At 37.8% G+C, this 572,352-nt stretch overlaps 4 protein-coding genes and 2 long non-coding RNA genes across 6 annotated transcripts; 3 read left to right on the forward strand and 3 right to left on the reverse strand.

Moving 5' to 3' along the window:
* Positions 1-101,118: 101,118 nt before the first annotated feature.
* Positions 101,119-109,667, reverse strand: RERGL (RERG like). The gene is made up of 5 exons (XM_056340926.1): positions 109,554-109,667; positions 109,357-109,413; positions 107,044-107,117; positions 104,281-104,429; positions 101,119-103,262 (listed from the first exon to the last, which is right to left on the reverse strand). Exons 1-5 carry the CDS (start codon positions 109,603-109,605, stop codon positions 102,980-102,982), a joined length of 615 nt encoding a protein of 204 aa, XP_056196901.1. The 5' UTR covers positions 109,606-109,667; the 3' UTR covers positions 101,119-102,979.
* A 125-nt stretch (positions 109,668-109,792) lies between these two features.
* On the forward strand, positions 109,793-125,534 carry LOC130150227 (uncharacterized). Its single transcript, XR_008822160.1, has 3 exons — positions 109,793-110,052; positions 110,218-110,382; positions 117,909-125,534. It is a non-coding gene; the product is annotated as an uncharacterized LOC130150227 (long non-coding RNA).
* Positions 125,535-195,599: 70,065 nt separating this feature from the next.
* PIK3C2G (phosphatidylinositol-4-phosphate 3-kinase catalytic subunit type 2 gamma) lies at positions 195,600-403,875 on the forward strand. Its single transcript, XM_056342037.1, has 33 exons — positions 195,600-195,710; positions 198,792-199,548; positions 206,041-206,123; positions 211,114-211,271; positions 214,664-214,775; positions 221,548-221,650; positions 229,511-229,581; positions 236,667-236,730; positions 241,577-241,699; positions 247,868-247,901; positions 256,833-257,028; positions 260,244-260,366; positions 267,350-267,481; positions 275,120-275,234; positions 276,972-277,102; positions 283,933-284,121; positions 294,989-295,082; positions 296,229-296,323; positions 320,821-321,001; positions 322,343-322,450; positions 324,649-324,741; positions 326,929-327,058; positions 329,164-329,300; positions 332,002-332,171; positions 346,822-346,978; positions 351,557-351,666; positions 360,059-360,251; positions 360,816-360,937; positions 365,231-365,339; positions 373,570-373,645; positions 381,309-381,403; positions 397,113-397,238; positions 402,962-403,875. Exons 2-33 carry the CDS (start codon positions 198,886-198,888, stop codon positions 403,112-403,114), a joined length of 4,446 nt encoding a protein of 1,481 aa, XP_056198012.1. The 5' UTR covers positions 195,600-195,710; positions 198,792-198,885; the 3' UTR covers positions 403,115-403,875.
* Positions 403,876-406,043: 2,168 nt separating this feature from the next.
* Positions 406,044-454,362, reverse strand: PLCZ1 (phospholipase C zeta 1). Its single transcript, XM_056341496.1, has 13 exons — positions 454,349-454,362; positions 453,626-453,749; positions 449,510-449,744; positions 444,313-444,514; positions 442,653-442,797; positions 439,656-439,808; positions 430,847-431,074; positions 428,460-428,616; positions 426,760-426,876; positions 414,363-414,535; positions 411,154-411,286; positions 409,278-409,427; positions 406,044-406,126 (listed from the first exon to the last, which is right to left on the reverse strand). Exons 1-13 carry the CDS (start codon positions 454,360-454,362, stop codon positions 406,044-406,046), a joined length of 1,914 nt encoding a protein of 637 aa, XP_056197471.1.
* An 88-nt stretch (positions 454,363-454,450) lies between these two features.
* CAPZA3 (capping actin protein of muscle Z-line subunit alpha 3) lies at positions 454,451-455,525 on the forward strand. The gene is given in 4 exon segments (XM_056340806.1): positions 454,451-454,815; positions 454,817-454,970; positions 454,973-455,088; positions 455,090-455,525. Coding segments are annotated over 4 exon segments (1,071 nt in total).
* A 106,382-nt stretch (positions 455,526-561,907) lies between these two features.
* Positions 561,908-568,742, reverse strand: LOC130150342 (uncharacterized). The gene is made up of 3 exons (XR_008822209.1): positions 567,496-568,742; positions 564,319-564,447; positions 561,908-562,384 (listed from the first exon to the last, which is right to left on the reverse strand). It is a non-coding gene; the product is annotated as an uncharacterized LOC130150342 (long non-coding RNA).
* Positions 568,743-572,352: the final 3,610 nt, after the last annotated feature.

Here is a 572,352-nt window from a genome sequence, read left to right on the forward strand (position 1 = left end):
TCAATTTTACTCATTTAAAATGTAAATTGGAGATTATTGCTGACTCTGAGACAAAGATGTGCCTGTAGATCTAAACCTAATAAACACAGTAAATAAAATGTGGGTGCGCATGTAAAGCATTTGTACAGCTGCTTACCAAACATCTATACACAAATGGCCACTTGATTTTGTGAATCCTGAGCTTTATTGACAGATATATCTTTTACTGTAAGTCTATTAACTATTTTGTTTCTTGTAAACAAGAAAAACAGTGTCCTGATGCTGTTGTTTGGGTGTAAGTTTGCTGCATGTTTGTGATTTTTTGAATAAAATGTTGCTTTAGAAACATAATCAATACTAATTTCCAGTGAAAATAGAAAGAGTTAGAATATGCATGTTTCTATACAGGGTCCTGATTTGTGCACATTACCACAAAATGCAAAATGTTGTTGACTGGGAAATTATGTAAAACAAAGAGCAAGTCTGTCAGTGGAAGAGCTTAACAGTTTCTGTCATTTAATACAGAAAAGTAATAGTTTCTTGAAAAAGCACTTTTTTAGGTCTTCATATTTCTTATCCATCTTTCCTAGAGAGAAGAAATCCTCCCCTTCCCTCCACTCCCTTTCAGGCTGACCCTTTAAATTTGACAGAGGTGGGCACCTGTAGCTTAAGTGGTTCCTTAGAAGCTGGAGTGCTGGTTGCTCTACTCTCTTCACTCTTGTGAGTACTCCAAATTTTTTATATTTCACTTTTGTTTGGTTTTTGTTTGGGGTTTTTTTTTTGGTTTTGTTTTTTTTTTTTAATCTGATAGGGAATGTATTCTCTCAAAAGGGAGAAAATATGAAGTCCGATTTTCAAGAATTGAAGTGACTTAGAAGTGTAAGACCTCTTGAAAGGCATTTCTGGGAAAATAACAAGTTTCCTTTTGTGTTTTGGAGTTGTGATGTTCATAAGGGATGAAAAGGCAGGGGAATCTTATAGATGAGGTTGTGAGAGATAGCTGCTAAGACTCAGAATCAGTTGAAGCTAAGAAATAAGAAAATAATGAGCAAAAAGTGCTATGAGTTCAAAATGGCAATTGTGTGTCTGTTGGGGGTGGGGTGGGGGGGGTGTCACATAGAATTAGCTTAAGCCTGCTTTATAAATAAAGAAAATGAGTGCTGCTGAGAATAGAGTCCCTTTCCAGGGCAGTATATAATTTATCTTCAGTACCTTCAACACCTGAAGTCTGAAGAGTTGAGATTTAGTAAGAGTGTAAAAGAAGCAACTGTAATATTCAAATTATGATGTGATTAGGATGGCAACAGGATTGAAGGAGGGGAAAACTCAAGGGAAGGCAGATTCAGACAGCTTTCTGGAGGTACCAATAAGCTTTTTTGTACAGAAGTGCTGGTTTTGTTTTTTTTTTTAATTTGCTGGCAGTTTCCTTGTTAATTTACCTTCTCACTCAAGGCCTCTCTGCTAATAACATATAAACCAAAGTTTCTTGGGAAGGAGTGTCACCAGCTCAATATGTTCAGCTAATTCTTGTCCTAAACTGTTATGAGCTGTTGCAGTATGCTGTGAAACATATACCACAGCCCCCTGTGAGACAATTGCATTTCAGTGATGGTTGCAGTGATGATTATCCACATATTGGGGAGATCTGTGTATTGTGTTTGAGAATTATGTGATATAATAAATCTTCTTACCTCTTTACCACTTTGTCAAAAGCACCTCTAATCAAGCTTCTGAGCAACCATAAGAAACCCTAAAGGTCCACTTTTTTTTTACTTTTTTTTTAATGGGGTCCCAAAATCTAAAATTGATTCCCCTTAATAGGGAACCTTTCTACCTTGTAGGAAGGCTAATGGTTAGTCTGGGACAAGCAGGGTGTTTGAGAATCAATAATAACTAATTTACTTTATTTTAAAAATAAGGAACTTGTTGTTGCAGAGAGACAGATGCTCGGTAGCACATTTTAGCATTGCTGCCTCATGCACAGAGGTCCCCTGTAAAAACGAGGCAAGCTTGATTGATGATGACTGGGTCAAGTTCATCTGATGGCTCTCAAAGCTTACAGTCTAACTATTATCTCCTGATTAATGTCAGGCATCAAATTCACAGTTGCTAACTATGCCCATCTGTGCCAGGCTTTATCTGTGCTGTGAGATGCAGGAAGTGCTATTGGTCCCATTTAGATTGTATCAGCCTGGGGTGAGAATTGTACTGAAATATACGTGGTGATCAACCACAATGTGATCATTTTAACAGCTCTTGTGGAAATTATGGGTGGGATGTCTGAAAGTTACGCGCCCAAGTTTGAGCAAGTCACCTAAGGCTCCCTTGATAGTCATGGAAATACAATAGATATCTCCAGAGTGTGATTTTTCTGACCTACTTTAGACACCCCCATCTCAGGATAAGATAAATTGCTCTCTGGAGATGCCTGTTTCTCTCTACTGATAATAAAGGGAACCGAGGGTACCTGCCTTAGACCTTGGGCAGATGGTGCCTAAATTAGAGCAGATGAATCACACCTTTGCTATCATTCAGGAAGAGTAAAACAAGATTAGCCTTTTCATTTGGGTGGCAGGCAGGGAGGAAGGAAAATAAGAATAGGGAATTAATATACTTCCATATTCAATGAAAGAGTTCCAATGCTGTCACATAAAAAGGTGAGTGGTTTATTTCACTTAACAGTCTGGTTAAGATTTCTAGATCAGCACTAACTTAATCAGAAGATGAAAAGCAAGGAGCAACTGGGTGTGTAATTATAGGCAGAAAAGGTAACAAAAGGCAGAGTCTTGCCCAAAGACTTCATCTTCCTCCCAAGGCAACCATCAGTCATGTGGGAAGGGACCCCCATAAGCTCTCTAATAACCCAAATTGATGATAACGATTATTTATACTTACCTGGTGTTTTTTGTACAAAACTTTCAGACCTAATCAGAAATGAAGGTATTATCGCCTGCACTATACAGAGGGAAAAAATGAGGCATAGAGTGGCTAGAACATGCCAAGAGATTATATGATTAATAAGTACTGAAGTTGAAACGGGAGCTCAAATACTTTATTCCTCTTCATCTGACCTAACACTAGCTATTGCTGGTTTTATATCTTTCTTCTCTCTCTGTTGTCAAATGTACAATATGGACTTGTTCTTGTGGATTTTTAAAGAGTATTTTGGAATTACACCCAATTTTTTAGACTCACTTTTATTGTTTCTTTGCTTTGGGTTTGTGGTTTTTTTTTTTTGAGGGCCATGAAAGGAATTCCTCTCCTATTGCCAATAGGACCTGCTAGCTGAAGACAATCTAAGTATGAAATTAACTACAGAGAAAGCAGTGGGGAACTGCTCTGAAGTGCAGCTACATGGTGTAGAGGGAGAAATTTTTTTAAAAAAAATATTTTTTTATTTGTTGATTTCTCATATATATATAATTCTAGTCACATTTTATCAAGTTGAGTTACAAGACGTGTGTTGCTGTTCTTTCCTGTTTGTACTGCAAATTGTTCTGTTAATCGAAGACGTAGGCCTGTTCTCATAGACTTAAGCTAGAAGATGACTTTAAGAGCAAAATAAATTAGAAGTGATGCACCACAATTTATCAGCAACTTGCTGCAATCAGCACTTGGAATAATTCTGCAGGCAGCTCCCCTGATTTTTAACAGTCATGTCTCCTAAGCTTGCTTGAAAGCACAACCAATCAAAATGACACTGAGAAAACTTCATATGCATTTCTAACACTCATGACATAATGCTTCACATGAGAAATGTGTCTGCACAGGCAAGTTTCACTGTCCCAAGAACAGAGCTCCTGCACTCTGAACTGTTAGTGTCTATCTGAGTCCAGTGGTCACAGGCATGATATTCTCTTTTTGTTTACTTTTGCTTCACCAAAAGACACCAGTTCTGTGGTTATAAAGGCAATGAGAAGTAAAAGAAAACTGGAATCAGGGTATATTGTAACAGCAAAACAGTTTAATATGTGTGATTCCTAAAACTGACAAGAGAGACCACATAAGATGAGGTGTGTGAATGGCTGACTTTTGTTGTGCAGTTGGTTCTAGCACTTGTATTTTGTTGAAGTTGTATGAAAGTACTTAAAGGTACATCTGTAGCTCAAAATTAAATTGAGCTATGTGTTAGAACATCAAATCATACTAGAAACCTCAAATCTTAATTGAAACATAAATGTAATTAGAAGGGCAAGAACTTTTTAAAATAAAATCTAGGAACCACAGGCTCTGCTGTCTCAAAAGAAATAACATAAATTCAAACCTTAACTATGAAATTAATGAAATTTGGTAGAACTATTAAAAATTGTGGAGGGGAATCTGTATGAAGTGACATTTACCTGATGATTGTCTTGGGAGAGGAGGATTTTTCTGTGATAGTTAGTTTTCCAGAATAAAAATGAATGAAATGGCATTTTAAAATTAGACTTTTAAGTGTATTCTATGAAATCTGCAGACTGAGGTCCTGAACAAAGACCTAAGATGGTGTGTGAACAGCAATGCTACAGTAAGGTCTGTAAAATTACTCTTGCACAGTGTCAGTGACTTCAATTACATCTACTACAGGCTTAGAGGTCTGTCAATGAGCAATTACACTGCAAGGTAAGCAAGGGAAACAGGTCATCACAGGACAAGCTCTCATGCTCAGTGGTAATACGTGGATGGTCTGAGGTCTTCTGAGATATTTTGGAGGAATAGATGTCAAACCAAATAGGGTTTTCCTTAAGTCAGTAATAATTCAATTTTTTACAGCTTTTTAAGTCCCTGTTGAGTCGTTTTCTAGAACAGTGAACTGATTATCCCCAAATACATTAGAAGAAACAGCATTTTGTGTTCTGATTCCATGAGATCCTGAGAGCCTTTCCGCTCCTGTTGAAATCATTAAGTATGCTCAACATTTTTTTTAAAGGATTAAGCCTTTTATTTTATTATTTTCTATTTTATTTTTAGCTGGCATTATCTTCATAGAAAGAATTCTTGAAAACATTATAGTTTCCCTTGTGATAGTGAGGAAAACTTTTTTAAAGAGTTTGATTTTCATTCTAAATTAAACATCAAAATGAGGAAAAAAAGGATCATGTTTTTATTTTTTTAAATAGACAGATGAAAGATTTTGTTATTAATAATTGACATGAAAGCCTTTCGTCTTGAACACTGGTGTATGTAAACCTCAATAAAATCCTAAAAGTGCTTTTGTAGAACAAGAACAGTCACAAAAATCTGAATAAAGCCACCTTTTCAAAGAACATGATGAGAAAGGGGAAAACTCTTAGATGTGCAGAGCAACACATTTTACATTCATGCCCTAGTTATTAGGAAGCTTTGAAGTATTCACTGTTATTGAATGCAGTGTATACTGTAATTCATTTAGTGCCTTCATGTGGAGCTAAAAACTTCTAGCCAAAGTGCTTTGGCTATTTTTGTGAGTATGAGAATTTGGATGGAGGGATAAAAATGATGTTCCAGTCTAAATCTCATGTAGTCCTTAAGGTTTGACTATAAAAATTATCATAGCAAAGCTTACATGAAACTAAAATAATAAAAACTTGGAGGTGGGTGGGTCAGGAGATGGACATTTTTTGTGTTTAGATTATCTTCTTAGTTCTTTCTTGCAAAGATAAGAAAACGACAGTTTGGTGTGAAGCTAGCTTCCAGAAGATGTTATAAATTGAAGATCCTGTCTGTCTACAGAATAAAACAACGTAAGTGTTCTAATATAGCACAACTCCATTGAAACCAGTTACCTTTGCTCAGTACGATTTTAGGGGTAGATTCCAGACTCTACTCAGACCATACTGCCTTCATCTCAGTAAGATACAAAACAGATTCTATCTCTTAAATAACTTTTTCTTGATTAGTCGCCATCTCATTGGGAAGTAGGGATGCTGTTATCGTAGTTGAGAAAGCAACAGTAAGAAACTCATTACTGACCCAGCCCTGCTGTTTTTTCATGTCCAGCAGACCCCTGTAAAACTACCCGCTGGAACTTGGTAAACATTGAGTACCTGTCAATTAGATGAACATTACTTGGAGTTAGACCTACCGTTATCTGACAGGTTGCTTCTTCAAACTCATTTCCATACTATCCTCTAATGTATCCCAGACATGATCTGCTTCAAGAGCCGACAACAGCATTTACTGCTCTGTCTCTATTCATCTCTATCTCTGCAGAAACTCTCTCCCTGCCAGGTGTTACTGTGCTTGCCGATACACGATTGATGTGTTCATGTGTCTGTGCAGACATACTTTCTGATGTGCTGAGATTATTGCATGTATTTTTTTCCAAGGCACAGAGTATATTTCGTAAGATAAAAACTCTGTTGATTTTTGCTTGATTCCAAGTGGTGTCCCCAAGTAGGAATGTGTGCAGCCCATAGCAAGCCCTTTGGATCTACTGGTCAGTACGGTGTCTGTTTTACTGGCTTGCTTTCCTCCCGATTGCTTAGGATTAATCTTCTACCAGTCTCTGGGTACTGCACTGCGAGCAGTTCTTGTGGAAGTGAGCATAATGGAGCAACCATTTGACTTCAGGGGAACTGCAAGTAGCAGTAGGTTAACCCAGAATGGAAATATTATGCCTAAACATAGGATGACTAGTGAGAAGACTAGCGTCATTTCTAACCTTCCTAAACCACAGTCTCCTGTTTCTTGTCTTCCCTCCCACAGAGAGAGCATAAAAGTCCCTTTCCACCAGATACTTTAAGTCTCAAGTAGTGTAGAAGTAAAACAGCATATTCACTCAGGTCTGTCTCTTTATCCTTGGACAACAAGATGGAAGGATTGGCTCACAGTCTATTTTACCAGAATTTACTATTGCCACGTCCAAGCCCCTGTTGTCAAAATGGCGATACGTTGTTCCTTCACTCTGGGATTGCCATAATTTATTCAAAATATTGAACAGACAGCTAAATTGTAGGGTGCAGCAGCAGACTTTTTTTGGTTTTTAATCTGTTTTTATCTGGATTCTTTTAGACATAATAAAATAGCTTCTTAGTAATTTCATAGTTATTTCCCTAGTTATCCATAGTCATTTCCCAGGCAATGCCTCTGATTTGTTGCAGGCCTGGAGGGGAAAAAAGGACCCTTCAGCTTTGGTAATTTTTTTTTTCTGGGAAAAGGGGATACATATTCATATTTTTTTGCCTTGACTGTGGCCTTAAACATATTGAGCAAAATAAAGCATGTATTTTTAAAGCTGTTTGAATGATTGTGGTAAGTAACTGAAACAACCATATTTCTTTTTAAGAGTATTGTGATTTCTAGACTGTTTATTAGACTTCAAGCATAGGGAGTAATTGAATGCTCCCATAATATTGTTATAGAGGTATTTTATCAGGGGGAAAGAAAAACAAAAAAAAGGACAAACTTCAGTATACCTGGCTTTACCTCTGGAACGTTAAGGATGTTTTCTTCCCAGGTGTTTAGTTCTCAGGTGGTACTAACTCAGCACCAAAGTAGAAAGACATTTAAGAGGAAGAGATTGTTCAATTTGTAGAACTGTAGACAAATTCTTTTATTTAGATGTTCAGTGTACATAGACAATATTTTAGCAGTGAACTCAACTTGAAAAGTCTCTTCTTCCCACCCAGCCCCACCCCTCCACTACTTCCTCCTATGTCAGCACTTCAGTTGGCTGATACTGCCATGCTGACACAAGAGCTGGGAATAATTTTTCCCGTCTGTTTTTGTTGTGGTGTTGTGGGTTTTTTAATTATTATTTATTCAGTTTAGTTTTAAAGGCTTTTGCTTCCAGCCAGATCTCTTCAAGGCAATATAGCAGTACCAATGAAATACCTGTATGCACACACTCGAGCATGTAAGGCATGACAGCATAAGGCCAGGAACAAGCTGTTAAACATTAAATTAGTAGGAAAAGAAGTAACCTGCACCTATTGGGAACACCTTCAAAAAAAGTTGTGCATCCTATATTTTGAGGTATCTTGCTTTGGAGACTAGCTGCAAAAAGCTCCCATACAGTCAATAAAAATAAGATTCTTCAAAAGGCAATTAAAATTCTTATGTTGGCCAAGTGACCTTCTCAGAGACTGTGGAGGGAGATTAAACTGGGGTGAGTAGGCTGCCGTACCTCTGTTATATGTATGTAAGATTGGTGGTAAGCTGAGAGCAGGTAGAACTACTTGCCACTGGAGCCTTTCAGAAGTTTGCTTCCCAGGACTTCCTGTCCCTAGACAGAGAAGGATCTTGAGCAAGTTCTATTTATTGAAATGTAGGAGGAATTGAAGATACTTTTGAATTTTATTTATTTATTTTTAATGTATGGCTGTTACCAACATCAGCATTACCAGCCCTATAGAGCCAAAAGGGACAGATGGGGTGGTATCTGGGTATCTGCATATTTCCTTATAATGATCTTCCAAACAACCAAAATATTTACTTGAAGTGCAAGTAGAACAAATCACTCTTTCTAACAAAGATAGCTAAAATCAGCTAGGTAGGACAAAACAGAAATATAAAAAGTTTGTAAACAAACCTCCTGTCCACTGATCTTGCAAGTGTTGCTTTGTTCACTCTCACAGGTGAGTGGGATTTTGGTCTACTTCAAGCTCTTCACACCCGTCTTTAGGTTCTAAAGGAAAAGTATTTCTTTTGAAACCTCAGCAGTTCCCTGATTGTCCCATTTATGAGTTCCCCTAGTCTCCCAAATATCCTTCTGCCTGCCTCACCCTGTGGACCGGGAGTGCCTCCCTCAGCTGCTACTAAACCAGAGGCAACTTCTCTTTTCTTCCAAAACTACTGCTCTGTCCAGCTAGGACACATGAAGCAGCTCCACCACTGCCTAGCCTCTGTGAAAGAAGCACGGCATGGCTTTAACACCAAAAAGCAAAACAAGTTCTACTTATCAGAACTCTGCAGCCATAAAATTGTGAGACTGGCTAAAAAAATTATGGCATTTAAACCAACAAACAGTAGAACCTTCTTTGTCCATCTGCTTTTAGAGGGTAGCAGTTTTAAAGCTCATCTTGGCAATTACTGAAGCTGGAAGTGTACTATGGGGTGGGGGAAGAAATCTGAGTCTTGTATGTGATTGAAGAAGTTGGGGTTTTAAGGTGTGGGAAACGAGGGGAAGAAGTAGGAAGATTTCAGAAAAAAAAAGAGTCAACACTCATATCTGATCCTTGTCAAACACTTGTTTGATCCTTGTTCTAACCTGTAGGAGAGGTTGTCAAAAGAAGAAAACCTAGGTGGATGGTTCTTTATATCTGGAAGGGGTAATCAACTCTAGTGAGTAGGTGGCTATTTTGCATCTTTTTTTCTTTTGTACACTATATGTGCCTTCCAAATGGTAAATATTTTTAATTCCTATTTCTGTCCTTATTTCAAAAGAGATTTAAAGATATCAGAGAAAGCATGTTCATTTTCCATTATGCCAGTTTAAAGCCTCTAATGAAGTTTGAGAGCAGAATTTGGCCCGTGAAACATAGTTCTATGTCTACGATACATATTACAGACTCCCCCAAGGAACTTCAGTAAATATACTTATTGAGCTGCTGTAACACTAAAATATGCTGCTGGGCCCTTTGGTTTCCTCTATATTAGGAGGTTTCTGAGAATTGTTTACATCAGCACTTGTACAAATGGGAAATCAAATCATTAATTTATAAAATGGCATCTGGAAGTCTTAATTTCTGACTGATCTAGCTCCCTCTGGATTTTCCGTGTCATCCAGCACCATAGCTTTTGAGCATAATGTAACTTAAGTAGGTTAACATCCCACGATTCAGGGCAAATTTCAGAGAGGTTTCACCTTGCTGAATTCTTAACCAAGGCTGAAGACTCAAAGTTGTTCCTTCTTAAGTATCTTTCAAGCTTACCTAACCCCCCCCAAATTCTACCAGGTAGACCTGGATAGTTTGTAATACTGGCCCTGGATGGATTCACTTTTGCAGACTGACTTCAGGGGCTCCAGATAAACACAAGCTTTCCACTACTGCTGCTAATGAAACAGGACCACTAGCTTGAAGACAAAGGCGGGGGGTGGGGGTGGGGGGGTAGGGGGAGGCTGCCTTTGCTGATTCCTTTTAATTTTGCACTAAATTTAACTGCCTTCAATTTCTGGTATATTCTGGCCTTTCCTCTCCTCTCCAGCTTTTTGATGGGGTAAGGGAGTAGCAGTGTTTTCTCAGCTTGTGGCTACATCTATGTTGTATTTCCCTTGTCGAACCCAGACTCTATTACTGAGCTTTGGGAATGGCTGATAGCCCATTCTAGATGCCCAAATTGGGTCTCAGGTGGAGGGCAGCAGGTTCCAGCCTCTCTGAACCAGAACATTTCCCAAGCACTGTTCTGCTGAGGGTGGACACAGCCCTGGACCTCTCTGCCCATGGAAGATAACCTCAAAACGGAGTGTTTTCTCTTCTTGGCAGCAGCTCAAGCAGTCATCAGCAGTCAGGAAGCTGGCCAGCAGTGCAGTGCTGGGCAGTGCAGTGATGGGCAGCCCATGCTTGCACCATGCCCCCCAGCAGCCCTGTCTGCTTTCTCTTTTGCGCAAAGTGGAGCTGCCATGCTCTGCTCCCAGGCTGTCAATGGGAAGAGCTGAGCCTGCTGCACAGCTAGCGTCTGACCCAGGAGGCCAGAGCAGCCAGCACTGCACCAAAGCAGCAGCAGTGCTTGTGTTCTCTCTCTTTCAAGAGGGTAAATACCAGTCTCTGTCAGATTAGGGCTGCTGGTGCATCCTGTCGGGAGCTAAAGTGCAAAGGAGATGCACTTGTTTGCTCAGTCTTGCTTGGAAGTGGTGGCTGAGATACAGAGGGACAGAGAGGCCCTGAGGCAGAGGATGTGGTAGTCCAAACTTAGGAATTAAATACGGACCAGCGAATGCGTGGGTATGGGCTTTCTCTGTGGTAGTCTGCTCTGGCATTCCCTCTCCTCACAGGCCCACTTTACTGTGTTAAATTTATGTTTCAAAATCATCTTCTGATGAAGCAGTAACCTCTTTGCCCCTCTGGCATTTCAAAATATGATGGCGGGTTTTTTTTTTTAATCTTAGATGTATGACCTGGAACTGTGTACATTACATATCTTTTCTGTGACTAAAGTCTTCAAGGATATGAGGGCTATGTCTACATTAGCAAGAAGCATCATGCAGCAGGAGCAGATTTACTGGGTGAAACAGCTTGTGCTGAGGGCCTCCATGTTCTAAGCCTTTGGGTTATGAAGGCAGAGGAGAATTCACCGTACCTGGTCCTGTAAAGCAAAGACCTATTAACAACTAGACTGCCTCTTCAAAGGTTCACTTCAAGAGGACAGTAATTGCTACGAATGAAAACACTAATGCAGATGTAGATACCTCCTGTTCAGTATTTTGATCCTCCTATGTATTGACAATATTTTGTGATTACATGGTTCTCAGGAAATTTCAACAGGCCCCTTTATTGTGCGTCAGGGTAATGAACGAAAATAAAGGTTGTTGCAGGATCAGCCATTGAGAAAGTATTTTCAGACATCCCTCTGGCTTGGCGGTTACCCCTGCCAGCCCTGCTAACTCTTGTATTTGAGCTGGCTCCTGTGTAACACAAGCTGTACAGCTACTAACTATGCAGTTCTAATCCCCATCCTTTTCCTTTTAACTAGAAATGCCAAGTGTAACACAAAATCCAGTGCTTTTCTCAATACCAAATAGATTAGATCTGCTGTGCTGCCCTTGTCTAGAAAATCGTATCAAAGAAGGATGTCAAATTTGTCAACTCCTACCTTTAGCAAACCTGTGTTGCATTTTATCTTACTCTCTACTTATGTCACTATTTTCTTATTTTGTATTTCTCTTGTCAAAATTCTCCAGATTTCTTTCCTGAAGCTTTATGTACTAGTAAGGTCAGATGATTCAGCAAGCGAGAGAGTTGCTCACTTCTTCCCCAGTCCTTAAACACAAGTATGATACTAGAGTTGCTAATGGTGTATCATGCTTCCTGAACTTAGATATTTAGATATTTTTGAAACCCACATGAAATAACTTGTTATTTCATGTCCTTGTTCTTTTCATAATACAGCTGGTGTTTTGACACAAATGCATCAAGCTTCTTTGTTTTTCTTCTGCTTCAGATCTACATAAGCTTACCACTATTTTGTTACTATCTTGCCTTTGACACCAGGTTTGGCACCATGGTTTTTATTGAAAGCCAGAGTTTAGCTTATGAAAAAATCTAAATTATTTTCGGTTTCTGCTCCTCCTTCTTTACATAGCAGCAGCTTTTTTTTTCTTTTTCATATGGGTGAAGAAGCATTTACTACTTATTTTCATTACTTTGCAAAGTCTGTTTGACTCTTGTCATTCTCACTTAATCCCTATTGTCAGCTATGAATATAGCTTTCTTTCCTAGAAACACCTTTTTCTACTTCCTGAAAGCTTTCTGTTTCTTTCTAGTACTCTTTAAAACGCTATTACTAATCCTGCTGTGCTTGGAGACCTCCTCTGTAATTCTTCTCTTCAGCAAAATATAAATTGTATCTAATTTGTGTGATTTTTAGCTTACAAAAGAGCCTAAGCTTTCTCCACTAATTTCTTACCTTTTCAGTCCAACCGATTTTTCAAACTAGTTCTTCAACCTTCTCAGTCTTTTGAAACCAGAAACCTTACTTACAGATCAGGGAGGGAGAGGTGTTTGCTTCTTCCATTCAACTTAGGTTTGATCAGTTTATCAGCTAAGCCATGCTTATTTTCTAAAATGATTAGTAATTTATAAAATCAAAGTATAAATAACATAATCTGCTGTTAGTTTTAGGGAATTTCTGGCTAAAAAGGTCTTCTGGAACTTTCTAGAATTAGTCTAATTTATTAAGTTAATTAGCACAACAGTTTTGTATCTTTTAAGGAAAACTAAGAGATGCAGCAGGCCCTCAGAAGCAACTTTTTTATTTTTCCTATCTATATCCCGAGTGTTTCTGTGACCTGAAATGGCTTGCTATTACTGGAGCAAATTTGCATAAATGCGTCCACAGGCAATAAAAAAAAAAAAACAAACGAAACAAGTTGTTCTGCCATTAAGAACAAACTATGTTTAAAGCTTTCATGTGTTTTACAGGCCTACAAAGTAGACCTAATAGGAAGAAAATGTGCAAACCTGTTGAAAAGCTGGAAACTATTTCAATTTCAGTTATGACCTGATATGGGAAAACAAAAGCTAATTGAACTCTTTAATATTTGCAGCAGTCTACATGGAAACAAGGAAAAAAAGACCTCTGAAAAATGATACATGTACACAATAATCTGTACTTCATCAGATCTATAAGAAATGTTTGAGACATACACTTGATGTTATTGAGCAAGATAATTTGTTGTGTTTTAAACAGTACGTGTCGGGTAACTATTAAAAACAAAAAAAGTTTAGTTTCTTAAAGGAGCCCTGAGAGACTCCAAGACAGTGAAACGCAAACCTCAAGCACCTAAGTCTCCTAGACATGTAGATTCACAGTTTTAACACCTACGTGTATTCTATGACATTTGATTTTCATTCTAACCTCACAGCTGCACTAATACTCCTAAGTGAAACAGAGCATCCATGCAGCTTAGAGTGATACAAACGGTGTTTTTTCTCATTCTTGAACTGTTGAAAAGGGTGTATTCTAAAAACTGATTGCAACCACTAACTGACTACAGGGAAACTAGGAGGCAGTGGTTCAGCAAAATGCAAACAAGCAGAGCTTTATTGGTTTTTGTACTGATTCTTATGCCGTCACTATTTATTTGCATAAAGAAAGAGCAAGTTAAAAAATATAGTGGGAAGTTATGTGTTGGCAGTGGTATATGTATTTTCAAAAAAAAAAAAAAAAAACCCAAACAAAACCAAACAATTTAAAGGCCCATTAAATAAACATCTCTCATTCTTGAAATAAGATCACAGTGCCACTACCTGCTTTTTAAAGCCTGATTTACAACAGAAGGTGCAGGGTGGAATAAATATGTGTGAGAAGCGTTTGATTAGGGCAGTTGTAAACATCCCCTCTGCCAGAGAGGGTTTTTTTATCTATAGGTAATGGACAGAATCACATTGTCTGGATCTTCTTTCAGTGTCATTATTCCATTCTGACCATGTTCAAGTTAAAAATAGGTTTGCTGCATTGTTTTCTTGTGATTGCTGTATGAATAACTCTTGCTGCAGGTTTGCTGTTATCATTTCACAGATAATATTGGCAATGATCTTATTTATGATGCAAGAAGACAGTGCATGTGTGTGTATATATTCTGTTTCTACCTATTTATCTGTGACCCAACTGATTGGTGATAGAAATATTATAGTAGCTAAACAGTGGCAGTCATTTATTTGTGAGTGTGGAGTAAACTAATTTTAAGTAATCGTGAATTTGTTCTTAGTGGAAGGGGAATAAAAAGACTATCACAACAGTCTGTTATCGACTCTCCTTCTGGCAGTCTCAGGTAAAATGTATCAAGAATTGAAAGGTTTCACTTGCTCAGGACCAGCAGTGTAGGTCATTGGGGTCTGGGACTAGTTGAGTCAGAGAGTATGAGACACTGGGGTGTTTGTAGGTTCCTATATTTTTACTTTTGCACCTTGACTGTGATTGCATATCCCAGGAATCCAGGGCATCCTCTGTGGTCCTGCTGACTCAATTAGAAGCCAAAATAAGCTCAGTACTTCAGAAGTTTAAGGCCATAATAAATAGCAGGCACAATTTAAGTGCATGCTCACCTCACCCACCAAGAGGCTAGCCAGCTCATTTCTCCAGACTCCTCTCTGGCCAAGGGAGGGCACGTTTGTATGTGGGTGAAGCCCAGACGATCCCCAGTTTTGAGGCCTGAACTGCTTCCTGTTGACTTTGTTAAAATCAGATTTGATTGTTCCTTTGCTCTGAGGTTTCCTGAAAACTGCTGAGCTCTCAAGGGTCAGCACAGTGAGATGCCTATATGTAATGTAAATATACTTGAAAGGCTAGGTTTAGCCTTGATCAGCCTGGGATAACTTGGATCTTAGGTCAGTGTTGCTTTTGAATTTTCCAATCCCTCCCACTGCTGTCATGGGGATCCCAGCCTCAGCAGTAGCCAGCTCCTGCTTCATGAGTTGTCTGATGACAGTTCAAGCACTAGAAAAATCACAAAGTCTTTGTAGAGTGTTATTTATTGTTAGCAGGTAGCTTAAAATTAGCCTGCCTACCACTATGAAAACCACAATGGAACATTAACATTATTAATTGCTTTTTAAAAAAAGGTGGGGAGGAGGGGCTGGCTACAGTCACTGGGAGCTGTCATTAGTCATTAAGAGAAATGCAGCACAACAGTGAAATTCCCCCCAGCCTGCTGTAGCCATGCAACTTCAATACATTTGGCTTGCTGTTCTCCTGGTCAGGAAACCATGCCTATAGCAGAGGCAGGGATGAGGAGATTCCACAAACTAATTCATAGATAATCCATCCATACTGTTTTTGCTACTTGACATCTACTTGAATGCAGAGATTTGATGTGTTTCTTTGGGTTGGAGGTAGGTCCTGATCAAGGTCACCACAACAACGCATGGGGGGGACGGGACATCTGAGGTGATTTGGAGCATGCAGTTAAGTTTCTGCCACAAGTCTTCTCCCCTTCTCTTTTTCCCTTTGTTTACTATGGAGTGGGTGACAGTTGAAAGCTGACTGGTGAGTTATGCCATTTTACCGTTCGTTACCTTATGGGGTAACGCCTGCATGTGAAGGAGTCCTGACCTGCTTATTAAGCCACTGAGTCCTGCTCTCCTCACTCCATCTCTTCCTCCCATTCCTTCCAGTCCAGAGTGCCTCCCCTTTGCTTGTGCTGCTACAAACGACCATGGTCTGCGCTGAAAATTGGACAAGCTCACCTATCCAGGTTAAAAAAAAAAAAATCTTTAAAAGAACTTAATCTAGATTGAAAACAAACATCCAGAAGAAAATCAGGGGGAAAAAGAATTTGAGGCCAATTTTACCTCAAACTGGAGTATTGTGAAACTGTAGGCATAGCAACTTAATTGGTTTAGCAGTGAAACGTACAAATGAAAAGAGTTATTTTTTCCAAAACTTTTAAATTATTATGACTCTGCAAGACTCTACAGAAGACAAGTTTCAAGTGTCTGGCTAGTAAACAAAACCTTGACTTCTCAGTTCTCAAAGAATCATTTCTGCTCTATCTACAGTCAGCATTGCTTAACCAACATAAAGCTTTTTCAGAACTGCAATGTAGGATAACAGCTAGGTAAAGACATAGATATAACATTCCTGGTTTAAGTACTCTTTCAGTAATTACCCCTAATGAATATAAACCTTGTAAGTTAGCAGTTACCCATTAAATCATTATGAAGTAATTGGCAACTCTTATTTTTTTCTTACTTGGGAAAAGGTGTAGATACTGTCCCACAGTATGTGTTTGTACATGAGGACCAATAAGGAAGACTGGATCTTCATTGACATTCAGACACTAAACGCTGGTCTGCTTAATAATCAGGAACAGAATAGGTGGGTTGATGAAAGGCTAATATGCAATACCCTGACAAAATGGCACTTGCTTTTCCAGGAAAAAAATTTTAACCTACATCTCCATACAAGCAAGGGACTTCCTCGGGCAACCATTGGGCTCTGTGTAGAAACAAATAAACAAACCAACTTTCCCTTTTTCCTTTCATTCAGGGAACTGTATCAGTAACTATAGATGTACCCAACAAGAATATTAAAAGTTCATGTCAGAGGTAGATCCTGTTCATGGTGGTCTAAATTCAACTATTAAATCAGTCTGAAGTGGATCAATTGCTAAAGAGTAATTGGCCTGATGTTTCTTTTTTCCTGATCTTTTTTTTTTTCACATGAATTTCAATAACACTGTTCTATTCATGACCACAGAAAAGATTTCAGACCAACACTTATTTTGAATTGCTCCAGGCTTATAGTGTAAGTTATTTAGGTCATGATATTCTCTCCCCCTTTGCCATTCCCCTTGTGCTTTTGGCCAGTCCAATGCTTTTTCTAGTGTTACCACTTATGTTCTTTTTTTCCTCTTCTAAATCAATATAATTCAAGGAAGAGAACTTCTTCCCATTTCTCATTCTAAGATGTCTTGCTGTCAGGAGTTTATATCCAATATTTATCTTCAGTGCACTTGCCTTAATGTGATCCCATTACTTACAGAGATAATCCAAGCAGTCATCTTCAATTTATTATTATTAGGAATAGGAGAATTTCAGTGATATTAGTAATTCCAGTCCTAGTTCAGGACTTGACTATGCTAGAAATTATGCAACCACCCTCATTCCAGTCCCCTAATACTAATGTTACTAAAAAGAGTTTATGTTCATATAAGGAAAAGGATGTTGAACTTTGCTCCTGGAGGGAATAAAAGGGGACAGCAGAGGGAAGAACTGACTGTTAAGGCTGGTGATCAAGGATTGCCTAAGATGATTACTGACAAAAGGGATAACTGAGTAGTCAGTTTTGTGTTCAAATCTGTGGTCTTTAACTGGTTTAGTGTGGTTATTGTTATTATATTTTTTTGGTGGGAAGGGGCAGGGGATGCTTTTGGGTTTGCTTTTTTCCTCTAAATATGACTGCACTGATGGACAAGAAAAGGAAGATAAGCTTGGTTACATTTGTTATTGAAGTAAAAGCAAAATTCAAGGGACATGTGGATTGGGCTGGGTTGTTTGTTTTTGCCATGGGGCTAGTTTAGTTTGTAGCTCTACAGAGTTGCATTTCCAGAGCTGAGTGGATGGGAAATATGGGGACAGGGCAGAGGGAATAAGTAGGTAGGACTTGCTGTATATCAGTGCAGAAACGACTATCTCTCATGAGCCCCTTCATCAATTTGCACGTTCTATATCCCCAGCATGTTAGGTCAAACTGGTACTGATTCAAGTGACACTGTAGCCCCACAACATTTTTCTGGAAAAGTGTACAGGAGAATGTCATAGTGGCAGTGTCTTCTAATCTCAAAGAAAAGGAAGACTGGAGGAGTACATTCAATTTCCCTTAACTTTGCAGCTTATTTTTCCCTATTCTACAAAGCACTCTACCTGGAAATGTAGAAGTTATTCTTCGCTTCAAGGGGAAGAAATCCAAAGGTGTACAGGGCAACATGCAAGAAGTACATTCTTCATGCTGATGGCCTTTGCCTCCTTTCTATCACTATATCCTCATGGACACTGTAAGACTAAGATCACTTTTCCTGATGTGTTTCAGGTTGTGGGGATACATGTCCTCTTCTTCAATCCAAATGATGAAAACCAAATGGAAAAGCATAGCAGGGTCCATTCATACTTGTTGTGATTTTTTTTTTTTTAAGGCTTCTTTTATTTTTTTTGTTTGTTTTTAAGTGGTCTGTTTTGCAGCTGTATTGTTCAGAGACCCTTGGCCATCCCCTCCATTTCAGTTTTTAACTTGGTGAAACTGCACAAAGGTAATGTCTCTACTGAGGCTGCAGTGACTTTTGAACAGTCATATGTTACTTGTAGGGACAACAGTGATGAGTGTGTTGAAAAGTGACTTCAAGTATACATTCACACCTGATTCAACAACCACTCTGTCCCTTGAAAAATTTTAACAGGTGTGTAATGTTATAACGCAGTGACAACCCCTTATTTAAAGTAAGCATTGTACATACAAGCGCTGTATGATGACTTTCAGACAGCCAGACACCTTTTTTTGCTTGTTAATAAGTTGGTTCAAATTACCAGAGCTCTTAACAAAGAAAAAAGGGTGGTTATATTTTTATATCAGAGCATAATTATGGCTACCAGCTAGCTATCTAACTTGTCTTGCTGTCCCTGGTAGTTGACTAAAAGAATGAATTTTATTGTTGGGAATATATTTGATTAAAACTCAAAATACTTGAAAACTCCACTGAAGTGTTCTTGCTCTATGCAGCATTAATAGAGGTGGTGCTGTTTCCAGATTTTTAATGCTGCTTCATTTGAACATTAGTCCATACTGAGTCACTAGATATTCCAATGTGTTTATTTAACCATTACTTTTAATGAAAAGTTGGGAGGAAAGCTTAACCTCTCATGAAGGTTAAGTGCTAAGCACTGAGCTTTGCTCTTTTTATATACTTTAATCCAATTAATACATTTAATATGAACTGAGAAGTGAAATAATTCACCTATACAGACTTCACTTGTGATCTCCAGCATAGCAAAAGATGATCATCTTCTGCGATAAAGCATTCTGTATTCTGAGGCTTGCCTTGAGGACATATTGATGAGTTTGAAGGGATTTAGGCACCACAATGCCTCTGAAAAGCTTGCCCTTTTGCTGTCTTTCTGACAAGCTCATTTAAAATATCATACATGTTAAGGGAAATGAATTGAATAATCTACAAAAAGTACTTTTAATCACTAACATTTCACCACAGGGATCATAAAGAAGAGAACAAAGGCTGAGGTATGAAAATGGAAAATAATACAAGTCATTGCTTTTCGGGGGTTTATTTTTACCTACATGTCCAAATTTTATCTGTCTGACTACGGGATCAGATCTTTGATTTCCTACATATCAGACTCCAATTGGAACTTATGGCCAGTGAAGTTTCTTGTGAATTTGAAGTGGAAGAGGCCAGGCCTGGAGAGGGAGGTGGAATTATATTTTTCCATAACATAATTCTAATTACACATCGAAATACCTAGGGAAAAAATCTGTGATATGTTTTAGTAAGTTTTCTAGACATTTCTTGAGATCAAATAGTTTGAAACTCTTCACAGGAATAGGAGCTGTACTGGATTACAGCATGTAATCATGTAATCAATCATATTCTAGGGGCTGTGTTTACTTCACTTACACCAATGTCATCATACTAGTTATGTGCAACTAAATGGCATGTCTTGAAACTTAAGTCTTTTCCAGGAGGTAAATACAGATCTTGTTCTCATCACACACACTATTGCATTGAAAGTATCACATCTGCTCCTTTAGGTCATGGTCTTTACATCCCTACAGCGAGAATCATAGTCCTTAAAGAAGTTTAACAAGATTTTAGGTATATTTCACACATATGTCTGAGTATCTCAAGGTCTGTTATTGTGCTTTGCAAGATTAGTTCAATACCAGTCAAAAGAACTGGATGGGTATCAGGATAACCATGGCTGACAATGTAGTTTGCCATTTTGTGCGAGGACACTGGACAGCTTTCCTAATCCAAGCCTTTCTGTCCTGTGGTATACCTTTTGGGCCCTAAACCACCCAACAAAAAAGACTGAGCATCACTTAGGGAGCTTGACTGACAGGTGGGAATCTTACACGTGCATCACTGGAAGACCCAACTTTCCAGCAACCACCATGACTTTGGAATTCCAGAGAGAATAAAGTCTGAAACAGCTCAAACATCTCCCCATTTGTCTTGTCTCCTTTCCCATTTGCTCTGTGCACAGGTCCTTCTATTGCTCTAATGGCAGACATCAAGCTGGCTAGGACAGGGCAGCCTGGTCTCTAATTCTTTTTCATCTTCAGAAATCATTTGGATACAAACACAGCACTCTCCTTGCTACCGGCCTCCTTGCTATTTGACCTCGGATAAAAGAAAGAGTCTGACTGCTTTGCTTTTACCCATCCTGTGTCAGGAAACATCTTTCTAAATACCTTTCTGCTGGTGGTGAGAATACTACATGTGGTGGCACCAGTGTGGAAATCCAAAGTTTGAAAGCTTGTATGGGGAGAGACCTGTCTGCTCACTCTACAGTGTCTACCATCACATACATACATCCCTTGCTATGCCCTTCCTGTCCAGTTGCCTTGTTGCAGTGTGCGTAGATGGGGGAAAGGGGAGGGCACTGCAATTCTGTTCAGTATTTGCCATCAGGCAAAACAGGCAACAAACTGTGCCAAATTCTAAGGTATGTCAGGAGGATGCAGGTCACATGCTTTCAAGTCTACCCAATCACTGGCTCAGTCAGTGTAGGTCCTGCTGGTCTTCCATGTAATCTGTCATTTTTCTAGGTGTCTTGGCCTGTTGTGTTTTCCATAAGATAAAAAGTCTGCCTTAGAAATAGTGATTTTTGACAAAGCTTGAGCCCTGAAACCAAACACACACTTAATAGTCCTTGAGGAATTGGCTCCTACTTTGAAGATCTGTGGTTTTGGTTTTGGTGGGGGTTTTTTGTTGTTTTTTTTTTTTTTCTTTTTAACTAAAGTAGATGATAAACTCCTCATAACATAGCCAGTTAGCAGCCAAGTCTATGGTTATAGCAATAGCAGAACCACCAGTTATGCCTTATGCTGCCACCTCAAAGTCCCCCTGTTATGCTGACCCTCTAGATACTCTCAGTGTGGAACTGCTGCTGTAAGTTCCTCCTCTCTCTGGGAATGGCTGGAAATCCTCTGCTACATCTGCAGGATCTAAACATTTCCGAGCCATCTCTTTGTAGCATAGCCTGCTGAAAGAATGGCATAGCACTCCTTCCAAACTGCAGCAGTACCGTGATATCGCTGCTCCCTGCAGTGACTGAACAAACTATGAGATGAGGTTGTTCCCCTTAACATGCTGTTATCAGGCCACATCATGCTCCTGAACAAGTGACTGCTGGGCATGCTACTACTTGTGTGAATTGGTACCTGCATGTGGGAGGCCGGTGTCTTGTGGCAGCCTTTCTCACGCAGAGGTCCAGCTGCTAGTGTAAGACTGGGATCAAGCACTGATTTTAAATGATGCATCCCACAGTAATCGATGTCTCCAATCTGTGTCTGTGCCTCAGTCTCCTCTATAGTTTACATTCTCACTTCTCATCCAGTTTTCTATTTCCAGGAGACTCATCATCACTTAGCTCCTGATCATCCCCATATGGTGGGTGAATGCTCTGATACCTCTGAATCAGTCCTGGAGCTGGTTGCTTGACAAGTTAACTCATGGCCCTGTGATCATAAGCTAAGGCAGATGGTGGTCTTTAAATATCTTTGCTGTGAGTCCCTCTAGAAATATCTCTGTGAATGTAAGTTCAAGGATCTCTTTCTTCTTCCTCCCGTGGGGTGATGAAGTCCATCCAGTAAAGACAGATTCTGCATGGGCATCATGCATTTCTTCCTAAAACATCTCTGGAATGTTTTTTAGCTGAAGGACAGTATTCGCCTTCCTTGGTACTGCTCCAGTTTTGTTTCAATTTCTTTGGATTAGTTCTCATACCAAAATGGATCAAGACCAATACCTGCAAAGCTGTGATCCTGACAGTCTTCCTTACTGAGGATGAGGGCACAAGTCTGCTTGTGGGACCAGGTGGCTTGGGGGGCATGGGATACCTTCAGCCTTGCCACAAGTGTATGTATAATTTCACATGAGTCTGCTCAAATGGCAGGAGGACACCACAGGGTAAAGTCAAATGCAGGATTTCCTTGCAGAATGAAGAAGGGCCAGTGAATTAAAGGAGGTGGTTTCTTGGCCACATTGTGATTTACACAGGCTTTTTTGACTGTACCCAAAATTTTTAATAGAAAACAGAGAATTAGGAGGGAACTGTCTGATCCCTTTTGCATTCTGGTGTGTGGACTTGTCATTTAAGAGGCTATAATCTTTATCGTACAACTTTTTATTTCTTGTCCTCCTGGAGGGTAGAGGGTCCGGAGGAGAAAAGGTTGGCTGGCTGGTTTCTACCACCACTCAGTTGACTTTGTAATCTGTTACACATAAAATAAGATAGGATCTTTCCCTTGTTATAGAGAAAGCCAGGGGAGGAAAAAAAAAGTATTTTCTTTGTTTGAAAACTGTAGCAGATGTCTGTGGCAATAAAAAGGCAATTATAGTCGTATTATCATGAGAATTTCCAGCAGGAAATCTTGACAAACTCGAAGTTTACTTAACTGAGATAAATACAGTAGATAAATAGCAAACTGAATTTAGTTTACTCTTGTACACAGGTGTACTACACATTTCCTCAAGCCATGATTCACAGCCATAACCTTTCCTAATCACAGGCACAGCAAGATATGTCAGGAGTAGGAATGGACTCATATTATAAAATACAGCTATAGATCCAAACTTTCTCCAAAGTTTTGGTATATTTAGAGCTGATAAACAGGCTTGCACTCATTTCTGTATCTCTAAAGGGGAGGAACCAAAGCACCCAATACATTTTTCACCCTAGACATTTTATGCTGCTCTAAGGATGCAAGTTTTTGATTGAAAATATCTATAGGGTGTCCTCCATTGGCATAGAGCCTATGGCAAAGCTAAGAATTGATTTCTTTCCCCATTTACAGCAGCCTGGGAAGTAGCTACTCTCTAAGGCTGCTCTGATTTACACTGGGAGCAAGGTAGACTCTGGCAGCACTTAGAACCTGGGAGGCCCATAGATAGCACGAGTGCAGTAATATAAATAAGGGATAATACTCTGGGAATTTGGAGAGTTCTGCTTTTAGAGTAACGATGTCAAGCAGTACTTCAAGAAAAATTCTCTGTTCAATATTGTTTCCAGGCAGGCAAGCAAAAAACTATGTAAAAGCCAACTGTACTCTGTTTTACTAGTCACTTCAACTAGAAAATCACTAGATTTCTGTCTGATAACGTGCCAAATTCCTCTTACAATTTTAAGTTTGTTGAATTAGTTCTTTTCACCTCGGTGAGACTCCATTTGTACTTCAAAGGTAGCCTTAGCTTGCAAAATCAAGTTTGAAGGAGGCTATTTAGGCTTTCCATTTGCTTTCTAATTGAGCAGCAGCTCAGAAATATTATGATGTTCACTGGTCATGCTGCTGTACTTGTGATACAGATTTACCCTCTGAATATATTGACAGCAGAAAAGCCATTGACTTTAGGACCATTGCTGAATTACTGAATTACAGTTTTATTATTATAATAACCAACTACAGTAGAATTATTAAATTAACTGCGGTTGAATATGCAGTCTTCTAGTCTATCTTGTGGTATAGATCAAGTGGTATTCAAAAAGTAAAAACTTTTGCTTAAATGAAGCCAGGGGGACACTGGACATTTTATGGTAACTCAGAAGCTGTGGCACTTTAATAAAATACGCAGACCGTTGGAAGACTTGTTTTGTCAACAAATTCATCTGTTTTGAAATGTAGCATGCTGCACCACTTTAGAAGGCTACAAATAGATTGTTACTGTTGTAATAGACCATATTAGAAAGTATGGGACATTAAGACCGTCACCCAACATTTCTTTTTGATCTTCAGCATGTGCAAGTGTATCTGCAACTCTGTTCTTTAGATCTTCAGATGCTGCCAAACCGTGTGCAATGATTTTAAGCCACCTAAGTATCTGCCCTCTTCTCAAGAGAGTTGTTTGGCTATTGGAAGAAGCATAAATCGGAGCAATCAAAAGGCTATTCTGTCTTTTTGCAACTGCTGTCAGCACCCTGTTCCTGTAGCCAGGGGTTGTTAACTATAAAGGTCTTCCTTCCATATACCACTTTGCCTAGCTGCATGTCCTGTACCACCAACAAGGAAAAATGTCAGAGTAGTGTCTTGATACCACATTAGACTTGCCCTGCATGAGGAGAATCTTCAAACGGGCATTTGAGGCAGCCTTTGCTAACAGAAAATAGGCTTGGAAGCAACCTTGAAGTCTGGTCAACAACCTGATCTCTCTGAGACGGGACCAGCTGAATATTGACTGTTGGTTGCCACATCCTGGTGAGAAGGGACGGTATAACCATACTCCTGTGAGACTGAATCACCCTGTTGAACACCAGCTTTAACACCTAGTTTCATTTCTTCGTTAGATATTGCTCACTTCTCAGACTGTGGCCATCTTTACTTTGCTGTGCACGGCAGATCAAATAAACCTTCACTTCAGGTGCTCCATAACAGGCAGAATTCAACCATGAAGGGCTGAAATCAAAAACATATATATCAAATTGAGCTGTGAGAGTATTTAATGCATTCAGTCTTGCAGAGCTCTACCCTGGAGTGTTTGTTATAACATTTATGCTTAGCATCTCAGGGAAAAGGAGGTTACTTGTGTAACTGCCATATACACAAGGAAATCCAGCTAACCAGAGCAGGACAAGTAATAATGTGTACTGCAATTTTTATTGAAACCCAGTGATAGACTGAAAAATGCATGTTAAACAAGCTCAAACAATGAACATAGTTTAGGAAATTGACATTTATTGATGTTCTGTGTGTAATAAGTAATGTATGATTAACTATTCATAACCACTTATTATCTTAGATCTGCAAAAACAAACAGCAACAAAACCCAAGCAGAACTTGCAAGTGTTGCTCCCTCTCAACTTGTATATGCTTGCTCACATTTTCTTTTTTTGTTGTAACAGGCTGGGTAAAAAGCGTCAGTCCTGGGACTGGTTTTCAAGGCCCACTTGCATCCGAGGCACATAGAATATAGTTCATGCTTTCAAAAGGCATGAGCAAGAAGTGGGCACTATGCAGAAAAACAGCTTTTTTTTTTTTTTTTTTTCCTTTTCCTATGTGGCAAAGGCCACAGTTGTGTTACTGAAGCAGGAAACATATCAAGAAAGATCGAGTTCATTATCAATGTTACAGTGAATAACAGTAAGTTCTATACCACGCTAAAGAAGATAAACAAAACCCAACCAGAAAAACAAAACCAAACTTAAAGAAAAACACTAATCAAATCATAGAAGCACACACCAAAACACACCTCCACCCAACTTTTCCACAGCACCTACTGCTGTGATCTAAGAAAGAAAACTTCCCTCCACTTCCCAAACTTCCATCAGTGTAATGTGAGATATGAATAGTACTTTACTAACCAGGCACCTGAGAACCATGATCCCCTGGGGACATCACTGCCCCCTGCAATCCTTCCTGCTGGCTTGGCCTTCAGCAGACAGGATTTTAGTTTTGTCCCCAGTTGCAACACGCATCCACTTACAGGGACTGCTGGTCAGTGTGGTGGCAGCAAAGGAGTGAGAAAACTCTTCCGCTTGGGTACAGCTTTAAGGCCTAAGCAAGTACAACAATTGGCCCAAGTCCTTACCTACAGCTCAGGTAGACATGGGATTTAAGCTGTTTCTCCCTCCTCTGAATTTCTGAGTCCCGATTTCCCAGCCTAACCCAGAGGAACCTTAAAGCTGCTCCAGAGCAGCTTGATTGCCTGCAAGATGCTGCTGCCATGCAGCCTGCAGAACAGCATGGTTCTGGCATCCCCGTGCTGTGCTTGGGAAGCAGATGCTGCAGATTCAGCTTTATGAGCTAACCACTGAGGACTGGATTTATGGTATCTGAACTCCATGCAAACATGGCATGGACCAAAATGTGACTCAGAATTTATGTCTGAGTTTACCCAGTGTTAGAACAAAGGAGTCTCTCCTCCCTGCTTTCCCAGCTCTGGAGCCCAGCAGTGCTCAGAAGATGGGTGCACAGGTGTATTGCCTAAAGATCAAAACATGGCCTTCTATTTTTGCTGGTGTGAGGGAAAACAGAAGGAAAGCCAGGAAAATTGTCAGGGAACAGATTGTAAAACCTTTTTTAATTTTGTTTGCAAGAGAAATAATCGGTACTAGCTAAAACCCTGCAAGTTGTAATTTCTAGTACATTACTGCTAATTAGTAAATGTATTATAGCCTAGTTTGATCTATCAGAGAAGGCATCTCTTAAGAAAAAGATATTTTCTGTGATATGATCAAACAGAGAGAGGGTGTTGTTGTCAGGGGTTTCTTCCTTCTTTTTGCTGTTGCAGCACAGTGCTCTTACGTCTGTGGCATCTGTTACTGGTCTTTTCCCTAGCTCTTTCCACTTCCTTCTCCCTTTAAGGAAGTTCTTCTCTGTTCCTCATCTGTTGGTCCTATTACTGTGCAAATAGTACATGCAGAAGCCTATTCTGCTCTATTGGAGTATGCAACTAATGGTATACCAGGGAGAGCAGGAATTTTAAGCCACACTGTAAGTGCTTAATCCCAGTTTCACCATGCAGCACCAGTGATGAAGCTGCCCTCTCTCCCCTTCCATGCCTGTTGAAGCTGTGCCTGGCTGTGTGCTTTCTTCTCATGGTTTGTGGGACTTTGCTGAACCAAGGTGACCAAGCTGGTGTTCATTCTTGTCTCATTCCCCTACCAGTTTCCCCCTACAACTGCCTCAATTATGTCACCACCTATCCACGATGTACCTTACCCACATGCCATTCTTACCATACAATCCAGTGCTGATAACACGTTTCTCTGAGTTTTTCAGGCCTCTGAAATGTGTTAGTAAATGGCTGCTAAGGGAGAAAGATGGTTTGGCATTTTAAAAATTATGTTCTGCTGTTGATCAGGCAGCTGTTTAAGATGTTTCCAGAGGCTCCATTTTTTTGTGCTGCCTTTTGGTGGAGACAAACCCCTATCAATAAGTGTGTTTTAGGCATTTAAAAGCATGGTTTTCCTTGTTTCTGCCTTAAGTGATTCTGTCTGCACTTAAAACTCACAAATACATGCATGTGCCAACGCAAACAGCCTAAGAAAAGCAAAATCCAAGAATAGTACAGAAACTACTCCCTGCATATCTGTTTCACTAGGAGTAAACATTGAGTAACTTTATATTTGTGATTCAAATAATTTTTTTAGTTCAGCTGGATTAGCCACAAATGTGAAGTTACTAAGGGATAAACCTTTTGCAGGTTTGAAACTCAAAATTTGCTTTAAAGTTTTTCCTGTGTAAAATATTGATTAATTTCAAAAAGTATGCAACTTAAAATATCAGAAAAAATAACTTCACATAATAACATCATTCTTACTTAACCCTTATTTTTTGTTTATATTTTTTAGCAGTATTGATTTATCTTCTAAAAGATTTCCTCTGATTTTAGACAGAATTGAAACCAAATCCCTCAGGCTTTAACTGTGAAGCTGGAGAAGCTTATTAGGATTTTTAACATTCCAAGTTGCTTTCTGAACAGATTGCACCAGCTAGTTGATGAAACTTGAGCTAATTACTCTAATGCTGACAAATGCACTAGCACCAAAAAAAAGTCACATTAAAAAAAAAAAAAATTGCATCTCTTCAAGAGATGCTAAGTAGGTTTAGTGGTTTGTGGGTGTGCTAGAGTTATTATTGCAGAGGTTTCTTTAGGAAGAGAAGAAAGAGGGGAAAAAAAACCCCAAACCAAACTAATAATTATAAAAAAAAAAATGTACCATCACTGATCATTTGATGATCAAAAATGCTAATGAAAAATGCTTAGGATTTTAGAAAATTGAAATAAATCAATTTGATAGTTGGTGGGTGAGAAACTGCCTTTATAAAACAGCCTTGCTATGTTAGGGAGTACTGAGAATTTCTACAGGGCCTCTGAGTTTGTAGCATCACACTTGGGAGAACTGCATCATGATCACTGAGTGCAGCCACGAGCTCACCAGGGTTCCGCTGTGTGCTGAGTTGGTTGGTACTGCATTGACTTCCCTGGACTTTCATTACCAGAGGTAGGTGAGCTTAGCCTACAAAGTAAGGAGAAGTTACTATCGCTGAAATCCTGTCTGAACTTTGGCAGCACACAAACTATCATATCTACAGATCTGGTTAAGTCCAATCCTGGAATAATTATATTAAAATCTAGATTTGTAACAAATCAAAAATAGAGATGTTTGTAACACCTGAAATAAGGATAAATTAAGTTTTCTACTTGTCAGGACTTTTTGGGTGTTTTTTTTTGGTTTGGTTTTTTTTTGCTTGTGCTTGACTATGTACATTCACACTCATCAATATGAAGGAGAAGGAATTAGTAAGGATATCATACTCTGATACACTTACATAAAGTATAAATATGAAAACATGAATATGCATTGGAGCTAATCCAAACACCCTTAACCCTGCCCAGATTTTGCTTGTCAAAGAACAACCAAAAATGCTTAACTAATTGCTGATATTTCAGTTCAGTACTCTTTAAACTTCAATGGAAGCAGTGTGGTTATGACATGAAGGCTTCCTGCCATTTAAACTTACTATGCCTTAGAGAGAAATGTACCATCTTCTCTTTCTTTCTTTTTTTTTTTTTTTATTATTTACTTAATAGTTTTGACCTTTCAGCCAATTGTCCTTATCCGTCATTACAGTGCATGATCAATCATTTCATTCCTTGTCATCTACAAAATATCAGCAAGAGATAAAAGTCTGATGTTCTGTTGCTTTTCTTGAGGTATTTTTTCCACAGAGTATCTTCCTGTTTATTAGGAAACAAACAAAACAAAAACCAACCAACCAAACAAAAAGCTTCAGGTTACACTGATTTAATCAACTTTGTGGATTTCATGAGTGCAAGTGAATGAGTTTACTGGAAGCTCATAGTTTTATTTGTTAATTTTGGTGTTTGTTAATTGTTTCTACTTTAAAATGCACCAAAAAAGCCATGTTAGTATGTCACTAACTTCCCTCTGAATTTTTGAGCAATAAACAGAGGCAGAAGTAACCAGTGACACTATACACCTGTGCATAGATACAGGTGTACACTTACCCATGAACATGGTCTGTCTCAGGATGGTCCTTCAGCTAGGATAGGACTTTAGATTTCTGGAGGTTCAAGTAATCTTCATTGAAACTGACTTATGCAAAGGTAAAATTTTCAGGAACACTTGTGTTGCAGGAGCCTAAATGGCATTTACAAACTCAAAGCATCACTTGACAGAACTTGTCTGCAGCAGAAAGCCAGAACGGTGCAAGGATCATGAGCTAGCAAGATCGCTGTACCACAGTGTGACTCTCTACAGACATTTCAAATTGAGGCCTGTAAACAGTCCAAAGTTCTCAAAAAGGCCTTTCTTGTTTAGGTTGAGTGGTAACATAAAAATGTCTGGCTTTCCCCCCACCCCAGACACAGCATGCAGGCTGCTCCCCGGAAGAGCTCTCTGCTGTGTTCCAGTGAGCAGTATAGAGAAGGCTGCTGGCTTATCCATACTGTTCCTGGAGCACAGCACAACATTGCTTGTAATAAGGGTTAAGTGATTTAGGATCAGAAGTGCTTTTGGAAATGTTTCTTGCTTCTCTTGTCTTCATTTTCCTGATTATAAACCAGAGATAATGGCACTTCTTGACTTCCCATGGGGTACTGAGATGAGTACATGAAAGACAGAGAGCTCTAGCTACTGCATGGTGACCCAGTAATGGGGGCACTTTGAAGTACCTTTAGGTAAACAACTTCAGCATAAACATCCACTTGCATCCCTAAACTCAAAAATGTCAAGGGTATGTTTAAAAACTTCTCAAATGGTCTATGTGGTGATGTTTTTTTGTGGGGCAGGGAGTTCTTTTGTGTTGTGATTTCAGGGAGGCGGAGTAGTCAAGCAAGTATTATGGAGAGAATGAGAGAACTTGGGGGAATACACATCAGACAGACTAAGAAGGAAGGAGACCAAGCATGTGACAAACTTCAGGCATGTATTATTTGTGTGATTATTTGGCATTCCTTCTTAACTGGAACAAGTTAGTCTCCCCAGTGCCTGTGAACACCAAGATATCATTTATTATCTGAACCTTTAAAGTATTTTGGTTTTATTTGGGATAATTGGAGTTGTTCTATCGACAGTTTTTCTGTGATACTAACACAGAGCATGAAAAGGATAATGTAAAGAAAGGTGAAAATACAAACATACTGCTAAGGATTGGGGCTTGTCAGGCATGTTTCTCACGGCACTAGTTGTAATTCTTTAAAATATACATGTGTCCCTTTGATGTTGTATTGCAGTAGAAGCCAGACATAATACTAGCAACTTAGTTGCTGTTCACCACTGAAGCCAATGAGCAGTAGAGAAACAGGGGAGCGTGCTTTGAAGTGCTTGGTTTTACACGGGAAAATATACACTTCAATGAGAAGGTACCATGGGCAGGAGGCCACTGTTGAGATGAGCTTTAAAGTCAAAAGAAGGGTAGGAGCCAGAAAGTTCACCTTCAGGTTTGTATCTTAACCTTCCTGAAGCTTGTAGGATATTTATATCCTCAGCCGGTGCAACTGATAGAAAGGAGCAAAGTTTGAAGCTGAGGTCCAAATCAAAACTTCCACAGGTGACGGATCCGTGTTTGCAGTTCTAGTCTGGTTTTGATCTCTAATACCTTGCTCTCCAATGGCTTTTCAGCAGTGCAGTTCAAAGGGCTTTGTAAAAATGGAGCAGAGAATTGTATAATTAGCTTTATTTTGCAGAACAGAATCCAAGGCAGAAAGCAATGTCCCAGGGAGGTGGCTTGTGCACGGTCCTCCAGCTCTGTAGTGGGACGGGTGGGTCTGCACCCCTGCTGTTCTGCTCAGAAGGGCAGAGTGTTGCTGCAGTCATTGTAACGAGGCTACTTCTCTTCAGCTGATTTATATAATTAATACAATTGATATTAAAAAGTCCAATGCATGTTGAACACAGGAAAATTAATGTAATGATTGCATAAAGCTCACTGATCAAAAGATCAAAACCATTTTCAACTTTCCTTAATATTTGATCGTTCCATCTTCAAGAAGGGTCACTTTTCATAGCATTATTCTAGCCTTTTATTAATATTTCTGAACTCAAGTGCCTGATTCTCTGTATTGTGTTGCACTTTCTACTGTTACACCACTGCAGCATGCTACCAAATAAGAAAATCTTTCACAAGATGGGACAACAGGCCTTTTGTGTGGTTGTTGCAGCACGTCCCACCAGTTTGTACACTGGAAGGTCTGAAAAAACTTGATGTTCTTCTGTCTGGGAGTGAGGGAGTCCATCTTTTTATAATCTCTGTTTTATTAAAAAAAACTTCTTCTAGAGGACACTTTCTCACTCTTCCTATCCTCCCTCTCCCAGTCCCCAAGAAACATTAAGACTTCACAGTGTCTGTCAGTAGGACAGTCTTGCAAACACATGCCTGTTTTCATACAATCCGCGTATTTGTCAACTTGCAGAAAATGTACATGAGTATTTGGGAATCTTATACTTAGTGAAAACTAGAAGCTCCCTCTGGCCTGGTGTTCAGCCCTTGGCAGTGGCCATTAATGACAAAGCACTTACTGATGTGTTCTGAATTTTGTCCTCCCAGCTGATTCAAGTCTTTGGGAGCCTGACTTTGTGCATCTTCATTTCAATAGCCCCTGACCAATAATGACAAAATATTTAGCAGGATTAGACAAGTGAATGTAAGGAGAAGGGGGAAAAAAACCCTCACTAAACAACCAAACCCCAGTGTCCTGTACCTGTAAGCAGCTGGTTTTGTGAAGAGGGGTGAAAAAAACCCCAAACCACAACAACCCACCACCTTTTTTCTTTAAGACAACTTCATTCAATCTCTTTCAACTCAAACTGAGAAATTGTGAACAGTCATTACCTAGTCACTTTGTCTGTGCCTCTCATAATGTTTATTGCCTTCTCCCTGCCACCTCTTCTTTTATGAAGAATCCTACTGAATCACTCCTTGAACAGAAGCTGTGCAACCTTTGCTACTTGTTATTGCCTTCCTGACATCGCTTTTTTGCTAATTCTGTTATATCTTTGTTGAGAGAGGACACCAGAACTGCACAGATGATTTGAGATGTGAATGCACAGTGGATTTATATGGTGCCATGACAGTTTTCTGGCTTGTTCACTGTTCCTCTCCTACTCATTCTTAGCACTGTCTGCTTGTTTGATCACTAGTTAGCTCTGAGGTGGCATATTTACAGAACTAACTAAAATAGCTCCAAGATCCTGTTGCTTCATGGTAATAGCTAGCATGCAGCCACTGTGAGTTGAGGGAATGACTTACTTTTCACACTGAATTTAATTTTCTATTTTATTATTTTTCCATGTTACTACTAAAAAAAATTCTTCAAAAATCTTTAGAACTGAATTTTTGCTTTTCTACCTCTCAATTCAGTACTGTCAGCAACTTGTCTTTGTGATGAACACTCTTTTGTCATCACTATTTACCCCCACCTCCAAATCTCTGATGTACAGGGCAAACCTGACAAGTTAAACCTACCATGTCAGAGGTGAGCTCCTGCCTTGTCCTCCCTCTACTGTATGTAGCTGAACTTCAAAGTGGCACGGGGAGATGGGGGGAGCAACAAAAAAACAACTTAAAAATGCAATTCAGTTGAACTCAATCATAAAAACTCTAAGGAAATAAAATGAGTTTAAGGCACCATTTTTAATAGGAACTTATTGAAAAGAGTAACATGACTGTAGGGACTTATACCACCATCTTGCTTGTGTTTAATACTCTTGTAATACTATAATGGTCTGAAACAACATATCTGCACAGGACCCCAGCTGATCTTGGGATTTGTTTCTGTCCCCTTAAAGACCTTGTGAACACCTCTCCTTTGTCTAAACTCTCAGTAATATGAGATCTCCAGGAGTAGTGGGGTTTTGGGGTGGGTTATTTTGGTGATTGGTTCATTGGTTGGGGTTTGTTTGTCTGTGTGTTTTGTTTTGCTTTTTATTTTTTTAAGTGACTTCCAAATTACTGTGGTTACCCAAACACCTAACTCTTCATTGGGATTTAATTTTAGTATAAAGCTTATTGATATAGATAAAGCAGAGCTGAGCTTTAGTGGTAAAAGAAAAAGAATGCTCATGCACATCAGTGAATTGGAAGGGGTGAGGAAGCAGCAGTGACAGAAAGATTTGAATGGTGCAGCTGAACTATGCCTGCTTGGCACAGGGGAAGGAGATAAAAATAATTCCTTTCCCTAATTAGCAATAACACAGTTCACTGTTACAAGCAATAAAACTTTAACTCCTTACTGGTAAAGACTGCACTGTTTGGTTTCATTCTGGGTTTTCCTACCTATTACGTTAGAATTAGAGCCACTCAATCAGCTTTCACAGCAAATAGCTGGTCCAGCTATTGGAAGTCATTACAGACTTTCTGGCCTTCACTTACTCCTGTTTTCTTTACTACCACCTATTCCTGCTCACACAGTCTGTGAATAGTCACCGAAGAGTTAATTTACATCTTAGCACAAATGAAAGGATGGAAAGTTCTAATGGGAGAATGGGAAGCAATAATGATTTTCTTTTTCTGATCAGTTACTTCTTGTGCTTAGAAAGCAGATTTACATCTGTAGTTAGGAAGGATTAGTTACTTTCACTTCTCGTAGGTTGTTTTGTTTTCATGCACCAGCAAAATTCCATTGCTTGGTTTGAAAAACCTTCCAGAGAAATGTATTCATGTATATATATCCATTACAGGGTGGTTTTTGGTTGTTTTTTTTTGCTTTGAGGGGGGCGAGTGGGAGTGGGGAGTGGGGAATAAAAAACCTAACAGATCTTGTTTGAAAGGGTTTCTTTTGGGACTAATTTACAATTCAACTTGTTAATCTGTTTAAGTAATACACACAGATGGTAGGGGAACTACACAAAGATAATGGATAAACCAGCAAGGGTGTTGTGTTTGTTTTTTTAAAAAAAAAAAAAAAGAAAAGGCTACTTTAGTATTTGTACCTAATCAATACCAAAGTTATAAGTCAGCTAAGCCTTATGTCCCTAGTGAAATGACTGAGCAAAAGTGTATTTTTATGTGGCTCTTTAATGTTAAGTGACAAGGAAAGGCAGCCACTTAAAAGTATTTGACATTCATAAGCATCCAAAAGACTTTCTGTCATCTTCTATTTATTCATTCACTAGACTAGAAAAAGCTCTGGTGCTTTGTTTTTTTCCTTTCTTTCAGGGCAGCAGTCAATGCATGTGTCAAACCTCAGCTCTTCTCATCTGTGCTTCATGGTGTCCATATCCCTTGCTTCCCTTTCTCTTTACTGTCACCAAACAGCTTTTGTGTGCCCATTAACAGCAAGGACTGCCACGTTTGGAATTTCCAGCTCCCAGTCTGAAAGGATTAAAGGGACACTGAGTGTGCTCCTGCCTCTCCTGAAGTCAGCAGTAGAGCCCCTTTCAGCAAAAGCAGAATCAGACTGAGTGCCAATTGAAAACGGTCTGGGAAAAGTACCCAGCTTGATTTTCAAGTATCTTATTTTACACATTAGCTTTAAGAGTATTTTTGGTGCTTTTCTGACATAATACAGAAAGCTTTTAACTCAGAAACTATCAACAGTGTCCTTTGACACCTTAAATTTTAGCTGGTATGCGCTTGCTTGTGTGTTCAGCTTTGTGTGTAAAATGTATTCAGATTGCCTGTAACATTCAAAGTGAGGTATAGGAATGGGTGGTTTTGAAAATAAAGGAAACAGTCCTTTTTCTCAAAAATGTTTCATACAGTCAGTTATTATGTTAAATTAAGTCTGTCCAAGAGTATTTAGGCAAGTAAACTACTAAGCTAATTCTGTTGGAAGAATGTGAAGATTTTGCCATAAGGATATAAAAAGATGTTGTTTTGAAATGGAGAGGTTAAAAAAAAAAAAAAGTTTGCTGAGAAAACAACAGAAAACTTTCTGAAGCCTCTAAATAGTGTAATTGGCACATTAAGCAAAAAAACCCCAAACCTTGTACTGTACAAAAAAACCCCCCATAACCAACTAAATAGGCTCCTGCAAGTCAGTGTGTTTTGACCCTTTTTAGGTTGATCTTCTGAATTAAGCTCTTGAGTTTCTGTCTGTCTGTCTGCCCCTGTTCAGAACTATTGAGTACATTGTCTAATTTTAACCATGTTGCAGAGAGGAATATTTTTAAGGGCACTTTTTTGTCCCTAAAAGTTTCAAAAAAGTAGACAGAGTCCCATAAGTGTCCCTCTCATGGAAAGACTGTAGCGGGAACTTCAGTTTTATTAGCCCTTAGAGAATTAATACCTGAAAGTGTTGGAGGAATGAGTCAACCACAAGAAAAAGATTAAACTTCCCTTTGTGCCTCACTAGATGAAAGAACCCAAACACAGTACATGAAATGGAGCTACACAAGGTATCTGCCCCATGCTGCTGCTCTTGTGAGGGGTATTTTCAGATTTGGTAATTTTTCTTAAAAAAATTAAGGGGATAAATATTTGAGAAGTTCACTAGCTGGCACTGGAGAAAGGGAGGCCAAATGTCTTCTGTTCTCTAGTGTGGGGTGGTTTTTTTTTCCTTTTCTGTCAGAAGAGGAGAAATGTGAAGTTCTGTGGGATTCCTTACTCAGTGTCTGTGGAAAACTGGCTGTCCCACTTTTCTTGCTGTCTCCTTCTACAGGCTGTTGTGAGAGAAATTTCCTTTTTCTTTGGAAAAGAAAGCACAGCCAGGGCTATTCAACTGCGGGATTGCACAAGCAGACAAATACAGATGACGCTGATCAAGGATGCAGGGAACAGGGATATTCAAGTAATCCATGTGTATCTCTTATTGTACTAACAGTTGCAGGGTCTCAGGAATCACTGTGCAATAAAGCATCTAAGTACCTTGCTCCTGAGGTGGACAGGAGCTAATGCTTTCGGAGAAAGAAAAGGAAAACCAATAGATGTTCATCCAGCTCATGCAACAGAAGTGGGGAAAATTCCTAAGTATAATGATGCTTTCTTTGCAATGACTCAAGGTAGTGTTTCAACCGTAAGGTCAATATTACAAGCAACATACTAACAGCCAGACTCACACTTTCTTACAAACCTCTGCATCTCAGTGTTTATAGTGCATGTGACACCCCCATTTGTAAACACACAAAGCATAATTTAGCAACAGCAGGTTAGTTAAGACCCACATAAAAAAATTGTCTGAGCAGATGTTTCCTTACGTAGCAAGCGCTGTGCATGCTTGCAGTTAAATTTTGCCTTGTATATTTAATTTCAGCCTCAGCCTAAACATACTGCTTTGGACTTGGGAAAAGCAGGAGCTCAACAATGGAAGTGCTACTGATGACACTGCTGCAGTTGCAAATGATGCCATTTTAATACTTAGCTGATATTCAGGAGCTTTCAGTCTTGGGTTGAAGAGATCTGATTGAAAATCAGATACAGGCATATATGGAGAATTCCAGGTTCCCCAGTTGCCTTGAAGTTAAGTGGAGTGGGCACTTGATTATTATGAAGGCTAGAATTGGATTGAAGAATCATACTTAAAAGTGTAATAGAGCTCAGAAAGTGTCAGACCTTGGAAGTACCTAGCCCTTGATTGTAGCAGCTGGAAGTGATTTAACAAGTACTTGAGGTGACAGAATCAAATGCTTTATGTGATGAATGGGCTGTTTCAATATAGCAAATGATTTTGCTCTTTAAAAATCAGAATTAAACAGTTTGTTTTTTGTAAGGAGTGAGATCACGGAGCAATGAAGTATATGTGTGCACGTGCCAAGAGATACAGCATTTCATGTTAATCTAGTCTTTATAATAATGACATGTTCGATTATTGCTGAATTAACTGCTATGCATTGGTCCTTCTCCTGGGGGGTGGGGGGAAAGAGTGAGTGTGTATTTTATGCATGATGGTATCCTAAGAAGCTGAAATAGCATGACCTAAGTAAAACCAGCTCTTTTCCATAGTGACTTGTAAGATGAAAAATATATTTGCTAAATGTTATCAGTCAAATTCAAGAGGCAAATAACTTCAAATATCTGTCACACAACAACATTTGGCAATTGAGTGTCTGAATGGATATATACAGAATGGAATGCAGAGCTGGGAGAGAGGCATGCAAGGGGGGGGGTTATCCAAGTAGTGACCTGTCTTGGATTCAGTCATATGGCTTGCTTAACCCTGACGCACCTATAATTCAGGCATCCTGTCTTAGAAGTTCCACTCCACTTGAAACTCCCAAAACATGGCAGGAAGATTTGTTCTTCCATTTACTGTGGCCAAGACATCAGTCCTTATTTTCTCTCCTACAGAAAAAGAAAATCCCACACAACTAAACCTTCCTTAAAAATTAAGTCAGACTTGAACCTGATCCTATAGCTGTTCATATAGTTTAGCTGTAAGGAAGAACATCTTCACTGTGAGGGTGGTGAGGCACTGGAACAGGTTGCCCAGAGAGGTTGTGGATGCCCCATCCCTGGAAGTGCTCAAGGCCAGGTTAGATGGGGCTTTGAATAACCTGGTCTGCTGGAAGCTGTCCCTGCCCATGGCAGGGAAGTTGGAACCAGATGATCTTTAAGTTCCCTTCCAACCCAAACCATTCTATGATTCTACAACAGCATTAAGCTCTCTTGGATTTTTGTATAGGAAAGGAAAAGTACAGAGAAGAAATTTAATATTTCGTTTTGGTCTTTGTACTAATCAGAACTACTTGAGCTGATACCAGTCTGCTGGTCTGAGGTTCAGTCTTGTATGTGTTGAGTAATGGACACAGCCAGTCCCAAGCGACAAATGGAAGAGAAATTGCATTTTTAGGATCAATGCTTTAACATAACAACTCCAGGAACACCTTTGGATGTCAGGGATGACTTTGCACTGAAATGGGAACACCACATGCATGATTTGCTCACTGACCCTTATAACTTGTGATCTGATGTGGGATCTAAAAGGTTTGCAGAAGGCTGGAGGTTCTTGTAGGGCACATGGTTCTTGTAGGGACAGGATTGGTTTAGGGATAACCATTTGACAGTAAATGACCTCCGTGTCTCCTTTTGCTTCCCCTAGTCAGCAGAGAGACAGATGCTGGTGTTTGAGCAGACTCTGAGCTCCAGCATTTGAGTGGATCTAGCCTGGGCTCACAAATGCTTGATGTTGTCTCTCTCGCTTGCATCCTTTGGGTTGTGTATTACCTGTTGACCTGAGCATCCCTGGGCAGAGACAGCAAAGCTCTGCAGATTCAAGATTTTCAGTCAGTACTGAAATGCCTCTGATTGACCATTCCCCAAATCAAGCATACAAAGAAATAACATTCTTCTTTAAATTGTGCAATACCTCTTGATCCATGGTCTGCCCTGCTCAGAACTCTCCAGTGCTTTCTTCTTTTGTACATGAGACAGCACCGTATCTGTGCACAGATGGGGAAAAGTCTGTCACATCAGGTCGTTTGGTAGGGCAAGCCCTTCAGTCCTACACTGGAACAACCCTCCACACAGTACCTTCCTCTTTCACCAGCACTACTGTTTCTCTTTTGTTATTTGGTTTCACATCCCAAATGTACCTGATATGTGAGGAAATGCATACATTTACAAACAAAAAGTTGATACAGTTCCCCAAACTGGAGATTCAAATACAGCAGAGTATCTCCTAAGCAGTGAGATATCCTAGAATAATCAAGAATAGAAGGAATTTCACCATCTCCAACATCTACATCAGGGGACAGTGAACTTCAGATAAGTAGAGGTCAAAGTTAGATTTGAGTCTACAAAAAATTTGGGCCACAGTGATGCTAGAAAACTGTTTAGTTTAAGGTAACGAAATGTCATTAGTGGTGGCATATTCATAGGTGCTACCTTTCAGTATCTGAAAAACACATGTTGTTGCACTTCCCCCAGAACTAAAAAACAGGTTTGAAATGAACAGTTTTTTCTTCAGAGATATTTGCATAATTACACGGAGTGTGAGTGTTAATGAAGAGCTAGTAATAAAACTGGATGAATTAGCATGACTGAGTGACTTAACGCAATCCTGTTGATCATAGAGTTAGGGGTGGCTTGCATTTTGCCAGACTTTTTTTTTTTTTGTAATCTTTTGCAATTGCACATTTGAATTTGAACTTTCATTAATTATAGCTTTATTTCATGAACATGGAACTTCATTGACTTAAGTGTTTACATCAGTAGAACACCTATTCTAAAATATGTGCACCTGACAAAATTATTAATGAACACCTCCCCACCACCCCCAACATAAGCACCTTTTGGAGTCACTCCAGTTAAGGAAAGCTACATTTTCCTTTTTTTAATACTTATTACACTTTTAATATGTTTTTTACTTGCAGTCTACATTCTTTTTTCTTTCAAAGTTAGAAATAGCAAAACATATAATCTCAGGAAGACAAAAATAGCTGTAGAAGCAGGATACTCCTTCAATAACAACATTATCCCTCTTCCATCTCCTCGTCTCCCGATGCTGCTTGTTACTGGTCTGCAGCAGCGTTGGTTACCTCACTTTTGTTACAGTCAGGTAGGTAAGGCATGCAAGGACATGTAAGAACAGCTGAGAAAGATGAATTGTAGCTAAGCCAAATCACTTTGTATTGAAAAGGAGCCACTTGTGGGTTTTGTGCTTCTGACTCTATTAGGGTGGTAATCACTGGAAGGTGGTAAGTGCCAGATTTAGGGAGAGTTAATGTCTTAAGATATCTCAACAGGAATATAGCTGCCAAATCAATTGGGTACCTATGGTTTTGCCTCTTAGGTACACCTAAAACTGATTGTTTTCAGCAAAACTTGATCATGGGGTCCATAATGTCACCAAAAGTTAATATTGTGTCCCTTTACCTGCTTAAACATGACTGAAAATATCACAAAGCACCAGCATAATTAGATAATGCAATAACTTAGATTCCACCACCACCACCTTTGCTCACTCTCAAAAAACTTACCTTTAAGCTAATAATGGCAACTGAGAAAGGGAAAAAGAAAATATTTTTTTTTTTTTTTTTAATGATTGAAATTGCTGCTATCATGATCATTTTGGTAGAGAAATGCTGGAATTTTCAATATCAAGTTTGTGTGAGGACGTCTGTGCTGAGGAACTTTGCATGTGTTATTTCAGTCAGAAATTAGGGCTTTTGATACATTCTTCTCACTCTATATTTCTGAGATTCCTCATATTATCCCATTTACAGGACTGGAATACTGAGATCATCAGTCCCTGAAGCCAACTGCTAAAAATTCAAGCACAAAGGAAATGCTGAAACTTAACAGGGAAAGCATTCCTTCCCTGTTCCCATTCTGTCTACAAAGATGGAACAGTATTAATAATAGTAAATATTAATAAATAATAGTAAATGTGTATATATATATAATTATTTAGTAGAACAAAAGACAGATTTTGGTAAACAATGTAATTTAGTACAGGATTTTATTTAAAAAATTGGAACATAAGCTTATAGCTATTGTGTAATTTGAAGCTAAAATCTTCATACGTGTATAGGAAGAAAACTGGAATTGCACTCTGGAGTTTAACAGCCAAAAATACGTATATTATAGTGCATACAGCCTGTGAGATTAATACTGTCAGAAAGTCACATGCAAGGGTGAAGCCAGTTTGAAGTGAAGTTGAAATAAAGTTGGCAGACCATACATTTTTTTGACAGCAAAATAAATAAAACATTTTGTATGGTTAACGCACTGTAGAATAGCCAAGTCCATACTGAATACCAGGAATTAGGAGATTCCCTTCTGCCTAGTCAAGTGTATCTGAGCACTTATAAAGTGTTATTTGTAGAAACAGATGAGCCAAGCTGGTTTAGGAATACTGTGGTCTCTAAGAAAATAAGTGAAGGGCATCTCAGTTCAAAGCAGGGCATCGTCATTTAGAGCTCTGCTAATCAACATCACAGGCAGAATTCTGCCCCAAAGCATCCAGAGTGCTCTCTATATTAAAAACCAGGACTTCCCCGGTATTTTCTTCCAGGGTTCCAAGCCAAACTTTGTGTCTTTTCTCATTTGTTTTATATTATGTAAATCAATTACCATAATATTGCAGTTCTTGAAGATGCTTGTGTCAAACACAAATATGGAAAGAACACAGGAGAGAGAGAGAGAGAGAGAATGGGGTTTAAGTTTAGGAATTTATCCAGGGAGCACAGGTGTCTTTTAATAATGGAATACCTAGGAGTTACTTCCTTCTCCCTGTGAATCTGTGCCTATCTTGAGCTTATAACTTATTTCTACAAACTAATTTTGATTGTTAACATGTAGATGTATGCTCATAGATTTTTCAACTGTTACTTTTATTGCAGATCATTATTCACCTCAGTATTTTTATTCCCAGTTCAGTCTTTTTCCTACCCTTTCATTTTGTCATCTAACTAGTGATACTTTGACTTGTATCATTAAATGTATATAATAAATGGTAAGAGGTCATGGCAAAAAAATTTAAAAAATCTTAAAATTGTCCTCTCTTGAAATGATTTGCCCAGCAAAACTTGAAGGGCACTAAGCAAAGACAGAATGGCATTTCTACGGGTACTCCTACCTGTTGAGGACCAGGAATTTTGCTTCTTATATTCTTGGCCTGACCTTGATCCCTTCCAAGATGGAGACTTGCACTGCAATCTTACAAACACCGTGCTAGCCAAAGAAAGCTTATAGAAACAGGTGGTGAATTTTTACAATGCTGTTTGCCTGAGACCAGGTCAGCTGGTAAACATTGTTGATCCATCTGGGACTAAACAACAAGAAAAAGAAAGCTTTTGGTATGGGAATAGGATAGGACAAAATTAGAAACAATTGAAACTGCTAAATTTTAGAGGGTGGACCAGGCCTTAAGTGATGAACAGATTTGGCAGCTCGGTTCATATATGAATTTCTTCAGTTTCATGAAATTCAGGCTGAGAGTTTTAGTTCAGGCACATCTATGGAGAACTCTTCATCTGAAAGCAATACTCTGCAGGACCCTCTAATTTCTTCTGTGCGTGGAAAAACTCCTCTGCTACTTAGAGCTTCTGCCTAAAAGCATTTCAATCTCTTAACCTTTGAATCTAGTCTTTCCAGTTGTCTTCAATAGGCCAAATTATAGCCCTGCAGCTTATGGCTTGTAGGGATGCTATATACCAGTCAGTTGTCTCCTGCAGTTACGTGTATCTAGTGAAGGAGTGGCATGGAGGGAAACATTGGTACTTTAAAACACAGTGCCCCAAGGAATACTTGGAGAGATGGGTTAAGAGCAGCTCTGGTTATCTGTGCAAAAAATGATGTGCTATTTTCTCTCATGCTTGCTGCTTTGATCTTGCTTATCAGTCTGCGAATGAAGCACATGCAGCTAAGCTCCTCCAGTGCTCTCCTCTCCTATTGTGTTTCCTGGTATTTGCCTTAAACTAGTTGCATATTGCTGAATAGGAAATTACCTGTTTCTAGTTAATTTATACAGGGACTGCCATGTTTTATGGCATCTTGACTTCTGCTTTTCCATTTGTGAATTCAGCAGCCGTCATATTTGTTTTTTCCCTTTTAACAAACTCAACATTGATCTTGCAGATCATGCACACTGCACTTTCAGACAAGATAGATAATGATTTGAACTGCAGCAAATGGGACTATATGACATCACACTTTTGTGAGCAGACAAATCTGTAATCTTATTTAGTTTGACAGGTATAAAGGGCATTTCAAGAACTGATTATATCTGCTGTGATTTTAAGAAGGTCTGGGATATGACTGGAAAATCTTCACCCAACCTACTCCCCAAGGAGCAAACTCTTCAAAAGAATAATATAATACCCCTTATTTGGGGCATTAAAATACACACTTACCACGTTTTTTTTTTTCCCCCATGTTGTGGATAATACATAATGTTACTGTTGTGAAGACTCCAAAGGTGAAAGTGAGCTGCTAGAGCTGCATCTCCATCAAATCTGGGGAGCTGGGTCTGCAACCAAGATTTGCAGATCAATGTGAAAGAAAAAGACGAACATGAAAAACATCTGAACTCTTTAATTAAAATGTGGATCTATGCTGATTTTGCAGATCCATCTCTTATTGTGAAAGCCCCATCGCCAGCTGGCGATGAGACTCATAAGCATTTTCTAAATTTTCCATTAATAGTCCTTCTAAAACCAGCTATGACAGATTTGCAGTGCAGCATCTGTCAAGGTCAATATGTGTAACAGCACCTACCTGCAGGACCTCACCTTTGCGAGTGGGACGCACAGATCTCAACTGGATCCTGAATCTCTCAGAGGAAGCTTTTTGGTAACACCTGGATCACCGTGGCTGCCCTGCTGCACTGGGGGGAAAGGCTGGTGAGAGGAAATGCTCTAATCCAAGCTCATTTTCCTGAAACTTGAATACATCTCCAAAACCGAGAGTTAGTTGTTGTGAGGCTGGGTTTCACAGACATGCTTCTGTGCTTAGATGTCAAAATAGCTTCTTCTCGTGTGGATGGCACATTCGGATTTTTTCTTTGGCGTAGGTGCCCATCATTTACATAGGGGACTCATCCTTAGATAACTTACATAGGCAGTAGAGTTTTGTTACAGGGAGGGCCAGGACTGCTGCTGTTGCTCTCATCCTAAAAAGAGCCCTGATTATCTAGCCACAGGCACCTCTGCTCCTTTCCAGACCTGTACCTTTGGGAAGGAGGCCAAAGCAAAGTCAAGCAAGTAGAGAGAATGGTCCTTGGCTGAAGAATGAGGAACTCCTAAGGACTGTCCTGGGACATTCGGGAGTTTTACAGTGCAGGTAGGATTCGAAGCTGATGCTAGCCTTGCTCCTTAATCCTGTTGCTGAGTACCCACCCAAGTACTTTTCTTTTTGCCCAGCGCAAAGATGCTAGGACATGGTCCTCTGTTGGAAAATGAAAAAGTTTCATTTTTTGCTCTATCTGCATCACAACACAGTTTTTTGAAGAGTAATACTGAGACAGTCTCTCAATGAGTTAAGTGTGGCTTGCAAGTTTCACCTTAGCCTTGTGAGGCTTTTGTCATGGGAAGGTAATTTACCCTGCAAGTTTTCTCTGACACCAAAGAGTATTTCTGCATAGACCAAAGAAAATGCATTAAAAAATTTTTTTAGTAAGTCATAAGCCATTAGAAGGTGTGATCTGTCATACTGAAAAATTTTGAGATGTGCCTCTATGGTTGAAATGACAATCCTTTCATCTCTGGTTTCTAGTCTAATCTTTACAAAGGCAATTCTATTGTAAATATTTTTATTAATTCCTCCTTCCTGGCTTTTGATATTAACCTTGTGCCCAGCTGTGCTCTCACTAAGATGAATGTTTTACTGATTACCTCAGTGAAGACAGAGCTGTGTGGGGTTATATCTTCCTGTTATACCCTGATGGACCATGATGATTTTGCTGATTGTCATAGTATGAATTTTAAGTCTGTGTGGTGTGAACTGATAAACTTCCTATAGAAGTGATGCTTCTTGCCCCTATAAAACACCCTGAGGTATTCAGGCAGGTTGAAACTAGGCTTGGTTTCACAGCGTTCTGGGGTTTGCCCTATAGGGCTCTTCCTTCTATTTGTCCTTTTGATTAGTGTAGTAAGGAGGTTCCTTGGGTGGGTCAGGCCCATATCCTTAAACATAATTGCATTGAAGTGCACTGCCACTTAGCAGTCACTCCTCATCTGAACAGCCTGGAAGCAAAGCAAAAGCAGAGCAAGTGTCATCGCTCTGCTGCAAAAGAACAGTCAGTGCTGCCGGAGTCCTGGCGCAACATGCCTTCGACAGAAGGGTGCGATTTGGTTGCTGACAGAAACAATCTTGACAAGTAAGCTCTTAAGTCTGCCTGTATGACAGGGATTGAAATATCAGTCCTTGAAGAGCTGGACATGTATTTTATTGGCCCAGTGCTCATGGTTACATGCTAGAATTGCTTTTAACTTGGGGGGGGGGGGGGGGGGGGGAGGAGAAGAAGGGGCAAAAAAAAACAAAACCCAAAACCAAAATCATGACAAAACACCATGAAGAATATGTATGAAGTCTTAAAAAAAAAAAAAAAATTGTTACTGAAAGATATTCCCTGCAACTTCACTGTTATCTTCATTAGTTTGTAAGCTTTGAACGAGGGGCACTTGAATGCAAAATCATACAGCACTTAACTATATAGTTTGAAACATTCTCAATCACTTTGTAATTGTAAAATGACAAACAAAAGAGATTGAAAGTGGAAAATCCTGTTTCACTACAGCCAGTTTTTTTAGTGACTGTGTTGAATTTGGATATGAGAAAGACACTTTAATATATCTTAAAAATAAGAATCTTTCTCTGTACTTTAAGAAAACAAAATTCACAATTAAGGAGAGAAAAAAATTAGACAACATTACCTGTTTTTCCAAAAGGAAGTTTATAAAATGGATACTAAAAATCGAACCCACAGAATAGTCTTAAATATTTGTAGTGTCCCTTCTTGTGGGGAAAATAACCAAATAACCTATTGTGTTAATACTAACAATGAATAATCATGTTACTATCCATATTAATTCATGCTCTCCTTGACCTTATTCTGGCAAAAGTGTCTTGATTCCAGTAAGATTTTTTATTTGGAAACCAATTTAAGCACAGTCTGAATTATTTTACTGATAGTCTTAGGTATCATAGATGGGCAGAAAAAGAAAGAAAAACATTGCCTTACCCCTGGGTATGAATGAAACTCTATAGTGTTTCCTAGCATTCATGTGCATTATGTGAACCTCATTTCAGACAGTGAAATAAAGGCACGCATTAGTCAACCAGACAATACAAAGTCTTTAAAACTTTGTCCTCAAATACTACAGTAAGCTTTGTAAATAATTTTTTAATTTCTTTTTAAATTAGCAAAGGTCTGAATAATTTATCTTCTTCGTTCCTTCATGGGTTTTATAACTATTATTATTATCAAGGCCAGGCTGGATGGGGCTTCTAGCAGCCTGATCTAGTGGAAGGTGTCCCTGCCCATTGCAGGGGGTTTGGAATTAGATGATCTTTGAGTTCCCTTCTAAAGCAAACCATTCTATGATTATTTTTAAGCATACCTGATGTCCCACATAAAATTTCAAATAAAAAAAATCTGATGGATACCCATGGTTTTCATAACTGAAGTTCATGGACAATGACTCAGTCCTGATCAGGAACCAAAACATTAGCCTCTGTGAGGGAGAGTTTATTGTACTAACTCATCATTTATGTTGGAACAGGCTAGTCCTTGTGCTGCACAAGCATGCAATCAATGGGCTTAGCTTCCAAAACAAGCTTCTGAACCCTGTTCTAGTTTTTGTTCTTTGGGTTTTTTTTCTTAAAAGAAACCCAAACCCAAAAATTACAGTGAAGATGTGCATGCCTTAGGCCATCCCTCCGCCCAGCCTATTTTACCCCTTAACAAAATTACTTTGGTTTTTCAAAGTAATCCTGGAAGGGACTGAACTTCTACCAAAGAATGTTAAATTCCCTCACAGCCTGTCAAATGACACACTGTGACAACAGTACTTTTTGCTTCTGTGCCTCTTCTTTCCAAGTGTTAATGAAATACTCCCCATGAGAAAGTCTCAGCTAACAGGCTTACAATGAAAGGATTTTAACATAAGTCTGTAGTCAAGCATGAATTTTTTTTTAATTATACATTTTGATCTAAAATAAGACAAACAGCTGTCCTACTTGCCTTATTTTCCTCATCACTTCCTTGGTTCAGAAAAAGTGAATTAATTGCTTTTCAGATTTACAAGTTATTTTGCAAGTCAACAGTCCCAACAACTTCCTAATTCTATATAAAACTGGTTGTTTCTGGTTCTAAGGGAGGGATTAATACAGTAAGAATGTGTGGATCTGTAATATAATGGATCTAAACTCATTTTCCTCTGAAGCCCTTGATGCAAAACCATGACTTTTGATTTGCGTTCTCTGAATTACATGAGCCCCTTGCGATAATTCTTCATCTTTAAGCAGAATGTCAGAGACCAACACATATGCATAATTTTGCACCACGCACAGTATTATGGCAATCATGGCTACACTTGTCCAAACCTTCACAGGCACTGGGCCACAAAAGGGAAGATTATAAAAACAAATAAAGATGAGTAAACGTGACAGAATGCCAGGGAAAGGCAGGAACTAATAGACCTGAGTCAAACTCTGTAACAGTTTAGAGTCTGATACTCCTTACTTGGTTGTAAAGTGAGGAGAACAAAAGTTTTCGGCAAGGGTGGAGGACAGTGAAAGTTACTTCAGAGAATGCTTTCCAACTTACCTTCTGCAGAAATCTATTAAAGTCTCTTTGGAGCACCTGTCTGTTGTGAAAATAATTCATTTTGTCATGCCCAGTAACACACTTGTAGTCATTTTATGAAAGCCTGTGTAGCAGTTTCACCTCTAGCTTTACCCTCTGTTATACTACATCACAAACTCATTTAAATAGTGATATTAATGTTTTTAGAGATCGCTACAAATGGTTGGCAGCATCGTTGCAGTTAATGTCTCATGGGAGCTATACAAGGGAATTTTATCAGCTTGAGGCTGAGGTATTTGATGAAGTAATAACAAACTAGCTTTGAATTGTCTTTCATTACCCTTTATCTCTCCTAGAGAGAATATAATCTTATTCAAATTATAATGGCCTTTGTTATCAATGTGGTTTACTATTTATTTACCTGCACATGGACATGCAAATGTACATGCATTCTCCTCTTTTTACCGCACCTGTAATGAAATTCCTTCACTATCAGAATCATGCATGATCACAAATTACAAACTAGTTACTCGGAAGTGTAATTTCCTTAGCATTAAAGCATTAAAAATAAAATTAAAATCCAACTTTTTTTTAGGAAAAATAAAAGTACCTTGATAAGGAGTAAAATCCAATCATTAGACTTTAAATATACCTTCATTTATCTTTAAGACAAACATGATATTCTACCTCAGAAACAGATAGGCTGCCTCAGGTCTGGGCAGAGAAGGAGGCAGGAAGAAATGTGTAAGTAGTGATACAGGGGGAGGGAAGCCCTGGGACTGGAGCAAAGAAAGAGATCCGAATGGCAGAGCTTTGGCTCTCCCTGGCCAAATCACCTAAATTTCTCTGAGGCCAGGCTTGTATCAGCCACACAGGTAGGAATGCAAGACATGCACAACAAGGTTCTAGGTTTTTTGTTAAGAACTTAGTGTTTGTTGAACACTCAGTAGAGAAAAGGAATATATAAGTGCAAAGTTAGGGCATAACTGTGAAGACAGGTACAGGGAAAAAATTATTTTTATTTTTTAAGTGACTAGGAAACAAAAGAACTGGCTATATGCAGGTATACATCTGCTCTGTTTAGCTTCAGTATATACTAAAAAAAAACCCCAAAGCCTACAAGCTTGCTCCACTAACATCTGCAAATGAGATAGAAGATACCAAAATATTTTGTTACTCCTTCTTTTAAAAATCTACTATGGTTAAAAAAGGCAGGTGGACTGTTGGGATTGCCTTTTTCTCTATTATCAGTTCATCTAATTTGTGTGCCTAGTCAGGGTCTTTCCCCCCTTTTTGTTAGTGTTGCAGGATCTAAATTCTTCCCTTCCAGGCTCAGGCCCCACAACAGCCTGGAAACTGAGTCTTGACTGACTCACTAGATTTTTCTCTGCCAGTTTGCCATAAGGCCATTGATTCTGATCGATTTCCAGTCAGTGTTTACTCACTGTCACTTTAATTAAAACCAGGCAAGGGGAAGTGATTATTTAAGCCTGCCTTATCAGACCTGCACTCAGAGTGAGGACAAACACTCTGCTGCAAACAGATATTTTTTTTTTTTACCATATAGTCTTCAGGCTTATGTCACAGGCAAGTGTTAAATATGATATCTAATCATTCTTTTCAACAGAACTAGATAGAAACCAGGCATGTAACTATAAACAATACCCAATAATATTTATAGCAGTATCTATATTAAGCTTTCTTTGTAACATGAATAATTTGTTGTTGCAATGTATCTGAAACAACCAGATGTACATAAATACCTCATAGACAATAGGGATATTAAATCCTGAACAGATAAAAGGCTTACAGAGCAAAGTGGAACCAGAATTTAAGAACAATACACATACATTTAAGTAGATTTAAAATACAAAATGCAGTTCAAATTTTGCTGAATGACAGAGAAGCAAAGATGGTCAGCGGAAAGCATAGAAATATCAAATGTGTAAAAGCTGATCAAGCCAAATTTTTGCTTAACATCCAAACTGGAAATAATGTGGAATTGAGAGGCAGAATGCGTAAATTTTAACTATCTTTTTGTTTTTGTAAAAAAAGATTTCTTAATGAATAACAAAATAGTTCTTTAAAATGGAAACTAAGGTGAAGCTGGCTGCCAGACTACCTTAGAGGGCAATTCCTTTCAGCTATGAAAGTAGATCAAATTATTCAAAATAGTGTTTGCCAGATCAGTAGGTCAAATAGGGATGCCTAGGTTAAGGGCTGAGTAAAAGAAGAAAGGAATGGTGATTTCTGACAGCCAACAAAACAAGCACGCTCAAAGTCCATGAGATATTCCATGCAGCTCTTGATAATCTGTCCATTCTCCCCACCGATTTAGTGGAAGGATATTATCGTGGCAAGGACAGATACTGGCTGGTGGTGCTTTCTGTAGAGGGAGCAGATTCTAGAGGATGAGAAGCAGATTCTAGAGGATGAGAACTTCCTCCAGAATGCCAGAGATGCTGGAGCTTTGGAATAGATGCCAATACAGAAAGGGATTTGGACCTGCGGGGATTAGAATTTTTGGAACATGATAAACCCAGGCCTTCAATAGTGCAAAATAGCTCAAAGTTCTTCCTTTTAGTACCTTACACAAAAGCCTAAAATCCTTCTTGTTACTTTTGTTACGTAAAATTTTCTTAATATTTGCAGAACAGGGATTTTACCCTTTCCAAAGAAATCGTGTGCAATTCTGTTTAATCACTCCTCTACTCTCAATTAGATCTGACATTGTCTTTCCTATCATGTTCTAAACTGTTGGGAATTTTTTCTGTATGTATTAAAGTAGCCTCAGTATTATGCTTGCCAATGAAATGACCTTTACAATTCTTTTATAAAGACTATAAAGCAGTTTATTAAGTTTATTAAATATTACGTGTTGCCAAAGTATAATCAATTTCTCTAATATCAAGTGTCAATTTTTAAAATTTATCTGCAAAGCGTGGAGGGGAGTTCACAAACTGAATTTAGTTTGCTTGCTTACTTCACTTATTTACAGCATTACAGTCCTCACTGATTGTCAGTTTTTTAGACATGACACTGAGAACAGTAATCTTGAAGATTTACACATTTGATAGCAAGAGAGGCTCAAATCATGACTTGGAATTACTTTGCTCTCTTGAGTTGCTTAAAGTTTGGATCCTGAGCCAAATTTTCTAGACTTAAGCCTTTCCTACACAAGTTATACTTTGTAAGAACTATTGCTCACTTTGTAGATATAAAGAACTTTAACTTTTACTTAACGGAAATAACATTCCTAATTCAATGTTCATGTTTGTAGTTCCAGCATTTTTAAACAGCTGGCAGTGGGCAAGAAGCAGACCAACCTACCCCCTGGAACTTATATTCCCTTCAGGCAGAAAAAATCCAAGTCTGTTGACCTTTCAAGATTACCTAGAGGCTTACAAATATACTCAGAACTTTTGAGGGTTAAATAATATAGGATTTTGTCTTTTAGCCTTTCTTGGCATTTGTGAATCTGAATAATGTTTGCACTTTTTTACGAAATGTTTACCTACTTACATATTTAACAAGAAATGTCTTTCATAAATCAAGAGAGTAAGCAAATAACCTTCTAGGTAGCCATAACATAAATGAATTCCAAGCAGTATGTTCCTAGATCACTGTGTTTCAAAAAAATTTTCTCCTACTTCATTCTTTTTCTGAAACACCAAGTGCACTTCTGTTTTACTTTCTAAATGTTGTTTTTTTCCTTCACACTTCCTTCTGTACCAAAAGCTGGTATGGTCCTTCTTTATCACATAGTGATGATCACTTATTTCAGTTGATAGGTGAAGAACAAAAAGCATCAGAACTTCCATTAGATAAACTAGTTCAAATATCAGTCTAAGGGTGTTTATAAGCTAATGGAGTGAAAGGAGGACTTCTCTAGCTGTAACAACAGGTTTGGAGTAAAGTTCGTAATTTACATCCACGCTTTAACTGAAATGACTGCTATCTCTACTAGTGGGAGAGCCCTATTGACCTTACTGTTCCACCTGTTCACTGACTGTAGGTCTGTCCACAACAGATTAATTTCATGGGTGCTACAAATGTTCCCAATAACTGTTGTTATTTTCAAGCAATGCAATGCAGAAATACATCTGGATATAGAACAAAGGTAAACTAATCTTTAAAGATCAAAAATTAGTTCAGATACAAAGCTGTCTGGAATGTGAAGGATATATAAGCAAGAAGTTAGTTCAGCTTTTTACAGAGACAACATTCAGTCAGGAAGCTCTGCTGTTTGTGGGGACATGCAATTTCCAAATTTTGTGATGGACAATAAGAAAGGATTTTATCTGACATAGGTGCATGCACTGTTTCCAGTGAGGTATTGGGCACTTCTTCCCCATAAATTAGAAGGAACTAATTTTGCTAGGTAGGGATTAGCAAAAATCCCTTGATTCAATAGGCATCATGTTATGAAAAATGGAAAATAACTGATCACTTTGAGGATTCACTGAAGATTCAGTACTTTCCTTCCAAACATAACTGCCTCCCACCATCTCTTCTAGTAGATTTTTATCTTTGGAAAAAAAAAAATAATTAAAGATCTTTCACTGTGTATCTAATGCATCCAGTGAGCTCTTGCTCGAAGGGGCACTCAGGGACACTGGGATTCAGCACTGAACTCCAGCAAAGGGTCTCAGCAGAAGTAGGTCAGTCATTTGATATTGTTTCATTTTTTCCCTCTGCATCTGCTCATCTGACAACACTGGACTTCCTCTACCTCCTCTGCTTCCCAGTTGTTAGATCCCTGCAATACCTAGCCTGTGACAACTTAACAATGTTATCCGTTGAATTAGCAGTTCAGTTCTAGCTCATGATATGAAGAATGCAAAGAAAATTGCTTTGGCTTCAGCTAATCTGGAATCTTCCTGGCCAATGTGCATGCTCTCCTTCCCCTTCATGCAGATTTGGTTCCCTGTGACCAACCGCATTAGGTGAGGATATGGGAACTCCACTTTTTCTGCATGTCTGAACAAAAAGTGTCTCCATCAGCCCAAATGTGTGCAAGGCCTGTAAACCTTCTTGCTGATTTATATTCTCCATCCCAGCACCATAGTTGAGATCTCTGGGAGGAAGGAACGGCTTGCTTGGGGATGGCTAATGTCCTCGTGCCTCCTCTGGCCCTGTTCACATTGCCCACCTGACAATAACATACACTACTACTAGATATTATTTATAGCAGTTTATCATACATGGCATTATAGAATTAAGTAGTACTCCTTCATTAGCGTAAGTGACTAATTCTGTCACTACGTATTCAGTGTCAGCAGTGAATTGTTTGTCACAGCAGCATTTGGTAGAGTCAGTGCTGAACCCCAGCTGAGTATCGCTAAGGAAACTGGCGATTTCATATCAAATGCCTCATTTTCTTTTACTGCACTGAAACAAACTCACAAAGAGCTAAAGACTGCTTGAGGATGCAACATGAGTGGGATAGCTTCCAGCAGGTGTTTTGTATGAAAACTTGAACATTCTGGCACTTCCTGCACCCACCTAAATTCCATCAAGTCAATCCTATGGGGCATTTGCTAACAAATGTGCAATGTCTGCACAGTGTCTGCAGATGTAAGTTGCAAAACATCCTGTGTCAACTGTGTGGTTTGAGTATGTAACAACGGCAGGCACCAGATCTTTGCTCAGTCTGTGTTGCAGTGAAGAATAGGAATGACACCACTATTTTTAAATACTTCCTATGTCTGAGCTCAGTTTCTGCTGCAAACTGGACACTCTTGTCTTTTTTTTTTTTTTTTTTGTTTTGCGCAAGAGTTGAGTGAGTAGTATCTCTGCTTCGTCATGCATCTCAAACCATTCCTAGGGAGAAAGGGTGCTTCAGTGTGCTTCTCTGAAGTGAATTAAGGGGTCAGTAAAGGAATGATACTTGACTTTATAAATTTAACAATGGAAATTTTCTTGTCACCCCTGCTAGAACTTCTGGAATAAATGAGTAGGTCTTGGAATACATCAGAACCACAACACTAGGATCAGAAATCAATACAGTTTCCTTTTTGGACCTCACCAAAACAAAAAACCAAAAAAGTTTGATAAGGATTGGGCAAATATCACATTCTGATGCTAAAATGAGTAGACAAGAGCTCTGATGCTAAAGTAAGTAAAGGGCAGTACTAGTCAACACTAGTTAGAAAAAATGTCTCACTTTGAAATGGCCCTATTATTATTAATTATTTAGGATGCCCATACCATCCTAAATAAAAAGAAAAAAAACCCAAACCTCTCTACAGTATACTAATATAAATTTCTGCTTTGAAAAGAGACCAGAAGCATATAATACAGCTCTTCCTGTGTGTGTCCAGGGACAATGTCGCTTATTTTAACAACATAAATTAATATTTCATGTAATTTTCCCCTCAGGATCCATTCACCTAGGGAGTGAGCATGAGGTAGAGAGTATCTTTTCTTTTTTACTCTTCATCAACCAAATTGGTCAGTAATTTCCAATCAATTGTCATCTAGAAAACTGGTTATGATAATACATTTACCATAATATTACACAGGACATTATTCTGTCAGCAGAACTTCTATTAATTGTGTTGCTAGTTGTCACTCTTAATAGTTAGGAATAGTAATCCCTATTATTTATGAATTTACTTTATAAATTAAGTAGGATTTTGCATGTCCTCCAGACAAACTGTTTCATTAAAGGACAAGCATGCATGCTAACCACTAAGCTATACTATACTGACCTGTGATATGTATTTGGCAAATCCTACTGCTTTGTAACTGTGGTTGGTAAGCCCAACAATTGCCAAGGGTGTTTATTAGAGGCAGTATTTATAACTTCCCCCTTTTCAAGACAGGAGGAACATTGTATGATCTAATCTAACCACCAGCGTAGCACAGATACAGAGCCTCACTCGGGAATTTCTACATTAAGCCCATAATTTCTGTGTATCTACGTATAGTCAGTATTTCCCACATTTGGGGAGAACTGTCCAGTGGGATACAAAAAGTTTGAACAGTATTTTACAGTATGATTTAATAAATATTGCATGATGACAAAGCGCGTGCTCAATGTGAGAATGGATAGAGCTGGTGTTACTGGGTAATTTAGTGTGTAATTAGTGTGAGACAAGTATTCAAAGCCCTAAAAAAGATAACACTTTCCTCTCCTCAACAAGGAGAAAAAGAGCAGACTGCAGCCTCCTGGGTGCCAAAGTCAACAGCATCTCCCATGTGAAACAGTGACACAAGCCCCTTCTTGCCTTTGATCACCAGAATCTGTAAACTACTATTTCTATCACCAGTGCAAATTGGTATTGGAAACATTGATTTCCACTGGAAAATCTGATGCATTTTTTAAAAAAATAAAAAAGCAATATTAGTAGACCATGAAATATCTTGAATCTGTTTGTTATTAAAATAAGCCATATATTCAGTTCATTACTGATTTTAATACCCACTTCAATACCCACTTCATTGAAATCTTTGGTATTCCAGTGCTCTCCTGGAGGGTAGCAGTGCACACCAGAGTTTTGTGATGAACTCTTCAGGATCCTCAGGCCTTAAAGCATGAACTTATTCAAGCTGTTCTCTGTTTCCTCATCGAGGATCCCACCAAAACACACTAAAACAAGAATTCCTGTGTACAGAACTGTTTTCAGGGTTGAGGCCTTTTTCATTAATCTTTCTAAAGGCCTGGAAAAGACTTGGAAGGCAAAGGTGGAGTAGTGAAAGAAGATCGGTTTGGTTTGGTTTGGTTTTTTGTTAGTGTTATTATTAAGTAAAACACAACCAGAACAGGCTTTATTGATCACATTCCATCCTGTAGCAAGCTATCAGCCTAGCGACTGTATAATGGAGATGGTCTTGCATGCAGATGAAAATCATTTAATGACACAGAAAAACAATGAGAACCATTGTTTCCAGATAATTTATACAGCTATTGAAGCGTTCTTTTTCTTTTTTTATAAATTGAATTCACTGGAGATTTGTGAAAGTTGCCTGTCAGGTCAAAGGCTAGTGTTTTATCCACTTAATCATTCATCCCTGCTTGATTAATAGACTTTTTAAACAGAATCATATATTAATAATGTAGGCTTTAACTGGGCATCTCGATCAAAGAGCAGATTTTAGAAGTTGATTGGTTTGTATCCTCTAGGCCTGTGATAAATGTCTAGAGATTTCTTGTAGTCATTTTTTCCTTGTCATTTTTTCATTCTGATATTCATTTCTCTCTTCAACATTGTCACATGAATATTTAAAACAAGAAATATAATCAGTTCAGTACTTTTTCTCCAGTGCCAGGATCATAAAGAGAATAACTGTCATTCGGTACAAAATCTCTTTATTACGATATTTAAGCACTGTCTGTTTTACCTTGCTTATTGGGAAGCACGAGCTGAAAATCTTATATGCATCAATAGGATTATGAATTGAAAATTATTCTTCAGATTTGGGGTTAAGTGGAATTAAGGAGAAAAAAACTTCTCAAAGATAAAAAGACTATGGAGTTAATAATTAGAGGGTGTAGAACGTTTTCAGCAAAAAAATATTGTTGAAAAATGCTGTCTCATCCACTGATGAGACTGAAGTGTTTTCTGGGAATAGGTCAAAGTTTAGGAAATTCAGATATATTGAATTAGATTAAATCAAAATGCCCTCCATTCTCTTTGTTTTGAGATTATTTTTTGTTTCCAAATCTTATTTTCTGCAGAAGTCAAAATCTTAGGTAGGATAACTTCAATTGAAAGGAAATACTGTAACTGAGCTAAGTATTTCTGAAAACTTTTTATGAACATTGTCATTTCTTTTAATTTTTGTTACAGCTTGGAACAAAATCAGAACTCTGAGTGAACGAGTAATGCCAGTTCCAAGCTTCCTGTAATATTCCTTTTAGCAACAGTAATACACTTATTTAGGATGTAAAATTCCATTGTCTTAACAAAGCCCTAACACTTTCCTGATGCCCTGATCTTCAAAGGTCAATGAATGCTTCCATGATGGAGCAAAGAAAGCTGATTTACTTGGTATTACTCACATGTGAATAATTGCCACTCATTCCTAATTCATCATGTATGTCTCGGCTGCAAGTTCAGTGCTTGTTCCATCTATAAAAAGCATTTCCAAACAATTCTTTCCCGTGTAAGGCATGGATTTACAGAGTTTGCCATGCCTTGGTTTGCACATTGTTTTTTTCTGATCCAGCCTGACCAGCCACATGCACTAGCCGCTCCCGATGGGCCAGCTGTCCAGCTCCATCCTGAGCATGAGATCAGAGGGCAGAGTGAGATGGGACCTCGCTTATGGCCATACTACAGTGTATGATATATGTGATACAGAAAGGAACCTTGTTGCATGGTTTCTGCCTCTAAGCCATTCCTAGGAGAGAACTGAAAGTAATTCAATGCCTAAAACTGGCCATTAATGAACGAATGACACTAAAAATTAACGTATGGAATAGAAACTGGATTCTGCGGAGTTGTATGGGTGCGTTTGCCAGGAGCAATATTTCCCTTTGCCATCTTCTGCACTGCTAAGAGCTTGGAGATCGATGTACTCACCGGAGTGAAGGGCTTCCTGAAGGATCCTGTTACATAGCTACAAATCGTGGCTGTTAGCTGCAGAAAGCATTTCCAACTTGAGTTTAGCATAATGAGACTGGGAGGTTTTGATGCAGCTACTTTATATCATTATAGGTGGTGTACTGTCACTGATTTTAGTAGGGGAGAGATGTTGCCATCCCTGCACAGTCTCCTTTCCTCACTCCCTCTGTCTGCAAGTAGTAGCTGGTGGCTGGCCAGTGCAAGTTATGAGATGTGTGACTCCCTGGAGAGCCATTGTACCTGAAGCCTTTGGTGTATAGAAAGATGTAAGGCTCTAAAGCCTGGACTGGTTATGCATAGCTGAGAGATAGGAGTGTAGCACTCTCAAGCATGGGATGAGAGCCCCTCCAAGTACACCTCAACCGTGACGCAATGCAGATGGGAATAAGGTACTCCAGGCTGAGACAGCATCATGGAGTACATCCTAGGAGTGCATCACCTAAATATCATCATGGTCTCTTTATTCCTATAATGTGGTGCTTTTCCCTTGTGCAGAAATGGCAGAACAGTTCTTTTCTTCAAAGCACTCATGGGGTGATGGCAACTAAGGGTTGTTGCTTGCTAGCTGATACACCCTGTGCATGAACTGTGCCATCTGAATTGTTCCAATCTTGTCTTAATGGCTTCTGCTGTTTGCACGCTGTTGGTGGGGAGATCAGAAAAAAAACCCCGACCCTTGGGGTCATTAACTCAAGTGGGAGGGTTTAAGACCTGTGTGATTCGTTGTTTAAAAAGTCCTCTTCACAGGTCAGAAAGGCTCAGAGTGGACGTGTGTAGATATATAAAAACAATAATATGTAGTAATGCTGAGATTTACAACCTTTCAGGAAGCATATGCCCAAGGTTTCTGTGGCTTAATCGGGATCTAGGTATATATACACTGATACTAACGACAGTTTACTTATACTATAAAAGTTTCACCATGTTGAATATGGGTTGACTACATTGCTTCCTGGCTTCTTTTTTCATTTTAATTCATCAAACATAATGTTCCAGGGAAGCAGTTATCCCACTTAATAGTTGTAGCTTGTAAACATCATTATGTTCACAAAGTTATCCATTCTTTTTCCATGTCCATACACAGATTTCTGGTATGATCCTTCATCTGAACCCTGCAGAGTTTAGTTTGTTTAATTGTTCCTGAGGTTTTGGTTATTTTAATGAATTGGTTTGTGCTTAATGAAAATTAAAATTGTGAGATGAAAAAACTGTTATCCTTCTACTTTTTCCTTTATTTAACATTCATTGTGGCAACAGTAAGGTAATACGTTTTCCAACAATTCCATTACTTTGTGAAGAATAGATTTCCAAATACAGAAGCAATTTTTAATTGTCCTCAGGGTTTTCTTTTCTACTGTTCTGCTCTTCCCTTTCTTTTGCCTGTTTCTTTTCTGTGGAAAAATGATTTTTCAATTCTCATGCAAACAAAGTGTTTTCCTTTTCACCCTCAATGGGTGTTTCCTCCAGTCTTATGCCACACCAAGGACTGCCCTTTTTGTCCAGTGCTGGTTTGTCTTCTGATAACGTCTTGGGGAGCACAGTCTGTCTTTTCTATGAGATCTTTTTGTCCCATTAAGCTCATCTTTCTCCCCCTAAGCTAGCTGCTTGGCAGCTGTGCTGCGAGAAACACATAAGCCATTAAGATGGATGGTATTGACATCTTCTGCTTTCTTAGGGATTACAAAAAGCCTACCTTTTCAATGATCCATAGTTAGCTTTGGTTTCTCTACTAATGCAATCCTGCGCGACTGAGTGCGCCACAGGCTCAGACTGTGGAGAGCCGAGTTTTGAAAGCCACGGGGGCCAAACCAAACTTTCTCCCTGGTACAGTACATGTTCCTGCCAGAGGAAAAACTGAGGAAAATAGTAAGTCACATGAGTCCTATCAAATCTACAAAGTCTGCAGTAATAGTAAGAAGGGAGCCTGGAGCAAGGTGTGAGAGGCAGCACACAAAACTGTGGCTACTGCCCATTTGGGCTTCTCGGTTACTAGTGCTGCTGAAGTGCCTCTAATCTGGCAGCATTAGGGTTTCTTTCAAATACTGCTAGAAGCAATAGAGTTGACACATTAACTTTCTTAGTGGAACAGCACTAACTGACAACAGTTTCTGCTGAAACTGTGGATGGTAGGTGACCAGCTGTGTTTAGCACTTCGACAAGCGATATCCAAGGTGATATCACAGCTAGATTCTTTTTTAGTATCAGTTTCCGTCACATATGACAAGGAGTTAAAAAAAAAAAAAAAAAAAAAAGCACGTGTGTGACTGCATGCCTATGTGTGTAAGAGAAAGAAAGATGTTTCCCATTTTGCATCTGGTCTGATTGTGACACAAAGAAGAACAGCCTACACATGACTTTACCAAACCATTAGGGGTTACCCATATACTGAAAGCTAACTGTGGGAAGGCAGAACAGAGACGGTTTTCCTGCCAGGGAGATGAGAGATATTTCTAGTTAGTAACTACTACAGTGTCAAGACAGCATCTCCAAATGCTAGGACTCAGATCAAAATTATAATTTAAGTGCATACCAACACCCATAAGCCTTTCTTCCTTTAAACTTCACGATAAAAAAGCTTAAATTTTATTATCTAAAGAAAGAAACTGAAAATTTTAGGTTTTCAATTCTTTGAAAATTCCAGTGCCTTTTGGTGAAATTACATGTGTGTGGGTTTTTCGTAATGACGTAATGACAGGAACATGAGCAGATGATGTGGGTGGCAGAAAAGCTTCTGCCTCCCTGACTGTGAGTCATACGTGGCCCAGGGGATGGCAAAACTGTTGGTGTCCCAGACGTCAAAGTAAAATCCATTAAAAAAATCCATGCAGAGCTCCTGGGGACCTTTCTTTGTAACAGGGAAATGCTTGTCGAGCCTAAAATATTTAAAAATATAACATTAAATTAAAAAAAACAATAATTGGGGATTCAAAAGGCAGTTTGCCAGCTCGTGTGTCTCTAATAAAGAGCACCTTGTCCCCATAAAAGATTTCAAGAGTCCCTCAATGCAATGCAATGTAGAACAAAGTTCCACCTGTTCATTTTTCACTAGTACCTCAAAAATTGGATCTTCTTTGCACAGAACTTATATACTTCAACTAAATCTACTGTTTCATCTTTTAAATGATGCTCTTTAAATATGCCTTTTGACCTATGGCAGGGCATACAGGGCTGAGAGAGGGACCAGAAACTAGTTTTTTGTCTTTCTGTTTCACTTTAGAAAGGTCTGTTCCTTTTCTTTCCACTTTTAGATGACCAAGAATATTGAATTAGCTTCTTTTTTTTTTTTTTTTTTAATATGTTCAAAGCCAGAATGAAGCTTGATGGCCTATGCATTCAACAGCAAGAAACTAATCTAGGTTTACCTGAAATGTTTCTAAACCTCCGTAATATTTGCTATTGTCATAGTAGCTTTACATTCATTTGGGCAGTGGGCTGTATACATGGTGCAAATTTGGTTTGTAACTTAAAAAAACGAATGAAAAATGGATTTACAGGAAAAGCTGTCTAGTTGCACAAACAAGTTTAAAAAATTTAGATGGCTAAAAATTCAGTTTGAAGGATTTTGAAACTTGTCAGAGCTCCTTAATGGAAGTCGTTGCTATTTAGATGGAAAGGTATAACCTGAGTTTAGCCATTAGGCATACTCCAAGGCCTTTGGAGTAGAACGCAAAAGCTGTAATAAGAAAGTTTTCAGAGATGAAGGTGCTGCTAATGGAACATTCCCTGTATTAAGGCTTAAGGAGCTGTGAATAGTCCTCAGAAAAAATTACCTGGTGATACAGAGAAGCTTGAAGGACTTTTGTTTTATACTGGAATTAAGATAGTTCAAGTTCATACAGTGTTAGGCTGTGCATAGTCTCTGTACTGAATTGCAGTAACCCTCCCTCTCTTTATAGAAAGGCTGTATTTGCAAAGCTACATTTTGGCAAGAAGAGACGAATTCCATAAACTGTGTGAAAAAATGCAGTTGTAGAATTTTCAGCTAAACCAAGAAGTTTTAATATTTTAAACCAAATGGGTACACATATGCAAAATGTGATAATATTTCTGAGGAGCTGAGCAGATATAACAAAGCAAGTGGTAGTTCATTTCCCAGATAAGCTATGAATCATGCTCAGTTACAGTGTGCAGTTGGCAGAAAGTGGAGGTTTGGTGAGGTCCTCCCTGGTGGCAGGACTGTCGGCTGCTCTTCTGCTGGTTCTGTGATGGAGAAGATTTTCAGAGGCCACATGAGAGCTGGTGCCTCATCCAGAGTGAAGTCAGCAGGGTGATTCCCGTGCGCTTCAGTTGACACACTGAAGAAGCAGACTGCTGGGTTTTTTTTTGCTAAAAAGTGTCATAAGAGGAACACTTGAATAATTTAAGTAACTCAAGTTTTCTATAACCTTGATAGAGATGGTAATTTTTATCATTGTTACACAGTAGCATCCCTAAATAAAGAACTGTAAGGATGTGGTCAAGTGATAAAGGTCTGCTTTGGGTTTGGTTTTTTTTTAATTTAATCACACCTATGCAATCATAATAAAATTTAATTGATGCATGTCCTTTGAGGGTCAGCTTATATGTATTTAGAAGTCAGAAAAGCACTGTTTCAAGGGTATTTTAAAGAATATATATTTTCCACCAAAACCCAGTATGTCTACCTGTAAAGCCTTAGTTACTGAGAGTATAATTCTGCAGGGACACATAAAAATGCGATATATGCGATATATACCATATTCTTATTACTACATTGTGGGGCTTTTATTTCTTTTTATTATTATTTATTTATTTATTTTTCTTCATGATCTACTATACCTTTCAGGTTATGACACCTTGTTCTTTGTTACCTGTTGAGAAACAAAGAACTGCTTCATTCAAGGAGCTATCAGTCCAGTTTCTGACTCTGTTGACTCTAAGGTGTAGAACATTTCTCTTTTACTGTGATTATTAATAGTAGTAATGTTATGGGTCCCAAAGCTGACTTTTACCCATGAGATCTTTCTCAAGGAAACACTATCAATTATACTGCAGTCAGAAGAGAATTTCAGTTATTTTTGAGAATAACTTTGTAATCATTACTGGGTGCTGGGTAATGCTCTGAATTAAAGACTATTCATAATGAAATTTAAAAGAATGAAGGATTAAAATGACTGCTTAAAGGAGGGAGGAGTTATTTTCTGATAGCATATCTTCAAACTGTTATGTATGTATACATATTACCCACTGTGTACACTTATGATCCTTCTATTTCTTTCTCTTTCTCTCTATACATCAGTATATCCATCAACCATTTTTTCTGCCATGTCTCCATTTGGAAGGTGACAACATGCCTCAAAATAAGACCTCTGCTCTGTGTCTTTCACTGACAAAAAGTGAATTAAGATCAGCTTTTTATAGTTCAGCAGTTCATTAAATATTCCAATGGTTCAAATATCTGCAGTTGCACCTTCTACTAGCCCTTATTTTCCATTTATGTAGTAAATAATGCAAGACTTACTGAAGTTTTGATGTGGTTGACTGTGATTCATATCTTAAATACCATGTGAAATCCGTATATATAGTTATATCTATATGCCCTTAGAATCTAGTTACATAGAAATACAAATTAAAAAATCATGTGGTAGCTATTTCATATTCTTTTCGTAAGCATCCCCCAGCATCAAAACTGTGACTTTGGCTTCACAATGTTTGATATCTGTGAAAGTCACAGTTAATAATATTTTTATGTGCTGACAGTAGATAATTGATATTAGTCTTCTGTATCAAATTAATACATGGATATCTAGTGAAAAGACTCCACCCTTTGAGTTAATGCAAATTTATGTATGATTTTTGTTGATCTTGCAGAAGAATTTTTACATAGGTCTGTCAAAAAATACATTTATGTGAGTATGCAAAACTACGTCAACTCAATGCATTAATGATGTGGAAGAAATCAGTATTAATGAGACAACAATATTTTCAAAAGTGGTAGTAAGTTGCCATGTTCACAGTGTTAGAAGTGTAAAATATGATATATTCTTAGGTGCTGTAGAGTATGAGAAAAGTTACCTAATTTCTATCAGAAGCCACCCAGAGTTCTTTGTTCTCACAATTTGACAAAGTGTCTGTTGAGCTCCTGTTCTGAAAGAAGTGCCTTTTTTCAATTGATACCCCAAGGTTCAGTGTACAATTCATTTTACATGGCTGATAACAAGAAGAAAAACAAAATATGACATTTCAGCCACAAGTAATCAAAAGATAGCTGTGATAAAAATAAGCCTTGTTTACTGAATACCATGACCAAGCAAGTTATCTTACATGTGTTGTGCTTAATTTGAAAATTAATATATATTAGGTGGTAGGAGAACCTGTTGTGAAGTAGGAGAGAGATTACAGGCAATTGAGATGAAATGGCTATTGGAAAATCCCATCTGATTTGAAATGAACTTTCTTTGTCCATATTGTGAAAAGATACCATTTTTTTCTGGAAGAGTTAATGAAAAAATTTTAAAAGTTAAATATATTTCCATTAAATTCCTGCCCACTTTTTTTTTAAGACCCAGTAATTTGAAGTATATGTGGTGCATTTCTAGGCTTTCTTAACTTTGTATTTTGATTTCTCCATCTGCAATAGTATTTTTGTACGTAGAAAAACTGCCCAAAGAAAATCAAACTCTTATCCAAAGATAGGGGTCCTACATAGCCAGCCATCAAGACTTTTGGTTGATTTTTTTTCTTTCTTAAAGCCCATGTTCCTTGACTCTTGTGATTACTCGCAAGTGCAGATAAACCCTCCATTAAGCCTTTTTAAAAGAAAACCTGGATACCTTTCAGGCTAAAGTAGTTAGCTAACTCCTGAATACTGAATACTTGGCAAATGATGTGACCAGCTTCTGAAAATAAGGTGCTACTATTTGGGATTGGGAACAAAAGGAAGAGATTAAATTTATGACAGTAGCATTTTATTTGCTTGTTTGTTTACCTCTGGAAATTCAGTAGCTAGAGATAAATAGATGGTTGTTGTCTTTACCAGGACACCGAAACATCCAGAGATGCACAAAACTGAGTGGCTCAGGCTGTTTACAGTGCTTCCTCTTGGAATGGGTAAATGGCCAATATTCCAGCCCTGGAGAGGAAAGCTGAGGTTGACTTGAGACCACCTAAATGGTGTAAATGAACTGAGGTGCCCTAAAATCAGTGGAGACCAGTCAGTTTACTCCAGCTACATATCTAATGCCATGTGGAAGAATTTAGTTCCTAATTTTTCTTAAATGCTTGCAGGAAAAGTCAAGTTGAAACTCTAGCTTATTTTTTTTCTGAGACACCAAAACATAACCAGTGCTTCTACCATAACATAGATGCTTTAATTACAAAAAGTATATGACACTTTTGAATGCTGCTTTTTTAAGTACAGTAGTGAAACTGCTGAGCAGGTATTCACTAGGAAATTGTATGACCTTAATACACAGAGGACCATTTTTTTTACTGCAACCTCCCCAAAATGAATAACTTTAAGTAGGAATCAGGATTAGGCTGTGACAGGAGTGCTAAGGTTTTTGAATAAAAAGCTTTGTAAGAGATGTCAATTATTATTAGGATATTCCTTTACTGTTTGAAGTTTTGCTTCATATACAACATGGGACAAAAACTTTGAAAAATGGCATCTGCTGTCATAAATCTTGGGGATTCCTGTAAGAGATGCTACCATAAAAAGATAAGCAGCTCACCTTACAAAGTCATTGCATCAAGAAAAAAACAATGATCAAAGTTCTTCATGACATTCAATCACTGTTTCTGTTTCCTATGCCAGAAAAGAAGCAGAGATGACTGATAATTTCTAGAATCATTCTTAATAATTCCAAAAGGCAGAAGAACAGATAATAATAATACATATTCTTGTGCTAAGCTGCTCTTCCTCCCTTGCTTTTTAGATTTGGCCATTGTGCTCTGTCTATTGCAGATAATCTGTCAGGTCAACAATATCAATAGTTTTTATTACAGGAAGCAGATGTTATCAGCATCCTATCTGTCCATTTAATTAGAAATGTGGTACTGCTGTTAAGCTTAAGAACAATTTGAGGAAAGAAAAAGAAAAAACATACATTTCAGAGTTCTTAAAGAGCCCTAGCAATTCCTAAAGGAGAAAGGTGATAATTTCTTTAGGGAGCCATACATAAGCTAAGCATATGGTTTATGGCAAACTATAATAATAGCTTAATGGCTATTATATTCTAACGTGAGGTGACTGCAAACTGGTGTAGCTCAATTCACTTCAGAAGAAGTACAAGCATTTTCAGCAGCTGAAATTTGTCTTTTATCGGCCTGCTATAAAGGCCTCTCATGACAGCTGGTGTTCTCAGGATGTTATAAAGGGTGGACAAGGGGGAACTGGCCAGACTTCAGACCTTGGCGAGAAAAGGTTCCAGAAGGGAACAGAAATGAGCATCTCTCCCCTGCTCCTTCATTTTGACCAGCTCCCATCCCACTGGCTGCCAAAGTCCAACTGCCTGGTTGTGTTTTCTGCCCTCCACCATGCCTCCACCACATTGCCTCACGTCACTGAATTGGCTGTGGCCCCAACACTGCAATTATTTCTGTTAGTGCCTTGGTCATGCTCACTAGGTTGTCCTGTGGACTTTTGGCTTTTAGTGGTGTTGATTTATGCTAGGTTTCATGGGGTTTTATGTTCTTTCCTTTCCTTTATCTGTATTGAATGCTTCACCCAGGTTATTAAGCTTCATAACTAGTGCACTGTTTTGTTTTGTTTTAATTTTATTTTATTTCGTATTCATGTGTGTGTGTCTTATGGCCTATGTGCATTTTGTGAACATGGGTGGGTTCTGTCTCCAACTCAGAAGGAATTGCCCTGTTAGGGAACACACTTGTCACACTGTGAACAGAGTTATCTTCTGACCGTGTTCTCGTCCTGAATGACAGCCCCAGAAGTGGCATAATTAGATGACTTAATGTGGATTTAGATCCAAAAATAATACATTCTCATGGATTTTTTGCTTAGATTATCAACATCCACAGATAAATGTCCAGGACAAAGAGAATAATTTGAGCTGATGGGCAGGGTTGACTGAGTTTGCTAAGAAATGTGTATCAAATAATCTTGAATAAAATTAGCTTGAAAACAAGGGGAATAGAGCTGCAGAACAGACTTCAACTGGATGGAAAGCAAAAACCCCTCTGAATTAAGTAGTTTTATGATAGTGTGATCAATTACCATACAGGATTTTTTCATCTTTTTTTTTAAATAACAGAAAATAGGTTCAGTGAGCTAGGGAATCACTTTCAATCTTTTCTTTTGAGGTACTGGCTTTTTTTGTTTAAATATTGTCTGAATCCTATCTCCTTCAAGCAATATTGCCGAGCTACAGATATGAAGATTTTCAGTAGTGTGTTTGATAGGTTGAAAAGTTGAAATAAACCTTGTTGCAGTTACATTTTTTGTTAGGTTTGACTGTTCTAGGAGGAGTGCTGGCAGTTTCTGAGGCTGGTGGGTTTGAGTGTGTTTCAGATACTGGCGAAGTAACTTGAAAGCATCCAGATATTTAGAACACACCATAAAGTTTTCACCAACTCAGGGACATGAAGTGAAAAGTTAAGTTTTTGCCTGGTTTTTTGCTTAAGGCTATGGGGCAGGTGAGAGGAATGATTTTGGACATGCCGTTTTCGTCTGCGCGGTGCTGGGTTTAGCAATGTCTGCAGGCTCAAATGCAAGCTGGAAGCAAAGTAAGCTCTGTACAGAGGGGAAACTCCTGCTAAAGTACATTTGAGCTGGCATTATTTATGCCATCTTTGTTAGCAGCTGGTTGCGTTTACGGTGAAATGGTGGTTGAGTTATGTGTGATACCATTGCACCTCTTTCTCCAAGTTATATTTTCTTTTTATGGGAACAAATACAGAGTATCAGAAAAATGTAGATGAAATCCCGGACCTGCTAAGGTTTATGGGAGCCTGACTTTTACTCTAGAGAGATTAGGATATTTCTCATTTTTGTTGTGTGAGATACCCTTTGTTTCAGTTATGTGTGGTTCTGTGCCGTGACAGCTTTGAAAAAGAGGTAAGCTGAACAATGGGGTTTTTTTCTTTACCAATGGTCTCTGACTGGAATCAGTTCCTGAGGCAAACCTGTTCCTCTGATTAGCATTAGTGTTGTGCTGGGACTGCAAACAGAAGGAATTTCACTGTATGGTATCTGGTAGCATCGGATCCAGAATACTCAATGTGGCCATCCAGGCTGTGCACTACCAGTTCCTCCTGCAGAGGGAGGGCACCCAGCCACGAGGGTGGGTACCACCACTCAGAGAGGCAAAAAGCAGAATGCATTGGCATCCCATGTGCACAGACACACTTCAGCACTCGTGAAGAAACATTATTTTCAGACATTTAGAAAAAGCCATAATGTAATGTAGCAGTACAATAAACAGGTTAAACCATTTCTAGCTCTTAGCAAGCTGAAAGGTACAGTTATTCCCCAGGCCCTCACTATTAGTTTGACTCTTAAAGGCAAGCATTTCCTTCGGTTTATGACCCCAGGGAGGGATTCAGCCAATTTTATAGAGAAGTCTAAGGGGAGAAACAGCAAAAAGATGGCTTAGATATTGCTTCACGAATAATCTTACTGGAACTGTGTGAAGTAGGGTTTAAATGGAACTCAAGTATGCTACCAGGTGATTACAGTCTACATTAAAGAAAAAATCTCTTCCCTATACTTTAATTGTGCAGGTATTTACATTCTGAAAGTCCCACCACCCCATCATGTTTTTTTATAGCATGTGTTCACATACAATTATGTAGCTGTTGCCAACATCAAATAGTCCAAAGGTGTCAGAAGTAATTCTGCATTTCTAGCAAAAGCAGGAGGCGATACTTTCATCATTTCTGTTAATAAAAAAAAATAATAAAAAATTAGAAACAAGAAGAATAAAACACCTCATCTTGGGAGAAATGCTTGTTGCTTAAATAGAATATATTAAAAAAAAATCTCAAATGTTTCTTCAAAAATTGACATTTTACTCCATTGTTTTCCTTAAAAAAAAAGTTCAGCCAAGTGTTTGTGACTGAATAGGGAGCTCTGCTACCATAGACATGTTCTGCTATGGTACAGATTTCTTCTCATGTTTCCCCAGCTTTTAATAGTTAAAATAATATGGCTAAGGATTAGCTATACTGTACCTTTTCAATGACCACCTTATGCACGCCTCCTGTAAACTGTATTAACACAGTGTTCTTTTAAAAGTCTACCTGAAGACCGCAAAAGCAAACAAAATTCAGGTCCCATAAAATTTTCACTCTATCCATAACTCATCTTGTTAAACTGAGGTATGGAAAGAGTTTTTTTGGAACAGTGTGTGATCCAGCATGCCATATGCATTGAATGATATCCAAGCACAATGGGTGGTTTTTGCAGCTGATGAAGAAAAGAAATGTAAAGCAAAGCAGACTGTCACTTTCTGTGTTTATTCTGGAAAAAAATAATAAATTACAGGAATCAAATGATTTGATGCTAGACGCTACCATGGACAGATAAAGTCACTCTGGTTTTTGTTCATAGTTCTGCCCATCTGTGGCTGCCCACTGCAAAGAGAAAGCTGAAGAGCATCAGCTATTCATTTCAGTAGCTCAGAATTAACATGCTTTTTAAGTGATCATAGTCATTTTAAATGCAGCTTGATCAAAATACTTCTATTAACTTACAGTCTCAAAACAGAGCCTGAACTCATCTGGCATGTCTTTGAAGGAGGCAAACTGGGAAAAAAGGCCAGTGTTTTCAACGCTAACAGCAGAAATGGGACTAATTAGTGAAATAATGACACTAGTTCTGTTGTGCTAGTAAAATCTACTTCAGATTTATTATCACAGGACAAGAGCGGAAAAATTCCAAACAATCTGCATGTTTCAGGCAAAATATTTTTAAATACTTGAGAATAAATATGTATTCTTATATTTTCATTTAAGCGTCCTCTCATCTTCAATGTCTTTCACCTTAGAATATGTATGTTCTATCTGATATTTATCACAATGAATTCCAGTTACAAAGTATTGGTCTTCAAGGGCAGCCAAAAAGCACTTAACACTCCTGGTGCAGAGGCACAGATCTGCTAAGAGTCTCTGGCAGGTTCCTATCCCCTTCTCTGGTCCTGCAGTCACACCCCACTGGTGTCACCTCTCCACCACACATGGAAGCAGGTTACAGGCTATTCAGGCTTGCCCTAGCAGCTAATGAGCATAAAGGACTTTTCCAGCAGCAAGAAAACAAGGACTGTTTTCTTACACTTCCCATCAGCTAGAACAGCTCCATATTAAAAACTAAAACTTGTGAATTGTTGGTGGGTTGGTGGTTTTTTTATTGTTTTGGGAGTTTGGGGGGGTTGATTTTTTTCTTTTGAAAGTCAACTTTCAATCAGTATATTTTATATATGACTACATTACTTCTTGTGAGAGACATGTCAAAGGCTCTGTGAAAGCCAAATTGATTATTTCAGTGCATACCTTCACTGCCGTCCTGCTTATATGTTCATTCTGAAAGATTTGAGGGGCATGAATTTCTTGTACAGAATTGTACAGAATACTGGTAACCAATCTTAATACACTTTTCAAGGATTCTACTTTGTAATACTCTCTTGTTTCATCTAGTTTGGCTGATGGTAAAATTAACAATTGGCTATTTGTTGTTCCTAAATTCTCACCTTAAACAACTGTTATGTACTAGAAATGAAAATATTTAATTCCCAAATCATAGAACATTATAGGAAATACTTAGCTATGTCCTTGTGAAGCTTGTGATGCAGAGATAGTAATCATGGTACTATGGTAAATGAAATACAGCTGAATCAACTACAGTTGAAGGGTTTTTTTGTTGGGTTTTTTTTTTTTTCCCTGAGCTTGTCCTATCAATAGTGCCACGTGCTTTTAGATTCTGTTAAGGTTTCATAATGTAGTTCTGAAAAACTTAGGAGTTTACAGCCATCTTCTGTCTGAGATATTTTTTGTACTTCTTTTATGAAAATGGCTGTATCATTGATAATTCATGCTTGTACTTGTGTCTTCCATTAAATACACACAACCACATTTTAGTGATTGAATATAATTTTGTAGCATTTGAAATATTAGAAGAGGTGTTGGTATCTAACTACCAAATAAAATGGATTCTGGGTTAGATTCACATAATCCTTAGCTTAAATACATCTTTGCATTAAAAGAACAGAAGACCAGATAGAAGATGATCTTTGAATGAGGTGTAGATGGGGAAAAGGTAGGACAGTAGTAGTAGTATCTAGACTGGAAGCCTCTCTGATTCTGGAACCAGGATCCAAAAAAACCACAGACACAACCACTGGTGTGAGATGGAGGGAGGCCTTGGGGGGTACCACATTGGGTGAGTAGATCTGTGTGTAGATGTAGTGGGTTGGAGGAGTGACCACCAGACTTCATACATGTTGGTTTCTTCATCATCACACTCTGCAAATAGCCAGGCACTCCTCCAACTCAGTACTTGGAGTATCTAAGGTACTCGTAGGAATGCAAAGAGAAAGTTCTTCTATCACACTGGAGCATGGATCTCACTTTCCCAGTTAGTTCTCTTTCTCATGAAAAATTCAGTTACTTTAGCTTTGTGCAGTTTAAATTAATTTGCTCCATCAGTATAAATAATGTCAGGGAGATATTACATCATACATCTGTGTCTGCAGCCTGGGGATATCGTAGGGTAGCAGTTCTCAGAACACTGGAATGCATTCTTTAAAGGAGCTTTTTTGTACGGTTATCCCAAATTATCCTTCAAGGCACGAGGATCCTACAGGATCTCTTTCAGCTGAACCAGAACTGGAGTGAATAATCAATATAGGTGAGTGGGGAGAAGAAGAGAGAGAAAAAGGAAATACTGGGATAAATCTGCCAATGAATAAGGGCCCAAAGGGCCCTGCCACCAAGGAACTGTAAAAGCTTGTAGAGTTCCTCTGGTCTAAAGCACAATAGCATGCCTGCCGTTTTATTCCTTGCTGTTAGTTCGCACCAGAAACTACTGCAGCACCACTTTGAGGGGCACTGATCTGATAGGTCTAGTCATCTCAAGGCAACTCATGTTAAAAGCACAGGACATAAAAGTATTTCTTGGCAGAATTACTTTTTTATGGATCTCCTGTTCTGAAGTCTGATCCACTAACTTGCCAATCATGGATAAAGCTTTAGGAATCCCTGTCCTTTGGATTAGTTCCTCGTATTACCGATTCCTTTACAATTTTTTATGATCAAACCCATCTTTTTATCCTACTTCAAGATCCATGTTCAAAATAGTCTTTTATATACTGACAGAATATTTTTATTAACTTCATTTAATACAACTTTTATGACTTACAAGACTATAAAATAATTTATTGTTATCACATCTCTTAAGGATTGTCATGCCATGCTATGCCTAGATAAATAAGTACCTAGAGATATAGATTGTCTAATGCATGGGACCTAATTTTCTAGTTTTGCAAATTATTTCACATTTTCACCTTATAAAGTGCAGATCTAATTGGGATTTGAAGGGCAAAGGAGAGAGTATGGATGAGTGACTTTCATGAGCCATGGGTAAATTGTTATCCACAGCTGAACCTAGTGATAACTTCTCCAAAGCTCGTGGGCTTTAGATTTGAATTCTATATTAGCAAAGCAAGTCTAGTTGTGACATTCAGAAACAGATTTGGAAATGGTCGCTTTTCACTCTGCTCTCTGGGTTTGCATTACAAACTATGTCTACAATGAATAAGGAATAGAGAAAGATGAACAGATGTCAGTGAATATATAGAATTAAAACATGGTTAAATTAAAGTACAGATACTGTGTGTCTCTGTCTCTTCAAATCAGATGTTATATGGGGTTCTGATCAGAACCTAAGTATATTTTGGGTTTGTGGGGTTTTAAAATCATTACCTACCTGAAGCCATCAACTATCATTGATCTCTACACAGGTAGTAATTAATCTCAATTCATCTTACTACTTTTGGTAGTTGTGAATAAATTCTTCTGAGTGTATCCTGGGATGACAAATATTGCTTTGTCAGCCTGAGCCTTCTCACACAAAAGTGAAAATCATTATAATAGAGTGCTAAATTTATGACAAAGGAATGCAAGCAGAGTTACTACTGTTAGTGCTTTCACTTGTGGTGGCAGGAGGATCACAGCCTGGCCATTTGCTTTCCAGTTGGGATGCAGTAGGATCATAGCATAACAGGAGACACCTATATAATTACATACCTAGAACTTTTAATTGCTTTAATCCACTTCCTAATGAAACATAAATGTCTCTCAGGAAGTTAATAGAGTTGGACCAAGATGGATTTGCTCTGACACATTTATAAGAAATGCTTGTGTAGTGAGTGAATATATATATAGTGTGAATCTGAACCAGCCATGCACTGAATTTAGAAAAGGCAGTGCACAGCTCTATCAAATGAAATGTTGAAGATGCAAAGCTCTTCTTTATGTCACAGTTCAGAGCCCTAGTTACTCTAGCCACAGCATATTTGTCATGAATTAGAATACCGATTACATTCAAGTACTCTTCATAACTGAAAAAATAGATTGGCTTAAATAAATTTATTATTCTATATATACTGTATTAGGACATAACAATTCTCTGCAACTTTTTCAGAGTATTTGCTCAATAGACATCAAGCTGTACAGGCTATTGAAAATGTTGTTGAAACATAAATCAGAGAAAAGCAGAGAGATTTGTGATGGCCTTGGGACAAAAAGTTTAGGGAAGAAATAATATTTTCATAGGTGTGGCCCTTTGATGTTCTCTGTATTACAGGATGAAAGACTTGGACTTTGTTCTCAGGTTTGATTTCTCACTCCATAAGTTTTTCAGATGAATATGTGCAATTTTCCCCTTAGATCAGATACATAAAACAAGGATAAAAAAGATCTGTATTGAAGATGCAAAGAAATAGCATGGTTTTGGTCCAAAACAATTGCTTAGTTACAAAGTAGTTAGTAATTTCAGTGTGTATTCTTTCTATAGTGAATTATTTGATGGAAACATGACTGAAAGACATCAAAGAAAGTTTTGGGAATTCCTTATCTGTTGCATATCAGTACAAATTATACCTTAATGTGGCATCAGATAAAAGTTTCAACACTCTCTTAGATGAATGGAGAGGGGAAATGAATGCATGTATTCCCTTAGATCATATTGCTGTATGTATCCATTAAGTTTATCTAGACAGTTTTCAAAAGGCGTGATGATCCCTTGGTTACGTCTTCAGTTGTTCACTGATGGCTGTGGTCAGATCAATTCATTTTAATAATTTTGTACTGTTGCATAGCAAAGCTTCACCTTTCCTAAATCAAATTTCAGTTGATCATCATGAATAAGGACCATGAAATATAAATCTCCATGTCTCATGACATGGAAGTAAGGCTGGTTTTAATTTTTTTAAAAGCAGGCTAGTGGCAAAGGTGTATCTTAGAGTATATTTACACCACCCAATATAAATATATTAGAAATTCCAAGCTAGCTCGGAATGGTCTGGTCTGTCTGTATCAGGAAATGCATTACTGCCCAAAGATATTAATTCAGGTCCTGTAAATAGTATCAAGAGTGAATTTACAAGGGTACAAACTAAGAGAATTGTGCTTTCCTTGCCCCCTTAGCACTGGTGGTATGCTCATTGCTATGCACGTAATACAGTAACAGGTAAGTGTCTGTGCATGGCCACAAACCAATTCCATGCAGCTGGCACAATGTCTGCTTTTGCTTGTATGTGTGTTAGCAGGGAACCATGCTCTGACAAATTAACCTTGCCTCACAGCAAAACAAAGTAGCATACTGCTGTTACACTTAGTGCTGCCAGTTCCAGGGCTTGTTAGTTCAAAGATCTCTCAGATACCATCTCTGTTTCTGCACAGTCCTCCACTGCATGCTATAGGTATACTTAACATTCTCTCATATGGATTTGGGCTCTGCCAGCATCTGAAAAATCTACCAAATCCTTGTGAAATAACATGATTGAATTTTTTAAATTATTTTTATTTTATTTCTGTTGACCAACGAATCATGATTTCTGGAAAAATGAATGACCAGTCCCACCATCTTCTCTCTTGAAGGCTTTATTCAAGAAGGCTTCCTTCCTCTCGTGACCAAAGGTCTCTCACATCCACAAGTAGATCTTGGTAAATTTATAACTAGCTTACATTTACTTTAAAGCTAAGCGTATGTGTTGTTTTCCCCTGAACAGGATCTCCAAGTTCTGATCTTCCATCACATTGTACCTCCTGTATATTTTTCCATATTTATGCCACTCTGAGTGGAGCAGAGCTATGAAAGGAGCAAGGTTTTCCATTTTAGTTTCTGAGTGATGAATGGAAATTTCTGATAATTTAAGAAGCATTGCATCAGTCTAACAGATCTTAATGAATGGGGACAAGTCACAGGAAACCACAAAAAGTTGTTCTTTAGCACTTGACCAGTTTTGGGGCAGGGTGGGTAGAATCCTACCTACTCGTTCCTGTGAAAGCCAGAGAAGGCTGAATATAGCTTAGGCCAGGGTTGACAAAGCAAATCCATGAAGTTTGATTTAAAATCCCACAATGACTGACTCTCTTAAAAGCAGAAGAAATTATTATACATAACTAGAGAAAGCAGCTCCAATACATTTCTTTTTTGAACTATGCTGAAAAATAGAGGCAATATTTCAAGTATGAGATTTTTTTTTAAATACTTCTTATTTTTAATCTATCAGTATAATTCTCTTTCAATTTGTTCAGTTTCTTCCTGCATTCTGTCATCCACAATCGCAATATTTATGTAAAATGAGCAAGGATGGAAGGACAGGTCTGAGCTCAACTCAGTTTCAGCATTTAAAAAGCTCCGAATTGCCCAACTATTCTTAATCTTAGTGACAGCCCAAACCAAATCTTCATTATCTTGACATACTTGGGAATGTGGGAAAGGCCAGATTCATGTATTATAAGCTTGTGTTGAGGTATCAAAGACATATAGGGCTTCTTCTATCTGTTACATTCATTGTATAAAACATCACACAATATTTTCAAAACCCTTTTCCACTGAGGCTCTGGTTTTGATTTCTTCTGCAAATTCATAAAGGAGAGTGAAGTGAGATCACTTGAAGTGTCTGAGAAGAATATTTACCCAAAATACAAATAATTAGATTATATTTTATATCTCATGTATTAATTAATCTGGGAATTATATCTGAAATAAAACTCCTGTATAGCTCAGAAAAATGTTGTCCTGTTGCCAGCCTTCTATATGACTTCTTTGCAGCCATACGAGTCATACATCAAAATCTCAGTGTAAATCAGTCAGTATAACTTTAAAAGCAAGCAAATTCAAAATGTACTAAAACTTTCACGGAATTTGGTTATTTGCAGGCGGAAATGAGTGGTCTGTGTGTGTCCAAAGGACAGCCATGACTATTATCAGTCTTAGCACATCTCCACAGAAAAGATGAGGCAAAGCTCAGTGAGTGGGCTGCTATCCTTTCGAATGAGAAATAGCCTCTTAGTCTGCAAAGATTCCCTGGCACATTTTACAGGAGCAAAACTGTGTATCTCGGGTCCCATCCCGATTCCTGCTTCAGTCAGTGTACTCTTAACACCTGAAAGCCTGTAGGTTTACACAGGGAGAGCTCTTTATCCCCTCTCCCATCTCCCATGTTCATTAAATTGCTGTGGTTTCACAGGATATTTTATCATGCTTTCATTTACCCAGCTGAAATGAGTCCGGTTTTGCAATTGGATTTATAAAGTTTTTCAAATGTAGTAGGTCCATAGGATAAAATATGCTTCATTAATGTAGCAATAAAGATTAACACAGAAATATTGTTAACATGGCTGTCCAAGTTAATGATTTTAGAAGTTTTACTGACTGGGAGTTAAGTGCTCAGGGTTGAGCGCTGAGCTTTTTCACACTTCTCCGTGCACATCAGCCCCTAGGAATAGTCTTACAGCATTTATTTTCAGCTTCTGCATGGTGGTTAGCTGAAGTGCCAAGTTCTGCAGGTCCTCCTGTGATAGCAGGAGCTAATGAAGCTGCTCTATTTTAAAGAGCTTCTTAATCTATGTTAATACAGTGAAGATTATTATAGAAGCAATAATAATCATAGAGAAATTGATAATGACTAGAAATCAATGTCTGGCTTGTTAATTATAAAGCTTTTACTATAAAAAGAAATCATTTAGCAACTGCAATTAACCAGTTAAGAAGAATTTTTATTAGAAACTCCATTTAATGGGTCTTGTGGTTTTTAATGTACTGGCTGAACCATTGCTATTTTTACTCTAAATCCCTTCTCTATTTTGATGGTTGGGATGCAAAACCAGTTGAAGAACAAATCTTCCATGTTTTTGTCTTAACAGAACAAAACATCTTTGCTTTCCTGTGCAGCCATTCCCCAAGACACATGGGTTGCACCCTCTCTGCTTTGCAAGGGTACATGCACAGAGCTCTACTACAACAGGCGTGTTTTTCCTTCCTGAGGAGGTAGGGTCTACTGCCACAGAAGGTGTTCAAGGGGCAGCCAAGTTCTTAACCTCTCAGAAGATAATTCAAATAAAGAAAATGAAGACTGTTGCAGGGCCAGTGTATGTAAAGGTGTTTAAACAAATCTCTGAGGATTTTTTCCTCCTTTTTTGGTGAGCAAGAATAGGCTGTTGTTATGCTTTAGTTCCAAAGAAGGGCTGAGCACCCACAAGTTGGTCTATTTTTTCCAGCTGTGCTATTTGGTCTGAAAAAGATATTCTCTGTCTTTAAGTTTTCTCTTTAAAAAGATATGACTGATTTTGCTACAAACACAAAACGCTGGTCAAATGTACTTGGTTTCTGTAATTGTACATATTTTTTTAATCACATCTAAGTTCCTTTTCCAAACATCTTTGAGTTCTTTTATATTGTTTACCCTGGAAAATTTCAGGTTTGACATGGCATTTACATAAAATGATGATGAAACGCAGAACTGTTGCTTTTGGTTTGGTTCTTCAGGTTCTTCAAGCTAACAAAACTGGACGGGTAGTAGCCTTGTTGTGTTGAAAATGTCTAAATGGGTCACAAGGAAGCTGACTTGCTGTAGCATTGCTTGTATCATTTAGAATTATTACTGTGCTTTCTCCCACAGTCACACGTCTTAGGTTAGTTAGGAGCTGGATCCAAGCCTGCTTCAAGTTTTAGTTTGTTCCAGAATAATCTGTGAGAACTTGATGGAAACTGAAGCTACACTTGAAATGCCTGACATCCAAGGCTTGGAAGCCTAGCCCCTCTAAGAAACAACCGTGCTTTTGGACAGCGGCTGAATGTATGATACCATAAACACTGCTTAACTGGATACTGTACTTGATAGATAGCATGCCCACCAAACATCCAGTCGCTATTATAGCTGCAAAGTTTTAGACTTCAAAGGCCTCATTTGGAACTTCTGACTGCATTTCACGGCAGCAATAAAGGATGCTTCTGCTTTGTTGCTGCAGAGCTGAGAAGGGGTACAACCTCTCTACATTCTAACTGGAGCTATTCATGCAACATTTTTACCTCTGTAACTTGAAGTTTATCAGTTTGACTGCATAGCTTTGGGTTGTGCTTAGGTTATTCTTACAAATCTACTGAATTTTGTAGCTTACTTCCCTATCTGTCTTCAAGGTTTAGAAGTACCCTGGGTACGCTTATGTTAAACCAGCAAATACTGGACTTCTATTGCATCCTTCCAGGGCTACCTGCTTAATAGCATAAAAGACATATTGCAGCACCTAGAAATAGACAGTCTGCAACATGGAGCAAAGCCATATTAATGAAAGCCCATGAATTTAATCTAAAATTTCCAGGTGCTTTATGACTCATTAATTTTATTTTTTTTACTTTTTTTTCTTTCTGGAACAGCTAGTAACTTTTATTTACCCAAGGTATTCATGTAAGGAAATAGTGTAAGTGTCAAAACTTAGTTTTCTGATAGAGGAATGGATAAGAGAATCTACAAGATACCTGCAGAAAAAGCAATAGCAATATGTAGCAGCCTGATTAAGAAACTAATGGTAAAGGGGTTCCTGCATATCTACTTAAGCTATCAGAAATGTTTGTGAAGAAACAAGAAGCTACATGAAACATGTCCAGGTTTTCTTTTTTGTCTGTAATGTGATATTCATACCAGGTTTGACAAAATGTTCATGAATCTTGCAAGGAAATCTGGTGGCAAATGTCTTGGCTTTTTTTATTACTGATACTTTTTTAAAGAAAAAACCCCAAACACCTTCAATAAAAAAGGAATCTATATAAATGTAAAAATTATTATCTCATGCACAATAAGGGAGACAAGTATTGCTTTGGGCTTTTAACCTTTGGTGTTCTGTTGTTTGGGTTTTTCAACAATGAAGGATTGGCTATATTATTACAGGTATTTTCTTTGAATGATACCATACCATTTATATTTATTAATATATTCCTATTTCAGTTATTTTTCTTAGGCTACAGCATATTTCTAAGTATAGAAATATTTGTCCCTACACGAATCAGATATTTAGAATAAGTAGCTGAATTACATCTTCCAGGTAACATCAACAAAGTCTGTGTTCATATATTTCAGTGGAAAGATATTTAGCCTTCAGAAAATGGGAATCTGAAATACTCCTATTTTCTGCAAAATATTTGAAAGTATTGAGCCAACAGCTTTAGTAAGGCTTCTTATAGCAACCCTAAGCTGAATTTTGGTTCCCTGTCTGTCAGATTTCTGTTTCAGGCAATTATAATCTGCTGTTCAATACTTCCTGATTTTATTTCATGATTTTTAAAAATCTGTAAACAGAACCAGCACAGAACTAATTCCTGAATGACCATGTGAGTGATGATAATGATATTCCTAACTTACAGTCTTTTGAATGGAAAAAAAGCTTAGTATTTGTGTCTTTTTTTTCTCAAACACTGCTTCAAGGAAGGCATTCTGATACTCTAGTGTCTCTGATGAATTAGGAGCTGTAATGGTTTATGTAAACTATATTATGGTGTGCTTATTGGGATGCTTACTATCAAAATATTCTGCAGGAGTCTTGTCTAGAAAAAGTGGTAGGAAATGTTTAAAATTGTTTCAAATCATATATCTTCCCGAAAACTCAGCAGCTTCTCTGGGTACATCTCAGAAACTTCATGAATAATTTGTACCATTTTTCAGGGAGGACGCTGCTACAAAATATGGATGCAAATGCAAAATAAGTGCTGGGAATGAGGGCCTGAAACAGAAATACATTTGTCTGGGTCGGAAGCAAATAAAATATCAGGTTAGCAGGACTAGATAATCTCCATCCCAAAATTGTACAGGAAATGGTGCATGACAAAGCAGGTCCAGTAGAAAATAGTTTTAATAAACCATTTGAGCCAACAGTGGTACCATCTGACTGGAAAACAGCAAATGTAATATTCATACTGGGAAAGATTATGAAGGGATAATGCCAGCATTATTAGCTTTGAAGATTTTCCTCATCTCCAGCCAAACTATAAATCTGGTTTGGACCAGAGCAGGAGAAAGCCCGCCAGCAGAGAAGAGCAGTAGACTCTAATGGGACTAAAGGGACCATCCTTCAAAAGAGGAGTTGTCTGAGACCCAGGTCCTCTTCAGGGGGTAGGAATCTGGAAAAACTAGGACCACCAGTCATCAAGATACAATAAGGTTTTGTAAATTAGGTATTTTGGAAAACTGCTTTTTGTTTCAAAATACATTCATCACTATTACATTAATATTTTGCAAGATAAAAATCCAAAAAACAAACCCCAACCCTCTTAGATTTTGGAGGATCAATTTGCCACTGTATATAGGTATTAAAACTCCCCAGAAGAAGAACCATGGGTATCCAGACTCTTTCAATCAGGCAGAATAACAATAAACCTCAGAGTGCAGTAACTCAAGCCCTCTTCTTCACAGAGGAGAGCTGCGGGTGCTGCTGCAGCAGCCACACGTGCAGAGACAAGGAAGGAAGCAGCAGCGAAAGGATCCCTGCTGCCTCAAAAGTATGGAGACAAGCCAGTTTTCTACTGTGCTGTCACAGGTATGCTTAGAAGAGATACTGTGACACTGGCTTCATGGATGTTATGATATACAAGAGGAAGGATGGTTTAGAAGTCAGGCACTGAAAAAGTGCCAGGCCAGGGCATGGGAGGTTATTCTCTGTTGCTTCCCTCAGAAAACTGTGGACGTTATTGAGGGTAGTGGCTGCACTCAGGAATTTCCTAATATACTTACTCTGATACAGTCCTTTCTGTGGATATCCTTACACTGCTGTAGTGGTCTCCGCCTGGATGGAACCTTACCGGGTGATATAACTCCTAGACAAAACCATAGTCTGTAATGTGCCCCAGTTACCCATCTATGAAATGAAAATTATGGTACCTCCATTCCTCACAGACATGTCATTAGGATTAAATGCATTACAGACTGTGAGGCACTCAGGTATTATAATGTAGTCCTAGAAGTATGATAAGGTATAGAGGAGAAAAAATGTGTGCCTTCTTAAATCATAGCTCTAGTAGTGGCATGTCAAACTCATAGGATGCAATCAATTGAGCTTGGATCAAGTCTTGGTCATTACTGGTCCAGTTTGTGTCAGATCTTTTCACAAGACTTTTTCTGAATCCTTCTCCAGAGTTTGGAGAGTGGGGGAGCATGGCAGAAACAAAGTTAGAATTGGCTTCCACTTCTATATGATGTTTTGATTTTAATTCTTAAAGAGGATGATGGAGAGAGTGGAAGAATATCCTGTTAGATGGGATGTCAGATGAGCTACAAGGAACTGCAAAAAACTGACCAAAGAGAGGGATGCTTTAAGGACAAATTTAAGTTAGTGACTGAAAGGGTTCCCAGTCCTTTGGAGGCTATAGTGAAAAGTTTCACACAGGAACTCCAGTAATTCAAGATGCATAAGTTCAGAGGAGATACCTGTAGAACACAGAGATAACAGTGTGTATCCCTGGGGGCCCTGGCTGAGCTAGTCACTAACAAACAGATCCAAAAGATACTGAATACCACCATTCTGATAGCATCAACATTGAAAGAAAGGGAAAAGATTTTGTCTTCTTTTGATGAGGTGAAACAACAGCTTGGGACCTCAGGATCTGAGGGACCAGGAAAAGAAAGGAGGGAAGGTTGGAAGGAGTAAGGAATTTGACTGCAGAATAGACAGAGGGTGTCAGAAGATTAACCTTATATACAGAGTTCTCCAAAGGAAAAGGAGTGTTTGTTACTATATGCAAAGCCCCCACTATGACATGCAACTCATTTATCCCGAATTTCCTTCCCCCTCAAAGACCTGAGTTTGGTAATTCAGTTTGGAGTTTGGAGGCAGGTCAGATGAGCTGTCAAAATGTCGGCTGGTGGCTACTGATTTTTGGGGAAGTGGGTGTCCTAACCCCACCTTGATGCTGCAGAATGAAGCAGCGGGTGATGGGGTGTTGTGCTGCCACCTTAGGATATGAGCTTGGGCAGCCCACTTACAGCAGTGGATGCAAACATGCTTCTTCAAAATGTGCAAATTCGTTCCACCAGGAGAGCGTGGGCCCTGTGGAAGATCAGTGCACAGTTATAATCTGAAGTATAAGCCTAACACTGGGATTATTAGAGGCAGATGAGAAAGTAGTAGCACATACAACTTTAATGTAACTTCCTCTTCTTCACTGGTGCCACTCCATGAAAATTCATCTAGATTTGAGAATTTCCCCTTGTTTTAAGGTTTTGGGGTGGTTAAGTATGTGCTGGTTGAATTTGGTTTAAAATATTTTAAAATTATGAGAGAGACATTAAAGAAAAGACAAATCTATGAGGCACTGACAAAACAGGAGAATATAAATAAACGGTCCTTTGCTCCATTAGTGGAGCAACAGATGCAAAAGATGTAAGCTTATACTGCAGAGGAGGCCTACACCTTTACAGTCTTCTGGTCTGTCCTTCAAGTCTTATTTTCTTCGGCTGCCTATTCCTATTTAGATACCCTCTCATCTATTTCTGATCTGTGTAAATAAAATTTCTGTCTCTGCCTTACTTTATTGTTTCTATGAAAATGGAGAGTACATTGAAATTCTCTGCCATGCTGGATCTCACCCCCCGCTGGGAAAGCTGAATGCTAGGGCTCAGCGTTCCTGCCTGCCTTGAGCTCTGCGGATAATCCTTTTAAATGGAGGTTTGAAGAGATGGACTTACTTCTGAAGTGTTTGCAATGGAGAGGCAAAGCATTTCAGGTCACAAACAAAGGGACCTGTTCATTGCTGGGAACAGTAGGGGAGCTTGGTTTCCATCCCTCCCCAGCAGCTGTGCACGGCATGGCAACAGCCGTCCAGTTTTATACAGGGGCTTTGGCCCTAAAGTTTTTCCCAGCTGGGAAGTTCAACCAGTAAGGTTCAGTTTGGGTAAGTGCAGGGGAAAACAGCTCCCATGTTGGCAGTTTTGGAAGCTTTTGGGAGAATGCGGTGAGAGTCCACCGGGACGGGACCCTTTGCAGCACAAGTGGCCAGAGCACATGCCCTCTCTTACGGCTCCTAAGCTTCTGTGGAAATGAGAACTGATGCTTTGAGCAGTTTGCTCTGCAAGTCAGAAGTGGTTTCTGTTCAGCTTGTTGTGGAAAGATTTCAGTAATTACATCGATGCTCTCGAGATAAAAGTTACGTATTTTTCTACACTTATTGTAAATGCTAGCTAGGATAGCAAGTCAGGGGCTGTTCAGAAAGTTGTTCACGTGTCTGTGTTTATATATGTTTCTGTGATTGGACACTGCTGTGTGTACTGAAAATAGAAATATGTTAAAACAGATGTTTTAGCTTCTGTAGATTTGATGCAATAGTGTTAAGCTTGCTTTATAGGCTCCATTTGTGAGTATGCTGAAAAAAATTAACTTTTACCCTGCTAAAACATACTCTCTGCAACCCTAAATTAGCGAAAGAGACAGATTAATGAGGTGAAATATCAGCTCTGGAGTGTAAGAATCGCTACCCGTGGACATGTTTGCTCATTTAAAACCAATATTTTCATTCCATCAGCGTCAAAAAAACTCTTTGCCCTTGTAACAGCGAGGACGGGAGAGTTCATTCAAATTAAGGACGGCTAGTTTTTTCAAGAGGCTGTCAAGTAGGGGCAAAGGCAGCTTTGATGCGATCTTCTGAGTTTTCCAGTTGCTGTTTGAACTTAAGGGGAGGAAAAAAAAAAATAGAGTATCAGACGTTGTCGCCCCGGTAAAATTTCTGGTTTTTCGTCGTGATCTCTTTAGAAGCTCTCGGGAGGAGACGTGTGCTGGAGCGGGGGGAGCCTCTGCCAGGGGGTGTTTAACCAGCCGCCTCCGCCGGCGGAAGGTCTGTGCGCGGCGCCGCCAGGGGGCGCTGTGGGCGCCGCCACCGCGGGGCAGCGCGGCAGCCGCCAGTCTCCCCCTCGGAGCGGACAGGCGGGGTTAATCCCGCCCGGGAAAGGGCTGCGCGGCTTCCTGCGGCAGCTGCGGGGAAACGGCAGCCGTCGTTTGGGGGAAAAATGACACCCGAGACGTGCGGGCGGGAGCGGCCCGCCGCGGCCTGTGGGTGCCGGGAGCAGCTGCCGCCGGTGCCGAGGGATGGCGAGGCCCCGATGCCGCCCCGCCCCGCCGGCCAGTTTCCCGCCGCCGCCCGCGGCATCCCCTCAGCTGCGGAGGCCTGTGGAGCCGGCGCTGCGGCTCTTTTCCCCGGTTTTCGCGGCGCAGTCCAAAATGTACCCCTGAAATAAAGACAGCTTTCGCAGTTGTGTTGCCCACAAAGGTGTCCTCAGTGGGATCTTTGCAATGGGTCTGCATTAAATTGCATTTCCAAGGGTTCTTGCCTTTGAGCTTGCATTTAAATCAGGCACCCCACTCCCCAGAGTCAAGCAAAGTTCATCTCCCCCAACAGCCCAGCCTTTTAGGTTAAAACTGCAGAATGATACAACCGTTAATCAGGTTTGCCCCTACTTCCAGTTTGCCCCCAATCCCCCGAATATCCCAGACCACCCAGAGCCACATTCATGTCACGGACAGGGCACAGATTCTGAGGTGTGGTGTCCCCCTGTGTGGTGTCCCAGTGCCACCCGAGAGCGCAGGCACTGCCCGCCTGGCCCGGGCCTCTGCCTCCCCTGGCCTGTGGGTACAGGCCTAATGGCTGTGTCCTGTCACGAGTCAGCCTCAGTGAAGTTACCGGCTGTTTATTGCTCAAACCGTACTGCTGAATTTAGTGAAATATCTCAGTAGCTTATCTCAAAGCAGTGATGAACACATACTGCCTATACGGCTCGTGTATGATAACAAAGGAGACACGTACCGCCCGCTTCCACCCGAAGCATTTGCTGAGGTTCCCCAACAGCACCACAAATCTCAGCCTGGGCGGCATTTCAGATGCCGTAAGGCCTCCAAACCAGTGATTTTCATTACATCTTGCTTCTGTAAATATTTAGGGTGTTATTCTGCCAGTGCCTGTGGGTGTCCGTGGGGGTGTTCCAGCATGCCGTTAAGTGTGAGAACCGAATCAACCCTCTGGACTTGTAAATTTTTTTAGCTGTATGTTCAGAATTCACCATAGTTACACAATTTGAAGTAGTAGCGAGCAATCTGCATGTGTGAAAAGCATTGGGTAAGATGTCAGTGTGTGGCAGATACTGTTTCATTTTGTTTATGTCAGGAAATAACTGAAAATATCAGTGACATGGTGTATACAATGTGGGTAGCCAGGACATCTGGGGAATAACTTCTGGTTGTTTGTTTTTGGTTTTGTTTTTTATATTAGGTATTCTTTTCAGTTAACGAACCTAAAAGATGTGGCTATACCTTTTTATTAGATCCTCTTCTCTTTGGCTCTTTCTTTCTTTTATGGTATTTTTGTTTCTGGCAGGAAAGCTTTGATAGACTTATGCCTTATATGTAGACAAATGTATATACAGCAAAGAGAGAGCATGTATAAAAGTGATCAATATTTAAGTGCTTATATTTAACAAGGAGGAAAAATATCTTTATTGGTTTTACCAATGGCATCCCCTCTTTCAAAAAGAAAAATACAGATAAGAGGTTTTCAAAGTTGCCTGTGGGCATTGTGCACACAGCTCCTGGAAGGCAATTCCTTCTGTAAGTTAAGGGGATTCTGTCAGCTGCGGATCTTGCTTTCACTTTTAGTTTGTAAACCAAGTCATGTGGGTTGCCCAGTACTTTTATCTGCTTGGAGTGAGCCACATTAAATATCTGTGTGTTGCTGGCTTTCTTGTCTCTACAGTTTGGTCCTGTATTTCACAGAGTAGGGAATGTGTAGGTCCATTAACATATTGTTTCTAAAGGACTTCCTGATCTGTTTTCTACTGAGTTATATGAACTGAGTTTTGTGTGTTTTGAAAATAAGATATGAAAAGCAGTCTTTTGTTGAATTGAATTGTGTTTTGTTGATCTTAAGTCATGACCTGTTTGTAATCATGATAGTTTTGAAGAATAACCATGCTTTTTTTTTACAATGTGGTAATGCAGAACTCAAAATTATTTTTAAAAAAGTCAGTAAGTTACTAAAAAGATTGAAAGACTAAATACTAAAAAGTATAAATATGCAAAAGCTATTTACTCAAATATTTGATTTAGTGTTCTGAGAAGCTGGCAGCCCCCATGAACTGCACCAAGAATACAAGTTGTATAACTAGCATATTCCAACCTCCAAATGCCTTTCATGTCAGTATGAGATACCATCAGGCACTTTGAAAGCACCAACCTATTTATAAAGATACCATCAAAAAACCTGCCTGATGCAGCTGACTTATGAATCAATTATCTGGACTTCGCCAATGATATATCTGTTCTGATTTTGAGAGTCATATGTTTAGAGCAACACGGTACACAGGTAGGCTATTCAGCATCCCAACAGGGTTCTTATCTTCATGTATAGGCCTGTCAAAAAAAGGAAGAAAAATATCCTAACTGTAGGACCTGTTTCCCAGAAACAGTTTGTTAGGAGAAAAAAAAAAAAAATAGTTTGTGGATATCAAGTTATATATAACTGGAGGTAGAAGGAAAAGATTGATCAGAAGTGCTGTGTATGGGATTGGTGCTGACAGAAGATGACAAATTTATCTGAAAACTACTCAAGATGGTCAGTCAGATCTGTATTTTTAAAAAGTTTGTCTTAAGTCTTTGAATGACTTAACAGAGAGACAATTTTTTTAGCACAGAATTTAAGGTATTGCAGGAAAGCATAAACAATCCTACTTGCACGCTGAAGTGAGTAATTCTGCAGCTATTTCTGTGGACATTAAGGCCCAGTGAAGAATTTCACAAAGGCAGCCATCTAAACTGTTATGTCTTGGCTCTTTTCATTCAGTTCAGGCACCTTTATTTCCTTGCTCCCAAATCCTCTTTCCATTTCTAGATACATTTGTAAATTCAGTGCCTTTATGTTAGTGTGCTTAAGCTCTCTGAGAGAGTTGCTACTGCTTTGATAAAGCTTTATTGAAAACGTAGATAAAGGGTGTTTGTGAAACTCTTTATCTGCAGGACCTTATGCCAGTTGTTCCTTCTTGCATTGTCCTTGGAGCCAGAGGCTCCAAGCTACTGGGCTGCTTGCAAAATAACAGGCAAGGCAACTGAGGTTGGGAGTACAAAGTGGCACAGGTTGCTGAAGCAACTTATCCAAGGTCACTTGCTTTCTGTTTCCATTTAATGTGTTTACTTCTCTGAGGAGATTATGGGTTGAGCTGTTGGGCTGAGTATTAACAGTTTCCAAGTTCTCATGGGAAGTCTAAATTGTTACAAACTGGCAACCAGAAGTGACAGAGCTGGCACATCGTACCAGCCCACAGGAGTCCGCCCATCTTCCTTCCTATAAGAGTCGTATCTGCATTTAATCAGTCAGAAAAATATCCTGCCACATTACATGACACGACTGGTGTTCTTTGCTGACAAATAAAATAACTCAGAAGAAAATAGTGGGACTGTGTGGATAGTTGGCAAGTGAACTTATGAAAGCATGACAAGTTTTAGATTAGAATTTCATATATGACACTGAGCTGTATTTTTCTAAACTTACTGGGGATAATGAATATGCAGTTTGAGACAGATTTTCAGAGGACAGGTGTTTGGTATTTTGGCAAATCAAGTCTCCTGAAAGCTGTAGCAAGCCATATATCAGCCTGCTTCCACTCCCCCTCCCAAAAAAAGCAAACACATGGAAGTTGTATCACCAGCTTTCTGAAGATCTGAGTTACTAACTAGGTATAATTGGTGGTGGCTACTTTTTATGTCTTTTTATGATTGATAGCTGTATTTGGGATGGGAGAAGAAAAACTACCTGAAAAAAAGCTGTAAATCTAAATTTGTTTTACAAATATAACAGATTGCTGCAGATCAGAAAATGGACATGGACTCACACTTGTAAGTATGGCATGTTGATAATTTGAGGTGATTGATGTTTGGGTATGGATTGGAAAATATGGCTTGGGAAAAGTTGTATCTTTCTCATTAACTAAGCATTGTCAGTTTCCTGGAAGCTGTATGCAATCAATGCTGATGATAATACTGTCCCTAACCCCCCCCACAAAAAAACCCTAAAAAGCAAGATGCCACATGATCTTAGCCATATAATCTACTCACAGTTTCTGTTTCAATTATATATAACTTTCTACAGGCAGGAACTTTAAATATAAGCTCTTGCTAAAGAAAAAGCAACCAACCAAAATACTACTATAAATTTTCTCATCTAGTGACCTTATCAGCATATGGAATTCATAATTTAGAATAAAGTAAGATTCTTCCCTGTGGAGGGAGATTGTCACTATAATTAAATTTCCAAAAGAGATCTAGAATGGTCCCTGGGTCATGTCTTGAGTTTTTCTACATAGGGTTAATTCCTAAATTTATTATAACTTGGGATTTATAAGTGTATGCATGTTGTATGAGACAGGTTGGGTGCCTGCCTTTTGCAAGGTGCTCTGTACCCAATATCCATCCAAAGTCAGTAGGAAGCTGCAAGGGCTTTAGAGCACCTCTGCATTCTGGCCATTTAAGCATTAATGGATTTGAGGAATTAAACAGCATCAAGCATAGCAAATATTGACCTCTCCTCAGAAAATATTTACCATCTCATTTATTGTTGTATGTCCCCTGCACTAGAATGATATGTTGACATTAGCAGCTATGATTTGCTAGGTTCACTAATGTTCTAAATTGACAAACTCAGCTATTTACTTAAAGGCCCCTTGGATTGATATCTGGATGCTTTATTCGTTGTAAAGGCATCTGTTCCATGTTAAAATGTCACTTTGGTTTTAGGTATTTCTAGCTTTATAGCGTAATTCTGAGCCTCATTTATTTTATATTAACAACTTGCCAATTTTGTGAGTAATAATATGGCAAGTGTTCGTATACATGAAATATGTTGTAAGCTGAACATTTCCAAGCCTTGTTTAAAGAAGCATTTGAAGTAGCACACAAATTTTACAAGCTGGGAAACTGAGGCATACAGCTGTAAGGGATTCACTGTAATAGGTTTATTAGCAGGTAATCCCCTATTTCGTAAAAGGCTTAAGACCTTAGTCACTTGAAAACTGGGGTGTTGGGCTTATGTGTAGTCAGGAGTTCTGAAACACTTATTTTCTGTATAGAATCTGTGTTTCCTGGTTTCCAGAACTTGGATCTACAGTCTTAACAGCTAGTGTATATTTTCCATGTCTCTTTCCCCATCGCTAGAGCTCCTAAGTATTTCTTCTGTAGAATAGTCATAAAGTAGAAAAAAAATCTTCCTGTTGTAACTCTTGGTTCTGCGAGAGCCATTCTGTGTTTGAAATTAGGATGAGTACTGGGTCCATCATTTAACACTCTCATGTTGTATTTTGGCTTACCATTACCCATCCATGACACTCTGAGCAATCTGGAAGAAAGAATTAGGAAGAAGAGAAAGGGTCAGCTGACAGAACCTGATCAGGCCAATTACACATTCCCTTGCTGTGATTAGGAATAAAACATAGCACAACCGCCACATCTATCCTGCACTCTCAGGCTATCCAGCTTTAAAAGTGTGTCACTTAAGCTCAGACTATACAAACACAAGAAGTGGTCAAGATGTAATTCATAAAATGTTTTATGATTTGATTCATAAAGATTGTCTGATAAAAATACAAGGTTTAGCACAGGCATTTACAATGAAGAAAATATTTAGACTTCTCTTCTGTTTCTGTCCCAAAGCCCTGAACAGAAAAAGGATTCTTCCCTTAAACCTCTCCCCAGCTTCCTGGAAAACACCTGTTTTCCTCTTTAAATAAGAGCTTTGGAAAGGGTGTTGAAGGGATTCACAAAGACAGAGCCAAGCACAAGTTGGTACACAGTGTAATTATGGAGAGCACATGTTTTAATGGTGATAGCCTATTAAGTTTTATAATCTGAAATCAGTGACATTTGCAATAATTATTATTAATAGCCCAGATTCTTACTAGTCATATTTAAGTGGACCTTTATGGCTTAACTAACTAAAGTAATCAGCTTCCAATGGTGTATTATATTAGCCTAAATCATAGAACAGTTGTGTTTTAAGATGTGTATTCAGTAGCTCTCTCTACCTACTTATTATGCTGTAAATAAGGTAAAAATAACTCTTAACACTGTTTACCCTAAATTGCTCAGAGGTCGCTAATGGAAAGCCCCACTGAAACCCAGATACAGTTTTCCATAAAGTTGAAGGAAAGACTGTTGCTGTTTATGACCTTCATTGAACCTGAGATTATGCGAGCTGATGCACAGCACCTTGATCCCAGTCAAGTGATTCCAGCACCTTGGGATCAATTCTTTCACCACCTAAACCTTGCATAACACATTCTCTGAATATTGTGCCAGCACTAATTTCTTTACTGCTGACACTTTTGCTAGGAAGACTGCTGCTAGTCGTCTGAGAGAAAATAAATGAGATTCAAAGCAACAACAATGCAGGTGAAGAAAGGCTTATGAAAAATGAGTACGGCAAAGGAGAATTTGGAAGACTCCTCTCAGAAATGTGTGGTGGGTTGAAGTGCCTGCCTGCACCCTAGTCACACCTGCTGGGGTCTTCAGAACTGTGTGTAGTTTTAAATTGTCTGAGGATACTGCAAAAGCTCTTTTGATGCCGCAAAGGCTCATATGCATTAGGGAGCCACTGGGAACAGTTTTTCTGAATAAAAAGGTGACACTTTAAGAGTCTTCTTTTTTTCTTTTTAAACTGTAGTCATACTTTTATCAAAGGCTTTCCTTACAAACTGTTTTATTTCTTAATATAGACAGTATTAGCTGGTCTCTTAAAATAGTTTAAATGCTAAATTCAGAGTTAAAAGTTTTCTATTCTTGGGTTTTGCGGGTTTTTTTGTTGTTGTTGGTGGTGGTGTTTGGGGTTTTTTAAGGACATACAACATCCAGAATGCTTTTCCTAAATCTGTTTCTGGGTTTGATGTAAGCAGAGAATATCATCTCAAAGAGATGGATCAGAACCCTTGTAACAATAAGTTAAATAATTCTTAAGAGGTGAGAAACTAATTGACTCTTCAAAGCCACTTTTCTCAAAGAAGTTAACAATCACAGGATGCATGAAAACAGCTTATTTTTTTCTTCACCTTTACTAACATGGCATCTCTTTCTGTTTAACTTACCTGTGTGTTTGGTACCTATTTTAAGTGAATTAAAGATGAGCAATTCACAGAAGTAACGGATATTCTGTCAGGCGATTACCACTTGTTTTCTCAGCATGTTCTGCAGATCCATCTAAAGAATGGATCCTGTCATTGCGAAAATCAATTGGTGTTCAAGGTGGTCAGCATTTACTGACACAGATAGTTAGCACTATAGAAAATATAGAGTGTAAAGGAGACACTCAAAATATGTTTTTGTCGGTCTATATTTGGGTCTGTTAAATGGTGCTTTGTGTTATAGGCTGTTGGTGAATGTCAAGATTTGCATTTGTTCTAGATATTGCATGCTACAATGCCTGTTAGTAGCTGTGTACCTGGCATGTCTGTCAATTTTGTGTCTTGACTTCTGGGTATGCTACAAAAATATGCTGTATACCAAATGTAAGTGGAGTGGGACAAGGCTATGTTTGGAAGACAAATGTCAGAGCTGTGTGAAGGCAGAGTTGGCAAAGTTATCCTATCAAAATAATATTTTAATATCGTGTAATAATTTATATTTTAGCTATTCTTGTTTTTGTACTTGTTAAGACATACTCATTTAGATGATTTTTATCTGGTTGTCTTAGCTTTCATTAACAGTACACTGAAATTCTTTATAAATACTTGCAACAGGATATTGCAAAGAAGGAGAAGTTTGTAGCCATCATATGACCAGACATACCTAAATGACTATTCTTAAGGATTTGTCAGTAATTGTCTGTATTGTCCAACCAGGTGGTCCACAGAAGGTGTTCTTCTAGCTCACTGGCTTTCTTTTAGACAGGCAGAAATTTCCCAGTAACTCAGAGCTCAGAAGTGATGCTATCTCCACTGCAGCTCTGAGAGGTGAGCAAAGGAAGAACATATGTAACAGAATCATAGCCAGAAGTCATCTACTCCAATCCCTGCTCCAATCAAGGCTAACTTTAGAGTTAGGTCAAGTTGCTTAGAATATTTTACAGTCAAGATTTTAACATCTCCAAGGACAGAGGTTCCACAACCTTTTGGGAAACTTGTTTCAATAGTTAACCACTCTCATTGTTAATTTATTTCCTTACAAGCAGTCAAAATTTCCCTTACTGCCACTTACATCTGTTGACCCATGTCCTTTTTCTGTGCACATCTAAGAAGAGGCTAGTTCTGCATTCTCTATAGTCCCCTTGTAGGTAGCTGAAATAGGCAATTCAATCCCACCTTCACCTTCTCTTCTCCAGGCTAAACAAACCCATTTCCCTCAGCCTCTGCTCACACATCATGTGCTCTAGCCCCTTAACCATCTTCATAGCCCTGTGTTGAACTAACTCCAGCCTGTTTCTTTTCTAGTGGAGGAACAGAAACTGCACAATCTTCCAGAAGCAGACACATACGTGCCAAGTAAAGGGCAATCTGCTTTCTCATTGATCTGTTGGCTGCGTTGTTACTAACGTGGTCCAGGATGCAGTTTGTCTTCATAGTGACAAAACCACACTGCTGACTCATGTCCAACTTGTCCACTAGGGCCACCAACTCCTTTTGTGCAGAATTGCCCTCTCGCCTGCTCAGTCACCAGCCCATACTGTTATATGGAGCTATTGCATCCTAGTTACAGGACTCCAAATTTATTTTGCTGTACTTCGTGAGTCTCCATGTTAGCCCAGTCCCCCAGGTTGTCTCTGTCTCTTTCCAGGGGTCTCTCTGAATGGCAGCCTCACAGTGTCTCAACCTTTGCCCCCACTTGGTGTCATTCATAAATTTGCTGAGGGGGGGTTCTCTTCTTTTGCAGGGTCTGTCAATGAAGATGCGAGACAGTGTCAGTCCCAGTATCAGCCCCTGACAAATACCCATAAAAAACAGACACAGTTAGACATTGAATCACTGAGCACTATCCTTTGAGCCTGGCTATCCATCCAGTTTTCCATAGTCCTCCTGTTTAGACCATCTCTTGAATGTGCTTTTGACTGATTTTGACCTTGCATAATTCAAGGTAAATTACATCCACTGCTCTGCCTGCATCCACATAGATACCAGTTTTATCATAGAAAGTGATCGTGTTGGTCATGAACAATTTTTTCTTTTGTAAATATGTAGTGGCTGTTCCTAGTCGTGTTCTTATCCTTTATGGATCTGGAAATGGCTTCTAGGGAGGCTTGCTACATAATCTTCATAGGGACTGAGGTGAGGGTGACCACCTCAGCCAGGTGTCCACCTCCCTGGTACAGCTTTTACTGAGGACCAGCTGGGACTTGGAGGAAGGAGGGTTGGGATCTTAAAAGAGAATCTTGCACCTGTAGAGGCTTTACCATAATACAAGAAATACAAAAGCACATGCAGTTAGTTAAGCTGGGTTCAAGTGTGCAGTTTCCTCATCAGTGAAGGAAATAGTTGAGATACAACCTACATATGAAGTCAACTTCAGATAGTCATTTCAAATTGAAAAAGAAATATTCTTCAGGTTTACAGTCCATCTGATTCCTTTGATCACCTCTTTTCATGTACCTAGGGTGAAAATGGAAAATCTTGGGCATCAAGAATTGCAGATTCAGTTCCTAACTTGGCTTTCCTTGCTTAGAGAAGCACCTGTATAAAATTGAGATTGTTTTGTGACAGTGAAATGGGGGAAACCTGAAAATTTTGATACTGGATAGCTAGAAGAATTGCCATCAACAACTGGTTATTTCAGTAGAATTTTTTTTTTTTCATTGCTAAAACTATTACTGATTTCTGCTTGTTCCCACACCCCCCCACCACCACTTTGGAAAGTACAAAGCCCTTAAATAATTCCCTTATTCCTCAGAATTGCAGCATATGACTGATAACTGCCTTTAGAACTCCTAATAGCTAAATTACAATTATTATGCAAAGACCTACAATAGACAGTTATATGGATTGTTAAATGACTTTGCCTTTTTCGCAAACCATAATCATTTTCCTTTATTAGCTGAAGGATTTCATAATTTAAGGAAGATGAGAACCTATAAGTCACACTTTCAAATAAGGAACATGGATATTGCAAACATTAAATTCTCCCATAAAAATGTTAAGGCATCATTAAACTAGGATCAGATTAATACAATTCAGTCAACTCTAGATAGATATCTCCTGCAATAGGCTGAAACAATACCTAGTGATATAGGATGTATAAGATTTTACTACAACCAATTTATAAACCTATAAAACATACAGGTATCACTCAAAGCCAGCATTAATTTTGCATGCCTTGTATTAAATCAAGTGAGTTTGGTAAGGAAAAATATTCCCCTCCCTTAGTGTATCTCCCTTTCTATTGTTAGCTGCTATCATAACATCTTACTTCTACCGTAAGTCAGATGAGAGATGCCTTCTGGTAGAGGTTGACCTGAGAATCTGTGCTTGATTTATCCATCTGTTTAGGTGTCTGAAAGATTTTAAAATGAATTTTCAGGGCATAATTTAGTTCTCACTTGTACCACTGTAAATCTGGAGTCATTCTGTGTTTGTTCCAGAATAACAGCAAGCAGGGTTTGATCCTGAGTTTAGTCAAATTAAAAACAAAGGCTTGCAAAATCTCTTCTACTCAGCTGAGCAAAGGAAGGGAGATAGTTGGGGGAAATTAAGGTTTAGACTAAAGACTCTGTGCGTGTTCCTTCCAAAGGTATGAGGTAGCTCTGTGGATCTGGAGAAAGCAATTTCAGAAAAATGAGGTGGAATCAATGAGACAAGTGCTTTAGTTACCAGCGTGCCTTTGAATGCACACCTGCTGTGAAGAGTACAGCTGACCTTGGACTTGACTGCTTCTAATTCCTAACCTGCTCATTCAAATTTAGCTTGGATCAGTTTTCACGTGATTCTCAGTAAGGCCCATGTGGAATATGTCTGTGCTGCTTGGGTGGTAATGCTGGCCCAAAGCATTGCCTGGTAAGCAATCAGTGGCCAAATTGGTTTGGTGCAAAACCAATCCTTTAATTTGGGGTAACAGGAAGAAAAAATACTGGTTAATAGCAGGGGAGGGTGTTGTTGGCTATGGTGTCCTCTTATGAACAATCTTTGGAACTTCTTTTAGGGCAGCATCTCTCATTCTTCATGTAGGCACACATACTCTGTGGCCAAAATGGAAATGCAGGCGTTCCAATACATGGTCTATGTTTTCTATTTGTCCTGTGACTTGTGTCTGACAAGTGCTAGCATACATATTTAAAGTGTTGTACATATCACCCAATTTTGACCTCTGTTCCATACCTGTATTTGAACGTGTTAGCATGGATTTCCAGAAACAGAGCAGATTTATCTCATGCATTTGTGTGTGCATATGGAAAGAGAAGTGAAGAAGTGAGGGGAATGTTTCTCCCACACACCCCACTTCCCCAGACATGTTGTCAGTGCATTATGTTAAAAATAGATCAGGGTGTGAAAATAAGCTGTACTATACATGTTCTATGTATTAGTAACCAGAGTGTACATACCCTCCTCTACTAAATTCATCACAGTAAGATCCAGAGGTTGAAGCTAGACTTAGAAGGAAACAACAGAAAAGGAAAAAGAGTAATTTGCTAAGCTGAGCACAGCTGGTGTGGCTCTTAGGAGACTTACAGCAGCAGTACAGACAGAATCTCTTCAGAGGCACTGTTCAATGGCTAGATGGAAAAAAAATTAGTTAAATCAGTTCTGTGAAGCCAGACTGGACCGTGTAGGACAGAGAAACTTGTATATACTGGCCTCTTTAACACAGGCTAAACTGCATGCACCCTGTATGCTGAGAGACAGGAACACTTACAGGCACAATAGTATTTGTTTGTAAATCTGTGTTCATGATCAAAAATGCAAGAGCACAGGAAATTTCAAACATTGTAAAAGATGAGTATAGATTAGTTCCTTTGTACAGTTTTACCATTTGTGTCTAATAAAAGTTGTGTGATTTAGATTGGTATTTGCAGTATTCCCCAAGGTCTTCGTAGGACAGATCCTAGACTACCCCACTCATTGAATCGTCTAATGCAATTGAATTCTGAGTGACAGTCAAAATTATACATAGTTAGTAAAAAGTGTTGTTGTATTTAATCATATAATTGTGCACCCATTTAGATCAGCCCAGCAATCATAAGAACCCTTATACACAAGTAGCTTTACCTATGTGACTTGTCATCAGTAAGTAGGAAAGCTCACTCAGAGGGTATTCTCATGCAGAGTATTTAAAGCTAGCTATATGCCAGCAAAACACATTTCAAATAATTCATTATTGTGGATGAGGACTGTGTTTGAATTAGGGTTTTTGCATGCAGCCATCTTGTTGCAAAGTAAAGATGCTACCCTGATTATATCTCACATGGAAGAAACTGTGAAGCAATTTCTGCTATATTTTACCAATTTAACTGTATAAGGGGGAAAAAAAGCATAAAATAATATTTCAGCCTAGATTCCAGCCTAGACACCTGTTGAAGCTTTCCTGAACTTCCCTGTCAGTATATTCTCCCATTAACAACTTCTGAACCTGTTTAGTAAATATCATCCAAATTTGATAGAGGAAGTAAAGTTTCAAAAATTATTATCTTCCCCTAAGATTAATTGAAAACAAAAGTCTCAGGCTATAATGTGGATACCCAGATTAGTGCTGTCAGTGAGGAAAAGGCATTTACAATTCAGCTGCTGCATATACTCTACAGCAGCAGCCATCTGGTCCATCAGCACCATGCATAGTTGTGGGCTTGTAGTGCTGTAATAGCTGGAGATTGGTGAGAATCACTGATGAGTGATGAGGAACTGGTGCGATTGTGGCCTCACATCAGTGGTCTAAAGGAAATACCTCACTGAACAACTTTGTTGTTTAAACTTTGTGTTTAATGAAATATTTTAAGATTAGAGCCACTTGGTGCTAAATCCCCCAGTTGCAAAGAGGAGGACATCCAATGGCGAATCAAGGCAGAAGTGAGGCGGAGATTTTACTCTGTCCATTTGCAAGTAATGAGCTTGGTTCATTCCATATGGCTGGTAATTGCTATCAGAATAAGTCACGAAGTGAGCTAATATCTTTGCTCACACACAAATTGTTGAAACATATTTTCCAAGTCAGAAAACAACTGATTAGTTGAATCACTAGCTTGGGAGTTGAGAGACCTGATTTAACTTTCTGCTCCACCTTAGGCTTTTGGAGTTGCCATATGCAGGCATTTAAAATACAGCTTTGCTGCAGACTGTGGTGAAGCATCAAGGTCTGCTAGTTAGTTTTTAATGAGCTAGGTTGGAAGCAATCTGTGGCAGTACTCAGTTAACTTATCTTCAGCTTCATTTTCAGTTCATCCATTAATTTAACATGTGGCAGTTGGATTTCAGGGTGTTTCATGAAGTTCAGCAGGGATCAAATATAATCCAGCACCCTGATCAATCACATGAAATAAATTTAGCATTAAATGACCCAATGGTCATCTCAAGTTAGATGTTAATTGTCTATCCGTAGGGACTCAATTGACTTCATAAAATAGGACAGATGGGCTCTGTAGTGCTGAAGATGAAGGGCAAAATAGCTAGCAAAGATCCCCAAGAGGCCATATTTGGAACATGATTCATCTCACCTAACTTTAAAGATCCCCAACCCTAATTACCTTTATAGTTGGTGGAGTGTTTAATGCTTTTTGGAGAGTGATTAATTTACCTTATTTGAAGCATCACCTTGATGAGATAAATTGTTTGGTAGAAAGGCACCTAGCTGAGATGGGAATCTAGAAGTGGCCCTCTATTGGGCCAGGTGAATCCAACCTTGGAGCCTTTGCAGTAAGTGACCTTGATTATTTAAAGATTGGAGTACTATATCTGTACTACAGCTTGTAAATATGAGAATAAACACGCTTTCTTTACTCTGCCTTAGCTCCCTGCCACGTGTCTCTGTCATGCTCTGGGGATAATACCTTTAGGAAGCTGTAGAAAGACAAGGTGGAGGTCAGACCTCTTATCAGACCAAAAACTGTAGCTGGGAAAATGATAGAGGCTTTCAAGCCCTTCTTGAGGATATTAATATGCATGGACAGTATGTTAACAGGAAACCTTTCAGCATCTTAGATGAGATAGCTGAACTTTATTTCAGTTAAACAGCTGAGCTCAGAAGTGACAGTCGTGAGAAGAACCTTATCAACATTTGCAGTTTTATTAGTAAGGGTACTGTCAAATGAAGCCTTAGAAATGTCATATGGTTAAGCTCAGCATAGTCGATAGCAGAATTTTATAGTATTGGAAGGCAGGAGGGGTTTTACTTGTAGTTTGTGATCGGCATTCTTGGGTTTATTAGCATTGATGTTTCAACCTGAGGAGCAACTAAAAGGCTTTATCGCTCACCGAGGAGGGTGAAGTGCGAGCAAAAGGCCACGAGAGGGAGCTCTTGGAAGCAGTAAAGCCGTCGGGTTTCTCCTCATCAAGCAGCAGGTTACCTTTAAAAGGCACTCAGCAAAGGTGTTAAACTTTCAGAGGCCCACGGCATCGGTAAAATAAAGGTTTTTTTCTGGGACGTAACTCTCCTGAAAAGTTAGAAATCGACTTGCAGAAAAAAACCCAAACAAACAAACAAAAAAACCCCCTGACAACCAAAACCCATATGAAGCCACTTTGAAAAGATGTGCCTATTAAAAATGACATCTTCACTAGATACCACAATGCCTATAATTTAAAGGTCAAATGTTTTAATTTCTGATTCTTTTATATTTATTTCAAGTAGAAAAATACATTATGTTACATAGATATGATGTCATTTTGCTGGTGAATATGAACATAGGAGTGTACAAGGGGTCAGACCTGCTCAGAACATTTAGCTCAAGCCACATGGTAACAGTGTCATTCTCCACTTGTCATACTTGTAGTACATTTCTCTGTACTGTTAGAAGCCTCCACTGGAAAAACTCTGGATGTTTTACAGAGTTAAGAAGGAATTAAACACATATCTGAACTCCTAGCCAGTCTTAAAAAATGAATGTAGCAGTAAATGGCTCGTCATGTCAAATACATAGGACTAAATCTGGATGTTAATTTTGTAAGCAAAGGGATTCAATTTACTCTGTAAAACAATTAAAAGAAGACAGAAACTTACAATCTGTTTCTTGAAAAGAGTAATGTCTATTTTAAAATAACTTTCTACCCAGAGCAGCCTGCCTGTCTCACATGATATCAATTGTGTGTGTGCGGGGGGGGAAACACAACTGAAAAAAACCCCACAAAACCTCAAACCAAAACCAACACTAGGCATTTACAGCACTGCTTCTTTATGGAAAAATCAAATTCAGGTTTTAAAACAACAGAAGTTGACAGCTAGGTGTCCAGATCCACATTTAGGCATTTTTTGCCGAAGGTTTTGCTTTTCAAACTGACACCTCAGTTTAGTTTCCCCTTTTTTTTATTCCCCATGGGCAAGTTAAGGCTACAAAGAGGCCTGTGTTCCTGTGACCAGGTTTGAGGAGGTAGAGGGTGCATTTTTTTAAATATAGAGTACATTTTAAGATTACTCTGGATTATTCTATTGGTCTGGTAGTCTGTCTCTTTTTTGAAAAAATGGTTCTTTAGTATGTTTTTTTTAGTATTTCTTGTTTCAGAGCAAACAGGCAAGGATTCCTTTCAAGCACATTTATCAGAGCTGAAGTTTGTTCCTCTTACCCATAAGCAAAGCAGACCTGTATGAAAACTTCATTAACCTAAAGCACCTACTCCAACAGGCAGGATGAAAAATTAGCATATTTGTGGATACTTACTGCAGTTTAGTTTTGCTTTGAGTGGCATTCATAACCTTCTCTTCTTTACAGTGTACCCTCTGACAACACCACTGAGTGATCTGGATCTAGCTGTCAGTGAGAACATCATACCTCTCCAGGCCAATAGCCACAGCATCCATCCCTCTCTCTGCTTCCTAGACAGACAGAATGTCAGTATCGGACACCTTCAAATACCTGCTGGCATACCATCTTCAAAGCAGTGTAGTCAGATAGGTAGAAAGGAAAGCAACAAGACTGTCCCCACATAACTCAAAAGGTCTTGGCGCTTCAGTGTTCACCCTCCCATCGCTTCAGAAATCGCTTTTAGCAACGGGCTAAAAAGAACTATGGTAGTTACTTTTGTCTTCAGAGTATAGCACAGCATCAAAACCTCTGATCCACCTTTTGTATTGCTATCCTGATTTAAATATATTAGAAAGAAACAGCAAGTTTGGTTGATTTTTCTCAATACTGCACTTAATTATTCCTTCTTGCAGAAGTATCATGCTTTTAAGTTTTCCTGTGATGTTTCCCCCTCTGCCCTGTTGTGAATGTGACTATAGTGGGATTTACAGAAAGAAAGAGTTTAATGCATACAGACATGACAGCAGGAAAAGGAGCTGAGGTTGTGTTTGTCTTGATTGTTTATTTCAAAAGTATGGTGAGAAAGATTCAAAACCACCTGAATGCTTTCTGAAAGACAGCATTTTGGAGCCAGGGGCTATTACCTTTATACTTCAGTAGAATCTCTTTGCTTTTATGTCACTGTTTCTAAAGTAAAAACAGGTTGAAGACAGGGAGAAAGAACATAAATTCTGAGTGCCTTTGCCAGGCAAAATTTTGCTGAAACTAGAGAGTTCATATAAACAGGAACTTCCAGATAATGACAGCAAGAAACTTTTAACTCTAGTTTGGCAATTTCACAGTCTTCCGGTGGGAAAGGATGGGGCTGTATGCTGAAGCCATCTGTGGCAATACAAATAGCTTGATTTCCACTCTCTTCAAGGAGTCTGCTCTAGGTGATGTCACTGTCAAGGGTGAGCATCAAACATCAGTTACATCATTTACTGTGTTACGCGAGCAGGGTTTTGCATTTTCAAATGTGGCAGAGCCAGTAACTTATTGCCTTCATGTTAAAACTCCAAGAACACCAAGTAATTTTATTTTCCTTTAAAAGGCCTTCACTTTTGTAAAAAAAAAATAAATACTAGTGGAGGGCATGTATCTGCCTTACTGCTTTAAAATTGAATTCCTTCCCAAATTCTGCACTCTTGTTATCTGTACTTACCAACAATAACAGACAAGTGAAATCCAGATCCTAAGAACATTAAATTACATCTGTACTGGGTGCTTTAGTATGCTTAAGTTTAAATGCATCCTGCAGCTGGTTCAGCTGGTTTTCAGGTGAGTGCAACCTAGCACATGGGCCAGAAGACAGCCACTCTGTGTTCTAACACTTCCCCCATTTGACAAAAAGGGAAGGAAATATGTGGGGTATGCTGCTATCTGGAGGACCACATTCCCATTAATACAAGCAAATAAAAACTAATTAGCTTCCTTGTGGCTGTCAACAATTTGTTAAAGGATAACGATTTTTTTTTTTTAATAGTTCTCTACTGTCCACTGCAGAAAGGTACATGAAGGCTTCTTCATTGTGGACAAGAAACAGCTAGCAGCTCTCTCTTGTGCAAGTGTCTGATTCTCAGATTTGCTTTTTCTGATTTGAATTCCAGATCTGCATGGTGCTTCACTTTCACGGTAGTCAAGAAGTCTGTAGCTTTATACCACAGTAAAGTTAAAAAAAAAAAAAAAAAACAACAAAAAAACCCACACCAAACAAAAACCCCCACATTAATACATCCATCTTGTATCCAGTTTATTTAATACCATAGCAGTGAATACAGGTAAGAAGTTCTTGAATCTGGCAGTGCTAGAGCTGGCGAGATACAGCTACCTGACAGATTGACAGTCTATTAGTAGTTCTGGAATTCCGTGTGTGCTGGAAAGCTGAAGGGTGTACATGAGTGGTCTTCAAGTTCAGCCTCATAGACATTGACAATACAGTTAAATACACTAATCCTGATAGGGCAGAGCAGCATCTGCATAGGAATAAACCAGCACTGTGCCTGTCAACACTGAGAACTAATTCCAATATTTGTATTCTTAAAACAAGTGAAATAAACAGTAGCTTTTCCTTTAAAAAGATCTTTGGTCAACACTTATTAAAATGTGCTTTAGTTTTGTTTTACAACAGTAATGCTAAGATTATGTAGCTTTTTTATATTGGTGGGGTGGACATTTGAAAATCAGTATTCTGCTGTGACTGATAAAGCACTCTTACTAGTTTCAATGCAGGTAAAATTTCAGAGCTGAGGTAGGCTTCAACTCAACAACTTATAAAGACTGGATCTCAGCTGTCCTCTGAAATGGGTAGGAGGCACTAATTTATTTTCAGATCAGTCCGCTTTCATAATTTCTGTATTAGCACAGCACTTTCAAACACACCAGGCTAAGTCCTTATTTAGTTGTCTACAGTAAGAGCTCTGAATGTCAACTGACAACATATTTAGACCCATTTGTTGTTTAATATCCACATTTGAAAAGTGTTAAATAACATTCCTTAGCACTTTCTCAAGTAGTATCTCAATACCATAGTAACGACTAGTTGTAAGTACATGGGTCCTTAGGAAAAACACTCTATGCAAAGCTAGGAGCACAGGTCTTACCAGCAGGCTGACCTTTAAATCCAGGCAGACATCCTAAAGAATTTGTGCTTTTTACCAGTCCATGTGCTTTCCAAGCTCCCACTCCCATCTAAAATTGAACAGGCACATCTACCTTACAGGTAAGGAAACTTTGTTACAGCCGGTGAAAATGCTCTGTGAAAAGGATCAGCCCAAGATGTTGCTCTGGCCTTACAGCTGCGCTAGCTTTAACATTATTTCACTAAGCAATGACCTTGCCAAACTCGTCCAATGCTCACTGATTAACATTTCAGTTCCCACTTCCCTCAACCCTCTCTACTTTCTTTCATCACTCAAAAAAAGAAAAAAATCAATACTGAAACAGGAGACAATACTGCTTTGTTTATCTGCTTCTGTACTTCTGGTGCCTCTGCAAGGCAGCTTTGCAGATAAATACCTTTTGTAGATTTGGTGTCTAAGCATTTAATTCATATGAATTTCAGCAGGTGTTAGGCACCTTTAGGCACATGAGGATCTGAGCCATCCTTCCTTGAGTTAAATACAGATACAGTATCACACAAAGCAGCAGTATTTTGCTTTTCTTTAGTGCAAGTGTTCCTGCACAAAAGCCACGACTACTTCTCAGACTTCTGAAGTAAGACTTTGGCCAGCAAGCCTGTTTACTGGAAATAACTGTTTATACTTCAGCCGCATTCTTGAAGCTCTATGCAAGATCATGCTGGTGTTGAAGAAATACCAACTAAAACTCTCCTCTGAAGAACTTATGAGATAAAGAGTGAGAGGAGCAGCTTAGAGTTTAAGTGACATAGCCCTAACACAGTAAATCTGTAGTAGAACTGGAAATAGAAGGTCATGTCTTCTAGGTCTAGGCCCTGTCCACTTGACCATACTATCTCCTGCCTTTGGTTTCTACTTAGTCCTCCAGACATTGACCTTTGGAGGAAATTGACTGAATCCCAAGAGCTGCCTGTGCTCCATTATTTCAGCTTGTTCCTACTTCAAAACTAACCATCTTTTACACAGATTTCCTTCTCTTTCCAAACACATTGTTGATTAACTTGGCCATTGACTTTGATCCACTTGGTCGTCTCTTTTCCTTCACTTTGAAATTGGAGGTGATATTCCTTAGGACTTTCATGAACATTGCCACAACTTCCTGATAATGTTCTGCTGCAGACAGTTCACAGAATTGGCACTTGTTATCTATTGCCAGCTTCTGTCCTTCATCCCAGCCAACTTCCCTCATATGGCATAAATCCTGTTTGTTACCAACCAAAAATACTGATGACTCAACCATTCTGAAATCAAAAACATTCCAGTTAGAGAAAAGATAAGTTACAATACTGTGCTATATACAGTGTGTATGAAAAGTATGTACGTTCAGGATAATAGGCATGCAAAAAAACCCAAAACAAACCAACCCCCTGACCTTGCCAGGTAGAGTTACACTTTTCCATTTGCCATAGTCAAACATCAAAGGATTTTCCAGACAACTACTCCCTATCAGTAAGTTTTCATTTTGGTTCCGCTACTCAGTGAATTTATGTATTTTTCATCCACTGCAGGTTTCATACTCTATACTGCTGGGTATATTGTCAGCTCCTGACTTCAGGAAGAAGCAAGCTGATCATTATCTTCATTTGTAGATAAGAGAGTGGAGTCAAAGAGATGCATCAGTGTCTGTGGCTTAATTCAGAAGAAAACACAGGAATTCCAATTCCAAGCTTTTGCTAAAATTACTCCTTCCAGAGAGACCTTAATTAAGAAAAGTCAGCAGTAAAATACACAGAAAAGTGTGGGGGTTTTGTGTTTAGGGTTTTTTTAACTCCACTTCTGATATAAGGAAAGGATTTCACTCGCATTTATTTAGAAAGCATCTCAGCTGACTGATGCAGGAATACACACCACAGTTTAGGAAACATTCATGGTACTAGATTCATTTATTGTGGGAAATGCTTTCTTCAAGCCCCACATTGGTGCATCTCCACTGGTAACAGAGTGGGAAAGTAAAAGCACAGACTGACTATGCCAGCTTTTTACCTGGCATAAATTGCAGCAGACAGATTTATGGCAATTATTTAAATAGTAGTGCTGTAAGAAATAAGAACAAAAATCCTGATGTACTTGTCTTTGGATTCGGTGAAATAGATTGCAATTTGCAACACAGTTTACCTTCAGGTACCTTATTGTTAATATTGTCTTACACCACTTGGATGTTGCTGGATTTTAACTGCTACTAGGATGCCTACAGCTCACAGAAACATTCTCAGCTTTTTTGTATGTTTGCTAAGGGGAAAAAAAAATAATGCCACTTACTTTTTACAAGCTCCTATGTGAGACTCTCGGATCCTGTACAACAATGCTTTCGCAAATGCAAATGATGCTCTGTCACTGATGTCGTAAACAATGATAAATCCATCAGCCCAGTGAAGTTCATCTGTGAGGGAGAGCTTCCCCCGCTGTGGCTGAAAAGTTCAAATTCACATACAAAAATAAAGTTACTGTTGTCACTTCAGAGCATTTTCTTTGTCACTGTGAATGTGAGAATGTTGTATCTTCTATTCCAAAATATATTGATAGGTTTACGTACTTGGCATTGAATTCAGATGATTCCTGCTCCAAAAGCCTAATAGATAACCATCACTACAGATTGCACTTTGGATCACTGATGAATTAATTATGAAATATTTACACTTAGTTTAAGCAATAAAATCGCATAACCTGTACAGCCAGTTATTATGCTGAATATTCTGCAGTTACGTAAGAATGAAACATACAGGAGCCACCAATATTTGTGCTTTCCTGGTTGTAGCCGTTTTGCATGTTCCTAACATTCTGACTATAGTAAGCGTAATTCTTTTCTTTTGTTTCTTCATTTGTGTTGTTTCTTCTTTGCATTGTTAAACTCTGAAACAGTATTTACTCACAGGATAATCTTCTAGAGAGCTAGAAAAAAAACCCTCCTTTCAATCTGCAGCTGACTTTCATAAAACTAGTAACAAGTCACTCAAGTGATAACGGGGTTATAACAATCCTTGAGTCCCTTCATCCCAAGAAACTTTCACACTTATGATTTCTAGAAAGCAACAGCTGCAAACTGTCCCATTAAGCTAAGGAATGTAATGTAAAAACTATTTTATATTAGCTTATGCCTGCAGATGATTTAGCAGCAGCTAGCAAGACCATGTGTCCCAAGCTAGGTAAAATACTGGGAGCTGACCAAAAAAAGAAAAAATAAACTAAAAAAAATAAAATACTTTTGCTTTGTGGAAAACCCATCTTGAATAGTAGTTTGAGGACTGTTTTAAGTTGTTCCTCACTAGTTCAGTATTTTGCTACTTGCAATGCAATGTATCATCTCCACTGACATGTCACCCTGGTTGCCTTGATTAGCTCAGCATCAGGGCAGCACTATAGCACCATAAACAGCTGGACTGGGAAGGCTATAACTTACCGTGAGGGACAGTAACTGAATGCTGGCAGCAAAAGGGGATGCATGAAAAAAAAGAAATTAAACAAGTTTCCAGAACCGTCTGAAGACTTTAGTATCTTTAATACAACGAGTTTTTAGTGCTGTGGTGACTGTTAAGGGACAGTAAAGGTGACTTGTGTGTGTCACAGCTGTTTCTCAGAACAGGGATCCAACTACTAGAGAGAAACCCCAAAGAGCATGAAGGTTTCAGGAAACAGAAACAAAAATGGAAATGCTTCCTTCCCCAGTCTGGCCTCCTCCTGGGACCTGCTTTATTTCCCCAGCTCCCATGGGATGCAAGAACTCCATACCCTACCCATCTCTTTCTAGAATCACCAGTTCTATCAGACAAAAAGCAGTATCAGCACTATGTGCCACCTACTCCTCTGCATGCACCAAGTCAGGAAGAAAGGAGCAAACAGATAAAGTTAGGCCTTGTTCCTAAGAACCGCTACAAGACAGCTCAAAGAGTGCTGGCAAGAGGAGTTGCACTTAACACAGCTGATCTCTGTTTTTAAAAGCAAAAAAGCCCAAACTATAGCAACAAAAGTCTCTACCCATAACGTAGTCTAATCTGCTTTACCCTAGCTAGCTGCCACTCCCAATGTTTTGAGTATCTTAATAAAAAGCTGTTCAGATGCCACAGGATTTAATATAACAGTAAGTGAAAGCTGTAAGTGGGCTTAGGAAAGGGGTCTGAGATAGGTGGAAGGAAGTCCACAGAACAGTAGCTTCTAACAGATTGTATGGCAAGGGAGGACTCCATGGCACAGTGGCTATTTCAGCATCCCCATGGCCTTGGGACAAGCAAGGTTGTTGCTTGTCTCTAGGAAGTCAGATTTGTTTGGTGGTTCATTTCATATGCTGACTGGGTTAAGGTTTTCAGTTCTCAAATTTAAGTGTGGGTCAGGCTTTCAGTGCTTCGGCTTTAGCATTACCATTCACCATTCATTATCCTAGTTGGTAAGAGGCAAGATCGCTACCCGAAACAGAACCTTGCGAGCTAATGTGATTAGCCAGACAGACCGACCTAGGTCTGCATGTGTTATACAGTACCTAAGTCCCTCTGTTCCTGTAATAGCAGGAAAGAAATTAATACAAAAACCTCTATTTCAAAGTGGTTTATTGTGATCAAAGTTCAGCTGGCAACACGTACAAGCCTACATTATGTCTTTCCTTGGATCTGTTCTGTGAATGCAAGTCTTACTTCCAGGCCTATGTACTTTGACCATTTCTGCAGACATGTAATAAACTGCTTGCTTTAGAAACTAAATCTCATCCATTTAGGGTATTTGAGAAAACTGCATATAATCCTATAACTTACCTCTGTATTTACCTATATAAGGCAGAAGTGGGAAAAAGTTACTTCTGTTAGTAATATTCCAAAATGCATTTACAAAAAATATAAGCAATGAAGGGCTTCTTTGATGAAATGGCAAAGTACCCAGCAGTTCCGAGCCACAGTAACTACAAAATTTCAGTCTTCTCAAAAAAACCAGCAAGCACAAATTCCCAAAACAGGTAGAAAGCATATAACCTCCCGACCCTTTTTACCATTACACAGATAGAATGAAGAGCAGCCTTTTTTTCCCCTCTAAAATTCTTACCTGTGAACAAGGGTCATAAATTTCCAAGTGTATCTGCCTCCCATCCAGGCATAAGTGTTTAGTGTAGATGCATTCTAAAAGATACACAGTATCCAAAGAAAAACAGCATTAGTAAGGGGGGATGGAGGTGAAAAGGCCACAAAGGTGCCTCTGAGGCTGGATAATATCGAGAGTTTTTGCAGGATTGTTTGTTTTTTCGGGGGTGGGGGTGGGGATGTATTTCAGTTTTTATGGAAGTCTGCAGGGAGTGGGGTGAGTGTTGAAGGTGGGTTTGTTTTGTTTTGTTGATCTTGGTTGCGGGGGGGTTCCCTTTGGTGGTTTGTTTTGGGTTCAGTTGGTTGTTGTTTCTTTTTGGTATGGGGGTTTTGTTTATTTGTTTAGTTATGGTTTGGCTTTTTTTTTAAAAAAAATACACGCTGGAAATAAGTCTATTTCCTTTTATAACACCTGGGCTGTCCAGCCACTCAGGCTAACCAACACCATTTCACTGTGATGCTCCCATTGAACTATTAGTGCAATTAATACTTTTAGACCCTAGCTTTCCTCTTCCCAAGTGGAGGCAAAGGAGATGCACAATGCTAGATTCTAAAATATTTCTGTAGCATCAGTTTGCAGATTTAGGACTCTCCACCAGCACTAGCAACCCTGAGAACTCTACTGCAGACAGACCATCACTATTATGTTAAGCAGCAGGTTGTTCTAAGTGTAACCAACCTGCGTTCATGGCACTAGTCATCAACAGGCTGTCTATGATATCATCTGTCAGAGTTACTAAAGCAGAGAGACAAGAACTAATGTTGGCACTACTGAAAATACACTTAAATCTGTGTAACATGGGCACAGATAAGGTCTGTGATGTCTGGAACTCAGCATCTTCAGTTCAGCACCATGTTCACCTTAAGTATTCTCCATGTACCTCTGTAAGAGTTCATCATCTTATGAACTACCAATCCAATGTATCTCAGTCTATAAAATCTGCAGCCCTTTGGTGGTTTCCAAAATTAGACAAATTTTTATATAAATACACTGACTCCACTAACAGGGGGATGATATTTATTTTATCACCCATATTCTCACTTTCCTCCCCCTTTCTCCTCTCTAGAAACAGAGCTAAACTTATGTTCCAACAGACATTTGTTAACAAATGAAAATGTTCTGTGGGTCTGACATGCCTTTTCTGAGACTTGCAGTATTGGAGGCTCCAAACAAGCAAACGTGTTTTTAGTTGTAGGTGGGTTAGAACACACATGGAGCACAGGGAGCACTGCGTAACTTACATGTGACAGCTTAAGACCTAGATAAGCCATCTGGGACACAAACTGTCTTTTCAGTCTGTGTTTGTATAGTAACAAGTATTGGTAGAGCATTTATGTACAATTGTAACTCTAGTTTTAGAATGAGTTCATTTGTATATATTCAATGTAATTCATCTTAGTACTTCTATTTTCTTTTATATTTATGGATCATGGGAAGCTACTCTGGTTTTTGTCAAAAAGCATTTTTGGAAAGAGTCCTTCACTACAGCAGGGAGGTAGATTGCAATCGCCTTTCCTTGTTAAGTTTTGGGACTTTCCATGTCCTGTCAGCTGGAGTGCACGCTTCCAACTGTTTGTATATCACTTAAACAGTGCTGCTACCCAGGATGTGAAAGTTCAAGTCCTGCTTTGCCATCTTCCAAGATCTTAGAAGTGTCTTAAAGATCAGTGTATTTGTTCTGGCATGAATGAGAAATTCCATCCTCAGCACAGCAAGGCTTTCCACAAAGCTATCAAATCAGTGCATTCCTGCAAAAGCAGGGGGCTTTGCATTATGCTTTGATTAACCAGTAGTGCCTGATAAACAATGTTTCACCTCTCCTCTAGAGCACAGAAGGAAATACTCAATAGAACAGGTATCGAAGTGGGTTTTGGGTTTTTTTAGTCCGTTTCTTTACTCTCTTCTTTATCTCCTCTCTGATTGAGCTTACTATAATCTACCCGTGCTTCGCACATGCCGCCCGGTTATCTTGGCTTTGAAGGAGCACTTCGCCAGCCGCCGTGCCCGGGTGCTACCGGAGTTTTAAGCGATCTCTGCACAGATACCCGGCTTGCCTTGTGCCGTCTTCAAAGCTCGTACTTAATCAGGAGCTCTGGCTGATAAGCAAGCGGAAACTTACATCTTGCCAAGTTCTGTGCAGCTGCGCTTCTGCCCAATTTCTAGTTCCAAGAAGCGTCCGAAGGGTCGCGCCCCGCGCTCCCCGGCGGACCCGCACCGCACGGCCCACGGGGAGGCCCCGCACCCCGCTGCCGCCCCCCCGCCCCCCGCCGCGCTCACCGGCGCTGGACGCGTACTCTCCGATGAACCGCCTGGTCAGGAACCGCACGGCCAGCGCTGCGGAGGGAAGCAGACGCCAAGTTTAGGGGGGTGGGGGGGGTCCCGCCGCCCGCCCCGCGCCTCCCCCGCCGCCAAACCTGCAGTAAAGTCAGGCCGGGGGTCACCGGCGCCGCCCGCCGCGCCCGTCCCCACCTTACCCGACTTGCCGGCTCCGCTACCGCCCAGCACGGCCAGCTTCACCTCGGTCATGCCGCCGCCAGGCCGCGCCCCGCCGCCTCCAGCTCCTTATAGCCGCCGGGGGCGGGCGCGGCCCCTCCGGCGACACCGCCCCGCAGCCCGCCTCCTGCCCGCGCCCCGCCGGCGGCTTTCCCCGCCCCACCGCGGGGCCGGTAGGCACAGCTGCGCGCGGGGGAGCCGTGGCGTTTCATCCTCTCCGCCAGGCGCTTTCCTCCTCCTCGTCCCCTCCGTCCCCCCGCCTCGTCCCCCACCCGGCAAACTTCCTCCGGGCGGCCCGGCCCGGCCCGGCCCGGCCCGGCCCCCCGCAGCGCGGCCGCCAGCCGGCCCCCGCCTCCGCCCCGGCGCCCGGGCCCGGGTCCGCAGTGCCAGCGCGGTGAGAAACCAGCGGGGGAAGGGGAAAGAAGAGAGGGAAAATAAAAAGAAAAGAAAGACAGAAGGAAAAGACATTCTCCGGCTGGGGTGTGGTGTTTAATTTTGCTGAGTTTGTCTGCAGCCTGTCATCATTTTGTACCAGAAATGTGAAACTGAAGAAACTATTTATTTTTATTATTATTATTTTAATGCTTCTGGGTTTAACTTCCTAAAAATAAGTGTTCTGTGCTTCTCTGGTGTTCTCTGTCTCAGGTTTCAAAACTCTCATCACTCACCAAACCCCTGATCTTGCAAAAACTTGGGTGGGACTTTCGATGCCTGTAAATGTTTGTGTTGAATTTAAAGCCCCGCGGTGGGTGGTGCTCGGCTCAGGCTACAGCGCTCCTGGGAAGCAGGAGAATGCGGCAGACGGGAAAGGTGAGGCACGAAGGGCTAAACCCGCAGGAAAGACACCTCGCGTCTGTCGTACGTCGGATTTCGTTATTAGGCTCCTCAAGTGCTCTTTGGTGTCTGTTCAGGTCTGAAAATGCATAAAATACTTGGGTGCATAGGTTTAGGTAGTCCACTGGTGAACAGGAGATTGCTCTAACATCTATGTTACACTTGTATACTTACTCGGTTCATGTGTATTTTATTCCTTTATGTAACTTGAATGTATTTATTTATTCTGATATTTTCCCTCTCCTCTGGTGAAACTGTTGGGCATTGCATAAATACTTCAATAAAGCGCTACTTCAGTATGCTTGCTCTTGGGTGTTACAACAGTTTTACATGAGCTCAGAAAAAGAGGCAGACAAGGTATTTGAACATATGTTTGTTACAGCTGAAGGAAATGCTTAGTGAAGGGAAATGTATTTAAGATTAAACATGCAGGCACAACTTGGCTCCAAAGTCCCTGACTTGTAAGTTGCTAATGGCAGGAGGTGTGTTCAGGGGATGCCCCTATCTTGCTCTGTGGGGTTTTTTTGGTAGTCTGGTATTGCTCTCTCAAGACAAAAGTTGCTTCTAAAAAAAAAGAACTTTAGTCTGACCTTTTATGGTTATTGTAACCATATATTAATATAATATTTAGTTTTTGAAATGGTGGAATGCTGAGTTCACTAGGCTGGAGTCCATATTGGTATAACTGGCAAAACTATAGTATTTTACTATTTCATATACATTGAAACCGCTGCAACAGGGAAGTCTAAAACTGTTCATCCGTGTGCACCCATTACCAAGGTTACAACTTTTTCAGGCAATTCAAATAAATGTTCTGATGTTCCTTTTAAACAGACGTGAGGTTTGAACCTGGCTGTCTCACAGGTCAGGAATGTAGTTTTGTTTCTGTTGAAGTTTGTACAGATAATCGCTATGTCATTGAAAGACTGATAAAGGCAGTTTTAATCCCTATAAATGGTCCATGGTACATTACAATAGAGATTAATTCCTAAGAAAGAGTGGACTCAAGATGCACTGCTCAGGTTGGCTTTTTTCTTCTCCCTGATGTTTTTTTTTTATGCTTTGCTCATTCATGGCAATGTTGGTTTATTATAGTCCTGGCACTCATTCCTGCCCCTGTGGCATGGTGGGCCAGCACAGCAATTCATGCAGGTATGTTATGAAACTGAACAGGGAAACAATCACATTGTTTCAGCTCAATAAATTCTGTGATACAGCCTTAGTGGAGGTTTCCCAGTAACTGAGGGAAGGCTTGGGTGTGTGTCAGACACTCTTACAGCCACGCGAGGGCAAGTGAAATCAGAAGGTGACAGACTTCAATGTACAGGAGGCTTAGGCATCAGTGTTAAGGATATGGCAGCTTGTTCAAAATCAAATGTTGCAATACTGAATGTTGTACTTGGGTTGCAAATTGTCCAAACTCTTGTTTTATACCCTTGGCAAAGTGAAAAATGGAATCCAACTTTCATGTTCCCATTACTGGGTCTTAACTACACTTACCTAGACAGAAGTTGTGATAACTATATTAGGGTGTCATCCATGTTAAAGAATATACTGCCTGGAGCTTTTGTTTTAGTAACACAAAAAAGTTTCTTAATAAGACTGAGACAGTTTGTTGTGTATATTCTGTATGCATATACCTTAAAGCATTAGAGAAATTAAGTTTTAATTGAAGATTAAAGAATGTGAATGTTTCTTTTCTGAAAGACTGTCTTTCTCCATCGCTTCCCAGATCCAACCAGAATTGAGAAAATTTATAATGGAAGGAATTCCTGAATAGCCACTCTAAATCAGTTCATTTAAATCCTATTCATAAAGTTTTCTATCCGTTTTCTGTTATTACTGAGGCATTTGTGTTTTACAAGTGCATATGCAGAGGTGCAGAGGTATTTTTCATTTCTTCCACAAAGGGGGGGGGGGGGGGGGGGGGGGGGGGAGGAATCTGAAATGTCTTTTACATGAACACCCACACAAAACTCAACTGCAAAAGTTACTCACCCATCTAACCAATACCATTTTTGACACTTCATGTTGCAATGAACACTTTTGTTGATCATCTTATTGAAACACCTTGAAATAGCAGTAAGCTTGAAGGAAAGTATCTGTTAGAAGAAGTGTTGCAACATAAATGTACATTCTTTATTAATTATTTGCCTAGATTTGGCCTTTTATATAAAAGGTTGTGGTTGAACAGTGTGGCAGATGGAATAGTAATGCCTCTTTAGGTTGTCTCAGCCGTTTGCTTTCTTTCAGTGTGACTGTCCTTATCTCCATCTTGTACAGTCATCCCTTTCAGTTTCTTCCATTACCAATCTGTGCTGGCCATCCCTCTGTACCGGAATGGTTTTACTTTCATTACCCATGGGGTAAATGTCTGTACAAGGGTAAAGGTGCACAGAAAACAGTTCATCTCTCTAGTGAATAGAAGCTGACATGTTAGTTTCCAGTCTAGTGGTCAAAAATGGACTAGTCAACTCTGTGCTGCTCAAGTTCGAAGTGAGTAAACTTTCTTTACATGTGTAAAGCTCTGCTATGGAAACAGTAGGCTTCTAATAGAGACGATGGAAATAAGTCATTAACCAGATAAATTACATTTGCAGTGAACATCGTGGAGGACTGGGTTTGAATTGTTTAAGCTAAAACTTTTCTGAGGTCTGGAGACCACTGGCCAGATGAGGTCATTTTGGATTTCACTCCCAGTTCTGTAGATTGGGACTTCTATGGCTTGACGCCAAGACCTCTGGGAGTCAAAACTGCTTGTGGAGAAAGTTAACATCAGAAAAACATTTATTTTCCTTTTCACCTTTTTTTCATGCAGCTTAGCTGCTAAAAATAAGGTGGAATTGGGAGTATATGACTCTCTACTCTGTGTACAACAATAAGCTTCGATCCAAAAAGCACAATTAGAAACCACTGGCTGAAGAAGTTGCCAGCTGTTTGATCTGTATGGCACAGGATTTCTAAAGCTTGCTGAGGTTTGCATCCCTGCAGAATTAGTCCCTATTTGGCTTATAGACTAATGTTTTCCAGAAAAGATCTGTCTTCTAAAGGCCACTTTCCACCATTCTTCAGGTAGAGCACTGTAAATTTTACATCTGCTAGTCTTAACTGCTTCCATAGCATATGAACTGGCCAGCTAGAGGTCTAAAGCAACAACAGAACAAAAAAACCTAGAAGAATTTTCAGTGTGTGATGTTTTCATCATCTGTAGACTTGGATACATTCCTCAGTGGGATACTCAAAAGTATTTATCCATGACAGAAGACATGATACAGCATAATCCCAGTTACTCTGTGTTCTCTTTGCATAGTGTAGTAGAAAAGATGAAAACTGCTGTTTTCCCCTTGAAAATGGTGAACTGCTCTTGGAGGCAAGTTGCGATATGCAGTGATTGAAATTTTATCTTGGTGGCCATGAGAAAGTTTTTGGGTTTTTTGTTTGGTTTTTTGGTTTGGTTGTTGTTTTTTTTTTTTTTTTAAGCAGAAATTACAGATGTGATCTATAATGAAGTACCATTAGTTCTCAAGAGAAGTGACATTGGATGTGAAAAACTAAACTTTCTAGCTTCTCACAGATTTGTCACTGAATCTGAAAGTGCGTAACCGCCATGGTATGAAGGATTTTGCGGTCCAATGATACGCCTCCTAGCTGATAACCCTTAGGACTAAGGACCGTATGACAGGGTTAGTTCTGTTACAGCTGCTGTACCCAGCCATGGCAGTGCATGCAGGTGGTCAGACACTTGAAGGACGCTGAAACAAAATTTGGACACCACACAATCTAGTGAAAATAGTTTATGGTCAGTGTTGTGAGAATGAAATCTGAGGCATCTAGACTTAAAGGTTGATAACACGTATCGTCTATCATTGATATAAATACGTGTCTTTTCTTCATAGCATGAAAAGTATGCTCAGAATCTTTAACAATCTGAGTAGTGTCCTTCTTGGGTAAACAGTGTACTTTGGGTTGTGGAAGTCCCACACCAACATTACGTTACTGCAAGATAAACTGTCCAGTTGGTTTTCAGTTTCTTACCTTAAGTACTTAAGTACATAAACCATCTATTTGTTTAACACCTGTTCTACACAAATTTTGAGACACAGATTAACTTTTGAATGTGTAACTGTGAAGGGACTAGCATATGATAAAGACCTCTACATTTCACTGTAATGCAAATATTAAAGCATAAAAATAGTCTCATAATATAGCTTGGACTGCCATGTGGAAGCTTTAAAGAGTATTTCATGAATAATTAAGGTGTTAATGACAAGAAGTGAGGAATTTTAAATTATGTATATTTTACTTATATATAATTATTGTAAATTTTAATTTTAGACATAATTCTGCTCTGCTTGAGTCTCCTATAAGAGGCTTTTCCCAGAAAACAGAAATGTTTTCCTGTGCAGTTAAACATTTAACTTAATTCAAGTTCAGCAAAATCTGAGTTGCAAGGCTAAAAGCTTGCAGAGGGTGCTTATGCCCAAATCTCAATATAAAATATACACTTTTTTATTTTTAGTGCCTAGGGGAATGTTATCTCAAGGTATGCAGATCTATCGGTAACAAAAATACAAAGCATCTTTAACTATGGTCTGTACTAGAATTTAATTTCTGTAATTGACATTAACAAATTAAACACAGTATACAGAGGAAGTTAATAATCTCAAAGAAGTTTTAAAAAAATTGAAATTTGTTTCTGTAATGGAATTGGCCAGAAAGCAATATTGCTTATTGAAGTAATTCAAAGATTTTTCCCCTCTTTTGGCATTGGAAGAAAAATAATCACTAATCAATTTCCAGAAATGTTTTGCAAAATTTTTGAAATAAGACAGGGTGTGCATCCTAGGGTAATTAAATAATCTTGTCATTAAGGAGTATTTGTTTAAGATTTAAAAAAAAACACAAGCTCAAGACCCTGTCCTGAATCAGAACAAGAATTTAAAATTCTATCTCCCTACATCCCCAGTGATTGTAATGCTCTTAGGAGATGAAAAAACTTTTTAATTCTGTGTCATTGATCTATTTATACAAGAAGATTAAAAAACAAAACCAAAAACAATCAAGCAAAACTGTAGTAAAAAATATTGTGAAGAGCTCTCATATTCCAGGCAAGAATAACCTTTGCCACCAGGTTCTTTGGTGCATTGATTTTTCTTTTTTCTCACCTAAATTTCCATCTTTGATTTGATAAGAATTTTAATCAAAGAAAATTGTTCTTTTTAAACTGTTTCTGGTTCTTAACGCTCTGATTGAGATCTTAAAATAGTTGCCATTGATTGTGCTTACAGACTAAAGTAAAAGAGAAGCATTCAAGTTTTGTTGTTGTATGGAGAAACTGTGAAGCAATATTCAACAGTGGAAATATTACAAATTGTCATTCACAGTCAAAACTACAGAAAATCTATCTTGGTTGTCCTAACAAGTCTGGATCTAAGAGTCAGAAAGCTTATTAAAAGATCTTCAGGGTGATCACTGTTGATATTTAAATTGGCAATTCCACTAACAGGTATTGGATTGTTCTGGCTAGAATAATATACAAGATTAGCATCATGTACCTTCATGATTTCTATTATTCTGCCTGTCTGGATATTTGCATATTAAAACAAAAACAAAACAAAACCAACAACAACCAAAAAAACCCACCCCAACTAATGAGCTGTCAAAAAAATCACAATCAGAAAACTACTTGGTGAAAACCACAAACTTGAATCCTGAGAGCATTTAAGAATTGACTGCTTTCAGGAAGGAAATAAAGAAAGATAGTAACTGTGTTTAATTAATGTCTATAAAAAAAAAATCCTTAGGAAAAATAAAATGGCAGGTTTGTGATGTGAAGAGGATTTAGCATATTAGAACCTGTATTTATATTACTTTTCCCACAATCTAGAAACAGGTATCCCATATATAAAATTGCAGGAACTGCAACTCATCTATTTTCCCCCAAATTGTGAATGAAATAGGACCATGGAAACATGATATGAGCACACAACAAAGTAGGAAAAACAGACCGTCATGAACTTTGACAATGACTGGAGAGCCAGTCACTGTTAAAGCTGAGAGCTGGAAATGATACCTGACCTATTTCTGCTGTGATGGCAAGTGCAATATTCAACAGTGGAATTTATTATGAATTTATTAATATCTTTATTATGAATTTATTATTAATTTATTAATATCTTCATATTAGTTAGTGGTCATTGACGTTTGCTCAGTCTACATTGTAAAGAAAGTCTTACTCAGAGTTCTCAAACAAGTTAAAGGGAGATAAACTAGTGTTTGAGTTTGCAGTGTTTTAATCATTCTGCAATAACATACCAACACATGTTCTTATCTCAAGTAAAGGTGAGATGCATTGATCTGTAAGGGAAGTGAGGTTTTCTGCATGGTACTTAAGATGTTAATGTTGAGCTATAATGTCTTACCCTCTGCTTGGGGCCCTTCAAGTTTCATGTCAGCTCTTTCAATAATCAGGAGAGGCTTGAGGTTGCTTCCTTCATTTTAGAGATGAAGGAGGATGCCAGCTGAGCATGTTCCTTGTCATCTACAATTCTCCCAACTCTCAAAATCACACCTCCTGCATTTTTTGATTGTAGATACATTCTGCAAAATCTGTGTGTTTGAACAGTATATATGAGGCAGAGGATGGATTATTTTTTTTTTTTCCCAATGAGGATTACCTGTCAATAAATCCATTACTTTAATCATTATGAAATGTGAGAAGGCGGAACACAGTTCCTTTTTAAAGGTTTTGTTTTCTTATATTTAATATATATATTTCTATATATTTAATATATTTTTTAAATTTTTGCCTTGGTTTTGCTTGGGGACTGGCAGGTGGTGAGCAGCTGCATTGTGGATCATGTGTTCCTTTCTTCCCTTCCTTCTGGGCAAGGCGGGAGTGAGTAAGCGGCTGCGTGGTACTGAATTACCAGCCAGGGTTAAACCACGACAGGTGGGTAGGAAACAGGTTAGATGATGGGGCTTAGAAGGTAGCAGTCAGCAGGTCACAATCTACCTGGAGGCCAGTAACAAGTAGAGTCCCACAGGTGGCTCAGCTGAGACCCGTCCATGACCTGGAGGACAGCACAGCTCGCACTCTTGTATAATTTCCAGATGACACTAAATTGGATGTACCAGTTAATACACTCGAGTGCAAAGGTGGCACTAGGGGGGACCCAGACAGGCTGGAGGAGTGGGCCATAAGAACCTTGTGACATTGAGCAGGGCGAAGGCAGAGCCGAGCCGCGGGGGGACGAGCCCCGGCAGCCGCCCCGGCTGGGCCCGGCCTGGGGAGCAGCTCTGCCGAGCGGCCCCGGGGCCCGGTGGGCAGCGAGCTGGGCACCAGCCAGCCCTGCCCCGGCAGCAGGGACGGCCAGCGGCCACCCGGGCCGGGCAGCGGGGACACGGCCTGGAGCTCACGGGGAGGGATCATTTCTGCTCAACATTCATTATACCATGCCTGAAAAACTGTATTTGTTTTCTTGCCCCCTCTCCCCATGCAGGAATGCTGACAAACTGGAACAAGTTCAGCAGAAGACCACCATGATGGCAAGAGACCTGGAGCATTTGCTCCGTGAGGGGATGGGACCTAACAACCCCACAGCAGCTTATCAAGAAGTTGAAGCCAGACTCTTCACAGCATTGTGAGGTTGAAGGACAAGAAGCAGCAGACTCGAGCTGAAAAAGAAGAATTTCAGACTGTATATAAGGAAAATATTTTTTGTCGTGAGCACAGTCAGGCAGTGTAACAGGTTGCCCATCCTCATAGACAAGCTGATGAGGTATGGGCTAGATAAACGGCCAGTGAGGTGAACTGAAAACTGGCTGAACTCTTGGGTTCAAAGGGTTGTGATCAGTGTCATGAAGTCCAGCAGAAGTCCAGTTGCTAGTGGTGTACCACAGTGGTCAATATAAGGCCAATATTGTTTAATATCTTCATTAACAACCTAGCTGATGGGACAAAGTGTCTTGCTGTACCCTCAGCAAGTTTGCAGATGGTACAAAACCGGAAGAAGTGTTGATACACCAAATAGTTGTGCTGCTATTCAGAGGGGCCTGGACAGGCTGGAGAAATGGGCCAGCAGGAATCTCATGAAGTTCAACAAAGGGACAAGCCATGTCCTGCACCTGGAGAGAAATATTCCCATGCACCAGTACAGACTGGCAGCTGACCAGCTGCAAAGTTGCTCTACTGAAAAGGTTCCGGGGTCCTTACGAACAAGTTGAACATGAACAAGCAATGTGTCCTTGCAGCAAAGCAAGCCAACAGCATCCTGGGCTCATGAGGAAAAGAACATCACCTGATGGGAGAGTGTAAAGAGACAGAGCCAGACTATTGTCAGTGGTATACACTGGCAGGGAAGGGGCAATGGACACAAACTGAGATACAGGAAGTTCAATTTAAGCACAAGACTCTTTTTTTAATTATTATTTTTATTTTTTTTACTATGAGAGTAAGTAAATACTGGAGCAGGTTGGCCAGAGAGGTTGTAGAGTCTTCATCTTTGGAGGTATTAAAAACTGTACTGGACAGAGTCCTGAGAAACCTGCTCTAGCTCAGGGGAGTTAGACTAGACAATCTCCAAAGGTTCCTTCCAACTATTCCTAGGATTTCTTGGGAACTACCAGTTTCTTCAACTATTCTATAATTTTAAAAGATTTGTTTCAAAAAAGTATTTTGATAGACAAGGGTGACAAATGCAAATGAAGTGCTCCGTTACTTACGGTACAGGAACTCAGCTGAGCCGATTGCATTTAAATTTGAGGCTGCTTTTAGAAATTTATTTTTGTAAAGTAATGCTGTGTCTGTGTACAGAACTGTACATGTAATAAGAGAGCTTCCTGCCCTTTAAACTGTAGAAAAAATGTTAATGAATGGGACCACAGGATGGCTAGTTTAACTCTTTTTTTAGGTGGTATCTTGGTAACTGAAATTCTAAAACTGCAAGACTGTCCAAAGAGAAATTGTAATACTCACATTAGTACAAATTAGTACAAATATCCAGTTTTTAGAAACATTTTTTATTTGATGATAAATTAGTTGAATGTCCTTTTAACTTCACTCTAACCACAATTATGATTAAACCACACAGAAAAAAATAATCTTTAAAAGAACTTGGCGGTTCTTTAAGGTACTGTTATTGCAAGATGTAATTGATATGAAAAGGTGCTGAGCACTCCAAAATCTATCAGCCTAAATAGTCAAGTCATAATATAGCTATGTGATTTTGCTTACACTCTCTAATAGGCTTGTGCACCTTTAAAGTTGTCCCAGAGAATTTGCAAGTAGAGTATAATTAGAGTTATTTATTAGTGTATTGTAGTGTGTTATTCTAGCAAGAACACTCCAGCAGCTCTGAGCAGAAATGCCCTTGGAAAACAAGCAGTTAAAACCCTGGGGGTTTTTAAATAAGTCTTCTGACACTAAAGCCTACAATTTGGTTTATATTTTTATGGTCAGTTTTTCTAGTTAAATGCATCATACTTTCATTTAATACTACTTAATGTTTTACTAAATTTAGTTTCATTACAATAAGATGCTTAAAGATAAAGGTTCAGACATAGAGTTCTACTGCAGATAAAAATGGTAACAAGTAGTTATTTTAGTTATGTTTTCTATATACATAAACACAGATTCTGAAGTGATTTTTGTGCTCCAAATAATAATTACATTGTTTACCTACCTTTTGAATTTTTCTCTGTTTGGGCAATGGAAATTATTACAGTTTAGTGTGGCCAGCATTACTTTCAAGTTCTCACTAGGGGTTTTGTCTTGCTTGGTGCAGTAAAGAATGCAAGCACTTCAGGGCTAGAGTTACTAATTTAGAAGCGTTGCCATTGGAATTAAAACAAAAGCCATGGAATATTTTTCTTGGTCTGAAATCTGGTAAGAGCTGTTCTGACTCAAAATTAACTTGATAGTGCCACATTAAAAATGTGTCTTGCTGGTAAGATCTGGAAAGGACCTATTTTCATTAAAACTTACTGAGCTGTAATGTACTGAAAAATGCCTTATTTTTTTTTTTTTTTTTCTGTACAGCATAGAAGATCTTGCATCTTTCTGGCTTTAAAATGAAAAGTGGAAAGGAAACACAGCATGTTCACAGCAAGCTTTTGGTTTGGGTGGTGAGGCTTTTGTTTGGTTTGGGGTTTTTTTGGTTTTTGTTTTGGTTTTTTTTTCCTCCTTGAGGGCAATGTGTATATTTATCACTGAGCCATTGAGCCATTCTTTGGACTTTATTTGACTGTGAGAAGTTCTTGCACATAGACTCTCATGAGAAATTTATAAATTATTTTATTTTCATGCATATATTGAGGATAATGGTAGTAAAAAAAAATAAAAATCAAAGGTAGCTTAGCTGTAAGATTGTGGAATTCAGAAATAGAAACAAGCCCCAGGTATATAAGAGTACAGAGCATATTGTGGAGACACTAATGGGGCTTATGACTGTGAGGAAAAAATACCTCAGGATTTCACATCTGAATCTTGAATTGTTTTAGAAGCTTCATGTGCCCACAGCTGTTGACTCTGCTGCTGAAAGAAGCAGGAGTGAAAAGCAGAAACACATTCATCAGCAGGTATCTGCATCATGTAAATACCCAGTTATAGCCAGTTTGTTTCATACTTAATTTGTTAGGTTTTTTAATTAGCTCAGGTTCTATATGAAGCTTTAATTAGTGCATAGAAAACTCTAACTGTTCAGGACCATAAATATAGTCATGACAGCTCAGTGTGTGGATTAGGAAGAATCTCCTGGTTTCTGATAGAGCTAGACAATTTGAAAAAGATGTACTAAAAGGCAGGAACCAGACTGTAACTGAATGGATTTGCAAGAGCAGACAAACCAAAACAGCTGAAAAGACATCCATTTTAATGTGCTATGCTGGGGACAACTCTTTGTAGTAAAATGTTGCAGTGAAGATAATGAATTTTGAATTTGAAACTTGCTAAGAATTGATTATGTCTTTGCTAGTCTTTTTGTTCTGTTTCCCTTTTGTGGCCTGTTGGTGTCTGAGACTCAATCAGTGGTTGTCCAGAGGCCAATTAAATAGGAGTTTTAGTGGTCCTGCAACTTGATGATTTACAGTGTTGCTGCTCCATTTAAAGGGCTCAGGTTCTTTCAATGTAACGGGGCATTAAAGGGGAATAGTCTTGAGTCTGGTAAGCGAAGACTGCAAAGTGTTGTGACTGTGAGCTAGCTTACAGGGTGGTGAGGAGCAGCCCCAGAGCACAGATGGCGCATACTGACACATTTGTAACTGAATGTTCATTTTTTCTTTGAGCATCCTGATAAATCAGAATGGTGTTGCCAGACATTATCAATCAAGTCAGGAGGAAAACCAAGTCCTCTCCCTTGCAAGTTATTGGTTATTGTGCATCACAACTAGCAGAAGCAGAATTTCATCTGAAAGGACCATGGAGCATCTAGGAAATTACTTAGGTTTAGAAATGATTGAAGGAACATTACCTGTTAGGTAGAAAAAGTACAGCTGCTGACTTTTCCGTAGACTTACTTCTGTACGTTTATTTTCACAAAGTCACCTAAATAACTGATCTTCCCAATTTTACATCTTAATTCTTTCTTAAAGGAAATAATGATAAATCACATTTTTGTTCACATGGAAACAGTCGAGCTCCCTGCAGCCCACATATCAGGACCATGATGTGTCAAGAGTCATAAAACCAATCCTCACCTTTTGGAGGGCAGACAGGAGTAGCATTTTGCAAGTACTTCACAGGAATGACATCAAAAGGGGCCTTGCTGCTCTTGCGCTGAACAGGCTTAGGCATGGCTGTACTGGGTATGTGACTGTGTTCCAGATTGGCCTCAGCAATGTCTTCTGCATTGCTTCTCCCACAGCCTTGGATTCTGATTGCCCAGAATCTGCAGGTCAGTGTAGACCCATTCCAGCTTATAAAATGCAGCCTTTATGTAGGGGCTGTGCTTGCCTGCTAGATGTGATTAAGAGCCAGAGATTTTCTACATTCTTGCAAAACTGATGTTCAGATTTCACCTGAGATAGAGTAGGTTTTGTTTTCTATCATATCCTTGGCTTGTTTTATAAAAAAAAAGAAATCATAATCCCTTCTGTTTGTTGAACAGAAAACAAATGGATGTAGCTCTCTAGTGATCTGAGTTGGGTCAACAGGGATATTTTCTGCCTGTCTAGATCAGTAATACTGAGATTTTTTTATGATCATTTTGTGTGTCATAAGACTATCATTTATAAGATAAGTGCTATCAAGAGCCTCATCCTGTTCCTGTTGAAGTCAATGGATGTTTTTGCTATTGCTTTTCAACAGTTGTAGGATTGATGACTGAAACTGAGCAGCTGCTGAAAGGTTAGTTTTAAAGTAGAATTGTGGTCAGAAAAGCAAAGTGACCCTGTCAAGCTGACATGCTGGGAGCACTACATTTATTTTTTCTCAGTGACTTCTAGACCAAATCTGCTCAGTTTACAAGTCAAACATTTTTTATTGACTTCCAGAACTGCAAAGTCAGCCGCAGTCTGAAAAATCAAAACTGTTACTTCTGCTTCAGTCTGCAGAAGATTCTGCATTTAGAACTTGGTTGACATGTCGCTGATGCATGGCTGAATCCAGCCTGCCTTTCCATGCCTGCCCTAGCTCTGGAGGGGGAAAGCTGTCACAGTAAAAATTTATTTGTTAGGAGAGTAAACAGATATGACTTGCAGAGATGCAGATACTGAGGAAGGGTGGGCCATTTTTATGTTTATATTCTTGTTGCACCTAAACTGTAATCCTTAACTTCCGCCATGACAATGATTTAATGTTTTCACATTGTTTTAGTCTGGGACTACAGAGTCCAAACTATCTCCATTGTAAAATATATTTTCCAGAAGTTCTTAAATTTTATGATAAAATGGTCTTGCAATCATTACTTTTAAGACTTCAGAAACCACATCTGGAAGAGGTGACTCTTCCCAGGTCTTGCAATTCCTTGTTTACTCTCAAGGGTTCACCTAGTTGTGCTAGAATATGGATTGGAGAACTAATTCAGTGTATTATTTAAAAGCTCTTAACATTATATAATCACAGGAGGGGCTTCAGCAGATGCTGGTCTGTCATATCTGTGCCTTAAATTGACCCTGACCTCAGAATCTTGATATGGCTCCTCAGCCAATACATACATCATCTGATCTTAAATTGCTTGTTCGATTAATATACCGTAGTTAAAATATATGCTCAGTGCTAAAGTTAAGACCAAAGCTCTTCCTTTCCATCACAACTGCACCAAGGGTAAACAGATTTGTTTAAAGCTTCACAGTGATTAAGACAGTACAGAATGAACAGCATCTTTCTAATAAAGGGTTAAACCAGGACTATTGTTTCAGAGTTAAAAAAGTGAAGGAGCTTCCACTCCTGTGTCTTGCTGTGCTCCTGGGCTGTTCTAGAAGTTCCTCTGGTTCTTTATTTGTGGTTATCACAAAGAATAGTAGTAATTCCAGTGCCTGAATGTGTGTGTGCATGCTTGTTTATGATGAATTGCATAAGACAGAGGCACGTTTTTAAGACCTGTTAATTACTACTATACTTTATACCAAACGTATTGTGTTGGGTAATGCTTTGTGGAACACAGGATCCATCTTTCCCTTTGTGTTGAGTTGCTCTTCAGGAACTGTGATCTGTTTCCAGTTATGTAAAAAAGCCTGTGTGCAAATATGTAATTAAAACTGGACTGTGTATGCATACAGATCAATGAGTTGAATGCATAAATCCACTGTATTTGACATTACTGTTTTGTTGTGTGTGCATAGCTCAGGTTTGTAGCACAAGCAATTAAGTTTCTTTTATGGAAATATCCACATCTTTTTTAAAAAAACGATTAAGAGACAATCCAGCAGAAACAAAAAAATCCTCTTCCCTTTTGGGAAAACAAACAAAACCACTACAGTGTGTATGGAAGTACTCAAGTTAATGACAGATTAACCTTAGCTCTGCTTTTATGCTCTTGCAGTAGTAGAACATCCAAGAGTTACTTACTATTTTTGGCAAAAGAACCCCCAAAACTTTCAGATAACAGTAAGGCAGTTATGTTTTTGTGAACAGATAGCAGAATAGTTTTGTGCTTGAGCTCACTGACTTGGGCTTTTCCACTTCTTCAAAGAAAGATAAGGTATAGTTGTATATAAGTGAAGACATTAACCTTGGGGTGTGTTGTATAAAATTTATGTTTGTTCTGTATGATGCTATAGAAGTAGTCAAGCCATAAGAAGCTGTTTCAGACAATCAGAAAATTTTATGCTCTAAGTTGTGCAAAAGGCCTTGTTTTAGCAGTTTGTAATGACTCATCCCCTTGTATGTGTCATTAATCCAAATATATTTGCCGTGAAGTTGTACAATGAGGACAATATGATCTTATGAGCTTCCTGCTGGATATAATTTGTTTATGAGCAGGGACACCACATCAGTAAAGCTGAAGTATCACCATAGTTTGGGAGTGAAGACAAACATCCTCCAGTTTTCTTCAAGGGAGAGAATTAAACCTAAGAAGTCAGTGCTGTTTTGCTTTCCATGAATGTCCTCTCTCTCATAATACATATCTACAGTTTGGATTTGTGATTGTGGTGTTGCTGATGTTTCACAGAAATGCAGATAAATGGTGTTCATCTATTTCTGATTTTTGCATTGTAACATTAACGTGCTCTTCCTATACTAAACAAATGAGTTTACCCAATTTTCAGTTTACACCTGATTTAAGTCTTAGCTATCTTCCAAAGTCACGTGAATACCATTCATATACTAGAATTTCAGAAACTGTGTATGCAAATAACTGAAGATATGTGAGGGGCAAGCCAGGTGAGCAGGTTTGTACTGTGTTATTGGAAATCGTAAAATTAGTTCAAAAAGTCAAACACTTAGGATTTAGGCCTGCTTGCATGTCGCCTGATTTCCCTAAAACATCAAGAATGTGTAATTCTGCTGGGCTGCTGTTGTGAAAGATTACCTCTACAAAACTGTCACTGTTTTATACAGTTGTCTAAATAAGCAGGTAAAAGCTGAGTTTTGCTGTCTTGAGGGTTCTGTGCCCTCTCCATGTGTTTCCTCTTTGTGTCTGATCCTTTTCAGTAATTCCTGCCAATACATTTAATAAAATATGAATTAATATAAATATTTTGATGTCATATATTATGGCTATTTTGAGTTCCTGTTGATGTAGCATTTTCAGTAAGTAATCTTGATATATCAAGTAGCTGCAGGAATACTGACAATTAAATTTCCCCTGGTTTTGGTGGGTTTATTTTCTCTCTCTCTCTTTTTTTTTTTTTAAGGAATGCATTAATGGACATTATTTAAACTTTCCAATTTTTAGTGATTAAAAATATGTCCAAATTTATTAGTTTAATTTATAATATTTTCAGTTTCAGAAATATTTTGGTTTTACAATGGCTTGCACAGTTCATGTTTTCTATAACACACTTTATAAATTAGTAGGAAAGGTTTCATTTTCTTACTATAAAACTGTATAAAGCACAACTCGCCCAAATTCAATTGATATTTTTAATCTTGTTCTCTGTGGTGGTGTGTGGCCTCCATTTCTGTTAAAATCAATTGGATTTACAGTTGTTTAATATCAGTTCTATGAGAGTTTTCATAACTTCAGGGTGTGTAAAACCAGAAAGCGTCCTTTGGTTTGTGTAGCCTAACCCATATATAGTTTATAAATCATGCTATAGGCCCCTCAGTTTGACACTGTTTACCTGCCCCACTAGGTCTCATGACTTCTGTTAACCTGAGCTTTAGTCAAACAAAGCTATTCATATCTTCCAGAAAGGCTTTCTGCCTTGGTTTCAGATAACCAGAAATGGAGATCTTGACTTCTCATATGGTTAGCTGGTTCAAGTAAATAAATCTCCTTTACAGTTTAAATATAATAATTATGCATTCACTTCAGCCTGAAACTGACTGAATTCAGTTTCCAACAGTCGATTTTTACCAGGGTTTTGGGTGCATCTACATTCATGTGTCAGTTCAGATTGGGAGTGCGTTTCGAAGCAGATTTCCTGATCCTTTTTTATGTCTGCCCGCACCTCCTCCCCACCTCCATGCCCATCCCCCACCAACTCCCTGTGCTGCCATTTGCACAGGAGAAGGTCCTGGAGCCAGGTGGCAGATTCCTTTGGAATAGGCCTCCACCAGCAGATGTGTTCTGGGAGCAGGAGCATAGCTACTGCACTCCTGTTGCAGAGATGCATTTGGGGCCATGGCTATGGCTGATCTAAAATGTCTCCTTTACATCCTCCTCTCCACAAGCCCAGATGGGTGGGCATCAGGCCCTTGGCACCCTGCAGATCCTTTTCAAGTGGGGCCTGTGCTGCCTGTTAATGTAAACAAAGCCTTTGTTAAAAATCAGCTTAGTACATAGCAACTTCTGTCTGTCAAAGTATTTATGCAGTGTGTTGTAGCATGATGATGATCATTTTGTGGATAGCCTAAAAAGATTTCAAGCTCCTAAGTCTTCTGCTACATGTTTTTTTCAGTTCATGGTTCTTCTGAGCACAATTTTATATTTCTTCAAAGTTCTTTTTAAAAGTCTTCAGAAATATCTTAAAATATCTTTTAAAAATATTTCATTTTTAATTAAGAATATTATTCTTTTTAAAGAGTACTGATCAGAATAGCACGGGGTACTAATTACAATGTGACATGGAAGTAAAGGATATTCAGTTTAAATTGTAGAACAGTTTAGGTTGGAAGGGGCCTTTAAAGGTCCAACCCCCTTGCAATGAGCAGGGACATCTCCAACTGGATCAGACTGCTCAAAGCCCCGACCAACCTGACCTTGAATGTTTCCCAGGATGGGGCATCTACCACCTCTCTGGGCAAATTTTTCCAGGGTTTCACCACCCTTATAATAAAAAACATTTATTCCTTAAATCTAGTCTAAATCTACCTTCTTTTAGTTTAAAACCATTATTCCTTGTCCTATTGTAACAGGCCCTGTGAAAAGGTTTGTCCCCATCTTTCTTATAAGACCCTTGAAGTATTGAAAGGCTGCAGTAAGGTCTCCCCAGACCCTTCTCTTCTCCAGGCTGAACATTTTCAGCTCTCATCCTTTCCTCATAGGAGAGGTGTTCCATCCCTCTGATCATTTTTGTGACCCTCCTCTGGACCTGCTTCAACAGGTCCATGTCTTTCTTGTATTGAGGACTCCAGAGCTGGATGCAGTATTCCAGGTGGGGTCTCACCAGAGTGGAGTAAAGGGGTAGAATCACCTCCTTTGATCTGCTGGCCACACTTATTTTGATGAAGTCAGGATACGGCTGGCTTTCTGGGCTGTGAGTGTACATCGCCAACTTATGTCCAGCTTTCCATCTAATTGTATAAATCTAGTTGCATAAATTCTATAAATCTAGTTATATATACCACAAAGAAACCAGAGCTACACCCCCCCATCCCCCACCCCCATCCCCTGCCAGGTCAACATGGTGTTCTTTTGACAGGAATATAGCTACTGCCAATTATTTAAGCCTCTGTTTATTGACCTCCTATTACTTTGTTCAGGATTGAAATTCAGCCAAGTCAGGTGGATTTTTTAGTGCAGGTGTTATGCTTGCATCTAGGCTACCCTTTTGGAATATAGGTAGACTTTTAGGTTTCTTCCAGTCATGTAAAATATATTCAGGGCATAAATTGTATTAAATTTAGATGCAGGTAGGCCAAAGAAATCATCTGCAAATATATTTCAAATATTCACTGTGAGTTATCTAAGTATACTAATTTTAGGAGTGTTTATTTCTTGGAGATGTTTTTTAACATATTCCTTAGTTACTAATGGGCTGGCAAGGACTTAATCATCCTGTTGTGATACGAGCCTGTCAACCTGCTTCTCTCCAAGAATATAAAAAAAATGTGCTGAACTTTTTGCCTTTTCTACTTCATTAAAAATATTCCTGTCTTCACACAGGAATTTGCTTATTGCTAGGAATTCTTCTAGTTTTTCTCATTTAATTTAGATATATGAGCCAAGTTATAGATGCACCAGCTTAGATATTCAGAGGTCTGAATTAAAATCTCTGGCTCCTCCTCAGGCTCTCAGTCATCCTGAGAATTAATTTAGAGTCAGATTTTAAAGGCATTTAAGTTGTTACAGACTCAGGGGTTTACATATTTGTATGGGTTTTTCTTTGCTTTAACTTCTTAAAGTCTTGTTTAAAGGATGTCTTCTGCCATTTGCATTAAATAAAATCAGCATATGTTGTTACTGGGAAACAAAACCCCAACCCAAACCACTCGTGAGACACCATCATGGACAACATTGCTAAGAAATTATTGTATTTACTAGAGCATACATAAGATATTTGAGTTTGGTGTTGCAACAAGTAGGGGAACAACAGTCCAAGGTACCAGTATTTGTTGTTGGTCTTGTTTGGGTTTGGTTTTTTTTTTTGAGTTTTGGGGTTTTTTTTGTTTCTTGCTATACTGGACAGGAACTGAGCAGGCTACCTTATCTGCCCACATAGCACTGAGATCTACGTTTTGTATTCATGTTACTACTTCTTAGATGTGCACTTTATGCTTAGTTAATATTTCTCTTAGATGTATGCTTTACAGTCTCAGGAGATTCTTGTGGATAACAGAACTCAAAATATTCACTAAAGATGTAATTTAGAATAACACTGTCTTGTGATTGAGACGTATTTTAAAAAATGGGCAGCAAGTACCCTATCTTTTAAAATCTTTAGAGAAAAGTTGCACTTCAGTCTGTGTGGTTCCTGGTTTTGAAGAAATGCTACAAACTATGAGCCCACCCTATTTATAGCTGGCATTTTTTCTGCAATTAACAAAATTGCTTGTGCCTCCTTTTAGATGCAACTTGGCCACCTCCTCTGTATTGTTCTTTCGTGAAGAGTATTGACTTCATTGACATTCAATAATGTTGAGGTATGTTGCTAATTATTCCTAGCATGAATGCCTGCTTATAATTGCAATTTATCATGAATGCATAAGATTTGTTAATTATTTTTTTAAAACTTTTTTTTTTCTGAAATCTTGAGGGTTTTATTGTTTCTAAAGCTACTGAATAACCTGCTGGTTTGAAAATAGTGGTTAATGCATACCACCTACTGGTAATAATTACATCAAAGCTTTTCACCCCTTCAAAAGTGCTAATACTGTAGAGCTTTATGAATTCTTTCCAGCCAAAGAGCTCAATTTTCCTTCAGTGCATCAAAGTTGAGATTGTTATCAGAAAGAGACTGACTTTCCTGTATACCAATCAAGTATATATATTGCAGCTGACACTCCTGGAAAGTTCCTAGACATATTAAAGGCATTCTCTGACAGTATAGTACCTATATAACCCACCTCTTAACATCGCATAAGCTGTAAAGAACTCTGAAACAGTTTTGCTGAAGCCAGAGCACTACAAAGGACATGGAAAAGTCGACTTCTCTAAACTAAGTAGTGGCGATTTGCATGTACAGTAGATAATATGCCTGGCTTTTTATGAGCTGGGCTTCCTTATAGCTCAGATCAGGGCTGTAGTAGATGTGGTTTGGTTGGTTTGAGCTGAATCCTGGTGCAGTTATTTAAAACTTGCTTCTCTTGAGCTGTGCTCTACACTGTAGCCCAGCATTTCTCCTGAGATTGACTCCAGTTTGGTGAGAGACTCCACTGCTCTGAAGTTTTATGTCTGAAACGGATTACTTTTAAGTTTGTGAGTCATGACTCCAGGCTTAGAAGGAACTATTCTGTATAGTGGCAGAATACTGAACTTTATCCCCACTACCATGTTTCTGGTGTTCTGAGATGGAATTGGCAGAAGATACAAATATTAAAAATTCTGTTAATAAAGTTTAACTTTGTGTAGTTTAAACTGTAGACACTGAAACAAAATTCCTTGACTGTTCATATTTGTTTGTCACCATGCTCTTGGACTTACTTTGGAGTCAAGTACATCTTTCAAAGACTAACCAAAGGTACGGTTCTGGAGACACTACAATTGCAGTCTCTGCCAGAAGTATGGATAAAGCTGTTATAGGTCTGGCTTCCTCTGTTTTACAAAATCCTCTAATACTATCTCTGGAGACCCAGTATCCTCAAATATCCCCAGCTCATTAGAGCATGAAGTGCTTGTTCTTGGTATAGGGCAGTGGAAAGCTGTGACTGCACTCTCATTATTTCAAGGCAAGGTTTGTAGGAGACCCGGGCCAAATGCTGTGTGGTATTGATGGGACCCACCTAAATCAAAGGCTGATCACTCCCATGGGCAGCTGCTTTTCACAACATTTGCTAATGTCTGCTGTTGCAGCTGAGTATAATTTCAGTGCAAGCAGAGCTGCAATGTGATTAGGCAGGTAGAGGTAATGGGCATCCCATTGATTAGTCTCTTCTGAACCAATCTAAATGCTGCTTTATATACTGAAATAAGCTAGACTTCAAAAGTTAAGTTATATACTCAGAAGAGAAGGAAGCAAAAAAGAAGGTTTTTGGATAGTACTTTATTAATCACTAAACTCTTAAGTAATCCCATTATGTGTTTTGGACTTGCTGCTAACTACAGGCTTCTTGATACTGCTAATTGAATTCGGGGCATAGGTTTTTTAAAGAGCTTTAATTCCCATTATATTGTCTGTATTTGATACTCTGTGTGAAGATTCACTGAAATGTGCAAAGCAGTAAGGCATATAAAAAAGGGAAACGATGACATGAACTCGAGTGACCAGACAGATTCAGAAAACAATTATGAAAAGGAAAGTTATATTGTTTGTGCTTTGCAACTTCTTATCTGGACTGTGACCTTGGAAGTGGTATTTCTACTGCCTGCCTGTGGAAAGTAGCTTCTTTCTCCACTGCATTTTTCCATACACTGATTAGAAAAAGAAGGGGTGGGATTTATAGAGCAACCTCTGTGAGTTTAATCGTGTGTCTCTAATTACTTTAAATACTTTAATGTAGTGTAGAAAAGATGGGAAAACCTCCATGTTAGTCTTAGGTTATGTGTTCTTTTGGAGGAGAGGGGCTTTTGGAGGGATGGAGCTGTGTGAGTCGAGGAAATACCTAGTATGTGAAGCTGTGTAAAATGTTGAGAAGTGGTTCCTGCCTTGGAAACACTACTATTAAGATGAGGGTCAGGAAACAAGGAACTCTCTACCAGCTACCTAATCCCTGCATGCCATGGAGTTCCCACCTGTGAGTTATAATATAGCTTGACTACACCTAGCTTCCATGCTGTTGAGCCTTTCCCCAGTGCAACACAAGTGTGAAAGGCCTGGAGGAACTGCTACCCCTTAACCAAGGGGTAACAATAAGGATGGGGCTGGTAGAGAGTATGTAGAGGGATACAGGGCTTAACTGTGAGGAGACTTGCAGATCTCTGTGTCATGTTGACATCTGTCACTTCTGGAAAGATGTTTGGAAGGTTGGCCATCTGAGCTTGTCTCCGTTCAGGGAAAAGGTGGGTTTCTTCTGTTTTAGCTGGTAGGGCAAATACCATGAGATACTTTTCTTCTTTCAGATATGTTCTGAACATTAGGAAGGAATGTAGGGTTTACTTTACATGCACAAATTTACAATTACCTTGTTAACTGAGTTTATTTTGAGTCAGTTAAAATAGCTGGAATGTGAGCTTTTTTTTCCTTAAGTGAATGGACAGTCTGAGACTGCAGGGGGTACAAATTGTGGCTTTTTTTTTTTTTTTTTTTTGGTTATGTTAAGGTGGATTTTACATTTTGATGGCAGTATACAGTAGAAGAAATGTCTTCCAGAGAGTAGTTGCCCTCTGTGCAACTCAAAGTAAAGCTGGATAAAGACTATATACCTGTCTTGCTTCCAGATCTGGCCATAACAGCCGGTGGGCAAGGGGAAGGAAAGGGGGATGGAGGGTAGGGAACTGATGCACTGAGCATGTTGCACCCTTCCTGCAAGCTTGTGTCCCAAGCAAATGTAGAGCTGATCCTATCCATGTTATGGGCCAAGCATGCTCCTGAATGATTCTGGCACAAAAGTAATGTCAAAATTGTTTTTCCTCTTTTCTTCTTCCTCCTATTCAAGCTGCAATTTGATGGATGGAGGGAAATGAAATGCAATACTAAGGATTTATTTAAGCTCGTGGACAGCCAAAATATTTAAGCAGATTTGTTGTTATCTTAAACAAACCAAAACACTGAAAACTACACTATTTTTAGGCAAGTCTGTCTGCTATTATAATCTGATTCAGATTTCTTTAAGAAAAGAGAGTCTTTGCTTTCCCAGAAATGTGACCTTTATGTTGATATACTCCTGGTATCTGTAGAGGCCAAATGCAGAAAATAGTTAATACTGGATTGAGTTCATGTAAACCCTGTAACATCTTAGTAAGGAATAATCCATATGGCTATGTGAAAATGGAGTTGAAACTTTAAAATCTTGTACTCAGTGTTTTCAAGGGCCAAAGTAATTCTCATTTTGCAGTTGTAATAAAAGGTTCAGCAGAATGTCAAGTTGCTGAAGCAGCTTGACCAGGAAAAATGATTCCCGCTTTAAAGGAAAAAAAAAAAAAAAAAAGCGCAGTCCTATTGCCACTTCAAGTTATTAGTGTAATGGAAAAAGTTAGTGTGCAGTTCAGCTACAAGTTTCTGGGCTAGACAAAGATGATCTTGGTGCTGTGGCTTCTTGCAGCAGTGTGTGATGTGAGGTGGAGAGAGGAGGCTGTAGGTCGCTTTGCCTAGACTGCCATCATCTGCTTGTCATGCCAGTCAGCTCCAGGGCACAGAAAGGATTACTGGTTGATCTTCAGCATGGATTCTCTTGTGCCAGGGAGGTGTTTGAGTCAGCTCTGCAATACCAGCCTGAGCTCTGTCAATTCAAGATTAGCTACAAAAACAAAGTCTCTGGCATATGTGTATGGTTTATCCCTTGGTTGTAGAGAAGGCAAGGGTAAAAGGGTGCTTTGCCTGTGTCAGGACACATACCCATGGAACTGTGCCAGGGGCTGTGTAAAGGTATTTTTACCTCCAAACACAGCCTGAAGACGCAAGAGTCTAATCGAATTTCCTAATCCTGTCCCATCAGAATACTGCTGATCCCGGCATGCCCTGCACAGCTCTGCAGGGAAAGCTCCGATGAAGTGGGGCTTATGGCTTTTATTTCTTGGCCTGCTCATACAGGCATCACATTCAGAAGCTTCCCTTTTTGTCTGGAAACATCCATTGTAGATGGTTTCATTTCACCAAACTTTACTTATCATAATTTAAAAATAGTGCATTACTTACTTTTTCATTAAAAAGGCTCTCAAGCAAGAAAAAAACTTTTGCTGCTTCTGATGTCCTGCTGTTACTCCCCAGTGTTCATATCTGACTTAAAGATTAATTAAAATAAATATCAAGTGCTACAGAAATAATTAATAAATCATACAATTTACATTCGATTGTAAGTGGAAGACTGTCTTGCATTTCCCTTTAAAATATCAGCATGGTTCCAGAAAGGAAGGAAGCATGCTAATTACAATGCCTCCATGAGACTTTACAATTCATGGATGAGAGTTGATCAGAAGATGCAAAGGAGGCAAAGCAGGCGTTTTAATGTTTGATACTTCAATGCTTCTAATCTCAAAGCTTGCTATTAAAATACATAACGAAACCTGTTGTGCATTTCCAGCAGTTTGATACTTCCTGAACTTTTCTGTCTAGAAAAATCGGAGATATATAGGGTCAGATGCTGGTTCTGTGCTACTTTTGGCACTGAAGTAACATGGCTAGAGTTTCTCCTAACTTACAGTGGTTGATGTGAAATCAGAATTAGTCTCTTTAGCTTTTTACAAAATACTTTTTTTTGTAAAACACAGCACTTTTTTAACATATATCTCATGACCAGCATTTGTGCGTGTTTTCCTGGCATACAAAGAAAAGAGCAGAAGTTCTGCCTTGGATAGAAGCAGCAAATATAGTGAGTCTGATGCACAGTCACAATGTCTGGTGTAGTTTATGAAATGATATAAAGATGTTAATGCCTTTCTGAACATCTTGGTTAGTTTGAAAGTGAAAGCATCTGTTAATAGAGCAGTGACAAGAGGAAGAAGAATAGAGAAGTCTCTTCTACAGGGCTAGGTATAAAGGTATCTTCTATGAATTGTAAAGCCATCTGAAATATATAATCATGAAAACAGCTGTGCAGGGTCAGATTGAACAACTAGCTTAGAGGCCAGGAGGTGATGCTCAAGAGACCAGTGGAGGAGCAGTACAAGCATAGTGTTTTTCTCATATAGTCTCTTGGCCTCCAGTCACATGGGTCCTGAAACCAGAGGGTGTGCTACCTTGTGTCTTCACTTAACCTTTGCACTGCTTTTCTTTTGCTCCCATTCCTCTCATCTCCTAACATTCCTCTTGTTCCTTTATGATACCGAAGCACCAGTAGCACAAATACTGAGAATATAGTGGAAGCAGTCTGGATGCTTGTTATTTCTTTCTTCTACTATATGAGAGAGAGCCAACAGCAGTAAAAATGCAGCTCAGTTTTTTGGCTAAAGTATGTTTATGGCTGTGTGGTATTAGCCTGTGCTACAAATGAGGAGCTGAGAGGCTTGAGCATGTGTACTGCTATAAGTTGTTGGAGGTCTGAACAAGTCCTACGCTGAAGAGATGCAAGGTTTTGGGAGGAAGAGAACTAATTTTTTCAGATCTCTACAGAGTTTCATAGGTGCTATGAAACTGTGTTTCTGAAGTAGAGGTCTATGCTTTTTCCTGCCAACCTTTAAATCCCTCTTTGATAGCATGGCAGGTTTACAGCCTCTGTTAAAATATTTTCATTTGGTGTTTTTGGTTTGTTTGTTTGTTTTTCCTCTCGTCATCATGATTTGAAACTGTGGAAGCACTTTAAAAGAAAAAAAAAGAAGAAAAAAGCAAGTACCTGGAAAATATAAACCCAAATGGATTGTCCAGGAAAGATTTAGGAGTACTGAGGTCAGGATTTTGTAACTGGAGATTTTGGGGCCAGTCCTGTAGGAGCAGTGCTGCCTTTTCTGCCTTCTAGAGGAGCCTAGGCAGAAGGTTTCAAACTTTCATCTCAAAAAATGTCTTGAAGTATGGGCAGTTGAACTCCTCACCAGTATGACCCAGTGTCCTGTGCTAGTAGATAGCTTCCCTAATACAGTCTGTGTTATAAATTCATAGTGTTCTAGTTAACATAGTAACATCTCACAGGATTTATTATATGATTTTTGCCCTTGTATTTCCATAGCAAGCTTTTAAGGAGGGGGGGGGGGGGGGCGACGACGGGGGATGGGGACAAGGGGATGGACAGATGGGGACGACACACGGATGATGACACGACACGGACCAAACAACAACAAACTGCCAACCTACATTTCCTTGTCACTGTGACCTGAGTAAGAGCAGGGAAGTGTGTAGTTGCCAGGACTCCCTGGCCTCTAATAAATCTGGTGCCCTTCCATTTGCTATAGTATGTAATTTAAATGCTTTAGAATGGTGAGATGCAACCGAAAATACAGCGATGTTTGTGATGTAGGCACTTAACAAGTTCTTAACAAGTTATCTCAGCAGATGTGAGCAATTACAGAAGTTCAGTGAAGGATGTGTCTGTTAATTGTGATGGTCATTAATAGACTTACTGCCCTAAATCCTGAAATCTTACAACTATTGTTTTTCTACTTAATTTCAGGCATAGACATAAATATTCAATTTACTTCCAGTGCATGTTTTCATCACGTACCTCACTTACATAACAAACACTACTTTTTCATTTTAATCTCCAAGCTCTTTTTTGAGACACGAAAGATTACGCCTTTCCTAAGTATAGAACAAACTAACATCTTGATTGTAATTTGGAAAAATCAAATAGAAACATAGTATCTGGTAAAACGGGGGATATTTATGTGGGTACTGTACAGTGTATGTATAGTATTCGTGCTTATGAAAAACATTCTCTGAAAAGTTTGTTGGGTTTGTTTGGGGTTTTTTTGGTTTTGTTGTTTTTTTTTTTTTTAAATTTGGATTAACAACATTCATTTTTTTCCTAGGGGAAAAAATGGGGAACACAATAAAAAGAATAACTGTTTAATTTGGTAATGCTGATTACTATTGAGTTTTGACCTAAAGACTCATTAACCTTTGTCCCAAAAAGCTTATCTAAATAATTCAGTATTTATATTGGGAGTGGGAGAGCAGAGGATGTGGATTTTTGAACTCTTGTTGGAACATCACTGGCTCTGCATTTAGAACAGACTTGACCTTTCTCAGGCACAGGTCCTGGACTCAGTGTTCACCAGACTTTCTCAATGGCTTTTTTTTTTTTTTTTTAAGGAGGGGGGAAGTCAACACTTGTCTGGCTTGAGAACGTTTTTAATGCAAGTTTTTAGACTGTGAAACTAATAACTTCAGAAAACAGGATGTTTGAGGTGAATGTCATGGAAAGAAAATGTTCTGCTCCATAGATAATTTTGTGTAGTATATGTTGTTTCTTGCATTGTATGTGGAAGACAGAGAATGTTGGTACTTGTGAGACTTCTTCGAAATTATTTAAGTATATTTCACTGCACTCTTGCACTGGAAAAAAGACTAACAAGATCAAATGAAGGAAAAAATATTTCTCTTCTGTCAGTTTATAATACTTCATGTCTGTCTTTGCAGCCAGCAGCAGCATGGCTGTCCCATTTCTTACTCCAATTCCTGAAAAGCAGAAGTGAGGCCTTGCATTATTAAATCCTTAAATGTGTCCATGTGTAGAATATATACATCATGCAGTTAAGCACATTTGTTATAGAACTTAATACTCTATTTTCATTTTTATATTCTGTTGCTGTTGTTCTAAATAAGGTAGAAAAGATTAGTATGTTAGAGCATATTTGTGTCTAATAATTTCTCTTAATGAAAAGTTACAAGGAATTTTGAGATATGGAGAGCATCATGGTTTTAAAAAGGAAGTTTGTGTCAGGAAACAATTCAACTCTCCTCAAATCCTCTAAAGACAGAAAAAAAAAGTTCAGGAGTCAGTTATGCAGAGAAATTCTTATCTGGAGTTTGATTTCAGGTATTTGCACAATTTAAGGGAAGCTTAGGAATTATGGAAGTATCAAAAGTATACATTCTTAGTTCATCCCTATAAATTTCATATAAATGATTGCAAGACCTGTATGGGAAAAAAAATGAGAAAGCATCAAACTGACTATCTAAAGAAATAAATTCAGGCAAGTAAACCTTCACTGCATTCAATGTTGAACAAATTCAAACTTCAAAATAAGTTTTAAGAGAAGTGTTCTTGGAAATGAACATGACCTGTGAGGAAACGTTAAAGTAATAACCATTTATTTTCAAATTTTAGATGGTGCAAGTTGCTTCATGATTTACTAGCTTGGGTCTTGTGTGCATCTTCCATGATGTTAATTGGATGTACAGTAACTTTGAGATGTGAATTCCTTCTCAGCACTTGCAATTGTAAAGGAGTGCTGGATCAAGCTAACTACAAGTGAGTAACAAGCTAGCTGCAGCACAGTTAAAAATGGGTGAAATAACCCATCTACCTGAACAGCTTAAACTTCAATATAAGAAATTTCTGTTCTGTTCCTAAATTAGGAAGGGTCCAGTTTCTATTCACTCTACAGCTAAGACAAAACTTTTTACAAATAGAAATTGATGACACATGTTTAAGTGCTTCGTTTGGGGGTAGTTTCCAGTCTGAAATGCTCTAAGGCCTTTTTAGAAATGCTGCACTCTTGAACATTTCAATGGAATGTGTGTAAATGAAAAAAAAAAAAAAATCTTGTGTAAGGAATAGCAGGGAGATTCATCTTGCCTGAACTAGTGATTCTGCTTTGTTTTTTCTTGTAGTGGAGGAAGAGGCTGGATTCTCTTGTGGTCAACACAAGAGCATGTTTAGGTTTGCATGCCAGGACTCCCATCCTAAACTGCCTGTTTCACTCAGCTGAAGGAAGTCTAGATGACTGGATCAGACCAGAATGTAGTTGTCTGAAACTGGCTCAGCTGAGTCCTATTTTCTATGCCTAACTTGAGTTACCTAAAATTAAGACCTCCAAAAGAGTTATTTATTTTAAATGTTTCCATAGAATGGCTTACCATGCTTATCATAAGGATTCAGTCAGATTAGTGAATAAAGGTAGTAGAACAGAAATGAGAACAAACTGGTTGCTGCCTTGACTAAACCAGCACCTTAAAGGTTTGTATTAACTTTACGGAGTGTTGATTGATATTTAATATTTTTTAAAATACACCTGTTTAAAGTTAAAGCTCTGAAATGTCACAAAAAAAGGGTTTCTGTCCTTATCCTTGATTTGTGTGTGTGTGTGTGTATGCACGCATGTTTGGGGTTTGTTTTGCTTTTCTTTTTTATTGCAGACAGAGGAGCTTAACAGATAACCCTGATATGATTGTGAATAGTTTCATTAAATAAGCAGAGGAGTAACTGTTTGTAATGTGAGGCCCTGGGAGTTGAGCTTACGGCAAGAAATACCGGGAAGTTCAGAAGGGCCTGTTCCCGCAGGATGGAATAGGGCTGAGCTTTGTGCCACAGAAGGATATGGGGGGAGCAGTTCTTTCTGGAATTAGCCTGGAGAAGCACCATCATTGAAAAACAGTCCTCTTTTGTCTGGATGTTTCAGCCTTGCTGGTGTTTACCTAGTGGTTGGTTTTCAGTGTAGTATTGGATCTAAGGATTTTTCAACCTGTATGTAATTAAAGTGCCTGTTGTTGCCGTTAACAAAAGAAAGGGGGTGTGACTGCAGGTCTGAAAGCACAAAGCTGGGATACTGGAAGGCCGATACAACTCGGACTCTTTATGGGTCCTTGTTAATGCTGCTTTGAAATCTGTAGATGAAAAAGACTTATAGCATGTAAAGGAATTATTATTTTGATTTGTCATGACACAGCAAAGACTTCAGAGAAGATGGGCACCACTCAAATGCTTCACTGAAAAAGCATATCAAAGGAGTATTTTTTTCTTGTTCTTCCCTGCAGTGCACTTTCCGACTTTTCCTAATTGCACTGATAGTTTTTGCCAGCCACAGAGAGATATATTTAGTTGTACAGTCTTATTCCTTAGAACATTAATAAAATTCAACAATAGCATAGTTTTCTAGCTTAAATCCAGGAAAATTAGTTCACCCATAAAGAATTAAAATCCATAAATCCATGAAATTCATTATCATAATTGAAATTCATTATCATTTCAACAGGAGAAGAGCTTCACACTGGAAACAATAATTTTTATTTTTTGATGAGAGCAATTCTAAACCACAGAGTTTATATTGTTCTCCAGTAGAGCAAACTGACAGTGATATAATTTTGCTAGATTCAGTCGTCTTTCTCTGTTGCATGAAAGAGATACATTGTTGCTATAAAGAAGCTACAGTTTACACATGGTTTTTGGTTTTTGGTTTGTTTTTTTTTTTTTCCAAACGAGATTTAAACTTAGTGGTTATTCTTTTAAAATGCAGAGCTGTACACAGGCTAACCAAAAATGTGTGAATTGGTACAAGGAAACAGAGCAAATTGGACTAGCTTCCTCACTTCGTTTCTTGAAGCTGTGACAAAGAATCTGCTCGCACTCTGTGCTGAATATGAGCATGCTAAGCATCCAGCAGAAGCCAGTTGAGACAAAGAATCTGCTCACACTCTGTGCTGAATATGAGCATGCTAAGCATCCAGCAGAAGCCAGTTGAGATAATCTCTGCTATTACATGTATTCTCCAGGCTTCACTGGAAATGTTCCTTCTTGAAAGTTGGCAGGAAAGGCCCCTGTCTGCTGAACCGTTGACTAGTATTGTGACAGCTGTAACCAGGTTCTTGATGGTGACTCTTCCTTATCTGTGCCATGAAAGTCACATGTTCCAAGTCTTTGAACTCACCTACATGATAGCTTACATCTCCAGCACAATACCAGCCATTATATTTTTTGATAACACCCAGCCTTCCTGTGCTGTAGGTTAGAGAGGAAGGAGCTTGCTACAGTAAGTATAGTCTTTGTATTCCTTGCTGTGTGGTGTTAGACATGATTCAGTATGCATAGACACTGTCAAATTCCTAAAGTAAGCATTAACCACTATTTATGGCTGGGAGACTGATCTAACAGTTGTCCTGGGGATTAAGGAGGTTGCTTATCTTGATAGCCAGAGTATTAATTCTTAACTCTGGTCCCTTTAAATACAAGGAAGAAAGCCTCTTTCAACCCAAACTCTTCAACTTACTTCAAATGGGCTGCCACAAGTTAATTTTTCAGTGTTCATTAATATTCTGAAAAAAAGTTGTGATCTGTCTCCTGACTGAAGTTTAGCATCATAGAAGGATGTGAGCGGATGACACTGAATACCTGTGTAATTTTTAGTCACTCCAGGATTACACTGGAATTCTAGTTTGAAGTACATGTGGTACCTGTACTCCCCACAGTCACTGGAGGAAGAATTAAGAAATTTATAATGGGATTTTCAAACAGGAGGCTGAGCGTAAAGCTGTTTCAGGTAGCCAGGAGAAAATGCCGACATCAACGATTTCAGGTCAATTCTCATTTCAGAAACCCGTATGGTCAGCTCTGGGCTGCTGTAATCTGCCTGCTTTCACTATAGCACTAAACCCTAAATCTTATCTAAAGGCAAGAAAGTTAGAAATGCATGTTCTTCCAAAACTTGCAGAGACTTGGTTTTGTCTTTTTTGTTGTTGTTTCTGGTGGTTTTATGGGGTTTTTTTTTGTTTGTTTGTTTGGTTGGGTTTTTTTGGTGGTTTTTTTTTTTGTTGTTGTTGTTGTTTTGGGGGTTTTGTTTTGGTTGTTTGGTTTTTGGGTTTTTTTGGGGTTTTTTTTGTGGATAACAGCTGGAGATGGAGGTCATATTCCTCCTTTACAACGTTGGATTGCACAGCCCTTTCTAAGTCCTTTCCTCTTCCAGAGGATGCAAGCCCATATCTGCTGCTTCTCAGAAGAATGCCCAGTCTTCCAGCCTAACACTGGAAGAACTTGCAAGGGCACACTGAGCAATTGCTGCATTAGATACCTAAAACCCTTGTTGCAATAGAAAAAAAAACAACAACCTCCTCCGGAGGAGTACCCTAGTGAGTAGGATAGAGACATTCTTCCTTTTCAGACCCTGTGGCTTTTTAATTATTCTATGTAAAGCAGCACAACTTGAAAAGGAGGCTGAAGCTAGGTCCTTGGTCTCCGTGTGTCTCAGGAATAACTTGGTGTTTATTAAAATTGACAGACAATTTTCTTCTTGTAGGTCAAAAAAGAAACTTGTTTGGAGTTCTCCATATTCACAATGTGTCCTTTAATGACTGTTGTGCACACACTGTAGTGCACCCTGTTTTCCCAGTCTTATTTGAACAAAACTGGGAGGGTATGTTGTTCCTTGTCAAGATCTGATTCCCTGTGTGTCTGGTAAATGTGCTGTGTGTATAGCAGGTTTGTGCCTCAGGAGAGTTGGGAAGAAAAAATGCCCAGTTTAAATACACCTACAGTTCTTAGAAAGGTGATGAGATGCTTAGGGTAACAGTACTGAGGTAGTTGTGAACATCTGCAGACAAACCTTGAGTCCAGTGACATTATCTCATGGGAAAAAAAGTACCCCTCCTCAGGTCCCCTACAGAGACATCTGATGCTTACTTAAGTTCTATATCCCACTATAAAACTATCTGTTCCTTATGTGTTGGTAACTAGAAAGAAAGGAAAGCCCAATTGAAATTGCTTGCTTCATACTCTATTTCTTTGAAGTTTTGTGAATATATAACTTCCATGTTTTTGCCTGATAATGACCAGAGCAACTACTTGACAATCAACAAAAGGTAATTAAAATTTTTAGTTATTCTGTCCCCATATGTATGTGTGAAATGTCCTTGTTAGCCAAATCATGGATAAAGAGTGTACTTTTGTAAACTTTATATTTAAAAAATTTAGATTAATTCAATTGAACTGATTATTTTTTTCCTGGGGGCGTATTGTATTTTGTAACAAAGCTATATTTGTAGTGAGAATAATTTATAATAATATAGGGTGTATAACCTTGATTCTGGAAGATTGTCCCTTTCTAGCAGGAGCATTCTGGCAGTGTAGCATAATATCCCAACTTTTTGCTTCACATCTTAAACTGCCAGAGTCATTTGGACTGGTGAACATTACATGAGGAGAAGCAAGGAGTATAAAATGCCTTCGTGTGCCAGGTGGTTTTGCTGTCCTTCAGTTCCTGGAGGTAAAGGGAGCTTTCAGGTCTCTGCTGTCTTTATCAGTTTTAACTGCATCTTCAGCGCCATCTCTGATCTGCCCTCTGTCACCTTCTTGTCTTGATTGGTCAATTTGCTTTGCTTCTGAAATAGTAAGTCATGGATGGCAGTGAAGGGAAAGAAGTGATCTATATGTACATCTGTACTACTTCCACTAGCTGAAGTACCTGGTATTCTTGAAACCAAGAAACATTACATCAGAAGCAACATGCGGTTGACACTAAACAGTGCATTTTTAATTTTTTTTTTTTCCTAATTCTTGAAGTTTTGTCCTCTTCCATACAAAGTTCCAGATTCTATTCATCTGCAGGGCAAATGCTACCTATAATAATTAGGTTATCATAGGTCAAGGACCTACTGGAGGAAGAGTATTAGGTTTTCAGGAAATGTGCATTTCATACAATTATCTTTTAGTTTTGTGTCTATGGTTTTACACTGTTTCAGCACAGATATAAAAAAATCTAAAAAGTAATTGTTTTAGAAAACATGGGTCCTGTTTTTCTTGGAATAATGCTGTTGCACTTTTCCTTTTTAAGTTTGTCATTCAGGAGAGAGCATCTTAAATAGCCTCTTACATTCTACAATGTTTCTCTGACCGTTACTCTTGATGCGTTTCTATTTCTGAGTGGGTTTTTTGGTTGGGTTTTTTTGGTGTTTTTTGGTTTTGTTTTTTTTTTATTTTTATTTTTGCAAACAGTATGCTCGTTGCAACTTTAGGGTATGTTTGTGCCTAATGTACCAAGACCCTGATGAAATGTAATGTGGCACATTTCCTCAGTTGCTATTTCCATAAACAGAAAATCCATCTTTGGAGTGCATCAGACTGTTGAACAGTCTTAGCTCTGTACAAGGGTGCAAATGCCAAGTTAAACACACTTCTTAAAAGAAGTACTTTTCTGTACAGGGAGGAGTGGGGAAAGGATTATGTATGTCTTTGCTTCATACCACATATCTAAACTTTCTTTTTACCTTCTCCCCCAACCCCAGTGAAGAATACAGAGATAAATTTTTCAGTGTGCTTTTTTTTTTTTTTTTTTCCTTAAGGCATGTTTTCTTTGAGGCTTTTTGCCTGTGCAGCTTTGCCTTGGTTTTCCTATGCTGCTTTTGAAAAGGGAACAATCATTGGGAATGAAAATTTATGAGCCCAGTCTAGCAGTACCTCTCTTCAGAGGAACCTGGCTTTAAAGGATTTCCTTAAAAAACAAGGAGAAAGGAATTGAAAAAGAGCAAAAGAAAAATGAAAGGCCACTATGGCCTTTATCTTAACAAACTTTTTTTTTTTCTTAGTTCATTATTTATCCCAGGATTTTAAATGAAATTTAACCACTTCTGTAAATACATATTTTTAAAATCAGTTTAATATACACATAAACACATAGCAGAGAACAACTTGTGGGGGAGTCTGGGAAATCTTGACCGACTCACGCTGAATCTAAATGAGCAATATCATATTGTGAAAAATATCATCCTGGGATACGTAAATAGGAGTATAACCTGAAAAGCTAGTGATGTACTGTAGAAGTTTTAGCTGGATCATTCTGTCCATGTTTAGATGCTCTATTTCAAGAAGGACCACCTAAGAAGAAAACAGTGAAAATGAGCAGGGGTCTATCAGAATATTGAGTGGGCCTGAAGAAGGCTAGTTAGCTTTAAGAAAGCTGCAGGAGGAGGACACAACAGTGTTCATCTATGTAAATATCTGCTGCAGAGGGAGCAAGAATAGCCTGTATGCTGGATGGAGTGGAAGATAATAGATTTTATTGCAGCAAAGATGGCTTAGAATAGACATTAAGAGAACTTTTAAGAATTTATATTTTAAAAAACCAAACACCTACAAAACCCCAAGCTATGAACAACAAAAAGCCCCCCCCACTTGATCTGATGCCCTGAAAAGTGTGAGACCTTTTAGAACAGGTTAAACCTGTCAAGGGTAGCATGGCATTAATTGATCCATTGGTAGTCCAAACAATGGGGTAGATTATCATTTTGGGTCCCTTTCAGATTTATAATTTTATGATGTTAAATTTTTAGTACAAAACATAGTTTGTTGGTTGTTTTATTTCCAAATAAATAAAACAATAAAATATAAATAAAATATTTTATATTTTTATATTTAATATATCAAGATTGGGGTACACCAACTGGTGCTGAAAAAAAAAAAATCACCAGACTGTTAAGGGTAACTTGGTTTTAGTCATGTTTTCAGTGTCGGACTTGCATGAATCTGTGAATCTTAGTAGGATAAATGTTCACAGGAAATAAATTTTGTATTTTTGCATAAAGCTCTTCTAGAAATAAATTCTTAAGTTTGCATACATATTCTTTGTATTGTTAGCATATAAACAAAGTAAATTCAGTAGCCTGGCCATTTTTTTTCTGACAAATAACCAGTAAAACACATTTTGAATTTTTGGCTGTCAAACAAACATAATCACTTGTTTTTAATTGTGGATAATGTAAAAATTATAAAAGAGAGAAAAAATATTATTAATGAAGTCTGGAAGGGAAAATGTATTTAATGATCAGGAAGAAGCCAGATTATCAGATAAAATGGTTCATTCTGCTGTAGAGTATCAAATCTAGTATTTGAAAGTGATAATTTTCTTTTGGAAAACTATTTTCTACTGAATATGGGGACCAGCAAAAAGTGGTGACAGATAGTATCTATAGAATGATGGAAAGGGGATGAGCAAAGCTGGTCAAAAATGCTGCTAGGAGAAGGAGTTTATAGATTGTTGCTAACCTACTAAAGTGTTTTTCACTGTAAGTATTCATGCTACTTTGTTAGCAGTGTGTATTTAACTAGCAATTAATCTGCATGGTTCAGTATTGTTTATGCCTCCTGTTTTCCATAACTGCTTATCCAGTGACTGAGATTTGCAGAACTGATTTCATTAAGATGGCATCTGGCAAAGACTGAACCTGCAATGTAAACAGTCCCTGACTTATGGATGTGAAGTTATTGCTTTCCTTATTTGAAGATCTCTTCAAGATGTGAACTTCTCATGCCTTCTTACAAATATTTTATGCTGTTGGATATATTAGGCTATCCATGCTACAGTATTGCATGCTGTGATGAGTGGCAGCAAATAGCCAGACAGTTTTTAGTTCTGATACAGCAGTGATATAGCAGGTTTCCTTACATTCAGGTTACCTTGAATGTGCAACATGTTTTACTTCTCTAATGAAATTATTTGCTGGTCATCAAAATGGTAAACTTCTATGTACTGGTAAATCAACATCTAGAAAATTAAGCCAAAAGTTTTTAGTTAGGTTCCTGCAGAATCTTACAACAGTAAAGCATATAACTAGGAAATGTAAAAAAAAAATATCTTTTGTTCAGTGACTGCAAACGTGGCAGGCTTCATTCAATATCCAAGTCATGTCTAATAGATCAGTATTGTATAAAATTTGACACTTAGAAAAACCTCTTCTGATGGCTCTGTAAAGCATCTTTCCCCAGCCAAACTGAACAACAATCAGGTATTAGTACCATGTTCCTTTGATTGTGCGGTGTTTTTTGTTTGTTTTGTTTTCAAGAATGTCAGAACCATTGCTTGGAATTAGGTACCTGATGTTCAGGCCAGTTTCAGAGGTGCCTCATATTGTGTTGTGGACTTTCATGTCTTCCCAAGATGTGTGAGATAGCAGTATGATTATAAGTTTGCACTGCTACATCCTGGAATCCAGCAGTTCTACCTCTGGTGATGATGCATCTGGAACCTTTTATTAACAAAAGAGGTTAGCTGCAGTTTCTTAGCTTGTTACAAGGAACTGAACTATCTACTGCTTTGGAGAACTTACCCATCCTTAGCAACAGCTTCACAGCTATCATTTGGACATGGCTGCAGTTTGCAACCATTATTTTCTCACAAGGTCGGCACAGCACTGCTTTCATGAAATAACAGCAGCTTCTGGGACTCTAAATCAAGCTGAGACTTTTATTATATCGGTATCCTTAATTGTTTGCAAATCCTCAGTAATTTTGACAGGTTTCAAAAAATATATTTTTTTTATGTTGTCCTGCTACATAAGATGTTAGCATCTGATAGCTTCTATATTGTTGGTACCATTTTGTAACTTAACAGCATATGTAAAAAAAAAACAATCGGACTCTGTGGTCTGTTGGAGTAAGCATTTATTGTGTTGATATGGTTCTCTATAAGGAAAACCAGTGGTTATTTCTTTAAACTGAAGCTTTGATGCAGAAAGCTTGATGCTGTGCCTGCTGATCTGAAACTATTGTCAGGATTATTGTCAGATAAGCTCTATTGGCAAGACTGTATTTGATTCTGGTTACCTGTGTTTAGCTAGAGAATTTTATGTGGTGCACTCTGTACAGTGGGAATCACTATGCAGGACAATATAGTTTGTTGGGGGAGTTGTTTTCCTTCTCTGTCATATAAGTCAAATTATTACTGCTTTGCTTAAGTGGATAAGTGAGGAGTTGTGGGTTGTTGTTTTTTTTTTTTGTTGGGTTGGGTTTTTTTGTTTGGGGTTTGTTTGTTTGGATGGTTTGGTTTGGTTTGTTTGGGTTTTTTTTCATCGCAAATATGGCTTCTTTTCTAGACTTGATCTGCAGATTGGTTTTCATTAATTTTTATTTAAGTTATATGCTGCTGTTCCTCAGTCACATATTTTGTGACAGACCTTTCCAAAGGAGTATCTTAGTTGCACCCACCACTGGCTTCTCTTAGCATGGCTTCAGAATGGCTTTTTCTTGGTCATACTGAACACCTCTGGAGTTGTTGGGCATCACACTTATCCATAAGTCTTTGCACCAATCAACAGCAAGTCCTTTATAGATTTTCTGTGGTTTGCTTGCCACATTCTCAGCCCTACAATGGAATTTGTAGATAAGAGAGACCTACTGCCTTTCACTGTCCGTAGTTATCCTCCTGTACCAACATATGCAATAGCTTGTGGTTACCAAGATTGCAGAACAAGAGAAAAACTATGCGAAGCTTCGTACTGGACAGAACCAGGGAATATAAGACCGTAATTGCATGAGAAAGCATCACTATGTTTATCACTGAGTCTATAATCCTGTGACTGGTGTGAACAATTGTTCAGCTGCTTTCTAGTACCTGGAGAGCATAGCTAGCTAACTGGAGTCTGCCACCAGCAAACTGACACCACCATGCTGTGACAGTTTTTGGAGATACATTTGCAACATCTTTGAGACCATGAAATCAGCCTGAATGTGGGCTGTCAAGGGTAGATTTTCCATTTTGAGGTGTGCAATCTGTTTTATGAACTGAAAAGACATGGAGAAGCAGCACAAATGTTTCTGGACTGCTTCAGAGCCTGGAAGCTATCAGTGTGTGATTCTTAATACTTTATGGCATAACAGTTGAGTGTTGGTAGGTCTGCCAAGGTCACCGACTCATAGACGTCTGTGAAGGTGTATCGCCACTAGACTCCAGGCTTGTTGCCATCCAAAACATCCTGGACAGCACTGTGTTCTAGATTTAGTTTTTGCTGAACCCATAGATGGACGTGCAGTCCCAACTACTGCATGCAACATTAAGGTCTTGAAACCAGCAGTGGGTCAGGCAGACCAGATGTATCAATGATGGATGTATTCTGGGACACTAGTGCCTGCCTCCTGTATCCCATTTGTGCTCTTTGCAGCTACAGGCACAATCAGGCATCAAGATGATTGACATGTATTCCTCAAAAGTTTATTCCTCTCCCCCCTGACCATTTTTCCTTCATATTCTCTAGAGTCTGTCTGTATCTTTTTTAACACACCGGTCCTTCTTTGTTTAGCTTTCCAATATAACAGAATGTTGTGTGTTTCCTATATGTAGGAAATATGCCTCTTTCTTTTCATTGCCCCTCTCACCTCTCTTTTTAGGGGTGGTGGTGGTGTTTTTCTTTATTGTTGTTGAGCCATTTGAAATCTTTTAGAAGTCACTTTGATCAAAACCTGCTTCTATTCGCTACAGCTTAGTCAGAGAGAGACGGAATATAAGCACAAGCTCTTAAGGTAGAAGGAAAAACAAGAAGGTATTTGGTAGTGCTGTTATATGTCCTTATGTCAGTAGTAAACAAAAAATGAAAGTCTTCATGTAGTTTTGCTCTTCTAAGCCATGAGTCAGGACTGTTGGCTCCATGTGTCTTCATATTAGAAGGTATCCTTATAAACAAGTATAAACTGAAGAACCCTTTTGTAGCATACAGAGGGGGAAAGAAAAAGACAGGGGGGAGTGGTGGAAACAAAACAAAAAAACCAAACTGCATTTCTGTATGGCCTAACTTGCTTCCTAAATTCCTGTGGCTGGGCCACATCACACACCTCGCTACCAGGTCAGATGTACTAGGCTATGGGGCATCTGCTGCTGTTTTTCATTCCCTTTTGACCTATGCCTGACATGCATGATGCTCTGTGAGACTGCTCAAAAGCTGCTGAGTGATTCAGTGAATTGCCCCTCTTGTGCCCTTAGCTGAAGTAAACAGGTACTCTGAGATGCTCTCTTTTGTCTTGTGGAAGGTATTGGACTTGGTGGCTGTAAGGAGGACCTGGCTGTTCCAAATGCAATGTACACTCTCCTGGATGGTAGAAAGAGACCTTGTACTCTGGTTCTTGCTCCTCTGTGTGATCTTTGGGTGGTTATCTTTTTTTAATAGTCTGTCTTCAGCAGCCAAGAAGCAGTCGTGTATGGAAACTTGAGCTATTCTCTCAAAAATAGAAGAGGTCTTCAGTGGGAAAACTAATCTGAGAGAGCTCTTTGAGAGCTTGCTTTGCTGGTATCCCTGTTCTACAATGATGAGCATGACTTGATTTCCAAGAGCTCAGAGGTTAGTATGCTCTATTAGGACTAATCACATCAAAAGGCATTTTTAAAGAGTTACTAAAACAATCCTTCTGTTAAGGGAAAAGATCAGGCCTGTAGTATTTCACTTAGTTGTTAGCCATAAAGTTTACTCTGGGTATGGAAAAGACAAAGAAAGACAAGGCAATACCATATAAAAAATGAGAGAGAAGGAAGGGAAGATCAAGCAATAATACTCAAGATCTTTAGTTGTGGACTGTGGATAAACATTACTTTTTTTAAGCTTTTAACTGACTTATGCCAAAACACCAGTATTTTTTAAAAGAATATAATGGTGTGGTGTGTTTTTTTCAACATTTTGCTTGGAGTGCTTTCTGGGCTTTTAAAATGCATTTTTTTTTAAATGACAAGGTTTTCCAAAACAGAAATGTATGTTTATCTTCTCATACCAAGAAGTTAAGGAAAAGGCAAGTGTTAGCAGTAGTCTAATGACACCATACTGGTATCTTGTTACTAGTATATGCTTTCCAGAGTTTTGAAACCAAGAGAGATGTTTCATATTTCTGTAGCCAAAATATGCTCACTTTTTATTTCTGTGCAGTCTCTGTCAATTCAGTAAGACTGCTCAGATGTAACTGCTAGTAGAGCATTGTTAAGCTTGTGGTTTTGTCTGCCTTAAGGGATACAAGAAAGTGAAACTCTGGGAAAAGGAGAACATTAAAAACAAGATTTTTGTTTCACAACTCAGACCTCTAGGTTGAATTTAGAAAACTTAAACTCTGAGAAAGGAATGTGTCTGTGTGTACATGAGTATAGTCTGGTTTCAGATGTTGAATCCTTGCTCTTGGAAATGATTGACTTATCCCTTGAAAATGGAAAGAGCCTTTGGTATTGAATGAGACGTTCTGGAAAGAGAAATGCTGATTCCAAGTTTTCAGTTGGCCTTTGTGTTTTGTAATGAACTACAAAATGCTTCTAATTACCTTTGAACAAGATGTATTGAAATGGTGCAATGAATCACTACACAAGGAATGATAGTGGATGAGAATGCACAACAAAATATAGAAAGGCATCACAGATGAAAAGCCAGTGCTGAGAAGGGAATGAAATATTTTTTTTCCAAGTTTGTACTTGTTTTCCAAGTCCACGTCCATCTGCGCTTCTGTTAGACTGAATTTAAACCCCTCCTTATTTTCTCCCCACTTGTAGGCCTGCGCTTGCACTGGCTGTTATTGCAGCACTCAGATCTCTGTTGTGCACCTTCAGCACCTGAAGTAAAAAGAAATTTAGGTGCAGAAATGAAGTTTTAGTTGTGTTCTAGGTGGGCCAAAAAAAATAATGCTAACACTTGAAGAAGATGGTTTGAAAAGGAGAGTGCTGAAGTAGGTCTCTGACGTTCCAAATGTTAAAATTTTATTGGTTGTTACTGGCAGGCCAACTATAAGTGGTAGTAATAACAATAATTTTATTTATTGGGCACCCTTCTGTCGTTAATGTCCTGTTAGATGGCTCACAAAAGATATAATCTGCTGTTAATGTCCTGCTAGGAGCCCCATAAAAGAAATAAAATCTAAAGGCAGTTATATGCTTAATGGTTTATGCTTTTTCTTTCATGTTGATGTAGAAGATTACAGTAAAAAGGCCAATTTTGCATCTTCATTGAAATTAATGGAGTTTCAATGACTTTGCTTGGATCTGAAACAGGTCCAAAATATGTTAATGCTTGTTCTTTAGGTTCAGTCAGCTGATGCTGGAACATTTCTGACTGATTTGCAAGGTACCCCAACTGGATTAATTAGAGGAGAAAAATACTGTTTCCCCCGCTAAATTCTGCTTACTGCAAAAACCACTTGCTATAAAATGTCATGTTAGGGAGGCTCCTTTTCCCCATCTTCTGACTAAATTGCCATTTCTTGTGCTCATTCTTTTTCATCTTTTATGTTGTTCATTAAAAATGTTACGTTTTATGCCCAGTATTGTTCACAGTCTACAAGGTTTTTATCACTTAGATAAAAGCAATCTACTTGATGCACAGCTGGTCTCCAGAGTGATCTGATTGCTTTTTTGATAGGCCTTAGACACCTAATACTCTGCAGAGCACTTCTATGCTTTTTTCAAATAACTAGATCAAATTACTTGCAGATGAAGTTGTTTTTTAACAACGTATCTGAAAAAGATTTTCAGATTTATGGCCAGTCTCTGTGGTGTTTTCTAACATTAATAGCACTGTGGTCTTTGAGTGGTCCCACTGATTTCTTGAGGAATGAGGTACAGCTCTGCTTGAACATGACTTCCTTTTTCTCACTCTGGTGGAGTGGGAGAAAGGAGGAAAGCATCTTACCTCTGGAGATGAATTACAGCTGTAAATCTTAAGAGGAAATACGTGCCTCTGTTAGTGTGGACTTAAGTGCCTAATTACTTATGAGGTCTAAAAGTTGTTGTTGGGCCTCTGCATTGGCTTCTGGATAGCCTGGCCTGCATACTTCTGTGAGTCTAGAGATGTTCTAGAGAACATCTGATGTTTTCCATGTCTGGAGACGCTGTGCACTTCAGTCTTAACTCAGGATATTGGTGGGTAACAGGGCACCACACTATTAGTCATTGGAGTAGAATGTCTAAGTTTTCTTTGCCAATTTAGCCCAAAAATGAGAGTGGTGGCATCTTGCTTCTCTCCAGCCTGAATCTGCTTTTACTGTACATAATCTACTTGCTCTGAAACAAACAAAAAAAACTCTTACTGTAAAAAGTTACGACTTTTGCCTTATCCCCTAACATATTTTCATGAAGTCTCAGCTTATAATAAAGCAAACAGGAGGTTTTTAAACAAACCTTTTATATTGTTTAGTGCACATACTGAGACCACTTAACAGATTTTCTTCTTTTTACTGAAAATTTGGTTTTTTTAAGCTGCCAGCCTTCTTCCAGATGGTATCATACATGGGTGGTAACAGTCAACTGGTACCAAATATACTTTCATCCACACTTCCCTATGAATATATTACCTAGCTGGCTTTGGTCCCAAGATAATCAAATAGTTGCAAATCCTAAGTTATTAGGCTTCATCAAATTCTGGTTAAAGTTAGCCCTGGTCACCCTGTAGCTAAGCCAAAGTTGTCAGACTTTTTGGTCATGGAAAATGTAAATCCCATTTAGATTTTTTTAATTTTTCAGAACTTTTAAACCTATTTACTCTAACAAGAAACATATCATGCTCTGTGGCCTTGGAACTGTTTTACAGAGTCTTTTCTGTTGTTTCTTAAGCACTGTCTGGTTTTGTCCACACTTCATTAAAGACATGTAGTGGCTCAAGAGGATTAGGATAACTCAAACCCATCATTTCTACTCCCAGCAGAAATTAATCCCTTGAAAAGAAAGCTGTGCAGGTTTTGTTCTTGCTTTATTTATTAAACTGACTGCAGCTCTGTTGGTTTTGGATTTTTGGTTTTTTTTCAGACAGTGTTTAAGGACCCTAAATGAAGTCCAGTATGTTAAAATATTTGATTACGGCTCTCCCTGATATAGTCTTATAGCAGCCTAATTACTGTATCTTTGGGCTTACTAAATCTTCTCCGCAGTACCAATGCCTACTGCTCTAGATATTGCTGCAGGTGTACTAAATCTAAAAAGATTGTGAAATTTTGCATTGCTATGTATGACACAAGATAATTCAAACTACTTTTCCAAGCACTATGCATATAGTTGGCTACCTTAAGCTCTAGTCATTCTCAGTGGTGAATGATCTACCACCAGACACTTGCGCTCTGCTTCCAGCTGCTGTTATCGTTCCCTCTTGCACTTCTTTCTCTGTCTCCTAGCAAGAAATATTTAAAAGACAGCAGTAGTGCTTTAATGACTTGTAGTTTTCATGACTAGAACCGTTGCACCCAAAAAGTGAATTTTCATGACCTAGCATGGCCTAAGAAAAGAGCCATTGCACTGTATATTAAGCAAAGTGGCCATAGATATAGGTTTAAAAGGGAGACTGAAAATTAGAAGGAAGTGATACATGCAAGTTTTGACACTGTTCTCAGAAGCAAATATGTCCAGAAAACTGCAGAACTTAGATTTCATTAGTCAGCAGCAGGCAGTTTGCAAGTTGGTAGTGTTATGAATGTGGGGCCCCAACTCAACCTAGCAGTGGAGTACACCTGTTGTACAGATACGTGATAAGCAATGGTCTAGGCTAACATGTTTTACTTCACACTGGAGTGGACTGTGCTCACACTGAGGCCAATAGCAGTAGCACTGCACCAGGAGCAGGTAACTTGTTGAGATTTGGTAGCTCGTCATACGTTTTTATGCCTTGCAGAACTCTTAGTTTCTAATTTTCATGAAACTGAAATAAAATTCTTCTGCTCTAATCAAAAGAAGATGCCTGACAATTCCCTGTGTAATCATACTGTAAACAGCTGTGGGCAATTGTTCTTTATTTTCTTTTGTTCTTTACTTCATTCCAGTGTTCTCCACTAATCTGTGTTATACAGTGCCGTACAAAGTAGTAATCAAAGAAATGCAAATATATTCAGCATTTGCACATAGTTTTGCTTTCAAAATAAGAAATAATTTCAGACTGTACTTTGGTCATACAAGTTCATATTCATCTTATTGCTGAGAATCTCCCTACCTGAAAGTTAACACTACAGACTTTTGGGTTGGAATACTAGGACATCTGGGAGCAGGAACCTTCATTGTTTTAAATCTGTAATGACATATTTTTACAAGCTTATAGAGAATAGATAAAAGTTGAGCTTAATAAATATTGAGCATCATGACTAAGTGTGGAAGTGAAAATCTCATGGTTTAGATGCCAAGCAAATCTTAAGTTTTATGTGAAATCCATTTGTGGGTTGGGGTTTTTTTGGTTTTTTTTTTTTTGTTTTTTTTTTCCCCACCAGCTGGAAATCATTAGGGCAATTATTACTCCTGAGGCATGACCTAGAATAAGATGCTATCATTTACAATAAATTTTCTATTTTATTTAATGCAAGTCCTTCAATTTTGATAAACCTGTCCTTACACTTTTCTTATCACATATACGTATACATACACATATTCCTTATCTTAGAAGCAGATTTAAGATTAATGTTCTTTTTTTCAAATGCCTTTATGGTAAGTGCTTTCTGCCACTGCCCCAGACACCACCATACAGGAAATGTTTCATAATTAATTCAGTATGTATGTGAATTTTCTTGCAGTTTCTCATGTTTTTTGGGTTGTTTTTTTTTTTTTTTGTTGCTTGGTTGGTTTGTTTTGCTTTTTAAATAAATTTCTCTTGGCAGAAGTTTTAAGCAGAAGTCAGAACAATGCCCTGGTCTGTGGGGAATCTGGTTGAGAAGGGTGTTTTGTGAGTCCATTCTACATTATGCCCCCCATTTAAAAAATATTTATAGTTCAAAAAAACAGACCAACAACCAACCAACCCCCCAAAACAGCCCTAAAAACCTTAAAAAGCTTGCATTCACTAGCATTTTCATTAAGGGTAGTTAAAAGCTCTATAACTGTTCAGCTGTTGCCAATAGCATTTTCATATTGCACCTTCTGGGGGTTACAATCTTGCTATTTAAAAATAAATAGACTGATATATAGGCAGACACACCAAAAAGAGGTAGTATTACTGACAACTCCACTATAACTTTCAGCCTGTTAACATAAAACTCCACCACTAAATCTCTCAGGGTAAACTATGCAGAGATAGAAAAGCCCCAAGGTATTAAGAGTGATTTTGATATAAATTCCAATTTTATTTTATGACCATTTTACAGCTGCTTCTAGATATCTTCTCTCGTAAACTACAAGGTACAAGGCAAATGTTACCGCTTTTTTTTTTTTTTTCCTGCAGGGTTTCAGACAGTTGGTTTATTGTGACATGTTAGCAGCCCTTTCTCTGCACTGCACATTCATAAGAATGAATTTTAATGAGAGTAAGCTAGCAGAAGACCCATAAAGAAGATACGATTATGTTTTAAGTATTCATAAAAAAGTTACATTAAATTTACACATTTTGATTTTGTCTGTGACAGTCAAAAGAAATAGACTGAGAGCATATGAGGCTATGTAAATCCATTCATTTGGAATGACTTTATTGTATGGGCTGCATATTCAGAAAACATTTCTCCATGCAAACAGGAAAGCTTTTTGCTGGGGAAGGCCAGATGGAGGGGGGGAAAAAGAAAAAAAAATAGTAAGACTGCAGGAAGTCACAGGCCAGTGCCAGAGTACTAATCACTGTTAGCACCATTGCTGAATGATGTCATGCATGCATATATGGTTATAGGGTAAAACCTTTGCTTGGTCACTGAACAGGGGTAAGAAGTCAGAAAACAATAAGTTGCTGGTATCCTTGTTTTAAACCCCCACAAGGATTTTTCTTATTGGAAATTGGTTGGAATTAAAGATTGATGGGACACTTTGAATATTGTTATGTATCTTAGCTTAAAAGTTTAAACTCTTTGACTTGTATTACTAATAGTGTAATTCTAGGTTGCCTAGGTTTCTTCCCTGCTTCTCTCTTCTTATTGTTTCATAACAAAATTTGACAGTATTATGTGCTGTCAGATTAGGGAAAAATATTACTAGATAAAGCAAATAATAAATAAAAATTTCTACTACCTTTAAGGAAAAAATGTTCTTGTTCTACAAGAAATATTTACCCCCTCACTGTGGGGATGTTAATGCTACAAGATTTTTTTATTACCGTGATGTAGTTCCACTAAGTACCAGAAGATAACTTTTAATCTTCAGATAAAGACATCATTTACTGACCTCTCCATCACTCTCTGTAAGCAGGTTAGTAAACATTAAAAGTGATTTAATGAATGTGTATAAACTTTGTGAAAAAGCTAGCAGCATACTCAGTTATTCTTAGATTCCAGGCTTATGGCCAGGACCCTTGATGTGCAGAGGGTAAACAACTTTAATTGTACTAATGTAGGTCGGTAATGCCTGTCTAATACCTCTGTTCTCCTGTTCTAGATGATACCATTCCCTACCAATATGTTTAAAATATGTGTGAGCTGAAATCTTCTCAAAAAATGATTTGATTAGAATTTAGCTTCTGGTGCTGTTTTACATGCTTTTTTCCCTATATATCTGTTTTGAAGTTCAAAGTAATATATTGTTAAGAATATCAAAAGTAAACACTTCACATTTTCTCATATTATTTTTCAGCTTTGCTCATCATAGATATAAGATGAATAAACTTCTGATTTAGAAAAAATAGTCAGGTGACTAAAAATATGTTGTTTAGGGAAATGAAGTCTTTGTTGAAAGTTTTGTTTGCCATTTGGGTACTGGGGTTTGTTTCTTTACTGGCCTGCCACAGCTGGTTTCTTAAATATAAACACCATGACCCTTCTGAAGTTCACGGGAATGAAAGGGGACCCAGTAGAAGAGTTATGACTCTTTTTTTTTTTTTTTTTTTTATTCTTTCATTGGGTATGTTGGTGGAAATATGGACCTATTCTTATCCCATTTCTTCTTTGACTGCATTTTTATTCAACTACTTAATTCTATCAATCTATCACAGTACAAATATTCTGCCTAATAATTTTTCTTTCATTATCAGTTTAGACATGATAGGATCTTTAGTTGATGTTTTTGTCTTTAAAAAGAAAAAAACCCAACCTGGTAACCAATTTCTGTTCAAATCTCTTTTAAGATAGCTAAAAAACGCCTAATCCCTAATCAATTATCTTATTGTAGGCATTCCGAGCCATATCAAGCTGTGAACAACCCTGAATTTCTGAATGTATGTTAAAAACTCTGTTTTGTGAGTTTGAGACTGAAAGCCTAATAGTACAGGAGTGTTTGTTATGGAAGTATTTCATTTGAACCTTGTTCAGTCAGAGGGAGTAGTAGGTAAATCCTGGTCTGTTGAGTTATTACCTTTGAGGTCCATTGATGTATTTATTACCTTTGAAGTTCTTTGCCAGTCCCACGTGGGAGCCTGCCTATTAGCAGCCCTAAATAGCAGTTTCCCAGTCAAATGGCTAAGCCTTCTCCTCCATGCTGGAGGTCTCTCTAAAATACCCCAAAAGACCATTTTGCCAGCTAAGTGTGTATTTGTTCGTAGACTGGACGTGCGAAGGATGAATAGTTTTGCCTCAAAAAGCCTTGAGCTTCATTAATGGTTTTTAATTCTTAGTATAAGTTTAATTCTTCATAAATACAGATTAGCCTAGCAGAAATATAGTAATCAATGTTACATTATGGGAAGTCCAGCTAGTTTTATTCTGAAAGGACTGAGATACCTTAGAAATGAACTTTTCACGCTTGGGTACAAAGTCTCAGTTTCACTTTATACTTAAATGTAGTTGTACCTTGCCAATCTGAGTGTCTAGATGCACAATTATCTCAAATGTGTGCATTGGTTTTAGAAAATTGGATCTTGTATGTTGTAAACACTTATCTATGGTTTAGATTAAGGACATTCTTGATGCAGTCTTTATATAACTTATGTAGCTGTCACATCAACTAGCCTAGAGAAATATATTTCATACGATATACTGATACTTCTTGACTGAAAATAACATTTACAAACACAGTCTTATAGAGGCAATGGTAGAATAGAGTTTTCCACAGTAAATAGTTGAAGTACACATTGGTTATATCTCAGATATCCAAATATTCTGGAAAAAGTGCTTCTATTATGTTGCATTCCCAGCTTTCACAGAAAAAATAATTTATGAAGTACATGACATCATAGTAAATGATTAGTGATGTGTAGATCATTAACTTTCCACTATCAAACAAGAAAAGTGATTGAGCAGTATTCATCATTGCAATAAACCAAATTAAACAAGATGTTTTCTAATGTGCTTTATCCTGAATAACAGGAGCATGTGAAATGATTCAGCACAGGAAGGGAACATTTAGCGCTTTCGCCCCAGGCTCGCATGCCACTGATACCATCTAACTAAATTTATGTTGTTAAACAGCCAGGCTCCTGGGGGGATGCTTACTTGAGTTTAGAGAGTGGTTTATTTTGGTAACAGCTTTTTCTGTTTATAGTCAGTTTAAGAGGATATGAATTCTATTATTTGTGAATTCATATGTTTATCATTCATATGAATGATATTATAAATATCATAAATCATCATTATTCATATCAGAATCTGTTCTCATTGGTTTAACCAAACAGGGTTATAACCTCAACTGAGTATACAGCTAAAACATGTATAGATAACAAGGTAGACAGTTACTCTGAGTTTATGGTATATTTGTATTTGGCTTCTTTCTCATCTGGGTTTCTAAGATGCTCAATAAATAATTAGATATTTTTTTTCACTTGCTCTCTTGATAATTTCTACCATTGTTCATTGGATAGGTGCTGTAGTTCACAACAGTTTGAGGAAGACACTTTTATATTTCCCTACTGTATAACTAGAAATAGCTCCTGGGCAAGAAGCTATGGTGCTTTTATTACTGTAATTTTAATTTTGCTTTTTGAGAGAAGGTGACAAGATAAGCACAGAACTGTCTGATCTTCCTCTTTTTATATATGTTAATGCTTACACCTGTTGTTCACTCAGGTCCTTCTAATCTCCCAGTTCAACGCTGTACTCGTTTTAGGGGGATCTGTCATGAAGGATTGAACATAGTTATTTAAAAACAAACAAACAAACAAAATCCTAGTCTGAATTACATAGGAAGCAGAGGTTAGTCTCTCCATGAAAGCTGTAGGTATGTCAGTGACTTGCTATATGTAACTGGAATTTCAGTCCAGTTTATGTTAATATCATCAATTTGTTAATTTATATCTTTGCAGTTTCCAGGTATTGCTTTAATTTGAGCCTCCTGAGTGAGATGCAAGTTCTGCTTACTCAATAGCTGATCTCCTGGAACTGTGAAGTGGGTTTTTGGTGGTTTGGTTTTTTTCCCTTCCCTTTTTCCTTTGATATTCTTACCACCTTAGTCTGGCTCAGCTGTAGCTGAAAAACAAAGCAAAAAAGAAACAAATGTCTCCATAGGTGAATGTAACACCTGGAATAAACAACCCAGATAATTTACAAAAATGAAACCTGATCTAACTGCATTGTAACACAGAATCTGTGGCAGGAAATGTCATGTTTTCATATGTCACCTTACCAAGTTCTTATGCTGCCTTCAGCTTGTGGGTGATGGTGTGGACACAGCTGCAGTGAAGAGGCAATCTTTCTCCTGCCTATGGCTGTCAGAAAGCAGGACCTCAGTACAGGCTTCTCAGCTACTGTGAAGTAACAGGACATCCCTACCATTCTGGGAGGCCAGGCACCAAACATGACCTCTTGGTGAGTTCAGCCAGTGTGTGAGGAACCTGTTGTCTACATCTTGAGTGGGGTGAGAGCCAGGGCTCAGCAGGACCTATGCTGCTAATGTGGAGCAAACTCCTTCATCAGCTGCCACACAGCACCTTTACACAGCACCAGGTGCCACCACCTGACACTTACAGACACCTCATCACAGGGTAGCTTCTTACTGGTGTAGTTAATGTACTGTTTCTTAGGAAACCGCTTTGATGGTGGTGCCTCTTAAAGAGTCTTTGGTCAGACCATACTTTTCTAAGTTTCATAAGTCCGTGAATAACTTTTTATACTCTCTGTTTAGCATAGTCTACTTGTATTGGTATTTTGGTGAATTGGACACTCAATCATTATGGTACCTGAATTAGTGTTGTCTGTACACATGTTTTCATCTTGATGAAGAACAGCGAGTTAAATGCATTACATTAATAAAAAAGTTACTAGGGGATACTGCTTTTCCTCTTGCTGTTTGATGAATAAATAGGAGCTTTTGTTTCAAGTGCAGTAAATCTCACAAATACCCAAAGCATTAAAATATCAATCTTTTTTCCACTGTAAAATAAAATCTTAAGTGTAAAACAGAAGACTTTCGATTAGCAATTATGAGTTCATTTAGCCTGTCCAATTTTCTGACAGGTTTTAGTTTTTCAATTTTCATAATGAAAATATTTCCAGAAAGTAAACAAACTTTTAACATAGATGCACAAGTTTGTGCAGTGGATTGCAAAGATTAATTTTTTGTGCTTTTTCATGGGAATTTGGGACTTTTTTTTAAAAAAAAAAACACACCACAGTGAAATTATGGTAAAACAAATGCTTCTAAAGACTATATAATGTCTGCAAGAAATAATTTTATTATCACAATATTATGCCTGTCTTACTATTGTCATCTATAGAAAAAAATGGCTACCAGAAATATTTTTCCTATTTCTTTTCTAATAGGGTTTTTGTTTTGTTCACCCATCGGACCCAGTGCAACCTCAGTCTGCTAGCTTCTGTTTTTGAGTAAATTGAAACATGGTTTTGATAAAAGCTGAGGTATTTTACTGTAACAATAGATCAATCAAGTGATAAGGACTCTTTAATTGAAAACTTTTGTATTGGGGAAGAAAGGCTTCTTTGTCAAGGGAAAAGCAGAAAGGTAACAGAAAATTTTTCATGTATAGTGTAATAATATCCCGAAAGAGACAGAAGATAATGATATATCCAACGATGTTATGAATAAAGTAAAACATGTTTTATACTGTAAAGTGAAAAGTATCGTCAAACTTTGTCACTGTAACTAAATGCATAATATTATAGTATTTTCATTGCTATGGGCATAAGACTTCCCTATTAATGCCGAGATACGATGTCATCATATAGGTCACCTTTCATATCACTATTTTGTTCATATTATTGCTAGAATTATCTGCAAACCTATTTGTATATAAGCATGTTTTTATATAAGGATGGAAGTTGCCTCGATTTCTGGTGCTCTTATTAAATAAATCATAACAATATTTTTATTATAATAATAATTCTGACCTTGTTTTTTAACTTCCTTATCTTTTCTGCTTTGTGACATGCCTACAGGAAACAAATTTTGACCAGCCTCACAGTGTCATAGTGAATGAAACTAATCTGTTCTTAATGGTAGGGGAAAAAAAAAAAAAAAAAAAAAAAAAATTAAGGGCGTCTGTCTGGAGTGGTTTTGTGGTGGGTTTTCCTTGTTTTGTTGGTTGGGTTTTTTAAGTTCTATCCCTCTTATTTGATGATCAGCCTGGATCCCTGATTTGGGAGTGGATGTAAAAAGTTTGCAATACTTGGTAGCGTTGAATTATAAATAGCATTAAGAAATTGATGTGTAATATAGATAATGCACAGATTATCTTTAATAATGCTCAGTCCAAACATACATAATGGATTTTTGTGAAGCAATGTCAATTTATAGGTCATCTGTGGATCTTGATTTTTCCTAGTGTGTGTATACACAACATAAAAATATTGGTTTGGTTGTCCCTAGAGTAAATCTTTCAAGACAGTTTTGTCTGCACAACTCAAAGGAGGCTAATGGAATACTACCCTGGTTTTGATCCTAGGCAAACTTAGAATATGTTCCTGCATTGGTGTTTTCAGTAGTTTTTCTTTCAATAATTGGTAGAAATTAAATTTATTTATAATAAAAAAAAGACTGGGGAAAGCAATATACAGTGGTCTGTGATCCTGTTATGGTAGATTTGTTGAAAAGAGGCATTTTTTTGGTTTAATTGCTTTATTACTTTTTTAACTTTTGCATCATAATTGTTTTCATTTTACAGAGTCACTCCCTAACACTGATGCTTTACTTCAGCCAGGGAAATTACAAATAACTCGGAAATTATGAATGTTACAGTTTAAAACATATACTGTTGTTTCTCATCACTATATTGTATACAGTTGTCACTGTAATGTGCTTGAAGTTTATTCCACTGGCCTGTTCCACAAACCAGTAGAACACCTTGCACCATGATACAATGCAAGTGCTCAGAAAGATTAACTATAGTGTGCAGTTACAGTTACACAGTTGTGCAATACCTCACATGCTAGTAAAGCTTGATCTAGTACATTAATATGGATGAAATCAATATGTCTTAATATGGAGTCCCTCTATGACCACACTAATCGAATTGCTATCAGTGCTTACTGGTACAGATAATACTCAGTCAAGCTATTATTTTCAGTTCAGTGGAACAAGTCAACAGGAAACAGAACAAAACCTAACACTAGTTACATTTATAGATAGCAACCAAATCATGGAAGAACAAATGCATTTGTGGATTTTGATACCAGGAAAAGAAGACTATTATTTCATATGATGGTTGATAATACAAATAATTTAAAGAAATATTTTCTAAAATTGGTCTGTAATTTTCTTTGCTAAATATAAGTAGAAGCAAGGTTTTCAATTTGCGTGATGTGGACTACAAGACTTAAAGAATTCACAGCAGCAAAGAGACTATCCCATGAAGTCTGAATGAGGTGCATTGCTATCAGAGCATATGTCAAAGACTAGTAACAGTATCATCTGCAGAACTGAAATACATGTATTACACTTTGACAGAAGAACCATTCTGGACTTCTAGTATTGATACTAAATGTTGCAGTTAAGATTAGAGAAAACTTTAAGAGAAAGTAATTGGCCTGGTTAAATGAAGATATTAATTGAAGAATGAATGAACCCATTTTCTGATTATAGTCAATTATAACTGAACTACTTCACATAAAATTTAAGCACTGCATGCAGTATCTTTATAAACAGCTTTATTAGTTAATTCTGGTAAAATCTACAAGGTAAAAACTGAAGTCACAAAGTGAGTATTGCATGGCACTAGGTATCAGTAGTGGGAGGAAGTGGGATCTCCTGAGTCTGTACTGTTTCTTCTAAAGTGACATTGAGACATTTCAGTAAGGCACAACAAAGTAGCTTGAACTGCTCCTCGCTGTGCTGTTGTTGACTATCCTGCACTGCTTTAAAAAGTATTTATTTCAGTTAGTGACTTCTTCCAGTTAACTGAAAATCAAGTAACTGCTCTCTTCTTAGTACTCTGTGGAAAAGCACAGGCACAAAAATGATGCTGAAGTACTTTGTTCAAGCAAAAAACATTTGAGATGTGAACGTGATGAATCACTGTATTTACATGTTGATTTTGTTAATTATTTATTTTTCAAGTAGTGACTAGTTTATAAATAAATAATAAGTATTTTCTCTGGGTCTCATGTTAACTACATTCGTACTTGCTAGACCCTGTATTCACCTTTTGGCTTATCCTGACTGACCAGGGAAGTGCTGGTCCCAACAACTGTAAATGTGTTCTCACAAGGGGAAAATGGGTGGTTTGGCCCAGTTGTCCCTCTGCTTCTGATGTCCTTTACTGTAATTAAAATGGCTGGTTTTTTTCTTTGAAGTTTCTGAGGCCTAAAGGATGGTCTAGCAAATAATGAAATAAAAAATGTGGGGTTCTCTTTGAGTCTGTAAATCATGCTTAGTAGCAACTGGTTTTTCTGAGTGGACAGAGAGATAACAGTAGGGAGGAAAGAGGAGTAGGGAAAAAACCAGGAGATTATGCTACCTTGCCTTAGCACCTTGTCAAGAAAAAATCTTATGTTTTCCCCTGTTCAGGTTAGAAAATTATGAGCCCTAGTTTTAATCCCCAGTTCACAGAAGCAGAACACCAGGTAGTTATTTCTAGCATCTGTTTGTCATAAAGTAAGGTATACCCTAAAGAGACACTCTTCATAAACACTGAGCACCAGAAATACTGTTCATATTAAATTGGACCACATGAATAATACAGAAGTCATGAATTTAAATTATTACTGGCATTTGGAGAAAATGGCAGTATTTCAGCCATTAAATAACAACTTTGCTTTATTTCTGGAAACAGAAAGTTATTAAGTTGTAAATCATACTGGTGCTATGGCTCAGATATATTTCTGGTTCTCAAACCATCCAGACATATCTCAGCAGTACTCTGTTGCACTAAAATTGTTTGTTCAAAGGTCTTTAGCCCACTTCTGTGAGATACGTGAGCCGTAGCCGTGCTGTAATGGCATTATATTATCGTACTAGGTCTAAGTTCCAATGTTTGTGGAGCCAAAGTATCATGGAGGTTTTTAGGTGGATTTTCTAACCCATCTTGTGTTTGCTTCTGCAGTCCCCTAACTGATGGTGTCAGAACAGCTGTTAAAGGCTAACTAGGGTGCAGTATAATATGCAGTACTGTCACAGAAACATTTTCACCCTGATCTTTGAATTTTACCTTTTATGTATCCTTAACAGAGCAGGACTAAAGCTTCGCCAGATGATGACCTACATGGGTAAATTAATATCTTTGTAGTCTGCAGTGCTCATGATTTCCTTTTCCTATTCCTGGTGTCCCTTCACCCTCTCAACCTGCTCTCTAGCTAGTGAAATTAAGTTGAGGTGAGTTGGAAAAGTAAGTGTTGCAACACATGACTACATGTCAACAAGGTCTATAGGAGGCTTATGTAAGAATGTAAAGGAGGAGAACATGTTTAATTCATAATTTTGGCACAGGAAACCAAAACCTTCCCTTCTCTACCTTAAGATGTCCTGAATGATCATGGAAGGAATCATTCAATTTTCCCAGGACTTTGCTTTATAAAGTATGGATGCTGTATTTGCACAAATGGCAAAAAATAAATACAAGAAGAACTAGATGATTTCAGTTTAAGAGGAGTCTCTGCAGTTCATGTTTAGTGGAAAATAAACTGGATGTAGTGACCATTAGAAAGGAAGATGTTTCTTTGGACTTTCCAACAGGTAGGTCTCTTGTTGCTTCAGTTGTTACTTCAAAGAGGGAAACTCAAGAGAACATAGAAAGATCTACGAAAGGTTAGAGAAGTAATCTGAAAAGCTCAGAGACTTAAGTATGTAGAAGTTTCACCCTTCTTGTAATCAGAGATACAAAATATATCAGAAACCAGAATATGAAGCAGGGGAAAACACAGATACAAAAGAGTTGCAAATCTGGCATAACAAAAATAAACTCCAAGAGGAAAACACCTCTGGAGACTGAAAGAAGCACTGAGCAGCACAGGAGGCTGTGTGCTAGAGCTTAGGCTGTGTACAGGTAAGATTTGATAAAAGTCAAGCTCACTTAGACCTGGTGAAAGAAGTCAAGCAAATAGAAGAAGGTTTTTCAGCTTTGTATGTAAAAAGAGACTAAAGAAAGAAAAACCTAGCTTGTAGGATGGGATAAGATATAGTGTAAAAATGGAAAAATTAATAAGCCTCATTATCTGTAAGAATGGTTAGTCTGAGTGTGGGCTCAAAGACAGGAAAGAAAAAGGGAGAGAGGGAATGAAAGTGGAGATGCAGATTATCTTAAAATAGTAACTTAATGACATTGAAGTAACCAAAATAAACTGAGGTTTAGCAGTGCAAACTGTTTTGTCATGTCTACAAAGTGCAGACTGCTACTTTTGCAGAAATCTGAGATGAACAACTTGGGTTGAGTGGGCACTCATAGAGTACTTCTGAGCTGCCACCACTGTAGTGTGTCTGTGGGACAGGAAAACACATACTGAAAGTGAAACGGAGGCAATTATTTCTACAGAGACAGGACAGTTATTGCCATTATATAGGCACTTGCCATCTGCGTACAGAACTGCATACGGTTCTGGTCACCCATATTCCAGGAACACAATAAACCCAAGTTGGAATAGGAGAAGTACTACAAAGGTGATGAAGGGGAGATGGCTTTTGGAGAACCTGCCCAAGAACAGGAAACTAGAAGAGCTGTTTTTCCAATCTAGTAAGAAAAATCTGAGAGAGGTTGTTCTGGTAATGGAGCATTAAAATAAAAAACATCACTGCCATATAAGTTATTATGCAAGGTAAAACTCTGGCAACATTGAATTTTTTTTGGTGTTTGGATGGGGGAGAAAGGGAGGTTAATCCTATCCTGTCATTAGCAAATAAGCTACCTTGTTTAAAGTCACAGGTTGGTTTTTTTTTTCCCCACACAAATGTTCATATAGTATTCATATCCCAATCTATTATGGCCACCAGTGCACCACAAATCATGTTAGTTTTTTTCTGCTATAAGGAGTGTTTTTATTTAAGGGAAACAAATATTCCCACATTCCTAAAATAATTTGCCTATTACCCCTTTCCTCCCTCACACATGCCGGGAATTCTCCTGGCTTTTGAAACATCAGTGTTGAAAATTAACTGCATTTTTAAAGTTGTAATACTCTTTCCTCCATCAAATACATTTGTATGATCCACATGAAGACAACAGTCAGATTTGAGTTGTTCCACCGCAAAGTGGCAGATAAATTGGAAATACCAAATAGTTTTTCAGGCTAATTAAATCAAAGCAATAGCAAGGCAGCCACAGTTTAGATTCAGATATTTCTCAAGAAAGCATAGTAAAAATAGGTTAAGCCTCCCTTTTGGTGTCTCGTGATGTTAAATATTGCTAAAGCCATTAGCTTTCTTTTGCCACTTTTCAATTAATCTTCTCTTCACAGAAATAAACATTTTAATAAGCATATACAGTAACACCAATCACTGATGGTAATTACTCTAAGTAAAATGGCTATTTTTATTGCAGTGAATATAAAATGACAATTTTAATTATGTAAAGTCTCTAATGCCTTGGTGATTTCAGCCCACTTTCCATGTTTGTGCATGAAAGCTGGCTCCATATTTTTACTGTTACCAAAGTTACAAGGAGATATTATTGGGCTTTAAATGTTTATTGTCATCTTAGCAAAGTGGCTTTTATTTTTTGTTTATGTTCTAAAAGCTTGGCAGAGTAGTGGCAATCCACACACTAATGGCTAATCTGGGTTTGAGCCAAAAGAACAGTAATAGCTACAAGCACAGGAAAACATCTGAAAAGTAAATGCCAAATGAATCCTTGATGTAACTCTTTTGCCTTAGCGCAGTTACACTAGAGAATACATTTTTCACAGTGTGCATCCTGTTATAATCCATTATCTTCTGAGGGGGCTTGCATGTGTCGGGACAGTCAAGCACACTAGGTTCAACGGTTGCCTTTATTTGAAAGAATCCCAAATCCCTCTGCTAGTTTTGGCCTGGGTGCCCTGCTACTCAAAATAGCTGAACATATTTAATCTCCTATTGAGAAGCCTAAATAAATTACACCGTTACAACTGAATTTAGGATGTTATAACTTCCCCTTGAATGCCATAAAATCCTAGAATGATTAGATTTACCTATCAGTAAAATAGGTATATAACAAGTCAAAATAGTTGTGTTTTAACAGTAACACTGTGATTTTTTGACTGTTCAATTTTGAATGATACTTGCTGTATTTCATTTTTTTATTTAAGCTGTTAGTATGCTTATTGATTCCCACAAAATAGGACAGTGGTTTTCTTGCAAAGTATATGTCAGGTTATTTATCCTTGCTATGAGCTTAGCCCTGCTCTGTAGACAACAAAAGAATTTGCTCCTACTGCAGGGTTTTAGATTCATGATGCTCCATTTTTGGCAAAAGGAGGAAAAAGAAGGAAGATTCAACCTCCATTCAAGGAGGTTTTTGAAAAAATTGAAAAAGTGTTATCTCTTAATAATGATCTACTGAAAAAGAAAGTAGCTAAAGGCCGAGGCACCCACCTTAATAGTCTGTCATTAATAATAATTTGATTTAACCAAACGGTGGGACACAATGCTTCACTGATTTTAAATGGGTGACCGTAGAAAGTACCTTGGACTTCCCACCACCCCACAGTCTTTGTATTCTTTCTATTGCAGGGGTTTCATTTCTCCATGACTTCACTCACTCTAGTCACATGTATTGTCACGGTACATCGTGTGAGAAACGCCTGGTCCTTCTTTGTCTGCAGGGGCTTTCCCTACTGGCAGCTGTTAGCTGTAACTGAATAGCTCTGTTCAGTTCTCTGATCACTGGTTGTGGACACCGTGCTTTCCTAGCCAGGTGAAGTCTGTTAGATCTCTAGCAATCTCTTCTTTTTTCCTCTGTCTTCTGAGTCTGCTTTTGATAATTTTTTTCAGTAGCACTATCATTTCCAAACAACAGCACCAGAGCCTGTAGTAACTGGACAAATGTAATATTAACATTCACCATTTCTGTTTTCTGTCTCTGTTACTGATTACTGTAATCAAGTTTATACATTAACTCTCAAAATTTGTATCCAGTCATAAACTAGTCTTAATCCATCAAAAACCTGGCTGCATTCTTGTCCGAGTTTCTAATAATCTTTTTTTGAATTGTTTTTTTATCAGAGCATTGCTGCTGTTACTTGGAGAATTTTTGTGATCTCCCCATCATTCATTGGAGACCGTGATATCATGTATGTCTTGACCTGCATATTCTTTATGGGTTGATGAGCATTTCAGCTGATCAATGCTGTTATTTTACCTGTGTAAGTGAATGACTTTTGTTCTGACTTCTGAGCCTTCGTAGTGTGAAAAAGATTTTCTTTGGAGATAGCTGCCAATACCATCTGGTACAAATGCCATTGTAAACTCAGACTTCCACAGTTGTTCTGTACCTCTTGGGGAATGAGATCACATTTATTCTCCAGAAATCTATACATAACCCAGTGTCCTACCTGGTTTGGAAATCATCACATCTTTTTCTAAAGGCTATGTGACACCATTATCCCTTGTTTAAACATTTTTTGTTTGTTTGTTTGTTCATTTTTCACCAGGTTTGTTGAAACAAAGTGATTTACCTGCAAGACACTTGCTAAGATATGGTCAATATAGTAGTTGAATGCAACTAATTTCTTTTTTTCCATAGACTCCATGAAAATGTCTTGGATTATTTCCACTTATATTCTCTGGTTGTATGAGGGTTTTTGTGCTTTACCTGCTCCCTTACTAGTAGTGATGCTCTTGGTTTCTTATCTTTCAAGGTTTTTCTCACCTTTAACTGTTTACACATATTCATATTTTAAATGCAGCAAATTTACAGCTGTATAGTCTCATTGGTGATTGTAGTCTGTAGTCTAAGCCTGGCAGTCTCATTGTGTCCAGTATGTTCTGCTTGCCATCTTGCTGTTAGCAAACAGGAGGATGGCAGAAACTGAAAGTAATCCTTTGTTTGTATGCCCTGTACTCTGTGTGTCTTATTAATTTGTAACATTAATGCATCTGGGCTGCTTCATCTAGAAATCAATTGGTCTTTGACCCAGTAAGTGCTCCACATGCCCTAGGCTTTTCAGTCTGAGTGTTTTATGTGACTCTCTTGCCATCTTGGTCCTTCATGAAATGTTCCCCTTCATTCTTAGTCCCCTTTCCCTTGAATGCTTACTATATTGGACTCTTCCTTCTGTCATCTTGAGCATAACTAATAATTGATCCAAAATCCTTCCTTCCTGTGGGGATGGTAGAAGCCATGAAAGAAAGCCATTCTTTCAGAACTTACATGATTCCTAGCTCTATTCCATTGGTTTAGAAAAGAAGGTTAAAAACCACCCCCTTCTGTCCTGAGTGTCATTCTGAACAGAGAATTAGAATATGGTTCAAATGAAATTGCCATTGGAAGGGTAAGTTGATTTTAACTGTTTAAAAAATCATGTGCAGAATGGTTAGAAATGGTTTTCTGTAAAGCCAGAAAAATGGAAGAAGTGAAACTCTTAAGATCATCTTTCTAAAGATTCGAATAAGAATGGCAGCTCTCTGTGATAATCTAAATGGGAGAATAAATGAGCATACTACACTGTCAGAGTGAAATTCAAAATGTTCCTCATACTCTGTAGAAATCATCTAGGTGAAATTATCTAGGCCAGGAGACAAGAACTAGTGCTAAGTGGCATACTTTGCAAATAAAATCAAGAACATGAGTAAAAAAGGGGCAGGGAGCATATCTGGCCATGCCACGGTATTCTGAAACTTAATATGGCTGTTGTAGATTACAAATTGTACTGGCCAATATTAGGCTGTTGTTAAGGGGGAGGGTAGGGGGAAGCCTAAACATTATTTGGGATTTACAAACAAGAATGAGGTGTTAGACCATCAAAGTGATTGCTCTTCCTCACTTCCAAATGGCCATAAACATTGACAGGTATTATTTTGGATACTGCTCTTTAAGAAAAACAGTGTGACTCTGGAGGAGGATAGCAAAGATGAGAAGTTTGGTGAGAAGTTTCAGATGACACTGAAATTAGGCAATACGAGTTGATATATTTTGAGTTTGAATATAAACATGAGCTTACATATGGTGAAATCCTGCTCCAATACATGGAGTCAAGGTAGTGATAATAGCTGAGAGGTAAACTGGTGAACTTCAATCGGTTTGTTTTGCCTTATGACTAAAACAATGTCACGTCAAAGATACAGAATGTTTGATTGTTGAGGATGTTACTAGAAGAGACTGCATGCCCTTTGCAGAACAGTATACACTTTGATGCAGAACTGAGAAAGTTTGAAAGTGTCTGGTCTGCCTTCCACCAGGGAAAGAATAGCTCCATAATATGGGCATTGTATAGCACCATAAATAATTTCCAGAATTGTCTGTTTCTTCTTAAAGGACAATTTCCTTGGGCTGATCATCAATAGACACACAACTGATTCCTCAAAAAAATTAAAGCATTTATAATATCATGCTGAAAAAACTTCTATTTAAATGATGTTTTTATGTAATCCTTTCCATGTGAGGTAATGTTAATGGTCTAAGATTCATGTAAAGCTGCACACAAAACACAGTGAAATAGTGATAATCCTTCCTTTGATTTCAGTGAGCTATGAAAAAGGCTCCCACAAAAAGTAGATGTTGCTCCATGTTACGACCAGAGCAAAAAACCACACAGCCATGACTTTTCCAGTATCATTGATGGTCATTGGTTGTTCCTTCCTCATCTGTGCAGCGATGTAAGTGTGTATTTGGTGTGTGTTTGCAGGTTGCACGACATCTTGACAATGTGTGGTGAAATTGGGTTAGCACTAGAAGGAAGATATCTTAAGCTGACATTTCTGTTGTGCCAAACATTGCATGTTCTTTCTTTGAGCATTTGGCCCTTGACTGTCTACAATAAACTCAGCTGAGTTACAAGTCACAGGTCTGTATAGAGACATTTGTTTTGTAATGCTTCACAATTCTGAATAACTTCAGACTTTTTTTTTTGGGCCATTTATAATTACATTGATTTATTTTTTAAATTATTTTTTATTTCTTTTCCTAAATTATTTCTGCACCTCAGTATGTAACTCTGGCCTCCAGCACTGCAGGTCTCTCATGTTGCCTCAGTGATCTCTCACACTGTGTTATGAACTTATCAGCTGTGTTTGGTGTAGGCCTGGTACCAGTTCCTGAAATATTCCCTTTCAGTTTCAATTGCATTTGAAAAGTTTTTTCTGTCTTTGCCTATGATTTTTATTTTCTTATTCTTTTTGTTGTTGGGTGTTTTTTGTGGTTTTTTTTTGTTTGTTTGTTTTTTTGTTTGTTCGTTGATTTGGTTTTTTTTTAGATTAGAGGAATATGTTATCACACCTGCTGTTCAGGTGCAGCATTCTCTTCTAACAGTGTGCAAAGGCTGGAGCATCTGCCAGGTGCCTCAGTTCAGCTGTCCTGTTTCTTCTCAGCAATTCTTCTGTGTGGTGGTTCATGACTGGTGATGGTAGGTGACTGGTGATGGTAGGGCCCAAAAAAAGAAATGCTTCTTTCCACTGCATCTTCTGCCAGCTACTTTTGGTCTCTGAGCAAAAGCAACTGACCATCTTTGATCTGGTTGACTGCCAGCCTTCTTTTTCCTGGTAGTGTGGTCATGAATAAACTTGTGTAGTTTTAGGGAAGCAGTTTTGGGAATGTCTGTCTTTGATGATGTGATGAAGATGAGAACTAGTCTGTCAATAGATTCAGGTCTGTTCTCCACATCTCACTTTTACTGGAATTGTTTTGTTGTTGTCTAGTAAAATGAGTCCTGTCTCCCTAGTTATCCTGTAGATGTTATTTTCCTTGAACCATCACTGTACCACAGAATTTTAGGCCATCTTCTTTCAATCTTCTTTAAAAAAATCCAGAAGTAAATATGTCTGTTCTTTCAGTTGCTTAAAACACATAAAATAATAATTAAAAAAATCCATTTCCATTACATTCAGCCACAGTTGGCACTGCATCCATGCATAACGCTCATTTACTATGTTAGTTTTGGATGACTCTTGAGATCTTGTGAAGGCACTCAGAGTAAATAACTGTGCTGCTTGGTCATCATTATTTCTGTTCTCCTGGAACCATAGTCCATGGATTTAAGATGCTTTTTTCTTAGTAAAAGGTAGAAGAATTTTGTTTATCAATTTAGGAAAAGATGTAGGAGAAACAAGGAAAGCTTTCTATGAAATGGTTGGGTCCAGCCAGAATTAAACTGAAACCACACGTTTGTAGCTTACATTCAAAGCCACAGGCACTTGATGAGATGCTCAAAACCTGGACTAGAAATAAGGTTGTTGAAATGAACTGGAGTGGCTCAGCACATAGGCTAGTAGTACTGCTGAAGTGAGCCCCAAATGCTGCTGACTGTCACATTTTTAGTAAAACAGGTCCCGATCTCTCCCATCTTGCTGTAAAATAAATCTGTGGGCCCAACTAACATAAGGAAGCATTGCTATTGCTATGAAACAAAAAAAAAACAGCTAAGCTGAAAAGCAGAATTGTATTTTTCTGTAATGATTTCCTCATTTGCCAGAAATTTGTTAAAAAGTACTTCTGGAAGTCTTAAGCATAATTTTTATTTTAAATCAGAGATCACATAAGGAATGAGGAGGGGGAAGAGCACTGTGTCTTCTCTGACAATTCAATTGTACGTTAAGCTGAAATACTAATTCTTATGAATGCAACAAGTCCCCTAGATAACTTCATTGTTAAGAGGCTGGCACAGTTTAACAGTGTAGAAGAAAAAAATAGAAAATGAATTATGATAGGATTTTTCTTTTATCACTTTAATAAAGTTCTCTGGGGTATATCAGTAATCCACTCCACAACTTCTCCCATCCCCTTATCCCTTCAAATCCATGTATTCCACACTGACTGGTAGAACATATAAAGAATGATACTACAAAGAGACTCAGAAATATATAAAGATCCCTATGCCTTCCCTGAATATGTTAAAATAGTCAACAAAAACATGGTAATTTCAACTCCAGTTCATTTGATCTAATATTAAATTAGCTGCTCTTGGGATATCTTCTTTTTAATCAGTCAGAACATATTTGTATGCTCACGTTTTTCTGGGGGTTCATTAAGAGTTAAGGAACTGAACAGAACTGCTTCAAGTAGAGATGAGAGACTTCCCCTTCCTCTCTCCCAGATCATTTTGACCTTGTGATATTTTGGGCATGAAAAGGATGAAACCTACTTTACTGTTTAGAACCTGGTCCATTACTGATGTCAGCTTCCCAATACAGGGATGAAAACTCCATTATATCTGAAAAACCCACCGAGTCAGGCATATCAGAACCAGAATCAATTAAAGGTTTTTGTTTGGAAGAATGGGATGTAAAATTCCTGGAAAGAGGCAAAGGTCAGGTGAACTTTATTCTGAGAACACGTCCATATGAGGAAAGGAGAGGAATGAGGTAATGGGAGGAGCAAAGTAGCAGTCATGCATGTTTAATTAGGCAGTTTTTTCCTTTTAATTTGACAGTGAGTTTTATACCTCTGTAAAATATATGGTACATTTCATTGGACTTACATGTTACCCCGACAGGAGCAAAGAGACTGAAAAAGAATGGGGATCTATTACCGTGAACTACCTTGTAAGACCAAAAACTGTGTTGTAGTGGAGACTGCTAGTCATGTTGCTGTGGTCTTGTAATTTAATTTTTTGTGTGAGGTCTAGAAAAGAGAAAATATGTTATGGACCTTTTTATTTATAACAAACTAAAACACCCCAAAACCACAAAACCTCAAACCAAAACACCCCAAACCTACACACATACTGGAGGAAAAAAAAAGCCTCTTGAGTCCATTAATTTCATTGCATGCAATTGTAAAAGAAATAGCTTTGGATTAGCTGGCAATTGAAAATCCCATAGGAATGAGTTAGCTTGTATACAGGCTACCCAAGAGAAAACAAAATTGTCACATATTTTGCTTAAAGGTGTGGGAGGAAAAATCAAATCAAATAGCATTTTACAAGTGCATGTAATAACTTGAATTTAAAACAAGATATGTATTATTCAAGTAATTTTAAGCATCGTACAGTAAATTTTTCATGAAGGTTAAGAAAAAAATGACAGAAATATCATTTAAACTGAGTGGTTTTGATGCTGAACTTGAAAGTGGGGAATTTAATAGAACTTTTTTTTTAATATGACGAGTCTCAGATAACATCATATTTGGCAAAGTGCTTTATTGGTTTTTGGATTAGAGTTTTTTCATAAATTTTTCCTCTTCAAACTAATAAAATTGATGTAGCTGTCACTTTGGATTTGATCCCTATTTTGTTTTGCCTCAACAGTGTAATCTCAATCAGTCTAACTTATTTTTATGCTGCATTTACAGGGTGTAAAGATGACAAATCACTCACGTCTCGGTGCTGGTATTTTATCAAAAGTTTGAATGAATATCAAGGCTGAGGACAACATAAAAAGATGAGGCTCAGAATAACAGTAGTTGTGTGACAACACAGGCTGGACAGATTCTTCCATATTTACACCACTGCTCAATAGTTCATTGTGTTAACAGTCCCATACAAATCAGCTTTGCACTGATGAAGTACATTTCATTTGTTCTGAGCAAAGGTAGCAGAATCCATGGGGAAAATGGAATATTGTTTATGGAACTGGTGAAGTCTTTTATTATTGTTATTTTTTTTAATTCTTCACTTTGCTTGACTTGAGTGTAATTTCTGATGTAACCTTTCACCTTCTTTTGATGTTGGTTTCCTTCCTGACTTTTCACTAATGGCAGAAGGGGTAGTGGTGGTCTTGAAATATATCAGAAATGGCCTCAACTATATTGCCTAAACTCAGAGCTGGAAAAGTCTATATGAATGCATTTACTCTGAATCCTTTCTATTGTATTTGCTTTATATAGATTTTAAACTCTTAAGAGAAAAGACTTTTTTTTCCACTGTGTTTTCATGCAATATGTGTCAGAATGAGGCCCAAATCTCAGGTGAGACATCTAGGTGCCACTGTAGAATTCTATAGGAATAAGGATTAAACTCTGATAGCTTGAGAAATGTGAGTTTGCTTTCCTAGGAATTTCTATGCTTGTTTTTCTTATTTTTCCTAAAATAGGCTTTACTTCAACTTTCTGATTCAATAGCCTCTTATTTCTGGCATGTAAGATGATGTTGAGAAGACAGAAATCCCCTGAGCATCATTTGTTGACCAGGCAAAATGCTTCAGAGGATGAAGTTGCAGAGAAGCATTTTTCAATTACACTTTCTCAGTCCCTAACTTGTTACGACTCACAAGCAGGCAGGAATTTTAGCAGTGAATTTATCCTCTGAGGGTCCATCTCATGTGGCATTTCAGATGATTAGACAATTAGGAGGAGGGATTAGTGTGAAATATCAGGCACAGGAACTTCTTGTGTGCCAAAGTTGGAGGGTCAAATATCAACCTTTGGAAAGGAATTGCAAGCTCTGAATCAGAATTATAGTGGCCTAAATGAGAAGGCTTAAAGGGCTAAGCATTTATCTGTAGCATTGGCAAAGGATACCCTGAGCCTTCAAAGGAAAATGGAAGTGTTAGAAAATCAAATTAAAATTAAGATCTTGAGGTTGCTTGGCATGAAAATGAAGAACTGAATATAACTGAGACTAGGGACATGCTGCAGGAGTTGCTTGAACTTTGCATTTCAGCTGCTATTGAGGCTTACACTTTTACTGTGTTCCTCAAAATATTTTTTGCACGGTTAAAATAAATATATGTGACAGTGGTGAAGTTTTTAATGCAACTCTTACTTTATTTCTTCAGAAGGCAATAAAGAAGTACTGGTGTAAATAAAAAGTACAGGATGAGAAAATCACTATTATTGTATTAGGAAGAAATATACATTATCCTCACATAAAATTCATCTGGGGAAATACAGTCTGCATCTTAAGAGAAAAACAGTTTCTCACCAGTACAGAAGAGTTCTTGGATTTTGATCTTTAAATTGTCAAAATTTCACTTTCAACTTCTTCCTGATGTACCTTTGTGGGTATCTAAAAGGAAATTATAAACCTCTTCCTTTACAGATTTTCTTGGAGGAATATGGTTAGCTCCTTCTCTCAACCTTATCCCTTGCCAGTAAAGTCTTCTATATTGTAATATTTTGTTAAAGACTCTGCAAGCCTGTTTGTAATTTCTGATCTTTTTCCAAAATGTGTGAAAGCTAAGCAGAAGCAGATAATGCTAACTGCTCAATGTGTTTAATCCTAGCGCTCCATTGATGAAAATGCTATCCAAACACCCTCTAATACATCCCTTTTCATATAGATATCAGTGTATATCTGGACATGGAAGCTAGTTCACTGTTCATGCAATGTTTTCATTAAAACCAGGAGTGCTTTAACCTAAATTTTCATTATCACATGAGGGGGTTTTGGCATTACATATTTCAATTTGCTGAACATGCAGTTCAGCATGAAGAAATGAAGTGAGGCAGAGGAGTGAAAAAACCTAGAAGCACCGCTGCCAGATTTCTCAGAAGAGAATGAAGAGGAACCAAAAAAATTGTAGGTGATAAATGGCTAAGAACACATCAGTGACAGGAAGAGGTTCTAGAGATAAACTTTCTGGGTGTATGGAATGGAGGAGTGGTAAATACATGTAAAGTAAGGATAATATTAATACACATACAAAATAAAGAATATGGACATTTGGGTGCTTCTGCATTATAAATAGTTAATGACAATAGTGAATATGTGGTGTAGTATTTAGGCTCATCTCTTAAAAATCATTACTTCTTACTAGTCAAGAATCTCTAGTGTTTCTTTATCAGGGGAAAGTGGTAGCCTATCCAATGCCATTTGGTTCATGTTTGATCATTTACAAGTTATTAATGAACTTGGACTAAATTTTCTAGTCAAGTCCTTAAAAGTCCTCCCTTCCCCTTCTCTCTCCCCACCCTCCAATATGTATGTTGTTCTAATTTTAAACTTTCACACTACCAGCTATCTCTAGGAATAAGCAAATGAATGAACTGAAGCAGAGAGAAAGTGACATAAGTTCACAGAGTAGATCCAATAGCTGAGCCCTGATCTCTGGAGGCTCTGTCCAGTGCCGTTGGGTACTAGTCTTGAATGGCCACTCTTGGGTGGTTTTTAGGATTTCAACCCTTGACCCTTATGTGATTGGCTTTTCACTAAAAGTAATATAGCACTGTTGCCAGGAGGAGTTTGTTTATCCCTAGTAAAGTGCTAGGACAATTCTTAGTCCTTTTCATACGGTTTGTTGAGGTCTGGTTGAATTAGAATGTGTTGGAAATGACATCTCAGTAAAGAGATGACAATGACTGAAAGGATAGTAAAGACAACTACCATCTCTCCAAAAAGAGGTTCTTCTCAGCACTGGGATGAGTTTTATTGCCAATACTAAGGACATTGATATATGGCTAACAGTAAGGGTACATTTTCCATTCCAAGCCTCCTTAGTGCGTTGAAAGCACTTCAGCTCTTGGCCTGCCAACCTGACTCTTTGTTTTTTTTAATTAATGCGACAGTTCTGTTAAGTAAGAAACATTTTAAATAATTTTTATATCAACTTTTCATTATTTAGCATGAAAAGGAATTTACTTCAAAGAATCTTCTTGCTATCTTCCTAAAATATAGTTTGTTTTTTTTTTCTTCTGAGGCCAATGCCAATTTATACTCTCACTAGCTGTGAAAACCCTGAAATCTCTTTCTAGCTGTATTGAAACTAACAAAGAAATGAAAATCTCTGTTATTTATGTTATTTTTTAGAAAGTTGCTATCTCTATATAATGAATTAGGCACAACTAATTAGCTAGGCACCACAACTGTGAAGATTTCTGTTAACTGAACTTCAAAGCTTTCATGCTGACTGTTTGCAGGAGAGTGTTCATGCTATGATCATCACTGTGCTTGTCTGTTGCTTTTAATAGTGTCAGCAGTAACATGAGATATGCACTGATTTCCTTAATGGAAGCTGGAGGTATGGGGATCCTGGTGATAGTAATAGGTTTTCAAAACCTGCCTGAAGCATATACAAAACTGAACTGACACATCGATATGGTCAAATTTCATTAAAAAATTCCAGTTACGAAAACCAGGTCTAGAGGTGTATTTTGAGCCAGACCCACAGGACAGACTTTTTAGTTTATCAGGACTGTTCCCCTGGTAATAGTGACTTATCCTTTACAGAAGATTTAATAAGGTACTATTATAAGAAGCACTTATGTTATGTGTTCTGGCGAAAACTTCATCACTTGTAATAATCTGTCAGACTGTATATCTCTCACAAATGTGATTTTCTGGATTATTCCTACTTGTGCAAAGGACTCTTAATTCCTACATTAAAGGTGTGGAAGTCCGTCTATTCATGTGGTGACATTTGTTTCCCTTGGATGCATTCATACCTGATACTTCAGATGGGAGATAGAGACAAGACTTCTGAGTCAATGAACAGCAAACAGGAGGGTAAGAGCTAACTGAGACAAAAAGGGCAAAGACCTGTGCTAGCTTACACCCAGTCAGGATCTCAGTCACCTTAGGCAACGGACTGAGAAGCTCCCGCAGCATGCTTCCTAGGAGCTCAGTTCTTTAGCCAGAGGTAAAAACAGAGGCCGAATCTCTTGCAAATAGTGGTGTGGTGTTTTTTTTTTTTTTTTCAGTAAGCACATGATTTCATATTTATAAATTGAAGATATAGTATTATTCCAAGTTGAACACTGCCCCCCCCCCCCAAAGTTGATCAATTTATGTTCTTTTGTAGTCTAGATTTTCCTTAGGAGTATTTCCAATATTTTCCAATGCAGTGTGGGTTGCAAGTTTAATTAACTTGTTGCTGATTTTCCTTTCTGCTATTCAATTTGAATTTTAATATATTTAGCATTAATAATAGTCTCTGCCTTAAGGAATTTACATTAAACAAAAATAGGGATATGTACAATATGTGACTGAGAATGTCTTCTTTACAGTTATAAGCTTGCCTCTTGCAGCTGTTGTGAGAGCACTCTATTGTAGCATGGGACTTGAGTGAAAGGCAGTTAATAGTTTGGCTTTAACACAGCTTCTTCCTTACCATGCTAGTCAGCGCCTTCAGAACAGTATTATTGACAATAACCACTCTATGTTCCCACAAAATTTCTGAAACATAAAAAATATCAGAGGAGGGTTTTTCTCCTCTCCCTTCCCCCCCCCCCTTTGCTTATTCCATATACCCTTTATTTTTTCTGTACCTAAGTAGGTGCTCTGATGACTGAATAGATGTACACAGAGCACTGATCCTTATCTTAGCCTCCTGATCCGATTTTATCTCACTTAGAGACAGAATTTGGCTGCAGCTCAACACTTGCTGCTGTCATGCATGTTACTGGGCATACTAAGAGCTACTTTGTCACTGTAATGGATTGCTGGATTGGGGACAAGCTCATCCCTATTCAGTGAAGAGCTGAGTAATGTGCATACTTTTAGGAAAGTGTCCAAGCTGTTTACCTTAGTGTTCACTGCGGGGATGGTATGCCCTGATGTGCTTTGCTGAACTTGCACCCTTTTTGTTTTTTAAGCACTGATAATTACTTCCACCACAGCAAGCCTGTTTCTGGGATGTGCTTCAGTTTGCGGTACTGGGCTGTGGCCACTTTGCTTCCTCTTACATCTCTCATAAGAATTAAGTCTTACAAAAGCTTAAAACACTGTTAATAAGAGTATAATGGGTTCCTAATGGGTTCTTTTTGCCAGGAGTTTAAAAACCTATGCCAGATCTAACTGACATGCAGTTTAAATACATGTAAACACACTTAGCATTACAGATTAGTAAGACTTATGGGCACAAAAGTATTGCGCTAAAGCAATAGCTTTCACTTTACAGGGCATGTCTTGGTTTGTAGTTTTCATGGTTATCCAAACTTGGAAACTGGTAACTTTGAAATTACTCGTATGTGGACATACAAGCAGAAATTTGTTTAAGGTTGGGTGAACCTGACAGAGAGTGGGCTATATTTTCTGGTGCTCAGCTGCTTAGATGGCATTTGTTTCTACTGATAACCACTGACAGCAGTTTACCATAGGTTAGATTTACACAGTCTATACTGAAGAGATACTCCTTTTAATTTTATGTGGAAACCATAGACAATAAAAGTGAGGTAATTATTAAAGGCTTATGAGCAATCTTGTTTGCTTGAATTTAAAATCTGTAACTCCTGGCATTTAAGGCCTCACTCCTCTGCTCTAAGTTGAGCGAAGTTTTAGCAATGACTGGTTTTCATGCTCAGTGGTTCCCTTTGTCCATTGCTTTGATAGTTCGCTGCTATGTTATAAGTAGAAAACATAACATTTTTTAAGCTTACATTTTAAGAAGCCTTAGCTCAGAGACCACATGTGGGTCAGCTGGACAACTTGAGCAGCACAAGCAGAAATGAGAATGAGTGGCTGTTTCATGCTGCTTTTTTTTTTTTTTTTTTTTTTTTTTTGGGGGGGGGCGGGGCGTGGAAAACAGTCACTGAATTATCCTTCTCAGGCAGTTTGAGCAGCTTTAGTTCCACAGCTGGATTCTCTTCTTGGGCTTTGAGTAGTGAGGTTTACTTTGTGTCCGGCTGTCAGAATATTTTACGGATCATGCTTGTAATTTTTCACTTGCCTGAGTTTTTTCCTGTTTAACCCTCAGTTCAGTGATCAGGACTGCAACCATTTTCTGGCTTTCTTTCCAGAAAATTCTTACTTCATGTGAAAATGTTCCAAACTATGTTTCTATGCTAAGTTGAAATCCTTTGTGGGTTTTTGTTTGGTTGTTGTTGTTGTTTTGTCTTAATTGCATTTTAAAGTCCTCTAGAATAAAATACTGCATTGCTGGTTCCCATTCTGGCTCAGCACAACCATCACTTGGGGTGCTTTCTCTGGTTTTGACTAGGAAACCCATCACAGAGTTTAGAAACTTTTCTGGTAGAAAAAGTACTCTAGCTAGTTCTATACTGTCACAGAAGATTTTGGTTTTAAAGGGTTAAGAGCTTAAATAGAACAGTGATTGGGTTGAAAAATCCGTAGTTACTTCCATCCAGGGATGTTCCTTATGAGAATGGTGCAAGTTCACCTATGTTCAAACCCAAGCTGTCTTCCTGCACTTCCAGAACTGTGCCTAGTGAGTGAAGCAGGCTTTACCCTATTTATAAAGCTGCTTTCACATAAGAAGGCATCAATTTTAGCTGTACTAATGTATAACAGATGTCACTGAAACAGGGAGCGTCAGCCATGTTGTGTGGAGTCCCAGCATGAGCCACCCCAATCAGAGTTCTATACAAGGACAAAAAGTCTTAATTAGTTAACTTCCTGCCCCTTAAATCTGCCTTATTATATACTAAATACAATGTGATAGTTGAAGTTACATTAGCACAGTGCACCAATTGGTATAGCATTGCTTAGCTTAAAATCCTGAACTGCAAGTGTCATGGTCTTGTCCCTCTTTTCAGCAAGATGGTTGCTAAACAGGAGGTGTAATGAATAACATTTAACACCATCACATTTACGTGTATATCATTAATTCTTGAAGTGCTTCATTAGTGCTGCAAATCTGGTTTTCTTTCCTTTCTTCACAGCAAAGAATGGAGTGGGAAGAGTTCTCGCTAAGGGTCTGCTTTGTCAAAGCAGCTTGTTGAACTTCAATTTTTATTTTTTTTAAAATAATATTATGAAATGCTGGAGTTGAGATTAAATCGGTTTGGAACAGTAAAATTGAATCCACTTTCAAAAGCATTGCAGTCATGGCTGTAAGACTGCTACATTCTGGCCAAGCATTTTAACATTTTAATACTGAAATGGGAACCAGTTTTGTAGACCTGGTAGTGGAGTTGGGAGCGTTTTCTGATTGCTAATGGACTTGAGGGGCAAAAAGAACATAGTTGGGGCAGCATTACTGAAACAGTTATTTAAAAAACAGCAAAAAGTAAAAAGCTTAACCTCTCAAAGTTAGTTTTGTTTGAAGTTACTAGGGCTGTTCATTTACACACTTAACAGTGTTAAATTTTTGACATTTTTCTCCATGAGAAACTTGTAATACTTAACATGTGGATGAGGATGTTTACCCAGAGTTGGCAGGGTGAAAGACAAAATACTGAATTGCACTGACTTCCTGGCTTCTTGTTTCTTCTAGATGTATTTTCCTTTCCTTACAATTGTTCTATAGTTCTTATTGATACCCTGTCATACTTTCAGTCACTTTTGGTTAGAAACAAGCACTCATTATGGTTGTCCTTTTAAATCAAGGTGAAAAATAGCAAGCAAAAAAATTGTGTAAAGGGAATAAGTGCAGGAAGCAGCTAGGGAGGTAAAATAAGATTAGCAAAAATGTTGGAGCAAAAAGACAGAAGTGAGAAATCCAGCTAGCCCAGAGAAAGCCTAAAGGCATTGAAAGGCAGCTTGTAATGATGCTATCCAAAAACTATGGTAGTCTATGGAGTTGGGGAGGTGTTAGTTATTTTGGAGGGGTCTAATTCCCTGGGAAATTGGTCAACTAAATGCAGGCCCCAAGTCACCACCTTAAATCTATCCTCAGAGGTGGTGTCTTTTCTATTCTCTTTCTGTGCATCAGCTCCTTTGCTTTCCTTATTTTCCTTCGTATCCATTTTCATAATTTATCAGCTTTCTCTCTACAACTTTGTTTTCTATTTCTGTGACATCTCTATGCTCCTTTCAATTTTTTTTTTTTGCCTCCACGGCACTTCTACTTTAAATAATGCCTCCCTTCCTCTGCTTATTTCTTTTTCCATCCTCTATTGCCCTCTCTGATGACTTTATCTCTTTTGCTTCCCTCCTTATTTGCTGTTCTTTCCTTTGCTCCTGATTTTTTGATCCATTCCCGCACAGCTTTGCCTGCTTTCTTTATTGCCCTGGTTTTTTTTCTTAATTTCCTTTCTTCCTTACAGCTGGTAGTAAGACAGCCTATATCTTAATATGTTTTCAAACTACTGAGATCAAGGCAAAATATTCAGACCAAAGAAATTATAAGTGAGTTGGAATTAAAGTCAGATTTCTTCTACATTTCTCCTCCTTTTCCTCTCTGAGGATAAGACAGAGGATCAAAACCCTCCTGTACATCAAAAGTGGTTTTCTAGTTGTCAGAATGAGTTTCAGCAGTTGATAATTCCCTACTAAATGACCAAATGTGCTTCCCATAAATTTGTGATTGACCTCAAGCTACATCAGTTTTAGATATTTTCTTGCTTGTGATACATTAGCACGCTAAAATCTACAGTGAAGTTTGAAAGCACCAATATATATGACTCTCGTAAAACACATCCCTGAAACAGAGACAAGAAACACGAGAAGTATGCCCTTAGATACAAAATCAAGTATCTAAGTTAGATCTAGAGACAAGTTTTCAGAGATTTTGAGAGCCAAACGTTTATTAAATTCTTCCCCAGCTGTAAGGAGAGAAGGAGGTGAGCCAACAGGAAGACCAGAGATGGAAATGGATTTACAACAAATCTCACAGGAGCCCTGACCGTGGCAGAGCAAAGACTGCTGAGATCTTTAGTCTCCAGCCCCAGTGGCTTTTTGTCTATTCAGCTGTGGAAGGTCTTAGTGTTAAGGCTGCCCCATTACATTATATGAAACTGTTTTTCTTTGGCTGTGGTGCTGTTCCTCTGCTGAGAAAAACCCGTGTTTAGGATGTGACAAGCTGGGACTAGTGAGAGTTAGGGCTGTTTTGTATCACTCAAGTGCCTTTTACCTTGAAAGGAATACAAAAATCTGTAGGTTTGTTCAGGAGGCTCATTTTCCCTCTCCAAAGCAGATTTAATAGATTTGAATAGAGCATGTAGCTTTAGGGCTAGCCCCTTCAAAGACTTAATATCCTTAAAAGAGCAATTTGTGGAAATAGTCTTGATTTCTTTCAGTCTTGCAGTAGAATATCCCCAGTACCACTCTCTTATGTAGTACTTTCCTTTCATACTTTTTGAAGAGTTTCACAAGCAAAGTCAGTATCATTATTCACATTTTACTACCAAAGTCAGCCTTACATGATAAATGTTTAAATCTTGTATAACATTTTCTGCTCTGCTCCCTGAAGCAAGGGTGAAATCTTGGCCTACCTGAAGTCAGTGGCAGAAAGCCCCATTAACCTCCAGTGGAGCTAGAATTCCATCCTCAGTGCCTGCCATCTATTTTACTTTCTTATTTCTTAATACCCTGGAAAATTGAATTCACTGAAGCAGCATCCCCTTCAGGCCAGGCTCCAGGAGATTCTAGCTGAAATTCAGCCCTCAGAGATGTGGATGGTTCATAAGGTTTTGCCTTCTGGCAAGTGGAGGAACAAGGGGGCCCTGAAACCCCTACTCTTTTTGCAAACTTTCTGAAATATATCACTCAAAGAAAGAAAAAAGCAAACCAAAATATAGTGTTTCTCTAAGGGGTCCTTCTTTTGAGTATTCTAGTTCTCTTTCAACAAGCTGTGCCTAGCTGCAAGACGGTATCCCTCGCCTTGTCCAAATATTTCAGTGGTGCAACAAAAGGGTTCAACAATATAGAATTGAGAAAGATAACTGAACCTCAGCAGTTCATTGGAGTTTATAGGTTTGGATGCGAGGTAAAAAACAATAAAAAAGAAAACAGAAATGCTTGAATAAAAAACCAACAACTTAATGGAAGACAGTTTTCTTCACTGTCTGATACCTTTGTGGGCTTATCAGCATCTGGATGGCTTAAGGGTCTCTCTTGTTAGCTAAAAGGGGTGCCATCTGTGAGTCGCTGTTTCTTCCTTTGGTATATATGTCTAAATAAATGTGTATCTGGTACTTGGCTGCAGTCTACTTGGTTGCAGTCTTCTGACTGGAAAAGGCAGAGTGGTGCTTTGTGCAATGTAAGTGCAGGCTTTATGGTTAACACTGCATATCTTAACATTTCAGTTACCTGATCTTCTAAACAACACTGAGGTTGGGACAACTTGGATAGTCAGAAGCTCAGAATTTTTTAACTCTTTCTTGTCATAAATTCAGATGTCATGGTCTTTCCATCATTTTCTCTGCTTAGAGCTTTTTTTTTTTGGAGTACAAAAGCAGTGACTGTAATGGCTCTTACAAGAATTTGGAGCTGAGACAGCATGGGTTTGTTTCATGGTCACAATTCTTTCTACTGTATTAATAGTCCCCTGGGTGCTCTTATGTGCAGAAATTTGGGATGGCACACGTAAGCATGTGGCTCCAGGGCCCACAAAATTATCTTATGGCCAACATACGTGCTATAAAGTAGTTAGTAAATTCTACACTTCGGTTTTACTATTTTCTTACTCTTGTTAATCTATCTCATCTGTCTTAATTGAATCTTGCTAAATAGTTACTTTATGTTTAATAGCTGCTCAGAGACTCGCTTCTGAATGACTTTTTTTTTTCATAAAAATCACACACCAGTTTAAAGCAGAACCCCAGCCTCCCTCAGAGAAATCTGATCTGAATTTTGAATGTTGGGACCACGGAAGTTGGCTGGCTGTGTAACAGCACAGCAAAGCCAATGCAAGTTTCCTTATCCAGCCTTCGATTTCCTTTTTCCTTCCCAATTTGCTTCAACAGTGAGCTTGAACCAATGTCACACAGGTGCATTCTGAGAAATGTCCAGGGAATTCAGGTGGATAACTGAGTTTCCATGCCTGTTCAGACCATTCAACTAATAAGTAAGATGGGTGCATTTTGTTTCTTAGGACTGAAGAGTTGTCTTTGATTATAGCTTGTTAATTCATGATGAATTAACTCCTTTGAGTTTACTAAAATTTGTGTGTATTCCATAGTGCCTTGACTAGGACTCACTAAAAAGGCTTTGATTTACCATAGTCAGTTTTATTTGGCCTCACTGCAAGTTCTGCATGTTGGTTTCCAGAACCACATCACTGTATGGAGGTTCTCTCCCCTACCTAAAAATACTTTGCATGTAAGTGCCAGGCACATTCAAAGCAGGGAAAAAAAAAAAATCCCAAAAGTGAATCTGATCAAAGTACTGCTTCCACTTGGCCCCACCACGTGCACACACTTTGAATGCTTTGCAAGAACAGCAAGATTTTTTCCTACTCAGTGATTGAATTAGAGAGGTAAAGGGGATTTGTTTGTGAGGGAAACTACATAAGAAAAAAAGCTAGTGTGGGGAGGGAGGGAAGAGGAGCCCTTCTGTGGCTTCAGTGTCTCAGTTCAAAATTGTAAGGGTATCTCTTCTCATCATAAGGGTTCAAAGGGTTAATAGAAAGAGGGATTTCCATTGCATTGGGCACAGTACCTATGATAGCCTCAGTTTAAACTTTAAAGGACAGGTGAAAAACGAGAAACAGAGCTGAATGGCTGCCTTATATATTGGAGAAATTGTTCATTCGTGTGAAATGCTGACCTCTGTCATTCTGCCAAGCTGACTGGGCCCTAGGGTGAGCGGCTGCTTGAGTGCTGGTTGCAAAATTTAAAGCTGCCTGGGGAGTACTTTAAAAGGACGATGTCAAGGTTGGTATACCCAAAATCTGACCTATCTTTTTTTTTTTTTCTCCCTCTTACATCTATTTGAAAAGTTCATGTCATTCATTTTTATTTTTTTACAAAGTCTTTTAATCTGAAACAAAATGCTTCAATTGCTATTGAAGGCTAGCAATTAGGAGGAGAAGCTGTGAGAGTTCAGTGTTCAGTGTGGCGATGCAGATGTCAGGAAGAAAGAAAGATCCTGAAATAAAACGGATGTATGGGGACAGTCTTTGAATTAGGTGATAATTAGTAACAAAGAATTCAGGTTGAAATGGGTAAGGGATTAATGAAAAAGAGCAAGAATAATTTTTACTAATGAATATATCAATGCAGATCCAAACAGGTTCACAAGAAGTTAATTCAAAACCTTGATTTATTTTTACTCTGCAAGTTTTTATTCTAGTTGTATGTGCTGATTCTTTCTCGGGAACTGAAATATATCCTTCCCTCTTATTTTCCTTGCTTGATGGCCTAATTAAAACCACATTATATTAATATATTTTTCTTCTATACAATATGGTATCCCAAGACCCTCATCACTATTATAACATTTCTATAAAAAAAATCACACAAGTATTGCACCTACTCAAGTAATTTCTTGTCTAATTGAAAAACAGATGAAAAACTACATGTGCAAGTCGTAAAAGGAAAAAAAAAAAAACAACCCAAGAGGAAGTAGTAAAATCGAAGTAAAGAAAATAATTTTCGTACATAATTATGATGTTTTTCAGAAGATGCAGGGAGAAGAAAACCAACAAAATCAACTCAAACCCTAAACCCTGTGAATTGCTGTTCACCACTGGTTTACCCTAAAAAATTTCAGAGCACTCAGGTAAAATGATCTTGCAATACCCTGTATGATCACAAGAGGGCGACGGGGTTAGGCATACACATTTACTTTAAAGCTGACCTTTCCAAGCTTCCAAGAGTTTATCCTGTTTTCAGAAAAGTTTTCCTATGAACTGTAAGGCTCACTTCTGATTTTCTTCTCAGTTCTAAAAAACGACGCAGCTACTAAGAAGCTCTGGTATGTCGTGATCTCTTTCCTAACTCCAAAATAGTATCCTTCCCTCTGTATGTTGGGCAGGCTTTTCTAAATCCTGGGGGGACAGGTGACCTTGCTCTGCGCTGTGGAACAGAGCAGCTCTGGTGAGTGGGAGGAGAGTGGAGTGCAGGTCTCACAGCAGCCAGTTCAGCCTCAAGGGTGCACAAGTGGCCACAGAGGACAGGAAGAGTCTGCAAGGTAATCAGTTCCTCCATCCCTTCCCAACCCAAACTGTCACAAATCGTGCTGTGCCTTGGGAATCTCACTTTTGCAAAGCCTTTGAAGGATAAACCAAAGTCTAGTACTTGCTACCAAAGATAATGACCAGGGGAAAAAACCCCACCACACACACCACCTTTTTGCAGGACAAATGTCTACAATAATGATTTCTAAATTTTCTTTTCTCTTTGTAACTAAGATTTCCCGTATTCTCTAATGCAGAGTAAAAGCCCAGGCAGCAGTAAAGAACCCGTCTTGGTTAAAAGACACTCTGCCTCCTGCCAACAAGGCTGTTTAGTGTTTATCTCTATTACATCCATCTGTGGTTAATTGTATAGTTATGGTAATAGTGCCCTCCAGAGGAATTTTGAAGGAATTATAGTACTCGGAGCTAATACAAAAGATGTTTAAAAAATGAGTGCAAGAGGAAAACGGAATATTATTAAAATGATGAAATACTTGAACCTCAGGGGAAAAAAAATCTCAATATCAAAGCTCTTTCTATTTTGCATGTGCATTTACATCTAAGAAAACCATATCCTAGTTACAATAGGCTTCTTCATAGCCTGATAGCAAACATGAGGTTTGCACGACTCCATTTGAATCAAGGATATAAAATTAGATCAACCAAGCAAAGAATGAGATAGCTATTCCTAGTCTGCAGCAGACCTGAACAATGTATTATGAGTGGGCTCCAGCCTCAGTCTAGAATGTCTGGATATTTTCTGGACTTGCCGCTGTAATGTAGGCATGACACAGTTAACTGAGGCAGCCAGAAGTAAGTGCAGATGTTCAAGGAGTTCTTTGAATAAGGTTTCTTTCAAAATCAAGATAAAACATGATTATATTTTCAAATTCCAGAATAGAGCTTTTTATGTAGCCATCAATTGTAACCTGCTCTGACACTAAGCCTCAAAGGAAGAGCATGGTACTGTGGTGCAACATGATGTCTTATTTTAGACCCTGTCCTGGAGGCCTGCAGTACAGGCTTCTGAGCAGATGACACCTCAGCACCTGAACATCAGGTGTTTTCAGATTTCTTTGGTTTTCCTTTTTTCTTTCTTTTTTCTTTTTCTTTTTTTTTTTTCTCTCAACCTATGGGGTTAAATTGCACTGATTTACATGCTGAAACTCCTGTCCCCTCCTCCTCCAAAAAACAACCAACCCTTAATGAAAACCTAAATGACAGTGAGCTCTGTATTTGTTTGCTTTTAGGCATACCCCAGGCTCAGGTTTGACCTGAATGCCGCAGGTTTGCTGTCAGGTGTCCAGGCTCAGAGCTTTGCGTCAGGACAGCACCCACACTGGCACTGCCCGAACTGGAAGGAGCAGTCTGGTGTTCCCATGCTTGGGATCAGATGGGTCTGTCAAGTTCAGCCCTTCCTTGGGGGAGAAGGAAGATGGTTGTGCTGCTTGTGATGTAACTCTTTGTAACAGGGTTGCCACCCTCAGTCTAAAACTTCTTCTGAACTGAGATTTCTTATTTTGCATGAACCTCAAAGGGGAGTGAAGTGAGCTAGCCATAGGTTGGTGAGACAAGGGTGACAAGACATCACAGCGGAAAGTAAGGAATGTACCTGACTCCAGAGCTTCTTGGTTGTCACTTCCCCCAGCAACTGTGGTGAAAAACGTGACTTTCCCTATCTGCATTCATGTCATCAGTGCATGGTGGGTTTGGCCATCTTGTAGGCCATGGTGGTGGATGCTATTATTTGTTTCTCCTATGGTAGTTAACTCCCCCAACCCCCACCCTAAAGTACCATGAAATTACTGTCTATGTAGAGACAAGTGAACTTTTTGAATGAGGGTTTTTCATGGGCTGTTGGATGGGGGTGGGGGTGGGGGGGAGGATAAGTAGAGCGCTTTCTTGCTTTTCTCTCTTTCTTTCCTAACCCAGTGCTTGCCAGATGATCTGATCTCATTGTGAGCTGGGAATCTGTCCCTGGAAGATACCAGGCACCTGCAGAGACCGTTGTGCATGGATACTAACCCCTTCTTCATCTTCCCCTGAGGTATACCTGCTTCAGAACAATTTTCTCTTGCCCTCCCTGCCTGGTGCATTGCAGCCTTCTCCCCAGCCTCCCACCTGCCCCCACTCCACACCAAGTCGTATGTGTGTAGCAGCTCCCCTCCAATGTGAAGCACTGTGCTGCTAACTCTTTTCTTGGCATCTATTTATTTCTGCACTTGAAAGGAAGACAGAGCAAGGTAGGAAGGTCAGAGGGTTGTCAAAGCAGTAAGGGTTGGCCTAGCTGCCCAAAAGTCAGAACACAAATCTAGGTCATGGCTGCTGCAATGGAATGAGTACCTTTGGAATCATTGAGTAGGTTGTACATTTATAACTACAGAAATGCTGCAGTGTGAGCATCTTGCTCAGCCTCAGTGGATGCACCTCACCTCTTTAATTCTACAGGTCCAGTGAACAGAGTCTTCCCTGTTGCTCTCTTGGTCCATAAATACAAAAACATCATTAGCAAAACCATGGGCAGGGTAGCGCAGGACCTGACACAACAGAGAGCAGTTGCTATTGTGAGAATAATCTGTGCAGATACCATTGATGGGGAAGGCACTTCGGGGTGATAGATGGAGCTGGATTCTCAGTGCTGCAAGTATCCCATTCATGGGCCAGTTCAATTGTGGTGGAGGGCTGCTGTGAGCTTAATTTCCACATAGCAGTTTGCAGAAATAAGTTTTATTGGAGGTAAGCAGTACCTTTGTATTATTTATGTGAAAACTCAAGCAAATTATTGTTCACTTTCATGCTGCAGGTAAAGTTTTAATGAAAACAGTAATGAATGCTTTGCTGGCATGCACAGGCAACCTAAGTATGCAGGCAAATTAGCTATCTAAACAGATGCTTTATATCCTGTATTGCATATAAGGAATGCTGTTCAGTCGGTTTAAAAATTATATATACACCCACAAACTTTTTTTTTTTTGTAAAAGCCATATGGTGATGGGTTTTGGTTTTTTGTTTGTTTGTTGTTTTGTGTTTTTTTAAGCAAGCGTTTCCGTCATACTGTGAGCAATTATGACAGTAAAATTAAAGTTGGAAGAAAGATATAAGAAGCTACCCATGTTCAAGAATTTCAGGGAAAATTCAGAAAAAATTGTATTATTTAAGATGTTGTACTGCTGCAATAGGTGCACTACTGCAAATGTAAGCAAAGCATCCTTGTGGAAAGGCAAATTGAGACAAGCTTGATACTGTGTAAGTAAGCTATTGTTTTGGTTTTAGATGCCTGTATTTTTATGCTTAAAGAATTGTTAATTTATTTTCTTTGATAAAGACAGTAGAGCTGATTCAGATATTACACTATGTTTACAGTATATACTAGCTTATAATGTCATATGTACTGGTTTATAGTATAAATATAGTGTAAGGTTTTATAAATTCACTGATCTCAATGAAGGTACCTGTGGCATCAATAAGAGAAAAGGACTCAATCCTACTAGTTCATCTGAATACTGAACAAGCCTGACATGTCATGTGAACCAAAGATTCACTCACAGCAAAACCCAGCAATGAGTGCAAGTGGGTCTTTATTACCATTTCCCTTTCCCTCTTATGCGGGTCGCTTAGGAGCTGAATTTAAAACCATACTGAAGTCAGATCCTTTTCAAGGTAATCATAATATTAACAGCTCTCTGAGGCAGCACGGCCAAGCTAATACAACAAAGTCACCTTGGCTCTGGCACCCTGGCTCAGGTCTGCCAGAGTGGTCAAGCTCTGTGCTTTAGGTCCTCCCAGCTCTAGCAACATTGGAGACCCCATGCACCATGAGCTGCAACTGGAGGGGGTCTTAGGAATGATGATGAGCCAGCTCACTAAGTTTTCCATAGGAAAAAGCCTGCTGTAGTTGCTAGGGAGCTTGTCTTAAGAATGTGCTGGTATCACAAGACTGTGTTTTTATATTTGTACAGTCTATGGTATGAACGATTTCTGGAAGGTAAACAAACCCTATTGAATACACTGGAATGACAAAGCTGAATTTCACAGAAAGCCATTGAGCAGGCACACTGGACTGGGGAAATGAAAAGAATAGCATAAGAAAACAATGGAAAAAATCACAGAAGGTAAGAGAAACGGAAGAAAACAGCACAAAGTGAAATTTATTGAAGCCTTATGAACAAGTGCTTTGGCTTTAAGCACTGCTCAGCTTTGGGATGTTTGACTCTCTTAGCTTAAACTTGTAGCTTGATTTCTTTTCTGAAGCATTTAGGCTCTTTCCTTGGGTCATTTAGTGTCTGTTAGGCATTTATATGTATGTATACACATATATTAGGCTTTTATAAAGAAATCTGTATGTACATATAAATATACACATAATACATATGTTTGCATATGTATGTATATACATGTATGTTTATGTAATTTATATATAAACATATATATATGAGAGTGTCTTTAAATGTATATATACACATAAAAATCTGCCTCTGTTTTATTTTAACTCTGTGCTATAAGGTGGTTGTAATAAGACTGTTCTCCATTTCAGCACTTAATTTTCTCAGCAATTTTATTTTTTAAAGCTGAAGTAATTGTTTCTGACTGAAACAACTCCGCTAAAGTGTGCCGTTCCTTTCAGAGGATCAAAGTACAAAAGATGTTCAAATAAAAGGAGAGATTAAAACCCGCGGTCTACATTTAGTCATGGCTAGCTTTGCAGTCTGTGAATGCTGATCTTTCATAACATATTTTAAACCCCAGGAGGGTGTTGGTAACTTAGTAACTTTGTCTAATATATGCAAGTGTCAGTAGAGCCCCTGAAAATGTTTTCTGTGTGAAACAAAATGTTTTCTATACATTTTTCTTGGAAAAGTAAAAGTTTACTTCCCTATCCCTCTTCCCTCTCTGTCCTTTCCCTGACTTGTTCTGTGAGTAAATAGAGGGTGAGGAGTGTTCTCAGAACAGAGTAGTCCTTCTTGCCCTTTATGGAAAATGTCTGCTTTACTGATGAATCATTTGACAATGATGCAACCACTGTATTGTATTTGTTGCAACTTTAATTTTCTTTGTCCAGCAGCATCTACTCTGCTGGGTTTTACTAAACAGGTAAGAAGGCACAATCCCTGTTTGATGAAGCTTGTAAAGTGAGAAATAAAGAAGGGCCTTCATACAAAAAAGCAGATCTTAACTTTTTTTTTTTTTTTTTTTTACCCAGAATTCTTGTTTGTCTGCTGCTTAAACATAATAAAATCTTGACATGTGTTTCCACCAGCATGTGGGAAAACCCTGTTGTACCTACGTAGTTTTGCTAACACCTTGTCATTGCCTTGGTGCAGCAGTACTTAGGAGCAATGATCTAAGAGAAGTAGCATCACGCCACCTTCAAGCAGGGTGCCAGCAATCATGAATCTTTCCTGTAAAGAGCAACCTTCTGACAGGGGCCAGATTTTTCAGTGGTGATAATAGATATGATGACACTCCCTGCAGCCAGACCTAAAACTGAGTTGCCACTGTGCTTGACACAGCGATCTCTGCTCCTTGTGTCAGAGTTTTGGGGAAATGACAGTAGGTGGCACTGGAGAATAGGAACACAGATGCCTGGATCTGTTATGAAATGAGCACTGTCCCCACTGGCTTTCTGTTTAGCCCGTTTTCTGGCTCCCCGGATTGCTGAAACACTTCGCTGCATTCCCTTTGCAAGCCTGTTATTGCTCAAAGCCTCAAGGCTTCAGATGCAAGGGTGTGATCTGGGAAAGCTCCAAACTGTGTGTGGAGCAACGCTGAGAGCAAAAGCCTGCTGAAGATGCTGTATTTCATCTTGGGGTGTGTTCGAGCGACTATTTTGCCAGCTCTTTACCCGCAGCTTTTTTATCAGACCTGGCTGGTGCGAGCACGCTCACACGTGGCTAAACCAAATGCATGATTCTCCTTTCGGCTGGGTGAGATGTAGGCTCCTGCCGGGTGGTGGAGCAGCGAGAGTATCTAACAGAGAGAGAGGAGGCATCCCAGGGAGTATCCAGTTTTCTTTGTCTCTAGAGATTTTGTCCCACATGCCAGCAAAAAAAGGAGGAGGCAATGCTTGGGCGTTCCAGGAGGAATTAATGTAGAAAGTGATTCAGCAGTTCCCTGCCTACTACATCGATGGGAAAGAGAAAACAGAAAAAAAAAGATGCCACCTTAAAAGCTTAATAAAATCCCGAAAATGTTCAGTTTCCCAAGTAAAACCTTCACAACCTTGTCCTGGAAATCATTGTGGGGAGAGAGGGGGACGTATCCCAGCTCAGTCCATATGACGCATATAGCCTTCTGTGTTTGGGAATACAAGCTCTTCCCATGTGTATTTCCTCTGTTTTCTCAGTCCTCCTCCTTCTACCGTGTCCAATCACTGCGGGATGAAGCAACATCACACTGCCATAAACTCTGAAACGGCAGCTCCTAAAATTGCTGTGTTCCTCTCTCTCAGGATCGCTTCACAGTAATCACTGGCAATGACTACAGTACGGTACAAGTGCCACCAAATAGTTTGTGGAGCAAGCTGACATTTTAAGGGTTGGAGAATATACGAGAAAACATGTATCTCCCTTCACCAGCTGAAAAGTTTTGACCTTGGCTAACTCTGAAATCACAATGACAGCACTGACAGGTTTTTGCTATAGTTTGAAGGGCAGAAGTTTGCCTGTAATGCTTTATCAAATTATTACTTCATTCACTTTATCAGATGTAAAATATCTGAGATTAGTTATTAACTTTAAATGCTTTATCCTAATCTGTTCAGTCTTACTGTATGGCTTTTTATAACTGAAATATTGTTTCATTGGTACTGACTCCCTCACTATTTTTGAGGATGATTTCCTGCCTGTAAGAGCCTCAGAGTAGACTAGGTTTGGGATTCTGTGTGAATTCTGAATGGCACTTCAGCCAGGCAATTTATACCTTTTTAAGGAATGGTATGAAGCGTGAAGGCAGATGGTCCCTGAGGGAACTTCTTCTGTGTTGTGCCTGAAGCAGCCTCTACTGCTCCCTTTTATGGAGGGTCCTGGGGCCCCTGAGGTATGGGAAGATGTTTGTGACCGGTGCTGTATTTACTCCAGCTCTTCAGCAGGTCCTTTGCAGAGGGTCAAGGCTTCATCGGTTTTTGGGAAATATCCCAGCATGAGGGAGGTTCTTCCCCCGTTACACTCACAGCTCTGCATACTGAGGATCCAAAGCCAGAGGACCTCACTGCCATGCACGATTTGTACCATCCCCTTCTCCTGTGAGCAGAGCTAGGCACTCCTTTTGGAGCACACACCACTAGTGCAGATAAGATGGAAGCTGCATGAAGGTGGTCTACAGTAAAACGTCTGAATCCTGTTCTTGTACAGAAACCTTTCTAAAAGGCAAGTCTTTATGTTAGAGAAGTTCTTTTGTTATTTTAAACATGTTTGGTACTTGTACTGAGAGTATGAGATCATCTGCTACCCTGCTCATAAAAAAAAAGAAGACAAAAAAAAAAAAGAAAAAAAAAAGAAAGAAAAAAAAAAAAAGGTTGATTTCCCAAACTGAGAGAGAGGACAGATAAGGTGTTACCTTTTAATTGTTACTGCAGTTTGAAATTTCCCTGAAGGAAGACAGGGGAAAGAATCATTACCACAGTAAACCGGTTAAACAGGAAGGAATGCTTCTGATGGAAAGTTACACCCCCTTCATACTGAAAGTACATAGGTCATCTAAATGTGTCTGTGAACAGGAAGACATAGGAGACTGTATATTCTTCTAACAAATTATGTATTTCAGGTAAGAAGTTGCAAGAAATATTCTTACGGCTTAGCAAGTGGTCCAGTTATCTCCTCCTGGGTTCTGGCAAAAAGGGAAAATGGAGCCCACAGTGCACGAAGCTTTTGTACTAGAACACATGTGCATGCTGAAGTAAGGAAAGTATTTTTGTGTGCTTGGATGGCAACTACATCATTGTGAGCATTGCATGATGCTGTCAAATCTCTTGGTTTGTAGTGAATGCTTTACAGTGTTTATTGGGATTCTCCCTTAAAGCCCCCAGTCCCAGAACCATAGGATTATGTGAAAACACAGCTGTCATTTAAAAGGAAAAGGAAGGATTCATAGCCATGGGGAAAAAATCCCAAACCCTCTAAAATGTGAATTCAGAAACTGCATGCAAGGCAGAGAAAATTAATCTTAAAACTTAATTTTACTTTTTTTAATGCATTATAAATTTTGCCTTCTAAGTGATTTTTGAAAATTCAGTGTTATCAATGTACTTTGCGTGGTTCAAATGGAGTAACAGTTGCTGGCAAAAAGCCAAATAATTTCCTGAAGTTCATACGCTGTTTTGAAAAGGAACAGGATTTGGCCCAAATATGGAGCCGAATCTTACAAACCAAACCAGCAGGTAAGACTTAAACCACCTAGATTTACAACATGGCATGCTTATTTTCCAGTTTTAATGGTTCCTTTTAAATGCAAGCTTATGTAAGAGAGATGCAGTGCTACAAACGGTGCTGTACAAGCTCCTGCTCCCTGCCAGGCCCTCCCTCTGCTGTGATCCGGGCTGGGAGAGGGATCCAACTGCACTGTGTAGACTTCTGGTTCCTTACGTGGCCTTCCCAGCCCCCTGAGGAGAACAGGGAAGCAGAATGCACAGACCAGCCTTTGGCACTATAGATAGATTGTATACTTTTGAAGATGACTAGGAAGGCAATACTTCTGCTGAACAGTATGGAGCGTGCGGGAGATAAGCATTCATGTACAGATAGATGGAGGTGGGGGGTGTGTGTGAATATTTGTCTGCTGGAGAAATACGGGATGCTGTACATGAAAGCCTTAGGGGTGAATGAGCTGTTAGACATTTATGTGTCATTATAAACTGAATTTGTCTGAAATATAAAGAAAAAAAAAATTCAAAACTGCTGAAAGGTCATAAAAGGTTGTTGGTTTTTTCTTTATTTTGTTTTTGGGTTTTTTTGTTGGGTTTTTTTTTTGTTTGTTTGTTTGTTTTCTGTACCTCAATTATTGTCTTCCAGGCAGCCAAACTTTATTAAGGAAAATGAAGCTGGAGGGAGATAGCAGTCTTTTATTATTTTTTTTTCCCTGAAATATTCCAATTTTCAAGATCAAAAAAATAAAGAATAAAATATGTTCTCTTTCTTGATTTAATGAATATATAATTTTCTTTCTTGTTTTCGTTTACTTACCTGCTGTAGTAATGAGAAAAAGAGGAAGATGTAAATGTTGAAAAATTCATTTAAAAAAGTCTTATTATTATGCTTATTAATTTTTTCTGGAAAAAAAAAAGGGTGTCGTCTTAATCTAAAAACATAGTGAACCTCAGGATTCACTCTTAGAGAAAGCTGCAGAGACTGTAATTGAAGTTCATGCTTAGATCACCATTCAAATTGGCATGCAACGTTTTGGTTATCTGGCTTAGTGTGACTTCATAAATGCTTTTGTTACTCAACACAGTTAAAGCAAACCAAAGCATACAACACATGGAATCACTAAGTTGACTGCTTGAAAGAATAGTTCAGCCTCTAACTTGGAGATTTCATTTCAACCTATTTAATTTTTTGTTTCTTTTCTCATTCCTCACAGTGGGTGACAGTAGTCTATGTCACCTAGAGTTTGACTTCAAATGAAACAATAATAAATAAAGTTGTGATGAATACCTTCTGTTGCAATATAGATTTTCATTGCAAGGCAGTATTATCTAAAGTAATACAGTATAGATTTTGGGGACATATTGGAAAAGCTATTTGTGGATCTAAGCCTTAGCAATTTCTGAGCACATTTTTTATCTCGATGGCTCCCCCCGCTCCCCCAGGGAGTATATATTTTTAATTGAATTATTAAATCAGATGTTTCTTTTAGGTGATAAGTATCCAGCAGAACTGTGTACTTCATGTAGTATTGCTATTCTGTGTCATTTGTATTTTTAGGCTACATCTGTATCAGTAAATGAAACAGGCCAACGCCTTGAGGACAAGTGGCCCAGAATAAATTTTTGTTTTAGAGCTAAACTCTCTTCCTAAATAAGATATCCTTATGCCTGCTGACAGCAGTCTCCATCACATGCTGCCCATCTGAACCATAGAACTATTGCTTGGCACATGCCAAAGTCATATCAGGAAGTTTGTGAGCAACAGCGTGAATGATGCTGAGCTTCTGCAGAAGCTCATGCCTTTGCCTGTTAATTTACTAAAAAAGATGCAACCTCAGGCTTTGAAGATACATCTGTTTTGAAAAACAAAGAAACAAAAAAGTCTGAAATTTATTTATTTATATTTGTTTTCCTTTATATATGCCATATCCAAGCTTTTGGGTTGTAGTGTTTTGAATGTTAATTGGAGATCTGTGTCTTCTATGTTTTTTGACTTAACTTTCTTTGCCTGATTGCAGTAGGATAAAAAGTAGTAGAATATGAAGAAATTTGCAGTGCAAAAAAGAGAAAGATGTGAATGAAACTGCCATTAAAGAAACCATCAATACAAAGCTTTCCTACCTGCTTGTTTTAGATTCCTGCATTGTGTGCTATACAAGTGTCAAGTAATGGAAATAATATGGAGATTTTCTTTAATGTTTGTCAGAATTAGTATCTTAGCATTTAGATCAATTGTTTCAGGAATCCTATTGCAGCTTTTTAGGAGTCCAGGATAACTACAATAACTATTATTATTATTGTTATTATTATTATTTTTAAAGTCTGGAAATGAGGATCAGGCAACAGAATATTAAACCTTCTGATAAAGAAAATATTTCCACCATGTGTAGAAAGCTCTAAAGCCAAAAAAGACTGAAGAAGTGTACTGCTTTCATTATAATAGATATTTAGGTGGTTAACTTTTGTTATGTGCTTCATTTCAGTGTGTGCGTAGCTCCAGTTCTGAACATTACTCTCTTGACCTTGGAACTGTTGTAAGATTTCCCTGAGGATTAATAAGACCAAAGAGAAGAATCAATGATGGCGTACTTTGGGAGGGTGCCTTTCTCACACAAGGAATTTTTTGAAGGACACGCTGGGCACCAAGCATCTTACCCAATGTACCATTCTGGTTCTGCTGGAGAGATCCATCTAGGATTTGATCGAATAGTTGATGAAGTCAGCAATGAATTTTTTTTTTATGGTTCATCACATTCACATCATCATGGAGAAATTCTTTTCCCTTCAGACATCTTTGGTCCGAACGTGCTTGACAAGCAGTATTGTGAACAGCCTGTAGTTGCTCATGGTGATCTTTACCCTGGAAACCCTCTCTCACACTGGCAACAAGGCGCAGTGTCACCAGTGGTTGGCTTCAGATCTTCTTTACTCCCTGACTGCATAAACCCCTCACTGGTGGATCCCTACCCCTACAGTCAAAATAGAGAAGCCTATGGAGGGAATAGTCCAAGTATAGCCACAAATGTGTTTGATTCAAATGTGGAAAGACGCAACACAAGTCTGAGTTTGCAGATAGGCTTTGACAATGTGGATGCTCAGTGTCCTGTTTTCTTAGACAACTATCAGTTTGGACAAGAAGTGGGAGATGAAAGTGGAACTTGGGAAGCTTGCTTAACTGAAACTTCAAGAAGATGTGACATAAGACCTACCTGGCCCAGCAGCTGTGGACGTGACAGAGGGGTATTTAAATTTTCTTACATTAATAGTGCTTAAGGTTCTCAAATTTTACTCGTGTCTTTGCACTTTGTGTATTCACTTACACTGATGCAACATGGATTAGAAGCACTTGATTTAAAGACTTTATACAAAATGAAACATTTATACCTTGGGGGAAGCAAAAGCTTTTGCTCTTGCAGTGAGTGTCTGTCATGTGTCTTGCAATTCAGCTGGCCAAAAGCAACTGTGAGACTTCTTATTCACTTCTTATTTGGTTTTTACTGCTTCCAAAGACAGAGATGCAGGGAAGTGTCAGGTGTGTTTTCCAATAATTGTGCATCTTGATTTCATGGCAGTCATAATTTCCAACCTAATTTTTTATCTTTACGAGGAGAATGCTCTTAAACAAACAGTACATGATTAGTTAGGAAATTTTTATATATTATGAAAACCTCCAAGCATCTTTTTCCTTTGATTCTAATATCAGAAGAGAACCCAGCAGACCATAAAAAATGACTTTTGAAGGGGAGGTGGCTAGTCTGGCTAGCTAATGAGGATTTTATATGGGCAGAATCTGTGTCCTAGCTGTTTCATGTTTTAACCAACTTGTACTTAAAATGTCAATGTATTTCTCCAACCTACCTAGTAAAAAAGACTTCATTTAAAAGTATACTATGTTCCTCACCTAGTATAAAATGAAGTATCTCCGTTGCCTCTAATGGAAACCTGCCATTTTACACCAGAAGAGAATCTAGATTATGGTCTAGAATGCTCCAGTAGGCTCATTTTATGGCTCATTGAACCATAAAACTACCACAGAGGGAGAAATACAGAAATATAGAGTAAGATGTGTCTGAGAGAGATAACAAACCTTTGTAGTCTGATATGAATCCTGAGACTCAAAATAAGAATACATTATGCTGAATCTGTTTTTCTGTTGAGCCAGATTATTGTCTCTGTATCTAGTTTGGCAGACCTATCCCGATCCCGACAGATGAAACATATTAAGTCCTGCCTTCACCATGTTCTGCATGCACTTACGTGTGCATACATAACTATCTTCTAAAACCAGATGTATCTACTATAACTGCGGAAGCCAGGTCCTATAACACATGCTCTGTCTTTAGCTGTCCTTTTGAAGCAAATACTTCTTTTTTTCCTCCTTCCATCGGGTGTTCATAGCTCCATTCGTGGTTTTGCTGTTTTTAATAATGATGTCTTATGGGACTCCCATGACTCTCTCTGATGTTATATCTCTTCTCATTTTCTTTCTTTCAAAATCCTGACATAGAGAAGCAAAAAGAAAATGATAAATCCTCCCTTTTCTCTAGTCCTTGTTAGCATTCTGAATCATTATAGGAATCCTGAAATAGCCTACAGGATACCTCTGCACCATGAATATTAAAAGACGATTTAGGTTCACCATCTGCTTTTAACTCTCAGTGATCACAGCATCATAAAAAAAAGGGGAAGAGACACTTGATTGACTTGTTTCTATGTCTGTGAATAGGGAGAACTATAGAAGTAAACATACACAGACCCAGACAGATGGGGGGGGGGGGGGGGGCGGGGAATACATCTGAGGGCAAGAACTCTTAAAACTAATCCTGGGCACCACATTTTGGAAGTTCAGTGATGAATACAAAAGTGGAGGGGATGAATAGGTGGAGAGACAAAAGGCTGTTGTTGCTTTTTACTTCTGATAGGAAAACTAAAGCATGCTGACATCATGATGAAAAGAACAAGCCTTCTCATGAGAAAAGTAGAAAATAGTGAGATACAAATGAGCATGAGGAGATTAAATTGTGGTATGGGAATAAGAGGCACTAGAGAAAGCAGCCTTATAAGAACCGGCACGAACACTTCTGTGACAGAGGAAGAGAGAATTATAGGGGAGGGAAGAGAAGAGATGAGTGAGTCAAGGGCGGCTACAATCGAATGTGTGGGAGGATTTGATTAAGTCAGGGAAGTATTTGAGCTGTTTAGCTAGAAGGGGAAGAAATGGGAGAGAGGAGAGAATTGATTTGTAGCAGAAAAATCAGTGTGGTCACAGGAATTCCTTCAGGGAAAAACAGCCATGTCAGGATAGAAAGAGAGCCAAGGCAAGGGACTGAACCTTGAGATGGTAAGAAAGGGAGAATAAAAGTTGAGAGAGAGAAGGGTAAAAAAACCACCTGTGTAAAAGTAACTCATTGCTACTGGATTGAGAGTGGAAAAGATAAGGAGGACTGTGGGGTGACAGGGCTGATGTTAAGACTGTCAGAGTGGTCGGAAAAGTGGAACATGACAGTAAAAGAAAGAGAACAAGCCCATACTGGATTGGTGAGAGCCAGCATGAGTTGAGTAAATGATACATCTGACTAATAGGAGATAAGAACCAAGACTGCAGACAGAGCGAAATGGAAAGGATGCTGAAACATGGAGATGAGCATTGAGATAGGTCATAGGTATGCAAGGTGAAATATTCACATTGCTGAAATCATATTGTCATTCTGATCCTTAGCTCTTGGATGCAGTTGTATGGCCCTTGGCTTTATTGAATGTGTGCTAATCAAAATATGTCCATATGTAATAAAAGAAATATAAATATATATATATTTATATTTCATATAAAAATATGTAATAAAGGAAACGTTAATTTTCTCTAGCCCTGTCATCATGAAGTCAGATGTTAAAAAATATTAAAGAAACTGTCTTCATAACATCCCTGTGAAAAGACATTTTATTTTATCTGTATTAGAAAGAAAATGGAAATAAAATTTTAAAAGTATCCAATAGATTTGCCTGTTCCATGTACAATATTCAGAATCTAAAGTTTTCAGAATAACTAGCAAGACTCAATTCTTCACCCAAGCCCAACCATCAGATTAAACTCCATGATTTCAGTTTGGGTGCTCCAGAAATGAGAAATACACAATTAGCGTTCAAGTTTGGGAAGGATGGTTGTCCTGGTTTCAGGTGCGATGGAGTTAATTCTCAGGAGCTAGAACGGTGCTGTGTTTTGGCTTTGATGTAAGACTTTTCAGTTCCTCCGGCCTTGCTAGCAAGAAGGCTGGAGTGGCACAAGGAATTGGGAGGGGACACAGCCACATCAGCTGATCCAAACTAGCCAAAGGGATATTCCATACTATGGGACGTCATGCCTGGTATATATACCTGGGGGGTTGGCTGGGGCAGACAGGTCATTGCTTGGGGACTGGCTGGGCATCAGTCGGCAGGCAGTGAGAAGTTGCATGGTGCACCACGTGTTTCTTTCTTCCTTTCCCTCTGGATTTTATTCTTTCCCTTCCCCTTTTCATTATAACTGTTATTGTCATCATTGTTATTATTGTTCTTTCATTTTTATTCTATTTTGATTATTAAATTGTTCTTATCTCAGCCCTGGAGTTTCACATTCCAATTCTCCTCCCCATCCCTCTGTGTGAGGGGGGAGTGAGCGAGCAGTTGGGTGGTACTTAATTACCAGCTGGGGTTAAAACACGACAATGGTTCAGGTGACTTGACTCACACAATGTAAGAAATCTGTGGATGGGAAAAGATAGATTCCACTTACCCAGGGATGCACTCTGTTACTTTATTCCTGTTGTCATCAGTTCTTTCCATACACAATTCTCTGTCTCATTCATTGCACACTTTCAGATATTTGCAATGAGCAGAGAGTGGAATCCTATAGGTAAATAATGTGTGATTGTGTAATTAATATTTTACCTTTATATGCAATGGGAAGAAAGTAGTTTCTGGACACCTGAAAAGAGAAATGACAAAACTAAAGCTCTCATCCACATGATTCATAAATGGAGTTGGACCTATATAACTACTATGTACACCTCTGCCGCCAGAATGAGTTTGTATTAGTTAGCAATGATATATTGATTCCCTCTGTGTAGACTATTACTAGTCTGCACAATATTTTTATTTGCCATTAGGATTCACTCAGAAATGCTGCCAGCAAAGGCACGGAGAGGCAGAGGGCTCCTGTCTCCTGCAGGAGAGGGTCCAGCTTCCAGCTTTGTCTGTCAAGCTCCTTTTTGCCATCCTTTAATAATTACCTAATCACATTCTTCTTCAAGCCATGAACTTGAGGATCCATACCCATGTTCTCATGGTCAATCATCTTTTCCTGGTCTTGGCCCTCTCCTTGCTCAAGTCCTCTCTGTTCCTCCTTCCTCAGTTCACAATTGCAGTTTTGCTCCTTTAGTATCAATGTTATGTCCCAGCCTCATCTTTTCTTACCTGTGGCCTAGTTTCCTTAGCTTTTCATTTATCCACTACCTTTCTTTTTCATGCACTTGTTCTAGGGCACTGTACCTGCTCTGTAATGACAGAACTGCGGGTCAAAAAAGAGCTTTTTGTTTGTTGCTGAAAGCAGCAGGTTTCCAGCCTTTGCTCCTGTGGGAGTCTCCATCCACTGCTCCTGTAGGGTAGTCTTGAGTTGTCCCTCCTTTGCAGCACAGGGCTTGGGTGGTTCTTCACTCTGCAGAGTCCCTGTTAATCTCTTCTTCCGGCTGATCACGTCCTCCTGCAGCTCCTTCAGCAGCAGCTTGGCACTGCAGCCAGAGCACAGCTCCCACCAGCGAAGCCGCTGCCACTCCCAGACCCAGCGAGAGGCACTCGACAAGCCCCACAGACAGAGACCGGGGCTGCAGTATCCTTCCTCTGGAGCTCTGTTGTGTGCATTAGCCTCTGCTATCCACAGGGTCAGTTTCTGCACACCATGATGAAGATTGTGCCATGTGGCATGTCACCACCATCACTGCGTAGTCTTCAGTGAAGGTTCTGGGTTGCCTTTGCACCCCTACTGCAACAAGTGTGGCAGCTTTACCTTCCCACTTGTGCTCTGTGAGCTGTGCTCCTGCTGTAGAGCTCACTCACAAACACAGCAATGTCTTTCTGAGCTTGTTCTGGATTTAATTCCTCTGTCAGGAACACGGGGGTACACAACATTCCAGATGCCAACTTCCTAGACCCTTGTCAAATATACCTTTTTGTGGAATTGTCTACCCTAATGAAAATGTGAACAGGAATGGGGTTTGTTTGTGTTCTGGCATTTTTTTTATGACTACATAATTTTAGGAGACCATTACTGTTAACAAATTATTCATAATTTCTAAATAGTGAACCTCTACCAGAAGTTCTTACCACCGTCTGCTGACGTCAATTGTAAGGTGTCTAACCAAGGTGGAAAAAAATGAACCAGTGGAGATGCTAGGTTTTCAGTGACTTTTGAAGGAGCTTTTTTTCAGCAGTCCTTAGAATCAGGGGGTGATGGACTACTGATTTGTACTTCTAAATTTATTTTCACTCTTATTTCAGCCCTGAGGGTTATCCATTTTTTTGGTACCAGATATTTCAGTTTTTCCCTCTACTGATGATGCTTGCTTACTTTTAAATTTCATAAGCACTCTCCTAATGCTTGTGCTATTGCGGTTAATGAAAATACTATATACAGTGATACCCAAGACTGATGGTATCCATAAAAGAGTTGTAACTTTTGTGCTTTCAGTTCTGCCATTGTGATTTCCCCACTAGCCAGCTCCCAACAGATCTTTCATCTTTTATACTCATGCCATCTTTTAAACTGTAACTAAAATTTCCCAGCCTGCATCTTTTCATGTATATTGGAAAAAAAAATCTTGAATTTAGTATATTATTTATTATTAATGTTATAAGTTACATACTTGTACATACATTATTATTAAAATGATAAACACACCTTTCACCATATCTCAGTTTCCTCTTCTGTGACATGTCATTAGTTGCTTCTCTCTCTGAAGGGGCTTAAAAGTTGATGGCTTAGTTGAACCTTGTATCTGTCTTTATGTACCACAGCAGAATGGGCTTGGAGACATAAGAGCATTAAGCTCTTTCTTGGAGGTGATGTTCTGAGTGAAGGGTACTATGGCAAACAGACAAGGGGGTGCTTTGACCCAAAGCAGTGGCTCACAGCTGTGCTCCCCAAGTTTAGAGAAAGTATCTGGGGATTTTTTCATATTCAACAGAATACACTCACTTCCTGTTACTTGTCTTAGGGATTTGCCCGACAGGTTCATGGAATTTGAAGGGATACCGAGCTTCCTTCAAGGGCAGAAAGAGAGAAAGTAAGGATTAAAACTCAGCGCAGCATAACCTTCTTTACCCCACCCCACCCCCCCAGCCTTTTGTAAACTAAGCATATATCTTCTGCATTTAGAGTTACCTCTGCTCTGTCACTGGATAAATTTTGAAAGCTTTGTCTGGAATCCCTGTATTCTTCACGGAGGGGAAAAAAACAATTGCTAAACTCAGGGTAGCGGATGTTTTTTGACTTTTTGTTTTTTTCTCTGAAAGCATTTAGAGTGCAGTCAAAAGATTGCTATTTGTGCTTATTTGGAGCTCCATCATGTCAGGGGAGGGATGATGATGTATGAAAGTTAGTTCTCATGGAACTAAATGCAAGGTTAGCCTTATGGTCCTTCTGCTTCTGTTATCTAAATAACTGAACTCTGCTTCTTCTGGTGTCTTTTTGGTATGTTTTAGGCTACAAGTTGGTCTATCCAGCTGGTTGAAGCAAATCAAGGAAGTAACGAGAACACAGTTGCTTTTTGCAATGCAGTGGAGAAGTAAGTAATGAAAAAACTTTATTCAACCTACTATGACATTTCACTTATTTATATATTAATCGGATTGGTTATCCCTCTGTATTGGGTCTGGCTGAGATGGAATTAATTTTCCCCATAGCAGCCCTCACAGGGCTGTGCTTATATTGGTAGCTAATAACACACCAGTGTTTTGCTACTGCTAAGCAGTGCTCACGCAGCATAAAGGCTCTCCCTCCAGCATTCTCCCTTCACCTGTAGGATGGGAGTGGGCAAAATCTTTGGAGGGGACACAGCCAGGACAGAGGACCCAAACTGAACAAAAGGATATTACATACCATATAGCATCTGCTCAGCAATAAATGCTATGAGTAAGAAGGAGGAATAGGGGCATTTGTTAATACGACATTTGTCTTCCAGAGCAACCACTGTGTGTACTGAAACTCTACCTCCCAGCAACCGGCTGGACATTCCCTGCTGATGGGAAGTAGAGACAATCTTTTGTCTTCCTTTGCTTCCATGCCTGGCCTTTGCTTTTGCTTTTATTAAACTGCCTTTATCCTGACCCCCAAGGGTGTTTTTTTCATTTTATTTTCTCCCTCAACCTCATCCTCCTGAGGATGGAAGTGATAGAGTGGCTTGGTTGGCACCTGGCATCCAACCAAGGTCAACCCACCACACCCTGCATTCCTGAACTGTGCCATAATTCCAGTATCTACATAAATATGAAAGAGTTCCTAATTTTGATTTAAAGATTGTTAATAGAATGTTAATTCTAAGAATATTTTCTGCCTTAGAAGTCCCCTTTATCAGTGATAAGTACATTTAGCTCTTCAGTGTTGGTGGTTTATAGTGTGTGAAACTGAAGATCCATTGTCTGCCATTGCCTTGCACAATATTAGTGCCTGTGTAGCTTGGAGCAGGAGAAAAGGATTGGAAGAACTGACTGACGAAGAACACAATTATTATATACTGTACAATGAAAAGTGAGACTTAGTAAGCCACAAAAACTCCTTTAACTTTTGTTTACCATTACTGTTAGTAGTGTGGCTTAATTGGATAAAACTTTTTTACTTTTGTAATCTTTGGAAAAAGAAATTGTGTTGAAATCCAAGAGCACTAAGAAATACAGATCTTTAGATTAATTTCTCCTTTTTTAGATATTCACTGATCATGCTATCAAGTTGTTAGCACAAACACATGCTTTTCCCTGCAGAAAAATATTTGGAAAATGGAATGCTGATTTTTTTAAATATATATTAGACTTCAATTAATTGACTGTATTGAAGGTCAGCCAAGCTTGCTTCTCTTAAGAGAAAAAAAGAAAAAAAAATCCAGTTTGCCACTGCTCTGAAAGTAACAGTGAATATATTATATATTCATACAGGGTGAATGGTCACCTTCAAAACATACTCATTCACATAAGTCTCAGTTTTCTTTTTTGCCACAGTTCATCAGTCTGAACCCCAAACCAACTCTGTTAACATAAGATGTGTGAAAGCACATTCCACGTGACTGGCTTTCCTCTCAGATATTCAGATAAATATTCTATATTTAACTTTGAACTCTAATTACAAGAAAAGCTTTCTATTGATTTTTTTTTAATGAATACATGAGTCTATTTACAGGGCTAAAAAGATTAATAGAATTAAGCCATTCCTGTTTTTCAGTAACTTGTTTAACGTGTATCACCAGCAAGAAAATAAGAACAGACTTTGCTTTTCTTCTATCAAATAAATGGAAAAGCATTCTTAAGTCAAAATGTCACAGCACATAAAAGACCAAAAAATGTCATAAATTTGTAAACAACAAACATACTCAGACTTGCCAAATGAGCATCCTTCCAGTCCCCAAAGAATCTCAATACCTGGCAGTTTCATATATCAGAGGCAAGATTCAGAATTCAAACTCTGTGTCATGCAGACTTGTACCTCTAGCATGTAGCTCAAATAGAAACCCATCATGTTTTTTCTCTAGGTAATATCTGTACAGGTAGCAATCTATAATTGAAACACTTAATTGTACACAACTATCAACAATTTTCAAAATCCTTTTATCAGGTTACTTCTACAATTATGGACATAGTGAATGTTCATCCATGAGTGGCTTTGGAATACATCCTAAAAGGGGTTTGACACTTGAAGATGCCACACTGATAGTCTCAGGATCCAATGCTGCAAAATGCAGCATTCTTCCACCTCCGACTGACTTTATGGATGTACTCTGCACCACAGAGAAAGACATAGCATTAAGAAATGCTGTGGAATAGCAGATCCCTCTAAATGTTAGTGCTTTCTGCATACACTGAATTGTTGCAGCACAGAAAGCAATTAGCACAAGTTCTTCTTCATGTAATACTTGAGTAGTACTTCAGTTATGCCTTGGAAGACTTAACCTTTCAAAATTTTGTGATGGGTGTGTTTTGCCCACCTGCTCAGGCCAGAAGCCCATTAAGTACTTGAAAAAAAATAGATGGCCATAAATAAGCAACACTTTCCGGTCCCCCCATTATCCTAAATTATAGATAGTGTGGGGGTAGGGAAGGAGTTGAGGTTCATTTAGTTTTGAAAAGACTGCCAGTAAGTTGTGGAGGAGATTGATGCCCGGTGTGTCTACATAGCCCATGAATGTGATGCTGGAAAAAGGGTATTGAAGTTTCCAGTCTTATTCAGTCCTTGGCATTCTTACAGTAACAGGTTACAAGAGTGAATTTGGTTATAGGGGAGAGCTTTATGTGTAGCTTGTTCACAAAGAAAATAGACCGACATCAACTACATAGGTCACCAAAGCAGCCTCTGTAGCATAATGATTTTTTTACTATACATGTAAATCTATCTCATGCTGGAAGTATTGTCAAGCCTCATTTCCTCCTACCCCACTGGAACATCATGCCCCCTGGCTTTTCATGATAAGAAATGGACTGCTTCATTGCATTATTAATTTTGGAAGCCTAGGCTTTTTTTTTCCTTGTAGAAATACATGGCATGAAAGTGTTCATGCTGGTGTTTGAAAGACTTGGGCAGCAGCCCTGAGGCAGGAGTTAACATACTAATGAAGAACTTTATGCGAGAGAACTGTTGCTCAAAATACACTGTAATCAGAGACAGTATAAAGCATTGCCAACTCAGAAGCTACAAAATGCTCCTTGAACTAACAAACAAAAAAGAATGCAGTATGCTTACTACAGGATGTTTGAGTTGTTGACTAAAATATTCAGGCCAATTAGTGAAATGTAAAGCTTCTGCTGGTACAATATGTGCCCTTACCTGCAGCTGCAGAGTGTATGTGCTTAAAAAGCAAGTTTAATCTCAGATGACAGGCATAATACCTGTGACCAGTGTTCATTAGGAAATGCTACCTCAGGAGGAATTAGTTTCTGCAGGTCTTCAGTAATTGGAAGGAGGAGGGGCAATATATTTTAAAGGTAATGGTATATCAGAGAGTCTCAATGACTGTAACAGTTATTGCTCTCTACAGACATTTACGTAACTACCTAGGGTTTAGTAACGAGGATTTCAGACTGGATTCTAGAGCACTGTGAAAACAGGGACTTCTTAAGATTTTGCATAGAAAGCCTGTTCCTGTATGTATTTTGACCAGCTGTCCTAGCAGCAGCTGTCTGTGCACATGGTTTTGGTTAGTTTTATGTTAAAACTCTGTTATTTAAGCACCTATTGAGCACATTCATTTCTACTGTTCTCAGTGTAAGCTGAAGTCTGTGTTTAAACTCCTTTTGGGTTCTCTGAGGGTCCAGTTCAGCAGTGATTCTGTGAAGTTCATGAAGATTTTACTGATGGTTTTCCTATTAAGTAAAATATGTAGTTATACATACGCTATCTAATATGTATGAAAACAAGGTTTGAGTTTCTACCTTTTTCACAGAATCATAGATTTATAGAACCATTTAGGTTGGAAAAGACCTTTAAGATTATCAAGTCCAGCCATTAACCCAGGACTGCCAAGTCCACCACTAAACCATGTTTTCTAACCCTAAGCACCACATCTATGCATTTTTTAAATACTTCCAGGGCTGATGATTCCACCACCTCCCTGGACAGCCTGTTCCAATGCTTGACCACCCTTTCAGTGAGGAAACTTCTTGTAATATCCAATCTAAACCTCCCCTGGTGCAACTTGAGGCCTTTTGCTCTTGTCCTATCACATCTTATCTGGGAGAAGAGACCTACCTTTCAGGTAGTTGTAGAGAGCAATAAGGTCCTCCCTGAGCCTCCTTTTCTGCAGACTAAAAAATCCCAATTCCTTAAGCTGCTCTTAATAACACTTGTGCTTCAGACCCTTCACCAGCTTCATTGTCCTTCTCTGGACACTCCAGCACCTCAGTGTCTTCCTTGTAATGAGGGGCCCAAAACCGAATGCAGTATTCAAAGTGCAGTCTCAATAATACCGAGTACAGGGAGAGTATCACTTCCCTTTTCCTGCTGGCCATTGCAGATCACTATCTCAGATATAAGCCAGGATGCTTTTGGCCTTCTGGGCCACCCGGGCACACAGCTGGCTCATGTTCAGCCAGCCAGCAGCAGCACCCTAGGTCTTTTTCCCCCAGGCAGCTTTCCAGCCACTCTTCCCCAAGCCTGTTGCCCTGTGTGGGGCTGGTGTGACCCAAGTGCAGGACTCAGCACTTCTTCTTGTTGAACCCCATACAATTGTCCTTGGCCCATCAATCCAGCCTGTTCAGATCCCTCTGCAGAGCCTTCCTGCCCTCAAGCAGATCAACATACCCCTCCACTTGGTGTCATCTGCAGATTGCTGAGGGTGCACTTGATACCCTCATCCAGATTGTTGATAATGATATTAAACAGAACAGGCCCCAGTACTGAGCCCTGGGGAACAGCACTTTTGACCCCAGTACTTGTTCCCTCTCTTTGCACAAAATTTTATTCCTAACAGCTCCTTATGTACTATTATTGTAAGTATTTTGTAGAATTTTTATTTTGTTATTATAAGAGATGTGAAACGCCTATTTAGACATAATTTCATCACATGTTCTTTTCAGAATAAGAAATGCCTATCCTGCTTTTGACTTGAAGACAAACACGGGGAAAATCTGGAGTGTTGCAAGAAGGTTCCCAGACCACATTCTTGATGAATCAAAATTCAAAATCAGTGTTTGGACAGATTCTTCACCATATCCTCTGCTTCTTTCACAGAGTGGTAAGTGATTGAGGTGTCCATATCCTTCCACAATTCAGTTCCATGGAGATGATAATGAAATGCATGTTATCTGGAAAGATAACTGAAGAGCAGGCCTTATGCGAGTCTTGAGTGTATAGTTTGTCAAACGTGTTTAGTATATGTGCTGTAAAATCTAAATCACGTTAAATATCAAATTTTGCTATTGTGTAGATCTCTGCTTTCTTTAATCACAATTGGGACCAATTCTGGCAGTCTCAAATAGGCCATCATTCAGACTTTGATCCAGAAGGGATTTAAGCTTGTGCCTTATTTGAAGTTTAGGGGTAGTTCCCATATAGTTGTGGAAATTTTCACAGCCTTGACTCTGTTTCTGAAATCCAAGACTTAAGAGTCTGCAGTCACTAAAACTCCTCTGCACCCAAGGTTATGTAGAGGTCAGGGAAAGTACTAGTCAGTCATAAAATGAATGAAGAAATTCCAACTGAGTGGGAAGAAAAAGAGAATAATTAAGAATTGGAACAGTTCACCCATGGAGGTTGTGGAGTCTCTGTCCTTGGAGGATTTTAAGGTCATACAGGACAAAACCCTGAAAAAGCTGGTATGAATTCAGTGTTCATCCTCCTTTGGAGAGGAGGCTATACTAGGTGAACCTACTGAGGTCCTTCCCAACTTAAGTTATTCTGTCACTAGTGTGACAGAAGCTGCCACTGCTCCTGTGCACCCTGTATCTGTGGTGGATGGGAGAATATTTGATTCCAGCTCTGGTAGTTTTTACTTCTTAAGGAACATATGCAAGAATGAAATAAATTGTCTTCTTCCTCTCTTCCTGAAGTGCTGCTTTAAGTAATATTTTTTTGTTTCTTTGTGTTTGTTTTTTTTTTTAATAAATCATTCCTTCAGTTGTCAAGGAATTATTTGGCTGTATCAGGCTGAGTATTACATTGATGGGTTGAAAGCTGAAAATCCAAAGCTCTATAGAATGTCAGTCAATGTGCACTAAAAAAAAAATAAAATCTTAATAAATAAGATAGCCAAGACTTACACACTTATTCATACAAGTTTGCTTGATTTGGGAGCATCTACATAGTTACTGGAAAGCCTGGAAAAGTAGTAGGTTGTACCATCTCAAACCAATATTTTGTGGATGGCATGAAACAAAGGGCCAAAGGTCTTGGGACACTTGGGCCAGAAGATAGTATTTCCAGCATTTCTGTCAGTGAGGCAAGAGATCTACAATGAAGTTCCCTGTAATGCAAAGTTGCAACTACTGGAAAATGTTTTATCATTTATTTACCCTACAGGTTGTTCAATTTTCAGTCTGCTTAACTTTATTTACAAAAACACTTCAGAAGGCACAGCTAAAACTGAATGGCATGTAAGAAACAGTCCCTATCCTAAACTTGCTTACAGATAAGTAAACAATAAGATATAATTAAAGTGGAGAGAGTGAGTACACTTTTTTGCAGAATCTAATATAAAGAATTGTTCAATCATGCAAAAACATTTGGCAGAGTAAGGAAAGGAAAATGCGTCTATGGAGTGCAAATGATTGATACCAGCAAGTTCCAGATTTTTTCCTTTAAGTGACCTGAAAAAAAGTGCATGTTACAATTTTAGTTCAAGATTCTTTGCCATTCTTCTTTTTAGGGTGTTTAATTTTAGCAAACAGGCACTGCAGTTTACACGTCAAACCAGCTATGAGGAGTTACTTAAAACAGGATGTCGTCAAAGGGCTAGGTGTTTTTAAAACTAGTAAAACTGGGAGAAAATGTTTAATTGAAGTGGCTTTCTAAGCAAAAGAAAAATGGCTTTGCTAAGAAAATGAAAATTTTAAGAAGGAACTTTTGAATTTGTTATGCATTTTTTTTCCCTGGGGAATACTAAATCAAAGCAAAAACCAAGCTACTTGTGGTAACCAACTCTGTTTTATTTCAGCTTTGTTTTTGTCTCAGCCCCCTCCCTTAGAAATGTCAGCTCTTCTCTGAAGTTTCTTTCTCAGTATTGCATCCCCTTAAATTTTCCTGCAAAAACAATTTTACATTTCTTGGTTTGTTCTAAAACGGTAGCATAGCAGCTCTGAAACAGATTTGCTGCTATGAATTGGCTGCTCTGGGTGACTGCGTAACATTTAATGGAACACCGTTAAACCCAGTTAGACTGGTAGGTTAGACTCAGTTTTAAGTAGCTGTCTGAACATGGACCAGTGTAAATTCATCAACACACAAGTCTTGGTTATATATTTAGTTTCTGGGGATTTGTATTTAACTGTAGGTAGTTTCCATTTTTATGGAAACTTCAAGCTTCTAGTAAGAGCTCTTATGGCTGCTAATTCTGAAGTAATAAAGAAATACCATGAATGAAAAACTGAAAAGAAAATCGACTTTGGCTTTTTTGTTATCAACTACAGACAATGAGATTCCCTGAGAATTGTGGAGGAAGTCTAGACTTTTATTTTGCATTGTAAAACCATCTTGGTACATTACATGAAGACTTTGCACTAAAGATTCAGATCTTTTTTCTGCTAGAGAGAGGTATCTCCTACCTGCAGCATCAGTGCTGGTGCAGTGTGCTCTGCATGCCTGTAAAAGATGAAACTTGTCAGATGTTTGCAATTTGACTGCCAGATTATGCAGCTATTCTTTTCCATTTTTTGATCAGTTCTTCTAAAATGTACAGGGAGGAAGTGTATTAGCAAGGCTGGAAAATGGCTTAAAAAGATGAAGTAACGCTGAACTCACAATGTTAGAATATTTATGAACAGCAGATTGTACGAACTGACACAGAACTTCTTAATTTATATGCATTATATGTAGTATTACATGTAATATATTACACATTTCTATACTATTATGACTCTACATACTGTTAAATAATATTCTTATAATATTTTACATATGTATATATATAATGCATATAGCATTAATCTACTTCTTGGTTTAGGCTAAAAAGGTGTGCACAGCAGAAACATTAGAAAGTAAAATTCTGGAGCCTTCTTGGGTCATGATAGGCAACAGAGTCAACTTCTGCATCAGACCATGATCTCACAGGGTAAATGTACCAAGAAATTCATCATGAACATTAAAGAAACAAAAAAAGAATAACATTGCCACTTGTCTCTTCCTTTCTGCATGGAACAGTTGCTCAGCTTTTTATTATAGCTACCTAAAAAATTGCTAACTGCCTCAAAATTGACATAGATTCTGTGACGAGTATTTCGAAGCAAAATTTAAAAAACAAAAGAAAAAAAATCAGGTGTGGCTTGATCTAATTCCTCTTGATGGAGCTAGTCTGCAGCAGTAGTTAAGAATTGCAAAAAAAAATTATATATATCTTATTTTCTTTGCTCAAGTATCTAGCCTGGAATTCCCTTGCAAGCTACTACTAATTTTTCTTGCTATCTTTATTTACAGGTGGCTGTATCACTCACGACTTTATTGTAGAGATCCTCCATTGCACAAATCGACACTCAGTCCAGGAGGAATGCCTTCTAAGTGTTTGCGGGTCTGATGAATTCTTACAAAAGTAAGTATCTCATTAGGACATGGTATTGAGTATGTATTGTGTAATACGAGCTGGGCTTTTGATGCACTCTGCTTATGTGCCATGTAAAGAGAACCATAGGGAGGGTAAGAACATTATGTTCCAAACACTTAATGTATAGTTTCTGAAACTCACAGAACACATGGTAATTATGTTCTACAGAGATGATGGTGCGCCCTGGTGCAAGGAGTCAGATTCTGGCCCCTTTATGTAAACTTTGTGCAACCTTAATTTCTTTCACTCCAATGCCCTTCTGGTCTTTCTTATCTGTAATACAAGGATGCTGCTCCTCCCAGTATCTCACAGGAGTGTTATAAGCTTGAGGAGGTATGCATGTCCTCAAAGTGGGAAGTCACCAAAAAGAGGAGATAGTATTATACAGCTGCATAATAGGTGATTTTACTTCATATCCAGTTGTACCAGTAGCAAAGCAAATGAAGTCAGCACTTTGATGCTGACTGCAAGTTGAAGAAAAACACATTGTATGTACAAACCAGTATTTCTGAATGTATGTAGTCTACAAGTAAGGAAGTAAATGCTCTGATTCACATTCATTCAAGTAAACTCTTGTGGTGGTTGAAGGCACTACTGGCCTCAGCTAGTTGTTTCTTAACCTCTGGCAGCTTAAATTCATCTGTCAGCAAAAGTGAGCAGATTTTGTGTTGAAGCAGCTAAAGTGCAGGCTGTTGTCAGCTGTACTGTAGGGACTGTGACTTTTGGCAGAATGGGAGAAGTTGGCAGTTCTCTGTGGTAACATGTTAAGCTGGCATTGCAGGAATCATGGCTCATCAGTTGACATAAAGAACATTAAATAAAATAGAATATGTCTATAATCAAAAGGGAAATATTTTGAAGCGGTCCTGTTTGCCGTATAGCATAAAGATTAGCAGAACTAGCCTGGAGCAAGTCAACTTGATTAATGAAAGTAATGTAGTTGTGAGAGCAGGTTTCACACTGTGTAATTAGCTTTGTTCTATATCCAACTTGGACACTTTGCTCTTACACAGGTCAAATGTTCAGATGTTTATGATGAATTATGCTTTGCAACTAAAGATGGAGACTACAACATTTCTAAGCCCACTCTTGTCCAAACCTCCATAAAGCAGAAGCTAGTACAGCAGTGCACTGTGCAAAGCATTGCAACACCAGAACCACTGAGTGTAGGTCACACATAGATCTGTTAATTACATAAAAAGCCAGAGGTTTGGGGGTTTTTATTATTATTATTTTCAAGACTCCCTTCTCATTGCAAACTAATTGCTAACGCAAATGGAAATAATGAGTCACTGTACTGAGGGTGAGCTCAGTGCATTTCAGTACAGTGTACAGTATGTTCTAAACAGTTTTATTTTCACTGGTGGGAAGAATGCATCAATAGCAGACTGTTTAAATTCCTGCACTTGCAGCATCTCTGCACGTCTCATTAGCAGTGAAACAAGGTCAATAATGTTGTCAGCTTTTTTGCTTTGCTCCTTCACTCTTATGCAGAAAGCACTGAGCTGCACTTCTGGCCTCAGCAGCTTGCAATTCTGCACTATGTCGTACTTTCAGCTCCCCTTCTTCTGCCTCCTCATCAGAGTCCTGTATCTGAAATTTGGAACCCCAGACCATTATTATCCCTTGGGTAGCTTAACATGGCCTGCGGAGTTGCCTCAGGGTGAAATTTTTCTTATGTTTGGGCAATCTTTTAGCACAAATTGCTTTCCTCACGATGTTGCTAACAGAGTGATTTGATGTACTTGTACAGAGTTCTTCCTCAGAAGAGTACTTGGAAATTGTTCAGCGATGAATTCCAGTAGAAGTTCCCCAAATTATGAGGCAGCAAAGGGAATAAATTCTTTGCTGCTCCTGCTTTACTGTAACCCAGAAAAAAACTAAAGTAAAGCCAAAAATGTGACATGATAAATTCTTATCAGACCAGAGTGGTTTAATGAACCAGATAACATTGTGAAGATCTGTTAAAGCTTTAATTTGCTATTATATTGGACTGTATTAATAAGCACTTCACCCTGCCTTCTGCAGAAGCACCTGAAAGACTTGATGATTTCAAGAATCCGTTTAGCTTTGAAAGAGATAGGGAAAAAATACTTCTGTGTTAAGTGCACAAGCTTTCGTCATCCATTATTCCCTTCCTGTGGAGATCTCCTTGAGTTCACATCCTATATGACTCACCAGTGTCAGATTTCAAATATCCAAATTTTACAAAACTCAGAAGGCTGTGTATAAGCTGTAGGTCAGTCCTTAATAGAGCCATCTGTGAAGTTCTGATTTGGAATCTCATTTGGTTTCTGGTCTTTTAAGTTCATTTTGTTTACTGATGAGAAATCCTGGCCTTGCCTCAACCTACAGGCTTTCTTTTTCTTCCTGCACTTCCTTTTCCCTCAAGTTTTTCTTACAGGGCCTGTAGAAGCTATCAGGATTTGTTGCCACTTTGTCCTTGCCCCTTCTGTCATTGTAAGGTGTATGTTAGTTACTTCCCCACTTGATTTGCTGCAGTTCCTTTCTTAGATGTTCAGTCTAAGTGGATCTGGAAGCAGAAAGAGACACTCCTTGAAAGAGTCTCTATTTGTGTCATCAATTTTTGCCACTATTAATGGAAGTTTCTGATTTTCATATGTATCTACAGACCCTCCTTCTCCCTCCTTGTCCAGGTTTCCCAGCTGTGGGTGTGCTCTCCACTCCTTTACACTTGTCCTGTTCATAATAATCTTTTATTTCTTAGAGGGCCACCTGCTGTTTCTAAAAATTCTTCACTTTATCATCCCATTATCCAAACCTTTTACATCTACCTTTAAATCTTGCTGTCACAGTTTCCTGTCCTTCCTTAGACTTAGAATGGATGGCCTAAAAATGATTTTATGATACCCTTCATGAAAGATGTTTTATACAAATAAATTAAATTGGGGCTAAGCAACTTGTGTCAAATAACTTTTTGCTTTCAATGCCAGCAGCAAGCCAAAACAAACCTTTCTCATGTGAAAGAAAAAATCAATCCTCCATTTAGACATTTTGCCTTTAGAACTACAGGCCACAAACTCAGGGCATCCTGAAATGCCTAATAAAACAAATCACAAGTATATATAAGAATATGGGGTGCTTTTTTTTGTTATTTTTTATTATTGATCTGCCTGCTAGCAATAAGTTGTGGTAATGTAGACTCAGCAAAGGAATGTAGTCCAAGGATATAAAGCTTTATTTCAAAACATGCCTTGTTTTCCTTTTTTTTATATTTTTTTTAAGGCTTAGTTGTTTTTTTTTTAAAGGATCTTTTCTTATGTAATTTTAATTCTATCCACAATCTACCATAGTATAATTTGCAGTTACCTTACTGCTTTGCAGTTCAGCTAACACAGTGAGCCAGTGTATGGAATAGTCTAAATGCTTATCATTTCTGCTCACATGCTTGCCTGTGACCTTACTGATGACATTTTTTTGCTTTACTAATTCTATTCTCTGAGAATTGAGACCTACAGAAGAATTCGTTTTCACTCAAAGTGAAGTTTAAGCTATTAATTACACACTGGGCAGAGTTATATTCATGCAGATTGGGATCATAAGAAGCAAGCACCTTTTGGATGAATATGTTCTTTGTAAAAAATAAACTTAATTTTCTCTTGTCACTGTAGATTAAGCTTCTCATTCAGAGATGCTGCTTAGCTGAGTCCTTTTGCAGAAAAAAACCAAAACCCAAGTCTGATTGAACTGTGTTAGGATTTGGAGCTTATAGCACATCAGAGAACCTTGCTGTGGGGAAGCAAAGTGATATAGTGGTGAGGCTGTCTCAAGAGACTGAGGGATTTTTCCCTTTCTCTGCTTCTGATATATTGTGGGACCACTTTACTTTGACAAGTTCATTACCATGTTTCTTAAAAACAAAAACTGCATTTTGCTTAATGTCTTTTGGCATGGCATTCTTATGAAAGCTTTATTCTTCACGTCGTATTCTAGATAAAAATAGGTGGGAAATTGTTAATAATGTTGTAGCATTTTTATTTCTGTCTCCTTTACAGAGCTCAGAGCACTGTAAACCAGTTACTAATAATCATCCTGTCTTCCAAAGGGGGCTTTATTACTTTTATCTTAATAATAAAGGTAGCAGCAGATCAGCTTAGTGTGTTACAGTCTAGGAGTGGCTAAAAGGTAGTCTGTCAGTCTATGGCAAAGCTACACCTCTGTTTCTTGTACTTCACTTTTCATCTAGACCATGTTTCCACATTATTTTATTGAGGCATTAATCCATCTGTCCAGTCTCTTGTGTCACAATACCTGTCAAAACTTTTCTCTTTGTATTTGTGACATGAAGTCAACTGTATGGCCAGTACTTCTGACTGCAATGTTTCAGGGCAGCATCGCTATGTCAATAAAGGATTTGGTGATGTATAGTATCTGCCTGACACAGCAGAGCTAACATAAACCACTAGTGTAAATGTAGTTATAACAACAAAATTCCACTTCTGTTGGTGTAGCTTGTTTTGCCTGGAAGCACGATGACATGGAACAATTATACTTGCAAAAGATAGTTTTTTTTACCTCTGTGGCAGAAACTTGTAACTATAGAAGAAGGTATAGCTATACCAATTTACACTAACAGAAGGCTCATTTATATTGGTATAGCTACACCAATTTCTGTCATTGGCTTGGTAGAATGTTGGCGTTGCAATAGGAACCTGTATACTGAAGAAATCGGGAAAATGTGACTCGGTGCTCACAGATGTGTTTCTTTGTAATTTTCTTGTTACTATGCCTGTCCGAAGGTTGAAGGTAATGCAGAATAGTAAAAAACAGGAGTAACTGTGGGGTAAAAGGTAAAAAACAGTGTGAGGCAGTTCTAAAGGATGAAAGGAACACGGGAGAGTTCATCATTAGAGTCACGAGACAGATGTGATTAGGTAAAATGAGGAGAGGAAGAAATTTCAAGATAACCATGGGCAGATGTAACACAGGCAGGAGCTGAGGAGCAACACGAGATAATCTATGCATTGATACAGTCCCAGGAACTGGGAATAGGTCACTTAGTCTTTTGCTTGTAAAGGATTTTGAGAAAGGTTGAGGCATAGCAGCAATGTGCCTTCCACCAGTACAGGTATTTTACTGTGCTGCTGTTAACTTCTCTCAGTCTTTCATCTGTACTTCATGCTTTTAAAGTCAAGGAATTCTGCAAATGTATGGAAGAACTTAGAACCTTGTTTTATGTATTGCTGTTTCTGATGGAAATGGGTTTGTCTTTTGTGACTTTTAATGTATTTGTTTAAAAAAATTCAAAATTCCCGTATCCACACCTACACCTTTTGTGACCACTGTGGTCAGTATGTATTTTACTTAACTACAGTGTAGTATAGGTGCAGAACATTTACAAGATATATGAATTCCCTGTAATTGTGCTGCATGGCAATTATGTACAGCATGTTTATATAAGTTTAACCATTCTTTTGTGCTGGACAGCTCTGCTGCCATGCGAGACAGGAGTCTCTCCCCCAGCTCACACTTTCCATGATTTATTCATAGGGTAAGCAGATTTTTCGGAACTAAATCTAGCCAGTTTTATTCAGACATTCCATCAAATGCTCTTTTAGGTAGAAAGAAACACCGTTTACATCTGAATTCTGAGTTTTCCATGGCACTTTACAAACCAGAAAAGAGTCATCTTTCCTTCACGGCCCAGGGACTTCTGAAACAACTTGCTGTGCTGTAAATCTGTATAAATATAGAATATCCATTTGTGTGGCTGGAGGCTTGGAAAAAGCAAAATGAATCTAATTGAACATGCACTAGAGGTGTAACTGATATGCATATTGACTTGTTTTGGTGATGAGTTTGCCTTTGCAAAAATTAGTGCAAATTTTCCTACCCATTAATCCCAAAGGATGTTTTAAATGTAAAAAAGATGTTTGCCTTAACTCTGAAATAGTTTTTGCATTATTTGACCTTATTAAAACAAAAAGTGGAAGGGAAACTGAAATTATTTTTGTTCCAAGTAATTTTAAGAGTGATAAACTAAGGCTGTGTTGTAACTTAGAAGAGATTGCCAAGAGTGATAAGTGGACTAGAAGCTACTCTGAAGAGGCAAATAAGAACAAGGAATTCCCCTGTCATGGGGTGCTAGGGCATCCTTGACCAGCAGAATAGTGTGTAGGAACCACTTCAGTTTAGTGATTAGAGCTCTGCATCTGAGTTTAGCTGGTGTGTGATTTGAGAAGGAAGATTAACTCACAGCTTCTTTTACCATCTCTGTGTGAGCTGCACAGGGAACAGAGAACTTTGATTTTTTTGAGAATCAAGGACCACCTGTCCTCATGTATGTGATTTTCAAATTTATAGTTAATATTTGATTTTTCAAGTTAAGTATCAAGCACTACAAGCCATTCTGCAGTGGTGCATTCATAACCAAGATACTTTGTATAAATTGTGCTAATCTGGGTTTGAAGAATATGCATGAATAATTTCAAGGCTTGGGAGCACATGCAGCTTTTTTAGCGTATTCTTTGTCTGTGTCATTGTTCTGCAATAGAACTTAATGGTCAAAGATACAACTAAGCAATTATTCTTAAATTGTTTCACCAGAAAATATGCCAGAACCAAATGTCATCAGTTTTCATAGAAGTAGGTGCCAAATACAGGCTTTATATCATTCAATCCACCTTGCACTTAGAATTCAGTCCACTGGTGCTTTTAGGGGGGGAGGGGGGAGGAAAGGAAGTTGCAAGCAGAGGTAACCATTTGGTTTTGGTTTGTTTTTTTCCCCCTCAAACTGCAGTAATCATACTTTGGGCAGCCATGAAAGTCTTCGCAAGGCAACCACCTGCATTCAGCTTCGACTACATGACACTAGTATTTTGAAGCAAAGCTTGGCTCGAACGGTATGTTGTCTTTTTTCCCCTCCTCCTCCTTTCAGCATCTCTGAAGGAATAATGTTCCACCAATCCTTTTATGTAACAACCTGCAGTAATAATCGAAGAGAAATTATTTGCTTTTCTGATAATACATATATTATTTCTGAACTGCATTTGAAACCTACTGAGAAACATCTCTGCTTTGCTCTCACACTTATATCTAGTGAGTTACTGTAGAAAACACTCAACTGAAAAAGACCAAAGGTTACCATTTTAGAAAAAAATCAGTTTTGTCAGAATTTAGTGCTGTTTATTTCAGGTGAGCAATATTTCTTCATTCTTATTTTTGTTGGCCTTTCTATGTTTTGAAATACAACAAGTGCAAAACCACTCCAAGTACTATGTAAAATTAATTAGATCTGGACTCTTGTCACTATCACTGAAAAACAGGGTATGTTGATAAAAGGCAGAATCACAGTTAGTGTGTTTGTGCATGTGTGATGCCTAATTTTGTGTGTTTGTATGTTCTTTTTGCAGACATGCAGAAATGTTATCTGTAAGGACATGTAGTCCTTACAGAAAAAAATGTTTTTTCATCGCCTTAAATCCAGGGAGATTCCTATTCAGATTATTTGAGTTTAAGCGTTCTTGCAGTGGATTACTGAGCTTTAATGACACTGACCTGTGCTATTAAATGTGAGCTTTATTCCCAGTGAACCACCTTGAATTACTTCCAACCCAGAGTTTGCAGTACAGCAGAGGCTTTGTTCTGGGCAGTTTCACTTGGCAGTGTGTTGATTCTGTTCACAGATAGTACCAATTACCTGCTTTGCATACATCTGCTATCAGCTTGAATCTGTCAATATATGGGTCAGATGGCAGATTTCTAATATAAAAAGGTAGGAACTTTCTTTTCATATCTGTTATATTTCATCATGTGAAACATCATTTAATACATTACCTAGAGCATTAAAAAAGGACTATAATACAGCGGCCAAATATCTATATCTATATCTAATCTATATCTATATCTATATCTATATCTATATCTATATCTATATCTATATCATCTATATCTATATCTATATCTATATCTATATCTATATCTATATCTATATCTATATCTATATCATCTATCTCTATCTCTATCTCTATCTCTATCTCTATCTATATATCTATATCTATATCTATATCTATATCTGTATCTGTATCTGTATCTATATCTATATCTATATCTATATCTGTATCTATATCTATATCTATATCTATATCTATATCTGTATCTATATCTATATCTATATCTATATCTATATATTTAATATTTCAACCACTGTATAAATAAAAGAAGAATAATTTAGTGCTGATATGTACAATCCTAACTTAAATTATTGGCATTATGCAGTATCAATATTATTCACTTAATTATTTAATTTTTTTAAACCACTGATTCTTTTTGGTATAACATCATCCAAAAGGAAGTAAATCAGAAAACATGAAAGTTTTCCTCAATAGGTCACTTCTTCAAAAACTATACAGACCAAAGAATTGCCAACTATTTGCTCTCAGTCTAGAAAAAATAAGTTGATGTTTGAATATACCTTCAGAAGGGGATAAGCAAGTGTCTGTCTCATGAGTCCTTACTTACCTCATCCCCATATCACAGCAGCAAAGGAACATGTCCAGTGACCATTGAAATGAGCTTTGTCTTGGGAAAGTATCTGTGGTACCTTGTTGTCATTTAACTGCAAGTTGTTCAGATCGAGGCAGGAATCACCATTCCTGTTTTCCATTGTCAGTATTAAGAAGAGATCTGAAGGTCATCATAGTCCTTTCTGGTGTTAGATCTGTGACAAGAGATCCTGTGTGAGGAGATGTAAGACCTCATTTTTCCCTATAGTGCTTCCAAAGAAAGGTTTAAGAAGAGTGGATTATTGGTGATTAGATATAATTATGGACACACGTAAGTACGTGTAATGGTGGAAATGCTGTTTAGTCTTTTTATGTCAGTATCTCTATCTTTTAAATGAAATAATATATTATTGACCCTCCTGCTGGGCAGTCGCAGATTTCCAACTTTTCTGGCCTGAGAAATCAGTGACATCAGTAAGTTTGATACAAATGCTTTTTGCTACATATATGCATATAGCATGTGGTAAAGTATTTTTTACACGCACATACTGAAAAAAAGGAGCCTCAGACAATGTCTTGACAATCTCCTCTTCAAAACTCCAAGTCAATGATTAATTCTCTACATATTACTCTGTCTCCAAACAGAAAAACTAAAATGTAGAGCAAATGACCTATTTGTTGTATATAAATCTGCTGTTACTATAGATCATCAAAATTACCTGCTTTGGAACATAATGATATGTTCAAGAGCCTCTTCTGAGGCTTTAAAGCTTTTTTGTGTGCTAAGGAAGCAAAACTCTGTATCAATGCCATCTGGAGGCTGACTTCATGATTCTTGCTCACTTTACATAACACTGTCAAAATTGTGAAGCATAGTTAAAAATATCTGTCTGTATATGAAATTACTATTATTTTACTGTTATGCTTAATAACCAGTATAAATGAATACTTACGAGTAATGTGCAACTACTCTACTTTTTTTTTTTAATCAGACAGTTTATGAGATTTGACCAATAACTAAATGTTCACAATTCTTTTGTGAATTCAGCTGAATTATTTTATTAATTTTTAAGATTAATACTTGCTTCCTTTCCTTATGTGGGAAGCTGGAATTCTGTTATGAAGTGTTCAGAAAGAGAAAATTGTCCTGAAATGAGGAGTTAAGGGCAAGAAATTTGGCCTGAGGCTTTACACTGAGTCACAGGTCATTCAGCCAGTGGGTGACTTTCTAATTTGTTTTTGGGTTTTTTTGAGACATGAGATCTATTAGCCTTAACACTTTTAAGGCTTTTAAGACACAAATTTTCAAGATGCTAGGTTCCTACCAAACTGCCAGGTAAGGCTTATACAGGGAACGTAAGGTTATCTTTATAATACAGCAACATACTGAAGCTTGATTTTCCAGTCTAGCCAGACAAAGATTTTCTGTTGACAGGAATGGGAATCCTGCACCTTTCAGATTTTTCTCCACATTGGAATCTTGAGAATGACAATGAATGTGGAGAAAATCCAATAGTCCTCCTGTGAAGTGGTGACTCAGTGTAGGTGGATTACAGTTATCCTGAATAATGACTGCTAGATTTGTTTTGACTACAGAACTGTTCTGTTCTGTACTTTAACCTAGGTGGTCTCTAAGAGGCAATTCCTAAGCACAAATTCCACAAGTTGTAGTTGGTAGAAGTGTTAAATTCCTAGTCTCTAGGTGATGTTTAGAAAGAAATGCACAATGGAACAGTGTAGAAGCAGAAACTTCTATACAAATCACATTTCCAGAGAGTGCTCTGCCTATCCAAGAGATCCATTTTTTCAGAGTTTCCCCACGTACTGATTATCTGGGGAAAGCATGAATCTTTGCAGTGGACAGGCACCAAAGAATGCTTACGGGTTTCTAACAAGAGCCTCACTTGCTTCCAGAAAGGGATTTTTGGACTAAAGCAACCAGCAAGTGATATTTCCTGAACCTTAAAAATATATATATTATTTTCATATATACCAGTCTTAATTATTTTTACCAGACTTAATGAATTGTTAACATTCCAAACATAATCACAGATGAGAAAAGTCAGTGGTCCATCATGACAAGATGGGGTTTTCCATTATTTAAATGTTTGTGACTCTTTAGAGAGGGATTGTGTAGCACCTCAGATAGAAGGGAGCCTTTTCTTGTATTTAAGTATCCCATAAAATTGTGCTACTGTAAAATGTTTCATGTTCTATTAATATTCTCAGTCTGCTTCAACTCTATTGCAGTTTGACAAGTCTAAATGAGGTTTAATGTATTGCAGTGCACTGTGGGGGCCAGGAGCAGAGACTGAGCATTTCTTGATGTTTCACGTTTTGAAAATGGTTGTAATTACCAGGTAGAATGATTACAAACAAACAAAAATAGTCTTTCAGACAAGTAACTTAGCAAGCCTGGAAGACAAATTAGCAGTGTTCAAGCCATTAGAAAACATTTATTGTCTCAAAGAATTTGTGTAACTGTAATTCATAACTTACAACAGGTTTTACCATCTTCAAGTGAATTATTGATCGCTCTTTTACGGTAACTGACATGGCTCTGAAAGCTTCAGGCCATGAAGTTATTTCAGCTTACTAATAATAGCAAAGAACATGAGCAGCTCTTGAGCTGGCATAAGTCATAGACCCAGAGTTTTCCTCCAGCTCCAGGGCATGCTTGTGACAGAGCACTTGTATCAGAAAGGAGAGGTCCTGCTCACAGGCAGAGCACCAGCCAGTCTGTCAGGAAAAGACAAAACCTAACAGAGGAGACACAGGCCATGGTGCATTGAAAGCTGCAGTGTTTCCTTTCACTTTCTGGGAGTCTTTTGAAACCAAACCTGCTCCAACCACACTAAATTCAAGGAGCTGAGGCAGTCTGCACTGAGCTCACAGTCAGACTTGTTGGCTCCGGTTGTAAAATGTTTTTGAAAGTCACAGACTTAGTAGCAGTTTTTGGAAAATAAATTCCCCATCATCAGAATTCCTATAAAAAGATGTGAAAATAGTGTGCTGCTTTTTTTTTTTTTTTTTTTTTTTTTTTTTTTTTGTAAAGGCACAAATTTTGAGACCCTTAAGATTCTTCAGCTATCTCAGAGAGTTATGCACATATGTAGCCAGGGTTTATTTTTGTGAGTTAATCTGTGTGGACTCTCAAATTATGAACTTTGGAATATGTTATTTTATAGAAAACTCCACTAAGGTTATAGTTTAACAAGTATCACAGAAACATATGAATATCTTGTCAGCCCTTCTATATAATAATCGCCCACATATATTCAGGTGCTAAATAATTCATACACCCGCCTGTTGCCCGAGTCCATCAGATCCCCTTAAGCTTCTGGGTTCCTATCAATCACACATATCAAATGTCTCTCTAAGCTTCAGGGCTTCCTCCTTCAGTCTGTATCACATTGTTTCCAAGTTCATCTCTCCCTGTCCTCTAGTACTGTCAGTGTATGAGCAGAAGGAGGCAGTTTGTCATTTATCAATCTTGTTCTGTAGCTCAAGCCTTGTCCCTGTGATTGCTCAGTTCAGATGTGCTCTGCTATTTGTAAGGTCTCCAGAGGTGGCAGCATGACCACTAAGCATGCAGCGACATTACAAAACTGCAGGGTGGATTTTGCAGAACATTTACACTACTCATCTGTAGGGTAATGTGACTTAAAAAAAAAAAAAAAAAAAAAAAAAAAAAAAAAAAAAAAAAAAGTATGATTTGCTGAGAGTCAAGATGGATGTGAATGACTATTGCTCTGTCTAGAGGCAGCAAATTCAAATCATGATGTTATAGTAAGCAGCTATGGAGTGCTGGCTGCTATTTCATTCCTGAAATGCTTGTTTCCGATTATGGTAGCAGTACAAAATATTCTCAAAGCTTCAGATGTTTTACCAGTCCTCTAGCATACATTGGAGCAGCTTGATAACTGTCCGAGGTCCAAGGTGTTCCAAGCCTCAGGAGTATGGTATGGACAGAAGACGAGTTGTGAGCAAAACTAGCAGTTACTAGGTCATAGCCATATGTAGCCCCGTTAGTACTGCACTCGGGAAACTGGCATCTATAAGCTATTTTTGTAGGAGCAGTTCAGTGGGGTTGAGAGGCAGATTCTGAAATCAGCTGAGGAAAGACCATCTATTCTCAAAGGCATCTCCTAGCCCCCCAAATACTTACCCTATTTTCTCCATTACAATAACATTTGACACTCTCATGTCAATACACTGAGATAAGGAACAGAGGCGTTTGTATAAGATTAAATGCCCAGACCAAGTGGAGGATAGTGCTTAGGTCTAAGACGCATATATTCAGGGCTTAATGCATGAGAGTGTTTTTCTTACTTTTCCCCCTTCTATTTCATTTGTCTAATTCATCTTTCATTTATTGCCACAATGTGATAAAAGAGATAGTAGCACTCCAGGTGGGAATTCTTTACAGAACATCTGTAATGTATTTAGCTCAGCAAGTTCCTGCTCCTTAAACGGTGCTATTGCTAAATCCCTATATAGCAATCTAAAGCAAAATTAGTGTGAATTAATTCACATGTCAGTTAACATATTTTAATTGAATCCAACCATAGCAGAAACACAAGTTTTTAGGAATGTTAGATTTAAACCAGTATTATACTTCAATGCACTAGAAAAAATGCTAATGTGCTCACCTTATTCTGAACAAGCTTCCAATATTTGAATTCACTAGCATTCAAAATATTAGGAGAAGGCTTTTTCAAGCAAGCAAGAAGACAACGGTACTTTTTTCCTTTAGAATATGGAAATTTTCTTTCAAATTCTGTTTAAGAGGGGGGAAAAATCATGAATCATATTTAATCACTGTTGGGTTACGCTGTTCTCATTTTTCTTGAAATCTTTTTTTATTGTGTGAATGTTATAACAGTAAAAGATTAACAGATGGAATTTTTTTCTTTACTGAAATGTTTTGCTTAAGGTTAAACCATTTTGTCTTCCCTTCACAAAGAATTTGGAAGTTTCATTAGTTTAGTCCAGCTTAAAATGGAGTCATCTTTCAGATTCTTCTGGATCCTCGGCCAAATATAATTTCTCTCCTCTGCTTCACATTTCAGCAATCAAATATTTTAGATCAGTACACATGTAAATAAATAGTCTGTAACTTGGTTGCCTAAGCTGTGCCCATCCCAGCCATCATTTGCATTTCTGGAGATACTAAGAAAAATGTCTGGCTCCTGTTCTAGCCACTAGGGAAACAGAAGCTCATCACCACTAGATGCCTATGTGCTGTGCTGCTCTCCTGCTTCTGTTTTCTTATTTAATTCTTTTCTCTCTCATCCCTCCACCCCTCCTAGTGTTATACCTCTTCATAATGTCATTCCCTTTGTAATCCTTGAACAATAAATTTGAGGTCATGCTTGTCACAAGACCCTCAGTAATTTTCCCATCGAGTTATAGGGATATGGGTTCAAACATGAGTCAGAAAAAGGGCAGAATTTTCAGGACGCGGTGGTGCCACATGCTAACAGTACATGCCTAGCAAATCCATGGGGCTGGAGAAAGGACTATATCTGAATGGGGACAGGTTTGGTCAGCAGAATGTGTCAAATAAGGCAAAATGACAGAATTATTTAGGTTGGAAGGGACCTCACAGGATTTCTTGTATTTAATTTCTGCCCTTTATCTCTTGTCCTGTCAATAAGGGCTACTGAAGAGTCTGACTCACTTGTCTTCATTATTTCCCATCAGATATTTGTACGCATTTTTAAGATTTCCCCTGAGCTTTCCCTTCTCCAGACTAAGCAGTCCCAGGTCAGCCTCTCCTCATACGAAAAATGCTTTAGGGCTTTGATCAATTCCGTGGCTCTTCACTAAAACAAGTCCCTGCAGAGGGGTTGCAAAGGATGCTACAAATGTACTCCATTCTGTTCTCTTAGAAAAGGAAACGGCACTTTGGTTGTGGATGCAAACTGATTTCTGCTGCATCAGAAGTGTATAAAAGGGTACCTTCTGCTGCCTGTAACAAGAAGGCAGAGCCAGGGTTTACTGAGGCCTGGCTATAGTCTTAATCTATATTAGCTAGAAGGAACTACCATGACAATCTGGTTTGGCCTTCTATACAGTATGACCCAGCGTAACACAAGAGAGATTCACCAAACTAAATTTCAGATTGAAACATCCTGAACACTCTGAGAGTTTCTAAATCAACATGCCAACTTTGGAAAATACCAAGCAAATCTCTCCAACATATATTCTTCATATCAGAACACTATATCTCACTCTATGCCCTCTCTTCAACAGCAGGAAGATGACCAAAGACAGTTCAGTGTGAATCAGCTGTTTGAAGACACTTGTGGCTGGAGACTGACTCGGTAAGAATACTGGTATTTAACAGTATTTCTCTTTGCAGTTATTCATCTTTGTAGTGAGCCTCCTGGCCTCAAAGGACAATCCCAAGACCTACTGGGGAGGACAGGAATGATACCAAAGAGAAAGAAATTTGGTCTGATGTTTTAGACTTTTCAGACCTTCTTGTGATTGCTTAGCAAAAATCTATAATTATTTACAGATCTGTGTAATTTTCCCCCATTCTCTCCCTTCCATGTCATTAAAGATTTCATTAGAACTTTCATGTTTTCCAAAGATTCCCAGGATTGAAGGAGTCATAATTTTTATGTGTGCGTTGCTCTTGGAGAATTTTCAAAAGTAAATGCTGTAAAAGTAACAGATTTGCTCTTCATTATGCCTGTGATTTCACAGTTGAGTGATGTTTTGTTTTAGCGTGGTGTGGTTTGGTTTGGTTTTTAATGCAGGCTAGGTATGGCACGCTTTTAACTTCGCACTCAAAGTGCACCTGACTCTAAAGCTAACCTACCGTGGACAAGCACTAAATGAGATAGATTCTTCATTCAACTTTCATTATGTTCCATTTCATGCAGTTAGATAAAGAAGCTGTTAACACTTTTTGTAATGTTTTTCATCAATGTGTTATACAGTACTTTGCCAAGAACGGTAAATGCCACACCTGTCATTTAGCAGATGGAGGAAAATAGAGAGTGACTTGAACAAGGTGGATATCTGGTGCTTACTGAGGACCCATCTGGTTTCCTAGGAGCATGGCCCAAATTTCCATTCTGGTCCTTGGTATAAATACATCAAACCAACCATACAGTCTATAAAGACACTACTTACTGATTGTTTTATTTCTTGTGGTGTAAAGTGTGTGGCCTTTTCCATTGCAAAGAGAGTCTTCAGAGGGGATATGTGATAAAAGATGTTGAGGTGCAAATCAACCATGATCTGCAAAATTTCCTCTGCTACTGTAGGACAATAAATACTTTCTTTCTTCAACCACAAATTCAGTAAATATTGAAAAATTAAAAGCTTGAACTGTGTTTGATCACTATTTCCTGCTGGTCTTATGGATTGTTGATGGGTAAGAGAAAACATTTTCCAGTAGCGATGACCTAGAAAGATCTGTGGTCAGGCCTTGTGCTCTCAAATGCATTTCTAACTTATCTGAGAAAGACGGGTAATAGCTAAGTGACAAAAGTTTGCTGTCCATAATGTGCACAGGAACTGCCTGTGATGATTTGCAGAAGGATTTTACAATGCTGAGCTGAGTGTGTGATAAAGTGGCAGATGAAATTTTGAGAAGATAAATGTAGATGGGAGGAGATGGTCTTAAATTCACATGTGAAATCATAGGCTTCAAGCTGACTTTTACCGCCATGAGTGAGTTCTTGGGGTTATAATAAATAGCTCTGAATGTCATCTTGGTGCACAGCAGCTGCAAAAAAGATAAAACAAATGTTGGGAATTATTATGGAAGAAATGAAAAACCAAACCACAGTATTATGCTACAGTATCAGTGTAGGGTGTTCATTTATCTTGAAGACGGCCGACACTTCTGCTTCTCCCATTTCAAATATGATGTAATAGAACTTGAAAAAGTGAACAGAAGGGGCAGCAAGGATGCTCAGAGGAGTGAAATGCCTTCCATATGAGAAACGAATAGGTAACAATATTCTTCATCCTGATGAAGAGATAATAGAAGATAGGTATTTTATAGATGACAAGTCTATCAAATTGAGGAGCACAGAGAATGTCTGCAGAAAAGGATCATTTACTGTATCTTCCAGTGCAGGATGAAGGGAGCATGAAGTGAAAGTAGCAGTTTCAAGAAAGACAAGAATAGGTATTTCTTTCTATAAGACCTAATTAAGTAATGTCTGGATACAGTCCAGCTTACCCAGGACTGTGTCCAGATGGTTTCCGAATACCTCCAAGGAAGGAGACTCAACAACCTCTCTGAGAAACTTGTGCCAGTGCTTGGTCACCCGGTGAAAATGTGTTTCAGTTTGTGCCCATTGCCTCTTGTCCTAGTGCCTGGCACCACTGAAGAGAGCCTGGCTCCATTGCCTTTTCACCCTCCCTTCGGGTGTTTATATACATCAAGATCACCTTCCCCGCCCCCCCAACCCCCCCGAGCTTTTTCTTCTCTAGGCTAAGCAGTCCCAGCTCTCAGTCTTTCCCTATAGGGGAGTGGCTCCAGTCCTCTCATCATCTTAGTTATCCTTGGACTCTCTCCAGTACATCCATGTCTCTCTTGCACTGAGAAGCCCAGAACTGGACACAGTACTTACTCCAGGTGTGGCATCACCAATGCCGAGTAAGAGAGGAAGGATCCCCTCCCTCAACCTGGTAGTAATACTCCTCCTAATGCAGCCCAGGATACCTTTAGCCCCTTTTAGCCTTTTTTGATGCAAGGGCACATAGCTGGTTCATGTTCAGCTTCCTGTCCACCAGGACTGCCAGGTCCTTTTCTGCAAGGCTGCTTTCTGGGCAGTCAGCCCCCAGCCTGTATCTGTGCATGGGGTTATTCGTCCCCAGGTGCAGGACTTTGCACTTCCTTTTCCTGAAATTCATGAGGTTCCTGTCAGCCCATTTCTCCAGCCTGCTGAGGTCCCTCAGGACAGTAGTACAACCCTTTGCTGTAGCAGCCGCTCTGTCCAGTTTTGTGTCATCAACAAACTTGCTGTGGGTACAATCTTTCCAACGATCCACATCATTAAGACAAATGTTAAAGTAAACAGTACCGGACCCAGGACTGACCCCTGGGGTATACTGCTAGTTACCAGCCTCCAACTAGAGTTTATGCCACTGATCACCACCCCCTGGGCCCAGCCATTCAGTCAGTTTTCAATTTACCTCACTGTGTGCTCATCCACCCCATGGTTTATTAACTTCTATATGAGGTGGTTATGGGTGACAGTGACAAAAATCTATGATTTCATCATGGAAGGTTATCAGGTTAGTCAAAGACTATTTTTGCTTGGCAAATCATTTCTTAATACTTTCTGTCAACCTTCTTGTAGTTCATTTGCCTGGAAATGGTTCTCAGGATTGGTTGCCCCTTCATCCTCCTAGGGTTCAAGGCTGATCGGCCTCTAGTTCTCTGGGTCCTCCTTCTTGAAGATGTGAGTGGCATTTTCTTTCCTCCAGTCTTCAGGGAGCTCTTCCTGAAGATTGCTTAAAGATTGTCAGGAGTGGCCTCAACAATAATATCAGCCAGCTCTCTCAGCATTCATGGGTGCATCCCATCAGGGCACATGGACAGTGTACGTCCGGTTTAAGTATTCTTTAAGCTGATCCTCGTCAGCTTCCTAGTTCATTTCAGGGACTGCACCCTGGAGGTCTTGTCCATGAAACAGCACCACACTAGACTCCTTGCACATATGCAGTCTTTCAGTGTTGTGCTTAAGGCTTGCTCCAGGGTGTGAATTACATATCTTCTGTATTATGGTATAGAAATACCATCATGGTGGACTGCCTCATTTTATGCTGGGTATTTTGAACTCAACCCTCCCTTTTTAATGAATAAACCCCCTAACTGTCTTAGTAGCACTGTAGTCATAGGAGGCCTGGTGTAGGCTCCCACTTGGTGCTACACAAGGTGCACAGCTGGTTCTGTCTAACTGGCTACTCCAAGTATCGTGACCACAAACCTTTATGCACTCCTTAACTCTGGAATCAAAAAAATCACTCCCTGGAGCAAACTTCTTTAGCAGTGTTCACATATTCTTTTTCCCCCATTAACAGCAACTACTTTGAACTGAAAGCACTGGCTAAGAAGGCACTTAGATCTGAAGCATCACCAAAATTTTATGGTGAGGAATACAGTGAAGAAAAGCTTTTATTCTTGTAAGCAACACCACCCTAGCATCTTTTGGGGGAGTAAGCCCCAAAGTAAGTCAATAATATCATAACTGGTCACAACAACTTTTTTTTTAACAGAACTTACAACAATGTCTTTATGCTAGTTCTGCACTGGGATGTATTCCGCAATTCTGTATCTAGCTACGATTGTAATAGGGCTGTAATAGATGGATGCAGTGGCATGGAGATGCAGTAGAATGGTCTCAGCAAGGCTCTGCAAATCTGACTGCACAGAGGAAGGCCAGCAAATTACTTTCCCCTATTGCTGTGTCCTCACAGCTGTGAGTATTTAGATTAGCTAAATAAAATAATGCTCATGGTTGTCTATATGTACTGTAGTTACATTTCTCATTGTAGCACACAAACTCTTGTGTTCTAGAGACCATATTGACAGAGATGCTCATTCTGCTTAGATTCAGCAGAGAAGGAAAAAGAACTGTTTGAACTGGCTTGAGATGAAGTAAAAAGAATTAACTAGAAACTTACCTTTGTAATAATCAGATTTGCTTTCACAGGCAAATATGAACAAATAAAACCAGCAGACCCCTACATTGCTTCATGCACTGATTTTCATAGCTTGAAAAACAAACGCAACATAAATCAAGAAGTGCACCAGAAGAGCTGCAGTTCGTTGGCCCATAATCTCTGATGCTGCGGTGCCAGTAACTATAACATGATGGCAAGTCTGATCTGTGCAGTTAGGCACAGCTTAGTTTTTATCACAGCATGGTGATAAACAGCATTTTAGAAAGCAAACCTAGCACTGATCCACAGTAGGTGCTGCTGCCAGGAAACTGAAAAATGAATGCTATAAGTGTATGCTACATACTTGCCATATTTCTCCCATATAGGCTGGCTGAGGTCTAAGACTAACTCGCTCTAGTTGTTTGTACTTTCTTCTTTTCTTTCCAAAACTGTTGTTGCATATTGCCTTGCTAAAAGAACCAAAAATTTCCTTAATGTTAAAGAAACACTGAATGTTCATTGATTGGTTAGCATTGTCATATTTATACACAACTATCAAAGACGTGAAAGTGAAGTATGTCTGTGTGGTGACATAGGGGTGTATTAGTTATCTAGCAGGCAAAGATTCAGGATAGTGTTAGTGGAGAAATTTTCATCGTTGTCACAAGTTGCTGGATTTGTTTTCTATTAATTATTTAAAATCATGGCTACTTTATTTAAAAAATTCTCTAGGGTAGAATAAACTGATGAAAAATATGCTTATTTTTTAAACCATATTATAACTGATAAAATTATTCTGAAACCTGCATTTAGGCCAAGCATGCTAATAAACATGCTTACCTGTATGCATCAAGGCAACAAGGCAAACTCCTAAGTCCAGAACTGCTTTTGAGCTGGGTAATGCTATGAAAAAGATGTTATGCCTGGAGATTTGGTCAAAGCAGAGCGACAAGTTGTATTAGCTATGATTTAACAGGATTACAGGAGGAACTGCCAGACAGCTACTCAACACACAAACTGCCTGGCTAGATAAAGCTAGTGCAGATGGGAAATAAAAAGCTGTAAAGACAAAACCGTCTGCAGGAGGAGGTGAATAGCAGGCATCTATGGGGGAATGCGCTCTGGTATTAGCACAGGGAAGGCAACCTAACATTGCTCTATTCTGTATGATGATTTCAGTGCAATGACTCTTTCCTTCTCTTGCCATACAATATATATAATGACAGTCTAACCACGTGCTAGGAAACCTGTACTTTGGACCATAGTTGCAACTCTAATCTCTGGTTGCTCAATTAGCCCAACTAAGATGCATGAGGACACACACAGTTTCTCTGTAAACAATAGTCCATTTGCTCTGAAGCAATCAAAATACTTCTGTGACTTTCAGCTACCGGACTGCAATGGGGGGGGGGGGGGGGAGGAGGAATTCCCTTCTAACCCTTCTGAAGAGAAAGAAGCCTAATAAAAAAGATCAGTGGGAAATATAAGAGAAAAAAAAAAAAAAAAGAAAAAAGTCAAGGATAAACTGTCAGAGTAAAACAAACAAACACCGAAGAAAGAATGTAAATTGCAATTTCCACTTTTTCATAAAAGCACATGAAAACCCTGCCTCCCTCCAAGGACCATCAAGTCAATAACATGTCCCTTTTACTAATCAGTAGGCTAGGCAGAGTATGGAAGTGGGAATTAATATTTCCATACCTTTTCCTGAAGATTTGACCCTACAGAGGAGGCTGTCAGAGGAAAAGGAAGGTATATTCCTGTGTGTAACAGCCTTAGCCATGGTCTCATAGGCACCTTTTTTTTGTTTTGTTCCAGCTGGCAAATAAATGACAGCTAGTATTTCACTGTGCTTGAAACACAGAAGATTACACAAATACTTCTTAAAAGCAGAACTGATTCTGTCTGTCTGTTGGAGATAGCACTTGGAGCCCATGGTTCTAAAATGGTGAGGTTACAGCTGAAGCGTCAGTTCTGGAATTCAGTATAGAGACCTGTATACTCTTGTTCATAATCCTAATTAATTTAATGAAGCTTTGCTAAGGCACAGCAATCTTCCTGTACAAACTTCATGGTAACTTCTGTAGCATGACAAAGGCATGGTACTACAGAGTGGTATATGTCGATCTACAGAAGCAGAACAAATTCATAGCTTGGGTAATACTATGGAAAAGGCAGCTGCTGAAACAGTTTGAGCATGTAAACTTGAGAACGCTAAGCAAATAAAGTTTAATGAATTATGTAGCAAAGTGTCCTTTTTTATAATATACAGTTTTATACCTGTGACTTAGTACGGACTTTTTAAATGTAGAGGTTTTCCAGATGTTTTGCCTGGTGCTCTGCAGCTTTAGTCTGTGATGTTACTGAGAAAGAAGGCATTGTAGCATCTACTTACGTCTATCCTTTGTCAAGGTAGTATTTCAGCACTTAACCTTAAAAAGTCAAATAAATTGGGTGTGGAGCTCAATAGACATTGAAATAGCAGATCACTGGAGTTCTTTCACTTGGGAAGCATGTGTCCTCCAGGTATAAGTAGAAGATTTTTACATTTATGGTTTGTGGCAAATGATTACCAAAAAAACAGGGAGATGCAGGCTCAATTGCATGACGCCTACATAATCACTTCTCCTTATTTTATACCAACATAAAATACTGTCAATTAAACTATTCCCAATTTATAGAAGGGGGGGGGGGGGGAAGCAAAAGAAGGGGCAAACCTGTTCTCTTTATCCTATTATTAATTTGATGTTGTTTTCTTTTTTCCAATTTCCAGATGGAACCTTCTCTCAGTTATTAGGAAATATAGAGGTCAAGTGGAACATCTATTGCAAAATCAGGTATTTGTTCTCAGTTTGTTATTACAGAAAAGCATTAACTTATAAATGAAAGTTATCTAATTATTAATCTGTCTCAAATGCAATTAAGGAAGAGTTTTAATTAAGGCTGTTTAACCTGACTTTGAAAGGATATAAATTTTGTTAATAAAACTTGGTTTGAGGTTGGGAAGAAAGTGCTAAAAATTTAAAATATCAAAGGTGACTGTTTCTAAATGTAAAGAAACCTGTAAATAAAAACAGGATAGTTTGGGTTGGCAGTATAATATTTTGAATTAGTAGAGGTATAATACACTGTATGTATCTGCAAAATTTGTCCCTTAGTTTGCAAACCCACAAGCCAATTATTTGCACATCAAGCAAGTGATAGTTTACAGGATTAGGTTTAGGCACCAAAACTCCTAAGAGTTTTAAGTGTTGTGGGCTGCCAAATGAGTGTTACATGCTTGAAGGAAATATCTCTTAGGAAATCTCTGCTGATTAATGTTTTAAGGACAAATAACTAAAGGACAAACACATATAAGAGTGATAGCTTGGAAGAAACCAAATGACTATTTGATTTGAGTTTCAGGTTGTCATGCTAACTGACTTTCTAGGGTTTGGAACTGGAAAGAGATATTCCAGTGCAACCCTTCCAGCGTTATAACTCATTACACTGAAGGACGATTTTCCTTGAAAAATATATATTACAACATCAAATTCTTATTTTGTTTCAGAAATCTGTCACTTGTATTCAAGTGCAGATTTTAATCTTTCTGGATATTCTTGATCCATGGGTATTTCTGTTTTGAATAGTCAGAAAGCATGCACATATATAGAAGTGTGTATACATATATACGTACATATAAATGCACATATACATACAGACATGTACATTAATTCATAAATATATATATCAATACATATGTAAATATATGAGGATAAAAATACTCTACATTTTTGAGTAATTTTTCGACACTTTTGCAGAATGCATACAAATTTAAAAGCTGTTGAACTGTGCCTACCTACAAAGTAGATTTCTGGTTTTGATTCAATGAATTTTCCTTTGTAAGCAACTTCTCAAATGGGACTATTTAGTGTATAAAATGTGATACAGTCAGAACCATTTAGAAAATTGAGGTCCCCAAGCTCAAATGTGCATATATATTTCTTTACTGAAGTAGACCCATCAGTGTAGTTACTCACATTCACTTGAAATTTTAGGGCCTAAAGTAAGAAGATTCCAAATTCAAAGAAAGCCATAATCCCAACATTAATGAGGCATTACAATCCATCCTCTGCAACTGATGCTTTGTAGATATTCCTCAGACCTATAATGAAGAACTCTTAATTTGTTTTTGCTAAAGATTTTTAACTTGAGTAAGCATTTACTATGTGAGCTCATTAACTTTTTATAAAGGGAAGACAGGACGTTTTTCAAATATTCATACTATGCAACAAATATGCCTGTGTTACTCTAAAGCTAAATTTCTCCATAGTTTGTTGTTTTTTGTCTTTTTTTTAACGAGGTCTCATCTACACAGAGACACTCAATATAAGTTCATATAAATTGCTTAAAAGAGCAGGATTGCAAGTTAACGACATAGGTCAGATCACCATGCAGATGTTGCAATTCAGAGGCATCAGAGTATATGGAGCTTTTTCAAATCTGTAATAGTTTAAACTGGTGTTACTGCTGTGCTTTAGTAAGTGGCTTTAAAAATTATGGAGCTGTAATCTAATAATTATAGTCACAAATATATGATAAAGAAAGCAAAAAATGAGAACTCTATTGTTTTCTGATTTGTTAACTTGTTAACATCTGATTAGATTCCTTTAAGAAGGTTTAAATTTGGGATCTTTAGAACAGCCCCCTATCCAAGTTACACGGGAACAATTATGTTGATTTTCAAAGCCAGCACTCACATCACTGGGTAGGTTGTTAACCTTCTTCTGTTTCACCACAATCCACCCTCAGCACATTCTGAACTTTAAACCACTGGGAGTTACTCACATACACTAAATTAAGTACACATATATCTGCTTAAGTTCTGTACTTAGCTGAACTCCCTTAAGCATTCAGTTTTAATCTGACAGATCTTGAGGTTCTCAGTTTTAAAAAAAACATTTATTTTTTTTTGTGCATTTGTGTACCTACTTTCAAACTCACTTGTTAAGGATGTCTGTTGAAAAGCCTGGAGATACCAATACTTCTGACTTATGTGACAAGCCCATTATCATTATTATTAGTAAGATCAATAAATGGGAAATTCATTTTATGATGGATAATGCCTCTATAAAATGAAATAAATAAATAAAAAGTTTAGGGTATTTGGCACAATGTGGGAGCAGGATTGGTGCTGTAGGGATTGCAATGTAAAGAGTATTCCTAGAGTGTGTGTGTGGCCGGGCAACTAGCCATTTTGATTGCCCTGATAATCACTTGACATGCACTTCATTTTTAAATCTATTCAGAATTTACTATTAATGAAGAGAGGAAACTTTGTAAATTTTTAATACAGAGTGTAGAAGTTCTGGAATGAAGTAGTATTTTTTTTATCATATAAATAATGTAAATACCAAAATATCCTTCAAAGGTTCTGCTGGTATTTAAATATGTAGAGGGAAAAAAATCTACACAAGATCTTGACTATAACTTTTTTGGACTTTCAGAAAATTGTTAAGACATTAATGCCCGTCTTCCCTTCTTTGGGACAGAATTCAGTGTCATATGTCTACATATGGAAAAGGAAAACTCTCTACATGATATAACAAAATAGAAATAGCATGAAAAAAGTCATCATTCGCAGTAGAGAGTATTACATGATTTTTTTATGTGCTTACTCTCCTTGATCTGCAATGTGATCCTTAGAAGTAGCTACCATATAAATGAAGTCTATGGTGTAGTAGCTTCTATAAAATATTAAGTACTTTGTTAATTTAGCTCTTAACAGAATATTATTATCCACAAGTGGAGACGTTCCTCAAGATACCCAACTTTCGTTATGGAACAGCATATTTATTTGTACATACAAAAATACATAAACTGTTGGGTTCTTTGATTTTTGTTTGATTTTTTGTTTTTCTTTTATTTCTGTCCAGCAGTATAGCTATTTCTCTAATCAAGAATTAATCTTGTGTATGTCTATGATCATGTGTTGCTCAGAAATTGCCCTGCATGAATGTGTCTTTATAGTCGTAAAATCCCTTTTTCTAATAATCCATACCCATTTGTGAAGAAGAAAAATGCTAATTTAAAATGCACTTAAATGTTAAACTAGAATTTTATTTAATTTTAATTACAAACTTTATACAGTAATTAAAAATATATGTGTATGTGTATATATATATAGATATATATGCATTTCTTCAACTGTACAGTAATTCAGCTTGTATAATGCTTTGCTTTTGGCGATGTTATACATGGCAACAAAGCCATGCCATTTTTACAGGTTTCTACTTCTGCTGGCAACGTATGCGTGCACAGAGAGTAAATCCTGCAAGAGTTCAATTTAGAAGTCTAAGTGGTAGGAAAAATACAAAAGAAAGGGAATGCGCTCCTTGTAATGCACTGGCAGAAGGGTGAATCAGCTTCAGATCAAAGGAGGGTCTAAAGTTCTCAAAGAGATCAGAGTCAGCTGTAGTCTTTCTCTCCAGAACCTCCAGTATGAAAAGGTGTTGCTGTCTTTAATTACTTCAAATCCTCAACAGTTTTATTTAAAAGAATCCTGACCACCAGATATTTGAGGGTATTTTATATATTTCATTTGTGCTTTAGTTCTGCTCAAGGCAGGTAATGTGGAATTAATAATCTCAATGTATTTTTACATTTATTTGTATTAATGACAGGTGGTAACCATCTCAGTACAGTCTGCATATATACCTTTAAGCTTGAAAACAGAAAGTTCAACTTGGTATAATTTTTATTTTTTAGAAATAAAATGTTTGAGTTAGAAAAATGTTTTTATCAGTACATAGATATGCTGTAGCACACTAAAAGGAACGTTTATCAGTACAAAAACATGGGAATATTTATAGGAAAACATCTACTTTTTCAGAGATTGTATTTTAAGGTTTAATTAAGTGATACAATAATGCAGTAAAACCATGAATATTTATTGATTGATTGATTTATTGATTCATTGAACGATTGGAGTACTTAATATTTGAAGATTGCATTTTCCTTCCCTTGGGATCCACTTTTTTTTTCTCTTGATTTCCCTGAAGTATATTTCTAAGGTTATTCATCTAGAGTTTTGTGGGTTTTTTCTAATATGGTAATATTTAAAGATGTAAATTTATTATCAGTAAGACTTAAAAATTTGAGATATATATATATATTGCAGAAAAGCTAGCTGTAGAAGGATTCAGTCCACAGGTGTCTGATTATGCAGCCTCCCACAGAATCACTATTTTTAGAAGGAACATGGATGTTTGCCAGCTCTCACAGGGATGGGTAGGAGACAATATTGGGGATAAATTCATAGTATCATAAAACCCTTAAAATTTGTGAATCATTTGGGTTCAGGCTTCCTTAAAAGTTTTTTTAAAGTGCTTCTACGTTCATGAAGTTGAGATAAAACAATGTTTTGCCTCGAAATCAGTCTGAGATACCAAATTTGTCACCAGTTTTCAACAAGAAGCATTTTGTGGAAGATAATTGGACCTCAACAGCAAATACGCTGTCCTCAGGAAACTATTAGTCACTAGTGATTTCAACATAGCCAGACTAATTCGTGGTGTGTTTGAAATTTGCGTCAGCAGATATGATTTCCTACATACTTACTGACATGAAATTTATAGTAACATGTTTCTGATAAATGGTATGTGTCTACTGTTCGCTTTATTTTTCTTTCCTTGTTACCAACAGCATGAAGTTGAAAATGCGATTGAAGCAGCTAAAGCAATCTGCAGTGTCCTCTCTTTTGTGGAAACCAGAGACATTAGTGATGCAGTCAAGAAACTCCGTGCAGTGTCATTGGTGAAAGCACAGGTAAAAGATGCCTGTTGATGTCCTAATTTTCCCTTTACAACTGGAGCTTGAATCATATCACTAATTTTCTGATTGATCAGAGCTATTCTACTGTCTCACTACATCTTTTCCCTCTGACAAGTTTTAGGTAGAGGCACTATTAAAAGAAGAAAAGATTATTGACAGTGTGTGACAGAGAAGCAACAGAGGACTTGTCCTGTGTTTGCCTGTAACTGATATGCTTCTCTGGTGTTCTTTCTTATTCCCACCAAATACACAAATCTCTGCTTTGCCACATCACCAAATTACAATCATACAAGTTCAAAGTATTTGACTTCCATATACTTAGCATAGTTTCTTAACAATAATAATAATAATAAAAAAATATTCCTTCTGTAGTTGTCACTTCAGTTATGGGTTTTTCAGATATAAATGTCTCTGTTATTTATGCAGAGAAGGACCAGCATCATACAGTCCTGATTTTAGCTGGAATACTCATTCTTAAAATGCTGAAGTGGGTTTTCCAGGAGTTACTTTATCACCTGGGACTTTGGAGGGCAGCATGTATTTTCAGTTTTGTAATCAGCTGCTTTGGTAAGACCTTGGACACGTCACTATGACCTGATTTACAGAAGTTCTGAGCACCCAAAAATTCTTTTGAAGTCAGCATCTTGGAAATACAGGTACTCAGCAAATTTGAAAATCAAGCCATTAATCACTTGGATTTAGTCTGGTGTAACCTTAAGTAATGCTAATTCTTTCCCACCCCAATGGAATTCCCTCTTCACACTTTTTAAAAAAGTTTACTAAGTTACTGAGGATTTTTTTTCTTCCCTTGTGTGGTCTCTGTCTTGTCCTTCTTCCTCACAGCAAATATACTTCAGAAAAACATGCGAAACTGGGCAAGACACTTGCGTACTCAGACCATTACCTGCTTACAAAACTTTTATTCTTTCTCTTTATTGTTGTGAGGATTTTTTAGCCCATGGCTTGGATATCTGTAAGAACCTGGGACAGAAAAGTAAACAATGGGATAACTAGTGTTAACTGAGTGTTGATTACAAGCATGTCTACCTATATAAGTGGAATTTATTTAATTATGCCTCATGCAGTTTGAGATCCCAAACATAAGCGTGGGGAAAGCTAGCATAGTTCATTTTATAACATTTCTTGTGTCATAGGAGTGATATATAGCAAATTAGTCATATACAGTCATCCATATACACTTTGGACAGATTCAAACCCTCAAATACTCATCATCTTACAGGGATGAATGTCTTCCTGAGAGGTGAAAAGACTCACCAAAGAGCAGGAAGTATGGTAATTGAAGAGACTCCAGTGATGCTCAGTAAATCTCTGCATTATTAGCCTCTGTTTATTCTTCTTGGATGTGGGGGGGTGGAGGGGGTGGGGGGGTGGGTGAAGGGTGGGAATAGCTTCCAAAATAGGTAAACTACAGGACCCAAGCAAATAAACTGTAGGACATCAATGTAGTTATCCGCAGGTTTGGGTTGTAAATAAACCACTGCACCATGTTTCTGGGGCAGAGGACACTAGAGGTCACAGAGCAGACGTTGCTGCATGGCTCTAGGCAGAACCAGCTGTGGCCTTCTGGAATTAGTTATATGGGTGCTGTCTCTCTGAAGATTGGTAAGGAGTTAAGCTACAAGAAACAATATAGCTCTAGGGTCTTTTCACTATTGCTCAGAGCTGATCAGCTGATTCACTTAAACACCTTCCTTGCTTCCCTTCTTGGTCATGACTCACTGTAAATCTTGTTTCTATAACATCCTAAAACTTTTTATGTCCACTTCATCAGTTATTAGAAGTCACTATTCTGGGTAAATTCCAGTATAAATGGGTCTGTGACAGCACACTTTTTATCTGGCAAGTTGTTGATTTAAATGGAAGTAAGAATATCTCCATTTAAGAAAAGTTCTTCCTGTATATTAGAGGGCAAATATAGCAGAGAAAGAGATAAAACAAGTAACAAGGGATTCACATGATCTGCTTTTCAGTTAAGCCACAGGCTCTCCTGAGAGGCATCAGGCAGATCAGCGTCTTCCCCTTGAGAAAAGTATTTTGTCAACCCAGAATCTTTCTTAAAAGATAGATAAAGAACTTGGTCTAACAAACAGATAAAGAGGACAGTAAGAGAACATGTTCTCCTTCAGGAAGGAATTAGAGCAAGAGAAATACATTGAGACTAATTTGTTAGAAGATTTCTGTTGGAGTTAAGAGAAATTTAGTATTTTCTCTTCAAGTGTTCAGGTCAGCTCTGTGAACCCAATGTGTTAACTGCCTCCTATGACTGAGTACCTGAGTCTGTTTTCAGCCCCATCCTTTCTGAATCCCAGCAGAGAGATATAGTGGTCAAAGAGCCAGACCAGTTTGTATTAGTGTGCACTGTCCTGAGCAATCAGCAAACCCCACATCATGCCATACAGAGGAAGATAATCGGATAAAATCCAAAGAGTACAGGTCATCTTTTTCAAGTCTAAGGTTTCTGTTGATGGTCCCGTTTGCTCTCTGCATGTTTTCTGAGTCACTGTCATGCAAATACTGTTTTAATTTTAGAGATTAAGAGATTGTTGCTAGGCAAATAATTGAATTACGAGGTGATCTATCTTGTATCAAAAACAAACAATCCAAACCCAAACAAACCAACCCCCCTGCTCCAACTGTTCCCAGCTTGCCATTTCTCATTCTGCAGCATGTGTCCATTTTCCAACTCCACTGTATGGACAGTCTCCAATATATGCAGGTCCTGCTGAACCAGCTTCCACATACTTCCTCACATGGAGGGAGTAATACGCTTTCCTTTTTCTGTTTTACCTATTTAAATTATAAGCCCTTCAGAGCAAGGAACGCCTCTCCTTATCTATATGTACAGTTTCCAGCACAGCAGAGTACCGGTCCTGGCTGTAATCTCCAGAGGCTAAAAATGATAAGTGGTGGTGATGATAACAACGGCGTTTGCTCATCTGTAATGAGCAAAACGATACTGTTTCTGAATACCCTCTTCTGAATGTTAAAAAGATTCTGTCCTGATTTAATATTTTATCACTAGTCTTAAAATATTCTTCTGTCCCAATATTCACATAAGAAGCTGCTCCTTCTTTCTCTTGGAGACTACTGACTAGATTGTTACTTATTTTTTTAGGTTTTTAAGTTACTGAGGTTTTGTTCCCTTAACATTTCCTTTCAGGCTTGCTTAGCTGAACTGGTTGTGTGTCCCTTGAAGCCTTCCTCCAAAGTCTGTCTATGACCTTGACTGACAATCCTCTCCCCCTGACTCCCTCCCTGGTGAAGCAGACCTGACTAACAACTGACTTCAAACAAATGGAAGGGGAGAAAAAAAACCCAAAGTCAAATTGTTCCTGCACCAGCAAGCGCTGTTGCTGCTGCTTGCTTTTTACTCCTCTGAGAAATAAGTGCTAGGACAGTCGATTAGACTTCAGCAATCTAGAAAAAGTTCAGTTTTGATTTTATACAGACCTTCATCTTTCTCAGCAGCAACTGAACTATAAATGTCATAAAAGCAGTAAAATATATTTTTGTATGTTCTGTAACTTGAACACTGTTCCATTTTATGAAAATAGAAATTACCCATTATATGCAACTACTTTGTATAGAATAGTATATAAATGAAACAAAACAGATTTTTTTCTATATTCATCAATATTTATACAAAGACAATGGACCAGTTCTCCTGTCTGTATCAATATATGGGGTCAAAATTAGTACTCAGCAGTTGGATATTTGATGAAGTACCGACTCATCCAAACCTTTTTGAGTTAAATTCATACTGAAATGCAGGGGCATTTTATGTGAAGTCAGAGTACTGACAAAATTATTAAATCCTGCAATATTAGCATGTATCACCAGTTTTCTTGAATTGTTTCTGTTTTGTTCATCAGCATAGTACCCCCAAGATGTTTTGTCAGTAGGAGAGGTTTTTTTCAGAAAGCAGGTAACTTGCACCACAAGGAAAGTGAAATTTTTGAGGCTACCTGTTACATCTCAATTGCTGCAGCATTACACATCGGGTAAGGGAGAAATGCCAGGAAGAAGTTCTAATTGCTTTTCCACCATGATTTCCTAACGCTTTAGTGTAATGTATGGTGTGGTTTTGTGTGGAATAAATTTTAATGTATCCATTTGGCAAGCTTCCTGGGCACATAGTGCCTCAGGAAAACTATTGCTTTCCAATGTAAATGAAAATCCAATGTAAATTACATAGGGTGCCAGTATATGTTTGTGTATACATATCTGTACATGTGTGCTTGCATACTTAAATAATATCTCAGTGTGCTTCCAACTAATTTTGGTTTTATGAAAAAAAGAAAACTGAAGAAACAAAGAAACTGCCAGTACTGTACATTCCTGTACCATGGTTAAGAGATTATGAAAGCAACTGGCACCAGTGATAGTTTCTTTTTACTGATTGCATCTCTTTACAAATATGATTCATTCAGTCTCTAACTAACCTAACCCTGGGATTTTAAAATCCATTCAGGGGAAACTCTGGGTCTGCTGCACAATTGATGTTTTTCATCTATTTTTGCTTCCCTTTTTCCTTCCTTTCTTACAGCAGTGCATGAAAAGTCCTAGGAGATCAAATCCTGCCAGAACAGGCACTAATCCACTATATATTAAATGGGCTGCACTATGTCAAAATTGTAAGTGTTGTTCCAAAAGGTTGTTTACTTTCCAAAATTTGAGAGAATTGAACAAAGGTCTCTGTTCCCATTTGTCTTACCTCATTATAAAGATTGTGAAAACATATTTCTCAGCCTGGATGTTGCTTTTCTTCCCTCAAGTAAGCATTTGACTTCTCTTCATATTTACCAGACAAATGCTGGCAGCTCCAAGCTGGGTACCAGAGGGAGAATGTACATCCAGTGTTGTACTTCTTATGTCACCTCTGCATGCATTGTAATTTTTAAGAAGCATCTTGCTGAATGCACATGTACTAACACAGAACAGTCTCAACTTGCTGCAAAGGAATTAATGATAGTCAACCTTTCCGGGACGTTGGTTCAAACAGTGCAAGCCACAGGCAATACTGAAACAGAATGAACTTGCTAGTCAAGATCTGTAGTTCAGTAATTTATTTTTATGCTACTTTGTTGCGTGTGAGTCTCATGTCAGAGCCAGGTGAATAGGTGGCAGACCAGCACCAGAGAGGGGAAGCTGGTCTGCCTGTGCTTGCCTTTGGGCCGAGGCCAGGTCCCACTCACAGGCCCATTGCAGATGCCACCTGTCCTGCCGGGAGAGGCACCGAGCTACCTGCCGTGACAGTTTTTCCTGTGCAAACGGGGAGGCACAGGCAGCAGAGCAATATTTAATTTTGCCCAGTGTCTGAGAAGCCTGGAGCAAGGCCTGATTAATGGCAGTTATTGTACTTGGGGATTTAATAGAGCAGCTTTGGGGAAAAAAAAAAAAAAGAAAGCGTAATTAGGCTGGTCAGCTCAGTCTAAATAACTATCCTGAACTTTCAGCGGTCATAAGTACACAGCAGTTCCTGCTGGCAGCAGTGGCATATGAGAGGTGGGAATCCAGATACAGAATTAATGTTAGGCATCAAGAGCTGTGTTTAGGCACCAAGGGCATAAACACCCCCTAAATCCCTGCACCTGGTATTTCCTGTTGGCTGTCTCTAACTACCTGCTCAAAGGCCTTTGAGGAGCATAGCTATTTTTGCTGATTTGGCACAGAGACATAGGTGAAATGCAGACCACTGGAGTGGAGACTTGGCTCTCCTCAGCTTTGAAAGGATGTTGAGGCTCCACCTGCTCAGCATGGTTGTGGATTCATGTCTGAATATATAAGGCATGTAAAGAGATGGAGAGGGTACTCTTATATCTGTTCTACCAGTGCAGAGGCTGAAAATGTAAATGTTAATAAGTGCTTTTTGGTATCTTGACATGCCTAAATACTGTCAGAAATCAGGTCCTGAGTGACTGTGTAAGATGTTAGAGAAAGCGGGTAGGTGGAAGAGCTGGAGAAAGCAGGTCTTGGTATTCTTGAACCTTATTCATGTCTTCTTTCATCATAACATTAGGTTATATCTTTCCCCTTTCTCACCTTTTTTTCCATGAGTGCTTGCCCTCAAACCATTATAACTACTATCTGTTCTTCTCTGAAGTAACTCATTAATTTTTCCCTTGGGTTTTGTCTTTATAGAATTCACTTCAAAGTGTGGGAACACCAGACAAAGGTAAAGTGTTATTTTTAAATATGTTAATTCAAGGTGTATCACCAGAAAACATATGTTGCTATTTGTTTATATTACTGAACTGTTATAGCTGGTATATTGCAGATGTTTACATATTTAGTCGTATTAAATTTTAACTTGTTATAATTACTTTATAAGTGATCTAAAAATGTAAATAAAACAGCATTTCCCAAAACTAATCTTGAAATTCAAATACGGAGAATGAACAGTACAGTGAAAGAACTGAGTACAGTTACTGGTGGTCATAACGGTTGTCCTAAATCCCAACTTTTTCTGGAAAATAAGGAATTTCATGAAAACCTAAAAAAATATTTTTTTGTGTATGGCTTTTCTACTCAGCTCCAATAACTCACTCCTTCCTCCTTAAGCTTTAGTTATTTTTTGTGTTTTGTTATATAAATAATGTGTTGTCTTAAATGATACACTGTCATAAGAAGAGTAGTTTAATTAACAGTAACAAACAAATTCATAGACATTGCTTTATTTCATTCCTCGGATAAAATTAACTAAGATTCATTGGCTAATGCCCAGTGCTGCTAGCGTTACTGCAGAGCACCCCACAGATTGATGGATGTGCAGGAGTCTGGTCTGTCGTGGGTGCCTGTGTTGGGTTCCTGGAGGGACAGCCACACTGGGGCATGGGTCCTGCTCAGCCCTGCTGTGGCTGGCCTGCAACAGGCAGCTGGGGGTGTTACATGGATGCTTTCAAAAGTTCCTCCATCTGAACGTTGAGGTGTGCTGTGGAACAATGGTCTCTTTCCATTTTGTTAGAGGAAAAAAGTGGTCTCCGAGATTGACACACACACACACCACTTTCTTTTTTTCTCTTGTCTGTTTTTTGCGATTGCAGTGTGCTCAGAGAGGCAAAAAGGTGAACAAACCACAAAAATTGCAGCTGCCTTTCAAACACAGAGATGGCTCAAATGCAGGATTCCAAATGCCAGGCTTGTTGTTTCACCATTATCCAAATTCATGAGCAGCAAATAAAGAAACAGCAGTTATATTTGTAAGCTGCCAGCAAAAGCTAAGCAGCTGGAGGGTCGGAAAGTGGAGGGAGAACAACCAGGTGCATGAGGGAGGAGAAGGTAAATGCAGTTTGTAGGATTCTCCTCCCTTGGATATAGTTGTTTATCCCATGATTTTTTTGTTAACACTCTTGGCAGCCAGTAACTGTTGATGATGAAAATAATGAATAGTTACTAATCAATATCTACCTTAGAAACGTCTTCTTCTGCATACTGTTCAGAAAACCTGGCTGGAAAGGATCTAAAATATTCCTCTACTTAAAGATATTTTCTAATCTGGGCTTCATTGAATCAGCACTTCCTCAAGGAAAATCTGATTTATTGAATAACAATAAAGAAATCAGATGCTTTTACTCTGTACTTCTCTGTACTTATTTATCTATGCCAGGAAAACTTCAACTGTGAAGAGGGATGTTTCTCTGTTTGTTCTCAGTGCACCCTAATTTCATAACAATTGCAGAATCCTTTTGGTAGTGTAATATTAGAATCTGCAACTTACAGGTTGCAAGTCAGAACTTGCCAGGCCATTAGTCATTCTGTGGAGAAGCCAACATTCAAAGCTGTCCAAGATAACAAAAATTCAAATTGACCTCTTACATGCAGCAGTACACATTTAATGTATGTTTTAATGTACTACGTGCCTTACATCTGCACCTATTAAATAAACTTATAAAAGCCAGCAAAATAAAGTTAGGCTAATGAGTGTTAACAGAAAACTCTACCTGTCATATCAAAGCCGGTGTTAAGGGCATGTCTGATAAAAAAAAGTGTGAGAACAATGACCAAAACTGATCTGCTGGAACCTAGGCCTGATCCTCATGAAGTGGGCAAAGCTGTTCTACACATCTTTTATTTTGAGAATCACAAGCTTTCCTCAGTCCCTGTCTTCTCTGTGCTCACTTCCATGATAATGCCATTGTGCCTCCCATCTGTTGGCACTGAGCCTGAGAGGAATCCAGATGATATTTCTGCCTGCTGAGGCTAGAAGTAAAAACCAACTAGGGTGTGAGTTGTGCATTCCTGCTGAAATCATCTTTGTGTTTCCTTTTGCACCTCATTTGCTTCCCGCCCTCTTTACTTCATTATGCTTAGCTGGCTAGAATTACAGACATTCGAAAGATTCCAACCCTATGGCCCAAAAGTAAAGTAAAATCACCACCTTAGCTCAGTGCTGGTAAATTTTTCCGTATCTCTGGGAAGCTAAAAACCATGTGCTTTCCTTTTTCTAGCAGCACAATTGCAAATTAAGACAGCCGAGAAGGGGAGAGACTGCATTTCCCATTTGTATCTTCTTTTATGTGTATTCCTGTTTACCTTGAAGAAGAAAGGATCAAATCTGAACATCAAGAGCAGCAGTTACTCCAACTAGTAATTTATTTTTCCTCTCCTCTTCCTCCCTCAAGTGAATAGTTATTACCCTGAGTATCATAAAATAATTTTTCCTTCTTTATAGCTTCTCTCTACCACAAAAGAGAAAAAGATAAAGGATACTAGTAAAATTAAATCCTTACTTAATAATTTGTTTAGAAAATGCTTTAATCTAATCTCTTTAACAGAAGATTATCAGAGGTTTAATATTAGTCATTCACCATGGACTAAGCAAGTCGAACACTATATTGGAAATATCTAGCCTTGATTTAGTGTTCCAATACCTTGCTCTGTTAACAGTGTTACCTCTGCAGACCAAATTACTTCACAGCTGCAAACAGAACAGTACTTATCCGTGCTATGCCTAAGTCTGGATCATGTTCTTTTTCCTCTAGATGAAGCCCTTAGAAGATTATATTAATATTTTAGTACTCAAAGTATTTTTTTTATTTCTTCTTAAATGTGAGGAACAATAGGGATTTCTAGACATTAACACCTTTCTGCAGCACCAAATGTTCCAAGAAAATAAGGAATAAGATTATTCATATTAATAGAAATTTAACATTGGAGTTTGCTGCAAACCAGAGTATGAGAAGACAGGCTGCAAGCTGGTGCAAAACTGAGTCTGTGTTTGTTTCTCAAAAACTGATGAATGAATGTTTATACAGTGTCTATAGCTTCACAACTTCAGGCTGGGATTTCAATGGATCAGACATAATAAGCAGCTTTTGGAATTGGATCAGTAGTTCTCTGGGATCCATTCCAGAAAGTCTAGTATGCACCATGAACTTATGATATTGAATCAACAGTGTTTTCCGACTGAATTGCTGGAGTTGCTATCTTTTCAAGTGAATGCAGAAATCAGATACATTGACAAAGATATATTTAATGAAGTCTTAATTACATTTAAGAAATTAAAGTAGTAAAGGTTCACTAATTCTGCTTGGGATTTGATAGTTGCTTCCAGAGCTGATTATAAAAACACTCACCTAGAAAGTTAAAAAAAACAACCAACCAAACAAAAAAAAAACAATCAAAACCAAACAAAACAAAACAGAACACCAGAAAGGAAGGGGGAAAAAAAAGGAAGGTTTTTTTTGAAGTTTCCTATATAAAATTTGAAAACTCCACTTTCTTCTCCTAGCACAAAGGTGTTTTTGTTTTGGTTTGGAAAAATCACTTTTTGCTTTAGAATATGGAAAAATGCCGAGAGCTTTTTATTGGTTGCATTTCATCTCTGTGTCTCTCCTGCATTGTTTTCAGATCTGGGCATGGCTCTTTACCTCTAAGTTGCTGTCGTGTTACATCCCCATATGTTGTTCTGAAAGCCAAGGAGTTTTCACGCCAGACCAATTTTTAAATAACTGCAACCCCACACTTCTCCAAAACAATTAAACAGAAGTTACCAAGGTCTTATTATGCAAATAGTACAGAGATATTTCTGAAACCAGGACAGCAGGAGATTTTAAAGTTTCTTTCAACGGATAATTCGTAGGATTCTGCAACTAGTAGAAGGAAACAATACAGTAAATACTGGTGCTTGGAAACTGCATCTGATCAGTATTTGCATTACAGCCTTTTTATGTTTTGCTTTTCTTTTAATATAATAATGGTCTAATTAACACTGCTTAGTACCTTACCTAAATCTTAAGTATTTTGTTCTGTGTGGGTGTGTGACCAACCTAAACTGTATTTAGGATCTTGCTTTTTTTCTTCTTTCTGAAAATAAGTTGTAATGAACAATATCAAGCTCCTGTTCTCCCAATATCTTTAAGGTGTCAAAAGGGTCTTAAGCCTTCATTCCACGTTCTGTTCAACAAGATATTTTTCATGTTTCACCTAGAGAAAACATGCATACAGTCAGAAAGGGCATGATTAATATGTATTGAATTGATGTTATCTGCTAGTGCAGTAACAGCAAAGTACCTACTCTGTTGAAAGATCTGGCGCTAAAATCATATGTGAATTGAAATACTGCACTAAAAAGATGTAAGTGGTTTTCTGTAAGGAATAAACTAGTATGTTCCTTACTAGATCTTGAAGGCACCTGCAGATATATTCATTAACACTTTCAGGGATGTTGTGAATTGTTCTGTTTCTCACCAAGGGTAAAATTTATTCCTTCAGACACCGTGTACACGGAACGTGTGTCAGCAATAAGCATATCTGGCAGCTGTGGTTAAAGTTTCCTTCCCTTAGTCTCATCTCATTTCTGCAAGTCTTTTTTCTTCTCACCTTCAGTGAGAAGGTGATGACAAATAATTTCGCCCTGGAAATAAATTATGAGGTTTGAGTTGTGAGATTATTAATCTTGGCCACAATTCACTTTGTGATGTGGTGTATTCATCTTCTTCTAGATGCTGGCTATGCCTGGGACACCCCTCTAGATAACAAACTCTGGCATAGCTGAAGCTGTGAATCTGCTGTAGGAAGTCCATAGCCTGTGCTATGTAAATCAGTGAAACACCATAGTCCTTTCTCAACTAAGATTTATTAATCATAAAAGACATAAAAAACTGTAAAATCCCCTGGCTTCATGAATGAGAAATATAATTTCAGCACACCAAATCCTATTCAGCAGCTCATAAAAATGCAGTGAAAAGATGCTGACCAACTCTTGTGGGTAATGGACATTTACAGAATACCTGAGATGTTTGTCTCTAATTTAGTTAAGCTACCAGGCTTAACAAGTGAAGTGTGTGTGGGGGGGGGGGGGGGGGGGGGGCGGGAAGGCTGACTGACACAGAAACCATACGGTGTTTTTAAATTGAGAGCTGACAAAAGTAAGAAAATGAATGTAGAAAAAATCCTGTGACTGCAGACCAGGTCATACCTGGACATTTGCTTATACCTGAGGAACTCTATACCTGACAAGATCTTAATCTGAATCTTTTAATAATTAAGTAAATAATGCTGAAGTTTAATTTGTCTCCCTTTGCTGACAGCTGAACTGATTGCCCCATTGCTGTCTTCACCCCTCATGTGTCATTGTAGCAAGAGAGACAGCCTGTAGTCCCCCCTCCAGGCTCTGCTTCCAAATTGGCTCCATTTCTGCAGTCAGGCACAGACCCTACAAACCCATGGGTGAAAGGTGGAAATTTGAGAGGAAAAAGAACATTTCCCAGCTCCCTTCAGCAGGGCGTCTCAGGAACATTGCCTGCAACCAAGACTTTTAAACTTGCCCCATCTAGCCACATAGATCTTTTAGAGTGGGCAGGTCCTTGACAGATAGGAAATTTTTGTCACCTCACCATTGACAGATCAAAGCATGTTATAAATAATAAAGGCAAAACTTTGTGGGTTTTCTGCTTCCCCTCTCAGTTTTGGTGAGGTTTGTTTTATCTGTTTGGTTTTTAAATATCTGGAACTCAGTTTTGTGACTCAGACATTCTTCTGCAAACATGGCCAGCGGACAAGACATCTTGGATATAGTGATAGGCATCTTGCATCTTATTCACTTCCTTGCCTGGCATATGTAGATTTTTTATTATGGAAAACATCTACCTTATTGTGTATGTTTCTCCTGGCCTCTTCTTTTGGGGTTTTGGTTTTGTTTGTTTGTTGTTTGGTTGGTTGGTTTGGTTTTTTGTTTGTTGGTTGTTTTTTTTGGTCTAAGTAGTATTCCTTTTTTTCTGTGGCTTATCTGAAATCTAATACATTTCCTCTTGTTCTGGAGACAAAATCTGAAACATTGTCTTACAGCCTAGAATATGGATTGTATAAAAACTGCTGGTGGCCAAAGGATACATTTCAGCACATAGCAGGAAGTTTACACAGATTTTGAACTACATTTCACCCTTTTTTGGAGAAAATGCTGAGAAGGTTCCACTTAGCAATCATTAACTTCAATAGGCCAGTTTGTATAAATAAAAGTTTTGCTATTACACTATGTCCACCTGTCTGCTACTTTGAACTGACTGGAGCCAGGGAGTCTCCTAAGTAGCTGATTTTCCTTAATGTAAATAGTGTGGTACTTTTCAGATAAAGTAGAAAATACTGGTTCAAATAATAGTCCACCGATGTCCTCTTATGAACCTCTTAAGAAGGCTTTATGTATTTGACTATAGGTAATTCCTTGGGATGTAGAAGAATTCAGGGCAAATTAAACATTTAATTTGGAAGGTACTAAATTATTGCACATGCAAGAGAACGGAGTATAAGAATAAAATTGTATTCTAGTGCAAAAAACAATTAAAGCAAAGCAAAAGATTTGTTCAAAACAATTATGGTGAAGGATGGTAAATTAAGAAAATAGTAAAGAGATTAAGTAAAAAGATAATTAAAAATAAGTGCTAGACAGAGAAGTATACACAAAGAGTAGTCTGATAGTCTCTAAAATGTCTCAGTTTTCATATGTGGAAGGTGATTACCTAACAAGCTGCAGTATTCTAGCTGGTCCTTCATGGCTGCAATAATTTGCTGTCAGTATTTCCAGTAGCAAACTCCACTATATGTCAAACTATTTTGATATTATATACACCTCTATACATAGGTTACAATTGTTGATTATATAAAGAAGACTGAAATAATTCCTTTGCACTGTTTGCAGTGCATTTTGTGTCTCACTTCTGACTATTTGTTCGTTTAAAGGCAAAGGGTATCAAAGAAGGAGAATAAAATACTGAGGATTTTTTTTTTGAGATACTTCTGTCAGAAAACTGAGATAGCCAATTCCAGTGAATTGTGGTATCTGTATCTGATGTTGGGCAGGATTCCTGCCCCTATCCTATGTGTAAAAAGCTAATATAAGCAAGTCTCAGCTTTCCTATTCCTGGGATAATTTTTTTTTTTTCAATAGGCATTATTAGACAGCTCACAGATGGCTGCCGCATACAGTGGCCAGACAAGTTTAGGCAGTATGTCAGGAACTGGAACAGGTAATGAGAGTATGCCCTTGATCATGTAGGAACCTATGAGTTAAAGGGGAAAAAAAAGAAAATCTGGGGAACTCATCTTGGAAGATAGATCTTGGAATGATACTCTGACACTCTCTCTCAACCTGTCCCTACCCTCAGAAATGAGTGCCTGTACCAGCTCTCTTCACTCGATGAAGGCTGGCAGGACTGGGGATTTTAATTTATACTGGCAATCAGGCAATATCTAGCTGCTCCAAAAACACAGAGAAAATGCATAAAAGCAAGTAATTGAAGAAAAATTGCAAAGCAGAAGCCAGAGGAAAATAACATAAATTAAGGCGTAATATAAATAAGGGTACAACCTGCATTTCATATATAGCTGTATAGATATGTATTTCAGTGTCCATCGTTGTGCAATCATAGAATCACAGAATGGCTTGGTTTGGAAGGGACCTTAAAGACCATCTTGTTCCAGTTCTCCTACCACGGGCAGGGACAGCTTCAACTAGACCAGGTTGCTCAGAGTCCCATCTAACCTGGCCTTGAACACTTCCAGGGATGGGGCATCCAAAACTTCTCTGGGCAACATGTTCCAGTGATCTTCTCTTATCCACAAACAAGGTAACCCTGTTGTAGAAGGCCAGCAGACTTGTCAGGCACAATTTGCCCTTAGTGAAGCCATGTTGGCTTGTCACCAGTCATCTCCTTATTTCCCGTGTGCCTTAGCATAGGTTCCAGGAGGATCTGCTCCATGATCTTGACAGGCACAGAGGGGAGAATGACTAGTCTGTGGTTCCCCAGGTCTTCCTTTTTTTCCTTTCTTTTTTTTTAAAAAAATGGGGGTTATGTTTCCCCTTTTCCAGTCAGTGGACTCTTATCCAGACTGACACAACTTCTCAGATATGATGGACAGTGATGTAGCCACTTCATCCACCAGCTCCCTCAGGACCCACGAGTGCATTCCATCAGGTCCCATGGACTTGTGCACCTTCAGGTTCCTCAGATGATCTTGAACCTGATGTTTTCCTACAGCGGGTGGTTCTGAATTCTGCCAGTCCCTGCCTTTGCCTTCTGTGACTTGGGCAGTGTGGCCAGAGCACTTGCTGGTGAAAACAGAGGCAAAAAAGTAATCATCAGGCCATGACCGTCTGAATGCTGACTATGTCTGATTGTGCCTGCTATTATATATATTGCATGAATTCCTTACATACAATTGCAACAGCTTTACAGTCTTAAAATTTGAGCAGTGCCTTTTCTCCATTCTACAGCTGCATTGCCAGTTCCCTTGAACTAAGTAGCTACTTTAGCTGCTGAAATTACAAAATGCCAGCATAATAGCAATTCTTCCAGCACAAAAATTAACAAACTTTATTGTCATATCTGAGGCGCACACTAACTTGCTGTAGTTTATAATGCTTAGTTTGAAAATGCCTTATTTGAAAGCACTGTAATGAAAGACTCTTAATGATACACCAGAAATGAGCTAAGTCTGGTTTCAGAAGCACAGATGGCTAATTGGCTTCAGTTGGTAAGTTATGTCATTTTAATTAAATTTTATTAAGAAGCATTTCAAAGCCAGAACCTATGGTTTAAGATAAATAAGATTCTTCATAAATGACCTATTGCTAACCTTTATTTATTTCTCTCTCTTTCTCTTCTCTCAGTGTTAATAGAGGATGGTGTGACTGAGCTCTCTATGGCCATCTCTTGTCTCATCCATGTTTATAGCAGTAGCTTTGATGCAAATTTCCAGCTTGCCAGCGTGCCTAAGAGCCCTTTGTGTGCAGACATCAGCCTGGATTCCCAGTTCAGCTTCACAGTTTATGCTGCCCATAACATCCCAGAAGCCTGGGTGAACAGGTAGGAGGAGATCCAGCAGGTGTTCACAAGAAGAGGTGTTATCTCTTAGATCACGTATTTTTCACATATACTAGGTTACCTCTGTTGTTTTGGTGATACTTCTGTCTTAATGTTAGAGACTGAGTAAGTGGGTGTGTCTCCACTGCTTTTGTAGCATAAAGTGCATTTACTTAAGATGGAATGACCAGGAAACTTGCAGGCCCCTTAAACAGATTCAGAATCAAGGAGGTGGCCCGGATGGTTGCCCTTGACCAGTGCAGAAGGATGGTAATAGAAGCAACATCAAAGCACTGGCCTTGACAGGTATGTTATCAAATGCTTCTGTAACTGACTTCCACCGCAGGATGGAGGAAAGAGTGTGTGCTGCATGCCACAGGACTTTGGAAGCGGACTTTCTGTGGTCTCCGCAGTCCAAGTAACTGGAAGGGTTGAAGGCCAGCTTAGCAAAGTAAACCTAGGGGTGCTTTTGCTTAGACGCAATCTGAATGAGGCTTTATCAGCATTTTTTTTTTTTTTTTTGCGCTTGGTGTATTCAAACCAAATTATTTGGCTAAGTGCGTGCACTGACCAATCCTCTGTGTAGATGGTGAGTAAAATAAGTATACTTTACAGGTCAAAATGCACCTAGTATATCAACATAGCACAGGAAAGAAAAGAGGGAGACGACTGTAATAAAAAGCATATTGAAAGATTCCCTTCTGCATTGTTTATTTGGTCAAATAAGCTGTGTCTTCAAATAGCTGCTCTTCCTACTCTGAGCAAAACTGGTGTTCTCTTCTTACAGCTCCAGTGTGACCAAAGCAGGACAGGTGACTACAGTCTTGTAGCATTATTTTTATGAGTCAAAATGATGTTCTCAAAGATTTCATTAATAGTTTCCCCTTGCTCCCTCTTTACCTTGAATTCCAAACAACTGATTAAAAGACAGTGGGATCATTTACATTAGACTGTGAGCGAGACTGTACTATGCAGCATTAGCTGTAATTAGCAGTTTAATAAAAGTCTGAGAGAATTTGAATTAGTTAAGGTAATAAATATGGAATTATAATCACTATCCTGATTTTTAGATGGCTATACTGTTCCCACTGCGTTCCAGAAAAATGTGAAATTACATATGGCCTAAAGGCCACTGGTGACTTGAATGCTGTGTTCAAGCATGTGCAAATGCGAGTCTCTCTTCCTCATTAATCTCTCTTTCCAGTCTTTCCAATATTCATAGCTAGCATGGACTTCTTAATATGGACTGCCATTCCGGTACTTACTTTCCTCAAATAATTTTACTAACTTCATTCACATGCATACTCCTCGTTCTTATTTCTACACTGCATGAATCCCTGCTGGCTATGTCACAGCTCTCATTTTCCCTTTCCCAAAGGTCATGTTTTATGATCTTGCTGCTGTTTGTAACATGTATTTTGGTATATATTCCTGCATATATATATATATAACATGTATTATAAATGTCAGCATTTTGACATCCCAAACTGTCTGTCTCACATTATTTTTTTCTATACATACCACTAGGTGATAAATGGCTTTTCTTTTAATCATTTGGGGTAAGGAAGAGTGACTTGTCTTATGTTTCATAGAATCATGTTCGTGTCCTCTTCAATCCATCACAAATTCACTTTTGTGGAAAAGCTTTTTGTCAGTTTTTATGCTCTCAATTTCTTATTCCTGTATTACTGTCCTTATTAAAAAGATAGTTACGAACATTACAAGTTGCAGAATAATGTTGCAAAACTGATTACCTTTCTTTGTTTACTGTCTTTTCATTCTTTCTTGTTTCTTTTATCAGTTTGTTGGTTTATCTCATTTAAATCGCAAGCAGGTATGCCTTATTTGTTGCCAGTACATAATGTTGCTAGCTTCATGTTTGGCTGCATTTCTTTCTACTGTCCAAAAAAAATCAGATTCCTATCTACATCTGGATCATATGAAGTGATCTTTGGGACAAGGTTATAGTGTCATGCCTTTGAACTCACAGGGAGGCTACCTAAGCAAAATGCTCTACAAAGACCTAAAATGGGTTGAAGGGCATGCATTCTGACCAACCTTTCTAACTTCAGTCAGACTGAAGCATTGTGCAAGCAGTAGTCTTTCCAGGATTAGGTCTTTATGGTCTATAAATCAGTAATATGTCTGTATATTGTGTATCAATACTTTTGTTTAAACAGCAACGTTTAAACTTTTGATTGCATTAAAACCTATTATTTCCCGCGCTACCCTCCAACTGTTTGTAATGTTTAGACTCTAGAGGAAAGATGCCATTTTTAAGATCAGAAGCATTTCCTAGTCTTATAAGGTATTTTTTTCCTTCCTCTGCGTTGATACTTATAGGTACTACAGATTTCAGATCCTTTTCTTTGAATTAAAAAAGAGAGAGAGAGTGAAGAAAAAGCATATCTGTTACAATAGTTATAACAATTATTACAAAGTTCTGGAAGAGATCATTCTTGTAAATAAGGCAAAGCCAGGCACCTTCAGCCTACAAATGCTTCAGATTTTCATTTTTGAAATGTTCATATTTGACTGTTTCCCATGTTGATCATTCTTGTACAGAATGTGGTCTAAAGCTGAGAATAGCAGGAAGATCTCAATGTTAGAAGACTAATTAAGAACATTAGTTGGTTTTTCAGTATTCCTCTATTTTGGCAACAATTTTTTAAGATTTCAGTAAGAAGAATATGAAAGCAACAGATTAATCCCAGGCCTGGATTATACTATGAAGCTAGTTGGTTAAGTATATGAAGAATGCCAACGCAGAGGGCTTTAATGCTCCTGCTGTATGGATGTATACATTCCCTTGAGTACTAATCTGCTGGTTAAAAATTGGGAAAAGTAAGTATAAATAGATTTACTGTTGTCTGAAGCTGTATGATGAACAAGTTGTAACACTTCAAAACTTAGATCCAAACTTCCCTTGACTGCAATAATGAAAAATAGTCTTAATGACAAAAACTTGTAACAAAATTTAGGTGTTTTCAATACTTTTCTTAAATTCTGGGCATTAAAAAAAAACAAACAACCCAAAATAAACAAACACACACCCCCATTAATATGAAATTCATTATTTTGATTGGTTTTGCATGTAGGATGGACCTACACAAGTTTCTAAATGGTTAGTGCTAAATTTACTATGTTGGACATGGTATATTATGATACATTGCAATTAATCTTTTTGTCTTTTTTCTTCCCCCCCCCCCACTTTGTAGCTACAAAGTTTTCTCTTTTTCCTGTTCACTAACTTATGCTGGGAAGATAATATGTCAAGTGAAGATCTGCAAAAATATACCTGTTAAAAAATCCTTCTTTTACCTGGCTGACTGGAATGAGAAGTAAGTTTTGGTCTGTGTTTGATAGATGTTCACCTGACAGATTTTACACGTTGACTATTCATTAAAAAAAAAAACAAAAAAACCCCTACATCTTTATTATGGATCTTATGAACAAATAAAACTCCACAGAATTAAGAGAAACACTAGAGAGATGGGAGTGAGAAAGGAGTGGGATAGCCAAAGGAAGAGAAATAGGACTAAGCTAAGTGTGGTTTGACAATAAGCTAAACTAAGCTGGCCTGAGAATGGCTCTCATTTGCTGGAGGCATCCTGGAGGAATACTGGAACTGAAAGGAGATGCAACCAAAGACTATGTTTCTGTCCTCTTTTAAGGACTTCTACCCTTTGGATCCACCTCTAGCAGGTATGCAATCCAACTCAAGAACCTATTGTAATGTTTCTTTAAAGGTTTTTTTTTTTAGAAGGAACAAGGCTTTTGTGTTTTCTTTGGGTTTTGTTGGATTTTTTTTTCTTGTTTGGTTTTGTTTTTTGTTAGTTTTGGGGGGGAGGGTTGGTTGTTTGGGGGTTTTTGGGTGTTCGGGTTTTTTGGGAGGGTTTTGTTTGTTTGTTTTTTTCTTTTGTCTTTTGTAAGAAGGATCTGCAGTTTTAAAATGAGGACTTTAGTTTGAGACTGTAATTTTAGAGTAAAGGCTACCAACTGCCTGTCACCTGCCTACTTTGAGAAAAATAACCCCACTGAAAAGCAAAGCACACACTTAAACAGCATTCGGGTAAAGCAATGAGATGACAAAAAGCATGTTTGCAATAGATGACAGAGAAACATGCATTTTTTTATTATTTGGCAGTAATATTGTATTCTTCCAGCTTCTTAAGCATGTTGTTTATATTTACAGTCTTTGAAATTTTTGATATTTTATATCACCATTTACTGTATTCTAAAGCGGCAAGCAGCTTGATTACGTTATAGCTGAACAAAAGCTACAAGTTATCTGAAAGATGTTTTTAAAATTATAATTGGATACAGAGTATAATTCTTAATTTCTGTTTGCCAATGGAAGAAGACCTTCTTATGTCAAACCTGTTAGGCATTATCTCAATGGAGATTTTGTGCAACATTCCTGAACAGATATAGAAACCTTAGTATGTCTGCCCTATGATTAAGAAACAAAAGGGGTGCATTTCTGCTAAGCAACTAAATTAGTTCTTTTACAGCCTAACATGTGCTTTGGTGCCCCAGCTGAGTCCACAGAGTGTGACTGTTAACCCTCAGTCTTTTGTAAGGTTGGAAAGTAACTATTATCCTTGTGTTTAAATTAATTGGATCATTCCCATTTGCTCTCCAGGATTTTTCACCTTTTCCAAGTTTTGGTCAAGTACTATCTTATGGTACATATAGACAGATATAATTGAGGTGTAGAAGAAGGATTATATTGTTTATAAGCAGTTTTGGCCTTTAAGAAGTGGCTGATGCCCTTCTGGAATGCATCTTACACAACCTTTTTCTAAAACAAAATATAAGATAGACTAGAAATAAATACGTTAGCCATAACTGTAACAGAAACTCTGTCTTTCTTCCATTTCCATGAAAATTTAAAGAAATCAGACTAAAGCTTCAGAGTTTCCATTAAACCTCTCCGAAATCAGTATTAAATGGCTGTAATTCCATCAAAAAGTTTCTTGGAAAAAGAAGCATGTATGTATGAAGGCCAAATTCTTTCATAGGTCATAGATGTTTGTAAGAGGCTTTTAACATCCAAAACAAGATCTAGAGTTGTAAGAAACTTAATAGTATTAATTTGTAAGAGTACATTTTTACTTTTTGTTGTTCCTTGAATTTTGAAAATAATTTTCAAAATCTAATTCAAATTAATTCCAAAATACAAACCCAAAAATTTCTATCTGTCTGGCACAAATCAATGACATTAGCCTATTTTCCACACCAAACCAATTGACCTGGATTTGTTTAAGTCTCAAAACATGAGTTTGCTTAGACCTAATGACTTGAGGTCCAGAAGCAGGGGCTGGGAATCTAGGTAGCCAGATATGCCATTACTATTGTATGTTTTAGCTTGTATCCAGAACTGGATTTTATGAACGGATGCTATTTTTGAGTCAGTGTGCAAATGTCAGATGAGTATTTAAAGTCAGCTAACAGTATTACAGCTAGAGCTTTTTCTCCCTTTTCTCCCTTTCTTTCACTGCACATTTCACTAAAATGTTCCTGGTTTGGCAAGGCAGATTCTTGTAGGAAGAGATGCTTATAAAGCAGACATTTATTGCAGGACATGAACATTTTGACGTCATGACAATAGGTTATTTCCTTTTCCAAATCTAACACAGCACTTAACAACAAAATCAAATGTTTTCAACTAAAGACAGTAACTGGATGCTCTACTGTGTTGTTCTTACTGCAATATGACTTTGGTATAGTATTGGAATATTAGGTAGGATGGAGATGCCAGAAAATCTTTGTCAGTGATAAAAGGAAGAGTAAGGAAAATACAGCCCCTCTCTGGAATGAGACAGGAGACCTGGTTATCCAGGATATAGAGAGGGCTGAAGTACTCAACGACTTTTTTGGCCCAGTCTTCACCAGCAAGTGCTCTGGCCACACTGCCCAAGTCACAGAAGGCAAAGGCAGGGACTGGCAGAATTCAGAACCACCGGCTGTAGGAAAACATCAGGTTCAAGATCATCTGAGGAACCTGAAGGTGCATAAGTCCATGGGACCTGATGGAATGCACTCGTGGGTCCTGAGGGAGCTGGTGGATGAAGTGGCTACATCACTGTCCATCATATCTGAGAAGTTGTGTCAGTCTGGATAAGAGTCCACTGACTGGAAAAGGGGAAACATAACCCCCATTTTTTTAAAAAAAAAGAAAGGAAAAAAAGGAAGACCTGGGGAACCACAGACTAGTCATTCTCCCCTCTGTGCCTGTCAAGATCATGGAGCAGATCCTCCTGGAACCTATGCTAAGGCACACGGGAAATAAGGAGATGACTGGTGACAAGCCAACATGGCTTCACTAAGGGCAAATTGTGCCTGACAAGTCTGCTGGCCTTCTACAACAGGGTTACCTTGTTTGTGGATAAGAGAAGATCACTGGAACATGTTGCCCAGAGAAGTTTTGGATGCCCCATCCCTGGAAGTGTTCAAGGCCAGGTTGGACGGGGCTTTAAGCAATGTGGTCTGCTGGAACGTGTCCCTGTCCATGGCAGGGAGGTTGGAACTAGGTGATTTTTACTGTCCCTTTGAAGCCAAAACGTAGTATGGTTTTATGATCTTTTCTGTATGAAAATATGCATAGGAAATGAAAAGTTTATGTTGTTTTTAATTTATTGTAAATATTAAATACTTGTCACAGTTCTATAATGACAAAATATGTTTTTTGCTATTTGTGCTGCTAACCCTCTAAGAAAGAAAAAAAAAACACACCAAGCTTGACAGAATACTCAATATATTCAGCATATTTTTTAATACCCAGAGAGAAGGAACAGTAGAGATAGTGCCATATTATCAGTGAAGGTACTATGTGTCTAACTGCCATAATCTAAAACATACTCAGGAGCAGGCTGATTTGGCTTTCCTACAATAAATACATGTATATAAATATTAATTAATATTTTTAACAAGAATTCAAGCAAAATCTTAAAGTATTACAATGAAGTAATTATTACTGCAGTTGTTTTTCCATGTCATCAAGTGGCACCATTTCTGATCATAGGAAGTCTGGGTCACTGAAAACTGTAACTAAGTTGTGTGTTCACTCTTATATTATTTTTGGCTACAACACCACCATTCTGAAACAGAAGGAAATATGTTTGCACAAGCAGTTTACAGACAAGACAATTCTTTTTTGTAAAGTTTTTTGCCTTGAGTTAAGGCACTATTTTCATTCTAACCCATGTGCTATTTTCAGTTCACAGCCATTGAAAACACATGTGGTAAAAGTTCACCAGGAAGAACTTCTATTACATTAGGAAATCAAATACTCTCTATACAGCTGGGGATCAATCAAACCAAAAAAAAAACCTAGCTACTTCATAATGGGTCCTAATTTTAGATTAGTGTTGACTTGAACAAGGTAAAAAAAATGGAGCATAATGTTTTGATGATTAGGAATCTAGAGTTCCTGCCAAAGACAAGACTTGCTTTATTTTGCTGATTTTCATGTATTTAGTTTGTGTTTTCAAGTGCTTTAGCCAGTAACTGTCTGAACCTTAACTTGATAGGGTTTTGTGTTTAAACATGAGCTTCTCTTGAAGACTTTTATCATATTGAGTCTTTTGCAGAAAGTTCTCAGAAAATATGGGAATAATTTGATACTGAAAGAGGTTGCCTTGTTTAGTGTTTCTTCTTTTTGTCTTTTTTTTAAGAGGATTTTTTTTGTTTTCTAAAGCTAAAAAAAAAAAAAAAGTTTTTGCTTTAGAAATTGTGTGTTGTCTTTGAAAGGGGTGATTGTTACCTTGGTGCAGAGTTCAAACAGGCTGATCCTGTCTAGCACACAAAGTGTAAAGTCCAAAAATTGCCCCCTTATTTTCTCCTTAGTTTAATTTTTCAGTGACTGAGGCTTCTTAATTATTTTTTTCTTTTGTCTTAGGTGGTTACTCTTAATACATTTATACCACTGTCTCCTCTTTTTTCATCCTCTGTAATTTATATTAAGCCTATAGACATGAAATATGGAATTAACATTAAGCCTACCATTCATCACCTCAGATACTTTCTTGGCATCGGGTTTCCCTCTTTTCCATATTTCGTTTGGCTTGTCTGTTTTGTTTACACTCTCTTAGGGCAAAGCTTGGGTTGCCCCAGAGGTCTTCTGTGTTGAGAGTTCTTATGATATCAGGCCCTTGGCATTTGGCACCAGTTGTACAGCTTGGATTATCTAGCATCTGTCAATAGCAGCTTCTCAGTGAGTAGCTTCGGTGTTCTTCTCAACTACTGTTTAAATTGTTCTCCCACAAGGTTTCTTATTTCTGGACACTGTTCCATTTCCTCTTCTTAGTTATCCATTTGACTCAGCCTCATGAAGTCAGAAAGGATAATACCAGCTGGGTAAGCTCAGTAATGCATAATTAATCAAAGTTCTTAAAAGCAATACAGATATCTCTTTCTCTAAAGGGGAATCACATGTCATTGGGAGGGAACTTTGGTCCTCTTTGGCCCATACTTTAACTTGTGGGATGTCTTGTCAAAGATTCCAGGTTCTTTTCCTACTGGTGTACATCTGGTAATGTTATATATTGTGCCCTAGGGAACCTCTGGCAAGCATTTGCTTTCTGCAGTGAGGGTATTGTGAGTTTTTTCATTGCTCCAAGTTCACAAGGAGTGTTGACAATTGTCTCTATTGGAAAATGCATGTCTCGGGTTTTTTTTATTATTATTATTTTTTGCCTCATCACAGCATTAACAATGCTTTACAGCTAAACATAGCTCTTCATTGAACAGTTTTATGAAACATGGTCAGAGTTGCTGGCCTTAAGTAAAAAAGACAGAAAAAGATATCTGTAACATGTGAACAGTTCAGTTTCCTAATAATTGTTTCTGACTAATTATGGGTGAGGAAGAGGACACGAGACAAGGAAAGCACTGTTGAAGGTTATAAATAGGGACATGTGGGAAGACAGTTGAGAATTCTCAGTTCTATTCACATTCATCAGAAAGAGTGGGGAATTGCTGTCTTGCTTTGTTATTCAAAGAGAGAGATACAAATTTGAATAATTTACAAATGTTTAGGACTGATCATCTGAATTTTTGACACAAATGTTTATTTGGATTACTTAAAAATTTCAGCTGAAAGCCATCTACTTTCTTTCAGTGGTTCCTTGGTGCATTTAAAGAAACTTTCCTGAAGCCAATAGAATTTTGACAGATTTGGAACTAGGACCAAAATCGTGTGCTAATTTTATCTTATATTATTACCTTGTCTTATTTCTGCCACCCATAATCCTTATGTTTTTAGGCTACTATACTTTTTAAATACAAAATTCTACGTTTACTGCTTAAGTATGGCTACTAAAAATGCTGAGAGCTGCATTGTTCTGCAGTCTAGCTTGAATATCTGAAAAGTAAATGGAATCTATATTATTTAAATTTATCTTCTAGTTTGTTTTCTTAATCTCAAATTTATGCAGATCTTTTGTTTGCTTAATGCTTATGTTGTCAATGTGGGATAATTCTTTTAGCCTTTAGCTCCTTATATTGATTTTTGTTTATACAGAAAGATGTTATTAATTTCACTTTCCATTTGAGAAATCTAACTTTGTACTGAATATACATGGAAAAAGCTAGAAGTGCACTGTCCAACATAAACAATCTCTTCAGGCAAAAGATAACAGAGACTTGCACATCTGGGTAATTACACACATGATTTTTCCATACAGCATGGAAGTATCTTATTTGTTAGACTTGCTCTAAGTTATGACTTTAGATCAATTCATATAATCTATATAAAAAACCTGCATGTCCAACCAAGTTTGGTAGTGTTCAATACAAAGTTGAGATGAATATTCATAGGTCTGAATTTTCTCACTAAAAAAAGTGAATCACTCATTAAAAAAATCTGCCTTTAAATTGTGGTTGGGAATAGCACACAACCAAAGCATATCTCAACAAGATAATGATTATCATACTCACAAGCAACTCTTCCTTTCTTCAGTAGTGTTTTCCTCTGAAGACACAAGACAGAAAATAACTAACTATTGGTTTACAATTCAGCCTTAGGAGATGTTTAATCTAACTGAGCTTTTCCTGCCTTTGTCAGCTCTAGTTGTTACCACTGAAGTGAATGAGTTTTCATATGCCTCTTTCAAGTACTATGATCCAAGTTAATGGTTGGCAAAACACATCAATGTCTTGAAGGGATCTGTCAGTTGCATTTTCGTTTGGAGTGCAACTCTTGTAATGTATAGCTTGATATGTGTTAAAGCATCTAGAAAAATGTAGAAAGGACTCATTTGTGGTAACAATGCTCAGGGGTTTTTAACTTTTATTTTTCTCTTTTCTGATTTTCTTTTAGAATCAACTTTCCTCTACGAATAAAGGCTCTTCCAAGGGAAACTATGCTGACAATAAAACTACTTGGAGTAAACACTACCTCTAAAAATACAGAAGTGCTTGCTTGGACATGCTCCTCATTGTATCCGAAAGAGTAAGTTCAGTTTTATATGACAGCTTAAGAAAACACCATTCTTGAATAGTATTACACTCAACTGGGACAAATATAAAAAACCAGAAATACTAATTTCAGGACCTTGCTGTAATAAGACTTGAGACAGTCACTTACAGTAATTTACAGTTACACTTACAGTACACACACTCTTGATGTGCCAAGAACCCCATCCAGAAGTTTTTCTTTCTTTCCAATACACTGATTTTGAACTGGGCTTATGTAACTCTTCAACACTTACAAGAAAGTTCCCTAGTTCTGTTGAAAGGCCTTGTTGTAACCTTTCCTGTAGCTTTGCAAAATCCTTCTCAGCATAGCTTCTTGTTCACAATGGTTGGGTTTTTTTCAGTCTGCCTTCAGTTCTGACACCTATTCATTCTGCTCAGGGTGGGGCATTTAGTGATGGCCACAATGACCACTTTTCCCTCTACACACCACTTGATAAGCTTTCTCCTCTTTTTTAACCTCTTCTTTCTACACAGTATGCAATGCAACAGTGTTTTAAAGATGTTGGTGGCTTTGAATGTTTCTGCAGTGATGCATAAACTGAAATCTATGGTAAATATTTTGCAGTGCTACGAATATGTTAGTAGCACTGAGACATTTGAATTTAGATTGAGCCTTTACAGTAATACTTAGTTTTTATTTAGGCTCCATAGTCCCGCATGCCCTCTGGGCAAGAGATGGATATGTTCAAACCCCACAAGTTTCTGCATTAACATCCATTTCTAAGCTATAGCTCTTTCCTCATCTTGAGACATCTTCATCTACTTCCCCATATCATGGCAATCACCATTTAAAACAAAACAAAATCTAAAAATCTCTTTCCATATATGAATTTACTGTTTGAAAGACCTTTGGTTTCATTGAACTTTTGAGAGACTTTAAACACTAGATAATAGGTTGAACTGGGCTACAGGCTTTTTCCATAATTTTCAGAAGAAAATTCAAGATTACTCCATTCAGAAAAAGAGAGTATTCTTCTGTGACTTAGTGATTGGAGCACTTATCTTGAAGGGAGGAAAGAAACATGAATCAAATTCTGCTCCAAGGATTGCTTGGGCGTTTTATTCAATGACTTCTCTTTCATAGTCTGAAGAAGAGCACATCACTCACTCTTCCATTCTGTGTGTCTTTTTAAACAAAACATGCATTGTATTTATTTTGAGTATTTCTACCACCTTGATGCTTAGGGTGAAATAGATAGAGGGAATATCTTGGCTGAAAATCTAATTTGAGATGGAGCATTAAGATGTCCTCATCCCGAGCAAGCTGGTATGTGCTCAGTACATTCAGAAGCAGATCATTAGGCATGATAACTGGGGAATGGTTAGGCACCTCTGGAGGATATATTCTCACATATGGGATATGTAAGAATCCTGTTCTTAAGGACCTGTGTTGTATTGGAAATTTCTTAATTTTCAGCATTCAAGTCCCAAAGGAATGATTTTTTAAAGATCTGAAAGCTCTGATGTATATTTTGTAACATATGCTGTCAGAGCAAGCATGTTGATTTTCGTTAAGTAGATCTCCAAGTCATCGAGACAATTTCAAAAATTTTACTGAAAAATGTCTCCATTCCTTCATGGTACACACAATCAGCACAATGAAGGGGATAGAGGGCCACTTTCCTTTCATCTGCTCTGTAGTTGTAGAGATCATTGCTGAAATGACCCTTCAAAACAGAAATAAAAGTCGAGTTGCTGGAGAGAAATGCTTTAGGAATAGCATGTTCGACACCCCCTAATCTGATAGCTGTGTCATTTACAGTTATAGTAATTGCTAACACAAAGAAGCCTAAATGATTTTTCTTCTTTTAGCCAACGAGACCACAGAATTATTAATTCACCATAATTTTAATTGACAAAGTGTTTTCAAAAAGAAGGATATCCCTGAAATTCCTTCTGAAATGCAAAACTTGAAAATATCTGAACCTTCACGCTGCCTATTTTTCCTTTTCTTTGGTAGATCATGAATACTTTTAGGCAGGCAAACTAGCTCTCAGGCTTACCTACTTAGAAAGTAGCATGATTAAAACCATCAGGTGATTCTTAATATGTAATGCTTAGTTAGTTGAAGTAATTGAGAAGCAATGGTAGGACTTTAGGAGGCGGTTTCCTGCTCCACAAAAAAATTGAAGGTTAATAATTGTTTTTATTTGACTCACCAATTTTGTGGAAAACATTAATAAACTGAGCGATGAACCCAACTTCACTCCCCTCACTGCTGGAATGAAACTAATCTTCAAGGCATTTCAACAGAGTACTTGAAAGTATGTATGAGGAAAAGATCTGTACCTGTAGTGTCATGCTAATGTGTCAGGAGTACCTTGTATTATTGCAAAGATTATGATATTAGGGTTTCTAAATGAACAAATTCTATAAATGTATTCAAAGATGTTAATGAAATCTGACCAGAAAATCTTTGATAAAACGTTTCTAACTTGGAAAATACCACTTTCTCAAAGGAAACGTTTTCTGAGGTGAATTTGGGTGCTAAAAAATCTTAACAGTCTCATATCTAGGATTTAATTTATAGAGGAAAGGAGAGAAATGAGCTTTTTGAGGAGGCCAGTAGCCCTGTGATATTTGCCTGGGTCATCAAATATCTTTGCTCAAGTCCTTGTCCCAGTTGGTCACTGAGCCATTCTTCTCAGGGCCAGCAAAGATAAGGACAAAGAATGTCCTCTTTCTCTCTATTCAGATGCTTGTTTAAAAAAATATTTTTTTTTGTTTGCTTTGATAAGCATTGGAAAATGAAAATAAATGTCAAGCATTTTAAAAATACATTTCCTCATTTCTGTCCCATTATATCTTATTCTGATTAAACCCACAAGAATTCCATTCAAACTGGTTTTGGCTTATGTTAAAAAGAGAAGGAAAAAAAAATTATCAATTTTGCATTATTTCCAGATATTTCTTAGGAATCTTGATCTTTGAGTGACCTAGGGCACAAGAATGCCTCTTTTTAAAAGACTCTGAATTTACACCTTTCTGTAAGTTTGATATTTATTTTCTCTTCCAAATTGTATGGTCTCTTCTGTCATTCGTAATTCAGTTCTTTATATTTAGTTTGAACTGAAGATTAAAAAGAGCTGAGCTTATTTTAACATATAAATTATACAAATTCCTTTCATCTGTTTCAAGAAGTGTGAAGTTTCTCATGCATTTGAGCAAAGCCATGTCAAAGGGCTCTAGATATTTTCTGAGATTTTAACATGTCTCTTAAAAAATAGCAAGCAGAGTGTATAAGGAATATATAAAAAAAATAGAAGCAAACCCCAACTGTTTAGATAAAACATATTACTTATTATGTAACATTTCTTGTTGCAAACTCTTTTCCATACCTTGACCATGTTTAAACCACACAATACCAAAATATGTTCTCAAGAATTTGGCCTGTTTAATTTGGTTTTGTTATTGTTAAAGACTTGCCAGTGAACAGATGTTTAGTAAATTTCAAATTGTTTTCATTTACATTATTTACTGAATTCTAGTAACATTGCTGATTATTCTGACAGTTGTCTTGCAGTGTGCTGATTTATAACACAACTAGCTGACGGACATACAGGGCAGCCACTCCATTCTTTATCAAATGAGTGTTGGGATTACTGCTTATCAATTTTGCATGTTTCTTTAGAAATAGTCTCACTTTTTACATAACTGACTTCCTGGACATTTTCTCCAATTTTTGCCTAAATGTAGTTGTTTACCTTAAAATTGTTCCCTCTAAACTCATTTTTAAACTTCACATTTGGGGGCAAAAATTAAGAAAGAATCAGGAACATAACTGCAAATTTGTTTAAAATGTCTGGAATAATCTGATAATTTTGTATTTGCTGTATTCAGCACTTTCAAATTTATGGAAGTTATTTAAATTAAAAACTGTGGGGATGGAAGATGTGGTCCTTTTAAATGTCTCTAGGACATTTAGCACTACTTTGCAGTGAAAATTTATGTCTCTAATTTGAATTTTCTAGAATTCTGTAGTATTTGCAATTATAATAAAGTAGTTATTTCACAATATCATTCCAGTGCAGAATTAAGACTGCTTAGGCCATAAGTAGGGGGGGGGGGGGGGGCGTGTCTTGTAGCTTATCAGCTTTGGATAAAGTAAACTTAACCTCAGCTCTGAATTTCTGAGGTTTATAATGTCAGGTTTGGGGATAATAACATTATTTTTACACTATATTTTCTCCTCATTTTCCTGGTATATCCAGTCTAAACAGTAATTCTAATGTTATATACATTTGGGAATGAACACAGTAATAATGGTTTTATCTGCCAGCTTGTCCAGTAGGTGGGCATTCACATCCACATTTCTCATCCTTATCGGGTAGCTGACTTTAGACAGTGGCCCTAAATTAATGCCCATAAAGTCCTTGATAATGCATCTGTATCAAGAAATCTTATTAGATGCAAGAAGCAGTTCAAAAAGTGTTTTCAAGCTTGTGTGCCAACTTTCCCCTCCTTCACATCAGAAAAATACATTTGTCTCTTGGGCTGAATAGTTTAGTGATCCAGAGCTAATTAACAAATCAGAAATCCATCACTTGGGGCAATTTGGGCATTGTAAAGTCCTCCGCAGTGCCCATTGCTCTACTTCAGTGATTCTAACACCACTATTTATTTTGAACTGATATTTCCAAATCAGGCAGAGCAAGCAACAAAAATTTTCTCTTGCCTCGTGAGGGAAGTCTCCCATGGGACTTCAGGACACAAGGTTGATTTTGTTAATTTAGGGTAACTTGAACTGTCCTTAAACAGCATTGCTCTCTTCTGCTGTAATAAGATGGGAAGTTTATTTTAGCTCCAGTAATAAACAAGAGCTGGGAATCTGTGTAATTGCAGGGATTTCCATCTGCCCTGGTTTTGCACAAGCATTTAAATAAATAAATAGCAGTGGGCATAGAGCAGAACTTGTTTATTCAAATTCTGCTGTGCCATTGTCTATGGCTGTGGTCTTTATACAGTCTTCACAAAGGTCAGTATCACTACCCTCACCTTACAGATGGGGAAACCAGCAGGCAGAACAGGGGGTGACTTGCCTGGGCTCATCAGCAGAACCCAGCAGCAGAGAGAGGAACCTTTCTGTTCAGTAAAGCTTATGGTTATCATGCTCATGATTCTATCTCCTTCCTTTTCTGAATGAATCCTGCACACACTCCTTCTTTTCCTTTTTCTAAAAATACCGATGCATATTTTTACTGTTTCGTTCACCTGTATGGCCCCTGTTACTGTTCCAGTTGTGAGTCCAAAAGCAGACTTGATCCTGAAGAATGTTAGCTGAGCGGTGCATACAGTGCCCCAGAGATTGCTAGGGAAAGCTGTGCCTCAGGAACACATGCAGTATTTCACAGTTGTCAATGCCTCTTCACATCTTTTAAAAAATACCTCTTGTGTTTACAGGCTAGCCTTAGTCCAAAGCGTGACTTAATGATGGAAGGTACATAAGTTGCTCACTTATTTGTCAATGTATAAATAAGGTTACTCTATATACCAGAGGCATAAATGTGTGTCTAGTTTTTAAAACAAATTCATTTTTCCTTAGGAGATATCAACTCCATACTATCAAAGTGGTTTAATGTGTATGGTTTTACTCACAGTCCTGTAATCTGCTTTAACATGTGAAGTCTTCTCAGTCCAGCAAAGATACATTGCTTTGCTTGCTGTTTCTCCAGCTGAGGACTGTGAGAAGCCCACTGCTGATTATTTCCTGTCCTGGACAGTCTTTAGCCACATCTGCAGTGGGTGCAGATGAGTTGAAATAATGAACTAGGAAAATGTCTCGATTAAACACATCTACATGTGCTTTTAAGCACATCTACAGTGCCTCTGAGGTCTGTGCTACTTCCTGTGTTTGTCTATACAGGTTTACCAGGAAAAAAAATACACTGTATGGATTCTTTTTAAAAGTCTCCTATAGTTTTAGAGCACAATATGAAAGTGATTAGCAGTAATGAGAGCTCAAAAGGGTAATTTAGTCTTGGTGTTCATTCAGTTCTCAGCCACTCTTCTCCCTTTCTAACAAAATTGCCAATTAGGTCAAATTATGATGTAAAGCTGTGTCAGCAAAGGACTGGTTGAAGGGATATAATTCATTTATTAAAGGTCATCCGAGTACACAGCACAGAAAAACAACTTTGAATCACCGTTGATCACTTCCACATTCACATCAGTTACCTAAATCTGAAAGACTTCTGTATCATACAACTGCTTTCCCGGAGTGCTATCTTTTTCACATCACAGCTCCTTTTTCTGCCTCCATTCCCCTGCAAATGCACCTACAGCTGCAAAAGTAACTCCAGAAAATGGTTTTGGTTTTAATCTTCCTAAGCTGTGTTCTCAGAATGAAATAAAACTTTTGCACTAACAATGTGAATAGCTTAAGAAGTGAAAAAGAAGTAGGTTTACACTGAGTGTTGACTATAAAAATGACTTTGCTAGAGTTTCTTATTCTTTAAATGACTTAGGAACAGTTTTTTTCAGTTTGCAATTCAAAAGGTACTTTCTTACAGCAATGTTGCCAACTCATGCTGGGATCAAAAAATCCATCTGGGTTCTCTTGTACCTCTAACATCCTCATCTCAGGTAAAAGCTGTGCACTCAAACTCTTCTACCTGGCCGGCTGTTTCTGTTGCCATGGGCAGAATTGAATCTAGCTCATTCTCTCAGTTGTTTTGACTGAGCAGTGCTTGGAACAACCGTAATAAAAATTTTCAGTAAAAGAAGAGATGTTGAATAAAATGAAATTTCTGACCTCACTAACCTAAGACTTGGATAAATTAAAGGGTAAGTCCAATGTACTGTATCTGTGTTTATTCAGGTACTGCATTCCTCATTTGAGTGGATTGGTTATGATTAGAATTAACACCTGAACTTTCTGATTTTATTCAAGTTCTCTAGGCTGAATTGTGTTGACCTGCTAAATTGTGCTGGTTTTCTTATCTGCAGACCACATGTATCTCTGTTTCTGATAAGACTTTCTTGCCTGTGTAGTTGCTCAGACTGGTACTTCAGACTTTCATCTGACCAAAACCCATATGCAGCCTATGTGGTACAAACTATCAAACTCACACTCCTTTCAGGTCTTTGGAGGTTCTGATATCATACTCCCTCTTCCCTATCAATTACACATAAAATCAGCAAGGATCCTTCATTGCTGCAGTAGGTTGCCACAAGTTTCTTTTGTGGAATAAATGTATACTGCCCTCCACCTTGTACAGGGTGTTGACACTTCATGATCTAACATATTTGTCCTCAAAATTAAATCTTGAGACAGAAATATAGTATTATCCATATTTTACACCTAGTTTAAGTGGCAACCCCTGTCACCAAAGAAGTCAGTGGTAAAGTGCTGAGCTGACCTAGAATGTCTTGGCAGCATGATTTGTGTCATGGCCCTTGCAGCTGCACAGGTACCAGCAGAGCAGTGAGGCCATCAGGATGTAACCTCTGCTGATCTAGGCCAGATTTGTACTAGGCAGCTAAAGACAAAAGGTTTGTTCTCTTTTTGCGTGTCTGTTAAGCTATCCAGTTCCACGTCCTTTGATGTAATTTCAGTAAACCCTGTTCACCCTGTCTCCACTAACAATGCAGTATTTCTGTCTGTGTGTTGCAGGCGGCTCATTCATGGAACTGTGCTGCTTAGCATGACACTGAACAGCATGCTTACAACAACTATGATTACCCCAAGCATCTGCAGTACTGAAATACCAACCTCAGTAACACTGCAGGTAAGAAAGCAAAGGAGAGGGTTGTTTTGTAACAAAGTGCAAGAAAAAGAGTTGTTCCCACAGCTCATCAAGGTCACAAAAATTAAAAATCCCATTTCCATTATAGGCACTCAGAGAGAGCATGTTAATCTTAATAGACAGAAATCTATAATTCTGCACAGTGGCAAATATATATGATACTTTCCATACCAAATACCACCTCTGAAGGCTAGGGCAGGTTTTTGTAGGGTAATTTTTGTTGTTATAATTTTGGTTTCAAAAATACTTTAACACAAATGAATGACTTGGTACCTGACTTACAGCTGCCTTTTCAAATCTGCACGTTTGTTCTGAGTACTATTGAATTGCATACCACTATAAATGTCGCATGCCACTTGCAATTAGACTGAGTAGTGTAAAGGACTTGTAAAGAAAGTGGTTACAAGCAACTGTCGATAGGCATCGGTGTAGCTCTCCCTCCATGACCACATGCTGAGCACCCACTCATTCTGGGCAGAATGGTACTCCCGGTTTTGAAAACGCATTAGGTCTGCATAACAGTTTTGTCAACTGTCCAGGTTAAATTAGCAACTGGATCCTTCAAGGGCAAAGCCAATTGTTTTCTGTATTAAAAAGCAGAATAACTATTAGCAAATGACATGTAAAAGCAGATAATATAGATAAATGAGGCTGGACTAAAAATAGCCTGGTTTTAATAGACAAGAAAATGGGGATTTTCTAGTCTGAGGAGTTCAGTCAAAGACTATGTCCTAAAATAGCTCCTCCTATTAATAATAAAAGGAAGTTGAGACAGTAAATGGCTATTAATTTATAATCTGTCTCTGCTGAAAGAAATGGAACAGGAGGACCTCTCACCCCCCTGCTTTCAGTTACTCACATGCATGTATTACGATTTATGAAGATGTTGGAAATATCAGAAAGATGGCTTTTCTGGTGTGACTGATGACACATTTTGTAGGTAATAACTTTTTAACCTTTAAAAGTGTGATGCAAATCAAATACATATGTTAAAAAATAGATATAGATAAGAGATTATGGTGTTTGTTAGTCAACCAAAATGGGATGTGCAAACTGAGCTGAATTTTGAAAAACAACCTGAATTTTCAGAGAAGTCTGTACTCATATTATTAAGCACATTAAGCTTTGTAATTTTGGTTGAATGCTTTCTTTCTCTGTATCTTAAAAACATTTTCCTAACTTTCTGACACACATATGTCAATGTAAAGAATGAATAATTGGTAGATGCTGCACAATATATATGAAATTGAATATATAGAAGTCAAATCAGGTACCTGATTTCTATTTCTTACACTGGCAAAATGTATATAAGAATTATCACTGTATTTTCAAACAAAACCAAAAACAAATCTATATAATGAAAGCTTTCCGTTTAAGAACCATCATTAAAAAGCAGGAAAGGAGGAAAAAAGAAAAAAAATACTTCAGCTTTGAGTTTTTGCACTTGTAATAAATTTGAAATGCAGTGGAAGAAATTCTCACAGGAAAGTCAGTGACAAAGCTCTTGCTGATTTTCATGGGATGAGTTTACCACCAACATATTTAAATAATGTATTACATATGGTGAGCACCCTCGGAGAATTACCTCTTCTTCTTTCTCTTATATTTTGTATGCTTCCCATAGAAATCCAGGATAACATTTATTGACAGTTATATCTGAGAATACATATTGCTAAAAGGACTTTTGTCTCTTATCTCTTTATTTTTATTTTAATGAAGATTGACTTTCCGGAAACTAATTTGGAGTTCATTAAACCTGAACCTGAAGAAAGAAGAGGTGATCTTGAAGAGCCAACTGAAGACTGCCTGAAGTATATTGCAAGACTTTCACAGAAACATTCTCTCTTGCTGTAAGTTGTACCCAGCTAGCCCTGCTGGTTCTTGGCTTGCTGTACTTCTGTTCATCACAATTAAATGTATCCATTTGTTTAATTTTAATTATCCAAATTGTTTAAAACCAAAATATTCCTCTGAAGGAGCCTAGCTTGGTTGGCTGTAGAGGAATGAAGGTGGGTTAATTAGCATTGATAATATACAGCTGTGGGCTGGCTTCAGGGGCAGTGGGTTGGCTGATGTAGACAAGGTGCAGCTGTGGCTGGCTCTGTTTAAAGGTGGAGCAGCCAAGGAAGAGAGACAAGGAAGAAGTTGAGAGAAGAGAGAGAACACATGTCCTGGATGAGGAGAGACTAGGAGAAGGCAGCAGGGAGACTGGTATGAAGAGTATGCTGGTATGTGATGGTAAAAGACCTTGTTGCAGCCAGCTAGTTTGGAGAGTGCTGCAACAATTGGCTTGAGAAGTAATACCTCTAAATGAAAGAACAGATCACAGCAAAGCCTAGTTAAGGCCCTGGAGGTGGCAGTTTATTTTACCAGTTTAGAAAAGGATTGGTTTTTCCCTTTTTTTTACTATATCTTTTCATGTCTTTGAAGTGAGAAAGATATTTTTGATTCAAACCATAAGATTTTCAAGTGATGCAGTAAGTTGATACCTGTATTAACAAGAAAACCGGGTTCTACAAAAATCAGTCTTCATTAGTAATAATGCACTCGAACTTCAGATAGGTAGTTAAATGGCATATGTTCATTAAAATGTCAAGTTATATACAAGGAAGTATGGCAAGTTTAGCTTTCCTGGATCAATAAACACAAAGTAAAACAAAACACACTTTATGTACTGAGGCAGATTAGTATGCTCAGCTACATGTATATTATATTATGAATTAGGATTATGTATTATATAAAATAATTTTGGATATGATCAGAGTGGTATTGGGAACACAGGTGCTTACAGAGAGCCATTATACCAATCACTGTTACTTCTGTAATTCTGTGAATTAATCATCCATCAAAGGCCAAAAGGTGCATTCAAAGTACGATAACTAAAGAACTTAAAGCCAGTTCAGCCCTCTCAATGTGATATGATATATCTGTTAAGAACACTTTTCTGTACTGATTTCTGCGTAGGTTGTTTGGGTTTTTTTTAAATCAATTTCTTGGGGGGGGGGGGGGGGAATGAGAGACAAACTTGCTGGTGTGTATGAAGTTTACTTCAACTTTTAAGAAGACAGGAAGAAATTTTAAAATATTTTTATTAGCCATGGGATTTGTGATTTGATTCTTTTTTATTTTATTTTTAAATATGAATGGGAGGTCAGTGTTTTACTGCAAATAGCCGCTGAGCCAGGGCACTGGCAAGATGGCAGCAAAATTTCCACCTGCAAAATGTGTTCCAGAAGTGATTTATGGAGCTTCAGGCCAATGCATCTGATCTCTATTCATGGTGAAATGGTGGGTTTTGTAAGAAGGAATAAGATCATTAAACATTTAGTTAAATACAGAGTAATTTGTCAGGAAAGAAAAACCATATCCTATGTGAACAGAAACCCTGCCTCACGAACTTGTTGCTATCCTAGAAGGTTGTCAGTGGGTGCATGGACATTGGAGATTTGGTGGACATAAAGCATTTGGATGTTCAAAAAAAGCTTTGCTGAGGTTCCACATAAGATGATTGTTAAAAAAATTATTTTGCCATGGGTTTAAAGGAAAACTGGTTAAAGGCAAACACTGCATGTTTCATTGTGGCTTTTCAGAATGGAAGAATCAGCGGTAGGGTCTTCTAGTACTCAAGGTTGGGACCAGGTTTTTTTTAGTATCTCTGTCAACATGGAGAAGGAAATGGGCAGGGAAATCTCTGTGTTTGCAGATGGTACTAACCTCTGTCACATTGTCAAACGCCATCCTATGACAGGGAGATCCAGAAGGATCTTACAAAACTGGGCAAAAACACAGCACATGAGCTTCAGTATGGATAAATTCAAGGGAATATATTTAAGGAAAAAATGTCTAAGTAGCTGTACATGACACTGAACTTGGAACTGGCAGTTACAATGCAGAAAATATATATTAACATTACTGCTCATATTTCCCTAAACTCACGAGTACAAGGTGCAGCAACAGCCAAAAATGTCAACAAAGTACTAAGCATCATTCAGGAAGGGTGTGGAGAAGAAACCAATGTGTGCCATTTAACTTGTGTCTAAAACCTTGATGTGCTGCATTTTGAGTATGCTGCGTAGTTCTTGTCTCAGCAGCTCAGGAAGGACACTGTAGATGTGGAAAACGTACAGAGAAGGGCAGCTAAAATGATTAAAGGGATTAAAAAGGTGCTTGACCAAGAAAAGCTAAAAAGGCTGAGACTCCTTAGTTCGGAGAGAAGACTAGAGGATGTGTGTGTATGTGTGAGTAATTATTATAAAATCATGATGGTGGTGGACAAGGTGAATGCATCATCAGATCCCACAATATTCACACTAGGGACATTCAATGAAACAAGTAGATCAATTTTCAACAGATGGAAGAAAGTACTCCCTGAGACAGTCAGCAGTGAACTTTTAAAGTCTTTCACAGCGCTGTGGAGGTAGACAACATCATCACATTCATTAAGGCTATACATAAATTCACGGATAACAGGTTCATAAATAGTTATTGAAAAGACCAGGCAAGGGTAGACCCTATGATATCCTAATACAAAAGTTTGGGGTTCTGTAGGAATATGAATGAAAGAGACCCCTAAAACTCACCAGGTTGGATGTAAGGCTTTGATAAGTTCAATAACAGGGTATTGGAGGAAAGAGGACGGAAGTCTGGTTTCTTTTTTTTCCCCCCAAGTTTGTTGTTTTCAGTTATCCCAGCTTATGGACAAAGCTGGTCTGCCAAATGAATCATCAAGGTGAAGGGTAGCATATTTGGGGGTTGAATGAATGAATTCCATTTTTAAGTACTTTCTGATCAAGCAAATATTTGTTGTATCTTTATTAGAGAAGGACTTTTTACCTTCCTCAGTCATGATAGATTTTCTTTTTTAAAAAATTGTAACAACACGTATTCGTATCCAAACACATCATTGCCATGATATTTGAAGTTCTCTTCCTTTTTTTTTTTTTTTTGTTTGTATGTCAAGAAAAAGAGAGGAATCTAAGGTAGCTTTTTAGAGGCAATAAGTCTGTATGATGATGCTTTAGGCTTACAAGACTCAAATATGATTTTGAAATAAATGGGTATCTGTGGTTAGAAGACAGAAGAAACCTTTCTTGGACCGTCAGGATCCTTCTGTTCACTCTGCTGAAAGTAGATGGAATATGTGAATGGCAGAAAATGTTCTTAACCCTGTTGGAAAAGAAGAACCAATGGTTAGAAACAGCCAGCTGCACGGTTGTCCTTTTTAAAGGCTGCAGAGTCCAGTAGCGTTATAAATGCAAAGCTGCTGTGGGTTTGTCTCCCCAGGTTCAGCCACTAGAGAGGTGGACCGTGTGTTCCTGATAGGAGTATAAAAAAATCAATGCAGGCAGAAAGCAGTACCTTACCAGCACACACACAAACGTGCAGCACTGCCACAAAACAGACAGTACAGGCAGCCTGATTCAGTTCCTCCTCTCCACCTGGTCAGGATCAAAGTCTGCTGGTGGAATATGTACACATACATATATATGTATTTTTATACATGGTATCAGATAACTCTGTAGTTGCGCTCAGCCTGTGCATTAGCTGGTCCCAGATCTCTCTGTGTTCCCCAGCTGCTGACACCCAGACATACGCGCCCCCAGGGTTCACAGACACACAGATTTGGTTGCTGGTGCTGGGGCCTCTTCCTGTCACATGGATGTGGGTTTCCCCAGTAGCTGGTCAAGACATATGGTCTTGCCAGTAGCAGACTCTTGGACCCCTGTCTCTCTGGTAGCTGGCTCAGATCACTGGTCTCCATGGCCAACAACTCTTGGATGTTGATTACTGAAGGGCTCAATGGGACTGAAGAAAATGAACTTTACCATATGGCTCTTGTGCTCCTCCAGCCCTGCACTGTGCACTGCTGTGTGATCTTTGGCACCACCAAACCAGGCAAAAGAGGGATGACCAAGTGAGTTCATTAGTTACTGCCAGCTGCTTTGGCTGACTTCTGAAAACATTTCAGATGTGAGTCTTTAATTCCTTTTAGGATTATTGTGTTTGAAGTACGAGAGTCCTGTTGCTGTGATTTTTGATTAGAAAGGTTACTTCCAGTTAGGTGAATGGTGAAACAGGTCTAAGAAGTGTGATGATGCTGCACACTTTGCTAATCTGTCCACGGGAGAGAAACTTGTGAGTGAGAATCAGTGCCAGGAAACAGAAATTTTCATTTGCTAGCTTTTCTACTCTTTCCTTTTTTTGCCTTTTGTCTTGTTCTGCTTTAGTACTGAACATGAGCAATAAAAACAGCTCAGAAGCATTTAAACAAATTTTTGCCATTTCCCCCCCCCCCAAAAAAAAAAAAAAATAAAATTAAGACCAGCTAACAAAATTTTCACAGAAGCTGTTTTCTTCATTTAGCTAAAGGGATTAATGAAAACTTTAAAACTGAAAACTATTGAATTATTTAGATTTTAGGATACTTCATTTTTAGTGCTGAGTAGGAGGCTATATGTTTTAATATAGCTGTTATATGAAGGGAAATTTAGGTACAACTCTACCTAAAAAAACATAAACTGCATTTTTATCAATAAAGAGGGTTATTAACATCTTATCCCTATTAAGCCACCAAAGAAGTGTCATTAGCATAACAATCTTCAGATGTTATATGTATGCAAAATACATTTACCATCTACCTTAAATGTTCTATTACATGTATATGTAAACTTCTATTACAACTAAGAAACTTAAAATCAAAACCTAAAATAAAAACACCTCAGCCTTTAGTTTCATCGCTGATCTTTAAAACATGGAAAGAGAAAATGGCATTGCCTCTGGAGTAAAGTCACAGGGAGAAATCTGTTATTTAGAAAACCTGATACAAGGATTGATTTCTTATCTCCCTTTGCAAGCTCAGTAGAGGCTTTAGCTGCTTTAATCTGAACAACAGATTGTCTGGTTTGGAGGATGCTGTTTGAAAGCTTAAATCTCTGTTTAAAGTCAACATATAAAAGGGGTCCTTTAGCTGAACTGTCCTGCAGTATACCATCCGAATGCATAAGATAACCAGACAGGCAATAAAGTCTTAGGCCTACCTTTATCTCTTTTTCTGTGTGTGACATCTTCACACAAACACAAAGACGTCTCACAGTAGGCATGCTGTGAATTCTGAAGCTGTTTCTTGAAATGGTAGCCAAAATTACACTTTTCTTGAAATGATTACTGAAAGTCACGACAGAATTTGTATCACAGTTAGGTTCATCTTTTGCATACATTCATGAGCTTGTTCTCCTAAGGGAAAGAAGTAAACTTTCACTTCTGTGACAGTAAAAAAATGCCCATCTTTGTACCACCACTCTCTGTTCCTAACTGCTTGGCAATTCAAAATTGCGAAGAAAAGTTCTCTGGTGTATACAGAGCCAAAGGAACTCATTGCTATGAGTTGTGAAAGCCACAATCTTGATGTTTAGAGCAGGGCTAAGATAGTTTCTTGGCTAAGAATGTCCCAAAATACTGCAAATAGAAGGAAGATGACCTTGGAAAGAATGTAAACACTTGGATTTTGAGCCTTGCTTGCCATCTCGACAATGAAACGCTTAATTGGAAATGAGCTATTTACGTACTGCCTTCTACAAGGTTTCTCACACCTTGCTTTGAAATACTTAGGTCTGTTTAAAGTCACAGTTACATTATGTTATTAAATAGATAGATCACCAATCCATCAAGTATGACCAAGAAAACCAATGTTCCTCTTGGTTTCATTAATGATTTGTGTGAACTGGAGATCAGTTTGCACTCTCAAATCTTGTTTTTGAAGGGTTTGATATCAAATTAAGAAGATTGTCTGAATTTGTCTCTCATAGGGAGTTTCTTTTTGTTTTCTGATGGTAGCAGAACCTGAGATTTAATATGCTTTAGGCAAAGACATCTGAATTGCAGACAAATCAGAGGATGAATAGCAAATGTTATTCTGAGGCATTTCTTACTGGTGAAATATGGTGTGATTAATGACTGTTTTATCAAAATATCATTTAGATATTAGGTATCTCAATGAGGAATTTGATATGGCAACCTTTTTTATAAGTTAGTACAATGAAGCATGGCATGCTAAGCCTTGTGAACAGACAGAGAAGCTGCTGGGAGCTTTCCTTCCCTTTTCCAAACTCATACCTGTGTTAGGGACATGCTTATATTCCTATGGATGTGCCTCAACCTTATTTTAAATGCAAAGAGACTAAAAATAGACAAGCCTCCACTGAAAGTCAAAGCAAGAGCAGAAATGAAAGCTATGGCTAGCAGTGTTGTGTGTCTAGTTGTTACAGTAGTTAGATATGATGTGTATGTAGCAGATGGATGTAATAATTTATCTGGTGATAACAGCACCTTCTTTGTCTCTGTCAGAAAACTCCAGTAAAAACAAACAAACAAACAAACACCACCAGCAACAGAGACAGCGGAGAAGAAAAATGAGAGTGATTGGGAAGTGAAATAACCATATATGTGTGTCTTTTGACACTTCATTTTTATATGACCCAAGGCTGACAGATCCAGAGTATAAGTATCACTTTTCTTATAAAAGCTGGTCTGCAAAAAATGATATCCTACCCTGAGGAAAACATGTACTTAGCCGAAAAGCAGTGTACTGTATGACTTGGCCCCTCTGTACAATAAAGTTTGTTGCTACACAAAGCTCCAGGTGGTTTTAATTTAAAACTGAATTTCTAATCTTCTCTTCCAGACTCTCAGAGCAACAGAGAAGAATCTTATGGTTTTATCGTTACTACTGCAATAATCAAAATTGCTCCCTTCCTCTGGTACTGGGCAGTGCACCCAGCTGGGATCGAACAACTGTATCAGAAATGTATGCTGTGTTGAGGAGATGGAGATTTTCTAACCCACTGGAGGCTCTTGGGCTTCTCACTTTCAGGTAAGGGAAAACTAACAAAGTAGGAAAACAACAGACAGAATGATCACATGCTGATTAATTCAGCAGGTCAGTTTGCTCAGCACAGTATCATGCTTTGGTTCATTGACCTGGGTTCTGTCCCTGTGTCTGAGTGAAGATACAGTTGCAACTCGTGTGATGACCTTGAATTGAACATGCCAGCCCTGCCATCTTGGCTGAGTTTTTCTATTTCTCAGGGGAATGAAAAGACTATTTCACTCTCTATAGCAGACTCAGTCAGTTTCTGGTAATAGGTGATCAACCAAATACTTAGCATTTACATAGCTCTCCATATCTTCAAACTAGTGTACAGACATGAAGTGACTAATGAGAGATAAGGACTGAAATATATCCCTAGATTACACCATGTAAATACGTACAGTTCCACCTGTAACCTGTCTTTCTGAAACAGATAGGATAAAACTTTGAAGTCAGCTCCCCACACTTTGAATAAATTCTGTTGCTGTACCTCATTTTCCACCCCCACTTCTTAGAGTGGGAGCTGATTGTTTGGAAGGCTTCCTTGGTGCTGAGACCCTTAGCTATGACGTGATAGCAGATATCAGGGGGCAGAATCTGTGTCAGCAGTTACATTTCCTCCAAAGGCTTGGGAGGTATTTTGCATTGTGACCTACCTGTGGAAACATTAAACATGCTGATGAAATGGTTGAGCAAATTTGTTTTAGCAAGCCCTTGCTTGGCTGGGTAAGCACAAGCTGCACTAACTTTGCAATTTCAATTCCATGTTGTACCTTTAGAAAAAAAAACTTGACCAAAAGCTTTACTTGAGAAAACTATATATACTCACCTCTACATTGTTAAAAAAATATTTAATAATATAAAACTGACTATTGACTGTTATTTGCCTCTGGATATGACTTCCTAAGAACATCTGTGTCTCAGGTTTGTATCTGAACTATGAATAGTTTTACATGTTTGCATGCATGTCTTTTTTTACATTTAGTGGGAATGTTGGAAGCAAAGATCAGGTTCTGGAACATATTATCATTATCTTATTTGCCATTATTAAATTATTAGAAGCCATTTCTGATTTATAAAAGAACCATGTAGAAAGGAGTATATGGACAGTCTGTTGTCTTCAACACCCCAGAGCAGCAAAAGATTTTGAGATGGTTTGTCAGAGCATTCCAGGCTTTCAGATCAGATCTTTTGTCAAATTTTGTTTCTGTGGGTGGGTGGCATTTCTGCAAATAAAGAGCTTGATTCTTCCTTGAGGATGTAGCTCTTCATCAGGGTGTGATGCAGAATATCAGTCCTGTCAGATGCTTCATAGGATATTTAATATGATTCTGTCTGTGTCACAGAGCTTCTCAGTGTGTGGTGGATGTAGTGTACACAGTGCTCATTCTGGCTACCACAAGGATTGCTGGCATAAAAAGAGGGGAAGATGTCATCACTTTGTCTCTCTTGGTGCCACCGTTGGCACCTGCAGTCATACCAAAGAAAAAGTACTTCTGATCAGAATCTTAGCAGGTTTGTCCCTTCAGCTTCTTTCTCTCAAAAGTTAGTATCAGTCAAGGTGTTTTGGTGTTTTTTTTTTCTTTGTGCTAACTCTGCAGAAAGAAGTTCCAGATGACAGTACAATCCCCCCTAAAAAAATTTCTGTCCTTCACATGCCCACAATATTTGGTAGGTGCGTGAACAACTGGGAAGCTAACATTCAGAAACAGAGGGATTACATTTCCTTAAAGATGTCTCACTTCAGAGATGTCTAGGTCACATGATTTAACTGATGAGACACATGTATATGCAAATTGAGAGAGTGTGTTGAAGAAGGGGAGTACTTTCAATGTAAATGGATTTCTAAGGTTTTTTTCTATGGTTCTCTTTTTCTCAGACTTCAATAATTTTGAAAAGTAAAGTAGCACTGGATAGGGTCCAACTTTCCTTCACCATTACCTTCACTGACTTTGGATTGTAGGCTCCGTTAACAGCTGGTTTTGAAGGTTCATTCAACTCTATCCTGTATTATGTTTGGCGCTGACAATTCATCAACTCACTTCCTCACTTCTATCATTTACAAAACAGCTCTCTGATTTCTTGTGATTACTGAGACACAGCTGAAAGATCCAAGTTCATCATATAAAACATGAGCAGAATATAAAAGAAATATTCTTTATATATTCATGCCTATTTTAAGGATTTGTGTTACCATCACTATCAAATCATAGGTAAGTAAAGTACATTAGAGCTGATCTTTATCTACATGAATTGATAACATAATGCAAGAATGCTGGAGCAGCTGCACTAAATCAGCCCAAAAGTCAGTCTAGTGCATCCTGTCTCCAATGGTGACCAGCAACATTTACCTAGGGAAAACAGAAAGAATGGGCCAAACATAATGACATTGTGCTACTCCCCCAACTTCCAGCAATCTGCAGCTCAGAGACTTCCTGAGACGGATTTTTTTTTTTTAGTTTAAGAGCTCTCTTGCATTCTTCTTCTATGATTTTTTTTCCAAATAGAAATTAATTCCACAAAAATATTCAGCTTTCAGAACATCCTGTAACAAGGAGATCCACAGTTCAGCTCTATGTTGTATTATTTCTACGTATCAACATTTCTTAGAATTATAGAAACATAGAATGGTTTGGATTGCAAGGGATCTGAGAGATCATCTATCTCCAACCCCCCTGCCTTGACAGGGACACCTTCCACTAGACCAGGATGCTCAAGGCCCCATTCAGCCTGGCCTTGAACCCTTCCAGGGATGGGGCATCCAGTTTTTGCCACATTGTTAGCAATACCATAAAGGAGACTAAGAGTTTCCAGTCACTTTGAATTGTGGATGACTCCTTGGCTGGAATTTCAATTTGCAGTGTCTTAAAGAGAACCTGAATTTCTCCTGCAGCATGTGCTTACTCTTTATACAGTTTAGAGAGGGTACTCAAAATCACTAGTCGCTTTTGCGAGCCTCGAGCTAGGAACTCTAAATTATCCTTCTTCTCAAAGCAAAAAAGCAGCCATTTGTCCTGTTGATTAAACTCAAGCTTACATTTGCAAGGATAAAGAAATTAAAATCATTGGAGGTGATTCCTCATTGCCTGGGTTAGATGACAGCATCAGAGAGCTTAGTGAGGGGTATCATGGCCCATCAGGTTAAGCCCCACTCTCATGCATCTGAGTTAGAAAGCTCTTTGCAACTTTCTGAAACTTCTAAATTGTTTTGTTCACTACACAGTTAAATTTACAATTTAATAGACATTTCTTGTTCTTTGAGCATGTCTCTCTTGCTTATGCTCTTCCACTTTGCAGGCACATCTCAAGGCAGCCAAATGATAACATACTCATTTATGCAGTGGAAAGGAATAACTTTCACAAATTGGAAACACAAGCATGGTACATTTCACAGATAAATTCAGCAGCAACCTTGCATCCAGTACTTGCAGCAAGTGCATTGATTCTTAAAGCCCCAGAAGTCAAAGCTTAAAAAAACAATTTGAAAAACAATGGCTGTTTCTTTAATCAATGAAGATGGGATGGAGAGGGTGGCGGGGGGAAATGTAGAATAGGATTTTATACTCTTAGTTTTACCTCTAATTTCAGGGAAGGATGATTATAAGCCATTGCCTGAAAAATATTTTCGCTCAGGCAGAAGGTATAGAGCTCATCCCTCCTACTCAGCACTGCTTATTGGTGCCCTGTGCATTTTACCATTGACTTCACTTACTGAGTTTGGTAAAAAACCAAGCTTTAGTGGAGTTAGAGCTTTCCATAACTGTATCTACATTGACTTGGCACTCTAGCTGCGGAAACAACACCAGTACACTTGTTTATTCAAAGAATTTTCTTGACATAAAGAAACCAAAGGCAATATTTGAAATGCTATCATTTATGATGTGTTGCTAACAGGCCAATGTTTTGTGTATGTATAGAACAGCTGTAATTACAATTTTCCGTCAGGTAATCTTGGTATTCAATTTATCGAAAATAAAAGTCCAAGTATATTCATAATTCAAAAAATAAAATAATGTTTTCCCCAGGCTTGTTTTCTGGTGCATCTAGGGTACACTTGCAGCCCTGTGAGGTATCATGGCTAGGAATCGGGAGACTGAGCTCAGATCAGGAAATGGCCACAAAGATGGTGTGTAATTTTCTAGTGTTGTGCATGGCTGCCACCATTCTGAAGAGAGTTCTTTTTGATGTAGATAGTGGAGGTGAAGACAACCTTCCTGACAGGCTTAACAATTTTTTGTAGAAACTTCCTGCTAAACTCTGTCGGGGTAAATGTACAGAGAAGGACATTCCTTTAAACCCATGTGCCATATCAGAGATTTTGGGACCAGACATTAAAGGGTCAGAGGGGTTTTGTACTACCTTGCTTAAACCTCCGTATGAAGCAGGCAGAATAGGGGAAGGTATGACTCCTACTTCTTATTAACCAGAGAAGGTGCCCTTTTGCATCTTTATATATTTGTATGAGTGTCTTTGAGTCTCACAGTGTTATTGTTGATTTTCATGTTATGTAGAAGAGTAGTTATTGAGTTTCAGAGATTAGGGTATATACCAGTACATGTGAAACTCGCTTTCTAACCAATATTATAATAAAAAGTGATAGCTTGAAGCCACATTTTGTTCTGACACCTTTGAAAGCTGAATTTATTTAGAATTGTTGAATCAAATTGTCATTGTTTTATTAAAAGCAGATTTTAAACCGTTCCCTGGGGCTCCAAAACAGAATGCTGAACAGAATATTTATCAAACAGATACAGCTAGAACATATCTTGCCTGTTTGCCTCTTACTTGGTTTAAAAGGCTGTAGTTGTGTATCCATGTGGAAAGCAAACAGGTTTATGCAAAGAAATAAGGTAAGAACAAAGCAATAGTCTACAATTAAATTGATACTTTATGTAGAGAAAGCACTACTGATAAAGCTTTAAAACTGCTTTGTAGTAATGTACATGAAATTTACTGATAATTTATGTGGGGATGTATGCATTGTTAGGAATAGATGACTCTTTATTTTAAGCATCAGAATGTGATTGATTTTTCTCCTCTCCCCACACACCCCCACTGCCTTTAATCATTTTTTACCTTTCTTGGCAATTAATATGAAGGTACTACAACAGCTAGCTATATTAGGACAACTAACAATAGACAACTATGTAGGATATTGCATTCTTTCTATACATAAATACACAACCTAGTCAGGAAAATATATCTGTAAATGATCAAGTTTTTCATGTTTTATTCTTTTCTTTGTCTCTGTGGTGGGAAGAATCTTCTAGATCACACAGGTTTGAAATGGAAAACTTTTTGTTAATTTCTTCCTACTCTTGTTCTCTCCTACGATATGGTTCACCATATGGTCTCCATGACATCTTAAACTTATTACTAGTTGCTTTAGTCAGAATTTCTCGTAGAAAATCTATGTAAACCTTACCTAAAGTATATTTTCTGTCAGTAAATTCTACAGATCCATCTGCCAATCAATCAGCTAGCATGACAGCTAGTGTATCTGACCACGAGCTTTGCAACGTGTGGGGATGGGTAGGGTTGACGTGTTACCACAATGAGGAGTGAATATATTGCTCTTCTTCAACTGAACATTTTGAAGATCCGGTGTCCTTTTTACAGATGGTATTTTTTATTTTTCTGTACTTTCTTTTAATCCTTGCCATTTTCTATTCTTCATACACTCACACAATGTTTTCTTTAGAAGGCCTGAAAGGAATGAAAAAATCACCAACAGAAATCAAATAAGCCCTGCTAATGTTATCTGAGTGCTAAAACTAAAGGAATTCCTTAATCATTATTCCTCAAGTTTCTTCTCTCTTCTTGTGTAGTCACTTTTAAAATACTTTAAACTGCCCCCCCAAAGTTATCTGTCCTTTTAAACAGTTCTTCCATAATTTCTCTGGGCCCAGTTACACCTGTCAATGACATGATATCCTCTGCTGCTTAGAGGGGTTTTTGATTTCAGTTGGTATCTTCATTCCAGTAGATTTGCTACCTCAGCCTCCCTTGTTTCTACAAGACTTAATAACATGCATTTCATGGGACCAGAGCCTTTCTTTTTTGAAAATGCAACAGAACTTAAAAAGCGAAGGGATGTGCAGAAATATGTGGTGTGTTATAAACTTCTAACTTAAAAGACAGCTCACGAAAGGCCATGCTGTTCTCTGTGGAGATCCTCGCATGCCAGAAATTGTAGTGAACTGTACAGTACCATTTACGTGACAAATATCTTCCAGCATAGGGATATTTGAGACAGTGTAATAAAATTAGGATAATGAAACTGTTAAAAATGAAAAGACATCTATTTCTCATTTACAGTCAGGTCACTGCTGACAGATGCCAAAATCTCAAGAGAATTTCACAAATCCACAGGAAGCCTCAACAACGCTTAGTTTTCTGTTTGAATCTGATTTAGCTGAAAGGTACAGCTAGACAAATAGCTCCCTGCTGGCTATCTATATGAACAAAATCAAAGACTGTAAGTTGCTTTTACTCCTAAAACAAATTGTAATCTATGCTCATCCAGCTCAAAATTCAATTTCTACAAAAAACACCTTAAAGTCTCAGTGGAGACCTAACAATCTAAAGCTACTTAGAAGTTATAAAATGGGTGTCTGTCAGTCATTGGCAACATGCAGGGAGAGAAGAACAAAACAGCAAAAGGGGTGTGGAAGCTAAATATCAAAGGAAATAATTTTGATAACAGGGAGAATCCAGGTTGCAAGATGGGCTGTGAAGGGGAAATTTGAAGTCCTGCATAGTGAGTCATATTGATAAGGACCAGACCGAATGACTACAATTTACATGTTGTTTATTCTTCAGTAATGTCTCTGAGTGTGTAAACCTGGCACAAACTTGTAAGAAGTCACAATCTGTGTTATGGAGTACTCATTACCTGAAGAGAGAAGAAATAAAACTGGTCAAAGGAGAAAGCTACAATATATTAGGGTGGCAACCAGGCAAATAAATGAGGGACGCTGTAGATCTAATCACTTAATTATTTATTGACTAATATTTTGTTTGTCAAGGAAGAAAAAGTACAACTACAAGTAATTGGAAATCTGGATCAAAATTACCATTTTGAAACTGTGCAAAGAAAGAGTCATACAAGCATTGTTAAAGGGTTTTGGTTTAAGTTGCTTCTTTTCTAGCTAAATTCTCAGAGATTTTTGTGACAACCATAAAACAGCTAAGGAAGACAAGTCCCTGAATCCCCTGCCTCTCTGAAGGTGTTATCAGAGGCCACATGTCAGGAACCTGATAATCTATGGTTCAAATCCTTTGCAAAATTGATCTAATATAGATGAGCTCCTCTTTCTCAGGAGAGTATCCTTAAACACTGGAATATTGAATTGATTGTGATAAAATCGTCTCACTTTCCTGCTTCCAGAATTTTCAGGATGGGTAAATAGTGATATATTCATTGTTGCAAGCCCTGGAAATCAGCTGTCATCTAATATCCAAACTATGAAGCTGTTTTGCTTAGGCCTAAAATTATTTCATTTGCATTGAGTTCACAGAACCAAAAAATCAATTGTGTTCCTTAATCAAGACTAATTTATGGATTACTAAAATCAGGTTTGATGCAACACTAAAAAGTTTGCAAGGTTATTCACTGGAAAAAACCCTCCAGCCCTAATTAATTACTACACTACAAGGTGACATAGTTTCCAGGCATGTAAACGGTAGGAGTTTTTACTCAGACCTGCTTCTAGACCTTACCCTGTTACTAGCTTTTAGCAAGTAAACTGATGTATATAAGCAAGAATAGCATAAATGCCATGTAATACTGGTAGAGTTCATAACTATTTGCTGTAGTTCTAGTGTTTCTGAGGATGTTAAATGTTTGCTCAAGTACAAATGTAAGGGGTAAACCAAACAGAATTAATTTTTTCTATTGTACCTGTGTTCTTGACCAAAATGAAATTCAGGATAGCAGTGGATATTACATCTGTGGCTTACCAAATTGTCAGGTAGTTAAAAGAACATATTAACTGCCCACTCTTTCAAAAAGATTCAACTCAGCCTCAGACTGACCTCTAGATTTACAAGCTGAAGAAACCAGTTTAGTAAACAAGAATAACTAATTACCAAAATCTCATTCAAGAAGAGTGACAAAGGCTATGTTTCCTGAAGCAAGCAAACCTATGGATTTTTCACCACAGTGCCTATGCATCTGAGCTCATTGTTATTGTAGTCACATCTCTTAGAGATACTTTTGTTAACTTAAATATAGCCTCAGTTTGGACTTTACAGCAAAATAATTCTAAACAAATCAAATGTTAGCTGCTGAATTTTCTGGAAAGGTCAGGATTAAAATAACTGTATTGTTCTTTGTATAGCTGCAAAATATGTAGGAGTTTCTCTCATCGTAGCATTGCATATATTTAAATGTTGGTTGCTAGTAAGGGCAAGCAGTAACTAAGTAATAACATTTTTCTGCTTGACTTGGTGCCTGTGCAGAGTGTATTTCACTGTTCAGTAACCTGTTGAACTAGGCGAGAAGGAAAGGGAAACACTAATTTCTGTATTATCTGCACGTGCTTGGCACACAAGCCTTTGGAGCAATTGCATAATTAGAAGATAGGATGATATAAAAGGGATTATTTTTTTTTTTTAATAGGCAGTCCTCCTTCAAATATGTTTTGTTCTAAATTACCATACAAATATTAAAGTAACAACTTCATATTCCTAATAGGTTGCCTAGAATAAATAAATAAATAAATAGATCCTTGCAATACAGGCCTAATGCGAGGCTATCACGATAATTTGTTTATAATGTATTCCCTCTCTCCTCATCAAGGCCCTCTCAGCATTATACGAAAATTATAAATTTTATTAAAAACATAATTAAATATGTACCATAACAGACAAAGAAAATAATAACATCTGACCTGATCTGCATTGTTAATAGGGGGTTTGAAAGTCCTACAGGTGGCAGCTGGTTGCAACACAGAAATCCAGGCCTTTCAAGTGGGTCCAACTGTTAGCCATTTAAGAAAAAGTAATCCACATTTTTGTTTGATGGCCTGTAGTTAATTCGATGATCAAAGTGTGTGTATTGTTTTGCTCCAGCCTGTTTTATTGAACTTAAAAGCTCAAGTTTAGAGCTGCAAGTGCCGTTATACTTCTGAGCACTTTACCTTTTACAATTCCTTCTCTTTCTCTCTTGATAGCAATGAGCAGTCATTGCTGCAAGTGTGGTACTATCTCCCATGTTTCTCTTCTGATTTATTTTTCTAGTGGGTATATTATTGGTAAAAGGTGGTGGATGGGAAGCTGGGAAGAGAGCAGCCTGTTTCTGTGTTGACCACATAAAGCAGTGACACTGGTGGCCCCATGACACCTGCTGCCATGCATGGTGGTTTTGATTTCAAAGGACTTTCTCCAGGGTGAATTGACATCCGTGTCCTTTAGTCATCATTTTTATGTATGCCTAGACTGCCAAACCAGAGATTTTCAAAAGAGCCTAACAGCCGTATCAGTTCAGAGGGGAGGGATCCACCGCTTGTTGCAGGCAGGTGGTTGCCCTCTGAGAACTGGATCAATGCCCAGCGGCTCTTTGGAGCCATATCTGATCGACTGTGCTGCTGTTTGAAGACATTTTTGCCCCTTTGGCAGAGATGACCACTCTTGTGGCTCTGGCGTCTGTGAGATCTGTGTGAACGTTTCCAGTTTGTTTTCAGAAGAAGACATAAAAGATTCTTGGGATGTCAGTGGACAAGTTTCAAGTACTGACAGAGAGTTAAGGGTGACACCGCATGGCACCTCTGTTCCCTTTGTTGTGAAAGTGGTTTGGTAGCAGAGCAGCTAACCCCAAACCAATCTTCCATGTACACAAATTTCTGCATATATCACCATTAATGTCACAAATTCAACACAGGAAAAGGTGGAAATTATTTTTGTATTTTATTTTTTCAAAATAAGTCCTTAAAAGATATTTTTTTCAGCTTTCATATATTAAAAGAAACACTGTATAATTTTTGTCTTTTTCTCTGAAAAGTTAAAGTGTTCTGCTAAGAGTCAGTTTTGATCAGATTACATTAAAATCTTGTTCTTTCTTTTTAAAAGAAAAATATTTTGATCAACTATATTATCTAGCCTTCTTTCTCTGTTTTATCATTACTGCTACAGCGTGTTTTCCTCTTTTATTATTTTTACGGTTAGAGCTCCATCACAAAATCTGTGTTAGGCTACAGCCACTTTGGTGTCAAACAGAATTTGTTGAGAATACAACTTATGCTGAATACTCAAATATTTTCCGATTAGAAATGGCTGTTTCACTGACTTGGAGCCTTTCTGCGGGAAGGTGTTAATTTTTTTACTAAATTTTCCTTTAGAAAAATGAAAAAAATCCCATGTTTTCCATTTCAAAATTACTTCTGTTTAAAAAATATTATTTCTCATGTAATAATATAAACCAGAAGAGCTGACATTGGAGCAAATTATCTGAAATGAACCCTTTCTGTGGGGAAAATTTCAAGCCTTTTTGTTGTTGCACAGAACAAAAGAAGTCTTCAAGTGACTGTTAATGGTTCTCATGGCACAGAATTTTTTTATTCCAGGTAACTGAAGGCAGCAAATGGAGATCCATAATTTTCTTCATATTTCAGGAAATTACAATACATGATAGCTGTATTTAAAGAGCAGGGGTTTGTCTTTTTTCCTGTATGACATTGTTACAATTAAACCAATTAAGGTATCTGCCTTGTGTCCTTGATTCTTGTTACAGTACAGTAAATGAATTGTGGGTTTTTTCCTATTCCATTTTGAGAGAAAACCTGTTTTGCTAACATTTTGTATCAGTGAGTGCTCAGGAGAGTTGCAGTGGTTGAGTAGCTCTTAATGATATCTATTTGTTTTGCTCTAGTTTTCCCGATCAAGATATTCGCAGAACAGCAGTCCAGCAACTAGAAAATATGTCAAATGATGAACTGTTAGAATACCTCCCACAGCTGGTTCAGGTAAGGAAGAAAGTGAGAGCCAAGTAAGTCTTCTGTCCAGATCAGTAACTTCTTTAAATACTTTTGATTCTTTCAGTTTTATTGATACATTGTAAGAGGAATAAATGAGAAAGATCAATCAGCTGATGCAATGATTGTCTTAAGAACAGGGCTGAGGTATAGACTGTTGTCCACTTAAAAGGATGTAATTGTTTTGGCATGCTGATTGAACTCGACTGTGTACTACAAGAAGGTATTTTCAGGTACCAAAGAAAAGTAAAACATACATCTGAACAAGAGAAATTCTGCTACAACCACCAAACCAGGGACTGGTGATGGCAGGGCTTCGCTGCAAAGAAGCAAATGGTGTTGCAACACATCACCGTATACTTTATATCACATATATGGGGAAAATTGTTGTCAGCACAGCGTAGCCAGGGTAATTTGGGTGTAGAATTGTCTCTTTATAGATGTACACTGTGTTTCACTGGAAATTAATGTTTTACAAGTTATAGGCCCGCTGCTTCCAAAGCAATCACTTTGTGGTTGAGTAGGTCCTGTGTCACAGTTAAAAAGGAATCTTTGAAAACTTTTTCCCCTTACGTTGTAACACTGCACATGGATTGCTTGCTACTCCACATATCAGAGTTCCTCATGGGGTTTTGTGTGTTTTAAATATATATTTATATAAATGCATGTACATATATACATATATCTAGATAGATATATATGTATGAATATATTTATCTAATACACTACTGTGAAGCAGTGGAACCTGCACAGCTTTACAGCATTCACACAGTAGAGCACTCATGTGACCTTTCACCTTCCACAGCTTCTGTTTCACAATTAAGTTTATTTTGCAACCCAGATAATCAGATAAAAACTAAAATATAGATTGATAGTTTCAAGCAGGGGAAGAAAAGCTGCATATTTACATGGATGTTAACACAGCCGTAATCAGGATGGTACCCACCTGTCTTGCAGATGGTGGCAAACAACTTGTGTCCTGAAGTTTCTTTGCTCATTGCATTGCTAGGGCGTTCTCCATATGTCAGATTGTTTCATTCAAAGTAAGCACTGGGTCCTTTCTGATTAATTTTGTTAAAAAGGAAAGACAAGAAAGCCAGCATACAAGTGATTCTTGCAATTAATTTATCTGTTAAGGTAGTCAAGTTTGAGTGGAGTCTTGAAAGCCCTCTAGTGAAACTCCTGCTGAATCGTTCTCTTCAGAGCATCCAAGTAGCCCATCAACTTTACTGGTAAGAAATTTGCCATTAGTACCACAGTCATTTTTTCTTACAGTAAACTTTAATCATGATTCTACTGGTGACAAACTCTCTTTTTGTTAAAAATCAACAGAAAGCCTATTTTTCTGCTCCTTCTTTATTCCTCTTTCATACCAGGTATGGGTAAGTTGTATAAAAGACCTAGTTATCTCTGCCTTTTCCCTGCCCCTGGTGGGAGGGAGGAGGGAAAGTTCTGCTCACTTAAGTAAGATACTATTTGTATTTTTTTGCATTTTCTGGTTTGAGCTAAAAACAGCCTACCTCAAAACTTGCAATCTCCAAGCAGCGTTGGCTTACTTATAAAGGATCCTGATTTTGTGGTTTCTCTGACCTCTCCTGAAGCTGCCAGACTTCTCGTGTGCCAAAGTGTATGTCTTACCCCTTTGTATATCTGACTTGTGAGTTTCCAATAGTTCCTTTTTGTGATTATGGAGATGTACCAGTCCTGGCATAACTGCCATTCACCATCTACCTCTGCAACATAAGGATCTCTCTAATCGTATTATTGCATGCGGTGGTTATTCTGTTCGCTGTGCTATTACTTCAGAGCTCTCTGAATAGGAATGTGGATTTCTGCCACCTGAAAAGCTGCCCTGTGATCTGAAAATCAAACTGTAGTGGGTTTGGCTTTTATTTTTTCATGTTTAGTAGTGATGGGCAAACTGAGCTTTCATTTACAGTTCAACTGGTTCAGACTCCTTAAACCAAAAACTTTCCTCCCTGCAAAGGCAAGACAACAACTTGAAATTTAATCATTTGGTTGATGAAGTGTAAGGTCAGAAAGAGCGTAGATCATACTTTCTGGAAGTAGTAGTAGGGATAAAACAGAATTATGAATGCGTTTGTATCACTGAAATGAGTAGGATAGCAATAACATGTCTAATAAGCACATCTATCAAATAAAGAGGAACCACATTTAGCGTGCCATCTTTCTACAGCATCTGAAATATGCTTTCTACTATCTTATATTAAACTTAGTCATACTGGATATAAATTGTCCATTCTAGAGTTCTTATAATGTGCCCAAAGAGTTGGTAGTTTTCCTGTGCAATTAGAAATTATTTCTAAAGTTCAGTGGACAGTGGGGAACAGTATCAGTTTACCTGTGTTTTCTTTAACTGCTCTCTTCTTCTCAGAAAAAAAGAAGAAAAAAAAAAAAAGACTTAAGTATCTGTGGTCTTCATCCTCTTTTTGTCCTCTTTACTTTGCAGTGTAGACCTCTGCAGGTCACATTTTTTTCCCCCAGATTTTGCTCAAGCTGTCTAGTATTATAAACTTGGGTAATATAGAGCAGATATTCCAACCTGGATAATAAATATCTTTATCTGGCACACTACAATATAATGTGGCAAAATACATTTATATATAGCTGAATATATAGCCCAGCTACACATACCCACATAAAATAAAATATTTCTCAGTGTTCACTGTATTCTCTGCCTTTTGCTGGTAGTAGCCCTGTTCATGCTGGATACATCTTTTATTTAGTTTTTTGTTCAAAAATTTCAGTCTAAACTGAGAACTCTAATATGGCACACATCTCTTAAAATTTTGCTTTTTGTATTCATCACACTACACACCTTTTTCCTTTGATTATACTGCTCCACCATGTTGTTCTGTAGTAAACTCTTTTCTACCTAACATTTGAATTTATGTAATTATTCATATTCCTGTTCCAGTATTTTAAAAGGCATCACCCAAGTCATAAATTCTACTTACAAAATGTAACAGTAATTTCATACTTTTTATTAATAAAGCCTTAATTAATTAATAAAAGCTTTCCTTTACTTCACAAATTGAATTTCAGTCCTTATTAAACTATTGGAAAACAAAGGTTTTTCTTCCACTTATCTCTAAAGAGATTTTAAAAAGCTCAATGATTTAATAATGTGGGGAACATGTGTGGGTAACATTTTATTCTCAAGTGTTGCATTCTTTTTCATTACCAAATTAGCAATCAAGAAGAAAGGACTGGTAAAAACAAACTTCAGTAACAAGTTTATATTTATTTTTAATTGTAATGAATGACATTACAACTCCACTATTAAATAATACAACGTTATGCACAGTGTACCCACCCAAAATAAAGCTTGAAAATGAAGACTCTAACGTAATTCAGAATACTGGTGATGTGACTCCAGAACCGCAGGGGAAAAGTCAACTGATTTTAACTTCCATGTTTTACAACACTATTATAAATCTAGAAACTGCTTACTAGAAATGGTGGCGACTGTCAACACAAACTTATTTTAATGACAAATATAATTTATAATAATATCTCAGTTATTTCAATTGACTCAATTTCCAGGCACACCAGAGATGAACAGCTACCCAACAATGATGTACCAGCTCATCACTTTCAAATATTAATGTTGAATAGTAAATTGTTAACTCCTTTCCATCAAGCAGTGATAAGTTTCTCTGAAGATTTTACTTAAAAATTATGGGACAGTGGTTGGCAAAGGTGGACAGAACAGCATATTCACTCTTGGGACACATCTTTAGCTGCTGTAAATCAGGATAGCTTCAGTCTGTTCTTTGCTTGTATCTGTTGTAGATTTGTTCCAATAATTCTGTTATTGACAGTGAAAAGTTAATTGATCCTACACCTTGTGTGTGTTTGGTTGGTTTATTTTCTTATCATGTGTGACTTTTCCCCTCTGAATTCTTGAGAACTGGGTCCGTCTGCATCCATCAGTGTTTCAGCTGCTCATTGGTACTTCTGAACACACTCCTCTTCTCAAGGAGACTAAAAATTCCCCATGCATACAGTGCCGGCACAGGACCTATGTACCGCTTAAATCCCATTTTAGTCTTATTTCAAGAGTTCCTAATGTCCATGAGGCATGTGGACATTTACCCTGCCCCACTATCTTCTAGAAATCCACTCTGATTTTTGCCTTTTTCCATCAGAGTTCCTGGGAGGGGAGAAGGCCGGAACAAGTTTTCCCATTCCCTGGAGCTATGATGAGAAGAAAAGTTATTAAACTGTTCTAGCAAAGCAGAAAAAATTGCTTGAGGGGAAAGAAACCTGCTGTGAGCCTCTCTGGGCCCTTCAGCTTTCTGAAAGTCTCGTGTTTATCTCCTTGCTACTGTGTTTCACACACAGGGTTCGGGGTTTAGGTTTTTTATTTTAGGGTTTTTTTTGATTGTTGTGTGTGGTTTGTTGTTGTTGCTTTTTGTGGTTTGGGTTTTGGTTTTTTTTTTTTTCTTCCCAGCTTTTGTGCTAGAGTTTTAATCCACTCCTTTACCTCTGGCAACCTGCCAATCGCTTTCCCATTTACTTGAGTGTTTTTGGCTTTTAGCTGCTTTCACAGGTGGCAGCTGCAGTGTACAATCAAAACAGCTGGCTGGGGCAGCAGGTGGCCAGGAGGATGTCTCACAGATGGTTGCCTTCCACAGGAGGATTGGGTAACAGGGAGAAATACAGTGTCCTGTAGGATCTGTAGCAGCTGCGTGAAGGTGGTGCTAAGAAACAGGTTTCATTGTTGTGGGAGAGTGTGAGTGTTTGTAAATTTTGGTGGAGCATGAGAATCTGGTATGCTTAGCTCAAGAAAAGAAAAAGTCAGGTGAAATCCTTGCTGAAGGCAAAATGTCCTTTTGTACCTTATCTCCTAGGTCACTAAAACTTTATAGAACATTCCTAGTTCACAGCATTTCTCAATGCCACTTTGTCTGACAATCAAGAGAATAGGGAGTAGTCTTCTCTCTTTTCCAGTCCACATCTTGAAGGTAAGTGAGAATGAGAATAAAAAGGATCTTTCAGTGAAAGCCAACTTGATGAAAACAAAGTGAATTAGACTATTGATTTCAAAGCTTAAACATAATATTTTTATTTCTTTTTCTATATAAATAAGAACTGTAAGAAGCAAAAAGAAGATAAGCAATGTATAAAAGTTTAAAAAGACCCCAGTTAAATTCTCTACTGTTGGTTGTCCCTCAATACTGTTTTCCAAAACCCTTATCACTTAATTTCATTCAGCACTCCAGCACTGAAAAAACTGATTATTGCTTCATATTTTCTGAAAGAAAATATATTTTTCACTGTCATAACTGGTCTACATTAACCATAATTCACTTGAAGGTTCAAAAAAGGGAATAAATCAAGCAGATACTCATCTGTCTGACACTCTTAATTGTCTGAACATTAGGCAGACCACCATCCTCCAGCTCTTTTCTTCCCACATTATGGTGTCTTTCTCCCACAGTCTGAAGTTATCAAGTCTGCTAATTATTAGTTAAGTTCCTAAATAGCTGTGTAGAGCAGGCTGAAAAGGCCAACCCATTAAAATGACATTAATGTAAACACAAAAGATGTCTATTTTATTTTGTGTTGATACGGTCCTTCTTACCGGTCAGAATCAAGAGAACATTTATTCATATCTGTAACTTTAACCCTGTGAATAGCCAGTCCCAGCATGCTGAGCAATTTTGAGCAATTGTTCTGCTGCTCTGCGTCAGGATTTGAGTTCAAGTCTGGAGTCGTTAAATCTTACTAACCTTCTGAGGGTAACATGTCTTTCCACCAAGTGATGATTACAAATTTCTTCTGTATTTGGAGTACTTGATGTGATCACCCCTCTGTTTTGGCCTGGAGAGAACCTCAACAATAGAGTGCATGCACATCTAGTGATTTTTGTTCTAAACTCATAATTCTTATTTACAAAATGCCAATAATTTTGAGACTTTTTTTTCTTTAGTTGCTTATCTGTATAGTAAATAACACCATTAGAACATTGTTTCTGTGAGATAACAATTCAACTGTCTAGTGTGCTAAGTGCTTCATTACTAGCCATGTGGGACTTGGATTGTTGCCTTGGAAAACAGACAGATTCTGTTTCCTAATTTACAGACTTTCAATTTTCTCAGACCCCTTTTTTTTTTTGAAAAGGATGGTGTCAAATGAAACAGAGATTTTGTTATGAAGAAGCACAAATAAGTAACATAATTCTTTGTTGGTTTTGACCTTCAGTATTTACAATGAGTGGGAAACAGTACATTTAAATCAACAAAACCAAGGTGAGAGTGGAGGGAAGCATCATTGTTCACATAATTAATTGTATTTGTGCATGCAAGTAAATATTCACCTGCAGCTAAATAAGTTCTTGAACATTGAAAAAACTGTGTGTGTATGTCCCCTTTGGAACAGAGGAAATTTCATGCCAAAGATCATATTTGAGGAGAATTAACATTGTTGAGTGCAACATGAAAAAAGTCTGCAAATGCCGAAGTTACCAGTGTGTGTTACCGTAATGAAAAAGCACACTATACTATGTATGTGTACAATTGAACCTACTTAGAGCTGAAAAGATAAACTAAAAGAGATTAAAGATTTCTGAAAATAAAAAAAATAAAAGAGCAACTGGCCTTAGTTCTTTTAGCTGTTTTATGATATATATGGTAGCACTAAGGAAAATGTTCCTCAGTCCATTGTTTTTCCCAACTCTGCTTGTCTGATTTATTTTTGTTTTGGCTCCTTTTACATTTAAAAATGTTGAAGCTGACAAATCTAGTTTTTCAGTTATGCTGGAAAATTGCCTGCTAGCTTCAAGTCACATCTATCATAACCCTTCCAATAATGTAACTGTGTATGAAAGATGGGTGTTTTCTTTTGGATAGCCTCTGTAGAAAGGATTGAACAGACCATTTTGGTGGTCTGTTACTATGTCTCTGATGCTGGGATGTGATGGACTATAATGACCAGCTTGTGGAGTTGAACAGAACTGGGGAAGTGGAGCAGGTGTTGTTGAAAAAGGGATTCAGAACAGGGCTCTGTGCAGATGTCACATTAGGCTTTCATCTGTGCCTTTCATCTTTTTTCCCATTAAAAATGTTTTATTGTTGCTTCCTTCAGAAACAAACAAAGAGCCAAAGTCTTTCCTGATGGATACCACACATAATCTTTGCTTGTCCCGGAGGAACATTTGGGGATGTAAACCAGAGCAGTAATAAATCAGGAAAGCTTTTGACAAAGCATTCATCTAGTTCTGCCACTTCAAATGGATAATTTTCAGTCATGAATTTGATGGATATGGAGGGGTTGTTTTGGATTTTATATTGTGAAAGACTTCTGGAAAAAAATGACTGAGAAGAATCCATAAAGCTATGTCTTTACACTGAAATTTGCTTTAGATATTCATTGGGCTAAGCCAATAAATGAAGAATGACTAACTTTAATAATCTGAAATGTCCAAATCATAAATAATAACAGTAGCTGCAATTGAACGATAATGCAAATTTCCCAAATCAGTCTCTAATGATTTTGGAGAGTGAAATCCTCAGTCAGAAAGCAAACAGCATGAAGAATCTCCTGGGATGCTGAGTTGAGCCACTGGTGTGTTTCACTAGTGAAATGTTGCCTTCTGTAGCTGAGAGCAACACTGCAGCTGAGAGAGGTCCTCCAGCAGGCTGCTTCACTGCTAGAAAGCCGTGGTGCTACCCAATTCTGGTTGCTGAGCTGAAAAACTAGAAAAGGATATCTTACTTGAAATTTGTCAAATATACTATCTAAAAAGTTTATTTTCTTCACATCTCATCTTGCACTTTCATGTTTTATCTTTTGAAAATATTTGGAAACCGCTTCATTATGATCTCCTTTGTATAAAGCTTTTTTCTATAAGTTGCAATTCTTGTATGCAAAATGGATCTGCAGGTGTTTCAAAATTGCATCAGATTATCTAAAACGTTTTAGAAGTCTTGCTCTTTTGCAGGTCTTTTTCTCTTTCCAGCTTAGCAAGCTTTTGTGCTTTAACTATAGCTGTTTGAACCAGGTTTTGTCAAAATTTGTTTTGAGCTACCTAGGCAGTTGTTTTCAATACATTTTTCTTTGAATGGGTGTCACACAGTTCTTACTGCGTGACTGGAATAAATGCAGTGCAAGCTTTGAGTTTCTTGGATAGATATGTTGGGAGTCTCATTTATAGTTATCATGGAATTGATCACAGTCTTGTCTGACAGGTTTGAGTTTAGTAAATCATTCTTATTTCTGAACACTTTCAAGTGGCTTCTTTAAGGAAAAGTGTGAATAAACTGTAAGAGGTTTCAAATGGATACAGCACATTCACACAGCACAGTGTAATGAATTATTGGTCACCTTAATGTCGCTGTCAGTTGCATGTTTCTGTGGTTAATATTGCTAGGTTTTATCATCATTCTTCACCAGAATGAAAGCTGGGCCTTGGACCTTTGTCCAAATGACTGAAGCATTAGAAAAAGGAGAATCATGAATTAGACTTCGTTGAATAATGTTCCATCAGTACATGATTTAACAGAAAATTACTTTGTGAGTAATTGGAATATTTCTGAGAAAAAATATTCCAAATGTAAACCCACATATAATTATTAACAGGTTTTAAAATAAATAAACAGATTAGAGTAAAAGGCAATATTTCTAGGCAGAAGAGTGGGGAGGGTTGATAAAAGGTCCTGCCAGGTCAGCAGTGCAGAATTATTCTAATTCAGTATTTTTAGGTATTTGAAGATGATGAGTATTTCAGGATTAAATTCATAAAACCCTTCCTGTTTGAAAATGTTTCCTTACACATTAATGGCTTCCTGAATGCTCACCCCATATTAGATGGTATATTAGTCTGTAATCACAACGCTGTAATCATAATGGACAGGGACCAATTTAAAATGAAGCTGAGAGAGGAAAGAACTGTCAGATTAATTGTTTTTGCATGGATCTCTTGCTTGAACAACATTGCTAACATATTGTAATAGCCTTCTTTTAAGCAAGTGAATTATGCAATGGAACATGTCTCATGCCATCTTATTCAGTCTTTTCTTAGCAAGAAGCCCACTTGGTTGAAACTGAGGTATGTTGGACCCTTGAATTAAATAACAGAAAGTGACCAGTGAATCCAAAAGAACTAAGATCCCTTCCAAATCTAAAGCCTGTAAAATTCTACCTAACAGTTCATACAAGCAGTAGACATCTCAGTCAAAAGACAGCTGAATTGTTCTTCACCTTTCACTGTGGTGTCTAGCAAATACACAGAATACCGTTTGGTAAAGTTCATGACATTATTTCTTTGTTTCGGAAAGAAAATCAGGCTACAATAATTTACTTTTTTCTATGAAAGGCCATTATTCCTATATAAGGATATTCAGAGATATGTTATCGCAATATTATATCAATAGTGGGTGGCTGAAAGATTAATGTAAAGTAGTTAGTAAGGAATTTTTCACTGAGGTGTTTTTTTTTTTTTAAAAAAAATGTTCATCAAAACCAAAACTTTTCACAGAAACATTGAGCTTAGATGCAAACATTCAGATGGTGTGTGAAGTACCAGATGAAGTTGAAAAAAAAGTCTTAATGCTTATGCTAGTCGCTGGAAATGTGAAAATGGAGACTCGTGGCTGGGGTAGCCCAGTGAGTGCCACATGAGCTATTTTGAGTGATTTATGTGCCCTGCCTCTGCCCCCATATATTGTTGAAAAGTATCCCATCCATTCTAAAGCAAGTAACCAGCATTTTTTCAGCTCAAATTAAAAGCAGGTGTAACACACATTTTAAGACAATCCCTAATACAAAAGTTATTATATCAGGTACATCTCCTCTTGGTGTTCATCTGAATTACTCAAATCCAAACCATTAACAGGTTTTCTTAATTCTTAGCTTGGAAAAATACAATGATTTATGAAACATCATGGTTATCTCACCTGTGCAGTTTGTCACCTAGCTGCTTTTCACTGGTGGCTGTTAATTGAAGGAAAACTCATCTGCTTTTGTTTAAAAATCCTAGAAAAAGGATTTGTCTATTGCTGACTGTTCTTGCTTCCTTTATAAGATTCTAGATAATTCGTAGTGAATGAGCAAGTAAATGAACCGTCTTGTTGGTAAAACTAAGAACAGTCGAGTCCTCCCCATTAAAAGGAGAGAGAGCATGAAGATAAGTATTATAATAATGTAACATAGTAACAAAGATTAAATGGTTGCTAGAATAAAGAAGCAATGGCACATAAACAAGTGTATGATATTATCAAATTGGCACCATCCCTCTCTCACAAACTGAGATTTCCTATCTCATCTAATAAGTGGCTTGGAGTGTTCAAATACTTAGACATAAATGGTGACTCAAATATTTCAATGTAAACAACAAAGCAGCCCTCAACATACCTCTCAATAAAACCCTGTTTTATACCTTTTACTCTGAATTTTCCTAGCTTAAAAAAAAAAATATATATATATATGTTTTTTCCCCTCACATGAGGGCTTGGTATTCATGTTCAGCTTCCCTCAGCTATTGTTCACAGTCTGTCATCCCCTGAAATTAAAATAACTTTTCCCCCCAGGCCTCCTTCTGCTCCATTCACAGACCAGTGCTTTCTCACATGTATGCAGTGGTGTACTTTACAGATATATGTGCGCTGGTGCACGTGCTTTCCTCCATGCAGTCTTTGTAATCTAATCTATGGTGTTTCATGTTTGGAAGCTGAAACCTTTCTTCCCCATCAACTTGGACATGGGTAGAGGATGTCATATGCAAAGCAGCATGCTTCTGGCAGTTGAAAGGGCTGAAACGGGGGATTCCCTCTACCCAGTTCTGCAAACATTTCTGTCTCTCCTCCTTCAAGATCCCAATTCTTCTCCCAGACTCAAAAGTCTGCACAGTGTTCACTGGTTTGGAAAAGGAGGGAATTGCCAGTTTTCCTAGTTTCTGCACTGAAGTGTGAAACTATGTTTGAAGCTTTCGGCAGGCTAAGGGGTAAAGAGTAGTCACTGTAGGTAAAGAGAATAGCACAGCAAAGTATCTCTATAGGAGGAAGAATGCAGAAAAGCAAGATGAAAGCAGGGATGAGTAGTACAGTAATATAGTTCTACCGTGTTTTCTAAGAAATAAGGGTTATTTTTTCCCAGCTGTGAAGTTGAGGTTCAGGATAAGACCTCCTGAGAGAACTGGGAGATCTAGAACTCTTCCACAAAAAAAAGCATTATCTCCCAAGTGTAACCAGTGCTGTTACTCTCCTCTCTCTAGATAGTGTAATTTTGATTTGATTGCCCATAGTGCTACATGTTCCTCTGGAGACCCTTGTGCCTAGACATGTAACCACTCTGTGCTTCTATCTCAGTCTAAGTTATTGATTCTAGACTACAAACAGCCACCAACCTCCCTTGCAGAGGAGCCACTGGAGGCTTGATCATTTCACACAAATCCTGACTCTGACTGTACTGTCCTCCTTTACCTGACATAGCTTTTCTAAGAACATGGAAGACTGTAGGCCAAATAGTGGTAAGTAAATAGCTGTTTGTTTAGTTAAAGAAGCTCTTACATTTTTTGACATTGCAAACATGCAGAAGGCCCCTGTCCGGGCAGCGGCATAGGCAAAACACCAGTCTCTGCTGTTTTGTGTAGTTCTGGCTGATGTGGTTTAGCCAGCATAAAAATTAGTGTGCAGTCTTTGCTCATACCCTAAAATCAATCTGTATCACAGAAATTTTGAAGTATTGTCTGCTCCTGTGACAGCTGGGCCCCAGCTAGAAGTGCCTGCCAAAAACCACCTTTCAGGTACAGTGCAGTTGATGGGACTGAATGCAGACCACAAGTGATGTTCACAACTTAGGAATGCAGTTCTTTGCCTGCTTTTTCATGCTACAATTTACAAAAAGTTCTGATGTTCAACAGAATTTTAAGTCTTCCTAAGGCGAACCACAGTATCCTTGAAGGCCTACCTGTCATTAGGTCATATCTTTTGAAACAGCCTCGTATTCTGAGGAATCATTATCACATGGTCAAGTTGCACATCCGTTCCTTTCACTGTCCCCAGAACTCTCCCAGCCTGCTGCTGAGGCCAAGCCCTGAACGGCCTGACCCAATGTCAGGGCTGCCTTGCTTTGGGCAGGGAACAGACCAGAGGACCTGCTGATGTCCCTTCTGACATCAGAGGCTATATGTTACTGTAAGTTACAAATGAATTCTGTAGCTGTCTTGGCTTGCTTACTAATTTAGTTTCCACAGTCCTTCAATTCTTGAGCCATTGGGGTGGTCCCTAGATAATGTCTTGCAGAAAGGGTGCTCTCATCTTAGGAGGGGTTGAGAACGATACGAGTTTTTTCTAAATAAGCAATTTGCCTTGGTAATAGGCATCATCTGTTGGATGGAGACTTTTCATCAGTAACTGTCTGTAGTGTTCCACACAGGTCATGTTACAGATGAAAGATATCATGGTGAAATCATGCTGAAAACCACAGATTAGGATCCCCAACAGACAGGAATGGTCAAATGTTATGTTCAGCCCCAAGGAATTTCAGTTGCCCTCAGAGATGATGGTGTTGGGCCGCTGCAAACACTCCATCACACTAATGTTAATACTGCCTTTCACCCAGAAGTGTAATGGAGTGTGCTTCCTCCTACCTCTTGTCAGTTCCTTGATATATAAATATTGACATTTGATTGTAGCCAGTGAGGAACTTGATCTTTTGTGCTAGAATAAGAGCAAATGGCATAGAAGTAGGGATGTGCATTTTCTTCTGTAGCACCTGAAGAAACCAAGCCTGAGGCCAAGCTGAACAAACCCAGAATTATTCAGTAAAAATAAAAAGAAAACAAAACAAAATTAAAAAACTGGACAAGCTGAACAAACCCAGAATTATTCAGTAAAAAAAAAAAAAATAAAAAAAAAAATGAAAAAAATAAAGGGGCTAAGTTCAGCACTGCTTAAATGAAGAGTTGTTTCTTATACTTTTATCCGTTTGTTTCAATCACAAATTTGACAAATATGTAATGGAAAATATGAAGAAAAATTGCTAAAATGAAAACCTTTAAGAGGAATTACCTGATTATTCCATTCTACCCACATCACCAGTCACATGCTTGGCTATAAAATTTCCGCAACTAGGCAGGAAACATAAAATTTGATGATTATATTATTTGAAAAATAGCTGTATAAAAAACCATAGGTTATAAGTGGCAGCAAATGCTCTTTGGAATAAGAAACCAGTAGTTTTCAATTAGTGTTAAATGAGAAATTATGTTATGTCAGCTGATACTGAATGGGTATAAATGTCTGTATTAGTACAAAATTATCTGATGTCTGGAAAAGAAATTAATTTACTGAACTGATATTAATCAGGCTTATTATCTTTAGTGCGGCAGCTGCCATCTTGGCTGATGCAGAAGGAATCGAACAAGGATTTCTAGAGCCAAATCCTATGGGCATGGATTAGCTGAAGGAACCGTCTCTCATCACGAGTGCTGTAACACATGCATTTATAATTGAGGGAAGACCTTGTTTGTACATAAGAAAGGGATGTGGGGTTCTGTTTGGGAAACGGGGAATTGCTATTCATAATAATTATCCTGTGAGCACTGGGCACAGAGGAGGTCAGACAGTAAACAAGATTTCGGTGTTTCTTAGGGTTTGGCATAATGATGGCTGATAAAACTCTGCTTACCTAGCTCAGGTAATTTCTGCTTTGACCTGTAGCACTTCCTTTGTTCAGTCTGGTATTAGAAGTCAATATTTATTCTTCTACTTAACCTTCTCCACGATGTCATCCATTGTGTGTGATGATTTCTATCAGGAGAAGCATTTTTATTAATTAAACTTTTCTAATAGACTGTGCTTAGCCAGCTTCTGAGTTACTCACATAACCCACAGGTCTTGTATGTATGTTTTTGTTCATAGGGCAATTTGCTTAAATGAATTTTAAGCAGCCATCATGGCAGACGTTCTTGCAGTTGTCAGTGCTTTGCTCTGTGTGTTACTCAGAAGTACGTTGCTTGGTCATGGTATGAAAATGGCAAGGCACTTAAGTAACAGACCATTTTAATCTACTTTTCTCCGTCAATTTAAATCTGACACATGCAATCTTCAGCCATTGCCCTGCTTTATCATCAGGAGTTTTTTAAACAGCAGTTTAAAGGAGGTTTAAACAGTAATTTGCCTGGCTTTGCAAGGCTCGCCCATGGCTGCCACCCTGTGAGTACTGCCACTGCTTTGCTGGTAGAAATAATATGGCCCTTGTCCATATTAATTTTCGGTGCACACAGATTTTTACTCGCCCAGAGTACACATCTAAGGAGAAATGTAGTTGATTCAGGAGTATTCATGCAATAAAAAGTGAATAAGCGTATGTACAGTGGGAGAGGGGGAAAAAGTTACGATTTCTGCCTCTCAGCTGCTATTAAGCTGCATCCTCACAGACAGCATAAGGACAGCACTTTGAGGGCAAGAAAGATACCTACAGCAGAGCCAGTGAGTTTCAAAGTCATTTTGTGTCAGATGGCTGATCTGTATTTATTCTGCCAATGCAGTAACTGCCCCTGGAGAGCATGCTCCACTCTTTACCTGACTCAGGACATATGGAAATATGACATCTGCTACTGCAATACTTCCACAAATGTGATTGTGAATCTTGGAACTAGAGCTGAACTTTTCATCACAACAACTAATTCTTAATTCTGCTTTTCTCATGAGCAAAAAAATGCCTGGGGCTGCTATTTTCTCCCATATGACTGAAAAATGCTGGCTATACAAGCACCACATGGGAAGGAGGTGACAATGTTATTAAACAGACGTATTTGTCATGGCATTTACCTCTGTGGCATAAGAGAGGCTTACAAACAAAGCATCCTATGAGAAGGTAAACAATCCTTTCTTCTTTTGAAAAGGATAAAAAAAGCATAGAAAATGAAATAATTTTGCCAAGGTCACCCAGCAAGTAAAGTTAGGAATTCAGGATGGATATTCCTTCTTATATCTGCCTTAAATTCTTCTGACATTAAAAATCTATGAATTTTAACCCCAAGACTATACATTTTGATCTGGAGAGTCATGTAAGATTTCCTTGATACAATCTTAAGAAGAAAACCTTCTTGGTTAGGGGTTCATTAGAAGGGTATTCATTTTATTCAAAAGTTTATTCAGATCTGGTCCCACGGTTGAACATGCCTCAGCAGAGCTAAGATGGACATGTAAACCTAGATGAAACCTAATGTCTACTGCCCAGCAAGGAAAAAGCAACAAGCTATCTGAAACAGAGATTAATTTCAGCAAGCGTCTGCAGACTGAGCCAACCTTATTTCACGTAGGTCTATGCCTCACTTTCCTACTGTGCCTGCCCTCCAGCTCTTCTGTTTTCCATGGTAACTAGGCCAGCTGTCAACTAGGAAAATACCCTTGGGCCAACTAAAAAAGAAAAGTTTTCTCTTATATCTTACAGCAGGCTTTCCCTGGTACATAAGCTTAACTTCAAATTCCCACTCTCTCTTTACAAAGCCAATATTTAGTGGCAATAAAGCAGTGAAGCAGAAGGAAGATCAGAACCAGGCCAGTATTTAAAAAAGAGAAATCTAAAAGGTATTTTCTTCTCTGCTCTGCTCTCCTTTCCTACCCTTGCGAAAGGGTATTGCTATATATAAGGGGGAGTGAAAAATGAATAGAGACCAAGAAAGGAGGAAGAAAAACAAAACTGTAAAGAAAGAAAACAGGCCTAGAAAGAAGGGGTATGAAGGTAACAGAAACATTCTTGTTTAAGGTGTAAATGCTTGTTCTCCTGTCCTGGCCCTGACAGGAATGAGCTGACAAGTACTGTTCCTCATGGTCTCCTCTGCTTTAATTAAATGAAAACATGGTAGGTGTCATCTGGTTTGAAGAAGACTGCAGAGTAGCCTTATGCATAAAGAGAGCTGCAGTCTGAAGAGATTTCTCTGTTAGAAGATTCAGAATCATGAAAAGATGAAAAAGTGTTATTGGGACTCCAGAGACACCCCTATTGAAAATTCTGATTTTCTTTCTTCTATTCCCTGAAAACAAATGAGTTTTGATAGTTATTTTTGAAGTGTAAAGGACTGTATGTCTTCATGATGCCACTTTACTTGAGCTATGGAGTTTCTCTCAAGGTTACTCTTTTGACAAAGTTGCACACACGCATGCACAGAGGTAACAAGTTGCTGTAACCTGATGATCTGATCTATGCATCCTTTGCTGTTGTGCAGCATTGAGATGCCATGTGGCAAACTGCCAGCAAAGAACATTCGACATCTTACAGAAAGCATACTACGTCAGGTATGAGAGTACTACTCAAAACGGTGTTTTGCAATCATGTAATTATACTGAGGTACCGTCACTGTTGAAACACCTAAAGCCATACCTGCTGGAGGCTCATTATACCTCCCTATTCCTGTGTAGGCAGTGATCTGAAAAAAAATCCCTTTGTTAAATACTGGGAAAAGAAGATAAGCAGGGCAACTCGCTAGAGCAGAGAAGTCCAGATAAAATTAAAGTTCCAGAAAAGATGACATGTCAGGAAGTAATGAGGGGTCGGGGTCCTAGTTCTTGCACCTGTATTACCTGCATTTAAACCACAATGGATCCACAGACAGGTTGTTCCAGAGAGGTAGAAGTATTGCTGCCTTAAACAAAAAACGTTGACTCTGCATGTGTTTGGAATGTATCAGATCTCATGCATCCTTCCTCTGCTGTTGGCATATGAGCACCTTGTCTGTAAAAATCTGACACTCTGCTTCAGAGATAACAACTTTGACTGTAGACATTGTTAAACAAAGGAAATTCTTGTAACTGAGTGCAAAGCAAATAGGAGCATTAATAGCCCATCTCAAGATCTACAGCTTTGCAGAATGAATTCTTTTGAATGACATAATATTTGCAAAGCAATGTCACTCTCTTATCCTACTCCCCCCAGCCCCGCAACCAAACACCTCCTTTCTCAAACCCAGACTGAGTCATAAGAATGGTAACCTGAAATATCTAGGATTATAAAGTACGGATCTGGTTTAGAATGTATGAATAAAATCTGGAACTGCTTCTAATATGAGCATAATGACCTTGTAGAAAGATTATATTAGTTTCTCCCTGAAGCTACCTCTGTATTAGTATATTAAAAAAGTTTAAAAACAAACAAACAATTAAAAAAAAAAGTAAACAAAAAACAAACAAGTGAAGATAGTATTTAAAAGTGAATGAAAGTGTTGCAGTGTAACTCAGGTTTAATTCTGTAATTCTGTGTAAATTTGGATTGCCCAGTGCATGCAGAACCATACAGAATTAGTTCTGTGTCATACATTTTGTTTTACAGTGCCGTAAGAAACTTTTTGTTCCAGCTGAGAAGCTAATGGGAAGCTACAGAAGCTATCCAAAGCCATGTTGGTAGACATGAACTACCAAAACAATAGGCAGATGAAGAAAAACATTTTCAGATTTTCCTCAATGTATTGCTGTGATAACTGTGACCTAACTTCAGATACAGTGCAAACCTTAGAAACTCCATTGGCACTAGTGGACTGCTTGAACCTGGATTAATTTTGTGGTTTATTTAGATGTTTTGAAACTAGAGTAGCTTAGCCACCTCCTGTATCCAATTAATTGCTAGCATATTTGGCCATCATCCCATTAAAGACATTGGGTCTGCTCATTTTAGCAGTGATTATCCCATCTAATCCCATTCATTGTAAGCTTCCAATGCAGTTACCCACTGGGAAGAATACAATGATTTCTGTTATGCCTGGAATGAATGGCATATTTCAGTTCCTCTGCCACAAATTTACTCCAAGCTGTTGCAAAGATAGATGGTTGGTAGCTTTCAGTCTTGCTGAATCTGGTGTAAGTAAGATAATGCATGAAATTCTGACAACAATATGGCATTTGTTCTGAGTAGAAAATCCGCAGAACACAAGCACAGACAGGGACATACCTAGTGACGTGAAGAAAACACTGGCAAAGATGAAACAAGACTTTTAAAAATTAATGCCATACTTGAATGCCATGTTTCTCATTGAATGGAAAAAAATACTGTTCCATTGATAATCTTCATGTAAATGCTAAGTGCAATACATTTGTTAAGCAGCTTTTTTTTTATTATTATTTTTATTGGCATATAGTTTTTGGAGGGCAAAGTTAGTCATTCACTGTTACTATCTTTACTGACACAGTGGTATTTTTTCTATTAATAGTTGAGAACAGTTAGACCTATAGTTGCAAGCCTGAGCTTAAGTCACTCTGTATTAATGACACTTCAGGGTGAAGGTATTTCATTTCTGTAGCTTTGGATTGATGCTTTATTAGGGTGGGATCTTTGGTGGACTGTAAACCCTTGCTCAGATTCTGAAGTTATTTAAAGTCAGCACTGTTGTACACAGATGTTGTTGGAAACAACCACTAGTTTCATTATGTTGATGTTCTGCTGCAGGTATTTTTTGTGTTTGTGATAGTGTGTTAAAAAATTGGGTCCTCTGCTGCTTGCAGACCCCACCTAATGAAGAGGAGCAGACTAGAAAGAGACCATCTTTACTAAGAATTATTTGTATTATTTTTTTTACAAACTGGAGCAGCAAGAGACAAACACTGTCAGCACTTCTTTTTACTAGATAATTGTAGCACTTACATTGATGTTAACATGTCCATTCAATAAATTGGAGAAGACATGTTCTGAGGGCAATCTTTTATTTCTTAGACCTTAGGCCAGGTACCATCTACTATCTGGTATTGACAGTGGTACCAGTGCACCCTTATACTCTCCTATTAATTCTTGATACAGTTCATTTTCAAGGTAAATGCTTTCTCTTCTCCAGACAAAACCAGTTTTATCTGGGGTTAATTTTCTTAATACATAACTGTGTGCATCTAACTATATTATGTAACAAATTAAACATTTTTCTGCTAGGCAACCTTAGCAGTGTTTGGCAACTTACTTGCATAGTGTGGCATAGCTTTTGTTTTCACTGATCTGCTAATTTTTTGTGAGTCAGCAGGACATGCGTTCCACGGTTAAGACATTCAGTGGGAGTAGGGGGAGCTGGGTTGATTGAATCTACCGGGTCAAGTGATTTGTCTGGATGCAAATTACATTGCCTTGTTCATAAAGATCTTTGAGAGAAGATTAACGAATAATGGCAACTAGTCCCTTGGCTCCCATAGAAATGTGTTTCTCAAGCCTAACCAGCATACTTTATAAGAAGTCTGCAACAATTTTTTGTTGTCTAAGGGAGACCAATGTGTTAGACATCTGTTCTAAGGTGTGCTTTCAAAAAAGAATCAGAAAAAAAAAAAAAAAGCAAATGTATTACATGGCCTTTTAAAACAAAATTTCACTTTAAGCAGATGTATTTTCTGTTCAAGGGTAAAGCTTTGAAAAATGAGTCTATAAAAGCAGCTCTGTTGTATGAGAAGCAGCAGGTGAAACTGACTGCAGGTTCCTTATGCGAGGGGTATGGGGAGCCAAAAGTGGCCCAGTGCTGCAAGCTACTGAACAGCTGCTGCTCTTCCATCCTGGAGACTTGCTCAGTTAGAAAGATTCAGAGAAAATATTGTACCACACTTCCCTCAGTTTGCTCAAGAAATGTAAACATTCATTCTCTTGTTCTAGAATAGAAAGAAAGAAAAGAAAGATAGCAGACAAGGCAGAGTTCTTCCAGCCCTCTTGTGCCTTTCCCTTTCTGCTGGCTTCGTACTTAGTCAAAAAAAAGGGAGAGTGAAGGGGGGTTCGGTCTTGGTCCTTCCAGTCAAGCGGATGGCCTCGCACTGTATTTCTGTAAAGCTGTGGAAAATGCTCACTACTAGTCACTTGGAAGAACTGCTACATCCCTTCCATCTTTGTTGTACGTTAACTCTTCTGCCTAATGGACTTTGTTCCTCATTCTCCCCTGCAGAAATTTTGTTGTTCTCAACATGTTAGGCATTTTGTGTTTCTCAGTTCATTGGTTTTTATGTCTGTTGCTTTGTTGGTTGCCATGGCCCATTAGATCTACACAGAATGTCTGTATTTTTTTCTGTTTTCCTTTCTGACTTGTAGTACATAAATCACACCTTTGTTGAATTTGGAGTTAGTTTAAAAAGGGAGGTATTATCCTGTATCTATTTTTTACAGGAATTTGACAGAGATAACCTGTATGTTTCTCTTGAATAACAAAAGGCCATGAGAAAAGAGCCACTCAACGGCTTTCCAGCAAGGTTAATGAAATTAAATTTTGCTGTCCAGTGAAGTTTTAGCTCACTGAGGAGCTGAAGGAGGCTGGAAACAGAGATGACATTGCAACAAGTGCAAGTGTTCCTTTCTGTTCTCTGCAGCAATAACTGCCATCCTACAGACATGTTCCTGGGAGCTTCAGAAAGTTCAGTCATCCATCCTAGGCACTGGCAAAGAGATCAGAAAAGCCACGGTCATATTTGCCAGCTTGGCACTCTGCTGCCTTAGAGTTTGGCTGTGTCTAATGAGGCTGTCCCTGAGTGGACCAGCTAGCAAGTGAGAAAGATGTGTTCTGCAGACTTGGCTGCACTCTGCAGAGGAGTAAGGGGAGTTGAGGGCATAGGGGATGAAGAACAGGTACTTACTAGAATCTGGAATTCATTGAAGTTCACAGTTTGTGCAGTACTTGCTATGTTGATACCTCTATCAAAGGGATCATTCCTGTTATCACTGTCAAGGAAGTAAAAACCATGTCCAATATAATCTTGGGGAGATAAAAGAAAAATTAAGCAAGGTTTTACTTGCAACTGAGTAATTAATAGCAGCAGTTGCCTACTCATCTTCAATCACAGGCTAGATGGAGGTATTAATCTTCAACAGTGAGGCTTAAGAAGCTGCAAAGCCCAAATGTAACCCCACTGGCAAACTGCCCGTTACTTATTTTTCTGTTTAAGAATGCAAACACTAAAATTTTCTTCAAGAAGTCAAAAATTAAGTCAGTCATGTGCTTCAGGTGTATGCCATAGCCTCATGGCACAATAAAACACAACGGACAGTTTAGGAGCATTGCAGGATGTCTAATATCAATCAAGACAGATGGCAACCTTAGATATGGAAGCTGTGCAGTGGTAGAGAAGTGTGTGTGCTAATCTTTGACATGAAGGGCTGTGGAGGGTAACTTAAAAACAATTAAAGCTGTAATGAGCAGCAGTCTTGTACTAATGTTCTCTTCTTCTGTGACACATCCTGCCTCCAGCTTAGTGAAACAAGAAAACAGGCGTGAAATACACTTTCACAACAAAGCACATTGACTTCCTTGGTCAAGTTTACCAGAGATTGACCAATGACAGTAAGTACCTCAGTGCTCACCTTAAAACACTGAGACACCTCATTTTCATAGTGTGCTTCTGAATTCAAAGCACCTTAAGCGAAGAGTGCACAGTGTGTATGCTGGTAGGCACAGCTTTTGTGTAATAAACACCAGACATCACTTGGAAATTAATTAGAGTCACTACTCTGACTTCGATGTCACATGTAAATAACCCAGTCAAACTGTACCTTGCTCTTTCATAGCAGTTAGGAGTTAAACCTGTAATAATACAGTGGAGATCCTGGCCTTTCCTTGGGTTTCTTTTGCTACAATGAGGTTTGATAGGGCTACCTGTAAACTATCTGTCCTGCCTTGCTCTCTGGCTCACCCTGCTCCCCTTTCTGAAGGAGGCAAGGAACAGATTTTCAAGCAGCAGAGTTATCTGAGCAGCCTCACTCTTTCACTAGCTGCCAAATCCAACTTGGAGAGCAGGCTGTGTCTGCTGCAAGGGCTTTAGAGCACCAGCTTCCCTCTCCCCCCACACCACAGGAGAATGAAGCCAGCTAAACTCTTTTGGTACCAACACCCAATGTCATTACTTTTCTTCCTCTCCACCCCCCTTTTTTTCTCTTTTTTTTTTTTTCTTTTTCTTTTCCTTTTTTCCATAGCTTCTGGTTTTAGCCCTGTTTCTCCTCCTCTGACACAGCAGCCAACTCAGCTTGATTCAATTCCACCTTCCCTTCTGCCCTGTGGCAGAAGTCTCTCCAGCACACTTGTGTTTCTGTACCTGGAAAACACTTACAAAACAGAGGCAGTCTAGTTTTCTTCATTGCTAAATTTCAGCCAGCATCCTTCTGCTTCCAGCCACATTGTGCTATACCACAAAAATGACCTTGGGACAGTGTCTGAATTCCCCTGGCCTTGCTGAGAACAAGGGCATTTGTCCCAAATCAGAAATCCCTGAAGAGTGAGGAAGTCTCCCTGTTGTTAGGAGCAAGATCCTCTGTCTAAGCCTGGCATAAAGCCAGGCTTTTATATTGAGTTCTGTCTCACAGAATACTGTGAAAATTGTCAGGAAAAAAAAACCCCAACCAAAAACCTTCACATACTTTCTCACTGGCAGCCTTGAGTTTTAAATCATTACAGTTTTGTCTTCATCTGTCACAGCTAGGCATCCTGTTCTAACTTGAAAATTTCATTAGTGTCTTGAGCATTTCTCCATCCTGCAGCCTCAGGAGTTGCAGACTTTCCTATCTTCTCTGAGCTCTCGAAATGGCAGAGTGAAGATATGTGTACCAGGAAACTGGGAAGACAGAATTACAACAGCATATTTGTTCAGTTGCTGAATAAACATTTCGGCAAAGCCTACAATGAGTCATCACATTAAAAGCTGTCCTTTGTATCTCCTTGGGACTGCTATTATAAAATTAATAGAAAAGTCAGACCCACTTAATCCAAGTCATTTTGCAAATTAAGGTCTACAGGCTTTTAAAAGCATGCCTACCCCAGTGGGCAGGCAGGAGGAGGTTGTGCTGCCTGTACCGTCATAGTCGCTAGACACATTTTGGATGCAGAGCCCCGAGTCCCTCATGGGGCTGCTGGGGAAGCACATGCCCTGTCAGAAGCTGCTCTGTGACTTGAAACTGTGGAATGTGTGCTGGGCTGCAGCTGGCATGGAAATGGGTTTTACTAGTGAGATCTTGATGACTGCCTCAACTTTCCCTATGGACTGAGCTCAAGAAGCACACGTGGGAAATTCAGACTCTATACATCCTCTGTCCTCATGTACACCTTATGCATAAGCTATCTGAATCTGGCCCATAATCCTTTCTCAGGTCAAAAAGAAATCTTTATATTGTGTGCGTATATAAGCTTATTTTCTGTGAACACTCAGCCATAAGAATAATCAAAAAGTGGATCCTTTGCATTGATCTGCCTTATGCAGGGAGTATATCTGTCTAAAATAGGAAAACGTTTTGGTTTTGCTGTTTTGCTTCCTGCATGTGAAATCTTAAGTCTTTCATTTTAGGGAAATGAAAAGTTGATCTAATGTTCTGTATATCTGGGAGGATTAAAGTGACATCTCAAATGTGAAATATAGCCTTTCTGGGTTCCCTAAATACATTTTGTCAAAAATGCAGTAGGTGATGGAGTATGATTTAGATGCTCAGGAGATGATTCCAATGCAAGCCTAAGTCCAGACGGAAGATTCTGCACCAACATAACCTGGCCAATTCAAAGTAGATATCACAGTGTCTTTTCACTTGCACTTGTGTTTGCAGGGCAGAAGTGAACAAGTTTGTTCTGCCTGTGCTCCAAGACAAATACAGGCTGTTTAGCTGGACTGAGACTGAACTGGACTGTGCTTTGGTAGACTAAAATTCCTGCCCATGTGACAGTTTGGACTGTGCCAGTAATGCTTTTGTTTAACAAATAATCATCAAGCCTGTTCCTGACCTGCTGTTAAAGTGGACAGAGCATGTTTTCCTTTTAAATCACCTTGTTTGCCTACAACCAAGCTAAAAGGCCGCTGCAAAGTGTGATTCAGTACCCTAAAGATGGGCTATTTGAGACAGCATAGGGTGTCTGAGGCACCTGCCTGGCAGTGGCACCCATGACAGCTTGCGTCTAGTGGACCCATGCCCTTCCAAGGCAGCAGCTGGAGGCCAAACAAGATTGTCATAGATATCTAAAATGGCATGAAGTATCTACGTTTAAGAAAATTAATACCATCCTGTGGAATCTTGGACTTACTCTGCTTGAAATCTGGAAGAATTAGTTTACCCACTGCCATATATGGATGTACTGTCAGCCTTCTTCAGTTTGTGGAGGGTTCAGAATCAAAATACAGCTGCCTCTCTGTGCTGGGGTTTGCCTTCCAACAGACATCACAATGACAATTTGTATTTCTTTCCAATCCAAAAAGTAATTATTTGTTTTTACTAGTCTACAGAAAGAAATGTCATTCCAATCTCCTCCAGAGAGTGCTGATGATAAACTTCTCATATCTCTTTCCTTTCATGTCTAGGCATTTCTGATAGAAACACCACACATTCTTTTAAGATTTTCAGTACTTATAAACCCTTAGATGTTCAGAGGTTTGTGTAACTGGAAAGGTTTTTCAGAAACCAGTTGGTGATATCATTCTGCATTGAATTAAATAGAAAAGAGGACCAATTAGATAGGAAAAAAAGGATCATCACTTTATAAAAGATGGCAAGAATCCCTCATCACTGAAAGATGCATGGGCTACAGTAACAATATTATAAAGTCTTGTATATGATTTGAAGGAGCTGAAGTGGCTATAGAAATTATGGGGTTTTACCATTAAATATCAGTGCTTGATATATATCTTGTTCTTGCTATTGGTTTTGTTTGGGTTTTTGGGTTTTTTTTTTGTGGTGTATTCATTTGTGAGGTGCCTTGATAGTCAACAGCTTCTCTGATTTCTGTCCTGTGAAAACTAGCTTTATTTGTTAGGTTTGAGTAACCTCATTAAGTAAGGGAAACTGCATTAAGATTCAGACATTTATAAGGAATTTAAGGTTTCGGATGTTCTCAAGGATGAAGTTGTGGGGAAGAAAGTTCAGACAAAAGCAAAGAGCAGTTCCTCAGTCCTTTAGGCAGAAGGAAATCCCAGATAATGGGCAGGTGTTAGCAGCAATATAAAGCTGGTGCTTCCATCTACACTTGTAGAAATAAATCAATTTTGTACAAAACCTTTGACCCACATAAGGAAAAAATGCCCCAGTGATCAATTCAATTACCTGAAAAACAAATCCTAAACTCCACAGCTTTCCTGGCCCAATGAATATGTAATTAGAGAAGACTGCATGGTGAACACAGAAAAAAATCAGCCCACTATGGTTTTGGTTTTGTTTCTGACTTTTATGTTAGAATAAAGCTTTTACAAACTTCAGTAGAACTAAGAACTGAGTTTTCACTCTAGACCAACACTTAGCAATAAAGAAAGGAATAAAGTGGGCTTTATAGCAGTATAGCCAATTTCAGAAATTTCTCCTCAACTTACAATAGTGAAAGTTTCTAGAACTGGTGATATGTCTGAGAGTAAAATGGTCTTTAAATGTACCTCTTAGCTGAAAGATGGGCTTGGTTGTGTAAGTGTGCTCGCCAGAGAAAAAAAAAAAAAAAACCAAACACAAAACAAATAGATTTAGGGATATATATACTTAAGACTGGAATCCAAATCATACAACTTATTTTCACTTTGTAAACCTTTCTTGCAGAAATAAGAAGAAATACAGGTACTGCACTACATAAGACAATAAGAAATAGCAAATTCCTATTGATTCAACACACTTAGAATCTCATTACTTATCAAATGGGACTTGAGTACTGCCAACAAATAAATGACATTATTTTTTTATTCTCTGCTGCCCAAAGTCACCAAATACAGATTAGTCTGGAGTCCATTTATTGTTCCTGCTAGAGGTGATATAAAATAAAAAGCAGGTTTAGATACACAGATGTTTTTCTCCCTCCTTCATTCAGGTTGTTGAAGAATGCACAGAATGAAGTTCATTTCAAAAGTTGGTATCAGAAACTACTGGCTGCTCTCCAATTCTGTGCTGGAAAAACCCTGAACACTGAGTTTTCTAAGGAGGGGAAACTTGTCAGAATTCTGGAAGACATTGCCAAAAAAGTGAAAGCTGCCAGTGACCCGGAAAAAAAGGTTTGTTAAAAAATACCTCTCCTTCCATCTAAGCTTCTCCAGGTAATGTTATTTTTTTCTAAGGTGACACCTTTCTCCTGTAATGCCCTTTATATAAATAAACCCGAGATTTGACTAAAATTTGTAGAGCTGCTCTGAAAACAAGTAGAACATACGTATTTAATGGAACAACTCTCATCACTATTACTCTTGAGGTCAGCAGATCTTTTAAGCCATTTAAACTCCTTCATCAATGGTTTTTCAACCAGACTTGGATGTGGACAGAAATAATGACAACAAAGACTGTCAACATTTTGCTGAAAGGAATGCTGTCATTCAGAGCCTAATCCAAAATATTTGACTCCTGTACAGCTGCAGTGTTTCCTAAAAACTTTGCTAAGAGTAGTCCTTGATAGGGTGAACATCCTCATTTCTTAGCAAAGCCAACCAGAGTGGACTGTACTTATATAGCACTCAGCAGTTAATGCTGTATGCCTATCTGCAGATGCATTCCTGGCAGTAGAAGGCTTGCAGTCTTCTTCTCCAGCAGGTGCAGCTTTTATGTTGTGTAGGTGCATTTCCAATTAAAACCTGTTAATTTTCCAAGACAGCTGTTGTTAGTTACCTGGTGTGTAAAACTGCTTCTTGCTGAGATCTTAGCAAGACAGACTAGAAAGCCAAATAAAAATACACCTGCCACTGCTGGTTATCATGAAAGTTATTGTGAATTCTTTTTGCCTCGTTAAGGATGCAAAGATTTTCAATGGATTTTTCAAAAAACTCTCAGTGTTGCTGCTGAGAGCAGCAAAGCAAACATGGAAGTAAAAAGATAGAAATATTTGCCAAGAGAAGAATCCATGTGAAGAAAAAGAAACAGTAGTGATACATTATATATCACTGATGCATAATTCAGAATTTAGAGATTAATCTCAAGGCTGCAGTTACTGTCATACTGAGAAACTCCCAAATCTTGCAGTTAACACACCAACAGTTAGGCAAGGGAGATCACAGTGCAAAGGCAACAAGCAATAACTTGTGAAGTTGTCTAGCAAGGCAAAAAAAACATGAGATGCCACAGAGCAGGTGCATGGCTAATCAGCCCCTAATGAAGGGTATTGAATGTGAGCCTACATGGCAGCATGAACTGGTAGTGCATCTAGACACAAAAAGCATGAATGTGGAGTAAAATCACAGTTCTTATTTTTAATAGCTGCACCTCACTGTGACCTCATTAGCTGTTACAAGGTTACATGGATGCTACCAGCTCCAGAAATTGTACTGCTTGTTTAAAATATAGAAAGACAGTCAACTGCTTCAAAGCTGATGTTATGTTATGTTGCCATAATGATTCACATATTGCAGGAGGTGTTAAAGGTGGAACTCAACAAACTTCAACAGTTTTTCCAGGAGGTAAAGGTTTGTCGGCTTCCTCTGAATCCTGCACTTGTTGTCCAAGGCATAGAGACAGATGTAAGTCCAGCTCATGCAAAGGATTACATTTTTTATTTGTTTGTTTGTTTGTCTGTTTTAGTATAAAGGGGAAGCGGGAGTGAATGGCTGCCTTGACTGGGAAATAATCTTACTGGTATTAAGCATGAAACATCTGGTAAATGGACATCTAGCCTAATCCCCTTTAAACTGGGAATCTTTGAGGCAGAAGTGAAGGGCACTGGTGGGGTGGGTGTTGCATGGATGTCCCACCTTGCACAGCAGTGGTGACACAGAAGTCAAACTGAGCAGCCTGCTCTCAGGTGGCACTTCTGTTTTCTCATCTAAGACTCTCTTCTGCCACACATGGGAGCAGCTAGAAGCCTACAGCTAGCTTGCTTTTTGCTGAGGTGAGACTAGGCACATGACTGAGAGTTGCTAAAATATTAAATATTCATAGCAACTTACCTGTGTCTATGAACCCTATTAAAAATTACTTAAGAATAAAGGAAACAACAGTGCTCTTTAGTGTTACTTGACTTTACTTTGACCACAGTACTAAGACTTCTTAGTAATTCATTGTTTAGTAATGTTTTCATAAAAATGTTATGCCAGGAATAAGCTCTTCCATCTCTGGAGAAGGACAAGGCACCCAGCAGCAAGAGAAAACAAACCTGAACACCCCTATATATTATCAGTTATAGCTGCCTAATTACAGCTATTTGTGCTCTATTTTTGTTCTCTGGCTCATTATCCACGGTGGACCTGATTCTAAGAGGTGCTGATCCCTTCAATTGCCTTTGACCTGTGATTCTCCAAGTAATTGCTATTCAGCCTTGATCTCTCTGAGAACAGAGGTCTTCCAGCACCCTGCAGGCCTGGGCCAATTGTGCATGATATAAGTCAGAAGAATTTGAAGCCTGCTGCTTCTCATTGCTTTCAGGCTTTTTGGAAATAATGGCTAATGGAAAGGTACCTCACCATACAATTGTGCTATTTATACTGTGCCAGCTTGGCTGGACAGATACAAAATGTTTAAATATAAGTATCTGAAGAGAACTTCTTTTTTTTTATTTCTCTTAAAACATTATAGACCATTATCTTGCTATAAATATATGTAGCTTCTTGATTGAACTGTATGTTAGTATAATTATGCAAATTAGAATTTTAAAGCTATTATAATTACCTAAATTTATTTCATCTTGGGATCATCTGTTGATTTTACTAGTAGCAAGCACTGCTTCCAGCTCTGTCAGTAATGCATTATCTCACAGTAACCTTTCAAGCAGTTCCTGAGATATTTCATTTGGCAAAATTCCATAGGAGGTCAGGATTTCATCATCAATAATAGCTATTGCATTCGCAGAGGTATGATGTGGGTAAGACAATATTTGCATGCTTGTACCATGCTTTGAGATGTTTAGATGAAAAGCAAGAGACAGCTGTGTCTAGTGGTGTTTTTGTTCAAATTAGCCTCCATCGCACTCCAGCCAGTAAGGACAGCAGTAGCTCCTGTGGGACACTCATTATTTCCAGAAACTAGGCCATTAATTTACCGTCGTCTTTGGTAGTTTTTTTGGTGGGTCATCCCCCCCTCCCCCCCTTTTTTTTGTTTTAATGATGATTATAATACCACTCAAACAGGATTTGCAGCACTTGGCTCATTAATGCTTTTTGAAGCTCTTTGAGGTCTTCAGGTGGAAGGAGCTGTAGGGCATGAGAAATCAGATTTTATGTTTAATTAAGATATATTCCACATAAAATAGATTATGATTTTCAGAATTTCCTGTATCCTTAGCCAGAGTGAGGACAATAAAGAAATTAGCAGGTTCTTTGCTTCCGTAAAGATTGTATAATTGGGCAAATATTTTTTTTCTACAGAAAATAATAGGACCAAAGGCTTTTCAGTGCTTTACAGAGTCTCACTAGATCAGTCTTATGTACTTTGTCTACTCAGTTCCAGCCAAAGTTTATTATTAATAGGCCTGGGTAGAAATGAAAAACAATTAGTATGGAAAATATTATCTGTTCATATAATCTGCTTATTGAGTGAAACAAATTGTCCAGGAAAAAGAATTTCTCATTTTCCTGACCCAATTAAACAATCAATAATATCAAGAATTATTTTTTTTTATCAGTACTACTGAGCAGTATTTAACTTTAGCAGAGGTATTTTATTAGCCTGATGTTTTGTATATGTGACACTGTTGTTCTTCTCTCTCATTTTTTTTTCCCTGAAGTCATGTTCATATTTTACGTCCAATGCTTTTCCATTAAAAATCTCCTTCATCAATGCAAATGCTCCAAGTGGAAACATCAATGTAATTTTTAAGGTATGTTCTTCCTCTAATCCTCAATTCCTTTTGTATGGAAAACATTGATTTGAAATTCACCTGATTTATGTTTTAAAACTTTAGCTTGAGAATGTTTGATTTGGCTCTGCTGTTCACTTTTCTCAATTATTTTTGACACTAGAGCTTTTAATGGGATATGTTGAGGCAATGCATTGAAGTATCAACCTTTTGATCAGTAAAGAACCAAATGACTTGTTTCAATTTATTTATTTTCTTAGTGGAGACAACCAGGCTAAAATATGAAGTTTATATTTGAAACCTAGTTTATTTACCACATTGAAGTCAGAGGGCAAGTCTCAGGCAAAAGATAGTTCAGAATGACTGAATCCATTAGACTTGTCCATATGTCTCTAACAAACCAAAATCCCGGAGTGTTAGAGGCTGCATTTGCTACACAGAACTTATCCAGCTCCTATCGCCCGGTGTGGTGGAATAGGCTGAGGAAGAGAGAGCTGAAGCAGACAGCAGAGAAGTGCTGTCTCTCTGGAGCTGGAGGAACTGACTGCAAAAATAAACTCTGGTTTATTTTCCAGTTGACACCTAGAAAAACTTCAGAGTTCAGAACAGTGTTGTGTCTATCCACAAAAGAGAATATATACAATTTAAAGTTACTTCTCTTTCAAAAAAGCAAAAGTCTTCCATAAGAATGGATACTGTTTTTAGACAGCACTGAAATTCATAAAATAGCTGATGGATACAAAAAATAGAAAGACATTATTCCTAGATCTTTTACAGTATTGTTTTCCAAAGCAGAACTCTAAAAAAATTGATTAAAAGGGTAAAAAAAATTCTAGATTGTCTTGAAATTAGTTAATTAAAATGAAATTTAGAGCAGCTGTGATTCTGAGAAAGAGATGTATGCTTTCCAGGCATGTTACGGGGAGGCTAGAAACGTTAAGCTTTTCTGAACACTTAGATACCTGGTTCTTACGCTATTTCATCTGAAAGTCAATATTAAATAGACAGGTTCTTGCTTACCTGAACAACTTGACAAAATACCTGCTCATGGGGCATATAAACATTTGTGCTGGTTCTACCTAGACAGCATTTCCCCTGCCCCGTAACGTTCAACAGCCAACTGTCTAGTTGTTGTAGAAGTATCATAGCTGTCATCACCTTCTCCTGTCAGCAGACGGTTGTGTTAAGATATCTTTTACTTGTACTATAGTTTCACTGTTTATTCATGATGGATAATACATGCATAAAACCATAAGCACTGATATCGTACTAAATTGTCTACCTACTGTCAATGTGAGAGAAGGAGGGAATGTAAGTAAAGTAAGGTCTTTCACAGATTTAGGTAGTAAGAAGAATTAATTGGAATCAAGATTACCTTTAAATGAAAGAAAAGTAGATTTGGTTTGGTCCTGTTTTGTTTTAAAAGATGAGTTTATGTCTCCTCAAGTACTCATTTCATGGCAGTAAATGGCTATAAATTGAAATACTTATATAAAAAGAACATAATAAAAGAATAAAGCACTTAAAAATACCAGTAGAAGTCACATGTATTTTAGATGTGGTGGGGAGAGGGAAAAAGAAAAGCAGGGCTTTTGTTTCCACGGGCCATTTACTTAGCCATGGTTGAAAATAATCTCTTTATTACTTCTTGTGGCTACAATTAAAGCCCCATTTCACTAAGATTATTGTTTGACCGACTCCATGGGGAGAGCAGTCCACATTGCATCACTGTTTGAAACTGAACGTGAATAATGTCATGGATAAGATATAAATTAATGACAGAATCCACCTTCAGCCTGCTGAAAATACCAAGTTGTGAAGCTTAACATTAAACAAACACTGTCATTTATGAAAAGGGATGTGTCATTATATAAACTTAAAAATGTAGCCGAATTAGTATCCTACCACAGGATTAAATTTCCGAACTCTAATAATTACATAGGAATAGCAAGCAGAAAGGCTACAGTTAATCAGGGAACATTTGTTACCCTCTCAGTGGCTGCCAAAACTGTTTCTGCCTATGGGTGCCATCTAATCTGTTTTCTTCTGACATGGGAAGATAAGTAGCAACTTTGAAGCAAAACAAGAGGGATTTACTGTAAAAATGAATATAGATATTTTGGTGGGGAAAGAAGTCCAAGTGAAATAGGAAGCTATTTCTGTCTGGTATTGAAGGAGAAACCTGGATTTCTTGTGCAATTTTCACAGATAGGTGATGATTTACGTCAAGATATGCTGGTTCTGCAAATCATTCGAGTGATGGACAGCATTTGGCTCCAAGAGGGACTGGATATGCAGATGATCATTTATAAGTGTTTATCTACAGGAAAAGGCCAAGGTCAGTTTTAGATTATAAAAGTTACCTGTATTACATTATTCATATTTCATGTAAACAGCACTATGCAAAAATCCTCCCTTTAACTTTTAGTTTCATGGGTGTCTTATCAATTATCCCCCTTACAGAAAAAAGAAAGGCTCAGCTTCTCAATTACTCAAGCCCTTAATTGCATGCTTGTCTACTTTTGAATTTTCATTTTATTTATTCATCCTGCTTCTTCAGAAGAACTACAACCAAACTCATTGAATTTTGTAGTAATTTAGGTTAGACTTCTCCAAAAGTCTCAATACCATCAGCTTGTACCATATTCTTAAAAGTAACTTCACACATCAGGAGGACTTTGGAGAAAATTAGCCAGAACTAGTAGTTTTAATCCAGTGGGATCCTGCCTAGATGCTTGAGTGAACCTAGATACATGTAGCTACAGAAAGTACCTATAGACAAGTGATGACAGCTTCACAGGGTTGATTTTGAAATATTATTCATGCAATTTATGCTGCTTAGGGCAGGCCTGACTCATCTGAAAGCTTTATTTCTTTCTTTTATGGTTGTTATAGCAGAGCTGTAACAGGGTTACCAATTGCTTGCTGAAGAAATTTACTGACAGCAATAAGCTTACTATTTTTCACTGACTCTCCAAATCTTTTACTGAAAATAATCCTTGCACAAATAGAAGACTGATGTATGCAGATTACCTGCTGTACAAAATCTACTAAAATAAAAAGAATTTTTAAAATCATTGCTTTCTGAGCCACAAAGAGAAAATTGGAGGGGATGAATGATCTGAAGGAACTAGGAGAATGTATAGATGAGTTCATGCACATGGCAGATGGTTAAGGTGACCTAAAAAAGACTCCTCCCTTCTTTGTGCAGATGGGAGTCAAAGCTTGAAGGCTTCTTCTTCAAAGGCAAATAATACAAGAATATTGTTTCTGAACATAATATTATAGTCTCTCTTATACACTAACAATTGTATTTTTGCCAAGAAAGATACATGGACTGTCTGCAAATAATATTCTTTTCCTGACAGTCTCTTCCTTTTAGCACTATAGCAGCAGAAAACCTTTTCGTGTCTGAGATTTTCCACACAACATCTTTCCTTATGTGCTACAAAAGTGTTACTATAATTGATTTACAAGTAATGATTAAGGATAAAAGGACCAAGTGACGTGCCTGTGGCCATACAGGATGTGTGCTTAAGTAGACTTGTATACCCAGGTCTTCCAAGTCCTAGGCTAATGATTTGCTCCATGGGCCACCTTTTCCACACAAGGGAGATAGGAGATGATAATTTCATAGTCATGGGGACATGGAAATCACTTTTCACAGAAATGTGAAAAGCAGGAAAAGAACTGGTAGGATGCCACTTTCCAGGCATGGTATAGCAGAGGAGCCTGTCACCAAGTAAAATTGTTCGAGGCAGTACTTCCTCTAATGCAGAGTTGTGGGATGACGTGCTGTGGGACCACACATGGTGGAAGAGACAGAAGGCAAGCCAGGTCTCAGTTCCAAAAAAGGAATTAAGTGCATGCAGTAGAGATAGAGGATTCAAGTGAAGCATTGCAAAATGCTTGGCTTCTCTCTGCGCTTCAAAGTCCCAGTTTATGTCATATTGGATCAGACTAATTTCTGCAGTATCTAGTATCCTTTCTCCCAGCTGTGATCAGCATCACATACTGCAGAAAAAAATTGTGTAGCATTCTAGACAGGAAACATATAAATACCTTTATATTTCATAGTAAATATCTGATCCTATTTTTTATAGATTTTTGTTGGTTTTGTACATATTCTACTCACTTTTAAATCTCATTAAACTGTTGGCCTTGTTGGTACCTTGTGGCAGATACATCCACAATATTGTTATTGGTGTGTTTATCATTTGCAGAACAGCCACTTTTTACTAAGTGCCCTTTGGTTTTTGTTTCCAAAGAGAGAGAGAAAAACAATCATAATCTATATTTTCTATTGTGTTCATTATTTTACCAGCTTTTAAGCATGTATTTTTTCTGCATGGAGTGATCCAACAACAGGCAATATGCATTGACAGTCTTCATACCTTTTTAAAGATTAAGGTTTTTCATGTGAACTCTTTTCTGTTTGATTAGGATTGGTACAGATGGTGCCAGATGCTACCACACTGGCGAAGATCCACAGGGAGTCTGGACTGATAGGACCATTTAAAGAAAACACAATTAAAAAATGGTTCCGTCATCACCATCCTCTGGAATCAAGTTACCAAGAGGTAACATCATAAAGAAGCTTATTATACATTTCATATTTTACTATTGGGAAAAAAGAAACCAAACAGCAGTAGACAGCAAAAACAAATGACTCAGACACAAGACAAACAAGTCATATGCATAGAACCCAGGGAATTATCTTAAATGCCACTCTCTTTCTAAGGAGATATTGCTTTTGACCAGGTTTTTTGATAATACATTTTCTATAAAAATGTGTCATAGAGATATTCTGAAATTTACTAGTAAAGTGAAGAGAAGATGAAGTAGAAATTAAGTATTGAACTTAAAAGAATATTATTTTTTAGGCCAGCTCTCTAAATACGTTTATATGAACCATGCAAAGTCTCAGTGGATTTCCTGGATTTGGAAATTACTATGTCAGTAACCCACAGTTTTAGAAAGCTGTTTTATCAAAACTACCTAGTCATATGATACAGAAGAACATGCTTTTCGTATCACATCATGTAATGCATCTGATTTTATGAAACTAGATATGATAATGAGCAAAAAAAATAATGGGAATTTCTATTTATGGAAGAAGAGGTTTCCCAAGGAACTTCTTCTGTTAATTCTTTGTTGGCTGAGAATGTTCTGAAGCCCATGAAAAACATTTTAATGTGTTTGTTGCTGGGACAATTTTTAGAACCCTACTCTGTGCCCACATTAAATTAGTAGCCAAAATTTTAAATTGAAATGGGAGGTTGGAGTGTTTACCACTCTGAATATGAAGTCATTTTAAAGTTTATTAATAGATGTATAGCATAAATATGTTTCATAAACTTAAATAACTCTGAAATTATTCCATAGGCATTTGTTCATCCACATTTTCAGTAAGATAATTTGAATTCCTAATATATCATCTCGATTCAGTTAAAAAGGAACGATCTCTGTAGAATTTATTTTTTTTTTTTTACAAGTTTGTATGTTTACAGTGCTATGGTAGAAGTGCAGCCAATTTTCAATGGAGAAGTGAGATACTATTAGCTACTGATTGAAAACCAGATTTCTTGCTGCTGCTGCAGTTTGTAAAAATTACCACTAAAATGGAATATTCTAAACCAAATTTCTACCCATTTTCTTTCAATTTTTTAAACATCTAAAATGCAGTCAGATGTGATTGCATAGGACATACATAAAATTACTACTATGCCTTCACTTTGCACTTGCTGGTGAACAAACCTTTCTCTTTTCTTACTCAATAATTTTTACTTGTACAATACTGTAGCTAAGGTGCTTAAAAAAGTAATGCAGAATAAGTTTTAATATCCTCATTTTATGGTTGGGTGCACAAAATCACAGAAAGCTTAGGTGTTTTATCCAAGGTCATCAGAGTGAGTAAGTAGTACAGTTAGACATAAAATTCAGTCAACTCTTGTGCCATGCCCTAAGCATTCCACAGTGCTGTCATCTGTATAAGCCATTGCAGGTGGTACCTTGCATGTACAGAGAAATCCTGAGTGCCTAAATAGTGATTTACCTTGGCTAATGCAAGTTTTGTCCAAAACCACGAAGTTCACAAATCAGGATTGTTTGGGTTTCTATATAAATTTATTACATTGTGATTTAGATTTACAGGATGTTAAGACTTCTGAATAAGAACTGCATTTTCAGTTCTTAAACTGTAGTAGGTAAGATTTTTAAAAGACAAAAGCTATTCCATCTACTCTGGGGTAGAAGGGTGATAATCACTTGTATCAGGAACCTCTCCTCTGGAAAAGGACACTGAATACGTGTGGTGTGAAAGAGGCTGGGTAGATGGTTCTGCTAAGAAGTCACAGCTGTTAAATACTTCCCACTGGAGTTAGCAGAAAACTCGTAATCTGCTACCGGTGTCTGGCAAGCAAATCATTAGCTTGTACGTATTCCTACACCTGCCATGGGCACATTTCTGGCAAGGAGCAATGCCACAATGTAACATTGCAAAGAGATTAATGAGATAGCTCTGAATGAGCCAGTCTACTTACACAAAGCAGACTAACCATGAAAGTACAGGTCTCCGCCATGTAAAAGAGCACCAGAGAAGTAGGTTGTATTAAACATGACTGCTACATGTTTTTAATCATTCTCTTGGGTCTCTCCACATGACACTAGGTTTGATCCCATAGTCTATTCAGATTCACACATGCTATGAGAAGAAAATGATTTAGCCTTTCTTTGTTGCAGTTCTATTCTGTAAAATGGGGTTTAATTCTTTGGGTTGGAATATTGTGAAAGTGGATTAATTAGGATTTGAGAAGGGCAATTGAGTTCTGGAGGGAGAAAGACCCATGCAGGTACAGAACAGTACAGTGGGTGTAAAGTAACCTACTTTCTTTACAAAAGAAATGGTTAAATTTGTGGATTTCCAACTAATTTAAAAAAAAAAAAAAGTTTTTACAATATACTTGCAGGCAGTTGAACAGAAAATGTCAGCTTCCTGCCAAGAGGCTTGATTTTCGTAGGTACATTTCACTTCCAAAGTTTTCCACAGAATTCCAAGTACCCAGAAAACACAAGAGGAACCTCATGAATAAAATTGTTCTTGCATTGTAACTTTGAAATCTGTGTATTACCTGTTTAAGTACCATTCCTGCTAACACCTGGCTGTTAAAATTTTAGCAACATGCATAGCATTTGTAGAAATACAATTTCTGGTTTTCTTGTTAGCATCACAAACAAATACATCTGTATATTTCCAGTAAGTGTTTTTGTTTTACTAACTAGGCAATAAGGAACTTCTTTTATTCCTGCGCCGGCTGGTGTGTTGTTACCTTCATTCTGGGAGTCTGTGATCGACACAGTGACAACATAATGTTGACAAATGCTGGACACATGTTCCACATAGATTTTGGAAGATTTTTAGGCCATGCGCAGACATTTGGAAGCATAAGAAGGTTAGTATTTATAGTAACGCACATAGTAAACTTTAAAACAATGTTCTGAAATTTCACATCTTAATCAGCTCCCATGAAAAAAAATACAAATGAGATTATGCTTTTTTTTATTTCTGAATTTTCCAAAACAACATATGTTTGTTGTTTACAAAACCTCTAAGAAATTATATGAATGACTGGAAAAGGAATTAAAAGATTTTGAGGATCCCCTTTCAGTCTGGAAAAAAAAATATAATCTAAACCTTTGTCTGGGTAGAGATTTGAATAATGTAGTTCAGTAGTGACCAGGATAGTAGACTGAACTCTGCCAAAAGAATTCTGATGTCCATTATCTTTTTCTGCAGAGTGTTCCTGCAATGGATCCAAACCCACAGATATATCTAATTGACCACTTTCTTCCCATATTCAGAGAAGAAACCAAATTTTCCAAATAGACGTGGTGAATAAATACATTATGCCACTGTGGGTAAAACTGCAAGCTTTTTCATTATCTTTTTAAGTTTTATATCTAACCACACTGAGATCAGGGGCTATTTTGCAAATATCTGATTTTACATAAACAAGACTGTGATATCAATCTGCGATGCAACTGTCCCATGATAAATATAAATAAAATAATGTGATCACGTATTCGAGTTACTAATGTGAAGCTACTATGGAGGGATGAATTGGGATGGAATAAAAATAGATAGGATAATGCCAGTATGTGCAAAAGTGCAAAGGGCTAAAAAGCTGTTACATCAGAGTAGGGAATGGATAAATGAGCCCTAATACTGACCAGATGGGGGGAGGGGGGCTGTCTTTCCTCCATGTTTCCTGATAATTTCCAGAACTAGTCCAAGAATTAAGTTTGAGCTAATTGTTCCTTTCTTTTTCTTTTTTTTTTTTTTCTCTTTTTCTTTTTTTAGCTGGCCCTTGACAATTCTAGACTATCACAGTGTGTTAGACAGAAATAACAGCATGGGAGTATTGATATGAGGGAAGCTGATAGGGATAATAAGTACTTCTAAGCCAGGCAGTCAAAAGATTTAGTTGCAGTGCTCAGAATTATCGTCAATCATTCAAGATATGCTCCCTTAATCCTACTTATTTGCTGTGGAAAGAATAAAGCAGAACAGAGTAATAAAAAAAGATACTCATGCGCACTCTGTGTCAAGAGTTGCATCTCTCATTCCAGCAAACCTTCTTTTGGAGCCTAACAGGAATTTCCTCAAGCAGCAATTTTACATGAGCAAAGAATTATCTTGTTAGAGTGAACATTAAGATGAAGCAAATATAGAGGGGGACACAACAACCAAATTTTAACAGAAATCATGTCATAGCAATAATAAAAATGGATGTTAATTTTACTGTTTTACAGCTCAGTCATACTACATGTTCTTATTAAGTCTATAAAAATGACTTTAAACACAGTCACTTCCGTAAGCAGCAACCATTTTTTCCTGTTTCTCCTTGCAGTATATTGCTTTTAAACTATGGGATGAAAGAATACAGTTTAGGACCTCCGTTCCTGGAGTGCACTTACGGTTCCTTAGTAAAACTAGGACTCACACTTAACAGCACATTATGAACATCATGGGATAATGGTAGTTTTTCTCATACCTACATGCAACTGAACTACAGGTCATGTAGTCATTAATGTGTAGTCATGTAGAGCTGTGTGCACCTTCATGAAATGCAGCATATTATTTATAACACAGGAACACAGGGATGTCAATTTCTATATCCCATAAATGTCAAGCTCTCTCAAAATTTGAAACCCTCAGTGCTATTTGTATCTGCTCATTCTCACAAGGTTATTCTGAGATAGGTTTAGCCTCTGGTTTCTTAAACAGCTTTTTAGATTAGATTTTTATTTGAGTTCTTATTAAATTTTTATTTGCATTTTTTCACCCCCCAAAATACCATGCCCTTAAAATAATATTGATGAAACAGCAGCATAATGCTTTCACATCTTTAGAATTATTAGTGCTGACCCTTGGGCGTTTGTACAGTTGATACTATATGTATACTTATGAAGTTCTATAGGTGACTTTAGAGAATGAAAAACATCCAATACAAATCCCTATACATGCAACTGGTCTTTACACACATCACACAAACTTTGTGGGATTTTTTGTAAAATGAAATCTATGTAAATGAGTGAAGGCTTATAGAAAAGGAGTCTCTGTCTGAACTGTTTAAAATGGTCTTTCCTTTCAGAATTTAGTAAGCTGCTTGCCACAGCTGTCCATTTTCTGTTCTTAGGGAGCACTTTTTGCGCTTACCAAACTCTTACTCCTCATAAAGCTTCATGAGGATGACTTCTCTGCAGTATTCTGCATATGGAGCAATTCTTCTGATGTAAGTAAAGTGAAAGGCATACATGGCAGCTTTGAGAATTGCACGCTGTCATGCATGGGCAGCAGTTCTTTCTATCAAATCCAATATGAGTCTTCAGAGAACACTCTGAAGCTGATCTGATTCATGCAGTCATGCTCACTTTTGCATTCACAATTGTATAACACCCCAACAAGGGATTAGTTAACTTTTCTAATTCCTGTCCTCATCTTTAAATAATGTTCAATAAATCTGCTCAGTTTTGAGTCCGAGACACAAGCCACTAGCTCAGCTCTTACTGGTTTAAGAGGGAAGAGGAATGGGGAACTTTTTGTCTTTTCCAGTTGCATGTACCTTCACAGTTCAGCAAATATGTTAAACAGTACTAATAACCAGCTTGATTTGTGTCTAGGAACTAATCTTTATGAAGAATTGTTGGAGGGAGACATATGATGTATCTTACCAATAACATAATGACAGAGCTTGGCAGCAGAATTATTTACAAAGTCCCACAGGGAACTTTCCTACTGAACCATGAGATTTCTTTTTTTATTATTATTTTTTTATTTTTTTTATGATGCTCAAAGATGTATTTTGTACTAATAAAATATTTTTTTTCATTCTCTAATCCAGCCACCATATTTGACCCTACATTCCCCTAAAGCAGTGAATTCTGCAATTATATTTCAAACTGCATGAAGAAGCATTTCTTGTTTAATTTCATATAACCATCCTATTCTTTATCTACTGAATATTCTGTGGCAATCAGCTGGAGACCCACTCCAGTTTAAATCGGTGCATTATTATCCAGATAATCAGACAGGACTAGGTCAGTCATCAAATGATATGAAAGAAGGTGTCTGACTCATGATTGTACCTGACATGCTTTCTTTGCTTTGGTTTTCTTTTCTGACCAGTTCCTTTTGAACATTTCTTCTTGGGTCAATTAAGGAATATGAGATTTATTTGAATCCGGTGCTAACTGAACTAATCCTAACTTCAGCAGTCTCATCCTTTGCACTACCAGTCACTTCCAGCACTGTTGTCTATATTTTTTTGGTCAACGATGTGTAGTCTGAAACCTGATGGCAAGATACGGAGTAGTCCAGCTCATGGCACACTGTAATTCACCTTATGATAACATAGGTGTCCATCTTTTATGTTAAATACCCAGTCATCCTGATTATTTCAAACACTTACTGGCCTTTCTTTTCCCTGATCTGAATCACAGAGAGCCTCTTGTCTCTTTGCCAAACTAATCCTGTGTTTTATCATGCTTTTCCCAGAAGTTAAATCTGCTAAGCTGGTTTTCTTCTACAAAGTTAATTACTAGAGGCAGCCTAACTATTCCATTGGGAAATTCCAGTTTTTTGAAGGAAGTTTCAAAAATATGGGAAAACTATGTTTCCCACATTTTCTTCATATGTCACTGTGTTCCTATACCAAAAAGCACTTAACAAGTTCTGAACATGTAGAAAAGTATACCTCTTCATGTTTTAAAAGTAGCACATTTCACTTTTTAGTGTTAGTAACCTAAAATGAGTGTTACTGTCTCACTGGAACTGTTCATTTGGGGAAAAAAAAAAAACAACCCAACAACATTAATTTCAGGTATTTCTTTCTAAACCGGAAAAGCTGGCATACAGACAGGGAAAAATAAGTTGTATCTGCATTCTTTGACTATAATGTATCTACATGTGTTCCATCTTTTTCCTGAAAATAGGAAAAAGTGGGGAATAAGAAAGATAGGAATTCGAGAATTTCCCATTTTAATTTTTTCTTTTTGCCCTTTTAAAATTTTATTTAAAATCTTTATCAAAGGAAGAGTCTAAAACTTGAAATTAAAAACTTAAAGTGTAATTACTTCTAATTTTCAAAATTTGTGCATGAAAACTGTTGGACTAAGTGTATTACCTGCTGAAATATTTCATTAGGAATTTTCAATATACCTATTTATTAATTAATTTTCTGCAGTTTAAATTTATTTTTTCTGACATGATTGCTCTGGAGTTATTCGTTTACGTGAACAGGTAACTCCTAATTCCTTGCCACAATCCACTTTCAGAACTTCCTGTATACCACCCTCCAAAAAATCTCTGATTGAATCCTGGAAAGATTTAATTTCATGATTTAAAGCATCTTAGTAGCCCTAATGTTCTTGAGAAGATTATACAGACGTTTAAAGATAGTCGTGCACGTAAGTCTTCGCATAAAGACTGAAAGGTGTAATATGCATGAAGACCTAAAAGTGAAAGTGTTACCTCCAAGGTGACAAGGGGTTTGAATTTTTGAGGCAACAGGTCCATCACTTCTGAAAGTGTCTCATATTGCCCTAAATTAAACACCGTAAGCCAAGTTGAGTCTAAGAACGTATGAGCATCACAAGTTGAGTTGTGAGCTTGAGGTGCACTTCTGTTATCTTTGCCTTGAGGAGTAGGTGTTTATTGTTGCAGTTTTGATGCTTTCTCTAATTACTGAGCATGGACAGTAGTTTGCCATTTATCATTGATTATTTATTTTCAGTACTAGCCTCTTGTGGAGGGCATTCAACTAAAGCTTTTTGGAAATCGGAGTAAATTATGTTCACTGTCCACTTTGGATCCTTACTTTTTTTGGTTATCCTTTTCAAAGTACCCAGACAGTTAAGAAAGGCAATGTTTTTCCCATACAGTGACTATATGGATTTGACCCCATCCAGTTTTGTTCATCCAAGTGCATTGTTCTACTGAACTGAGTTCCCTGGAATCCAGTTCTCATCTGGCACAACTCTCAGTAGCCTTCTTGGCTTTTCAAACATGGCATAAACTGCTTTCGTATCTTCAGGAACAGCTGCTTTTTTGAAGGAGTTATGTATTCATGTTAATCATCTGGGCTAGAGAAATTGTTTGATGCCTTCAGAGCCACCAGTAGAACTCCCACCACTTTGGGAGATTTACTGCACAGGAGTTATTTAAATGACTCCCTATCAACTTCCTGCTTCAGAGAATGCTTCCTGCCCTCTCCCCTTCCCTCCTTCTCTTTCTATTAGTCGCCCCATGACTTTTTGTAGAATGTGACTCTAGCAATAGGAAGTTTAGCAATAAAACAGAAATAAAAGGGGGAAAAGACATCGTGTTCACTGTCCATTTTGATTATAAGATTTCATTTGTTGTCCTTTTAAAAGTATAACTGTTTACAGACATATTTTTTTTATTTATATTTTTTTCCTGCTCCCATCAGAAACATTTTATTGTATCATCTCTTTCTCCAAAAGCTTTCTATACATACCTTTTTATGTTCAGGGGGAGCTGTTCTAACACACAGCCAAGTATACATCAAGCACTTTTAAATTAATCTCTGTTGCTTGTTCTTGGTATCTTTTCCTGCTTGTTCTGCACACTATGCCTTTATCCTTCATCCATAACTGGAAAGCAGACTGATATGTTTAATTCATGTGGGATTTCATCCCCTGCCCTAAGAATTTCTCTGCAGTACAATTTATTCATCATTGGTTTATTTCTCTATTTTGCCTGATGATATACAAATCTCCTGCAACTATTACTGTGGGTTTTTTTTTTCCAAATAGCCATCTCATACTGAAAAGATCTGTTAGCTGAATATTCAATAGGCAGGGGATATAACTTCACTCAGTCTGTTTATTTTAAGGCAACTTTTAGGTCTGAGTTTTAAAATCTTTTCACTGCTGAGGGTCAGTCAGAACACAAAAGCCAGTTGTCTGACATTTTCTGTTAACAAGAGGAATTGCTCTAATCTCCTTGTGAATTAACTCTCAAGTGGTTTATCAATAGGGTTAGTAATAAACTTGTAACAAACCTGGAAGATTTGGTAGTCTTTGAAAATGGTATAAAGCATCAGGAATGAAGTATTGAACGTGAAATATATAAAGGATTTAAATCCACCTTAACATTGTTATGCACTCTGATTGCTGGTGACTGAGTGCAGGCTGCTTTATATGTGTCTGTCTGAATAGGGGATCCTAACTCAGCTGAGAAGGTGCCTGAGCTGGACACAGCAGTGTTTTTTAACCACTCAATATGAGATACACATGGCTGCAAGAGGCCAATGTTTGAAACTGTTGAAGACATGTATGTTCTCAAAGCAGAGTACCTCTTTTTTCAGGGAGGACTTTTTTGGGACTCTTCCAAAATATACAGTCAGCTGACTGTACAAAATGGTGACATTTTGTGACATAAGTGAATGAATTCTGTGGTCAGTCTGCAGAATAACTAGTGAGTGCAACCAGAGTGAAAATCATCAAGAGATGCCTTGAACTAGTTTCTGCTTTCCCATCACAAGTCTTGCCAATTTTCCTGTTACAAGGTAAGGTTCCAAATGAATCCCTGTGGCCATACATGCTGCAAATACTAGATCTACACTAAGAACTGTAACCACGACTACCTTCTGCTTTCAACATCTGTGTTAGCGATAGTGTCACTTAGCATAGTAATACTATGTGACCAAATGTGATCAGATCTCCATGATTGACAAACTCACTGACCTCAGTTGGCCCATAATGAAAGGGATTTTAGATAAGTCACATTTTGCACTTTGTACAGACAAAGGGGCACAAATAAATAGTTACTACGGCTCACTTTACATAGGGAAACTAGATGTTCACAGAATGATGATGAATCAGAGCCCCTAACTTAGGTGAGGATTATAGCTTGTTTTCTACCGCATCCATTAAACATGATTAAATCTCGATGAAACTAATTCAATTGCCGACAAAACCCGATAAATCTTTCAGAATAGTCCAGTCCAATATGTGAAATATTTCTTTTACTACTGATCGAAATACAGGTATGTCCAACACATGGTTTTACTGGAAAGCTAACATTAAGGCTCTGATAGCAAGAAATAATGATAATAGCAAAGTTGATATACACATACACTAACTTAATGAATAAATAAGACCATAATGGTTTAAGAACTGTCCTTGGTCACCTAAGCAATTCAGGACATTCTTTCTAGCTTGATGTTTCTGCCTCTAAAGATAGATGTTAATATAAAAATAGTGTGCATGTTTTGATTGTCCACACCATGTAGTTTACCTAAGCCAGGGATGCTCAGGGCATTCAAGAATCTTACTGTGTAAGTATTAAGGGAATAAGGTCAACAGACCAGTTTACCGAGGGCTATGTTCAGCTGAATCTTAAAAACCACACAGGATAACCTCTCCAGGCAACCTGTTTCAATATTTAATTGTCCTCATAGTGGAGGGGTTTTTCTTACGACCACTCAGAATGTCATCTGTTTCAATTTTCTCTCTTATTCTTGCCTGGATTCATCTGTTTCATAATCTCCTATAGCTACTGGAAAACGGCTATTTTATCTTCTGAAAACCTTCTCATCTCCTGGGTAAACAAGCCCACTTTCCTCAGCCTCTCCTCATAGGCAAGTGCTCTAGCCCCCAAACACCTTGGTGGTCTTCTGTGGCCCTTCCTTCAGTGTAGTGACACGTTTCTTGTCTGGTCAGGGTATGGACTAACAAGTGCTAAATAAAGGGCATCTACTGCCTGCTCTCCCATGAATTTGGCCCAGGATGCTGTTAGTCATCGTCACTTGCAGGGCTCATATTTGGCCCACCACTGGCTCATGCTTAGTTCACTGCCCACCACCTGGGGGGCCTCGTCAGTGAAGACTGAGGCAAAGGTGTCAAGGAGCACAGCCTTGTCTGTGCTCCCATGTCACCAAATTACCAACCGGCATCAGGTACATATTTTCTTTATTAGTTCTTTTACTAAATGTTCACCACCAGTTTTAACTCCAGTTGAACTTTGGCATTCCTAACTCCGTTACTGCATACCCAGGCAGAGTTTGTGTACTTCTCTTTCGTAGCTAGTCCTTGCACTTCAAATATTTGTCCTTTTTGCCTTGAAGCTTAGTCACGAGTTCCCTGTTTGGGCAACTCTCCATCTGTCTGTAACTAGAAATAAAAGCTATTAAAAATACAATTGAGAGTAAATCCCTCAGGATAAATAAATTCTGGTTTTTTAGAAAGCTGTTCCAAATTTTCTAATTCACTTTTCTACTCTTTTTTATAGCATTGTAATTACTATTTGGCAATTGAGATTTAGACTGTCATTTTATTTAGATGTGGATGGATATGCATCATGTCTGGGTGATTTAAGGAATAGTCTCAGCAAGAGGCTGTTTACACTTATCAGGAGCAGACATGTACCTGTGGAAGTGTTAGCAAGGTTTCCTCACTACAAGAAATAGAAAAAGAAAAGTTTTCTAACCAAATCTGAACATAGATTTGCAATACAAGCCAGCGAAATTGCAAGTGTTAGCAACTGTCATTGAAGTCAAAGGGAAAACTGCCATCAAGACCAGCAAGTTAAGTATTTATACTTTATAGAAAGCTCAGAACTACTGCTCTATTATGTGGTCACTTAAAATATTTTTACATCATTTAGATTCTATGCTTTCAAATTCTATGCTTGGAGTAGAGAAGAGATTGTCATCTGCTATAACAGTGAACAGAAGATTAATAAGCACTGAAGAGCTCTCCTGGAGCGTTCACCTTTCTTGAGTGGTTATTTTTTCCAGGAGAGGATCATTTTGTGAAATAGAGGAGAAAGAACAGATACCATATAACTTGCTGTAAGTTAAAACAGCCTTACTAGAGCTCCTGTAACTTTCACAAATGACATTATCATTAAGTTAAGGAGGCACTGCCTAGATAAAACCATTCATTACAGCGCAGAACTGCTTTAACAACCATTCATGGAAAGTACCTCCCTGTCTTTCAGTACCAAGATGGAAGGGTACACCAAGTGGAATACCATAAGGTTTGTGATGTGACCGACACCTTTCAATATTTTCATTAGTAACCAGTATGATGGGATAGAGAATATATTTGTTCATTTTTTAGTAGAGGTCTATTGTAAGAGGGTTTGACTGTAATGAAAGTTGGGATTAGCAGTGACAGGTATTTTTTCAGAAAGGGATCTGAGAGTTATGCTACAGACAAGTTGAATATGAGTTTATGATAATGTATTGAATTCGAAAGCGTGAAATGTGAAGTAATCCTTTTTCTTCACATGAAAGTAGTAAAACTACAGCTGGAATATTTTAAAAAATTTACTTTTAGAATTATGTGGATAAGGAGTCCAGAGAAATTACATGGAGTCCAGAGAAAAGCAATTAAAATTATCAGACATCAGGAAAACAGGATATATGAAAAAAGGTTGAAACAATTGTCTACAGAAGATTGAAGAAATAATAAGTCTGCAGATACATTAGAGGCTTCTGTAAAGAAGATGGGATCTTCATGTTCCCTTAGGAAAGAACAAGAATTAATAGGACGAAAGCACAGCGAGGTTAGATTAGGCATCAAGGAAAAAAAAAAAAACCTCTGTGCGGGGAGATACTGGAACAGAAATTTGATAGGGAGGCTGGAGAAGAACTCTATCACTAAAAATCTCTGGGAACAGGCTAAATAAGCATCTCACAAGCATGTTTATGATTGATTTTGTCCTGGTAAGCAGGAAGATGGTGTATCTCTTGTGGTGCCCTTTGCAGACATATTGTTTTATGGCTTTTTATGTACTTGCTTGAGACAAATTGTATTGTGCAGTTGTTCACTGTTTCATTCTTTCATACATGAAAGGAATACACTTGCTCATGGTTTTTTTTTTGTCTGTGTCTATAAATTTATGTGATGATGTTGATTAGATATTTTCACTTGGCTTAGAGGAATAAGCATTCATGTTCATTTATTTTATGTCTGTGTTCTACAATAAGCTTTTGTCTTTTGCTGCAGAGCAGAGGATGTCAGCATTCAAACACTCCCTAAAAGCTTTTCCTATTTTACTGGATACATCTAAATTCCACATAGTCACGCTGAATACTATCGTCACTCTTGACTCTGCTGAAATGATTTTAAAGGAGTCAGGGAATATATGGTGACATACGCTGCTAAGCAGCTGATTTTTACCTTGCAAACAGTTCTGTATGGTTTGTCACGTGCTGTCCCCTATGTCCATATGACAACTTGGACTACAAATGTTTTGATCATATTGTATTACTGTGTGGACCTGAACTTTGCCATAACTACACTATTAGGAAGTTTAGATTGGATCAGAGTAAAAGTCATTTGTAGTTGATTATCTCATATGCTTTTCCTACTTAATATAAAAGGAAGTCAGTGTATCATTCTTAAATGTTCTGTACCGTGAGATTCATAGCATGAAAAACTAAAACTGTTGTTGACCTTACAAACTTTGTTAATTCATTTACAGCTAATGTTTCATAACAAATCCTGATGATCTTACTGGTTTTTTAGGAATGCAGCATATTTCTAGTCTACAGTGAAGTCCCAGAAGTTCCCATCACCCCAGCCCAAGTTTGTTTTTGCATGATGATCTCTTTAGTTTCTTGAGGTTTCCTTTCTTTCCTCCCTCTCATGACATATCGTCCAAACATCCTTAGTCTCCAGAGGAACTGCAAAACATATTCCCATGAAAATCTTAAACTCTGAAAGCACTACACAAGAAAAAAAGAATAAAACCACCAGAAAACTAGCCTTGCTTCTGACTGAATGACTTGAGTAAACACTTTGTCACAGTCATAGTAAAGTATAAGTCTTTAAGGTCCAGGACTGCAACCAGACTGTATTGATAGATGTATTGACTTTTTGACTGATTTCTATTACAAAACCAAAGGACTCATTAATTTCATCTAGGGGTTGGGGCGGGGCGGGGGGGGGGGGGGGGAAGAAAAAAGTGAGAGTGCTGTGATAAGATAACTTTTCTGAATTTGGGAGGCTTACTGGCTGTACATCTTCGGTCTTTCTTGAGCCACACCAGTTGTCTCAATTGGGCTTTTTTCCCCCAAGAAATTATTGTACTTGACATTACCACTATACTGTAGAGGTCATTCAAGAATGCTTCAATTCTGTATTTCTTTAGCACACCATAAAGGAGAAAAAAAGGCTTTTGGTCCTCTACAGAGATATTGTAAAAGACTTCTACTTGAAAATACTTCATCATACCAGTTTTGTTAAACTGATGCCAGTCATTTAATTGGTTTGATGGAGGCAGCAAGTTGTAATAGATACAGTTTTTAGCCAAGGGGCTTTTGTCCATCGGTTGTAACAGTCATCTGTCTTTGAACATTCTACACGTGTAAAGTATTACAGGGTTTAGCTGTGATCTTGAGGGTGGTTTTTTGGGGTAAGAAGTATTTCATATTTATATATTTTAGATAATTTCATGTGAGCAAGCTATGTTATAGATATATGTCCAAATCAGTAATGTCTTTCATAGTTATTATTACCAAGTCTTTGTATGCATTGCATACCTTCTGAATAAATGCCATCATGTCATACAATCTTAGCTTTGTGCCACAAGTTAGAGAGGGACTGTTTTAAATATAGAAGTACAGGCTGTGCACTGACGTGAGCTTTATTTGCACATGTGTTTGTGTGTGTATGTGTGATAATTTAGAATGCTCATGCAATATCAGGGTATGCAGGCCTGCATTGTTTATTTTCTTAGGTAGGCTAAAACAGCCTCTGTTGTTTGGTGATCTATATTTTCCCATGCATGATGGATGGTGACTTGGCTTGGCTGTTTGTAATTTTGATGGAGTACTTTTTACACTATCCCTTTCTATATTTTTATATTCTAAAGGAGTTTGTGAAAGCAGAAGGAACTTCTTGCATCTATACACAGACATCCAGCCCTGTCAATTGGTTTTTCAGAATCCTTTATGTACTCTTCAGTGAGTAAGCATCTCCTCCCCCTGAAACTTTGCTTTTTAATATTATCGTAATGGCTGTGTTGTTCCTTCTAGCAGGTCTTGTCTTCTTACTAAGTTGATTTTATGGTTTTGGTTTGTTGTTTTTTTTTTTAAATTTCAGTTGCAAAGTGTTCCCTTTATGAGCAACCAGCTCACCTAGACACATGCAGGAATGTAGCTTCAGCATCTGACTGATTGCAGGGGTCACTTCATGGGAGAGGCTTTGATATCACAAGACCTTGAGAAAAAACAGGGAAAGCAAATTTCTACATTGTATTTTGCAGGTTAACAATGGAGGATAGGTCTACCATCTCAGAAGAAAGAAATGATACTAAGAAAATTTAAGAACCTTGTAAAACTGCTTTAAAACATCTTGCAAGTAAACTTATAAATAATGTAGATAATAAAATATCAATTACATTTTCAAATGGATCCTTTAGCAACAGTAGTAAAAGAATTGACTAACATTGCATTCATTGCATTATGTGGAAATTGGCCCACAGCCCAACCCAACAATGTTAAACACCATGTTTCTTCCAGTAAAGTAATTTCTGATTGCAGTATCTGTTTTCAGCTCAAGTAGCTTTATGTGGGAGACTTGGACCAACTCAGAAGGAGCTATGTTTTCATTGTGCAATTGTGTCTCTTGATGCAAATGGGCATCAGAAATCAAATATTAATTTTGAACAAAATACATCATTTTTTTCACAGGAACCTTCACAGCAATAGTTTTGACTTGGAATATTTTAGCCCCAAACATAAGTGCAGATGAGAAACAGGTTTGGGTTTTATACATTCTCAAGATGTTAAAATGCTTTCAAATCAGGATTTAGATTGGACTTCTGTCCACAGAGAAGAGAAAATTTAATGTTGCTAATTTGCTGGATCTACCTCTCTTTCTGGTTGGTTTCAACAAATTGACTTCCATGACCCTAATTTTATAAATTTATTTAATAGTTAATGTCTATTTTAAATACCACCGCTAAACAAAAGATAAGCTAAAAGATGAATGAATGAATGAATGAAAGGCAGAAAGGAAAAAAGGAAGAAAGAAAAGAAGGTTCTGGGAAAATCTTGCTCTCTAAAATCCGTAATAGACACAGGTTTATAATTCTCTGAGAGCTACAGCACAAAACATACAATAATTATGTAATAGTCATACTGTAATGACTGTCACACTATGAACTTGCATAATACAGAAAAAACATGGAAGGAAAGGATTACTATTGTGGACCTTCATCATTCCTAGTACTACCTAGCTGAAATTAAATGTATATTTTTTAAAAAACAAGACAAACACCTTAATGGCCTGGGTGCTTTGAGATGAGTAACGCCCATGGGAGGTCTGTTTTTAAAGTTAGCTTCAATGTAAAACAGGAAGAATTTCCAAACATAAGAATGGGAAGGCTGCCTGAACATTTATGGTGACTAAGACTTCCAGCTGCAGCCTAGAATCTCACTGCAATTTGACCTTCTTTCTATGATAATACAAGACTGGTGTCTTTATGGGAAAATGAGGAAAACTCCTAAGGAAACTGTCTCATTTATGAATGAATCAGCAAGGAGAGTGGGTTTAGACTCAAGCCCATATTTGTGGCTTTAGCAAGAAAAAGATCTTCATTTTTTTTTTCTGCATTCAAGCTTCCCAAGAATATTTAGTTTATACAAGTTAATTTTGAATATAAAGGTTAACACACAGCATATATTTCCTTGGAATATAGCCCTCTAATCTGTTTACATGCATCTGTGTACACAGTTGTGAATAGTAAATCACTGCAGTAGTTTTGTCTCTGTGAAGATGGAGCATGCCAGGCCTTTCTGAAACTATCAAATTATAGGACTGTTAGAAGAAGCCTAGCTAATCTGTTTTCTTCTGCAATAGAATTCCATAGCCACCAACTCTGCTAGTAAGGAGAAAAAAAGTCAAGACATGCTGTCAGATTCTGCACCTCATTTACTGTAGTGTGAATACAGAGTAACTGTACATAAATGAAAATGTTTTTAGGTTTATTCTGCTGTAAGCTGGGCCAGAAACTTTCCTTCATAATGGTGTCTACTTAATGATTGCTTCATAAGTTGGTGGTTGCTGGTTTTGGTTTGTTTTTTGGTTTTTTTTTCTTGCTTTTGGATTGTCGAGTTGTAGGTTTCTTTCTTAAATTCACTTCTTGCCTAGTAGGGAGTTGATATTTATATCCCATCCTCTTAGAGAACAACTTTTAAACATTTCAGTAGGAGGAGATAACTTGTGTCCAGGTTCACTTTTGGGTTGGAGTAGAGAAATTAAAGCAATTAGAGTTTGGAAAGAAAAGCAAAAAGGAGCCAGAAGAAAACACGTAAGCTCCAAGTTTGTTCAGGTGTTGGATTTCTCACTATGGCACTCTTGCTGTGAAACCTGTCTCTGCCCCAATTAGTCAGTGACACCAGGCAGAGCAAGAGAGCTGTCCCCAATGAGGAAGGGAGAGATGAAGTAATGAGGAATGTAATACTGGAAAAACAAATGTGAAAAATGTGTTACAAATATTAACTGTCTTGCATGATTAGCTATTTTCGGTTAAATATCTCATGTAATTGTTCTCTTTTCCAGGGACCGAGCTCCCTTCATCTTCACATCAGAGATGGAGTATTTCATCACAGAAGGTGGAAAAAACCCACAGCGTTTTCAAGAGTTTGTGGAGCTTTGTTGTCGAGCTTACAATATAGTCAGGAAACACAGCCAGTTACTCTTGAACCTGCTGGAGATGGTAAGCAACTTGAGGAAGAAACCAAAAAGCCATTTCCTCTGGTGTCCTCTTCCCTTTTACCACTTCTCTGCTGCCTCCAATAGCGCTGTGATTTGAAGAGGTATCAGGGGCACTGCTGGAAATGTTCGTGCTGGCACTTCCTGTGCACAGAAACTGTCCAGTTGCAGTACTAATTTCTGAGAAAAGAAAAGCTAAGCTGCTTTTTGGGTTTTGGGTTTTTTTCCCCTTTTTTTTAATGCATTCTTTTTTACAAAATATCAGAAAACTGCAAAAGAAGCTGGGTATGTTTCACATTCAGGAATTTCACTCAGACCTTTTTCTAGGTCTTGAAGAAATCATTTACCAGTCCTGTTCATGTTTACAGCAAGGCAAAGTGAACTAAATATTTCACAGAGTGGGTGATATGAGGGTACCTAGCAGCACTGCAGCTAACAATGATGCCATTAGAATGTTTTTCTGCACATTTCCACACTCCCTTCTTAGGAATGAGAACACAGGAAAGAAAGAGCAATACCTACATTGACACTGGTTTAATAATCCTTTTGTACAGGATTTTAAGACTTCTAGGAGCTTTTATCCCTATTTCATTTAAGTATTTCTACTGATTTACGTGCTGTGGCAGATTCCATAACTGCTTTATGCCTCTATTTACTTGTGTGTGAAAGGTTAGTGATTTTCCCCTTTGCAGTAGAGTAAGAATATCAAATTAACTAATATTTACTAAGTTGCTTGGCTAAGATATTAATCCAAAAGTTATGTACACGGCCCCACACAAAACCTAGGTGACTGGCCTGTGCATGAAAAAATCTACACAACCTTCTAAAGGGGACCCGTGCTGAAGCTGAGGTACAGCAAAAAAGTTGCTCGGTAAACACTATTTTATCATCTCCGACTTCTGCAATGAGGAGGGGAGAAATGGCAAGGATTTGCTCATCTTGTTTCTTCTGTCTTGCCCATGGATTCTGATGCAGTGATTCAGTGAGTGATTTCCCAATACGGAGCAGGAAGGATTGTCCCAGATCTCAACCCTGGTTTTAAGTAGTCACAAATGTGTAGCAAAACTGCATTCCTGTCATAAAGCATAATTTTGCACTGAAAGCAGTGCAGAGTGCAGCTGTGGGATATATGAAGTTAAAGATCCTCCAGAAAACTCAAGAGCACTCCTACTCTCTCACACACAGCAATAATCCCTCCATTTCTGAACAGGTTGCCTAAAACTGCATACTGCAAATATAGCTACATCTTCTGCCCACCTCCTTGTCCCCAGTGCAGTTCCTTTTTCTGCAAGCAGCAGAGATAATGTTAGATTACTCTGGAATAATATATAGAGAGACTGTTAAGAAAATGTTCCTGGCAGGAGGTCTGAAATAACTAGCTACCTCTGCCTGTATATGGCTCAGGTTTTTCTATATTCAGGATATGCTGCATCTTTTGTTTCTGATGATCTTTAAGGAGAGGTAATAGTGCTGAACTAAAAGTCAACATGAAGATCTGTTTTAATATTTGTCAGTGGGCTGCAGTTTAGACAATTGTGTTGCATTTCATCATTGAAAAATAACTGGCAGCATACTCACACCCCATCAATGAGCACTTCATACCAAAGGAAATTAAACAAACCAGACAAGTTTGCTGAACGCCTTGTTTTTGCCAGTGATGTTTGGAAAGGTGAGTTTCGTTCTGTACTTGAAATGGGGTGTTGATCAGAAATTTTAAGTATCAAAGTGGTTTAGTTGCGTGGGTCATTTCTAGAAAAGTAGACAGACTGTGAAGTTCTGCTTTTCTTATTTCCATGCAGAATATCAGATACTGTCATGACGGGGCAAGATAAACTAAGCACTGCTTATTTGAATCACTGACAATCTAAGATTTCTCTCACTGTCTGGAAGTCTGCATCATTAATCTTTCCTTCCCCTCCCACATTCTATTTTTGGAGATGTTACAGTACAGTACTTCACAGGAGTGGTAAACTGTGCTCTGGACGGTCAGTAACTATTAGTGGTTTCTAGAAAACCATGATTATGAACTATTTGGGGGTTTTGGCCCAGTTTAGGAATTAAACCTTTTCCTTGGTAGTGAGCAGCCTGTTTCTAGAGCTGTAGAGACATTTGCTACAGGGAGTAAGAAATAATCCATGAAGTTTCCATCACTTTCAAAAGCAGAAACATCCATGGGAGACCCAAGAGTCTGCTGGCAGAGTTCAGCTGCATAAAAGCCGGTAGTTCATCAGCTTTGCTCTCATTAAAGATTTGATGTGAACTGTGATCAAGTGGGTGATCACAGGACACAAATACTTTTTGACTAGTTTAAAGAAATGCAAAATCCATTACTGTTATTAAGATTATTCAGGTAGAAAATTATTAAAAGGGGCTTAGAGGTGACATTAGACAGCAAATAATTGGCACACTTGCCTCTATTTTGACAAGAAACAGGCAGACCTAATAGTATAAAACAGGAGACAGTACCTAGACAGAGCAGATCTAAGACTCAAGAATGCTGTGTCCCCATACAAGTAATTTCACTGTTCTAAACTAAGAAACACCATATGGGAAAAGAGGATGAGGGAACACCCCCATTTTGGAGGTATTACACATGGAAAGTACGTGCCAGGACTATTCATTTTTCATGGGATGGTGGGCTGAGCATCACACACTAGCTCTGAATCCAGGCCCAAGGAGAGTGTAGGCAGCTCCACTCAGTGAGTCAGAAAGCCTGGAATAACTAAGTGTGGTAGGTCAAGACGTATGTGTGGCCAAACGAGGGGAACAATGCAGGCACTTAAACTTAGGCATCTAGTGACATTTGAGTTGCCCTAAGATACCTGTAGTTATTTTCTGAACAGTTGTTCCATGTCTTGTCTAATTAGCATCTAGTATCACTAGCCACAACATTCAGAAGCCTCCTCCATCAGGGGACTGGAAACATGAAAGATGTGCTATACAGAGCAAAAGGGATGAAACAGTATAATAAGCCTATAGGTCCCCCCTACAGCCAGCAAAGTACAGTGTAGGTACTGCCAACATAAAGACCTTTTTTGTTTTGTTTTGTTTCAGCAAATGGTTTTCTACCTTCTACAATGCAGAGAACCTTAAAGAAACCCTGTTTTTCAGTTGCACTACAGATCATTCAGATTATGTTTGTTTCTGGTATTGTTCCCTTTTCTAATGCAGGGCAAGAAGCTTAATTTGCCTATGCAACAACTTTTTTTTTTTTTTTTTTTTTTTTAAAGGGGACAGGAATTGTTATCATCTTTTATATCATCTCATATAAAAGGGTTGAAGGCATACAGATGAACAGCAATGTGTGTCCTTTAGTGCTGAATTTTGTTATTGTCCCTGCTATGAGCTCCCTTAAATGCACCTCATTGAGCTTTCTGCCGCTGCTCCTTGCTAGCCAAAACTCTGTGAGACAGCAATCTAACTGTTCAGTGGTAATACAGTTTGGGTCTGATATGAAGCAAGATTTCCCTCACAATTCCAAAAAGAAAATAAAACTGTTGAGAAGGTTTGAAGGAATAGAGACAATACTCCTCCAAATCTTTTCCCCTTGTTTTATTAGTCTCTCAGCAAAACCTTAAAACAAAAGCAGTGCTTCCTTTTTACTTTGCTGTTACTTGCAAAACTTAGTTGGTCTTTCTGTCGGAGCTAGACATAAATATCAATGAAGAACGCAGAGTAGTGACTGCAAATTCATATACAGAGCAATGTGAGGGAGTAATTTTTTCCCCATTACACACAAAGCAACACTCTCAACTGACTGTAACTGTTGAGAAAAGTCAGTACGTTTTGAAATGAGTAAAAATTATTTTTGTTGTTGACATTTTAAGATGCCTGGAGAGAGCTGTATGGGCAATTGGACACACTCAGTTGTCTACCTTACTTGTGTTGCTACTTTGCAAGGGGAATATTTGCATTATTTGTCTTTTGAACCTAACTTGGCCAACTAGAACATCTCCAACCCTCATCGATGGAGAATGATACCCTCCAGTATCAGTGCCCAAGTGGGCAGTTTTCAGTGCCCGACTCAGGGGTCCCACTAAGAATCGATGCCTAAAGGAACTTTTCTTCTGCATTGACTGTAAAGGAAGTGAATCTATGATCTCTTTGCAGGAGGAGTCCAGAGCAATAGTGGAGGAATCAGTATTTACAAATGAGGAGGTGATGTTGCACTAAATTGGATTAGGACTAGGATAATACAGTGAGCATAATAGAATGTGGTTACTATTGTTCAGGGAGCAGAATTTGGTTACCTTCGCTTTTATCACTGTTAGAAAGCTATGAAGGAAGCTTAGCAATATACACATTAAGATTACAATATCCAAAGAGAAAATACATAATTAAAATGGATTGGTGATTTTGACCCATGCCTCTTTCTGGTACCTCACTGGGAAGATTTACAATGCAATAGATTCACTTTAGTGTTCCAGGCATTACTCTGGCATCAAGAACCACTTTTCAGATCACAAAACTTTGTGTTTTACAAGACTTTGTAGTGTAAAACCTTTCTTTCCTCAGTTAGCTCTATTCCATTTAAATTTCTTTTCAATGGAACCATGGACTAATGATATTTCTTTACTTTAAGATGCTGCATGCAGGATTGCCTGAGCTAAACAGCATTCAGGATCTGAAGTATGTGTATGATAATCTCCGTCCTCAGGACTCAGACCTCCAGGCTACAAGCTACTTTACAAGGTAAAACCAGAATGTAATCCAGAAACTTTATCTCCTTCAGGCACAAAGCAAAATTGTCAAATTAAAAAAAAAAAACAACAACAAAAAACCCCAACCAAAACAGGACCAAACAACAAAACAAAAACCAAAAAAACAAAACAAAACAAAAAACACAAAAACAAACAAACAAAAAAAACCAACAAAAAAAAAACCCAAACCACCAGTTTTTTCTGTTACGTTAAGAGGTTGTGAACAGTGGAATTACACAAAAGGATAATCAGTATTCACATGTTTAATTTTTAAAAGGTCCATTCCTTATGCATGTTATAACCAATCTCCTCGGATTTCTGGAAGAAACACTTGTTCATTTGTGGTATGCTTGTAACAAGTCATTTACTCAGCACCAAGAGGTTTCTTCTGCTTTCATGGTGAAATCATTCTGGCTTATATCCAGTCAGCTTTCCTCTAGTTTTTTAAATGCAGCAGCTACATGCAACAGGATTCGAACTGCATAAAAAGGTTCAGCTTGTTAATGGACTGAGTGAGGACCTGGAATTCCTGAATTTACTTCCTTTTCTGTTCTTCTTTTTGCCTTCTGTGTTGCCTCAGGCAAGTTACTTTCCCTCTGCTAGCCATAGTTTCCCCATCTGCAAAATGGTACTGATCCTTCCTTTTAAGCGCTTAACAGACCTATCACTGAAAAACATTGTGTGTGAATATAGGTAGGATTAAATCTTGATTTTAGTTAGGATAATGAAATCTTTCATTTGCTTATGATAGTAACTGGGGATTATTGATGAGGAGCTGCAGATGACATGTATAAAAAGTTTGAAGACCTCTGTCTTGATCTTTCAGATCAAGATTCTGCATTACATATAATTCCAGCTGTTGATGAGATGTTGTCTAGATGAGGCCAGTGGAGACTTAATTTGGAAACTCACTTTCCCATTCTAGGCATAGTACGAGAAAAAATCTCCCTGTCAGACCCTATCCTGTGCAGCACTGTTGTTTCCCAAGGACAGTCTATGAATTCATGTACCCTGAACACCAAGTAAACACGCAAAGCAAGCCAGATTCTTCTAACCTCCTCCTCTGGTGCAAGTGCAGGGCACATACCCAGGTCATAGCACTGGCCTCTGAGTGAAGGGCTCCTTTCAAATTCAAAGCCCTAAAAGGACACTCCATAAGGCAGCACAGTTCTCTGCAGGGTGCAAACTGCCTTTAGGCAAGAGCAGTCCCCCTACCGTCAGTACAGCCGGAGGGCACATTGCAATGAACAAAGGTGGTGAAAGGTTGAACTGGAGCAGCTGAGCTAGTCTCATTACTATTACAGAAGGCAATATGAAGATTTGGGGCAATTTGAATCATGCTGTTTATATGTCTACTTTTCGTGTATTAGAATTGGAAACTGAGGCAGCAGATTCAGAGAAGGCTGGAACAGAGACCTAGAGCATTTAAGGAAGAGCCTTCTTTAAAGAGAAAGAGAGGAATTTCTTAAACAAAACTATGTTCCTATTACTTCACAGTATTTTTCTATTACTGCTCAGCCGAGCACTGAGTTCCTTCTCCTTTAACACTTGATTTTTCATATGCTTTCACTCTTGGCCATTAGCAAGATTGTTTTATTTAAAAATTAATGACAAAATCACATTTACCATCAACTTCTGTCTTATCCTTTCCTTTAAAATTTTACGTATTCCCAAATTACAGACTTTTATTTCCATTCAAATAGGAAACATGCCATTTCTACTAAACTCTAAAACTCTGGATTCTGTCAGATAATTTGGATGGTTGTGTTTGTCTCTCACGGGTAAAAAAAAACAGCCTTCATTTAATTAGTGAAAAAAGGCTAAGATATACATAACAAATACAATAATGTGAGTCTTCAAAGTGAAAATTGTGTTAGTGTCATACAAAGCTCAGAGCTAATGCCCAGGCTCTTATGGAGGTGGAAAGGGTCAGTATGCTTTTCAGTTCGGCAGGACTAAGGTTGTGGTTAGGGTTAATGTCACTGTCATCTTGCTTAGAAGACAAAGGATAAAGGCTGGGTTCCAGACAGAGCTGGGGCTCTACTCTCTTTCTTGTCGCTGAGCAAAGTGGTTGTGGTGAGGGCTGAGTGTTGAGGGTTAGGGTGGAAGGGAGTGAGGGACTTCAGAGTAAGAATTCACCTGCAGTCCTTCTCAGCCAAAGCATGTGAAAGAACAGCTGACATTAGGTAGATGTGGCTTAACACTGTTTTGGAAGTAAGAAAAGTTGGTACGCTTGATTGCCTGGTAGAGGTTTGTATTAGGGTTAGGAAATCCTGTTCAGCCCACAGAGACTACAGCTAGGACTCAGACGCCATCATGTCCTCCTTCCCTTTAGATTTCTTGTTAGGGTTGCCGTTAAGGAAATGAAGGTCTTCAGAGTGGAAATGCCATTCAAGTCTTGCTTACCAACAAAATTAGCATCACAGTTCAGATCTGTACACTGCTGTGGGCTCTGTTCTTATCTGAAGCTGTATTTTCTGCTAAAATGTTTTTTTGAACTTCAGAGCTGTTTTTCCAATTTCCTTCAAAATGCTGAAGTGTAAATTTGTTGTTATCCATAGACATCATTGCATCACACAGAAAGTCAAATATTACTAGAGTGCATTTTTTGTTTTTTTTTTTTAATACTCGTAGGTTATATTTATATTACATATGCTTATTTGCATGACGAAAGTCTCTGATCATTACCTATGAATTTCCATGAATCTAATTTCTCTTGGAGCTTTTTACTTACACCCCTGTATAAGCATTTTCCAACCTGCCCTCAGGAATGTTAATATACTGAGGTTTTTGTGAGCTTTGGATTACCTACATCATCTTTATTCCTGTCCTTCAAAAAAATTCTTCCCTACCTCCTTGTTATATACAATGTTCAGGTGATAAAAAATCCAGTTACACACTTCTCATGGTCACTCTGTAGCATACTCCTGTATCTAGTTTTCAAGCTGTCCTTAGAAAGCCAAGGAAATTGCAAGTTCTGAATATTAGCATAACTTCCAGTAGCTCTCAAATCCTTCGCAATTCATAGCTCTTTTTTCTCCGTAATTGCTTCCAAAAGCACTTTATTGTTTTTTAAAGAATTCTTTTCTAGACAAGGAGTGTGGTCATTGGAATGTTAAACACTGCCAACAGAAAGTTATTTTTTGTTCTAAGTACAAGGTAGTTATTGTAATGTTTCAGATTCAATCATATAATGCATCTGCTGAAAACCTCAATCTTCTGCTAGTGGAAACAGAACAGTATTTCTCTCTGTTTCTGCAGAAATAGGTTGCTTTTAGCAATTGTCTGAGTTTGGTTTGAGTAATAATAATGACATTGCCTCTACTGTTGTTTAAAAACAACACAAAATGATGAACGATGTCACAAATATTCCTGGCAAAACAATGTTGATTTGTTCTTTGCTGTCACCTTTTTAGCCAACAGAATAATGCTAGCAGAGTTTGGACAGTAATGTATTGACCCCTTTCAGGATCATAAAGTGTCCTGTGTTTTACCAAATTCCTTTGCTCTCATTCTTGATTTAAGACATGTTCAACAACCTGTGGTCTCATTTGTGTGCTGTATTCTTCTCACATTGGGTCAGCTCACTGTTAAGAGCTGATGGGCGGCAGTGTTAAGCCTCACAGTTTACAGCCTTCTGGAAGGTCGCACCCTCAGATCATGGATATACAATGCACCAATTGAGAGTTAAACAAGAGTTTCTGTGTTTCGTTGTCAGTTCTGTGCACCTAGTGCCAAATGAAACATTGTTGTCTCTCCAGCATCTGCCCTGAACTCAGTTTGATCCTTGAAACTCAATTTGATCCTTTCCCCTCCCTCCTTTCCTCTTCCCCTAACAACACAGATTTACCAGAAGCTGGAAACCCATCTTACCTCTGGATATAAATTTCCCATTTGGTTTTCTGCAGATGTCCTCAAATGTTCAGCATGGTGTGTCATGCTGCCTGACATTTTTAAAGGGCCTGCAAGGGGAGGTATATTTGAAATTATTTTTAAGGGATTAAAGTTAGCCTCATGCAATGAATGGAGTTCATTTCAACTGATTGCAGTATGCAATCTAACCCATTCATAGAAAACCGTGAACAGGAGATGCACAGTGGATCAGAAACACCATTGCATATCTTCAGCAGCCTAACTGACAGGGTGCCTCTTAGGTCAGCTGGCATCTTTACTTATTTATTAACAGAATCATTTGTTAGGTGCCTGGCCTGTCAATGCCTAGGTCAAGCATATCCACCCCCAACCAGCTGCAGAACTGAACAATTCACAGTAACTCCTTTCAAAACATGATGCTACTCTCTAACTGATCAGCTGATCCCTGTTTCTCAGGTGGCTGCATCTATTCCAGCAGAAATCTCTCAAACAGCTGAAACCCCAGTGAAAGAAGGTGACTTCTGAAAGGGCATAAACAAACCTACAGTGCTAAACTTTCTTTCAGCAGCATTCAAGCAATTTGTAAAGATTGTGGTATATGTGCATCGAAGGAACGGAAGTCGAACTTCATCCTTGAATTGATGCCGTGTGAGGCTTTCATACTGTTGTACAAACCCCACATGCCACCAGCTTGGGGTGAGGATTGCCCTCTGTCCTGGGAGAGGCGTATAGCAGGACTAGTAGGGAAACTAGGCTGGAAGATGCACTTCAGGAGAGTACCTGATGTGCTCAACCCATGGGATCAGAGTTAATCTGAAAGTAAACCTGGATTTTAAAGCCTAGCAAAATAAGGGGTAAAAAAGGATACGATTACTGTCCGTATATTATCACAGTGGGAAATAAGGTATTAAGCTGAGGGTTATCACTGATGTACACAAAAAGAATATCAACTGTCCATGAATAAATGTTGCTGAAAATTAGAAAAGGTCTGTCCCTGAAAACAGTACTGTTCTGGAAAATTCTGTTAAGAGCTGTTGGAGAGTTTTACTACTCAATTTGTTTTGAAATGGTAAATTCATGGATGGAGAAGTTAGGTATAAATGAAACATTATGTTCATTAATGTCTGAAAATCCCACGAAAATAAATTTTGCTCATTATACTCTAAATTATTTTCAGGCCTAGACGGAAATGAGAAGCAGGGTGTCATCAAGAATGATAAAGAAAATTATTCTGATATTTGGGGTGAATATTATATATACCGAGACTAAGATCTGGATAACTAGTCAGCAACAATGACTGTATGTGCTCTTAAAAGGCTCTGGAGAAAGGTTGGTAAATCCAAAAAATCTAAGCACCAGCCCTCAGAATACCTATCCCACACAAAATGTCTAGTTCTTAAAAATCAAGGCACCAACTATCACTAGTCACCCTTGAAAATGTTAGACAATCCTTTCATCCATCTCTGTTTACACAAGCAGCCAACCAGTCTGTGCATATTTCACCTGCTACCATAATTTGACAATTCTGTAGGAAGACTGTGAGCCAAATCTCAAATTCAAAGTCAGTCCAGCAGGTAGAAAGCAGAAAGTCATTACTTTTCAATAATCCTGGATATTTAACTCACTTTTCTGAGAAGTAGGTCAAACACCAAACTCTGTGGTAAACGGATCTTGTCATGTGGAAAAAAATATTTTTTCTGCCTGAAAACTGTGTTAGCAATATTGTGATCCACAATTAATGTTACTTTAGCTAATGATGTTTTCTTGTTTTCTTCTGATTAACCTGTGCTTTTGATGCCCTTCATATAGGTCACCTCAGTTTTCCCATCTATAGACCATTAGGAACTAAATCCCTGAGCAGCTAGGGCTACAGAAAAAAATAAGAAACTTTTTGTCATCTTGTGAGGGCAGAGCCAGCTTTAGGCACAAGCAAAGACGGTAATGGCCTAGGGAGCAAGAGGATCTCAGCAATGAGCACCCATGACCTTACCTACTTCTTTGCCTATGGCTAAACAATGTGGCTGCAGAGAAAAGAAGGTGTGTGGGGATCTCGGAGAGTTCAAGGGGAAAGTTCCAGCACTGATTCTTAGGATGAACTTTAAAAATGCTAGCAGAAGGGGGAACCAGATAACACAACGTGATAAAATGGTGAACTAAAGCATGCCAAAAATAAACTGCAAAAGGAAAAAAAAAAAATAAAAATAAAAGATAGACATATGGTTCTGATGTACACTGCTGCTCTATACATAGTTAGGAACCAGTTTTGGGGAGGCTGTGGGAATGAGGGCTTCCTTAAGCCAGTTTGTCCTTGACAGAAAGTGCAGAGAACTGTAACCAGAGTTGTTCTACCTTTCTGTGAAGGTGCACTGTGAGATGTCACGAGAATAGTGAAGAGGCCTTTTCAATTGTTTGTGGATAACATGACATGTTTTCCATTTTAACAGTGAGAACTGCATACAGATAAAACAGAATATCTGTTTTTACATTTACATGATTACATTTAACATAACTCACAGTGAAAATCTGCAACAATGACAACAAAAGTCTCTGTTTAGTTTTAAAGTATGTGATGAGCAATCTGGGTGTTAAAAATATTTTAGTCTTAATGAACCCATGAAAGGAATGCAGGTATTATGAGACTGGCTGTTCGGCATAGTGATAATGTCTGATTAACACTGGTTTATGGGCCTAGGCCTGCTTTAGGCAAATTAAAATGCACTGTACTTAGCTGCAAAGTTTACATGACTCTTCTAGTAATATCACAAATTCCCTAAGTGCTTTGCAATAATATGGCCCAGTTACAGATTCTATAACCTAAATCATGTCTCAGTGATTTAGAAAGTGTTTAAACTATGCATTAAATTAAATACAGAGGAGTTAAAAAGGGAAAGTTCACCACATGCAACCTAATTAATCAGCACCAAATTGATTTTGTACTAATAGTTTGAAATGAGATTTGTTTTCTTGTTTTCCATTTAAATGTTAATTTCTGTCATTTATTAAATACTCCGTATGTATCTGTTTCAGGAGAATGTAATTAATAATTAAGATAATTAACTGAATCAGTTCAGAGATACCTTTCCTTGTATTATATTAAGAAAAACATATAAATCTTTCCTCAGTTTAGTATGCCTAATTGCTGTATGATAAATTCACACAGTATTTTGAAAAAAATCTGGGGTTTGGGAGAAGGGCAAGCTGGGCAGCTATCAGCAGGTAGAATGTTCTTTTTGGTATGGTTGCACCTGTGAAGCTACAGAATTTAACCGGAACATCTCAGATCACAAAAATTAGGCTAATGCAATGAATTGAATTGATTTCAATTGATTGCAGTAAGCAATCCAACCCACTCACAGAAACCCATGAATAAGAATTTAATTTTAAAAGACAGGTGAAGCATTTGCTCAGCTTTGAACAGGGATGATGAAGGTGGTTAAGGGTATTGTCAGCCCTCATAAGCTAGTTAGATATGGTCTAAAACTGGGGAAAAAAAAGAAAACAGAAAAAAAAAAAAAAGAAAATGAACACTGACAATTTAGTAGAGGTTTGCTGCCATACGGCCTGAAACTAATGCATTGCTGTTCTATAACATCAAAATCTATCCAGAATATCATCAGAGAGCTGTAGTAATAAGCAGGGAAATTAAAAAAAAAAATATGGCATGACAAGTTATATAGATCTTAACCAGCAATTGAATTCAAGAAGGCAAATGTTTTCTAATGAGTACTGCATCTTACTCTTCAAAGACCAGTGATTATCTTGCAGTGTTATTTCTCAAGTCGAGTTCACTTTGATGTTAAAACATGTTTGCTGTACATATCTACATGTATATCTAGGTGGTTTTTTTTAATCTATCTTGCTTTTTCTGATGAAGGCTCTTAAAACTCTAGGAAATTAGAGGTGTGCTCTGGCTTCCCTTGCACAGGGGTGAGATGGGAGAGATAGAGGAAGAAAATTTATTTCTTCTTTTTTTCACATTGAGCAGCTCCACAGGGATAGAGGTTTTAATAACCAGGTAGAGGATTTATTAACACATTATACACAGCTAAATCACAAATTGGATGCAGTAGCCTGGCACAAACACATGTAAGTCCATGTGAGATGTGAGTTTAGTGTAACCAAAAAGAAAGTGATAGGGCACTCTCTTACCTGTCAAAGTGAAGACTACTTCTTATACCCTGGAATTCCTCAAAACACACATTCTGTCTCTGTTGTCTGTTGTTGAAGACTGATGGTATCCAGCTTATGAAGAGTAACTAACCCAAACTAAGCCATGAGACAGGCTACATGTCAAGAGTGCACCTTTAAGCAGTAGAACTCAGGGGCTGGATATGCTGTATTGCTACAAATAGCAGTAACTGGATGTGTGGGGGCAGTACATGTTCGTGTGACGTAGGTTTTAGAATCTGGGGGTTTTTTTGGTTCTTGCATCCATGAAACCAAAGATCAAGAAATGGAAACAAAACAGATGCACAAACAGTACATGTTCTGTTTGTTTGTTTGTTCTTCAGGAAAATAAAGGAAAGTTTGGAGTGCTTTCCTGTTAAACTCAATAACTTGATCCACATGTTTGCACAGATGTCAGTGACAGGCTTTGCAAAGCCTCCAGCTCCAGAGTCTGTCCCTCAAGAATGGATGATGCTGGATGGAGAGAAGTCTATCGCAAGAGCCACCATTCTGGGATTCAACAAAAAGACTGACTCCGTATGTATTATGTTCTTTGCTTGCCCTCATTTGCCTTGATCTTTAATGACTCTTTTGTGAGCTTATATACTCTGCCTCCTCCTTTATAGAAGATGTGCTTGTGCCACATTAAAAGGATCAGAGGATGAACAGCAGTGCCATAAGCAATGAACTACCGGAGAGAAAGAACACCAGGCAGACAGCTATTAGCAGAGAGCCATTAAGGAAACAGTTCATGCCCTATAGTGAAAAATAAATCAAGAGCTAATTAAAGCATCCAGAAGGAAAGCATGGCGCAAAATTAGGAAGCCTAATAGAAATTGGAGGCTGTTGTATGATGCTTTAATGGTGCACTATTAGTTTTCACACATTGCAGTGATCTTTCAGTATTTCAGTTGCATGCTATCCAGGCACAAAACTTCCTGTGCAGCAAAGACTCTAAATTACAAACCGAATTCTCTGGCACTTGGCACTGCATTAAAGAAAGGTTTTTCTTTGTTAAAATCACGTTATATTTTCACTTGTACATTTTTTTTTTATGTGCCTCTCTGACAATTTTCTTCCTCTCCCTTTTCCTCAATACAGCTGTATTTGGTGCAGGTGGTGCAAACCTGCAATGTGGTCACTTTCGTGGAAAGATCATTTGACCAGTTCTCAAAACTTCACAGCCATCTCCAGAAGCAATTTCCATCACATGCCCTCCCAGAGTAAGGCAGCATATTAGCAAATGTGATACTGCTGTTAAATGGTTCTCTCTGTGCACAGATAAGAATGTGAGAAAATGTACAGCAGACATATTTTTAGAAACACAAAGGCAATGTGACATATTCTATCAAGCCTTCTATTCAGCCCCAGAAGTAACTGAATCACAGACTATTGTGACAGTATAACTTTTATATATATTATTGTTCCTTTTTTAATGGGAGGAGAAGGGGGGAACAGCTTGAGCCTGACACATATTCCTGAAATCAAAAGGTAAGTGGTATTGACTTCATTAAAAGTACAATAGGGCCTTTAATAGTTTTTGTTTTCTGCATGATGCTGATCAAATCTCGTAGCACAATCCACATAGTAAAGCAATATAGGAATGTTCACACTGGGTCAGAACAGAAACAAGCCAATCTCTGACACTGGCAGGCATGATAAACCTTCTTACATAAAGATGCACATACTGCCCAGATAAGAAATATGCAATAATCTTATGTACTATCCTGGCCCCAAAACCCAACATTTTGTGCCTCGCATCTTTCAGTTTAATGTCTCTTGAAAAATATGCTATCATTATTTGCAATAATTCTGAATATTAATTATAATCCACGTGTATGCCTATTCCTGCTTTTCATATTCTGAATCTTATTTCTTCACAGTTTTCTGGGACAGTGAATCCCATGGTTTATTTTTGTATTATATAAAACAGCTTTGCCTTATGTAATGATTTTCAATGGCTTTTGTAATAAATATCATATATATTATACTGCATACACCATTGAGAACAAAGTAGTTGTCTCTTACAGTCATGCTAATTACCCTGATGCAAGCCCCTTTTCAAACTCAGTCTACGTTTAAACATAAAGCTGGCCAAAAAAGATGAGTGGTTTATTTGAACAAAGCTGAATATCAAGTTATATGCTTGAAAAATAGTAAGGTCTTTGAGGTTTGACCCAAAGTAAGTAGCTGCAAACAATGTGGTTTTGACTTAAAAAATAAAGTCCACAAATTCCAGACCCAAATTTTGTGTTCCTCAAGCTTGAGAGAGGCGTTCATTTAAACAGCTTTAGGTTACTTAATTCTAGAGAATCTTTCTCCTATCTGAAGGGATTTTCATTGACTCCAGTCTGACTTCTTATGACTGGCTCACATAAACTGATTTGCAGCAGTTGGTGAGAATCAGAATTTCACTAAACACTTAAAGTGTTTGAATCACGGTTTTGATTTGGAGATATTTGCATGCAAACTATTAGGTTGTAAAATAAAATATTTAACAAGTACCTATTTATGATTTTTTTCCTGTGGTAAGCAGAGGCCTTTGAAGGAAAATATATTTCTTTTTAGAAATACATAGACCTCAGAAACCCTGTAGTGAATTTCAAAAATAGTACTAGCCATTTTTCAGATAAATCTACCTTTAATAAAATCCTTCACAACATTTTCACTGCAAAAGAGTTCCAGAATTCACAGAGAGTTAATCTGCATATATTGAGGCTGTGTCTAAGAGGTGCAGAGCTTTATTGTCATAATTCAATCCCAGCAGTAACCTGTCAGTGTATGATCTTTCCCCAAGACTGTGTTGAAGTAATTCATTTTATGATGTTTCTTTATATGTCTGTTCTTTAACGTTAAAGTTTTGGGGTTTTTCTAACAGAACTTCATCAGCTTGAGGCTTTTCATGTGTTCCAGATTTTATTCTAATAATAAAAACCTAATTATTTCTTTATAGGAAGTTATCACTGAAACTGCCATACCATATCAGACCATTAGCCTGTCTGTGTTACAAAGTTGATGCCAGGTGCTTCAAAGGAAGGAAAAAGCCTTGTTCCATAATATGACCACAAAATCAGTTTGAAAATATGTGATTTAAAAGTAAAATGTCTAATATTACTAGAATAATTGGAAATGTTAACAGAAAGGACTTGGTTACTGCTTTATATTGATTCATGAAATTGTATATATTCTTGTCTCATTAGGAAGAAATAATGCAATATGAGTCTACAAGTGCTAAATACTGGCTATATTTCAAGAAAGTAATGGCAAAATTTCAGAGTTCTCAGCATCTGAAATTTTGCTATTGATATCTAAACATTCAGCCCATATTTATAAGTCAAAGCATAGCTGCCCCAAGCAAGCCCTTGACCTCTAGCACCTTCCCTTTTATTTGGTTTCAGACAGAGTATTAATTGTGTTTAATTATTGGGTTTTAAAAGGACAAAAATCTTTTAATCCAACAAGGCATTTAAGTGACATAATTTATATGCAGATTGCTCTTGAAGCTAGTAAGTAGGAAATGGAATCTGGTATGCAGGATGTCTGCGCGTGGCGCAAGTTTGTATTTTTCTGATGTACTTAAGGTAGATGCAAAGCTCAAAATGAGCTTGGGAAGTTAACCTTTTCTAACACAAGTGTGTTCACAAGTACAAAGTCAGTTTCAGCCATAGGTGCAATTCAGCTAAAGCGTGAAGATCATTTAAAGAACTGTTCAGCACCACCACAAGGTTTGTGTTGTCCTTCCCTGCAGCAGAGTTACTGGTGCTAACACTCAGCAGTTTCTCTGTCCTCTGTTTGGCCACTGGTCTTAGGATGTATCTTCTGAGGGCCTACATTTTACACCAGAGTCCTCTCTTTGTGTTATGCAGTCTAATTAATTTTAAGCTGCTTATAAACAGATCCTCCCTACCATCTATTGAAAGAAGTCCTTTTTGAGCCCCAGAGGAACCCAGAACACTCACAGTCCATCTATGTGTGCCAAATGACCTGGGCTCTATTTTTATCTCTGGAGCTCATATGTGTCATGATCCTGGGTCATATCATCTCCCCTGCCTCATTATGTGTCCTGCCACTGCAGTTTCATAAGGCAAGAATTGCCTCTTACTATTCATTTGTACAGTGCCTGAGCCCTGAGATCTTACAGTGCTATAGGCAAAAATAATCAAAAGGTCATACATACATACAATATGCTGCTATCATCCTGGTCCCTTGCTGTTTTAATTGCAGACTAAATTGTACCAGTGCTGAATTCTTCCCCACAGTATTACACAGCCGCCTTTCAAAAGACCAGCCAAGTGTCTCTTTTCAGCGTATTGCACTGCTAGATGGCTCTTTATTCATTTCTCTGAAGCCTTCATAGATCTCCTGAGATCTAGTGGATAAACAAGGTTGTACCAGAAAAAAAAAGGTTTGTAGGCAAGACACAGTTAACTATTAATGATGGTGTTGTAATGCAAAACACAATCAGATCAAAACTTCTACCTTTCTATATCACATAGATTAAAGGACATAAGGCATAATATTAATTATGATTCCAAATATTAGCAAACCATATCATAAAACCATTACATGCAATTTAGCACAGATAGCTTTTCTAATGCTGCTTCACCCTGAGAGATAAATAGTCCTTGTCAGGGCAAGGTTAATATAAATTGATTATGTATATTGTTAAAAATCTAACCTTTTGACTGATCTAATGTGCGTTGTCTCTAAAATGCAAAGATGATTCAAGAAAAACATTATGTGGGGTTTTGACATTTTCAATCACCACAACATTTGAAAATTTACATAAGGCAGCTCTATGCATATGTGGTTTATTTACTATACTGAAATTAAATTCATCTTAATAAAAATTCAGCAAGAACGTTACTATTATTATTGTTATTGCTTTTTGGGGAATTGATATTGTTATTATGACCATCATTTGTTTTCATATATTACTTTTATTTCGCTAGTGCCTGAAATTACATAGGGGATCAGGGGCCTGCTCTGAAAAACTTAAATAGCTCTAAATACAGTCTAAATAGCTGAGGTAAAAAAGCAAGCAATTATATATTCATAAAATGTTACATTGTTTTTTAAGCTTTTGATATTCAGTATTCTGTGGTAAGAGTTTGTATAGCATGAGCCCTGGGCTGAGATCAGGGATCTGTTGTGCTCTGCACAGCGCAAAGCGTGGGGAGGCTAATGTTCTCCTGGGAGCATAAAGGACCATTTTTTTTAGATGTATTTAGATACCACAAAGTGCAAGTAAGTGTCCTTTAGTTGTTTTTTTTTTTTTTAAATTATGTTTTTAATTATTTAGACAGGAAAAGAGTATAATATGAAACAGAATATCAGCACATTATTAGAAGAACTAGAGTCAGAAGGGTAAACAGTCTTCTGGACACTGTTCCCCTCCCTTCCCCTACCTACAAAACCTTTTAGAAAGTGTTAACTTTCTTCTATTAAGTAGAGCTGGAAATATTTTCATCAAATAAAGTACAAGAGTTATATTTACGAATATTCTTCTTTTGCAGGTTTCCCCACTCATGGCATTTACCTTTGACAGATCTTGAACATAAGAGAGTGAAGGATTTGAATGTCTATCTAAAGCAACTATTAAGTGGATCGAGGAAACTGGCTAATGTGAGCACTTCCAGTATTTATTTTATTTGCATATGACTTTTAGTAGCATTGTACCAAAAGATCCATTCTTTCCATGGCCTCATCTGAAAAAAACAAAACAAAAACAAACCACACACAAAAAAAAACCCCAAAAAAACCCAGAACATAAATGACACATCTTTTGATGCAGACTTTTTGAGATGGATCCATTGCAGCATTAATCAGAACTTAAGAAAAAGACAATGAATGACTGAAAAATAGTTTATTAGACCTGGCAGGGCATTTTTTTCAAAAAAAATTATCTTCCTTTGCTGCCATCCAAAAGCAGTGATTCACTGAATTTTTGACAGTAAGGAGTAGGTTCTAAGGAATGTAATGTCTAAAAAAGCAATAAGTTTTGAAATATTGTGTAGTCTGATTTTGACAGTTTTTAAATGAAAAGTTCCAGTCTTTCAGCCCAGAAATACTTTTGATTTCAAAATTTAGTTAACAAGTAGAAATTGTTTTGCAAATGTAAGATCGAAACCAGACTCTTTCAATATTACCAGAACAATACATTGTATCCATTAAAATTGATGGTTTCTCATTTTTTATTCATAATTGTTTCCTGAGATTTGATGTTTTCCTCCTGTTTCAAAATGGAAAGTTGAAGTGGTAACAAACGCCGGCTCCATGCTCTGGCCCAGGACAGCCTTAGCACCGCAGCATTGTAAAAAACCCAGGCCAAGGGCAGCTAACAGGCCCTGTGCTCCCCAGGAGGATGTTAAATTATTACCCTGCTTCACTTTGGGAGTTGAATGGTTAATTACTGACAGTGACACCAGGGTCTGAGAGAAAGAACCATCTTCCAGCAACCAGCTTTTGTCAGGAAAGCTGTCAGACAGGCAGGAAAAACCAATGTTTTACATTGTATCCTAGTAGAGGCCAGTAAATTCAAGGGCACCAAGGCAAGAGCTTGTGCGTTGACCCTGCTGTCCGCTGTTGGCGTGTTCTCCTGCAGAGCCTGGGCCTCAGCCAGGTGAGCCACGCCAGGTCCCCTCAGGGCCAGAGTGCAAACCAGGGCTGCTCTGGTTTAATAACGTAGATGGCCTAGGATGTAACAAAAGGGTACGAAAGGCTGTTGTTTTCTCCAAAATTTTAAATATCTTTCTGGTGGATAAAAAGGTTTGCTGCCCAACTATATGACTTTCCCAGCTGTGACTGTGTAATGGAGATTAAAGAAGAAATTGTCTATACATAAAACAGGAGATTTCTTATTGATCTGATTCTAACTTCTGTGCCCCAAGTTGAAATTGAGAAGATTTCTGAAGAGGGTAAATAATATCTTGTTTCACAGACTTAGACTTGATTTTGTATGGACAGCTGACTTGGGTGCTTGGCTGCCTTGGCTGACCTTGCCAAATAAACTGCACATGTTTGGGTTAATTGTTGTGCAATTTCTGCCACTCACAGTAGGGTCATGGGTTTATTTTAAATTAGCACTTTTTGGTCACAGCTGAGGAAAAACTGATATAAGCCAGTGACCTAGAAATGAAGAGCTCTGTATCTTCTGCTGTTCTCTGGGCTGCCGTAAGGTACATGGATTTTCAATTTGAGCCAAGCACTGCTGTATAGAAGCCTAATCTGTGGTTGAAAAATTAGACTGCTTAAAGCCCTGGGATAGTAATAAAAACATTTCCCAGTCACATGCAGAAGCTCTTTTCTCCCTCCAGCTGCATGGTCTGTGCATGGGCTACTAACCATCCAGAGCATGCTGCCTTGCACTGGCCTTCCTGAGGTCTTTCCTCCTCTCTTTATGGCCCTACAGCATGCACCCGTGGAGCTGGGCAAGTTCTCCCAGCATGTTGCTTCTGGGACACTGGGACACAACCATGAATAGGATATTTAAAGGGAACTGTGGACAGGTCTGGTTGGGGAGTGGCTCTGAGCCAGCCCAGTGGGGCTATTCAGACATGCTGGACTATGCAGTTCCTGAAAACTGTTCCAGTCTGGTATAGCCTATAGCAGAACCATCAGAAGAAAAGTTTTGTGCCTAAGGGGGCTGCACAGCTACTGGTGTTCTTACTTGGAGGGCAGGATAATAAATGGAGTAATGAGCAGATTGTTTCAATCTGTAAAGTGCTATTGTGTGCAGGAAATCTTTCTGCTTACCACCATGCAACTAACCTGCAATTCTAGATAATAACCTTCAAAGTTATTGATACTCTATAAACATTGAAACATTATTTTTACTTCAATATGCTTCTCCTGCTGGGAGATGTGAGAAACTGAGAAAAAAACTGATGTGTTCTGACCCACTTAGAACAAGGAGACCAGCCAGTGGGTAATTTCCATTGTATTCCCAGCTGAAGGCTTCTTTTTTACTTTTTCCTTTGGTATGACTCTTTTAAAAGTGTCATCATGTCTTCTTGGTTTTAGTCTGAGCGGAAAGACAAGCTAGGAGGCTTTCTTGGTAAAAATAAATACAATTATTTTGTCTTTCTTCATGTCCTGGGCAACTTTGCAGTCAAATTTGTCCTTTTTCTCAAATTGCTAAGGAACCTGACCAAAACCATTTAGTGAGTTGTCTGTTCTCAAGCATTACCAAACCACCATAATAGTAAAACTATGTAGGAATAAATAATTAATTCAGAAATCTGTGGAGAAATCTTGTAAGAGCAGCTGCCTCTAGAACAGGTTTGCCTTCACTTTCTTGACACAGTCATTTCTTTCTGATTAATTATACCTGTACGGTATCATTGCTGTATTGTAGCTGTAGGGTATGCTGGAGTATTCTCTGAGATGGAGAGAAGAGACGTTGTTTTGTTATAAAATACCCTTGCTATTACTGTAAACACATTACCCTGATTGACTAGACAGCATGTCAGCCCTGAAAAGTTTAGTCCAGTCCACACAGGAATGACTATATGCTTGATTCTACCAAATAAGTAATTAAAACCCCTTGAAATAAAGAAAGAATTGGATTATACTCAAATTCTTTCCTCAGTCATGTCTTAAGTGCATGCTTTTTTAGTCCAGACTAAGTTCTGATTATGAAAATTGTTTTGTAATTAAGAGTAGGTCAGAATGTCACTGATCTTTTCTGCTAAATGGTTTGAACGAAGGAGAGGTGGAAAATAGTTGCCTTCTCATTTACGCTGTAGCTCAAATGGAATTAAATGTTTCATTTAACCCTTCTTTAAAGAATAGAAACTTCAAGCCACCTTTCTCTATCTCTGAATTTTAGTGTCAGATCCAATAAATGCAGAAACTTCAGCTGATGGAGGTATTTGCTACTGGGCCAGTTTAAATGCTTAACTGTGCTTGTGCCTGTCCTATTCAAAGCGGTTTTAAAAGTCTGTAGTTTAGTTTGAGTATAAACTTAATACATTTACTTCCTCTTAGACTTCATTGAAAAGGTGCCTAGAATAGGAGTGCTTTTCTAAATTCAGAGTAACACTGGATTATAAATAACTATACCACCAGACTATATACATGAACAACAAGTTATATTCATTGCACTAATCACTAAAATGCAAAAGTTTATGCACCTTATTGTCATATTGAGTCATTTAGGGCAGGATCAAAAGCAGGCTTAGCACCTTTTTTAATTTCATTCTACTCCAATATATATGGTAACACAATAAGAATACTTAGTTTTGTGCAAAGTTGCACCATTGCTGACATCAGCTGCATGTGTTGAAATACCTGGGTCTTCTAGATCAGCAAGGTGACATACTCAACGATGTTTAGACTCCTGGAGCTTTGCTTCATTAAATGGCAGAACAAGTAAGTGCTGCCACCAAGAGTGAAGCATCAAAAACCAGTAAATTGAAGGTTGGTAACATGGAGGACAAAAATATACATTATCAAAGTATAAATCAAATCTGTGACAAAAGGCAGCTGCTGCTAACCACTTTTACATTTTTCTCTATTTCACTCTTAACTCCAGCTGAGTGATGGCCCAAGTGGAGATTGCAGCCCAAACTTATCATACATATCATAATATATCATATAAATTAGGGCTGTCCTAGTGGCTTGTAATTTTAGTGCTGTATTGTAGGAGGGTTGTACACTCCCTGGGGACACAAAAGCAAGGTAAGGCTCCATTAATTTAATCTTTTCTTGGCCCTGGTGTCAAACAGTAATCACAAACCTGAATGCCTTCATGCTTGTCTTGAAAACACAACTTGCACCTGGCTTGGCCATTACAAGTGAAAAATCTAAAACTGAATCTAAAGCAATGTTTTATATAGCAACCACATGTGTTTGGTACCATCAACCAGATAGTAACATTCTATAGATATTCTTCCTAACTCTCATTATTTAAAAGAAGTGGCATTTCATTTTTGGATATTGTATTAGTAACACAGCTCAGACACTAAATGTGCATACTGGCCTTGCAAAACTACGTAGCCTTTAATGAACGTGTTATTTGTCCCGCATCTTTCACATAGATTGATTTTGTGTTCAAGTTCAGTGGGCTTAGATGTTTGAGGGTGTTTGTTTATCATGGGGAGAGGGGTGGCAAAGATTAGAGCAAGTGCAGGTAGGTGCACAGTAGGCTAATCAGTAAAAAGATATGAGGTATATTGGGGTCGGACTCTATAGAAATTTTCTAAATATCCAAATTAACTAAGGACTTTGGGGCCAAAGATAGACCTAGTGCAAGCTGGTAAGCAAACAGCAACAGTGTATGGATAGGTTCTATAAACAGTGACTTATAGGCTGTGTAAAAGGGCTTTAAAGACGATGTAAATGGAAGTGATTGTAAATTACATTCACTCCTTTTCAAGCATACAGTGAAAACCAGGACCACAGTGTTGTTCTAGAGTGACAAATGTTTTACACTATAAAATTAAGCAAGTTTGATAAGAGCTTCCCATATTTCATTTCTATTTTATTCACTGGCACTACCTGAGATTTGCAGAGATGAGAAAATAACTTCCACAGTACCCATATAGAGGTACATAACACAGTGGTATAGAGTGCACCCAAGGTACGTGGGTCCCTTAAACTCCTACCAGTCCCATACTCCAGCAGCAAGGCATCCAGCAGAGCCAAAATGGGGAGGGTTCAAAGTCTCTCTATTTTCTGCTGTCCTTTCCTGAAGTTATAATAGCCGCAGCAAGGTCAGCTTTTTCTGGTTTCTTTCTTTCCTGCTGATTCTCCATCCTGTTAAAGTATAACAGGTGCATGGGTGTTCTCTGACCCCAAATCTACCCTAACACAGCTGAAAAGAAAGCTGAAAGCAAAGGAGAGGTTGCTTTTCTTTGTAACAAAATTAAATGCAGCTTGAAATCAGGCTGTGTTTCACTAACAGCAGAGTACTCTTCTAGTTAGTCTCTTGATGAAGAGCAGCAGCCAAATTCTACCATTCTACAGTAGTGCAGGGCTGTGCCAGCTCCCCCGATGTCACTGAAATTGCTTATTTCAGTTGTGTCCTAGGGTAAGTGAAGGTGGAATTTGTCCCTTTTTAGTTTAATGGCTGAAAAACACCATGGGTGAGCTCCAGCCAGACCAACACTGGTGCACCCATACATACCTGGCTGCTTCCCAATAGGCTAACATTATTGAGTGACCTGGGAAAATAGCAACATTACTTACTAAAGATTGTTGCCTTATTAGGTAAGAATGGTTAGACAAATGACAGGAGGCTTTCCTAAAAATCCCTAAATGTGCATTATTTTAGGGAATTTTCATTTACTGATTTAAAGGGAAGAATTCCATGGGGAAAAAAAGGGTAAGTGAGTGCTTATGGTCATCCGCATGCCTATCTGCCAAGACTGTCACAAGGTCTCTAGGATTCCCACCTATGGTCATATCTTGTTTACAAGTGGACTCTATCCATCTAAATACAGTGTGCTTTTCATCATACATATGTGCCTGTAATTTAACAGTGTAATTAGATGTATACTTAGATATAAGCATACACTTCAGTCCCATTGACTGGGGTTCAATTGATTGAATTCCATCAATTTAGGAATCACCTAAAAGTACAGCATGTGCTTTGGTGGTCTGCTGACGAAGAGTGAACTTAAGAGGGTACTTACACATTTTGCTGGTGAAAATCTAGACAGTGGACTCCTGAAGCAGGCAGATTAAAAGAGTTCAGGGAGAAATTACTGACTTATAGATAAGAGTGTGCAAAATGCTTATTGCCACAAACACATAGGAGAACTCCGCCATTGCCTTTGAAGCACTTTGACCAGGATAGTCTGCTACATCTGCCCCTGCAATCCATTTGCCAACACTGGCCTTGCTGCTTCCCCACATACTTCAGTACCTGTTAAGTACAATGGACACACAGACAGAGCAAGCTTTAAAATCAGTGCTGTGGCATCAGCAGTGTACACACCTGTCATGTTCATGCCTGACTTAGGATCTGCGCTAATTCCACTTCTGTACTTAAATGAAACATCTGTTTTTTGTCAGCGTTGTCTCCTTTAGAAATGAGAATTTGGAACTATCACCTAAAACAATCCTTGCACTTTCTGCTTACAAACCTCTCTGTTCATATATTTCAATTTATTGCTGAAAGAGTAAGTGGAGAGGAAGCAGAAAACCAGATTGCTACATGTGGAATTTTTTCCCTTTCAAGCAATTTAGTGTATCCTTCCTTCCACCTCCTGCCCACTTCTCTCAAGATCTTTGGACTTAAAGGGCTATTTAAGTTTCTGTGCTTATTTTCATGCTGTCAAATAAAGGCTGAGCTGCCGAAAATATACTCTTTCAGCCCCTGAGATTTCCCACACTTGGGACTTTTGCTGAAAGAGCAAATGGAGGTCCCATAGGGAATAACGTGGTTGTTTAAAGCTACTGGAAGCTAAAGCAGGTGTATGCTGTTTCCCCTGTAAGCTATCTACATGAGATGAGAGAATACTTAGTCATGCTCAGAAGAGACAGGTATATTGGCGGTCCACTGCTAATAGCTAAAGGATTTGTCATTTATTTCAAAGAAAACAATTCTGTTGGTTTATCCTTTTATTTCCCCCCTGTTTTTTCTTTCAAAGAAATTATCAGTGTGGGAGGAAAAGCTCCAAACAGTAGAATGAAAAGTAAAAGGCAACTGCTAAAATAAATCCAGATTGCTAAACCTTATCTCTATGCTGAACATACACATCTTGTTCCTCTTGTCTGCTGTAACCACATGTTAACTCCTCACTAGCTGTGCTTGTCACTAAATGCTTCCTTCTCTTTTTTCCTTGCACAAATCATGCCACATCTTGTCTAATTGAAATAAGACAAATGTTACATGAAGTACATCTTGCTGATAAGAGACACATTATTTTCCACAGCCTGGCAAAAAACAATGGTGACATTTTAATGCTAGAATCTGAAAAGTCTCTTGTTCTACTCATTCATTACAGTGTCAGTCCAAGTAATGTTAGTATGAATGTAGCAATTCTAACCATCTTAATGAATGGCCGTTCTGAAATACGACTGTATGAAAAAAGCTAATAAAATGCAATTACTGTCCACCTTTGATTCAGAATCATATGAGTCTATTTCAGAATTCACATTTTTTATTGCCTTGCACAATACTCAAATCTGGGGATTTCGTTTATTGTTTAATTCTCTACAGCTGAATGTAACTACCTGTTATATATGTTCACTAGAGCAGTACAGGTCAGTACATAAAAATAGAAGTTATAGTGCAGTATATAATGTGGATTACTCTTTTAAACAGGATGGCAAAATATGATCATCTCTTTCACTCCCCATTGGTTTCTGGTAGGAGTTAACTCTGTATGGAGCTTTTCAGTGTGAGTGTCCATTAAGCTGCCCTGTGAGGGAGGTATGCACAGTATCTATGCCTCAGGGAGGCACACGTTAGGTCAGAAGCCTGAGGTCAGTACAGTGCCAAGGGCAAATTTCATGCTGACTACACAACACATAGTAAAGATGTTCTCCTGCATTTGTTTCACTGATGGGCTGCTCTGTAAATGTTGTTGCAACTGCAAATACATATCCTGAGCCACTGGAGAGGAAGGAAGAATGCAAATCTATGGCTTACGTTGACAGAAAGGGGCCAGGTAGGCACAAATGCAGCATCCCTGAGCCAGTGGTAAGGAGCACCATCATCTTCCCTCTGCCTGAGAAGAAATCATTCCCTGGGGTCCTTGCCCATGATCAGAGGGGAAAGGCTCCTCTCTACTGCTAACTCTAATATATACTGTAGAAACCTACCAGCACTCTGCTTGGAGGGGAATAATTTCAGGAACAGAGCACAACATATGATATTCCCTAAAATACTTCTATTTTCTTCTAGAATAAGCTTGTACTCAGCTTCTTCCTGAATTGGTCCAAAGATACCTTGGCAGAAGATTCATCATCTGTGACCTTAGGTATGTGGATTACCAATCTGATTTCTTTTCTGAAAAGTTTTTATTTAATAATACTAAATATATAATGTAAAGGTGAGTCTAAAGTGTTTAGGTGGCTTGCTCTTTTTTTTGGAAGACATAAAGTTACCAACAAATAATTCCTGATTTCTCAATGCCTCTGAAAATGTGTTCCTAGTGTGACTTGTAGCTTTCTTTCACTTTGACATATTGTCCTCTGCCTTGCTTCATCTATTTTTTAATAAACATACCTATATGCAAAGTAAAAGTTTATTTATACAAACTGTGGCAGGCTTCTTGTTTTACAAAACAAAATCTTTCAAGAAGAATCTGGAAGAAAGGATCTGAGTCAGCACAATGTGTGCTTGGACAGGTGAAGAAAATCAGGGATGACTTCTAAAGTCATTTTCACAATGAGTGGAGCAGGTAAATAACAGAACACTATGGTAATGCCTAGGCATACATTATTAATGATAGTGTAATTCACTTCTTACTAAATGAGATTCTGCACTGTTCCCTTAGCCTATCTAAATACTTAACCCATTTCCTTCGTCTGTTCAGCACCTAATTTAACCTAATCTCTGGCATTACAGCATTAAGAGCCAAAGCATAAACCGTAAAATGTAAACTGTGAATGTTTATTGTTTTCCACTGTGCTAGTTCTGCATGGAAAATAATCTTCTATAGTCAGGTTTTAGGCAAAATAAAGTCACATAAAGAAGCCTGCACCTGCACTCTGCACCACAACAGTTCAGCTGGTTGTTATGTGCTTCATAGGATAAAATAGTTTCCAAGATCACCAGTTATCCATATTTCAGAAAGGAGTGTGACTATCTCTGTATATTCAGTTTGCATGTCCATTAAGTTAATTTAATCCATCTGCAGACAAGGGCTTCATTATGTCTTTTGCTGGAACCATCTTTTTTTTTTTTTAATCCATCAGAACAAAATAAATCCCATTCTGGCTTCTCAGCCTTTGGAAGATTCCCCCTGTGTAGAGTTTATTTGATTAGGGCATGCCATTATCATATTAAATCCATTATGACTATTGGAAATTACTAATGGTTGCTCTAACTTTTGCAAAGGAACGAGGAGATAATGCAAAGACGTCCTAGGTGTAAGGAATATACAAGGCTAAATCTTGTCACAGAAAATCCAAACCAAAGTACAAATGTAACATGTAGTCTGGGCCCATGGGCTCTCTAACCAGAGATGCAGACGTGTGAGAGTGAACTGAGGCATAAAGGAGTTAAAGTCCCAGGTCTTTAGAAGGATTTTGACATTTCACTAATATTTAGGTGCCTAATTATCACAGAGAATCTGGGTGCAAAAGTCTCATGTAAAAGCATGAACTGAGTCTGTAATAAAGTTGAGAAATACATTACAACCTCATAATTCCTACAGTGGTGTCCTAGGCCGATATGGTCTGAAGGGTAAGCTTTTATTTTTTTTGTCAATGGCATCAAAATCAGAGAAGAGAATAAAGAAACAGAGGTAAGAATATGTTCAGCGGGTGCTCGGTAAAAGCTACGTGACAGGTAACCCAATATGCTGGTTCACTTTACAGTTGGTGGAGGTGAAGGTCACAACCTGGTTGGGGGACATTAATGTGCCTCTGGCCCCAAGCAGTGTGGTTACAGAAGGATTGTTTTTCTGTGCTCAGGAACTCTACCTTTTAAAGTTTGGACACTTCAGTTCTAGACTCCAGGCAAAACTTCTGTTTAACACAGGAGAAAACAAACAAACCAACAAACAAAAAACCTACCTCCCTTTGGCCTAGAAAACAAATTGCTATCATTTATTTATAGAATACCAGTAGCACACGTGGTCCAAATCAGGATCCAGTGGGTAAAAACAGAGAACAAGAATAATGGGCTGCGTTGCTCTGGGTACGGCACCGCTTCTGGTCAGAGAGGAAGGGAATGCACCTGGGTGACCATCGATTGCAGTGAACTGTGGAAGTAGGTCAGCTTAGCTGTAAATGAGCTAGCTCAGCTATTGGAGGAAGACCAGACATGCATGTCCTAATTACCCACCTGAAAAATTATTTTCATATAAGTTAGTTTTTGCTTCACCCCTTGTTGTTGGAGTTAGGCTGCTGCCGTACCCATGCTAGCTCACATAGAACTTTGTTGCATGGCATGCTGCAACCTGTTATCATCCATTCTGTGAGAAGGAGAAGACACAAGTCCAGCTAAGGCAGGAGGTGGCTGATCATGCCAAGCTGCCAGATAGCAAACAAGGATTTGCTGGGAAGAGCACAGTGGCCCTGGAGGCTCTTGTTTGCTGAGGGTCCCCTGAAACACTCTTGGTTTGAAAGTAAGCCCTGTAGTAATGCCATGGTCAGTCTGGGGCAGGAATTAACTTCACTGAGCCTGCAGGAGAGAGAAAATGTTCATGAAAAGAAGACATCCTGCCCCCACAGCTTTCATTGCTTTATGAGCTTATAAGGGCCTTAGGTTTTGCTTGTTTTGAAGAAAAACACAGATTTAATATGGGCTGTAGCTTTCCGTGAATCTGGTGATTTCTCTCTCAGACTTTACACAAGCAAATCATCTGTCTCTTAGTTAGGATCAATATAAAATAAAATGAATGCCCAGTAGAAGCAGGTTATGAATTTTGATCAAGATAGCATCTTTCTCTTACACTGCTTTAATTTATAAATGTTATAGGTAATTACTCTTACTAAAGTAAAATAAAAATTAAAATTTATGAATTTGTGCTGTGCTCCTAGCAATGAAGAGATTAAAAATCAGTGCTAAATTTACTTTGACATGAATACTGATTCAGTACTCCCAGTGGGGTGAATTTTGAATTATACTGAATATTGTCAGCATTTCATTATACCAAGCTTACTACAAGGGAGTGAGAGAAGATATCAGGAATTATTTCAGAGACAGCCTTTTAAAAAAGGAAGGAAGAAAATCTGTCAAAAACATTTTTATGTCAATCTTGGGTTGGTTTTTTTTTTTTTGAGTTTATATCTCCTGAAAATATTAATAATTGCCTGTTTTGCTGAAGTTAGAAAACCCTGAAGTCTTTGCTATTGGTTAGAGCAGTGCACAACTCAGGTCCAGTTCTGACACGTCTGATTAGGACTCCATGCATTCCTATGGGCTTCTGTCCATTTAGCATAGTAGAGAAACTGGCTCTGTGCCCTTCTAAGGGAAGATTCAAGCTTTCCAAAAAGGCTCTCATACAGTGTCACAGCACTCTCTAAACTAGCCAGCTGCAACAAGGTCTTTTACCATCTCATACCAACATACTCTTCATGCCAGTCCCTCTGCTGCCTTCTCCTAGTCTCTCCTCATCCAGCACAGGCTTCTTTCTCAGCTGCTCTCTCTTCATTGCCTGCCCAACCTCTTAACAGAACAACCACAGCTGCACCTTGTCTACATCAACCATCCCACCACCTCTGAAGCCAGCCCACAGTTACATATTATCAATGATAATTAACCCAGCTTCATTCCTCTACAATACAGTATGTCTCTCCATAAAGAATCGCAGTCCTCATGAATAGTCCCTGAAGAGAGAAGGTTTTTTTCACTCGCGTTATGTAGTGTTTCAATCTGCTGCAGTTGTTCATCCTCAATGTAAAGCTGTTGCCACAAGTTGCATTCCCTACTTCAGTTACATTTAGGCTGTTTTGCTGGCCATAAGCACCTCTTGCTGGCTTGTGGGATGAAACCAGTGAGGTAGTTAATGTATTTACAGCTGACTATCTAAAGCTGGGTACACTGGAGGCTCACAAACCCAAGCTGTACCTAAAGCAGGCAGATGGTTGGCTTGGAGCATTCAGCCCTGGCCCTGGAAAACCAAACAAGTTCCAGTACCCTTTGGTGCCAGATGTTAAAACTGGCTGTCACCAAGAAGAAAGGTCTAAGAAAAATATGAGGGTGCAGAATACAGAATAATACTTAATTCCCTAAAGGTAGTGCTCTGACCCTTAGTTAATCAGTGTTTTCACAATGCTTTGCCATCCACATGTGAAATGCAATGTATTATTAAACTGATTTTGTCAGTCTTCTGTGCAGTATCTTCCTCACTGTTTATAGTTCTCATACATTGTGCAAAGCATAATGCAGCACTTCTCTTAAAATGCTGCTAATGAAAACATTGCACGCATGATAGAATATAAGCTGGTAGCTCTCCAACATGATAGAAAAGACCATATAGATAAAGAAAAGAACTGCATACTTGGCTACTCTGAAGATCATTCCACCTTTGGTAGAAATTTGAGCACTGATTGCCTTAATTTTGTCATTGAAAAAGAAGAAAGGACCCACAGTTGTCTAGTGTTTATAGTTTGAGAGATTACAAACTGGCAGAGTGTTTGAGGTTTTCTGCGGTAGGGATTGGTGGCTGACTTCCACTGCAGAGTGCTGGGACACACGGGAACAAGTCATATAGCAAAATGCTACAAGCACACCAGGGTCCTCGTTTGGTATTTGACAGCTTTTGCATTGACACCAGCGAGCAAAGAATCAGCCCCTGGGAGAGAAATCTTGCTTCAGCTGAAGTTAGTGGAGCTTTTTCGTGTATCTGCAACAGACCAGCATTTGGTGTTTGCCTATAATGGAGTGCAAGTAGAGCATGACAGTTCCTAAAAATGCAGGGCCTGAGCTCAAGTCCATCTGCCCAAGCTGGATAGACTGGAAGTAATTATTGTATGTGTATTTCATTATCATTTGAAGCTAAAATCACCTGGACTTCAAAGAGACTATGATTTAGCACTGAATGTGGGAAAACCTGAAATGTAACAGCTGAGTGTAGCTAACAGTAACTGTCTTCTATTATGAAATATAAGCAATATAAGTTTCTTCTGTTTATCAGATTCCCTGCACTCTGTTATTTTTTCTTTTCCTTCCTTTTTAATTTTTTTCCCCATTAGTACTCAACTTACTATACAGAAAAAGCAAATATTTTAGTAAAAGTCATGCCCATAGTGTCTGTTTCAGACTTCATTTTACACAGTAAATTAGAAACGCATTTTCCCCTCCCATGTTTTTCATTATTTTCAGCTTGGTTAGAAACTGATTTGCATTTCTTTTTTTTTTTTAAATGAAAATATCCACTCCCGCAGAGAAATTCCTTGACTGGATATAATAAGCAGTCATAACGTAAAACTTAAGTAATGCAGAAAAAGGCACTGGTAGTATTGGTAGGAGAGGAAAGCCATGGTGTTCAGCTGAATTTTGATGATGTAATTTAAACTCTGAAATCTGCTGCTCTTGCTAAACTGCTCAGGATGACCCACTGTAATTCACAAAATTAGCAGAGCCCCACCAGTGAACCTTATGTCAAAACACAACTCCCCTTGTGTTACACTGTGTTTAATGGTCTAGGATTCCACCTTTGCTGTTGCAGCTTAAAGGAAAAAGGACCCACAACTTAAAAACAAGATGAAATATCTTTAAATGATGGTGGGAAGAATCGATTTTTGTGGACTTTTTGTTACCCTGGAACACACTCAGCTTTGTCTGGTTCATGGAGGTTTTATCCCCTATCCCTCCTTGTCCTTATTTGCATACAATGAGAAAGGAAATAAGGTACAGTCTGGCTAAGTGATTTGTCAAAGTTCATAAAGGAGAATAACAAATGAAGACCTGCACCTCAGTCTTCTAAGTCCCAGCTTAGTGATTTCTTCATAAGATTGCAATTCTTCAAGAGCCTGTTTCAGGCCCTTCCCTAATTAGGATGTGATTAAAAATGTATTTTTGTAGTCTCTAAAGGGAAGAAATTGGAGATGGCTTCATATTCTAAAATTCCAGTCCTAACATCAGAAACTCAGAAGTGTTGATATCCAGGCTGCCTGGAAAATGTCTATTATGGCAGTTGTATGTACACACTGTGTTATTTTTAATTAATTTGAATTTTCTTTCCTTGGGATAAATGGTAATTGCACTAGCTCTCTGGCTGTCAATAGAACACGACAACACTGTAATTCTATGTGCCTAGTAGTTATTTTAGCCTCTGTTTACTCCAGAGATTACACATTTGGTTTCCTCAGAAAAATACAGCCAATGTGGCTTATTCATTATAACTTCCCCTCTCCTGCCTCCTCTACTCAACAGCAGAGTAAAGGCCGAGGAAAGGGAGTTTGATCTCTTGCTCTCACAACCCTGCCTGTAAGAGCTCTGGTGCACTTGTGGGAAAGAGAGAGCAAGAGCACGACAGAGTGCACAGGTGTCTACTGAGGCTGAAAGGAAGACATGGGAATCCTGCCTGCTATTGAGGATGAGCAGTCCTGATGCTCTCTAAAAAGCCCTTTCTTGCTCGTGCATAACCCTCATGTGATGGCAGTTCTTTCATTCTCATTGTCCTTTCTCATTCCTTCTGCTTCTTAAACGATGTGTTACTACTTAAAGAATTGATTATGATTATAGTGTTTTGTCTCATGTCATTATCTCACCCTGCACTGGGTTTAAGGCTGGTGTGTCAGTGGCAGATCCCAACGTGCATGCAGGGGAGAAGGACTTTTCTGTCTGAGGTCTCAAGGTCAGCTACGTCTTTAACAGGGAGACAGGCAGAACAGAGCCCAGCTCATCAGAGATCACTATTTTGTCATAAGGTTAGCAGGACTGAGTTCTTATTTTCCCAAGTGCAGTAAGTGTATAGTACTAGTTGTAATACAGCTTTGTTCTAATTAAATGAAGCCCTGTTTGCATAAGTAAAACCAGGCTAGTTTACACAGGCAATGTCTGGACTCTCTTTGATGATGAACACAGGGGGAGGTCCCCTAGTCTCCAACCAAGTGGTGCAAAATGGTTCATGTGCACCCTGTTCAGACTTAACACTGCAAAATAAGAAGGTCAGATAGATAGCAAGAAGAGGTTGTTGTCTTCACCATTGCCCGGTATACTGTGGTAAAAGCCATCTGTATTTTGCCGGCTGTCCCCGTGGAGCAGGTGAGCCACATTACCTACCCAAATTCAAGGACACACCTTTTTGGCAGTGAAGACAGCTGGCTCAATGCCGCCAGCAGAAAGAAGGAACAGGATATGCTTAGTCATTTCTTCCTCATTATGAGACTGATCTTTCTTGCTTGAACACTGAAAAATGTTTTTTTAAGTGGGAACAGACTCAAACACCGTAAATGCATCTTGATAGAAAAAATCTGTGAAAGCAATGGGTTGCATGAAAACTAGCGTGGCACAGGAAAAATACAGATTAAGGAAGGGAGAATTTATATATGATAGATATAGATGTCATTTCTGTAACAGTTGTTTTGGAACTGGTCTGGAAACTTGTTCTTTTTTTTTTTTTTCTTTTTTCTTCTAGGATCTGAAAAAAAAAAAATCCAGTGTTTTCAGACAGACAGAATTGCAACAATACTGACTAGTGTCATCAATGATTTCCAGAAAAAGCCCCCCAATTATTTGTTACTCAAGCATAAATTTCCCACTGAAATTCAGATCAATGGCAATTAGAAAACAAAAAATCTCACTGTCAATGCATAAACAGGAAAGAAAATGAGTACTGCATGTCAGACTTTTTTCTTCTATCATGTTCCTTATCCGTGTTTCCTAATTTCATCCCTAATTTAAATATGCAATAAGTTGTTTGGGTTTTTTCTATCTATTATTTCAAGTGTACTGCGATTATTTTACAGTTGTACTTCTGCTGAGCTGTTATCTAAAATATCAAACTATCTGGCCTTTTTTAGGTCCTCAGTCAACTGATTATAAGCCTGGAGTACAATTAGTCATATCCTATGAGAGCACCCGCCTGACAATAATGTTGAAACACATGAGGAACATTGTGAGTATTTTTATCATAATCTATAACTCATAAGTCTTTGCATTTGCAGAGCATGGTGAAAACATTAATCCTCAACCACCCTTTCTGGGATAACTAATTTTAACTCAAAATAGCAACGATGCTGTTCTGTCATCGTTTAACACTTGCTTTCTTCCTTTGAGCTTGCTCAATACGGTTACAGGTACAGGATGGATACAGAAACTGGGTTTCCTTGATGGCTCATAATAGCCTTTTCCAAATCATATAGAAAACCAGTTTTGATGACTGTTTTGGCCCTTTCAACTGATGCATTTTGATACCATTCAGACATAAGGCGTCATGCAGCGGTGTGACTTTTTGAAGGATGACAGCCTGGCATTATTGATTGATTATCCATACATTTCTTTCAAGTATGGCATGACTGCTTGATGAACAGGGAAGAGCTCGACAGAGGGAGGAGTGGTGTATTTTAAGAAGCAATGTCATTTTGTGGGGTGATGCTCAGCTTTGTAACACGCTCTCTGTCATGAAGCTAAGTGGTAAATGTGCATTCCTGGAGCCAGGCTATGAGAGGGGGAAGCTGGCAGCGTTCCTGCAGCACAAGACAGGTGAAATTGGCTGATGAGGATATCTTGAGAGATCTAGCTGGTGCTGTGTGTGATCTCTCATCTGAAGCAGCATGTCTGCTGTTTCATAACGAGTTCAGCCTCCTAGATGTGCTCTTGAATTCCCAATTGCTGAAGTCTCAAGTAATGGCTGTAGCAAAGAGACCCTTCACATCTTTGTTTAGCTAGCAGATTAAAGCATTTTTTAACTGTTGTGGGATCTCATTGCATACACTGATGCCAACTCCGTCCCAAAGTGGATTACAATTGCTTTCCTTAAATAGGGCCAAGCTGAGGAGCTTATGTGAGCACCAGCCAGTAATAAAACAAGGCTGGATGTGTAACTAGTTGTATGAGACACATGAGGCTTCAGTAGCTCCAACTGTTTTCTGTTGGCCACTCTGGCTTCTGATTTGCAATTCAAGCATGTTCATTTCGGTCTATAACATCCACTAGGTCTTTGTCCTGAGAGACTTGTCTTTTGTTTCCTGTGTGCCACCTTGACAGGTGAGATCAGGCTCTGCTGATGGGTCTGATTTATATGAATTTTACCTTCAAGGTATAGCATAAGACCTTCTTTATTTTTTCTATGGTACTTTAAAGCTAAGTGACTTTGATAAACTTCTGGCAAAGTTCTAGTTGGTGGGAGAAGTATATTTAAGTGATTGCCATATATAATGCTGATAATGTCACTGTGCGCTCAGGCAGGTGATGTGGAGATGCACACAAACAGAACTAGAGATGTTGGAAATAGTCTTTCTCCTCATTTCCATAATTTCAAGTGTATAGGCTCCTAACTGTGTTCTCTAATTTAGAAAGTTCCAGCCATTTAATTAAATGAAAATAAATTACAGCATATATAGTTGTGCATAGCAAACATAAAATCCAGAGTTCAGTTCACGTCATTATGGAAAGGGACAATACAACTTTAAGTTATTGTCTAGCTTTTGAAAGTAGACAACTTAAATCCATTTTAGTGAGTTTGCAGAGAAGTGGTGGGAGTCCAATTCAGTAAGACCAGCAATGATTCATGACATGAAAATAAGGTCATTGTTTTAGCAGCCTAACTTAGGGAATCGTGGTTTTAAATCCTGGGCTTCCAATTCCTTCCTTCCTTCCATCTGGCCATCCATCCATCACCATCTGATATTAAATATGAAATAACAGTGCTTTGGGGTACCATGATACTGGACTGCCTTCAGACTAGTAACCTATAACAGAAAGTTTCATTATGCCATTAGTAATCTTCTCAGCTTTCCAGTCATAGACCAATCTCTCTGACATGTTTTCTCTTCCTTTACTTTCCTTTTTTTTTTTTTTTTTTTTTTTTTTTTTTTTGTTTGAGCTGAACGGGGATTTTAAAAGTAAGCCAAGATCATATCTTATTCAAGACATGTTAAAGCTATTTCAGGTATATTCCGTCTTTCGCAGAGTGTCACTAATTATATTTTAGTGGTTCATCTGTGCAGAGATTACTTTCCTATCTTGTTTTATCTTAGTTTATTTCATAATTTATAGTAAATAATTTTTGTGCTCCTCTTTCCCATTTAATTTATGTCTTTATAGAGATTTTATGATGTGTTCAGATGTGAAAATAATAGTAGTAGGCTAAATTAATCCCAAATGTAGCTTCACAGAACTGACAGGAATTTTGATAGAGACTTTTGATCCATGTAAATAAATTTTATGTAGTATTTGTGTGGGTTTACTTCTAGGATTTTTAATAGATCTAGATCCTGCTGTGCAAATCCTACATTAATATACAACGCAAAAGACAATCCCTAAGAAGCTGGTGTTTATATCCATTGTCAATTGTCAGATAGGTTCTTTAGAGGAAGCCAAAACAGTGCAATGCTGTAGCTTTGCAGGATTTTTTCATGAAGTTAACCCTGCTCATGTGGGATGTCATAAACAAAAAATGCTACAGCAGTTGAGAGAACATTGGTCTAGTGCAGACCTGCCAGTGCAGGTACATTGGTCTGGTGCAGGACTCCACAGTGCAGATACTTCTGATCTAATGCATCCACACATGCCAGATTTGCTGCAGACCTCAGTCATCCCTACATGTGTTTCAGAATGTCCTCTCCCTTACCACTGCAACATTTTCGCCATGTGTTACAAAAGCCAGCCCTGCTTTAAGAAAACTCTGTCAAAAATTCTTCAAAGACCAGCAATGGAGAAGAGCAGCCTTATAGCTTTTGTGACTGGAAATGACCATTAATCTGATCTAACCTTGTGTAAAGCACAAGCTATATTTTCTCACTGTGAACATACTTGCATTGAGACAAGCAATGCAGCTGAAGAAACTTTGATCAGAGAGAGACTTAAGGCTGGTTGCAAATGCTTGTCTATGGTTTAAGACTGTGGGTACACAATGAAGTTATAAGATACTAACTTTCAGTCTCAATATTTTCCTCAGCAATTCAGTCTTCCTTGAATTCTGAGATTCTGTAAGTCACGACTCCCATCACACGCACTGCTTCTACATATAATCTGAATGGTCTCACCACAACTGCTGAGGAAAAAAACTTTAAATCAAATTTTCAAACATAGAAAAGTCATGTTGCTAATAAAATGCAATTTTCCAAACATGTATGTTACATAATTTAAAGTCAGCCTTTTGGGGCATTACTTGCTCCACTCAAATGCACGGTGCAACACTGAACACTTTATGTATAGGCAGTACAGGCAATATTGCCTTAATAAAGTGAAGCTGGGCTAGAAGGAAAGCTTTGTGCGGGGATGAAAACCAGAGAGGTTATATGGACAGACCAGGAGAGTTTTCCTCAGGGGTCATGGAGGATGTGGCAGCTGGAGGGGATGAGACAGGGCAGGCTTCTACAAACACAGCAGCACTGTACCTGGCAAAGTGCACTAACAGCTTAGGAGGAAGGTACAGGAACCCCAGGGGAGGTTTGTTTTGGCATGTGACAGGGCTTGTTAGGTAAGAACAAAACCAGTCCAGCTGTGGCAGTACAATGCCCAGAAAAACAGCAGCAGGCAGGAATAGGAGCACAGGGGAGTGCTAGGAAGAAAGCCTGAGGGTCTACCTTAAAAACATAGGGTTCTAGATCTGTGTAGAATCTGTGGAGGTGGATTTATGAAAATTGAAAGACATGTAGGTTTTGAACATGAAATGCTCAAGTCCAATTCATCTGTATTAGCCAACACAGAGAATGGAGCGTATCAAGACCATACCAGATGTTACCCAGAGCAGGCTATGGGCTAGCCTAGCACTGCACAGCCAGAAACAGCCAGGCTACCTGCAGCTGCAGTGCTGGGCTTGCTCCTCTGTGCAAAAAGACACCAGAGGCAAAAGAAATAGCCATTTCTGAAGTTCAGAAAAGGTTGGCTAATATCTTCCTTTTCCTTCTTCACAGAGAACCAGAAGGGAACAGTGGTTCAGAGTTGGCTCAGAAGGAAGACTGCTTTCTCTGGTGACTTCATTGCCATGACTTCAGGCATGCCCTGTTTTTCTAGATAAGCAGCTAAACTTTCAGTCTTTACTGCTAAATATTTTTGCCCATTACTTCTTGTGGACGAATAACTCCTCAGGGGCAGTGGGGAGGAGAAACAAAGCCAATTTATCCTGAACCTCATGCCAATAAATGGAAAATATTACTAGAATTATGAAAGCATGTGTGGGTGATGTATTCAGAACCAGTTTTACAGGGGGAAAATTTGCTGGAAGAAAAATAAACTCCTTCAGTACTTTCCAAAACTATTTCCAGCTTTCCTTTTCTTAAAGCTCTGAAGCTGTCATGTACCAGTCTTGGTGATTAATGATTCTGGGATAGCTGATATGTGGGTGACGAATTAGCAATCAGCTTTAGGCTTACACAGACATCCAGCCTCTTTCCATTTCATGTCCTACACCATCCAAGTACAAATTACTTCCAAAGATGTTTTTGAGACATGATGGCTTAAATGCATCATGAAGAAAGGTGAGAGGCAAGCTTTCCCTAGGCCATGAGGATGAAAACTAGATCTAAGCCTGCAGGTGCAGGGCTGTAGGGAAGTTCCCATGTACAGTGGAGGTAGATGCTCCACTGCCTTTGCTGGGTTTTGTCTCTAGCTTGAAGTGCGTAAGACGTGCAGATTTTTGTTCAGTCTTAGTGGGTTCCCATCATTTCTCCTGTGGGCCCACTAACTTTTACACTTCATTAATATCATTATATAGATATTTATGGAAAATATATTAACTGCCAGTGACCCAGTGCCTGCCAATTAAATAAAAAGCCACGTTAACCTTTCAGAATATTATAAATATATCCTGCTGTCTTACACTGTGGCCATTGCATCAGCCAACAGGGATGGAGAAGAAGTTGTATAGGTAGGCCAAGCCTGGTCAGTCATCCAGGGATGAAAAACAAGTGGGAAAAAAATCTCTCTGAGCTGAACAAAAGTTATTCAGAAAATATTGGTGACAGAATGAAATCAACAGCTTGGCTGATGGAGGGAGGTAGCACATTCAGACGGAGTTCTCCCTAGACTGGCAGAAACACAGGATTAAAGGCCATGGAAAGAAAGATCTTGTACTAACTCTAGCTTATAAAGGCTTTGGATTTAACTTTATATTTATAGAAAATGCCTTTATTTTAAGACTTAATGGAAATTAGCTTGGATAGACTCTTCTCTTTTGAACTGAAAATTAGCTGAACACCTATAAACAAAGGGCCCTACTATTCAGCAGTAGTTTAAATTGGGAAGAGATGAGGCCTATTCTTGTGGCACAGGGATTGCTGTTGGATCCCAACGTATTTGTTATGAAAGGTGTTTGACAAATATGTTGTACATAAAGTTGTGTTATTTATGTCTTGTTAAACCCTTTAATCTGTCACAGTCACAGTACTGTCAAAGTTCTAAATTCTAACTGCATTTTTAAAAAAGTAATTCCCTACATAACTGGTATGTGTTGAATAAAAAAGGAAAAGAAACAAACAAACAAACAACAATGAACAGAGAGTTTTGTTTAACAATATGAGTGATCTGGGAGATGAAGGTGAACATAAATTAAATTTGTCACTGCTGCAAATGAAGAAAACATTAAAAATAGTAGTGGAGACAGAGCAAGATCAAGACAATAGAAGTAATTTCCAGAACCCTACAACCAGCTTGGACAAATGAAAAGTATTTCCTCAGAGAGGTATAGCTCTATATCCCACAGTAATGCAAATATAAAACAAGCAAATGGTGAGACACGAGGTTGCTATGAGAGATGCCAATGAGAAAGTCCAGATCCTGGTGTCATGGTGCAGAAAGAAAGTAGATCATCTTTGTAAGGCTTTGATAGTAGACTCTTTCTCTCAGGACATTTTTTTTAAAGTAGAATACAAGTTCAAAGAACAGTTCTCAGTACAGTTACTTGGGAGTGATTGATTCCTTAGGATTGATTTATTGTTACTAAAACCTAACTTAGTTAAGAACAGACAAGGACACAGGTCAATTGTGCAAATATTTAAGGGAGAAGACAGCAAGGTTCAGGAGAAATTATTTAGGAAATGGAGCAAGAGTGTAAGTAGGAGTAATGAGAGGTAATTAAGAAGCAGAAATTGCATACATCGTATAACGAAACACTTGTTTGCAAAGGGAGATGGCAAGCTGTAGGATAATTAAAAAAAAGTGGAGGGAGCTCTTTACAGTTTGAGAAATTAAAAATAGTCTGGATCAGGCATATATTTTTTAACTAATTAAGAAATTAGTTAAATATAAGAAAAGTTAAATATAAGAAAAATAGTGCAGGGTTGAAGACAGATAACAAGGTCACTATTTTTTATGCATTTTTATATTCATATATTATCTGTGCCTAGAAAAGAAGAGAAAAGAATATGTATGCGACAACAACATAGAAACAGAACAACAGCATTTTCTTGTGTTTCTTTTCTCAAAGGCTAATTCACTTTCATGCCCTCTAAAGCAGCAATGGTGTTAATCCTGAGTGATTTCAAAAGAAAACAGAAATGGGGATTTGTCTTAAGTATTTGTTCTCCCCGAGTTTTATTCAAGAGAGAGGAAAACTGGGATCTATGTTTCTAAGGGTCCAAACTAGATCAGTCTTAGCCAGTGTCATAGACTCTGCAACTAAATATTTATCTGAAAACTAAATGTTCCAAACACAACAATAATACAGGGTTGAAAAGCAAAGGAATTTAGCTTCTTTACAGGCTTGGTGGTAATCCTGGAATAAAAACTTCAGAGGCTTGTTCATGAAATCAGTTCTACGCCCTACACCAACATTACTTATCCGTAGAATAATACAATTTTAAAGCATAGCTGAATCTTGATTTCTTTCATCTATGCAAAAAAGTGGAGTTTAAATGACTTAAAGTTAGTAATACAGCATGTGGTTCAGAAATCTAGAATGTATTATCACCTCCTTCTCTTTCAGGAAAAAACTTCTATATGGATTCTTGTTCAATTCTCATACTGGGAGTTGTACATTTAATACATTTGCACTCCTGGTTATACAGTTGCCGCCTTCTATATTATTTTTGCAGCCTTGGTAACCTTTTTACACCGACTTGGTGCTATGTGGAGCACCCAGTAATCTAGTACTGAGCACTGGGGAAGTATTAGAAGGGTGTGAATGCTCAGGAGCTAGACTTAAGCTTTGAAACAGCCATGATCAGGCATGAGCTGGGTAGGGACACAAGCCATTCTAAGATTTTTATTTTTTTCCTTTGTTGTTAATTCAGAAACAGTAGTAAATGCACACAAAGCTGTCATTACTTGCTGGAGCTAAATTTTAGCCATCCTTGACCACTACCACTAATGGTCAATAAAAAGTAAAATCCTGTTTTATTTGACATAGTCACATGGTTGTACAGACTCCTCCCCATTTCATTTGGGATTGTATCTATGCTAATATACAACTCTTTGTATATTATTAAAAAGAACAAATTATTCTTTTTAAACAGGTATCATATCTACATCTGAGTTCCTTTCTTCACCTTTCTGAGAGTATTCCGTTTCGGTTTGAGAGCTCTATAGGAATAAAGGTTTGGAACAGAAACCTTTATGATCTTCTGGGTGTCACAGGGCAGCTTTCATTTTATTTACTTCATTGAAGCAGAGTTAGATGGGCTTTCCTCTCAAATGACTGAAGCAGACTAGAAGCATTTTACATAGTTCTTAGGAAGCCCTGAATATTTGGGGATTCAGCCTGTTTCCCAGAATTGTCTTTCTCCTTACAAGAAAAAAAAAACCTGGGTTTGTTAAATATTTGACAAATAATATTTGATCATTTCCAAAATTCCACTGTCTGTGTTCCTTGGCCTAAGTGGAGTGGGATTCAGTTTGAAACTAAGATTCATACACATATGGTAGAATGCAAATCAATTGCCTGATCATGGCTGTTTCAAATACCGTGAAGTACCTTACTTGACCTCCAATGACCACTCCAGAATGGTACCAGTTTCCCATAAAGCCTATGACATATCCAACATTACAGAGATCTGGTTTAACTTTACTGGGAATTTATATACCCACCTCACACACGCACCAGGATGGGTCAACACCTTGACATTTTGCCCAGAACTGGTGTGTTCATTGCAGGGTATTAGCTGTTTCCTTCTTTCTCAGCGACTGAGGGTTAGCTTTTCCCATTTGACAGCCAGAAGACCTTGGAGAGTGTTGGCTGGTTCTCACTTTAGAGATTTTGTGACTCAGGACAGCTCTAGACCCTATTTTTGCCCTCATAGTTCTCCTCATTTGGAATGCAGCATACTATCTTCTATTAACAGTAGACTGCACAAGTCCTTGCTACTCCACTACAAAGCTGAACCAGTAAACCTGCATGGGTATTTTTGCCAAAAAAACTTATTTCACTTGGGAGAGAAGGAGTTTGAATACACTGCAGTGACAAAAGCACTGTTTCCCCTTGAATTAACAGCACCCACGCTAGGCGCTCTTTGCCGTTTGGTACACCGACAAGCTGCGTGCAGAACAGGCAGGTCGATGAGGATATTGAAGGTATTATGCACGAAGTGCATAAGCTGTATTTGGAGATTCAAAACAACAACTTGGGTAGAGCACCTTTGCATTTTTGTCATAGTAAATGACAAAGCTATCTGGAGGCTTGCTCCACTGACACTATCAGATTTCTGAAAAGTAGAAAATGCCTGGGCAAAAAATGCTTTTTGAAAATTCCCTGAACAAAATCTGTGTTGTTCTGAAACAATGTATCTTTATTTCCTTGCATGAAATTCAGATAAATGTAGTTTCTTCTTTTGCTGCTTTGCCATTGACCTTTGTGACAGTGACCTCTGTCACAGTGTGTCTTCTCTGTTTATCTACATATCCAGATGCGTGCATAAGATAGGAAAGAAGTTAGGAAAAGAAATGTAATTGCTCACATAGAAGAGAGGGGGAAAATTGGGATCAGAAAATGCAACTAAATAAACTTGTCTTGCAGAGAAGCAGTTAAATGTTTTCAAATTTTAGGTGAAAAAAAAGCAGTCATTTGGGAAAAAATACTTTATTTGTGCAATCACTTTTGTCCGGTTGCTTTTCTGATTTTGGGATTCAGAAAATATGCTTGCCAATAGCAGACACTGCAGGGTGCACCACAGTGATATAATGCATTATCTTCTTTTGTAATTATGTATTAATTACTGCAAATGTGATTTTATTTTTCTTTTGCTTTGAAGTAACTTGAAAATATTTTGTGACAGCAAAACAGCTTAGTAGCAGAGCAGAATAGAGGTGTTCAGTGCTTTGGGATACATAGGGCTCAAAGGAAAAACAAAGAAGGGTCTTCAGTCCCATGCTGGGATTTATGAAGTAACAACAAAACTGCCCATTCACACAGCATTCCCAATTGTTCTGGAGTTTTATATATCTTATTAATCTGTTTTTGAAGGAACTCCTTTCTTTGTAATATAATTGTCTTAGTGCTGATTAGTTTCTCCGCTCTTTAAATTTAGAATTAGCCCAGAGGTTGTTATCTGTTCCTAAGGCAGAGGCTGTATTTGTTAATTAAGCTGCAGCTTACAAAGAAAGGGTTTAGCTTTTCTCTGCTAAATTACACAGGGACTCAGAGAAGTAAAAGACAATATAGCAGCAGTGGCGGCTTCTCCACATTTCTTACTAGTTATAATTTAGTCAAGAAGCAGCTAGTAATTTCCACAGGCTACTGGGGTGCAAGGCTGATTTCTTCTTTGGATTTTTTTTCTAATCCTCCTTTATTGGATAATAATCAAATCTGCCTCATGTCTACACTTAATATATAAACATTTTGCTTTCTAGCTGTGAAGGCTTTTTCCAACATTTGCTATAGTGGTATGATTTTTAAAGATATAAGGATATCTCAATATTAAACATTAAGGAGTATTTCATAGTCCTTTCTTCACTGTGTAGAAGATAAATTCTGACAGTAGTGCATGTAAGAGAAATACACAAGATGAAGGTAAAGGATAAGAAAATTAAAAGTTAGAGCAACTGAAGAAGGTGATTTATTTATTTATCTATCTATCTATCTATCTATCACCTATCTTAATTTGGGGGCAGCAGCTGAAATTGGAGCCTTCCAAAAGGCTGGATTTCTTTTTTGCACTGAAGAAGGGGAAGAAAGCACCAGTTTTGAAAATATCCAGGAAATTAATTTTTGGGGAAAGAAAGGAAGTTATTAATGGAGGAGGAAAGGTGGTATGAGTAATACGAGTTACCTTTGATCATTTATTTCTTTTGGTCAAGATGGTTGAAAATGAAAAATGAGAAAAAGAGAATAGCATCTGGAACTATCAAATGTTCAAGAGCCATCAATCTGTTTCACTCTAGGACAAAAAGTGAAAAATATCTTCATATCTAACACTAACAGAAACTGATGAAATAATTTAATTTGAGCCAATAGTTACCTAAAGAGAAAATTTCATGTGGCTTAATGAAGAGGTGAGTTTTAAAAAGCTTTACAATAAATGATCCCTAAAATGCATTTTTAATAATCATAAAACTTTCCTTAGACTTCCTGAGTAAATCTCGATACTCATATTGGTTGCTGAATTGCATATTTTAATGTATGGCAAATTCTGAAGTAGTTAGGCCTTTCATAATGCTAACAAAGAATCCATCCTTAAGGAGAGTTGTGGATAGTTAGTAATGATCAAGGGAGAAAAGTCATTATGATAATGTAATTCTTGTGGAAAAATTAATTTAATTTCTTCCATTGTTTCCCAGCTACAGCTAGCATATTTAAAATTAAATTACACAGGACATAACCTATCTGCCTGTGTTTCTGTAAGTAAATACCAATAGTTTTCTAGGTTTGGAAAATAAAATTGGAGTGAAAAATTGCACACAGCCATAACAGATACATGCCTGTATTAGTTTTTCAGTATTGAATTACAGATGTGGAAAGAAGTAAATCCAGAGTAGTATTTCCTTTCCCTCACTCCCCTCATTTTTAAATATTTTCATCACCTTCTGCCTGACTTTAGAAGACAATAATATTTCAATAAACTGCTTTTTAAAAAAAATATATGCAGGCCGTTGTAACTGAATTCCTTAAAAACATCAGTCATTATCAAGGTCAAGTAGACAGGTCATTCTGTAAGAAAATTGTCCAGTCGGGGCTTGTTTGTATTTGAAGAAAGCACAGGGAGTGTCAGCTTCTAAATGCAACTCAATTTTTTGTATTGGCAGACCAAAATCACTGGCATTTTTTTGTCCATAGGTATTACAAGATCTATTGCATTTCTGTTGGGAACTTAGTTTTTTACCTTCTCACCTTTACAGATTCTTATAGTCTGAATTTATTCATAAGAGTACACAATTGAAGATTTCAGACAGTAATTTAAATTGGGAGTAACTTCCTTTAAAGGAAGTTAACTTCCTTTATTTTGGGTTAATGAAATGACTACAGAATTAAACATTAATTGTGGTGGATTGAAGCTGGGTTAATTAGCATTGATAATATACATCTGTGGGCTGGCTTCAGGGGCAGTGGGTTGGCTGATGTAGACAAGGTGCAGGTGTGGCTGGTTCTGTGAAGAGGTCGGACAGCCAAGGAAGAGGAAGAAGCAAAAAGAGAGAGAACACACGCCCTGGATGAGGCGAGACTAGGAGAAGGCAGCAGAGGGACTGGCATGAAGAGTATGCTGGTATGAGATGGTAAAAGACCTTGTTGCAGCTGGCTGGTTTGGAGAGTGCTGCGACAATTAATAGAATTCAATCTAAAACTTTGGGTTTTTTTCTGTTTGCTTGATCACAAGTACATCCAAGCTATAAAGGTATTGCAGAGTTGTTAAAATGCAAAATGGCATGCCCAGGGTACCATTTGATTTTCCTTCTGGCCTGCCTGAATTATGGACAGAAATCAATGATTTTTGAGCCATTAGTAATAAAAAAAGGGTTTTTTACAGGATTTCAGAATTTCTCATAAGCCTGCTAGAAATTTTACTCAATTTTTATAATGGACCCACCAGAACAGATGTTCTTTGGTGCAAATGAGACTGGCATTTAGGTCAGTTATTCTTCATGTTTACCTGTTTACAAATGTGCCCATACAGTCAGAGTTAGAAGCGAATTGATAAACAAGGGGTTTTGCTCACTAAATCTGACAATTTAATAGGACAGAAGACATAATTTTTAGAAAGAAAAAAAAATCTGATGTTTACTCCATTCTCCTTTATTCAACCAAATGCTGAACTTGCATACAAAAGCTTGAGAAAGGACTAGTTTGCCAGAAAGCTTTGGATTTTTGCCTGCCCTTTTAGTTGTCTTAATAAAACAGTTTACCTCAAATTTCACCTACCTTAGATTTAGAAAGATATTTCTGCCCTGTTACTCCCCCTCTTGGTTTTGTACTATGATTGTCAGACTGCCAAGATCTCTCATTGCCCCTGCCAGGGAGGATCTAGCAAAGCACAGTTCCGTCCACCGCTATGACAAGTCTTGTCTCAAGAAATCCTTCGGTGAAGCAGGATCTTCACTAGAAAAGATTCAACTTTTGTGCCAGTCAGAAGAGCAGCCAGCACAAACTCATCAAGCTACCCATACTCTGTTCCTGTAAAACCATGACTGATTTATACCTGCTCTTAATCTATAGTTTTGAATTATTAGTGTGTAGTGGGACAGAACCTTTTTAACAGTTATTGACCCTCGTTAGATGTATTGTGTCATACCAGCAGTCAGGGGAGGGCAGCTAAGCAGTGGAAGAGGTGATCTGGCTTGAAAAGTGCTCAGCTGAAGCTTTTTGATCACTTGATGGCATAACAGTGCCACTGCAGATGGAGAATTGGGACAGTTATGGAATTTTGAGTGCCCTGTTTGCCTTTCCTTGGCAAGGGAAGACGAAGTGGGAAAATGTTATCTGTAAAGCAGAGGGGAATAAACCCAGCACCCAGAAATAAGATCTCTAGTTTGAATTCAGGTGGCTGCACTTGAAATTACCTCTAACAGCCTGGCTGCTGATTGCTACTATTCATAAAGAATGCTTTGTTTTAGTTCTGAAAGATCCCAGAGCAACTTCTCTGCCTTGACTTTCCTCTGAATTGCTAAAATATTATGGTTTGGGTTTTTTTTTTGTCTCTTGACCCTGTCCTCCTACTCGCCTCTTTCAACATTTATTTAGCTACATTCAAAGGGATAGTAAGGAAGTAGTTATGTGTCCATATTTCACATGGTCACAGCACTTCTTTAAAGTGCCTTCCTTAGGCCTTGGGAGGAGTCCGCTGATGGAGGAAGGTTAGTTGCCTGAAGGTTAGATGATGTGTGAGCATTACTACCAGGGCACAAGGAGCAACTCAAAGGCATAGTGACAATTTTATCTGACTTCTTTTCGATTCATGGCATGTCCTTCTGGATACCCCAGTCATGTCAACGAATCACATGGCAATCAGCTTGGATTCTTCCTCAGGCAGGTGAATGTCAGACTGAGCCTGTCTGAAATGCAAATGATGCTGCTGTGATCTGTACCTTTGCTGTCTGAGGTGTGCAGTGGGGCACAGCACTTGTGACTACACCTTGTGCTATCTGGAGAGCTCAAAGGGCAGCAGAACAGGACAGATGCAGCCATCCTCTCTGCTACCTTTGCAGCCCATTACTTACCATCTGGGCTCCTCAGCCCAGTGCCCTTCAAAGCCGCTGCTGACCTCTGCTTTCAAAATGAGCTCTGACATGGTCCCTTGTTAGGCTGGGATGATCTATAAAGCCTGACATTTCGTAGGGATCTCCCTGTACTGTATTTCTGCGCTTGAGATCGCGAAGATTGTTGTGCTGGGCCTCAGCAGTTGAGCTGATAAGGTCTTCTTCAAGAATGACCCCCTCGCCTCCTTTTTTTTATTTTAACTATGTTTCCTTTTTTGTCTGAAACATCTAAGATCTGTTGACCTTCAAGTTACAGTGATGCTTATCTTTTCATTGGGAAGGGAAGAGCTTGATTACAGTTAGGATCTTGGTTGCTTGGACTGGTATTTAAGGCTACATTTCTTTCTCCTTCCTGATTTTTAAGAGACTGTTCAATTTACTGTTATTTGTAGTCCTTGATTGAAGTTGTAGTATAGTCTAGATCAATAGAGATGGGCTTTCAAATGGACAGTAAATTGTAAATCCTGCAATAACAATGCATTACTCTGTCCTAGGAAAATACCTGTTAGCTTCACTGTCATTTAATGACATTCTTATTTTGGCTGTCGAATCCCAGCTATCCAGATCCCATGTATATTTTTAATCAGATGTACTTTTGGGAGCTTAGCAATAGTGACATTAATCACAGTGCTGACAATGTTTAATGATTTGACTAGGGCATCCTTTGATGCTGTATAGTGTTAACGATAGCAATAATAAACTTTGCAGTTGACCACATCATTTGCCTTTAAGGATCATTTCAGATAACAAAAAAAAAAAAAAAAAAAAAAAAGAGATCTGTTGTGCAAGATCTGGTTGCTCACACACAAAACCACATTTTTTCTTCCCAGTAGAGAAGTTGTTCATTGCTAGGACACCAGCAGTTTCTCTTATCACAAGGATATGTTGTTGATAATGCCTGTAGAATGCCCAGTATTCCTAGGTACATACTGTGAATAATCAAAATCAGAGAAATGTCTTTATTCTGAGCCAGGTAGAATTACAATAGGAAATATAAATGCAACTGCCTGTTTAATGCTCTGGCTTCATTGGTTCCAAAACTTTTAAGATCTCTTCTTTTTTTGCCTGCATTTTCATTTGCATTCTGTCACTGGATTGCCTATGAGTTGTCAGGTAAACTTGCTGCCTAAAATGCTTTTAATATGATTAAAATTACTGATATTAAGATATGCCCCATTTTGTGCTTTCTGATTGCATATTGTGTTACCAACACAAAGACTTCTGCTTAATTACAAGCTAAGCACTAAGTGACATATATTGGCAAGACATCTTGTGTGTTTTTTTAAAACCTTTCAGACTACCAACGTGTTTTCTGAATAATGGCAGTGTGGGGTTAGGAATAACCTTACAGCTGTTCAGAAGTTATGAAAAAATGCTCCACACACCAGCATTAGGCTATGACTGAGCCTGGTTAATAGATTGGCTGTGATCATGAGTAGTTACAGTAAGATGGAATATCTGGAATATTGTTCAGTAACCTGAACTGAAAAATTAAAGAGTTTGCATCTGTTTGATGGGAGAGATCAGAAAGACTGTTATTACAAGAATACTGTTCTGCCTATACTGCTTCAGGAAATGCTCCTGACTCTTCTATAGTAATATGCTTTATGAAACACCCTTAGAAACGATCAGTTCTCCCCAGCATCAGCACTGCTACTTAGGGGTTAAAATCAAGAAGAACTGACTGGCTAGAATCTGGTTTCTATGCGTTACTCTGGAAAGTGGAAAGGCTAGACTTTTTATCAGATTAAGCTGAGTTCAAGTACAATCTTGAGGATTAAGGGGTTTTCCATCAGAACATTAAATATTAAAGACAGGCAATTTTACCTTGTTCTTGTATTATTCCATTTCTATTTTTCTCATTCAGTATTAAGGTGAATTCTAAGAATTCCTGTTGTTTACTGCACTAGCACTCCGATTTAGCAGAGAGAACAGCGAGAATGTAAAATGTTTCCGTGTCTGCTTAAAGTCCAGATTTCATTTGGTACTTTGTTTTTGTTGCTAGAACATAAGAACTTGTATTTATGACTCTTGTTTTTCAGCACCTTCCAGATGGCTCTGCCCCAAGTGCACATGCTGAATTTTATCTTCTGCCAGATCCTTCTGAGGTCAGTGGAAGGAAAACAAGAACAGCTCCAAAAAGCTCTGACCCTACTTACAATGAAATTGTAAGTACCATTCACTTTTGTCCACCGTTTCTTGTTTGATTTTCTTTGCCCATTCTTGAAATAAAATAGTAGAGCATTTATCACTGTTGCAATGAGTATGATCAAACAGAAAGAACATATAAACTGAACCACAAATGGGGACAGTCCTCTGCTTTACATCTTTCTCAGAAGTGAAACGGTCTCTTGATGTCTCTCTTTTCAGGAAAGCAGTTGGATTATTCTTACACCATAACCACAGCTACATGTTAGCCCAATGTAACCAAGAATCATTGCACCAAAACCTAGGCTGTTTTCATAGCAGATTTATACAATAACATAAAAAGTACTAATTGAACAGGTGCTGTTATTCAAATTCACATTTGAAAGTAGACAACCAAATTGGTTGTCACTATCCTAAATTATAACACAGTAGTAAATAGTCAAGTTCTTTTTACATCAAAATGCTAGCAGTTCACAGCCATATATAATTATTTTACATACCACTGAAGCGCTCAATGTCTCTTGGGTGAAAAGAAACATTTGTATGGAGAAACATTTACAAATGGGAAGTGGCATAAACTGTGTTCTTTTTTAAGGGCAGATGAGATTCAAACAGTAGGTGGAATTGGAGTTTATAATTATTACATGTAACAAATCTCCTAAAGATCTCAAAGCAATTTAGAAATGCTCTTTGAGCAGGCTTAAAGGAGAAGACATGGAAAATGTTACCACTCCACCCTGTTTCATAGATAAGGTATGTTGAAGTTAGTCAGCTGAACCTAAGTGTCCTTATCACCTAGTTTCCCATCCTGGGGTTTTAATATTTTTTCCCTTTCTTTTCCTGTGTCTGTTTGATTAAAAAAGATGACTTCCAGTTCATCTGTAAGTAGGCTTCTCGAGTAGTATTGCTGCTAACAGCTGAGACAGATTTCCCTGCTTTTGGTACTGCAGTGGAATAACAGGCAACTAGGCTTTATTTTTCTGTTCTTTCCTTTTTTTTGCAATCTAAGAGACAGTGGGATGAGTCTCATTGACCTGTCTAAAGAAATTCCTTTACATCTGAAGAAGATTTTAAACAAAGAAATATAATATGATTATATAATAACATTCATTGTAAATATCCAAAATGGACTACAGACAAGAACCAGCCAGCAACACTGGAAGATGATTAATTACCTTTCTAATTATTAGATCAAGTTGAATGCAAGAAAATCCAAAACCCTGTCTGCATTCAGACAGCAGTCACTGGGAGGAGATTTAGTTGTGGTTAATGAACATTGCATTGCTGTTAAAAGAAATGCCATGAAAACTTTAATATCCTCTATTCGTAACTTACAACCTTCTTCACAGATGCTCAATCTTTTTCACCAGGAACTGCTAATCACAGTGGGGACATATGGTTCCATTGAACATGGACATTTCAAACCCAACGCTTGTGCTGTTCACAGCTCTGTTCTTCCATATGTGATGTCATTTTGTATGCATTTTCTGTCCAAGCCTGGTAGACTGAGGCAGAAGCCACCCCAGGGAAGAAAAGCTACTAAAAATATGTCAGCTGTCTTTTAAGTTATTTAGTGTCCAAAACACTGTGTACAGAAATTCACTAGCCTTTTTTATGAGTTCATAAGTTTTTATTAAAGCCAAATAGCTGGAAGGAAGCTGTATATTAATTTCTCTCTGTCTTTGAGACTAAGAAAATTCTGAAATGTGCTTCTCTTGGGTATTTTTGTTTTTAGGTTTGTACTTTTCTTGCTTATGACTGCCTACAGCAAATTATCAGCCTTGCAAAGTGCATTTTATTTTTGATTTTTACTCGTGTGAGAGTAAAGATGTGAAAGTCCAGGAGGGCTGACAATAGGATGAACTATACCAAATGTTTTGGAGTTGCTTTTAAAAAGCACTCTTTTTTTTTTTTTTCCTTTATACCTTTACTTAGATTTTGTAGTTTGTTGCATTCACACTGGTATAACCATCAAAAAATAATGGTTGAGAAGAGGAGGAGAAAGAACACAGAATAATGGAATGCAGTGTAAAGAGAAAAAGAATAACATGCCTGCTTATAGACCACAGTTAGGAACAAATAAGAGTAACTCAAGAGAATGCAAAGTAGTTTAGTGAAAAGTAAGAAAGTATAAAAATTGAAAATAAATCTGAGTAATTTAAGTTTAAATTCTTTCCAAGAAAAGCCACAATGACCAGAACCAGCAGCAGTGGGGTCTTGCTCATATGTATAACATTTGCCCTGAGACACGCTTCAAGGTCTCACTTGTCTTCAGTTTGTCTCCCGAGTGCCTGCATGTATGCGCACCCATTAAATGCTCAAACCTCCAAGAGAAAACAAAGTGTGCATTGCCATAATGAAGCCAGAACAAGAGCAAACTCTCTCCATCCTGCCCTTGGGGTGTGGCCAAGTGTGAGCAAATATACCTGGGCCATACCAGTCTGTGTTATTGCAGTTGCTCTCGGAGCAGAGGGGACACTGACCTGCAACAACCAGAATAGCCCCAACAAGCCTGGGGGAGAGGGAGGAGGGGAGCTGCACCAGGAGCTACAGCCGATCCCTCCAGCATCGTGCATCAAAGCTAATTTGGACAATTAAGAGCAAATCTAGGAACTGTGCCATGACTACCTAAGGAGAAGCAACTGTCCTGCATTTACAATTAAAATGTCATTAGACTCCTGTAGGTCAGCAGTGCTTCTCTATTTGGAGCTAACCAAATTCCAGCCCGAACTGTCCCACTTGATTTCCAGCCCTAATATATCCACTTGAATTCCAGCCCTAACTGTCCCACTGATTTGCTGCATGGCCATGTATAATTCGCTTCCATTTAATCTAGCTGTAAAAATGGGAGGCAAAGATTCTTACTACACAATCATTTCAGGATTTAACTGTTCTAATTGATTATGAAATTCTGGCAGGTGATATTTGTTTTATTCACCTATTAATTCAGCCATCTCCAGATCTTTCTTCTGTCCCTACATCCTGATGATACATACCTTGCTCCAGCTGAATTTGCAATACCATTTTAGAAACAGTTTATTGGGATCATTTGGAAGTCACCCACCCTGCACTGTAAGGTCTGCCACGGCACAAAGCTTAAAGCCTCTTTTTGTCCAAAAATTGAAAGTTCATTACCTCGGTTCACACACCTGTTATGGTCCACTATACTGAAGATTCCTTAGCTCTTAAAACTTACATATGTACTTTTTAGTGATTTAAAGCAAGAGCTCAAGATGATATCTTTAATGTATTGGCAAAGAAACAAGGCACCTTTCTACGGTAACATTAGTATCACTTCAGTAATCAAATCATAGATTTATTGTAAATGAAATTATAGCTTACTGTGCCTGTCCTCGCTATTCAGATTTCTTCCATCATTTCACTGAGATTTTGCTGGGGAGATGTCATTGGAGGACAGAAAAGCTGGAATTTTTAATTCACATACCATATGGTGAAATAGGCACAGTAAACATCAAAACTGAAAAGCACCAGGTGCAACTTTTGTGACAGCAGTTCCAAACTATGATTTCCAAAGGTTTCTAAAGGGAAAAGTCAATGTTGTTCCCTGGTAAGACCTTTCTAGAAAAAGCCAGTTAAAAAGAGAGTCGGGGACAATTTTTCTTTCCCGCACAACCTGTGGCAGTGGATGTTCATCCCCACAGCACTGATTATCCCCCCACACCAGAGAGCTTGGTGTCCTGTCTCTTTGGTGCTCATTGTGACATCCCTGCAGCTTTCAGTGCAAACAAAATCACCCTGTAGTCCCACAGGGGCAGTTGAGGCCAGCTAAGGTTGTCTGGGAGAACCAACAATTTTGTGTGTCCTGGGTCCACCCATGAAGTTCAGAACCACCTTTCTGTTGCCACTCAACATGAGGAACATTGCTGGCACTGAGCCTTTATATCCTTGTCTGAAGGACATCTCCCATGGACATTTCTGCTTCTTATAACTGGAGGTACAGAGAGGACTCAGCAGTCCAGCCTGTGGAGGTCTGAGCTAGAGAGGGCTCAGTCTGACTTTTCTTTTCCTCAGCAGTGCCATATGTATAGACTGCATTCAGATTGCACAGTAAATCCAAGTAGGTTGCATGGCAAACACCTTTTAGGCAGTTTCAATTTCCCATTCTCCTGAAGTGACAGTATGTCACTGCATTTGCTTTTTAAACTGCAAAGAAAGATTAAAATTTAAAGCATTTTTCATTGCAACTAAAATAGCAAAAACATTTCCAACCATACAAATTTTAGATTAAATGTACTTGTCTCACAAAGCTTACCTTTCAGGCCTGAAACTAGCTGAGAGCATTCTTTCACATTTTATCAACCCACATGCAGTTCACTCAGCAGTTTTTGATTAATGCAGGGACTGAAACATAGGAATCTGTTCTGAATGCAGCTCATTCTTGTTAGCCTATTACTCCAGATTGTTTTTTTTTCAAAATTCAGAAAATACACCATTCACATCTCATACTTAAGCTTGGTGTATTCTCATAACATTAAGGTAATTTCAAGGATATTTTTAAAACTATAGGCCTTAATAATTTTCTAAAGAGATGCTAAGGAAGCAGTATCATTAAATTTCAGAAGTATTAACAGCAGTTCTCAAGTAACAGAAACATCCAAACTTAGTAGGTTCCACTGGCTAAACTGGATCCAATCTCAGAAGTGTTCCACATCTGCAACTTCTACTGAGTGGGCTAAACTTTCTGTCATATTTAATATTTGATGATTCCATTTAAAAATGCAAGCATTTTTATAATGGGTATATTTGGATACAGTTACATCCAGAATAATGCATAAAGTTATTTGTATTAAAATGATAACATTTATACAGACAATTTTCAAAGGAAAATTATTTTCTTTTTTGTTTGGGTTTGTTGGATGTAGAACAGTTACGAAATTTTATGGAAGTCTTTCTTAGAAGAAATTTTGGTTTTCTTTGGCTTGATCTTTTTTAATTCTGCATGTAGCACAAGACTTAATCACAAGCACAGTACTAAGAAAAATTATGAAGTACTGTACATTGATAGGATGCACCTTTATAAGACATATCAATGCACATTAATGTTGCTTTAAGGCACTATTAAGGAACATGTAACAAATACAATATAGATAGTTTAAAAAACATTGACAGCAAAGCTTTTTTCTGGTTTCTTTCTGATTTTTACAGAAAAGCAATACCATTTAGCAAAGTACCTGCTATGGAAAGATATTTAAAAATTATAATATTCCACCCTTTTACAGAATTACCTTTCTTATGGTTTCATGCTGCTGTTCATCATGAGTATCCTCCACCTGAATCTCTCCTCCAGAAAATTTTCTGCATTATCATTCCATGGTGAACTTCATGGAGGATCTGATATTTCTTCACATTTGAGTTCAAAATTCAGCTTAAGTTAGAGTTCCAGTTTTCAAGGGAAAATTATGTATACTTTTTTTTTTCCCTCAAGCATTGTGCAGCACAGGTTTCAAATTTATTTACAAATGCTAGGTACTCAGCTTTCACAAGCCTAAGCTGGCAGAAACTTTGTTATATAAACTATATCAGGTCAAATATATTTCTGAGGTAAATGCACTAAGTGAATTTGGCTCATGGTTAGTAGTTTATAATTCTGGGCAGCAGTTTAAAGCAGTTACTTCAATACAGCGTTCAGGAAGATGATTACAACTTTGTAATAAGTGTTTTGCCTGTCAACTAGATTCACAAATTCATATTTTTTTTTCTGTTTCACTATATATTATTTCAGGTTGTGTATGACAAAGTCACAGAGCTCAAAGGCCGTGTACTGAAGCTTGTTGTGAAAAGCAAAGGAACATTTGTGGGAGCTGTTAACATTCAGCTGAGCAGTGTCCAGTTAAATGAAGAAAAGTGGTATCCACTGGGAAACAGCATAATTTAAATGTTGTCTAAGATCATTCAATTATTTATCCACTAATGTTTCTTTATCCCATTTCCCACGGTACATTTTGTCTCAGTTGCCCTTGAGAATATGCAGTCATCTGCTGATCAAATGCCTTAACATTTCTAATCATAAGGCTATTGTCTTAAAATTGCTACCATCTTCCTACAACAGCTTGCTGTCAGTGTGCATTTAAGAAATAGCATCCTAAGAACTTGTAGCAGCATGCAGGAAATTCTTATGAAAGCAATTAAATTTTGAGGGGTTTTCATATTACATAGTACTGTAAAAATACTAAATTCTGTACACATCAAAGTGCGGGGCCTCATTCTTTGCCCGTTAATTCCATTGACTGTGTTGAAACAATACTGATAAAGGTGTATTTAATCGGCACCTGCTATGACCCCACCGCATATGATGATTTCACCAGAGAACCATGGGATGGTTCCATGGTTGCCAATACATTTCCGATGTCTAGCAGATTTCATGTTAAATCTTATACAATCAATATGTTTAAAACAAAAACAAATACAAAACTTAAAATCTTTGCACTTTACACATTTTGTGCAGCACATGTTAGTGTGTTTTTAATTTTTTACATAATGTAACATTCAATCCAAGATTTTCATATCTCCATAAGATATGTAATTGTTTCTTTTATTCCAACATCCATGAAGCAAATGTAACTGGTCATTTGTGAGAAGAAAGGAGGGGGTGGAGAAGCTAATATTCACCAATAAATAAAATATATTAAATGTGAACTTTCACTGTGGTATTTATTTAAGATCATGATATAAAGCATCTTTGTTCACCAGTCTTACTGCATTGCATTCCTATGCTGCATAAGGGGATCAAGTCAATACATGCACTGACCTCAGGGCTATAAAATGTATATATACATCTTAAACTATGAATGTGAGTGGTTACTTTGAATTCACTGAGGCTAATTATGGGCTCTGTTCTTCAAAGCATTTTTACCTAAACTAAGGAAGTACTTAAACAGACCTTCAAACATTAAGCATATGAGCAGCCATAATGAACTGTCCATTATTGACAACTTCTTACACACACATAGCTGACCAGGACTACATATACCTTTCTAGGACAAAAGCACATTTTTAAGGCACAGGAGATTTGTATGATGATTTGATGATTTCTGATCTGATCTGCTGTAAAATTTCGAGTTACCATATACTAAGTAGGTCTGACATTTGTCCTACCAGGTGAGAAAGTGGTCAACAGAGGGATAATAACGCCAGAAGGGGAAGATAATTGTATCCTTCTCCCAAAGGGCACTCACAAATCAGTCTTCAGAAGGTGATATTTTAGAAAGCTCCTGAAGTGGGACTAGGCTTTTTATTTAGGAAACTAAATAAGCTGGAGGTTTTCTTAGCATGAAACCAATTGACTATGTCACTTGGTCAGTTTTTATCTGAGAATAAATTTCCCCAGGCAATCTGGTATATCTAAACTCCTCCTCAGTAAGGGGAGGTGGGGAGAGCTCTGTATATTAATATTATTAGTATTCTTCAGAGCTGAAAAAAGCTATAAAATATTTACCACATGAAAGGGATATTGGCTAGCATACAGGTATAATCACTACAAAGATCAGTAAGTCTAACATTTTAGATTATAGGCTCTCCTGGGTAAGGAATCAAGTGATTTCTCAGTCAAGCACAGAAAACGCATTGAGGCCAGTTTACAATGTTATCAAATTACCTGACCTTACAGGTCAATATTGATTCTAGATTCTTCTTAGTCTACTGTCTTTGTTGCCTTATTATAACTGTAATGTAATTTTCTAATAGTAGTATTTCCTGTTTTATTTCCTAATTGTTATTCACCACATGCCCTCATTTTCCATCTTAGAGCAACATTAAATAGAATAGCATTAAAATGACATTAAATAAAAAGAGCATTAAAATATAATATTATCAGAACTGTCTGCAAATACTGTTTGTGTTAAAGAAAGAAACCTATCAATACAACACCCTTAAAAAAAAAAAAAAGAGCACATTTGTTTGAGTAACAAATCTGCAATTAACTGGGTAGATATAGCCCTATGGAAACTCAACAATACTTCCATTTTGTAAGGAAGATGGCAAAACCGTGTCTTATGGGCAAGTTCTACATTGATAGCTATGTCAGGCAAGAAGTTGTGGTCAAGAGCTCTTAAATCACAGAATCAACCCTTGCCTTTTCTAAAATGATTCTAGTTCACGTCAAAGCATCGTGCTTCCTATTTCCTGAGTTCACAGTAAGATGTATCCTGAGCTCCCTGCTGCTATGAGGAACATAGCCCTTTACAAATCAGTCCCTGAATTATTTGTCTTTTTTCAGCAGCAGGAGGTTCAAGACTAAGCCAAGAAAAGGTACGGATATTTACATCTGACTTTTTATCATTTTAAGAGCTGGTTATTTTCCCCAAATCTATTTTTCCAGGTAGGAAAGTTACAGTGGACATTAGAGAGATATAGCCCAATCAGAAGCTGCTGTTATAAATTTAAAGGGTACATTGTACGTGCAATTTTTCTTGTACCCTTGGAAAGTTAAATGGTAAGAAATTTTGTCCAATATAAATAAAAGTATCAATGTAATATGTTCATAATTTTTCAGTTTCAGATCATAATGCTAGACTATTATTCTCACTCGGTAATTAATCATAATTTTGAAATTAGCTGCAAATGAAATTAACAACTGAATTTTAAAAATGTCAAAAAATGTTCAGTCTTTATGAATTAGTTCTAAATAATGGTAAGGCCATTACTTATTCAGGATACCATTTACTTACACAAGAATTCTCATTAGCTTAATAAAATCATTAAGAATGTGCCACTCTGGAAGTCAGACCACTAAGTTGTTGCAAACCTAGTGATGCTTTATTGAGTAGGGTGTGATCCTTCAGAAGAAGCGATACTGCAGAGCATCATTAATAGTACCAAACATGAACAAACAACGATGCAGGTTTGAGATTGGCACCATCTTTGGACAACAGGGGAATGTTCCGGTAACCTGTAAATACAATGATACTATATTAGTGTATTAACCGCAAACACGAAGATGTGTTAGAGTGTTTTTATGATCTACCATGCAAATAATGCATAGTTTATAATTCTCTAAATAACTCTTTAAAATAAACTGAAATTATATAGAACTCAAATCGGATTTCTACTTATTTTCTCCTCTACATATACATTATTTAATTTCTGACATTTTTAGACACAGAGAGAAAAATGCCGGTGTCTTTCAAGATGTGGTGTTTTTTCAAACTGAAGACTTTTAGCCCAGTGAAACACAGGGAGAGTGTACATTTTAACATCCAAAGATGATGTGTGCTGCACATATTGTTCTGATGGCAAACTAAAGAACTTGTAATTGAACAGTGACAGTGGCTTAGAGAAGAATGGCATTGCAGCAGTAACACGCTGGCCAGCTGAGACAGGAATAAAGTGTAGTATAAGATCTTCTACCATGACATCTTAAGTCTATTAAGGATCTCCTTTTACATATGAGTGATTCCCAGTACCAGACATAAGGCATGCTTTAGAAACTACATGTTGTTGAATAATTTGGAGAAACTACAGTACTTAACGTCAAGCTTAATTAACTTACCTCCAAACCCCCAAACCTCTATTGTTTTATACGACTGTAAATGTCCATTGTTCCATAATATTAAACAATGACACTTTTTATTTTAAAGAATGTTCTGTGGTTTATCTGTGTATGTAAAACTGCAGTTATATAAGTATCTGTTACGAATAAGTACATTCAGAACTGCAGTTTTCAAAATCCTTCTTTAGGTGTGTCTGGATGTGTGTGTAGTCTTTGGGACCCTCATTTATCTGGGTTTGAATTTTCTTGATTCTTTTACATGACATAAAAGCTCACCTGGCATCTAAGGTTCAGCTTCTGGGCAGCCAATATTAAAGCTGAGTCCAGGCAATATACATTTGAGATCAACTTTTAGAGCATGCGCACAGTATGTTGAAGATTGGGTTTATTTCCTATCCAAAGATACGCTTCAACAAATAAGACTCATTTAAAGAAAGTATTCTAGCTCCTAACTACAAAACATTCTACAAAGTATCCTGACAGAAGGAAAACCTCTTTAATATTGAAATTGTTCAAATTTGTATGAAATAATTAACTACTCATTCACTGAGTGATAGCAGTAATAACTGAATTCTTGTCCTGTGTTAGTATTCTACATAACATACTCTTTGTATGTTATATATATATATGTATATATAAGGACAGGGACTGTAAGCCAGGACGCCCCTCCTCTTGCCTTTAACCCCCCAGCTAGAGATTTATTCTCACCTTCAGCCCTTCTGAATATACCTACTTAATCATTGTGTGAAAAATCAAATACTGCTACAGGTGGGCAGCAAGCATTCTTCCCCACTATAATCTACAACTGAGTTGAGAGCCCGCTGCTGGGGAGAGAAAGGAAGGGATATATACATTTGAATCCCTTCAAGAGAAAATCCAGGGGAGGGTAGCAATGGCATGACTTTGTCCCACTGCCTGCCAAATCAAAAAACAGATGTAAGCACTTAGCTTTTGGAAGCAACTTGCCCTCAGGGGACATCTCAGAGATATGAATCCTAGGGAAGGAGGGACAGTCCTGTAGTACAGATTAAAGCAATCATAGGAGCTGTGAAGAGTAAGATTTAAATCATAACTCACTCTTCAGCTTGGTTAAGATAGTTCTTTCCTAAGAAATTTAGACTGTTGTGACTTCTTCTGTAAGACACATTTTCCCCTTTCACTATTTAGGGCACTTAGATACTTAAAGCAAAACAATGTTTCCAGACCTGGAATCCAGAAGTCTCAACATTAAGCATTGCAATAAATTTTGAAATTACCTGTCAGTTCATCTCTTAGAAGCATTTTATTTAAGCCTCTGGGCATCTTGATGGCATTACCATTTTTTTACATTGTTAAGTGGGGATTAGGCTAATTTGCTTGACACTTTGTAGCTTTTGTACCTACACTTGTTTCCTAGCATTTTTAATTACTCCAGTCAAAATCTGCATGCTCATACTTTTCCAAAATATGAATCTTCCATTTGTGACCAAAATTAATCATACAGGCGCATTAAAGAAACACTGAAAAATTATACCAGCCGCCCCCCAACACCCAAATTGATGGTTTTATAAGCATATATAAGCTTTAAAGTCTGCTATTTAAATTTGTCTCACACATCATGAGTTGGTGTTTGTTTCTTTTTTTCATTATCCTGAAATATTTAAATAAAAGCAAAGTAAAAGGTGATCAGTGTAAAAAATTACGTTGGAGAAAAGCAAGGGTGCTTTAAGAGTAACGTCTTTGTTCTTGTGTAACTCCTTAACCTCATCTAAGAATCACAAACAGCTTTATGACTTCAGAACCTGGAAAGAAAAAGCCATTAAAAGCCCTGTTAAGCTTGATAAAAAAAGGCACAGTGCCTGTTGCCAGCTGCAACATTTTGCCTTCACATCTTCATTCACTAATAAAAGTAGTTTGTTTGTTTTGTCAGAAATAGCTTTGGAAATTCAATATAGTTAAGAGCCATTTTACATAAGCCATTCTCATTGGCCTACTGACTTCTGTGTCTGCTCTTTATGTGCAGCCTATTAATCATGTAAGATTTCAGAAGCTGTACCAGTACAAGAAAAAAACACTACCAAGAAAAATACCATAAATATTTTGCTTAATTTATACTCTTCATTCTCCACTCTGAAAACTTGCAGATAGGTTACCAAAGTTTTTTTGGTGTGTTTTTTTTGTTTTGTTTTAATTTGGCTTGTATTGGGGTTTGGCGCTAAGTAGAAGATGCACAAAACTGTTGCCTTTATATTAGTTCTGACTAATCTCTCTTCCTGTTTCCTATTATAATGAGTTAAAATACCATCTGAACAGTTTCTATCGAGAATGGAATACTGCAGTTGGAATAATTAACTGTTATTAATATTCTTTTGGTTTCTACACCATGGATTTACATTCAGAGACTACAATGACTCTAAAAAAGACGAAGAGTGCAATTTTTCCCAATGGTTATATAATTCTCCTTTAGGAAATAAACATAATGCTGTACTCCATCAATACTACGGTCATGATAAAAGCCTAGAGTGTTGTAGGTTGGTTGAGCTGTTATAGGTGGCTCACATAAAAATATTACCTTTACTCAGGCTCAGCAATGGTAAGGTGTATTGACCAACGAATTCATTTGAAACCAGAGATATCTCATCCTCCACACAGAAGCGTATCAATGCCAGTTCTGGTACTTGGACAGTAAAAGAAAAGGTTTCATCCCATCTAGGGCTTAAAGCTAATGGAAAGAGGAAATACACAATATCAAAATACCATTTCATTTATTCTACTTAATATCTGAATTATTGTGTCTGCTATTACTGGTCTGACCTGGTCAAGATTTGTTCTTTTCCCCTAGATTTCTGTACCCATTTAAATAAATTACACTTCCACTGACTTCAGTGATATATAAGTCACATTTTTTTTATAGATTATGGAGTTAAAACTGTCAGAGGGGAGCTCTCAGAATGTAGCAAATATGGAAAGCTTGGGACTTGCCTACAGTATGCAGGCCAGCACCTTCTAAGGATTTGTCATGTATTAGCTACATAATAATGTAAATCAAAAGCCTAATAAAGTTGCTGTCATCTATTAGAAGAGAACAAAATGGGACAGCACTAGCCAGGTTAAGAACTTCTGCTCAACTTAATTTTTTCTATAACCATATCAGTTTCATGTTTTGCCAAAGTATCTCCTTTCACAGTGTTGAAAATGAGGCAGTAGCTAAATAAATTAAGGTAGTAAAGTGATCACTTGACTAAAGATACAAAAAAGAAGTTGTGGAACAGGAGGGCAGTGCTTTATCTTGAACAATGTTCATACAGAAAGAAATTAAATTCAGGGGCCGATTTAAAACAGCAGCCATTTAAAAAAGAAGAAAGGAAAAATAAAAGACAAAGACACAGAAGAAGGGAGCTCACAGGGAACTTTTAGTCTGAGCATCAAGAAGATCCATATGATAAAGTTAAGGGAATGCTCAAAGACAACTACGGAGTACACACTTTACTTGTCAAGCAATTAAGGGACTAGTTCAACTAGAAATTTCATATGAGCTAAGTGATGAAATCACAGAAATTTCTTCAGTAAAAAATGTCGTTAAATTTACCAATTAGTGTACTGGGTTTGGCTGGGATAGGGTTAATTTTCTTCATACCAACCTGTATGCTGCTGTGTTTCAGATTTGTAACCATAACAGTGTTGATAACACAACAGCGTTTTAGCTATGGCTGAGCAGTGCTCACACAGTGTGAAGGACTTCTCTCTTTCTCACTCTGCAACCCTCCCCTCCCCTCATCCCAGCAAGTAGGCTGGGGTGCATAAGAAGCTGGGAGGAGGCACAACTGGGACAGCTGATCCCAACTGACCAAAGGGGTACCCCAAGCCATATATCATGCTCAGCATAAAAAAGCTGAAGGAAAGAAGGAGGAAGGGAAGATGTTCAGAGTTACAGTGTCTGTCTTCCCAAGTAACGGTAACACATCACATAGTCCTGCTTCCCTGGAAATGGCTAAACACCTGCCTGCCAGTAGGAAGTGGTGAATTAATTCTTTATTTCGCTCTGCTTGTGCGCACAGCTTTTGCATTAACTATTAAACTGTCTTTATCTCAATCCAAGAGCTTTCCTCTCTTTTGCTCTTCTGACTCTCTCCCCAGTCCCACTGGGGGAGATTGGGCTCTGTGAGACTGAGCTGCCACCCAGGGTGAGCTCACAACAGTGAGTAAAGGCAGTGCATTCCATCTTCCTTCACAAGAGTGCTACTAGCTAGGAGTTTGTTCTTCCTTAACCTATTAGTCTACAAAAATGGCACATAGCTTGAACTTTTTGTGTCAGAAGGTTCTAGTCTAGAGAGAAATAATTACAGTGTCTATAAGTACATAATAGCTTCTTGTGATGAAAAAAATGGTAATTCCTTATAAAATATTATTGTGCTTTGTTCGTAGTCAAGAGAATAAGGCATGCTCACCATTGCTTTTTATAACACTAGATCTTTTTTTCATTTGATCTTCTGGCACACCATAAATTTCTATCTGCACTAAGGGGTCAGCTTTGTTAGTCTTCGACAGGTTACTGGGTGGTAACTGATGACCACTGATGAGCTGGAAAATTAAAGTTATAATGCATTGAAATAACTGTAAGAATGAACTTTACATAGTAGCCATAGTAACAAAAACTGTTCCAGAGAAAACTAATATAAGAAGCCTATACCAGCCATAAACTCTTACAAAAATACATATTAAACACAATGAAATTAAGAAGATGGTTCTTACCATTTGATTTAATTCTTGGCTAATTTCATAGAACCATAGAATGGTTTGGTTGGAAAGGAACGTTAAAGATCATTTAGTCCAACCCCCCTGCAATAAGCAGGGACATCTTCAACTAGATTGGGTTGCTTAGAGCCCCATCCAACCTGATCTTCAATGTTTCCATGGATGAGGCATCTACCACCTCTCTGGTCAGCCTGTTTCACCGCCCTCATCATAAAAAAAGCAATAATAATCTGATATCATGCTTCAAAATATAATTTTCACATTTTAAGTTTTTATTCGATAACACCATTAAAATTATATTTGGTTATGATGAAAAATAATACTGGTGGAGAAATCAGTCTCATGATTTTTGCATTTTCTGACATGAAGCTCATGAATTCCTATTAAAGCTGTGTCTAGTGGACTAGCGCTAACACCCACAGTGATGTCAGCATTGTGTTACAGGGTATGTAGCAAACTCTCTCACCTCTGTGCCTTCTCTTTCACAGTAATACATAAAAACTATGCTTTTAGTAGGATCCCTGATGTTTTTCTCCTTAATTTAGTTAGCTATGCGGAAATTTTGCCTCAGACTCCCCTGTAATCTGGCACCCAGCCTAAGAAAGGATTTATGAAAGCCACAGCTTTGTCTGCTTTCTATCTATATTTCAGGACACCTAGGAGATAATAACCATCTGTTCAGTGATATGCTTTTTAGAAATCAATATATGGAATGTATCTAGAGCAATATACAACCCTGAAAATGTAGGTGAAAGATATAGCTGTTATAATCCAGATCTCAGGACTGAGCAAAAATCATTATGTTCTTACTCCCCGGTCAACCACAAAAACAAACAAACAAAAAAATCAAACCCCACAAATTCCACCCTTTGCTTAGATATTTACTGTAACACCTCACTCCAAGAAAAGTTCTAGTCTGAAACAGCAGAACAGTCAGTGGCTTAGCAAACCTTGATGCTGTCCCCTTTCTTTCTAGAAAATAGCTACTGCCTTCACTGGAAAGCTTTGCAAGACACAAACACTGATGGATGGCCCACTTAGAACCAGGAAAGGTTCTTTGACATGCCCTAAATGTCATGACAAAAATTCAGCCACATTGGCCAAGTCTTGCTTCCCGCTCTTAACGCATTGATAGAGCCAGTGGAAGTCTCTCACAGGACAGGAAAAGAGTGAGCTCTTTCCAGCACACTATAACCCCAATCCATAAATCCAATCAATTTTTAAGACCCAAAGTGAAGCAGACATACAGAGAGGGTAGTTTATAACGTGGTAGGCTCAGAAGTTTCCTTATGAGGTACCTTGAGTATTTATATTTCTGCTTCAAAGACTATCTGCTTTTTGTTGATGGGAATTACGGCACATGAGGTTAAGAAGGATATTGAACTCAGTAAAACTGGGCCCTGTGTGATTTTGTGTTCACTTATATTCTTCTTTTCATTCATTCATTCATTCATTCATTCATTCATTCATTCATTCATTCACAGTCAGTCTGAGAGATTTGACCCCTAGATGTTTTATATCTTTGCCCTCTGTTAAGTAATTTCTCCATTCATCGTTAGTAACTCTTCTTTAGCAGAAACTGTTTTCCCTTTGACTCCTGCTCCTGACACTTTTTATCTTCAGCCACCACTCCTGTTTTTTCTGCTGATTCAATGAATGAGACACTCTGTGCCCTACAGTCCCTCAGCTGGTGGGATGTCATTGCTTCTTTGTATCCTGCACTACCCAGCCTGTCTCAGTCTATGTCCTCAGTCTAAAAAGCTGCCTTTCTCTTTTCCAACTTTTTCCAGACTCAGACATTTCCTTCCCTTTGTCAATATTTTTCCCTGTCTCCTGCATTACAGCTGGGGATTTTTCCTCATCTTAATTAATTCCAGCTTTATACAAATAAGGACTAAAATACTTGATGTATATGCATGGGTGCTTGAAATCATCCAGTAATGTCTCTGCATAATTGGAATGCTCACTGTTAGGACTCCAAAAATGTTCTTGATTAGGTACATGCATTATTTAAGTATTTTATAATTGTTATTATCTAATGTTTTATCTCCACTATTTAATTCTCTGAAAGAAACAAAATAGCAATTACATACTGATTTTATGCTTATTAAATAACATTTATGCAAGTAGTATACTTTTTAAACAGAAATAGCACTTTTTCATTGGGAAAAGATAGCTTTCTAACTAGTGAACAATTATAAAACATCTACTTGACCTCAAAAGAAGGATTTTGCTAACCCATTATTTTTAAATGGCATGTATTTCTAATATTTTTAAAAATTAAATCAGATTTTAATTTGGGGAAGTGGACAGAATTCAAAGGCTTATTGGTTCATCCCTCTTTTACACTTATTTATATAATTTTAGCCTGAGAAATAGTCTTCTACGTATGTGTAGAAAGATAACGAAGCTTAAAAGAAGTATAAAGCTTGTTATCTTACCTTTAAACATTTCTATTTGTCAATCACCATTATAGCACATGTAGTATTACTAATACTTAAAGAAAATAACACCAAAAGTGCACATTCAGTTTCTAAGTTTTCAGAGTTCAGTCCCCACAACCGTAACTGACAAGTCCCTTCATCACTGTGTTTGTGACACAGTGCAAGTTGCATTTCTTTACGCAATACTGTGAAAAATCATGTACTTTTACAAACTTGCATAACTTCTGAACATCTATATATTTTTAGCAAACAGAAGTGAATTACAGATGGGAAACCATCCAAGCAGCAGTAGATACTACATGAGAGTTTTAAAATGTTGTTAAAAACCAATATTCAACTTCTCAACAACCAGGAATGAAGTAAACATGAGGAACCAATAAGAGTTAACAAATAGGTCTCAACTACATAACATCTATTTTCACATTTTATGCGACAGACCAACAATTAACTAAGCTTACCGTTATTGACAGAGACATTGGTTTGCTGTATCTTCCCACATTGTGTGGAGTAAATGTTGAATTGTGATTTCTCAAGAATTCTGGTTTCAGAATATAGCCACAACCACCATTGTCTAGGAATTTTCCATTTTGCAATTCCATTTGTACTCCTGGTGTCTGGAAGTTTAAGGCCACTGTAAAATTAAATAAATGTTGGGTTTAGTGATTGGAGCTGATACCATATTATAAAACAGCTGACAGTAATAGTAAAAACAAAAGTAAATGAGATTAAAATATGTGTATCTTTTAAGTCGCATGTAAGATCCTGTTATTTCTCTTAAATTTAGCAGTATTCAATAACGAATGATTCATGCACAAAAGAAGTGCACTATTTAGGACTGCACCATGTTTTAAGGACTACCCTATAGATCTTTTTTACACTGTCATGTGTTGTGTGCTTTCCCTTTTCTTTTAAATTAGATCTCGCAGAATATGAAATGAGAGATCTTTTTTCTCCATAAGAACTAAATTCACGTATTAGTTTCTCTACAGTGGCAAGACCCTGCACGCTGAGCCTGCTGTCAAAGTTCTGATGCAGAAGGCAAGAGCATCGGATTGTAACTAACCTTGGTTATGGTGCAGAATTTGTCACAAAAGTATGTCACCCAGAAGATCAAGAAGCTTTAGTTTAGAGTTAGAATATTCAGTGCAAATACATATAAGTTTATAGAAGTAGAATTTTAAAACTCTTCTTAAATTTATGTGAGCAAGCTCTTTTCAAGCTTAATCCTCCAGTACTGGTGTTTATTGATAGTATACACCTGACAGATTTTCCTTTCCTTGGCAGCTCAAAATATTTTTGGTTTGCTGCAGCAGCAATAATAAAATAACACACTTCTCATCAACAGGATATTGTAATTCATGAGATAAAGCCAACATTGCAATAGACTTCTTTAATGAAATTTTCCCCTGCTCTGGTACATTGGAGCTTCCTGTCACATTCAAAATAGAAAATGCACAAGTCAAATCAGTGAAGTGGTAACATGACATGTGTTAAATAGGAAACGATAAAAAGTCATTTACTTAATGGCTTGGTAGGAAAAAAATGAAGACTTTAAGCAGCACAACTGACTCTTCATAATAACTCAAGAAGAGGACCTTATTACACATTTTTATTAGATAATATGAATGTATTGAATGAACATTTGGAAGAATTCAGAAATCCTTATCTCATGTGAAAATGCAAGAAATTTGGGTCTGTTTCACTGAAAAAAAAATTTGTTTCTTCACTGCTTTGATGATCCTTCTAAAAAAATCCTGTAGTAAATGACACATAGGAACAGATCTGTAGAGTGAAGCAGCTGGTACTATGGACCTAATGTTTGCACTATGTATGTTTTCAGTGAGGTTACTTCAGAAGAGCACTAGCCTGGTCCCATGCCCTCAATACCAATTAGCGGCTGGAATACATCAAGTGCTCCCAGAGTGCATCCTCTATTTCATCTGAAAGGAATCCCATCTGTGCTAGATAACATTGGTCTGCAACAGGAACCAATGTGCAGTAAGTAGGAACGATTGGGAAACTTGCCTAAAAATCACCCAAACCAACAAAAAAATACCACCACCAAAACACAACATGCACTCCTGATTTGAACGAAATGTTAATGTAGATGCAGGCATAGATTCTGTGTCAGTATGCAAAGGAACTTTAAGCTTATTTTACCTTTGACAACAGAAACTAAACTTCAGAATGTTCATATTGCCCATTGCACATCACTGCCTTTTTGAAAGAGGGTAAGTATACTCTTGGTATAGTTTTGCAAGTGGTTCACAAATTGGTTTTTATGACTCAACAAATCACCCAGAAACAGACCGAAACATGGTGTTATATGACCCTTGTTGTATTTTAACACATTGACTCAAGCAGTGCAATGAATGCTACAAAACTGCAACCCTGAGGCCCCTTGAAGCCCAGGTCCTGGCATGATCTACAGATACCCCAAGATCTCTCAGTCCATAGGCAATTACTAGGCCATAGTTTCAGAATATGTGTTTTAGAAAGAGTAACTGGATACAGCAAATCAGTCACAGCTTCAAACAGCAGCTTCCACGTGATGAAACTAATTACGTGATTGTACGTAATGAGACTGTTGCTAAATTTGCTGAGCTTTATAGGCTACTAAGCAGGAAAATCTGATTTAACAACAGAAACAAGCAAAGGAGAATACTTCACATTTTATCTTATTAAGAAAATTACTTTTGCAACACAAGTGAAGGGCAATGTTATTATTGGTTGTTATCTTCAAACATCAATACTATATTTTTACCTAATTTACTTTTACCTTAGAATAAGTTAAAAACACACTGAACAGTAGTTTTAATTTACCTACTGATTTCCCAGTATTGCAAGTTGTAACCCAATTAAGGTAAATTAATGTTAAATTTTGTATTATATTCTCTGAGATGCATACCTCTGCTACAACTGTTTGCAAGGTTCATAACTGCCTGGGGCCTCCTAGGAGAATGCTTTATGGTGTACTGTCGATGCACAGTTTTTCTTTTTAATCAGACGCAGTTATAACCCTTACACTTCTTGAGAAATGGTAAAGTTCATAAATTAAAACCTATGTTTTCCATTGTCTAGCAGTGTGGTCTTAGCAATATCTTTCTGCAAGGAAGACTGAATTTCTATCCAATGTTTCATTTTAGTTTTGCTGAATTCAAGGACAGAACTTGCCAATAACATGCTTTGTACTGTTGTTTTATGAAACAGTAGAAATTTAATGCATGTACAAGGAGAGCTTTAAACTGCTGGTTTCTTTTGGAAAGAAGCCCAGATACGTTTACTATGAAACCATCTGAACAGTACATAATTTTAACGTATGGTTTTCATGGAAAAGTATAGACACCTGAAATTTAGCACTATGTAAGTTAAACTTTCTCCTCAGTCCTTCCATTAAGCACCAAAATCTTTTTAATATTGACATCAAAATCAAAACAGCAGAGCAAAACATGGGCTTAAAGGACAATGTAAGAAAAGGAATTCCTCAGTGTGATTCCTGCATCTGAAATGGATTTAGCCTTTCTGGAACCATGAGGCCAAATCTCCTTCAGATCAGAGTATTTAACACTCAAGTCCTCTTGCAAAGTACCAATGCTGCCATGGCTGTCCCTGTTGGCCCCAGACATAAATAACTTCATATAGCAAATGTGAGTTAGGAAAAAGCCTAGCTCCAAAAGGGTGAAACAATCCATAAATGCCCAGAGGAATACAAAGGTCATATTTCATCCCTATATCACAAGCAGTTAACTGAAGTCAGTCCCACAACTCATTGCAGAACTAACCACAATCTAAGTATTCAAATACAGCACCTTCCATAAGCATGACCATTCAAGACATGAATGATTTTTAGATTGAAAGCAAAAGCTTTTGAAAACCAAAGTGAGTATTGGGGTTCTTAGATCTCTAAATGACTATGGTTTGAAGGCAGTTGAGGAAAACTGCATGTATTTTGTCTGTGATACTGCTTCTCAATTAATGTACCTATTGGGACTTTTAAATTGTCATTATTTTTTACTCTTTCCTTCCTGGCTCTATTAGCTGTATTACAACCCTAAGGTTTAATATATTCTCTGCATTTAAAAGGAAAGATTTTAATGGATTAGTACACATTTGTCACCAATTTTCCCTAAAATGAGTTACTTAATTGTATTTTATGCCATTTAAAATCCATCTCAAAATGTCTGGATTTTATGCAATCTCCAAAAATATCATATGCAAAAAAGCACTCCGTGCCAGTGTTCCCATCTCCATGATTTACTTCACTTCATTTGAGTCTAAAGAGATATAATAAATCACACTTCCAACTCTTTCATCAGTCTTGTTGCCACCCTCTCAGCTCTTTCCAGTTGTCTATATTCTTAAATGGGCCACTCACAATGAACGCAATGCATCTTCTGTGCCTTAGATATCCAAAATTTGGATTGAATTTCACACAGGCTGGGAAATACTATGAAAATAGGACCATATCTTAATGATCTGGCACATTTTATCGTCTATGACATGATCTATGTTATTAGACTTGAAGACACTGCTTTCATTCCACATGAGCACTCCTAGCTGGGTATTGACCATCTATCCTTTCTTCTCATATGCAGGTCACACCTGCAGACAATCCATCACTGCCCAAATTTACAGAAACATTTTCAGACATCCTTACATGACTGGGTAGTCCACATTACTTTTTTCAAAGGGATGTAGGTTGCTTTTAAAAAAAAATTACTCACAGCCTGAATAAAGGGCATGCTAACTGAGTATGAGATGACTCAAAATATGGATGAAAGAGGAGGCTATTCAGTCATCAGATTACACTGAAACCAACTAAAGACATCTGAAGGAAGGATAAACTGTAACATGATGACGAATTGTCACCTGTTACATATACCAGGAAGCAAGCATTCATTTAACAGCTCTATCACCAGGTGGTCAGAACTCATAACCAGGAAAAATGGTGGAACAAAGTGGCTCTTAAATACCTTTTCTATTCAGATCTGAGAAACTAGAAAGACTTCCAGCATAATTAAGACTCTCTGCCAAATTACAGGAGCCTCCTGGGCAGTTCTGAGCCTGAACTAATGCTGTTCTGGTCCTGTCCTGTTATGTCAAGCTGATCCCCACTGCCATCTCTGGGTGCTTGTTAGTTCAGGCTTGTGGACATACTGTCCAAGGTCAGTCTCTTAGATGTCCTCAGCATCCTCTTTGCCTTGGGCTTTGTGAGTTTTATAAAAGCTTTAGCCCTCTTGCCAAGCCAGTGAATAGGTGAGATCCCACCCAAATTTTATGAAAAAAGACTTACGTTTACTAGAAAGAAAAAGTATAGAGTGATTGGTTCCCTGACAACACACAGCAGACTTAACTGGCTAATTCAAATTTTGGCTTACAAACTGTCTCTCGTCTCTTTTTCTGACCAAAAAATTTTGTCAAACTGTATGTATTTTTTTTTCTCCTTACCAAACAAAATGGTCTTTAGCTATTCAGACTCCAGATTTTATTAAGCTTAATTATAATTTTGGGGTTTTCTTATCACTGATGCATTTTGAAATGGATGCTCTTACTCTGCAGAAACTTAATTTATGAATGACGTACAACATGAGGTATTCTGCTGTAGTAAGAGAGAGCTGTGAGAACTGAGTAACATGCACAACTGACACATCATGCTCAGTATGTGCAGTCAGTCTGTCCCGGTTGTCTTTGGGCCAATTCAATACTGTTGTTCTAAAGACACTGTCATCAGAAATGTTAAGAATTCAGTCATTATAATGGTCATAATTGCTAACATTGTTCCTACTTAATTACAAGTAGGTCTACCAGAAAAAAAGATACTAGGTGATTGAATGTCATTCATTGTCCAAATATATCTGCAACTGGTTTTATATAGGGATCCTCTCTTGAGGAGTTCTCTTGGGAAAAGTACCTAAAGCCTTTCTGGTAATCTATCAAATCTAAAATCTCAATTTATTTTTGTTATTTCATTAATGTATCCATCTGAAAGTTACACTTCAGCGTAAGTCTGGGCATCTTTTGGTTATGATTTCACTTATTTCACTTCTGAAAGATACTTTTCAAAAAAAACACTTTATAATTAGTTTGCCTCATGCTTCTTGGCAGAAGTGTGTATTTTATCAGCTTCCCCTTCCTTAGTACGAGTCTTTAACACAGGGTTTAAAACAAGGTCAGCAAGGAGTTCAGAGACAATTTTGTCCCTGCAGTTTTTTCTGCCTTTTTTTAAATATGACTAGATTTCAAATAAATTATTTAGTATTCCATTAGTTGTCTGCAGTTGTGGATTTAATGAAGACAGCTGGAAAAATTAATGATAAAATGAAATTTCTGTGTTTCTTTTCTTTTAAGTGAAATTCCAGTATCTATTACACCAACCAAAAAAAACCTGCCTAAAAAGAAGCTGGCTCCAGAGTAGCCCAAGAGCTTTGTCATAAACCTGGCAGTTAGAGAAATTCTTGCAAAAGAAACATGAAACCTTTATTCAAAACACCTCCCAGCCCTTGGAGCCAGTCCAAAGGAAAGGCGAACGTATTTAGGTAGCTTCATGTATCAGAGTGATATTGTCCCACCTAACTTGTAAATGTCTACACATGAGTTAGCTGCCCCACTACAGCTAGTGAGGATCTAATCAGTGAAGTTTATGGGGCAAAATAACCAAAAAATGTGTTCTTACTTTAAGTATGAATTTAATCATACCCCTGGAGTCTAGAATTCTAAAGTCCCATTAGGCTAGGGACTTATGGGAGCAAAGAGTAAGAGGTGAAGCAATGCTTTTTTTGGGTTCCATAAACCATGATGAATATGTGGCTTATTACAGCTGTAGATTTTTGTCCACCTGCATGGCTATTAATAAACACATTTCTTTGTTTGGCATCTTAGTGTTATCTTTCCACAATACATTATTCAACAGTATTTAGTAAGATTCATGTCAGTTGTGCAAGACCTAGTTTTAACTTCCTAAAGATGATTTTTTGGACTGTTAAAACAATATTAGTAAGACAGTAATAATATAGGTATTAATTCCACACCTCTTCTGCAGCTGACCCATGACGTTTAGTCCTGTCCTTGAAAACTCAACAAGAGGAAGTGGCCACCCAAGAGATACTTCCCTGTGCCTTCTTGTTGCATTCTTCCAGGGCACTCCTTGCCTTGGAAGCTAGTAGGAAAACTTTCCTGTCTTTCTTGTAGCACATTCTCCATGAGTCAGTTGTGGGATAAGGCCACAGCAAGCCCAAAGAAAGAATGAGCTCTAGACTGGAAAGATAGCTGTATGGAACAGACTGGGTGTGTTCTGGCCATGAGGGGTATGACATGTCAGACTTCCCCTGCTTTTGAGCAGAAGAGGTGTTTTAGTTTGGGACAAAATATGGAGCCTGTTTTGGAAAGACAGCTGAAACTGTTCAATGACTGGAGACTAACAATTAGGCTTTCAGATGCAGAATGAACAAAAGAGAAATGCTGTGATGTTTCTGTCTTTTCCATGACATAGGCAGCATTTGGAGGTAAGCCATCTGCATGGTTTTAAGGATCACAATGATAGTTTAACAGTTCTCAGTATTTAACTGCAGTAACATATACTACAAAGAGTTTGGAGGTATTCTAATAACCTACTTGAACATAAAAATAAAAACATTAAAGCATGTCACTTCACAATTTTCACTAGAAATCCAAGCAATAACAATTCAAAGCTATAATGTAATGAATATTGTCAGTTTGTTTCAGATGTTTAACAGTAAATTAGCTGTTGAAAAAAACATGTTATAGAAAATGCTTACTTTACACTTCTGCTGTGATAAAAAAAAATCCAGTAAAAATAACCAAGAGTAAAAATTACCATGCTGAAAACCTAATTAACACTGTAAGAAGTATTCCACCATCTTTTAAGTTTGTTTTCCCTTAAATTTAATTTAATTATTTATTACATTTCTTTACTAAATTTGACACTCCATCACATATTCTAAAATGTATAGTGTTCAGTAAGATCATCAGAGTATCTGAACTTCCCATAATCAAACATAATTGGTTAATTTAGGTAAAAAATAATCGGTCCTGTTGTCTCCAGTTTTGTTTTTTATCCAGCAAGAAAGAAAAATAAAGTTTTACAGAAAACATACAACCAAAATTTCAAAAGTAAATTAATGATCCTCTGCCATCTTTTTCTTTATGAGGCTTTCCAAAGTCAGTCTCTTTTAAGTTTTCACTCACTTTGAACACAAGCAAGGTCAGACTTGATCATTTTAAGTTGCACAGGTGAGGCATACCAAGATCTAAAAAAGCAGATTTCTTTTCCCTAGGTAGCTTCAGAGGTTTAACTTAGAACTAGTTAAAGAGCTCTTTATCACTCATCTTTTTATGCGTTTTTAAATCATATTATTGCACACAGGATTTAGCCACAAAGTTTCCAAGCTGCATTTCGATGTTGCAGGCCAAAACAAAACCTATGGTAAGAAAAAAATCCATCATACACGTAGCGGAATCTTCAGAGTAGCACATAAATTTTCATGAGTGCTCCAGAAAACATATGCTCTACATAGCCTCTTCTAAAACTAAATTCTGTACCTGCCATACCATGGCTTTCTCATATAACTTAAGACATGTTTTGGTCATTCCCATAGGTTCTTTTGATACATGAATAATATTTGCTACTGCATGCAAAGGATGTATTCAAAAGGACATTTAAGTCTTTCCACTTTTATTTTTACTGAGGTCTTCTTTTGGTTTGTTTTGGGGGTTTTTTTGCTCTGTTTTTCTCAGTCAATATAATATAACTGATAGCGGTTTATGTAAATAACTGTTCTGAAATTTCTTTCCCGCATAAATCTTTACATTCCATTTTATTTACTAAATAAAAAGGAGATAGGGGTATGCCAAACGAGCTCTTTCCAGTGCCACACTGCAGTTGTATGCAGGAGGCATGCTAATTTTCCCAGACTATGAAAAGTATTTTTCTCCATAAGACCTCTTTGTTCATAAAACCTATCCTGTTCTTATGAGTCTCAGTTTTCAGAGAATGAACACTGAGTGCACAGTGATATCCAAAAGTGATTTTGTGGAAACCCTGAATTTTTACTATGGTTTTTAACTTGCCTTCCTCTGGAAATTAGGTTTATACAATTACGTAATTCTCTTCCTCAGCACCAACAAATATTGGGCCTGTTGGACCATTTCATCCTGCTTTCACTGAGTGCCAGGCTGCTCCAAGTTACCATGTTCCAATCAATTTAGAGAAAATTGCTGGCAAGGTACAGAAGAAAGCACTGTTTTGGGCCTTTGGAAGTGAAGGAATAACAGAACTCTCACCATTTACATAATGCGGAGGACTGACAGGGAATATTATATGTAGGTTTGAAAAAAACCTAATATATTTTATTTTCCCAGCCAGAACAGTTACAGATGTTAGAGAAACTTAAAGGTAAGTGAGAAGGGTAAGCTAGCAGGTGTGGGGAGGGTGAAGGAGCTGAGGAGGGGGAATAGGTGACATAAGAGAAACCTGAGAGTCACATGAACAGTTTTAGGAAAGTGGTAGAGGGATCTGGAGGGATTACATCTGTGCATGGGATGCAGAGTACAATGGCAGAGACACAGGGAGAGTATGTGGACTATACCGTCACAGGACAGACACAAAAATTAAAAAAATCTTTGTTAAATCAGTGGAAGGACATCAGCAGAAGATTCACTGAGTGGAGCTTTGGGAGGTGCATTGTGAAGCACAGTTATATTTCTGCCAAACAGTTATCTAAAACAGATCAGGGAATCAAGAATAGTTCTGACATGGTTTGGAAATAATGTATGTGGAGATTTGCTTATAATCCAACTATTCCCATGAGAAAAATGTTTCTGCAAATGAAGATGCAAATGATGTGACCAAGAGGGCAGATCTAACCACTTCCTGCATATTTTTAATTCTTCAAGGAAGGGGCCCAAAGCTCCCGTACAACAAACATCATATGCTTTGTACACTAATGTTTAGAATTATTTTCAATAAAGTAGACTGAGTCAACAGTGAAAGTAGTTATTTTCAAAGACTTCAGTCTTGTTTGAGATCTAACAAACGGATACCCTTTACAGAGATCAGTGTGGAAATTTACCGGCTAGAAAGAGAACTGGTAAACTGCAGTCAGATAAGCCTGAGAAAATAATTCAATCTTAAATTTAGGACCTCTGGCCAGCACTTACTCTAAGCATAAATCAAATTTGCTAGTTTTTAATAGCAATGAAAATAGTACATAGAGAGTGCACCATCCCAGGTAAATAATCCAGCAACAGCATGACATCAGGCTTAGTGGGGATCAACCACAAGGACAGAATATAATCAAACCAATTTCAAATAGTATGGTAACAGTGACATACTTCCAGCAACAGCCTAGCCCAATTCCAAGTACGTACTATAAATAAACATTTATAATGACGCAGACACAAACAACTAATCTACTAACTAGTAATTTTTCTACTCCTACTGTAGTTGTAAAACTATACCTCCATACAACAGTCAGGATGAGAAGCAGAATTTGTGACAATGAGAGAATTATGGGGGGACTGAGTAAATCTCAGTTCTTTCATGGAAGAGCCAGCAATGAGTGGCCAAATTCACACAATCTCCCTAGTCCTTGTTTCCCACATTACCTCAACATGTGGCATTGACAGCATGGCATAGCTCAGGGTGGGGGCAGCAAATGGTAAGAAATTTAGGCTGGGGACATCCTCCACCCATTGTGGTCAGGGCCACAGGGGTAGGAACAGCAATCTCTCAGTGAAAGCTGAGACATGATGCTCCTTCCAAGTTCTGTAACTTGGAGAGTAGCTGGGGGTACATTAGAGGGTTAAACAATAGAAAATATGTATGTGGATGGTTGATTGGAAATAGCACACTGTTTAAAAAAAATATCTGAGAAGGTAACTTGAAACAGAAGTACTTTGGGAGCTGGCAAAGGAAACAAGTGAAAAAGGAAGCCTGGAGCAAGGGTGCACATAACCTCCAGGAGCCCTACAGGCAAAATGAAATCCGTGCCCATCTTTGTATGTGCGTATTGGAATACAACAAGGTGAGGCCCTACCTTTACCTCTCAAAACTTGGACCCTTCAGCAAACTGCCCTGCTCAACCCACAGTCTCCCTCAAGTGGCCTTGGTATAGAATCAGAAATAAATGCAGAATATATATGTAGATGCAAAAAAGTATTGCTCTCTACTTTACCTAAGGCTGAAGAAGGTGTAGCAGACTGATGTAGAAAAATATTCTGTAACTAAGAATCTTTTAAACCAAAGAGCAAAAGGATGAAGACAAGACTGCCTCTAAAGCCGTTAAAAAGGGGAAAGTGCTAACAGGTGAGAGGTTTTTTAAAGCCTGCTGAGTACAGAAGCCATGCTTATTTTTAAGGATTTCAAATTAAAACCTAACTTGAAATTAAGGGAAACAGAAGTTATTGTTATTTCATTGCTCAGGGAACTAATATGCTTTGTACTGGAAATTAAGATGTTAAACATAATGTTGCCTCTGTGCAGTCACTTGAAACTCCCAGCAGCTCCTAGCTGTACCTTGGTATTCTGCTGACCAAGAGCACTCAAGTGCTTCTTTGCAGTAGCAAAGATATAATCTGGGAATTTTGGGCAAAAATACTAATTGTTGTGTCCACATCTCCCGCATCTGTGATATTCCAAGTCACACAAAACCATTGAAAACCTACGGAGCCTTCATATTAGGCTTCCATTGCAGTGTAAAAATTCCTAAATCACACATATCTATATTTTTCCATTGCCTCTTCTAATTCAGTGCCACAAGGCAAGCTTAGGAAAAATCAAATGCAATTGCATTCTAACAGCTCCCACCTCTAGCTAAAAAGGCAGCTGCTTCTATTCCCTTGCTTACTACAAAGCAGCTATAGTGCTAGATGTCAGTTGAAAAAGATTTAAAAATAAAAAATAAAAAAGTGAAAAAAGGATACAAAGAATAAAAAAAGAATAAGAAGCTCCCATTCCCATTTTCTCTTATAAATGTGCTCTATTTCTACCTTAGCCACAGCTAACAAATATACACTGAGAATATGAAATTTAATTACAGCATGCAAAAGAATGTAATCTATTTTCATATTCTTGAAAGGTATATTGCAAGGGGTTTGGGTTTTGTTTGTTTTGGGGGGTTTTGGGGGGGTTGTTTTATTTTTTTGGCAGTACACTGCTTAATGCATAGCACGCTTACTTTTACCTCAGAACCTAAGATAACATAGTTAACATGATAATTTCAGCCAAGACAGGCAGTAAAATATAAATTATCATTTAGACTTTCCTTACAGACACACACAGATAAATATCTTTAATTATTAATAAAAAAAGAGATAATATATAAAGAAAAAGAAAATTCTGTTGTGGCTGTTGAAAGTTGTTTATGTATGTGCTTTTGTTACACTGTTTCATGAGATAAAATCATGCTTTGTTAAGTCTTATGGCTAGGAGCAACCCAAAATAAGGTTCAAAGCTTTAAAATGTTGTGTTGTTCCAGCTAGTGTTTTTCTTATTATCCAATAGAAAAAAATGATGGTAGCTTAAAGATACAAGTATTTAACAAATCCCAATATTTATAATTAGTTAGGGCCTAATATTAATCAATTACAAAAGTAAGTAGATGAAAATAATATTCCTCTTAGTTATTATATACTAGTATTCCTGGATTCCAGGATGAAACATTACTAGGATATGTAGACTCTCAGAGAAGTTTAGATAACACAAAATGAAAGTGATACCACTGAGGGAAAATATGTAACTTATATAACAGCAAAAAAATACTATAGGAAGGAAAAACTCTTGCATCTATGTAGTCTCTGCAAAGCCTGGAATGCAACAGTCTCTGCAAATGTACATACCCATTTGACACCCCACATTCCAGAACTCTTGAGGATTATAATTTGAAGAGTTAGTTCTTGTTCCTTTGGGGTAGATTCTTGTAATGAATCTTGAAGTATGTCCAACAAACTCTTTAGCTGAAAAATAAAATGATAAGATCTTGGTAAGAAAAACCTTGTTAATATAAAGAACCTATTTGAATAATAATAGTAATAATATTAATAATATTAATAGTAATTAATAATATACTATATTGACCCAGGAATATTTATTTATTTTTACAGAATTATTATATCATGAAATGTATTTCTATTTTACGACATTTTAATGCATAATAATGTTAGTATATGGGGCACTCATGAAAATGCTAAAATCCTATTTTAAAACTTTAATATTTTGTGTATATTTGGATCTGACTTCTGCGTATAGTGCAGATTTTTGTTAAAGGTCAATAACCAAGAATCATTCCTTCACGGAAATATTCTCTTTCTTCACCTCTTTGTTAAGGTAAATATGATTTTTATAATAAAGCCCACTGTGTTCTTATGGAAAATTAAAAGACACAAACCAGGAAATTGATCAAAGAGACCACTCATTCTTTAATAGTTTAGTAGGAAAAATGCTTTTTTGAGGTTTAAATAAAAATGACTGACAAAGCTCAAAACCAGTGAAGAGCACATTTTTAAAAGACACTTAATTGATTCCTTTATAATCTTCAGAAGATGTTAATTATTTGAGCTGATTTTCTTCCTCCTAGCAGTGTTCCCTCCCACAAAGACATAAACTAAAGATATAGAAAACTTCAGATTATTTCTACCTACACTACTCCTGTTTAGTAACTAAACAGAAAGCTTTACATTTCCACGACCATCACTCTGATCCTTTCCACCCTCCTGTCACCCTTCCCTCCCCCACCCCAATAAAACGACTTTTATGTTCACTAGATTGCTAGAGGGACCAGAGAGGACTCTGACTATGGATAGCTGGCAAAAGCCTATTTGTTTTGATTCTGTTCAGCACCATTCACTAATGAACTATTGAACCATCTCCACAAATGGATGGCAGCTGGGCTGGACCTGAATGAATGGCCCTGTGGCAGACTTCATACCTGTGGTCAGTGATCTCTGCTCTCAACACTATCTTAAGGCTGTTGGCAGACAGCTGGAGTTAAAAAAGCAGAGGCTTCACTGTATTGGCAGCACCAAATGGAGATGCTCCAAAACAGAATGAGTTTTGAATAATCCAACTTGGCTGGTATGAAAGATCTAGTCCAATGAAGCAAACTTCCCCCTAAGGGTTTTATTCATTCCATCAATGCAAATTCTCTTATCTGCAGTTACCATCAAAGCCAGGGGTACTGCATGTCCAGTGAGGAATACAGACCATACATGAGGGTAGGTGACATCTATTCCACATATTTTCAAGTATTGACTGTAACTTCTAAATTATTTGATGCAGAAAACAATGAATCAAAAAGTGTTTATATATTTTGTATACTATGTTAATATTTGTTCTTATAAAACTACATGAAATTAAAACAAAGCTGTATTTCAATTTGTTCACAAAACCAACTGAAATATAAAAATGCAGTGCAAATGCTAAGATATTTCTAAATGTCATCAAAACAACCAAATAGAATTGGACAATATGTGTTTCATATGCCTAAGAGGTGAACTCAAGCAACATTGTTATTTTATCTGATTGAATCAAAAGAAATTACCTGAATATTTTACCAATTTTTGTGCTCGAAGTTCTCCAATTGAATTATTTTCATAGCAATTCTGATTAGCAAGGGAATGCTCAAAGCTCACAAACTTCTCAGATTTGGTATAAATCACAAGGTCTGACAACGGAAGGGCAACATTTGTCTCTCTCATCTAATAATCATGATATAAAATAATGGAAGAATAAAAACATCACAATTGCAAATATTTCATTATTATTATTAGAAATTCAGAAGAAACTATCATTTTAGATGCATAAACCATGGGAAAATGTGCCACAATTAATGAATATTTGAGCAGAAGATATGACTTTTGATAGTGAAAATTGATCCAATCAGAGACAATTAAGGTTATTGTCTCTATGTTTATCATAGCAATTATAGGGTGAATGGAGAGATGTTTCCAATGCTTCCTAGCACAGTATTCTGCTGGACAGCTTTATCAATTCCCTGCTTCTGAGACCAGTATGTAAATTAACATAATTTTTCATGGCTCTTAACATTACTCCTTTAAAATACTTGTCCAGCTTTATATTCCTAAATACATAAAGTACCAGAAAAGGTATACTGATAGTACTGGGGGGGGGGGAAGAAAAAAAAAAAGAAAAGAAGAAAAAAGAGCAGAAGAATCTATACACACTGAACAACACAAAGTAGAATAAAAGGAGAATATTTCACTGTGCCAAGTAAAGCAATCACAGGTATATCCTTCCAAGCATTGCTCTGAAGTTAGGAAAACTCCATTCTTATTTAAGATGGAAAGTTCTTTGGCCAAAGTGTTTGTTCAGACTTGTTCCATTACCAAAGGAAGCAAAAGCAAGGGCTGCTGTACACTGAAGCAACTGAAATTTTAGCAGGGTTTAATTTCTTAAACTCAGGTACTATGTAACCTCTTTATTTTACTTAGCATGAACTTGTAAACTAATCAGTGGTAGTAGCCAGCAAAGAGCTGATGGTGCTAATAATGTTTACACTCCTTTAAAAATTTTGACAGCAAATTCTCATCTGACAAAATAATAGGGATTGCCTGCTCATAGTTCTTAAGCTATGAAAAGTTCAAGTGCATTAATTATTCTGGGGCTACATCCCATGAGGAACAATAGGAGTCTACTGTCACAGAACTCCTGAGTAATGCAAGTCTGTGGATGTGGAAGGCAGCGATGCAACCAAAGGCAACAACATCACTACAGTATGTTGAGTGTGGATTCAAATGCTCTCCCACCCTTCAACAGAGCAATAGAGTGGAGACTCAGAATAAATAGTCCCACTCCAATAAAGTGAGAGCCCAGAAACCATTTTTCTTTTCTGCCTGTGAAAAAGATGTATGTGGTATATGTTCTGGTCTGTAATGTGATGTTACAAATATATGTGACCCTGTTATCTGGAAATTTGGCCTCCCTTGTTCAAAAAGGAATCCATACTTCTTCAGATTTTTTTTTACTATCTTTCTATATCAGATAGAAAGAGAAAGAAGCAAAGCTCTTGACCTTAAAATCACTTAGTGAAAAGAGACACAGAGGAAGAGACTCTCAGCAAAAACACTGAACCCTAAGGAGCATTACCGGTTTACCCACATTTAGATAAATACAGCATGATATGTGGAAAATTACTGGATACTGGGGTGCTTCCTGCCTACTTAAAAAACTTGAACAAAGCAGCTTGAACCCTGATGGAGCAATAGATTTCCATGGCAGATAATTATTACTTGATCAAAAAAATAAGTTCAATTTGACTACCGAAAAGATTACATCCAGTTTTTACATTCTATTTCAGAAATAGTATTTAATGTTAAGTCTTTACACGACAAATATAAAAATGTCTTTCCCATTGTAAGTATTTAAAGCTGTTTTAGCACGACAAGAACTCTACACCTAATTCATGCATAAATCCAGAATCAAAGAAAATAGAGGAACAGGAACTCTTTAAAATCTCCAAAATAGACTGGTGAACTGCAGGAAGAGATTGTTAGCTCTGTCCTCCATCATCAGGAACTGCTATGAGTGTTCTCCATGCATAACTCCAGGAGAGCTTGAGACCAACAAAGCTGTTGGGCAACTTTGTTGTTCGATATATTGTGGTATTGAGCACCTGGGACAAGTACAAGACTTGAAAGTGAAAAATGCACATGATGTTTAGGATGGGAGCATAGGGAAGGGTTGTTTTTTGTTTGATACTAAAATATGTTCCAGTTTGGAGTGTCTTGTAAGAATCAGGAAAACTCTGAAACTTTGAGCTAAAACATACTATTGCAAAAAAACATCGCTCTAAGCAATTTTAAAGCCTACCTTTTAAATTTAGTCTCTATTTAAATATAATCCTTATTTTTTTAAAAAAAGCTGGCATACATCTATGTGTTTTCTAAGTTCAACTGAGACAAAAGTTACCTTTGCCTTTTTTCGAGGTGGGGATGAATGTCTACGTCCACTTTTTCTTTTTAAGGAATCACTCTGTGGGTAAAGAGGGTATTTTTCATCGGTCTCATCTTCATTGAACGTATTTTCAAATTCGGAAATTTCCCCTGTCTCACCATGACTGTCAAGATTTCTCCTGATTATACCTTCCTCAATTGTTCCAACTTTTTTATTTTTTATCAGAATTTTGAATTTTAATTCCTGTAGAAAAGAGGTTAAACAGTAGTAATTAGAATTATGTATGGATTGTTCCTAGGTTTTCCTATCTAAGTAGTGTTTAACCCACATTCAAAGCTGTTTATTAACTGCAATGAAGTGAGGTAGCACAATGAAGATAGATATTGGTGAGGCAGAAGTCAAAGCAAATTAAACAAACAGACTCTGGGGACCAAAGTACACAAAAGAAAATAGGTATCTAATCCCATGATACGAAAAAAGGCTCTCCACCACACAGATACACAGGTGCTGAAACTGCGAGCAAGATTAAGGTAGGAAGTTAATTACGTGTTAGAGCTGATGGTCAGTTAAGACAAAGGATGTATGGGTTTTTTGCTGTGCATGAATTCATTTTTATATAGAGACTTATACACATGTATCTGATATTAATTTTATTTTTTTTTTTAGCCATTATTACAGCTGCTGGAAATTTGTTCCCCTATTTGATTAATGCATTTGTGCACATCTGTCTAGTGTACCGACTTTTGTTGTTATGTCACTGTACAGTGGATCCTCATGCCGATCTTACCTGGTCAGGAAAACTAAGAGTTTGGTAATTTGTTCCCTAAGCAGTTTCTTTATTTTTAAAGGGACATGTTTCAACTTACATAATACAGAATGTAGGGAGAAAAAATCATTAAATTTTATAATTTCTAATAATATGGTTTTCATGTATGCAACTGAATCCTATGAGTATAAATTTCCTTAGATTTATGAAATAATATTCACAGTACAACACCTGTTATGTAACAGTCATTCATCTCTGCTTCTATATACAGCAAATGCCAGTGAGTAACAGGAGTTAGGTTCCTGGATAAAGTGATCTACAAAAATATTCCTTAAATTTCATATGCACTAGTTTAAAGGAAGGCTATACTGCTGGGAAGTTTACAGAAACAAGGAACAAATACATACACATTAAATAAAACAGAACTGAAATATTGTATTTTAAGGTATCCATTAAGTAAATATGAAAAGTGTGGATGATAGAAACATATATATATCAAACCAAAACTTTATAACAGAAACCGCAGCCGTAGGCAAAGAAATAAGACACTCCATTTATTTACATTGCAATCTCCATTGCTGATAATCCCCTTATCGCTTCAGATCTTGTATTAGTAGTTTGTCAGTATGTCAGTGGAATAAGATATTTTATGCTTAATATCTATCAATGCCATGCTAGTGTAAGATTTGATTAGTGTCTGTGCAGTGGTGATTCAGAATAAGGATGCCCTTTAACATTTCCTTCATTTCTTATTGAGGCACTCATTTTTTTTCTGTGATATTTTTAGAAGAGCTTTATATGAGTAATGCTACTTATATTTTTAAAGACCTCTGAATTTTCTTCTGCATCTTTATATTTCCCAATATCTAAAAGCAATTCTAGCCACTTTTGGTCTTGTATTTTGTTATTCATAGGCAAGATTTAATTCTATAAAATAAATGTTTAAAAAAATAAAAAAAATCTGGTATAGAAGGGAAGGAAAACCTTTCTATGGATATATTACTGCCTCCTATATGTAAAATTGCTTTAAGTAAAAAAAAGATCATATGTTGTGGCATCACGTAAAAATGGGCCACGATGTTTTAAATCAGTTACTAAAATTCTGTTTATGAACTGTTAACAAAGATATAAATACCCTGAGGTAGGACAAACTATTTTTTCTGTTATTAATGACATTTAAAAAGCACAGCTTTCTTTTCAAAAGTAGTTACAAAAAATACTCTAGCAAGAATATATTTTGCTATTTTTTTGCTAGAAGCATATTCCAGCAATAGTTAACCCAAGTCACTGAAAATGAACCATGAACTGAAAAAAAACCATAGTACATGTCTCTTTTTATGCTGTGTATATGGATAAAATCCATTAGTATATGGATTTAAAATCCATAGTATGTGGATTTTAAGTCTGAGCTTCAAACAGATCTTTAAAAAAATATATATAACAAATGTATGGTTACAAAATCAGTGAGTATGTGAAATTCAAGTTCTTTAATTGGTAACAAGCAGTGCTAAACATGTGGCATCTTTTTGTAATAATGTCTGAATCCTTTAAGCAGATAATGATCTGAAAGTCTAAACATTCACTATAACTTCTCTTTTCTAGTTTAAATATAAAATATTTTTAAAATACATATTTACTATGTACTCATATAAAAGCAGGAAACATACTAAAACATTTAAATACGTAAAGCATAATAGATCTTCCCTAGAGCATAATGGGACTTCAAAGCTGGGATAAGCAAAAGCCTCCAAGATCAATTGAAACAAATATTTAAATAATTAAATGAAAAAACTTTGGTCTTGTGCTAAATGTATATTCTGGTTAATGTGGTGTACAATGCAAATCAGAACAGCTGAAGTAATGCAAGACTCCAAGACAAAATCACAAGCACTTTGGAATGGATCAGGCAAATCCACCTGTTTACCACTGCAATTAATGTAAAAAGTGACAAAATTCAGTCCTTTGAAATGTAGTGAACAAATCCTGGATTTGGGTCATGAGTATTAAAAACAGAAGAATAGCTTCCCCTATTTAAATTTAGCATGTTCTTCCCTCTTCTCCTCTCCTGACAAGCTGTAGGTGCTTAGTAAAAGAAACATCAAATTCTGAAAATCTTGCTAAGTAACAAGGCTAAAATCAGTTAAAAGTTTTACATAATTTTCTATTTCAGGAATTATATTACTGTCCTAAATACTAATACAGGGTAAAGATGCCACACTTTCCATGAAGTCTAACAGGGAGGAAGCTTTTCAGGCACTGACAAAATTTATCTTGAATGGAAATAACAAGAGACTATTGTTAAGTACAACTGTTAAAAAACCCACCAGCAGCATTCTTCAATGATTCAAGGAGAGAATCATGCTTAGTAAAAGTGTGAATGGATGTCATTGTGGCAGCCTTATAAATCACAGTTATTGAGATATTTCAAATCAACACTGAGCTCTAGTTAAATGGATATTAATTACATCAGAAGTACGTTTTAGCTATCTCATAACAAGTTCTCATATGATACAGTTATCTAGGGAGAAGCCCCCTACGCTAAAAATTCCAATTCTGTGTTGTGAAAATACATGAAAGAATCTTTCTAAATATTGTTTTACTAAAAATACAAAAAAGCAAAACATGCCCAAAGAAGGAAATTAGAAGGGGTGACACTGGCAGACTAATTTTCTGGATGAAGTGAAAACCTGACACAATTCTGGGTAAAAGGGTATGTGTTCTAACAATCTGTCCTTTAAAACTATTTTGCAAGATTTTATTTCTGATTCATCTACCAGAAAAAGACCCACTCAGGAATTAAACTTCCAAGATAAAGAGAGGATCAATTTGCTAATAGCTAAACAGCTTGACCTTTTACAGCTGTTGGCAGTAGTTAGATCCCACTGAAAAACAGGACCCTTAGCTGGTAGTGCCTTGTCTTGTTTTACCTGAGGACTCCAGACATAATAGAAATATGAAAACACACACAGACTTTCTCTGTGCAATCAAAAAGACATCTGGCACCAGTCAGTGATGTCAAATACAATTTGACATGGAAATTCACTCAAAGGACATGATATTGCACTGAATATTAAAGGAAGTTCATGAAGTCTCTTTAGAAGCATCATAGTGACCAAGTGACCAAGACTGCAGGGAGAGGATTGTACTGGGTCTGTTGCTTTGGGCGTCAAAATATCTGTGTGGGAAGGAGATAAGAGGATAGATATGGTAGGAGAGACTGATGAAGCTCAAGGGTAGCCTCAGTCTATCTCATTGGCTAAAGGGTGTGTGAAAGAAAGAAACAGTGCAAAAGCCTTCTCTTTCTGCTGCTTCATATGTAGAGGAAGAATTGATTGTCGCTACAGAATACAATAATATTCCAGGGAATTAACAGTACTAGTATAGTCAGCTGTAGGGAGAACTTATGACTGAGACTAAAGAATTTCAAAACCTCTTTTCCTGAAATTTTCTGGGGTTTTTGTTTCAAGGCAAGCAGGTATTGAGAAAAAGCAGTGACCATCCAACTTTCTTTTCTGGATCTCCCTGTGATTTTCACTTAGATTTACAACGGTAGGAGACATCACTCATGAGCTGTGGTCCAAAGGCGCACCTAAGAATGGGTTTGCTCTACATTTTAATCCTTCTTCCAGGCACACAGAATCATCTCAGCTGACAAAGGTGTAGCTCAAAGCCTACTAGAAAAGCAAGTAGGAGATTGATCAGACAAGTGAAGGAGAAAATAATTTCCGTGGAGATCTCCAAATCTTCAAGATCTAAATAAGAATCTGTAACTGGTAAATATTTCTATGTAGTGTTTGGAGAAATGGTGTGGTATTTCACTTCTTTTACAGACAAGGGTACTATTTGATTCATATCTTAAAGAACATTGAGAAGTGGGTGTTAAAAGGAAGCCTTGCATAAGCTGCATGTGCCCCTTCACAGGAAGAGCAAAATTAAGAATAACAACAGTAGCTGTCAGATGAGGAAGATTTCTCATCTAAGAAACATAATCTTTCAGTCTGATGTGGCAGGAGAAGCTGGATATTGAAGGTCCTTGCAAAAAAAGTCTGAGAGAAAAAGGGAAGGAAGACTAAACTGGCAAGTCCAAAGTCAAGTCTTTGAGGGATCTTACAAGCAGATTTTGAAAAAAACCTGCCAAAGGCAGCAATAGCACAGGTCATGAACATAAAAGCTGACAACTAAATGATCAATAACCTGTTGTGATGCAGACAGAGGACCTGAGGTATAGAATTATGCTCCTTGCATTTCTAGGCACATGTGGCAGTAAAGAGGTCTGTGCTGTGTCCCTAGGGATATTATTAGGTTGGAATATTCTCTAACAGAGCACATTATAAAAAATGTCTCTGTGGTTACTGTTAATTTCGATAAAGAATAAAAGACTCTACCCTTTCAATCCCTCCCATCTTCCTTGCTGAGATCCAGCCAGAAGGGAGGAGGGTGGAGCTCAGATTAAGATATGTTAAGGTATATTCACCTTCATACTGAACTACTTCAGTGTGATATTCATATTAATTTACAATCAAGATAAGTAAATATTTTAGCATATAAGCAATTTACCACCTATTTTGCTTTAATATAAGACAGTGTAACAGTAAAAAAAGAATCACCAATGACAAAATCATAATTTTAAATTAACATTTAAAATGTATTTAAAAATATACATTAAAACATGCTAAGGAAAAAGCTGATAATCTAAGTGAAGGGAATGTATGTTGACCACAGAAGATGCCAAACTCTACAAAGAAAACTTCAGACCTGTTAGTAGGCTAAATTATAGTTTATAACGATTTCTTTTTCAAAATGTTGCTTTTTGCTATATTTTCCATTTCCTTTATTTCAATACTCAATGAAAGGTACAGGTTCACATATAAATATAAATGAGTTACATAGGAAAGTTTCAAGAGAGGAAACTGATTTCAAAGCTTTCTTTTTTTGTTGTGTATGAATATAGATAGATAAAGTTATCTAATAAGAATTTTGCTAGTAAAGATACTCATGTACCAATTCACTTGAGTACATTATTCATATTAATATTTTTCAAAATGAGTTATCAGGCTATTGGTTGTATCAGCCTCTAAGCAAGTGTATGTACTGTATTTGAGCCATGCTAATGAACATTTATCATTTTGTTGAACCAATCTCCTATCTGAACAACTACAATGAACTTTAATCATGCTGACACTTACTATATTTTATTAGACTTGTACCAGAAATCAGAAGACTGTCACATTTAAAGAGCAACATCTTTACTCTGTTAATGGTGTTAACACTTCTGATACAATTTTCTTCCTGGCATGGCTTTACCAGTTGGGTTCCTATAGAAGCATAGCAGATGCAATAGCTTCTTCCCTATTCTTGCTAGTGCTGTCTTGAAAAAAGTGGAACAGTAAACGATATGAGTGAAAACTTCTTTTTTTTTTTTACACTGACTGAGAATCCTTCTCATGAACAGCATTTAAAATTCATCATTTATGGTTCTGTAACATCTCTTACACTGCTTAAGTCTAAGTTCGGCATTTGGCTCTCTCAAATGATTAATCAATTTACTCAAGCCTTGAATATGTACAAGGTCCCAAACTTTAAGGATGTGATGCCACAAAACTGCTTTTGAACATGGACCAAAAGTTGTTCTTCAAAAAGATGCTAGCCAAAAAAGTCAAGCTTACTATTCTATTTGCAAATTCAATCATAACTACATGTTTCCATTGCAAAATACCATCCTTATGATTTTTCTTAAGTGCTTGATCAGAGCAACAAAGAGAAATGAAGGTGATCCTAAGCCTTGTTCAGTCTCAATATAATGACGTATTAAATTCAGACTTTTGAAAATCAGCTGAGAAGAGTGTTATTATTTAGATAACTCTTACATCCTACATAGACGTGAAATACAACTCACATAATTTTAAAAGATTAAAAGTTCAATAGAATGAATTTCACCTGAAGAGCATACATTTAAATGAGGAATAAGCATGGAACCCAGCAATGCATTTTCAGACAAAAATTCTTCAGAGCTGACTTACAAAAATTATAACCTAGGCAATATCAAGAATGAATTCCCTATATCACAGTAATCATCTGTTAAGGGACATATCTCACATAAAGTAATCTTTGTAAGTATGTGATTCAGTGACTCCATGGTTCAGATGCAGTACACTGATTTTGTGTTTGCTACAGAGGACAAAGGATCTTTGCACACCTATTAGATTGAATGTAGCTATTCTTTGAGAAGTTTTAAAACAAACAGAATCACAAAACAACAGAATGGATGGGCTTGAAAGGGACCTTTGGAGATCACCTAGTCCAACCCCCCTGCTGAAGCAGGTTCACCTAGAGCAGGCTGCACAGGATCAAACTCTCATGTTTAACGCAGTTTATTTTTTTTTTCTAATTTACACAACACTTTTCAAGGTTGCAAAGTGATATTGGGCAGCGTGATATAAAAAATATAATGCTACAATCTATAAAAGTATGGTAATACTTTAGGATGTTTTTTGGACACACTACTTCAAAAATGTTTTTTCTCTAACAAATCCTTTAGAAAAAACACATTTCTTTGTGTGTTGTCCTTCCTTATGACAGTGTTTCCTCCCACATTTTTGTTTGCATTGTTCCTTTTTCAGTTACTCTAAAGAAAAAAAAAAGGTATAAAATATATCTGATACATCACTGATAACAGTGACAAGCTTAAATAACTGTTTTATATGTATGCATGTATTTGTGTTACAAGGGACTAGAAAAAAATCTTTTGTCCTTGAAAGAATATTATGTGCAAAGACTGGAACAATGGGAATTTATTTATTTTTGTTTGCAATAAAAATTTCAACACCCATCTAATTGCCTTTTCTGGCTTCATATCCCAGGGGTCTCAAGCCACCAGCTGAGAAACACTGCCTTAGGGAGAAACACACTGAGAAAGAATGTTTTTGCAGTAACAGACCTCAATGAAATAGTTTCATCAACATTGTTATTGACAAAAAAACATAGATTCAGGTTTCCATTTAAATAATGTTTAAATTTCAGAAAATTCTTTCAATCTAACATTAAAAAAAATAGCAGAAAACATATACTAACATGTTTAAAGTGAAGATTTTTTAATTTTAGTTAAAGCATACTGTTTAAAAATCACACTTTTTTCCCTCTTTTAAGACTAAAACATGGGAAGCTTCACTTCAGAGAAAAGGAAGGGAGGAGACAAGGAGAGGAGAGGAGATTGTTCAAGTTTAACCTCAAAATGCTTAATTTGGAGGTCAACAGAAACTTTGAAGCTGTTCAATGTAACACTATGTTTCCATAACTTGAAATTTCCCAAATTAATCAGGTGTTTGCATAGCTCTCAGATTCAAAGCTCAGATTTACTAGTATTTACTTCTGCAGTCTTTGGCAAGCTATTCCCTATATATAAATCTGCTCTTTTTAAAGGCAGATACTCATTTCTGTCTTTAGGTTACCATGTCTCCAGCATAGGACTACTGTAGATGAAGAACACTACGATAACTTAATCCATATTAAGTAATAGTTCACTTTTAAAAAAATCAGAGTAGTTTCAGTGCAGCTGTTCGGATTTTGATATGCAAGATTATTCAGTGTTAGTAAGTATGGTGCAAAATATCAAAACACATTAGTACAGCTGCATGTTTTGATATAAAATAAACTGTAACCCACAAACTTTACTTAACTGTATTTGTATATAAAATAAAATAAAACTTTTAAAGCATCCAGAACACTGAATGTTGGTTTGATTTTAACTGCGAGATCTAAAGCTTTGCAAAAATGTTAGTATGTTAGCTTTTGACAAATATGTGCTTCACTGCAGTACTGCAGTTTTCCTTTAAATGAAAACTTCCATATCAATCCACATGATTCATTTTTGCTTTTTCTGTTTTCTTTATCTTTTCATGTGAGTGTTTTGGTGTTGGTTAATTATTTTTTGTTACCACCTGGAGTTTATTTCAGACACCAGACGAGCAGTTTCATAAATTCAGTTTCAAAAGATTAAAGAAAAAACCCAAACCAGTTTTTTTCCCCTATCTTTCACAGAATAAAAAGCAATGTTTTTACCTCAGGAGAAGGTAGTTGAGTCACTTCTGTATCACCAATTGTTGATGTAAGAAGTTTGTCACCTAGAATAGTTTCTAAACATTCTGCCATTACTTCCTGTTGCTTAGGGTTGCAGTGGTTCTCCAAAGACAGTATAACTGGATAGTCAGATGCCTGGAAATACAATTTAAAGGCTTTTATTATCAACAAATTAAGAGAACCACTTGACTTCCAAAAATATCTTACAAAAGCCCCCTTGGTAATCTGTATTTTTTGTTTATTTTCAAAACTTTCAGAATATAGGTTGGTTGTTTCGGGTTAGTACTACAATAAAATGTTCACAATATTTATAGAAAAGAGAAAGCACAACTGAAGGAGAATAAACACACATCCTCAGGAAGTTGAAAGGGGTTAAGACAAGGTTAGACATATACAGAGATGAAAAAACCCTTGGTAAATCAAATGAAGATCAGTTAAGAAGAACACAATACTTTATTAGAGAAACCAGGTAATGTCTGTGCTGATATTTGGAAAGCATATATTGAAGTGTATTTGTCCAATAATCCATAGAAAAGAAGTTATCAGAGGCATGTAACAATGATTAATGTTGGATGTAAAGAAGGTGGAGAGAAAAGAAGTGTTAAATGAGCCAGAGATCAGGCTGATTCAATTGCACAAGGCAGAGTAAAACCCGGAAACAAAAAGCAAAATTTCTCACAGTTAATGGCTCAGCTGATACACAGAGCTTCTAAAGAACGATGCTTTGACTACTGTGTGTCTGAGACGGTGGTTCTCAACAAATGAACTTACAAAGAAAGAAGAGGAATTACGCCAAAAAAAGGAAGATAGAATAAAACCTCCCAGACACACCAAAGCTTAAAAAATTATTTAGGTTGATTTCAAAGGAGACTTAAAACATTCCATATTCTGAAGATATCAATGTTGACCATTTTGGTGTTTTTCAAACTTAAAGAAATCCTCATTTCTTCAGACCTAGTATCTTCTCTTTCTTTTGCACCTAAAGGTTATAACATTACTGCTCTCTAATCCTGTTGACTAAGTCATCCCAACAGGGAATTACCACATTTGGTAGATTAATGTTTTTGAAATAATGATTAAGTTTTCTGAAAAAAAAATTTCAATAAGGGAAAATAAGGAAAAAGAAAAATAGAAAACAAAATTATTGCAATTTTCATGTATCTATAGGTAGAACTTGGAAAGTTTCACATAATCATGTACCTTTAAATTTACATCTGAGATATTCTAGTGATAGCTCCTTTAGTGGCTAAATTTATTTTAAAGGACAATGAAAAAACAATTATAAACAAGGCAAAATTGACTCAGCTAAATATAAATTGTAGCCACTGTAGCCAGAGATTTAAAATATTTCTCTGCTTTATAGGGTAGAGCGTTTGGTTTGTGTACAAAATTTTCTCCATTGTTTACACAGTTTTGTTATGAGAAAAGAGATTTTTTGTTTGTTTGTTTTTAAAAGGTAAAATCAGATTCTAAAATTACAATTGACAAAGTAAACCAGGATTAAGTGTCTTTTGATTTAACTCATGACATAATTTACTATGTTTCAAGTTCACAGTGTCCTTAAAATTTGGTCAGAATTCATTGCCTTCACATGAACAAGCTATGCATATTTTTTTATAATATCAAAACCTTTTCTGAGGACTCTTTACACCTCACTTATCACAGTACTCAAGCCAGACAGGTGAAACATAGGAAATCAAGTAAAAATTAGTGAATAGCTCAAATGAGACATGCCCATTTAGACTGTACAAATAAATCTCAGAAGCTGCCAGTAATAGTGGTGGCTAATAAAACAAATACTCTGAATAAAATATTTACTTGGGCAGGACCTAAACTGTCAATTTCTAAGGGAAGTATAATTTTATGTTTACCTTGTTTTTACACATTTTCCCTGAGCGTTTGCTATTGACCACCAGTAGAAGCACACCTTAACCTGGATAGACAGCTGGTACAAACCATTACCTATTGTGATTTTATCATCTTATTGTAACTTGAGCCTGTTAAATTACATTTGTGTTATAGTTATATACAATGTGCTGTATATTAGCAAAACCAGGAGAGTTGTATCTAACAGGTTGTGAAGAACAGTGATATAAAACCATATTGTTGTTTTCACTGTCTTTTCAAATCAGCGGCTAATTAATTTTATATAGAAATCAGGACAGAAAAAATAGAGCTCTGCTTAAGCCTGAGCATGCTATAAATATATATGTACAAAAATCCATATAAATGTATGATCACAGGTGTATATATTCACACACATAATGCTGGCCTGAATACAACAGTTATGTTAATAGTTCAGGACTTCATTTGAGCAGAAGTTTTGCCAGAAACCTACACAAAAGACTGAGACAGTGCCACAAGCTCTCCAGCTTTTGCTGCTTTACCAGACATAGGCAGGAGGGACATTGCCCTAATGAGTCGTTCAACAAAAAGACAGCGGTAGATGGTAACCTTTACCAGGCCTTGAATTCAAAACGAGAGGAAATGGAAAACAGACTGAGTCTCAAACTCAGCTATTATCTAACATTTTTCTCTGTTTTATAAATTCAGCCATAGGATATAAGACAGACTGATAGCAACAAAAGAATAAGTGAAGTAAAAAAATACAAAAGATGTGAAGTGGTGAAACGTTGGACTAATTCTGAAGTAGCTGATCACTTTATATTCAGTCCTTGCTTAAATGACCTCAGGTGCAAATTCCACCTAACAAGCTGTGTAAGGTCTTCTGAATTCCTTGCACCAAGTTTGGTTTATAATCATTATCAGTAAAATATGTTTACCGTTTCTTAAATAAAATTTTAAAAGATATTAAGAACAGATAACACTATTTCCCATAATTTATTTCAACAATGCCCACTGCCACAAGCACTGTCTCTGTTCAGATTTTTTTTTACCCTGGTGAATCTCTGACAACAACCAAGTCCATGGGCTTTGTTAAAGCCATCACCACATTTTAACCAACATATAGATACGTACCACAAATGCATACTTGTCTATCACATGAATTACAGAACGAAATGGAATTTTGCTTGTTAAAGTGTAACCATGATACACAACAGGTTCATTGTTTGAGCCATCCCAGCAGTCAATTTCCAGGCAACGACATCCCTTTAAGAGAGCGCTTCAAAAGAACAAAAAGAGGAGAAACAATTTTATACTCAAAAGAAAGATAACACACTTTCTTACACAAGTCACTGTATTTCTGATTACAAGCACTTTGAATAATTACAACACCCCCTACTTTTTCATTGCAAAGAAAAGAAATTCTATAGAATGATACAGATATGAGACAGAGCTATATTTTCTATTGTTTATCTTAAACATTTTAGGTAATAAACTTCATTAGGGAATTAAGGACTAATAACTGAATAACTTTCAGTATTCAGTAGAGTCAAAGATTTAAACAAAAGAATATTGGAATGATGGAAAACAGTTGCTTAAAAGACAAAACGTTTGAAAGAGCCTTTTATATTATCATTGTTATTATTATTATTCCAAGATTTGTCTGCAAGTTTGAGAATCATTACACTTAAAAATAACAGCATCACACTTACATCAGATTGTACTTGTCTTTACATAATCTCCTTCTACCTTATTTCTAAAAGGAAGTGATAAAGCTTCTCAGATACCTTAAATTTACTTTGGTTTAATTTTTAATATGGTAATGGCACCCTTAAAGGTCTTAGGTTTCTAATATTTGGCTTGTTATTAATTTAAACATTTCTTACAGACTAATTACCAATCTGCCTTTTACATGGTGCCCTTTACATACTAACAATCTCACAGAGATGCTTCTAGCTTATTTTAGTATTTTACATTTTCCCTACACAAATAGCAGTTTAAGAGGAAGAGAGGGGGTTTTATACTCACTTTGCAATTACTTAAAGCAATATAGTATTAATGTCATATAATTTAAAATACTGTTAGAAAGAAATTAATTAGTGTTTCTTTCACTTCACTAAAGTAGTACAAAGGAATAAGAATGCTGGACACCTGTCTTCCAAATTTTTCATACTTTCTGTTCCTCTCTGTATTGCCTTTAATACATAAACTATTTTCTCCTTCCCTCATCATTTCTTCTAAATGTGTCTTGGCAAAAAAGCATCCTGGTTTCCTTATCCTCTTTGAGTCATACATTGCACACTCAACGTTTGTTCTCCTTCCTAGCTCCTACAGTGCCCATGTTGTTGTTGTTTCTAAACTAACCACATTGCAACATACATTGGTCACAGATATCCTGGACATACTCCACTGTACTGTGCCCTTAAGTCCTGTATATTAGCATTTGCCCAGGAATTCTACATTTATTTCAGGGAGTTATTTATTCTTGCGTGGCATGTTGAAATTAAAAACTGATTTAATCATATACTGTGCAGCATACTATAGTTTTCATTTGCTGTGAGGCTGATTTTTTGAGATGTAAGTGAAAAAATGGATGGTTTCCAGACTATGAACAGATGGTTTGGGTAATATATTGAAAAGTATACACACAAATTAAAAGACCACTCTCACATTTTCTACTTGTATCTATGATGGTTTTGTTCCTTATTACCAAGTAGGATTATATGTGACAGTATTCATTTAAAACAACAACAACCAAAAGCCAAAGAATGTTTTAAAAACAGTATCTAAATACCTGATATATCCCCATAGATCACTGGACCCTATTAGCTGGTCAGATGTCAAATAGGTGTTGTGAGAAGATGAAATAAAATAGTCACATAATGCGTGGTTCATATCTTGGTAGACAGTTCTGTGTTCATTTTTGAATATTGAAGAGTCTTCTGAGCTCATGTACCTTATAAAACCTTCAATTGACATCTGTCTTCTTTTCCTCACTGAACAAAAAAGAAAGCAAAGAATTTCTGGTGTGAAGATAAACCGATGGTTATATCTGTGTACTTTCCATAATTTTTAATAGCCAATTCTAAACATTGCTGAAGGTTATAAAGCGTAACACTTTCCTGCAATTTTAAAATTCATAACAAACAACATAAACACAAATATCAGATGTGTGTAAGTCTGGAACTGAATTGCTGTAGTTCAAAATTATGAGAGGAAATAAATATGTTCTGACATTTTTATATTTCTATGGACACCAATAAGAAGTGTTTTCAGAAGTCCTAATTAAATACAAAGGAAAATATTCATTGCTTAGTTTTGGAAAGTAACATGTCAGTCAATGCACAAAGAATCTTCTTTTCTCTGCAGAAAGAACAGGAATTGTTCTCCAAAATGTCAGTTGAAGACTGTCAAAATAATCTTGAAAAAACTATGATTCCTAGCACAAAATATCTTCCTCAGTGGTAGAAAATTTCAATTAAATACTGGTAAAATAATGTTTAAATTAGAAGCATTTGAAAAAAAATAGCTTTTTAACAAAATAAATGCCCACAAAGATGAATTGCAAATCAAGCTTATTATATTACTGTGTCTATAAGAAAAACTGCTAATTGCCTCCATACCAGTGACAGTCATCCCATTTGTTTTGTTTTTAACGGATTTGATGACAAACAGGTCCATTATAATGCCAACTACTGCTCCAATGTCAAGCTTCAAGTGTAATTTTGCAAATGATGTAATCTCAGAAGCCAGCTTTGCTTCAAAACATAACCTAGTTTCAATTAGTCAGGGATTTTTCCCAGTTCTGGCTCTAAAATAACCTTATTATTGTCAGTATAGCAGGCTAGTGATAATTAAGCAGTAGGTAATTCAAGATTACTTTGTCTTAATGATAACTTAGAGGGGTCAATGTATACAAACTTTTGACAAAAAAAACAACAAAATTAAAAAAAACACCACCACACACACACACAAAAAAAAAAAAAAAAAGACACCCAAAACACCAAACACTTATCTGACCTGTCAATTCTCAATAGAGCTATAAGAATCACAATTTACAGGTTAGCATTGCAGTTATCAATCTTCAGTATGTATACAGACTGAAAATTTTCTATCTGAATGAGACTTTATGAAAATCATTCTGATGATGGTAACACAAAGAGAATAATTATTTCTAAATTACACAGCTTTTTGAACTAGAAAAAAATTGCAATGTTTTAAAATACTAAACAGAAATAGAATATAAGGATGAAGGCCCTCCAGACATCATACATACTTGCACTGTTGTTCTTAACAATAGAAATGTTATTCCTACAAGAACTCTGTCAAAGTTATTCTTAAAGACTTCCATTGATGAAGAATCCACACACATCCTGGTAATCCCTTTTCAGCACCTAAGAACCTTTTTGTTAGAAATTTTTCCATAATGTTTACCCTGAAACTTCCTTGCTGTACATTTTTTTTTTCTGTTTTGTATTATTCCTCTCCTTTTTTGTCATAGTCTTATCCATATAAGAAGACTACTACATTTCCCCTCATTCCACTGCTTTCCAGCAGAAACAAATCCAGTTCAGTTCATCTTTCTATTTAGGTTAGGTTTTCTTTGACTTCTGATATTTTTCAATGGGCTTCTACAATTCTTTCCATTTGATGAACTTCCTTCTTGATGTTTGATGCCCTGATTGGAATGTAGTGCTTCTCCATATTGAACTCCATCCTTCTTTCCTGTATCATCAATTTGCCAAGATCGCTTTGGCTTTTAATCTTTTTCCCTATTACACTTGAGTTCTGATGACAAATGTAAAATTAATAAATTTAATTTCTATTTCATCATTCAGCTTATCAATGACATAATTGAAGTCTGGATCCCAACACCATGCTCAGTGAAACTGTAGACAGATGTAGCCTTTCATTTTGACTCTAAGTCATTCCTGGCTAACTTCTCAGAGTAATTTTCTAATGAGTTGCTTATCTGCCATATAGTTATTTTGCCTGCTTCCTCAACTTGCTTTTTAGAATGCAGGACACTGTTAAAAAGTATGATTCTTCTATTCACCAGCACTGTTACTGTCTCATAGAAGAAAACAATATGATTTCTTCATGGAATGTCTTGACAAACTGTTACTCACCCTTACCATCTTAGAGGTGATTACATATTCATTATTTGTTCTAGTTTTTCTAGTAACTGACTGGTGTATAGTTCCTTGGATATTCCTTTTCTAAAACAGGTATTAGATTTGATCTTTCATCATCTGTTCTCCATGTCTTTTCAAAGTTAACCTGTAATAACCAAGCTTGTTACAGTCAATTTTCTAAAAACTCTGATTTGTCAACCTGTCTTCACTGATCTGATGAAGTCATTTAAGCATGTCCTACCCTGTTTTTTCCATATATTTGACTGAGATCTTACTCTGGTCTCATTAATATTAGCCACCTGATCGTACTTAGGTAATGCATCAAGAATTTCCTTGGTCTTTCTTTCATTAACATATTTGCAGAATGACTTATTGCTACCCCATGACTCTTGATCAGGGTTCCTCAAACTACGGCCTGTGGGCCAGATATGGCCCCCCAGGGTCCTCAATCCGGGCCCCGGTATTTAGAGACACACACACCCCGCCCCCCGCCAGGGGCTGGGGGGGAAACCAAGCAGCCGCAGATGACTGCCTCTTGATAGTTGTATCTTATTTAGTATCTTAAGTTCTTTGATTTATCCACACGCACATGTTGTATTGTTCTATACTGTAACAATAGGATTAAGTTTCTATTTTCTGTACATATGAAAGATAAGTTTAAAAGAATATATATCCTAGGAATAAATTGAAGATGTTTTTCTGATTCACAAATGCATTCTGGGTTACGCACATTCTTTATATGACAGATACACCAAGTTTATCTTTTTTGTAAGAAAATAAGCAACATTTTCAAGACAGGATTGTACTTTTAACCTCTTTTGGTACTGCCTATCAGGAAAATACAGAGATAGGAGCAGTGGTTTTGAATAGCACTATGCTGCAAATAACAGTGGGATGCACCTTCTCATCTCATTGTGCCTCTAATTCTATTCAAACAAATACAGAATAATGAGCTACAAAAAATTTATCAGAGATATAAATGAAGTTTTTAAAAAATAAAGTGCATTTGGTTGGCATGTTTTATTTAATCCTATTTCATGACTCAACACTTCTATTCAAACTTAATAATAAGATGGAGATAATCAAATGTTTACGTAGAACACAAATGACATTCAGATATTAGTAAGACACAACTGTCAGGCGTGAATCACATATTCACTACTTTTATAATCAATTGCATAAAATGGTTCTCAGCCAAAAATGCAAGCTTTAGCACACACACAAACAAAATCTGTTAATGCAGCATTTTACTGTTAGACATGAAAATTGTACAATAAAAAATAAGAATAATGTATTCCATACTTTTCCTGAACTTGCTAAAGTACTCTCAGAGACTTAATTTAGAGTTATCTGGCTTAATAGCATTGAAAAGTCTTCTCTGTCTGCACACAAATGTTAGGGATGTGCTGAATTTTAAAGATGAATTTGTCAGTGTTGTATGTAAAATCTAGTACCTGTTTCATCTTAATCATGACATACTAGTGATATCAAGTTTATCAGATAATGGTTGCTACTGTTAGCAAACCAGTCAATTAAGTGTCAAAATCTGTCCTTTTCCTTTTCTGCAATACACAGGACAAGGATGGCAGATGAGTTAGACAGATCATCCTGATAAAGAATATCCTATACCAAATTCAGAATGACAGTTACACAAAATGGTCTATCACACCACCATATGAATCAACTAACATGCAAGCATAACTGGAACTTTCCAACAAATATGTTTGAGTGAGAATATTAGTTCACTCAAAGGAGCATGAACAATACAGCTATTATTTCATTCAGTAAGACAAACACTCTTATCACAGACAGAGAAACAAACAAGAATTTAGCTCAGCGTCTGAAATTTAAACCAGACATTAAAACTATAGAAACTTTAGTTGATATTTAAAATGTGTTTTCAAACTGACTCAAGATTGTTTTACTGCTTTGTATTTATTAACTTTCCCATCAAAATAAATAACCCAAAACCTTTTTAACCGGGAACATAAAAATATTAACTAGTAAACAGTTCTCAGAAAGAGTAGAATATATTCACTAAACTATCTTCTAATTTGAAAGACAACCTCAGAGAGTAATGGCATAAGGAATCAAAGGTTTTGTAGCTATAACTAGACAGTGAGTGATTCTTAATGTAACACCAAATGTCTTCTGTTTCTTCTTGAAAGATTGATCCAGTTTCTTCTTTCCACGACAGTGGCAATATCAACATAGATATGCCAGGGTTTCTATTCCAAAAGGAAGATTTTCTCCTTCTTTGGTTTATGTTTCTTAACTAGTTATCAATTCCACCCATTGTTAAAGACTGGAAACCAAAGCACACTAACAAAGTTAAACATTTGAGATTCAAGTTTCTCTGAAAAAAGTAACAGATTGCAATAAAATGCAGTTAAGTCTGATTTCCTTTTCTTAGCTTACTTGAAAATTTTGCGTCAAGTTATTTTCAGTAAAACTTGGGAGAAATGTTACACCACAACTTGAAGCAGCCTTCAATAGCTGAAGAATACACATATTACAAATTTAACAAACCTCCACCGATCTGGTAAGTAGAGTAAGATGCTATCGCTAAGCAATATGCTGTGTAAATTTATTGTGCTCTATTAATGGTTTCATGTATCATTCATGTTTCATTCATTCTTAGTGTTCAAAGATCTGAATTTCAAAAAGATCAACATTTTGTAGAAGTGGTTACAAAAGTTATTATACAACATGCAGAATATAATTTAATTCCTTACCTTAGTTAACTTTAAAATGTTCAATTTGCATAGTCAGATGGGTATTCAAAAACATAAACACAGTCCTTGGCAGAAGTATAATAACTGAGAGCTAGAAATCAAATAGTTAAACTATGCATACCTTCTTCAATGGGTTCATACTTCAGAATAATTTCTAAGGCAGTTATTTCACAAGCTTCAGTTTCAAATTGTTCTTTTCTGAGAAATTCTATGAGCTGGGTATCAGGTAGAATTTTGCAGTCCGGAGAGTAAGCATGAAAAAGTTCTTGAAATTCAGGTCTGTGTACAATAGTTCGATAAATTGCCCTGAAGTCTTCTATGTTAATGGTACGTTCCTTCCGTTTGTCAATTAATTTCTGAAAAAAAATGAAAGGAAATAAAAACAACCCAGTCAATACAAAGAGATACAATGATACAAAAATACACACAAAATATTCTATTATATCTGATCACAAGAACGAGAATAATTGAGAAAACCTCAGATAATAGTGACCTTAATGCTTTATCAAATTATGTTCTTCTACTTTTAAATGCAACTTTTAGGTTTGACTTTGTGTGTTAAAAAGATTTTATACAAAATAAAATGTACAATATGACACAATTAAAATCTAAGTAATTACAGACATTTCTATATAATGCATATATAATATTAAAATACACTATATAAAACCTCCAAAATGCTATACAATAAAATAAATCTGCAGCATAAAAATTATCAAGTGGAAAATACATTTAATATAATACCTCTCCAACTTATAAATACAGCAATTTAAATTTACATACAACATACAGCAAACAGTAATCTAAAAAACAAAATAAGGATAACCAAATTATCTTGAGATCCATGTCTTTCACTACATCAAATAAGAAACATTGTTAAAGTTTGGAGACAAGATACTTTAGAATAACCTACGACACCATGTTCTATTCTTATCAAGCCAGAATGTTTAACTCAGATTAATTATTCACACTTTCAGAATACTTAAACTGTAAGCTTGTTTTCATAGAGCTTACAAAATGTTAGCACATTAATTAATTTCAGTGTTTCAGTATAGAAGCCACTAGAAAAACTAAAAGGGTAAAAGATTTTGAGTAGAATAGTACATTTTTACCATTTCTGCCATTTTTATTTTTCTCAGGCTTAACAGTTTTATTTATCCTTTAAAATTTTCTACATGAAATATATAACTGTGCATATGACATATAGATGTTTCTAACATTTTAGCTTGTATTATTCTTAAAAGTTGCCAAATTAAGAGAAACTTTGGAAATTTACTAACAAAATTACTCACAAAATCATAAATGAGAGTTCATTGCCTCATTGATTATCACTGTAACCTGATCAAAATTCGTAACTGTTGGCTCCTTAAACTGAGACTACCAAAAAAGCTAAATTTCAACATCTAATAACATGGCACTTACTGTGGTTACGATAGCTTCCCCAAAAATGTCCATAAACATAAAGTGGCTTACTTGAGCTCTGGCAGCTCTTTGATGAAGACTTTCAATTACTACTAAATTAGATTAGTTTTGAAGCAATATCATAAAAGATAAAAGCTTATTGATACATTACCAGCTTCTTCCTATGCAATACAGTTCCTACTAAGAGTTGTCCGAATAAGTACAATAAAAGTAAGAATGCATTAGATAACCAGAAAAAATACAAAAGTAAATTTCATGAGGAGTTCTAGCTAAAAAAAATTATAAATCAGTAAAATATTTGTTTTGACTTTGTGAAAGACAATTGTAATGATCATTTTTACCAGGAATCACTAACAAGAAAATAATTAAGTACAAATGCTAATAATATGCATTTCATTACTGCTTGAGAAATCCCACATCTAAGGTTGACATCCTCAGTCTAATTTTTAACATCTTGAAGAAAACTGTAAATTTACTTATAAGCATTAAATAGAAAAAGAAAACCAACTTATTTTGGAATTAAGTAATCTACCAGGACTCAGGAGGTGTTCACTTAGGTATTGGTACAAAGTGCAGCTGGGCAAAAAATTAAATTTTCTATCTCAGTTGCCTCTTGATGAAAGACAGACAATAATACTACATAGAACTTTTCAAATTATAGTTATAAAAATCATGTTAATCTTAAAATAAAAAGATTGTTATAAAAGATTTGTTGGTAAGTTTTTATTCCTTTTTTTAACAATGCATTCAAATTCTTGCTATTATGAAAAAGAGCTATCTCAACAAAGACTTAGTCTTGAGAATAATTATATGAGCATTTATTATTCCTCAAAAATATTAATGTTCATAATTCTGGTATTGCTTAAAGGAGCATTATAGTAAAATAAATTCAAATAAATTCAAAGATAATAGACAAGAAAACCCCAGATTATTCTTTAAAAACTAAATTTTCTATAAAATTGACATTCAATTAACTGTTGATGTATAGTTACTGACAATGCTGCTACTAAGATTTCCTTTCAGAATGCTTTGCATTTTTAAATATTATTATACTGATGAAAAATTTGAGCCCCCAAACTACTGAATATACTCAGTAAAGGGTACCTCACAGTACTGTTACAAATAACTAGATCATATGGTTGAGTGTATTACATTGTTAAATGTAAATAGATCAGACTTGGTCTATGCAGGCCACTTGCTTAAATAGTTATTCCATTCTCTACCCACAATTGATCATCTCTCTCAAATTTCTGTCAAAAAATAAAATACATGGAAAATACAGGAAACAATGAGAACCAGTTTCAAGCTTTCATGAGATTCTCAAGGTTGGAAACTCAGTGCAGTGCAAATCCAAAAACCACAGACAGCCTCTTCAGCAAGGGTTGGGTTCACACTGCCAGTTTTACCTTGTCTTAAAAAGGCAGAGAGCAATGAGAGAGGAACAGGACAGAATGAGGAAATCTTAATGCCTTCCCTCTGCTTGCCTGCCTGCCTGTCAGCATGATGTGATCTGAAAGTTTCTGACTTGCCATAGTTAATTCTCTTCTGTGAAATCTGGACCAAATCAGCCAGCTGGTTCTCAAAGAAATCACATATATATCTAGCCACTTGGCTTCATTCCCTTAGGAAAACAGTTTTACCAAACAGCTATTTCTGGTAAAAAAAAAAAAAAAAAAAAAAGAAAAAAAAAAAAAAAGCTAAAAAGAAAAATCCTACATCTTTTGAGTAAATACTAGAGGGGACCTGAAGAATGTTAAAACCCAATATGTCCAAAGATACTCAGTTACTCAGTTTGCAGTATTTTGTCAGTGGGACTGCCTGCACTATAGTTTGCACACCTGCTGCTAAATTAACTTATGTGTAAGTCCAGTTTCTAGCTGTATCATGGAACCTTCATAGGAATCTTTTAAACATTGACATATCTCAAGGCCACATCTTTTCCCAGGGGTTAGAGCACAATTCCCATCCATTCTGGCAGACATCTTAAATTCTTCAGAAGAGAGGTATAATGGATAATTGAATGAACAGGTGTGCTGGGTCTATGTTGACTTGAAACCTGAATAGATTGGACAACTCTATATTGTCATCTTGGAAGAAGGATTTCTATGTAGTCATACTAATAGTTCTGCCCAGCGTCAGACAGGCATGTCTGATCCTGTTAGCTTGATCACAGAAGCAGCTGGAAGGGATGAAATCAAAATGTTCTAATCTTTCTCAAGTGAGGCAATGTTACAAAAAAGTTGGGAATCAAGAGCTACATATTTTTCATCACCTTGTACTATTTTGATGTGTTGAAGAGATGGTGTTACTTAGGTGTTGGTCTCTTCTCCCAAGTAATAAGTAACAGGACAAGAGGAAATGTCCTCAAGTTGTGCCAGGAGAGGTTTAGTTTGGATATTTGGAAAAATTTCTTCATGGAAAGGGATATTAGGCATTAGAACAAGTTGTCCAGAGAAGTGGTTGAGTCATCATCCCTGGAGGTATTTAAAAGATATGTGTAGAATGTGGCACTAAGGGACATGGTTTAGTGGTGGTCTTGGCAGTGCTAGGTTACCAGTTGGACTCAATGATCTTAAAGGTCTTTTCCAACCTAAACATTTCTATGATTCTATTCTATGATTTTAATACAACCACTTGGTTAGGTATTTTCATAGAAACAATAGACCTGGATGAGGCAAATTATTTGCTGATTTTGCACACCCTACTAGCATGAAACTCACTTCTCAAAACATTAATTTAAAAAAATCAACAAATACGACACTTATGTAACTGGTTTTCTAAACGTATTTAACTGCTTAATCTACATATTCCTCACCTTGAAAACATGTTTTACATGTGTGACATCAAAAGGCACTTGCAGTTTTTCAAGTAGCTTCACTGTGCTGTTTAAATCAATCTTCCCAGTCATGAACTCATCTTGAATGATGGACAAAAACCACGTATGAGAGATCAAGTTAAGGAAACTTCCGGCCCATGTCATCACCTTTTAATAGGTGGAGGAGTGGGAGAAGTTCAACTTTTTTTAAATCTAGAAAGCTTGCATTGCTTTCCTCATACACTAGAACATCATTGTCTTCTGATTTCTGAGAATGCAGCAGGCTCTGAGGCATGCAGGAAGGCATTTTTGCTCTGTGTTCAGAGAGTCTGAGGACAAAGGTAGCAAAAAGGGGAGAGAAAAAGAAGGGAGGTGTGAAGGAAAACAAGGGGTGGTCAGTGTGGAGAAAGGGGCACAATGAAAGGAGAAAAATGAGGGGAGGCTGCAGGGAATGGCAGGAACAACAAACATTAATGAGTGCACCCAGCATTGTGCCCACCCAACCAGCCCCAATCAGCCCTGGCTGGACCAGGCTGGTCCAGACTGGACTGGCCACCCCTGGCCCTCCTCTGCCAGCCAGCTGGGGGCTCCCATGTGTGCACAGGCCAGGCCCAAGCCTGGGTGAAGAGGCATGCATGGGGGAGGTCACACAGCAGGGAGAGGAGAGGAGGAGGAAGAGGTAGAACAGCAAAAGGTGGCAGGGGTAGAGCAGGAGGAGGATATCTATTCTCTTCCATGGCGGCTCTGCATTGCCTGCTCTAGTCTCTTCACTGAGGTGAAGCTGGCAGCCTTTGGCAGGTGCTCGCTCTGGCTCCTCGTGGAACAATGTCCCAAACCTTGCACCTCGCTTCCTCTCAGCACAGCACCCAGCCAGCGTTGCCCCAGCGCCATTGTGAGGTCACAAACTGTGACCACCACCACTCCCCTCCACCCCTGCCACCATCTTGTGCCTTTTCTCTCCAGTGCAAAGCAGCCCACATGCCCTCTCCTTGCCTGAAATCTCCCACCCTGTGGATAGCCCTTACCCCCAGCATGTGCACCAGGCAGGAGCTGTGTGAGCCAGAGAAGGTGTCTTTCATTTGCAGCCTACTGTACCGGTCCCTTCCTGGGGAGTCTGGCCAGGCTGTCCCACATCTCTCTGCTCAAGGCCTAGATGACAAGCTGGTAAGGCAGGAGGCTGCCTGCATGGGGGCACAACAAGAACATCACCCCCCTCCAAATAAACAGGCACTCTGTGCTACTGACCCACTGCAACAGCTTAGGGAGAAACTGTTTCTTTGACCGTCAGGACAAATTCTCTTTTGAGTTTGACCACCTATGTGGGGTAACCAGCAAACCCCAGCTGCTGCCAGTGTGTTGCCAGCTGAGGAGGAAGTGTGGTGAGAGGCCCTCCACAAGTGCTTTAAGGCCTACGTGAGTTGCCACGTTCCTCTAGGGAGCTGCTGTGTGTTCAATAAAATCCTGGAAGAGGCAGCTGTTTGTGGCCTGCTTTGCGGCTCATCAGTACCCACCTTCAAATCAGTGGAACAACCTTTGGAAGTCAGACTGGACTTCTGTCCTGACTCCATTTTCCACTCATGTTACAGGGATCTTTCTCCTCCAGATACACTACCTCAGAGACGCCAGACTCCACGTAGCTGTCAGCAAGGCTGTGAGTGAGACGTTAAATGTGATAGACCAAAGTCTGTTTGCCACAGATTTTGTGAAATTTGTGAAAATAAAGGACACCAAGTTTCATATTGCCATCCTGAAAAACATTCAGGCTTTGTCAGAGGAAATATGGGGGGAAAATCTGCCAAGGAAACTACCTGTTACTTGCACTTTTATGAAGTGGAATAAAATATTGAATGAGCAATACAGAGGTGCCTCCATGGTTAGTGAAACACACTATTTTATATAGTGAACTAAATTAAATATGTATATATATAAAAAAAAGGAAGACAAAGACAAAAAAAGGGGGTTTTAGTTGATTTATTTCTGGATTACTCAGGAGGGTGCACAAACTCATCAGTCAATCATCTCTGAAAATAATTCAGGTCTGTAGTGACTGAAAATAAGTTGCTGTATATTTTTTGTTTTCTATATATACAAGTATTGATCAAAATGTCAGAGGCAGTACAGTGCTACAGTTGAGCCAGCAAGCAAACTCTTACTTTCCTTTTTAATTTTACCCAATGCTATATTTAATTCTGTAACTTCATACTGTATGTAGCATTGGTTATAAGGAAATTGGTAAGGTAGGTTGTCAAAGATATTGAGGCTTTATTTCTAGATTTTCTTCATTGATACTGAAACCAAGGAAATTCAGCCTTCAGGCTTTGCTTGTACCTACCTCTCTGTATGCACAAGAGACATCCCTACACAGTCACATGAACAAGGAGAGATCAGTACACAGGAGGAATAAATTTCATATAGTTGATGGAGAAGGTATTCCAGGACTGACCCGGAATGTATGCTGGGTGTTGCGATATTACAGAATAAAGCAATGCTGCTTCCCTTCTCCCAGTCTTCATCACAAATGCCAAAGGAATGTATGTGATTTTGGTTTACTTTCAAACGATGACAGTGATGTTTTGCTAACATTATTACAATAAATGAAATGCTTATTACACTTGCTGTTTTCTGTAAACATACCTTTTAATTAGAGTTTTATTAGAAACTAAGTTTATTTTCAAGCAGTAATATAAAAACCATCGATCCACATCATTCTATATTGTTGATGACGAAGTCATATGCTCATTTTTAATTAATAAGCATACTAATTTACAGAACCTTATTGCAGAAGACAAGGTTGTAGTGTTGCCAATATTTGAAACTCAAATAAATAAAATAGTTTTTGTGATATATACACTGAATTTCTTCAGATTTGCATTGACTAGAGCACATTTTTCATCTGGTTGTTCATCTTCGTGGTTACACAGCACAAAGATTCTGGGACTGTTGTACTAATCTGTGTGCAGAAAGGTACTTATCATGCAGCATTTCCTTCCTGCAAACAGAAAGCAGACTGCTGCCCTTGTAACAATGTCCCTTGACAATGCCTTTTACAGATGCCCATTTGTCAGAAAATCTGCACCATACACTGAAGAGGAGAAGGATGGAACATGGAGAGCGTTTTCTGTGCCCCTTCAGTTCTTCACAGAGAGCTGCATTACCTATGGGTCATTCTCTTTTCACCCCACAGCTGCTACCAAGATCTGTTCAACACCAATCCAACCCTTTTAGTGTTTATATTGCTGCTGAAGGCCATTCAATGAGCAAGCAGCTGTCTTTACAAGGTATTTATTTCAATATGGGATTATTTCTTTTCTGAAAACAGGAGTAATTTTATTAAAAAGTTATACAGCCCAGGGCTGCTATAATGAAGATGTCCTGTTGTAAGCGTAGTTCCTGTCTGCAATACAGAATAATGGATTAAATTCCGGACATACATTTAAATGTTAACAGCAACTGGGACATAGCATTAGAAATTCGGGATTGTGAAAAAAACACTTTATTCAAACACAAATATTGAGCATGAATCAACAATAAGAAACAGTACAGAGCAATGGAAAAGACTAAGCAGTTAGATGACTTTTGGTTTCAACATTTATTCTATCATACCAATCCCTTATGAGATCCAAATATATGACATTTTGCAATACACTGTTCTGTGCTGTAGAATTAAATTCTCTTTTTAAAATGCAGTTTCTGTACAGCAAAACTGTAGCAAGGAGTGCAACAAAAAAAAAACATTTAATATTGTAGGATAAGGCAGTTTTCCTATCTTCCCTGTCAGTCTACCTTTATGAACTATCCATTTTCCTTCAATTTCTTCATGTATAAAAGAGGAAATTGTGATACCAGAATCTGCAAGAAAAGCCGGTCAGAAGGATGAAGTTTTGACAGAGCAAATGTTCTGACCTGGCTGAAAACAGAATCACAGAATCACAAATCACAGAATCACAGAATCACAGAATCACAGAATGGTTGGGTTTGGAAGGGACCCCTGGAGATCATCTAGTCCAACCCCACTGCTAAAGCAGGTTCACCTAGAGCAGGTTGCACAGGTTGGTGTCCAGTTGGGGTTTTAGTATCTCTAGAGAAGGAGACTCCACAGCCTCTCTCGGCAGCTTGTCCAGTGCTCTGTCACCCTAAAAGAAGTTTTTCCTCATATTCAGATGGACTTTCCTTTGTTTCATTTTGTGCCCACTGTCCCTTATCCTGTTGCTGGGCGCCACCGGAAAGGGTCTGGCTCACTCTCTTACTCTGTCTTTTTTGCAAGACCTATGAAACCAATCTGGAAAAGATAATTACAATACAAGCTTTGTCAATTTTTCCTCTAACTTCTCCATGATGGGCTTGGAATTTTTTTTTTCTTTTGAAAAATTGAAACTTGGGGAGGAACAAACATTATAAGAAGAAAGCAAAGATGTACAACTTCATTGAAAACTTTGCTGAACTTTTACGTATATACTTCCATGATCTGTTTGTTTCTTAGCTGCACCTTCTTACTCTTTTGCCCATACTAGACTTTTTTGTTATATAGGGAATACATGCCAACTCACATTATCTTTATTCCTAAAATCCCCCACCTTTCTGCCTACTGCCGTGAAAACCATTGACATCCTTATAGCTGCCTCTGAATCCATCTCTTTTTATTAGCATCAGTACCCTATATTTTAAGAAAAGAAATAAAGAATAGGCATGTATAATTAAAACAAAAATTAAAGTTGTCAAATTGTATCTTACAATAGGTTTCTACTGCAGCCAGGAGTATAGCATACCTAGAATTGATGCCATAGCTACCTATTCGCAATCACAACTGTCTATTATTAAAGATTAAAAAAAAAATCTGCTTTGTGCCTGCAAAAATACATTATCAGTATCTTTCCGTAATATGCTTCCAATACTGCTTTCTCATTCTTATCTCTGGCTGTTATTGAGTGGCCATGGTTATTTATCTCAAGGAGAAAATCACCCTCTATCATTTCAGAACATTTACACGTTGAGATTTCATTTTCTTTCAAAATATAATATGAATTTTGTGGGAATTCTACTGCTCCATTTACAGGCTTGCAGACTCATTGGAGTCATAAAGTTGGTACAAATGTATCTGAGTCAAATTGACTCAATTTTTTGATGTCTGAAAATAATTTTGTACCTGCCATTAATTGTTGCTGCAAAGAAAATTATCATTTTAATTATGCCAGTAACATTAAAGCTTAGCATTGTCAGCTTCCAGTTGCATTAAAATTGGAAGAAAAACAACACTTTGTATTGGTATTTGCACTGAATATTCAATGTTCACATTATAAAGTTTACTTCATGTTTTGCTAGTACTGCAACAGGTGGAAAACCTATTAAAATGAGGACACCTAGCAAAATAAGTTTCATCATTTTCCAACATATGTGTTGAATTAGAAACAACTTTTTCTGTCATTTCAGAATAGATAGACAAATCTTTAACAGGCACTAAAATTATCTGTTAGTAGGAAGCAAGGTTTATCAATATTCCTAGTCATTGGAAGAAATTAATGTTTTCCCCCTTTCACTCTCCAAAACTGGTTCTAGTTCTTTCTTTGCTTCATTAAGACAATATTGTAAAAAAAAAAAAAAAAAAAAAACCAAAAAAAAACACCAAAAAACACCCCTACTTGTATGTTTTCCAGGCTGTTGTTTGTATTACAGTCTGCACTGTATTCCTTATTCCTTATTCCTTACCAAGTTGTGGAGAAGCTAGGAAAACACGATTTTGAAACAGAGGAAATAAAAGTGAAGGAAATACAATTAATGTTCTGTCAAGTGTATATCTCTCACTGATTTCAAATAATCAGTGCATGATGCTCCTGTTATAGTAAGATCAAATTCAAGGATTATTTTCCCTTCTACAGTAAGAATGGTTTAATATGTTCAACAAATCGCAAAAAGCAAATTTATTACCCGCCATTTGCAAGATATTTTCCAAGTCTGTATGCCATTATGCCATTCTTACACCAACAGTGTATTTTATAATTCTTTTTAATGAAAGCTTTGCAGTTATTAAAAATGTGGAGTGGTTTCAAAAAGTCATTATTTCAAAAATTTACTATTATGAACTATTCAAAGCATAATATCATGGGATGCTCAGAAGTTACAAGAGGTAATTGTTGCAGTAAGGAATTGCTACCATACAAAACTGAGGGAATAAGAGATATTATTATTATTATTATTATTATTATTATTATTATTATTATTATTATTATTATCATCATTATTATCATTATTATCATCATTATCATCATTATCATCATTATCATCATTATTATCATCATTATTATCATCATTATTATTATTATAAATATAATAATAGGTAATAAATGATAATAATAAATAATAATAAAAAACCAAGAGATGGCCCATGTTATATTAAGTCACTTCTGTAGCAGATCATCTTTGAATGGAACAGGAGCTCCTACACACCCTTACATTCATACCCAGAAAACATTCTGAGATTATAAGATCCTAATAATAGGATCTGCTTGGTTTTGGTGGGTTTTTTTTATGTTATTGTTCATATAACACATTTGAAAGAAAAGGTAGTGTGCATCTCAGCTTTTTTCTAGATACAGGTGTAGGCCTTTCAGTCCTGGATCTTTATACATAAAAGGTGGGTGTTTTTTCCTATTTGCTTACTAAGGAACATAACTCTTATATATACTGCTTCTTTAATAGCACCTGTAACTGCTGTGGTTGGTAACAAGAGCAGCTGAGAACCTTTCTAAATATTCTTCCAGAACCAGAAGGCTAAAAATTTTAAGTCTGTATGGCAATAATCATAGCTATCTTTTCAAAGTATGCTGATAGCTGATACTGATAAAATATTAGTGTTTTAAAATACAGACTGCAGAGCAGACCTTTATACGGGCTCCTTGTACGTATCTAGCCAGAACTGCATATGAGACAGACCTTTCCTTAGGGGAATGGAAGCCCAGTGTCTAGTATGACATTAGAGAGCTAGTGACCTGGAACAGGAGGGATGAGGGAAAGGCCATAAGTGGGGGGATGTTGGAGAAAATTATGAATAAGGCAAATTCACAATTAGAGAAAAGAAGAAAAAAGAGAGAGTACCATAATTCCACTGTTCCGGAATCTGAGACTGTGCAGAAGAGTGGGATTGAAATCTCAGCTCCTTCACTGTCTTTCCTTCCTTAACTTTTGGGCAAGTCACATGGATCTAGATTTTAAATCAGTGTTTTTAATCTAGTGTTTTTAAATCAGTACACCAGTATATGCAATCTTCGGTCTTTCTGGACCCAGGAAAGCTAGCAGTTCTTCCTGATCTCATACGTATCCTATGAGAATGCATTAAAATGGTGAATAAATAATGCAATAGTTGGTTCTTAATAACTAATATGGGAAATAATTTAATTATACATGATATGTGTCCAAAGTAAACATGGTCCCAAATAAAACTCTCTCACTGTTAATACATCATGCAGGCCATACTAAGTTCTATACACACAAAGAAGGTGAAAATATGAGTTTGTGTTCATAGTCATGCATATTCATGACTGGAGACCGTCACAGTGGCCCATTTCTGACCTTAGTCCTCCAGTCATTCTGCCTGGACACATGATGGACTGCTCATTTCCTATGGCTCATTTTTTGCCCACATAGCCACAGTTCTTTCCCTTGGAAGTGAATGTATAGTTTGTGGTTCTGTGCTAACAAGAGGTTGGGACAGGACTGGGGAATGTATCCAGACCTGGGAACTTACTGGCTGAAAGAGTATGAATTCTTCAAAGGGTTAAGAAAAATATATATTCACCCTGCAAGCCACTTCTCTTTGAGTGGGGAATTGGTAGCTAAGCCTCCTAGAGAGTGGTTTCAGTGGAAAAAACTAGGTTTCAATAAATATCTTTGATTTCAGATAGCAATACTTTCTGTTTGGAATGAGACAACCAAAAGGAAGGTAAAGATGTATGAATCAGTTTGGGGTTTTTTTGCCTTGTAGAGTTTTATTGGTTTGTTGGTTGTTTTTCGTTACCTTGAACTGAAAAATACTATTGAGAATGCTCTCTGAGAAGCTCACAGCTCAGAAGTCAGTCTCACAGAGTGAGAAATAGCAGCTCCTGTACATGCCTTTAACAGCTCTGTTGTTCTGTATGTATCATGAAGTAATTAGAACTCCCTTGATCTTGAAGCAAGTGCAATAGATAACTCACCTTCAAAACCAGATATATTCCAAGTCATAAATTTTCCTTATGCTATCCTTCTTGCTTTATAGCATTTAACAGATGAGAAAGAGCATTTTTTGTTTCTAATGCATGTGAGTTCGTTAGTAAATATCTTCTACAAAACCCTGTGATTATTTCTGAGAAAAATGTTTTTGCCAGTTCACTGAAGATATTATTAATTTTACTTAAGAACTTTATTTCACACAAGACTTCCTACTTGCAACTTACTTTTAATTATGTCCTCATTAGAGAGAGATATAAGAAGCACAGCTTATTTCAAGTATTTATTATTCATTCTTGTATTGTTAATGAATTAATGCCTGAAGTACATCTGCAGTAAAAAGTCACCTTCTTGTTCATCAGTTTTGCAGGTCCATAAAATAAATGTGATTGCTTCAGGTACTGTATTACGTAGTTTCAATATCATTGGTTTCCATATATAGCATCTACATGCAAATTTATTCTGTTGTTCTTTCTTAAATAATTAACACTGTCTGCTAATATATTCTTGCTCAGACCTGTTCCACTAGTAATTATAATCGAGTGTGCAATATGTATTCACTGAGCATCTATACGTACATTCTTTCTCTTCCCATCAAAAGGTCATTTTGAGGACACATCGACAACATGCTTTCTATGATCTGTAAGCCATGCAAAAAACAAGTTGTTATTCCAGCCTCTGGGCTGTACTTTTGTATGCCTAAATCCACTACAAACATGGATTTAGTTGAAGCCAAGGAAAATCATAATTAACATTGCGGTATTCTGTGTGCATAATTTATTTTCCATTATCAAACTTACATAGGCTGCCAAATGTGTGATACAGATTATGGGACAAACTGTACTCAAAATGCAGGTTTTTTCAAAACATGTTATGTCTTGTGAAGTATTCATGGGGAGAAAAGAAAGATTAAAATGCATAGGATCTATTTTGCCTTCAGTTGTTTTCTGGCTTCCCTGTTTAAGTCACAGTTCAACAAAGTACTTAATTGTTTGATTAATTATAATCATTTGAATATTTCCACTTGGAGGAGTGGTATGATACAGGTACTACGATGTTACAGCTGTTTAAATTGGATCATGCAAAGCTGAAGAACCTGATACAGAAGGTACAGATAGCAGCAGAAAGATTTCCTTTTGACTGTAGACTTTAGACTGGCCTGAAGAAAGTTCTCACACACAACTTTCCATTGCTCCAGTGTTTTATAAATTAATTTACATTATCCTGCTCCATTTTGTTAACTTAGTTTATGAAACATATTGATTATGAAGCAATTAATTTTCTTTAAATTACTATCACTAGATCCAGAAATGGACTTAAAAGTCTATGAGCTTCAGCAAATTAAATTATGAGTGTTTATTTATTCTCTAGTCAAATACACAAGAGTCAAGTGAAGCACCTATACAGTCCATGGGTATTTAGGCTCTGAGCTGCAAGTTTACTCCCTGCAAGAGCGTTCAATGTCTTCTTAATTTAAGGCAGTTCAACTCTGTCTCATTCTTCTAGTGGAGTGCCCTTGCACTTATGTTATGGATTATGGAACGGTACTCAGAGGAAGCACGCTACATCTGTAGAAAATGTGTTAATGTGTACCACAGAATGCACGACTTGTGGGCATAAAAAGAGCAAGATTAACATAATTAATGACTTAGCTGAAACTGCATTCTGATCACTTCTGTACTGTGAAAGTATAAAACAAATTATTTAAACTTTCCAGACTACTTTTGTGGATTCAGTAGACTATAATTCTTTTAATGATGAGGTAATTGGCCATTGTGTATTGAGAAAGTAAGCACATGAAAGATGGTGAGCTGCTTAGATTCTGCGAGTGTGAGGGCTACTTATGTTTTCATATAAGAGGAAGGAGGGGAGAAGTTAGGTGCAGAATAAAGGAGAAAAATAAACTTGGATTTTTTCCTGCAATTAGCATCTTTATTTTAGACTTTGAGGTTATTTCCAATATTTTCTAACAAAAAGAAAAGTTCAATTTTAAGAATTTCCTAAAGATATCTATAACTATTGAAAAAAAGACTTTCAAATCTGTGAACATGTAGGACCACATCAGAATAGGTCAAAACATTTTCAAGTTTACCCATGTAACAGAGTGGGTAATCACAATGTCTATCTTATTTTGATATTGGCACAATATTTTTATAAGCAAAAAGTTGGAGTGGAAACAAAAAAACCTCACTATATTTATCATAAAATTCTGCATTCCAAAGTCACTTTGATGCTTATGTTCCTGTTTCATTAAGCCCCTCACAGGCAGCGTAATCCTGGTAATTTTAACTCCCTAGAAGAATATTGTCCATTTCATTTTCTTTTAAAGGACTGAACTATTAGCTAAGTCATACTGTAAAAATGTCATCTAAAGACATCATGATGTGCTAAATAGAAAGGAAATTACCAGGAGCTGTAAACTTTGGGTCAAAGGACAGTTGTTTGCAGCTTATTAGTATGATGAAGTGAAATCTGAAATTATATTAAATGTTTGTTTAAGATGTAATTAGTGAGGAATTTATTCATTTTCAATTATTCTATACAGTTCTGTAGTCTCATATCAACCGTGGCAGAAATGCCTTATTGGGTACATTATTTGCCTCCTCCAGAAGCAGGAAAACAATGCAAAACCCAAAATATGTTGCTCAGCGTTTGTTTGCTTGTATTTTTTTGCCACTTCTCTATTTTCACAGCCATGCAACCCTGACTGCCAAGCTATGATTTCACAGGAGAGCTCAACTCTGCCTGTCCTGTTTCCTTTCTGGCTTTAGATACCTGAGGAAAATTCAAATAAAAGCTGAATTACCCTCATGACTTCATACCATGTATTCCAAAATCCAGCTTCCAGGTTGGTGTGACATGAGTACTAAGTACCTCAAAGGCTGTTTTTCAGGTGCACAAGATAAATGTTGGTTGGTCTGTTTGCTCAGACTGGTCAAAAGGAGAGTAAAGACTTCACATATGAGACTCCAATTGGACTCTATTTTTGATGTCAGGCAAGTTGGCATGAAACATGAGATTCCACTTTTCCCTTGGAAAGCTGGTCTTAGCACCTTTCTCCCCCAAGTAGACAGTGTTTCACCTGTGCTGCATGCTCGATTTAGTGGTTTACCCACCATCCAGAGGCCTGGCCTATCCAGCTTCTGCTCTTTAAAGAAAACTCTGGACTCAGAGCTTCAGACCAAACAGTAAAAGCTCTTCAGTGTGTAGAGGGAAAGGACAAAGTTCTGTTTTCCACTGTGCATAGAAACAAAAGCAGGCTTGGTAAGCAGCCCAGTGAATGCGAGCACCCACAGGAAAAAAAAATAGGAAGGAGACAGAAAAAACCTATGGGGAGCAGGAAAGAGTGCTTGTTCTTAGAGCACAGTAGTACCTGACCTGTTTCTGAAAAAAAAAAAAAAAAAAAAAAAAGAAGAAAAAAAAAAGACAGAGAATACAATAGTTGCAGGACTGATAGACTTCCATCAGACTATCAAAAAACAAGGACTAGTGAACACTGAAAGAGAAAGGCCTTCAAGGACAAGAACATTTCAGAATGTTCAGAGTAAATGCAGTGTCTTCTACATGGTACTGTGCTTAAAGAAGAACAATGCACAAAAATAATTCAGTGAAACCTATTATCTGCATGTTTTGAACAAAAAGAAGGAATAATATTTCCGATCCAGCATGTAGCCATTCAGTGAACAGCTAAAGATAGTTACAGTATTTAACACAAAACCCCTATTTGACCAATGGCTTAATAATATCAAAAGACATGTTAACTGAATATAGTACACTAAAACACAACCATATTGCATTAGGTACTAGAAAAACATATCCTTTACACCATTAAAAATGCCATTTTACACTTAGATCAACTTTGGATATTTTCATCAGTTTAGCTACTCCATTTTATACTGGGTGAAAACCTGGTCTCAGGATTTTACTACCAGTGTGGCAAGTACTGATTGCTGTCTGGATTTTGAATAGTAGCTTCTATCAAGTAAGAATCTCCCATCCATTTGGTATTAAATCCACCTAAAATCTTTGCACAATAATCTTGGTACTGGGATGTCAAGACACCAGCCAGCCTAGTTCTTGAAACAGATTAATTGCTGCTCTCTCAGAAAACCTAAACCCCAAGCTAATGAGATTACATGCAATATGGAGCTACTGCAGCTAGACTGATTTTAGAATTCATGTTGTATCTCTGATAGAATCCCCAGCTGTGCTGCCTAGTATAACTACGCTGGCATTTATGCTGCTACCTCAGGATTCACGGCAAATGCATTGTGGGCATTAAATGCCATATACAGGACAGGACAGAACTGTCATCAGAAACTGTATTTTAGGGGAGGAAAAAAAAGGGGGGGGGGAGGCAAGATAAAAATAAAGTGTATGTGTGTATATATATAAAAATCATGAAGAGTGTCTATATATCTATATATACACACACTTTAGAGATGAAATAGAGACAACAGAATTAGAAAAATTAAAAATCATAAAAGGTCTAAGCTTTAATTCACATACAGGATGCAAGCTGTCATCACTTATTCAAGGTTTAATGTTGTATCATTGCAGATTCATCCTATGCAGATTTCAAATAATCCTTACAAGAAGCAAGGTTGCAGTGAATGGCATATTTCGGGAATTATTGAAAAGTAAATGTATCTAAGCAAGATGAAGCTGAGTACACTGAGTACATTTATAGCACTATGCACATTTCAACATAATCAAATTTTTACTTTGAAAGAAAATTAAATTATTTGATAATAATTGGTTGACAGCAAAACTTTTTGCCCTGGTTGCCAAATAGATTTACAAATACGCAGTTAGAAATACTGATTTAGCTACTATATCTAATATAATTACAGAACATTAAAGCCTTATAAACAGCATTTGTTGGTATCTGCATACCTTTTATAAAAACAGCAAATACTATGTTATTCAGAATAACGGCCTTTGAAAATATTGTCTCATGACTTAAAGCATTGTACTTAAAACATTTCTGATCACAGATTACTGCAAATACCTCTAAAACCACAGTCACTATATATAAACTTACTATGTCTCTTGAGAAGAGTCTATCCCACATTAAAATAATCCCATATTTAATCTCTTTGTAAAAAGACATCACTTATACAAATAAGGATAGCTTTAGAAATAGCATTTTATTTAACTTTTAAATGTTATTTATATTAAAAGAATATTTAAATGCATCAATCATGTCAAATCATGTGAAACCACTAAGAGTATCTCTTCCAAAAGGCTTCCAGACTGAGTAAAGTTTTGTGTATGTAAGATTTTTGTAGCTATGACAATGCCCATTTAGAAACCTAGACAGAAGGAATATAAATATTTACTAAGGATATGTTTATCCTGCTTACAATAGTATTGCATATTATCATAAATTCCCAAGAAGAAGAAGTACTTGTACAAATACCATGCGTCTTGTACCCTGCATCCATCCTATGGGGAGCCACATCCTAATGAATTAATGTAATGATACAGAAATACTTGCAATTGCATACACAGACCTCTCAAAATAAAAATTAATCAGTAAAGTACAATTTGGCTTCTTGAGCTAGGACAAACAACATCAGAAAATCCAATTTCCACCTGTGAGGGAAATAAAATTGTAACAAGTCATAATTCAGTCTTAGGAGGAAGAAGCCGTAAGCTCCTGGGGACAGAATGGAGTCTTCCCAGAGAGACAAGGTGGAGTTAACAGTAGAGCACTAACATCCAACAGAGAAGAGCTGAAAACTGACCTACCATCCTCATTCCAAGTGGGATCAGTTTTATGAAGTGCACAGTGAGATCAAAGAGTATGCAGTTCCTGCCCATGCTCACATCGCTCCTGAGAGAGGTTAGAGATATACATGGACCACTTCTGCAGGTACTGTTCAGACGGACCGTTGCTGCTTTTCCTCATCAATGTGCACATGCGAATCAGGCTGCAGGGGAACAAATGCCTGTGGTTACAGCAGGCTGCTGCCCACGATATGTATTTTTCCATAAGGCACATTTCAGATCACTTGGACTGGATATGGGCTATCACATGACAGGGGATGAAACATCTGACTCTCAGGAGACATGGTAGCCAAAAGTAGCCTGCTGCTGTTAGAACAATTTAATTGGCCTCCCTGAGGGCTACTTGTGAAAGAACACAGCCTGAAAAAACAATAGGGCCATAGCTTCTCTGGGGTCCTGTTCCAGCATTGGACCAACCTCACAATAAAAGCATTTTTTCTCATATTGAGCCAGAATTTCTCATGTTGCAACTCATGTCCATTTTCTCTTGCCCTTCCACAGTGTTCCCCTGGGACACTGGACCTCTCTTCACTACATCATCCCATTAGGTAGTTGTAAACAGCAGCTATACCTCCCCTTTGCCTTCTGTCTTTAGGGCTGAACAGCTGTCTCTGCCTCTCCTCATGCATTCTGTCCCTTAAGCAACCTGACGCCCCTTTGCTGGACTTATTTCAGTATGTCAGTATCTTTCTTGTTCTGGGGAAACCTTTACTGGACACAATACTAAAGGTACAGTTCCATAAGTGCTGAAAGAGGGCAGGCCTTCGTTACTGAGCAGATTGCTTCCAGGTTTATGAAGAAATTGCACCTACATGCCACTGAAAGCAGGCACATAATCTCTCCTTTGGTTTTACTGCTCCTATAATAGCAGGTCACACAGCCAAGAGAAGCAGTAATGAACTGTATTGCAATGCAGAGGGGTAAAAATCTTATGAAGGATAAAAGAGGGATGACTAAGGACAAGAAGTTAAAAAAATGGAACTTGGATAAGGACTGGAGTAAAATGGATTCTGTAGCCAGCAGACTTGCCCATAGCACCCAAATACTATTCTGGTTTTTTGCATGTAGCTCAAGTCTGGATTTATTCTCCTGTTTGCACATAGCTCTGAAATCCAATACCAAACTATAACCTCCTAGCTTATGGATAGCTCTCAGTATGTCAATTTACTATGACCTTTTGCTTTGTTTACTGAAGTGACAGACATTTGCATTGTGTAGCTAAATGATTCCACTCTTGTGCATGAAAGATATATTGATGTTTCAGATTTCAGAATTCCTGTTTTGATCAGTTTGCTCTTTGAAAATTATATTTAGATTTTTTATTTAAAGAACAACATACTGAAAACAAAGCGCTAAGATGTTTACTTTTAAGTATTCATATTTTCTGATAAATTCTTTAACTACACAATCATACATTAGTTATTTTCAGCTTGCTTGGCTGGTGTGTTGGTTACTTTGCTTTGCGTAAAAGTTCTGTTTCATTCATTACCGTGTTTCATTCCCTTGGATAAATTTGGGATATAATGTACAATTATCTTTTTTTTCCAACATGAAACATGTTAGATAAAAGAAGAACTTTATTTTGAGGTGGGCTATTTTTAAAATAGATTAAACAGAGTGCTATTGCTGTATAGAATGAACACAGAATGGTACACTTCAGTAGCCCTGACTTCATCAGCAGACTATCAGCCCAAATTCACTATACGTAACTGTTCATCTTATGTCTTTGCAGAAGTACTTGAATGGCCACTGCAAATTCTCATTCCTGTCATCAATTAATTGAAAGTTTCTGGATGCAAGAGAAAGGCAGTTAAACCATTAGACCTTCAGTGACACACGCTCTCAGCTTTTCAGTTACTGGATGTTTGTTCCCAGTCTCAAGAAGATGGACTATGTTTCAGGAAATCGATTCCGTTCTCATTTAAACCAAAGGACCTTGCTTTTGCTGCATAGCCTGCTCTTTCCTCAGAAAGATTTATTACAAAAGATGTAGAAATTCTAATGAGCTTCCCTGAAAATTTAGATTCCCTGAAGGCAAACTCTGCAGTGTAAAGCCTCACTTTTGCAGTTGTGTCTTATCACACGAATCCCTAAAAGTAGCTGTTGATCTCCACTGGGGTCTGGATTAGAGCACAGGATTGTGGCCTAACCACAGAGAGGAATCTTCTGCTGTACTGACTGCTGCTTTGGCTAAACCAGAAAATCTATATTTCTGCTAGAGATTAAAATCAAAAGTATGTTAAGACTGAAGCATCTAACCTACATAGTGTTAAAACAATACATAAACTTTATTGTTAGGTCATGTACCAGAACAGAGGAACAATAATTTATCTTCTCTTTTAAACAGGTGAACTAAGTAAAAGGAATTAATCAGCACGATGTTCCTTGTTATTACTTCCAGATATATCCATTTAGTGGTAGAGAAGGAAGGAAACAGCGATTAAATTTCACTCTTTGTAAAGCATAACACTCTGAGCAAAAACTGCCCAAAAGAAACCCTGGGCACAGTCCCTCACCAAAGAGGCCTTACTCTCTGCACTGCTGTGAAACTTGCTCTGATCAGTAAACTGGACATGTTCACCTTTGTTTACCTCTCCTGCTCTGCCAGCTCATAGAAGGGGAAGAAAATGCATGAACTCTAACCTCACCATCCCTTTCTGCTGCTGTTTCTCTGCTGAGAAAGAGAGCAGGGAATTGCAAGTGCTAACTGAACCTGCTGATGTGATTTGATGCTATATAGGATGTACAGCTGAAAAGCCTCCACTTGTGTTTGGGGAAAGGCCAGTAGCAATGAAGGCTCAGAAGTTTTAAGGTAAGGATACATTAAAAGCAACTACACTAATCCTGGGTTACCTTCATAAACTGAAAATATATGACCTTTATTTCATCGGCTTTTTTGTGATTAAGGATTGCTTATGCTTTTGTTGTTTGTGCAAGCAGAAAGCCACCCTGTGTTAACATATCAAACAAGTGCTTGTAAGAAGTTGACTAACTGACATAATTAATTCTCCTCCTGCCTTGGGTCTCGAATATTACAATTTGACTTTAGCCTTGTGAACCAGAAGTGGGGGTAGGGGGTGGGGGTGGGGGGTGGAAATCCTTAGAAATCTCCAGAACATCATCTCAGGGTTTTTTTGCTTGAACATACCTGGGAGACATCTGTTTCATCTTTAACAGGACTCGAATAATTAAATAATGATTTTAAACTAAGGGCTCAAAAGTTGGTACCCGTGTTTATTTTGGGGTCAGCATTGGGAAGGAAGAAATTTAATCATTCCAAGAGATGATACCCCAGAAGTCATTCTTTTGTTATTGAATTTCAGCCGGTCACCAAACCTTTTGAACTACAGCCTTCAAAATGCTGTATACTCACTTATTATGGACAGTCAGATATCAAATAATAAGAATAATTTATTTCCTGTCCTTTAAGGTTATCAAAGGTCACCTAAAATTTATTAATGTCTTTCATCAACTTTTCAATTTGTCGATCCCCAGGGGTTCCTATCCAGAGTATTTTTTCCAGCACTCCTGTCAAAGCGGTGAATGAGTCTCCACTATTCATAGGGCAGGTGACATCATGCTGTTCTGAACACGTAACAGAAAGCTGAAGCACAGCCCTAATCTTAGTCAGTTTTGGCTACCCAGCTCCTTTTGCAGCACCTATGTGCTGTGAATCATAGGTTTACTTTGCAGATCTTTGCTCACCAAGACTAGTTCAAAATGCAACTTCACTTTGAGTTCTAAACATCGAGGAAATCCAAAATAAAGTTATTTGAAAAATAAAATTATTTATATGAGTTATTCCTTTTGAGTTCAAATATTTATGACCCAGCAATTGTTCACTCACATATTGTTTGCTTGAAAAACTTGCCTTTACTCCAGTCTTTGTTGAGACATCCCCAGATGTGTTGTAGTGTTGATATATTTACCTGTTTGAAGTCTTCTATGTTGTGATTAGTCATCAAGAACTCACTTGCTGAGAAATGTACTCTGCTTCCCTTAAGTCCCTGCCTAGATGATCATAATTCACATGCTCAGAAAGATCATTTCTGCTTGAGAAAAGCTATCTCCATTTTTTCCTGATCTAAATCACATTTATATCAAACCCAGATACCTTAGAATTGTTCTAGCTCTCTTTGCTGTGTCCTTCTGACTCAGTCAGATTGTATCATAGTAAATATATTGTCTTCTCTAATTTCTTTATGGAGTCTCATGTTTATTTAATATGAGATCTCTCAGTTTTTCAAGGAAATATGGCTGGATGTTTGTATGCGTTAATTCTCTCATACTATCAACCCTCACCCTATAATATATTACATTGTACTAGATGCAATTTCTGTACTGTATTCTCTCTTTCACTCCTCTAATTAATGGGATATTATACTAAAATTTATGATTAATCATATTATTCACTCAGTTTTACAACAGGAATGATGTCTGTTCTTTTGTGTCACCAGACAGAAGTGCATGGGACTTGCAAAACAGACAGTACAGGAATGCAGTACTGGCTGATTTCCCCAAGCGGGAAGAATAGCACATCTAACCCAAAATATCTTCAGGCATCATTTGCATTTGGACAAACATTCATCAACAAGCCACAGACAGTTCAACATCCAATACCTACTTTGCAGTAACCCATAGGCTCCTGCTAGACTCTCCCTTGTCCCAGCAGCTCTTCTTCAATTTTACTACCTCCATCTCTCCAGATGAAGCAACTTACTTTACAGATTTGACTTAATTGAGTAAGTTGCTCCATCCTTAACAGGAACTGTGCACTGTGGTCTTATTGATCAGAAAATTCATCCACAGGGTTCAAGCTTCTGTTCCTAAAATCATTTCATAAATTGGCTGTTGCCAGGGAAGATTTTGTCAGAAAGCTGAATAGGTGTTTAACAGGCTGTTAAGGTTAACACACATCCTAATATTCCCTATTTCAAGCTATTTCTTCATATTTTTGAATATTTAACATATATGAAGAACATGTATCTGCATGCTCTTTCATAGACAAATTCAATATAATATTGGGAATGAAAAGCTATTCTATTTTTTCTTGTTATCTCAGTAACTTTATACAGAAATACTTTACATTTTTTAACAGAGATAGTATAAGAATGAATATTTTCCTGGAACTAAATTTACAGTGATAACTTCCTGACATACAAAGAAAATTAATGTGATCTGATGGATAAGATGGCATGCAGGACATTATGTATTTTTCCTCATGGCTACTGTCTGTAGGCTACTGTCAATGATGAGAATACTTAAATATATATTGAAAATTATCCTTGGGTAGGCAGCTACAGGATAGCACTATATCAGGAACTGTGAATCAAATGTTATGGGTTTTTTAAAAGGTATAACTGGGACTGATTTGAGATTGAAGAGTGCTGGCAAGCTAATTTGCAAACACAGATGTGTGGGCAGACATTTACATATTCTTAACAGTTCTGCTATGCCATTCTTTACAGAATTATTCTGGGCATAAGTATTTGATAGAGCAGTAAAGCACCAGTAAAACTGATGCCTTGAATTAGGTAATATGGTTAATTTTTGAAGGTGGCTGCAAAAAAAAGCTGGTTTGCTGAATAGTTTGCCTCAAATCTGTTAGAAAGTGCTTCACAATAGTAACCTGCATAATGAATACGTGTACTAAAATATGTTACTCCCTTGTCAATATAGTTTAGGATTTGTTAAAAAACAGTATTTTATTTGTGTTTTTTAAGACCCTCAGACTTATTTTACAATGCTGCATGCTTTCACAATTAAATGAACCACAAATTCTGCCCCCAAAACCATTCTTATTCAGCTGGCATTTCTGCTCAACAGGCTCATTATTTATCATAATTCATGTAGGCTTGTCTTCATAATGAAAAAAGGTAAAAAGTAAAGAAATATGGTTTATATCCACCAGAAGTTTCTAATCAAATTTTTAGATATCAGAGTTTAAACAGCAATAGCTGTTGTTGACTTCAGGTTGAGTTGCAAAGGTCAGAGGACAGATGACGCATCAATTTAAAAAACAGCAGATCAGATTAATTAATGACCTCATTGGCATGAGAGAGACCAAAATTTATTATTATGTCTAATACACAAATTTAAGCAGGTGACCATAAGTCTACTGTATTATATTAGAAAATGGGAGCTTATACATCAGGGGAATAAAAAAAGTTCCTCGTTTTTCTGATTTTAACAAAAGGGTAATATTTTCTGTAGTAATTTACATAGGTATAAATCCACAGTAATTACTAAAAATAGATCATAAACCTTTGCTAGCAATTGGTATATGCTGTGTTTTATTTGTTGGTTTATCTGCCTTCAACTTCGGAGACCTAAAGCTTTTCATAGATGGGAGAAGATTCAGCCTTATGGCAGCCAGTGAAATAAAAAAAATTCCTTTTCAGAACAGCTGACTGTCAAGGTTATGGTAATATCTATCAATTCAACCTCTTCTGAAAGGTGCTCATGGTGAATGATTTAAATCTTGATTTTCAATCACATGCTGTCACATAAATGTTGTATTTGTGCAGTGGGGAACCTACATATCTATGGGACTCCTCTGAAGAATATTGCATTCTGTCAGTCCTTGAATGTGATTGATGATGAACACAGTCTGCTCTCAAGTACTCATATAAAATCCCACTGACTTCAGTACAGAATGTACTGAAATTTTTGAAAAGACATGTAAAATTAGTCTCCCATTATTTTTATGTCAGTGAATTAATGTATATTGAGCATGCTGGTTTGCCCTTTAAAGTGAACTCCATGAACAGCACAATAAATGGAAGATCTGGATTTCCAAACATTTCCTAAATTACTCGATGATTTCTTTTTCTTGTGTTCTGCTCCACAAGTCTGATGTTTACATAGTTCGTAAAAAAGTTGTGTATTGAAATTAAAGTAGAAATTAATAACTCTCTGTAATCCCTAAACATGAGTTATGATTTAAAATACATTAATTCAGTTTGTTCTAAGCAATACAGAGAAATCTTGTCCCAACAACCAACAATTTTTTTTTTTTTTCCACATCGCACCTTCCATACAACACATAATGAGATCACAAGTTTGGCTCCATGGAATCTCGGAGCAGAAGAGCAGAAGGTAGAGGGGAGCAATCAGCAATTTGTTGAGTATAAAAAAATTGTTTCATCCTTTACATGATCATTAGGATTAGCTAAAACATATTGATGCAGTATTTAATGTCATACAAAGTGTTATTATAGACATTATTTATGTTCTGAAAAATATATTTTAAAAAATCTCATTTAATTAACATGATCGTAATGTATAAGACTAACCAGTGCAATCATGCTATATAAAACTTGCATACTGGATCTGCAGAGCATCTTACAAATACTGTAATTCTGAATAGATATTTGGGGAGAGTTTATCAAGTATAAATATGAGAGTTTTGATTAAGTTTGCTCTCTTTCTTTGGTTTTCCTAATTCATGTTGGGGTTTTTTTATATTTTGTCTTTTTCTGATCTGTGCTGTGTTTCTGATGATAGCATCAAATCTGAAGCTTATTTAAGTTCTTTCAGTTTAAATGCATAAAAATAAATAATTTCCAGTTATGTAATTATTGTCACTCTAAATAGCTGTGTCTTTGTGTTTTGCTTTATAACTACTGTCACTTTTCAGTGACTACCAGGCATTCAAATACCAGTAGTCTGGCTGAGAGCCATCATTAACAAATCAAAGCAGATGTATTTATATGTGTATTTTTATTTCTCAGTCCTCAGAGTACTCTGTACTGCTGCTACCTTAGCTTTTGACTCCTGCCAAACTGTTAGGCTGCCTAGTAGCAGACAGACACTGTTTTTTCTCAGTATTCAGATTTTTTACCAAGTACATACCTATTATTAGGGACAGAAAAACGGTGTCTACAATGGCCTTATATAGCCTTCAAGAAAGCCCAGTGGCAAAGCCATGATTTAGATGAATTTTTCTGAGTCATTCCTGTTCCCTGGATTTCTCCCTGTGCCAAGGAGCCTTCCTCTCCCAGGTTGTCTCATCCTCACGTAAGGAACCGTAGCGGATTTGGCCTCAGCAAATACTGCTGTTTCCCCCTAGAATATAGTGGTTGGCAGTTAGATTTCTTTGACTGTTACACACCATTTGCTTACAAAACAATTTTTTTCCTTATTTAATAGGTATTTTCAACAGGGAAATATTATGATTAAGAGTTTTTGAAGTGAGAGGTATGAGATGTGATTTAATAACTACTTCACCAGAGACTTGAGGAAATGACATACTTTAGGCCACATCTCTCTGTCTGTTGAATGAGAATGAAATAGTCTCTTTCTTTTAACCTTTTGTCATCTGTTTAGATTGTAAGCCCCTTGGGATGCAGGTGGTCCTTTGCAAAGCATAGGTCTTAATTTCAATCAGAGAACCTTCAGGACTGAATTCGTTACAAGGGTCCAGAAGAACAGGGACAGATATTAAGCAGATTAAACATTGCAGAGGTGTCAAACTTTGAAAGAATGAAAGATTTCTAATAGCTAGTTTGCACTAAAGAAAAGAGGGGAAGAAAAGTGTGTTTCTGTGCAATAATCCCTACTCATTAACTCAGAAATAATCATATTTTTGGCTAGTGAACGCCTTGCATTTCAGACCTGGATTTTATTTAGCTGAGGCTACAGTCATTATCAAGACTCAGTCCTTTCTCTCCAGATTATTTTTTAAATTCACTGTTGTGATAGGCCTAAAATAGGGTAAGTTTTGCAACCTTCTATGGTCTTCATGCAATAAGGTCATCAAATCTGTCAATACTTTTTTTCCTATTGTAAATGCTGATATCTGGAGTGTGTAGATCACCAATGTGTTTACTTTTTCAATTGCCTGGAACATACAATTTTAAAACAAAATATAAACTTGCAAAAAAGGAACCATCCTGATATTTTGGGAAGACGTAAAAAATCCAAACCAAATTTAGGGCATGATTTGCTTTACTAGAAGACAAAAATGTGTAATAAAACTCCAGGTTTGTTTTTGTTTAAAAAAAATTCTGGTTCTGTTGTTCCCAGCTGTCCTCAAAAAATAGTGTCTAGAAATTAAAATGTTTTCTTCTGGAATATGGAATAAGGCTCTTCGTAGAGTAAGACAGAGTGGAAGAATCTGGAACTTTATTAATGGATGTGGCACTTGGGTTTTTTTAAAGGCTAAATAAACTAATTTCAATATGCATTTTGGTGGAGAAAGGGAAAAGAAGATGCTAAATACATAAAGAACAAAATAATCCAATAGGAAGAAAGGTGATGAAAACAGGAAGGATAAAAAAAGCCAAGCTCAGAAAGAGTAAATAAGTGACTCTGCAAAATGACAACTTTTAATCAGATTCATTATTGTTTTGGTTACTTAAAATCCCAGTTTTTACCCAATATCTTGTGCATTGTATCCTGTCTTGTAAACACAGAACAGCTAACTCTGTTGTATTTAAAAGCTTTCAAATTCAAATTGGCTGTGAAGAAGGAAAAGAAAAAGTGATCTTAAAAACTATCTCTTGACCACAAGTTTGTTTCCAAAAATTTGTTTTAGTAGGGCAATTGAAAGTTATAAACATAAATAGTATTCAATATTTATTGAATTTTGCCAGCAAAGAAAATATTATCTCAACAATATTTTAGAAGGCCTTTTATGAAATGCTAATACATTATATACATTTAGGTCTTATAGCCATTAAATGTGCCATTTGACAACATAAATGCTTTCCTTCTGAGACCCACAAAAATGTCTTTTCAAACTGATAATAAAAATGCAGATGAAATGTTTTTATTAGAGATTTGGGTATTATAAAATTAACTGCTATAACTACATTGGCAATTTAAGGGGTTTAGAAAGCACAGTAAAACACTCAACCAGCATTAATTGCAGATTGTGGGTTTCCTACTATTTTACCCTAGCTTATCTTGTAAGGATATAAAGTAAAAGACATAGCAATTATCTGTGATGGCGTGGTACGATGTTTTGAGCAGAGTATAAAAGACAGAAGACTAAAATAATAAAGTGCAACACTTGATTCCTAAAAAGTGTTGTGTAAATAATAATTCTTGTGAACAACATCTTCCTGATACAATATACATCTCAACTTCTTTTCTATATATATAAGCAAAGCTCAAAGCCAGTCATTTAAAAGTTAGGCTTTGAGGAAGGGCAATGCAAATAACTGAAGCAAATTTTCAGTAGACAGAGATGTGCCCCTCTGACTCTATTAGAAACATCTCTGCCTTGTGAAATATTTGAATTGGTGTAAAGGTACCTCACCTATGGTACCACCTGCACGCTGGCGGTCCATGTTTCAGGGGTGGCAAGACTGAAGCACTGAAACTGTCATCTTAAACTACCTAGTGTGTCCAGCAAATCAAGCCAAGAACACAGGAGAGGTCTGCTTTGCAACTAAATCTTGATTTTTTTTTTTTTTTTCCCAGGAAGACACTGTGTCCTTGACGACAACTGCTTTGATCTTAGTGAGTCTTTGAATAAATATGTGAGAGACTAAAGGAGGAGTTCACTGTTGTTTTGTTAAGGGAAGAAAACAAGAGACAAAAAGGAACCAGTCACAGAATATTCATATAGAAATGTTCTTGATATGTGTTTGGCTTCCTCAGCACATTCTCCAGGAAAAAATTGTATGGTGCCATACAACACGTATATACTCTGCATGTATAAAGCTATACACATACCTAGGCATCAATGTTATACAAAATACACCTTCCCTTCTCCCCAGTGTGTGGAAGTCTGTAATCACTTTGCCTGAGGTCAGTTCCACTATAGTACTTAAAACATTGAACTCCCAGTGCTCAGGAGTGCTCCTGCAGAGAGCATAACACATCCCTAAGTGGTTTGTTGAAGTTAACATTGAAACTGGAGTTTCATAGCGCTGAATCAGATTTGCACAAAGTGACTCCCTAGCTTTTAACAGGCATGTGATTACCATAAATACATATCACACAGTAGAAGTAACTGAGAAACTGTAACTAGTAGGCTGCAAGAATCCCATTTTCCATTGTTGATATTTGTAACTGAATTGGATTATTTTTATGTTTTGGTAGATGAACATAGAATCATAGAATGGTTTGGGTTAGAAGGGACCTTAGAGATCATCTTGTTCCACCCCCTCTGCCATGAAATTCAAAATAAGCATGTAGAGTCATCTAGTACTGTGTTTGGCTATGGGAAGAAATAGAAAGTACACAGAACAGACCAGGCTCAGCAGCAAGAGCAAGAACTTAAGTGATATGATGTTGGGACTTCATTCTTTCAGTTGTGTAACAGGCTACAATGTAATAGTGATAGGATATCCTCCAGCTGTCCTGGAAGAGGAGTTTATTATATAGTGAGGTTATAATAGTGTCACTCATACTGCCATGTGTTTCCTCTGTTCGCATAGCACTATAACATACTTCTGAATAGACTAACAATACAAATAACTTCCTCTCTGTTTTCAGTTACTAGGAAAGTAATGGCTACTGTGTATTCTTCATACAGACTTTATGTTCTAACAAAGCATCTCTGTTTATAACAAATGAACGCTGATAGCCACAATGAACGTGCCTAATAACTTAGATGTATATTTTTAGAATAGTACCCAAGAGTGCCCTATTCACCACCTAATTAGGGGAAGCAGGAGGATTCCCAACTCGTATTTAGTGTATTGCTTAAAAACTGATGCTATTCTGTTTCATATGCAGTTCCTTCGAAGAAGCAGCAATAAAAATGCTTACTTGGCAGAGATACAGCACATCCTAACTAAATGACCTCCATTGTTATTGGCTTTATTAATAAAATGACATTTTTGCAGTTACTTCAGTATTTGCCAGTGAATGCCATGTAATTACTACAATTTGCCATCGTGAACAAACCATATGCTCATTAAATAGGCCCAGCGGATAGGAAATGGAGGTGCCTGTTAGCAAATGGTAGGTTTTTTGCTAGGAATCTCAGAGGTCACAGTAAAGTAAAAAAAAAAAAAGAATAATCATTACATAGATCAAAAAGGATATTAAGTTAAAAACAAGGAGGAAAGAGAGAAACTATAGCAACACTTGTTGGAAATTAGTATGGTCGAGTAGAAAACCCATGGGAAATTAATAAACAAATGTTCCTGAGAAAGAAAGTCCCATCTTGCCCCTGGCAAGTCTGTTTTTTCTTTATAAATAGCATCCCAAAGATGTGGGTCATACACAGCAGCCTAGTTAAGCATTTTCTAATTCCAGGCATCTAAAATTTAGTCACATCAGAGTCTGAATTAAGATTCATTGTGAGGATTTCAGTGACTCCACTCAAGCAAGAGTACTGAGCAACATCAGACAATAGATCTCCCCTGTTAAATTTACTTGGGAGTGAAGAATAAACCTGGGCCTTTCTTGGGTGGTTGGCCATTCATTACTTTAAATATGCCTGTTCAACAGAAATTCCAAAATTAAGTCTCCAACTGGAAAAGGTGACTAATGGGGAAAGGAATTATACACCCTTATTTACTGACATAAATTTTACAGACAGGAGATCACAGCCTGGTATTAAAAAATATCTTGAGCTGTTTCTTTGAGTCACAAGAATAAAATACCAAATTAATGAAACTTACTTCACTTGTGATGTCTGGTTCTCTACTGTGTTCTTTCAAGTAGCTCAACAAGTAATTTTACTATAGTCTTTATGTGAGCTGTGGAATGGTAGTCAAAAAATAACTTACTCCGTGGAGTTCAAAGGACCAAATAGGTACAACTCTTCTCTCCATCAGGCTTTGCTTTCTTCCAGAGATTGTTTTTAGACAGATAAACAAAATTGTCATATTCTAAACCACTGTTGTCAATCATTTTTTTTCCCCAAAAAATAATTAGATTTTTAGACGACAAAGCTTGGTAAATTCTCTCAGAACTGTCAGCATTCATTTACAGGAATGTTAGCTATAGCTGTCACGTCATCTGTGGCCTTTATTTTGGAACAGTACTAATGCTGGAAATCAAGCTGGCTAGCAAGCAGCTTAAGAACACAAAAGCTGTCTTTTGGAAGAGACAACAAACTTCCATCTGCTTTCAGCTGACCAGTGAGTTCTCCCTAAAGGCAGAACAGCCAGTGAAGTGTTCCTAGATGGTCACTCACAGGCAATGGCAGAAGAAACCAACCTCTTCAGGCTGTCAGACGAATGACCTACAGTTTCCTATTTAAGGAACTGAGCTGTGTTAGTGGCAGCCACTGTAATCCAGAGGCAAAAAAATAGGTAAAAACAGTGCCTGTCAGTATTTTTGGGAGACTATGTGGCTTGAATAATGGAGCACAAGTTTTATATCTCTTACAATGATAAGAGCTTGTCACAAAATTTTTTGTAGCACAATATCTTTCCATTACGACTATACTAAAATTGTCAGGGTTAAGTGTTAACTTACTCTGTGATTGTTCCTGACACTGCTGTACCAATCTATTCTCTACTGGTCTAGCACCACAACTTTCAATGGGCTCTTAGAATGTTCTCTTACAGCCATCACCAGAAACCAGGTGATAGATAGAAAAGCTAGATAGAAAGCTCGTGAAATATCTGTAAGACTGGGTACATGCAGCATAACTGATGTTATGGTGATTTTGTTAAAGGTTTGTTAAAGTAAGATGATAAAAAGTATCTCGGATTCCAGCTAACAGAAAAGAGCAATATTTTGCCAATTTTATGTCACGCATGATGGTTATACCCAGACCTTTCTGTTGCTTGTAAATTAATTATGTTTGCCTGTCCAAAACTAAAAAAAAAAAAAAAAACACACAAAAAAAAAAACCCAACCAAAAGACAGAGTATTAACTGTCATACTTTGCATATAGTATAATAAACTCCACAGACTGTCCTGGTCTCTTCAGCTTTCCTTATCTTTTACTGTTTACCTGAAGTAGTGATCAGTATTCTAAGTCAGGCCAACCATTAATTTCTCACAGAAAATATGGATCAGGCCTTTCAACAAGCAGATGAAACAAGCTGATGGTTGCCAGCCTTGATAAATTTTGCTTAATTGGACCTGGCAAACACACAACAAACACTGTGATTTGGACTTAATATAGCACCTACTTTTCTAAAACTTTGTAGTGCAGTTGGCATAGCATACAAAAAGCTCTGCTCTCTGCATTTAAAGTGCTACGATAATTTATTCTAGAGATTCACAAAGAAATTCAGTGTTGGGTTTTTTTCGGGGGGGGGGCGGGTAGCGGGGAGGAAAAAATCCACAACCAAACCAAAACCCTCAACTCAAACCACATTTCTTTTTACCCTTTTCAGTCTGTTAACAGATACAGAGACTCTGGGAACAATCTGTTCTGGAGAGATAACCCTGTATATAACCTCAATTAACCATTAGAAACCAGAAAAGCCTTTTGGGGCCTACAGTTATTTAAGAACGTTAACACTTAGGCAAAAGATGTAGATGATGTTATTTGTTTCATTATAAAGTTACAGTAGTGAGGTCTTAGCTGAGCAAAAGCCGGTTCCTATTCTACATATCTGTACCAACCCAACGGGATATAGCCTCTGTCCTATAACTGACCATTTTAAAAAAACAAAATTACATGAGTGCTAGATTATATGAGCCATATAAGCATTTGACCTGATGCCAAACCAGGAATTATACTCCACTTTTTGTCAGTTCTAGAGCACTATATCCACCTCAAGACCACCCACCCTTGGCAGCATAACAGAGACCACTAATATCACCATAGGAAGGAACTGCTGGCAGTTACCTTTTACATCATGTCAATTCTGTATAGAAACAATTATTTTTTTCCTTTTTTCTATTACTTTTGTATTTATAAAGCTGTAATATATTTGTTCTTGAATCTCCTGGATCATTGCAGTTAAAAGGGGCAAGCACTTCTCAACTGATTGTTAATATTTCATGGAAATAAGCTTAGTATTTTCTTGTTGTAGCATAAATTCAAAGATAAATGACATTTTAATACATTAAAACTTAAAAGTTTTCTGTTTATCACATTCTCTGGTAGTTTAAACTATTACAGCTTCATTAACTTATCTGAAATTTATCCATTTTACGCCAGCAGAATATTTAGTCCCACAAAGACAGCATAGCCATTCTACAACAGGGTAAATCCAATGTCTACCAGAACAGAGGTCATTACCTTTGCTTTATGTTGGTGGTGTCACATATACCTTTTCTAAGTGATTCTGGGACTGCAAGCTTATAGCTTTAAAAATATTCTTGTCAGTGACTTTGGTGAGTTGACCCTGCCTGGATGCCAGGTGCCCACCCAAGCTGCTCTATCACTCCCCTCCTCAATGGACAGGGGAGAGAAAATGTAAAAGGCTCAGGGGTTGAGACAAGGACTGGGAGAGATCATTCACCAATTATCGTCCAGACTCAACTTGTGGAAAATTAATTTAATTTGCTGCTAATAAAAAGAGAGTAGGGTAGCAAGAAAATAAAAACTAAATCTTAAAACATCTTTTGTTGACCCCTCCCTTCTTCCAGGGCTTAACTTTACTCCTGAGTTCTCTACCTCCTCCCCCACATCAGCGCAGGGGGGCAGGGAGTAGGAGTTGCCATCACTTCATCACACATTGTTTCTGCTGCTCCTTCCTTCTCAGAGGGAGGACTCCTCACACACTTCCCCTGCTCCATCATGGGCCCCTCCCACAGGAGACAGTCCTCCACAAACCTCTCAAACGTGAGTCCTTCCCCTGGGCTGCAGTTTTTCCCAAATGGCTCCAGCATGGGTCCCCCACAGGGTCACAAGTCCTGCCAGAAAACCTGCTCCCATGTGGGTTCCATGGGCCCACATGTTCTGCCAGGAGCCTGCTCCAGCACAGGCTTCCTATGGCGTACAGCCTCCTCTGGGCATCCACCTGCTCTGGTGTGAGGTCCTCCATGGGCTGCAGGTGGATATCTGCTCCACCATTAACCTCCAGGGGCTGCAGAGGAACAGCCTTTCTCACCATGGTGTCCACCACTGGCTGCCGGGGAATCTCTGCTCTGCCACCTGGAGCACCTCCTGCCTCCTTCTGCACTGACCTGGGTGTCTGCAGAGTCGCTGCCCTCACATATTGTCACTCCTCCCTCTACTGCTGTTGCTCTTGCTATGTCTTTTTTTCCCCCTGTTCTTGAATACATTACCCCAGAGGTGCTACCACCATGGCTGATGGGCTCAGCCTTGGCCAGTGGTGGGTCCATCTTGGAGCCAGTTGGCACTGCCTCTATCAGACATGGAGGAAGCTTCTAGCAGCTTCTCACAGAAGCCACCCCTGCACTCCCCCTTCTACCAAAACCTTGCCATGCAAGTCAAATACAGTGACTTTGTCTTGCCTGCTCTCATATCTTTGTACTAGTACTAGATTACTTTCTCGTAACCTTTCCCAAAATCCTTGCTAACATTTGCAAGTGACAACCACTTAACACTAGTCTACTTTGACAGGAAGACTGTATAAAGAATACCTATTAATTTATTTGGTGGAAATGAAAAGAAAACATAGTAACCTAAGGAAAGCAAGTAGCGTCTCCCTGAAAATGCTAGAAGCACAGCCACTCACAATGGTACGAGCATTCCTTTCATACAAGTTCCAGAACAGGTAAGGTGATTAAAAGGGGCCAGAACCAGAGAAACTTGTTCTAAATATGTATTTTGAAATACATTTTAGTCTCCTTTCAAGAACTTCCTGCTGTAAAGTTGAAGAAAATATGGCTGTCTTCATTAGATTTGGGAAATTCTGGACAACCTGGCTGGATTCTGTGCTTCAGGGTGAAGGAATCATGTAAAGCAAGTATTTATAGCTGCAGTTTTAGGTGAGGAATCCTTGCAAAAGGAGTTGTAAGACACTCTCATTTAGGGGATTTTTAAGGAAGGGAGAGAGGATTCACTCAGGGGTTTTTTTGTTGGTTTTTTTTTTTTGGTTGGTTGGTTTTTGGGGTTTTTTTTTGTTTTTTTGCTTTTTTTTTTGTGGGAGGAGGTCTGTGTTTGCTCACCCCTTAGAACTGGGGTGCTGCAGGGGTTTGCTGTGATCTGACTCACCAGCTCTGGTGAAAACTTAGGATAGAAATGGTCTCCAGAGAGCAGATTAATGGGAATGGCTAATGGCAAACCAGATCCACAAGAAAAAGTGTCAGCAGACATCATGTCCATCAAGATCAGCAGCCTAGAGCAGCAGCTTCACTGGCACTTCCACTTCCTAGTAAATGCTGACTACTGGGGCTGGGGTGGACAGCAGCATTCCCAAACCTGGATCCCTGCTACCCCCTGCCCTAGGGAGGACAGATCCTTCTGCTCATAAGTTGGTTTCATCCACATCTAGACAGTGGGTGTGGGCATGTAAAGGACTGCTGAGGATAGCTGATGGCTGATTGCTTTTGTTCTCACTCTGTTCTGAGGTGCAATGGTCTTGCACATTCTGGGTTGTTTAGTTTCCCGAGTTGTTAGCCTGCTGAGTTTCCCTTTCATCTTTGCTCCCTAGTAGTGTTCTGCTTCTGTAAATCAGTTTAACCCACTAATTACAAATGGAGATTCACAAGCGCTTCTTACCAAGAGCCCAGATAATATAATTTGTATTCTTAAGGGTTGAAATGTAGTTTTATGTTTTGTTTCACATTGTTTTCAGTAGTTTTCCGGTGAACCTGGCCATTGTTTCTGGCAGTCCATGCCTGTCAGAAAGGTTACGGCTATCTGCAAAAATCTGGCTGCCACTTTACTGGATGTAGATAGCTGGATTAGTGAATGTGGGATTTGCTGTAAAATAAGCACTTTTGTTTAGGGCTTTTGCAAAGTCTGGAAGCGCTGGCTCTGTGCCTCCTTCAATGTAGCTATTAGAGTCTTTTCATTGACTTTAATTGGAGCTGGATTAGGGCCTAACCATTAAAAAAAATCTTCATCTTCAGCAAGCAACAGTCACATTTGACCTCAAAATTTCAATAACAGGCATTGGTAGGGGGAAACTAGAACATAAAAGACAGAAAAATAATATTTTCCTGTCAAACAATGAATGATAGATAGCTATACGTAGCATGGTGACCATATGCCTCAAATTTGTCTTGAACTCCCCAAATTTTTCTACATACAATCTGTCCAAATCTGATTTTTGGCAGCTGCCAGAGCACAGTGGAAGAGAAGGCTGTTTGTCTGCCTTTAGCTGGTGTGGGATTTGCTGTTGGCAAGCACAGATGACAAACACTTTGGTTCTGTGACCAAATGTCTTTGCCATTGTTTTTATTAGACTGTGGGATGATTTGCCTGATATGAGACAAGATAATTTTGACAACTTATTGCAGTGTAATAAATGAATAAAACATCAAATATTAGCATATTTTATGCTTGTGTATGTATATTTTCATGTATAAAAGTATGATACATTAATTTGAGGGGGGGTAGAAAAGATTTTACAGTTCACAGAGCCAATGTTGTATCATTGTTACAGATTTGCAGTGACTGTCATCTGTATCTCTTGCTCTTTGCTTTCAATGTCTTTATAATATCCATGTACTACAGATGAGATGTCCCATGTTTCATACCCTTTGAAAGTCCAAATGGAGCACGTGAAGTGTAATGGAAGCAGAGCTGAACTGAGCCAGAAAGACTAGTAATGCAGGAAATTCTAAATGCTGTAACATTATCAACGTCATTATAATGAATTTCTGTATCTTAGGTCTATTTTTATTTTTAGGGAATTAATTTTTTGATGGTACTATTAGGGAGGTGTGTTTGTTCTGGGTTTTCTAATGTATTATATGAGCTGTTACTTTTTGTTTCATTCAAAACTTCTGCTATTTGGAAGGCATGAAAAGAATAATCTCTACTAGTTTTATTATATCTACCAATATGAGATATGAGATCAATGAGATATGGCAAAAAAGATCATGTTAATTTATCAATGTCAGAAACCTGTAGTTACGTGTATTGTGAAACGTGCTTGATTGCTGTCTTAAAAACCTAAATAGTAGTCTGTTAACACTTTCATTAAAGGAAGACATTTCTTTAGCAGCATTGAAGATTTTTATTCCTGGCATACAAAATGCTAGATGATTTTTTTCCTCCTCTTTCTCATCATAAAAGCATTATTATTTGCATGCAGTCAAATGTGGCAGACAATTGGAGAAACTTCATGGGAACAATATTGTTAAGCCTGGCAACTTGTACATAAAACAGTTTATTCAGTGTTCTGATAGCAAGAAATGGAAGTTGCTGCAAGAAACTTTTTTTCTCTTTTTTTTGTTTCGTGTTTTCCTTCTTCCAAGGCAAATAATTTCAAGCTAATCTCTGATTCACGTACTGACGGACAAATGTGTCAAAACTGCTGGAAGCAAATGCTGTAGGGCATGTGTTTTTAAGTGGCTCTTGATTCATTTATGTACTTATAAGTTTTCTATTTTTATTCATGGTGAGCATACTTCACCAACCCTGTCATACCAGCTCACACACTGAATTGAACTTTTCCCCTTTAATGGTTTTATCTTCTGAAATATCTATAAAGCATATTAGTTTGTTCTTTTTTTAAATCCCTACTGGATACATAAGTACACATTCTGTTTAGTTCACTATGACTACAGCACATCTTTGCCATCCTTAACATTGTCTACTTTTGTTTATACCAAATAGAACTCCTTTGCCAATTGAATAATGGAGACAGTTTTGATGTCTGTGCTCCTCTACCTTCTTCAATTTTGTTGGGTTTTTTACTGTTGTGTTTAGTAGCAGCTAAATAAGTTCAAAACATCATGCTGTTTTCATGCTGTTGCTTCATGTGTGTCTTATTTTAAGTGCAATGAAACTACTTGGATGACAAATACTTTGCAATTCAGGCCACATTTTAGTTGTCTAGGTAAGTTAATGACCATATTTGTTGTCCTTATTCGGGGGGTGGGTATGTAAGGTGACCTAATTATCATATTACTCTGAAGAATATACTAGAATATACAGTATATATTTAAAGATTTGACTCCTATTTGAGGTGACAAAAATTTCTATTGGCTTCAAGGAAAGTTGGTCAAGACCCTTGTAATGAATACTAAGTATATAAGGCTAGGAAAATTGTGGATGGTGAAGAGTCCTTTTGGGGAAACAAAATCATTTATGTCATTCTGGAAAGATGTGAGAAAAATTGTTTGAAATAGACTTGAAGCGGTAAATCATGGAAAGGAAGATTGTGGGGCAAGAAAATCATGGCCATTTCTCATCTTAGAGCCTAGGTGTTTCTCTAAGCTAACAAGAAGGCCTTGGAGAAGGGATTAAGCAGCTGGGCAAATGTACAGTGAAGTCTCAAGCTCTGTTCAGAGTTGTGCTTTTTTACAGAGCTCTCAAAGCCAAGAGTACAAAAATTAAGAAAAGTGAATGCCAGCAATTGTCAGGCTGTGGCAGCCAGAGCTGGAAAGCACGGCCCTACAGAAAATGGCTTTTCCATATTCCAGTCCCCAGGGAATGGGGAATTTGTGGGCTACAGAGGGCTGGAAAAAAGGAAGTGCAAGCCCACAAAAAGCATCCAAAAAAGAGAGGAACGGAAGATCAGTCCCAGGAAGAGCTATGACTGCAAGGAAACTAACTCACATAAGTAAAGATGAATTATGCCAGAAGAGAATATATTTTAATTATTTTGATCAGAAGAGAAGCAGCATACCTGCAGAAATGTTCTAGGCCTTGAAGTACTTTGAGACACTTCCCATAAAAAGCCTTACAAATTTTCAGCCGATATTCATTCAAACTGTAAAGCGTGTCACACCCCTCTTATGCTTGCCTCTTGTTTTGGGCATATTTCAATGTTAACAGTTTCTGCTGTTTCTCCATTACCTCATTTCCTGGTAACGTGTTTGCCACACCGATGCTAAAGAGGGCAAACTGTTTCCCAGGATTAACAGGACTCGATAGCAACGTAATAAATGCCAGCAGGAGGATCCCTCCTATTTGCTGCCCAGCTTTGACTTTCAGCTATGTACACGGAAGACCATACATTCTGATATAAGTGCGATTTCTTTATGGATCATTTAGTACTATATTCATAAAGCCATTGCTAGACTTTTAACGTTCAAAGCTGTGGAATACAGGGAAATATAAGGTCATAAATCTGCCACATATCATAATATATATTGCCTTTCCTACATCTCCTAGAGTTATAGAACTTTCCTCCAAACATAAATTTTAGCCATTTGTGCACCCATCAGGACATGGACTGAATTGGTCTTTCCAAGTCGATATAATGACCATCATATGATAAATCCTCTTTTCCATTCACCATTCAAAACAAAATTTAGATAGAGAACTCTTGTTTTGCTGATGTAATTATTGTCAGCAGCAGCTTCTTGCTTTGTTTGCTAACCAAAGTAAAATGAACAGATTTTTCATATGGAAATCTGCAGTATTAATTAGGTTTACTGTAGAACTCTGTAAATATGTGCTTATTTCTTCTCTGAATATGGCTGAGTCTAACATCTTGCCTCTAGTGCCTAGGTAAAAGTCATGTCAACTCCAAAGAATTACTACCACTGCCTCTTAAAAACTTTAATAGTACAAATAGTAAAAAATATATTAAACTGTGTTTTCAAAGGGGTATTTTGAAACCAGCCTCTAGTTTTGCATACCTAGTGAGCTATGTGAATATTCCAAAATCTGCGTGCATAAACAGGCCGGGTGCCAGCAAATTGTAAAGCAAACCACTGTATCAGTGTACACAAAATAATGTCTTGAACAATGTAACCTACTATTTTTTTTTTCCCCTGTAGCTCTCTTACAGCCACGGTCATCTCTAAGCCCTTTGCAATCCTCCCAAAGCCAGCTTCAGGCTTCTTGAATTTTGCTTCATCACAAGGCCAGGAGGTAGGGCTGGTGTGGCATTGCTGCTGTCATGGGAGGGAAAATAAGGTAAAAGGAAAATACAAAACTGAAATAAGGAGTACCCTCCTGCATCAGGCACCCTGCTGCTGCCCGCTGGGGTCACCTTAAGCCCTGTCCACAACTGTCAGCCTCAGTCTCCCCCAGCAGCAGCCAGAAGCAGGCTGGCATGTGCTCTGACATGGTACCAACCAGGGAGCAGAGCTATGACCTTCAGCAAGCCCCTCATAGCCCGGTGCACGACGTGTTGCTTGCCACACACAGTGCCTTAATTTTCCTCCAGCTGACAAATGGGACTGTGTGACTATCTGACATCCCTCGATGTCCAGTTGAGCAACAGAATTGCTAAGTCTTGCTGCTTAATAGGCAGCTTTTGGCAGGTTGTCAGTCCAGATGTGAATCACAGCAATGAATCTTTTTTTCCAGTAACTGTATCCAGATGTTAGCTTTTTGAAACTTTCTTATGCATCCTTTTTAAGGTTTCTGTACAGTTCCACTGCTGACAACCACAGTGCTGCCAGCAGCCTAGCACAAGGACTGCAGTATTACTGTGTTAGTACTTTGTCTTTCTGAATGTCCTCCTGTTTTCAGTCACATAGGATGAAGTATGTGTCCTCTGTCTTACTGAGGTCAAATTCATAAATTCTTCAGGAGCAGAAGAATGTAAGACCCTTTCAGGGCTATCAGAAGGCAGTTACTGACACAAACCACACCCTGACTCTTCTCTTAACTCGTTTGTCATTACAATAGAAGGTAGAATATATTTCTGTAGATATTCTAATTGCAAAACGCAGTTTAAACATTGAGAAGTCATGAACAAGTGTTCTGTGCACCAGTTGCCTGCAGACCATTATATAGCTGCCCAGAAACACAGTATAATGCATCTTTTCTCTCAACACACAGATTTTATGCGACTCTTGTATCTAGTACTTTGCTAGCTGTCAATAACTAATAATTTCCCCTTTCCTTTGCCCATTGCTTCAGCTACCTTGAATTTTCAGCAGCTTTGATACTGTAAGTGTAGAGTGGGAGGTCATGTCAGGGAAGAACCAGTGATGGTTCTTCAAACCCTGTGGGAGGGTGAGAGGGACTACATAGAAAATACTATTTTTTCCCTTTTCCTTTTCAAAATTCCCAAGTTGTGGATCTATAAATGTACAGTGTGGTGCTATTGTGAATCATGTTGGAATAATATGATTCAGCATGTCCTTAAGTACTTAGTTTCTATGGCTAAAAATTAGTGTCTTATTTCTTTAAATGAGACTGTTCTGTATTTGTTACAGGAGAAGTCTTTTAAAGGTGAGGAAGCTAGAAGCCTGGTAACTGCATGTGCTATTATCAGATCCTGCTGGGAAGTGATCAGTGTTCCCTATAAAGACCTAGAGACATTTCAGGGAAGGATTTTATTTTATTTTTTTTGTTCAGAAGAGTCTGAAACTATGGAATTGAATGCAACGAATTTCTTAGAACAGGATAAACCAATGTGAATATTACACAGCTGAGTCAAGGAATAGCAGGGGCAAGACAATGAAAAAAACTGATGTCTTGTTTTGCATCACATAGTTGGTATTTTTAGCATACATTTTGAGGCCCATTTAAACTGCTGATCTATTACAATCCTTGGCTCTGTGCAAAAGGAAAAAATAAGCTACTGCACTCAATTCTTATATAAGTAATTTATATATGCCAGTGCTCTCTCTCTAGCTGTTACCTGTAGGTAAGCATTACCTTTTCGACAGTAAATGTTTTGACAGAATGAGTCCTTGACTGATGTTCTGATTGCAGACCACATCAGTAATAATAAATACACAGAACTCTCTTGCGGCTGTTTTCTCACACGTGTTTAAATATCTCTAAGTACTTGATTCTTCTGGAGTTTGCATAGTTGATTTTTGGGGTTTCAGAAAAGTAAAAGTGCTTTAAAAAGATGTGTAATGTACAGTACAGTGTCTCAGCATTTCTTAGGGAAGTTCAAATTCCAGTTAGCTATTAACAAATGTGTATGGGTGATTTCTGTTAGAGTAGACTTTGAGAACTAATGCTAAGTTCTGCTCATGAATTCTGCTGGTTATATTATTTTGCAAAACACAAAATCACTAGCCATGGTTGGGGCAGAGAAAAGTCTATCAGAAAATGTTAATGTCTATATAGGAAACATATGAAACTGCCTAATTCTGTTCCTTTTTTCTGCCTGGTTGTTGTGTTTCATCAAAAAAAAAAAAATGTATTCTCCATTAATTCAAGTTGTCTTCTAACAGGTTTAGCCTGAAAACATAATGGCAGCATCTGTGTATTTCTCATTTGCTGGGGTAATCTCACATTTCTATCACAGGCTAGAAAATGCTTTAATAAATTAGAGCCTTGATTGATTATACAGTCAAGATCCAATGACAAAGCAATAGCTAGAGGATAACGCATCTTGCTGGTCAAGCTGATGGAGCTTTAAACTTTTATTTAAATCCACAAAGCCAACAGCTAATTGGAATGGTACTGTTCACTTACATAAAACTTTGATCAAATGGTGCATTTTATTACAAATCACAACAGTAATTCAGGATTGTATCATTCTGTGTAAAACATAACACCCTTGTGATCTTTCATAGAAAAGACTCTACAACACTGTTCTGGAAAGTGAACAGCTACAGCAGGCAGCATCAGATAGGCAGACTGTATTAACTAACATTTTGCCAATAACACATCACCTGTATTTTTATTAATAGTCTGTGAATCCTGTTGAAGGAACAAACAAACAGCTTCCCCTTCATGCTAAAAACATGACTAGGAATGTGGAGGTGGTAGCATTGGCAAGAAGCAATATTTATTTTTGTTGGAAACTTCCAACATATCCTGGCAAATGGTTGGCTAAGGATACTATTTAATAGTTCAATATTCACTCATAGAAAAACCAACTGTGTTGTTGCGGCTTCCAGAAGAGTAGTGGGTTCTGCATACGGTGATCCAATACACTCCTTAGAAAGGCTGAGTTATGATGAAAAGAGCAGGATTCAAGTCAGGATTATGACTGGAGACAGAATGATGAGCCACCATAAAGCACACACAATTAAGAGAGTTGGTAACATTAGGAGTCTGGCTCATGGATGCTTTTGAACAAGTTTTGTCAATTCTAGTTTCTTTAGCCTGTACCTCGTCCTTATCTTTATTCCCAATACTATATCAGAGAACATGATGCTCTCCTGCAGCAAAGTATAAGGTAGTATTTGCCAGCCATGGCTTCCTCTCTTATTGCTTATCTGATGTTTAACACTAAACGTGGTTTCTGGATGCTATATCCTAACCCCAGCACCAATTTTTAACCTTGCCATACTTCATAGCCCATGGATATTTAGAAAACCTATAAATAAACTTTAAAGGTATTCAGCACTGCCCTACTCAGCATTCTCCGCTGTACTTTCTCCAAAGCTACTCTTCGAAATCCTAACCCCTAGCCACAGCTCCCTACCAGGACCTCCCCGGACACTCCAGGAGCACTCCATTACATTGTGATGGTTAAAGCCCTGTAGTCATCTGTTCCCCATTATATCTAAGGAAAGGCCACTTGCCCTTGCCTGCACCAGTTCTCGCACTTGTCTTGCCCTCTTTGAACTCTGCACCACTTCAGTAAATCCTTCTCTGTAATTCTGCAGGGCTCTATTAGTTGTGGAGTGAGAATTATTCACTGTGATATGAATAAAACTGTAATTAGGGGTAGGTTTAGGAAACTGAGAGGCTGAAGACTTGTGATCACTTCTGAATGCAACTAGAGTCCAAAATTTCTTGTGGTAAGGAAACTGCAATTTCTTGTTGCCAGGAAGTCCTAAAGTTAATTCAGATAGGGTTCGTGTTGGTTTATGTTGGACTGTTAGTACAAAGCCAAGTTAATCCTGTTAGTCAGCTGTATCTGAAATAAAGAGTTTTAAACTGGGTCAGTTATATGCTTAAGAAAATAGAGACAGATTACAATAGATCTATCTTTCTGAGACGTGAAGATAATGGTTTCTACCTTACACTCAATCAGTTTAGCTACAGAAGCATATGTTGGTCATCACAATATGTACTTGGTTGTCTTCCCTCCAATTTCTTTGTCTATAGCAGGATAATGACTGGGGGAGATATGTTTGTAATATAGGAGATCAAAGCATTTGATATGTGACGAATATTTATTACGCCTAAGACACAAAGGAAGATATTTGTATCAGAAAGTAATTATAGCTCTGTTGTAAGCACCTTAACTTCTAATCTCTAGGTAGTTGTATAGGTTTTGGGGTCTACTGGAGAGGAAGCTTGAGGAAGACACTTAATCTCCAGCTACAACTTTTCTCACCTCTCATGTAATTTCTAGTTCAACATAGAAAGGGAAAAAGGTTGACACAAGGAGCAGGTCCTTATGTAAAGGACAGGAGGCTGGTTCCAGAAAGAGCAGGCACTGAAACTACCTGGTTGGAGAGAATTGTCTTTTCCTAACTAATATTGTTCAGGCAACATGGCCTCATTCTTTCATTTCTGATGGAGGAAGATGATGGCAGTTTAAAACCAGAACTGCTGTGGCACTCCACTGAGCTGGCTGCCAGCAAGCCTGACCTAGCTCTATAAGGGCATAGGCAAAGGCCATGTCTACCACCTGTCAACAGCCTCCCAAAACAACTGCCTATGTCTTGTGCCAGTTCTACTAACAGGTCATTTGCCTGTTTAAAGACAAAAAATAATAATAAATAAAAAAAAACCTACGGCATTCTTTGAAGGCTATGTTTGCATTTAAGTTATTTCTGTTGTACTCAGAGATTTAGTTGGCTTGTGTGTAGTTAACATGAGTCATTTAATCCAAAAATAGGATTTGCACACGTTTTGCAAATCTGCTAACAGCCCACATTAGTTCTGCACTCAGTCGTGTTTGCAGCAATGCCTTCTGGGTGCATATCCCTGCTTTCTTGAAATACATACTCGTCTTTCCTATTTTCCACTTGTTCATCTCATCTTTTTCTGTTCAGCTGATTAAAGAGACGTGTTCAGTCATGGACTTCAGTTTTCATATCAAGCTGTCAGGGAAAGGTCACTGTTTCTAGATTTTCTGATATATAATGATCCTTCTTCTGTGATACCTTTACACTATAACAAGAAAATTAAATTAAAGAACACCTACTTCCTTGGAGTACTAGCGAAATAGGATTTAGTAGTCCAAAAGCTTCTTTGAAAAGCTGCAGGTAAGTGTACCTGTGATACATTAGTTCAGGTACAACAAGTCATGCAAAATATAATCACCTGGAAGACCAGAACCCAACTGCATTTATATATACCTTATAATCCTTAAAGTGAATACAGGAGGTGTCCAAAAATGCTGTATCTTAAAACAGGTATTTTTTTGATGCCCTTGTATTGGTTTGGTAGATATAATTGATTCAAACCCAGTAATGAATTATAGCATATAAAATAGTATATGAATCAAAAATGCTAAACTGCTGGTCATTTAAAATGTCATCTGCATTATTCTAGACAGAGACATCTTGTTTTCTGATGGATAGAGAAGTTTGGGGCAGTTAGGGTTTTATTGCATAATTGCCTTTTTTAACAAAAATTAAAAAAGCTGTTCTTGAAATGTATTTGTGGTGTTCCTTTGTCACAGCAATTACAACTGTTCAGCTTCCAAGTAAAAGCAGCACACTTGGGATCAGACCTATACAGATCAAGAAAGCGACAGACTGTGCTTGCTGTGCCATAAGGTACAGAGATCCTTTGGCACACACAGAAAACTTGATCCCTGATCCATTATTGGAAAACCATTAACTTAAATACTCTGCCAGGTCACTGGCATCTGCATTATCAAATCCCCCTGTGGGACTAGATATTCAGCACTTAGATCATGCTACTAGTCTCTAATACAGTAACGAAATAATCAGCGAAAATGCATGCCTAGGAATTCCTGAGTTAACCTAGAAATGAAATGAAATAAAATAAAATATGCACACAACTCCTTATATTTTCCTACATGTTTTATAGTGGATTGCTTAAATGTTCTAAGCACCAAGCTTTGACTCATATTCAGACTGTTCCAAAGACAAGTGTGAGCAGAGTGGCTCCCGCTCCGCTCATCATGCTCTTTATTTAGCTAAATTATGCACAATAAATGTATAACAGTAGTTACCAGAAACCAGCTTCCCTAATTCCATGCTCTAACCTTTGTTGACTGGATTATGTCTCATCTCAGATTTTTGAATGTTTCTTGATAAAGGCAGTTTAAAGCCGTCCATTGAAATTTGCTGGATGAAATTTAGGAAATACCTTCCCAAAGGGAAGCCAGAAGCTCCATAAGTTATCTTTGATGCCAAAGACTTTTCCAGATAATTAATTTTAGTCAAAAGCTCAGAGGTAGAGGTTAATCTCTTTTTGGAGATAAGAGGACTGCAGGGGCAGTTTAGACATCTTTATTTTTAATCTTGTAACTCTCAAATACTTTTGTTTTAATGCACCATCAGAATATCATCTGTATCATTAGGCCACTGCAGGAATTGCAGTTTTCTCAGGTGTAGGGAGCTATTCATGACTCTTGCAGACTCTGAGTGTATATACACTTTAAATGTAAATACACTTTAAATGATACAACTGCAACACCTAGACATTGGGGAGAGGTGTCAGGGACACAAATTTCTTGTTCTTCTAACTCGGTTCAAATAAAGCCAGCCATAAACTGAGCAGAACATACATCTTACCTTAAAGTCATATTTTGTTGCAACTACTTATGGTATTTGGTCTGATATGTCTTATTGCAGAATGTTTCTGGCAATGAACTGGAGTAGGCATTTTAGTAGAATTAATCTTAACCTAAGTGCCCTGATTTGAAAATTTAAGAACTGCGGAGCAGGAGATAAGCTTTACAATGGTCTTTATCCTACTGATTCAGGCCAGTGTTATTAATAAGGTGCATGAGATTTACAGTAAGAATCTAGGAGGTAGAGTTAAGTTTAACAGCCAGGAAGACTAGAATTTGTTTGCTCCAGCTTCAGGGCAGAGAATACTAGATTTTTTTTATTTACTTTCCAGTAGCTACTTTACAAATAACACCATAAATTTTTCACTGTGGCTTCAATTACTGAAGGCTTTAAGCACCTGAGCAGAATAAGAAATTTGCATGCAGATAAAGACATGCAACATTCCTTTAAAACAAAGAAATAAAATGTCATACAATAAATAAAAATTCAAGATCCTCCATGGGTAAAACGTGTGTCTCATACATATTGTGAGAAATATAAACAATAAGAGAAAAGAACAAACTCATAATTCTTAATCAGGAATAAGTATGCAACCATCAATAGTGTCTTACATTTTTCAGTATTTATGATATTTATATAATACCTTTCCCTCTGCCATTTCAAAGTGTCCTATTACATTTAGTTTCACAGAAGACTTGTGCAATAATATTATCATCATCTAGGTGATGGAAATGCAAAGGTAGCAGTAACTGACACCTAAAGAGTAAGTGCCACACTCAGAATACAACTGACTCCTACCTTCTTGCACCAGCTCTCACACACTTACTGAGTTCTGAAAGTGTTTGATCAAACATGGGGGTTTATTACTTTATTCTGAATTGCTTTAAATTTATTTTATTTCTAAGAGAAAACAACTATGATCATCAAGTTTTCTTTGTCAGCTCCAGCATGCAGCAGTATGTATCCTCCACACTTACATTAGCACACTCTTAAATATAGAGGAAAATAGCTATTTGACAAAGTATGCCAGAAACCTGAATATATTCTTCATTTATTTTGGTTGTTTTAACACATGGCATGGTTTGTGGCACAGTGACTTGGGGTCTTTGTGATCTGCATAGAGTTGTTACCACGAGCCCATTGTGAAAGTCATGATATGATAATTTCTTCTCTTGGACAATTCACAGCAAGGTGGAGATACTCAGCATATTGAAAGTATAGCTTTATGCAGTACTCACTGAAGAATAAGCAAGTTCCTACAGTCCCCTGTGGCATTTAAAATTTCTTTGGAAACATCTCCTGAAGTTACTCTGAAGTATTTGCCTAACATGACCCTGTTCTGTTTGCAAGATCACAGCTCAAAAATAAGCAAGCTATAGCAGCTTTAGGCATTGATCCTATTACTCCAGTACTTTATAAGAAGGCACTATATAATTATGCTTGAAATGCTTGGCTAAAGCATTATTACTACTAACATACCCTAGAATGCTGGAAGTAACTATAAAAAAATGCTGAAAAATATTAGAGAGAGTATAGAGCACAATTTCACTTGCAGATTGTGTTGATGCTTTCTATGACTAGATCATCTAATTAGCAACTCATGACATCACCAGACCTTAACCATTTTGGCTGACATTTTCTGTGCTACTTGCCACAGGCAGACGTTGCTGTGGCTCATTTTCCCTTTGGAAATAGGAAGCCATAAGGCCCTTTAGCTCAGAAAAGTGTTAGGAACTAATTTTATTAATATTGGTTAAGCACTTAGATATTGTAATGTAAGTAGAAAAGTCCACATGGAAATGAAAAAATTTTGTTTTCAAAATGTGGTTTGGATCTATGTGGGGCCTGGGGCTACACACTGAACCAAATGTTGAAAAATCCTTAGGTAGCAAGCACCATCCATTCTGTGCATGACTGAGTCTGGAGTCTAGAGAAAAAAATAATATGTGATAATGTAATTAGGCTGTAGAATAATTAATATACACAAGGGAAGGATAACTTCAAATACAGGTAATCTTAATACCATTTTTTTCCTGTAGTTAATTTTGCAGCCTTTATTTTCATTCAGTGGTGGTTTTTTTTTCTATGTGATATATGGTGTAAAGGAAAACTGAAGTGAAGTACTTTTAGCCGATTTTATTCCACATTATCAAATATTAATTTAAAATCTGCAACAAAGAATGTAATTGCCCATTTGCTATTCAACAATAGCTCAGCCATCTTTCAATCAAAGAGATCTTCTTGGTCATTTAACCAAAAAAACCAAAGTCAGAATCTTTCACCTTATCTGCCAAGCTCCTAACTCTCTGAAGTATATGCTCGAACTTTAAAAATTCCTAACACTGTGTGCAGAAGTCATGAATTATTTCTAGTTCACCAGGTAGGACACGTCTCTATTGCAAACATCACTATGTTAGGCTATTGCCTTACAACCCAGTTACACCTTAAATTGGTTTCAGCAGAATTAAAATCTGTGGAGTACTAGGAATTAGTTGTGTTGTGGCTGGACAAGAGGATAATCTTTTAGATTTATTGTCAGGTATATTGACCTCCCATCTGAAAGTTCCATTCAAGCTCAGAACCTTGTGATATCGGAGTACAATTCAGCTTTCACTTAAGTACCATTCATAGTTTACCAGTCCTAGGATATACTGCAGCACATAGCTCATCCTGCTGAGAAAGTAGTCAGGAATTTGCCTTTGCAGATAAAATAAGCAAACACACACATACAGGTATATTCATAGGGGAGCCTGTACCTATATTGGTATCAAAAATTAGTTCATTTTCCTTATCTTCTAGTAGGCTTTTGTTCTATTAAATTGCATTGTGAAATACCCCAGAGCTATGTATTCAGTAAGCAACAAGCATTTGTCGCTTCTCATCCATTAATGCTCATTTTATGCCTAGTTTTCAGGCAGTTTCATGCTTCCCTGTATTTCCTAGAGTTCTGATCCTGCTGTTCATGCCCATGCACAAGCCTCATCAACATTCCTCTTCAAAAGCTGCTGGGACAAAACATCTGTGCTGATACCACATAGTGTAAATTCAACAGGCTTGACAGTAAAAGTAAACGTTCCAAAATACCCAAAGTATTGTCATAATGTTGACAGAACATGTACAGCTATCCTAAGGAAGTGGGAGCAGGGGGTTCAATTCTACCTGCTCCGAAGTTAAATGCAGAGTATGTAAAGAGATGTTTTTTGATGTGTATCATTATTACAGGCAAAGATAACTCATTCATTTTAAAGATTCCTTTTTTTTTTCTGATGGCTTTAAATATAGAGATCATTGATTATGTCTGCTCTGCATTTTCCTGGTCACCTTTTTCTCTTCTTACAGGACTGGAAACATGACTCCATTGAAGCTGTAATTTCAGCTTCCAGTCCTGGATAACCCAGCTCAGCAAGAGAACAGCCATACTGTTCTTTTGATATTGCATTACAGTTCGACCTGAGAAAACAAATTAGGTTAACATCTTTGTCTAATTCCATGTTTTTCACATTAAAAATTGTATGTGGCTGGCTAACATTTTTCTTGAAAATCAGTTATCATTTCACAGCAGTGTTTTCAAATATTTATTTTGAGTGGTTGTTAATTTTTGAGCTATTTTCCTTGTTACTATATACAAAGGTTACCTATAATGATCCTCCCTCTGGTCCTTCTCAATTTGCATGAGCTTCCTGAATTACAGACTAAAGAATTGCTGAAACATGTCAAAAAGTGAAGTCACTCTTTAAGGATTAAGATCAGGAAAGTATGTATGCATATGATAAAAATGTTCATGTTCTTAGTGACGTTTTGCCACATGATCCTCATCATTTGCATCATTTGCTTCAGCAGATCTTTGCACTTGTGTTTTGCTGCAGACTATTACATCATCTTAAATAAGACCTACAGAATTCTCAAACATAGATATAATGATTGGGAAAATACAACTGATGAGAAGTGTCATAAAAAATAAGATAAATATTGATAGAAGAAATACTGTGGTATCTGCCAAGCTGTCATCGTGCTGTAAAATCAGCATTCTGTAATGCTAACCCAATAAATCAGCCAATTTTTCTCCACACGTAATGCAAACTCTACACTACACCCACACCTCCTTGAAAATTCTGGATAAGCTTACGAAAATGAACATGGTTTTAATTTGGGGATTGTAACAAAATCTGAACTCAAGTAAGTTTTGTATCATTTAGGAATTTATAAAGAAAGAGTGGAACAGAACCGAAAAGGATTCAATTTTAATCTAGGGTATAAAAGCAAAAAATGTGGGCAGTTTCACTTGCAGTGGGTGAGATAGATCTTTCTTACCATGGATTGCTATGGAAGAATACTTGATCAAAAAAGAGACCAAGCCAGGTCTCAGCCTCATTTAGAATAACAAATTGTCATTATTTATTACCATGAAATTACTGAAGGGAATCTAACATGATAAGGCCACAGTCTGTGTTAGGACCTCAGTCTGTGTTGGCCCCTGGTGCTGTTGTCCTAGATACATGGCAAGTAATTCATCTCGTTGGACACACTCAATTTTTCTGGTGAAACTTACAGTTCTACATGTGACAGCAAGTGATCATCAGGCAAGTATTTAGTAGCTAGAAAGAAACACCTAATTCATGCAACAAAATGTCAGATTATTACTTCTTCATGTCACTGAGACTTTATTTAACAAAGGTTTATTCTGGTTCTCAGCCATATGACTGAATTTGCAGTTAAGGTCTTTGTTTAATTACTTTAAAACATCATTCCTGTTTATACATCTTCTGCAATTCCATTTTTAAATGTAATTGCTTCTAAATCTCAGATGATATTAATAGCTGCCTGAACTGATATGTTTTAATACTAAGAACTGTGATTTAAACTACTAAAGCAAAAAATGAACAAAGCAAACTAGACACAATTCTAATCATGTTCTGACAGCTGATTCTTTTTTTTTTTATCTGTACCACTTATTTCAGTGTCTGAAATTTAGCTGTAGGTTTACAGTTCCATAAGGCTACACTGCCTGTGTTTACAAGGATGATGTGAAAACCGGAACAAGCCATTCCTGCATTAGAAACCACCGTTCCTTCACCTTTACCTAAGGTGAGGATGCTTTCTCTTGACCCATACTATTGGAAATTGTATTGCATATGTCATGTCACATACTTTTCTGGAGTACTGTTCTGACCGGGAGAGCTATCACTGAGTTTGTAGCTATATCTGCAGACAGCTCTGTTCAATAGGAATTTAAGCAATGTATTTTTTCAATGTCAGCTGTTAGAGTAAAGGACACCTCTGCTGTGCAGATACCCTAAAACAGCAGTGGAAGACTCTTTCCTTCTTCACTGAGAAGTAAAATTTTCTGTTTTCTTCACAGGTAGATGGTGAAAAAGCCTTTAACATAGAGAATGCATGTAATGTGTTTCAGAAACTGATTAGAACAATTTCTTACTACAGAGAAAAAGAGAAATTACATCTTCTCCACATTTTTTCCCCCATGTTCTTTCTGGCTAAAACATCAGACATGCAGGAATGAAACCCTTTAATTTAGTGTATGTGCTTATTGTCTCCAGCCACATTTCTCAAAGCACACTCCCTGCTGTGTTTGAAGACACCTATGACACTTTACAATTTGTACAGACATACCAGCATTATATTGAATGAATCTTGATATAGGCAAAGATATATTGTCAATGTTGCTTTAATAGCAGCATGATCAAACTAATCTTTTCCACACTCTAGCTACTGAACCTTCTAGATTATGAGTTTTAGCAGTGCACCTTATTACATCCTCTCCTCAGTGCCTTGTAGTCAGCAATCACAAAACTCTGGCATTTTTTATGTCTTCTAGAGAATCCTGATCTTTCTTGATTGATTCCCCAACACCCCACCCCCCCCTTTTACTGTTCCACATAAAATGCTGTTTGTCATTCTCATATATATGTATGTGTGTTTGAGAAATTATTTTTATAGGTATGTTCTTCAAAGTTTCTAGTGAAGAGTTCTGATGCCAGTAACATTTTACAATACACTAAGTAATCCCAAAAGCATTTTGCAAATTGGTCCCACCTGTTCTACCATGAAGACCTTGCTGGTGTCTGCACGTTCAGATGAAAAGGCATTTCTGTGTTTTCTGTCTTAACCAAATTTCCCTAAACAGTAGTTCAATTTTTTTCTCTTTCAGAGAACATCTTATTCTCACTGAGGAACAAGAGCTATACCAAACAAAAGCTGTATGTAGAACAGCTTAAAAGAAAGTGAAGAGGTAGCAATAAACTGGCTGAACACTCCTTGGTCGTACATTAGAGCAGCCTCAGTCATCCCTAAATATGTGTAGCTGCCTATGGCGTGAATGAGTCATTTCAGCAACTGGGGATCAGCACTGGAGTACTTCACCTGCTGCCCTTTCCATGAGACAAATTCTCTCTTTCAGTCTCAAAAAAAGCCTGGCATAAAATGGTTTTATCGTCTCTCCAGTACCTAAGTTTAGGCAGAGTGTGTGCAACAGCTGAGTCACAAATTCTACTCTTTCTTTCAATATTTTTTTTTTCACCATTACTTCTCTTTCATTTTACAGCTACTTTCAGTCTCATATCTTCCTGTCACTGTCTCTTCACTTGTCAATTAACTTTTCCACAGCACTGCATTTTTATGCTTCCTGCTTTTTCACAAACTTATTGCCCACAGCCCTTGAGAAAGCTGTCTCTTCCAGTTCCATCATGACAATCTGTTAACTTCCGTTTTCCTTCAGTGATGCTTCTCTTCTGCATGGTCATTTTCTGATCTACTCTGCCTTACTGCATCCTGACTATGCATTCAGAATACAAATGCATTTTCCTTGTAGTACTCTTTCTTTTCTTCTTATATTTCCAGGTTGTTAATAGTTTTCCATGCTTGGGGACCTGACTCAGTGATTTACGTCACATACCTATTGTCCAGCAGTCCCTCTAATTAGGCCACACTAGGAACTGTGTTATGAAACCTAGACTAATTAAGAAAGTTTTGTAAGATTTGCCTATGTGGGCTAAGTGGAGCTGCTCCAGTGAATTGCACTGATGAAAATTCCCAGGGTGGAGACACCCTCGGCTCCTCCATGTAAGAGCTCAGGCACAAAACTATGTGAAGAATGATGTAATTCTCAGGTCAATAAGATCCTTCATTAACTACACAGGGATGCATTTAAGATATTTGTTTTTCTTTTGGTTATGGACATTTTTCCCAGCCCAGCTGTAAAGAAGCTGCTAGCTCAAGAATAGAAACAGTCCAGCTGTGACAGAATGGAGTTTCATTTAGACCAGTTTTCCCACTTGCTATTCACAGCTACATGGGGTGTTTGTAACCAATGGTGTAAACACACCACTTCCATTTCCAGGACTGACAACTAAAGTAGTCATGCAAAGTGGTCTAAATCCTCAGTGGGTATAAGCACTCGGTTATATACTCACCTTCCTTTTACATAGATCCGTTACTCTCTCCACTGAATTTCACTGAGATGTCGCCAGTCTTGCTGGATGAATTAGGAATGTGAATTAACGACACTTGCATTAGCAGAGGCTTTGGAAAAGGGAAACAAAGACAAATTAAGTTTTGCAAAACTGGTGACTTATTACATATAATTAGCATGTAACAATGATAACAGTTCTGAAAACCTACAGTAGCTTATGAAATATTCAATCTACATTTAGTGTAATTATTTCACTAGTACTTACAGAGTTAATTTGGGGATTATGGTTAGAAAAGTCTTATTTCCCAGTATGAATAATATTTTGGGTGTCAGGGAAAAATATCTTTAAAAAATAATAATAACTTTCTTCCTTTTATAATAGCAGAAACAATAAGGTTTTAGTTTTTCTGTGCAATTTATTTGCACAAAAAAATACCTTCGATAGGATCCAGTTTAGCTTTGCATTAAACACCCTAAATAGATCTCAGCATGACAACAAATGAAAATGAAATGAAGTGTGGGTAAAAAAGGGCAGATTAGTCAGTAGTCCAGTGGTTTTGAACATCATCCTGAGTAGGAAAAAGCTATAAACAACTGACATTCTGTGTTTCTGATGATATTTATCAATATCCTCTGTGGTTCTCGAGTTGTTATATCTTGAACAGCCAATGATCCTTTTGGTTTGGACAAAAATCCTGTGCATTTACCAGAAAAGCTAAGATGGTCTCAGCGGTTTAAGTTTTCCTTTCTCTGTCTTTTTGCTTTTCTGCCTTCACTCCCAACTCACTTTTCAGAGTATCTTTTTTCTTACAGACTAGTGTAGGATTACTTGGAAAGTTTAGAAAGAAAACATATCTCCAGTTATCTTTTCTTCTGAGTAACATAGTGCTAGGAATGATGGCCAAAGCATCATTTACATATAGGACAGCTGACCAAATTGTTGCAGGGTGGGGGAAAAAAACCCTAGACCAAAACAAAAAAAAAGAAATCATGGTAAAGAAATAAAATTTCAGAGAAACAGAAAATATCACAAAAGCATATAGGTTACTTAAGTAGTAAATAATCTTTGATGTATCAGTTCACACCAGTTGTATCCTTTCCTTTTCTTAACTATTTTCTTTTTCTGTTTGGAAAAAACTGTTCTGTAAATAGACGTTGCTGGTTTCTGAGTCCCTTTCAGCCAGCAAGCACTCTCCAACCTTCAATCCAGCACACTGCTAATTTATTCTGTGGAATCCATTTTACTTGAATTGTTCTAATTCAGCAAGTATACTTTCACAGCAAGTGGGGAAAAAAAAAAAAAAAAAACAACAAAGAAACCACACCCAAAATATTTTCATTCTCTCCAGCCTCCTACCTTCAGCTGGGGTTGTTCAAAGAATTAATTTAGCAATAATTTAAGTGCATTTGAGGTCTTCAGACAGCATTTACATTTGTTACAATCTCAAGAGCTGAAGACTATGAAATTCTTTTCCTATAAGCTCATTACTTCAGTAGCAAATGTTGTTTCCTTCTGTACCATACAAGTCTGTCCTGTTCAAGCAAACCTTAGTCACTCTGTCCCGTATCAACAGCCTCTCTCCAAAGCTATAATGCTGATACTTCTCCATTCAATGACATTTTTCCTCCTGAGCCAGTTCCTTCCTCATGAAAGTGTCAGAGAACTAACATTAGCTTGGAACTTTTTTAAAAAATATGATTTCTAGGATAATTACTCCGGCACGTAACTGTTCTTCATATGTGGCTTAGCATCTGATATGGAGTGAAACCACTCAGTTCCTCCACTCTCAGGCTGAGTCATGTGCCATACACGCTGGGTACCAGAGGGATCATTTTTGCAGTCTAATTTGCAGCATTTGCTAGACAGACAGAACCGGATGTAGCCATCAGAAAACTCATTTGGTCCCTGTCCATGCCTAGCACCTGCCAGGTACCATCTTTCTGGGAACCACAAGTGCATGTGCATGTATCACACATATAGCCTGCCCACTATTTGGGGAAGCACCAAGGCTGCTGCTCACATAGAGCTGGACTATCCTGTGGCCAGCATGATCTCACAGGGAGGATGGAGAAGGAGGGTTAGTATATATGGTGTTGCCCCCATCTTTGCAGTAGCTTGAACAGTCTAACCCAGAGAGCTGGGCATCACTGATGCAGCACATGAAACAGTTACTGCACATCAGCTATAAATGTACCACACAGAGGGAACCCCTGGCAAATGTTCAGCCAGCCCAGGGTACAACTGCCTTTAAAAAATACATGGCATTTTACCAGCTGAAGACCTGAGACATTAGCAACATGAAGGGATGTGATACTTGTTTCCATCGTCATCTCAATAATCTTCTAAACTGAATATTTCCAATTTTGCCTCCCTTCTCTCCTCCTTTTCTGACTCATATATCCTTTAATTGTTTGTTAGGGGATCATCTTTAGGCCACATGGCTTCTTGTTTGTTTTCCTTGCCTGAACTCCAGAGGGATCTGTCAGATAGAGACTTATCTTCAGCCCATAATCTCTTTAAAATCTTTCCCAGCACATGGCACTCTAGTGTACTCTATTCAAAACCTAATAGCTGTATTAGGTTAGTTGGCTTTATTATTTTTATATGGTTACTCATTAACTTCAGGTCAGCTTTTTGAAAACGTCATGGGAAAAAAAGAAAAGAAAAAAACTCATACAAAATTACACATGTATTCTGTTCTATGCAGGCCAAAATCTGCCTTACACCATATGTCTGTAAAAAGTTTTAAGTACATATCAGAGGCAAAGCAATGAATAGCTCTGTATTTCAGAGTTTGAATATAATTTTCTGTTATTGCAAACTGCTCTATCATTTTTAATCTAGATAAGGATGTTCAGAAAGACCTGAATATGTATCTATTATTTGAGATCATAAATAATGATTTATAGTTTTATGATGACTTGCAAATCAGGTCAATATTTAAATATTGGGAGGGAGGTTGTCCCTGTGGGTGGATTCTGTAATTATATGCCCTATCTGTGAGATGAGGATTGTACTTCCATTTTGAAAGCGAATGTTCTTTCTCAAGGATATTTATGTCTAAATAAGTTAAGCTAAAGCTATAATAATCTTTACAACTCCATCCCCTTATAAAGAGGGGAAAATCCACTCCTAGAAGGCAATTATTTGAGTGCTTTAGCATGCCTGGACATAACTATACAGAACAGTGAATAGTTCAAATTTGTTGCTGCATTAGCCCTGCAAAGGTAAGCCAAGAACAACAATGAAAATGAAATGTAGATGTTAGCTGATGCTGCTGTCATGATTGTGCAGTTCCATAAGTCAGAAATATTCTGTAGCTTATAAATACAATTTCATCCCACTAATAAATAAGTAGCTGTTAGTTTGATCAGCGAAAACAATTGTGGGCAAAATACCATCATGCTTGCCAAATGCTATTTGGACACCAACCATTGTTCATGCAATTGTTCTGACATTTTTTGTTCAATGAGAGCTGACACACGATTATTAAAACCAATCAAATATTTGCCAAGCAAGAAACAGAATGCACAACGGCAGCATTCCTCTTTGTCACCAGAGGACAGTCAAACAAGAGTCCTAAAGAACTTTGTATCTCTCTCAGACTGTAGTGAAATATGCGTATACTTGGTCACATGCCCTTTTTTTGGAACATTTTCACAGGGCATGGATTTGTGTCAATGGATGGGGGTACTAGAGAACATATGATTCCTACTGAGCATTTTTTGAAGAAAGGTTTCCAAATGAAACTTCCAAGAACTCCAGAAACTCTTTTAGGGAAATAGAACTAATGAATTAGCTTATTTTTGTATTGTATTAAATATAAATGTGAAAAGATGACAGGAGCACCACACTGTAATATCATTGTAATGATACATGTGGATACGGAAAGATACAGTAAGTTCAGCTTTATTTGGCTCATCACCTTTCATTTCTTCAAGAATGGGTAATGAAAATCAGAAAAAGTAGCCTGTTTCAGTAAAACAATTCTCTACTGCATCAAACCATATTCCTGAAAGTTTAAGAACCCTTACATCTCTTTAATAAATAAACCAATGATGTATATAATGGTACAGTAATAAAAATGCTAATTATTTAATATTGGGAAATAATAGATCTGCTTGCAGTAGCCCCATGTTAATTAGCAGGCTTTTTTTTTTTTTTCCCCTGAAGCAGTTTTATTTTCATGAATAATACTATGCTGTTTCAACAGAGAACGCTTCCTATTTTGGATTTCACAACTCTCCAGGGCACACTAGTGAGTGAATCAGTTATGCCCTACATGCAAACATTAAGCAAACAGGAGACTCATTGAAGTTATTCTGGTACCTTCTAGTTGATTTATGTGGAGTAATTTCAGCAAAATATCCTATAGGAAAAGTGCAAAACTTTTCTGCCCATTATGTGCTAAATTAGACTTACTTAGGGAAAACATATATGTCATGCTCAGTATTACTGTGGGGTATTAATTTGATTTGGGAAACTATGTAAAAGATTTTATGACTAAAAATGTCGAAGAAAAGAAAGGAAAATCGTTACAGCATTTCATATATATTCTCTAAGGTTTTGATTACACGTTAGAAATGCTTTACAATACCTCTGTTATGTAGATTTTTTGCCATCATCTATGTACCTTGTGGGTAAACTGAAGATAAAAAAAATTACCTAAATTATACTGCTAGTGTTGAAGCTGTCTTTATTTCCTTTCCAGTAATTGAAGCAATGGGGTCTTTCATAGTGTACATAGAAACACAGCCCCTAAATTCCTGCACACTGCTGGAAAACTGTTTCCTAAATTGTAAGAAATACTGAGATTTATTATCTCAACATTAATATCCTGGATTGCTCACTAACACTTTTCTTGTCAATCCCTCAAAAACATAAAGCCAAGATCCACCTATATTTAATTTCAGTACTGAATGCAGTATACTTTTTTAAATTTTAGATTCTGTCTCCACTTTTTTTTCTGAGATGGTGAATAACAGTTGCGAACTGTTTTCCTCTATAGCTGTTTGACTATAATAGCTGTTTGACTTGGAAAGAGGTGGGACAGAGAGAGGAGATTTGGTTGAGACAGAAGAACATTTAAAAATGTAATGAAGATCTTTAGTCAGAGTTATGGCATACAGGTGTAGTAAGTCTCTCAATGTTAGACCAAATTTTTTTGTTTCACTGTAATCTTGCTGACCTTGAAAGACAAACTACATAATCTTTACTATTGTGTAGGTTATGTCCCATTGTGTGATCTGAATAAAAGCAGCCTTTAAAAATGTAATGTCACGGTGCTATTCTCAAATGATAAATTGTAGTGTCAATTACAATTTACTCATAGAGAGAAAAGATAAAATAATTTCAAAAGAATATTACAGGGAAATCTTCCATAACAATCAATCAAGGAAAAACATATATAAGTGACTGCTAGTGGTAGTATTATTATTATTATTAAAGTTATGCTTATTATTAAAAATGCTAGACACTATCCATTATAATACAAGGGGGTTTAATCTGGCATTTTTACTGAAAGGGCTAAAATTTGCCATACTGGATATCTGCCTCAGTCCAAAAGTTAAGTACAGCCTGAGCCACATGATCCAACTGTATCGGTGAATATGGATAATGAAAAATTTCTTTTTCGAGTTATGCTCATTGGGAAAATGAAATTTATTAGTGCAAGTGTCAGTGAAGTGTAGTTCAGCCATGGTGGAGGATTTGCTAGATGGGAAGACTGAAAAGTGATGCAGGAAAATGGAGCTGCAGTGAGTTATCTCAATCTGATGTAGCACTGGATCCCAGAGACCTTGTCCCATTTAACAGGGAAAAATAAAAAGACATAGGGCAGAGCACAAGAAAGGAACCTCCCAGCTATGCTGGGAACAACACAGTGTGGAGAGCACGCGAACAAGAGAGAAACGAGCTGGACAAGAAGCTGGGGGCGATGAACTGGAGGTTGGCCAGGCAAGGAGCCCAGAGAAAGAGCTGAGCCCAGATAGGGTTGTTTCTCAGTCTTCCCATGTTTCTTCCATCAGCAGATAAAATGCAGTGACCCATTCTTCTACAGAGCAGCTCTGTAGACAGTGCTGGAGTGTATTACTTTTTGTTGACTATGATGCCAGTATTCAATTAAGTGGAATTCCCTTTTTTCAGTTTATTTAAATAAAAAGGGGGGGGAGGGCGGGGGGAGGGCAAATTCCATAGAGTTTCTTTCCCTTCCTTGACACTCGTTGTACTTGACATTAGGCAGCGTGTCCTTCATTCACATATTATGGTCCTTTGTATTATTTTTTTGTTCAGTGTTCATGAATACTGTGGTATCCACAGCTCTAAAACTGTGCTTCCTGTCAGAGAGCAAACTGATTTCCCCCCTTGCCCCAAAGAAGTGTGGTAAGCTCCATGGATGAATAGAAGCAGAAATAAATTTTAAAAATTAAGGTGATAGGAAGCAGGAGCCTAATATGAGGATCAGATGGGGACTCAAAGTGGATCAGAAGAGCAGAGAAATCACAAAGAAGTTGAAAGACCAGAGTATCAAAGGAAAAGCAAGGCAAAAGAATGACTACAGTTATGTGCATGAGTCATCATAAATGGCATTTGACACTCCAAGCTCTGCATTGCCAGAAGGTATATTAGTATAAAAATCACTGTGCTACCTTCTAAATCTGGTAACATGAAAATATAAACAACTCTTCATGTCACATTAAAATCAATGGCATTGAAGAAGGATTAATTACATGAAAGGAAGAGACTTACTCAGGTGTTGCGGTGGGTTAACCCTGCCTGGATGCCAGGTGCCCACCCAAGCTGCTCTATCCCTCCCCTCCTCAAATGGACAGGGAAGAGAAAATATAATGAAAGGCTCAAAGGTCAAAATAAGGACAGGGAGAGATCATTCACCAATTACCATCACAGGCAAAACAAACTCGATTTGGGAAAAATTAATTTAATCTATAACAAATCAAACCAGTGTAGGATAATGAGAAATAAAACTAAATCATAAAATACCTTCTTTCAACCCCTCCCTTCTTCCAGGGCTTACCTTTACTCCTGAGTTCTCTACCTCCTCCCCCACATCAGCGCAGGGGGGCAGGGAGTAGGAGTTGCCATCACTTCATCACACATTGTTTCTGCTGCTCCTTCCTTCTCAGAGGGAGGACTCCTCACACTCATCCACTGCTCCATCATGGGGCCCCTCTCACAGAGGACAGTCTTCTACAAACTTGTCCAGCATGAGTCTTTCCCCTGGGCGGCAGTTCTTCCCAAATGGCTCCAGCATGGGTCCCCCACAGGGTCACAAGTCCTGCCAGAAAACCTGCTCCCGTGTGGGCTCCATGGGCCCAAATGTTCTGCCAGGAGCCTGCTCCAGCACAGGCTTCCCCTGGGGTCACCTCTAGGCATCCACCTGCTCTGGTGTGAGGTCCTCCATGGGCTGCAGGTGGATATCTGCTCCACCATTAACCTCCAGGGGCTGCAGGGGGACAGCCTGTCTCACCATGGTCTTCATTACAGGTTGCCAGGGAATCTCTGCTCTGGCACCTGGAGCACCTCCTGCCCTCCTTCTCTCCTCTCTCCTTCACTGACCTTGGTGTTTGCAGAGTTGTTCCCCTCACATGTTCTCACTCCTCTCTCTAGCTGCAGTTGCTGCTGTGCAAACTGCTGTTGTGCAGTACTTTCCCCCTGTTCTTGAATACATTACCCCAGAGGCGCTACCACCATGGCTGATGGGCTCAGCCTTGGCCAGCAGCACGTCTGTCTTGGAGCCGGCTGGCACTGCCTCTATCAGACATGGAGGAAGCTTCTAGCAGCTTCTCACAGAAGCCACCCCTGCAGCCTCCGGCTACCGAAATGTTGCCACACAAACGCCATACAGGAATCTTGGTTCCTAGCTGAACTAAATGGGTGTTTTACTGTGCTAGACAACTTTGTGTATCTTATCCTACATGCTCTGTTTCCAAAGCAGGGAGAACCAAGGACAATCTGCAGCCATTACAATGGATATTTTAATTGTATTTTCACATTTTCAAGCCCAAATGCCAATCATAGAAATATTTGTGGCATTTCAACTGACTAGATATTTTAAAATGAAATTATTTAGGCAATGGGAATGTAAATGATTTACACAAAAGGCTTTGAACAGTTCCTTTAGAAACATTATAGCCTATTGTACAGAAGCATACCTTTTTCAAAGTGAAATTTTAACACAATGGCTTTCAGCAGCTGCTCTCAAGCCTCTGTGGTGTACTGTATGAACTCTGCCTGCAGTACTTCATGCCTCATTTCCTCTAACTTGACATTGCATATATTTGTTGAATAATTGGTGAAAACATATCCTCGTTAAAAATGTTTACTGTTCTATTCTAATGGGAATAGCAATAAAAGGGTAAGGGCAAAAAGATGTCATTTTACACAAGAAGCAGCACAACTGCACCCTTCAGAGAGGCCTCACAGCGAACTATGAAAACCACGCTGTTGAGAAAGTATTTGGCTTCTTTCAGATGTTCTTAGTGCTTCTTTCCTTTTTTTCATGTGGTGGATGCTTGCCTGAAAACAAGAGGTCAAGTTTTGCTCTTAAATCAGCATAAATTTGAAATTCAACAAGAGTTACCATAAACAAATAGCAGTGTAAGCAAGAGAAATCCCACACTGGCTTTCTGGGTGTTTTATGGCCAATGACCTACATGTTGGAATGAGTTTTTACCTAAACTGCACTGCACTCAGTCCTCTGGAATTATTCTGCTTCAGCCTGATTTTTAAAGGAAAACCTCTTGGGTTTCCCTTTTTTTTTTCTTTCTTTCCCCCCCCCCCCCCCCCCCCCCCCCGCCCCCATAGGATCTAGAGGATGTCTCATTGTTTAATTGATGAATAGTGAGTGTTGTACCTGAAAGTGTAGAAAATGTGTGCTGGTGCCTTTTTTTGCCCATACATCCTGTCTGACAGTGGACAAGACAACTAACATATTTGTGCCTTAGTTTCCTCACCCCAGTAGGAATACAGACTGGCTTTAACACAAGTTTTGAGGACCATTAACACAAGTTTTGAGGACCACAGTGATACACGAAAAGCACTTTGGTTGGAAGGGACTACTGAACTACCAAGTATTATTTTTGGAGCAACAGCAGAATAGGTTCAGTTATTTTTTATCCAAAGCATCAGAGTGAACAATACAAGTTGGAACAATGCACTGTTTCCAGAATGTGGTTTTAAAGAATGTGTTATGAGATGATGATGTTGTTGCTATGGTTACCGATCCATCTAAAGAAGTGAATGCACCAAACACTATTAAGAAAAATAAGTAAACATTAAACAACAGTTTAAAAAACAGGTGTGAAGGAGTCAGTGTTTTTATTTTTGCCATTTTAATTACTCTTAATATTTGTGAAAGCGGTGGGCTGAAAGAGCTATCCAGAAAAGGGTATGATGCCTGGTTAGTGCTTGGAAGGCAGATCTCTAGGGAGCATCTAGATGTTCATAGCCACTTTATGGAGATCTAGTACTCTTCACACTGCTCTCCATTTTCTTCTGAACTTATTTAATATACAATGGAAAATCACGTTGGAAATGTGAACACAATATCCTTCAGTAAGAATTGTTGTATTAAACCCCTAATGTCGCCCTAAATGGAAAGTGACAAAAAGCTTGCTTTTTAACAATGTACAGATGAATATAAGTTCTGCAAGTTCATATAGTCATGGAACTTGTGGTTTGGATGGTATTCAATTTTCTATTTGACCATGGTAGCACTAATAGCCCTTAGTCAGTATAGTAAGACCACATGATATCCAAAGGAATTTCTATGCTGTTAAGTATGTGAGCTCCCCAGCCTTGGTTGCTGGTTATTCATAGTGCAGATATGCCAAGGTCTTTCCAGGCTCCTTTCTGAATCAGTAAAATTCTTTCTTCCAGGAGGAAACCAAGGCACAGTTGGCACAGTAATTAGCTTCAGGGTTGACTCGAGGCAGAAAACATAAAATAGATGGTGGCAAAATGGGCTCCTTCAGCCTGGGACAGACTTCTGACATGATGCCAGCAGGTCCTATGCCCGCAAAAATAAGCACATACCCTCAGGTCAGGCGGCAGGGCAAGCAATGCATGCTTTTGGCATCCTGCTCTGGAGACACTGCTCTGGTAGGCTGCAGTACAGATTTCACATTTTTTTCAGATTATCTCACTTTATTATCACTTTAAAAACACAAAATATTTCAGTTAGGTCTCAGGGCTGCAGAGCCAGGAATTGCTTCCTGAGGCAGATGAGTTTAATAATGTAGATGTAACCAGACATACTTTGCATTTGTCTTGAACACCATCATGAATGTATTCCCTTCTATCTGAATACCAAAATTTCAGGAAAAGATGGAGCTATTGATTTTTAGAGAACCTTGAATGTTTAGTATGAGCGTTCACTTTCTGCAATTATAAGAGAGACATGCAATTTATAATGCATGCATTCAAATACATGACAGGTGGTTGTCTTTCAGAAACTTACATGTTCTCTAAGAGTTTAAACCTAAAAGAACTGAGCTTTGGGAGAGACTCGGCATATGGTAGTTAAAGAAAAGCTGTTTTTAAAATTGTACTGCCACTATATCTAAATATAACCCTAAAAATAGAGAGAGAGAAAATTCAGAAACCAGAACAGTAATTATGCTTACCAACCTACTTCATTTATCAAAGCACATTATAAAATGAGCAGAGAATTTAACTCAGGCAACCTGTACCACTTTCAATTATCAGCCCTATACATTACAGAACCAGTGAAATGCAATGAGATCAAAGACTCTGAACCATTTAATTTTCTTACATGAGTGAGTGGCTACTGGGCACATTGATTACTCACCAGTGCTGAATAACTAGGACAATATTGAACTCTATACATGTGACACCACTGACAATGGCAGAGAAATGAACCAGTGGGTACTCTGGAGGTTTGTTCAGCAACAGAAGGCTGGTGTACAGATAAGCAAATGTCTTGTGAATGTGCTAATGAGTTTGCCTTCAACCCCATCAACTAAAAACACTAGGGCTAATTTATTTTTCTTTGTCTCTTTAGAGTATGTTTTATCTTTATAAATTGAAATGCAGTCTCTCAAGTGCATTAAGAACAATTTCTAATTTCTAATCTAGTCAAGGCATCCTCCAAAATTTGGATTTTACCAGTATCAGGTGTCCTATATTATTTCAGTATATATTTCTTACAGACTATTCAACTTCACTCTTTTGTCATCTATCTGAACCGAGAGGTAGATGATTTGCCAATATTTACAAAATTAATTTTGTAGAAGTTTTAGGAGAAATTATAGAAAAGACAGCCTTGAGTTGTAAGGCTGATCCAAGATTATTAGTCTTCCTGTTCTCTTCCAATAACTTTTACTCAGGTCTTAGTTGCAGAATTCTGCTATCGTGTTTTTTGCACATATACTCCTATATATACACTTCTATATATACGGTAGGAAATTAAAAAGTCCATGTGAAGGCCTTTTCTCCCCTGCCTCTCTGAAGTGTTTCAACACATACTTCACATGCTAAATAATCTGTAAATATTTCCAGCAATAGGTGCTTCTTCCTATGCAGGAATGGAAATGAGCATTGCAGGGCATACAGGCTCTGCACCAGCCAGCTCCACTGAGTCTGCTGTCGGGGTTTCAGCTAATACGGACTCAGTAGACAAATCGTCTCCTCCTCTTACCAGTAATAAGCACAGTAATTGGGAAATCACAAGTCCACTCTAAGCTTGTCACAACTGTGCATCATTCCTAATTTATGGTGTACTATAAACTGACAAGCTAGCCTTGTGATTTTACCTCAGACTTTAACCTTCTTTCTTTTTATACTTTTGCTTTTACACGTAAAGATGGAGATTTTGCTAGTCACACAGCTGGCCTGTGTGAAAATCTGTGTGTGCCAAACTAAGTTTTTTACTAAGGAGAGACAAGAAGAAGCAGTTCAACTTAATTAATGTCAGAGTTGTACAATCCACTAAATGTGTAAAGCACTATATAATTGCTAGGTATTATTACTAGCCTTGAGTAAGTAACTCATGTTGAATTATCTGTTTGCCAAATGTCATCTCTCTGTTTGTGAACTGTCATTGACAGAACATGATTTTTTTCCCCTGATTCATTCAAAATTCCTCTCTGAATAGCTTCTGTCAGTAATTCTTAGCCTGCTGATTACTCATGAGAAATTCATTGTAAGTGTCTGATAGTTGCAATTTGAGCTGTTTGCACTGCCCAGTTAGGTATTTGATCCTTTCAGACATTTGATGACTGTAACTTTGCACTGTGTAGGGTAGATACTCATTCAATCTGGTATTAAATTTGCTTTCCATCAGTACTGGCTAATATCTGCCTTAATATGAAACATAGCCCTGTTTTAACATTCATCATTCATATTGTGGTAGCAATAAGTCAATCAATTTGAGAATACATTATTTTGAAAATACTACAAATATTGAGTAAATGATAGTCCCTGTTCTAAACTATTTACCGTATAGAAGAAAGGACTGATCTGTCTAACATTCTTGTCTGCAGGAAAATAAATTTAGTTCCAGTAAGGTGATCTGAAATTGGAAATGAAAGTGAAATGTTTTTACAAGAAAGTGTTCAGACCTATTTATCAAATAGCTACAGATTGCTATGTCTCAGCAAAATTTCTGTACATATAAAATACACCCTAGCACATTATGCTAACTAGAAAAAAACACATGGAACTATATTTAACATTTTCTGAAGGGAGGGGAAATTAAGATGTAAATCTGGAATGCCAAAGGGATGTGCACTAATTTCTAGAGCATTTGCCTAATCATATCTCAATGCTGCTCCATGCTGTATCCATGGTTGTATCAACTATTATTGCCTGCAAAGCAAAAGTAGCTGAAAACAGTGAACAAATGTGATTTTATAACATATTTCATCTCTGAAGTCCCTAAAAATCTGAAGCAATATTTTTCTGAAGATCACATTTATTATTAAAGAGTTTTCTTCAAGAAAATAAAATTGTATAACAGTTTGCTACTTGCTGCTAACAGACAAGGATATTATGAGAGATCCAGAAGTGGATGCACTAGGTTCCTTTCACTCCAGTTAAACTACAGTTGGTGCAATTAAAAAAAAAACAAAAATTATAAATTCTTTGCAGGAGAGGGATTGCTTTTAAAGGAAAAGAAATGTTAAAGTGAGGGTTAAAATCACTTTGTCAATATATTACACCACGCCTGTGGAACAGAACAGTCCCATCAGCCTCAGTGTAATTGGGGTTGTTTCCACCTATTGTTTTCCAAAATAGTGCACATTCTTCATTCTTTTTAATTAATCACTTTCTTTAATCTGTATAATTTTGTTTTTCTGTTTCTTGAATTTGAAGTAACAGAGCATTTTGGAAAACTGATGTGCTTAGCTTTGTTGGAAAAATATACCTTCTGCTCACACAGAAGGTGCCAGGAAAGGTGGAGAAAACCTGTTATAATTCATCCATGATGTTATCATGCATCATCTCTACCAAGTATACAAATACTCTGTTCACTGCAGTTCTTTGTACAAAAGAGGCACAGAAGGCAGAAAATCTCTTACTGTATGTGACCATGAAAAAGTAGATGCTAATGTTATTGGGTCAAGGAAAAAGTTACTGCTTTAATTTTGCTGAGAAAGATTATTTGCAAGAGCAGCCATTCCAATGGAAGAACTGGAAGGACTTTGTGTGATGGCAGAACTTTCAGATTATGAAAGAACTCCATGTTTCTGAGTACAGTTACTCACAGGAAGTGGAATTTCAAGATTTTCATAGTATTTGTGCACCTAAAACAAAGATAGACAGGGTGGATGTGAATTCTAGTGGCAAATGAGTGGCAAAACACCTACTAACCTCAGCAGAAATAAAAATGGGAGCCATTGAGAAATACATATTCATCCATGTTCTACTCTGCTGGATGGCTTATTTTATTCCTGCTGAATAAGAATGTAAAGAAGGCATTTATGAGTATTATGCCATCTGCTTAGAAGAATGAATAGATTTTTCATTTTAAAAATCCATTTCTCTTAAGTATCTGGAATTTCAAGAAAGCGAAATAACATAAAATACCAAACTAAAAGAGTTCATGGCCTTATTCTGTCATGATTTATATCCAGTGCATATTATTTGACTTTACTGGGGTTGCCCAGACATATGTTAGGATAATTACAGGGGAAAGAATCTAATTGTAGTGTACAGTGCTGGTTTAAGCTGACAGATAACAGGTTGTTATGTATAAAACATGTGCATACATAGAGTAACAACATGTTAAATATCTCATTACACCTTGATAGATAGATAGTGTTGGGAGGATGTAAATTAGAGTACCAATTATTCTGTTGAGGTGGTAATGAAGCATTAGCATCTTTATTCGCATGCATCTATATTTGTGCAGCTAACAATGGCTCTCCTTAGGGAAGCAGATTGAATGGCTTGATGTTGACCTCCAAGCTACTGCTCCCACTTTTAAAATTTTGTATGTTAAAGATGCATATGTGTGGGAGGGAGGACACTAGTGACAGTGTAAGAGAACAGAACAGTATAAGCAGTATATTTTAGAGTGTTTTGTTACATAAGAAAACTAGAGAAAAGGGGACTTGAGGTAAACAAGCTATGGGAAATGGCATACAGAACAGTGTTTCAGACAGAAGAAATACTGTAAAGAGCCAAGACATTGTCATCATATGTAACATCAGTCTCGAACACTGATTCACTGCTCTTTTTAAAAAGGTTTCCTTATGCATCTGCATGCCACAGTTATTTGTCTGTCTAAGAAATACAAGAACAAAGATGAAATGTCAGCAAATATATCAAGCTCTTGCCTTCTTCTGTATGTTGTGCTTTCACAAGCTGCCAATCCAATCTACCGGTTTTCCAGCTAGAAAGACGTCACTTATTTCAGATCTTGTAGGAGCAGATATTGCCAGTAGCAAGGAATGGCTTGTGTTATGGCAAAAGCATGTTCCGGTTAGGTAAAAGGACCATGTTTGTTCTTTCTAAAATTGCCTTTGAAAGTGGGGTGGCTGTTTTCCACAGTTTTTAAAACTTTTTTTTTTTAACCTCTTATCTAAATAACCATTAAATCATGCCAATGAATCCCCCTTCATATCATAATAAATAGCTCACACAACATTTTGAAACAGCAGAAGACACTTCATGCCCTCAGAGACATCAGGAGACACAGACTCAGAAGGAACGAAGCCTAGCAAAAGCTGGAAAGTATCTGGAGGAGTTCAGTGGTCATGAATGACAGAGGCTTGCAAGAGGGAAGAAGGACACGAGAAGATTGATAGAGGAATCTAAAGGAGAAAATGGAAAAAAAATTAACAGGATTAATTTAAACACTAGACAAAGAGTATACACTGTCCACTTAGGTCAGAGACCCAGAAAGGCTGGAGGAGTGGGCCATAAGAACCTTGTGACATTGAGCAGGGCGAAGGCAGAGCCGAGCCGCGGGGGGACGAGCCCCGGCAGCCGCCCCGGCTGGGCCCGGCCTGGGGAGCAGCTCTGCCGAGCGGCCCCGGGGCCCGGTGGGCAGCGAGCTGGGCACCAGCCAGCCCTGCCCCGGCAGCAGGGACGGCCAGCGGCCACCCGGGCCGGGCAGCGGGGACACGGCCCGGAGCTCACGGGGAGGGGGGATCGTCCCCTCCGCACTTGTTAGGCCGTGTCTGGAAGACCATGTCCGGTTTTGTTCCTCCTCAAATGAGAGAGATCGACAAACTGCCACAAGTTCAGCAGAGGGCCACCAAGATGGTCAGGGGCTGCAGCACCCACCCCGTGAGGACATACTGAGAGCCTGGAGAAGAGATGACTTCAGCGGTCCTGGGGCAGAGCCTGCCCAGCCCTGCAGGAAGGGTATCAAGAAACCAGAGGCAAGCTCTTCACAGTCTGAGGAAGAGAGACTTAAACTGGGCTTAAATGGGCTTAAACTGAAACAGCAACAGAGGGTCAGACTGGCCATGAGGAAAATCTTTTTCCCATGAGGAAGCCAGGCAGTGGAGCAGCCTGCCCAGGGACCCTGCATACTCTTCATCCCTGGGGGTAGTCAGAATGCAACTGAACTGAAAACACAACTCTGAGCAGCCTGGTCTGATCCAAAAGCTGACCCTGCTTTCAGCAGGAGGTTGGAGACATGGCCTCCTGTGGTCCCTTTCAACAGGAATTATCCTTTGATTTATCTATCTCCCATCTGGTTAATACTTGAGAAATTCTTATTTTTAAGACATTTCAAACATCCCTGCATAATTTGCCCTGCATCTGGAAAACTATCGCAGAGACAATGCAATTCTTCTAACTTAATTTACACTACCTGTCTAACTTCTGTTAGATATGCTAATGGCCAACCCTCTGCCCTTCTGCTGGTCGCATTTCAGGGGATGCCATATGTTCAGAACAAGATTTTGGATGTGACCATCCTGTTTTGGGCAGAAGAAATCTAGGACATGTCAATGCAAATTGGCCACATCACCTGATGTGGGGCCAGGCAGTGGGCTCTGGCCTCTGGTACTAACTAGAACAGACTCAGCGTGTTTGAGCCTCACAATGGGATCCCTAAAGGATCTTCTCTAGTAAGACTTGTTTCTCTAAATTATATAGATATTAAATTAATATCTCAATTATACCAAGCTGCACAAGTTCAAGGACCTACAAATGACTTGCTGCAGTAGCCTTGTTCTCTGAACAAGAGGAGAGATTAGGGAGGGTGATGAGGTGCCCTTTGAATCCATGGGGTTTCTGTGGGATCCTATTTCCATTCCAGACAGACTTTGTGCATCTCCTTTGAATTCAGTCCCCTCTCGGCTTACCCACGCCTTACAGAACTGAGGACTCTAGCTCATTACTTGGCCATAATTCTGTGCATGAAATAAAAACATTTCAAATCCAGCTGTAACACATGCTGAGGGTCTTTCTGAAGGATGAAGACTGATAGGGTATTGTGGAATCCACTGCCACATAGAACAAGGAGAGGTAAGAGATAATTCTCAGATACATAGTGAATTCTGACATTGATAAGGAAGCCAACACCTTGAAAGACTCTGCAGGATATGCTGAAAATTTCAACAAAACTAAGGAAATAACAGGGATTTCAGGAAAGTAGGACATTCAGATTCCTGCCTTGCTTTTTCATTTCTTTTGAAAATCAGACCTAGTGAGTATATCAATCAAGTATTAAAGAGATGAGCACCGGGAAAGGAGATACACATCCTGGATATATCTCTTTTTTTCTTTGAATAACATTTTTAAACAAAAATATTCAATATTTAAAATATCTCCAGCAATATGCATAAATGACACCATAAAATTATAGTAACAATATTTGACACCAATTGGTGTTCTTGTATGACACTCAAAGAGGGAGGATTATAATAAACAGCTAGGTACAGTGGAGTATAATATCACAAATATATTGCATATTTGCTCCCTTAAACTTGGTGGGGTTTTTTTTATATTCCTTAGCATTATTTTGTTTATAATTATAAAGTGGGAGACTTCAAAGAGATGAGTGTATTACAGTGGATTTGTCTGGACTTCCTTGGTTATTAAAAGAAATAAAATAAGTGAAATCATAGACAGATCATTAAATGCAATAGCAAAGCAATGGAAAAGATAAAGGGAAGACATCTGTTTCATGCAGGATTTATATTTAGTGTTGAACAGTGGGGATTTTTCCCCTGTGGTTCTGCAGATCAGGTCACTGAAGGCGGAAAGGATTATAGGAACATTTGCAGTGGGATACAGTATTATTTAGGTTTGAAACTGATGAATTATGAAGCATTGATGAAAATGTAGAGTGCTACAAATCACTGCTGTTGAACTCTTTTTGATCATAGTGAGAAGTTGACAACTGAAAAGAAACTAGCTACTTTCTAGAAATATATTGCTACAGTTTGGCTTGAAAGCTCTTTTTGTGATTCACAATCTCTTCTGTAAATAGTCATTATTAGAATGGCTTGAACCAAAACTCTTGATTCTGATAACCCTGAGTGTTGTGAAAGTCCTTGTTTGAAATCCAAATTTCTTTGCCACTTGGGATCATTTCAAATAATAAATATATTTAGAAAAGATTTCTTCATGTGTTAATATTTTACAAATTGAGCCTTAAATTAGTTAAAAGCTAGCATGATACTATGAAATGCACAGAAATTAAGCTACTGTGTAGTAAAACCAAACACTCAATATTATATTAGGTGTTTCATTTCAGAGTAGGTTACTCTGAAGTAGCTTCATCTCTGCTTAGGAGCAAAACAGAAAAAAATCCAACCAACCAAACAAACAGTATTTAATCCCTAATCAGTCAATCCCAGTCAATCCCATGTGTAGCCTTGTGTCAAGTTGCCAGGGCCAGGTTTCTTGAAGGTGTATCTGCAGGGGCGTGTGTTTGCTATGATTAGTCTATACAGTGAGAGGGCAGTGTCCTTTCTGGGACATTAGCTGGTTCCTCTGCAGATGACATCCCTAGTGCTGCAGTCTTCTTGGCTCAGGTTGCCGTATGAGATTTTCAGCCAAGACAACAGGTTGGCCTTCCCCAAGGCAGAGGTTGGTAAGAACATGAACAGTTAAGTAGCACGGTTAGCACTGTGTGTGCTGAAAATTAGATGCTGACCCAACTAACAAAAGCAAGATGCAAGCAAGAAGTAATACCATTTCCAGCATGATAAGTACATTGAAACTTTTAATTTGAAAAATTTTTAAAAGAGGTTTCTAAAACACCATCACTCTTCACTCATTACATACATCAGAAGTTGGCATGTCTTTTTAACTTTGATTAATGACTTGATGTGCATTTGGTAAAATTGTCTTTCATCTGCTCATTGACTACATAGATTTTACAAGGAGCTTCTGGATCCACTACATGTACTAACTTCTCCTTCATTAATGCAAATATCCAGCTTTTTGCAGTCATACTGGTGAATTAAATGCTAATAGGATTGATATTGGCAAAAATATCAAAAAGAAAATATATGTGGAACAGGGAAGTGAGCACATCTGTTTAACACATCTTTAATGGAATATTTGGACTAATTGTGATTAATCTATTTACATTTTAGGTTTTCCAGTTTACAAGAACTTTTGAAATACCCGACAAAATTACCTTAATGATTTATTAATAGATAAGAACAAGGCTCAGCAGAGACAGTAATACGTTCATACACAGTGATACAGCTGGATATACCATCTCTGAGGGACCCAAGTTCTCATTCAGAAGCCACTGATCTCAATCTAAATACAGTTCAAGAACTGTTGCTGTGAGTTATAATGACTCTATTAGTCAGACTGAGACTTCAGTCTAATTTGAGGGGGGGAAAGGTGGTTGGAATGTAAGGAGCAAGATGAAATGTTAGAAGAGAACAGGTAAGAAGACTGATAACTCCAGTAAGTCAGAAGGCAGGTAATTGTTGCTGATAAGATACAGAGGATTTAGCAGGAGGCGAGGACCATACGTGCCATCAGACTAATAACACTGCAGAATCCATGATTTTTGGACCAGGCACCTCTTCCTTTCTTAGTAAATGAGATTTACTAATATACTTATTGATAGATAATAATAATGAGTAGCAGAAACATTTCCTTGTTTTCTTAATATTTTCTATGATATCATACAGATAGATATTAGCTGTAGGGCTGAGTGGACAGATACACATATAAAGACCTATATTCTCTACCTATCTAGGTATAGCATATTAACTATAGTAGCCATAATACATAAAAAGCTTGGCCAGTATGACATTTCAAAATCTTTGATTTTCTTTCTGTAACTAAATTGCCTACAATTAATTTCTATAAACTTCTGCAGAAAAATACTCAGCTTTCTCTCAGACTGAACCTTCACTTGGTCTGAGATGCTGCAGATTTTCAAACTTCATAAAACAGCTGGTAAGCAAACCAATCTAGCCTTCCAATTTTTTAGTTATTTTCCTTGCAACTCCAAGGTTTTTCATCAAGTAGCAGAGGCAATGTCTACACTGAAGGACTACAGAGGTACCTCCAGGACAGAAAATAAAGCTGCTTATTGTTAGAAATATTGTTAATGAAAAGGAAAAGGAACCAATCTGTTGTTAGAAGTTAATAGTCACAAACAATACATACTGGTCCATAAAAGCAAAAAAGGGAGTGACCTTAAGAACACAGTGACAGAAAGAAAGGTTCACTGGGGCAATGAGGTTTCCCTCAGAGCACCAAGAGGTCCACTGCTCACTATTTGAAAGGGGCAATACATTAGGAATGTTTCCAAAAACTGCTATATGATTCTGCCAACATCCAGGCATGAACCTGGATTCTGCTTACTTTAATAAATAAGAAGCTCTTAAGTCACAGTGGTGAATACTGAGAGAATATTCTGGAGGTATAAACTGCATATTTACCATGTCTTTACATCTTCTCTGGGCATCTGCTAGTAGCTGCGGTCAGAGAGCACAGCCCCTTGCTGAGAGCTATTGTGGCTGTCCCTCCCATCCTAGGTATACGTCTGATTGATTTTGCAGGTTGAGTTGATAGAAGACACAGATTTAGAGGGTGAGAGGTTAATAGATGCACATGGGAATGGATTTTTTAACTGAGAAAAGTATACTTTTGGTTTCCAAATGTTGTGACTCTTTGTATAGCCATTACGGAGCCACCTGCTTTATACAAGGTTTCTGACAGATGAAACAGCTATAGCATTGTTAGTTCAGGACTTGCTGTGCCATGTGAACTGCATCACAGAATCACTTGTTAGGGATGTGAAGGAGCTGGTGTGATGTTAACTAGTGTTGTTGAGCAATCTAATAGTAATTATAATTGTTTGTTATTGTTTCACAGTATTAAATTTTAATTAGAGTGCATAGATCTCTCTCTTGACTACTGTAAAGTTAAATAATTTAATTATGTTTTAATTCCAGGTATTAGCTGCCTTCTCAGTGTATTTTCAATAACCTCAGCAAGCTTTGAAACACACTGTTGAATGACACTTTAAAAAAATGTTATAATGAAATGTAAAGATAATAGTTTTTATGTTAGAGTTAATGCCTGTTATGTTCTTTGCATTTTAAGCTTGCTTTTGTAATCTATCCTGTTCAATTATTTCTGAGTTGCTAATCAGGGTTACTTATCTCCTGTGATGTACTGAATCACCCAGGAAATTGTAAATTGTTTAACAATTAACCAAGCTCATTTCTAATTCTAGTAATAAACATTTAAGACCTTTGAACTGATATTTGCCTCCGAGCTTTTAAAAACATAAATTTGTATAGCAAATAAGTTAACTACCAGAAAAATCACATTTCTTGCAGATACCAGGACAAAAGTGAAAACATTTTCTTTCACAGGTGTTTCAAAAAAAGCAAGGTATTGCTTAGCCTTAAGGGCTTCTCACTGTAAATCTACTCTAAAAATGAAATAATGTTTTATTCAAAATGGAGGATTTATCAACAAACACATGGAAATTTACTGAAAGCTTCCAACTGTGGCAACTTGGCAAAGCAACACATTTTGGCATTTTATTCTCTCTGTACATATGTTTCAGTCACTTAAATGTCATTGAGAATTAGGATGCACATTCGTCAAGAGAGTCTACCACTTTAGGACCAGATTTGTCATCCTTTATCTAACAAGTAGTTCCACTGAAGTTAGTGGGCGTAATCCTGATTCTGAAATAGTTAAGAGGAATCAATAAGCACACATTTTCACTAAGAACTGTGGGTTTGTATCACAAACTGCTTCCTAAGGAAAGAAAGTGTTTAAGTATAGTAATCTGATGTTGTGGCTCCGTCTTGATTTCTTGATCTTATTTATCTAAATTTCTGTAAAGTTTCACTTGGACAGCCCTGTATTTCTCTTTGCTATTCCCTTAGCCCAAGTAGTTTACACCATCACCTCTGAGAACCCACTGGTTTCTTGGTCTTATTTTCAATTATGAGAGGGAAAAAAAGAGAAACACAGGTTTCTGGGGTTTTGTTGTTTTCCCCTGGTAAGTTTGCAGCATTTTAATTACCCCAAAACCAGAAATATTGCAATTTGCAATTGATCTGCATGCCTTCTGCTGCTAAAAAGCAAAAATAAATTGTCTTGCATGATAATGGAAGTGCCAAAACCATAAAAGAATGTATGTACTTAAAAAATAATATCGCCAAGTTTTTTCATGAATAGGGATACTTCAGCTCCCCATATTTGAATAGGTGAGTTTGTTCAAAGCCAGACAGTACAATACAGGCTCTCTACTTGACTCTGCTCTGTTAGCACACATTACACAGCAGCATACAGACTGTTAGCAGCTACTAAAGACCAACTGCTTTGTTCTGCAGCAGCAGACTGGTCCTTTAAATTACAGGAAATAATTGTAAAGTGTAAAAGCCTTACAGTTAGGAAATGCTTAACTAAAAAATAGTGTGTTTCTGACTTTCATTCCAACAGTGGTAAACAAAAATACGTCTGCATATGATTCGTATAGACATGGGGCCTATATTCTTAGTTGCTGGCAACGAATGGCAGTGTAGCATGCCGTTTCAAACTCCCTCAGGTAAATCAATAGTCTGACCAAAATGCATCAGTTTACATTTGTCAGTCTCCTTCCTACCTTTATAATGGAGAGTCCTTATAAATCTGTGCTAGTAGTTTTTATTATGGAAGCTATCACAACATGGAAAACTGAGTTCGCAAGAAATTTTGCAGGCACCATTTTTTAATGCAAAGAAATATCCTAATTTTTTCAGTATCAACTATCCATCCATTTTAATACACCAAGTTAATAAATGCCTTATTATTCCCTCTCTGTTGCAAACAGGGGAATGGAAATGATAATTTACTATTTGCCATTGGATTATCAAGAAAAACAAATGAAGAGTTACTACAAATGAATTAATATTAGTTACTATAGTCAGTGCACTTGTACTAACTCTTTCAAGTTTTACTTGTGAATGTTTTATCCATGGCCTAGTAAAAGTTTTTTCAATGATACAATACTGTGATGATACCGGTGTGGTGATGTCTCTTCAATGGAAACAACTCACATCTAAACTAGTTAGACTGAACTGCTGTACGGGCTTGGCATTGTTGACACAGCATAAGGTTTTCAGATAAACAGTAAGTTTCCTTGCTTCCATATTTCAGACTTCTCACCTTACACAATGTAAAGCTGACCCAATTGCCAGAAAACACTGAGTACCTTTCTTTATTTATGGTATTTCAAGGGTAGGTAGACATCAGAACAAATATGTTAAGAATCTAATTGATTTTGATATTGCAATGTGCCTGCTGTATGAAGGTAGCCTGAATGCTGTGATCACAGTTCTGTTCTTTGGTAAACCTGGAGTGAAGTGGTCCTGTAGGAACCAAAAGGAGGGACTCCACATAGTAACACAATATACATGGAAGCACAACACTTCACAAAAACTTGTATAAAAATATTCCCACAGCGTGATGAATTGGTACTTTTTGATTTCTAGAATGATAATGTTGGTGAAACTTTTACTGAATTGACAGAAACAACTCTGACTTTAAGCTCATTCTCCTTCAGATGTTACTGTAAGGTAGTATGTGACCTTTTAGGATATTTATGATGTGAACCAAACTGCCTTTACAATTATAATCCTTCAACTGTCAGCACATCTTTGCAAAGTTCAATAGATTCATAAATAATGGAAGTTAATATTCCACTACAATACTTATGTAAATTATAAAGGCAGATATATACGGGCTAGAAATCAAAACACAGTATTTTTTTCCATTAGTATTACTTCAGGTTCAGAAAAGAAAAAATTCCAAGAGTCACATTCAGAATAAAATTTGTACTCCTGATGTTAGTAACTTATCTTTTTTTCTAAGAAAGTTCATTCTTATATTTTCCAGTGTGCTGATTTAGTCCTTTTGGCACTTACCCAAATTCAAAAGTAAAATAAAGCCTTGATGCTGCAGTAACATTTCCAGCCTCCTCTTTATCTCCATTGTATTGCAAATATTTATCCTTTGCTCTCATGCACCCTCCCACTCAGAACAGTCTGCCAATCTTTTTAAAAGCTTAGGTCAGGAGACTCTTCTCTGCACAGCAAAGCTTTCTTGGAAACACAGGAAAGGTCTTACAACAATAAGAGTAGCATCAACATTTTGGCTACAGGCCTTCATACCTAAATGGTTATGACTACTACTAGCATAATCATTGGTTCAGTAATAGATGCTTACAGTGAGGGCTATAATTTAACCTTCCAAAACCAGTGGTGATTTTTCTTGGGGAGCTTTGTCTCAAGAAGGATCCAAAAAGGTATTGTTTGCATATATTAGTGAGCATGTATTAACATGCTGGTTTTATTCTTTCTTTACAGAGTTGGGAGCTGAGGTCCGATTAAGATTAAGGATTCCTATCAAATACAGGACTTGGTTGTCCAGAAGTGAAGGTCTGTAACTTCTAAGCACCTTCTCCTCCCTAAACTGTGTTAGGCATACTAGTTGCCAGTATGTTGTACAGAGAATATGAAGTATTTCATAATAAGATATAGAACAATCAGTATGCAAAAAACCAGCATCATGTCTAAAACCAGTACATGTAAGAAGCCACGAGATAATGCCACACAGAAGGAAAACAATAGTCATCAGTCTAGCTGCTTGGAGGTGTTTGGAAGTAGATTATTTATTTTCAAGGACTGCCTTTTTTCTTTTTCTTTTCTTTCCTTCTTCTATTTTTTTCCCTTCTGAAACATTGCCTGAGGAGAATGAAGCAGTTTTGATCCACTTTTCAGATCCTACTGTGGATTTTCAAGGGAGGCTTTACCTCATAGCTGCTCATCTGCGGTCTTCCCATAATTTCATGGAGAGAGGAGAGATGGTTGTCTGTCAGCAGATTCACCCTATTGTATGTTAGAAGACTAAGACAGACAGAAAACATTGTCACCAGAAACATCTCTTACACCTGGTACAGCAGAGAATATAAACCAATGCTGAAGGAAGGTGCTTGCACCTGAGAAAAGGCTACACATAGGTCTTGCCCAGTCAGAAGTGGACAACCTGTATTCATCCGTACCCAGCCTTTCCCACAACATTTACTCCTCCATCCCTTTGCTCAGGAAGAAGTAGCAGTAGCTGGGATTTATCCACCCCTGACGCAGGTGCTTGGAAGTCAGCAGAAGTCTGATTAGGAAACACCCATGTGTCAAGATGGTTTCAGACCTCACTTGTCACAACAGAATCCTGCTGCACTGCTAAAAACTGTAAGCCAGCAAGTCATGGTGGCAACATGAAATCTCCCTAAACTCTCAAATACATTGTGAGAACTGTTCAGCCAATTACAACTGACCTATTATCTTAAATATTGGGCACTCCCATTCTCCTCCGTTGTTATTAAAAAAAGTTGGAAACTCAAGCAAAAGAAACAAAGGTCCAAAGGAAAATAAATTAACATGACCAGGTGTAGGTTAGAGTAGGCAGAGGAAATTATTTAGCTTCCATGGCCTGTTTAACAGAGGACAAGAGTATTCAGATTATTTCACCAATGGTTATAGCTAGCCTTGGTTTGGGGATGCACTGGTAAACTTTTAGTGTGTCCAAAATCTTGAAGAATCTTCTTTCAAGGACTAGTTAGACAAATGAGGCTTTTAGCTTTCCATTTTAAAACACTCACCATGGACAGTTTTAAGTAAGCTTACAGTAATCTGAGCATCACTCAAAAAAGCTTTCAATGATGTCATTGCCCAGTTACATTCTCAGACATGGCCTATTTCAGACAAATCACATTTCAAAAAAAGCCATTCTCTATGCTAAACTCAACCAAGTGCAATTAAAAAAATTATTTAGGCTTTAAATATCCAATTTTATACACAGTTAAAATCTCTTCCTCTTTTGACCTTTCACGCTATCCAGTCAGGGACAAGATTTCCTGCTTGAAGATTTTTCAGGAATTGCCATATCTTTTCACCCCCACAAAGTTTAACTAGTGCCTGTTTACTGCATGTTAAAGAAATTTTCTGCTATCTGAATTTAGTCACCAGTCTGAAGTCTGCTCCCTGAGGACAACTATTTAAAAATCAAAGTTTTAACATTTATAAAAAAAAATGAAGACTGGCAAAATGAAAAGAAAAAAAAATAGTAGAACTGGATACACCTGTGTATTTGCCTTCCAAAGTGAATAATAAACCTTCTTTAACCCTGTAATATTTTACCATGCAACATTAAAACTATCAGGACTGTGCTTTTATGCAGGGGATATCTAACTCAGTCTCATAGCTCACATTTGAGAAGATTTACTATTCAAAGAGGTATAAAAAAAAAAAAGACAAACAACAACAACAAAAAAAACCAAACATGAAACAAAACTGTAAGGTTAATTATATGTCCATAAGGAGCATAAGCAAAAAATGTGATGAATACAAAATATTATGAGCCTTTATGCCACATAGAATATAATGCTTTCTTTTTATTAAACTCCTCACTTCTTCATTTACATACTAGTCACTGCTTCAAGTTTGCTAAGGGCAGCAAAAAAGAAAACCTCTTTGGTGCAACCAAAATTCTAAAAAGCTATTTGACTTCCATTAATGCAGAATTATTAGCTGTATTTCTTATTACCACATTTTCTAAGAACTGTGCCAAAACAGAGCTTTTTGTTTTATCTTTGATGTCTTCTAGCAGTTTGGACAGGAGTGTATATTTTTACCCCAATCTTTTGTGTGTTCCTGACATGTTTTGTGCTCACTCTCCCTGAAAATCTAGCATTATGGATACATCTGCATTGTTTCAGGTAATGCTCCAAGAATGCTGTCAAAGCCAAAATTGGTACCTGGCTACAGGAGATGAGATCTAGAGTACCCCCAGGGCCAGTTTTGGAGAGGATTTCCTGTAATTAGGGAAAACCTTGACATAAAGAGCACTCTCCAGCCATATTCAAAACAGAAAGCAGTTGCATGCAGTGTGAAAGGGCTCTGGACCTCAAGCTGTCCCATCTACCCTTTGAACTCTGGTTTTCTTTGTAAAAGAGTCCTAATGGCACCTGCCACAAAGACAGATAAGCTTCCTGAGTCCTGGGAAAGACAAGTTCAAGACAAGCCTCCCAGAAGCACTTTAATGGGACTAGTATAGGCACAGGCAGAGTGTCACAAGTTCAAACCATTCCACAATTTAGCCTGTAAGTGCATGCCACAATTTCTCTATACACTTTTTATAATACTGCCTGCCTCCATTGAACCTTGTGAGAGTTAATGATTGTAAAGCTATTTGGATCTTTAGAAACTTACAAACCTTTAAAAGAAAAAGAAAAAAAAAAAACCAAAACAAAACTTTCCATTCTCTTTGCAGAAGGGAAAACTTAAAATCTTCACTCACTTTTTAAAGAGTGTCTGGATGGATGCATCTCTTGCAGCAGATGTACTGGATCTAATACATAATGACTGACTGACATTCAACCCATGACCTCCTCAGTGTTTGTTAGCCGAGATTGCCTAAGACTTTTATTTCACCTAACTCTGGGAATAATTGTATGAATTCTGTAAGCTTTTGTTTTGCTTTTAACAATTGTTGGTCATTTTTTTTATTTGTTCTTCCAATGTGGCCACAGAGTGTTATATTTGCAAGTTCATTGTACAAAAAAAGATTTGTCAATCTACCTCACACTTTCTTTTATTGGCTTCTGGATGCTTTTTTCTTTCCAGCTTCACTGTTTATTAGTATCATAAATGTTCTTATTTGGTTCACCAAACTCTTCACAGCTAAAGCCTAAACCAAAGCAGAGACATTGTGAAATTATAATTAGTCTGAACAACTTAAAATGCATGAGCTTCCATGGGTTGAGTTGCTGTCTTACACACATTGTACTCATTTTTCAAATCCAAACAGCACGAGCACTTTGTTAGGATTTTCTTAGGTTTGGAGTTGAGTATCTTCAGGTATACAAGAAGGACAAAGAATAACCAACAATACAAAAAAAAAAAAATCACAGAAAGTTTTCTGAATTTCTTGAACAATTCTTTTCTCCCTTCTTCCTCTGGAGAAGGATCTATTAGGAGCCCATTTTCGCTGACAGCTAAAACAAGGCAGAGCATTCCCTAACATTTGCTGCTACACCTTAGTACAAGGAGAGCCTGTTTCTTCTGTTCTTCATTACATTCATTCTGCATCATTTTCAGATGCAGTTGAACTGTCATAAAACTCTGAAGCAAACAGCAGAACTGCTGTCTCAAGGTGGGCACTGAACATATTTTACATATATCCTGCCCTGCGTGGCCCTAATCACTCCACAATACCTGACTTGTTATTTATATTCTTCTAGGAGCTAATCTGAGAGGAGAAGTTTAATATAGTCACCATCCAAAAGGCTACAGTTCCAGAATATGCATCAATTCACAGACAGCAATTATAGTGACTTGGATGCACACCTACTCATCTTTGCTATTTGTAGTCCCACATGGTATATCAAAACCTCCTTCATAAAATGAAAAATCAGGTTCAAAGTTTGCTTTGATGTGAAAAAAAAAGGCCTGATTCTTCTTCTGGACTAGTTTAAAGTAATTCTGGTGAAGCCTGCGCTTGAATTCCAAAAAATAAGCTTAGTCTTAATTTTGCACCCATTTTCTATAATTTACTTTTACTTTGTGTCACAATTCAAAACACATTCTCGGGCAAAGAGTATAAACAATCACAGAAACATCTGCCACAATACTTCCCTCAAGAAATTACTTCCGTCTAGAAACAACTTTATTAGTTTGCATTCATTTGCTACAATTATTTATTCTTAAAACCACATATTTAAATATGTGCTGAGAATCTCACAGTACAATCAATATTAGTCACCAAGAGCTGGTTTTTTTTGTGATGAGTAAGTTACAGAAATTGGTATTTTAAGTGAAGCCAGAGATGACTAAATTAAATCATTTCATATTAGGGAAAAAAATTTCATCCTGCACATGCTTATAATAAAAAAGAGACTGTTCAGTTTCTCTTCAAATTGACAGACCATCTGATAATATCTAGAGAAACAGAGTTAGAGGTAGAGTCTATTCCTCTTGTGCCACAATCAACAGAAGACTCGAGTGCTTAATGGGCAAAGTGGTTGCAAACCAGTGCTATGGCTTTGACATGCTTATTACTGCCCATTACTTAATAATCCCTGGAATGACCAGAGACTCTGCGCTACAGCCACCATTTCACAGCCACAATTCCCTGGTCGGGAGCCTACAATGACTTTGTCCAGCACAAGGACTGATCTAACACTTTTCCTTTAAAACGTAAGACTTTTCTGTGCTCTGTGTAGAACACTCCACCTTACACTGCCCTTACACTGTGATTTCCCTGCTAAAGGTAACACTTGACATACCAAGGATTTCTCCAATCCAGAAGAAAACAGATTTTTACAATTAGAAGGAAATGAAATGACAGCATAGAAAGAAAAGCAGGAAAAAGTTCTAAGAAAAGATAACAAAAATTAATTTTTTTTATTAGAATGTAAGAGTCACCTATGTAAAGTAAATTGTTCTGCAAGCGTATCAAAAGGCACCACCTCTGGATACTGACTTGCTCATCATTTGTAAATGAAAGGAGATAATTCTGCACAAATACAGAAGAATACAGACTGGGGCAGGGGGAAAGCCATTGTTGTAAGCCATTCTTTTGGACCATCCATTTGACTCAAAAAGTCAGAGACCATTTAGGATGTAGGATATCCGACAGAGTTTACATGGAAGTCCTATAAAGCAGAGAACCTGCTTTATAAAGTTAGGGGGGGTTCCAACTGTGTTTCACTAAGCAAAACCAACAAAACAACAAGCTACAGGCATATGCAAAACCAAACAAGCAGCCACAAAGCTTGAGCACTGCCTTTCTTCTTTGCTTACCAAGGATGACACACTTTCTGTGAAACACAGAGATTTTGAATGCCTGAAAACTACAGTCAAACAAACCTACATTACAAAATCAGATGACAGTCCTGTTTGGTGTGGGCTGGGAAATCCAAAGTTCCCCCTCAGGATGCCCATACATTTCAGTGAACAGAATATTATTCTTGTCATCTCAAGTTAAAATTTGGGGTTACTTTTTTTGTTGTTTGTTTCCAAAAAGGGTCAGGACACTTTTTTGTAAAATTAACAGAAAACCAGGATAGACTGTGAAAAAATCCCAGAGAGATTCTCCAGTTTCAGTAACTCAGTGTCATCCAGGCTATGGAATGAAAAGATGTAACTGTTAAAACTGCCGTATAACACATCTTCAAACAAAGGAATGGGTTGGAGTAGCTGAAAATGCTAAAAGCTTTTTAGTTTAAAAAAAAAACAAACCAAAAAATAAGGAAGAATAAGTTTTCTACCTGAAGTCATGGGGTATTTCCCAATCTGTCAAGAAACAAAAGCAAATCTTAGCATAAAATCACTGTTTTCTGCACACCCACACACTCTTAGAAATAAAAGGAAAAAATCATGATAGCTAAAAACAGCTAAAGTTTAAACCTCAGTGTGCCACAGGAAGTACTCAGATTGTACAGAAGACTTACCTTGTTCAGCATTTTTAATTTTGAAATTAGGATCTAGCACTTTAACACCAACTTGTATCAGAATGTTTGAGCCATGTATTTAAAAGACACACTGCAAACAATGTTAAAAAAACTGGAAGACAGGTCATTAACAGACATAGCATAATCTCAGTATCATTATCAACATGATCCTTCAAAATATCTACACGTAGTAAAAGTTCCTGTATGACTGCTATGTGGAAAGGACATTGCAGACTGTGAAATGCAAGTAAACCTTTTTTGTGAATACCAGTGATGTTTCATCCTGAGTATCTGATACACATTAAGCAGCAACCTATCTTAGGGAATAACTGTTATAAAGGATGGCTATGTAATTAAGGCTAAATTGAGGTCAGGTGAGGTCCTTTTTATTTTTGCTGAGCTATACAATAGATTATAAATATTAAATCTTGGTAACATATTTGAATGAAAGAGATGACTAAGACTGTGCTGCCTCTTAACATAAAAGCCTTGTTATGACATGCCTGAACATTTTGTTTCACTGACAATCTTAGAGAATCCATTGCAAAATCCAGAAAGAAGTGAATTGTATTAATACTTAAAATTAAATTAACTGAATTTTCTGTGTGTCTTAGAAAACCAGTTATTGTCACTGTCAAGCTGAGTAGGAGAATGAATGTATAGACTGGTTCCAGTGGGAAGTAGCAAAATGTGGTTTTCTTTCCCACAAGAGAAGACTTAATTATTTTAAAGTTCTGTACTTCTCAGAAGATAAGTACCTGAATTATAATCCAGCAGTGATCTCAGAGTATAACATCGCAGTATTTCACAGCCAAGTTTAACCTTCATTGACTAACAATAGAGATACAACAATAAGCAGCTGAGGTTGCCAAGACTGGTTAGGTGTGTTGTATTGACACAGCCTATCACTTTCTGCTACAGGAAACTCGCTAAATGCTTTAGCTTCCAGTGCCATCAACCAGAAATGGCACTTGTTTTCTGGTCAGAAAAAGAATGACAGTATCTTTAAAACTTGAAAGGAAAAAGACTTTTGAACCGCTTTGTAGTGCAGGGAGCTTTCACCACATTTGGACAGGTGTTTGAAAAGGCACAAGACCCACCCATACCCCACACTGGTACTTCAGCTAATATTACCTCTTTCTTACATTGGAGGTTTTGAGGGAAGAGGAAAGACTTGGTTATGACTCACAAGCAGGAATATTTATTGTGATTAAATATTTTTTTAACAATAAATTGTCAGAATTGTGCCTACCCCCAACATTAATGTTATACCGGATGAAATGCCTTGGCACTCCCATAATTTGACTACTGTATCCAACTTGATTAGACAAGGCCCTGCAATGAAAGATCTATAATTTTGTGTGGTATCAAATTACTTGCACCTGCAAATTAGAGTACAGTTAGATTTCAGTATGACTAATGAATTGATCAGATATGTAGCTTCTGGATGTTAACTACAGCAGGTAGTACTAAAACTTCTTCTAAACTCTACTAATCATGCTCACCAGGCCATTTTTCTTTTGCTCTCTGTGATTCCTAAGGTATTTGTAATACAGCCAGCCCTCAAATTTGTAGCTTTGTAAACAGACACAAAAAATTACAAGGAACATGATGTGGGCAACTGGTTGATTCTAAAAAGAGTGAATGGAAAGAAAAGGAAAAAATTATTTGGACCTATTTAAAAAGCATTTACACTTCTAAGTCAAGAATTTGAAAGTTAATTCATCTGTCATTCATCTGCAAATCTTGGGATTTTTTTTTTCTTCTGAACTAGTAAACAGCATTTTACTCCTAGGATAGTACCAGATGAAAAATAGAGACATTAAAGAGCAACCTGACAGAAATGAATCAGTAGTTGCACAATTACATTTGATCACTGATAGCAGTATGACAGAACTAAAAAAGACTGGAGAAGCAAAACAGAATTTTTCAAAATATACAACACATTAGTCTCCATATTATAGAGGGCTTTGCACCCCTAAAGCTCGTACTAGGCTTCAATCTGTCACAAAGCTTCTTTGCATCACATTTTCTTTGTAAAAACAATTTGCAGCATAGCCAGTCTCACCCTTTGCAGTGATTCTGTGTAACCAGTGCCTGATCTACTTACCATGAATTTATCAATAAACCAGACAAAAGGCTTTACCCAGGTGGAGATGGGAAGCAGTCATAGGCTCAGCAAGCTAGAAACAAAGCAGCTAAAGCTTTTCAACTCTCATGCTCTCAGACTTGTCAGTACCAACTTGCGCAACCTGCATCTGCCCAAATGATGCAGGAGAGGAAATCACCATTCAGTACCCAGAAGGGTGGTGAGCCTTCTCCAGAGAACTGTCAGGAACAGCCACAGTGACGTCTGAAATTCAAACTCCAAAGATATTCCAGTAGGGCACAAAGAAAGTCTTTCAGATTGAACAACCTCTGGCTAGTGTTAGTAGATACTGTAAACCTCCAGTTTTAAAGGCTGGGCAATTAGAAAGGTATTCAATCATCACGCAAACCTAGGACTGCATTTATGTTTGGCCTGCTTGTTTACCTGCTTTTAGTAATCTGTCTGAGATCCCAGCATCAAATCTTCTTCAGTAAATGCAAATGTGTATGTGTGATTATGAGGAGGGAATTACTCTTAACTGCTACTCTTGCCTAGTGTTTTGAGTGCAAAGTGCAGTGTGGTGAAATAGAGAAAGCCAGCTTACTCCACATCCATGAAGGTAGTAAATCCAAATGAATATGTGGCAGCTTTTGAAGGTTATGTGTTTGCAGAAATATCACAGACATAAGCTGGTAGTATCTCTGCCAAGATGCTTAGGGCCAATGTGAGGGCTGGCACACACAAACGCTGGGTGTTAGGGATATTTCCTCTCTGGCAAACACAAGCTGGAGCAACAAGCAGAGGAGTATTTATTCCTGATTTAAACAAGTCCAAACCAAACTCCCAATTTGTTGAGTAGAGCACAGAAAGTGAAACCAAAATGTAGTTCCATGCTTCTCCAGTGAAATACTCATTATTTTCACTGTATTTCCTTATACAAACATCACTCCTAGAGATCGAGCCAACGTGGAACAGAGCAACGCTTGTGTCTTGGCCTCCAGTTCACTGGCCAGCATAAAGCAGACAGTTTTGGTAGTCTTCCAGAATATAAAACGCAATGCAGTGCTCAATATTATGTTTGCTAATAGGCAAACCCTGAGTAGAAATTCGCCTAACTGCATGCAGCAATAACAGTTTTCCAGAGCTGTTTGCTGAGGGTCAGGGTGCCAGGTGCAAGCATTGAACGTGAGCGACTGGGTGAAATGTCTGGTCTTCCCGGGGAGTGGGAGCGCACTATATTTGCACTAACCCTAATTAAAAGACTCGGGGGTGCTACATGCTGGTGACAAAGCTGGTGACAGGCACTTGTAGTTTTATACAGAGTGCTGTGCTCTATTTTGCACAAAATAACCTTCTGTACAGTGGGCTACATGGGAAAGGGGCATGGGAAGACAAGATGGAAAAAAACAAGGAGGCCCAGTTAAGGGGCACAGTTTCCTTTATTTTGTCACTTAGTGGTATTTTACATATTAGCACCAGGCCCGGGTGGCCGAGTCGCACAAGGAGCTGTCAGAGTATTGCAACAAATCACCAACCCACCTTCAGCAGTGATAGCTGGTAATTTTGTTTGTGGTAAATGTCAGCAGTGAATAATAAAAAAGGAGCACAATAAGAGCCAATGGCAGCAGGTTTTCAATGTACTCGTGTGTGCAAAATGGGTGTTAAAATAGTCTTAAGTGGACAGCCAGGAGTTTGAGGGGAAGGCAAAAATCCCAAAATGCATACACTTGAACTTTCAGTTTCAATGAGAATATTGTCCGGCTGCTAACTGCAGGAGCAAGAATCCTTTGTCTTATTTATTAGCATGAAGTTTTCCATTGTGTTTGTTTTTCTATTCAGTATGGAATAAGGGCCTTAAACTATGATATTAAACCTTTTAAATGGCCTTGAAAGCACAGGGATTCAACAGTGAACACAGGGCAAAATGTATCTGCCAAACTTTCTATTTTTACCTCTTTTAAGCTATTTTAATACCACTTCACTTGGGAAAGAAAACAAAGTCCCTTTTACTGTTAGTAATATATTATTCTGCTCTTGATCCTTGTGTTTTGCTTTCTAATTACCTAAATGTCATGCAGGCCTAATAAATTGGATAAAGGGTATTGATTATGCCTCTGTTTTTTGTACTTAAACCATAGAGTCAATTAATCTGCATTGTATATGTAGGAAGATAATCAGTTATTAAAATTGAAAGGAGGCAGGCAAAATTAAACTGAAGAGTATTCAGCAAATGAGTCTACATCTAGTGTTTATTCACAAGATTTTCATACAGTTGTGTTTCAAAATAGTAAGCACTGGAAATTATTGGAGGCCTTGACAGGGGGCCGGTTTCATGTTTTACCTGCCTTGCAAACCAGGCAAATAAATGGTTTATCAAGCTTTCCAGGGTTTTGCCATTTATTTAAAACCAAAAAAAGGCAAACCCAAAACAATAAAAGAGCACAACACTTGGAGCTGTTGATATGAATGTATATATACTTAATTTTCTCAAATACAGTCTGAGATAGAAGAAGGGAAGGGGAAGATACAGACAGTCATGATGTTTTACCACTACCTTTGCTATCTAATTACCTAAGAACATGCAAATAGATGGGCTCAGCCGGGCTGAGCCGCCAGCACTGCTGGTGGTGTGATGGCTGCCCTGGCGTTGCCGCGGCCAGTGCACGCACTGCCGGGTGAGAGAGCCAGAGCACCGAGGCCCAGATCCACGTAGGGTCCCTGCTCCTCAACCCTGGGGGAGAGGTCCTGGTGGGGTGGGGAGATCTGGGGTTGAAACAGTTGGTTTGGCACCTGGGGTCACGCAGAGGCTCCCCTCTGGCAGGTGGGCCGGGAGCTGCGGGACACCCCAGTGCCCTGCAGGGCCGGGCAAGGGGAAGCGGGAGGGAACCCGCCTGCGGAGCTCCTGGGGTGGAGTGCCCCAACCGAGCTGAGTGTGCGAACGCCATGTTAAATGAGGCTAATGCTCTCCTATCCCAGGGAGGGCGAGTGAAGATAAACATATTAAAGATGTTCACTTACTGCAGCGCTGGCGGCTACATAAGCCAACGATGGCTGCATAGATTAAATGCCAAAAAGCCCTTCAGCAATGATTAGTCTGTGGCTGCCCTGACTCCTGCTTCAACTGTGATCATAATCACCTCCCTCCGACTGCGTACCACCCCTCATATGCTCTTCAGTTGTTTCTCATGTTCTGCTTAGCTATTGCTTTAGAAGGGTTTTACAATGAGCTCTTCAATGTGTTTGTACAGCACATACACAATAGGGCCCAGTCCCTGGCTGAGACCTCCAGGCACCAGAAGAGTACAAATGGCAGTAGTAATTGCATACTCGTAGAGGATTCAAGTGTCTCACTGGAGAAAATGTGAGTGACGGCAGGCAAAGAATGCCAAAGAATTGGGCTTGTTTTCTGCTTTTCTTTTTAGTTTTTCTTTAATAGCAGCATATATTTCTTTTCCAAGGAAAATGGCTATTAGTGTATCATTGCATTTTTGGTTTTATTTTAACTTTCATGTTTTCTGATTCTCTAAAACAATCTGAAGGAACCTGAGAATCTTTAGTCTTGAAAACAAAAATGTTATCATTTCAAGTATCATTTTAAATCCGTATTTTCAGAGGCAAACAGCATTCTTAATTTTCAGCCTAAAACAAATGATAGGACATACAACAAAATATTCGCGTTGTTCTCATCTTTCATATATGCAATGGTTCTGAGGGTAATCTTCCTCCTGGTCTTAGGGATTTATAAAATAATATGAGGGCACTAGAAAAGGAAATTTTGTCCATGCTAGTTTAAAAACTGTACTATTTTTTCCTTCAGTTAAGGGACTGTGTCTAGAATCCTTTTAAATATTAGCAAATTCTACATCCCGGAAGGATTGCATTTCTAATTGAAAGCAAACGAAGAACAGCAGTAAAGGTCATTTTTTTCTTCAGATTTTATTTAAGCAAATAGGCAAAAGGGAAAAGTGACTAGGAAACTGTGAGGCTTTGTGTCAAACTTACTTTTCAGTTTCCTGACTCAAGCATAAACACACAGCCAGTTCTGCTCCTGCTAACATGAAATGCTGCGTAAGGGATTCCACTTCCCTCAGGAGGAACTGAAACCAGATCCAGGGCGCACACAGCAGCACCAGTTCCACAGAGTGAACCCACTGAACAAGGCATGTTGAAGGGGACCTCTGGAGGTGCTCTGCTCCCACCTCCCACTCAAAGTGGTGTCAACTTTCAAAGTCAGGTTGCAACCAAATTGTGAAGGCCTCCAAGGATGGAGGCTCCACAGCCTCACCAGGCCCCTACTTCACTCCTGCATCATCATCCTCATGCACTCTCCATACACTAGACAATCTAAAATCTGTTTATTTTGCAGGGTGACATAATTTTCATCAGCTAGGTAGCAGACAGGTGTGCAAACTAACCAACAATTCAAGCAGATGAAGGTTTGTAGAAGATAACTACTCTGTTTTGCCATATCAGTAGTGGGCTTTTCCTTCTATAAGATTCTCTTCTACATTTGGACTATGTTAAAAAGAAATAAGAAAAGAGGAGAAAAGAGAAGAAAATTAAGTCCCAGACACACTGATGCAAGAACCACTCTTTATCATTTATTTCTGTCATTAGTCTTTTTCTAACTCGCCCCAAATAACCTGGTTTTAATCACTATTGCAATCACATTTCCATTGTAAATATGAATGGGAGTGCTGAAAGGGTAAGAGTCAGTAAGGTCTGGAGGGTAGCACCTTGGGGTTAGGCATCAGAACAGCTGTATCCTACTCCTGCCTCTCCTGCCTACACTGTGAAGTACACCTAAACTGTTTCATCTCCCTGTGCTTTGCACCATTTCTTTTTTCCTAGGCCCTGAGTCTACAAAATACATAGACAAGACTTGCAAGATTGGTGACTTCATTGAAACCTTAAGGAGGTACTGTCTTTTGCCACAGTTGTCCACAATGCCTCTGACTGTACCATGAACATCACTGAAGGTCTCAAGGCTATCCCTTAAATCTAATAATTAAAGTTAAAATGGAATTGGTCAAAACTGATGCTTAAAAAAATCAGTTTCATTTCATTAATGCTCACTGCACCACTCCTACTTTAATTAGGATTTTTGTCACATATGTTAAAGTTCATTAATTATCATACTTTAGGATCTTGGCAGGCAGTTTAAAAATAATCATAGTGCCTTTGGAGCTTTGGTTTCAGAGTATTAGTTCATTATACTCTGAGACTGTTGTATAACTATCATGCTTGTCTTGTCTGACAACAACAACAACAAAAAAAAAAGGAGAAATGTTTAAACCAGATTTTTTTTCTTCATTCTTTTTGTTTTTTCATTGTCACTCTGCTATGAAGCCAGGCAGTCAAACACAGAAACATTTCCAACTGCAAAATTCAGATGTCATGGAAGCTTAACTATCCATATTAGTTGCTTTATTATATATACACATACCATTAAAATCAAGATACTGGAAGATATTACTCTGTTGTTCACCTAATTGATGTGCTATAGATTTTTAGCAAAAAAAAAAAAAAAAATCATGCTTCCTACACATATAGGAATAATGTAAAAAGTTGGAGGAAAAGAAAATATAGAAAATACAACACAAGAACAGTTTTCCTTTTTTTTGAGAATAAACAATTACAGAAAATTCCAGGCTGTTCCTAAAAAACACAGCCAACATTCTTAAAGTGGCATTATGTAGTGGATTGCATCTCCCATTACCACTCTGGCTGGATTCTGACATTATTGATTTCAACCTACAGCTTGCAGATTACATTTTATAAAAAGAAAATCTGACTAAGGAGGCCATGATAGTTGGGGCTATGAAGAGAAGGAGGGAAGCATAGGTAAAGGTAGCAGGTGAAAGCAAAACAGCTCAAAACAGCATTTTTTTTTGTAGTTGTTTTGTTTCATTTGGGGGTTTTTGTTTAAAAATGGAATATAGACATTTTGTTTGAGTTCAGTACACAGAGATCCCCATGAGAGCAGTTGTTGTTCTTCTGTCAGAATATCAGATACCTCTGTGCAGCTCTCGCTCCTCCTCCCCATCAGCCCCTGTGATCTATGATTCAACCTCCAGAGCAGAAACAGTGGAAAGGCTTGGTAACTCGGACGAACTGCACTGGAAAAGAGATGCGATGTCAGTAGTATACCCAGGAAAAAGACCCTTAGCTAACTCACCTAGCTCTCAAGGAAGTGTATTGCCAGAAGGTGGGAAAATGCAGCAGGTGCTCTGCCTTCCAGCAGGTCTCCAGGATATCAAGCAGGCAGAGAAGGAGGCCCTGGTTTTTCAGAGCTAGACACACAGCTTGGCCTTGGCCTCTTTCTGCAAGTATTTAAGGGCATTTCTAAGAATTTTCCTTCCCATGTTTTTCATCAAAAAGGCCACAATCTGGCCATTAAATCAAAATTTATATCACACATTTCCTTCCATCAGGACTTCTAAGTTGCCTTTATTCCTTTATAACCAAACAACAGCGTGATGCATGCAGATATCGTGACGCAGAGATAGAGGTTGGTATCTGTCTGGTGCTATGCAGATACAAGAATCTACTGTTCTTTTGGAAGTACCACCCTTGTTTATATCACAGCATTAGCAGAGTCATCCATGGGAGAAAGAGCTGCTCCATTTAGTTGAGTGAGGCTTAGGAACTTCACAAATAAAAAAATCCTGTAAACCAGGATGAATTCAATTATTATAAACTTAGGAAAAGTCAGTTTTGACAAGCATGTCATAGGTTGTCATAGGAACATATTTAATACTCCACATCCTCATCTGGAACAGGTCTCAAGTCAATAGAAGTATGCTGAGTGTCTGGCTCATGGTATTACATTATAATACATTTTTCATTCCAAAGAATTACAAATTATTTTACAAATAATATACACAGCCTACCTAACCACATAACAGCAATTGCTGATAGGGACAAGCTCAACCAGCATCAAGAGCTGTCAGAGGAAATGTAATTGCTAGAAAACTGAGGCTATGTCTTAAGTGACCAAGGTTCAGTTTGCTAGTCTATGTAATGCTGACAGGTTGCCACTTAAAAAAGCCCTTATCACTGCATGGGGTGACCCAATAAACAACATAGAGGTGACCAGAGAAAATTATTTTATTTTTTAAAGGTCATTCTGTATATAGCTAAAAAGGAGAAATCTTTACCCAAAAAGTACCACAAGGTGCATTACTTGGTTTTCCAGATCTCATGTGAAAACATACTAAGTAATGTATCTCATCTGAATCTCAGAACAGTGAATGGATCAGTGGATCTTGCAAGACTGAAAGCGTTTGGGTATTTTAAATGTGATGCTTAGATGACTAAAATGTCCCCTCTGGGAACTGAGTTAATGTTTCAATTCCAAATCAGTCAAAAAATGTTTACTGGCATGACAAGCTAGACGCACCTTGCCAGAGCCTAAGGAAGATATTCCAAGTGTTTGTCAGGGGTGGATAATGCACTGTTGTTATTTCATGTTCCAACATCACAAGGAAGAACTGCCTTCCAAACCTACCCCTACAGCCACTGGAGACCAGAGAAACAGTTCCCCAGCTCTTGGTGTGTGACCAGGATGGCCACTGTAAGATGGCTGCGAGGTGACACTACAGTGAGGTACAGGACGCCGCAAGCTGAGAAAACTGGAAGATAAACCAGAGGAGTTCATTTAACAGGATATAGGTTCTAAGGCTGTAAAAGAGTATGAAGGAGAAACTGCCTTGGATAAAATCATTTACTACTTTTTTTTAAAGGGGAGGAAAAAATTGAGGGACTGAAATACTATTGTAGTGGAAACTTTCAAACCCATCTGTTGTCACTCAGGGGGAAAATCAGAATGCTGCAATCCCCACGAGAAAATCAAGTTGTTTTGTGAAAGAAGGAGGAAAAGGGGAACTGTGTTTCAAAGTTTTTCCTACTGAATAAAATACGTTATGGTTCCTATGTCTTGCCTATTCCTACTGGCCAAAGGGTCTTGTTCCGCCAGGTGACCAGTGCAGAATTGGAACCTGGTTTTTGCTCTGGCAAAGCCTGCAGCAACCACCACATTTTCTGAAAGTACCAATTACAACCCCTGGCTAAAATTAGAGATATGCAAATTCCTCCTTTAAAAATTAGCAGCTCCATGCAAATTGAAAACAGATGTCTGCATCTTCAGTCAATGCTAGTTAGTTTATGCACTGATTCTTCACACACCCTGTTTTACCATTTCCCCACAGCCACACCCTCCTAAAACACAGCTCCGCCACCGATCACAGGGCACGCAGCACACCTCCCTCCATCACTAGTGCCTTATACACACCTCTTCTGTGCTAAGGATCTCTGTAGCTTAGCAGTGACAATTTCTATTATTTTATTATTGCTTTCTTTCGTGGGTGCCAGCCTCTGACGATTTCAGATTCTGGGCCTGAAGCAAATCCTTTAGGCTTTTTGGAATTTGCTTATCACCAGTGTAAACCTCAGGCCACTACTGCGGACAGGTGACAAATTCTCCCTACTTAAAGTTGTAACCGGCTCTCAGTGTTTGGTGTTAGTACAGTGTACACATGCAAATCAAACTGCTAGCATTGAGGATAAACACTGACACTGCTTGAGAATGTTTGATGGTGTGGGGTCAATGATGCAGGCAAAGCAAACCTTTTCTGAGTTGCTTTGTCACTGAAAATCCACAACCCACACATTTTTGTTTTAATTCTTTTTTAAAGTGCTATATTTGTTTTAGGTAACACATTTCAAATGGCTTTACAAAGGGATTCTTGCTTAACAGTATCTGCAGTGCTGCTTCATTATTGTCCATAATAATCCAGTGAATCACAGTACCTGCAGAAAAATGACAACAGTTCTGCCTTTGTAGAATATCTACTGCAGTGAGGAAAATAAGCTTAGTGGAAATATAAATAATAGATTCTAATAGTCACAGCTGTTCATAAATAACAATATATATACAGACCAATGAAACAGGCACATTTCTCTCCAAGACTGACTTGCTGGATGATTTTGAAGGAATCACTTTGACACATTTTGGCTCAGTTTCCAAATATGAAATATAAACTGGTATGACTCTTACTGCTCAATGTACATAAAACGCTTCAAGAATATGAATACAAATCAGTGTAGAAATGCTAATATATTATTTTCTAGCTGCATCCACATTCTGCACATGCAACCAGAGAGTGAAGCTGTGTTTTTGCTTTTTGCACATCTGTGCCACTAGTGGAAGTTTTGCAAGCCAGATTAGGTCCTTGGGGACGTAACTGCATTCCTACTGCTCACAGTGTGTTTGTACAGTTGCAAAGTGGCTTAAACTACTATGCAATTCTGCTCATGGGTGTACAAAAAATAACAGCTGTCACCTTACCATGTGTTAGCTGCACTGGTTCTTTAGTGCTAAGCAAAGGAAAAATTGCACCCATAATATCAGAAATTTGGAGAAACATGATTCTGAAAACACAGAAGGAGTTTACAGCCTTACCAGGATAGAAAGAGACCAGCTCTGCTTGGAGAAGCTATTGGCTTCCACCAGCAGAATATTTCTGTTAATTCTGCTTGTTAAGAAACCGTTCTTGAAATAGCAAGAGGCTTCACTTAATTAAATGTTAGCTGGTTCCTGCATAATTTAAATTTCATTTAGGTCAAAAGTCGTCTGAGAACCCCAAAATACTGTGGCAGAGCTGTGTGTTAAATTCTGCCTTCATCTATATGGCTGCAGTTCCACTGAGATCTACAGAACACTGTGTGATGATTAGGTCTTGTTAAAGTCATTTTACATAGAAGATGAAATACTGGAAAGCTGAATAACTTGCCCAAGGTCAGTGACACAACAGGGAGCTGAATTACCAGGAAATGATGAGTTCTATTTGCTTGCTGAATTCACTAGACTCATTGAAAATTTAATTTCTGCTTTGCTGACTCATGCAGCCACATAGGTGTGGCTACAGTATAGGTCATAAAAGTCTTTCTAGGGACACTGCTGAATCACATCATCTTGTTTGGGCCTATTCTGTGTGTACATTCAAAAAGGATTGCCAGGTCTGGTCGTGGTGATAGCAGCTGTTCAAACTGAAATATGATGCTGTTCCTGCTGCCATAAGCACCGCAGTTTTTCTGTTAGTTAATAAACAGATATTATCCCTTAAGGTTAACCACAAAAATGTCTTTAATTCAAGGAACAATACTTTTCAGAAAAACAAAGTTAAGAGGTGTATATTTATACACACTCTATTAAAACAAATAATTTGAATGCTTCTAAGCACTCTTTAATTTTGAAGTGTACAGGTTTTAAAATATTTTTAGAGTCTGTATGACTCAGGAGAATAGTAACAGTGTCTATATAATTCCCCATCACCACCACCCAGTATTGTAATCCAGCCTGAGGTCATTCTCCTGCCAAGAGTTAGACAGCAAAGGACTTGGCATCAGCTCTCACCAAGTTTATGCTTATGCCCAGTGACTAGCCCTATCAAAGCTAACAGGAATACTCGCATTGTAAAAACTTAAGCATATGTTAAACCTCTCACAGATCAGGGACTGGACCAGCACTGGTTACCTCTGACTAAATACAGGAAAACATGCAAGTATTAGAAGTAATCTGACAATTGAAGAAAAACTTGGCAAATAAAATCAGAGCATATTTTTGTAATTTCGTAACCAACCCTTTGTAAATAACTGATCCATATATATATAAATGATTGAAATATGTTATTCACAAAGTACCTATTCACAACCATGCTAATAAGAGTGTGTAACTAACTACATGGTTTTCCATCCACATATTAACTGTTCTCTAGGTTTTTATCATGGCACTGAGATTAAATGTTTGAATTAGGAAGAAGAGCTTTAAGATCTTATCTTTTTTCATTAAGGTGAACAAAATTACTTCCATCTGTAAATCAAACTTCTACCTGCAAATCAAATGACAGCTAAATATTCTAAAGGGGATCCTTTTGCTTACTGCAGAGGATAGAAATTACTCCTTTGCAATACCTTACCTTTTTAGGTGCTTTCTAACATACTCTGTCCCCTTTCCTGCATCCACTCTCAGAGTGCAGATGCTGAGTAGGTTCTTCCCTGGTTCTTTCCTCCCATCACACTTTTCAGGAAGGGAGCACATTGCAGAGGCTATGTCATCAGGTTAAAAGAAGTTGCTGGTGAAAGTCTTTGTGTATCTCTGAAGAAGCTGTGTGTATCTCATGCATGAAAGCTACTCATAGATAATGTCTTGAGGAATAAATGAGGCTTTAATCTTTCTTCATCTGTATCTGGGATGGGCAAGGCTGTGGCGTGGGTCAGGTAAGGACCAAGGTGGAGGGCCTGGGTTTACTCATAGATCCAGCACAAACAGGGGAATCTCTCAGCCAGGTTTCTCCCAGCTCTTGTTCACCCAGCTCTTTGCCCAGCAGTCTCACCCAGAGTCACTGCTGCCCCATACCAGTGCTGGCTTTGAACATGGGCAATGAAAGATCAGTGAAAGCCCAGAATGTGACCAGTGAACATGAGCAGTGAGAAGAAGAGGTGACAGAGCCTCTACACTTTGCTCAGAAACTTGATGGCAAACATGTTAGAAGGCTTATGGCAATTTCTTCTTTGAAATTCCTATTCAATCTTACCAGTGTTTTGGATAGAGATTTTCTCCAAAAGGTTTAGAATAGGGGGTAGCCAATGACTTGATGATATTATACACCCTTTTTGTTACAGAATGGGTTTGTACATGTTAGGATGAATCTCTGCCCTCTGGGGAAACTCTGTAATTCCTACTTTTGTATACCTTAGAGACATAGTGCAGATAAATTTATTAAAGTCTATCAGGCAGTTAAGTATAAAATTATGAGGGCAATATTGCAAACTATGTAAATACGCAAGAGCATTTTGTTTAACACCACTACTCTAGTATGCAGTATGTTTTTGTGAAAAGGACTGACTGGAATGCCAACAGTAGTCTTGACTAAGAGTGTGTAGCCACACTTTCTTCTAGGCAGGCCTGCAAAAAGCATCTGCTTATCCTGTCTTAGAGGAAAGAAGTGTGCAATTGCTTTCAGTATTGCAGAGCAACAGTATTTCCCACATAAATCTCACCTCACTTGAGAGCAAAATGGCATTTTCTACAAACCTGAACACAGTGTTGGTAAAGGTCATTTTTTGCAAAACCACATTCTTCACAAAACCACATTCTTTGTAACGATGACCTATACATGGAAAAAACCTACAACAATTAATGAAATGGTGAGCATCACAGCAAAACCAAAATCTGAACGTGTATTTAAACACGGAGTTGGCAGCTGTAAATTTTTAAATTTCTGTGGTTACTTAGCATTTTTGGAGAAAAGGCTATCGTGAGAAAAGAACACCCCTTCACAAAGTGTCAGAGTAAACGCTGGTTGTAGCTCCTGAAATAAAAATCTTTGTACTACTAATACATTTTCAAAATTCAACACTGCTAGAAAAATAAATTCAATAAGAACTTTCTATTTTTATATGTCATGAATCAGGAAAGGTCACAAGCTAAATTTTAAAAAACATGCCTTGCAGACATGAAGAAATGCTGAACATGAGATGTAGCTTATTCTAAAATATCGCACATTACTTATCACAAGGATGTATTCTTAATAAAGCAAATTCAGGAGAGATTTGCCACCTGATTTTACCCTCTCTTGCTTGACCATTAGATGCTCATTCTACCATTTCTTACTGGACAATTTTAACAGCATCTCCTTGTCACTGCCATGCTATCCTCCTGACCTTCTGTGCTGAGCTGATCCACTTATTGAACTTGAAGAAGCAGAACTGCTTCCTCTAAGTTACTAAGTGCATGTACCAGTGCCAGCACAGTACAGGCAAAGATGAACAATAGAGTTTTAAAGAGAGTGGGGAGGAGGTTTGAAGGTAATGAATGTTTTACAAGCTTTTGACATCTAGCAAATTTAAGAGAAAGTTAATAATAGAGAGCAAAAAGGGAAAAAAACATTTGTGGATAGGGAAGGTCATTGGGCATACACTAAGATTTGAACATGTTGGGGCCAAGTAGAAAAAGGAACTGGAGACAACAGGCATGAATGGAGATCTGAGAAGAAGTACAAAGAATTGAGCTGAAGTATTAACAGCTATTCATTAAAGGTCAAATCCTACAGAGTGTATTTAAAGTTTGGTTTATCTGTCCTTTATAATTGTTTAACATTGATGTAACTCTTCCGATTCAACTATAGCAACCTTCATCATCTGACCTTGATTTCTATTTTTTCAATAGAGCCAGGGAATCCTATTTCAAACCATCAGATCTACTGATATTCTGAATTGGATTTTAGCCATAAGCAAGAAGTCAGGAAGTGCAAAAGAACACTTCTTTTAACAAACAAACAAAACAAAAAAACAAAAAACAAACAAACAAACAAAAAAACCCCCCAACGGTTATTTAGGGCAAAAGATATTGGACATCTGTTAATCTTGACTGCTCTGACTGAAGACAGAGAGGGTTGAATCTCTTCACATGTTCCTATCCTGTTAGTTTCATACCATTTTCTCAACACTAGTGCAACAGGGATAGCTGAGCAAAACCATTCTTATTGATACGTGAACAGAGCCTGTAAACACCAATTCCCTCTTACAGATGAAACTGTGACTGAACCCCACTTTCAGTGAAACTGGAGTAAAATTTCAATAGGTCTATGGATCAAGGAGGTGATCTGATTCCAATTATTATGAAGGCTGCAGACTGTAGCCTATTGAATATTAAAAAGTAGAAAATTAGCAGCCTAATAAGTAACCGAGCAGCAGAGGCAAGGCGTTATTGCCATGAAAACCTTAGCTTGAATATTCACTTTTACCCAAAGTTTACAGAGCTGAGGTGACATTATCCCAGGCTTTTGACAGGAAAGGTCCTGTATCACTACCATCTTTTGTGATTTTCGCGCCAGTCAGCAGCCTTTTCACTCGGACTCCATCAGAGCCCTTTAGTCTTTCCTTAGCTGCCTAACAGAGATGAGCTCATTTAACATCTGTCACAGATACTATGCTTACACTTCTTAGTGCAGTGTAGAGATACCCAAGTTAGCTACTTTGCAGAGTAAATTATTCTGTGCAGAGCACACCAGGAGATTGCCTCCGGCAACCCACCTAATCTGCTAAAAGTATCTTGAGTACCTCAGCTTGGTACTGCACTGTGTGGTGGAGACATGATCACTTGCTTAACAACTCATGCGGATGCCTTGGTTTCTGCTTCCAGTATCTTAAAATGGGGTTATTCTGCTTCCTTACAGGAGTGCTATAGGGATAAAGGCGTACATACCACTGAAGTACTCAGCATGGTAAAAGAAGCCATGTGGAACTCCACCAGAGTCCTTCTGTAGGCGGTGCAAGCTGAGCTGGCCCCTCAGTAGACACATGCATTCCTCTGGCCACCCAATGTCCTGTGTGACTTTCTCCCTTCCTCCCAAGCACAAGTCAAGCAGTGGATCAAACATGGAAAAACAAGAGAAAGAAGGATTTTTCCCTATCCCCAGTCAGATTAGTGGCCATTCAAGCATATAGTAAGAAAAGACGGAAATTACTAGGTTGTGAAAGGGCAAGAATGGAGAGTAGTTTAATTAAATTAACTGAGAGAATATTTACACTTCCCATTTCTGAGATTTGCAATTCTGTAGAATAATCTCCCAGAGGAAGTCATGAAAACCTCATCACTGAGCCATTTTAAACAAGCTGGAATAGCTCTACAGTGAGCAACAGTGTGGGGGCTGTGCACTGGCTTATGGTTCCTCTCCTCTCTCTTTCTAATCAAGCACACTCCCTTTGTATCTCCGTGGCATGAACTGTGGGATAATCCATATCAACACGTTAATGTATTAGACTTTTAAAGCCTGTATACATACTTATCCCAAATAAATTGATTACCAACAGGATTAATGTACTGTTGTTTGTCATTCTTCTGTTTCCTGTGATAGTACAATATAAATATTAATTTAAAACTTTTGGCTCACTCTCAAAAGCATTTCATGATGTGGATTCCCCATGCACACACATATCTGTTGCAAATTTTTCCCATAACTTTTCATAGTACTAAATATATCTTCCCTTGTCTAATCCCAGGAAAAATTAGGCAAACCAAGACCTTTACGGGTCAAGATCCTTTGTATTCTCTTATTGTTCATCTTAGCACAGACATTTCTAAGTTATAAACTGAATATTTCAGAGGATTTGAGTTGGCATTGCACAGCCTTAGGGGCAGAGCTCATCTTGGATATACCTCAAAGGGATCCTCTGCAGAAGTGTTGAGAATAGCTGCATTGCAGGTCACAATTTCCAGTGCCTCATTTGGCATTTCTGTGTCCTTATCAAACGTAGAGTCTTACATTTGATAATTACCTAAACTGTGCACTGTTGTTTTGCCTCTAATACCTGGTGCTGCAATTGTGGAGTGGCTTTTTCAAGTGTTTGTTCTTCCATCTAGGTACCAGCTGAGACAAGTAACAAGGTCTAAATACGTAGGCTTTGCATAGTACACAAGCTTACCTACTAATTCTGGCTAGCTAATTCTGTTGCTACTCTGCAGAATTAATTCCACTTTAGTTTACTATGACAGTTTGCTTATTTATAAATATCTTGATTCTTTAGCAGAAAAATTATTAAAATTGAAATGAGAAAGAAGGCTATAAATGAAACTGCTAGGAGGAAGACAGTAGTCACTGGGTGTACTGAAGTTTTTCCTACTATTTCAATTAGACACAATATTATGCTTTACTTTCTATTGGAAAATTATGTTTAAAGTTTCCATGAAAAACATCTGCTGTATTCCACCCCAGCATTGGCAGTCATTCAGCGATAGATTAAATCACTCATTCCATATATGCTAGTAAATTTAGTCTCCCTTCTGCTAAAGTTGTTGTTGACCATGGCTTATTGAAGGACTCATTTTGTAGAAGTAGATTTATAACTTTTTCCAGTTTGATTACTCTTTACAAGTAAATACTTTACTTTTATCTTTCTCTATCATTTGCACCTGGAATGAAAAGGTTGCTTCCAGAAACACAGCACTTTGGAAAAACAGGTCATCAGACTTTCCCAAGCATAACTGAACATTTATTTTAATATTGGCTTTTAATGATGATGCAGATGCTGTTGTTCAGAATTTTTTGTTTTATCACAAAAGTCTCATTACAGCATGGGCAAAGGTAATCAGGATCCCAGCTGATTACTTTTTACATTTTCTATCCTGAACTACAAGAACAGCTCGTTTGAACAGGGTTGTAAAACAAACACCAGTCATTCCTGGAGCAACAGGGCACATTTGTGCAGCTCACACAGCAGTAGTGTTTTACATATTGGAATGTTTTGGATAAGAGTGATTTAGATATCTTAAAATTAAATATTAATTTTGCAAGTGGGTTTAATTATTGGCTTTTTGCAATAATGCTTTTTGCTTTTAAAGCTCCCTATCAAAGACAACATAAATGCCACCAGAAACAAAACTTTAAAACCCCCTGAGATCTGTGGTTTCCTTTTTCTAGCCAACAGCTAAGCAATTTCAAGGGAAATTAGAGAAGTCAAGCACCTAATTCTTAATGACATTGTCTAGACCATGGGGTAGTTACACTTCATGGCATGTTTTACACTCCTGGTCCACCAGTTACCTTGAACTTTTCCAGAGCCCTGCAGCTGTCTCCTAGCCCATCCATCCAGGTCTCACAGGTGCACACTCAGGTCTCATCCTGAAGAGGAATTTGGACATAACTGGATATGCACCTGGACCTGAGGTGTTAAGAACATTCATGGAGCCACAGAACCCACATACACTGTTTAAGTAAATGGGAGTTAGGTCAGTGCCTTAAAAGTTGGGGGCTGTGATTTTTGAATTCTCCTTCTATGTTTCTGTATTATGAATTATGGCTTAGTCAGCATCAGAAAGAAGAGTTTTAAAATACTGACAAAATTTTTGATGGTTTTCTTGTATTGATTTCAATACTCAGCTTTAAACGTAGTTCAAGTAGAGAACAATATTCAAAAACACATCAAGTTCTTAAACCAAAAATGAATTGATCCCATTTTGTGTTTGACTGGGTCGAGATTCTGAATTTCCTACAATGTTGATTTTCATGCCAATGCACTTTGAATTTCCAGGACATACAAAAGTGTTTGTTTACATGCATACTCATTGAGCCTTGTACAATAACCACCATTATTGTGTGAAGACCTCTCTACACTTTAGTGTGCAAAGAATCAGCTGCAGAACACCACATGGATCATCACTGGTGAATTATCTCTAGGTAAATTTTGTGTCTGCCAATTTCTACACCGCAGAAATTACCCCTTATATGTAGTCTACAGTCCTCCTACTGGTACTTGAAGATTATTATGTTTGAGAAACTGAACGATTTCTTCTTTCTTATGATAATTCATGTGTTTTATAGATTTCTATCCAGGATATATATACTAATATTTAAGGTTGTAATTCTTCCATTGTATCCAGTGTAAGCGGAGCACTATGAAATAAAACGTCAATTTACAATTATTATTACAATAGAACCTTGTCTGAACTTGAAGAAATAGTCTGTCTATACATATAATGATTAAAAAAACAGACTGTGATTGAGGCCAAACAGTATCTTTCTAAAACTACTAGGTAACTTCCTAGGAGTCGTCAAATAACGTGTCTTATAAATGATGTCATGTATGAAGAGAAAGTAATGAGACTAGGATGTGCTATGTATGTAAAAGGAACCCAACTGGAAAGTACAATCCTTATGCCTTTCTTTCGCTTCTAATGCAAACAGTAGCTGAGTAAAGTTTTAAAAAAAGAAGTCTGATTAGAGTGAAACCTCTGCAGCACACGGACTGAGGCTTTCAGTCACTGAAAATGAAAGTAATGAAAATCAGGACGTGAACACTCACTGTGTCAGGCTTTGGGGAAATAATAGCTGTCTTTCAAATTAGAAGGCTTGGCAGAGCCTGTTAGAGAGTGCACAGCAGCAATCCACATAACTCTGTCCCCATGTTGCAGAATCCAAAACACAATTCCACCAGCAGTGCTGCGTGCAGCCTTCACAAATATTTGATTATATCTCCTCTAAGAGCCTAAGAAAATCTAAATGAATATTTGGGAAGATGACTAATAGCTTAGCATAAATATTCCAAACAAGCCTTCCTAGGTATTTGTACAAAGCCACTCAAATTAACCTGCTCTTTTGTGTGTGTCTGTACATCTAGATCAGTGCATTTTCATTCCTTTTATTTGTTTCATAACATGCATATAGATCTGTGTGCTGGACAAACATGAATTAAACAAACTTACATGATACATAAGAATAAACAATTAATTCACAGCATATAGCATTAATATCCAGTAAAACATTATAGTTTAAGAGTAATTTGTTTACCTTCAGATTTTTTTAATTAGCTGGTCCCTTAATCTAATCCCCCTATCTACCTTAACCCATCACCCAGGTTACTCTACTATTTGCTTAACTTTAAGCTCACATTTCTTGTTAGGCATATGGTAGACAGTTTGAGGTCTCAGAACATGCCAGTTTTGGATATATCATTCTCTTCACCCCGTGAGAGCAGAGATAGCTGAAAGATCACAAAAACAGCTCCAGTGGAAAAAGCTATTAAATTTTATTAACCAGGGCTCTGAACCAGGAATCATTACTGTAACAATGCAAAGCGGAGGTAAAATATCACCTCATCAGTATAATAGTATTTTACAACCATTTCATACTTATGCAAATGATTGCATATGTGAGAGGCAAAAATGAATCAATGGACCAACCACACAGTAGCATCGAGGGTAAAAACAGAAATTTATTTAGGATTCACTAGAGTGATAGAGCAAAATTTTAAACTGCAGAGAGACTCTTTTCCCCAGAAAAGTTCTTCACATTCACATCACACTTAGGGCTATCATCCAATTCTAATATGCCTTCAGAAGGATGTGGAAAACGTTACAATACACAAAATTTGTAATTGCTACAAGATGTATTAGTTGCTGGTGGGATAGGAAGGCAAGACTCCAAAGAGTTGACAGTCTTTCAAATAAAAGGTTAAATTTCCGTTCATTAGACTGTAGGAAAGATAGGGTTTTGATGAGAATCTTTCCTGGATGACTGCTAATCCTTTTGTTCCGCACACAGATACATTGTTGCCTATTGTCATGGTAACATGCAGCTCTACTCCCGTGATGCTTCTGCCTTCTCTTAGGCTATGGGCACCCAGGCACTTCTCCCCAGGTATAATCCTGTCATTCTTCCATTCTTATCCTGAAAGTTTTGCATTTCTCCTTACCTCTCACACTTGATAATCCACCCCCTCCCCTGGAAGGGACCTTTGTTTGTTCTCCAGGACAGGGCACAGTGATGCAAGTTATTTTTTATTGTCCTGCCATGGAAGGTACAGGCACCAGCCCACATTCCTGCTCTACCTCGCTGTCTGCACAGGTGCAACTGGGCCACACTGGGCTCCCGAAACTCAGGCTGGCATTGGAGCACATATAATGTGACACAGGCATACGCATACTGACCAACACATTATAATGAATAATTTTTACTTAGGAGTTGGAATAATGCATTAGAGAAAGAAAGATTCAGAATTAGCAGCCATACTTCAAGCATGTTTAAGCTCATCCAGTCTTACGTGTGCCCGCAAATTCTGCCCACCTGGCTTTCCGAGCAAAGCGCAGGGACAGACCCAAGCACGCATCCCACTAACCAACCTGCTTGCACCTGCCTGCTGTGGCTCCCTCCCCTGCATTCCTTTTGCTATTTGCTCTGGCTCTGTACCTTGAAGGCCCTTCTTGCATTCAGATAAAAGGACAATTTGCTTCTGCCTAGAACTGGAGTTCTGCTAACTAGACAGACCTCTCAGAGTGAAATATTTATCCTGCTCATAATGCAAACATGCCACATAAGTGACAGCCTTTAATCACCCAGAGTCACTCACACGCTTGTCACACATACCTATTCTCAAAATGGAACCACACATTGGCAGATTTTTCAGTCAAGTTCAGTGAAGGGAAAGCGGCCGGTAAGAAGCCCAAGGGCTGTTCTAACCTCCACCAACTGGCAATGCTCCCAGAGGGAAAGTACACCAACTGGGGAGAGGCGTATGTGCTCCGATGGTGAGCCTCTGTCATCCCTCCTTTGAGGGGGGACAGTGTGACACAAACACGGGAATGCTGTGACTGCTGAAACCAGTCATCTACAAGGAGAATTGCCTTGCTACCTTGCTAGAGCCAGGAACTTTTTTAGCTACTTTGAATAACTTAAACAGCATAAAGTCTGCAATAGGCAAGGGTATCTGGCAAAAATATTTCAATATAATATCAACTGAAAACATTTACCCTCATTCCCAGGCCTTTTATTATCATCTGGTTATTTTTTCACTGGTCTGGCAGTGTTAAAAGAATATGAATTTCTGATGTAAAATGCACAGCAGAAAAAGAAACAAAAAGTAAGTTGTTTCAGACCCTCCTTACTTCTCATTAAGGAATAAAACAGTGTGAGGAGGTGGTATTTGTTTTCCTTTTCTGACCACCATTGTAATGAACAGGCCAGCACAGCCAAGAAGCATCTCTTTACTCATTCAGTTAGCACTATTAATAATTGTTGTTTACCTTGTTTTTTATGTAGGGCTAGTCCAAGTAAAGCTTAGGTTAAAACCTGGATGGAGACCTCAGGCTTTGCCCCAGTATGTTTTCTGGGTGCAAATGGAATGAATGAATGAATGTATGAATGCATACTTAGTGCTGTAGGCAATACTTGTATTTAATAACAGTATTGTGTCCTTACCTAACACTGTTCATTTGAGGCTCCCAAAGCAGTTAATATTTGCAATATTCTTATAGTATTGTTATTAATTATTATTGTGTGTACAGATACAAGTTAAGATAAGAGACAGCTAAACACCTTCTCAAAACCATATAACACTATCTGAATCTGTGCATTCTTGAGAAAAAGATAAGCTTAGCAGTGACCAGGTTTTCACCTCTTCATGATCTAGACAGTTGGCCTTTCACATGTTATGGCCCATATAATTTATCCATCATTATTAATAGCAGTAGGAATTCAAAAAGGCTAGGGAGGCTCAAAGGACTTGGTGCCCATGTACAAAAGTAAAAACAATAGAGGCCACTAGTGCAGTGGAGTGTCAAAGGGAAACAGGCTTTCTGAACCATGATAATCTGATGAAGCAATTTTAAGTGACATTGGGCTTTAGATGCTGAATAGCTAATGCAGTAATATATGTATATAAAAATAATATGTGAGTAGACTTTACTTGTATTTTCTACTATAATCTTTCCTTTCTCTCTATTTTTTCTACCCATCTCCTTTATGTGTTTATACACAAAGGCTTTCTCAATACACAAGGAACCTATTAAATCTTTGGAGAAAGTAAACATGCATGAGAAAAGATGTTGGTATTATTCTGCACTATCTTACCCAGCTCTCTGAATGCAAGTACAAAACGTGAGCAGCGATGAAGGACAGCTAGGGGTAGGTTTTCCGTATAAGAAAAAGCCCATATTTACCCCACAGCACTTTAATCTCCAGCATAGCACAGTTTCTATGTTAATGCAGCAACTGGCTCCTATATGAAAAGCCTGTTATGCGTACTGTAGATGCAGTGACAGCTAATGGCATCAGAAGCAGGCAGGCGGACAGCACAGTTGAAAAATAAATGACTAATAGGAAAATAACTTGGGATGTCAAGAGTGAGAGCCCCAGACTGCTGCTGATATACAGAAGGTATGTATATAAACAGGAAAAAGAAATATTGGCACACCAGCCAAGACAGAAGCAGAGCTTAGTGTGGAAAGTGTTCAGCAAGATAAACAGAAAAAGGGGAATTTCCCCCCTCTTAACTGCAGCTGTAGGGGAGAGCTCTGTATGCCATACAACCCTTTTATTTTTACTTGTGTTTCATAGTCACAAACAGGCTGCCCAGTTATATATGATCTTTAATAATCTCATTCACATAAACATGTGCACTAAACCAGAGGATTGACTGTAACTTGTTCCCAGGTAAAACATGAAGCATTTGGGCCCATAGTCTGCAGTCAATTTCCAGACTCTGCAAAGATGAAGAAAGACCTGAATATTTTTTCTCATGCCTAAATTATTACTGGCTCAAATGTCCTGAATACAGATTAGAAGAATTACCTGATTATATTAACCTAGGGAAAGAGTTGAATAAAATCCGTGATCATATTTCAGGAAAAGAGTCTCCATTAGAGAGTAAAATGTCTTTCCCTCTCCCCCTGTCTTGAGTACTTATATCCAGCATATAGTGCTTTTTATAACCCATTTTTGAGGTACTTGAATCCAATTGAATATTGTCTACTCTGTTTGAAAGATTATGAAGTCACCTAGGACTTATCTCCTAGGACAGCAATAAACCAACCCTCCTGACAGTCATAAACACATAACATGCCTGCACTTAATGTTTGCTCCATTCCATTTGAAATGTTAATCATGTCTATGTAAATTCTAGCGTACTGAACCTCAGTTCATATTAACTTCAAGTTACCTGATTCAGATACAGTAGAGGACAGCCATTTATTGGTCTTTTTTTAAAGATCAAAGAAGCTTGTCCCATAACATGTAAATGAATCTTAATGTCTCTAATTAGGTTATAACTTAGGGGTGCTTTCAGCTGTTGAAATAAAGTGATACTGTATGATTGGCTTAATATGCTCCAAGGATCTGATCTCAGCAAGTCACAACCACACGTCCTACCTCAGTCTATGACTTGCCTACCCTCATTGGTTTTGTTACAAAAAAATTTCAAATCTTTTTTCTGACACCTCCTCTTCAGCCCTAACACTGATGACATTGTGGGAACACTCAGAGAGACAAGACTCCCTCATAATAGGTGTACGAGTTACTGTGGCTCTGTTGTGCAACATGTTCAGCAACTCTATATGACAGGGTCTAGAGGCTCTACATACTTGCTGATGAGTAAGAAATTAATTCACACTTCAAGCTTATTCTCTACTGCTGTATCTTATACAGGGAGATAAGTATGTCAGGGTGGTTATCTTGCTTTAAAATCCCAGTGGTGAGAAACCCTTGTGCTTCCACTGAGAGGTAGCAAAGTAAGTTCAACGCTACATCATGTGCTTGTAAGTGACTCCACCTGCTATGTTTCACAGTAAAATAAGATAATTTTTTTTTGCCTCCACAAAGCTTTAAAGTGAGAAACAAAAATACAGGGTAGTCATCATGTAGGAAAACACTTTGTTTAACTTGGAAAGAAAAGCCTTAGTCACCTGGTGCAAATATATGTACTTAAACATAAAAAGGTGTGGCTGGCGACCGGACTAGCACTTCCATTTTGACAGGGAATACTGCAAACTCTCAAAGAGAAGCTACTTGGTAAGCAGGAGATGAGAAAACAAAATGTGCAGATGGCTGAATATTTGTTACACATGCAGCCCTTCTTTATGTTCATGAATCATTTCTTAAACTGATCTGATTTCTGCAAGTACACTTGTTGATATGCTACGGGGTATATCTTTACAGCAACATTGCTAAGAAGCATGTATTATTATGAGTTATGTGCACAGGAAAGAGAAAATCTGACCCATCTCCGTCTGCTATCTTGTTATATCAAAATATTGTACTGTAAGGTTGCTGAGGTTTTTGTCTGTTTCTGTGTTTCTGGTGTTTTTTTTAAAATTGTGGTCTCTTAAACTGTCTCTCAGTAAGTGCTGGAGTTTTAATTTGGGCTTCTCTAGTTTAATATTAAAATCAATATAAATGTTTTTCAAGTCATTTGTGAGAATTAACTTAAGCATTTGGATTTTCTGGAAACACTGAAGTTGGATATGCATAGGGTCACTTTTTTTTGGTTTTGCCCATACAATGGATGGCAGAAAAGCAGAGAAAGTATTTGTATCTAACAATCAGAAAGTGGTGCTAATGAAATAGAATTGGGGAAAAAAATTTAAGGACCTTAAGACATGTAATCATTTTCAAGAACATTCAAATCTTGCTCACAGATAGTTGGACAGCAAATATTGGGGCTGCACAAATAGCAAAATAAACTCCTGATTCCTATTTTTCAACATGTTTAAAACTCAGTTGTTCATTAAAATAAAACAAGCAGTAATTCCAGGAACAGGTTTTAGATTCAAATGTGTTGTTTCATTGTGCATTTTTGCAAGTATGTTAGAACACACGGTCTGCATGTTCAGCACAGACTTCTGAGAAGTAAAAAAGTGCAGAATGGATTTGAGGACTTTCACTGGCAGCCTGTGAGTTTCACACTGAAATCTGTGATGTGCAAATGCTAACATTCTTGAGTAATCATATGAGCACCTGAGCATTAGTAAAATACAGACCTTTGGTGCAGGATTTGACCACAGATTTTTTTTTAATAGTTGGACAAGGTGAGAATGCGCGTTAGGTGCTTTGTTCAAATATGATAGGCCCAGAGCAAGGAGAAGGGGCTCAGATTGGCCCCAGGTGGACCCACTCAGTCTGTGAGGACATGGACGAGGACTTGGGCACCAATGACCTTTAAGAACACTGTCTGTGTTCTGAAGAAACTAATGCAAGAGGGTGGTGGCAGAGTCCCTAAGCAAAATAAGTTGTGAGTCCAGGAATTAGAGAGAGAAGCAGAAGGCTGTGGCTGAGGCTTCCTATTGAAACTATTTCATGAGAAGGAGTTGGCAGAGAATTAGAGAGCTGAACACAAAGATGTCCTAATATTTGAGCTGGAATGGTCAGAAGAGGCTGGCTCACACAAGACCTAATGAAGTGGAGCTTCCCAAAAGGAAACTTTTTTCTATGAGTCATGTTTTTGTAAAAGCTGAGAACCTCACACTGTCAACTGTGTGCAAGGAATGGGAGAGCAGACGGATGAGACTATGCCTGAGCCCTACATACAGATATGCAAATTTAAAGAGAACCACCCAAAAAAATCATAAGCTTATGGTAATAAATAGATTTACATGTGAAAATTCTAGGTCATTCTTCAACAGCAAATCTCTCACTGAAGGAATTGCATGCTCCTCACCATTACTTTAAACTGAAAATGTAGTCGAGTCATGCCAGCTTTAGTCAGTATTACAAGACCTACAGGTCTAATCCACCTTCCTGTAATATGAGTTGAATAGCATTTAACCTGTGTGCTGCAAGGTAGTGTAGGTCCATTTGAGACTGAGCATTTTAACTTCTTGTCTTCCTAAAATCAGTCATATTTGGGTCAAGATGAAAAATTATAGTGGAAGAGGAGAGCTAAGCTTAACACATAACAAATATGGGATATAATGAGAAGAATTTTTTTTTTTCTCTCCTACTGAAACAGATTTACTATGTAATTTTCTTATGAATAACCTTCCATGACTCTAACTAGCACAGAGGTTGCTCTAAAACACCACACATGTGCTACTAACACAGCTTTAAAGCAATGTTGGATCAGATATAGCTGAAACTGGCAACAGTAATTTTTTTTCTAATATGTCAGAGTAAACACAGAACACTAGGCTTACTATTCTGAGGTTAAATTGCCTCTTGGTTCTAGTGTGGGAAATATTACTGAGGTTATTTTTATTCTAGTAGCATCCATACCCTCTTATGACACTGGGCCCTCACTGACTTCATTATGGTTATATGTAGCTGGTGATATGTGATAGAGATGAAATGTTTGGGATTTGTTTCCTGGACATTCACTAAGTCATGTCCAACTGGATTTATTTGAACCAAACTGAAAAAAACTATTTATTTTTATTTATTTTGCAACAAAACAGCTCTGAATTTATTAGCCATTTTTTTCTTATTTATGTCTTGAAATACGTATATTTTTTTTAGTCCACAGGAGGCTGAAGCTTTACTTGTGAATAAATAATTTATAATATCATGATTTATTGTGGTGTTGTGGGGCCATTTTTTTCTGTCTGAGTGACACCAATTAGGGTCATCATCTGCCCAAGGTAGTCTGACTTCAGTTCTGGCCACTTGGAGCTATAAGAAGTAACATGTAGCTCTGACAGTATCAGACACTTTCTGAAGACGGACCTTTAATTTTATGCTTGCATCAAGCAGGAAACATTGTAGATAATGCATGAATATCAAAATGTTATACTCCTTTTCCACAGAAAGCTGACTTAAGTTTAAGCTCTCTTAAACTATTTTGTGCTAGACATCTGGAGACAGTGATTTAAAATTCATTACATTACCCTGGATTAGAAGATATCTGGACATGTAAGTGATCTGGCACAGCTTTAGAAAGCTGTCCTAAAAATGTCAGGTGAAAACTCCCTAAATTGTTCTGAAGTTTGTCAGATTTGGTCACCAACAGGCGATTCTGGAGTTAGTAGCTTTCTCAGTGGGTCACAGACTGGAGACCTGGAACTGAAAAGCAAAAAGAAATAAAATATGTTCCATTTGGCACTAAAGGCTTGAATTCCTCTGTAATTTCGTGGACTCTGGTTAGCCTGCTTTAGCTTTGATCTGCTATGTAATTGTTCCTTCTCTATCACACATGTGCTCCTGGGAGCTTCTGGTTCTTGGCAAGCTTGAAAATCAGGCAATTTATTTTGGTAACTAAGTATGGACATAGGAGCCCAGCTTCAGATACTTATTTTCCTTGTTGATAAATCACTGCTGGGCAGCTTCCTGCCAGCAGCACAAATGCCATGAAGGGCTATACCAGAAATTAAGAGCTTTTAGCCAAATCAGGACTTCATGAGGATCATGTATTGCAATATTGATTTCTATTTATGGATGAGATTCTTTAAGCATTATTGCCTGCTCTGTATATTTAGAGAAGGAAATAACTACAACATTTCCATTCCAGAAAAACAGCTTTGTGGCCTACTTGCTGCTGAAATCCATTAAGTGACTCTGCAGGGTGGGAAACAAGGTTGTTTTTTCTGTTTAGGTTATATATTTTACAGCTGTGTGATAGAGTATGAGTCTGTGTGGTCAAGGCCTTCCACCTGACTGCTGTATTTTTGTCCTAAATTTGTTTATATCAGCATCCCTTGTGGATATCGTAAAGCACTTATTTTCAAAGAAGTGAAATCATAAAAATATGCTGTTCTTTCAGAAACACTTTGTCAGTGATACAGAGGTCATTGCCAAGATGAGAGCAAACCTGGCAGAGGCTTGTTCCTTCTGCTCCACCCAGCTTTGCGCAAGTTTCCAGCAGGCTTTTTAATGGTGCATCTCTGGCTCCAGTCAGCTGGCTGATGCTGAAATTGCTGTTGTTGTAAGGTCAGCAAAGGCCTCAGGGTTTGTTTGTTGTTTTTTTTCCCCTTGACTCTAAGCTCTTTCCTGTTGCGTTATTGCGTAACTGGAGCTCTTGACAAAACATGTGTCCCTAAGACTGCACTCTGGGAAGTGCTCAGTTAAAGTTGCCATGTTGCAGTAACAGTATTTGTATTCTAGGCAAAAAATTGTTCAACGGTTTTGGATTCAGCCGTGCCACTAAAGGCTTAAGGAGGCATTTTTACAACAGAAACAAACCAAACCAAATACTCAGTAAGCTGTTCAAATGTTTGTGTCATTACTAAGACTTTCATTTCCACTGGGACATAATGCTGGGTTGGGTTTGTTTGTATGTTTGCAATGCTTGAAATATGTGACAGGCTTCTGGTTTTCCTCTTCATTTGTTCTTATTTTTTAAACACGGTTGTTAAATGTTACAAAGATGCACCATTTTCTACAGTTGCTGAAGCACACAGTGAACGGACCTTTTCGGTAAGCAAATTACATTCCATGCATTATCTTCATTTGAGATTGCATATAGATTTTGGTATATACAGAATCTTTTAAAAATATATTTTTTTTAAATAAAAGTAATTCTTATGATACTGTTTACAAGTTGTATATGTTAAGGCTGGAAACACTTCTCATTTCCTCTTCAGATTTCCTAGAGTTTTATGTTTCCTTTCATGCAAGGCAAGGTTGTCTGGTTGTCTTGTTAGACCTACATATGGTATACATTTTGTTCAGCTTTGTGTTCTCTGTCAGCTTTACCAGTCAGATATTACACTAGTAATCTGGTTCCCATAAGGCTGATTCTTTCTGAAGACTAAGAGTACTAAGGAAATGTTTAAGGGATACGACTGTAAACACAGGGGCTATAGTTAAGCTGATTCTTTCACAGGAAAGCATGTACCAAAAGCTTCTTCTGTCACCTATTTCTAATAGTATTTTGGCTTTGGATAACCTAACAAATATCTGATGTGCTGAATGAAGCAAGTATTATTCCAAAACCATACTTTCATTAAGTTCTGTGATGCCTATGGAAGTAATTGGCTTTTCACTTAAAAAGTACTTACCCAATACTTCCTGTCTTGGAAATAACTGCATTGCCTTGATACTGGAAAGCAATGAAGAACTATGACACCAAAGGAAGTGGCAAATTATCTCAATCTTATTTTGTTCCTTTTTTTCAATCCTGTGAAGACCTGTGAAATGCATTTATTTATAGATTACTTTCTATCACCAGTGTAACCAAGCTCTCATTCTGCAGCTAACTCTTTCATTCCTGGCAATCACAGTAAAAGTAGCTAATAATTTCTCGCATTTTTCTTGGAACATTTTCTTCCCTTTCTCTAGTTTCCTTAGGAACTGGGTATAAACTGCCTACATATATTATGCCGTATAGTAATACTGCACATGTCCAAAATTGCACCAGGTCTCTGAGGTCTGCAACTGAACAGGCTTCAGGTTTTTGGTTTTTTCACAGTGATAACTGCTCCAAAAACAATTTTATCTTTCTTCCACTTACATTCATTCTTCTGTATTGTGGTTCCAGCAGTTCCCTAGGAACTGTCAACCAATATCTAACACAGCTTTCCTGGGTGAACATAGAGTCTACAGTCTTTTCAGACACATGGCTGAAACACTTGTACTCTTTTGGCACAACTGTCCCTTGCACAACCATTCTAGAATCAATTTGAATTCTCATCCAATTTGATTTATTTTTTGTGTAATATGGGGTTGTCTATCTCATCATGTTATTTCCTGTGGGGAACGTGGAAGCATCTTCTGATCTCGGTCCTCTGGGTGGTTTCCAATATTTTTAGCTATTTGCATCCTGATGTGACGTGGTTATATACTGCTGCTTTTCTTCCTTCTTGTCACCTATGCTGGATGCAGCCCAGAAGCCTGGCCTCTTCTAGAGTTTATTGTTATTCTGCTTTTATAAAGGTGTTCTGGTATGAGCAAGTCTATGGCACTAAGACTACTATGTTGGAAATCTGGCTTTCTCATTTCTCTCATACTTCTTTTTTTGACTTCTTAGTGTTACTGGAAATGTTGTATATTCTGCTGGTGGCATAAAGAATGCTACTGGCTTACATGATCTTTTCACTAGTGGTCAACAAAATTTAAGAAATTGTTCCGTGGGATAGCTGACCTGGTAAAACATTTTTTTCCCCCACAATCATGTAAATAGCACTGAACAACTCTTGTTAAAGAAGTATATTATTTCTCTGCTTGTTTTTTTTTGCAATCTTAGTAAGTGGCACTAGAAACAAAATCTGTCTGTCATTAATCAGGAATCAAGCATGTCTTTTCCTCTGCAAACTTTCTTCCTTTTCCACATTAGTAAAGGGACACACAGATGATAACAACTGCATTGTCCCATCTCCTACCACAAATATTAGGACATTTATCTGATACTCTTGTGGCTTCTCTGAATGTAGTCTAATACACCCACCAGGGTTTACATAGCTTCTCTAGCCTGGTGGCCATGCGGCAGGGAACTCTGCTGTTGCAACTTGCTGTGAAAGACTAGCAGTCTTCAGGGCCTCCAGCATACTGCTGCTTACTCCTGTTTTCTGTTGAGCAGGGTTGCTTCATTCCTCTGTGCTTTTGCAATTCCCTCTGCAGTTGTCTTTGTTATAGGATCTATTTAAATGCCCTTCCCCCTGCCCTTACTCAGGAATTCTGATTTTCATTTTCTGTCATTTCCTAAGAATCAGGATTACTCAATTTCTTTCCGTTTCAGAGTTCCCTTTCTTTCAAGCTTTTCCCAGCAGCCTGATCTCACTGAGATTTTCTTGTGGTTTTCCTGATTTGAGAACAGTATCCTTTTTTTAAAACATCAGGAATAATAATGCATGGTGGCAAAGCTTTGAGAAGTTAACTCTTCAATTTGCAAGTCTGCCATATACCTTCTTGCCCTCTCTAAAACCTGAAATATCTTGGTTGATGGAAGGAACAAGAACACACTGAAGTGGCATGAGGCAAGCAAGACAAACAGTACTTATCTGGAGAAATAAAGCAGCTGATCTAGACTTACAAAGAAGCAGAGATCTCAGTGTAAAAAAATGAAATGATCAGCTACAGAAAGAGCAAAACAGAAAGCCAGAAGCCAGTTGTAATGGAAGTTTTAGTACAGGAGAGAGAGAAAAATGGTGTCACATGGACAATGAACATAGAAAGTTAGTAGGCAGGTATTAAAAAAAAGTGATAGCCAGAACAGACTGGAGGGAGGGAAGCCTCATTATCTAAAGCACCAATGTGACTCCTCTAGGGACCAGCTGGAGGTGCAGAGTTTTGCAGAAATTATCACAAGAGAGGGCAGGTGCACAGCCAGTGTCGGAGAGAAGATGCAGCCTTTGTCAAAAATGAAGAGCAGAGGAAAGGTCATTTTGTCACAGTTTTTACCTATTTCTGTGCTATGCTGGTTCTGTTTAGAAGAAGAAGAAGTGTAAATGGAAGGAGAGTGATTGAGTCAAAGGGGAATACTAGGAGAGGCAAAGATGATGATGAGGAAGTAGGGTTCAAGGTGGAATGGGTATCAGCCATCTCAGAGGCAGAAAAAGGAAGTTGAGACTGGGAGGCAAAATGAGAAAGTAAAAGCTAGTGGGAGCAGCAAGAAAGAAAGGAAAGAGAAACATAGAATCATAGGATCATTTAGGCTGGAAAAGAACTTTAATATCATTGAGTCTGACAATTAACCCAGCGCTGCCAAGTCACTAAACAATCTCCCTAAGCACCATATCTACACGTCTTTTAAATACCTCCAGGGATGGTGACTCAACCACTTCCCTGGGAAGCCTGTTCCAATGCTTGGCCACCCCTTCGGTGAAGAAATTTTTCCTAATATTCAATCTAAACCTTCCCTGGCACAACTTGAGGCCATTTCCCCTAGTCCTGTAGCTTGTTATGTGGGAGAAGAGACTGACACCCACCTCACCACAGCCCCTTTTCAGGTAGTTGTAGAGAGTGATAAGGTTTGCCCTGAGCCTCCTTTTCTGCAGGCTAAACCACCCCAGTTCCCTCAGTCACTCCTTGTAAGGGTTGTTCTCTAAACCCTTCACCAGCTTCATTGCTCTTCTTTGGACATGCTCAAGCACCCCAATGTCTTTCTTGTAGTGAGGGGACCAAACACAGTATTCCACAGGCCACCTCACCAGTGCCAAGTACAGGGGGACAATCACTTCCCTAGTCCTGCTGGCCACACTATTTCTGGTGCAAGTCAGGATGCTGTTGGTCTTGGCTACCTGGGCACACTCCTGAGTTGACTGCCCCTTCTTCCAGAGGTTGTGGACTCTCCTCTTTTTCCTGAGTTCCAGCCAAAGCTCTGTTCAGATAGGCTGGCCTTTTTCCTTGCCAGCTTGTCTTTTGGCACATGAGGACAGCCTGCTCCTGCAAAAGAAAATTGATGTGCTAATCAAAAGCGGTATCTAAAATACTGAACAAACAACAGAGTGCTGTTTTACTGGAAGATTCTTCTGGTGGTAAGGGATTTGACTGGTGAGGTTATCAAATTAAAAAGTATAGGGAACTTGATGCAGGACACAACAGCAATTCTTGTGTCAAAAAATCCCAGAAGCTTCTGGATATTTAATGCCAAATAACGAAGGGGGAGGTGGGGGGCAACCTACAGGGACAGCAGGGATGATAACTCTAAGTTAATAAATACATCAAACAAGATATTTAAAATATGCAGAAATACGTTAAAAAAAAGACATTAATATTGCTCAATAAAGAAAATTTAATTTCAGAAATCTGGAAGTATAAGGATAAAAGGAAACTACTAGAAATGAAGCTGGGTTAACCTTTGCTACAAGCCGGGACAAATGGAAATAACTGAGGGAAAAAAGAGATCTATTAACAGCAATATTTAACCAGGGAGATACAGACTGTGTGCAATCCATGAATTACTAAGTGTTTAAAGGAAAATAACCCTATTTTCAGTGAATATGTAGCCCTGCCACACAAGGCTCCTGCCTCTCCTCAAAAAGAGCACTCCACAAATCAAAAAAAGGTTGAAAACCACTTGAATGACAATAGTATATGAGAACATACAGACTATGCAGAACTATATGAGCATAAAACTTAATGTACAGACAGGCAACTGAGATCATGCAAGAACTAGCAAGACAAATGACAGTGGGTTTCTGGTTGCAATTGAGTGACCTGTTGGCTTAGAGGACGGAATGCTCTTCAACACCGTGACTGTTGCCATTCAAAGCTGGTGCCAGCAACTGGCTTAGCATAGCATTTTTAGCTTCTCCTTCATAAATTCTTTCATCTCTTGTATCTTACTTAATGCATGTTACCCTTATTTTGTATTAAAGATGCCTTTTTTATCACTAATCTAGCGTTTTCTTTAATGCAACTTAAAAGCCTTACATGTGAGCACTAGCAGAGGTAAAGACAAAAGACGGCCCAGAGAAATAATAGACTAGAAGAAGTGGTATGTGGAGAACACTATGAAGCAGAAGCTAAAAAAGTTCAGAGCAGATTAAATTCTCCAGAAATCCTTATGCTTTGAAGGAGATTCAATCAAATAACACAATTTTTCTTTAAAAAGGAGACAGGACTGATGAAAAGGAAGATGAATTAAGGTAACTCCCTTTCTGAGTACTGCAAGACCACAAGCACCAGATTGCAAATGAGAAATGCTGTGCTATAGAGATTTGAGAAAATATCGCACTCTTGGAAAGACTGAAATATTTGAGACATAGCAGTTGTACAAATTAAACCAAAAAGGAAATCTTTCAAGATACTTACAGGGTTTGAAAGTACTGTCAGTTGTGTAATTTTCAAAATCCAGTCTAAGATCAGAACACTATAGGGATCAAGAGACCCAAAACTCAGAAAAAGGCTTCCAGAAGAACACAGGTTTAGCTTAGTAAAGACTGTGAGAATTAACAAAACATTTTGCAAAAGCTTCTCATCACTGACTACAAGTGTCTTTAAAAGAAATATTCTGTATGGGAGGGTTCTTTGTGGGAACTGTTCTGACAGTTATGTTTCAGGTGGGATTTGTCTCCTCTGAGTACAGCAGTTTATGATAAAGGTGTCTATTTCTGCCTGGGGAAGAATCTCATTGCTGTTAACAGAGTGTGAGTCGATGTAGTCAGAACAGTTCAAGGTGTGATTGAACTGAGCAGATATACATACCTACATCAGAATAAGAACTACACCATAGACTATATTGACTATATTGTCGAGCCCACTGCTGCTGTAAAAGTGGCCCTGTGAAATACCTTCATTTTGTCAGAAAAATGCAATCCCAGTACCTGAAATACAATGAATATGAGTTGGACACAATTTTGCAAGTTTCAGTAACATTTTTTTCAGTTATATATCTGTCCAGCACAAGTAGGTAAAACTCACGTCATGCAGTGAACAAAATATTCTTACAGTGAGTAAAATATAAATCAGATGTAAAGGAAACAAATGTGAAAGAACAAAACACTGTCTTACCTCCCATTGGGAGAGCTGAAACTATGGAAGAACAGGAGTTCATGAAGATAAAATGAAAAAGATGTGTATAGGAAAGCTGAAGTACATGAAAATACACCAAAACAAGAACAGAATTTCTAGTAAACAGGTCAGGGCAGAAACAGTGCTAAAATGACAAAAGGTGAGTGTTGTTAACAATATAACGACTGTTGGAACAGCTACTACCTCACATCTAAACATACTCAAGGAAACTTTAGAACAGTAAGTTAAGAGGTGGCCTGGTTTTGCCTATGATGCTGGGAAAATTACAGACTGAAAATAGATTACATTTCTTATTATTATGCTATAACACTATTAAAGGATATCACTGCTACACTGGTAATCTTATGTCTAGTCCATAAAGACTGACGTATATATTACACCAACTGTGGTAATTACAGAAAATGGACCATGATCTGATTATGATGTTAAATGTATTGCAAAAATAGTATCACTTAAAGCACTTCATGGCTAAGGTATCCACAACATAATGGTTTTATGGAAAATGTCAAGACTGCAGCAGGGATGTTTACAAAAATCTCATGGGTGAAACACGCTATTATTTCCCTTACTCTGAGAACAGACTATCCATCATTGAAAGTTTAATGCGGATAGCTTGAAATTCATTATATAGTTGCTAGTATTAAATATAAATATGCTGCAAATTCTTGCTAGCCCCACTAAGGGGAGAAAAAAAAAAAAGGTGTGGGGGAGGGGAATGCACATGAGAAAAGATATGCGAAAAGATCACATAAGTGAAACCCCGTGCAGTCATAGGGCTCTGTGTATCTTACATAATGCAAATCAGAGGTGAAGCCCTTCCAGATATTCCACATGAAGTTTCTCTTTATTTGTTCAAGCAATTACTGAACAAAGACAATTCCTAGGAGAAACACAGGTAATCTGCTTCTTCCAAAACAGAGAAAGCTTCTGCATCTCCTAGAGTTTTAAACAGAGCAGGGACAGCAGCAATGAAGAGAACTCTGTGAAGAAAAGCAGATGTTGAAGTCTACCAGATACTGAAGAGATCTGTGAAACAGAGAGGGCAGCTGAGACACAGAATTTATTTGCGTTGTACTGTATATGATTTTCTTCTGGTTTATTCAAATGAGAGGGTTACTTGAAAGAGGAAATGTCCTGGCTTCAGCCAGCTGTGGCTAACAATGCTAGTGAAAGGACAAATGGGATATTGAGATCACTGTATTTCCCTCACAATTTTTTTTCCTTCCTAATATTATTTTAAACTAATCCTGGTAATAAATGTGATTTCAAAATGTCATTTGACTGTTGTGTGAAAGTCACAGGCAGCCATTGTTATGGTAGGCTTCAGAACTTACTAAACAAGAAGGCTTGTGAAACGGTGTGAAAAGGAAGAAAAGGAGGTTCCAGCTTTTGATCTTGAGGCCTCAGGTTTTTTGAGATATTGAATATTACACAATCAGCAAAAGAAATCTGAAGGTCCCTATTATGGCATACATCATTTCAGGCTGGAAGACTGGGCGAGAAGCTCATCATGGTATACATGACATGGATGGTAAGGTACACAAGTCTCTGAAGAGACTTATTACAAAAAGAGTGTTCTCTGTTCAAAATTGATGCAAATGGTCAATACAATCCTGACAAGATGATGCTGGTCAGAGGGTAATAAGCCCTTTTGCTTTTCTGATGCTGCCTGTCAGGGAAAAGCAAAACTCATGCTGTGGCTTTGGAGTTTGTTTTGCGTTAGTCTGACAGGATCTTTAAAAGAAATCAGGCTCATATAATGTCCCAAAGACATTATATGATGTCCCAAAGACAACATATGTCCCAAAAGATAACAACATTTTCACACAACATAGCTATACTCAGAAATCATTAATTGCAGCTAAAAAAAGGTTTTGAAATGAGCAAAATTCTGTCAAGCACAGATTGCAAAACTTATTAAACTGCAAAATAGCACTTTGTTTCTACTGCCTAAGTGCAGGCTTTAGCTCTGTATCTCACAGCCTGTGAAAACAGTCTGCTAGGATATCTCATGCTGATGACAGGGAGGCTAATGACCCAATGCTTGTTCAGTCATATTGGTGCTCTACACTAACCCAGAAGAGGACTACTGTGCCACTTGTACCAATGACCCCTAGAAAAACTTGCAGCTTTCATTGCTACTGGACAGGAGCCCTGAACTGTTACCAGGCTCTTTATTTAGAGCAAAGAAGAGGCTCCACTCTACCAGCGGAGCTGTCTGCAGAGGCTGTGTTAGACAGCTTTTTTCCTCTTATTTCCTCTGACCTAGGCTAATTGTTTCTTTCATCTACACAGAGATACCCTGACTCCAGAGAATGTCAATCAGCATATTTGTTGATTTTTCCCCACTTCTGTCACTGAGGAATGTAGTCTAAACTAAAAGGAGGGGTTCTTCTCTTCCCACCTGGTGTGTTGGATCTAGTTATCAAGTGATAACTTGATACGACGAGCTGTATCAGCTTACTGATCTGATGGGAAATGAATTATTTGAGAGAATTTGTGATTTGTTTTCTACCAGATGAGCAAACTGATCTAATCCGCTGCGGGCTGCAATATTGGTACAGAGGCAAGAAAAACTCATGATTAAGGATGGGGCAAAAAGGAACCCACCCTTCAGCAGC

Source organism: Falco biarmicus, chromosome 5 (assembly GCF_023638135.1).
Source record: "Falco biarmicus isolate bFalBia1 chromosome 5, bFalBia1.pri, whole genome shotgun sequence".
Lineage (NCBI taxonomy): Eukaryota > Metazoa > Chordata > Aves > Falconiformes > Falconidae > Falco > Falco biarmicus.

What these genes read in the sequence shown, in the direction of transcription:
- RERGL (XM_056340926.1), bottom strand. Translation starts at nt 109,605, where the DNA reads ATGACCGAGGTGAAGCTGGCCGTGCTGGGCGGTAGCGGAGCCGGCAAG. An exon ending in AGAGTACGCGTCCAGCGCCG is followed by an intron (nt 107,118 to 109,356) that starts GTGAGCGCGGCG and finishes TGTATCTTTTAG; the next exon opens with AATGCATCTACACTAAACAC. An exon ending in TTTATGACCCTTGTTCACAG is followed by an intron (nt 104,430 to 107,043) that starts GTAAGAATTTTA and finishes TGAACTTTTCAG; the next exon opens with CCACAGCGGGGGAAGCTCTC.
- PLCZ1 (XM_056341496.1), bottom strand. An exon ending in GTATGAACCCATTGAAGAAG is followed by an intron (nt 444,515 to 449,509) that starts GTATGCATAGTT and finishes TTTTTTGTTCAG; the next exon opens with TGAGGAAAAGAAGACAGATG. An exon ending in GAATGTGGGGTGTCAAATGG is followed by an intron (nt 414,536 to 426,759) that starts GTATGTACATTT and finishes TTAATTTTACAG; the next exon opens with TGGCCTTAAACTTCCAGACA.
- PIK3C2G (XM_056342037.1), top strand. Translation starts at nt 198,886, where the DNA reads ATGATGGCGTACTTTGGGAGGGTGCCTTTCTCACACAAGGAATTTTTT. An exon ending in CAGAAACATTCTCTCTTGCT is followed by an intron (nt 277,103 to 283,932) that starts GTAAGTTGTACC and finishes CTTCTCTTCCAG; the next exon opens with ACTCTCAGAGCAACAGAGAA. An exon ending in TTCATCATCTGTGACCTTAG is followed by an intron (nt 373,646 to 381,308) that starts GTATGTGGATTA and finishes GGCCTTTTTTAG; the next exon opens with GTCCTCAGTCAACTGATTAT.